Source organism: Saccopteryx bilineata, chromosome 5 (assembly GCF_036850765.1).
Source record: "Saccopteryx bilineata isolate mSacBil1 chromosome 5, mSacBil1_pri_phased_curated, whole genome shotgun sequence".
Taxonomy (NCBI): domain Eukaryota; kingdom Metazoa; phylum Chordata; class Mammalia; order Chiroptera; family Emballonuridae; genus Saccopteryx; species Saccopteryx bilineata.
This window is the reverse complement of record NC_089494.1, coordinates 123,527,311-124,104,026: the sequence shown is the minus strand read 5'-3', so window position 1 is coordinate 124,104,026 and position 576,716 is coordinate 123,527,311. Positions and strand designations below refer to the sequence as shown.

The window sequence follows — 576,716 nt, the reverse complement described above, 5'->3', positions numbered from 1 at the left end:
CAGCTACTGTCCTCACAGCAAGGGAATCTATGCACAGCCAGATCCCCCTCCAGTGCCGTTCAAAGCAACAGTTCTGGGGAAGGTAGTGGCAACCAGAGTCGCCAGCATAAACAGGCAGGGTAGGACACAGACCAAGGTCCAAGGGCCTTTCTGTTACACACAGGCAAAATTCTATGGGCCGGTGGGCATTTCTGGCATGCCTCAGTGTGCCACGGTTTTAATCTATGGGCTTTTCCCACTTGCACTGCTTGGTAGCCTGTGATAGGCCACATGTGTGTCCAGCTCCCATGACTCCAGCAATGCTCACAGACAGTTGCAGCCACTGTTCAGGTGCCCAGTATGGGCATTCTCAGCTGTGCATGCACCTGGTGCTGGAGATTGTGGAGCCAGAAATCCCCAAAGACACTGGTGCCCACGCAGGTGCCTAGTGTTGACAATCTCAGGCTAAGCACCTCGGCTCGCTCACACGTCCGCTCACTACCCACGCTGGTGATGCTAGGTGGAGCCGCTAGCACTGCGCCGGTGATCATGGAGCTGGGAATGCACAAAGATGCTGGTGCTGGACCATGTGGGCACCCTGTGCTGGTAATTTCAGGTGGATCCCACCGCCCATGTGCATGCCCAGTGTCTGTGATGTCAGGCAAAGTCAGTGTGTTCTTTCCTTTGTTTGGATATCTACCCTAACTCAGCTCCATCTCTACTAGCCCAGTCTCTCCTCTTCACCCAGTTTCAAACAAATGTGCCCCTACCTCAGATCAGTGTGAAAAGCAAAATGCCTCATCCTGCATCTTATATATTCAGCCACTTTTTCACCCAATCATATCTTTGTCTGTTGTGTATAAATTATGGGTCCTCCTAAGGCTTTTTTCTCTGTGTTTAATTGTTGAATTTGTAGAAATTTCAAGGGGAGAGATTGGGAGTATCTCTCATGCTGCCATTTCTCTGACGTCACTCTCCCTCTCATCTTGTTTTGTTTTTGTTTTTGGGGTTGGTTTTTTTGTTTTGTTTTGTTCTGTTTTGTTTTTTTGCGTGACCTGTGGTTGTGCAGTGGATAAAGTGTCAACCTAGAATGCTAAGACCACTAGTTCAAAACCCTGGCCTCTCCTGGTCAGGCACATATGAGAGTTGATGCTTCCTGCTCCTCCCCCTGTCCTCCTCCCCCACCCCCTGCCTCTCTAAAATGAATTTAAAAAATTTAAAAAGTGATTCTACAGTACCAGTTTTGGGGTTTGCAAATAATGTGCTATTCAACCCAACACCAAGGGAGTTCTAGGAGGTGACAAGGTGGCCAGGCTCTGTGGCTTTGTTTCTTTGTCTGGAATGCTGATAACCCCACAACCATGGCTACACCTCTATGCTTTATCCTTGCCCAGGTCTCTGGCCTCAGCTGCAGCTTGTACTACTCACTTCTGCAGTACTGCCCAGCAAATCTCTTCACTCCTCCCAGCTGAATGGAGTGCCAGCTACAACCTGATTCCTCCCCTCTCCAGTCTGGAGCCCCACCATGAGCTCCTGAGTACAGGGCTGTGTCCCTGGATCATCTCAGCTTTTCTCCCTTCTTGCTTGCCCAGTTCACTCCCACTTTCCCACCTTTAAATGTTTCAATGTGAGGACCTCTCAGGCCATCTTGACCTATGTTGACCAATCTTGGCCTATCTTGACCAATGTTTGTGCACTGAGCAGGGAATTTGTTGTTGAATTATAGCAGTTAAAATTGTTGAAACCTCTACAAAAGAGACCACTACCTGTACATTCTTTTCATTGTTCCTCTGTATAAAATATCTTTGTATTTCCCCTGTAGCTGCTTCTAAATGTTTACCTTTGAGTATCATTAGTTTCATTATGAAGTGCCAAGGTATACTATTATATGTGTTTATACTGCTTGAGTTTTACTGTTTCTTGCACCAGTGGCTTGATGTCTCTCATCAATTTTGTTAAATTCTCTATTATCTCTGCTAAATACTTCCTGCTCAATCTTTCTCACCTCTCTTTCTGATGCTCCACTTACACATATATTGGACCATTTGATATTGTCTGACAGATCTTGGATGTCTTCTATTTTTTTATAGTCTTTTCTCTTTGTATTTCAGTTTGGAGATTTTTCCCTTATATTTGAGTTTTCTGACTGGTTTCTCTGCTTTTAATAAGTTCAGCAAATACATTTTGTATTTCTATAAAGTACTTTTTATTTCTAGAATTTTCACTTGGTTCTTCAATATAGTTTTAATTCCTCTGCTAAAATTTACCACGTGTATACACAAGTTATCTATCTTTTCTGGTGAATTCTCTAACATATGTGGTATAGCTATATTAAAATCCCTTTATGATAACCCCAACATCTGGAACATCTTTGGGTCTGCTTCCATTAATATTTCCTATCTTGGCCATGGGTTACAATTGTTTCTTTGTATGAATCATCACTTTTATTGGTTTTTGTTTTTTGGTATACTAGACTTTGTAAAAAATAGTTGAGACTGAAGCTAATGATATTTATCCCTTAGTAAATAACATTGCCCTTCTGTCGGGACACAATTGTAGAGAATTAAAACTATGGCACAGACTTACTCTGTGTTGAGCTTCTCTGTCAACCCAAATGTTCTTTACTTTCTACCTTATTTAGCTGTTTTCTATTTCTTATTCATGTCTGCTTACTGTTCTATTCTATGTTTATTTCTGTGGCTATTTGCTTTTTACCTCCCATTTATAAGAGGTTTCCCCCAACTTTCCACTGCATTAAAAAAAAAGGCAGATATGGCCTCTTCCACTTTCTGCAATTAGGTACATTTAATTCTCTTTATCACTTTAGTTCTCTAGTAAGTTTCAAAAACTAAAATTTTTGTAGCTTATCAGCTTGTTCCAACTGTTAGGACAAATTATGCAATATTGAGAAAACTGACTCATAATTTGAAAAAGTTATCACTATCTCATATATAGTGCTCACAAAAACTAGGGGATATTTCAAAATGAATATGAAGTGATAAAAAAGAAGCATTTGATGTTTTTATTAACAAGAACATCAGAAAATCAAATGACAAGTCAAAGAAAGTTGTCTGATTATGCAAATGAGATGCAAAACCAATCTTTATTTCATTGGTGAAAGTGCACTACACAAAAGGCTGAACATATTTAAGTATCTGCACATTCCCTGATCCCCTAATTTTTGTGAGCTGTGTATTATATCAAAGTAGTTCTAGATTCAATTAAATTTTAAATATAAAAAGAGATATAATAAGGTACTAGAAGAATTTATAAGGTGATTTCCATATAATCTGGTGGTATACAGAGATAGTCTAAGCACAACACCAGGACAAGAAAACACAAAGCAAAATGGGTAGATTTAATTAAACAAAAAATTAGATGGCAAAAAAAAAGAAATAAAAAAATATAGAAAAGTCTGTGAGAAGTTATTTCTAAAATCATGGTAGACAGGGAGTTTCGTTGATATTTTAAAAACTATTAAAAACAAAAAAATAAGCCTGATCAGGCGGTGGCACAGTGTATAGAGCATTGGACTGGGATGCTGAGGACCCAGGTTCAAAACCCCAAGGTTGCTGGCTTGAGCGCAGGCTCATCCAGCTTGTGTGTAGCCTCACCAGGCTTGTGTGCAGCTTGAGTGTGGGATAACAGACATGACCCCATGGTCGCTGGCTTGAGCCCAAAGGTTGCAGGCTTGAAGCCCAAGGTTGCTGCTTAGTTCAAAATCACTGGCTTGGCCCTGGCCGATTGGCTCAGTGGTGGAGCGTCGGCCTGGCATGCAGGGGACCCGGGTTCGATTCCCGGCCAGGGCACATGGGAGAGGCACCCATTTGCTACTCCACACCCCCCCCCCTTCTTCCTCTCTGTCTCTCTCTTCCCCTCCCGCAGCCAGAGCTCCATTGGAGCAGGGATGGCCCAGGCGCTGGGGATGGCTCCTTGGCCTCTGCCCCAGGCGCTGGAATGGCTCTGGTCACGGCGGAGCGATGCCCCGGAGGGGCAGAGCATCGCCCCTGGTGGGCGTGCCGGGTGGATCCCGGTCGGGCGCATGCGGGAGTCTGTCTGTCTTTCCCCATTTCCAGCTTCAGAGAAGTACAGGAAAAGAAAAAAAAAATCACTGGCTTGAGCAAGGGGTCACTCACTCTGCTGGAGCCTCCCCTACCCCCCCCACCCCCATCACGGCACATATGAGAAAGCAATCAATGAACAACGAAGATACTGCAATGAAGAATTGATGCTTCTAATCTCTCTCCCTCTTCCAGCCTGTCTGTCCCTCCCTCTCCCTCTCTCTCACTAAAAAAAAAAAAAAAAGGTAATATCCTCAATATAATCTGAGGAAATAGTTTGCAAAAGAAGAAAAATAATAGGCAAAATATATAAAATGCTTATTTTAATAAGTAATTAAATACATGCAAATTGAAACAACATTGAGATACCATTCAACCTACTACAGTTTAAAAGTAATAACATTCTTCATGCACATCATAAATATCTTTTTGGCATCTTTTACATGTAGGATCGGCATATATCCCAGGAAGCTGAAATCCAGAAGTAAATTGACAGTCTGCTCTTAAAAGATGAGAAAAACTGAGGTTTGGAGAGATTAAGTAACGTGTCCCAAGTCACACAGCTAGTTAGACAGGGCTGCGATGTGAATGCCACACTCTTGTTCCTAATGGCCCTACCTGACTTTGTTTTTCTATGTCTGAGGCTGAGACCCTCATCCCCAGGCCCCCAGTCCAGGTGGGCCTCAGGGGACCAGCCCAAGGAAGGAGAGAGCATCCAGCTCCAGTCACCAAACAGACAAAGTCAGGAGTCAAATACCCACAAAAAGGCCCCCACAGGACTCAAAAGGCAGGCTTTGCAGGGCAGGCTGCTTTCCTCACCTGAGGTGGCACCTATCCCTTCCTTTCAGGCCTCAGCTCTGGAGGCACAGGTTTCTGTTCCACCCTGGCTTTCTGCTGGCTTGGCTTCGGTGAGAGAACTGGTCTCCCTGAGCCTTGGCATCCTCTTCTGTAAAAAGGGTGGATGATGGACATGACCAGGGAGTGCTGCACTGTAGAGTCATTAAAGGAGAAGACTTCCATGTAGCACCAGCCAGTAGAGCTAGTTCTTGTCCCGAATGTGGCATGGGGCTCTGAGCCTACTGCCAATTGCCAAGCCTGATGCTCTCAAAAGGAGCCCACACTTGCTACTCTGTTCTATTAAGCATGCCTCTTGCCTGCCACCTTTGTGAGCACTGACTTTGTGAGGTCTTGTTGCCAGCCCAGGCCTACAGCTGGGTAGACACTCTGGTGCACCCCACATCTGTGGTGCAACACTATACCTGGCTGCTGTGGGACTGAAGTAAAGGCATATAAAAGGCCAACAGATACATGAAAAGATGCTCATCTTCACTAGTTATTAGAGAAATGCAAGTCAAAACTACAATGAGATACCACCTCATACCTTTGAGATTAGCTATTATCAACAAGACAGGTAATAACAAGTGTTGGAGAGGCTGTGGAGAAAAAGGAACCCTCAGGAGAAAAAGGAATTCCTCTGCTGGTAGGAATGTAAACTGGTACAGCCATTATGGAAGAAAGTATGGTGGTTCCTCAAAAAAATAAGACTAGAATTACCATATGATCCAGTAACTCCTCTATTGGGTATCTCCCCAAAAAACTCAAAAACTCTGGTACACAAAGACACGTGTACCGCTATGTTCATCTCAGCACTATTTACAGTAGCCAAGAAATTGAAACAACCAAAGTGTCACTCGATAGCGGATTGGATAAAGAAGATGTGGTACATATATATAATACAATGGAATACTACTCAGCCATAAGAAATGACATACTGCCATTTATGACAACATTGATGGACCTTGAGAACATTATTTTGAGTGAAATAAGTAAATGAGGAAAAGCTAAGAACTATATGATTTCACATATACATGGCATATAAAAATGAGGCTCATGGACATAGATAAAAATGGAGTGGTTATCAGGGGGAGGGGAGTAAAGAGGGACAGATATATGGTAACGGAAAATGATTTGACTTTGGGTGATGGTCACACAACACAATCAACAGTTCAAATGCTATCGAAATATTTACCTAAAATCTATGTACTCTTATTGATCAATGTCACCCCGTTAAATTTAACTTTCTAAATAATTTTTTAAAAATAATAAAACTTGGCAGTTAAAATTACTCCTTGATCCATAAGCTACAGAAAGGATTTTGTACTACTAGGCATAAAACAAATTAATCTCAGTGCTCTTAAGTGACCAGGTGCACTGTCAATGAGCAGGAATATTTTAAAAGAACTCCTTTTTTTCTGATCAGTAGGTCTCAAAAGTGGGCTTAAAATATTCGAACTATGTGGTAAACAGATGTGTTGTTATCCAGGCTTTGATGTTGCATTTATAAAGCACAAAGTAGATTTAGTATGATTCTTAAGGGGCCTAGGATTTTCAGAATGGTAAGTGAGCATTGGCATAAAGTCACAGCTGCATTAATCCTACCCTTTGAAGCCATATATAGACTTTCTTCCAGTATGAGGCTGTTGTATCTACATTGAAAATCTGTTGTTTATTTAGTGCAGCCACCTTCACTAATTATCTTAGTTAGATCTTCTGGATAACTTGCTGCAGCTTCTCCGTCACCACTTGCTGCTTTCACCCTGCTCTATGGAGATGGTTTCTTTCCCTAAACCTCATGAACCAACCTCTGCCAGCTTCAAACTTTTTTTTTATAGCCTCCTCACTTCTCTCAGCCTTCATGGAACTCAAGAGTTGGGGCCTTGGTCTAGATTAGGCTTTGGCTTAAGGGAATGTTGTGGCTGGGTTGGTCTTCTATCTAGACCACTAAAACTTTCTCCACATCAGCAATAAGACTCACTTTCATCATTCACATGTGCACTAGAGTAGTACTTTTAATTTCCTTCCAGAACTTTGCAGTCACAAGTTGGCTTACTGTTTGGCACAAGAGGCCTACCACTCAGCCTACCTCGGCTTTCAACATGATATGTCACTAAGTTTAATCATTTCTACCTTTTGATTTAAAGTGAGAGTCATGTAACTCCTTCTTTCAATTGAACACTTTAAGAGGCCATTGTAGGGTAATTAATTGGCATAATTTCAATATTGTTGTGTTTCTGGGAACAGAGAGGAATGAGAATACAAAGAGAGGAGATGGGGGAACAGTTGGTGGAGCAATCAGAATACACACATTTATCAATGAAGTCTGCTGTCATGGCACCCCAAAATAATTACAGTATTAAAATCAAAGATCACTAATCACAGATCACCATAACAAAAATAATGAAAAGGTTTGAAATATTACAAGATTACCAAAATGTGGCAGAGAGACATAATGTGAACAAAGGCTATTGGAAAAAATGGTGCTGATAGGCTTTCTCCACGGTTGCCACAAACCTACAATTTGTAAAAAATGAAATATCTGCAAAGCACAATCAAGTGAAATGCAATAAAATGAGGTCTACCTGCTGATGTTGTGGCTGTGGGCTAGGCTCCCTGCATGTCCACCACCTTCCTGTGGTGCCAGAGAGGGATGCTGTCCTTCTGCTGACTATTCAGAACACTGGTGCCAGGTTGTGCCTTGTCACCATAAAAGGCTCCTTTTTAAAGGTGGGTGGTTAAAGAGGGGAAAAGAGAGAACTAAATGGCAAGAACATTCCCATTTGGAGCAAAAGAAAGGTAGTCACTGCAAAATTTGGAGAAAATACTATTTGCACCCAGGTTCCCAGCTGCTGGCACTGGGGGAAAGAGGGGAAGTGCCCACTAGGGCCTGGTTTCTAAGACAGATGAGCCCCTTCCCTGCAGTGATGCTTGGGCAGGCAGGCCACACAGGAAGCAGCCTCTTTGAAACCCAGCCCTCTCCACTGAGCTGCCAATATCCCAACCTGTGTCCACTCATGGCTCAGACCCCATTAGATGCCATGTGGCCCTGCCCAGGAAAAGAGCTTCCATCAGAAAAATCAGCTGTCTTATCACACTGACTCAATCTATGAGGAGGGCGACTCTGTAATAACATTTGAGATGAATGGAGTTAAAAAGAACCAGGCCAAGTAAGGGATGAGGCAGGGCGTTATGTCCAGGAAGAGCAGCTGGCCAGAGAGGGAAATGTCCCCCAACCCCCCCCCCCATCTCTGTCATGAGTTCTACAGAGAAGCAGGTATAAGACGCAAGCTGTCTCAGTGAGAGGCGACCAGCTGAGCACAGGAAACAGAGAAAGAGGCTAGAACTGGTCATAAACCCCCAAAAGAATTGAGGGTAACAGGAAGTTACTTACTAACCCCCATCTCTACCAAGACATGGAAGCCCCTGGACAGAACCCCCCTTGACCCATTCATGCTTTGCTCCAGCTGGCTCCATGGAGCAGGGATGGGGGGGTAGTGGCAGCAAGCATCAGGATCCTGGTGGCTCATCCCAGCCTATTCTATTTAATCCTTAAAAGGGTCACTATGCCCCCCAGGAAATATTCCCACCACTATGTATTTCCAAAGTGCTCCACTGCCCTACCTGGTGGCTCCCCTCCCTGCAGCTGGGTTAGGCCCTTTCTGGGAAGAAACAATGATCTAAATCTGAGATGAGGTCCTGCTGGGAGCTAAATGCTCCATGCCCACACCTCTCACCTCACCCTGCTCACAAAGGCTTTGTGAGCCTGGCTTTGCCCCAGAACTTCTAAAGGTGTGTTCCTTTAGGAGAGGTTCCAAATATAAAAAAGAGGACAATGCCCTTGGGACATTAGGCCTGTCCACACCTCACCAAGTTGGCAGAACCTATCAATAATTCTGTTAGCAGGAACATTCACAGTGGGGAGGGTGGGCTCCACTGTTCCCTGTGTAGGCTAGGTGGGGAATGAGACCCAGAACAAGGCTTCCACCGCAGGACAAGGAGTGTAAGCCAAGTGGGCCCTTGCCCAAACACTCAGAGAGAGAGAGCAAGGCTAAGCTCCTAGGTGCCAGTGGTCTGCCAGGGTGGAGTCACCTAGGCTCTGCAGCTCTTGGGATGGGTGAAAGTTGAGGGCCATGTTGTTTCCATCTGAATTGCACTGATTTTCATTTATTTATACTCCCATCTTCTTCCCAGAAGGATTTTTACCTTGCAGCACCTTAAGTTGTTCATTGATTGCTTCCTTGTATGTGAATAATCCCTTGCTGAAGCCAGGAGACATTAGGGTTTGAACCTGGGTCCTCTGTATCCCAGGCCTACATTCTATCCAGTGCACCAACACCTGGTCAGGCTCCCAGAGGGATTTAAGACGTTAAAATCCAGAAAGAGAGAAGACAAAACAAGTGAGGAGGAGAGGGAGGTGAAAAGGAGGCTCAGCCTACTCAAAATCATGGGCAGAGTTCCGTTATACCTCCGGACACCCTCCCCCACAACTGGTAAGCCCGGCCCCCCAAAGTTCAGGTAGATATGGGGCAGCAGGCACCCCAGTAAGCCCGCTGGTCTCTTAAAGCCTGAGACTTTCAACCCACAAAATGGCCACCCTGGAAAGGCACTGGGCAAGCCTCTGTGCAGGTATGGGTGGAAAGGACGGATTACCTCAGAGTCTGAGTAATCCTAATGGAGGAGCACTTAGCCAGGGGACAGCGCTGCAATGGGAAGCAGCTGGTGAGAGAGCCAGTAGGCAGGCCTTGCACTGGTCAGCAGGCCTCTCCAGGAGGCAGGGCAGAGCGTACAGCGAAGGCACAGGCGGCGCGAACTAGGGGCGAACGTACAGGCGGACCCTACAGAAGGTGAACAAGCACATGAAATCAGAGTAGCCACGAGTCTCGCTCTCCCTTCCGGTTCCCACCCTCCCGGTCCTGCCGGGCCCGCCACCGCCACCGTAGTCGGGCCTGGGCTTCGGTGGTTCTTACACCAGGAGACGCGAAACCCGTCGCGATCCAGACACCCCTTGAAAAATTTGGCCCCAAATCAACCCCTCTCTCTCGTCCTGCGTGGAAAGCAGGGTCACCCTCTGGGGAGGTTCTAAGGACAGACTCAGCCGGCCTCTTCTCCTTGGTAAACACACGCGCAACGGAAAGAAAACCAGGAACCAACTGGAAAACCCCGGGTCTCGCACTGTCCGGTACACGGGCGCAGGCGGCTGCGGCTGCGCCGCGATGCTGCCCCACACGCCCTTCTGTGGGACTGCAGCCTGGGAAGGAGGGACCGGCGGGTTGATCTCCTGGTTCTCGGACTTTGAGGAAGCCTAGTGGATAGGGAGGGAAAGTTTCCGTTTGGGTTCTGAGGCTTTTTCTGTTAAAGCGAATTAATTACCTTTCATTCCTAAAGCCGAAATTTTATCGCCGCTTGCGCTTTTCCGGAGCAGAAGTACAATGACTTGCTTTTGTCTGATCATGACTTCCTACCACTAGCCGTGTTGTTTTCTTTTTCTTTTACATTAAATTAAAGATCGTACTTTAAAGAATTTAGGAAATGGTTATTCAATGGTTATTCACAACACAAAGATAGTCACAGAGCAGATGAGCTGCAATTGCTTTTGCCTGAACTCTGAAAACACTCAGGGCTGGGTGCTGCCTCCAGCAAACAATTAGACTTCCTTATGTTTGTATACAATCTTAGGACCAAGGGGAACCTTGGATGCCAGGTAGATCACTAGAGAGAGGAAGAAAACAGAGGTGAAGAGGACCTACTGAGTGCCAGGTGGTTAGCTCTGCGACCTTGCTTCAAATCCACAACGGCCCCCCACGTTGTTTAAGGTAGAGTAGGGGTGATAGTGAGAGGGCCTCCAATATCCGCCCACATAGGATCCATTGGAAACCCTATTGGGGCCCATGCTCAAATCAACCAAGCAGCACACCTGAGACTGACGCTGGAACCAATAGGGCTGTGGGAGGGAAAGAGAAGAGGAGAGGGAAGGAGAGAGCAGATGGTGGCTTCTCGAGTATGCCCTGACCAAGGGGGAGGGGGGGGAATGAACCCGAGACATCCTTATGCTGGGCTGACGGTCTAGCCACCTAGCCGACCAACTAGGGCCACAATTGCCCTTTATTGTGCAGGTTTCTGCCAGTTTTTCAGGGGGATTACACTGTGGCTCAACACAGAGAGCAGCTTGATGAAAATTTCCTAGCCAGTAGTGGGCTATAGTCTGCATTTGACCATTTCCACATGTTGACTGATTGATTGAAGCAACCTGACTCAGGATTATGACTCATCTAACTTGACTTTGAAATGGGAAAAAGTCACCTGCAGCCTTAGGGCTTCAAAGCTGTGCAGTGCTTAGATCAAAGGGGTAAATGGAGTAAAATCCCACAGCCAAATAGGAAGATTTTCTTCTTCCAGGAGAACTCTAGAAAAAAAAGAGACCATATGTATGTGTGTGTGTGTGTGTGTGAGTGTGTGTGTATATTTCCCTTTCAGCCAGTCCAGCTGAGTTAGTCCAACGAAGTTGGATTAAAAAGTTTCTCTGGGGGAGCTGTTTGTCTGTGGGTCAGGCTGCTCTGACTCCCATCAAAGCTCATAGGAGGGGCAGTCACCAACTGGGGACCCTGTGTAAGGCCTTTCTTCCCTAGTTTTCCCATGGGGACAATGAGATTGTCACAAGATGGGGCTCCAGGCCACGCACAGGTTTTAGTGGCCTTTTGATAACATTCCAGCTTTCTCCTGAACACTCTGGACCCACATTCTTATCTGGCAGTAGATGGTTGTAAGGAGCTAAGGAGTGGCCCCTGTAAATCCTCACACAGCCCCCAACCCCAGCCCTGGCCCCCGGTATGGGGAGCTGAGGTGAATCCAGGGGTGGGTAAGTGCCAAGCTCCAGAGCCAGACAACCTAAGGTCAGAATCCCAGTTCTAGGACTCTCACAAAAGAGAAGCTTAGTCTACCCTGGAGGACACCCATGGGCTCCATGCTGGGCCCAAATACCAGGGCTGAGGGCAGGGGTGCCCATGGGGGAGGATTTTGCTGAGGATTTATCCACCCTTCTCTCCCAGCTCAGGAAGAGAAAGCCCCAGAGAGAGAACCACCGGTCATCATGTGAGCTGTCAGGGTCCTCATCCCATCTGAGCCTGTTTTCTCTTCTGTAAAACAGGTATCATACTCCATTCTGAATGCTTGCTGATAGGATTAGGAATGACACATCTACAGTAGTTCTTAATGAAGAGCAGCTTCACTGGTAGAGAATTGCCATCTGGGTAAGGATGCCTTGTGGCTGACCCAGGGCAGCTCTTCCCTCCTGCCTTCTGGGCTCGTGAAAGACTCCCTAGGACTCAGCCTAAAGAGAGGTCAATGACTGCAGGAAGAGGTGGGTACCTGGTATAGCCCCACTCCTGGGCAAGAAGGAATCATCAAAAGGAAGTTTAAATAGGCTGACCCAGGCTTCCCTGGGCCAGGGGCAGTTTTAAAGTAGCTAAGAATGGACCGGACTTTGGAACCCTAGGTCACACCAGGACTCAATACCTCCCACCTCCAGCAGCTCTAAATCATTCTGAATTGTGTTCAGGACACTGCACCCTTCTGTTTGGAGTGGCTGTTCCTTCAGCCTCCTTTGACAATCAAATGCTCCCATCTTAGTGGGTTTTGGGGAGTCCGGGGATGATTTTTCCAGTTCTCTGGATTTGCTCCCAGAATTTCTGGTGTGGTTTAATATATTTTCAACAGTTTTACTGAGGCATAATTGACAGTGAATCCTCACAAACTCTCCCCATGCTTTCAGGAACCCCAACGAAAGGAAATCAAGGATTCTACTTCCACCGCAGACCACCAGGAGATGGTGTGGGCATTTGTACCCAGGCCTGGCAGCTGGGATCCCTCCTAGAGGCCACCCCGGCCTTAATCAAAATACTAGGACCATTCCTGCTGACCCACGCTAAGATTCCACAAGGACTTTTAACACCGCAACCCACCTTCTCCTAGAGGTGCCACCGCTGGCGGCACAGGCATGGTCCACTCTAGTTTTTAGCAAGCAAGGCGCCTGAGAAGCCCTGCGCAAGGCTCCAGCTAGCTGGAATATTTTGTGGATTCTTGCAATTTTTAAATATTGGCTCAACATTTTACATCTTTTTCACTGGCGTTATATAATAATCATGGATGGGAAAAAAAATGCACACTGCAAAATTGTGATTGCATACAACTGGCCGTAAGCCCTCTCCCCACCCCCCTCCGGCGCACACTTCAGCTCATCCTCAATAAGGGCTCACACTCATTGTCCCAAAGCCACAGGGTAGGGTGGGGTGGGGTGGGGGGTGGTCCCATCAAGGTCGCATGCCAACCCTCCCTTCCCTGCGCCCAGCTAAGGCTGTGCTTCAGACCCTCACCGCCCCCCACGTCCCTCTAAGTGCACTCGGCCTCCTGGCGTTTGGAATTTACCCAGCCTGCAAGGTCAATACCTTCCCTCCCGAGAAGTGGGGAGGGAGCCATTCCACCCACAGCCGAGACCGCGAGGAGGAGGACCCAGGCCCAGAGACGCACTCTGGCCTAGCAGGGCCGCCGCTCCCCGATCCTTAGTCGCTCCCCACGCCTCTACGCACAGAAATCGGCTCCGAGCCGGTAGCAACCCCACGTTGGAGAGGTCGCCCAGCCGCGAGAAAAGGAGCCGGCCTGTATAGCCTAGGCCTCCCGCCTCACGCGCTCTAGGGGCGGAGCCGAGGACCAGCGCGGGCGGTAACTGCAAGAGGCGCCGAGGGGGCGGGCCGGGGGCGGAGCGGGCGGACTGCGGGGACGCGTCGGGCTGCGCAAAGTCAACGCGGCGCGGTACGGTACGGCTGCGTGAGGCCCGGGGGTACGGACTGAGGCCGAGCGAGAGCCGAGCTGAGCCCCGTGTCTGACCGGGAGGGCGGGGAGCCGGCGGAGAACAGTCATGGCGTCGCGTATGGCCGAGGCTCGATCTTCTGCGGGCGGCCTGGGAGCCGAGTAGCAGGCCCGGCCGCAGCGCGGGCGGCGGCGGAGGTAGCTGCTTCCGCACCCCTTGTCCTCACAGGCCCCGCGCCCCAGCCGCCGGCGATGGTGACATATGCGGCGGCGGCGCGCCGGCGGCAGGACCATGGTTGAGCGCGCCAGCAAGTTCGTGCTGGTGGTGGCGGGCTCGGCGTGCTTCATGCTGATCCTGTACCAGTACGCGGGCCCGGGGCTGAGCCTGGGCGCGCCCGGAGGCCGCGCGCCGCCTGACGACCTGGATCTCTTCCCCACCCCCGACCCACATTACGAGAAGAAGTACTACTTCCCGGTGCGTGAGCTGGAGCGCTCGCTGCGCTTTGACATGAAGGGCGATGACGTGATCGTGTTTCTGCACATCCAGAAGACAGGCGGTACCACCTTTGGCCGCCACCTCGTGCAGAACGTGCGCCTCGAGGTGCCCTGTGACTGCCGGCCTGGCCAGAAGAAGTGCACCTGCTACCGGCCCAACCGCCGCGAGACCTGGCTCTTCTCCCGATTCTCTACGGGCTGGAGCTGCGGGCTGCACGCCGACTGGACGGAGCTCACCAACTGCGTGCCTGGCGTGCTGGACCGCCGCGACCCCGCCGCGCTGCGCACGCCCAGGTGAGGCCGGCCAGTCGCGCCGCCACGCGTTGGGGACCCGAACGGGGCGGCCAGTTTGTGAAGACTCCTACGGTGTGCCCCGGGGTGTCTTGGGCTCGCCCCCCCCCTCTCGTTTCTTGCTCTTTGGGGGGCCCCACTCGCCAAAGCCCCGCTAGACCTCCTCCCGTGGGCCTGGCGCCCGAGGCTGCCTGATTTGCTTTCCGCTTCTGCTCCAGCCTCTCTACTTTTCCCATCTCCCTCCCGCGCTGTACCTGGGTTTCCGCGGGGTCGTTACAGGCCGGCATAAAATGGGTCTGGTCCCAGTTATAAGTCCAGACTTGCCTGGAGTCGTCGGGCAGGAAAGTGGGTTCCTTTGCGTGTGCACCTTACCTAGGGTATTCGCTTTCCCGCGCCGTTCTCAGAAGCCACTGTTATTCAGAGCGTAAATGAGAAGTGGAGTTTTCTTCTCCTGTACCTGTGGGGCCTCCATACTGCCTTGTGGGGGCCGGGGAGGCCCTGGCAGAGAAAGGGGTTCTGTCTGCTTGTGTGTATAGGTAGAATAAAGGCCAGAGTGTGATTTGGGGATAGGAGCGGGGAGGAGGCAGTGCTCCTTGCTCTCTGAGTTGAGCTGTTCAGCCAGATGTGAGCTTGCTCTGAAAGGAACAGTGGGGGACCAACAGTCAGATTGCAGAGGAGCTGATCAGGTCTGAGACAGGTGCAGCCAGACACCTTTCCTGGGAGCCTACATATCTAGAGATTGGGGGCATAGAGTTGACCTGTGTGATGGGGCAGCTCTCCTGGGAAGAACTTGGTAGCCATTTCTGGTCAACAGGACATTGCTGAGTTTTGGGTTGTTAAAGTTGGGTTTCTCTTCTTCCTCTTGGTGTTGATGTTCTGTGGAGCCTTCTCCCTAGGACGTCTGGGCTGGAAAAAGCCAGGAGTAAAGTTTTTCTGCCTGCTTTTTGTTCATCTACCATATTTGCCTCATGAGTACATTCCCAGACCCACTAGGAGCTGTGTGGCTGGGGTAGTCTTGTTCTTTGACTTTCTGTGCCAGGAAAGTGCAGGGTCCTTGGTGAGTTTGGGGAATGAAAGTTGGACAGCTGACCAGTGTGGAGCTGAGCATTGTCCAGTGTTGCTCTGTCTGCTCAATCCTTAAGTCCTTTATCTGAAGTTTTTTCCAAATTGTTGAGAATTTGGGGCCCTATAGCTGATGGGAGTTGGGGAGTGGGGTATCTTCCCACTTTCCTTTGGCTTTGTGTTTCTCTCCCACAAAAAAGCAGCTCTCAGCCTGAGAGATAGTATTGCCCATCTCTGAAAGCCACAATGCTTACGGATCTACCCATCCAGGGTCCCTGAATCATTGCTTCCTGCCCACATTGGCTTGTTCTGCACAGATGTGCTTTTCTGGCATAACACTTACTCCTCCACCCCCAGTTCCCCATGATTCAGCCTTCCTCATCTAGACTGAGCATGGTTTGGGGGCTTGCAGCTGCCTACCCTCCAGGGCCATCAGCCCCTGGAACTGGGCACTGCCCAACCCAGATAGACCGAGGTGAGCACTTCCCTGCTTGCAGGAGGCAGAGCAAGCACCATGCTGTCTGCCAAAGGGAATTAGGTCGGTAGAGTGGGTTTAGGGAGAGTGTGCTTCGAATCTGCTCTGAAGGTTGCCACAAGACCTGAATCAAGCTTCCAGCAGACATGGCCTTGGCCCTTGTTTGCAGCCTGGACATTCGTTTTGCAGCCCTACCTCCTGAGGTTGATTTTCCCTTTGGGTCACCAGGGTGAGGGCCCCTGGCCTCTTTGTTCTGGAGTTTGTCCATCAGAGCAGGAGGTGGGAGGGTCAGCTGGAGATTGCTATACTCCCCACACTCTATATAGTGCTGGCCCGGGGTGGGGGGGACATCACAGTGCCCCTTTCTAGGGTGGGTGTGTGTATCAAGAATGGAAAGTAAGTGCCATGTGCCGTGCCCAGTCAGCCTCCTTCTGCGGTGGCTGTCAGCACCCCCCCCCCCCCGGGGGCCTGGAAGTTGCTGAGCTCAGCAGTAGCAGGCCTGGTGGAGGAGGGGCTTTCCAGGTGTTCTGGAAGCCCCTTGTTCTGTTGTCCATTCTGGAGCCATCCATGCCACCAGGCAGGTGGCAGAGGTTTGCTTCACGCTCCTTCACCTCCCCCTTTCATTGTTGTTGCAGGCATTGGATAGATTGAGTCTTTAGTGAGCTTCCTCAAAAGGCCAAGGAAATCTTGATTTTCTGGGTTTACAGGCCTGCCTGCATTGAGGGTCACCTGCCGTGTGTTCCCCTTGTCTGTGAAGGTCAGGTACAGTTTTCCCAGTGGTGTAGGGCCCCAGCACCTTTGGGCAGGCTCTGTGGGGTGCCTGGGGTTAGTGGTGCCTGTTTTCATGAGTCTCAAGTGTCACCCTTGCCATCCTTCCAGTTGGGCCAGGTTCCACCCTCTGTGTGGGTGTTGGAGCGCCCTCCAGCTGGTGAACTAAGGAGGAGCAGCCCTGGCTTTGAGAGCTGTCCTGATGGGCGCCCCTTGGGGTCACGGCACAGGTGAGGATCCTTTCTCCTCTCAGGGGCTTGGACAAATACCTTTCCATCGTGAGGGCACTTCTAGAACCTCTCCGCCAATCGTCTCCCAGCTCCTGGTGCCAACGTCTGTGGTATTTTGAGGCCTAAGAGAGGTGCCTTATACAGAAAGTGAGGGCATTCACAGCTGCTTTCATCACATGTGTCAGCCTGGGTCGCTGAGCTGGGCTTGTGCTGAGGTGACACATGAATATGATGAATATGTGCAGGTTTCCAGTGCCTTCCTGGAATAGGGTTTAGAACTTCTGGCAGTTCTTAGTGCTCCCTGACTTGGAAGAGAACAGGTGTGTGATTGAAGCATTGGCAGGTCTCTCTTCTGTTCTACATCCATCAAGGGGCGGCCACACTTGCTGGCGTTAGCCAGGGGTGCTTATAAGGCCAGTCAGGAGGACTAGCCTTGGAGGGGTTTGGCCACCCGTAGGCAGCAGGCAGGTGCTAACTGTTGCCAACAGCTACTTTGTTTGGAGCGTCCCCACACCCCACACTCTTGTATCACCTTGTAGGGCTGGAGTGGTGCTCTTAAGGGCTAGAACCCTCCTTCCTCTTTCCATCTGCCTGAATGGGATGCAAGACAAAGTCAAAGTCTTGCCTGGATTGCCCTGGAATCACGTAGGCTTCATTTGGAACCAACAAGAGCATTTGGGACCTGAATGTGGCTTCTGGGATCCTGGGTTTGGCCACATCCTCTATGACAGAACCCCCTGGAGGCCCTGGTGGGCTACCAGCATCTGTGGTGTTGCCCTGTAGAGACTGTGCTTCCTCATAGGAGGACAGAGCCAGGAAACTCTAGAATTGATGGACTGCCTTCTCTATTCTGCAGCCTCCTCTCTGTCATGCGCCCTCCCTTCACCATCCTGAAGTCCACTCTGGTTCCAGAAAGCTGCCTGTGCTGCTCTCTGCCAGCTTGCCCTCATCTGCTCCCCCTGCTCTCCCTAGCAGCGCTCTGTTGCCTTAGCATCCCTTGGCCACTCTGTATCCTGTCTTGTCTGTAGCATGTTGGCACTGGCTGGGTGCCTGTGGGTGCTGCCCATGTTGGCACCAACAAGAACATTCTCCTCCTGGACCCACAGTCTCCAGGAGCTGCACTCAGCTGGCTTCCCTAATGAGTCAGGTTTAAGAACTCAGCCTTGAACACATACAGTGCCAGTCCCAGGGAAACTCAGGGCCCCTTGCGAGACCAACCGGGGTGGGCGGACTTAGATTGCAGTGGTTCTGTGACTTTTTCTGTGGCACACAGCAGTTCCCACCTTGTTTTCACAGTCAGTTTCTTCTGTGCCATCAACGGACGAAACCTGTGTTTGCCTGCTGTGGGGCAGATGTTAGCCAGGGCATGGGACTGGGACCAGTGAACAGGGCCCGACCACCTAACTTTACCTGGTTGAGATGTCACCATGGCCTGAATCACCTAGAGAGGACTTGGGTTGTGACAAGAAAACTGAGGTCAAGATGTTCAGAATTAGATTTAATTTAAAGAAAGAAAGAGAAAAAAACCTGTTTATGCAAACTTGCACATGGTTTACTGACAGTTATTTTAAATGGCGCTCTCAGGCTTGTGACTTGACCGTGCTCTAGAACTCGGGTTGTCTTGAAGCGCTGCAGGACTTACAAGACTAGGGCTTCCTACTTTGTGGGCACTTTACTTGTAAAACCTGGGGCTGTGCAGAGTGGATTGGACCACCAGGCTGTGGCGCACCTCTGGTCTGGGGCCTTGTCTGCTACTGCATCCGAGAGCCTTTCCTTGTGGGCACAGCCCCAGCCCCGGGACCAAGGACCAGGGACTAGTGAAGCCCATCAGTAGGGGTTTCTTTCTTGGTGGGAGGTCTGAGAGGTTTGGTGGCTACACGGGAGTGGCCAGCAGTTAGTGGGGTCATTTCTTGTTGTTAAGGAGCCCTCTTTCTCATTCACATCTCTTTTTTCTGCTGTTTTAAAGCAGTGATTGTGATAGGTAATTGGGAGTAAAGTATGAAAGTCTTGCTATTCTCCATGCATACTGTTTTCTGTCATTGAAACCACAGTATAAGTTCACTATAAACGTTGTTCCGTGTTGGTGAAAGCGGAACTCTTCAGCAGCTGCACATGCCTTCTGGTGTCACCATTGTTCTCCCCGGCAGTGCAGCTGTGCCTCAGGCCCTGTAGCAGTGCTGCCATGGGCAGCCTCAGATGTAAACATTTTGCAAAGTCCCGATTTCCTTTGGAAATTCTTAGGAGTGTAATTTCTAAGTTGAACGATCTGAATGTTTAAACGTTGTCCATGTGAATATTAAATTACTTTTCAGAAAGTCTGCGCCTGTAACGTAGCCACCCTGTGGTAACCAAGTCCCCATCTCGATAGCACCGTCTTTGGGCCTCAGTATTGTTATGGGAGGCAGAGGCAGATTCCTCTCCCCTGAGCATTCAGTAGATACTTGGAGTGGTCCTCTCATTTGTTCCCCACCCCCACAAGGTAGATATCTAACAGTTCCCATTTTTCGCACAAGAAAGGCAGGGCCCAAGAAAGTTGGGGAATTTGCGAAGTTCCTCAGCCTGGGGAGCCAAGAGCGGGCATGTGGATACATGTTTGTCTTGTGTGCCCACCCAGGACCCGGCTGCAGCTGGGAGACTGTTGGTGGGCCAGGACAGTAGCCAGCCTCAGAACGTGTGGGCTTCCAAGACCTTGGCAGACACAGGGAATTTCACAGTCAGATGGTGTCCTTCAGTTTACTGGAAAATACCTGGCAGCTGGCATGGGAGGAGCAGCAAGATCCTAGTCAGGCCCCATCCTCTTGGCTCTGCAGGGTACCTGGGTGAGGTTTGCTGACTGCGGCACCACTGTTGGCAGCTTAGACTGTGGTGGTGCTTGAGGGTTGCAGCAGCAAAGCCAGTGCCTCCCACCACCTCTGCAGTGGACAGGGTCATGCTCCCTGCCACCGGCCCCTGTCGGAGGTTGTGTCTCTCGGGCCAAGAGGTGATTCAGCTGCTCTGTGTAGAGCACATGTAACTGCCGAGGTCATCCCTCTCCTGACAGCACATTTTCTGAGCATTTCTCTGTAGCAATTATGACCACATGGATGATTCTCATTGGCATTCCCTCTTCGTTTCCTTGAGGCCTACACCTTGGCCTTACCTGCCAGCACTCAAGGTGACAAGACGTGTGTAAACTTTTCATCCCTCAGGAGCCTTGTTCTCACCTGTTCCAGCATTCAGTTGACCCTTTCTCTTCCCATTAAGTTTTTGTTGTCTATTTGTGGTTTTCTTTCTTTGGGGTGATGGGTATACTATGCAGAAAAGTTCCCGTGCTAGACTGGGGCTACAGGGGATGTGGTGCTGCCCCAGCCACAAAAGTAGGCCAACATGTGGACGGTGATGGCAGGAGTATGACCTGTAGCACCTGAGGGGCTCATAGGAGCTGTCTGCACATGGGGTTTGGCGGAATAAATAGAAGTATGGATGGGAGTTAGTGCTTTGGAACCAGGTACATTTCCAGACACATCCCTGACACACACAGCCAATCACAAGGAGCAAAATAGGGCAGTGGGACAGAAGCAGTGTGAGCGGACAAGGGTTCTCCCACAAGGGCGGGCAGAGGCCCAGGCATTGATATCCAGACTATCACTTTCTGGCTATGGGATGTGTCACCTAGTCTGTGTCCTCCCTGGGTGACATGCCACCCTCTGGTGTGGCATTGTCCCCAGCCCCCAGCTTGCAGGGCCAGTTGCTTTGGAGCAGTGTGGCATGCACATCGCCATAGACCAGAGAGTTAAAATGGGATTGCAGACTGCCTGCCCTGCGGGTTAGGTGGCATCAGGGTCAGCTGAGTGGTGAACGAAGGGAGGAGGCTGTCCAGCTGCTGGAAAGAGACCACATGTTCCCCCAGCCTTGGCCCTGGATGGTCCTGTTTTCTGGTGGAGAGCAGAAACCTGGCCAGGCAGCTTCTGTCACCAGCCACCCAGCTAGCTTGAGAATGTGCCACCTCTCCTTCCGTGCCAGCAGGAACCTGTCCCTGCAGTGCTACCTAGCTGTGCCTGTCTTGAGGCAGCACTCCTAGGCAGCTGGACTGTGTGGAAGCCCCACCCCCACCTGGCACTCAGCCAAGCACCAAGGGCTGCCTGTGGGGACAGACATGCCCTGAATTTCACTTCTTGGTCTTGAGCCCTCTCTGTAGACAGGGCTCTGAGGCCCCAGGGGTAGGCAGCACAGGCAGTCACTCTGCCTTGAAGGGGAGAGACGCCCTCGGGGCAGCCTCTCTCACGTTGTCCCAGGAGTCAGAGGTCTCTGGGCACCGGGAAACTCTCTGAGCCTCAGTCTCCACCTCAAAAATGGGGGTATGGAGTGTGTCATTTACCTGTGACCTCATGGCCCCTATAGCCCCAGCTTGTTTTCATATTTTGTGGGAGCCATGGCCACTTACAGTACCTTAGAATTCTGAAATCAGGTGGACCACTGGTCTTGCTGCTCAGGAGTGTTGCACAGGGCCTCATGTATAAACGGGGCTATCAGTGGCTTCCCATAGTACTTCAGGAAGCCAGCATGGGGGCCGGGATGGGGCCTGGTGGACAGGGAACTTGGGGACAGGCAGTAGGCTCTCTGGTAGCTGCTCACAGCCTAAGGCACGCGTGTGCCTGTAGCATCCACCGTCTGTTTATGTGGCAACATCAATCTGCCTGACAGGAATCAGAGCAAGTCAGTAATTGTTTGGAATGACAATAACTGGAGAGATTAAAACTCTAGAGTGGATTGTTTATAACCCTGTAGAACTGAAGGGGCTCAGTGGCTGTGAGGACCTACCCCCATTGGTCACAGCAGGAGAGACCATCCGTCGCTGCAGCCTAGGTCCCCCTGGATGTCACATTGCCTGGTGCCCCCAGGTTGATGTGAACACCAGCTCTTGAGTGAGACCGGTCTTTCAGTCCTGGCCCAGCTGTACACCCGGGAACCTCAGAGCCTCATTTTCCTTACCTGCTTTGTGCGCAGGAAGCCTCGGGGTGAAGTGGGCAGCTCTCTGAGGGCACATGGACGCAGCATGGCTGGTGGTAGGAGGACTTCGTGAGAATGCCGTCAGCTTCTGAAACTGTCCACTCTCCACAATAAGTAAGAACAGCAATGGTCCAGGGGCAACCCAGTCTGGAGGAAGCCTGTGGGGGAAAAAAAAAACAGCTCACAGCAGGTGGGAACTTCTTCAGGGGCCCAGAAGCCCGTGGCTGTGGGGATAAAGGGGTAGCAGAGCAAGGGTTTGGGCCCAGGCTTAAAAGCCAGAATAGCTAGGTAGGATCCTGGTTCGACTGCCTGCAAGCTCTGTGATGGATGTGCCTTGGTTTCCCATTGGAAAATGGGCATATTGTTAATGCCTGCCTCGCAGGTAGGTACTTGGAATTGTGCCAGCTAAAGGCCTTTTTGAAAGAGAGGAACATGGAGCTGCTCCTGTATGTGCCTAGATCAGAGAATCGAACTGACAGCCTTTGCACTCTGAAACAAAGTTCCACCAACGGAGCTATCTGGCCATGGCTTGAGGGTTCTTTTTTCACAAGAGGCTGCAAATTTCTTCTCTGGGGACAAGAAAGGGCCCTTCAGAGCTAGCTAAGAGTGCAGCTCCTAACCCCACTCTGAATTGGTCAGCTCAAGGGCCAGCAGAGCACTTCCCTTACAGCACCTGAAGTCCGGGTGGCTAGGGCACTGTTACTTGCAACACCTGCCAGTATCACTGGCCTTCCAACATGATGGCTTAAGACTTGCTGTGCTTCATCTGGGGGTCTCCTGCTCACCCCAGCTGTGCCATTGGGGACCACACAGTTCCTTATTCTCCATGCTCACTCAAAAAAAAAGGGCTTTGCCATGCTTGCTTGCTCCCCAGATATCTGGAAAACCTCCAGCCCTGACCATCAGCCAGATGCGCGGGCACTGTAATTGTGGCCTATGAGGATATACAGGCCAGCCCTGGCGCTTGAGGCCCATGTTAGCAACAGCTTGCCCACCTGTCTCTGAAAATTCTCAGTATGCCACCAAGAGGAACTCAATGGTGAGGGGAGGAAGAGGTGAAAATGTGGTGATCCCGACTGCAGAAACCTGGGGTTGTAGTCACCCACTTAGAGGTGTTGACAGGTGTAAAGTGGCAGGCTTGTGTTTTCACTCAGTGGTTGAAATGATCTCTGTCACCAGTACTTCTGCACACACTGCCAGGCTCAGACGCCAGCGCGGGGCTCGGAGGAAGCCCGCTGTGGCCTCCCTCACCCTCTACCCCACCACCATTGTCTGCACTGTATGCCTTACACTCTCCCTGCAGAAACATGGACCCTTTTAAACAGTGCATAGCACTGTCTGGATCAGACTGTACTGGACCTTCTGGACCTTGCTTTCTCCACTCAGTTCTGTTGAGATTGTCCATGTTGGTTCATGGTGTGCATGCTTAATTCGTTGACGGATGGATCTGACATTGAGTTTGTCTAGGCACATCTCTTTTCTCCTATTCTTTGTTGGAGAGCAAACAGGAACATTTTACAGACCAGGCAACAGTGACTGGGCTTGCCCCCATCCCTCAGCAGTGGGTTAGAGGGTAGATGGTCCATCATGGGCTCTACTGGACAGGACCAGTACTCTCCAGACTGGTTCCTCTGACCCTCCCAACCCCCACGCATGGTTCCCCACCACCTGGACTATCAGATGCTGTCATCTTTGCCAGGCTAGTAGCCATGGTCAGCAAGCACATTTGTCCCATGACGGGATGAGATGGGCTTCCTGTTTGGGTTACTGGCTACTTCAGTTTTCTCTCCACCACTTACTGTTGGTGCCTCTGTGCTGCTCTCTCTCCCGAGGGTTGGTTTACCCCCCACCATGTGTCCTAGTTCAAAGTTCTGTGGGTGGTGTACTTGCCAGGTACTTCCCAGCTGTCCCACACTGCTCATGGTATGGGCATTTGCACGCATAGGGATGGAGGCCTGCTGACCTCTGAACTCTTCTGGGAATTGCTTGGAGTGGGGGACTCAGCAAGAGGCCTGGAAGGCTAAGTGGATGGACAGATGGCTAGCTGACCAGCTATCCTTTCTATAACAGGGCTGTCCCCAGGGCATTCCTTGGTAGCACAAGAGGCTGTGTGGCTGCTGCCAAAGCCAAGCCTAGAGGTTAGACATGTCAGTGACCTCCGGCCTGGCATCTCACACCATCAGCCCTGGTTTGCTAGGGTCCCTGTGAGGTTGGTTGGAAGAAAGGGTCCTGCAGCCAAAACCAGAGCCTGGAGCCCACTGCTCTGGAGTCACAAGACCTTCCTTCCCTTCCCATTGGAAATATGGGCAAGGCTTTCTCAGTGAGGCCTGACTGGGTCCCTCTGTGTCCGGGTCCCTGTGTTCAGCCCCATCTCCACCTCCACAGCTACACCACAGGGCTGCCCCTGCACAGGTGTCCCTTCTGTGTGGACAGAGCTTCCTGCCATCCCTGGACAGAAGCCTGAGGGCAGGGCTCCTGCACCATCCCAGCAACCAAGACACACCCTCCCCCAGTCCCACTCAGCCCCAGTCCCACATGTGCTCCTAAACCACCTCCCATCACTGGCCTGAGAGTGGTGGCCCATCAGTCACTGTCCATGGAGAACTGGATGCTTCCAGGGCCCAAGGACAAGCGTGGGTGATGTTTGCAGCCTGAGGTTGGTGAGTGAGCAGCACCCCTCTGACTTAGGAGCCCCAAAGGCTCATGAGTAAATATATATTTACTTCTGTGGAGCAGCGGTGTCCTCGGGAGCTGTTCTGCCAGCACTGGGGTTCTATATTAGTGCCACCACAGTGAGACACGTAACAGGGTATCCTCCTGGGGCAGGGTTTAGGGCAGGGGTCTCAAACTCGCGGCCCACAGGCCGTATGCGGCCCACCGAACAATTTTGTGCGGCCCTCAGACTAATCCACGAAGTTCAAAATATTTTGGATAAAATTAAGTAAGCCTAGGGGCCTACTTGTATTTTTCATTTCTCTAGCATCCTAGCTAGATATTAGCTTAGTTAACAGCAGTTGTGATGCGAACTACAGTTTCTGGTCGTTTTGTGACACTGAGTAAACTGCATGTACAATTGTGCTTGTTGTACTGATCTTTTTTTGTTTTCAACTGCAATGAGAAAAGTGTTGTGTAACAGTTGCCTTTTGTAGACCTAGTGCGGCCCGCCTAACGGCTGTGATCTTGCTCTGCAGCCCACATGCTGAGTTGAGTTTGAGACCCCTGGTTTAGGGTGTAGTATGGCATTTTCTTTGGAATCCTGGGTCACGTTCTTGTCAGGGAAAACTTTTTAACAGTGGGAGGAAGTCCTCTGGTCAGAGCATAGCCGACTGAGGAGGGGCTCTAGGAAGGTGCTATATGTGAAGTGCATGGCTGTTTCCCCTGCGCCCCACCTGCAGGACCTGCAGGCAGGGAGCAGACATACATGCCCCGAGGGCACAGTCTGTGAGCAGAGTAGCTGGAATGGCTGCCACACTCATCCAGGGCCAGGTTTCCTGTTCTTGCTGCACTACTGTGGCCCACAGGGCAGATGAGGAACCTGAATTACTTATCACCATAGGTCACATGTGGCACAGCTAGATTCATACCCAGGCAGGGCCCCCACACAGGAGAGGGGAGTCGGACACTAGCCTGGCCACACTGCCTGCCTGTGGTGGAGGGTAGCATGGCTGTTTTGGTGACGAGCATTCCCAGAAGCTCAAGATGGTACAGAGGTCCTGGAGGGAAGTCCCCAAATGTTCGCCAATTCACCCTTCCTTGTAGGCCACCTGCCAGAAACAGCCTAGTCTTTAGGTCTTGGTGTTGCTCCCCCAGGAAGGCAAGACAAGGGAAAGGGGAAGGCAAAGAAATGTTCTGGGGGGGGGGGTTGGAGGCTCCTTCTGTCCCCTGTAAGGAGAGACCCTTCTTGGGCAGCCACAAAGCCTAGCAGCAAAGTGGCCAACACATAGAGCCAGTGCCTGCCCACCTGGAGAACCCAGCCTTTCCTGTCCATCCGCAAACCCTCCTATTGGCCAGCCCACTGCAGCCCTCAGGGCCCGCCTCCTGCAGCAGGACAGAAGCTCCAGGTGCATGCCCCTCCTCCGTTCCCTGGTGGTGGGCTGTAGGTCTGGTAGTTTGTTTTGCTGACACAGGTCCAAATGGCTCACTGTCTGAATGCTGTGAATGTTTGAGGACTACAAGTCCTGCTCTGAAACCCTCAGGCACAGGTGGTCAGGAAGTCCAGTTCTGTAAGAAGTGTATTTCTTTCCTGGAAGCTGAGCTGGCAATGTGCCCAGTGGCAAACACCTTTCTTACCAAGTAAAAGGTGGTCAGATTTCAGCCATGTGTGTGCAAGCCGGTGATGGGGATTGGAGAGGGGCTGTTTCCGAGCAGGAGCAGTGCAGACCCATCTTCGTGAGGACCTAGGGCTGTCGAGCAGGGCTTGCAGGACGCACGTCAGGCCAGCAGAGTCCCAGGTGTGACTGCACAGCAAGCCTTGCAGCCGGAGGTATCTTTCTTCTGGCTTAGTCCATATCCCCGGCCCCCGCTTGTCTGCTGAGGTGACACAGGAACACCAGCATGGGCTCTGACATGGAGTCTTGGGAGTCTTAATTTGTTCAGAAGGCTTTCACTGAGCCCTCACTCTGTGCAGTCTTAAGAGGGACACTAACATGGGGCTCCCCAAGTGTGTCTGATGGGCAGCTCAGGTTCAGGAGGTCCAGGGGTCTTGGTACCTCCCTTGGGTTGTGCTAGTGGCCCCCTGCATCCACGGGGGCAATATGAGGGCCCTGACACCTTCTGGTGGCATTTCTCCTGTTCATCTGCCAAGCCAGATGCTGGTTTTCCCCAAGTGACAGGTCATAGTCTCTTCATACACATCTTGTTCTAGTCTTGGTCTGGAGGCACCCTGGACCCCTTCTTACTCAGCTGGCCTCTTCCAGGGACTGCAGGGACCAGTGGCCCTGGGCACAGGCACGTCTCAGGTACACTGTGAGGGAGCTACACTGCTCTCCTGTCTCAGAGGTCAGGTGACTTGCCAGAGGTCACAGGGCTTGGGCAGCAGATCCAGGACTTGAACCCTATAATCCTGGAGCCCTGTTTGTGCACTCACTACCCACACTCTGGCTGGAGCCACTTGGCAGTTGTCTTTCTGGAACCAGTCCTCAGAGAGGCGGTGATGCTCCTATAGGCCGCTGGTCCTGCCCCAGGGAGCAGTGACCAGTTGAGAGAGATCAGTCGCAAGAAAACAGCCAGCATCCTGGGCCAGGTCAGAGGTCACCCAGGAGAAGCTCAGGGCTGTGGAAAATTCAGAGCTGGGCCAAACACTTTTTTAAGTATGCATCTTCAGTGCCTGCAGTAGCTCAGGAGCTAACCAGGAAATCCTAGGGCTGTGACAGGACCCTCCCCTTGCTGCACTTCTCTGAGGCCCTGGCTCAAAGCCTCCTCACTATAGCTGCACTGTGTGGTAAGGAGTCAGGTGGGCGGCTGCCCTCAGGGTGTTCCTGATGCCCAGCTGGTTCCCAGGTGCTGGCAGGTGATCCTGAGGGACAGGACTGGCTTGGTGACTCAAGAGGGAATGTTTTCTGATGGGCATGTGACTATTTTCAGGGAGAGCATTGCAGTGGACACCATGGGAGGCCTGGCCTGTGCCCTCTCACTGAGCTGCCCCTCTGAGTGGTTCTGGCAGGAGAGGCACAGGACAGCATGCTGATTCCAGCTGCTCACTGGCCCCTGACCACGTGGACTGCTAGAGGCACAGGCCATTTGGACCAGCCCTGAGAATGAACTCAGCCATGGTTTCCACAGGTACCAGGGATCCAAAGGGGGCCAGTCCGCAGTGGGTAGAGCCACAGGCCTCAAACCTACACACAGTGTTCCCAAGGTTGGGAAGACAGACGTATCCAGGTAGAAACCTTCAGGTAACTGTGGCTGGGGGAGGGTCTCTGTGGGGGCTGTTCTTGGGGTGGGGGGAAACCCTGTGCTGCGGTCCCTGGTCTCTCCTATGGGTGCCCTGAAGTGTTTGGCACTCCACTGTCAGCCCGGTGTCCTGTTCTCTAGGCCCAGGCTTCAGACCTCCCCTGAGGCTTCGGCACTGACTGTGCCCCATCTCTGAGCCAGATGAGAGGAGCTTTGGCAATCAGGAGCATGGGTAGGACAGGCAGGAGGCCCAGCCACAGCCCTCAAGCTGCCTTTTCTAGGCTCTCCTGCGTCCCAGGCACTGTCCTGGGTGAATGAAGTCCTCTTTTCCATCTGGAGCCTGGCAGCTGACATACCCCTTCCTTCCTGGCTCCCCCATGTGCCCAGTAAGTCGCTGGCTCCCCCTCGTACTGCCCAGCCTGGCCCGAGGCACTCAGAGCACCTTCTTTCTCAGATGCTGCTCCTCAAGTGCCAGCCCTGCCCCTACTGGATGGCTCAGGACTGTTGGATGCGCTCAGCCAGGAGCACTGACTCCACTGTGCCACCATGGCCTGTCCATGCAGGAGTCCCCTCCCCCATTCACAGACACCATCCCCCCCATTACACTGTCAGTGCCCCCAGAGCAGGCCATTCTCCCTGTGACACTGCATACCAGGCCTGGCAAGCCCTGTGGGTGGACACTTTCTGCTGCTCCTCCCAGGAAGCAAGGTCCTTGAACTCCTGGGCACCAAACACACTAATACAAGGCTTGTTCACCAGTGGTTCCTGTGTCCAGGCTGATACAAACCTGGCCCCCAGCTTCCAACCCACCTGCCATCTCAGGAGCCTGTCCAAGCCAGTGTCCTGCAGGATTCTAACTCCGCGGAGGACAGGTGTGGCAGTTTGGGATGGTCCCTCTCAGGTCCCACCCAAGCTAGGCCCTGTGATAGGGGGGCCTGGGGCTTTCTCCGCCCCACTCCACTGGCCACCTTCCCCATCTATTCCTCTCACCAATGCCCAGACAGCCGCCCCAGCCAGCGCTCTCCTCCCCAGACAAATCTGGGCTCCTCTGCAGAGCAAGTGCCCCTGACATCCTGATGCTGACAGCATGCTAAGCCCCTTGGGAAACTACACAAGGTGTGGATGCCTCTGATAAATGGGAGATTTCGGCCAAGGAAGGATCTTCTTTGCTTCATTTTGCCCATCTGCAGAGGAGGTGCCCACCTCAGAGGTTTTAGGAGTAAAGCAAGTGAATGCCTGCTAGACCCCACCCCCATATCAAGCCTGAGCCCCTTTTCTTTCACCTCCTGACCAGAAAAGCCTTTGATGGAAGGACCCTGAAAATGGCCTGGAAATTCCTGGTTGCCAGCTCCCAAGATCAGTGATTACAGTGGAGGTACCTGATGTCCAGGCTCCTCAGTCAAAGGTGGTTGCCCCATGCTCCCTAGGAAGTGTGCTGTTTAGTCTCCGAATTTCTCTGTCTCCAGAAAAATAGTTCATGTTCAAAGATTATACAAGGCAATCATTTCCTGGCCCACCCTGTACTTGTGCAGGCTGATGAGCCTGGGAGAAATGGATGGTGTCAGCCCCTCCTTTCTATTCTTAAGGCTCTATGGTGCTTTGTTGGAGAGAGCCAAGGGTATTCTTTCAGGACCTAGGAGGAGGGATGTTGTGGGGCGGGAAGTCAGCCAGCAGCTGTGGGGTCAGCAGGTTGAGCTTGCAGGGAGGACCAGGGACATCCCCAGTGGTCCTCAGACTAGTGCCCCACCCGAAAAGCAGATACCTGTGGTCTTGTAGCTTTGGAGACATTTGAGTGTCGTGTGGAGAGGTTCAGGAGCCTCCCAGGCTGACTCCACGTGGCCTAGAGAAAATCAAATCAAATCAGGCACATAAAGAGCCCTAAACCCTTTTGTTTAGTTGACTGTATTGTGCTTATATAAAACTGGAAAAATACAAGAAAACGAAAAGCCGGGCTCTGGGCCCAGGGACGAGTCCCTGGCGAAGGCATTTGGTGGGTATTGTGTCTTGGTCCCACTTGGTGTCAGGTGTGACTTTTGAGCTCTGATGTGCTGCTGTGCTCAAGCACACGTACAAGTGCCCTCCTTTGTCACTGCACACTTCCTACAAGAGCTGTGTGTCTAGGTTGCCATAGAGTTGCTAGGCTTAGGCATTAAGTCATGAGCTCATGGTAGCCCTATACGCTGGTAACCTGGTCAGGACAGCGTCCACTGAGCCATATTGCGCTGTGTAGGCCTCTGTGCTTAGTCCTGCTGTGTGTAGGATATGTCTCTGGCACAGAGACCCAGAGGCTGGCTTTGTGCAGCAATGGTAGGAGCAAGTCAAACAGGTGCAGGTGCTGCCCAGCTGGCAGGCCCACAGCTGCCCCGTCCTCACTCATGGCTTCTGGCTGCGTCCTTGGGTCCTGGTGGCTGTGACAGCAATGGCGGGTCCTCAACTACAGGCTGTGAGGCTGTGGTGGGAAAGCCCCAGTAAAAGCTCTTGGCCAGATTTCCAGCAGATGACAACAGAAGACCAGGACTCCTGGAGCAGGACTCTGCCCAGTCAGCAATTGCCACATCCAGGGAAGCAGCAGGGCACAGCCCCTTCCTTTTACCCTGAGGTGGGAGTATGTGAAGTCTCTCCTGCCAGGTGTCAGGAGCCAGAAGGTTGCTGGGCAGACAGGTGTGAAATAGAATGGGCAACCATTGTGTACAGGTGAGCAGTGCTGTGAGGCCCTCAAGGCCCAGGTGGCTTCACTGCCTAGACACTGCCTACTTAGCCCCAGCAGGAGCATGGTAGAGTCGGAGGGCAGAGGGCATGTGTGCATAGGTTAATCCTCCCTGCAGTACTCGGAAGCTCTGGGCAAAACACCACTTCTGCTGCTTGCTCAGGAGTTTAAGGCTTGGGCTGACCCTAGCCATGGTCAGTTTGAGGGCAGTAGTAGGCAAACTTCCAGAAAGCAGTCTGCAGGTCCTTTGCTCATTGGGGAGGATGTCTCACAGTGCACACAGCTGGGACGTGGATCTCCGGAGAAGTTGGCCTCGCTTGCACCCTCATGGGTGGAGCACCTGAGCCACAGTTGTGGACGTGTCTACTGAGATGCTCTTGCAAGAAGGGTCACCTCTGCCTGACCAGGCGGTGGCGCAGTGGATAGAGTGTCGGAGTGGGATGCAAAGGACCCAGGTTCAAGACCCTGAGGTCACCAGCTTGAGCGTGGGCTCATCTGGCTTGAGCAAAAAGCTCACCAGCTTGGACCCAAGGTCGCGAGCAAGTGGTTACTTGGTCTGCTGAAGGCCCATGGTCAAGGCACATATGAGAAAGCAATCAATGAACAACTAAGGTGTTGCAACGAAAAACTGATGATTGATGTTTCTCATCTCTCTCCATTCCTGTCTATCCTTGTCTATCCCTCTCTTGACTCTCTCTCTTTCTATCCCTGTAAAAAAAAAAAAAAAAAAAAAAAAGGATCACCTCTGATCGAGAATGAAGAGTGACACGCAGACTGGAGCTGAGGCCAGTCTGTGCCATCTCCAAGTGCTCTGCTCTTAATGGTGCCCAGCCCTGGTCTGGGCTCTTCTTTCCCATCTGAGCCTCTGCAGGGTATGACCTATATAGCGCCCACAGTGCCTGTCAGCTTGTCGTTAAGTCATGGGTGTCCTGGGGACCTGGTGAGGGTCTGGTGGGATCATGAAGGTCTGGGAGCTGGGGGGAAAAAACTTTGGACTTCTCAGAGACATGGGGCCCCACACCTGGTCACTTGCCTTCAGCATGAAAGTAGGAGTTTCAGACACCTGGAATGCACTCAGAGGAGCCACCTGCCTTGGGGACCCATCTTTCATCCCCCAGACAAGCAGGGACCCAAGCAGTGCCCTAGATTCTGTGTGCATGAAGTGGGGTGGGGAAGCCTGCTGTGTTTTCCTGAAACTTGGGTGACTTTGTTGGTAAACAGAGGGAAGATGTTCATTTGCCTGCAGAACCACAGATACTATCAGGGGAGAGGGAAGAGGACTGTTGAGGTATTTCCTAAAATAAAACTTTTTCTTCTTTTTTTCCCAACAACTTGGAATTTTGAAACAAGGACAGAAATTTCATTTTTCCCATCGCTTGACAACAATGTCCTTTCCTTATTGGAGATGCAGACTCTGTGCCTCTATGTTCAGGTGCCTACCTTGGCTTGACCCTCAGGGACCCACACCTCCACCTTCAGGTATCAGCTCTGATGTCATACCTCAAGGTCCCTTCAGCCTGACCCTGAACTGTGACCTTTCACTCTTGGCACTTACTACCCAGGTGTTTCCCGGGCACGTTCTAGATGCCATAGGAGGGCAGGGCGGCACCTGCTCATGCACATGGCCAGCACTCCTGTGAAGGAGGAAAGGGGAAGTCAGACTGTAGGGAATCAAGGGGCCCAAGACAGGGCTTTGGCTTGGTTCCCTCCGTGATGGACACCCATGTCAGGGGGACAGTCACAGTTGAGAACAGTGGCTCAGCTCAGTTTTGCTGTGTCCTCGCTGCAAGTCTGGATATATTTTCTCTATGCAAACCCTCTGACTAGCTCACTGTACTTCAGAGAGATGGGCATGTGTTGTATTCATACTGGGGCCAGCTTTGCCAGGCAGCATGGTTTTGTGCCTTCTAGGGGCTGTGGCTCAGCAGGTGAGCAGTTCTCATCGGGCATTAACAGTCTGGGTCCCGGCGGGTCTGGGCTCCAATCCCAGCACCGGCCAGCTCTGTGGCCAACTTGCTGGTTAAGTTCCCTGGGTGTTGATTTCTTTGTCTGCAGGTGGGAATATCTCCTTCCTACAGGGTGTCTGTGTCAAGATGAGCAGGTGAATCACTTGACAGTCTGGCTTTTCCTGTGGGTGCTGGGGGGGCTCCATGCTGTGGGGCTGAGCAGGGCAGCCTACAGCACTAGGTCTGGTACAGAAGGACATGCCAGCCAGTGCCAGCGGGGGGGGGGGGGGGGGGGTGTCTGCTCAGTCTCCAGGTAAGGCTCTGGCCTGCTGCCTGTTCCTTCCCCCGCACTGTTCCCTCACCTAGTTCTCTTGGTGATGCACTTGAGATCCTGATTCAGTGAGGGCAGGTGATGCCACTGACAGCCAGTGGGCCCGGGCCAGGGTCGGGACCTGCATAGGAGGGAGAAGCAGGCAACTGACCACACTCAGCCCGCAGCTGCTTCCTCTCACAGGGGGAATCGGAGCTTAAATCAGGTTCCTGTGTCTTCTCAGGCACTGAATCCCCGTTTGGACTCTGTGCTGGGTGGTTCCACCCCATGAACCACAACCCCCAGAGCTAGCCTGACCATGCACAGCACTTCTGGGGCCAGGGTCTCGGGCTGGCAGGGCTGGGCAGCACTGATGCAGCTCTTTTCTAAATGACAGTCCTCCCCCATCCATTGGTAGGAAAGTCTGGGTTTGGGTGGCCTAGGAGAGGAGGTAGGGAGTAAGTGGGTGCCCCTGTAAGATGCCCACTGCTAGCACTCTGTCATGGAGGACAGAGGAACACAGAGCTTGTCATCTGGCCTTGTCTGATGGCTTCACTGGGCCAACACCTCATTCCAGGTACCAGGGATGCTTTCTCCTTAATGCTTTGTTTCAGTTATTTAAATGATATATGATCATTGCAGATAATACAGAAATACTTAAACAAGAAAATGTTAAAATCATCTACTTAGACACAGGGGTATTTACTGAACTTGCAACTTTTCTCTTAAGTTTGAAAATTTTTATGGGAAAAACTTCTATCTCACCATCCTAAGATAGCCATTTAATAGTACATTCCCGTCCTGGGTGGTGACCAAGAGAGCGTCTGTCACCTCACAGGCCCTTCTCCTGTCTCCAGTCTTGTAGGCATCGCTGCCCTCGGCTGCCGGACAGTCTACTGTGTGTGTCTACAGTCTACCTCCTGCTTTATTCCCACGCCAGCCTGTGCAAACTAACAGCCAGCTTCCACTGTGGCTTGGCCACATTTTAGCCCTTCTCCTTAGGGCAAAGCCTCTCCTGGAATGGGGTGACTGGTCAAGCTCCTCACCTATCACGGAATTGTGTGCCCACACAGCCCTGGACCTCCTGTGGCCTGAGCCTGGTGACAGTCTTGTTTCTGGTCAGAGTCCTAGGAGGGTGCATTTGGCATAGGATTTGGATCAAAGCCACACTCTTGAGGCAGAAAAGGGAAATGAAACCTCTGTGACCACTGGTGTGACTGTGGGAGAAGGGAGATGCAGGTGCTCATGGGCGGCAGTACCCACTCCCCAGTGTAGGCTCTGGCCTCAGGTCAATCACTGTGCCTTCGCAGCCCTGTTCCACATCATTGGTAAAGTCTGAGTGACTTTACCAGTCCACCTCCCAGTCAGGATCATGATGCCCACAGGCAGGTAGGGGGCAGCAAGAAAGGGAATGACCTTTCTGGCACCAGTCCTTGAGTAGGGCAGCCCCTGTGTTCCCCACGGCTCAGCTCATTGTTATGTGTTACAGAGGCTAGCTGTGCATGTTGTTGACAGAGCAGGGCTCCTGTGGTCACACAGACTCTTCAAACTTGAGAGCTGGCTGCTCCCTGATAGCTGTGCTTGAACCCGTGAACAGCGCATGCCTTGTCCACCAGTATCTTACATGACTATGGGACGCACTAAACCAGTGCACATGGAAGTATCAGAACAGCTCAGGTCACAGAGGACATTTAAACCAGGCGTGCTTACATGCCAGAGTGCACAATGCATTGTTAGCTCTGTGGGCTGTTGGGAGTGCCTACATACAGCTCAGACACATAGAATTATCTCACAGCATGAAATTTCCTTAGCATCCCATGCTTTATCTTTTGTGTCCCTGTGAATTTTACATACTTTGCCTTTACCCATCCGAGCTTGTTTTTCTATAAAATGAAAAAGACCCTTCTGGGTCTGACCCTGCCCACACCTCCGACCTCCATTGCTCCCTTCTCAATCACAACAAGCTGTGTCCCCACATCTCTGGGATATGCCTCCTTGACCTTGCCAGTTTGAGAGTGGTACCTTTGGCCCTCTTGCCATTTGTCACCTCCCCGTCCTTGTTGGTCCCAGCACCTGAGCCCAGAGCACTTGGACACTGGATAACTGAAGCTGCGTGCTGCCTGTGAGTCCGGGGCTCGTCCTCTGAAAGCTGAGAGGTGCCAGGCTCTCAGTTGGGCCTCACGTGCTGTGAGCCTGAGTGACATAGACACTGCCACTGTTGTGAGGACTCTAAGGGCACTGCCCATTGATGTTTTTTTCTGACCATTAATGGCATGCCTTGGGGCCTTCTGAGTACCAGGGTAGAGGCCACTCACTTCCTTCCTCACCCCATTTTCTGCCACCTGACCACAGTCATTCCTGCTGTAAACCCTCCTGGTTTCCTGGTGACGGACACCCAGCTCACTGAGCTCAGTGTTCACTGTCAGTATTGAAGGCAGAGGGATGAGAGTGCAACACCCCTCCTCTGAGCACACTCCTGTAGCCCCTGCCTGGCCTACAGCTACAGTAGAGAAGCAGCCTCTCCTTTCTTGCAGCCTGGGGAGGTAGCCTGTCTCGGCACCTGTCCGGGCACTGCACTAGCCACAGTCCGCAGGCCTGCCCTCCAAGAGCAGCCAGTTTGTTGGGGTGAGGGGGAAGGGAACAAAGACCCTGGGGTGACACATGGTGGCTGCACAGATGGATGTGCCCAAAGCTGCAAAGGGGTGCCTCTGGGCGGGCTTCCTGCTGTGACGTGCTATGCCATGGACTGCGGGCACTGACCGGATGAGTGGTGCTCAGTAGCCAGTGGTGCTGGAGGCCTCGGGGGAGGAGATGTGGGCTTCCGCATCATCCCTCCAGTCCCAGTGTGTGCCCTGTTCTTGAGTGATAGTGCATGAGCCACACTCCCTGTGCCCAAGCAGAACAGTCTGGGCTGTGCTCTGGGCAGTTTCCTGGGCACAGCAGGCAGTGGTGTTCCGCAGAGACCTGCTGTGGAAGTCAGGGCACCATGGGCACCCACGTAGGCCGGGACATAATTTAGGGCTGTACCCACAGAAAGTGGCAGAAGCTTTTTACCCTGAAAGTGTCATTTGCCAGATGAGCCACTCAACAAGGTCTCTGGCCCTGTGCACAAGGATGGGCAGCAGTGGCAGGAGCCCCAGGGGCAGAGTGGCTCTTCTGGTATCCCAGGGCCCTCTTGGATGGGGTGAATGCTGCATCTGGTGTAGTTTTGCTTGGAAAGAGCTGTGGTTCCTGCCTGGAGAGGCCACTTGGGCACCAGCTTATTGTGCGTGGTTAGTTCACAAGCCGTAGGGGAACCCCGACTGACCCAGGAAAACTGGCTGCCCTCATAGTCACCAAAGGTGATGTCCACAGGGGTCCTCCACCCCTGTGTGGACCCTCTCTCTAGTTTCGCAAAGTGGGGTGGGAAGCTAGAGAGGGGGACGAAGGAAGGGCCAAAGACACCTGGAGCTGGCAGGCACCAGAGGTGGGAGCTGGCGTTGCAGGCCAGGTGAGCATCAGAGCAGAGGCCGGGGACCCTTGCAATTTGGGGAACCAAAACTCTTGGTTTGATAAGAAGGCTGGTTCACCCACAAGGCCGACTGGGGCCTCTCATGCAGCCATAAAGAATCTCGGTTTTGTCTGTAAAACTTTTAAAAATTGTTGTCCTTATCATGAAGTGTTTGGGGCATATAAAAGAACTTGTCTAATGTGTGTGAGAAATAAAGTGTGAGGCTGTGCGGGTGCCCACACTGTCTGCCTTCCACATGAGGTTGTCAGCACTGTGGAAGCCACCAAGATACTGCCCCAGGTCTCCCCACCCCAGGCCACCCCAAAGCTGACTCGAATGTTAGTGTTTATCACCTCATCACCTACCATACATATGTATGTATTACTGAATAGTATTTTGCTTACTTTGTTTATTTTTGGAAACTTGATAATATCAGTGTACTCTATTAAATTTTCTTGCTTTTTTTCCTACAACACCCTAGTCATCAGATTTACCTGAGTTGTCCTCAGTGCTGTAGTTGTTTGCTGTCTTGCCAAACGTCCCACTGGAAGACTGTCCCGCATCAGTCTTCACATGCCGTGTGGCAGCATTGGGGCTATGAATAGCAGTGTGCTGGGGACCACTGTCCACATCTCCCAGTGCACACAGACAAGGTTCCCGGACACTTGCCTCCAGCTTTCCAGGGAGGATGTCCATAACAACTATCTTCAGTTCATGTCCCGTGAACAGCTGCCAAAAGTTGGCATTGCCCCCTCTGTTTGCCACTTCAGTGAGAATCGCCTTTGCCCACTCCCTCTGTGACTAATGAAGTGGAGCAACTCTCCAGATGCTTTTTAGCCAGTTTTCTCATTTTCTTTCACTTTTAATTTTTTCAATTAAAATAGTTTATACACATACCTGAAGTCTGCCAGAGCCCTTCAATGGTGGCACCTGGATCCACCTTGCCGAGCCACAGTGGCACAGCACCAGCCAGGGAGGGCACGGGGACTGTCTGGTGACCAACAGCTTCTCTTCCCCAGCAGCCTGCAGATAGCAGGGCCATTCTTTTTGTCCCACCCCCACCCCCGGAGCCATCAGCTAGCTGCCTCTCCTGCGTGGGCCCTGGCGGGGGGTGCTCAAGAGCTGTCCACTCTCGAGGAAATTCCAGGCTGCCCACCATGCACAGTCAGCCAGGCCTGTTACAGTAACGTCTGGTGGTCAGCCCATGGCTCACACCACCTCATGGCATCATGGGGCCAGTCTGCCCGCTCTACAGGGATGTGATACAGGCTTGCTGCCTGTCTTGGGGGAAGGGTGGGGTGCAGAGCCTTCCTTGAGTCACACAGACACTCCCTTGTGTATAATGGGGAGGCGGCATCATGAGGGATGCCTGGCTCTGTGGGCCTGGAACAGTTCTTAGGAGACAATACAAATTGCAAGTTATTGCTCACCAGGTAACCTGAACTGAGTGGTGTTCCCCCACTGAGCCTCTCCAGAGGCTGGGCTGGGTGTGCTCTGTGAGTTGCCCTCACCCAGGCTGCCCATGCATCCTGCAGCCTGAGACTCTGAGTGACTTCTTCTGAATGGGCCTGCATGTGACACTAAGGCTGCCAGTGTGAATAGCTCTTTAAACCCCTGGTTCTAAGTGGCATGGGCTCCGGGCTCACACTACTGCCGCCCCAGCAGGGTAAAGCCAGGTTGTCCCTCCCCAGGGGCGAGTAGGCAGGAGAGCCCAGGCCTTTGGGGGTACTCCAAGGCTGGCACTGCAGGGCACTATGGTGGCCACACTGCAGCATGATGGTGGCCACATTTCTTATTGTTAAGTGGCCGTTTTGAGATCTCAGCATATCGATTTGTGTCAGATGTGAAGTCCAGCATTGCACAGTGTAGTCCCTAAGCTGTCAGGTTCCAGCCTCCTCTGCCCTTCACCCCATGATGGTTCCTGTGCATTCTGCACGCTCACCTCACCCGCTCTCCCTGTCTCCCTGCAGGAAGTTCTACTACATCACCCTGCTGCGTGACCCGGTATCCCGCTACCTGAGTGAGTGGCGGCACGTGCAGCGTGGGGCCACATGGAAGACATCTCTGCACATGTGCGACGGGCGCACGCCCACACCTGACGAGCTGCCGCCCTGTTATGAGGGCACGGACTGGTCAGGCTGCACGCTGCAGGAGTTCATGGACTGCCCCTACAACCTGGCCAACAACCGCCAGGTACGCATGCTGGCCGACCTGAGCCTGGTGGGCTGCTACAACCTGTCCTTCATTCCCGAGGGCAAGCGGGCCCAGCTGCTGCTGGAGAGCGCCAAGAAGAACCTGCGGGGCATGGCCTTCTTTGGCCTGACGGAGTTCCAGCGCAAGACACAGTACCTGTTTGAACGGACGTTCAACCTCAAGTTCATCCGGCCTTTCATGCAGTACAACAGCACCAGGGCAGGCGGCGTGGAGGTAGACGAGGACACTGTGAGGCGGATCGAGGAGCTCAATGACCTGGACATGCAGCTCTATGACTACGCCAAGGACCTGTTCCAGCAGCGCTACCAGTACAAGCGGCAGCTGGAGCGCAGGGAGCAGCGCCTCAGGAGCCGCGAGGAACGCCTGTTGCACCGAGCCAAAGAGGTGCTGCCGCGGGAGGACAGCGAGGAGCCAGGCCGTGTGCCCACCGAGGACTACATGAGCCACATCATCGAGAAGTGGTAGTGCCGCCCAGGCAAGGTCCTCGGGGCAGTTGGGAGAGGGGAGGGGAACCAGACTGACAGCTCGCAGGAGCCGCTCATATTCAGATGGGAAGAGTCCAGATTGCTCACCAGAGGATAGGTGCATTCTGAGCAAGACTGGGGATGGGCAGTGCTGCCCAGTGGGGCTGGTTCTCACAGTTTACCCCAAGCCTGGGGTCTGAGAATCCAACCTGTGCCACCCACTGGCTCAGAGGAAGGCATGTTTAAAGGATACCCCAGCCAAGCCTGCACACGCCAGGGGCTGGGGCGTCCCCACTCTCCACACCCCCGCCTCACTGTCACAGCAGCTGAAGGTTTGAAGACAAGAAAAGGACAGTAGAGCTGAGTGGGGAATGGCTCTGCCAGACCAGGAATATGTTTCATGCCCACTGCGCACACACCCACTTTCCTTGCTCAAGACATAGGTTCATCAGGCTCAGGCCATTCCAGCAGCCCCTAAGCCTCCGCTGCCCATTGTCCAGGCCTGTGTGAAGCCCCTCCCCAGGGGTATAGGCAGCCCGGAGGTGTCAGGAGTGGAGCTCCATACTTGCCCATCTTCTGTGTCAGGGCACACTTTCTGAAGCCAGGAGGACTTAAGTCCAGCCCCTGGGAAGCCACTCTGGCCTCCTACTTTGGGTCAAGAATTCAGGACACACACCCCCTTTCCACCATAGTCCTCAGACTGAGGAGGCTGCGGCAAATGTGTCCAGGAGTGGGAAGGCTGCATCTGAGCAGGTCCTTGGGGTGACCATACCATCAGACCAGCCCAGACAGTCAGGGGGAACGTAACTGACTCGTCCCCCTGCCCTCTTCATCCTGATCCCTGGGACTTGCTAGTGGACTGCCCTGGCCCTGAGCCCATCACTTGCACATTTATCCACTGCTCCCACCACCCCACGCACAAAGGTCCAGTTCCACCTTCATGGTGAGAACTTGGCAGATACAGCTGCACGCCTTGGGGCCATGGTTATTCTGGAGGCCAGGAAAGGGGACCCAGGCTCTTAGGTTCTCAGTGAGGGTTGGAAGAAATGGCTAGATGGCTCCCTGACACCCACACTCACAGCCCTCCCCACCCTGGGTTCTCCCTGCATTTCCTTGCATCCCCCACCCCCAAAAGCTGCTCAGGCCCTGTGTCCAGGGGCCCTGTAGATTAGAAAATTCATGTTCTGAGGCCAGGCCAATGTCTCACTGAGTGTGGCCTCCCAAGTGAGACCCAAGACCTGGGTTCTGGGGAGTTGAGTATGAGCCCCAAACTGAGGAAGATGGGTCCCCCTTTCTCCAGGAGAGGACACACGTGTGCTCAGAGGCCACAGGCCTGCCTCGGGGAGGGATGTGAAGGCCATAGGCGGCCAGGCAAGGGCCAGCAAGGGCAACATCCTCACCGGCAGATCCTGACGTGGTCCCCTGCCCCAGGTCCCCTCTGCCTCTTCAACTGTCACAACAGGGAGTGAGCAGTGAGGAAGCAGAAAGCCTTCCTTAGTATAGGAAAAGCGAAGTTGGGTGTCAAACAAGGTGGCTTCCCAGGAGGAAGGACTTCAGCCTGCTTGACTAGCTGTCCTGCCAGTTTCCTGCACTGGCTACTTCATCTGGTCGTTTGAAGCAGAAGTCAGCAGGTGGAGATGGGCACTGGAGCAGCCCCAGGAGGGTGTGCCATGCTGAGGAGGCAGACGCTGAGGTGGTTTAATGGCTCTCGTAAAGGAACTGAAGGGTAACAGGGCAGGGTATCTGTTCTGATGCTCAGCATTTGGGGCAGACATGCAGGAGGGTGGGCATGTCCCCCAGAGCTTGGAAGGTGTGAGTGCAGAGCTCGGGCTGCTCAGCCCGGGGCCTGGGTCAGGGCTCTCCTGCCACAGGGTTCCTGGGTGTGCAAGCCCAGCATGGCGTTTGTTCTGTATGTGTCAGAGTGCTGTTGCTCCAGTTCACCAGAAACACAGGTCTGTCTGCAGTGTCATTGCTGATCGGGAAACAGTGCTGTCTCCGGCTAGCACCCAGGCAGAGGTGTGTAGACACGGGGCCAGGCAGCACTTGCCGCATCAGCCACCTGCGTGGGAGGGAAGGCTCCTTGTTCCTGTGGCACCCCTCGCTTCCCAGGGCTGGGCTCACAGAGAGTACAGAGCAGCCCCTCCCATGGGCTCTGCCCAGGGCCGGGAGGACAGAAGCCAGATGCAGCGAGGGAGACTCTCCACACAGGCCTCTCCGGGGGGAAAGACTGGGAGCAACAGGCTTGTCAGAGTCTGTGAACCTTGTGGGAACTGGAAGTGTTTAAGTTGAACCAGAAGCATTTAAAGCTTTATTTATTTATAGCTTCTTATTAAAAAAAAAGTGTTGAGAAGAAGTCTTTGGTTATTCATACAAAAAATAAGTCAATGGGAAACAAGGCATAATCATCTAATTGTTTTTGTCTAGGACAAGAGTGAATGTTAGCCAGCGAAATAAACCCTGAAAAGGAGTCCAAGTGTGCTGTGATCTGTGGCAGCAGCCTGCCAGTGTGGCATGGCGGGGACCTCCTGGTGTGATTCCAGTCTGAGCCCCTCAAGCACTGGACTTGGTGCAGAACAGAGGGGCTTCCTCAGGTGCAGGCAGCCCAGTGTGAGGAGTTAAACACAGTTGCACTGAGTGATGCTTGGGGAGAATAACAGCTGTGATTTTCATCACCAGAGAGTCATTTAGTAACCATTAACCGCAGTATGTGAGGAGATGAACCCAGAGGAAAGTCAGGGTGAGACCTGAGCCACCATGTGCTTCTCTGTCCACAACCTTCCCCTCAAGCTTTTAAGTGGTTCAGCCCTCAAGACCTGAGGGGGTCTCCTCCTCCTCCCCTGTCTCAGAATCTGTATCTGGAATCTGGCTGGACCATCCACAGGGGAGAAAGAACAGAGGCCAGGGGCTGAGGTTTCTGCCCCATACTGCCCGAGAGTGGAAAGGGCAGGCCCTCCGGGTGAACCAGGGCCAGAGCAGGAACCCAGGACAGTCATAGCCAATACCCATGAAGTCCTCTTGGTCACCACAGCTTGCTCTTATCTGGGAGAGACAGAGGGAGGCAGATGTGGTTGCCCCTTTAAACCCCATCCTCAGATCCAAATACAGACTGTGCTCAATCATGTGGTTCCTGAGGGACCATCCCTGGTTAGTAACAAAGTCTTGCAAGGGAGGAGCCCAGGGCGAGAGACCTGCACAGAGGCCCCTCTGGGGACATTTCATTTGGGGCCCTCAGCCTGCTCCTCCCTCTAGAACCCATGATGGAAGTGCCCTCCACTCTAGAAGGAGAGGGCTCCATTCAGCTCTGCAGGGCCAGGCTGTGATCAGACGGGTGAAATCAGTCCTGTCAACACCTACCCCAAGGTGGGGGTTTTCATCCTCCTACCTGTGTTAAAAGGAAAGGTTACTTCTAAGTCTGAGCCTGGGATCCAGGAGGCTCCCATCCCCACCTTCACTGTGGCCCAGCTGTCATCCCCACCTCCCACTATGTCCCCTCGCCCTCCTGCACTGCTGGGTGAGCCTGCTTTCTCCTTGGGTCTCTGGGTTTGGACAATTCTTCCCTATGGCCGCTGCCCCCACCCTGTGCACCCCACCCCCACTTCCCTTACTGCCCCCTCTTCACACCCACACTGAAGCTGTGACATCAGCTGCTACTCCCTGGCATGGGCCTTTTAATGGTTTCCCTGGATCCGAACCTTCAGGCAAGCACTGTTGTCACACGGTGCACTCCCTGGTTCACCTCTGCTCCTAGGTGAAGTGGCCCTGCCCCAGCCCAGAGTAATCAGGCTCCCTGAGGTGTTTGGCCAGCCTTGAGGGAGAGAAGCCTGAGGTCCTCTCCAGCACACGCATCAGCCTCAGACCTTCAAGACTAGGAGGGCACTGGATGCATCAGTGTTGGGGGGACCCCTTGCCCAGCACCTTTCTAGCTGACCAAGTGCTCTCATAAGCAGCTGCCCTGGTGGCCAGGGTGGGTCCCTATCCCCCTTGACAAAGCCTGCCGTGGAGGTCATCAGCTCATGTTCATGGAGACCCCTTGCAGTTGGAAGCCTGGCCTCAGCTCCCCTCCATACTTAAGCACAGAGAAATCTCAGGAGTACTCTCTGTTGTCAGATCAGGGTTTGGATTTCAGCTGGACAATGTACCGGCGTTGGCCCTGCTCTGTGTGAGATAGGAAGGTTGTTGCCAGGATCCATCTGCTCCTGGAGAAGGAACCAGGCCTGGACATGGCACACCTCATGCCACCTTCACCTCCCTCTCCAGCCAGGAGCACGGACAAGCTGCCAGAAGGGGGCTTATTACAAGCAGAGTCCTGACTCTGCCCGTGACTAACTCAGTCACACCCACTTCACTGTCTACCGCAGAGCAAAGCCATGTGGCCCCAGCTTCTCCTGTGGGCACACCTAAGGACTGATCTTTTTCCTTTTTATCCCTTCAAAGGACTGTGACAACCTACAAAGTCCCCAGCTTGCCAGCCCCATCCACCTCCACTTAGTCAGTACCGTCCCATTAGGGTGGGTTCCACACCTGCCTTTTCTCCCTGCAAACAAATAGAAAGGACCCTTCTGGCCCCATGCCTACTGGGCCTCCCACTCTGACTCACCCAGGCCTGGGCCTTCTCAGCCAGGCCTCAGGTGGGACCTGGGTTCCTGGGCAGGTCCAGCAGAGGGTCAGCTTACCCAGCGCTGCCCAGACTCCCTAGCCATGCCCTTGGTAAAGAAGTTGCTCCCATCCTATCTGTCCCCATTACCTCTGATGTGCGATTGACTTTCCTATTTGTCTATTCAATTTCTTCATTTCTTCTGCTTAGAACCAGTGGGTTAGGGTCTCCCTATACTCTGGGTGGCATTGCAGTCCAGGGGGCACTTGTGTTCCCAAGTGATGGCTGGCAGGGTGCTCCCATGTGGCCCCCTCCCCTATCCCCCTGCCACCTTGTCAAAAAGGGCAAGAGACCCTGGCCAAGACCACCAGCCTTTATTCTCACAGACTACTACAGAATGTTCAGAGCAGTTGGCTTGAGTGAAGTACACAGATCCCTCCGGGGGGCAGTCTGTCTCCTCTGATGCTCTACTGATGAGCCCCGAGCTCAGCCCTCCTGGCCCTACTGTCCCCTCTCCAGTCCCTCATTTTCTACAGGTCCCTCTCCCCCACCACTCAGGCATGGGGTTTTTAACCTGCCCCCAGACAGGTCCCCCACCCACCACCAGCTACACAGCCATTTCTCGCCACTGCAACCAGACCGGGCACTGTTCCTCTCTTAGCCCATCCCGCTGTTTCCAAGGCCTGACCCTGGCAAACGCCATGGGTGTGCAGCACTGAGACCCAGGTGCCCCCCTCTCTGCCTGAGTGCCTCTGTGACTTCTCACCATCCTCTCTGATGGGCCACCCGCAATGCCTGGCTCTGTGGCTAGTGGGAACCGTGGGCTTTTTCTGTGAAAGGAAGCTGGGATTGTGGGAAATGCTGTTCTTTCTCAAACAAAAGCCAAGTATTCAAGATGAAGCCCTTCCAGGATTCATGGGAGCCAGGCTGGCTCCTCCAGGTGGCAGGCAGGCAGCACTGCTTTGTTCTAGACGGGCTGCCCTTCCACAGAAGCTGCAAGGGTGGATCCAGGGCACCCTGGAGCTGCAGACAGCCTTGTTTTCAAGGACACGAGCACAGGAGCTTAGTGCTCACACAGTCATCTCAAGGAACAGGCATACACTAGGACGTTTGCTCTGAGGGGTCTGGGCTCTGGACAGAACAGCAGCATCCAGGGGAATGAAGCTTGAATAACCCATATTGTTCTTTAGGAAGCAGCTCACAGCCGCCAGCTTTGTGCCCCCAGGACGTGTGGAGACATGCTGCAGAGGGCGTGCCAGAGGCCACCCTTTCTCAGCTGCATTCCATGCAGGAAGGAACTTGTTCACTTCAAGGTATTTGAGACTCGGGCACCACAGGGGAGCCTGCTAGTTGTCCTTTGGTACTTGTCTTCCCCTCCTTCCCCCACAGATCGATGGGGACACAGCCAGCAGAGTCAATTAACACTACACACCTCCCAGCCACTCACAATGAGATATTGCTACACCACCAAACTAGCCACCCATGTGCAAGAGGAGGTGACCACTGCAGCTTTGGGAAACAACCCTGAAAGAAGCAGTGGGCCCTTCTTCCATGCATCCTCCTCCCTGATGGCCACAAGGAGGCTGTGATAGCTAAAGACCAAGCTGCCATCTCAGCCATGAAGTAGAAGCCTAGTGTTGAGGATGGTAGAGCATCAGGGATGGTAGGTCCTTGATGACCACGGCACCACTCTGCCAGCTTTGGGCTGCCTATCTTAAGCCTTACTGATGGAAGAGAGAAGTAAACATGGACGTTAGTTAACCCGCTGCTGGTTGGGGTTTCTGTCTATCTCAACTAAAGCTGATGCTAACAATGACGGGCGGTGTGGCACGGCCTCGGACAATGGTACTATTACAAAGGGAGTACAGCTGGAAGCTGCAGCCTAAGTGACAACTGCAAGGGACATTCTCCTTCAGGACTGCCCACCAGCTGCTCCTGGCTTCACACACATGGCGTGATACAGTGCAGAATGAAAGGGGGCTTTTTTCTTTGTACCCTTTTGTACCTTCTGAGTTTCGAAATGTGAATGAATTACCCATTCAAAGCACAGGCAGCTGAGGCCCTGGCTGGGTGGTCAGGATAAAGCATCACCCTGGTACACTAGAGATCACAAGTTCCAGCCCCAGTCAGGGCACATCCTAGAAGCGATAAATGAGGACACAACTAAGTGAAACAAGTTGATGCCTCTCTCTCTCTCTCTCTCTCTCTCTCTCTCTCTCTCTTTCTCCCTCCTCCCTTTCTCTCAAATCAGTGGAAAATTAAAAAAAAAATGGCTGAAAATAAACACAAAGCAAAATGGAAGATAAACACTAAATTTATGACAGTGATTTTCTCAGAATTTGAACAACAGAGAAGGTGGGACTCAGGGATATCTTACGTGTCACAATTAGAAAACAAGTAAATGAAACAACAACTGTTACTTCTGGGCAGTGGGTCGGGGGTTTCTCCATCATTCTTAATCTTTCTTTGTGAGTGACTGCCTGGAGGTGCAGAGCTCAGCTCAGCTCAGCTCAGCTCCTGAAGCAGGAAGGGGCCTGCCAGGCAGTAGGACCCACAGCTCCCGGGCTCAGACTTGGGGCTGAGGGACGTGACTTTGGGCATTCTATTCATGTCATTTGCTAGATGATTCATGGGTAATCACTCCGTTTCCCATGGGGCCCGGCCTCCCTGCCCATCTCGTGTCTCCTTCATCAGGGCCCCATGTGCAGAAGGAAATCCAGGTTCCCAAATTGGCCATTCACCATCTGCTGTGGGGGCTCTTCATTACAGACACCTGACCACTGCCAGAGGGAAGGGGACTCTGGCATTTGCCTAGGGTGGAGTGGTTATGGCCTCAGAATTTTCAGTTTGGTCTCAGCTCAGAGACCAGACTTTCTTGGGCCTTTTCTATCTGTTTCCATTGGCATTTCTGGGCTGCTGCCTGTTTCTGCTTCAATTCTGGGATATAAGGTAAAAAGAAAACCCAGGAATCCACGTGATGTCATTCCTCAGGTATCAAGGTCCCTCACTGCTCCATTTTCTCTACCTTTAAGAATCTAGATTATGTCATAGATAGGTAGGCATTCTACCTAGATACATAATTCTATATTTCTTTATCTCTAGAAAATATCCAGGGGTCTCTAGTAGTTAGCAAGAGGAATAGGGACAAGTGTGTCTGCTTCACAGAGCTGAACAATTTTATTTCAACCAAGCTGCCTTTGGACGTGGTTATTCTTAACCCAGGACAGACACCAACATTTCCTTCCGTTAACTAAAGGGAGCCCCATGCTGAAGGACCTCAGGCAATGTCTTGAGAAAGTTGATCTGAGGACAAAGCAATGCCTATCAAGTTCCTCCTGCTCCCCCTCCTGCCAGCAAACCCCAACTCAGACCGCGCCCTCCTGAGAGATGGGAGATTTCTGAGTTTCCCCAGCAAGAGGGAAAACAGACTCTTTCACAAGACCAGTGTCATCTGTTTGAGGGCCCGTGTAAGAAGCCAGACCACTGCCATCCTTTTCTCTGCAATTCATTCTTTGGTTCCTTTCCAGTTCAGTTAAGGGACATGCTCCTTGGAAGGCCATTATAAGCTGTATTTGGCTGGCTTTTTCTGTGGCGGGGGCGGAGGGTGTCCCTACAGGGCTGGGCCCACTGTGGGGCCTTATTGAATGACAGGAAGACGCCCTGCACCAGGAGGCAGGGCCCTCCCGGGCTCCTGACTCAGCCCTGACTCTGCTCACAGCTCATAGATCAGAAAGGAAGGGTTTCCTGTGGTACCCCCACTGCTCAGGCCATTCCTTTCACACTCACTCTTGTCCTCTGTCCAGTCCTAAACCTGTAGCAGGAATCAAAGGAGGACAAAGATGCCCAGACAACTTAATAGAGGATTTTAAAATAGAGGATTAAAAAAAAGGATTTTAGTAGCGGGTGGAGCATGTGCAATTGATAGCACCAAAGACACGAGCTCCCCAAAGTTAGATTTTTTACATCTCATATACCTTTACAACTTTATCTTTCACGTGACAAGTGCCTGATTTCTATGACTTCTTTGCAGACCTACATGACTTTCATGTCTCCGGGAGAGGAGGAGGTAAGAAAGAAGGCTGAATAGTCCTTGACTAGAACTCATTTTTCTTGCTGGTACTGCAAGTTTATTTCAAGGAACTGATAACAAGCAAGGACCACAGCTGTGGTTTGTTACTTTACAAACTTTTCTGTCTGCCCTTGCTCACTCAGTCCTAAACATTGAGGTCACTGGCTTGAGATTAAGATCCCGGACATTGCAGGCCCCCCTTCTCTGCATTCTTCTGCTTTCTCCTTTCAAACACCTGCCCAGGAACTGGTGTGAAATTCTACCTCCAGGTCCTCCACACACCAGCTTTGGGGCAAAAACTTACTCTCCTTGATGTGTTTGTAGTTAATGGAGGGTTCAGATGAGATCTGAAATGCAAGTGGGTCATAGCCACCTAGACCTCCCTGTGCCATGGTACCTGCAGCTGGAGAATTAACTAATGGCTCCAGGACAGAGGAGAATAGACTCCTGGGTCCCAGGGGAGTGACTCCCAGCAGCCTGCTGGGACCTTTCTTGGCCTCCTTCACCTCCTCATGCACAAACTGGAGCTTCCTAGAATCACGTCTGCAACACCCTCCTTGCAGCTGTATCCTTGCTCTGCATCTGTTTCCAGGCGAACACAAACCTGGAGACCCTGATTCCAGGGCAGCCACCAGAGCTCTTCCCATGACATTTCTCCCCTGATGAAGCCACAGCAGGACTGTGGGGAGGGAAGCAGCTGTCCTCACACTCAGCTGGAGGTCTGGCACTGCCAGTGAGACCAGCCAAGTGTGGCTCCAGCGGCTACTACAGAAAAGAGCCTTCTGGGCTGCTCTCTGCTTGTAGCCATGTTACAAAAGACTCCCTTCTTTAACCCAGCTAATTCAGATCAGTCTTCAAGAGGGAAATAAAGGTAGAGGATGAAGAATTATATCCACTAGAAAAAGCTATTCCTGCCTGACCAGGCGGTGGTGCAGTGGATAGAGCATCGGCCTGGGATGCTGAGGACCCAGGTTCAAAACCCTGAGATTGCCAGCTTGAGCACAGGCTCACCAGCTTGAGTGTGGGATCACAGACCCCAAGGTTGCTGCCTTCAGCAAGGGGTCACTGACTCAGCTGGAGCCCCACCCCAGTCAAGGCACATATAAGAAAGCAATCAACGAACAACTAAGGTGCTACAACCATGAGTTGATACTTCTCATGTCTCGCCCTCCCTGTCTGTCCGATCTGTCCCCCACTCCCCCACCGCTTTCCTCAGGCCAGCTCTGCCAGAACACGTGACTTGTGGAATGGCAAACAGCCATGAATTCATATTATGTGTGTTACATGCAATATAGATGCACATGCTATACATGTTGCATGTTCCATGCTTCATACATGTCGTGTGTTATGTGCTATCCCATGCTATACATGTGAGATGCTGTGTGTTGTGCTATGTATATGTGACTGATGTGTATGTTACATGCTATGTGTGTCACTGTGTGCCCATAGCATGTACTATATTATGTATTAAATGCTATATATATTATGTATTGCATGCCATATGTGTCACATGCTGTACACATTGTGTACTGCATGTCATACACTGTAATATTACTCCAATTACCCCATGCTGTTATGCACTGTGTTATGTTATATGCATTGCTGTGTGTGCACACTGCATATTATATGAAGTACATATTTTACAGTGTTACATGTTCTATGTGTTCCAGTCTCTACATGTTGCACACATGTGTGTTACCTGCAGCTCCACATAGACACTGGTTGGTGGTGTTCAGCCTCCCAGGAGACTGATGGCTGGCTGAGCCCTCTCCAGCTTTGGGCTCCCTTTGCTCCCAACCTCAGATGCTGCTATAAGACCCCAAGCCAGGCTCAGAGCCTTCTAGGGCAGCAATCTATGCTTCCAGCTGGCCTGCAGAACGCATGGCCCACGGAGCGCATGGCCCACAGTGGGGACATCTGTGTCACATTAATACACCCTAATTTCTTTATTCTCCCCTTGTTGGACACTGATTTGTTTCAAAGTTTTAACTATTTTGGAATATAGTTGCTATTAAATTATTTATGTGGACAAATGTTTTTATTTCCCTTGGGTAAATACCAAAGAATAGAATTTCATATGAAAGTACATTTTAATTTTATAACAACTTACAGATTTTGAAAGTATTTGAACTAATCTACCCCACAGGCAGCAGATGACAGTTCCCATTTATTGCTCCATGTCCTTGCCAACCTTTGCAGATGTCAATCTTTTATTTTAGTCATTCCAGTAGTTGAATAATGGTACAGAAAGTCATTAAATAACATCATTTTATTGATGAAAGGAAAAAATCAATTCATGGCCAGACCACTGCGTGGAATGTGCATGCTACCCCTAGGTCTACATAGGTTGAAGTGAACTACATGTGAAGTGAACTGGTGTGTCTTCATTGTGAGTGTAAGTGTGTGCGTGCACACACCCTGCACTGAGAGGCATCCTCTCCAGGGTGGGCACCGCCTTGCACCCTGAGCTGCCAGGAAAGGCTCCTGCCACCTGCAACCCTGATCTGAAAAGTTATTATCTTACTTTTTATTATTGTTTCTTAAGTGTATGTACAGCACACACTTATTTTACTGTTTAATATTAGTAGTGCTTGGGTCTTAATGCCTGTTATAGATGGAATCATGTCCCTCCAAAATCCATAGGTTGAAACCCTAACCCCCCAATGTGACTGTATTTGGACATAGGGTCTCTAAGGAGGTGAATACAGTTAAATGAGGTCATAAAGATGGGGCCCTAATCCAATGTGACTGGTATCCCTGTAAGAAGAAGAAGAGACTGCAGGGAAGGACACACACGAGGAGAGGCCCTATGAGGACACAGAAGGCGTCCATCTACACATCAAGGAGATAGGCCTCAGGAGAAACCAAACCTACCCACACCTTGGTTCTGAATTTTCAACCTCCAGAACCATGAGAAATAAATTTCTGTTGTTTAAGCCCCCTCCCCACCATCTGTGGCATTTTGTTATGGCAGAGAGCAGAGTGAGACAGTGCTTGTGCAGCCTGAGGTTCGTTCTGCACAGCAGGGGTGGGGCTGGGATGCTGGGTCAGCTGTCTCTCCGGCCCACTCACCGGGCACAACAGACTCCCTCCAGCACTGCCAGCCCCAGATCAAGCCCCTCACCCCACCCACAACATCTGCTCATCTTCCAGGCCTCTTGGTCCAATTTTGGGGCCACCATCTCTTCCCTGGTTTTAAAAGGAAGTTTTGCTTAATCCAATTCATCCAGAAGGAAAGTATAATCCCAGTAATATCCTGGAAATAAATGAAGACAGCCCAGATGAGCACAGGCAAAGGTTAATTATTCAGAGGTTGCTATAGCCAGGGGGGTCAACAGCCACCATGCGGGTCTCCTGGTGCACACTGAAGGCAACTGGGGTGTGAGAAAGCTCTCATGTGGGCCTGGGGAAGGCTCAGGCATGTCTGATTATTACAGCAAAAGCTAAGTGCTGAATCCAGGTAGTGGATTGTACAGGTGTTAGTTTACTTAATTTTTCAACTTTTATACAGCTAGGAAAATTTCAGAAGTACAAAAAATGCTAAATCTGTAGTTTTATTTAAATATAACACTAGCAGTTGCAGAATATTAATCAGTAGCTTGAATCAAAAACTCCACAACTTTATTTTTATTTACAGGTTTACATATTTCACTTTATGGAGCAGTCCTCGAGGTTTAGGGGTCAGTAGGTTGCGGCCCTGCTGTCAGTCCCAGGGACGCAGCACTTACCTCCACCTGACACATCTCCACACACTCAGCCAAAAGCCACAAGCAGCTTCCTAAAAGACCAATCCTGTACTCAGGCTTCCCAGCCCCAGGGCCTCCCTGCGCTCACTCAGCCTCCCTCCTGGGTAGAACTGGCCTTCACTCTCTTGGTAAGTGTACCTGCTATCTCCAGGCACAGTTGCCAAGACCCTGGCCAGTTAGCTCAGTCAGCCCAGCATGCAAACGCCCTGGGTTCGATCCCTGGTCAGGGCACGCAGGAGAAGTGACCATCTGCTTCTCTTCCCTTCCCCCTCCCTTTTCTCTCTCTTCCCCTCTCACAGTCAGTGACTCAGCTGGTCTAAGCATCAGCCTCACGTGCTGAAGATAGCTCAGTTGATTCGAGAATCAGCCCCAGTCAGGGACTGCTGGATGGCCCGGTCAGAGTGCATGCAGTAATCTGTCTCTCTATCTCTTCCCCTCCTCTCACTTAAAAATTTTTAAAAATAATAATAAAGATAATGATAATGATAATAAAGAATGGCAAACACAATACTCACCTCCCCAACCTGCATGGAGCCACTTGGCAATCAGCCCCAGAGCCAGGACAGTCATACAGGGCTAAGTACTAACAGTGTGTCTGGATTTGTGTTTCTTTCTAAGTGAATTACTAGTCTGTGTCTTGTTTCAAAGTGTTGCAGGAATTGACACTCAGACAACTTAATTAATAGAGGAAAGAGAATTTATTAGTAGCCAGCAGAGCACTTGGGGACTAGTCTCACCAAAGCACAAGCTCCCCGAAGTTAGATTTCTTACATCTTATTTAGCTTTTATAGTGCCCATGCAAGGGGCACGTGATTCCTTTGTCTGAGGTCCTATGTGCACCTCATTTCTCAAGGTTGAGCAGGGGAGTTTTGGTGGGGCAGCAAGAGGGAAGGGGTTTCCAGACCCCTGGTTCTATCTATTTACAGATCCTGTTTTTCTTGTGAGTGCTGTGAAAGTCTCCGGGAGATCAGGGATCTATATGATGTGGATAATCTTTAACTGGCTGAACCATTCATTCCTGCAGGCCCCTTCTGCATTCTTCTGGTTTCTCCCCTGTCAAAAGCACAGATAATCACTCCGTACCCTCATCACCAGCACCCTGGTCCCCTAGGTCACACAGAGCCTCCCTGGGTCAGGCCCCCCTCTGGACCATATGAATGTCTTCCGCACAGCAACCAAAGAAGCCCTGTCAAAACTAAGCATCATTTCTCTGCCTGGGACCCTTCAGTGGCTCTTTATGCCTCTAGGGGAAGAGAAAGGATTAAGCATGCCCTACAAGGTTGCCTGTTGGAGGTCAGCCAATTACAGCCCATGGGCCTTATCTGGCCCACAGCCTACTTTTATAAATGTGGTTAATTAGACCACAGCTACACACGCTTGTTCACTGCTATCCATGGCTGCTTTCCTGCTACAAGGGGTCACTCATGGCCACCCTAGATGGTACCATGAAGATATTCAAATATCTCCAGGGAAAGGCCACTTAATAAGTGTGGGCCAAACCAATGCATTTCAAGTTTGTAACTTGTGTTAGGTTTGTTCATTTATATTTTGCCTAATTGTTGCACTGGCACGGGGAACACCCTGTGTGTAGTCTGTGAAAGGCTGTGGTGCTTACCCTCAGTGCAGCAGATTGCAATTTTTTTTTTAATTTTATTCATTTTAGACAGGAGAGAGAAAGGGAGAGAGAGAGACAGAGAGGGAGAGAGAGAGGAGAGAGAGACAGAGAGAGAAGGTGGGGAGGAGCTGGAAGCATCAACTCCCATATGTGCCTTGACCAGGCAAGCCCAGGGTTTCGAACCGGCGACCTCAGCATTTCCAGGTCGACGCTTTATCCACTGCGCCACCACAGGTCAGGCAAATTGAGGATTGCTTGGGGGTGATTGTGAAGGGTTGTTTCTCCCCAGGCTGTTTTGGCTAGTGAGTTCAGAGAGGGAGAGGAGTGCTGAGGGGTGTGGGAGTCCTGAGATTTCAGCCTGGCCTGTTTGGCTGAGTAGTGCTGAGGCTGGTGGGGGCCTGTTTTGTGCTGTGAATCCGTGAAAGCCGAGAGAAAAAGGGAAGCAGTCTTTCTTGCCTGTTTGCTTGTCTGCTGTTAGGAGACTTTAATAAATGGAATGGCTCACCATTTTCTGGCTCCACAGTTCTTTTATCATCTGCTCGAACCCAGTGTGAGCCTACATGGCCACGGTAGTGGCCACTGGCCTTACAGTAAGCAACCAAGGGCCCAGCCAGCATTGCCAGCCACAAGTACACACCTCGGAACAGGGCACTCCAGCCCTGAGCCCTCAGATGATGGTGGTCCCAGCTGGTATCTGACTCTGTAAGGACAGTGCTGAGGCCAAGCGGGGTCCACACTGGATTTGGACAGATGGTAGAAAAGCTGTGAAGCTGGAAAGCGTTGGGCTATTACCACTTAATAAAGTTTTGCAATGGTGGAAGTAAAGCCAGAAGCCACGGCCACCATCAAAGCAGCCCGGCCCATGCAGGTTCACATTCAATTCGGACAGTCGGTAAAGAAACAACAGAGCCAAAAACTGATGGGCCAACATCTTTAATCCTAGCTTGCACCCGGCGGGCAAGTAAAAACACACACTGGGCTCCAAAACCCACTCACATTCAATGTTCACAAAGCTAATGACTTAATCCGAGTTCTCCTAGAATCAAAGGTTTCTAGCTCACCAGACTTATTCACCTCTGTTCCCCATCTCCTTCCTTCTCTCTGCACAAACTCTGCACAAACTGGCTTCTCACTCAACACTCCGCCATCTTGGCTGCTTCTCCTGGCCTCCTCCACATGGCCTTTCTCTGCTCTGCTCTCTAACACTAATCTCAGGAACCAAGAGCAAGAGCAAGCTCCCGTTCTGCCCCTATTTTATAGTGTAGAAATCCAAACCTTTAATCCAATATACAAAATAGGGAAAGTCTCTAATACAAAGTCACTTATCTGAGGCATGATGGGATTGTACCACCCCACATCAAAAAGGGTGGGAAAAGCTTAATTCCAAAACCAAGACCCAGGCTCCAAGGATTCTGCCTGCCCACAGCCCGCCCCCAACACACATTAATATCACCTAGGCAACAGCCTCCATGTGGGCAGCGCCATTTTTAACAAAGTGAGCATAATACATTTTATCTGCCCAACAGTGGACAAGCAAACAGGGAAACCTGCTTCTCAGGCAAATGAACAGCAAAAATGAGCCCTCACATTGGTGGGCAGACAATCCACAATCTGCCACCTGCAATCCACCCTGAGCACAAGCACCTATATAGCCTTACATAGACTCTCCACATGTGATGCTGCCATGTGCTCATACATTGATCAAACAAAGTGCTTGCAGCTGTTATAAAGTATGTTACTTTAATCCACAGGTTACAGAGACACCAAGGAAGGATACAGAAGAAATTTTAGGAGGAGATTTATTAATAAGCTGACTACATATGATTTACAAGGGGTAGGGCTCACCCAAATCGTGCAGCTTTGATCAGAATCCTGAGGTTGGTTATATAGACATGATCACATGCTGGTTGTGGGGAAAAGGAGGGGGAGCATGATACAAAAGTCATTTACTGATAAGCTTACAACATTTATCTATAGGATCTATTAAAAGGAAAAGCATTCCTATACATTAAGACTACAAGATAACACAGTAGTGATAAATAAATGTTTTACATACCCAACACAGTAGCGGTAAATGTCGTTTTATATATCAAAGACATTCCCAAATCTTCCAGGGTTTACATTTATCCTTGTTGCCACAACAGTGAAAAGTTTTAGCTTAGGATAAGGAGAGAAGCTAAATAAAATTACCTTTGCTAAAAGTTTTTTTCCTAATAAAACCTAATAAGCTAGTCCCCGCTTGCTTTAGTTTACAAGTTTTATACATATAAAGAATTTCAAAAGGGATTGTAAAGCCAGTAGCCAGGGCCACCATCACAGCCGCCTGGCCCATGCAGGTTCGCATTGGATTTGGACAGTCGGTAAAGAAACAATGGAGCCAAAAACTGGTGGGCCATTATCTTTAATCCTAGCTTGCACCCGGAGGGCAAGTAAAAACACACACTGGGCTCCAAAACCCACTAACATTCAGTGCTCACAAAGCTAATGACTTATCCGAGTTTCCTAGAATCAAAAGTTTCTAGCTAACTGCATTATTCCATACGTAGGTGGGACATAAAAGTGAAACTAAGAGACATTGATAAGAGTGTGGTGGTTACGGGGGGAGGGGGGAAAGGGAGAGGGAAAGGGGGAGGGGGAGGGGCACAAAGAAAACTAGATAGAAGGTGCCAGAGGACAATCTGACTTTGGGTGATGGGTATGCAACATAATTGAAAGACAAGATAACCTGGACTTGTTGATCTTTGAATATATGTAACCTGATTTATTGATGTCGCCCCATTAAAAAAATAAAATTATAATTAAAAAAAAAAAGTTTCTAGCTCACCAGCCTTATTCACCTCTGTTCCTCATCTCCTTCCTTCTCCCTGCACAAACTGGCTTCTCACTCAGCACACCGCCATCTTGGCTGCTTCTCCTGGCCTCCTCCATGTGGTCTTTCTCTGCTCTCCTCTCTGCTCTCTCCTCTAATGTTAATCTCAGGAACCAAGAGAGCAAGCTCCCATTCTGCCCCCATTTTATAGTGTAGAAATCAAAACCTTTAATCCAATATACAAAATAGGGAAGTCTCTAATACAAAGTCACTTCTCTGAGGCATGATTGGATTGTACCACCCCACATCAAAAAGGGTGGGAAAGGCTTAATCCCAAAACCAAGCCCCAGGCTACAATGATCCTGCCTGCCCACAGCCTGCCCCCAACACACATTAGTATCACTTGGGCAACGGCCTCCACTTGGGCAGTGCCATCTTTAACAAAGTGAGCATAATATATTTTATCTGCCCAACAGGGATGATTATTAGAAAGCATATAAAATGTTACAGAATGCAGGTTTTTCAGCAAATGGAGTGAGCTCATGATCCCTTTGTCTAGAGGAGGGGTCCCCAAACTACGGCCCACAGGCCGCATGAGGCTCCCTGAGGCCATTTATCCAGCCCCCGCTGCACTTCAGGAAGGGACACCTCTTTCATTGGTGGTCAGTGAGAGGAGTACTGTATGTGGCGGCACCGCAAAGCGTTGCATCACTCACGTACAGAGGCGTCATGGCTTCAGAAGCACATCATATCACTTGTTACGGCTAGCAGTGACAAATGTGGAACCGGACATTGAAAGCAGGCCCATAGTTCCCATTGAAATACTGGTCAATTTGTTGATTTAAATTTACTTGTTCTTTAAATATTGTATTCCCATTTTGTTTTTTTACTTCAAAATAAGATATGTGCAGTGTGCATAGGGATTTGTTCATAGTTTTTTTTATAGTCCAGCCCTCCAACGGTCTGAGGGACAGTGAACTGGCCCTGTGTAAAAAGTTTGGGGACCCCTGGTCTAGAGGTATACATCACTCTCAGGACTCTATGAGGGAAGGAAGAGTTAGAATCAGTGTAGGAATTCTTAATTAAGATATGTAAACATTGTCTCCTAAATGATCTTAAGGAAGGGGAAGAGGAAGTTTTCAGATAACTTTTATCTCTAGCAAGTGGCCTTAGTCCTTCCAGAGAACTATAGTAATAGTTAAACTATAATTAGTTACTAACTTTTGCCCCTTTAATCTCTTTCTCTGGGTTTTTTTTTTTCTTTTCAGAAAGGAGGGGTAAGGCGGCCTGACTCTTCCTTTTAAAATACTAATGTTAATTTTCACAATTCTTTGGCACTTTATCACACAATCATTACAACAGTGAGCAAGCCCAACACAGCTGTTTTCCCAACATGTGCCATGAGAAAAAAAAAAAAAATTTGAAAATTGCTGACTTAAGGGGTCCATTTATAAAGAAGTAGGTCCAGCCCTGGCCAGTTGGCTCAGTGGTAGAGCGTCGGCCTGGCGTGCAGAAGTCCCGGGTTCGATTCCCAGCCAGGGCACACAGGAGAAGCGCCCATCTGCTTCTCCACCCCTCCCCCTCTCCTTCCTCTCTGTCTCTCTCTTCCCCTCCCGCAGCCGAGGCTCCATTGGAGCAAAGATGGCCCGGGCGCTGGGGATGGCTCCTTGGCCTCTGCCCCAGGCGCTAGAGTGGCTCTGGTTGCGGCAGAGCGACGCCCCGGAGGGGCAGAGCATCGCCCCCTGGTGGGCAGAGTGTTGCCCCCTGGTGGCGTACCTGGTGGATCCCGGTTGGGCGCATGAGGGAGTCTGTCTCTCCCCGTTTCTAGCTTCAGAAAAATACAAAAAAAAAAAAAAAAAAAGAAGTAGGTCCAAGTCACAAAACAAGTCCGCACTGCTAACACTGTAATGCTGGTGGCCAGAGTCAGGCAGGTTCACATTAGATTTGGGCAGATAGTAGAGAAACTGTGGGGCTGGAAAGTGCTGGGCTATACTCATTTATTGGAGGCTCGCAAAGAGAGGCGAGCAAATAAACAAACAAAGGGAAAGAGCTAATAAAGGAAAATCTGCTATTCACAGTAAGGACAAGGGAACAAGAAAAATCACAGCTCACAGTGGCAGGAGAGTGATTTGGAAGAATCACCACCCAGGGAAAGCACCCATGGATATAAGCTATGTGCACGTGCCTATGCCATGTGCTCACTCACTAATCAAGCAAAGTGCTTGCAGCTGGTAAACCTGCTGTCCCACATTCCACCCCTTTAGGGTTGCTCATCTCACAATCTACACAACAGGTTTTTGTTGTTGTTTTTTTTTAATACAATTGTTGCATTTTTTAAACTTTTTTTATTTTTATTTATTCATTTTAGAGAGGAGACAGAGAGAGACAGAGAGAGACAGAGAGGAGAGAGAGACAGGGGGGAGGAGCTGGAAGCATCAACTCCCATATGTGCCTTGACCAGGCAAGCCCAGGGTTTCGAACCAGCGACCTCAGCATTTCCAGGTCGACGACACTTTATCCACTGCGCCACCATAGGTCAAGCCGTCTACACAACAGGTTTCTCCTGCAACAGTCCCTATGTGAGGAGTGAGGTACATTACCAAAACCAAAACAGTACAATCTATAGTAACAGAATTACAAACACAGTTATGGGTGAAATGATAGAGTGGTCAGCAGTACCAAGAGAGGCAAATCTTCCCCTTCTGGCAGAATACAGGCCAGAGTTCTGTCTGCAGACAGCACAGTAGCAGGTACCAGAGGCTGCCCCGGGTGGGCATTCCAAATCTTACTGGTCTGCACATCAGGATCTGCTGGTTCTGTGTGCAGCAAAATGGGAGAACTCATTATGGGCCACAAAGAAATTACAAAGGTACCCTTCATAATGCTGTCTCTCTGAACACTCAAGGGATAATACACTTCTACCTTAGGCAGCCAGGTGCTAGTTGCCCAGGGAGTTAACTGGAGGTCCACCTCTAGCCCTCTACCCCATGATGCCAACAAGGCCACACATCTCAGATGGGGGGCCTGTACAGTCCAGGGCCAAGTCCATCGAAGCCGTTGGCCTTTAAGGAGGGCTGTTGGGGCAGGCAAAAGCATGTTTCTCTGCCGTCCAAAGCCTGGCTTGAGCAAAGTGTCCTTGGTGCGTATCTGCAACTAGATTAGAGCAGCTTCCCAGTACAGGAGAGCTTCCATCGGAGCTGCCCACCCCCCCACCATTGAGGTCTCTCATTCAAAATCTGGAGCACTATCCACAAGCGGCATGTCCACCCAGTAAGGGAGCCAGTGTCCCCTTCCTGTCACAGTTCCTGCTTTAAGAATCCATTACACTCCTCACTGATATCAGCAGCCTGTGGGTGATAGGGTACATGGCACTTTCAGTTCACCCCTAGGTTTTGAGCCCATTGCCTCAGCATAGAACCCATGAAATGGGTACTGCCATGAACCAGCGCAGCTTGTAATTCCAGGTCCTGAGGGAGAATGGCATGGAACTAAGAAAATAGACTCACAGAGAAAAGAGGATGGGATCAGGAGGCCTCTGCAATGCTGATGGCAAGATCAGAGAGAGCACGCACGCCTGGTCTGCTTCATTTTATAGTGTAGAAATTAAAGCCTTTAAGCCAATATACAAATAGGAAAGTCTCTGATACAAAGCCACTTATCTGAGGTATAAATGGGATTCCTCATGAGAGTGCACCACCCCACATCAAGCAACAGTCAAGGGTGTGGGGGAAAGCTCAATGTTGAGAAGGGTGTTGAGAAGATCTCAGTATTATAAGGGTGGAGAAGAGCTTAGTCTTAAACTAGGCCCAGGCTATAAGGATTTTGTTAGCTTACAGACTGTCTCCCACATATGCCCCCCCCTTTAAATTTTAGCTCAGGTGTTGAGATTTTCACTTGTTTGATTTCCTAGATTCCAATTCAGAGGCAGATTGTAAAAATACAGAATAAACAGAAAATTAACATAGCCAATGTTAGCAGATATCAGTATCTTAATACATTATAGGGAATAAAGCCTTTAAGCAAATTCTAAGCCAATATAACAGGATCTATAATAGAGTCTTTGCTGTTTTGAATGTCCTTAACATGTTCACTAATTCCATCCTGACATATTACCATTCCGCATTCCCTGCAAATGCAAACCAACTCCACTTCAGTCCATTGAAAACTGTCACAAGGAGCAGGAGTCCAGAAACACATCCAGGAAAAGTCCACATGGCACTGGAACTGTTGTCACATTTCTACACTCTGCAGCTAGCCTCCAAGTCCCTTGACCACTGTTTCCAGCACATTAAGTGTATGTCAATTCTGGGTTTCTGGAGATGGTTCAGGTAAACTGGAAGGGCCATTCACAGGCATGTGTGGAGATGGATCCCCTGTTCTCTTCAGCCTGGAGAGATGAGACCAGGGGGTCCCTTCCTGGAGTTTTGTAGCCATGGAGGTACTGAAGAGAACCTTAGAATTTACTATTCTGGGTGGTAGAGGTAAATTTGTAAGAGAAGCAGGCAAATATGGCTGACCAAAAGTAGCAACAAGGCCTATTCCAAGGACAAGAGGTGAAAAAGAGTGTGTAAAGGAGCAGTGGATTCACGGCAAATGAGGAAGAAAATAAGACCATCAACACCAACAGCAGAGATCTGTGAGGTATGAGCAGGACCCGAATATTTGGGCAAGGCAGAGTAAGTAGTTCCCATGTCTATAAGAAATGAAATCGGCATATCTGCTACTTGGATTGTTACCCTAGGCTCCTCCATGGTGACATGAGATGGGGCCAATGGCCCTGGGCACTTTCAGTCTTCAGTGGCAAGTCCCAGCAGGCTGTGCAAGGCTAAGTCAGAGGTGGCTGGGATAGAACTGGAAGAGACTGAACCTTCTCTTGGAGGAGCGAAGGGGCAGTCTGCCTTCCAGTGTCCCTTTTTCCCACAGCAAGGGCATGTCCCTGGCGGGGCCAAGAATCCAGGCAGGCTTTAGCGCAATGACCTTTCCACTCTTGAAAGAGGGCCCTGATGGAATCTTATGAGGCCCCTTTGGGGGCATTGGAGCCTTTAAGGGCATATGTCAAGAACTGGTGTTTTGCCTGATCTCTTTGGGCTGTTTCTGCCTTCTCCTGTTTCTCTCGGTCATTGTAGACCTTAAGAGCCATGCTCAGGAGATCCCATTGAGGGGTTTGAGGGCCCTTCACTGCCAATTTAAGCTTTTTACAAAAACAGGTTTGACAGAGAGAAGGACAAGAGTGGAGTAAAATAAGCCTTATACAATTGCTGTTGTGGAGTAAGTAAGACTCTCCTCCTGGCTCATGGTGTCTCAACAAACATTTAGGAACCCACCGAGAAACCTCATGAGTCTTAGGAAAAACAGACACATATCCTCAGCCCTGTAAGAGAACAGGGTCTGGCCCTTACCAGATTCCTGTGAGAGGGTCTTTCCATTGCACTTCAGGGAAGACTTTCCTTGTAGGATTCCAGAGTCTCCTAGCCACTGAATGGCCCTGTATATCAGTATTTTAAAATTTTTAAGTAAAGAGAGTATGATAAAGATTTTCAGGAGTTTGAGGCTATAACTCCCCCTTTATTTTTTCTAATTGACTTTTAAGTGTTTGATGTGCATACTCTACAATGCCTTTACCCTGGGGATTGTAAGGAATTCCTGTCTTTAGGTCAATTCTAAAAGTCTGACAAAATGTATAAATGCCTTTCCTACATATGCAGGAGCATTGTCAGTTTTAATCAGCTTAGAAGTCCAAAAATAGAAAATGCATACAAACAGAGAGCTATAACATGCTTAGCAGCCTCTCCTGTTCTGACAGAGGCTACTATAAATCCAGAATAAGTATCCGCTGTAACGTGGACAAAGAACTGTTTGACAAATGAAGGTATATGAGTAACATCCATTTGTCAAAGTTGTTCTGGTAGGAGTCCTCGAGGGTTAACTCTAAACGAGGGGATGGATCGTAGCATAGAACACTTTGGACAGGATTTAACAATCTGCCATGCTGCCTCTCAAGAGAATTGAAATTGTTTATACAGGGCTGCAGCATTCTGGTGATGAATAGTATGGGACTGAATTGCTTGATCTATCATAGTTGCTCCAATAATCTTTTGAGTAGCTTGATCAGCAAGGGCATTCCTTTGTGCTAAAGCTCCAGGGAGCATGGAGTGAGCTCAAATATGTCCTACAAAACATGGGGCTTTATGTTGATGTACAAGTCTTTGAAGGAGAAATTGCTGAAATAGTTCCTCATCAGCATTTGTCCCTAAGACAGCAGTCTCTATAGTGGAAACTGTTAGAATTAATCGAAGTCTGAAAAGACCAGTGTAACAGGCTTTATTGAAAGGAAACCTGCCAGGCTGGCTCACAAGGGGAGTCAAACACCAGGCACAGGCTAGGACAAGCTTTTTAAGGGTTTAGGGGAGGGGAAGTGAGATGGGTTGTGGAGCATTAGCCCGATTGGCTGCTGGACTAAGGATTGTCTTTTATGGAAGTTTGCCAGGACTTCTCGGCTTGTGATGTCAGACATTGTTTGTGGTTGGTCATCTGCCGCAAGCCCTGAAACAGACTTACTGGCAGGGTTAAAGAAGTGAAACCTAAGATTCCCGACTATTTGATATATATAAAAAAAGGAAAGAGAGTGGTTCCTAGAGAGGCCTCAAGGGAAAAGGGACGAATGTGATTATCTTCTGTAACATCTTCCTGCTGAGTAGGGGCAGTGAGGGGTTATGGCCTAAGGATTATTCTCAGTGAGGAGTAGAGAGATGCAGTTATGGCTTCTTGTCGGGTAGGGGTGTATTTCTAGGGTTTCAGATTTTTCTGTTTCGCGAGGGCAGGTTTCAGGGTTGGTGTGTAGGGTTAGGTAGATTTTTCCAATTTTCTGATTGGAGAAGGTCTGCATGCAGTTTTGTAAGAAACTAGTAAACAAATGTAAGAGGCAGGGTCCAAAAGTTAGAAAAATAAATAGGAGAGTGAGTGGATCAATGAAAGGCAATAGTCAAGACACCCAGTTTGTGTAAAACCACTGATTTCATGACTCAGTTTGTTTTTTACGAATTCACTGGGCTTCAGGGAGAGAGAGAATGGGAATAAGACAGGGCATTGGCCAGTCTGCTAGCCCCTAGACCTATTTTTATAGAAAATTTTTAAAGCAACAAGAACAGGAATTACCTGTATAGCTCGTTTGGTCCTTAGACTGATGGGTAATGTACTAGGAACTGGAAGAGGCTCATGGGATGGGATTAGGTTGATATTTGGAGTAGGGTACAGGTTTCTGTCCGATTAGTAGGGAGACACATATAGGTGTCATGCCGTTTTTCTACTTTAGCAGCAGTGGGAGTTGTCAGGATCACGGTGTGTGGACCTATCCATGTGAAAGTCAGTCCTTGGGTGATATAATGCTGGAAGCATCTCTTGGACAGTCTTTGAACTGTTTTCTGAGTAACCTGTAAATCCTGCAAGTACTTAGGAAAAGGGTGGTTACATTTCTACACTTTGCAGCTAGAGCTTAAGTCCTAGTGACCACTGCTTCTAGCTGGAATTAGCAGCAAGTCCCAGCCTACAGTAGGCATAGGGCATTGAGACAAGAGGAATAAAGGAGACACTATACATTAAATAAAGCAACAAAATCCGACTGTAAATAATCACAGTAGAGATCTTTGAGGGATAAATAAAACTCAAATATTCAGGCAAAGCATAGTAGATGGACGTTGAGTTCACAAGAAATGAGATCAGTTTATCTGCTACTTGGGCCTTCAGTGGCAATTCCCAGTAAGCTGGGCAAGGTCAGGTCACAGGTAGCTGGAGCAGGGCTAGAAGAGACTGAACCCTCCCTCCATGGAGCAAGGGGGCAGCTTACTTGCTCATGTCACTTTTTTCACAGCAAAGATGTATCCCTTGGTGGGGCCAAGAAGCCTTGCAGGCTTCAGTTCAATGACCTTTCTTTCCACTCTTGAAGCAGGGCTCTGATGGAATTCTATTAAGCCCTTTTGGATGCTGGAGCCTTTAAGAGCGTATGCCAAAGCTGGTATTTCCTGACCTCTTTTGGGCCTTATTTGCCTTTTCTGTTACTCCCTTGGTCATTATAGACCTTAAAAGCCATGCTCAGAAGATCTCACTGAGGAATTGACTAAGAGAGCAAAATTGGGAATTCAGTGTCTAAAGAAGACCAAGGAAAGAAAGGATTAGATTTGCAGTGGTAGGTGGTTGAAGATTGTGGAGAGTCTGAGTTTGATTTGGGGTGAGACCTCAGGTGGTGGGGGTTAAGGTGATGCCCAGATAGACTAGGGACTAAGAGTGAAGTTGAGCCTTAGCAGAGAAGACATGATATCTCTTCATGGCGAGGAAGTTAAGAAGGGTGGCAGTAGCCTGACCAGGAGGTGGCGCAGTGGATAGAGCGTCAGACTGGGATGTGGAAGACCCAGGTTCGAGACCCTGAGGTTGCCAGCTTGAGCGCAGGCTCAAGGTTTGAGCAAAAGCTCACCAGCTTGAGCCCAAGGTCGCTGGCTCCAGCAGAGAGTTACTCGGTCTGCTGAAGACCTGCGGTCAAGGCACATATAAGAAAGCAATCAATGAACAACTAAGGTGTTGCAACACGCAACAAAAAACTAATGATTGATGCTTCTCATCTCTCCGTTCCTGTCTGTCCCTGTCTATCCCTCTCTCTGACTCTCTCTGTCTCTGTATAAAAAATAAATAAAACAATTAAAAAAAAAAGAAGGGTGGCAGTGTATCTCCTTGAGGCAGTCAGGGAGGGGCTGTAGAGGAGTAGGTTATTTACATATTGTAAGAAAGTACTAGTTTTGATATTGCATGCTGCTAAATCTTGAGCTAGTGCCTTCCCAAACAAGTGTGGGCTGTTTATGAACCCCTGGGGTAGGTAGGACAGTCTATGTAAGTTGCTGGGCTGCATTAGTGTTCAGATCAGTCCAAAAAAAAGCAAACAGAAAGTAAGAGTCAGGGTGTAGAGGAATAGTAAAGAAGGCATTCTTGAGGTCTAGGACCATGAAGTGAGTGGTGTTTGAGGGAACGTGTGACAGTAACTTGTAGAGATTAGGGACTACTGGATGGAGGGGACCTACTGCCTCATTGATTAGGTGTAAGGCTTGTACAAGGCAATAAGCCCCTGAAGGTTTTCAAACAGGAAGGATGGGGGTATTTCAGGGAGAGTCTGTGGGGATGAGTAAGCCTTGATTTAAGAGGTAGATAATTATTGGTTTAAGGTCTTAGAAACAGACACAGTTACACATTAAACAAAGATTTTACATATAAATTGAGGTGGCAGGGAGTTGTCAGCATAGAGGGGAGGAAGAGAGGAAGCAGACAGATGGACAGCGTGAACAGCTGGATGGAAAGAAGAAGGGTCAGAATCTGTAGGAGGAGGAGGAGGAGGAGGTTGAAGTGCTGGTGGTGGCACCACATGGTCAGAGGAGTTAAAAAGATTAGAGCCTGTGAGGAAAAGGGAAGGAAAATAGGAGGAGTTGAAGGCACAGTCGCAGTCTTAGAGGAGGGAGAATGGGTCAAAGAAGAAAAAGGGAGAGCTGAAGCTGGTGGGGAGGGGGAATGGGTAAGATACAGCCAAAGCCAGTGGGGAGGGGAGAGTGGACAAATTATAGGGAGGAGACCAGGTGAAAGGCTCTGGGGTCTGAGGGGCAGAGTGGTCTGTGGGATCAAATGAATCAGGAGAGAAAGTAAAGGAAAGGGGGTCAGCTGTTTTAGGGGGAGCAATTTGGTGGGTATCAGATGCTTTAGTGAGAAGAACCTGATAGGTCGAGCAAGAAACACAGAGTGAAGGGCAAGAGCAAGAGGTAGAAGAAAGCTTGCATGTAAGGAATTTTTGAGGCTTTCCCAGTCCAGTGACAGAAATTATCTAGGTCCCAGAGAATGTTAATATCAAAAGTTCCATTTTCAGGCCAGTGGGAGCCATTATCTAGTCTGTACTGAGGCCATGCCGTGTTACAGAAGACGACTAATTTTTTCAGTTTGAGATCTGAGAGACAGAGTTTGGTGAGGTTTTTTAAGAGGCATCCCAAAGGAGTAGACTCTGAGGGTCAGGACTGGGAGGAGCCCATTGTGGGGTGAGAATAGAGAAAGAGAAGAGTGCCCTCTGACTCCTTCAACTATTCTTTATACTGAACATGGAAAACGAGAAGGCCGATCATCACCGGGAATCTCGCTTTCAAAGGAGAGTGGAGCAACCTGGCTAGGCACCTAGATTTTCAAGGATGTCCATGTGAACAGGCTGCTCAGAGTAGAGACCTCCCAATCAGTGACCCCGAGAGGAGAGAGAAAGGGTGAGGGATGAATAGGGGCCTGCCAGAGATGGGAAAGAGCAGAAACTCCTTACCTTCTGGTTTGGGGGGGGGGGGGCGTGACAGGGTCGGGTAGCCAGCCAATCAACCTATGTTCACACAGCCAAACAGAATCAGGGTGTTATCCCTGGATGAGCTGCTGCTGCCCACTGCTTCCCTGGTAGTGAGTTTGGCTGGTGAAAGGGATCGTCCAGGCATCCGGTACCCTGTCCCGGGTTTCGGCACCAAATGTTAGAATCCATCGGAGTCTGAAAAGACCAGTGTAACAGGCTTTATTGAAAGAAACCCTGCCAGGCTGGCTCACAAGGGGAGTCAAACACCAGGCACAGGCTAGGACGAGCTTTTTAAGGGTTTAGGGAAGGGGAAGTGAGATGGGTCATGGAGCATTAGCCCAATTGGCTGCTGGACTAAGGATTGTCTTTTATGAAAGTTTGCCAGGACTTCTTGGATTGTGACATCAGACATTATTTGTGGTTGGTCATCTGCCGCAAGCCCTGAAACAGACTTGCTGGCAGGGTTAAAGAAATGAAACCTAAAAGAAACAACCATAAATAAATATTTGCTGTCTGTATACAGATTAAAGGAGGAACATGGCAAATGCTGAGAAGCCATGATAATGGCATGTAATTCTACTCTTTGAGCTGATTCTAAGGCTACTGTTTCAGTATAAACTTGTCCATCATTATTAAGCCTGCCATTCCTGAGCTGGACCCATCAGTAAAGACTGGAGGTGCTTCAGGAATGGGTTCATTAACAATTGTTTTAGGAAATACAAATATAGTAACTAATGAAAATTGAACTATTTTATCAGCTGGGTAGTGAGAATCAATTTGACCTGTAAAATTTGCAAAAGCAATTTGCCATTTTGTGGAAGTTTTTCAGAGCCATTGTTGTTGATCTTTTCAAAAAGGAACAACAATAATTTGAGGCTCATAACCTATAAGCTGTAAGAGTCGCCTACACCCCTTGATAATTAAGGAAGTGACAAGATCAAAATACGGAGATAAAACTTTCTTAGAAGTAACAGCTAAATGAATCCATTCAATAGGACCTGAAACTTGCCACAATAGTCCCTTTAGACCAGGGGTCTCAAACTGAACTCAGCATGTGGGCCGCAGAGCAAGATCACAGCCCTTCGGTGGGCCGCACTAGGTCTACAAAAGGCAACTGCTACACAACACTTTTCTCACTGCAGTTGAAAACAAAAAAAAATCAGTACAACAAGCACAATCTTACATGCAGTTTACTCAGTGTCACAAAACGACCAGAAACTGTAGTTCGCATCACAACTGCTGTTAACTAAGCTAATATCTAGCTAGGATGCTAGAGAAATGAAAAATACAAGTAGGCCCCTAGGCTTACTTAATTTTATCCAAAATATTTTGAACTTCTTGGATTAGTCTGCGGGCCACACAAAATTGTTCGGCGGGCCACATGCGGCCCATAGGCCACGAGTTTAAGACCCCTGCTTTAGACTGTAACTCGAGGGACAAATTAGTAAGGCAACTGATTCTTCAAGATTTATGCATTTTACTTCTGCTTGCTGCAAGGCCTTTTCTACAAGCTGTAAAGCTTGCTGTCCTGCAGCTGTAAATTGCCAAGGGGAAGCTGGTTCAGCCAAACCTCTAAGAATATCAAAGAGTGGTTTCAGTTCCCCAGTAGTTAATTTCAAGGAAGGTTTAAGCCAATTAATGTCTCCTAACAATTTCTGAAAATCATTTAAAGTTTGCAAATGATCTGTCCTGATTTCTAATTTCTATGGATGAACTTGTTGTCCCTCAATAATTTGTCCTAAATAAGAGAAAGGCAAAGATTGCTATACATTTCAAGAGCTATATAAAGTCCTGATTCTTTCAAAGAATATTCTAATTGTTGCAAAATGGTCAGCAGTGTCTTTATCTGGATGAGCAATAAGAATATCATCCATATAATGAATTATGTACGCCTTAGGTTGCTGCCTTTGTACTGGAGAGATAGCATGAGCAACATATTTTTGGCACAAGGTAGGAACTGTTAGCCATACCTTGAGGCAAAACTCTCCACTGGTATCGCTCCATGGGAGCCTGGAAATTAAGTGAAGGAACACTGAACGCAAGACACTTGCAATCATGAGGGCTTAAAGCAGGGGTCAGGAATCTTTTTGGCTCAGAGAGCCATGAATGCCACATATTTTAAAATGTAATTCTGTGTATGTTATGCATTATCCAATAAAAATTTGATGTTATTAGTTCGATTTCAGGACACTCCTGACCTATTTTTTGAATCTAATAGGTAGCATCAGTGGAGCCAAATCCTCGATTTTCTCGGGGTCCCTTTTGCAGGGTTTGGCCTTGTCTTAAAAGAGGTAAAAGAATTAATTGAGCAATTTTTATGTCAGGAAAAACAGTGACTATATTCCTTAGAGCAGGGGTCGGGAACCTCTTTTGGTGAGAGAGCCATGGACGCCACATATTTTACAATGTAATTCCATGAGAGCCATACAACGACCCATGTACCTTATGCATTATCCAATAAAAATTTGGTGTTGTCCCAGAGGACAGCTGTGATTGGCTCCAGCCACTGGCAACCATGAACATGAGTAGTAGGAAGTGAATGGATTATAATACATGAGAATGTTTTATATTTTTAACGTTATTATTTTTTCTATTAAAGATTTGTCTGGGCCTGACCTGTGGTGGCACAGTGGATAAAGCGTCGACCTGGAAATGCTGAGGTTGCTGGTTTGAAACCTGGGCTTGCCTGGTCAAGGCACATATGGGAGTTGATGCTTCTAGCTCCTCCCCCTTCTCTTTCTCTGTTTCTCTCTCTCCCTCTCTCTCTAAAAAAAAAAAAAAAAAAAAAGATTTGTCTGCAAGCCAGATGCAGCCATCAAAAGAGCCACATCTGCCTCGTGAGCCATAGGTTCCCTGCCTTAGAGTATGAGTCATTACTTTAATCTCCCCTATATCAGGGGTCCCCAAACTATGGCCCGCGGGCCACATGTGGCCCCCTGAGGCCATTTATCCGGCCCCTGCTGCACTTCTGGAAGGGGCACCTCTTTCATTGGTGGTCAGTGAGAGGAGCATAGTTCCCATTGAAATACTGGTCAGTTTGTTGATTTAAATTTACTTGTTCTTTATTTTAAATATTGTATTTGTTCCCATTTTGTTTTTTTACTTTAAAATAAGATGTGTGCAATGTGCATAGGGATTTGTTCATAGTTTTTTTTATAGTATGGCCCTCCAACAGTCTGAGGGATAGTGAACTGGCCCCCTGTGTAAAAAGTTTGGGGACCCCTCCCTTATATGATCCAAATCTATTACTCCAGGGAGAACAAAAAATCCTCTCATAGTTAAACTACTTCTGCCTAATAAGAGTCCTACTGTGTTACTGGGAAGTGGTCCAAAAATTCCTGTGGGTATAGCTTGAGGTCCCATCTCTGGAGTTAATATGAATTGGGAGGTGGGACTGAGGTCCAGTTCTGTGCTGTCTGCTGTTACTCGGGATAGTTGGACAATGTTTGGCCTGCTGGAATCAGAATTTGCTGAGGAAACACAGACATTGCCCCTATTGTTTGATGGAGCCAGGGAGGGCCCCGTTGTTTGTTTCCCTGAATCACCTGCCCTTCATCAGTATATTTAGATTTACATTCATTCGCCCAATGTTTCCCTTTCCTACAGCGTGGGCAGAGGTCTGGAGTTTTATGAGCTGGCTTCCCTTGAAGGGGAGGCTGAGACTGACATCCAGGGGCAATAGGACAACTTTTAGCAAAATGTCCCACACCCCCAAATTGGAAACAAGGTCCATGAGCAGTAGAACTTCCCTGACCCTCCTTCTTTTGTTTGTTTTGCCTTTTATCAAAGTATCCTGGAAGCCTTTCCTTAAGCACTGTGGCAATAGCAAGACCTTGCATGTATGAAGTCCCAATTTCAGTGCATATTCTGATATAGTCCTCTATATCTCCCTTTCTTTCAGTGAGGCTGAAGTGCAGCCTGGCAAACAGAATTAGCATTTTCATATGCTAGTGTTGTAAGGTGCCAAAAGCTACAGAATTAATATTAATATTTTAGGAAGTTTAAAGAACATTTTATTAGTTTGGGCTAGGTGTGCAGAAACATTCTATAAGTGTGATTTCTATGCTTGTGTGACTAGCATAAGACCAAGATGGCATTGTGTTGTAAATGCAGAAAGAGAAAGGAGACTTGGATTCCCTGACCTACTTCCATACCTATGGGGGAAGGGTCAATAGCTAGCCAGGTGTAGGGAGAAAAGAATTAAATCTTAGGCTGATGGATTATTTGCAGGCATTTGTTCCCATGGAAACCACCCCTCTCCTCCTGAAAGCATGTAGTTAATGTATGTATCTCTAAACAAAAGGTATAAACTTATGCCGTGATGTCAGGTTTTCTCCCCTCCCATGTATAATTAGGAGTATATAATCAGCCCCAGAACTGTTTTTGGGGTCTGCACAATTTGGGTCTGTTGCCCTGTTTCAGCCATATGCAACCAGCATATTTAATAAATTTCCTCCTTTAATAAAACTTTTCAAAAACTTAATTTGAACTACATGCCTCTACAAACACTCATGGATTTGTAGATTTAGCTACCTTATAACACTAGCTGTTTTACTAAAATCTTTCCTGTCTTTTTGTCTACCACTATTCTTTCAACTGCCTGAATCAGCCGTGAAACAAATTCTTGAAATGGCTCATCAGCGCCTTACCTAATTTTGCTCAATTTCTCCATTTTGGCCCCTGTAGTAGGCAGATATTTCCATGCCTGTATGGCTATCTGGTTAATCATTTGATAAGTAATTAGTTGATACTCTAATTGAGCCACCATAGGGGCATGTTGTCCTTTTCTAGTTAATATATCAACAGTAAGAGTAACCTGTTCTTGCTGGTTTCTCTCATCCTGCTCAGCGACTTTTTCATAAAATTCTGATTTCCATAACAAATAATCACCCCAGAGAGACAGGGGCAAGCAATTGCCTTCCAGTCATTTGGGGGAAGAGCCTTTGTACTAATAGTATCTAATAAACCAAGTGTAAAATGGGCAATAGGCCCATACTAAGCACAAGCAAGTTTAAGTTCTTTCAGAGTTTTAAAAGGTACAGGTTCATGTTCTTGCACTAGTTACCCCTTATTGCCCTGTCTTTCTACAACAAGAGAACAGATAGAGCCATTTATTGTTTCTCCTATGTTTCGAGCCTGATCTAAAGATTGTTGGAGCGGGAATTTCCAAGGGTCTGAGCTAGAAACTTGAAACAACCCAATAAGGGTACAGAGGAGCAGAGGGTTGAGCATAAGAAGGAGCAGAGGGCACTGGAGGCACCACAGTTAAGGCAGCCATAGCTGTGATACCCTCATTTTCTCCTGAGTCATCCTCAGACTCCAAGTTGTTCTCATATTCACATCCCACCTTTTTTTTTTTCAGGGACAGAGAGAGAGTCAGAGAGAGGAATAGATAGGGACAGACAGGCAGGAATGGAGAGAGATGAGAAGCATCAATCATCAGTTTTTCATTGTGACACCTTAGTTGTTCATTGATTGCTTTCTTATATGTGCCTTGACCGTGGGCCTTCAGCAGACTGAGAAACCCCTTGCTTGAGCCAGCAACCTTGGGTCCAAGATGCGCTCAAGATGGTGACCTTGGGGTCTCAAACCTGGGTCTTCCACATCCCAGTCCGATGCTCTACCCACTCTACTACTGCCTGGTCAGGCAACACATCCCTCCATTTTTAGCTACCCTGATACTCTTCAGACAATTTGTTCTCATATGAAAACATTTCTACAAAAAGGTCCCTTACTTTTGACCCTAACTGTACCATAATTTATTACTCCCAACTATACTCTCCCCCAAAACTTTCTTTACTCACTGTGCACACTTGGAGAGTTCTGTCACCTGCCTTTAGGTTAGTGTTCTTGTACCCAGGTCCCTGTTCGGGCACCACTTACCATGAACTCATGTGGCTAGTAATTCCAGGTCCTGAGAGAGAAAGATATGGAATTAAAAAAATAGACTCACCAAGAAAATAGAATGGGATTGGGAGGCCTCTGCAATGCTGATGGCAAGATCAGAGAGAGAAAAACCCCGGTCTTGCTTTATTATATAGTGTAAACAATTAAAGCCTTTAAGCCAATATACAAATAAGAAAGTCTCTGAGACAAAGCCACTTATCTGAGGCATAAATGAGATTCTCATAAGCGTGCACCACCCCACATCATGCAACAGTCAAGGCTGTGGGGAAAAGCTTAGTTTTAGAAGGGTGGAGAAGAGCTTAGTCTTAAACTAAGCCTGAAGCTGTAAGGATTTTGTCAGCTTACAGCCTGTCTCCCACAGGGTACCATTGTCACTTTCAAGGACCAGCAGCTGCCCATACACAGCACTTAAGTGGTCCAGAGCCTGTATGACTGACCTTTGGTCTGGGTTACGGGCAAGGTAAGCAGTAAGCAGACTGATGGCAGTATCTACACATGTGACTGCATACTGGTACCCATCTGACTTTGGTAAGGGTCCTCTTTGCCACCATGTCAGTGGAACACAACTTCTCTGTATCTGGCCAGGTGACACCAGTGGTACCCGAGGGTGCTCTTTGGAACACACTGCACATTGCTCACAGGCTGCAAATACCTCTGCATAGGACACAGGAAAGTTTCATGCCTTAATGTAGCCCACATAGTTTTTTGTCCTGCATGGAGCAGACACCAGTGGAACCACTGCACCACATCACCTGTAGGTGCAGTCTCCAACCATCATATGCTTGTCAAAGTCTCTGCCTCATTGTTCCCAGGATGGTCTAGAGGGGCATGCCCTGTGACATGGTATACTGTCACCTGTTTCTGGTGTCCTATTTCCCATAAGTCCTGCCATGTGACCTGACCCCATAGTGGATGGTGCATTACCATCCACTGGTTAATGCGCCAAGTAGCAATCCAAAGGGTCAGTCCACAATAGACAGCCCAGCTATCAGTGCAAATCACCAGAGGTGAAGGTTTATTACAAGCATCTAGCCATATGGCTCTTAATTCTGCCCATTGGCTGCTTTGGTCTGTACCTCTGTACATCCAAATAGTCTCAGTGGCCAGATGGAAGGCTATGATTGTCCACTTAGAAGGTTGGCCCCTGCTGGAACCATCAGTATACCAGGCATCCTCAGGGATGGGAATTTGCCCCTCCTGGTAGGAACTGACTTTAGGTTCTGCCTCCTGAGCCCACCTGCACCTGACTCTAAGGTTGCATAGGTGACTAGACCCAAGACTTCCTGCAGTTCTGTTCTCAATGGGCTCAATGGGCTGGTGCTAAGCACATAGCATTGTGGCAAGTAGGGACCCCACTTGGCCAGGGTGGAGATTTGGGCTGTACTACCATGAGGATTGGTTGCCCAATCTCTCACCTGTCCTGCAATAGAGTATGTGGGCTTGACCGTAACTGGAGTTGTGGTTGTAATACTCTCAGTGGCCAGGAGGGAAACTTATTCTCCACTAATGAGTAACAGACTTCAGTGCCTCCCCACAATTGGTGGGTTCAAAACCCAATAGGGTTTCTAGTTCAAAACCCAATAGGTTGCCATAGGCACTCTGTCTGTTGTCACAAGCCCCATCCAAACCCCTCAAGGGTTACATGGACATCAAGCTCAAAGGGCCTGGCAGGATCAAACACACCCAAGGCCTGTGCCACTTTGACAGCTCTCTTTGCTGCAAATGCACCTTGTGCCTGCTCAGTCTAATCCCAGCAAACCCCAGGTCCTTCTAATTTGCCCTCGTTGACTACCCAGCCACACACTTTCATATGGGATAGCAGGGTAGGGACTACTTGCTCCAATTCTAGAAGAGAGTCACTAGTTAGCATACTTTTATCAATATAATGATATACACAAACTGCTTCTGGTTGTTTCCATTTAGCCAGGTCAGCAGCCACCAGCCCGTGACACAAGGTGGGGGTATGCAAATAGCCCTATGGTAATACTGTAAAGGTCTGTTGCCATCCTTCCCAACTGAAGGCAAATTGGTCTTGACTCTCTGCAGCTATATCAATAGAGAAAAAGGAGTTAGCCAAATCTGCCACAAAGTGGTATGTCCCCAACTCATGGTTTAGCCTTTCCATCAGGTTAGCTATTAAAGGTACAGCAGCGTGCAAAGTGGAAACAACTTTATCAAGTTCCCTGTAATCTACTGTTATTCACCAGGTTCCCATCTGTTTTGTATACAGGCCACACTGGGGAATTGTAAGAGCTGTGTGCTGGCTGGATGATCCCCACTTTTTCTAGTTCAAAGACTGTCCCAGTGATTTCTTCATAGCCACCAACAGGCAGTACTGCTAGTCACACATTGGGGAACGAGTAATTGCAAGGGGGAATGTGCTGCGTGTCCCTGTAATACTGCCTTCATGACCTGGACTCACAGGCAGAACTCCCTGGCTGTAGTTTCCTACCACAGTACTTGTAAGACATCTACCCCCAAAATATATTCAGGAATAAAAATACATACACCTTATATGGCTTAGGAGGCAATCTTCCTATCCCCAATGGAATAGTTATTGGCTTCACTTGATCTGTTTGGCCCCCATAACCATCAATGGCCACTGGGGTCCCAGCAAACCACCTTGGGTTCCCATAGAGGAGGGAACATTCTGCACCTGTATCCACCAAGGCCAGTACCCATTGTATATTAGAAGGGGACCAGTGGATAGCCAGTTCCATGTGTGGCCTCTGGTCCCTGCCCATCCTGTTATCAGGTCCCTCAGCCTTCCCCCTATTCAAACTGGAACAGTGGGTCTTGGGGGTCCTCCTCTCCTTCAGCAGTCTCCATCATATAATCCTATAACCATGCTGCCCACACACCAACCATTTTTTTTTAATAATTATTTTATTTTATTTTTTTAATGGGCTGACATCAATAAATCAGGGTACATATATTCAAAGATAACAAGTCCAGGGTATCTTGTCGTTCAATCATGTTGCATACCCATCACCCAAAGTCAGATTGTCCTCCGTCACCCTCTATCTTGTTCTCTCTGTGCCCCTCCCCCTCCCCCTTTCCCTCTCTCATTCCCCCCTCCCCCCCGTAACCACCACACCCTTATCAATGTCTCTCAGTTTCACTTTTATGTCCCACCTACGTATGGAATAATGCAGTTCCTGGTTTTTTCTGATTTACTTATTTCGCTTCGTATCATGTTATCAAGATCCCACCATTTTGCTGTAAATGTTCCGATGTCATCATTTTTTACGGCCGAGTAGTATTCCATAGTGTATATGTGCCACATCTTCTTTATCCAGTCATCTATTGACGGGCTTTTTGGTTGTTTCCATGTCCTGGCCACTGTGAACAATGCTGCAATAAACATGGGGCTGCATGTATCTTTACGTATCAATGTTTCTGAGTTTTGGGGGTATATACCCAGTAGAGGGATTGCTGGGTCATAAGGTAGTTCTATTTTCAGTTTTTTGAGGAACCACCATACTTTCTTCCATAATGGTTGTACTACTTTACATTCCCACAAACAGTGTATGAGGGTTCCTTTTTCTCCACAGCCTCTCCAACATTTGCTATTACCTGTCTTGCTACCACACACCAACCATTTTATTGGTAGATGTTGGGGTTGTTTGTCTCAGTGGCTGGAATCTCCATTCTGTTTTAAGCTGCTGCCAAAACTCCAAAAGAACCTTATTCAGTTTGCCATCCTATTTCTCCCTATCTGCCCCAGCTACAAATAAACCTACCCATATCTGTGTTTGGGTAACTCACAGGCCCATTCCTCTTGCTAGTTGGAGGGACAGTATGGGCAGCAGCCCTCAGTTTTGTGATTCTGTGCTGCCTCCAGCTCCCCCAAATCTGCTACCATCTGTGTAACTGCATTAATAGGCTGTCCCACATTGGGGCCTAGGATAGCCACTAGTGACCCAAAAATGGCTGATGGGGCACTGCAGAGGATAAGATCCTGTATCCGAGTCATAAACACTGTCTTGTCTGGTCCACAGGACCCTGAGTGGAAAGCAGCATTCTTCATACCTAGTTCCCAAAGGACCTTTACTAACTCACTATAGCTCTGCCACCGACTCACTGCCCCTGGCAAGTCCCCAGCATTCTGCCAGAGTGTACGAATGGTGGCCATCACTCATTCTAATAGGGTATGGTTTCCTCAGATATCATGGCAGTTCTGAAGATGCTGCCTCAAGGAGGAGTGTGTGGTAATGGCAGCCTATTTCTCTATATCTGTTCCAGAGAGCATACCATCCACTCCTATGTCCCACAACCTCAGTAGCCAGGCTGCCAGCAGCTCCATGGGTTTCTGCCTGAACTGCACCCCCAACTCCATCAGCCCTCCCTGGGTGTAGGGCCAGATCACAGAGTGCTCCACTCTCTGTGGAGGAGGCTGTGGTTGCCTCTGAGGGACCCTTTGCTGCTGGGATTTTACCTTCTTGGCGACCATTGACCGGGCTCTGAGTCTTTGGATGGCAGTTGCCACCCGAGCCTCCCCCTCAGAAGAGGAGTCAGAAACACCTGCTCCTGCCAACTCAGAGCTTCTCCACTGACAGCACTGCAGCTCCGTCTTCCACACCTGCTTCAGCTCCTGCACCCACAGTTATTTCTCCAACAGCTGTCACTGCCAACATTCAGCTTCCAGGGCAAACTGTAACTCACAAACCTGCAATTCCTTCTCTAGAGACCACTCCAGTTCCAAGCGCCATTGGTATTCCACCTGTACCTCATAATGCAGCTCTCGAACCCGGTCAGCCTCCCTCTCCAGTACTGGCTCCACGCTATTGCTGGTTCTCAGCCTGCAGTCTGACTGCAGTTCTCAGAGCTGCAGCTCTTTCTCCAGTGACTATTTCAGCTCATGTCATTGTTGCTGCTCGGTCTACAGCTCTCCCTGGAGCTCTCAACCTCGGGCCACCTCTCGCACAGAGCTCTCGGTTTCCTCTCATAGGGCTGTAAAAAAATACCCAGACTATGGCCCCCAAAAGGACAGCCATGGGGAACCATACACTAGAGAACAGTGACCACTCCTCTACCCCACCCTTCAAGGGAGTTGGCAGCTTCATACCCATCTGCTTTGAACCCTGCCCACTACGCCAGATGTAATGCCAGTGGCCAAGGGCAAGCACGTTCACATTGGATTCTGGCAGACAGTAGGGAAACTGCAGAGCCGAAAAGGGTCAGGCCATACCTGTTTATTGGAGGCTCACAAAGACAGGTGAGCAAATAAACAACAAAAGAGAAAGAGCTAATAAACAAAGGAAAATCTTCTATTCGCAGTAAGGGCAAGGGAGCAAGGGAAACCGCACTTCACAATGGTGGCGGGAGAGCAATCTGGGAGATAGTCTTAGCCTTATATAGACTATGTACACATGCCTCTGCCATGTACTCACGCGCAAATCCAGCAAAGAGCCTACAGCTGGTAAACCCACAAGCAAGCCTAACACAGCTGCCCACACCTAGCCCAAGTCACTCACCTATCCTAACACAGTTGTAAAATCATAATCTAGAACATAAAAACAAAATAAAGCCACAAAAAAGAAAAAGGAAATAAATATACTGTACACTGTACTGTAGTAACAGAAAAAATGACAAAAAAACAAGTAAAAAAAAATTCTTACCTTTATTCCTGTGGTTGGCTTGCACACTGGAAGGGGCATTGCAAAGTGGGAGAGTGACCTATTGGGAGGAGGATGCTGGAGAGGCAGGATAACCTGCAGAAGGAGCTATGATAAGGGCCAAAAAATCGCCAAACAAAGCAATACAAACGGAACACTTGCACTTTTAACAGTACAAAATGGCGTAGGTAAGCATACAGGGAGACACCAACTCCCTCACGCATATGCTTCATGTGGAGCAGCTGAGTTAGGCTTGCTCACTGGTTTACTGGCTGCAAGCACTTTGCCTGATTGGTGCGTAACTGAGTGTGGCCTATGCAAGTCTATGGGTGCTTGTGCTGAGGGAGAGGGGATTGCAGATGGCAGATTGCCTGCCCACCACTGTGAGCAGAGGTGAATTAAGGTTGGTTGAGGCCCCCAGGGCACAGAAAAAAATATTGAGCTCCATAAGAAAAGGAGAGAGAGACAGGGAAAATAAAAATACATGTTAACCATATTTTTAAATAAATAAAAATATTATGTACTATTAATGTTAAAATTGCACATATGAAACCAAACTTGGTGTCATTAGAAAAAAGTGCAAAGTTGGGGTTTTGCAAGGCCCTTCAGAAGTCGGGACCCAGGTCGCGCACCCAGTGCATCCGCTGTTAAATTCACCTCTGTGAGGGGCCATTTTGTTTGTATGCCTAAAAGGCTGTTTCCCCTGCCTGTGTGCTTGTCCGCCATTGTGAGACTATTAAACGGAATGGCCCAATGCTTTCCAGCTCCACAGTGTCTCTACTGTCTGCCTGAATCCTATGTGAACCTGCCTGGCCTTGGCCACTGGCATTAAACCACATTAGTGCCACACAACCAAACTAGTTTGCCCATGTAGTCCGTAAGTACAACACTAATGGCATAAGTTGAAACACTCACATCTCAATTTTTTAAAGTTCTCGTAAAAGAGCAATGCCGGTGGCCAAGGCCAGGCAGGTCCACACTGGATTCAGGCAGACAGTAGAGACACTGCAGAGCCGGAAAGCATTGGGCCATTCTGTTTAATAAAGTCTATCAATGGGAGATGGGCAAACAGGCAGAGGAAAACTGCTCCTCAGGCAAATGAACAGCAAAAATGGCCCCTCACAGTGGCAGACAGGCAATCTTCCATCTGCAATCCCCCTGAGCACAAGCACCCATAGCCTTACATAAACTATCCACACATGACGTTGCCACATGCTCATGCAGTATTCAAGTGAAGTGCTTGCAGCCGGTAAACCAGGAAGCAAGTCTTAACACAGCTCTTTTCCCCACAGAGAGTGAGCCTTGTAAACTCAAAATGTTGTATGTCGAGACTGTCATAACCCAAGAAACCCCTGTACATGAACTTAAAGAGAATGTTTTTTCTTTCCTTCTTAAATAACTGCCATTGTTACTGATGGGATGTGTGGGCTTGTTGGACACAGTGCGTCCTCTCTAACCTCACAGACTGCATACTGCCTGCCCCATGGAGATGTCCATGTAGTACCAAAACTCACCTTTGGGAAGTAGGGTCACCAAAAGGGCTATTATGTTTTCCAGCTATTATTTTTTCCACACGACCATCGTGCTCAGCAGAGGCTCACTGTGCCCTGGGCCTGGGCCAGGCAGGACAGAAGCTTCTGAAGAGCCATACAGACCTGGAGTTCACCAGAAACCAGAAAGTTCTGCAGTGGAAGCCAGTGAAGCTGGAGCCAGGCCCTGGGGTTCACATCCTGCCAGGGAACCCAAGTGTGCACATGTGGGGAAAACAGCTGTTTTAGGCTAGCACTTTGCTTGATTAGTACATGAGCACGTGGCAACATCATATGTGGATAGTTTCTGTAAGGCTATGGGTGCTTACCTTCAGGGCGGATTGCCTCCCCGCCATTGTGAGGGGCCATTTTTGCCATTTGTTTTCCCCTGCCTGTTTGCTCCACTGCCCTTGTGAGACTCAGGAATGGCCCAGTGCTTTCCTGCTCTGCAGTTTCTCTACTGTGATAAGGTGCCAAGGAACTACAAAACTGTTAACATTAGTATTTTAAAAGAAAAAGTTAGGCCCCTTTACCGCTCCTTTCTGAGGAAGTGAAAACAAGAAGAATGCAAGAAGAGCTTGCAGGGGCAAAAGTCATCTAGTTATAGTTTAACTAGTTCCTATAGTTCTCTGGAAAGACTGGCACCACCTGCTAGACAGAGCAAAGAAGATAGAACCTATCTGAAAACTCCTTCCTCTTCTCCTTTCTTAAAGGCCTTTAGGAAACAATGTTTACATACCTTAATTAAAAATTTCTACACTAATCCTGCCTCACCCTCCCATGCTGGAATCATGAGAGTGACGTATACCTCTAGACAAAGGGATCACGAGACCACCCCCCTTGCATGAAAACCTGTACAGTGGTACCTTGAGATACAAGCAGACCAACATATTTTTTAAGATACGAGCTGTGACTTGGTCCATATTTTTGTTTGAGGTCTGAGCAAAATTCTGAGATACAAGTCATGATTTGGGAAGCTGCCGCTAGTTGGTGTGTTGGCGCACAGGTCCAGTATCGGCAACACACCAGCATCTTGTTCTTTCTCACATGTTACCCACAGAATCTCATGTGCTGTACTTGTTCTTGCATTATTTTTGCATTTTTTACTAACTTTTTTATGTGCTGTCATGGGGCCGAAGAAAGTGAATGTAAAGGACAGTGGTGAGAAGAAGAGAATGATATTGATAGAAGTAAAGCAAGAAATAATAAAAAAACATGAGCATGGTTGTATGAGTGATTGAAACTGGCAAGGTTGTACAACCACAATACATCTAAAATTTGTACCATCCTTAAACAAAAGGATGCTATCAAAAGCACAAATCCAGTGAAAGAAACTACAATTCTGTCCCAATTAAGGACAAATATCCATGAAGAAATGGAGAAGCTTCTGCTGGTGTGGGTGAAAGAGAAAGAGCTGGCAGGAGATACAGTGATGGAGACTGTAATATGCAAAAAGGCACATATTATTTATCGTGACTTGAAGAAGAAAGAACCATCAACCTCAAAAGAGGCAGCAGAAGATACATTTAAGGCAAGTCATGGCTGGTTTAAAAATTTCAAGAAGCCTGACCAGGTGGTGGCGCAGTGAATAGAGCATCGAACTGGGATGTGGAGGACCCAGGTTCGAGACCCCAAGGTCGCCAGCTTGAGCGCGGGCTCATCTGGTTTGAACAAAGCTCACCAGCTTGGACCCAAGGTCACTGGCTCGAGCAAGAGGTTATTCAGTCTGCTGTAGCCCCCTGGTCAAGGCACATATGAGAAAGCAATCAATAAACAACTAAGGTGTTGCAACAAAAAACTAATGATTGATGCTTCTCATCTCTCTCTGTTCCTGTCTGTCCCTATCTATCCCTCTTTCTGACTCTCTCTGTCCCTGTAAAAAATAAATAATAAATAAATAAAAATTTCAAGAAGAGATCTGGCATCCACTCGGTGGTGAGGCATGGTGAAGCTGTGAGTGCTGACGTTAAGGCAGCTGAGGAGTACATCGCACATTTTGCTGCACTTATTGCAAAGGAAGGCAACATCCCCCAACAAGTGTTCAACTGTGATGAAACAGGATTGTTTTGGGAAAAAAATGCCCTGGTGGACTTTCATCACCACAGAGGAGAAGAAGCTGCCAGGCCATGAAGGACCGTCTGACCCTTGCATTGTGTGCAAATGCTAGCGGTGACTGTAAAGTAAAGCCACTGCTAATGTATCATTCCAAAAAAACCTCAAGCCTTTAAGACTCACAAGATTCTTAAGAAAAATTGCAGGTTATGTGGTGCACCAATGCTAGGTCATGGGTTACATGACAGTTTTTTATTGAATGGGTAAATCTCGTCTTTGGTACTGCAGTGAAGAAATATCTTCAAGAAAATAAACTCCCAATGAAAGCATTACTAATCCTTAAAAATGCTCCAGCCCACCCACCTGGTCTTGAAGATGACATTCTCGATGAGTTCAAATTCGTGAAAGTCCTCTACCTTTCACTTAACATGACTTAAATTTTGCAACCTATGGATCAGCAGGTCGTTTCCACCTTTAAAAAGCTTTTCACAAAGCACTTGTTCCGCCACTGCTTTGAGGTGACTGAGAATACAATTCTAACCCTTCGAGAGTTTTGGAAAGATCACTACAACATCATGATATGTTTATGCATTATTGACTTGGCATGGAAAGAGGTTACAAGAAGAACCTTGAACTTGGCATGGAAAAAGTTATGACCTGATGTTGCGACAGGGACTTTGAAGGATTCAAACCAGAGACCGAGACCAAGGTAGAAGCGTTGGAGGAGACTGTGTCCCTCAGAAAGTCGATGAGTCTGGAGGTAGATGAGGGTGATGTAAACGAGCTTGTCAAGGAACATGAGGAAGAACTCTCAACTGAGGAGTTGAAGAAGCTATAGATGATGCAACATATGGAGCTTTTGCAAGAGATTAGTAGTGAGGAGGAGGTAGAGTTGAAGGAAGTGATTTCTACAAGTGAAATTAAAGACATGCTGGCAATGTGGGAGAAGCTTTTAAGTTTCATTGAAAAGAAACACCCAGAAAACATTTCAACTGGTCTTGCTTCAGCACTTTTATTTATTTATTTATTTATTTTTTATTTTAAGTAAATGGCTTTATTGAGTACAGAGCGCACATCCCGCCCGGCAAGGTTCCCTGGCCCCAAGGAAAGAAAGATGGAGGCTAGGGAAGTTGCCGCTTCAGCACTTTTTAATGACACTTGTTTGTCACATTTCTGTAACATTTTAAAAGGTAGGCAAAAGCAAACCTCTTTGGATAGATTTTTATTCAGAAGTCCTGCAAGTGAAAGTGCCAAAAGTGCAGCCAAAAAGGCAAAAACAGGTGATGATTAAACGAAAAATATGTAATGTTAAGCTTAGGTTAAGTTTAAAGTTAAGAAAGTGCTTTTTTTTTTTACAATTTAGTTGTGGTTTCATTTTAAGTAAAGAAAGTGCAGTTTTAGTTTTGTTTAAAGTAAAGAAAATGCAGTTTTAGTTTACATTTAGTGTTAAGAAAGAGCAGTTTTAGTTTATGTGTCTACAGTGCCTGCATCTCTTCCTCCCTCCCCCTTCCTCTGTCATTCACCTCCGTTAGCCGCACTTGTCTGTCTCCAAGGTAAGAATACAGTACTAAATAACACTTTTTGATTTATTTCATATATTTTGTTATGCATTGGTAAAGTATACATGTGTTTCTTAATTAAAAACATATCTTTTTTCATAATTTAGGATGGTTTGGGGATGTTTCACAGGGCTGGAACAGATTAAATCTATTTCAGTTATTTTAAATGGGAGAAATTTGTTTGATATATGAGTTGACTGACTGACAAGCTCAGTTATAGAATGAATTAAACTCATATCTCAAGGTACCACTGTATGATGGCACCTTGAGATACAAACAGACCAACATATAAACTTTTTTTTATTCACTTTTAGAGAGGAGAGAGAGAGAGACAGAGAGGGAGAGAGAGGAGAGAGAGACAGAGAGAAAGAGAAGGAGGGAGGAGCTGGAAGCATCAACTCCCATTATGTGCCTTGACCAGGCAAGCCCAGGGTTTCAAACCGGTGACCTCAGCATTTCCAGGTCGACGCTTTATCCACTGCGCCACCACAGGTCAGGCTTGAACTTTTAAGATATGAGCTGCAACTCTGTTCATATTCTTGTTCGAGATCCAAGCGAAATTCCAAGATATGAGTCGTGATTCGGGAAGCTGCCACTAGTTGACACGTTGGCGCACGGGTCCAGTATTGGCAGTTTGATATACAAGTTGACTGACTTACAAGCTCAGTTACAGAATGAATTAAATTTGTATCTCATGGTACCACTGTATTCTGTAACATTTTATATGCTTTCTAATAATCATCACTTTGAAATTCTTTGTATGTGCAAAACTTGTAAACTAAGCAAGTGGGGACTAGCTTTAGACTTCCTAATAAGCTAACCCCAACACTTAGAAAAGTAACTTCCTTTGGCTTCTCTCCTTATCCTACACTAAACATTTCCCACTATTGTGGTGACAGGGATAGGTTGTAAATCCTAGAATGTTTGGGAATGTCTTTGCCAGGTATGTAAAACACTTATCACTACTGTGTTATCTTATGGTCTTAGTGTGTAGAAATGTTTTTCCTTGTGAGAGATCCTATAGGTAAACATTGTAACAAGACAGTAAAATTCAATGAGCTTGTTAGTAAGATTAATGACTTTTATACCATGCTCCCCCTCCTTTTCCCCCCAACCAGAATGTGATTTTGTCTTTAAAAGCATGATTTGGGATTATGCCTCGTGTGCTACTGGCTTGATAAACCTCTTTGAAATTTTTCTATAACTTTGGTGTCTCTGTGGAACTCGCTTGTTACTTTACAACATCTGGAGGACCCAATGAGATTCCAGTGTCTGTGTCACCGGGTAGAGACACTCAGACTGGCTGGCCTCTCCGGGAGGTTGCCTGACCCAATGAATCTCTAGGATAGGCACCCCCTAAGACGTTCCAGTTATCCTGTGGGTCTCAGACAACTTCTTAGCAGACATCCCCAGCCCAAGATTTGGCAAAAATTGAGGAGTACAAATTCTGACCTCCAGAGGTGAGTAAAGTAAAGCTCTTGCTTACTTTATTTCTGACTTTCTCTTTTGAACAAGTCAATTTGAAACTATTGCGGTGGAGGTTAGAACACGACCAAACTCATGCAATAGGTTCTCCAGGGCCAAGACGTTGGCAGAGAGTTAAGTCCTGCCTCGGGCTTCCTGAGACACATTTGTTTGTGCTCTCAGGGAAGACAATTAGTGGGGACATTTGTTTGTGCTCTCAAGGAAGACAACTAGTAATGACCAAATTAAGTCCTGCCTCAGGCTTCCCGGGACACCTTTGTGCTGTCTGTCCATGTGGAGATCTCATTCTTTGCTCTTATTGTTTCTATCTAAAACCCCCTGAGTGATTGGTGTGTGAATAGGGATCTCTGGTGCCTGCACCTGAGTTTCCAGTTTGTGGCTCCACCAATGCTACAAGATGCCTAAAGTCTCATGAGAGATGCTGCCAGGCAGGCAACTCAGTAGCCCCTCATGGGGCAACCCCTTTTCTTGTTCATTAAACTGTCCTGAAAAGTCAAGTGTAAATGTAAATAATAAATTGTCTGTTTTGTAGGTTCTCTTTGTGAGAAAAATCTCTGGTGCAATTTTCTTTTTTATATAAATTTTTATTAATTTTAATGGGGTGACATTAATAAATCAGGGTACATATGTTCAAAGAAAACAACTCCAAGTTATCTTGCCATTCAATTATGTTACATACCCATCACCCAAAGTCAGATTGTCCTCCGTCACCTTTTATCTAGTTTCTTTGTGCCCCTCCCCCTTCCCCTCTCCCTCGCTCTCCTCCTCCCCTCCCTTAACCACCATACTCTTGTCCATCCCTCTTAGTCTCGTTTTTATGTCCCACCTATGTACGGAATAAAGCAGTTCTTGTTTTTTTTCTGATTTACTTATTTCTCTCCATATAATGTTATCAAAATCCATCCATTTTGTTGTAAATGATTCGACGTCATCATTTCTTATGGCTGAGTAGTATTCCATAGTGTATATGTACCACATCTTCTTTATCCAGTCATCTATTGAAGGGCTTTTTGGTTGTTTCCATGTCCTGGCCACTGTGAATAATGCTGCAATGAACATGGGGCTACATGTGTCTTTACATATCAATGTTTCTGAGTTTGGGGGGTATATATCCAGTAAAGGGATTGCTGGGTCATATAGTAGTTCTATTTTCAGTTTTTTGAGGAACCATCATACTTTCTTCCATAATGGTTGTACTACTTTACATTCCCACCAACAGTGAATGAGGGTTCCTTTTTCTCCACAGCCTCTCCAACAATGGCTATTACCTTTCTTGTTGATAATAGCTAATCTAAGAGGTATGAGGTGGTATCTCATTGAAGTTTTGATTTGGCCCTGGCCGGTTGGCTCAGCGGTAAAGCATCGGCCTGGCGTGCGGGGGACCCAGGTTCAATTCCTGGCCAGGGCACATAGGAGAAGCACCAATTTGCTTCTCCACCCCCCCTCCTTCCTCTCTGTCTCTCTCTTCCCCTCCCGCAGCCAAGGCTCCATAGGAGCAAAGACGGCCCGGGCGCTGGGGATGGCTCCTTGGCCTCTGCCCCAGGCGCTAGAGTGGCTCTGGTCGCGGCAGAGCGACGCCCCGGAGGGGCAGAGCATTGCCCCCTGGTGGGCAGAGCATCGCCCCTGATGGGCGTGCCAGGTGGATCCCGGTCGGGTGCATGCGGGAGTCTGTCTGACTGTCTCTCCCTGTTTCCAGCTTCAGAAAAAAAAAAAAAAAAAAAAAAAAAAAAGATAGTGAAGTTTTGATTTGCATTTCTCTAATAACTAATGAAGATGAACATCTTTTCATATATCTGTTGGCCATCTGTATTTCTTCCTGGGAGAAGTGTCTGTTCATGTCCTCTTCCCATTTTTTTATTGGATTGTTTGTTTGTTGTTGAGTTTTATGAGTTCTTTGTAAATTTTGGATATTAGGCCCTTATCTGAGCTATTGTTTGAAAATATCATTTCCCATTTAGTTGGCTGTCTGTTTCTTTTGTTGTCAGTTGCTCTTGCTGTGCAAACACTTCTTAGTCTGATGTAGGTCCCATTCATTTATCTTTGCCTTCACTTGTCTTGCCTTTGGAGTCAAATTCATAAAATGCTCTTTAAAACCAAGGTTCATAAGTTTAGTACCTGTGTTTTCTTCTATATACTTTATTGTTTCAGGTCTTATATTTAGGCCTCTGATCCATTTTGAATTAATTTTAGAACAAGGGGACAAACTATAGTTGAGTTTCATTCTTTTCCATGTGGTTTTCCAGTTTTCCCAGCACCATTTGTTGAAGATGCTTTCTTTTCTCCATTGTGTATTGTTGGCCCCTTTATCTAAAATTATTTGACCATATATATGTGGTTTTATTTCTGGATTTTCTGTTCTGTTCCATTGGTCTGAGTGTCTATTTTTCTGCCAATACCATGCTGTTTTGATTATCGTGGCCCTATAATATAGTTTGAAGTCAGGTATTGTAATGCCCCCAGCTTCATTCTTTTTCCTTAGGATTGTTTTGATTATTCGGGGTTTTTTTATAGTTCCCTATAAATCTGATGATTTTTTTTCCATTTCTTTAAAAAATGTCATTGGAATTTTGATGAAAATTGCATTAAATTTGTATATTGCTTTGGGTAATATGGCCATTTTGATTATATTTATTCTTCCTATCCAAGAAAAAATATTTTTCCATCTCATTGTATCTTTTTCAATTTCCTTTAACAATGCTTTGTAGTTTTTGTTATATAGGTGTTTTACATTCTTGTTATGTTTATTCCTAGGTATTTTATTTTTTTTGTTGCAATCATGAAGGGGATTATTTTTTTTTTAGTTTGTTTTCTAATGTTTTATTGTTGGCATATAGAAATGCTATGGACTTTTGTATATTAATTCTGTATCTTGCGATCTTACTTTATTGGTTTATTGTTTCTAGGAATCTTTTTGTGGAGTCTTTGGGGTTTTCAATGTATAGGATCCTATCATCTGCAAAAAGTGATACCTTTACTTCTTCTTTTCCAATATGGATGCCTTTTATTTCTTTATCTTGTCTGATTGCTCTGGCTAGAACTTCTAACACCACGTTAAATAAGAGTGGAGAGAGTGGACAACCCTGTTTTGTTCCTGATTTAAGGGGAAAAGTCCTCAGTTTATGCCATTTAATATGATGTTAGCTGATGGTTTATCATACATGGCCTTTATTATGTTGAGATATTTTTCTTCTATACCCATTTTGTTGAGTGTCTTAAACATAAAGTTGTGTTTCATTTTATCGAATGCCTTTTCTGCATCTATTGAACCATCCTTCAGATTCTGGGATGACTCCCACTTGATCATGATGTATTATTTTTTTAATATGTTGTTGTATTCGATTTGCTAGTATTCTGTTTAGTATTTCAGCATCTGTATTCATTAGAGATATTAGTCTAGAGTTTTTTGGGGTTTTTTTTGTGCCATCCTTGACAGGTTTTGGTATAAGTGTTATGTTGTCCTCATAAAATGTGTTTGGAAGTATTGCTTCTTCTTCAATTTTTTGGAAGACTTTGAGTAGAATAGGAACCAAGTCTTCTTTCAATGTTTGATAGAATTCACTAGTATAACCATGTGGGTCTGGACTTTTATTTTTGGGGAGGTTTTTAATAGTTTTTTCTATTACCTCCCTGCTAATTGGTCTGTTTAGGCTTTCTGCTTCTTCATGACTCAGTCTAGGAAGGTTGTATTGTTCTAGGAATTTATCCATTTCTTCTAGATTGTTGAATTTGGTGGCATAAAGTTTTTTGTCGTATTCTACAATAATTCTTTGTATATCTGTTATGTCTGTGGTGATTTCTTCTCTTTCATTTTGGATTTTGTTTATATGACTCCTTTCTCTTTTTTTCTTGGTGAGTCTTGCCAAGGGTTTGTCAATTTTTTTGAACCTTTCAAAGAACCAGCTCCTTGTTTTATTAATTTTTTCTATAGTTTTTATGTCCTCTATTGCATATTTTTCTGCTCTGATTTTTATTATTTTCTTTCTTCGGCTGGTTTTGGGTTGTCTTTGTTCTTCTTTTTCTAGTTCCTTAAGGTGTGAAGTTAAGTGGTTCACTTGGGCTCTCTCTTGTTTGTTCATCTAGGCCTGAAGTGATATGAACTTCCCTCTTATCGCTGCTTTTGCTGCATCTCAGAGATTCTGATGTCGTATTTTCATTTTCATTTGTCTCTATATATCTTTTGATCTCTGCACTTATTTCCTTTTTGACCCATTCATTTTTTAAAAGTCTGTTGTTTAGTTTCCACATTTTTGTGGTTTTCCCTCTTTTTTACAGTTGAATTCTAGTTTCAAGGCTTTATGATCAGAAAATATGCTTGGTACAATTTCTATTTTTTCTGAATTTGCTGATGTTATTTTTGTGGCCCAAGATATGGTCAATTCTTGAGACTGTTCCATGTACACTAGAGAAAAATGTATACTCTGTCGCTTTGGGATGACATGTCCTGTAGATGTCTATCATATCCAACTGCTCTAGTGTTTTGTTTAAGGCCAGTTATCTATTGATTTTCTGTTTGGATGAATGACTTAGAGCCATCAGCGTTGTATTGAGGTCTCCAAGTATGATTGTATTTTTGTCAGTTTTTGTTTTTAGGTCAGTCAGTAGCTGTATTATATATTTTAGTGCTGCTTGGTTTGGTGCATATATATTAAGAATCATTATGTCTTCTTGATTCAGTGTCCCCTTAATCATTATGAAATGACCATTTTTGTCTGAGTACTTTGCTGTCTTGTAGTCAGCATTATTAGATATGAGTATTGCTACACCTGCTTTTGTTTGGATGTTATTTGCTTGAATGATTGTTTTCCAGCCTTTCACTTTGAAGTTGTTTTTATCCTTGTTACTTAGATGTGTTTCTTGTAGGCAGTATACAGTTGGATTTTGTTTTTTAATCCATTCTGCTACTCTGTGTCTTTTTATTGACATTTAATCCATTTAAATTTAGGGTAATTATTGACACTTGAGGGTTCCCTATTTCCATTTTATAAATTGCTTTCTGTTAGTTTTGTATCTTGTTTGATTCTTCTCTTTTGTTTTTCTATCATTTGTTTTTGTTTGGTTGTAATCCATACTTCTTTTCTCTCTTATTACCTTTTTTAAGTCATGTGCTTCTGTGGTGTTTTTTTCAGGGGTGGTTACTATTAAGTAATGAAAAGGGTACCTACCATGTTCATTGTAGTTCACTATCTTATAAGTGCTTCTGCACTCCATCGTCCTTTGCTACTGTTAATCTCCGCCCCCCCTTCTTTTATTGTCACAGTTTAAATTTTGTTTTATTGTGTTCTTGGTGGAGCTTTTACTTGTGGTTTTGTTCTTTATATTTGGTTGGAAAACCCCCTTTAGTATTTCTTGAAGTGGGGGTTTTCTGATAATAAATTCCCTCATCTTTTCTGTATCTGAATGTTTTTAGTTCTCCTTCGTATTTGAAGGATAGCTTTGATGGATATAGTATTCTTGCCTGAAAGTTCCTCTCTTTCAGAACTTTAAATATTGGGATTCACTTTCTTTTAGCTTGTAGAGTTTCTGCTGAGAAATTCAATGATAATCTGACGACGAGATCGGGCGCGTTTAGGGTGGTATGGCCGTAGACAATTCAATGATAATCTAATAGGCCTTCCTTTATATGTTGTATTCTTCTTTTCCCTGGCTGCCTTGAGAATTTTTTTTTGTCATTGGTTTGTGCCAATTTTATTATGATGTGCCTTGGAGTAGGTGTGTTGAGGTTAAGAAAACTTGGTGTTCTGTTTGCTTCTTGAATTTGAGGCTTTAGTTCTTTCAACAGGCTTGGGAAGTTTTCTTCTATTATTTGTTTGAATATGTCCTCCATTCCATTTATCTCTCTCTTCTCCTTCTGATATACCTATTATTCTTATGTTATTCTTTTTGATGGAGTAAGACAATTCTTGTAGAACTTTCTCATTATTTTTCATTTTTGAGTCTCTCTCTTGTTCTCTCTGTTGTGCCTCAAGTTTCTTGTCTTCTATGTCACTAATTCTATCTTCTATCTGGCCTGTTCTATTAGCTAAGCTTGTTACCTCGTTTTTCAGTTCATGAATTGAGTTTTTCATCTCTGTTTGATATGTTTTCATAGTTTCAATTTCCTTGGTAATATATTCTTTGTATTCGTTTAGTTGTTTTTTGAGCTCTCTAAATTGTCCTTCTGTGTTTTCTTGTATATCTCTGAGTATTTTCAGGATTTCTATTTTAAATTCTCTGTCATTTAGCTCCAAGGTTTCCAATATATTAAATTTTTTCTCCATAGATTTTTCCTCATCTATCTGTGCTACATCTCTGTCTTTTGTATCCATGATATTCTATTTCCTTTTCCTAATGACATCTGAGTGTGGTTTTGTTGATAGCACTAATGGGAATTAATAAAAAATAAAAAGTAGAAAAGAAGAGAAAAAATGGAAAGAAAATAAAATTTATTATTTCTTATTTTCTTCTTCTCCTCTCCCCTCATCTTTGAGAAAATATCATGATAAAATGTGAATTATAGTGTGCTAAATAGAACAAAAATTCCCTATAATTGAGGGCCTGAGTTGGGAGAAGTGATAAAGGGGCAAAAAAGGAGGTAGGGACCCACAAAATGCAAAAAAGGAAAAAATTGGGGTCAAGAATAAAATGATTTGCTTGTAAGTGAGGGTCGACTAATAGATATCATAAGAGAAATAAGAGGAAAACAGGAAAAAGGAAAAAAGTTACTATTGTATTAAGTGGAGCAAAAACTAGATAGAATGGAGAATCAGGGTTGGGGGGAATGCTAATGAGTTAAAAAGCAAAGTAAAAAGCACCCAAAATGCCACATACAAAAAAATTTGAGTCCCAAATAAAATAATTTGTTTGTGATTGAGGATTGAATGAGAGAAAACATAAAGGAGAAAAGAAGAAACTAATAGAGAGAGGAAGAAAAAAGAAAAAGGGGAAAAGGAAATGAAGAAAAAAGAAAAAAGAACAAAAAGAGATAGAGAGAGTTAAGGTTTTGGGAGTGTAACCCTGATTGGAGAGAAAGGAAGAAGAAAGAAAATGGGAAATGTAACACTTATGGGTAATGTAGTTCAAGAAGAGAAAAGAATAAGACGGGCAGAGAATAAAAGGACCAAGGTGGAAGGAAAGAAAGTAGTAATAAAGACAAGAAGATGAAAGAAACATTTAAAAAGTTATAGTCTGTGGATTTTTCTTGATTTTGAGAGGTTATCTTCTTCCTTTTTCTTCCCTCTCCCTCTTTCTGGTTGGTGACTCTGTACCTCAGGCTCTGCCCCTGTGGCACACTTAAATAGAGATTTGCAGTTGATAAGTCTCTATGGCGATGTCATATATTAGGCTTCAGTCTCGTTGGTAGTCGAGCGTAATCAGGCGGGGCTAGGAACCAATTGCTCTCAAGATGCCTTTCTATGAGCCTCTCAGCATGTCCAGTATGCCCCAGCACTCTGTGGGACCACTTTGTAACCTGTTTTGGCTGGAAAGAAGATGCCCTAGTCACTATCTGCAGAACAGGAGGTCTTAAAAGCTGCCAAGTCCTTCTTTTTAATGTACAGCCCTGAGTATGAAAGCTCTGCCAATCAGAAGTTGCCCTCACCCCTACGTGTGTAGCAAGAGGCACTAAAAAATATCATGCCTCTTGTCTTAGATCGCTGATCTGAGAGAGATCTTGTCAGTTAGAGCCGCGTAGGTCAGTTGGGAGGTGAGCAGACTGTGGGTTAAGCTAATTTCAGCGACTGGATACGCAGATCTGCTCCAGAGACAGACTGCAAGCTGCCTGTGCACCCCTCCCCCTAATGCTTTTATATTCTTTCTTCCTGGGGATGTTAGCTTGAATGGCTGGTGAGGTGCCCCGCCCGCCCGAAGAAGTTCACGTTGGGAAGCTCGCTTTCACGCACTCCTTGCATGCCGCTGTTCAAGGTGCAGGGACCACTCCGAGACTCTGGTCACAGCCCCTGCAAAGGCCTCTGACCCTGCCCCTTTGTCCGGGAACATGGGTGCCCACTCCTAGGGTGCTAGGAGGAACCTCTCACACATTCTTCGTGCTCGCTGACCAGGATATTAGAGCTAATGGCAGCTGCTGCTCACCCGTCTTTGCCAGGGTCTGGCGCGGGTGTTAGTTCTCATGGGCTGAGTCACCGCAGGCACAGTCTTTCCTCGGCTTGGACATCTGTGCCACAGCCTGGCTTCCTCCACATCCTCAGCCCCCACTCTCTCTCAGTTCCAAGTGAAAGCACCCCTTGCTCAGGTTAGTGAGGAAGGCAGAGTGTTCCTTTCTCTGTCTTATTTCCTTCAGGGTTGATTATATATTTAGTCAATTTTTCACTCAATTATACCTTTGTTTTCAGTGTGTGGGACTTCCAGTCGCTGCAAGGATAGATTTTTCTGTCTCTGGTTGAAGAACTTGTTGAAATTTTGGGGAGATTTATCGGTAGCGCTCCTCACTGCGCCATTTCTCTGACATCACTCTTGGTGAAATTTCAATTGGAAATTTCTGGCTTAAGACCAGAGGGCAACAGTGAATGGAAATTTGTAAACTCCATATGGTTTAGTGACTGTAAAGCCAGTAACCAGGGCCAAGGCCACTATCACAGCAGCCCAGCCCATGCAGGTTCGCATTGGATTCGGACAGTCGGTAAAAAAACAACGGAGCCACAAACTGGTGGGCCATAGTCTTTAATTCTAGCTTGCACCTGGCGGGCAAGTAAAAACACACACCGGGCTCCAAAACCCACTCACATTCAGTGCTCACAAAGCCACTGACTTATCCGAGTTTCCTAGAATCAAAGGTTTCTAGCTCACCAGCCTTATTCTCCTCAGTTCCCCATCTCCTTCCTTATCCCAGATACAAACTCTGCACAAACTGGCATCTCACTCAGCACTCCACCATCTTGGCTGCTTCTCCTGGCCACATGGCCTCTTTCTGCTCTCTGCTCTGCTCCCTCTGCTCTCTCATGCTAATCATCCCAGGAACCAAGAGAGCAAGCTCTCGTTCTGCCCCCATTTTATAGTGTAGATTCCAAACCTTTAGTGCAATATACAAAATAGGGAAGTCTCTAATACAAAGACACTTCTCTGAGGCATGATTGGATTGTACCGCCCCACATCAAAACGGGTGGGAAAGGCTTAATCCCAAAACCAAGCCCCAGGCTATAAGGATTCTACCTGCCCACAGAGACACACATTAATATCACCTGGGCGATGGCCTCCTTGTGGGCAGCACCATTTTTAACAAAGTGAGCATAATACATTTTATCTGCCCAACAGTGGCTGTCTGCTGGAAGCTGAGGGAAACCTCTTCCATTGTAGTAAGTTACCAAAAAGCTACAGAATCAATATTAATATTTTAGGAAGCTTAAAGAACATTTTATTTATTTGGGCTAGGTGTGCAGAGAGATTTTGTAAATGTGACTTCTGTATTTGTGAGATTAGCACCAACTCAGGATGGCCGATAGCATTGTATTGTAAATGAAGAGGGGAAGAAGATTTAAATTCCTGTCCTTAACCCCACACCTGTAAGGAAGCAGGTAAATAGCTAGCCAGGTGCAGGAAGAGAAAGATTAAAATAAACCTTTTCTTAAATTGATGGGCCATTTACAGGCATTTTATTCTGTAGTGCCATGGAAACTACCCCTCCCGTCCTTAAAGCATGTAGTTGATGTATATATCTCTAAACAAAGGAATGGCAAATGAACACTAGAAAATTTAGGAGTATCTTTTAATATGTAGAATGACATTTTTACTATTGTATTACCTTATAAGTTTTAATGTGTAAAACGTTTTTTATGAATCCTATAGACAAATGTTGTAAACTTGCTAATGAATTGTGTCCCATCCCCCTCATCCTTTTCCCCAAACCTGTATAGGTGAAAACAAAGGTTGTATGCTTATGCCATGATGTCATGCTCTCCCCCGCCCATGTGTGATCAAGGGTATATAAACTGCCTCTAAAATATTTTGCACACGCATGATTTGGGCCTTTCACATTGCCCCATGTAAGGTATATGCGGCCAGCATATTTAATAAATCTCCTCCTTTAATAAAACTCTTCAAAATTCATTTGGACTTAATGTCTCTATGTAAACCCATGGAATTGAGTTTTGGGTACTTTACAACACCATCTCTAGGTCTGACCTAGTTAGGGGTGTATACTGACTGGCCTATTCTATGGAGAGCAAATATCCAAGGTGGACCCAGCAGATGGTTGTCACTTTTGAAAGGCAACTCTGAGAAAACCGTTCTAAAGCCCACAAATTATAAAAAATAGCAAAATAGCAAAGCAAAATTTATAGAAATATAATATTGCTTAAAGCTAAAACTAACTAAAGACCCAAGAGATTGCTAGAGGAAGTATAGAGTAGAAACTAGTTTCAGATAGCCACATATTGACCCAAAGAAGTTTTACCCATTTGGAAGATATGGGGTAGGAATTAATATTAAGAAGAAAAATAGAAAAATTAGAACTTTCTTTAGAAGAATATTAAAGAAAGAAAAGGACTCCCTTAGGTTGTCCCTTAAGGCATTTCAGAGATGCTTTTAGAGATGAGAGTGGGTATAGAATTAAGTAGTCAAGAGGGAAACTACAAACTTTGTCTAGAAGCCCCCTGTCCTTTAGTGCTCCAGGGACTTACCAAGGGGGACATTTTATAGAGTAGGCACAAACCCCAGTTCTTGATCCCTTTCATTATCTTGGGGAGTTCATTTGTGCTAATATTATTTATAAAAATAGGAAATAGGCAAAGTAAGAACCAGATCCCACTAACATGTATGCTTAAGAATTTCAAAATTAGATGTTCCAATAATTATAATGTAAAAATTGCCTAAAGATACATTAAAAACTCTCTGTGAATTAAAGTGGCCAACTTTGAGAGCAGTCTGGCCAAATCAAGAATTGCTAGGCCTGGAGAAAGCACAGGCAGTCTAACATACTATCACCGGGCACCTACCCGCATGTGGGTAGCATAGACAGGCTACAGCCAAGCACAAGCAGCAGTGGCTGAGGTGGAGGAGAAAAAAAGGAAGGGGTGGCAGCAGGGATAGTGCCACCTCCATAGTGTTCAGGGTCCCTGCTGCACTTACTTATGCTCCAAGAAGAGGTGCCAAGTGGCAACTCCTCGCGCAGCTCCCTGCACCTGCCCTCTCCCTTGAGCAGCAGGAATCCCAGGCACCCTGACCCTTATAGTGACTAACAAAGAAACCTCCATCTTGGCTCAAGGGCTGCTCCAAGTGATTAAGACAAAAGATTTTTTTAAATAAATTTTTATTAATCATAATGGGATGACATTAATAAATCAGGGTACATATATTCAAAGAAAACATGTCTAGGTTATTTTGTCATTAAATTATGTTGCATACCCCTCGCCCAAAGTCAGATTGTCCTCCGCCACCCTCTATCTAGTTCTCTGTGCCCCTCTCCCTCCCATGTCCTCCCTCCCCCCCCTGGTAACCACCACACTCTTGTCCATGTCTCTTAGTCTCGTTTTTATGTTCCATCAATGTATGGAATCATGTAGTTCTTGTTTTTTTCTGATTTACTTATTTCACTCCGTATAATGTTATCAAGATCCCACCATTTTGCTGTAAAAGATCTGATGTCATCATTTCTTATGGCTGAGTAGTATTCCATAGTGTATATGTGCCACATCTTCTTTATCCAGTCTTCTATTGAAGGGCTTTTTGGTTGTTTCCATGTCTTGGCCACTGTGAACAGTGCTGCAATGAACATGGGGCTACATGTGTCTTTACGTATCAATGTTTCTGAGGTTTTGGGGTATATACCCAGTAGAGGGATTGCTGGGTCATAAGGTAGTTCTATTTGCAGTTTTTTGAGGAACCACCATACTTTCCTCCATAATGGTTGTACTACTTTACAGTCCCACCAACAGTGAATGAGGATTACTTTTTCTCCACAGCCTCTCCAACATTTGCTATTATCCGTCTTGTTGATAATAGCTAATCTAACAGGGGTGAGGTGGTATCTCATTGTAGTTTTGATTTGCATTTCTCTAATAACTAATGAAGCTGAGCACCTTTTCATATATCTGTTGGCCATTTGTATTTCTTCCTGGGAGAAGTGTCTGTTCATGTCCTCTTCCCATTTTTTTATTGGATTGTTTGTTTGTTGTTGAGTTTTATGAGTTCTTTGTAAATTTTGGATATTAGGCCCTTATCTGAGCTGTCATTTGAAAATATCAGTTCCCATTTAGTTGGCTGTCTGTTTATTTTGATATCAGTTTCTCTTGCTGAGCAAAAACTTTTATTCTGATGTAGTCCCATTCATTTATCTTTGCCTTCACTTCTCTTACCATTGGAGTCAAGTTCATAAAATGTTCTTTAAAACCCAGGTCCATGATTTTAGTACCTATGTCTTCTTCTATGTACTTTATTGTTTCAGGTCTTATATTTAGGTCTTTGATCCATTTTGAATTAATTTTAGTACACGGGGACAGGCTGTAGTCGAGTTTCATTCTTTTGCATGTGGCTTTCCAGTTTTCCCAACACCATTTGTTGAAGAGGCTTTCTTTTCTCCATTGTGTGTTGTTGGCCCCTTTATCAAAGATTATTTGACCATATATATGTGGTTTTATTTCTGGGCTTTCTATTCTGTTCCATTGGTCTGAGTGTCTATTTTTCTGCCAATACCATGCTGTTTTGATTATCGTGGCCCTATAATATAGTTTAAAGTCAGGTATTGTAATGCCCCCAGCTTCATTCTTTTTCCTTAGGATTGTTTTGGCTATTCGGGGTTTTTTATAGTTCCATATAAATCTGATGATTTTTTGTTCCATTTCTTTAAAAAATCTCATAGGAATTTTGATGGGAATTACATTAAATTTGTATATTGCTTTGGGTAATATGGCCATTTTGATTATATTTATTCTTCCTATCCAAGAACAAGGAATATTTTTCCATCTCATTGTATCTTTTTCGATTTCCCTTAACAATGCTTTGTAATTTTCATTATATAGGTCCTTTACATTCTTTGTTATGTTTATTCCTAGGTATTTTATTTTTTTTGTTGCAATCGTGAAGGGGATTATTTTTTTGAGTTCGTTATCTAATATTTCATTGTTGGCATATAGAAAGGCTATGGACTTTTGTATGTTAATTTTGTATCCTGCGACCTTACAGTATTGGTTTATTGTTTCTAATAATCTTTTTGTGGAGTCCTTCGGGTTTTCGATGTATAGGATCATATCATCAGCAAAAAGTGATACCTTTACTTCTTCTTTTCTGATATGGATGCCTTTTATTTCTTTGTCTTGTCTGATTGCTCTTGCCAGAACTTCTAGCACCACATTAAATAAGAGTGGAGACAGTGGACAACCCTGTCTTTTTCCTGATTTAAGGTAGAAAGTCCTCAGTTTTATGCCGTTTAATATGATGTTGGCTGATGGTTTATCATATATGGCCTTTATCATGTTGAGATATTTTCCTTCTATACCCATTTTGTTGAGAGTCTTAAACATAAAATTGTGTTGTATTTTATCAAAAGCCTTTTCTGCATCTATTGATAAGATCGTGTGGTTTTTGTTCTTTGTTTTGTTGATATGGTGTATTACGTTAACCGTTTTGCGTATGTTGAACCATCCTTGAGATTCTGGGATGAATCCCACTTGATCATGATGTATTTTTTTTTAATATGTTGTTGTATTCGGTTTGCCAGTATTTTGTTTAGTATTTTAGCATCTGTATTCATTAGAGATATTGGTCTGTAGTTTTCTTTCTTTGTGCCATCCTTGCCAGGTTTTGGTATGAGGGTTATGTTGTCCTCATAAAATGTGTTTGGAAGTATTGCTTCTTCTTCAATTTTTTGGAAGACTTTGAGTAGAATAGGAACCAAGTCTTCTTTGAATGTTTGATAGAATTCACTAGTATAACCATCTGGGCCTGGACTTTTATTTTTGGGGAGGTTTTAATAGTTTTTTCTATTTCCTCCCTGCTGATTGGTCTGTTTAGGCTTTCTGCTTCTTCATGACTTAGTCTAGGAAGGTTGTATTGTTCTAGGAATTTATTCATTTCTTCTAGATTGTTGTATTTGGTGGCATATAATTTTTCATAGTATTCTACAATAATTCTTTGTATATCTATGATGTCTGTGGTTATCTCTCCTCTTTCATTTTGGATTTTATTTATTTGAGTCCTGTGCCTTTTTTCCTTGGTGAGTCTTGCCAAGGGTTTGTCAATTTTGTTGATCTTTTCAAAGAACCAGCTCCTTGTTTTATTGATTTTTTCTATAGTTTTTCTGTTCTCTATTTCATTTATTTCTGCTCTGATTTTTATTATCTCCTTTCTTCACCTGGTTTTGGGTTATCTTTGTTCTTCTTTTTCTAGTTCCTTAAGGTGTGAAGTTAAGTGGTTTACTTCGGTTCTCTCTTGTTTGTTCATATAGGCCTGAAGTGATATGAACTTTCCTCTTATTACTGCTTTTGCTGCATCCCAGATATTCCGATATGTCGTATTTTCATTTTCATTTGTCTGTATATATCTTTTGATCTATGCGCTTATTTCTTCTTTGATTCATTCATTTTTTAGAAGTCTGTTGTTTAGTTTCCACATTTTTGTGGGTTTTTCCCCCTCTTTTTTGCAGTTGAATTCTAGTTTCAAGGCTTTATGATCAGAAAATATGCTTGGTACAATTTCAGTTTTTCTAAATTTGCTGATATTGTCTTTGTGGCCCAACATATGGTCAATTCTTGAGAATGTTCCATGTACACTAGAGAAAAATGTGTACTCTGTCGCTTTGGGATGAAGTGTCCTGTAGATGTCTATCATATCCAGGTGTTCTAGTATTTCGTTTAAGGCCACTATATCTTTATTGATTCTCTGTTTGGGTGACCGATCTAGAGCCGTCAGCGGTGTATTGAGGTCTCCAAGTATGATTGTATTTTTGTTAGTTTTTGTTTTAAGGTCAATAAGTAGCTGTCTTATATATTTTGGTGCTCCTTGGTTTGGTGCATATATATTAAGGAATGTTATGTCTTCTTGATTCAACTTCCCCTTAATCATTATGAAATGACCATTTTTGTCTCTAAGTACTTTTTCTGTCTTGTAGTCAGCATTATTAGATATGAGTATTGCTACACCTGCTTTTTTTGGGTGTTGTTTGCTTGGAGTATTGTTTTCCAGCCTTTCACTTTGAATTTGTTTTTATCCTTGTTGCTTAGATGTGTTTCTTGTAGGCAGCATATAGTTGGATTTTCTTTTTTAATCCATTCTGCTACTCTGTGTCTTTTTATTGGTAAGTTTAATCCATTTACATTTAGTGTAATTATTGACACTTGTGGGTTCCCTACTGCCATTTTATAAATTGCTTTCTGTTGGTTTTGTATCCTGTTTGATTCTTCTCTTTTGTTTTTCTATCATTTGTTTTTGTTTGTTTGTGTTCCATACTTCTTTCCTCTGTTGCTACCTTTTTTAAGTCAAGTGTTTTTGTGGTGGTTTTTTCAAGGGTGGTTACCATTAAGTAATGAAAAGGGTACCTACCATATTCGTTGTAGTACCCTATCTTATGAGTATTTCTGCACTTCATCGTCCTTTGCTACTGTTAATCTCCATCCTCTCCCCCCCTTTTTTCCTTTGTTGTCACAGTTTAAGTTTGGTTTTATTGTGTTCTTGGTGGAGCTGTTACTTGTGGTGTTGTTTTCTTTTGTTCTTTGAATTTGGTTGGAAAACCCCCTTTAGTATTTCCTGGAGTGGGGGCTTTCTGCTGATAAATTCTCTCATCTTTTCTGTATTTGTGAATGTTTTTATATCTCCTTCGTACTTGAACGATAGCTTTGATGGGTATAGTATTCTTGGCTGAAAGTTCCTCTCTTTCAGGGCTTTAAATATTGGGGTCCACTCTCTTCTAGCTTGTAGAGTTTCTGCTGAGAAATCTGATGATAATCTAATACGTTGTACTCTTTATATGTTGTACTCTTCTTTTCCCTGGCTGCCTTGAGAATTTTTTCTTTGTCATTGGTTTGTGTCATCTTTATTATGATGTGCCTTGGAGTGGGTTTGTTGGGATTAAGAAAACTCGGTGTTCTGTTTGCTTCTTGAATTTGAGGCTTTAGTTCTTTCCACAGGCGTGGGAAGTTCTCGTCTATTATTTGTTTGAGTATATTCTCCATTCCATTTTCTTTCTCTTCTCCCTCTGATATACCTATTATTCTTATGTTATTCTTTCTGATGGAGTCAGACAATTCCTGTAGGGCTTTCTCATTTTTTATTATTTTTGAGTCTCTTTCTTCTTCTCTCTGTTGTGCCTCAAGTTGTTTGTCTTCTATTTCACTAATCCTATCTTCAATCTGGGCTGTTCTGTTAGCTAAGCTTGTTACCTCGTTTTTCAGGTCGTAAATTGAGTTTTTCATTTCTGTTTGATTTTTTTTTTATAGTTTCAATTTCCTTGGTAATATATTCTTTGTGTTCATTGAGTTGTTTTCTGATCTCCCTAAATTGCCTTTCTGTGTTTTCTTGTATATCTCTGAGTATTTTTAAGATTTCTATTTTAAATTCTCTGTCATTTAGCTCCAAGGCTTCCAATATGTTAAGTCTTTTCTCCATAGATTTTTCCACATCTATTTGTGTTACCTCTCTTTCTTTTGTATCCATAATATTCGATTTCCTCTTTCTTATTGGCATCTGAGGGTGGTCTTGTTGATAGCACTAATTAGAATTAATAAAGAGTAAAAAGTAAAAAAAAAAAAGGTAAAACACCCCCACACACACACAAAAAACAGTAATAATTTATTATTTCCCCCTTTTTTCTTTCTTCTCTTTCCCTCTTCTCCCCTCCTCAGGGAAATATCGTGATGACCTGTGAATTATATTATGCTAAATGGAACAAAAACTGCCTATAATGGAGGGCCTGATTTGGGGTGAAGAGTTCAAGGGGCAAAAAAAGGGAGTAGGGACCTAGTAAATGCAAAAAAAAAAAAAGGAAGAAAATCTTAGACAAGCATAAGATGATTTGCTTGCAAGTGATGGTCGACTAAGAGATATAATGAGAGGGATAAGAGGGAACCAGAAAAAAGGAGAAAAAAAGGATAATAAAGAAGAAAAAAATAAAAATAATAAGTAAAAATCTGTTGTATTAAGTGGAGCGAAGACTAAATACAATGGAGACCTTGGGTTGGGAGGAATGCTAGTGAGTTAAAAAGCAACGTAAAAAGTACCCAAAATACCACAAAAATAAACAAACAAACAAAAACTAAAGCAAAAAAGAAAAATAAAACAAAAAAAAAAAACCTTGAGTCCCAAATTAACTAATTTGTTCGTGATTGAGGATTAAATGGGAGGAAAAGTAAAACGAGAAAAGAAAAAATGAATAGAAAGGAAAAAATATGGAAAAGAGAAAAACGAAGGAAGAAAAAAAAAGAAGAGAAAAAAACAAAATAAAGCAAAACAAAAGAAGAGAGAGTGAGAGTTAAGTGTTTTGGAGTATAACCTTAAAGGAGAGTGAGGATGAAGAAGAGAAATAAAATGTAACACTCATGGGTAGTGTAGTTCAAGAAAAGGGAAGCATAAGATGGGCAGAGAATAGAAGGACCGAGGTGGAGGAAATAGAAATAATAATAATAAAGGCAATAAGATAGAAGAAACAAACAACAACAAAAAAAATTAGTGGAACAAGTTGTAAAGTCTGTGGATTTTTCTTGATTTTGAGAGGCTAACTTCTTCCTTTTTCTTTTCTCTCCCTCTTCCTGGTCGGTGACTCTGTACCCCAGGCTCTGCCCCTGTGTCACACTTAGGTAGGGATTTGCAGTTGATGGGATTCTATGGCAATGTCATATAATTGGCTTTAGTCTTGCTGGTAGTCAAGGCTTGTTGGCGTTTGCAGGGTCCAACGATGAGAGAGTTTAATTTCCTGGAGTCTCTCTCCTAGTCCCCCCTTCCTGAATTAGCAGCCTGGTGATCCAGCTATAAGGCTGCAACTGCTTCTGCCTGGGGAGTAAGAGGCTCAAAGAGCTAGGAAATCCCCACTCTATCCCCACTCAGCACAAGGCTTTGGGAAAGGCTCTGGCAGTCAGAGCCTCCAGTGTAATCAGGCGGGGGTGGGAGTCAATTGTTGTCAAGGTGACTGTTCAGCGCCTAGCATTCAGTTGGACCACTCAACCCAGGCTTTCCACACTTTGTAGCCTGTTTTGGCTGGGAAGAAGAGGCACTAGTCTCTGCTTGCGACTAGTGTAGTATAGATCTTATTATCTGCCAAGTCCCTCTTGTTAGCGTTTATCCCTGAATATGGAGGCTCTATCAATCAGAAGTTGCCCCCGCCCCTTTAGCGAGAGGCACTAAAAAATATCACGCCTCTTGTCTTGGATCGCTGAACTGAGAGAGATCTTATCAATTAGAACCCATGGGTGCGCAGATTTCGTGGGTTAAGCTAATTTCAGTGATTGGGTCCGCAGCTGTGCTCCCGAAGGTATTTCAGGCTGCCTGCGCGCCCCTCCCCCAACGCTTGATTGTTAGCTTGAATGGCTGGGTGAGGTGCCCTGCCCACGGAGAGAATCTCCCAAGTAGGGAAGACCGCCCTGGCGCCTCTCCCGCTCGCCCCGCCACTGGCGGTTGGGGCGCACCGGGCACAGGATAATGGGGCACCCTGGGTGTGCGGGCCAGTAGGGCGCTCTGGGCATGTGGAATGCCCAGGGCATGCGTGCGAATGGGGTGCTCCGGGCACCGGTGGCTGGGGACTCTCACTCGCAGTGCACGGGCCGCTGGGAACGTTAGCGGTGCTCGCTCTGCAACCAGACCGGGTGCGCGACGGTAGCTGCTCGCCGCTCCCAAGTGTGGGCTGACTCACCACAGACGCACTCCCTCCACGGCTTGAATACACCCTCGTCTCTCAGATTCAAGTGATAACAGTCCTTTCACTTTCAGTTTGTGTGGAACTCCGGAATGCTCCGAGGATAAATTTTTCTGTTTCTAGTTGATAAATTTGTTGTGATTTTGGGGAGATCTGTCGGACGCGCTGCTCACGGCGCCATTTCTGTGACATCACTCCGATTTTTTTTTTTTTTTTGTATTTTTCTGAAGTTGGAAATGGGGAGGCAGTCAGACAGAATCCCGCATGAGCCCGACCGGGATCCACCCGGCATACCCACCAGGGGGTGATGCTCTGCCCATCTAGGGCATTGCTCTGTTGCATCCAGAGCCATTCTAGTGTCTGAGGCAGAGGCCATAGAGCCATCCTTAGCGCCCAGGCCATCTTTGCTACAATGGAGCATTGGCTGCAGGAGGGGAAGAGAGAGACAGAGAGGAAGGAGAGGGAGAGGGGTGTAGAAGCAGATGGGTGCTTCTCCTGTGTGCCCTGGCCGGGAATCAAACCCGGTACTCCTGCACGCGAGGCCGACACTCTACCACTGAGCCAACCAGCCAGGGCCAAGACAAAAGATTTTAACAGTGCAGTAAGCTAGGGGTTTTTACATTTCCAAACAGCCTCCTGTTTTGTAAACCACCCTAGAGCAGGGGTCAGGAACCTTTTTGGCTGAGAGAGCCATGAATGCCACATATTTTAAAATGTAATTCCGTGAGAGCCATACAATATGTTTAACACTAAATACAAGTAAATGTATGCATTTTATGTAAGACCAACACTTTTAAAGTACAATAAGTCTCTGAATTCTTTTTAAGAACGTTGTTATGCTGTTGCTAACCAATGATGAATAAAGTACTTCTTACCATTAATGTGATTTCTGATGCTGCATGGTTTTGCTGATGGCTTTGTAGTCTGGTTGATACATGGTGAGGTTTAGCTTCATGTAGGCGTTGAGACTTCCATTCATTAAACATGATCGTAGGGCCCTGGCCGCATGGCTTAGCGGTAGAGCGTCGGCCTGGTGTGCGGGGGACCCGGGTTCGATTCCTGGCCAGGGCACATAGAAGAAGCACCCATTTGCTTCTCCACCCCCCCTCCTTCCTCTCTGTCTCTCTCTTCCCCTCCCGCAGCCAAGGCTCCATTGGAGCAAAGATGGACCGGGCGCTGGGGATGGCTCCTTGGCCTCTGCCCCAGGCACTAGAGTGGCTCTGGTAATGGCAAAGCGATGCCCCAGAGGGGCAGAGCATCGCCTCCTGGTGGGCAGAGCATCGCCCCTGGTGGGCGTGCCGGGTGGATCCTGGTCGGGCACATGCGGGAGTCTGTCTGACTGTCTCTCCCATTTCCAGCTTCAGAAAAATACAAAAAAAAACCCAAACATGATTGTAGGTTCATCTTAATGTTCTTTAGGTGTGAGAAAGACTGCTCACATGCATACATAGAGCCAAACATTGTCAGTACAGCAATACTCACATGCTGCAGTGTGTGGTATGTGACGGGAAGTGCATTCCAAGTTTTGACAATCAGCTGGTCCAGGGGTTGAAGATTTTTCATTTCTCCTCACTTGTGTTTGCTCACCAATTCTGCTTGCTGTCGTGCAAGTCTTTCCAAATCTTCATTCAATGACTTAAACTTATTCACCCACATGTCTGAGGCCTTCAAGTCAGCAGCTTGTAGCTCAGAATCTCTGACAGAGACACTGGGATGAAACTCAGGTTGGCACTGTCCACTGCACACTCATGTGGATAGGTGATGAACTTAAAAAGACAAGAGCACTCACAAAATTCTCCAAAGTGCGCTTTGAATGACTGCAGATTAGATGTAAAGCCTGCTAGCTGCTGGAGATCAAGACGTTGAGTAGGGTCACTTGCTGTGCATGCATCTTTAAACTCTCCCAGTTTTTCAAAGTGTAGTAAATGACCTGTTTCAACGTCAGTGATGAAGAGTTCCAGCTTATTTAAAAATGCAAACACTGATTGTTGAAGGGATAAGACTGTATTTCCAACACCTTGCATTTTCACATTGAGCTGGTTCAGATGTTCAGTCATGTCCACAAGACAGTAGAACTTCAGGAGCCACCCAGTGTTAGCTAACTCAGGATACTCAATGTTTTTCATTTCAAGAAAAGTCTGGATTTTGCTCAGACAAACCGCAAAACGGCTGAGCACCTTCCCTCTTGACAATCGACACACATTGCTATGTAGAAGCAGACCAGGATAATTATTCCCAACTTCATCCAGCAGTGTTTTAAACTGGTGATCATTTAAAGCTCAGGCAACAATAAAGTTGACCACCCAAATGACCAGCGACATCATCTCACCAAGCTGCTCACCACACATCTGAGCACAAAGCGCCTCTTGATGTAGGATGCAGTGAAAACTTAGGATGGGTCTCTTTTCATGTTCATTAGGAAGTGCTACGAATCCTCTGCTTTTCCCCACCATGCACAGAGCACCATCAGTACACACCAAGATAAGTTTATCCATTGGTAGATTTTTTTCTTTAGCAAACTCAGTGAAAGACTTGAATAAATCCTCCCCTCCTGTTGTCTCTTTCATAGGCAAAACAGCAAGACTTTCCTCACATAGTGTGTCACCAATAGCATACCTTGCTATCATGCTGAACTGGGATAAATGGCTTACGTCTGTTGACTCATCCAAAGCGAGAGAAAAGAATGGTGCTGCATTTATGTCCTTCACTTGTGTTGCCTCAATTTGATTTGCCATCATGATGGTATGATCATGAACAGTTCTTGCCGAAAGAGGCATGTCTTTTATTTGTTTGATTATCTTGTCTTTATCCAAAAAATTGTCAAAAATTTCATTGGCAACTCAAGCATGAATGTTTTGGCATACTCCTCATCTGTGAATGGCTTTTCATTTCTCACAATTGCTAAAGCACCAGCAAAGCTAGCCAAATTTCAGTCACCTTGTTGGGTCCAAACATGGAGTTGCTGCTGACTAGCTTGCACTCTGCACAGTAGCTCTTGACATGCTTTCTTCCTGCTGTCCCCCGCTGGATATTTCGATGCAAATGTAGTATGGCATGTGTCAAAGTGCCGCTTTATATTTGACCATTTTATTGATGCAATTTTATCATTGCATATTAGACACACTGCAGAACCTGCTCTCTCCACAAAGGTGAATTCCTCTGTCCATTCCTGCTGAAAAGTATGATATTCCTCATCTTTTTTTCTTTTAGCCATCTTTTTTGTCAAAAGAGTTTCTGCAATTAGCCAGCTAACTACTTGATTAAAAAGAGGGAAGTTTACTTCCTGACCTCACAATGACCCATGCATGTTATGCATTATCTTATAAAAATTTGGTATTGTCCCAAAGGACAGCTGTGATTGGCTCCAGCCACTCGCAACCATGAACATGAGTGGTAGGGAATGAATGTTTTATATTTTTGTTATTATTTTTTTATTAAAGATTTGTCTGCGAGCCAGATGCAGCCATCAAAAGAGCCACATCTGGCTCGTGAGCCATAGGTTCCTGACCCCTGGTCTAGAGGAATTCGGGGCTGTCACCCCCTTGCTACAGCCCCCCCTTCTGCTTTGGCTCCAGGGAATCACCACCTCATATCTAGAGCCAGACCTGAGGAGAAAACTTAGAGAATACTGCCCCTTCTAAACCCATTTTTCCCGTGAGGGAAACCAACTATGAAAGCATAGTTTAAATCCCTTTTTCTTTTCAAGTGACCTATAGAATTAGAAACCTAGGAATCATATTTCTCTGGGAAGCCTCAAGCCTTAACAGTACTGTTAGAATCTTTACTGTACATACGCTGCCCCATTTAGGACATTGAAGACCACCTTGAGAAAATGTTTCTGGTTGTCTGGCCTGAATGGAACCCTAACACATCAGCAGGATGAAAAACTCTGAACACTTTTCACCAGTTTATGTTAGCTGGGATCAGGGGAGCTACTAAGAAACCCAGATAAATTTATCTAAGATATCAGAAGTTATTCAAGGTCTTTAAGAGTCTCCTGCAGTTTTCTTAAAGAGACTGCAAGAAGCTTATAGAGTCTTTACATCCCTAGACCCTGAAGCTCCAGTGTGGGGCAGATAAGGTGTGTTTTTTTGTTTTTTGTGTTTTGTTTTGTTTTTACAGAGACAGAGAATGAGTCAGAGAGAGGGAAAGACAGGGACAGACAGACAGGAATGGAGAGAGATGAGAAGCATCAATCATTAGTTTTTCATTGTGCATTGCAACACCTTAGTTGTTCATTGATTGCTTTCTCATATGTGCCTTGACCGCGGGCCTTCAGCAGACTGAGTAACCCCTTGCTGGATCCAGCGACCTTGGGTTCAAGCTGTTAGGCTTTTCCTCAAACCAGATGAGCCCGCACTCAAGCTGGCGACCTCGGGGTTTTGAACACTCTATCCACTGCGCCACCGCCTGGTCAGGCAGATAAGTTATTTTTTGCTCACTCTGTTAAAGATGGCAGCTGCTATCATGTGGTGATACTCTCACGTGATACAGCAAATTGCCCCTCTTGCTTGGGAAGGGGCTTGGTTATGCTAATGTGTTGGGGGAGGGACTTTCACGCCAAAAGTTTTGAAAGGAGGAATTAGGAGGCCATTTTGGGAGAGGAGACCACGTTGTTCCAGGGGAGAGAGAGAGGCCATGTGGAGGGAAGTAGCCAACCAAAAATGGTGGAATGCTGAAGGAGAAGCCAGTTTCAGAAGGAGAAGGAGATGAGGAACAGAGGTGAATAAGACTGGTGGGGCCTTTGATTCTAGGAAAACTTGGATGAGTCTGTGGCTTTGGGAGCCCTGAATGGAAAGTGTTTTCCCACTGTGTGTTTTTACTTGTTTGCCGAGTGTGAGTCTAGAATAAAGGAAAATGGACCACCAGTTTTTGGCTCCACTATTTCTTTACAATCTGTCCGAATTAAATGTGAACCTAAACCTGCATGGGCCAGGTGGCTGTAATGATGGCCGCAGTTACTGGCTTTAGAGCCAGTAAGTGCTATGGTAATTAATTTTGCTTTTTTTGCCCTGTCAGCTCCAACCATTAGAAAGAAACTCAGGAGGAAAAACCAGGACTAAATTTGGGAAGAATCAGTGCACATATTGCAAGGAGGAAGGGTATTGGAAAAGTAAATGTCCAAAATTACAAGCAGTCAAGGCAAGCTCTAAGGTCCTGAACTTTGAGGACTGATGGGGCTGAGGTTCCTTTTCACTGAGCCCCTGGAAGCCTATGGTAACAGCAGAAATAGGGGGAAAAACTGTAGACTTTCTAGTAGACATTGGAGCAACACATTTAGTCTTAACTGAGCCTTTTGGGCCTATCACCACTCACAAAACTCCAGTACAACAGGCCATGGGAAAAACTGCATACTATCCATAGACCACCCAGTGGACAGTCAATCTAGGGGCAAGGAACTGTCATCCATTCATTCTTGGTCATGCCCCTATCCCCTGATAGGGCGAGACTTGTTACAAAAGCTCCAGGCCACAATTTCCTTCAAAGGGGGAAAATACAACTTTAACAATAGGGGCCAATAAGGAAACTTCAAATGCCAGGTTGCAGCTACTCTTAACTTGTCCTCTCTCCAAGGAATATCTCTTACAGGAATCAACTAAGCCAGGAAACACCCACAGCCCATCTCTCCTCCAGCAGCTTCAGGAGAGTTGTCCAGGTATATGAGCGGAAATCAACTCTCCTGGACTAGCTGCCCACCTGTAGTCATGCAGCTGCTATTAACCCTGTAAGCCTATAACCCAGCCACCCCATTACATAACTGCACAGAGGTAACCAACATCATACAGACTGCTCGACCAGACTTAAAGGACTCTGAGTTGCCTGACGCAAATTAGCTACTGTACACAGACAGGAGCAATTATGTACAGGATGGCATCAGGTATGTGGGAGCTGCAATAGTGACCCTGGACTGGGTCATCTAATCATAGACATTGAGCAAGAGAACTTCAGCACAAAGGGCAGAACTCATAGTGTTTTTCCAGGCCCTCAGACAAGGAAAAGGATTTCTGACATCTGCTGATAAGGACATCAAAATCAAAGAAGGCATTTTAGCCTTGCTAAAAGCCATTTGGTTACCAGAGACTGTAGCCCTTAATCATTGCCCAGGACACCAGAAAATGGGACTCAATAAAGACAAAAGGAAATTGGGCAGCTGATCAAACAGCCAAAGATGTAGCCCTAAAACCAGTGGGGCCTTTAGTAGTTTTAGTAATTTTTCTAGAACACATGTTGCCAAAGGTTCCTTTTTTCTTTTACAACCATTTGAAAAAGATTTTGCCAGCAGGAAAGGGACAACTAAGAATAAAAGGGACAGTTAGAAATACCAGACAAGAGACTTTTCTTACCTGAAGCCCTAAGTAAAGAAATTAGCAACCAGGCTTAGAATCTATTACAGAAGGCATAGTGTCAGTGCCCAAATACTAAGCAAAGTAAATAAATTATAAAAAGAAACAGGGAGAGAGGAACTTTCCCAGGTGAACATTTAGAAATAGATTTTACTAAAGGATAAGTAGAAGCTTTCCCTACTAGAAATGAGACCGTAGTAACAGATGTTAAGAAATTACTATATGTGGCCCATTAATATTAGGTCTAATTAATATTGGCCTGAGTTTATATCTAAGGTCTCACAGCTAGTAGGAAAGGCACTCAATATTAATTAGAAATTACATTACAGGCCTCAGAGTTAGGAAAAAAAATTAACCAAACTCTGAAAAAGTCCTGACCAAATTCATTCTAAAAACTGGTGAAAACTGGACTGATTTATTCCCCCTAGTTTTGCTAAAAGCTAAATGCACCCCCTACAGGGCAAAATTTGCCACATATAGAATTGTATTAGGCAGGGTGATACCCCTTCTCCCTAAGCTCCCTTGGAGACCCCCTCAGAGACAGTCCAAACGAATCCCACCAACCCCTGTAAGCTGACCCTGAGAAGGACAACATGCCCTGCTCCAGCCACAAACCGAAAGCTGGCTGGTCTATGCACAGCTGAAGCCTGCAGAACCTTGCCTTGGGATTCCTTATAATAGGACTCTGGGGAGGGAGGGAAACTGAGGTAAAAGGAAAGCCAGAATAAGTCATCTTAAGGATTGATGTATGTGCTGCTATGAGTCATACAGAAGTCATACATAAGCCCCTTTGCTAGAAGGGAAGCTATAAGGTAAATGAAAAGTATCATATATATGTGCTTATATATATATAGATTACTATAAAGTAATCTATATATATATTAGCTACTTAGAGGGAGGACACCTCCAAAAGAAAGTATACTTTAAAGAAAAATTGCTTGTTGCTAACTTGGTTGTCACTAAAAGTTGAATTTTTAAAATTAAGAGTTCTGATTAGAAAGGAATTGCATAGTTTGAATAATAAAAGGTATAATGAGGTATAGAAATACTTTTAAAATAAAAAGGAAGAAAGTAAGTTGTTATGAAAGCTAGTTATTTCTGAATAGATAAGAAAGTTCATAAAAATTGAGGGTTTATGTAAGTTGCAAAAGGTTTGTACAGGTTGTAAGAAGCTAATCAGTAGTATTTGTTTCTTCAGTAGACTGTATTACTGTTAATAACATCAAGTCTACCTGTTAAATATGTACAAAAGGCATAACCATTTCTGCTGCATGTTATAGGCTGATGTTCCTACTTACAGGGTCTGCAGATCACTAATCCTAGTCTTAACTTTAGGCCCCTACCTACTCAACAGCCTCATGTGCCTTGTTAAAATGAGTCAAGGATTTGACTCATGATATAAAACCAGTGAAAAATGTAATAAGGTGCCAAGGAACTGAAAAACTGTTAAAATTAGTATTTTAAAAGAGTTAGGCCCCTTTACCCCTCCTTTCTGAGGGAGAAAAAACAAGAAGAATGCAAGAAGAAAAGCTTGCAGGGGCAAAAGTCAGCTAGTTATAGTTTAACTAGTTCCTATAGTTCTCTGGAAAGACTGGCACCACCTGCTAGACAGAGCAAAGAAGATAGAACCTATCTGAAAACCCCTTCCTCTTCTCCTTTCTTAAAGGCCTTTAGGAAACAATGTTTACATACCTTAATTAAAAATTCCTACAGGCCTAACCAGGCAGTGGCACAGTGAATAGAGCATCAGACTGGGATGCGGAGGACCCAGGTTCAAGACCCCAAGGTCGTCAGCTTGAGCGCCAGCTTGAGCAAAAAGCTCACCAGCTTGGACCCAAGGTGACTGGCTTGAGCAAGGGGTTACTTGGTCTGCCGAGGGCCCATGGTCAAGGCACATATGAGAAAGCAGTCAATGAACAACTAAGGTGTCGCAATGAAAAAACTGAGGATTGATGCTTCTCATCTCTCTCCGTTCCTGTCTGTCTGTCCCTATCTATCCTTTTCTCTCTCTCTCTCCCTGTAAAAAAAAATCTACACTAATCCTGCCTCACCCTCCCATCCTCGAGTCATGGGGATCATGAGACCCTACCCCCAACCCCTTGCATGAAAACCTGTATTCTGTAACATTTTATATGCTTTCTAATCATTATCATTTTGAAATTCTTTGTATGTGCAAAACTTGTAAACTAAGCAAGTGGACTAGCTTTAGACTTCCTAATAAGCTAACCCCAATACTCTGAGCAAAAGTAACTTCATTTGGCTTCTCTCCTTATCCTACACTAAACATTTCCCACTATTGTGGCGACAGGGATAGGTTGTAAATCCTAGAATGTTTGGGAATGTCTTTGCCAGGTAAGTAAAACATTTATCACTACTGTGTTATCTTATGGTCTTAGTGTGTAAAAATGTTTTTCCTTTTGATAGATCCTATAGGTAAACGTTGTAACAAAACAGTAAAAATTCAACAAGCTTGTAAGATTAATGACTTTTGTACCAGGCTCCCCCTCCTTTTCTCCCCAACCAGTATGTGATTTTGTCTTTAAAAGCAGCCTTAGAACTGTGTTTGATGCTGCATAATTTGGGATTATGCCCCATGTGCTGCTGGCTTGATAAATCTCCTCTTTGAACTTTTTCTATAACTTTGGTGTCTCCGTGGAACTTGCTGGTTACTTTACAACACTATTGTCCACCCCAATCCAATGTGAACCAGCCTAGACTCAGCTATCACCTGCATTACAGTATGGCAGTGCCTACCCAGATGGCAGTCAGCCCCGTCCTGACCACCTGAGGAAGAAACCAGACAGACTAATCCCCAGCAAAGAGGAAGGTGCCCTCCCTAGGGACCCTACATGCTGTGGGAATTGCCCAGGGTACAGCGGATGCTCTGTACAACCAATATGCACTGTATTTATTTTGAGGAGAGAATATAGGCTATATTCTCTTCTTGTTTCTCTGCACCTTCCATATCCTAGCTAGACTCTGGGCAATCAGCAGCATTCACACCTCCAAGCAGTGCTGCCCCAGGGCTCTGCGCGCCCTGCACAGCAGAGAACATGGGTCCCCACCAGGATCTGGGCCACGTGCCTCAGGCCAGAGGGTGGGGTTCAGCGGGCAAGCTCAGCGGTGGAGGCGTGTGCACCTTGAGGACCACGGCCCAAGGGATCCTGAACCTGGATCACCCGTGATGATGACTGCAGCTGTGGGCAGGCTCATGCAAGACAAGACCAGGCAGGGCAGGACCCAGAAGACACAGCAGAAAGCCTCTACAGGGTGCTGGGAGCCTGGGAGCGCTGGACACCAGCTTCAGGTCACCCCGCCCCGACACTGGCCCACCTGAGTCCCGAGCGGGGCCACCTCTTCCTTCCCGTAGGTCCGGTAGCCCCGCCGCACTGGTGTACCGCCTCTGTTAGGCATAGTTACCGGGGTGCGAGGTAGTGAAAACCCACCACGGGAGAGCAGCCCCAGATGGCCAACGTGCAGGATAGGGTGTCAGATGAGGAGAAGATGATTCTGGATCGCCTGTATCTCCAAGAAGGTTGCTGAGGGCCAGTCAAAAGCAGTGACTCCCATTGGTCTTGGCCAGTTTCTGGCCTGTGAGTTCCAGGGCTGGAACATACAGCAGCCAGATACAGAGCATCAGCTCAAGACCTAACAACCATAGTTAGAGTGGTATCTTAAGGAAAGGCTCCTCACACCTGACCCAGCTAAGACATAGAAAACATTGTCACAAACAGCAAAAAGAGCAGTAGCAGCAGACAAGTAGTCCTCAGCAGATTACAAACAGCTGAAGCCATCCCAGGAAGATTTAAAAATTACACAACTGAAAGCTAGAGTCAGACAACACCAACTGTATACTCAGCTACACAAACAAAATATTTGAAGGAGCAGTCTATATCGAGACAAAATGGGAAGACACGGAAGTGCAATTCAAATGAATCAACTAGAGGAATTCTCAGAAAAAGAATTGAATGAAACGGAAATAACTAAGATGCCGCATGCAGAGTTTAGAATAATGATTGTGAGATGCTCTAGGATCTTAAAGCAACCATAGATAGACAACATGAGCACCTAAACAATGAGATATCTGGCATCAAAAAGGATCAGACAGAAATGATAAACACAATATCAGAAATGAAGACTATACTACAAGGAATGAAAAGGAGGTGGGATGAAAAAGAGGATCGAATCAGCAATTTAGAGGACAAGATAAGCAAAAGCATGGAAGCAGAACAGCAAAAGAAAAACAGGATCAAAATGTCTGAGAAAACTCTAAGAGAGTTCTGTTACAATAGGAAGAGAAACAACATCTGCATCATAGGGGTTCCTGAAGGAGAATAGAAAGAACAAGGGATAGAGAACCTGATTTAAGAAATCAGAGCTGAAAATGTCCCAAAATTGATGCAGGGAAAAAGTCACACAAGTTCAAGAAGCACAAAGAATCCCATTAAAAAGGAACCCAAATAAACCTAAATGAAGATACACCATAATTAAAAAACCAAAGCTAAGAAATAAAGAAAGAATACTAAAAGCTGCAAGAGAAAAGCAGTCAATCACCTACAAAAAAGACCCCAAAAGGATGACATCCAACTTCTCAACAAAAACACTTGAGGTGAGAAGGGAATGGCAAGAAATATTCAAATTAATGCAGAACAAGATCCTACAACCAAGACGTCTTTATCCAGCAAGGCTATCATTTAAAATAGAAGAAGAAATGAAAAGCTTCCCATACAAAAACAAAAAACCCTCAAGGAATTTATTACAACCAAACCAATGATGTAAGAAATGTTAAGGGTCCTGTTGTAAACAGAACAAGAGGGGGTGGGGAATCTAGTAAAGAGGAATGTAGATTTAAGATTTTAGAAATGCATCCAAATTGAAAAAGAAGTAAAACTATCATTATTTGCTGATATGATACTGTACAGAGAAAACCCTCAAGTCTCAGTGAAAAAAACCTAATAAAAAAATTCAGCAAGGTGGCAGGATATAAAATTAATATTCAAAAACCAGTGGCATTTTTATACACCAACAATAAACTGTCTGAAAGAGAAATTAAGAAAACAATCCCCTTCACTACTGCAACAACAACAAACAAAGTACCTAGCTGTAAATTTAACCAAGGAGGTTAAAGACTTGTACTCATAAAATTATAAAACATTGATAAGAGAAATCAAAGAACATAATCGAATCAAAAATGGGCAAAAGAAATGAATAGACACTTCAAAGAGGACATCAGATGGCCAATAGGCAAAAGAAAATGTTCAACATCACTAATCATTAGAGAAATACAAATTAAAGCCACAATGAGATATCACCTCACACCAATCAGAATGACACATTAACAAAACAAAACATAATAAGTGCTGGTGAGGATGTGGAGTAAAGGGAATCCTCCTGCACTGTTGGTGAGAATGCAGACTGGTGCAACCACTGTGAAAAATGGTACAGAAATTCCTCAAAAAATTAAAAATGGAACTGCCTTTTGACCCAGCCATCCCACTTTTAGGAATATATACTAAGAACACCAAATCACTGATTCAAAAGAAGAAATACATCCCCATGTTTATGGCAGCATTGTTTACAATAATGAAGATCTGGATACAGCCCAAGTGTCCTTCAGTGGACGAGTGGATTAAAAAGCTGTACTACAGGAGTGACGTCATAGAAATGGCACCGTGAGGACACGGACCGAAAAATCTCCCCAAAATTTCAACAAATTCAACAACCAGAGACAGAAAAACCTAATCTTGGAGCATCTGAGATTTCACACCCTGAAGGCTCGGTGCTAACAACAAGACCACCCTCAGATGCCATTAAGAAAAAAGAAATCAAATATCATGAATACAAAAGAAAGAAAAGAAACACAGATAGATGTGGAAAAATCTATGGAGAAAAAATTTAATAAAATAGAAACCTTGGACCTAAATGACAGAAAACTTAAAATAGAAATCCTAAAAATACTCAGAGATATACAAGAAAACACAGAAAGACAATTTAGGGAGCTCAGAAAACAACTCAATGAACACAAAGAATATATTAGCAAGGAAATTGAAACTATAAAAACAAATCAAACAGAAATGAAAAACTCAATTCATGAACTGAAAAACGAGGTAACAAGCTTAGCTAATAGAACAGGCCAGATAGAAGATAGGATTAGAGACATAGAAGACAAGCAACTTGAGGCACAACAGAGAGAAGAAGAGAGAGACTCAAAAATTTTAAAAAATGAGAAAGCCCTACAGGAATTGTATGACTCCATCAAAAAGAATAACATGCCTGACCTGTGGTGGCACAGTGGATAAAGCGTCGACCTGGAAATGCTGAGGTTGCCAGTTTGAAACCCTGGGCTTCCCTGGTCAAGGCACATATGGGAGTTGATGCTTCCAGCTCCTCCCCCCTTCTCTCTCTCTCTCCTCTCTCTCTCTCTCCTCTCTAAAAAATGAATAAATAAAATAAAATTAAAATTAAAAAAAAAAGAATAACATAAGAATAATAGGTATATCAGAGGGAGAAGAGAGAGAAAATGGAATGGAGAATATATTCAAACAAATAATAGACGAGAACTGCCCAAGCCTGTGGAAAGAATTAAAGCCTCAAATTCAAGAAGCAAACAGAACACCGGGTTTTCTTAACCACAACAAACCTACACCAAGGCACATCATAATGAAAATGGCACAAACCAATGACAAAGAAAAAATTCTCAAGGCAGCCAGGGAAAAGAAGAATACAAAGGAAGGCCTTTAGATTATCATCAAATTTTTTAGCAGAAACTCTACAAGCTAGAAGAGAGTGGACCCCAAAATTTAAAGTCCTGAAAGAGAGGAACTTTCAGCCAAGAATACTATACCCATCAAAGTTATCCTTCAGGTATGAAGGAGAAATAAAAACATTCACAAATACAGAAAAGATGAGGGAATTTATCATCAGAAAACCTCCACTCCAGGAAATACTAAAAGGGGTTTCCAACAAGATCCAAAGAACAAAACAAAACAAAACCACAAGTAAAAGCTCCACCAAGAACACAATAAAACCAAATTTAAATTGTGACAACAAAAACAAAAAAAAGGGGGGGAGAAGACAGAGATTAACAGTAGCAAAAGACGATGAAGTGCAGAAACATTTGCAAGATAGGGTACTACATGAATATGGTAGGTACCCTTTTCATTATTTAATGGTAACCATCCTTGAAAAAACCACCACAGGGTGACGTCACGGAAATGGCGCCGTGAGAAGCGCGTCTGACAGCTCTCCCCTAAATCACAACAAATTTATCAACTAGAAACAGAAAAATTTATCCTCGGAGCATTCCGGAGTTCCACACAAACTGAAAGCAAAAGGACTGTTATCACTTGAATCTGAGAGACGAGGGTGTGGAGGAAGCTACCACAGCGACGCTCATTCAAGCCGCCAGGGAGTGCGCCTGTGGTGAGTCAGCCCATATACTTGGGAACCGCAAGCCGCCGAGAGCGGCCGACCGCGAGCTGCCGCGAACCCCCCGCGAACCCCCGCGAACCGCCACTGCGAGCGGCCGCCACGAGCCGCCGCGCGCGCGCGCCCGGTCCGGTTGAGCACCGCTGACGTTCCCAGCGGCCCGCACACTGCGAGTGGGGGTCGCCGGCCACCGGTGCCCGGAGCGCCACATTCGCGCGCGTGCCTTGGGCATTCCACGCGCCCAGGGTGCCCTACTGGCCCGCACACCCAGGGGGCTCCATTATCCTGCGCTTGGTGCGGTCCAGCCGCCAGCGGCGGGGCGAGCGGGAGAGGCTTGGGAGATTCTCTCCATGGGCGGGGCACCTCACCCAGCCATTCAAGCTAACAATCAAGCGTTGGGGGAGGGGCGCACGCAGGCAGCCTAAAACACCTTCAGAAACACAGCTGCGACCCAATCACTGAAATTAGCTTAACCCATAAAATCTGCGCACCCTCGGTTCTAATTGATAAGATCTCTCTCAGTTCAGCGATCCAAGACAAGAGGCGTGATATTTTTTAGTGCCTCTCGCTAAAGGGGCGGGGGCAACTTCTGATTGATAGAGCCTCCATATTCAGGGATAAACCCTAACAAGAAGGATTTGGCAGATAATAAGGTCTATACTACACTAGTCGTAAGCAGAGACTAGTGCCTCTTCTTCCCTGCAAAAACAGGCTACAAAGTGTGGAAAGCCTGGGTTGAGAGGTCCAACTAAATGATAGGCGCTGAACAGTCACCTTGACAACAATTGACTCCCACCCCCGCCTGATTACACTGGAGGCCCTGACTCTCAGAGCCTTTCCCAAAGCCTTGCACTGAGTGGGGATAGAGTGGGGATTTCCCAGCTCTTTGAGCCTCTTACTCCCCAGGCAGAAGCAGTTGCAGCCTTATAGCTGGATCACCAGGCTGCTAATTCAGAAAGGGGGGACTAGGAGAGAGAATCCAGGAAAGCAAACTCTCTCATCGTTGGACCCTGCAAACGCCAACAAGCCTTTACTTCCAGCAAGACTAAAGCCAATTATATGACATTGCCATAGAATCCCATCAACTGCAAATCCCTACCTAAGAGTGACACAGGGGCAGAGCCTGGGGTACAGAGTCACCGACTAGGAAGAGGGAGAGAAAAGAAAAAGGAAGAAGTTAACCTCTCAAAATCAAGAAAAACCCACAGACTTTACAACTTGATCCACTAATTTTTTGTTATTGTTGTTGTTGTTTGTTTCTTCTATCTTTTTGCCTTTATTTCCTCCACCTCGGTCCTTCTATTCTCTGCCCATCTTATGCTTCCCCTTTCTTGAACTACACTACCCATGAGTGTTGCATTTTATTTTTCTTCTTCATCCTCACCCTCCTTTAAGGTTATACTCCAAAACACTTAACTCTCACTCTCTCTTCTTTTGTTTTTTTTTTTGTCTTGCTTTATTTTGTTTTTTTCTCCTCCTATTTTATTTCTTCCTTCGTTTTTCTCTTTTTCTTATTTTTTCCTTTCTATTCGTTTTTTCTTTTCTCATTTTACTTTCCTCCCATATAATCCTCAATCACGAACAAATTAGTTAATTTGGGACTCAAGGCTTTTTTTTGGCTTTATTTCTCTTTTTTGCTTTTGTTTTTATTTTTTTTCTCTTGTTTGTTTATTTTTGTGGCATTTTGGGTCCTCCCAACCCAAGGTCTCCATTGTATTTAGTCTTCGTTCCACTTAATACAACAGATTTTTACTTATTATTTTTATTTTTCTTCTTTATTATTCTTTTTTGGTCCTTTTTTCTGATTCCCTCTTATCCCTCTCATTATATCTCTTAGTTGACCATCACTTACAAGCAAATCATCTTATGCTTGTCTAAGATTTTCTTCCTTTTTTTTTTTTTTTTTTTTTTTTTTGCATTTAGTAGGTCCCTACTCCCTTTTTTTGCCCCTTGAACTCTTCACCCCAAATCAGGCCCTCCATTATAGGCACGATATTTCCCTGAGGAGGGGAGAGGAGGGGAGAGGAGGGAAAGAGAAGAGAGAAAAAAAGGGGGAAATAATAAATTATTACTGTTTTTTTTTGTGGGGTGTTTTACCCTTTTATTTTTTTCTTTTTACTCTTTATTAATTCTAATTAGTGCTATCAATAAGACTACCCTCAGATGCCGATAAGAAAGAGGAAATCGAATATTATGGATACAAAAGAAAGAGAGGTAACACAAATAGATGTGGAAAAATCTATGGAGAAAAGACTTAACATATTGGAAGCCTTGGAGCTAAATGACAGAGAATTTAAAATAGAAATCTTAAAAATACTCAGAGATATACAAGAAAACACAGAAAGGCAATATAGGGAGATCAGAAAACAACTCAATGAACACAAAGAATATATTACCAAGGAAATTGAAACTATAAAAACAAATCAAACAGAAATGAAAAACTCAATTCACGAGCTGAAAAACGAGGTAACAAGCTTAGCTAACAGAACAGCCCAGATTGAAGATAGGATTAGTGAAATAGAAGACAAACAACTTGAGGCACAACAGAGAGAAGAAGAAAGAGACTCAAAAATAATAAAAAATGAGAAAGCCCTACAGGAATTGTCTGACTCCATCAGAAAGAATAACATAAGAATAATAGGTATATCAGAGGGAGAAGAGAAAGAAAATGGAATGGAGAATATACTCAAACAAATAATAGACGAGAACTTCCCAAGCCTGTGGAAGGAACTAAAGCCTCAAATTCAAGAAGCAAACAGAACACCAAGTTTTCTTAACCCCAACAAACCCACTCCAAGTCACATCATAATAAAGATGACACAAACCAATGACAAAGAAAAAATTCTCAAGGCAGCCAGGGAAAAGAAGAGTACAACATATAAAGGAAGGCCTATTAGATTATCATCAGATTTCTCAGCAGAAACTCTACAAGCTAGAAGAGAGTGGACCCCAATATTTAAAGCCCTGAAAGAGAGGAACTTTCAGCCAAGAATACTATACCCATCAAAGCTATCCTTCAAGTATGAAGGAGATATAAAAACATTCACAAATACAGAAAAGATGAGAGAATTTATCAACAGAAAGCCCCCACTCCAGGAAATACTAAGGGGGGTTTTCCAACCAGATTCAAAGAACAAAAGAAAACAACACCACAAGTAACAGCTCCACCAAGAACACAATAAAACCAAACTTAAACTGTGACAACAAAGGAAAAAAAGGGGGGAGAGGATGGAGATTAACAGTAGCAAAGGATGATGAAGTGCAGAAATACTTATAAGATAGGGTACTACAATGAATATGGTAGGTACCCTTTTCATTACTTAATGGTAACCACCCTTAAAAAAACCACCACAAAAACACTTGACTTAAAAAAGGTAGCAACAGAGGAAAGAAGTATGGAACACAAACAAACAAAAACAAATGATAGAAAAACAAAAGAGAAGAATCAAACTAGATACAAAACTAAAAGAAAGCAATTTATAAAATGGCAGTAGGGAACCCACAAGTATCAATAATTACACTAAATGTAAATGGATTAAACTTACCAATAAAAAGACACAGAGTAGCAGAATGGATTAAAAAAGAAAATCCAACTATATGCTGCCTACAAGAAACACATCTAAGCAACAAGGATAAAAACAAATTCAAAGTGAAAGGCTGGAAAACAATACTCCAAGCAAACAACACCCAAAAAAAAGCAGGTGTAGCAATACTCATATCTAATAATGCTGACTACAAGACAGAAAAAGTACTCAGAGACAAAAATGGTCATTTCATAATGATTAAGGGGAAGTTGAATCAAGAAGACATAACAATCCTTAATATATATGCACCAAACCAAGGAGCACCAAAATATATAAGACAGCTACTTATTGACCTTAAAACAAAAACTAACAAAAATACAATCATACTTGGAGACCTCAATACACCGCTGACGGCTCTAGATCGGTCATCCAAACAGAGAATCAATAAAGATATAGTGGCCTTAAACGAAATACTAGAACACCTGGATATGATAGACATCTACAGGACACTTCATCCCAAAGCGACAGAGTATACATTTTTCTCTAGTGTACATGGAACATTCTCAAGAATTGACCATATGTTGGGCCACAAAGACAATATCAGCAAATTTAGAAAAATTGAAATTGTACCAAGCATATTTTCTGATCATAAAGCCTTGAAACTAGAATTCAACTGCAAAAAAGAGGGGGGAAAACCCACAAAAATGTGGAAACTAAACAACATACTTCTAAAAAATGAATGGGTCAAAGAAGAAATAAGTGCAGAAATCAAAAGATATATACAGACAAATGAAAATGAAAATACGACATATCAGAATCTCTGGGATGCAGCAAAAGCAGTAATAAGAGGAAAGTTCATATCACTTCAGGCCTATATGAACAAACAAGAGAGAGCCGAAGTAAACCATTTAACTTCACACCTTAAGGAACTAGAAAAAGAAGAACAAAGACAACCCAAAACCAGCCAAAGAAAGGAGATAATAAAAATCAGAGCAGAAATAAATGAAATAGAGAACAGAAAAACTATAGAAAAAATCAATAAAACAAGGAGCTGGTTCTTTGAAAAGATCAACAAAATTGACAAACCCTTAGCAAGACTCACCAAGTAAAAAAGACACAGGACTCAAATAAATAAAATCCAAAATGAAAGAGGAGAGATCACCACAGACATCATAGAAATACAAAGAATTATTGTAGAATACTATGAAAAATTATATGCCACCAAATACAACAATCTAGAAGAAATGGATAAATTCCTAGAACAATACTACCTTCCTAGACTGAGTCATGAAGAAGCAGAAAGCCTAAACAGACCAATCAGCAGGGAGGAAATAGAAAAAACCATTAAAAACCTCCCCAAAAATAAAAGTCCAGGCCCAGACGGCTATACTAGTGAATGCTATAAACATTCAAAGAAGACTTGGTCCCTATTCTACAGAATGTCTTCCAAAAACTTGAAGAAGAAGCAATACTTCCAAACACATTTTATGAGGCCAACATAACCCTCATACCAAAACCTGGCAAGGATAGCACAAAAAAAGAAAACTACAGACCAATATCTCTAATGAATACAGATGCTAAAATACTAAACAAAATACTGGTAAATCGAATACAACAACATATTAAAAAAATAATACATCATGATCAAGTGGGATTCATCCCAGAATCTCAAGGATGGTTCAACATACGTAAAACGGTTAATATAATACACCACATCAACAAAACAAAGACCAAAAACCACATGATCTTATCAATAGATGCAGAAAAGGCATTCGATAAAACAAAACACATCTTTATGTTTAAAACACTCAAGAAAATGGGTATAGAAGAAAAATATCTCAATATGATAAAGGCCATATATGATAAACCATCAGCCAACATCATATTAAATGGCATAAAACTGAGGACTTTCCACCTTAAATCAGGAACAAGACAGGGTTGTCCACTCTCTACACTCTTATTTAATGTGGTGCTAGAAGTTCTGGCCAGAGCAATCAGACAAGAGAAAGAAATAAAAGGCATCCATATCGGAAAAGAAGAAGTAAAAGTATCACTTTTTGCAGATGATATGATCCTATACATCGAAAACCTGAAAGACTCCACAAAAAGATTACTAGAAACAATAAACCAATACAGTAAGGTCACAGGATACAAAATTAACATACAAAAGTCCATAGCCTTTCTATATGCCAACAATGAAATATTAGAAAACAAACTCAGCCGGATGACGTCAGCGTAATGGCACGGTAGGAAGCGATACCGATAAATCTCCCCCAAAACTCCACAAGATCTTCAACCAGAAACAGAAAAACCTATCCTTGGAGCCTCCAGATGTTTTGCAATACACCTGAAGGTATGATCGAGCAAAAAATTGGCTAAATATATAATCAAACCCCAAAGGAAATAGGGAGTAAGAAATGCTCCGCTTTCCTCACTAACATTAACTAGGCGGCTTTCACTGGGAACTGAGAATATAGAAACTGAGGCGTGTAAAGTGGGTGAATAGATCCAGGCCGCGGCACAAACAGCTGAACCAGGCGGTGGCACAGAGATCCAAGCCGAGGAAAAACTGTTCCTGTGGCAAGCCAGTCAATACAAGCTAAGACTCGCGCCAAACCCAGACAAAGAAAGACAAGTGGGGCAGCCGTTTTCCCCGATCTCCTCGTCGGCGCACACCTATAGTGGGCAAGAGATTCCTTCCAAAACCCCAGGAGTGGGCGCTCGTGTTATCCCACAGAGAGGCAGAGTCAGAGCCTTTGTGTGGTCCGAAAGTGGAATCTCCGGGCCACCCCAGGGCACTCAGGGAGCTGCGCACAGGGAGGGAGTGAGAGCCAATTCCAACGCTGAAACTTTTCCGTGCGGGAGGGGTTTCACTCAGAGGGTGAGGCGGCTGGCCTGATATCCTGGTCTGTGCGCGCAGATAGTGAGCAAGAGTTTTCTCCAAGCGCCCCAGGAGTGGGTGCCCACCCATGTTACCAGACAGAGTGGCAGAGCCAGAGGTCTTTGAGTGGTCGGAAGCCCCACCTGATTATGCTAGCAGCTCTGACTGACTGAGCCTTACCCAGAGCCCTGTGCTGAGTGGGAATAGAGTTGGGAGTGGCCAGCTCTTTGAACCTCTTACTATCCAGGCAGAGGCAGCAGCAACCCCATAGCTGGATTATCAGGCTACTAATTGAGGAAGGAAAGACTAGGAGAGAGGCTCCAGGAACATGGACTATCTCACTGTTGGAGCCTATAAATGCTAATGAGCCTCGACTGCCAACGAGACTGAAGCACAATACATGACATCGCCATAGAAACTTATCAACTGCAAACCTCTACCTGAGTGTGCCAAAGGAGCAGAACCCGGGTACAGAGTCACCGACCCGGAAGAGGGAGAGAAAAGAAAAAGCAAGAAGATAACCTCTCAAAATCAAGAATAATCTGCAGACTTTACAACCTATCCCATTTTATTATATTTGTTCGTTTGTTTCTCTTATCTTCATTCTTGATACTTTTTTTTCCTCCTCCAATTTGGTCATTTAACTCTCTACCGGTCTTACTCTCTCCTCTCCTTGAACTACACTGCCCATAAGTGTTACATCTCCCATTATCTTTTCTTTCCTCTTCCTTTCTCTCTATGAGGGTTGCACTCCAAAACCCTTAACTCTCTCTCTCTCTCTCCCTCCTCTTTTTTCTTTTTTCTTCTTTTAGTGGTACTCTCTCTCTCTCTCTCTTTTCTCCCTCTATATTAGTTTCTTGCTTTCTCCTTTATATCTCCTCTCATTCAAACCTCAATAACGAACAAATTATCTTATCTGGGACTCAAACTTATGTTTGTGGATTTTGGGGGTTTTTTACTTCACCTTTTTAACTCACTAGCAGTGCTCTCATCCCTGGCTCTCCATTTTATCTAGTTCTTGTTCCACTAAATACAAAAGTAATTTTTTAATTGTCCCCCCATTTTCCTGTTTTCCTCTTATTCCTCTCATCATAACTCTTAGTCAACCAACACCTCAAAGCAAATCATTTTATTCTTGACCCAAATTTTTTCCTTATTTGCTTTTTGTGGGTCCATACCCCCTTTTTTCTGTTTTTTTGTTTGTTTGTTTGTTCTTTGTGTGTGTGTTTTTCCCCCCTTTATTACTTCTCCCCAATTCAGGACCTCCAGTACAGGCATTGTTTGTTCTATTTAGTACAATATAACTCACAGTTCACCACAAGATTTTCTCAAGAAAGAGGGGAGAGGAGAGGAGAGAAAAAAAGGAGGAAGGGAATAATTTCCTTTTTGAAAAATTTTTTATTTTATTTTTATTTAATTATTTTTTTTAAAAACTTCGATTTTTTATTTTTATTTTTTTAACTTTTTATTCTTTATTAAATCTCATTAATACTATCAACAAAACCACCCTCAGATGCCATTAAGGAAGAGAAAATCGAATATCATGGATACAAAAGAAAGAAAGGTAACACAGATAGATGAGGAAAAATCTATGGAGAAAAAATTTAATATATTGGAAACCTTGGAGTTAAATGACAGAATTTAAAATAGAAATCCTAAAAATACTCAGAGATATACAAGAAAACACAGAAAGGCAATTTAGGGAGCTCAGAAAACAACTCAATGAACACAAAGAATATATTACCAAGGAAATTGAAACTATAAAAACAAATCAAACAGAAATGAAAAACTCAATACATGAGCTGAAAAATGAGGTAACAAGCTTAGCTAATAGAACAGGCCAGATAAAAGGTAGGATTAGTGACATAGAAGACAAGCAACTTGAGGCACAACAGAGAGAAGAAGAAAGAGACTCAAAAATTAAAAAAAAATGAGATAGCCCTACAAGAATTATCTGACTCCATCAAAAATAATAACATAAGAATAATAGGTATATCAGAGGGAGAAGAGAGAGAAAATGGAATGGAGAACATACTCAAACAAATAATAGATGAGAACTTCCCAAGATTGTGGAAAGAACTAAAGCCTCAAATTCAAGAAGCAAACAGAACACCGAGTTTTCTTAACCCCAACAAACCTACTCCAAGGCACATCATAATGAAATTGGCACAAACCAACGGCAAAGAAAAAATTCTCAAGGCAGCCAGGGAAAATAAGATACAACATATAAAGGAAGGCCCATTAGATTGTCATCAGATTTCTCAACAGAAACTCTACAAGCTAGAAGAGAGTGGACCCCAATATTTAAAGTCCTGAAAGAGAGGAACTTTCAGCCATGAATACTATACCCATCAAAGCTATCCCTCAAATATGAAGGAGAAATAAAAACATTCACAGATACAGAAAAGATGAGGGAATTTGTCATCAGAAACCCCCACTCCAGGAATTACTAAAGGGGGTTTCCAATCAGATACAAAGAACAAAAGAAAAACAAAGCCACAAGTAAAAGCTCCAAGAAGAACACAATAAAACCAAATTTAAACTGTGACAACAACAAAAAGAAAGGGGGAGAAGAGGATGGAGACTAACAGTAGCAAAGGATAATGGAGTGCAAAAGTACTAACAAAATAGTGCACTACAATGAACAGGGTAGGAACCCTTTTCATCACTTAAAGGTAACCACCATTGAAAAAAACACCACAGAAGCACAGGATTTAAAAAAGATAGCAACAGAGGAAAGATGTATGGAATACAACCAAATAAAAACAAAAGATAGAAAGATGAAAGAGAAGGATCAAACAAGACACAAAACTAACAGAAAGCAATCTATAAAATGGCAATAGGGAACTCACAAGTGTCAATAATTACACTAAATGGAAATGGATTAAACTCACCAATAAAAAGGCACAGAGTAGCAGAATGGATTAAAAAAAAATCCAACTGTATGCTGCTTATAAGAAACACATCTAAGTAACAAGGATAAAAACAAATTCAAAGTGAAAGGCTGGAAAACAATACTCCAAGCAAATAACATCCAAAAAAAAAGCAGGTGTAGCAATACTCATATCTGATAATGCTGATTACAAGACAGCAAAAGTACTCAGAGACAAAAATGGCCATTTCATAATGGCTAAGGGAACACTGAATAAAGAAAACATAACAATTCTTAATATATATGCACCAAACCAAGGAGCACCAAAATATATAAGACAGCTACTTATTGACCTTAAAACAAAAACTGACAAAAATACAATCATACTTGGATATCTCAATACACCGCTGATGGCTCTAGATCGGTCATCCAAACAGAGAATCAACAAAGATATAGTGGCCTTAAACAAAACACTAGAGCACCTGAATATGATAGACATCGACAGGACATTTCACCCCAAAGTGACTGAGTATACATTTTTCTTCAGTGTACATGGAACATTCTCAAGAATTGACCATATGTTGGGCCACAAAAACAACATCAGCAAATTCAGAAAAATCGAAGTTGTACCAAGCATATTTTCTGATCATAAAGCCTTGAAAGTTGAATTCAACTGCAAAAAAGAAGAAAAAAACCCCACAAAAATGTGGAAACTAAACAACATACTTTTAGAAAATGAATGGGTCAAAGAAGAAATAAGTACAGAGATCAAAAGATATATACAGACAAATAAAAATGACAATACGACATATCAGAATCTATGGGATGCAGCAAAAGCAGTGATAAGAGGGAAGTTCATACCACTTCAAGCATATATGAACAAACGAGAGCCCAAGTGAACCACTTAACTTCACACCTTAAGGAACTAGAAAAAGAAGAACAAAGACAACCCAAAACCAGCCGAAGAAAGGAGATAATAAAAATCAGAGCAGAAATAAAATAGAGAACCGAAAAACTATAGAAAAATTAATAGAACAAGGAGTTGGTTCTTTGAAAAGATCAACAAAATTGACAAACCCTTGGCAAGACTTACCAAGGAAAAAAGAGAAAGAACTCATATAAACAAAATCCAAAATGAAAGAGGAGAAATCACCACGGACACCGTAGATATACAAAGAATTATTGTAGAATACTATGAAAAACTTTATGCCACTAAATTCAACAACCTAGAAGAAATGGATAAATTCTTAGAACAATACAACCTTCCTAGACTAAGTCAAGAAGAAGCAGAAAGCCTAACCAGACCTATTAGTAGAGAAGAAATAGAAAAAACCATTAAAAACCTCCCCAAAAATAAAAGTCCAGGCCCATACGGCTATACCAGTGAATTTTATCAAACATTCAAAGAAGACTTGGTCCCTATTCTACACAAAGTCTTCCAAAAGATTGTAGAAGAAGCTACCAAATACATTTTATGAGGCCAACATAACCCTCATACCAAAACCAGGCAAGGATGGCACAAAAGAAGAAAACTACAGACCAATATCTCTAATGAATACAGATGCTAAAATACTAAACAAAATACAAGCAAATCGAATACAACAACATATTAAAAAAAATAATACATCATGATCAATGGGATTCATCCCAGAATCTCAAGGATGGTTCAACATACGTAAAACGGTTAACATAATACACCATATCAACAAAACAAAGAACAAAAACTACACGATCTTATCAATAGACACAGAAAAGGCTTTCGATAAAATACAACACAGTTTTATGTTTAAGACTCTCAACAAAATGGGTAATGAAGAAAAATATCTCAACATGATAAAAGCCATATATGATAAACCATCAGCTAACATCCTATTAAATGGCACTAAACTGAAGGCTTTCCCCCTTAAATCAGGAACAAGACAGGGTTGTCCACTCTCTCCAGTCTTATTTAATGTAGTACTAGAGGTTCTAGCCACAGCAATCAGACAAGACAAAGAAATAAAAGGCATCCATATCGAAAAAGAAGAAGTAAAGGTATCACTTTTTGCAGATGATATGATCCTATACATCGAAAACCCCAAAGAATCCACAAAAAGACTACTAGAAACAATAAGCCAATACAGTAAGGTCGCAGGATACAAAATTAACATACAGAAGTCAATAACCTTTCTATATGCCAACAATGAAACATTTGAGAATGAACTCAAAAGAATAATCCCCTTCACAATTGCAACAAAAAAATTAAAATACCTAGGAATAAACATAACAAAGAATGTAAAGGACTTATATAATGAAAACTATAAACCATTGTTAAGGGAAATCGAAAAAGATATAATGAGATGGAAGAATATTCCTTGTTCTTGGTTAGGAAGAATAAATATAATCAAGATGGCCATATTACCCAAAGCAATATACAAACTTAATGCAATTCCCATCAAAATTCCAATGACATTTTTTAAAGAAATGGAACAAAAAATCATCAGATTTATATGGAACTATAAAAAAACCCAAATAGACAAAGCAATCCTAAAGAAAAAGAATGAGCTGGGGGCATTACAATACCTGACTTCAAACTATATTATAGGGCCACAACAATCAAAACAGCATGGTATTGGCAGAAAAATAGACACTCAGACCAATGGAACAGAATACAAAACCCAGAAATAAAACCACATATATATAGTCAAATAATTTTTGATAAAGGGGCCAACAACACACAATGGAAAAAAGAAAGCCTCTTCAATAAATGGTGCTGGGAAAACTGGAAAGCCACATACAAAAGAATGAAACTGGACTACAGTTTGTCCCCCTGTACTAAAATTAACTCAAAGTGGATCAAAGATCTAAACATAAGACCCGAAACAATTAAGTACATAGAAGAAGGCATAGGCACTAAACTCATGGACCTGGGTTTTAAAGAGCATTTTATGAATTTGACTCCACAGGCAAGAGAAGTGAAGGCAAAAATTAATGAACGGGACTACATCAGACTAAGAAGTTTTTGCTCAGCAAGAGAAACTGACAACAAAAGAAACAGACAGCCAACTAAATGGGAAATGATATTTTCAAAAAATAGCTCAGATAAGGGCCTAATATCCAAAATATACAAAGAACTCATAAAACTCAACACAAACAAACAATCCAATAAAAAAAATGGAAAGAGGACATGAACAGACACTTCTCCCAGGAAGAAATACAAATGGCCAACAGATATATGAAAAGATGCTCATCTTCTTTAGTTATTAGAGAAATACAAATCAAAACTGCAATGAGATACCACCTGACACCTGTTAGATTAGCTATTAACAAGACAGGTAATAGCAAATGTTGGAGAGGCTGTGGAGAAAAAGGAACCCTCATACACTGTTGGTGGGAATGTAAAGTAGTACAACCATTATGGAAGAAAGTATGGTGGTTCCTCAAAAAACTGAAAATAGAACTACCTTATGACCCAGCAATCCCTCTACTGGGTATATACCCCAAAAACTCAGAAACATTGATATGTAAAGACACTTGCAGCCCCATGTTCATTGCAGCATTGTTCACAGTGGCCAGGACATGGAAACAACCAAAAAGCCCATCAATAGATGACTGGATAAAGAAGATGTGGTACATATACACTATGGAATACTACTCAGCCATAAGAAATGATGACATCGGATCATTTACAGCAAAATGGTGGGATCTTGATAACATTATACAAAGTGAAATAAGTAAATCAGAAAAAAACAGGAACTGCATTATTCCATATGTAGGTGGGACATAAAAGTGAGACTTAAGAGACATTGATAAGAGTGTGGTGGTTATGGGAGGAGGGGGGAGAGGGAAAGGGAAAGGGAAAGGGAAAGGGGGAGGGGGGGCACAAAGAAAACTAGATAGAAGGTGACAGAGGACAATCTGACTTTGGGTGATGGGTATGCAACATAATTGAACGACAAGATAACCTGGACATGTTATCTTTGAATATATGTATCCTGATTTATTGATGTCACCCCATTAAAAAAATAAAATTATAATAAAAGAAACCAACAACAACAAAAAAGAAAATGGACTCAAAAAAATAATCCCCTTCATGATTGCAACCAAAAAAAAAAAATACCTAGGAATAAGCATAACAAAGAATGTAAAGGACCTATATAACAAAAACTACAAATCATTGTTAAGGGAAATCGAAAAGATACAATGAGATGAAAAAATATTCCTTGTTCGTGGGTAGGAAGAATAAATATAATCAAAATGGCCATATTACCCAAAGCAATATATAAATTTAATGCAATTCCCATCAAAATTCCTATGACATTCTTTAAAGAAATTGAACAAAAAATCATCAGATTTATATGGAACTATAAAAACCCCCTATTAGTCAAAGCAATCCTAAGGAAAAAGAATGAAGCTGGGGGCATTACAATGCCTGACTTCAAACTATATTATAGGGCCACGATAATCAAAACAGCATGGTATTGGCAGAAAAATAGACACTCAGACCAATGGAACAGAATAGAAAGCCCAGAAATAAAACCACATATATATGGTCAAATAATTTTTGATAAAGGGGCCAACAACACACAATGGAGAAAAGAAAGCCTCTTCAACAAATGGTGCTGAGAAAACTGGAAAGCTACATGCAAAAGGATGAAACTCGACTACAGCTTGTCCCCTTGTACGAAAATTAATTCAAAATGGATCAAAAACCTAAATATAAGACCTGAAACAATAAAGTACATAGAAGAAAACACAGGTACTAAACTTATGAACCTTGGTTTTAAAGAGCATTTTATGAATTTGATTCCAAAGGCAAGACAAGTGAAGGCAAAGATAAATGAATGGAACCTACATCAGGCTAAGAAGTGTTTGCACAGCAAGAGCAACTGACAACAAAAGAAACAGACAGCCAACTAAATGGGAAATGATATTTTCAAACAACAGCTCAGATAAGGGCCTAATATCCAAAATTTACAAAGAACTTATAAAACTCAACAACAACAAACAAACAATCCAATAAAAAAATGGGAAGAGGACATGAAAAGACACTTCTCCCAGGAAGAAATACAGATGGCCAACAGATATATGAAGAGATGCTCATCTTCATTTCTTATTAGAGAAATGCAAATCAAAACTACAATGCGATACCACCTCACACCTGTTAGATTAGCTATTATCAACAAGACAGGTAATAGCAAATGCTGGAGAGGCTGTGGAGAGATATGAACCCTCATTCACTGTTGGTGGGACTGTAAAGTAATGCAACCATTATGGAAGAAAGTATGGTGGTTCCTCAAAAAACTGAAAATAGAACTACCTTATGACCCAGCAATCCCTCTGCTGGGTATATACCCCAAAACCTCAGAAACATTGATATGTAAGCCCCATGTTCATTGCAGCATTGTTAATAGTGGCCAAAACATGGAAACAACCAAAAAGCCCTTCAATAGAAGACTGGATAAAGAAGATGTGGCACATATACACTATGGAATACTACTCAGCCATAAGAAATGATGACATCGGATCATTTACAACAAAATGGATGGATCTTGATAACATTATACCGAGCGAAATTAGTAAATCAGAAAAACCAAGAAGTACATGATTCCATACATTGGTGGGACATAAAAACGAGACTAAGAGACATGGACAAGATTGTGGCGGTTACCGGGGGTGGGGGGGCGCAGGAGGGAAGGAGGAGAGGGGGAGGGGCACAAAGAAAACTAGATAAAAGGTGACGGAGGACAATCTGACTTTGGGTGATGGGTATGCAACATAAGTGAATGACAAGATAATCTGGACATGTTTTCTTTGAATATATGTACCCTGATTTATTGATGTCACCCCATTAACATTAATAAAAATTTATAAAAAAAAAGATATATTGAAGAGATGAATAAATATCCTATTCTGCAAAAAAAAAAAAAAAAGCTGTACTACATATACACATGGAATACTATGGGGCCATGAAAAAGAAGGAAATACTACCTTTTGTAACAACATGGATGGACCTGGAAACTATTATGTTAAGTGACATAAGCCAGGCAAGAAATAAAAATATCATATGACTTCACTCAAATGAGGAATCCAATGAACAATGTGAACTGAGGAACAGAATAGAAGGAGAGGAAGGATCAAAGGAACCAGTGGGAAAGGGGACAGAGGGAAAGGGGATGAGAGGATGAGATCAGAGAAGGGAAAGAGCTTGGTGAAATTATATATACATAACAGCATTATCGAGAGTAGAAGAGCAAATCCTGGAGGAAAGTGGAGAGGGTGTTGGGGGAGGGGGCAAGAAGGATGTTGAGGGGAATTCAGGGGTGCGGGAGGATGTATTTGGTGGGACACTTGAATCTATGTAAACACAATAAATTTAAATCAATAAAAAAATAAGAAATAAGCCCTGGCCGGTTGGCTCAGCGGTAGAGCTTCGGCCTGGCGTGCAGAAGTCCCGGGGTTCGAGTCCTGGCCAGGGCACACAGAATCGCCCATCTGCTTCTCCACCCCTCCCCCTCTCCTTCCTCTCTGTCTCTCTCTTCCCCTCTCGCAGCTGAGGCTCCATTGGAGCAAAGATGGCCCGGGCGCTGGGGATGGCTCCTTGGCCTCTGCCCCAGGTGCTAGAGTGGCTCTGGTCGCAGCAGAGCGACGCCCTGGAGGAGCAGAGCGTCGCCCCTGGTGGGCGTGCCGGGTGGATCCCGGTAGGGCGCATGCGGGTGTCTGTCTGACTGTCTCTCCCCGTTTCCAGCTTCAGAAAAATACAAAAAAAAAAAAAGAAAAAAAAAAGGAATAAAAAAAACCCCCCACCATGGGTGAGAGTGTGCAAGCCTCGATATGGACTGCACACCAAAGACACAGGACGTGCAGTGGAGAACCTTCATCACCTCAAGTAGGTAAAGCTCTTAAGACCCCAAAGAGCATAAACCAGGAAAGCAAAGATTGAGATTTTTCACTTGTCTATATTAAAATCAAGTTCCGGTCTTTAAAAGACACCAGAAAGAAAATGTAAATAGCAACAAATAAAAAAATAAAGATATTTGCAAACATGTATTTGAAAAAATGATTCATACCCAGAATATATACAGTGGTCCCTCGTCTATCCCAGGGATTAGGTTCCAGAACCCCCGCAATAGTAAGGTGACCAATCATCCTCCTTTAGGGAGGACAGTCCTTCTGTTTTAAGTTCTGTCCTCCCTAGAACAGTGTCTTCCTACATGTCCTCCTTTTTGGTATTGGAAGACTAATGTGTAAATGTCTGTATTCGATCAATGCAGAGTTGATCCACTGCGTGTGATGTGATATATTTGTATCTAAATGAGTACTTTTTCTTACAATTATTATTTAAAATAGGCATGTAAGCATTACAATATAAAATATTTCAAATATTTTTATTATACATTTATATTATAGTATAATATTGTTGCAATGAATGTTTTGTTTATTTTTGTCCTTTTTATTGTAAAAAAGTTGGTCACCTTAGCAATAGGCAAAAATCTGCAAAGTAAAGACCTGATATTTATTTTATTATTTATATATTTTAAGGCTACCGTTGCTGAGCCAATCAGTGCCCAGGATCCAGAATACAGTGCTCTGGTTGGTTGCCCCCATCCATCAGCCAAAAGAATTTTAAAATTTGCGATACAGCGAGACCACACAAAGTGAACCACCATATGGGAAGGGATGACTATATATATATAATTTTTTTTGTGTGTGTATTTTTCTGAAGCTGGAAACGAGGAGGCAGTCAGACTCCCGCATGCGCCCGACCGGGATCCACCCGGCACGCCCACCAGGGGGCGATGCTCAGCCCATCCGGGGCATCGCTCTGTCGCAACCAGAGCCACTCTAACGCCTGGGGCAGAGGCCAAGGAGCCATCCCCAGTGCCCGGGCCATCTTTGCTCCAATGTAGCCTCGGCTGCGGGAGGGGAAGAGAGAGACAGAGAGGAAGGAGAGGGGGAGGGGTGGAAAAGCAGATGGGCGCCTCTCCTGTGTGCCCTGGCCGGGACTCGAACCCGGGACTTCAGCACGCCAGGTCGACGCTCTACTACTGAGCCAACCGGCCAGGGCCTGTATATATATATTTTTAAAGACAAAGACAAGCCTAACCTGTGGCAGTGCAGTAGATAAAGCTTTGACCTGAAACGCTGAGGTCATGGTTCAAAACCCTGAGCTTGCCTGGTCAAGGCACGTATGGGAGTTGATGCTTCCTGCTCCTTCCTCCTTCTCTCTCTCTTTCTCCCCGCTCTCTAACATGAATAAAGTCTTAAAGAATAAAAATAAAAAAGTAAAAAACAAAAACACCTTTTTGCTGGTGGACATGGCCAAGTAAGTATTGCTCAAGTCATCATATCTAAGTCAGAGTCTCCCAAAGAGTCAGAACAGCTGCAGAAGCTCTTATCCGTGGTTCGAGCTTTGAAACAACCGATGAGAATCTGAGGAGCCATTTTGAGCAATGGGGAATACTAACAGGCCATGTGGTGGTGAGAGAGCCAAACACCAAGCACTCCAGAGGCTTTGGGTTTGTCACCTATGCCACTGTGGAGGAGGTGGATGCAGCCATGAATGCAAGGCCACACAAGGTGGAGAGAAGAGTTGTGGAACCAAAGAGGGCTGTTTCAAGAGAAGATTCTCAAAGACCTGGTGCCCACTTAACTCTGAAAAAGAACTTCGTCAGTGGCAAAGCACCACATAAGAGATTATTTTCAACAGTATGGGAAAATTGACTGAGCGAGGCAGTAGCAAAGAGAGGCTTTACTTTTGTAACCGTGATGGAGGTGGATATAAATGGTGGCAGTGGGGAAGGCTATAATGATTTGGTAACGATGGAAGCAATTTTGGAGGTGGCAGAAGCTACAATGACTTTGGCAATTATAACAATCAATCTTCAAATTTTGGACCCATGAAAGGTGGAAACGGAGGCAGGAGCTGTGGCCCCTAGCCCCAATGGTGGTGGAGGCCAGTACTTTGCCAAACCTCGAAACCAAGGTGGATATGGTGATTCCAGGAGCAGCAGCAGTAGCTATGGCAATGGCAGGTTTTAATTACTGCCAGGAAACAAAGATTAGTAAAAGAGGAGAGCCAGAGAAGTGACAGGGAAGCTACAGGTTATAACACATATGTGAACTCAGCCAAGCACAGTGGTGGCAGGGTCTAGCTGCTACAAAGAAGACATGTTTTAGACAATATTCATGTGAATGGGCAAAAAAAACCCCCAAAACTTGGCTGTATTTGTGACTAATTGTATAACAGGTTAGTTATTTTAGTTTCTGTTCTGTGGAAAGTGTAAAGCAATCCAACAAGGGTTTTTAATGTAGTTTTTTGGGTTTTTTGCACCCATGTTGTTGATTGCTAAATGTAATAGTCTGATCATGACGCTGAATAAGTGTGTCTTTAAAAAAAATGACAAAAACAAGTCTTGAACCAAAAAGAAGAAAGACACAACAGCTAAGAGTCCAGAACTTTCTACTTACTAGGAAAGGAAGCAGGATGCCAGGAAATAACTGAGGTGCCAACCACGTTTGTTTAAAAAAAAAACAAAAAACAAATTGAAACGATATGCAATTTCACACTCGGTAGATGAGCAAAAAATTAAATGTCTGTCAAATAAAGTGTTAGAAAAGACTTAGAAAAGTGGGGCTCTGGCCCTGGCCAGTGGCTCAGTGGATAAAGTGTTAGCCCAGCATATGGATGCCCTGGGTTCAAATCCGGTCAGAGAACACAGGAGAAGCGACCATCTGCTTCTCTTCCCCTCTGTCTACCCCCCCCTCTTTTCCCCTACCACACCTGGTGGTCTGATGGGTCCCAGTGTTGGCCTCAAGCACTAAAAATAGCTTGGTACTCCAGCATTGGCCTCAGACTGGGTTGCCTGGTGGATCCCTGGTTGGGGCACATGCAGGAGTCTGCCTATCTCCCCTCCTCTCACTTAAAAAAAAAAAAAGGCTTCTGCTTCTTGTGTTCTCTCTCTCTTCCTCCCTCCCTCCTTCTCAGTATTCACTTTGGGAGAAGCTAACTGCCATATCATGAGGCCACATGGTGAAGAATGAAAGGCTTGCCATCAATCATGCCAGTGAGCTTGGAAGCAGATATTCATTTGATCAACCTTCAGCCTGACCAAGTTGCAGCCTGACCAACAATGAACAACTGACTGAAGCATCATGAGAGACTGAGCCAGAACTACCTAGCCACACTGTCCCCAACTTCCTGAACTATTTGCAAATAATAAATATTTGCCGTTTTAAGTTGCTAAATTTGGGAGTAATTACCACAATAGGTAACTAATACAGTAATCGTGGGTTTGGAAAAGAATGACTTACATGAGCATGAACTAGAGTGGGGGGGAAATCCACACATCACATCTTTTTTATTTATTTTTTTGACAGAGACAGTGGAGTCAGAGAGAGGGACAGATAGGGACACACAGGCAGAGAGATGAGAAGCATCGATTCTTTGTTGTGGCCCCTTAGTTGTTCATTGCTTTCTTTCTTTCTCTTTCTTTTTCTTCCTTTCTTTATTTACTTTAGAGAAGAGAGACAGAGTGAGAGAGAGAAGGGGAGGAGCAGGAAGTGACCTTTGGGCTCAAGTCAGCAACCCCACACTCAAACTGGTGAGCCCGTGCTCAAGCCAGATGAGTCTGCATTCAAGCCGGTAGCCTCGGGGTTTCAAACCTGGGTCCTCTGCATCCCAGTCCAATGCTCTATCCAGTGCGCCACCACCTGGTCAGGATACATGTCACATCTTATAAAATCAAAAACTTCAGTTCTTTCAAAGAAGATGCAAGGGTTCCAGGCAAGATGATATAGACACTATTTCTCCCTGTTCTTTCCACTAAATATAACTATAACTGACAATCCTAACAGGACTGTCGTAGTCAGCTCCAGCTGCTACAACAAAATACCACACACTGGGTGGTTTAAACAAATGGCGTTTATTTCTCACAGTTCTGGAGGCCAGGAAGAAATTAAAGATCAAGGTGTTGGCCGATTCAACGTCTGGTGAAAGCTTGCTTCCTGGGTTGCTATCATTTTTTTATTTATTTATTCATTTTAGAGAGGAGAGAGAGAGAGAGAGAGAGAGAGAGAGAGAGAGAGAGAGAGAAAGGGGGGAGGAGCAGGAAACATCAACTCCCATATGTGCCTTGACCAGACAAGTGCAGATTTCGAACTGGCAACCTCAGCATTCCAGGTCGATGCTTTATCCACTGCGCCACCACAGGTCAGGCTGCTACCATTTTTGAAGTGCACTCACATGGTCTTTCCTCACACATGATCCTGATTGCTCCTCCAGGGTTGGTGGGGGGGGGGGCACTAAGCCGACATGGGGCTCCACCCTCATGACCTCATCTAAACATAATCACTCCCCAAAGACCATATAAACACCATCACACCATATGTACTTCAACATATGAATTTTGGGAGAACAAACATTCAGTCCAAGCAAGGACTATGGAAGATGAGAGTAAGACTAGCTACTCAATGACAGCAGCCTAGAGATAGCGCTTTCCTACCCTGCCAAAAGGTTTGAGACCCAGATTTTTAGGGCAGCTTTTGTACAGCCAGAGACAAAACACACCAGAAAAGCATTGCAAGGATTCAGAGGTAAAACAGTCATTGGAATTGCAGCCCACAAAAGTAGACCAGGACCACCAGCACACTAACCTAAACAAGATGATTTTCCTCTTTCAGCAATTAAAAATGTTATTCCACTGCGATCTGTTCTCTTTTTCCCTAATGAAAAGTCAGCATTTGACTAGGATGTACCTAGGTATGGCCTTTTTAAGATTTATCCTGCTCTTGGGGTGTGGGGTAGCACATGGTGAGGCATAGACCAAGAGAGAAAAACCAGGAGAGTTTTACATTTTTTTATACTCACAGTCCATTCACACCACCAAGGACCACTCAGAAGCACTAGGGTAGGTCTTGAGAAAACAGACAAGGCAGAAACTGTGGGAAACACTCTTTATTGTGGTCTCCCAAGGAATAATGGGTGAGACAGGGTAGGAAGGCTTAGAAGTTGCCGCTTTGAATAATTCCAGTGGGCTCTGGGGCATCAGAGCTGTGCCTGGTTGTCTGGTATCTGGCCTTGGGTGACTGGGGTGGGTGTGTAGTGGCACATAGCATGAGAGCCCAATAAGTGAGGTGGTCAAGGGTGTGGATTCAACTGTCTGCTCAAGATAACTGACTCACCTCTAGCCAGCGCCTCAAAGCTGGATGAAGAAATCATTTTTAAGAAACTATATTACAGGGGGTCACTGACTTTTTTGGATCCATGAGTTGGTATTTTTCTCACATTTTGGCCAATATTTCTCCAAATACTTTTCCTTCCATTTTTTTTCTCCTTTTCTTCTAGGATTCCACTGATCATATTTGTTATATTGCTTGATACTGCATGTTATTTTGTCAATCTCTTTTTACCTATTTGCTAATTTGAATTTCTTTTAACCTGTCTTCAAGCTCCAATTCTTTCTTCTACACTATTTAATCTTCTTGTAAGCTCACCCATGAAAGTATTTTCAAAATTTTCACCTGTCCATTTCTCTACATCTTTATCCTATGTTATCTATATTTTCCTATAGATTCTTTAACATATTTAAAATTATTTTTGTTTTTAGTCTTACAAGTTTATTTAAACTTATGACATATGCCAAACAGCAAGATATCAAATGCTCTAACTCTTATAATTTCAGTACTTTGGCTTCTGTGGGTGTTTTTCCCCTCTTGGTTATGTGTCGTATATTCCTGTTTCTTTCTATGTCTCCTGAATTGTGATTGCATACTAACTATTCTGAATGACTCACTGCATATTCTCGATTCAGTTTTTTCCCCCCATGAAACCCATTAGGTTTTGTTTTTGTAGGTAGTTAAGTTGCTAGCAGATCAGCTTGAGTCTTCAAAGGCTTGCTTTTTGGGTTTATTGGAGTAGGTCTGTTTTAGTTTTGCCTTTAGTCCTAGAGCCGAGGCCTGAGTTTTGAAATGTAGTTCTAATCCTAGAGTGGTATAGCCCTTTAGGTTTTCAATAGAAAGCCCAAAATATTTACCAAGCCTCTTTACTCTGGTGGGACATAAATTTCAAAATTCTCCTCCCCAGCAACAGACATCTGCTGAAACCTCTGAGCTCCTCCAGCATTTCAGTTGTTGCTTTCGGTTGGGCCTCTTGGAATCCTGCCGTTTATCCAGGACTTAGTCAGTCAAGGACTTTGGGGAAGTACAGTGTGTCCGTAAAGTCATGGTGCACTTTTGACCAGTCACAAGAAAGCAACAGAAGACGACAGAAATGTGAAATCTGCACCAAATAAAAGAAAAACTCTTCTATTTCATACCTATTCAGTGCAGTTTGATGTGGACTCACGCACAGATCTTTTTAGGGCTCCTTAGGTAGCTATCCCGTGTAGCCTCTACAGACTCGTCATTGACTGATGGTCTACCAGAACGGGGTTTCTCCACCAAACTGCTGGTTTCCTTCAACTGCTTATCCCACTGAGTAATGTTATTCCTATGTGGTGGCACTTTGTTATAAACGTCACGATATTCACATTGCACTTTGGTCACAGATTCAAATTTAGTGAGTCACAGAACACACTGAACTTTCCTTTGTACTGTCCACATCTCGACTGGCACGGCGGCCGTGGGCTGCTCCACTGTATACATGGTGTTACGTCATCATCTGCGCATGCGCACATGCTACCACATCATCCTACAGAAACTGGGAGGGTTTTTCTTTTATTTGGTGCAGATTTCACATTTCTATCATCTTTTGTTATTTTCCTGTGACCAGTCAAAAGTGCACCATGACTTTACGGACACACTGTATTCAAGGTAAATTCAAGGATCTGTGGCTTCTTCCTTTCTTGGATTTCCCCTTTCTAATATCCAGTTGCTCAGACAGTTCCAAACTCTGACTTAGCTCCTCAGTCCAGTAAGATTGCCTCTTTTTATTCCTCATGTACCACATGAGAAACAGTCACTTAAATGCGATTTTTTTTTTTCTCCCTGAAGCTGGAAACGGGGAGAGACAGTCAGACAGACTCCCGCATGCACCCGACCAGGATCCACCCAGCACGCCCACCAGGGGGCGATGCTCTGCACCTCCGGGGCGTCACTCTGCCGCGACCAGAGCCACTCCAGCGCCTCAAGCAGAGGCCAAGGAGCCATCCCCAGCGCCCGGGCCATCTTTGCTCCAATGAAGCCTTGGCTGCTGGAGGGGAAGAGAGAGACAGAGAGGAAGGAGGGGGGGTGGAGAAGCAAATGGGCGCTTCTCCTATGTGCCCTGGCTGGGTTCGAACCCGGGACCTCTGCACGCCAGGCCGACGCTCTACCACTGAGCCAACCGGCCAGGGCAAAATGCGAATTTTATCCAATGCTTCTCTTCAGTGCTTCAGCCCCCCTCCAGTTTTTGCCTGTTTCTGGTCACTTTCAGTGCATTTCAACAGTGTGATAATTATTGGTGGGAGAGCTAGTCTTATACAAGATGCTCTTGCCATTACTAGAGTCCAGACTGTAATCAGATGTCTAAGTTATTAAAGAAAATAAAATCCAACTTCATTTCTTTATCTGGATAATGGTTACACAAATGTGTTCACTCTGAAAACTTACCAAGGTGCATGTTTATACAATTGTAACCCCATTTGCTGTAAGTTAATAAAAAAATCTATTATAAGAAAAAAAAACCAATTTCATGTTAGCACCCAGTTTAAAACCACTTGGGGGCTTTCTGTGGTCTGTGATCAAACCCAGACCACTCCCTTGACCCTAGCTCTAGCCACTTACAACTTTCTAAATGAGCCACACTAGCTCTTGTTCCTCCCTCGAGTCCCATCTCCCTCACCTGACGTGGATATCGCCTACTTATTCCTCAGCCTTCGATTTAAACATCTCCTCACAGAAGCTTTTCCTGACCACCAATTCCCTCTTCAAGAATACTTTGGTGCCCTCTGTTGTGTTCTCACAGCCACAAGGTCCCCCTCCACAACCTTCACCTAGGCAAGAACACTCATTGCACAAGCTTGCACTGTCCAATGAGAACCTGGGAAGAGGAACCACATCTTCAGCCACAAATCTAATCCCAGAGTAGGAGCTCAGAGAATTTGAAAAATGAACAAAGCCCCTGCTATCTTTCCTGTTGTGGTTTGTACTGCAGGGGAAGTTTGCCTACCAGATCCTGCCTAGGGCAGTTCTCCAAGGTGGGGGAGCTAGGTCTGAGTGCTATCCTGGACTCCGAGGACTGCCTGCAACTAGACTCACTCCATTACCAGGTAAGAGGTTCAGGTAAAGTGCTACTTCCTGTCTGGGCTTGCTGCATCTGTCAGATAAAGGGGTGGAATTCAGAGCTCTAACAACCTGCCCATCCTACACCTAAAAGCTGAAGGACTGACCAGATAGTTTAAAAAAAGAAAAGTTTATTGTGTTAAGCAGACCTTACTTTCATTACAGTAGCAGGAAATTCATTCACAGTTCACTTTGGGTACAGAGGGCCCTGCAGAGCTGCAATGCTGGCTTCCAAGCAAGGGCCGCACCTGGACCTAGGCTGAATTTAATAAAAGTTACAGTAAAATAGTTTTTATAAAGAAGGGGTTAAGATATATTGTGTGTTTTTTTTTAAACTCCCAACATTTTTCTTCATTTCTCCATGTTTACATTGTTATTACCGAGGATAACTGGTTGGAAAACATGGTACCTGATAATCTTTTTCTCAAATTGTTGATCTTGGGTTAATATATTCTGATACTTTCATTTTGAAGAGGAATTATGCCCATTTCTCTGGAAATCTAAATCATGACAAGTGACACAATGCAGAGACTACAGATGGGAGGAAGGCCTCAGCTCATACCCTAACTTGTAATTCACTTGGTTAAATTCTCCACATTTGGCTTCTGTGTTGCTAACTAATTGGGAAAGACTCAAGAGACGGCCTCCTGCTTGCAAAGTCATCACCATGAAGTTTAGACTTTACAGACTACTTCTGAAGAGCACGAAGCTGCCTGATGATTTTGTGGTTGTCCTTATAAATTGTCAGCATACTCTGGGGGGAGGGATCCTCTCTTAGTGCACTGACTCACTGCCACCCACAAGTGTCCTTTCTGTTCCAGATAGAGAGGTCACAGACCAAATAATTACAGAGAAACTGGTATCCTCTAGATACTTTATAATATCAATGACGACCTTCAGTTAATGAGTCCAATTGACTTGAATTCAATGATATAGTTACCAAAGTCCTGAATAAGATTGTTCCTCACTACATCAAGGCAGGAAAAACATAAATTTAAATTAAAAATGTTATTCTACCAAACTAGATACATGACAGCTATATTTAAGTTGATTAACTCCAATTACCCTCAAAATTTCCCCCATAAAATGTTTAAAAACACTAATTATAAAAATTACACAACGGTGTACATATATTTAAATAACTGCATGAAACATACCTCCAAGGAAGTTTCCCTGCACTTCCATGAAACCTGATACCATGGTACTAACATTATATTCAGAAAAATGCACCAAGTATTCTTCCATTGTAACTCTTGTGTTGAATTCTTTCTTTTACTCTTTCATGGCAATTTTAGAAAAGGACTGTTTTCAAGTCCTTAAAAGGCAGGTGTGGAGGGAAAGGAATCATTTCATACTTCTTTCTACGACAGGGTGTCTGCTCCAAATTATGGTGTCAGTGGAGTGGGATTCCCAGCTGCAGGAAACTGAGATCCCTTCCTCCCTACCACAGGGGCCAGTCTCTTCCAAAAATCACAATGTTATCCTGAGCTTTCAGCCCTTCACTCAGGGACTCAGTCCCTGCAACCAGATTAAAGCTGTTCATTCAGGCAAAGCTTTAACAAGGTTCCTAACATGAAGAATTCAGAAATAGCAGAGTATTTCTTAGTATATGTAAACCTTTTGTTCTCCCAAGAGCTGAGCTCACACAGTACATGGGCTACCACAATGCATGTACATCTAGTGGGTAGGCAAACATCTGTTGGTTTCCATCTGAAATACCACATTTTCAGATTCAACACTTTATCAATCTTACAGAAAGGGAATGTGCCATCACTCTCAGATGGCAGGATTGAGTACAACTTGAACACAAAACATAAGCAAGCCCCTTTAGCCCCAGCAGCAGGTTGTGTGCATGGGTTTTAATCTCAAATACCACTGTTTACAAAACATTAAGTCACACTGTTGCATGTCATTGTGACATGTCTCATTATTTAATATCATTCTGGCACTGACTCAGAAAGAAAATTTTCTATTATGGCCTAATGAACGAGAGAAAAAGATACCCAATACATACACATGGTGGTAAAAACAGTGCACCGTGAACTGTTCCCAAGCTGGAATGTTTCGCTGCAGGCTGTTTTTGCACCTTCGGAAAAACTCTCTCCTACCTAGCTTTTCAGTCACAACTTGCTTTCATACAGTAGAGTCAACAGACAAAGCCAGTCAACATCAAATTGTGGTGGCACCCTCATTTCCTAGGGTACATAAGGTTCATTTTGGAAGATGCTTATGCCACATGAGTCAATAATTATTACTGGAGGGAGAAGGAGGCTCACAGGCCATTTCAGAAGCAAACTGAGCCTTGCATATTGAGATTTGACTTTTTTTTGACAGAAACAGAAGAACAAAAAGAGACAGATAGGGATAGACAGGAGATGAGAAGCATCAATTCTTCATTGTGGCACCTTAGTTATTCATTGTTTGCTTTCTCATATGTGCCCTGACCAGGGGGCTACAGCAGAGCGAGTGACTCCTTGCTCAAGCCAGCGACCTTGGACTTCAGGCCAGCGACCACGGGGTCATGTCTATGATCCCACACTCAAGCTAGCGATCCTGCGTTCAAGCTGGTGAGACTGCACTCAAACTAGCAACCTCAGGGTTTCTAATCTGGGTCCTCTGCATCCCAGTCCGACACTCTATCCGCTGCACCACTGCCTAGTCAGGCTAGAGATTCGACTATTAATAGGACCTCGTTTAGAGTGGTGACAGTAACAAGGCAATGAGGACACACATGCCACACAAAGAATAGTTCACAGTGCATCTTCCTCACCTGGAAGGCGTATAGGGGCCCTGGTAGAAGGACATGAAAAAAGGTGGTCTGGTTCATGTACAAAGGGAACCCACATTTGAAAAGCATCTACCAGAAAATAAGCTGGGGAAATGTATGATTCTGCCCATGGCTGTAGACAGAAGTGGCAGCAGAAGCCTTAGAGAAGCTTTAAAAAAATCTAAGATGAAGCTGAGTAGACATTTCCTCTCAGCAGTCCCATTCCTTCAGCTGCTCTGAGCAGTGAAGGACTGGGCGGCAGAGACTACTGCTGTAGCCTTTGTCCACAGCAACGATTCTGAGGGACCTCTTCAGCCCTGGGTCAGTTTATCTAAAAACCTTTTGAGCTCCCACTCCCCAATTTTTTTATTTTATTTTATTTTTTACAGAGACAGAGAGTTGGAGAGAGGGACAGATAGGGACAGACAGACAGGAAGGGAGAGAGATGGGAAGCATCAATTCATCAATTCTTCGTTGCGGCACTTTAGTTGTTCATTGATTGCTTTATCATATGTGCCTTGACTGGGGGGCTAAAACAGAGTGAGTGACCCCTTGCTCAAGCCAACAACCTTGGGCTTCAAGCCAGAGACCTTTGGATCAGGCCAGCTAGCATGGGGTCATGTCTATGATCCCATACTCAAGCCAGTGATCCCACGTTCAAGCTGGATGAGCCCGCGCTCAAGCTGGCGACCTCAGGGTCTTGAACCTGGGTCCTCCACAACCCAGTCCGATGCTCTATCCACTGCGCCACCGCCTGGTCTGGCCCACTCCCCAATTTTTAATGGAGTTATAGAAGCAAACTCAAAAGCTCCATCAGCATGCTAAAGCTAATTTTGCATGTGAAATGGAAAAAATAAATTACTTGATATTTGTCATAAGACTGATTTTTTTAAAAAGACTATGTTACCTGGTATCAATATGTTACCTGGCTTAAAAGAGAGCCTTAGCTATCCATTTGCACCCCCTCCACCTATGTTTAAAATGCAGACAAGAACGAGAGTCCATGGCTGTGGTCCTGCTGCTATCTCCTGCAGGGAGGGAAGATGAAGGGGAGGACCTGGACCCTCACACCCATGCAGGCCAGCAACACTCCAGAAGACTCTGCATGGGAGCCTCCTGATATTGCCCCCTCACCAGGACAGGCTGCCCCAGGGTGCCACTCTGGGCTGCTGACACAGGCATGGAAAGCAGTGGCCACACAGCTTCGCAGGCTTCAGAGTGTAACCAGAGTCAGGACAGCAGAGCGCTGAAGTTCTGCAAGCCAAAGGCCGCCCACAGCACTAAGCTAAAAGGAATAAGGAACAGGTCTCGAAATCTTTTGTAGAGAAAAGTCACAGCCAACTTCCCCATGTCTAAGAGAGAAAATCCTCAGAGGAGGAGAAGAAAATGATGAAGTGACCTTCCTGAGGTCGCCCTGAGCCTCCATGATGTGTCACTAAAGGGCTTACTATGGCTGTATCCAGTAAGGAAATCAATAACAACATTTGTTTAGAAAGTGGTAAGAATAAACAAATACTCCCACAAACACTGTTTACAAAATAATTACTTAAAATATTCAGTGAAGTTGGGTGGGGAATAAGAATAACAGTTTCATTTCAAATTAATCACAATTTCTGTCTTCTTCACCTCCCACACCAAACACCTCAGAGCCCTCCTACTCTTGGTATCTTCCATACACCCTAACTCACCCCCACCCCATCCGCAATTAACCTGTCACAGCCAACCCTGAAGACACACAGTTGTTGGCTGGGTGTCAGTTCAGCAGTGAATGAACGCTGGGAAGAACACAGGAAGGGCCCAGAGCGCCCTGGCATGGCATGGACCTCATGTGCAGGTGTGGACAAAGCTCCTAATGCCCAACTCAAAGCGATACCTGCACACCACGCAGGCTGCAGAGGAACCGCAGTTCTGGCTGCTCGGCTCCACGACAGCACAGCATGTGTGCACTCATGGATGGGGGCACTCAAGACCTGTTTTCCTCCCATGGCCTTAGCTATCTTCCCTTTTGGTTCAAGGTTGCGCTTTACAGAGTCCCCAGAAGTCAGCCACTGGTCTTCCTCTGAGGTCCAAATCCAAGAGAGCCTTCATTCCAAAGGCCCAGAGCTCGCAATGTGCAGGAGTCAGAGTCAGATGCTCAGAATCAACAGGACCTGGGCACACCTGCCCAGCCAATTTATCAGCAGTTGTATAGACAAATCAGAAAAAACTAGAATTTAATATAAAAAGTGTTTTTCAAATGGTGCAATTTCCTATCCTTCCCTGAAGATCATAATTCTTCATGTTCCTGAAGTCCTACAGAAAAAAAAAAGAATACTGAAAACAAGGTAGACTATCTACTGGTTATAAAAACACAGACTGGGCATTCTATAGAACTGTCCCCAACTATCTGTGCCCACACCTCCATTTTCTCTCTCTTTTCAAATTTTTAGAAACTCTGGCTTGTTGTATATGAAAGCAAAATACAAAATAAAAACATTTTTATTTTTACATGGAAGCTACCTGCATATCCCTGCTTAATGTGAACTGTTTTCAAAGTACAGTATTTACTTCCAGTGAAATATACATGTTAAGTCAGAATTCTTTTTTCATTTAGTAACATAAACTTTTTCCTATGTGGTTCATTTACCATTTTTTATGCTTGGATGCTTAAACTGTTTTCAATGCTTTTGGTTTATAAATATTAGTAAAATAATTTCCCCATGTAAATAACTTCTTTCTTCTATTGAATTATCTCTATTAGGTAAATTCACAAGAAAGAAATTACTGAAGTATACATACTTTAACTACTTCAGATGACTGATTTACTGCTCTTTAGTGTTATAATACACAGGGAGACCCAGGGAATCTCACCACCATCTCCCCAACAACAGCTTCATCAGTGTGAGTATTTTTTGTGTAGTGTATATATTAATAAATTCCTTTAATCTCATTACTGTTTCCTCAAATTCATTTATTATTTGTTTTCTTCTTATTTGAGCAGTATGTCTACATTCTTTGCTCATCTATGAAAATTCTTGAGGTTTTACTGAATGAATTTGAATTAATTATTTTTATGATAATATCTAAACTTTGAGCTGTGACATTTAATGTCATGATACAGATTTCAGAATGTTTAGGTGAATCACTCAAGATCCACATTCTGTAATTGCTTTTTTAAAAATTAGTTTTCAGCTGAATAAATGTTAAAATCCAGAGCCCAGTTTATTAACAGTTTATATAAGGTCACTTCTGTATTCGAATGACTTTTTCTAATGGCTGCAGAGATATACACATAGTAGGGAAGACTTAGTCCCTTATGCTCTGAGCTTAAATTAAATACAAACAAACACATCTGTCGATCCTAAATGTGCTTGTTCATGTTCACTAGTGCCTGGGCAGGTACAATGAAAAACTGAGCAATCCGGGCAAGAAATCCTAATATAATGTCAGATTTGGCTTAAGCATCACAAAACTGGAGAATCTAAGTAACAGTAACCACAATAAAAGAACCCTCTCTCTCTCAAAAGGAAAAAAGGGAAAGGACAGGGCAGCACTATGTGGGTAAGTACTCCTGTCCAGAAGGCAAATCTGAAACGGGAAGGTGGGAGCTGCATCTTGGGTGACGCCAGAGTGGAAGGTCATGATCCTGCTGTTTTGCAACAAGCAGAAATCAGAAATGTGAAGAAGTGCTCACCCAGAGCCCAAGTCTGTCTTACCTTCTGGGTGAAGCTCTTCTGTCACCTTGTCCTTAAACACTGCTCCTGTTTCTTTGTCCTTCTGAAAATGAATCTGTAGCTGTTTGATCTCCTGATCATAATCCTGCCACTCAGGGATGATTCGAACAGCTGCTTCCAGCTTGGGCTCTTTGGTCATTGGGTTATTACACTGTCAAAACCAAAATAACATACTTAAGCAGAGTTGAAAAAAGGGTACATTATATAGAACTCAAAGGTGTTCCTGCTTCAAATCCTGACTGCACAAAAAGAAAACAACACTGAGGACCCAAATGACAGAGGCAGGAGCACAAGTGGTTCCTTCACTGCCTGTCAACAGTGAGCGCAGCAGCCCCACCAGACGCGAGGACGAGCTCTCTGCGGCAGGCAGGAAGAGAAGATGTTCTTCAGTCTCTAAACTAGATAGCCACAGAGCAAAACAAAATAAAAATCAGTAATTATCTAGTAATGTACTGCCCCCTACACTAAGATACCCCCCCCCAAAAATGTAGACAGCTTACCAAGTCAATTGTCTTTGCCTTTTTCTTAGAGGCATCATCACACCAAGTTTCACACCAAAGCCATTCTTGAGGGAGTGATTTAATTGGCACCTGATGGATCATGTTATTGGGCAAATCCTATTTGGTAAAAAAAAACAAAACACAACAGTCTAAAATTCTGGGGAAAATTTATATAAATACACACAAATTAGTGATGTTAGCTGCTCATTACATAACATACATCAGTCACAAATTTTTAGAACCAAAAGTGTCCTTACCAAAAACCCTAGAGAAGCTAAAATTGTTATTTATGGTGTTTTTAATACCCATGGACTTTAGAGGATCCATAAAACATTTACCCATAACAAGCATCTGAAAATATTTAAAACTCTCCAATAGTCTGCACCTAGACTTTCCACATGAGGGTAATTCTAAGAAAAAATACTACTGCCTTTTGAAAGTCAACTAAAAATAAGAGTATGGTTCTTAAATGTAAGATTGAAAAAGTAAAACTATCATTATTTGTAGATAAGATTATGTATATAGAAAATCCAAAAATATATACCAATTGGCAAGATAGCTGAATACACCAATGAACAAAATTCAACTGCATTTTTACATACAAGCAACAAAAAACAAGTTTTAAAAAATAACTCTAATAAAAATGCACAAGATCTCTATGAAGAAAGTTATATTATTGAGCGAAATTAAAAAACACCCAAATATGAAATCCTAGCAAGTATTTTTAGAACTTGACAAACCGATTCTAAAATGTATATACAAAAAGAAAAGAAAAAAATACTCTAAACACTCTTGAAGAAGAATGAGGTGGGAGAATTTGAACTATTACATATCAAGACTTATTATAAAGCTATAGTAATTGAGATATTTGCAATATGGGGCATGATATAGAGAAATAGACCAATGGCACAAAATAGAGGGCCCAGATCAAATTCATGCACATATGGGTACTTTGTATCTGGCAAAGATGGCACTGCTGGGCAGTAGGTTTCATTAAAAATAAAAATCATGTTGCTATAACTGCATGCACATAGAGAATGAAAGTTGAACTCTTATCTTGTTGGGAGCCGATCAACAACTGCTGGCTGACAAGGTCACAGCAGGAGAAGACCCACAACTGCTGGCTGACAAGGTCACAGCAGAAGAAGATCAAAAACTGCTGATTGACAAAGTCACAGCAGAGAAGACCAATGGCTGCGGGCTGACAAAGTCACCCAAAGGAGAGACACAACGATACTTCCCCCTTTGACTTTTTGAATTAATCTGGCCTTATATCCCCCCTTTTCTGGGTGTGTGCTATTATTTATGGCACAGGGATAATAGTACCATGCTTTCCCTGAAGATTCGTAGTAATTTCTTTGGAAATGAGACAGAGGGTGTGAGTTCCACAGAAAAGCCTGTTAGCCCCTTGAACTGGGCTCATAAACATAAGAGGCTGGCTATGATATCCCTCGTAAAGGGTTAAGTTTGTAGGAGAATTTCTTCTTATTAATCATGTTAGAAAGAATAGATTGTGACTTGTGAATGGGTAGGAGGCAGTGGCTGTGCACAGAGTGCCTTTCGGCCTTCACTTAATTCAACATTTTTCCTCCCTAGCCTTTTCATGTGATAAGAGTAGAGAAACATTCCTTTCTTCTTGCTTATATGATCTGCAGATAGTGGTACACTCTGAGAAGAATAAAGTTAGAACTTAACTAGTGTATAAATATAGTAAATAAGTAATATTTGACTAGACAATAGTATCTTAGGTAAGGTGTAGTAGAATGGCCCCATTGTGTGGCCTAGGATGAGAGCGCAGTCAGCAAGAAAAGAATTTTTGCTAAGAGAATTGTTTTTTGACTAAAGGCAATTGCTAGGTTTTCTCAATGAGATGTTCTCATGAGATTTATGTACTTTCCAAGATTTTTTGATAATGAGAGGAATGTAGGGAAATCCATAGAAGTAATAACAGTTAATGTCTTCTGAAATTATGTTGCTACTAGGCTATCTTGCAAGTGCACTCTGTATATCTTTGGGTGAAAGCTACTCTTAATGTTATGTCAATTTTCTTATGGGCAAGCCTTTTAGAATCTTGTGAGAAAACGTAGGACACTGCATAAACTCAAGGCCATTTACCTGAGCAAGCGGTGGTCCTTTGTTAGTCCTTAATGATTTCGTCTGCTAATCTCTCTCTGCCCCTTGACTCACAACAGCAGTAAAGTTAATTGTTAGTACTAATCCTTTAAAAGCTTTTACCGATGTTGTTATCGCTATTCAAGTTATTTTGTACTTTGAATGATTTGCTACCTGGTTTATAGTTTATAGATATAAATTAGCTGTTATCTGGAAATGCATAACCATAGTAAAACAACAGCAATAATTAACACCATGTAATTGTAATTTAGTGTATAAAAAGGGAGCTACACTAGCATTTGGCAGAGATGCCTGGCAGTAAATGCTAACTAGAGAATAAAGAGAAAGAAAAGAATTCGGCTCTCTCACTCGATTCGCGCCGACGCCGTCTCTTCCTATGGGACCCGTGGATTCCCCCCGGGGCTGGACCCCAGCACTATCTTACACCAGACATAAAATAATTTTTTTTCACTGGAATATCAATATAAATGTAAAAGAAAAGCAGTAAAGCTTATAAACATCTTCATGACCTTAACAAGAGTTAAAAAGCATTAACCATAAAGGAAAATATTGACCAGTGGCACTATAAAAGATACCACTAAGAGAGTCAAAGTGGGAAATTTTGCCACATACACAGGTAACAAAGGAATATATTATCAATATATTAAAATAAATGACCACAAATGAAAAATGCCAAACAACCCAAATACTTGAATAATTACTTCACAAAAGAGAACATAAAAATAGCCATTAACAGACAAAATGGTACTCAACTTCATTATTAATTATGGAAATGCAAAATAAACCACCATGGACAGTGACATCAGCAAAAAAAAACAGCGGAGTTGGGAGCTGAAAGTTCACCTCTCCATAAAAGTACCCTAAACATTAACAAATATGTTCAAGCCCTGGCCGGTTGGCTCAGCGGTAGAGCGTCGGCCTGGCGTGCGGGGCACCCGGGTTTGATTCCCGGCTAGGGCACATAGGAGAAGCGCCCATTTGCTTCTCCACACCCCCCCTCTTCCTCTCTGTCTCTCTCTTCCCCTCCCGCAGCCAAGGCTACATTGGAGCAGAGATGGCCCAGGCGCTGGGGATGGCTCCTTGCCCCCTGCCCCAGGCACTAGAGTGGCTCTGGTCGCGGCAGAGCGACGCCCCAGAGGGGCAGAGCATCACCCCCTGGTGGGCAGAGTGTTGTCCCTAGTAGGCGTGCCGGGTGAATCCCGGTCAGGCGCATGCGGGAGTCTGTCTGACTGTCTCTCCCCATTTCCAGCTTCAGAAAAATACAAAAAAAAACCCAAAAACAAACAAACAAAAAAAACATGTTCAGAGCAATGTTTTCAGAACTCTGTAAATTAACCAAGGGCTTGCAACAACCCAAAGAGCACCTGAAAGTCAACAAAAATGGTTGCATTTTGTAAGAACAGTGTGCTTTATGGCATTTTATATTTTACCGTACTCCCATTCTCCTTCTCCAGCCTCAAAAATTAACAGCCTGATTCCCATACTTAGAGGAAGGAGAAGGATGGAGGTCTTCCAAGCTTCATTCACAAGGCCATCATGATCTGACATAACTTGTGGTTCCCTGGAAGACTGGATTGTAAAAGCTTATCTCTACAGAACTTGTTCAATGCTTAAAGCTTCTTCTTTTTTTTTTTTTTGTATTTTTCTGAAGCTGGAAACAGGGAGAGACAGTCAGACAGACTCCTGCATGTGCCCGACGGGGATCCACCCGGCACGCCCACCAGGGGCGATGCTCTGCCCACCAGGGGGCGATGCTCTGCCCCTCCGGGGGGTCGCCTTGTTGCAACCAGAGCCACTCTAGTGCTTGGGGCAGAGGCCAAGGAGCCATCCCCAGCGCCCGGGCCATCTTCGCTCCAATGGAGCCTTGGCTGCAGGAGGGGAAGAGAGAGACAGAGAGGAAGGAGAGGGGGAGGGGTGGAGAAGCAGATGGGCACCTCTCCTGTGTGCCCTGGCCGGGAATCAAACCCGGGACTTCTGCACGCCAGGCTGACGCTCTACCACTGAGCCAACCGGCTAGGGCTTAAAGCTTCTTCTTGGCAGCACTTCTTGAATATATTAATAAGCTTACTGGGACTGACTGAGGTGGAGCAAAGAACAGACTAACCAAAAATCTTTAAAGAAGCTGAACAATGAGATTTCCAAAGGAGACTTTGAAAAGGAAAGACATATTCCTGAGAATATAGAAGACCATGCACATGTGTGAGGCTCTGAGTATGCTCAGGGCTGCGTGCATAACCGAGAAAAACCTAAGATGGCCTTTAGCCATTGCCTATGGCTGATTTTATGGCTCTATACAAGGAAAAAGTGATGGCTAAGATAGAGCTGTTAACTGCCTGACTGCTGAGATTTGCCCCAGCATGCAACTAGAGGCCTTTGGCAAAGATGGGGAGAGGAGGGGCTTTAGTAGTTCTGAGCACTTAAGGAAATCACTGTTCAATTTTAGCTAACCTCTAAGCAAATCAGGCAGACAAAAATGCAGACTTCACAGAACTAATTTAGAAGGCACAAAACAAACAACCAGCACAATAAGCAGCAGTAAACCCTGGAGAGGGGGGAAATGTGATTTCCAAACTTGCTATACTATATTATCTGAAATGTTTAGTTTTCAACAAAATGAAGAGACATGCAAAAAAAAAAAATATATGAGAGGGGGAAAAAGCAATCAACAGAATTATACTTTTGGAAGCCCAGACATGAACTTTTAAGATGAAGATTTAAAATCAGGTATTTAAAATATGTTAAAATAGAGTATGAAGGATAAAGAAACAGAAATTACACAACAGAACCAAATAGAAAATCTAAAATACAATTACTATGTTTAAAAAAAAAAATTCCCTAGATGCCTTCAACAACTGCTTTGAGCAGTCAGAAAAAATAATCATGTCAATTCAGATTATCTAGTTTCAGGAGCAGAAAGAACAGTGAAGAAAAATAAGCATGACTTCTGAGACCTGTAGGAAAACACCAACATACACATAATGAGAGAGTCTCAAGAGGAGAGAGGCAGAAAGAATATTTGAATAAATAAAAGTTCCAAAATATGATGATAAACATTAATCTACACATCCAAGAAGCTCAATGAATTCCAAGTAAAATAAACTCAAAAGAGACTCACAAACTGTCAAAAGACTGAAAACATTGAAATGAGATGGAGAGACAGATGTTCTCAAGGTAAACAGCTAATTTCTCATCAAAAAACCATTGTGGCCAGCAGGTTGCAGGACTGAATCTGCTAAAAGAAAAAATTGTCAAGGAAGAATTTTATATCCATCAAAACTATTCATCAAAAAAAAAAAAAAATGAAGAAGAGGACCTGAAGACGACAGCAGAGTAGGCAGATGCACAGACTCCCAGCTCACACCACCAAACTGTATTACAAATTAATTTACGATTAATCAGCATGAAAAACCAACTCTGGACTACAACAACAGCTCTCAAAAACCAAGGAACAAAGAAGAAGCCACACCAAGCCTGGTAGGGAGCACCGAGGAGCAGTGAGTCTCCCTGCTTAAAAGAACGGAGGGGGGGTGAGGCTGGGAGCACAAAAGGGCTCTCACTCCAAGGAAAAGAGCAGAAAACATCGCTAATAGCCACTTGCCTGGGGGCCTGGGAACGAGATGTGTTGAAAGGGCCGGCTTGTCTTCCAAAAAGAAAGGGGGGAGAGAGAGAGAGATGGTGAGGGGCAGAGGAATGCAGGTGACGACCTGATAAACTGACTCATCCAGTGCTGGAGGCGGCCATAGCTGGGGAGGGGCTGATCCTTCCACAAAACAAAAGAATGAAGTGCTTCCAGGTCACACATCTCCAGACATCTCTCCAGCTCCAATCAGCGCAACAAGACACAGCTGAAAACAAGAAGTGGGGAGGAGGGGCAGTAACTCAGGTCTCCATGGAGATCTGAGATACACTTCCCCCTACTGAAGCTGAGAAAACACCCTGCCCCCAGAGAGAGTAACTGGAAGATCAGGACTTTAGAGTCTCAGGTTATACCCAAGGCATTCCTGGATACAGTTTCAAATAAGACCCCTGCTAAGATCAGTAAACAAGACTACCACCTGTTAAGAAAACTGAGAAGAAAACAAACAAATTAAGACTAAAAAGCAGCCCAAATCTGAAAGTGGATTACAAATAACAGCTGGTGCCAACCCAAGAAGACCTAGAAATAACATAATTGAAAACTGGAGGAAGAAAACACCAAGGCTAGACTCAACCAGCTCTACAAACAATACACCCAAACACAGACATAATGAGAAGACAGAGAAGTGCAATCCAAATGAAATCACAAGAGAAACTTCCAGGAAATGAACTGAGTGATATGGAAATAACCAAACTTCTGAATGTAGAATTTAAAATAATGATTGTAAGGATACTTAGGGATTTAGAACAACAAAGGATGGTCATCATGAACACCTAAATAAAGACATAGCAAGTATAAAAAAGGACACTGAAATATTAAAAAAGAATCAGTGAGAGATGACAAATACAGTATCAGAAATGAAGACCACAATGAAAGAAATTAAAAACAGGATGGATGAAGCTGAGGATCAAATCAGCGAGCTAGAGGACAACTTGAATGAAGGCATGGAAGCAGAGCAGAAAAAAGAAAAGAGACTCAAAAAGTCTGAGGAAACTCTTAGAGAGCTATGTTATATAAAGAGAAATAACATCCACATCATAGGGGTTACTGAAGAGGAAGAGAAAGAACAAGGGATATACACTTTGTTCAATCATATCATAGCTGAAAACTTCCCTAAATTAATGCAGGAAAATCTCTCACAAATTCAAGAAGCACAGAGAACTCCATTAAAGAGAAACCCAAAGAAATCTACACGAAGACGCATCATAATTAAAATACCAAAGCTAAGTGATAAATTGAAAATATTAAAAGCTGCTAGAGAAAAAAGGCTATCACCTACAAAGGAGCCCCCATAAAGATGACATCCGACTTCTCAACAGAAATACTTGAGGCCAGAAGGGAATGGCAAGAAATATTCAAAGTAATGCAGAACAAGACTATTTTATCCAACAAGGCTATCATTTAAAATTGAAGGAAAATAAAAAGCTTCCCAGACAAAAAACAGCTCAAGGAATTCATTATAACCAAATCAATGCTTTAGGAAATGTTAAGGGGTCTGTTGTAAACAGATCAAAGTGGGAAAAGAATATAGCAAAAGAGGAATACAGCTTTAAAGAATAAAATGGCAACACACAACTACCTATCAATAATAACCTTAAATGTAAATGGATTAAATGATCCAATCAAAAGACAAAGGGTAGCTGCATGGATAAGAAAACAGGACCTGTAAATATGCTGTCTACAAGAGACACACCTTAAAACAAAATATGCACATAGACTGAAGGTAAAAGGATAGAAAAAAATATTTCATGCAAATAGAAATGAAAAATAAACTAGGGTAGCAATACTTATATCAGACAAAATGGACTATAAAACAAAGGCCACTGCATAATGATAAAGGGAGAAATCCAACAGAAAGATATAACTATTATAAATATCTACACACCTCATATAGGAGCACCTAAATATTATATATAAAGCAGACTTTGATCGATATAAAGAGCAAGATCAACAGCAATACTATAATAGTAGGGGATTTCAATACTCCACTAACATCACTAGATAGATAGATCCTCAAGAAAGAAAATTAACAAAGAAACAGCAGACTTAAAGGACACACTGGATCAACTGGATTTAATAGATATCTTCAGAACTTTTCACTCTGAAGCAGCAGAATATACATTCTTTTCAAGTGCTCATGGTACATTCTCTAGGATAGACCACATGTTAGGGCACAAAAGTGGTCTCAACAAATTTAAGAAGATTGAAATAATATCAAGCACTTTCTCTGATCACAATGGATGAAACTAGAAATCAACCACAACAGAAAATGTAAAAAATTCTCAAACACATAGAAATTAAATAGCAGGTTGTTAAATAACAAATGGATTAACAATGAGATCAAAGAAGAAATAAAAGAATTTCTAGACAAATGATAATGAGCATACAACAACTCAAAATTTATGGGACACAGCGAAAGCAGTGCTGAGAGGGAAGTTCACAGCACTACAGTCACACTTTAAGAAGCTAGAAAAAGTTCAAATAAACAGCTTAACCCTGCATCTAAAAGAATTAGAAAAAGAACAGCAAGTAAAGCCCAAATGTAGTAGAAGGAAGGAAATAATAAAGATCAGAGCAGAAATAAATGACATAGAGGCTAAAGAAACAATACAGAGGATCAATGAAACCAAGAGCTGGTTCTTTGAAAAGGTAAACAAGACCGATGAACCTTTAACCAGACTCACCAAGAAAATAAGAGAGAGGACACAAATAAATAAAATTAGAAATGAGAATGGAGAAATAACTGACAACAGAAATACAAAATATTGTAAGAAAATACTACAAAAAACTGTATGCCAAAAAGCTAGACAACCTAGATGAAATTGACAAATTCCTTGAAACATACAATCTTTCAAAAATTGATCTGGAAGCATCAGAAAACCTAAACAGACCAATTACAACAAATGAGATCAAAACAGTTATCAAAAAACTCCCAACAAAGAAAAGTCCTGGGCCTGATGGCTTCACAAGTGAATTCTAGCAAATATTCAAAGAAGAACTAACTCCTATCCTTCTCAAACTATTTCAAAAAATTCAAGAGGAAGGAAGACTTCCAAGCTCCTTTTATGAAACGAGCAAAATTTTGATTCCAAAACCAGGCAAAGACAACACAAAGAAAGAAAATTCTAGGCCAATATCCCTGATGAATATAGATTCTAAAATCCTCAACAAAATATTAGAAAACCGGATCCAACAATATTATGAAAAATATCATACAACATGATCAAGTGGGATTTATTCTGGGGAGGCAAGGCTGGTATAATATTCACAAATCAATCAATGTGATTCATCACATAAACAAAAGAAAGGAGAAAAACCACATGAAATTTCAATAGATGCAGGAAAAGCATTTGATAGAATCCAGGACCCATTCATGATCAAAACTCTCAGCAAAGTGGGAATACAGGGAACATGCTTCAACATGATAAAGGCCATCTATGACAAACCCACAGCCAACATCATACTCAATGGGCAAAAATTAAAAGTAATCCCTTAAGATCAGGAACAAGGCAGGGGTGCCTCCTTTCACCACTCTTATTCAACATAGTCCTGGAAGTCCTAGCCACAGCAATCAGACAAGAAGAAATAAAAGGCATTCAAATTGGAAAAGAAGAAGTAAAACTATCATTATTTGCAGATGATATGATATTGTATATAGAAAACCCTAAAGTCGCAGTCAAAAAACTACTGGACTTGATAAATGAATTCAGCAAAGTGGCAGAATATAAAATTAATATTCTGAAATCAGAGGCACTTTTATACACCAAGAATGAACAGTCAGAAAGAGAAATTAAGGAAACAATCCCTTTCACTATTGCAACCAAAAAAATAAAGTACCTAGGAGTAAATTTAACCAAGAAGATTAAAGACTTGTACTCGGAAAATTATAAAACATTGATAAAAGAAATCAAGGAAGATACAAACAAGTGAAAGCATATACCATGCTCATGGTTAGAAAGAATAAACATCATTAAAATGTCTATATCACCCAAAGCAATTTATAAATTTAATGCAATATCAATTAAAATACCAATGACATACTTCAAAAATATAGAACACATATTCCAAAAATTTATATGGAACCAAAAAAGAACACAAATAGCTTCAGAAATCTTGAAAAGGAAGAATAGAGCGGGAGGCATCACACTTCCCGATATCAAGTTATACTACAAGGCCATTGTACTCAAAACAGCCTGGTACTGGCATAAGAACAGGCATATAGATAAATGGGACAGAACAGAGAACCCAGAAATAAACCCACAGCTCTATGGACAACTGATATTTGACAAAGGAGGTAAGGAAATACAATGGAGTAAAGACAGCCTCTTCAACAAATGTTGGGAAAATTGGACATCTACCTGCAAAAAAATATGAAACTAGACCACCAGCTTACACCACTCACAAAAATAAACTCAAAATAGATAAAATACTTAAATGTAAGCCATGAAACCATAAGCATCTTAGAAGAAAACATAGGCAGTAAGCTCTCCGACATCACTCGCAGTAATATATTTGCTGACTTATCTCCACGGGCAAGTGAAATAAAAGACAGGATAAACTAAGGGACTATATCAAACTACAAAGCTTTTGCTCAGCTAAAGACAATAAAAACAGAATAAAAAGACAAACTACACAATGGGAGAACATCTGATAAGGGGTTAATAACCAATATTTATAAAGAACTTGTAAAATTTAACACCAGGAAGACAAACAATCCAATCAAAAAATGGGCAAAAGAAATGAACAGACACTTATCCAAAGAGGGCATACAGATGGCCAATAGGCATATGAAAAAATGTTCAACATCACTAATCATTAGATAAATGCAAATTAAAACCCCAATGAAGTGGTAGAGCATCAGCCTGGTGTGCAGGAGTCCCAGGTTCGATTCCCGGCCAGGGCACACAGGAGAAGTGCCCATCTGTTTCTCCACCCCTCCCCCTCTCCTTCCTCTCTGTCTCTCTCTTCCCCTCCTGCAGCCAAGGCTCGACTGGAGCAAAGTTGACCCTGGCGCTGAGGATGGCTCTGTAGCCTCTGCCTCAGGTGCTAGAATGGCTCTGGTTGTGACATAGTGACGCCCCAGATGGGCAGAGCATTGCCCCCTGGTGGGCATGCCGGGTGGATCCTGGTCGGGCACATGCGGGAGTCTGTCTGACTGCCTCCCTGTTTCTGGCTTCAGAAATATACAAAAAAAAACAGAAAAAAAAAAAAACCCAATGAGATATCACCTCACACCAGTCAGAATGGTGCTCATCAACAAAACAACACAGAATAAGTGTTGACGAGGATGTGGAGAAAAGGGAACCCTCCTGCACTGCTAGTGAGAATGCAGACTGGTGCAGCCACTGTGGAAAACAGTATGGAGATTACTCAAAAAATTAAAAATCGAACTGCCTTGCCTGACCTGTGGTGGCGCAGTGGATAAAGCGTCAACCTGGAAATGCTGAGGTTGCTGGTTCAAAACCCTAGGCTTGCCTGGTCAAGGCACATATGGAGTTGGTGCTTCCTGCTCCTCCCCCTCCTTCTCTCTCTCTCTCTCTCTCTCCTTTCTAAAATTAATAAATAAAATAAAAACAAAAATTAAAAAAAAATCGAACTGCCTTTTGACCCAGCTATCCCACTTTTAGGAATATACCCTAAGAACACCATAGAACTGTTTCAAAAAGAGAAATGCACCCCCATGTTTATGGCAGCAATGTTCACAAATAGCGAAGATCTGGAAACAGCCCAAATGTCCATCAGTGGACGAGTGGATTAAAAAGCTTTGATACATATATACTATGGAATACTACTCAGCCATAAGAAATGATGACATTGGATCATTTACAATAACATGGATGGACCTTGATAACATTATACGGAGTGAAATAAGTAAATCAGAAAAAAATTAAGAACTATATGAATGTATACATAGCTGAGACATACAAATGAGACTCAGGGACATGGATAAGAGTGTGATGGTAACGGTGAGGGGGTGGCGGAAGGAGGGGGGGGTGGGAGGAGGGGTGGGGCACAAAGAAAACCAGTTAGAAGGTGACAGAAGACAATTTGACTTTGGGTGATGGGTATGCAACATTTAATTAAATGTCAGAATAATCTGGAGATGTTTTCTCTGAACATATGTACCCTGATTTATCAATGTCACCACATTAAAATTAATAAATTTTTTAAAAAAGGAAAAAAAATGAAGAAATTTATATATTCCCCAAGAGTTGTTATCTCCAGAGCCACCATACCAGAAACACTAAAGGGAGTCTTTCTGCCTAAAAGAACAGTAAACAGTAACTGAAACCTAAATAGAGAAAACCTACATGAAGAGCACTAATATAGTTATGTGGGTAAATTTAAAGACAACATCAATGTATTTCTTGTTTGAAACTCCTTTTATCCCCCCCCCCATCTAATATAAAACAACTACAAAAAGCAACAAAGCAATAATTACAAATCTGTGTTGATGAGTATATCATTTGTAAACATGTACACTGTATGACAACAGTATGTGGGGAGCAAAGCTGTATAGGAACGAAGGATTTGTATACTACTAAAATTAAGTTGTTATTATTAATCCAAAATAGACTATAATTAAAGCACTAACAATAATCATCAAGACAATCACTAAGAAAATAACTCAGAAGTATATAGTAAAAGATACAAGAAAATTAAAATGTCTAACATAAAAGGCAACAATGTAGGGACTGAGGAACACATAAAAACAGGAAATACAAAAATAGAAAGTGGCAGATATAAATTTTACCTCACTAATAACTACATTAAATGTAAATGGATTAAACTCTCCAATTGAAAGCTACATGGGATGCCAGTTCATAACTAACAAACTAATATACTGATAATAAGTACTGGTCAAAAACATGAAACAAGAGGAATTCTTATATGACTAATGAAAGTATAAATTAAAATTACTTTGGAAAACTGTTTCAAATTATCTAGTAAAAATAAAGATAAAAAAATCTGATGATCAAGCAATTCTACTTGTCCATGCAACTTCTGGGATGCTAGTAACGTTCTATTTCTTAAACTAGGTTGCGGACATTCATTGATGCATATGAATATACATATACTTACAGATTTTTGTTTTGTACAATTTTCTTTATGGGTGCTATAATGTTTAAGATAGACTTAAGCAAAATAAAATATGTGCAATTATCTACAACATCTAAACTTTAATCTCACCTCTAAAAATGGTTTAGCAGTAGGGCAGCTAAACTCCTTAAAAAACATCATGGTTTCTTGCCCTGGCCGGTTGGCTCAGCGGTAGAGCGTCGGCCTAGCTTGCAGAGGACCCGGGTTCGATTCCCGGCCAGGGAACACAGGAGAAGCGCCCATTTGCTTCTACACCCCTCCGCCGCGCCTTCCTCTCTGTCTCTTCTCTTCCCCTCCCGCAGCCAAGGCTCCATTGGAGCAAAGATGGCCCAGGCACTGGGGATGGCTCTGTGGCCTCTGCCTCAGGCGCTAGAGTGGCTCTGGTCGCAACATGGCGACTCCCAGGATGGGCAGAACATCGCCCCCTGGTGGGTAGAGCCTTGCCCCATGGTGGGCGTGCCGGGTGGATCCCGGTTGGGCGCATGCGGGAGTCTGTCTGACTGTCTCTCCCTGTTTCCAGCTTCAGAAAAATGCAAAAAAAACAAAAAACAAAAACATCATGGTTTCTGATGTACAAAAAAGTGATATTGTGATACTCTATAATGCATATTCTACATTCTATACTCTAACTTCTGAGCTGGTTAGTTCCTTAAAAAGTGGAACAGGTAGTTCGAGAGTAATAGTGGGGTAGGAAGCGATACCGATAAATCTCCCCCAAACCTCAACAAGATCTTCAACCAGAAACAGAAAAACCTATCCTTGGAGCCTCCAGATGTTTTGCAATACACCCAAAGGTATGATCGAGCGAAAAATTGGCTAAATATATAACCAAACCCCAAAGGAAATAGGGAGTAAGAAATGCTCCGCCTTCCTCACTAACCTAAACAGGGCGATTTTCACTGGAAACTGAGAATATAGAAACTAAGGCGGGCAAAGGGGGTGAATAGATCCAGGCCGCGGCACAAACGGCCGAACCAGGCTGTGGCACGGAGATCCAAGCTGAGGAAAAACTTTTTCTGTGACAACCCAGGCAATACAGCTAACACTCGCGCCAAATCCAGACAAAGAAAGACAAGCGGGGCAGCCATTTTACCTGATCCCCTGGTCGGAGCATAGTGGGCAAGAGATTCCTTCCAAAGCCCCCGGAGGGTGCACCCGTGTTACTCCACAGAGAGGCAGAGTCAGAGTCAGAGGTCTTTGTGTGGGCCAAAAGCTCTCCGGGGAGAGCCACACACGGGGAGGGAGCGAGAGCTAATTCCAACACTGGAACTTTTCAGTGCAGGCGGGAGGTTTCACTCAGAGGGCAAGACTCCGGCCTCACATCCTGGTCTGCGCGCACGGAGAGTGGGCAGGAGACTCCTCCCAGCACCTCCGGAGTGGGAGCCCGTGTTGTCCCACGGAGGGGCAGAGTTGGGGGCCTTTCTGTGGGCCGAGGGCGGAATCACAGGCTGCCACAGCGCCTTGAAAAAGCCGCACACGGGGACAGAGCGAGAGCCAATTCCAACACTGGAACTTTTCAGTGCAGGTGGGGGGTTTCACTCAGAGGGCGAGACTTCCGGTCTAACATCCTGGTCTGCGCGCGCAGATAGTGAATGAGAGTTTCCTCCAAGCATCCCGGGAGTGGGTGCCCGCCCGTGTTACCGGACAGAGTGGCAGAGCCAGAGGTCTTTGAGTGGTCGGAAGCCCCGGCTGATTATGCTAGAGGCTCTGACTGACTGAGCCTTACCCAGAGCCCTGTGCTGAGTGGGAATAGAGTGGGGAGTTGCCAGCTCTTTGAGCCTCCTAATATCCAGGCAGAGGCAGCAGCAACTCCATAGCTGGATTCTCAGGCTACTAATTGAGGAAGGAAAGACTAGGAGAGAGGCTCCAGGAACACGAACTCTCTCACTGTCGGAGCCTATAAATGCTAATGAGCCTCGACTGCCAACGAGACTGAAGCACAATACATGACATCGCCATAGAGACTTATCAACTGCAAACCTCTACCTGAGTGTGCCAAAGGGGCAGAACCCGGGGTACAGAGTCACCGACCAGGAAGAGGGAGAGAAAAGGAAAAGCAAGAAGATAACCTCTCAAAATCAGAATAATCCGCAGACTTTACAACCTATCCCATTTTATTATATTTGTTCGTTTGTTTCTCTTATCTTCATTCTTGATTTTTTTTTTTCTTTCCCTCCTCCAATTTGGTCGTTTAACTCTGGTCTTACTCTCTCCTCTCCTTGAACTACACTACCCATAAGTGTAACATCTCCCATTATCTTTTCTTTTCTCTTCCTTTCTCTCTATGAGGGTTGCACTCCAAAACCCTTATCTCTCTCTCTCTCTCTCTCTCTTTTTTCTTTTATCTTCTTTTAGTGGTTCCCTCTTTTTTTCTCTCTCTCTCTCTTTCTTTTCTCCCTCTATATTAGTTTCTTCCTTTCTCCTTTACGTCTTCTCTCATTCAAACCTCAATAACAAACAAATTATTTTATCTGGGACACAAACTTATGTTTGTGGCATTTTGGGGGGTTTTTACTTCACCTTTTTAACTCACTAGCAGTGCTCCCATCCCTGGCTCTCCATTTTATCAAGCTCTTGTTCCACTAAATACAATAGTAATTTTTTAATTTGTACCCCCATTTTCCTGTTTCCCTCTTACTCCTCTTATCATAACTCTTAGTCAACCAACACCTAAACGCAAATCATTTTATTCTTGATCCAAATGTTTTCATTATTTGCTTTTTGTGGGTCCATACCCCCACCTTTTATATTTACTTTTTTATTATTTTTTTTCTTGCCCCTTTATTACTTTTCCCCAATTCAGGCCCTCCATTACAGGCATTGTTTGTTCTATTAAATACAATATAATTCACAGTTCACCACAAGATTTTCTCAAGAAAGAGGGGAGAGGAGAAGAGAGAAAAAAAGGAGGGGGGAATAATTTCCTTTTTTTAACTTATTATTTTATTTTATTTTTCTTTATTTCATTATTAATGTTAAAAAAACAAGTTTTTTCAATTTTTTATTTTTTTAAATTTTTATTTTTTATTAAATCTCATTAATACTATCAACAAAACCACCCTCAGATGCCATTAAGGAAGAGAAAATCGAATATCATGGATACAAAAGAAAGAGAGGTAACACAGATAGATGAGGAAAAATCTATGGATAAAAAATTTAATATATTGGAAACCTTGGAGTTAAATGACAGAGAATTCAAGATAGAAATCCTAAAAATAATCAGAGATATACAAGAAAACACAGAAAGGCAATTTAGGGAGCTCAGAAAACAACTCAATGAACACAAAGAATATATGTCCAAGGAAACTGAAACTATAAAAAAAATCAAACAGAGATGAAAAACTCAATTCACGAGCTGAAAAACGAGGTAACAAGCTTGGCTAATAGAACAGGCCAGATAGAAGAGAGGATTAGTGAAATAGAAGACAAGCAACTTGAGGCACAACAGAGAGAAGAAGAAAGAGACTCAAAAATTAAAAAAAAATGAGATAGCCCTACAAGAATTATCTGACTCCATCAGAAAGAATAACATAAGAATAATAGGTATATCAGAGGGAGAAGAGAGAGAAAATGGAATGGAGAACATACTCAAATAAATAATAGATGAGAACTTCCCAAGCCTGTGGAAAGAACTAAAGCCTCAAATTCATGAAGCAAACAGAACTCCGAGTTTTCTTAACCCCAACAAACCTACTCCAAGGCACATCATAATGAAACTGGCACAAACCAATGGCAAAGAAAAAATTCTCAAGGCAGCCAGAGAAAAGAAGAATACAACATATAAAGAAAGGCCCATTAGATTATCATCAGATTTCTCAACAGAAACTCTACAAGCTAGAAGAGAGTGGACCCCAATATTTAAAGTCCTGAAAGAGAGCCACGAATACTATACCCATCAAAGCTATCCTTCAAATATGAAGGAGAAATAAAAACATTCACAGATACAGAAAAGATGAGGGAATTTATCATCAGAAAACCCCCACTCCAGGAATTACTAAAGGGGGTTCTCCAATCAGATACAAAGAACAAAAATAAATAAAGCCACAAGTAAAAGCTCCAAGAAGAACACAATAAAACCAAATTTAAACTGTGACAACAACAAAAAGAAAGGGGGGAGAGGATGGAGATTAACAGTAGCAAAGGATGATGGAGTGCAAAAGTACTCACAAAATAGTGTGCTATAATGAACAGGGTAGGAACCCTTTTCATTCTTAAAGGTAACCACTTTGAAAAAACCACCACAGAAGCACATGAGATAAAAAAAATAGCAACAGTGGAAAGATGTATGGAATACAACCAAATAAAAACAAAAGATAAAAAAACGAAAGAGAAGGAACAAACAAGACACAAAACTAACAGAAAGCAATCTATAAAATGGCAATAGGGAACTCACAAGTGTCAATAATTAATTACACTAAATGGAAACGGATTAAACTCACCAATAAAAAGACACAGAGTAGCAGAATGGATTAAAAAAGAAAATCCAACTGTATGCTGCCTACAGGAAACTCATCTAAGTAACAAGGATAAAAACAAATTCAAAGTGAAAGGCTGGAAAAATATACTCCAAGAAAATAAAAAAATAAAAAAAAGCAGGCGTAGCAATACTCATATCTGATAATGCTGACTACAAGACAACAAAAGTACTCAGAGACAAAAATGGCCATTTCATAATGACTAAGGGGACACTGAATCAAGAAGACATAACAATTCTTAATATATATGCACCAAACCAAGGAGCACCAAAATATATAAGACAGCTACTTATTGACCTTAAAACAAAAACTGACAAAAATACAATCATACTTGGAGACCTCAATACACCGCTGATGGCTCTAGATCGGTCATCCAAACAGAGAATCAACAAAGATATAGTGGCCTTAAACAAAACACTAGAGCACCTGGATATGATAGACATCTACAGGACATTTCATCCCAAAGTGACTGAGTATACATTTTTCTCCATTGTACATGGATCATTCTCAAGAATTGACCATATGTTGGGCCACAAAAACAACATCAGCAAATTCAGAAAAATCAAAGTTGTACCAAGCATATTTTCTGATCATAAAGCCTTGAAACTAGAATTCAACTGCAAAAAGGAGGAAAAAAATCCCACAAAAATGTGGAAACTAAACAACATACTTTTAAAAAATGAATGGGTCAAAGAAGAAATAGGTGCAGAGATCAAAAGATATATATAGACTAATGAAAATGACAATACGACATATCAGAATCTATGGGATGCAGCAAAAGTGGTGATAAGAGGGAAGTTCATATCACTTCAGGCATATATGAACAAACAAGAGAGAGCCCAAGTGAACCACTTCACTTCACAGCTTAAGGAACTAGAAAAAGAAGAACAAAGACAACCCAAAACCAGCCGAAGAAAGAAAATAATAAAAATCAGAGCAGAAATAAATGAAATAGAGAACAGTAAAACTATAGAAAAAATTAATAGAACAAAGAGCTGGTTCTTTGAAAAGATCAATAAAATTGACAGACCCTTGGCAAGACTTACCAAGGAAAAAAGAGAAAAAACTCATATAAACAAAATCCAAAATGAAAGAGGAGAAATCACCACGGACACCGTAGATATACAAAGAATTATTGTAGAATACTATGAAAAACTTTATGCCACTAAATTCAACAATCTAGAAGAAAAGGATAAATTCCTAGAACAATACAACCTTCCTAGACTGAGTCAAGAAGAAGCAGAAAGCCTAAAAAGACCTATTAGTAGAGAAGAAATAGAAAAAACCATTAAAAACCTCCCCAAAAATAAAAGTCCAGGCCCTGACGGCTATACCAGCGAATTTTATCAAACATTCAAAGAAGACTTGGTTCCTATTCTACTCAAAGTCTTCCAAAAAATTGAAGAAGAAGCAATACTTCCAAACACATTTTATGAGGCCAACATAACCCTCATCCCAAAACCAGGCAAGGATGGCACAAAAAAAGAAAACTACAGACCAATATCTCTAATGAATACAGATGCTAAAATACTAAACAAAATACTAGCAAATCGAATACAACAACATATTAAAAAAATAATACATCATGATCAAGTGGGATTCATCCCAGAATCTCAAGGATGGTTCAACATACGTAAAACGGTTAACATAATACACCATATCAACAAAACAAAGAACAAAAACCACATGATCTTATCAATAGACGCAGAAAAGGCTTTCGATAAAATACAACACAGTTTTATGTTTAAGACTCTCAACAAAATGGGTATAGAAGGAAAATATCTCAACATGATAAAGGCCATATATGATAAACCATCAGCTAACATCATATTAAATGGCACAAAACTGAAGGCTTTCCCCCTTAAATCAGGAACAAGACAGGGTTGTCCACTCTCTCTACTCTTATTTAATGTGGTACTAGAGGTTCTAGCCACAGCAATCAGACAAGACAAAGAAATAAAAGGCATCCATATCGGAAAAGAAGAAGTAAAGGTATCATTTTTGCAGATGATATGATCCTATACATCGAAAACCCCAAAGAATCCACAAAAAGACTACTAGAAACAATAAGCCAATACAGTAAGGTCGCAGGATACAAAATTAACATACAGAAGTCAATAACCTTTCTATATGCCAACAATGAAACATTTGAGAAGGAACTCAAAAGAATAATCCCCTTCACAATTGCAACAAAAAAAAGAAAATACTTAGGAATAAACATAACAAAGAATGTAAAGGACTTATAATGAAAACTATAAACCATTGTTAAGAGAAATTGAGAAAGATACAATGAGATGGAAGAATATTCCTTGTTCTTGGTTAGGAAGAATAAATATAATCAAGATGGCTATATTACCCAAAGCAATATACAAATTTAATGCAATTCCCATCAAAATTCCAATGACATTTTTTAAAGAAATAGAGCAAAAAATCATCAGATTTATATGGAACTATAAAAAACCCCGAATAGCCAAAGCAATCCTAAGGAAAAAGAATGAAGCTGGGGGCATTACAATACCTGACTTCAAACTATATTATAGGGCCACAACAATCAAAACAGCATGGTATTGGCAGAAAAATAGACACTCAGACCAATGGAACAGAATACAAAACCCAGAAATAAAACCACATATATATAGTCAAATAATTTTTGATAAAGGGGCCAAGAACATACAATGGAGAAAAGAAAGCCTCTTCAATAAATGGTGCTGGGAAAACTGGAAAGCCACATACAAAAGAATGAAACTGGACTACGGTTTGTCCCCCTGTACTAAAATTAACTCAAAATGGATCAAAGATCTAAACATAAGACCTGAAACAATAAAGTACATAGAGGAAGACATAGGTACTAATAAACTCATGGACCTGGGTTTTAAAGAGCATTTTATGAATTTGACTCCAATGGCAAGAGAAGTGAAGGCAAAAATTAATGAATGGGACTACATCAGACTAAGAAGTTTTTGCTCAGCAAGAGAAACTGATAACAAAATAAACAGAAAGTCAACTAAATGGGAAATGATATTTTCAAACAACAGCTCAGATAAGGGCCTAATATCCAAAATATACAAAGAACTCATAAAACTCAACAACAAACAAACAAACCATCCAATAAAAAAATGGGAAGAGGACATGAATAGACACTTCTCCCAGGAGGAAGTACAAATGGCCAACAGATATATGAAAAGATGCTCATCTTCTTTAGTTATTAGAGAAATGCAAATTAAAACTACAATGAGATACCACCTGACACCTGTTAGATTAGCTATTATAACAAGACAGGTAATAGCAAATGTTGGAGAGGCTGTGGAGAAAAAGGAACCCTCATACACTGTTGGTGGGAATGTAAAGTAGTACAACCATTATGGAAGAAAGTATGGTGGTTCCTCAAAAAACTGAAAATAGAACTACCTTATGACCCAGCAATCCCTCTGCTGGGTATATACCCCAAAAACTCAGAAACATTGATATGTAAAGACACATGCAGCCCCATGTTCATTGCAGCATTGTTCACAGTGGCCAGGACATGGAAACAACCAAAAAGCCCGTCAATAGACGACGGGATAAAGAAGATGTGGCACATATACACTATGGAATACTACTCAGCCATAAGAAATGATGACATCGGATCATTTACAGCAAAATGGTGGGATCTTGATAACATTATACGAAGTGAAGTAAGTAAATCAGAAAAAAACAGGAACTGCATTATTCCATACGTAGGTGGGACATAAAAGTGAAACTAAGAGACATTGATAAGAGTGTGGTGGTTACGGGGGGAGGGTGGAAAGGGAGAGGGAAAGGGGGAGGGGCACAAAGAAAACTAGATAGAAGGTGACAGAGGACAATCTGACTTTGGGTGATGGGTATGCAACATAATTGAAAGACAAGATAACCTGGACTTGTTGATCTTTGAATATATGGAACCTGATTTATTGATGTCGCCCTATTAAAAAAATAAAATTAAAAAAAAAAAAAAAGTGGAACAAACTGACCTCACAGGCAGAGAAACAAATTGGCCTGATTAGGTTGGGTACAAAATGAAAAGATGCAGAAATGGTTCACAGAGGCAGCAAGCACCCTGCTTCTATTTCCCATCAAAGCCAACATCAGGCCGTGGTATTTTTCACTGTCTGTTCTCTCTTGAGGACAGATAACAATGTCACATACAGAATACAAAATTCCATAACCTGGAGATGTTTTCTCTGAACATATGTACCGTGATTTATCAATGTCATTCCATTAAAATTAATTAAAAAATTTAAAAAAAACAAAATAAAAAATTCCTTCCCGTGAAGAAACAGAACACTGTACCAACAGAGGAGAGAACTGAGAAGCAAACAATACTTCGCTTTCTGACACAACATTGCATACTCATCGCTGGAAGTGTTAATGAAAAATATAGGCACTTACTTGGTCAAGATTTGAGAGGCTATTAGGATCCTGACTCAGACCTTGGTACTGTCCCCTGAGTCTGTCACCGGCAGCTATTTTCCTGAACTTCTTCAGATCAACAACATACAGTGCACTAGATGGAGAAGAACCATTTGCTGTAACCACAGATTATGGCAGAAAAGTAACTCCACTGAATAATGGAATAGGTTAGGAGGCAAACATGAGGCTTCTCTTTAGAAAGGTCAGCTGAGACCTGATGGTGGACCTCAGCTCAGGGTCAGTATATGCTACTTCAAAGATGGCTAAGAAAATTATTACAAAACCCATATTCTGCCACCACAACTCAGTTTGTCACTGTTTCTTATTAAACTGCCTTCCAAAAGAAACAACTGAATCTCTGACAAAAGATTTCTAGCAAATGTTAGCAGATTAGGTAATAAAAGCTAAAGTAACTGCTAAATAACCATTAGTCAAAGATCATGTTTTAAATGTTGCAAGCGGGAAGAAAATCAACAGCATTAGCATTCTTTTGGACCCAAAACATAAAGTATAACACTAAAATCACCATACCCTAGCATTTATCTCAGTGTGTGCTGCTTCCCACAGGCCCCTCCACCCCCACATCTTCCACATCACACCTGGCCCAAGGAGACAATGTAGTTTTCATTAGAACGACATCAAATGCATATATGGTTTGACCTATGAGTTACATGTTTAGGTAGGAATTTATCCTACAGCTATACTGAAATATACAAAATAATGTTTAATTATTCAGCACAACAATGTATGTCATAGCAAGAGACCATAAATATAATAACATTACTAGAAAAATGTGTAGATGTAAAAAGGAATAAGGTCTCTCTGTACATATAGTCAGTGGTCCCCAACCTTTTTTGGGCCACGGACCGGTTTAATGTCAGAAAATATTTTCACAGACTGGCCTTTAGGGTGGGATGGATAAATGTATCACATGACCGAGACAACCGTCAAGAGTGAGTCTTAGATGGATGTAACAGAGGGAATCTGGTCATTTAAAAAAAATAAAACATCATTCAGACTTAAATATAAATAAAACGGAAATAATGTTAGTTATTTATTCTTTCTCTGCGGACCGGTATCAAATGGCCCATGGACTGGTACCGGCCCAGGTGTTGGAAACCACTGCATATAGTAAAACCTACTAAGATATTAAGTATAAAAAAGCAAGGCATAGCCGTGGCCAGTTTGCTCAGTGGTAGAGCGTTGGCCGGTGTGTTGATGTCCAGGGTTTAATTCCTGGTCAGGGCACACACAGGAGAAGCACCCATCTGCTTCTCCACCCCTCCCCTTCTCACTTTTCTCTCTCTCTCTCCTCCTCCCTTCCTGCAGCCATGGCTCAGTTGGAGCGAGTTGACCCTGGACACTGAGGATGGCTCCATAGCCTCACCACAGGTGCTAAAAAAAAAAAATGGCTCCGGTTGCTAATGCCCCAGATGGGCAGAGTATCACCCCCTAGTGGGCTTGCTGGGTGGATCTGGTTGGGGCACATGCAGGAATCTGTCTTTGCCTCCCCTTCTCTCACTAGAAATTTAAAAAATAATAAAAGTAAAATAAATAAAAACGGCATAAAACTATAAGTAGGATGGTAAATTTTGTGCAAATATAAATTCATATTTGTGCAAAAAAGAAATCATAGCTGTTCATGTAAGATTTAAGAAACTCTGTGGGACGTATAGTAAATTAACAGGAAGTTTCCTATGGTAAATGAAAACCAGGTGGGAGAGGATTAAGATTTTGAAATTTTTTCCACTGTATGTTTTTATAGTTTTTATTTATGAACCATACTAATGTATTAGCTATTCAGTTTTAAATATACAGAATTAATTTAAAGACGAGAAAATAAAAAACCAGTGTGAGGAGCAGTCATTTGTCGGTACCTGATATGATACTTCCGCCCAGCTAAGTGACTGGCCCAGTACCCTGATTTCCAGAACCTGTAGCCGTCCATTTCTTTCCGGCTGTCACAGAAAGGAGTGTAACCATAAGGAGCACCATCCAAATTGAAGTCCCTTAACTCTTTCAAGTCTGTTCGTACAATCTGGAGAAAAGATCATAAGTCATTTGTTAAACAAACATGCAGATAGCAGTATCCTGAAAACACAGAGCACCTCCTTGCAGGGCAGCTCAGTGGTCCGTGGACAGGCTCCAGCAGGAGACCCAGCCTGCACCTGGCTGCCTCCATTAATTAGCTGACTAGGATGTGAGGGCGATCTGGCTGCGACATCTGTCAACCCGTTGATCACCAGGGTTGACTTGGCTGGTCTGGCTGGCTTAGGCGGGTGTCCCCTTCCTCCCTTACTGCTCCATGTGCGTCCCTCCCGAAGCTGCGCGCTCAGTCGAAGAGGTCGACCTTCCCCACTAGAGGAGAGGACCGTTCTTCGGTCAAGGGTATATGAGTGGCTGCGCTCCCCTGCAAGAACCTCCAAACAAGTCTCAAGCTCCATTTGATTACTGACTACCTCAACTGACAGGTACAACAGTGTAAGTATTCGAAGAGTAGAAATAAATTTATATTGCTTAGACTCAGTTTCTTAATTTGTAAAATGGGGATCTCATGGGGCTTCTGGAAAGTTTATGTGAAATAATATATGGACATTTGTGAAACAATGGCTATTTTTAGTTTGTATGTGAAATGAATAAAGATTAAAAAACTGCACACAAACCCTGGGCTTGCCTGGTCAAGGCACGTATGGGAGTTGATGCTTCCAGCTCCTCCCCCCTTCTCTCTCTCCTCTCTCTCCCTCTCTGTCTCTCTCCTCTCTAAAAATGAATAAATAAATAATTAAAAAAAAAGAGTGGTGTTGGGAATCACATTCTGAAAGAGGGGCTTTGGAGATTGGTTTATTTTAAAAAAAAACTGCACACATGATGTAATGACAACTATGTAAAAGAGGCAAAGAAAGAAATATGAAAAGAAGATACATCAAACACAAATTTTAAAAGTGATCACATCTAGGTGATATCTTTCCATATACTCTAAATAATGTAAAACAAACATGCATTTTTCCATAGCTAGAAAAATAAAATCATTCAAGAAAGAAAAAGGAAGTCTAACACCTTTAACAGAAACTGTTAAAAGCTGGCCTTTCAGAGCTGACCTGATCAGCGTCCACAAACAGGAATTTGTCTACAACCAGTGGGAAAAGCACATCCAGGAAGAGGATCTTGTAGCCCCAGATGATGCGCTGCTTTTCTGTCTGCTGGTGGAGCCACCGGGGCCATTTGTATTGAACGAGCTCGTACTGGAAATTGTACTCATTTGCCATATACGGTATAAACTCCTATTTTCAGACACAGGGAGCAACAAACAATCACTTACTTTGATTAGGGAAACCAACTTCATAATGTGAGACAACCATGCATAAGTAAAAGACATGTATCAGAACAATGGTCTAATAACATCTGACCCTGACTCACTCGTGACTCTATAAAAGAATACATGTAAACTTTGCCAAATCCCCATTTTGTTACAACTTCTGAGCACTACAAGAAATAAAAGAAGTCTTAAAGTAAAGGCTTTTAGATAACTAATTTACATTAGTGTGTGTGTTTAAGAGAAATGAACTTCATTTGTCTGAACTTGAAGCTCAAAAAATATTTTACCATAAAATATTTTTTGAGCTTCATTTCTAAGCATTTCTCACTTAGCCAAATATAAATATAACCCAGGGGACAACAAGGCAGACCCAAATACTCTTAAAAATCTGTTGGCATCAAGTCTTTCATAGTCTAAACACAAATACTTTCAGGGGACTAGTGATGAATTGCTTATTTAGGAGAGAAATTACTAACACATGAAAAGTTGTTTAGTAAATTCTACAGAATGACAATAAAAAAGATGCAAATAACTCAGTTTACATGACAAATACTAACACATAAATAAAGCAAGAAACTGTCCAGGTATGTTTTTGTTTCACACAGATGAAGCATTACTTCTATGGACCACTAATCACCCTTCCCTCTGGGAGCCTGCACCTGCTGCTAACTGAACTAGGATGTGCACACTCAGAGAGAGGCACTTCATTAGAGAGAACCACAGGGCTCTTCTCCCACATGTCCATGCTTCAGACCCACTTCTGTTCTCAGTTTTATAATACCTGTTCCCTCAAACAGATCAGTCTGGAGAGTAACCAATGTAGAGATATGCAGCCGAATCCAGCTAACTTAATAAAAGGTAAATTTAAAAACTACACAGATAACAGAGAAGTAGTAAGAAGTACGTGATACTGCACATATCTCCGTAAGAAGAATGTTTTTTCCTTTTCCTTGAAGAACGAACCTTAAACGTAGGGGACAAGTAATTCTTCAAAAACCAAAATTTCACAGGAGTCTTGGTATTCTTCAGCACTGATAACATCATTATGCTGTCAAAGAAAATCAAATAATACAATAATCTTCCAAAGCTTTTAAATCTTAACAAAATCAAGTAGTCAATTAGGAGATCACTAAAGGTTATTCCTGGCAGAGCTCAATTAGGCCAAAAGAAACCCTTAAGAATGGAAAATTGCACCTATTCCTTCTTACAAACATTATTACCGAATGAGAAAGAAGTATTTCTCACCTACAAAAATAAACCTTACTGATAAAGACAAATGTTTTAATTATGTTACATCTTTAACTGCTTCCTGAATTGCTATAATAATTATGACACAAATTAATAATGGAGGTTGTAGCTGATGACATCACTCTAAAGAGGAGGTCAAGAAAGCCATGGCAGCTCTGTGTCCCAGCCCTACCTAAAGCCTGCTCACAGCCTGCCCATGGCCTGCCTATGGCCTGCACTGGGGAAGGGAAGAGTAGAGAGTAGGTAAAGGAACAGCAAATTGTTACAGCTTCAGGATTCCCTATTTTGAAAACAAAAACACATTTTGAGTCAAGGAATTCAGTTGTTACTAATACCTGACATTACTATTTTAGGTCATATATTATTTTTTGGAAACAAGAGGTCTAAAGCGTGAGTGAGATGACATTTTTGATTACTTGCTATACTAGAGTTGCAGTGGAAAGTTAAAATAGCAAGAACCCTGGCATTAGGAAAGTCCCTCTCAGGCAAAGACACCTTCCTAACTACTGACCACAGGCACTTTTGAGGGCCTTCCTCCTGGTGATCACTGTGGCAACCAGCCCAAGCCAGGGGCCTATCCTTGGCTCTGGGTTCATGACCGATAGCTGGGTCCCTTCTCCCCGAGTCTCAGTCTGTCTATAAAAGAGATGTTAGGCCCTGGCCGTTTGGCTCAGTGGTAGAGCGTCGGCCTGGCGTGCAGGGGACCCGGGTTTGATTCCCGGCCAGGGCACATAGGAGAAGCGCCCATTTGCTTCTCCACCCCCCCCCTCCTTCCTCTCTGTCTCTCTCTTCCCCTCCCGCAGGCAAGGCTCCATTGGAGCAAAGATGGCCCGGGCGCTGGGGATGGCTCCTTGGCCTCTGCCCCAGGCGCTGGAGTGGCTCTGGTCGCGGCAGAGCAACGCCCAGGAGGGGCAGAGCATCGCCCCCTGGTAGGCAGAGCGGCGCCCCTGGTGGGCGTGCCGGGTGGATCCCGGTCGGGCGCATGTGGGAGTCTGATTGTCTCTCCCCATTTCCAGCTTCAGAAAAATACAAAATAAAAGAAAAACAAAAAACAGAGATGTTAGCCGGTTGGCTCAGTGGTGGAGCGTCGGCCTGGCGTGCGGAGGTCCCGGGTTCGATTCCCGGCCAGGGCACACAGGAGAGTTGCCCATCTACCTCTCCACCCCTCCCCCACTCCTTCTTCTCTGTCTCTCTCTTCCCCTCCCGCAACGAGGCTCCATTGGAGCAAAGATGGCCCGGGCGCTGGGGATGGTTCCTTAGCCTCTGCCTCAGGCGCTAGAGTGGCTCTGGTCGCGGCAGAGCGATGCCCGGGAGGGGCAGAGCATCGCCCCCTGGTGGGCGTGCCGGGTGGATCCCGGTCGGGCGCATGTGGGAGTCTGTCTCTCCCCGTTTCCAGCTTCAGAAAAATACAAAAATAAAAATAAAAATAAAAAATAAAATAAAACAGAGATGTTATAATGTGAAAACTAAGCTCTCCCTGCCAAATCCCGCTCTAAAATCTTATGAATTTTTAGAAGGTCCTAGTCTATGGTCCTAGTCCACTTTTATTCTCTATGCTAACCTTCTAATTTATGGTTAAAGCAATGCCTGGTGGCCAATTACAAACCACTATTTATAATGTGTGCACAGTGATATTAAAGATGTATAGCCTTGTAATATCTACACAGATGCATTTACTCTATAGCTTGAGCTCATGCTGTTAGCCAGATCAAAACAACTATAATTAGATATGGTAATCTATTCACAACCCTCACAGTGCTTCAAATACACAGAAATATCATGGACAGAATCCCATAAAACATGTACTCTCTAAACAAGAATACTGTGACAAATTCATTGATATATTCTGAAATAATCAACACGACTAACCGAAGAAATCTTTCATAGAGATGACCAGATGCAACAGAGAAAATATTAATTATGTTATCCTTGTCTTGTTTCACTTCCTCAGTCCTCTGTCCTCCTGTGAAGCCCCTGTAATAATAAAGGAGAAAATAAGCACAAAAAAGGTAAAATGCTGGTCCAGACACACAGCCCTTCAAGAGAAGAGGTGTGTGTTTCCTGTTCCTGCTCTTTCCCTAGAAAGTGGTGCAGAGGGACCAGGTACAAAGTGTCCCTCACACTGTGAGCAAGAGATCACATGGCCAGGAGACCATCCACAGAGTAATAAAAGGGCACAGCCAACAAGGTGCCGTGAGCTTCAGGGGAAAACTAAACACAAACTAGTCCACAGAATGCAATGAGTACGATGAGAAATAAACTGAGCAAGTGCCAGCCAGCCTTCCACAAAGCGGGCACAGCCCAGTGACAGTCAAGACGTATGGCAGAGAAGTAACTTCACCATGAGGACATCAACTTCCTATTAGTAAGTGGAAAATATTCATGAACACTAAATGTAAGTGCAATTTTTGGCTGCACAGAGCAGAATCCTTTGGAAGGCCCACAATAGAATTATCATACACAAAAGATTGGAGGGATGGTGCCTATATCTCAGTATTTCCTAAATAATATTCTTAATTATGACAATTTACCATTTGAAGGAGTCCCAAAATCCAGATTCATTGTCACTGGTTCCATCACTCAGCAAGTCTTCATTCACCATGTCTGCCTTCTTCTGAACCTGCAATCATACGTGATGAATCTTATTGTTCCTGTTCCGTTTAATAGGCATTAGACGTATTTTCACTGTGGTCATTACCAACAATAGGGACTTAATTCTCTTACAAGCCACACAGAGGCTAGATATACTCAACAGAAGTACTTTAATCATATTACATAAAACATTAAGTGAGAAGAAAGCAACCTCTTTTAATTAGGCAATTAACTTTTCAGTTTGAAAAATGGGCATAGTGATTACACTGGAGGCTCCTACTGACAGAGCCTTACCAAGAACCCTGCGCTGAGTGGGGATAGAGTGGGGATTTGCCAGCTCTTTGAGCCTCTTACTCTCCAGGCAGAGGCAGCGGCAACCTCATAGCTGGATCATCAGGCTACTAATTCAGGAAGGAGAGACTAGGAGAGAGGTTCCAGGAAAACGGACTCTCCCATTGTCGGAGCCTGCAAATGTTAACAAGCCCCGACTACCAACGAGACTGAAGCCTAATATATGACATCACCACACAGACTTATCAACTGCAAATCTCTACCTAAGTGTGCCACAGGGGCAGAGCCTGGGGTACAAAGCTACCAACCAGGAAGAGGGAGAGAAAAGAAAAAGGAAGAAGATAAGCTCTCAAAATCAAGAAAAATCCACAGACTTTATAACTTTTTCCACTTTTTTTTGTTTCCTTCATCTTCTTGTCTTTATTTTTGTTTCTTTATTTTTCTTCCACTTTGGTACTTTTATTCTCTGCTTGTCTTATTCTTTTCTCTTCATCTTAAACTACATTACCCGTAAGTGTTACATTTCCCATTTCTTTTCTTCTTCCTTTCTCTACATGAGGGTTATATTCCAAAACCCTTAACTTTCTTTTACTTTTTTTCTTTTTTTTCCTTTTCATTTTTTCCCTATTTCTTTCTTCTCCATCTCTCTTAGTTTCTTCTTTTCTCCTTTACTTTTCCTCTCATAAGATCCTCACTCACAAACAAATCATTTTATTTGAAACTCAACTTTTTCTTGTGGCATTTTGGGTGTCTTTTACTTTGCATTTTAACTCATTAGCATTCTCCCAAACCCCAGCTCTCCATTCTATCTAGTTTTTGTTCCACTTAATAAAATTTTTTTTCGTTTCCCTCTTATTCCTTTCATTATATCTCTCAGTCGACCATCATTTACAAGAAAATCATTTTATTCTTAATCCAAATTTTATACTTTCTTGCATTTTGTAGGTCCCTACCTCCTTTTTTGCCCCTTTATCACTTCTCCCCAACTCAGGCCCTCCATTATAGGTAGATTTTGTTCCATTTAGTACAATATAATTCACAGTTTTTCACAGTATTTTCTCAAAAAGGAAGAGAAAAAAAGGAAAAAAAGAAATAATAAATTTTTCTTTACTTTATATATTTTTTACTTTTTATTCTTTATTAACTTTCATTAGTGTTATTAACAAAACCACCCTCAGATGCCATTAAGAAAAAGGAAATCAAATATCATGGATACAAAAGACAGAGATGTAGCACAGATAGATGAGAAAAAATTGATGGGAAAAAATTAATAGATTGGAAACCTTAGAGTTAAATGACAGAGAATTTAAAATAGAAATCCTAAAAATACTCAGAGATACACAAGAAAATACAGAAAGGCAATTTAGGGAGCTCAAAAACAAACTCAATGAACAAAAAGAATATATTACCAAGGAAATTGAAACTATGAAAACATTTCAAACAGAGATGAAAAACTCAATTCATGAACTAAAAAACGAGGTAACAAGCTTAGCTAATAGAACAGGCCAGATAGAAGATAGAATTAGTGACATGGAAGACAAGAAACTTAAGGCACAACAGAGAGAAGAAGAGAGAGACTCAAAAATTTTTAAAAATGAGAACATTCTACAGGAATTGTCTTACTCCATCAAAAAGAATAACAAGAATAATAGGTATATCAGAAGGAGAAGAGAAAAATGGAATGGAGAACATATTCAAACAAATTATAGAAGAAAACTTCCAAAGCCTGTTGAAAGAACTAAAGTCTCAAATTCAGGAAGCAAACAGACAACTGAGTTTTCTTAACCCCAACAAACCCACTCCAAGGCAGATCATAATAAAACTGGCACAAACCAACAACAAAGATAAAATTCTCAAGGAAGCCAGAGAAAAGAAGAATATAACATATAAAGGAAGGCCTATTAGATTATCATTGGATTTCTCAGCAGAAACTCTACAACCTAGAAGAGAGTGGACCCCAATATTTAAAGTTCTGAAAGAGAGGAATGTCCAGCCAAGAATACTATACACATCAAACTCTCCTTCAAATACGAAAGACAAATAAAAACATTCACAGATACAGAAAAGATGAGGGAATTTATCATCAGAAAACCTCCACTTCAAGAAATACTAAAGGAGGTTTTCCAACCAGATATAAAGAACAAAACAAAACAAAACGACAAGTAAAAGCTCCACCAAGAACACAATAAAACCAAATTTAAACCGTGAAAACAAAAAAAAGGGGGGGGGAAGAGGACAAAGATTAACACTAGAAAAGGATGATGGAGTGCAGAAGCAATCATCAGATAGTGTACTACAATGAACATGGTAGGTACCTTTTTCATTACTTAATGGTAAACAACCCCGAAAAAACCACAGAAGCACATGACTTAAAAAAAGATAGTAAGAGAGGAAAGAGGTATGGATTACAACCAAACAAAAACAAATGAGAAGAATCAAACAAGATACAAACTAACAGAAAGCAATTTATAAAATGGCAATAGGGAACCCTCAAGTGTCAATAATTACACTAAATGTAAATGGATTAAACCCACCAATAAAAAGACACAGAGTAGCAGAATGGATTAAAAAAGAAAATCCAACTGTATACTGCCTACAAGAAACACGTCTAAGTAACAAGGATAAAAACAACTTCAAAGTGAAAGGCTGGAAAACAATCATTCAAGCAAGTAACATCCAAGCAAAAGCAGGTGTAGTAATACTCATATCTAATAATGCTGACTACAAGACAGCAAAGTACTCAGAGACAAAAATGGTCATTTCATAATGATTAAATGGACACTGAATCAAGAAGACATAACGAATCTTAATATATATGCACCAAACCAAGCAGCACTAAAATATATAATACAGCTACTGACTGACCTAAAAACAAAAACTGACAAAAATACAATCATACTTGGAGACCTCAATACAATGCTGATGGCTCTAGGTCATTCATCCAAACAGAAAATCAATAGATACTGGCCTTAAACGAAACACTAGAGCAATTGGATACGATAGACATCTACAGGACATTTCATCCCAAAGCGACAGAGTATACATTTTTCTCTAGTGTACATGGAATATTCTCAAGAACTGATCATATGGTGGGCCACAAAAGTAACATCCGCAAATTCAGAAAAATTGAAATTTTACCAAGTGTATTTTCTGATCATAAAGCCTTGAAACTAGAATTCAACTGCAAAAAAGAGGGAAAACCACAAAAATGTGGAAACTAAACAACATACTTTTAAAAAATGAATGGGTCAAAAAGGAAATAAGCGCAGAGATCAAAAGATATATATAGACAAATGACAATGACAATACGACATATCAGAATCTCTGGGATGCAGCAAAAGCAGTAATAAGAAGGAAGTTCATATCACTTCAGGCCTATATAAACAAACAAGAGAGAGCCCAAGTGAACCACTTAACTTCACACCTTAAGGAACTAGAAAAAGAAGAACAAAGACAACCCAAAACCAGCCGAAGAAAGAAAATAATAAAAATCAGAGCAGAAATAAATGAAATGGAGAACAGAAAAACTATAGAAAAAATTAATAAAACAAAGAGCTGGTTCTTTGAAAAGATCAGCAAAATTGACAAACCCTTGGCAAGCCTCACCAAGGAAAAAAGAGAAAGGACTCATAAACAAAATCCAAAATGAAAGAGGAGAAATCACCACAGACATCACAGATATACAAAGAATTATTGTAGAATACGACGAAAAACTATATGCCACCAAAATTCAACAATCTAGAAGAAATGGATAAATTCCTAGAACAATACAACATTCCTAGACTGAGTCATGAAGAAGCAGAAAGCCTAAACAGACCAATTAGCAGGGAGGAAATCTGCTTCTCTACCCCTTCCCCTCTCCTTCTTCTATGTCTCTCTCTCCTCCTCCCGCAGCCAAAGCTCCATTGTAGCAAAGTTGGCCGGGCGCTGAGGATGGCTCTGTGGCCTCTGCCTCAGGTGCTAGAATGGCTCTGGTTGCAACAGAGCTACGCCCCAGATGGGCAGAGCATCACCCCCTGGTGGGCGTACCGGGTGGATCCTGGTTGGGCACATACAGGAGACTGTCTGATTGCCTCCCCGTTTCCAACTTCAGAAAAATACAAAAAAAAAAACAAACTATTAAAAACCTCCCCAAAAATAAAAGTCCAGGCCCAGACTTGGTTCCTATTCTACTCAAAGTCTTCCAAAAAATTGAAGAAGCAATACTTCCAAACACATTTTATGAGGCCAACATAACCCTCATACCGAAACCTGGCAAGGACAACACAAAAAAAGAACACTACAGACCAATATCTCCAATGAATACAGATGCTAAAATACTAAACTAAATACTAGCAAATCAAATACAACAATATATTAAAAAAATAATACATTATGTTCAAGTGGGAGTCATCCCAGAATCTCAAGGATGGTGCAACATATGAAAAACGGTTAACGTAACACACCATATCAACAAAACAAAGAACAAAAACCACATGATCTTATCAATAGATGCAGAAAAGGCATTCGATAAAACACAACACAACTTTATGTTTAAAACACTCTACAAAATGGGTATAGAAGGAAAATATTTCAACACGATAAAGGCCATATATGATAAACCATCAGCTAATATATTAAATGGCATAAAATTGAGGACTTTCCCCCTTAAAATGGGAACAAGACAGGGTTGTCCACTCTCCACACTCTTATTTAATGTGGTGCTAGAAGCTCTAGCTCAAGCAATCAGACAAGATAAAGAAATAAAAGGCATCTATATCGGAAAAGAAGAAATAAAGGTTTCACTTTTTGCAATGATATGATCCTAATACATCGAAAACCCCAAAGACTCCACAAAAAGATTACTAGAAACAATAAACCAATACAGTAAGGTCGCAGGATACAAAATTAATATACAAAAGTCCATAGCATTTCTATAGGCCAACAACAAAACATTAGAAAACATGCAATCATGAAGGGGAAAAAAAATAATCCCCTTCAGGATTGCAATAAAAAAAATAAAATATCTAAGAATAAATATGACAAAGAATATAAAGGATAATATTCTTTAATATTAAAAGAATAAAAACTATATAATAAAAACTACAAAGCATTATTAAGGGAAATTCAAAAAGATACAATGAAATGGAAAATATTCCCTGTTCTTGGATAGGAAAAATAAATATAATCAAAATGACCATATTACCCATAGCAATATACAAATTTAATGCAATTCCCATCAAAATTCCAAAGACTTTTTTTTTTTTTTTTTTTTTGTATTTTTTCTTAAGCTGGAAACGGGGAGAGACAGTCAGACAGACTCCCGCATGCGTCCGACCGGGATCCACCCGGCACGCCCACCAGGGGCGACGCTCTGCCCACCAGGGGGCGATACTCTGCCCCTCCGGGGCATCGCTCTGCCGCGACCAGAGCCACTCTAGCGCCTGGGGCAGAGGCCAAGGAGCCATCCCCAGCGCCCGGGCCATCTTTGCTCCGATGGAGCCTTGGCTGCGGGAGGGGAAGAGAGAGACAGAGAGGAAGGGGAGGGTGGAGAAGCAAATGGGCGCTTCTCCTATGTGCCCTGGCCGGGAATCGAACCCAGGTCCCCCGCACGCCAGGCCGACGCTCTACCGCTGAGCCAACTGGCCAGGGCCCAGAGACGTTTTTTTAAAGAAATGGAAAAAAAAAATCATCAGATTTATATAGAACTATAAATAACCCCAAATAGCCAAAGCAATCCTAAAGAAAAAGAACAAAGCTAGGGGCATTACAATACCTGACTTCAAATTATACTATATATTATAGAGCCATGACAATCAAAACAGCATGGTATTGGCAGAAAAATAGCCACTCAGACCAATGGAACTGAATAGAAAGTCCAGAAATAAAACCACATATATGTGGTCAAATAATTTTCGATAAAGCCTGACCTGTGGTGGCGCAGTGAATAAAGCGTCGACCTGGAAATGCTGAGGTCGCTGGTTCGAAACCCTGGGCTTGCCTGGTCAAGGCACATATGGGAGTTGATGCTTCCAGCTCCTCCCCCCTTCTCTCTCTCTGTCTCTCTCTCCTCTCTTTCCTCTCTCTCCCTCTCTGTCTCTGTCTCTCCCTCCCTTTCTCTCTTTCTCTCTCTCCTCTCTAAAAAAATGAATAAATAAAATAAAAATTAAAAAAAAATTTCGATAAAGGGGCCAACAACACACAATGGAGAAAAGAAAGCCTCTTCAACAAATGGTGCTGGGAAAACTGGAAAGCCACATGCAAAAGAATGAAACTCGACTACATTTTGTCCCCTTGTATTAAAATTAATTCAAAATGTATCAGAGAGGCCCTGGCCAGTTGGCTCAGTGGTAGAGCGACGGCCTGGCGTGTGGAAGTCCCGGGTTTGATTCCCAGCCAGGGCACACAGGAGAGGCGCCCATCTGCTTCTCCACCCCTCCCCCTCTCCTTCCTCTCTGTCTCTCTCTTCCCCTCCCGCAGCCGAAGCTCCATTGGAGCAAAAGATGGCCCAGGAGCTAGAGTGGCTCTGGTCGCGACAGAGCGACGCCCCACATGGGCAGAGCATCGCCCCCTGGTGGGCGTGCCAGGTGGATCCCGGTCGGGCGCATGCGGGAATCTGTCTGACTGCCTCCCGTTTCCAGCTTCAGAAAAGTACAAAAAAACAAAACAAAACAAAACAAAAAAACAAAAATGGATCAGAGACCTAAATATAAGACCCGAAACAATAAAGTACATAGAAGAAAACACAGGTACTAAACTCATGGACCTTGTTTTAAAGAGCATTTTATGAATTTGACTCCAAAGGCAAGACAAGTGAAGGCAAAGATAAATGAATGGGACCTACATTAGACTAAGAAGTTTTTGCACAGCAAGAGAAACTGACAACAAAATAAACAGACATCCAACTAAATGGGAAATGATATTTTCAAACAATAGCTCAGATAACGGCCTAATATCCAAAATATACAAAGAACTCATAAAACTCAACAACAAACCAACAAACAATCCAATAAAAAAATGGGAAGAGGACATGAACAGACACTTCTCCCAGGAAGAAATACAAATGGCCAACAGATATATAAAAAGATGCTCATCTTCATTAGTTATTAGAGAAATGCAAATCAAAACTACAATGAGATACCACCTCATACCTGTTAGAGTAACTATTATCAACAAGACAAGTAATAGCAAGTGTTGGAAAGGTTGTGGAGAAAAGGGAACTCTCATCTACTGTTGGTGGGAATGTAAAGTAATACAACCATTATGGAAGAAAGTATGGTTGTTCCTCAGAAACCTAAAAATAGAACTACTATATGAGCTAGCAATCCCTCTACTGGGTATATACCCCCAAAACTCAGAAACATTGATATGTAAAGACACATGTAGCCCCCATGTTCATCGCAGCATTATTCACAGTGGCCAAGACACGGAAACAACCAAAAGCCCTTCAATAGATGACTGGATAAAGAAGATGTGGTACATATACACTATAGAATACTACTCAGCCATAAGAAATGATGACATCGGATCACTTATAACAAAATGAATGGATCTTGATAACATTATATGGAGTGAAATAAGTAAATCAGAAAAAACTAAGAACTGCATGATGCCGTACATAGGTGGGACATAAAAACGAGACTAAGAGACATGGACAAGAGTGTGGTGGTTATGGGGTCGGGGGGGGGGGGCAGGGAGGGAGAGGGGAAGGGGAAGGGGAAGGGGAGGGGCACAAAGGAAACCAGATAGAAGGTGACGGAAGAAAATCTGACTTTGGGTGATGGGTATGCAACATAACTAAATGACAGGATAGCCTGGAGATGGTTTCCTTGAACATACATACCCTGATTTATTGATGTCACTCCATTAAAATTAATAACAATTTATAAAAAACAGAAAAGAAAAATGGGCATAGAACCTCAAACAACTGTGTAGATAATACAGTCTGAATACAAATACAAGTATGAGTCACCTAGCTAACAGCTAGTTACAAGTGCGGCCAGCATGAATTCTATTAGGAAGAAGCCATGTCACGGCATGGCTTTCCGTAGGAATTTACTACACTGAGCCCTGGTCCACAGTGCTGGGATCATTTGTTCAACCCAGACACATGTGGCCTGCTTTAAATTTTACCATGTGTAAGAACCGTGGGTCAGCTGTTGGCCACCACAATAAAGTGAATTGTAATCTTTTTGCTGGGGCCTTGCCTTCAATTTGTAAAAAACATAACGTCTGTGAAGCTTGATAAAGCAAAGTGTAGTAAAACAAGGGGTGCTTGTATTCACCCCATAATACCTTTTGAATTTAAGGCACTAGGAACTTTAAAATTCTGAGAATAGAAAGAAGTGAGAAGAAATTACATGAGTTAATGATTATAACTGTTGTCAAAATTTTCACTGACATTCTTCCCAATTTTCTGAGAATAAAGTCATCAATAATAATGTACATTGTGGCTACATAAAACCACTACCTATGAGAACATCTCACCTAACATAAGACTTGTACTGTTTGTTGAGATTGCCCCAAAGCTAGACTCTCTCAGATGAAGAAAGCCACACACACACATTTAGGAAAGACATTTTGCATTTAAAACAGCGTTCCTATAAACACCACAGTGAAATTCCAAAGACCTCTTTTTCTTTCCCCCTCAGCTTTACTGAGACATAACTGAAAAATAACATTGTATAAAGTTAAGATACACAGTAGGATGAGTTTGTATATATATATGTATTGTGAGATGATTACCACAAATAAAGCATTATTACTGGAGTTAATACATCCATCAACTCATGAAGTTTGCCACTGTTTTCAAAATACACATTTTTAGACAAGAGCTACCGAATACCAGAATACTGCTACTTTTACCAACTATAAAGGAGTGGCTGTGTTAATACAGCAAGCTCACCTTCACTTTGATGATTTTGCTCTTAAAGTTACTAAGGACAACAACAACTTCACCTGCCTCAGAGGGAGAGTCTGTCCCGTCATGGCTGAGAAAGAAAAGGGAGACAGTAAAACGGACATTACAAATCACAGCTCTTAAATGCAGCAAATGCTCTAACATCAACCCACCATGCCTGCCCATCATTTTATCATAAAGAAGTTTTTCATAAAATATTTTTTCACTTCAGGGTACACAGAAGCATTTGTCAAAATCTCTATCCTTCGAAAGGGGGGAGGGCACTGTGGGGAGGGGGCAAGGGAGATGTTGAGGGGAATACGGGGGAGGGAAGATGCATTTGGGGCGACATTAGAATCTATGTAAACACAATCAATTAAAATTTAAAAAAATCTCTATCCTTGAGCCTGACTTGTAGTGGCACAATGGATAAAGTGTTGACCTGGAATGCTGAGGTCACTGGTTCAAAACTCTGGGCTTGGTTGATCAAGGCACATATAGAAGTTGATGCTTCCTGCTCCTCCCCCCTTCTCTCTCTCTCTCTCTTCTCTCTAAAAAGAATAAACTCTTAAAAAAAATCTCTATCCTTTAAACATTTAGCACTCCAGTAAGTCAGAGCCTCAACTTCCTTTGAGTCCTGACAACCTGCTATGGGATAAACAAGGGCCGCCTGGCCCAGACACCAGAAAGAAATGGCAGCAGCTGCACACATCATCCCTCGAGCTACAGCCTGGCTCTGCCAGGTCCTGCTATGACCTGGGCACTAGCAGCACCAACTCTGGGACTCACTGGAAGCTGTGGAACCCCTTTTGGAGGCCTTGAACATGCAGAGGAAAAGCCGGGCCCTCGGGGCAAAGGAGGTGCCACATCAGAGAATATCTGGAGCACCCTGCATTGGTCATTGTCTGTTGGGCCAGAGCAAGATCGGTGCAGCCAATGCCCAGAATCTGTGCACCTTCTTAGCTATGTCTGGCCTGCCCCAGGGACAGTATGACGGGCTACCCTGTAAATGTCTGCCTGGAGACATTGCTCTGCTCATGACTCCTTCGTCCAAAAAAGACTGGGCTGATGACCAAAGGTGCTTTGACCTCTCAGGAGTGGCCTCGATGCAGGGAAGGTAGTCTGTCTTGTAGTTTTTACGTAACTGGGGAGTGAGCTGTGCTGTCTTGAGGCCCTGGGTAACTCAGGCTGCAGGTCCAGGTCTGCAGTCCTGCTCATCATAAGATATCTTGGGGCTGTTCTGTGGGTAGGACCCAGAGATATAGGGTAGCTGCTGTCATCAGCTGTCATTTCTGATAGGATCTACCACATGAGCAATGCCTGTTCTTTCCCTGTCTTTTACTGCAAACTGGTAACACACAGCTTCCTTGCACAGCTGTATGTGGGGAGGTTCTTCCACCATGCACCTCCATAATGTCTATATCTAGGATAGGATGTGTCAGCAGTTGGTCTGTTTGATTTAAATGTTGATTTGCCTCAACAGAGCTGAGTTCGGTAGGGTGCTCATGGTTCTGCCATTCGCAGACCTTTCCTGACTGCCACTTGACTCCCCTGAGCATGCTGCTGCATGAAGTAATGCTGGCATCACAACCTCAGGATCTTCCAGAGCTGCCAGGGTCAACTGCTACTGGAGTGTCTGGGTGTTGGGTAGAAGGAAAGCTCATTTGTGCAATGAGCCTAAAAGGGGCAAGATGGGATCAGATCAAGGGCTCTGTTCTGGGGTCTCTGTGGGAGGACAGAGCAGTGGGAGAGGGATGTGGTGAGCACAACAGTCCCCCCTCCTCTCACAGAAGTTGAGCTAACTCTTCTACAAAATTGGTTCAGAAATTGCTGTCTTGTCAAATTCCTAGCAAAAAGGAGTTCAGCATTATCTTAAGCTTTTTCTGTACTTCTTGAAATGTTTCTATGGATAGCATCAAAAAATCCCCTTCCCCGACAGCACTCTGGTTTGGTGAAGATGGAGGGAAGATGAAGGAGTAGCCTGGATTCTTCTCCATGGTCCTGTGTAGGAGCTACACTCACCGCTAGAATGATCATGGAGCCTCTTGTCTTGCCTTTAGTAGCTAATGAACACAGACTTGTTTAAAAAACTATAATGCCTTAAAAATAAAACTAAAATATTTGTATAAAGAATAAATGGAACTGGCATGAGTCTAAAAAAAAGTGATACCTGACCATACTTATTAGTGTTAGATAGCATTACTATCCAATTATACCCAGATAATTCTTCCATGTTTAATTTCCTGGAAAAGCACTGTTCTCATTATACATATGAATATAAATTAAATTCTTTTTCCTTGGCTCACTGCCAGTGTAATGTTCAATCTGAGCTGATGTTCAGAGCAAAGTGCTCTGAAGAAATGTACCTGCATCACTTATTCCTACCTGTATATCCTATAAATATCTTCAGAGCGTCCCTTCCTTAGTCGGAGAATCCAAGCTCCTGGGTTGGCCTTTAACTGAAAGTAACCCTAGGACAAAAAGAAAAGATAAACTTTAGTTCTCTCTGAAACATTAAAATGCTGTTTCTGAGAGAGTTAACTCTTTTTTAAACTATCAGTTGCCTATATTTTAAATAAGATAGCACATCAGTGCAACTCAAAAAAACCATCTACATATTAGAAATGCCAGCAAAATACCAGCCAGCCAAACCAGGAAGCCAGCCCTTTAGCTGTAAAGAATTGTGATGTGTGAGTAAGCTGCATGCCTCCAACAAAAGAAAAAGAGCTGTCAGCTCACACGCAGTGTGTTTTCAGGGGCCAATTTGGTTCAGAGCAGATTTTATCATGTTTTTATTTACAGTGACATGTAATTACAATCTATAAATTTAACTAAACTTAGGATTTTTATATTGACCAAATTTAGTTAATCATGAATTTTAATCTCATTCATGTTCAGAATGCTAATTGCTCCATCATAAACTGCAGTGCCCAAATTCACATGACTCAGTATCACCATCAGGAGCACTGATTACTTACCAGGTTGGCCATAACAATGGTATCCACAATGACCAGGTTGGCTGAAGTTCCTAGTGTGAACTGCAGTCCTCGTGGAGGCTGGCCTGTGGTGATATCATAGCAGTGACCTTCAAGTAAAAGGTACTCCAGCTCATACTCAGCAGCCACTATGCCGTCTACCTGCAATGTCATATTAAATCACTTGAAGACTACTTAGCAACAAGAACAAACTACATGCAACAATATAGATGAATCTGAAATGCATGTGCTAACTGAACAAAGCCAGACATAACAGATGACATACCGTATTGTCACATCTATAAGAAATTTTTAAAAAGGGCAAAACTAACAAAGTCGATCAGCAGTGGCCTGGGGCCAGGAGTAGGGGAAGGACATTGGCTGCAAAGGGGCACAGGTGAGTTGAGGGAGAATGGAATTCTCTGTAACTTGATTGTGTTTATGGTTAAAAACAGCACACAATTTTTAAGACACAAGTGGGTTGAAAAGAAAGTAAAAAAAGACCTAAAAACAATAAGGAGGTTACTCCAAAAGTACAGATGAGAAGATAAGATTCTAATCTAGAAAGGTAGCATAGGGAAAAGCATATAAAATAAACTGCCAGAAAAAAGACAATCCTACAAGGATCAGTTTACAAGAGAAAACAGAGAGGTGATGAGAAAAATCCCAAGAAACATCAGAGAAAAATGCTGTTCTAAATGCAATGTCCAAAATGCACCAAAGGCTCCCTACGGGCATAGAACCATTCATGCTCTACACCACCTGGTGAAGGTGTCACTGAGTCCTTGTAGAAATGTAACTGCAATGTCTTGGGGCAGCTTGGATTTAGCTAATTAGTTTCTATCCAAGGACTGGCTTGTCACTGTGGAATGGAGAGAAACTAGAGAAAGCCTGAAGGACAGCAGCAGAGCTCTGAAGATAGAGAAGAAACCCTGCTTGCATCTGAGCCTGCACTTCCTCTCGGTGCTCTGTAGTGCTCTTTGTGGCTATTTTATAATCTCTTCAACAAGTTGGTTCTTCGAGAGCAAAGACTGTATCTTCTGTTTCTTAAGAATATGGTGGATAGGATTGGGGTGGAGAAGAAGGCAAGTGTGTATTCACACATTCTTCCCTAACTTAGGACCTAAAATATCCTTCTTAAAGAAATTAGAGCTGTTTAAGCTAATAGTGGGGAAAAAAAGACAAAAATCTTTTTAAGTTCCTGGTATCCCAATTCCCAAGAAAACAGAACCAGGAAACAGGCTCCAATTGTAGTAGGAAATACTGAAGGTAGACACAGACAAATGTCTTACAAAGGAAGGAGACTCTGAGAAACTTTACTTCTTGAAAGTAAAGACTGTGTCTTTTCATATTTTGGCTGAAACACTGAGCCAGGTACAGAGAGTAAGGGCTGTGAAGGGCATCAGGAAAATTATATTGCTGACGCTTGATCTCTGAAAGCAGATTAGGGAAAAGAACCACTTACTTCAGAGACTCAAAATACAATTACTTGGAAATAAACAAAATAAAGAACAAAAAAATAGAGAAATATCAATGAACCCAAAATCTGGTTATTTAAAAATATCAACAAATTGACAAACTTTTAGCTAGAATGACTCAGAGAAAAAGAAGAGCCAGCTTACTGAAATCAGCAAGAGGACAAGAGACTTCTCTGTTAAAAGGGTCATAAGAAAATGTCATCAATAACTGTATAACAAACAGATGACCTAGGTTGGATGAATAATTCCTAAGATACAAAAGCTCCAGAAACTGACATGATGAAACAGAAAATCTAAACTGACCTTTAACAAGAGATTGAATTTAAACAATGCATAAATTTTCCAATTAAGCAAGAAAATTAAACAAAAGACATCCAGTCTAGAAAGAAGGAAATAAAAAATACCTCTATTTGCAGAAAATATGATCTTGTATAGGCTTGCATACACTAAGAACTACAAGATGTTGTTGAAAGGAATGAAAGACCTAAGTAACTGGAAAGACAGTCCATATTCATGGACCAGAACTCTATATTGTTAAGATGGCAAATCTTCAACTCTAGGGATTTAATACATTCCCTATCAAAATCCCAGCAGCCCTTTCTACAGATAGTAACAAGCTGATTTCAAAAGGCCAAGGACCCAGGATAGCCAAAATGATCTTGGAAAAGAAAAATAAGCCTGACTGGTGGTGGTTCAGTGGATAAAGTGTCAACCTAGGACACTGAAGACCCAGGTTTGAAACCCTGAGGTTGATAGTTTGAGCGTGGGGTCACTAGCTTGAACAAAAGATCATTGACATAACCCCAAGGTCACTGGCTTGAGGACAAAGTCACTGTTTGGCTTGAACCTCCCAGTCAAGAAACATATGGGAAGCAATCGATGAACAACTAAAGTGACACAACTACAAGCTGATGCTTCTCATCTCTCTCCATTCTTCTCTCTCTCAAAGAAAAACCACAAAAACCTCAAACATACCCATTTTCAAACACATTACAAAGCTATAGTAAATAAGACTGTGTGGTACTTACTGGCTTAAGGACAGACACACAGATCAATGGAATAGAACTGAGAGTCTATTAAACCTTCATATTTAGGATTAACTGATCTTCAATAAAAGTGCCAAGACCATTCGATGGGGCGAGACAGTCTTTTCAACACATTGTGTTGAAACAACTGGATATACACTCTAATAATAGAGCTAACATCTGCACACCACAGAAAAATTAACTCAAAATGAATCAAAGACCTGTAAGAGTTTAAAACTTTGAAAGTCTTAGAAGAAAACATAGAAGCAAATCTTTGTGATCTGGGTTTAAAGAATGGTTTGTTAGGTAGAACATCAAAAGCACATACAACAAAAGAAAAAAATAGGTAAATCAGACTTCATCAAATTTGGAACATTTGTGCTTCAAAGGATATTAGCCAGGGAAGTGAAAAGACAGCCATGGAATGAAAAATACTTTTTTGCCAATTATATTTGATAAAGGAGTTGTATCCTGACTATATAAAGAACTCTTAAAATTCAACAAAAAGACAAGCAATTTTTTTAAAAAAGACAAATGATTAGAATAAACATTTCTCTGAAGATGATAAACAAATGGCCAACAAACACACAAAAAAATGTCACTGGATCAGGAATGGAAAATGGTAGTCACTTTGGAAAATGGCTCAGCAATCCCTCAAAACATATCATATGATATAGCAGTTCCACTCCTAAGTATACACTCTTAAGAGAAATAAAAGTACATCTAGCAAAACTTGTACATGAATGTCCATAGCAGCATTAATCATAATAGCCAAAAGATAGAAACAACCTAACTGTCTATCAATGAATGGGTAAATGATATATTATGTCCATATGATGGAATATCATAGGGTAATAAAAAGGAATTAAGTACTAATACATGCTGCAACAAAGATGAATTTTGAAAATAATTTAAGGGAAAGGAGGCAGTAATAGCCTGACCAGGCGGTGGCACAGTGGATAGAGCGTAGGACTGGGATTCAGAGGACCCAGCTCTGAAACCCCAAGGTCACCAGCTTGAGCGAGGGGTTGCTTGAACGTGGGATCATAGACAAGACCCCATGGTCGCTGACTTGAGCCCAAAGGTCGCTGGCTTGAGCAAGGGGTCACCCGCTCTGCTGTAGCCCCCCTCCCCATCAAAGCACACATGAGAAAGCAATAAATGAACAACTAGTAAGACTAAAGAGATGTAATGAAGAATTGATGCTTCTCATCTCTCTCCCTTCCTGCCCATCTATTCCTATCTGTCACTCTCAGTCTCTGTCACACACACACAAAAAGAAAGAAGGCAGTCATAAAAATATGATTCCATTTAGATGAAATGTCAGAACAGGCAAATCTATAGAGAACAGAAAGTAGATTAGTGGTGGCCAGGAGGAACGGAGAGTGATTGCTAACGGGTACGAAGTTTCTTTAAGGGGTGACAGAAACATTCTAAAATTAGGACAGTGATGATTGGCTGCACAAATCTGAATATATTAAAACTAGTGAACTGTACATTTTAAGAGGGTGAATTTTATAGTATGAAAATTAGATCTAAATAACGCTGTTATTTTTAAAAATATAATTATGCCTGAATATTGATGTCTCAAAGGCCTGCCTAGGCTGTGACCCAGTCTACCTCAGGCAGAGGCCATCAGCACATCTAAGGCAGGTTCTACATGTGACTAGCTACTTGGAAGCAATGTTATTCTTACCTCTTCTAAGTAAATATTGTCCAGATCATACGGCGTTCTGACAGACTCTACCATCCAACTCTCAGGGGTATACAAGTTCAGAGTGAACAGAGGAGACTGTGGCATATCCAAAAATTTGGCTATTGGACCCTTTGCAAAACTATTGTCTGAAGTGAAAGAAATCTCTGGTTCTAAGACATAACGGTAGAAGCTGAAATTAAAAAGAAAAACGTTAGTTTTTTAAAAAATACAACCACAGTACTTGAGATCACAGTTAAACAACTGGCTTGTAACAAACCAAATCTGGAAGAGTTTCCTACCAGGTTGGGCAAGTGTTTCCAAAACTGTCTGACAACTTAACTAAACCTCCTGTGGTGGTTGCAGATACAAGAGAGGAGTCCGAGGGACAGGACTGAGAGGGAGGTCACCTGTCCTAAACTGTTGTGCTATTTGCTGCTGGGGTCATAGGCGTTTCCTGAGTGTCTGCCTCTCTTTAGTGAGAAAAGGTAATTTTTCTCTTACAAAGGTCTAAATCAGGGGTCCCCAAACTTTTTACACAGGGGCCAGTTCACTGTCCCTCAGACTGTTGGAGGGCCGCCACATACAGTGCTCCTCTCACTGACCACCAATGAAAGAGGTGCCCTTTCCGGAAGCGTGGCGGGGTGGGGGGGGAATAAACGGCCTCAGGGGGCCTCATGCAGCCCACGGGCCATAGTTTGGGGACACCTGGAATGGTAACTGGATTCTCAGGTGGGCCTGGAAAACACTATATGTAACAGTTTAAACATATTTTCAGTACAAGGACAATGGTGGAAGCTGGGAAATCCCTTTCAAACAGTTTCAATTCAGTTAGACTCTAACCTATAGAACACAGCACATTTGGAAACTAGGAATTTCCTGTAGCTCCAACGTGTGCTATGCTATTACTATTAACTGCTTTTTATATCTTTTTTCATAAATGACCATTTCAAAGCTGAGAGAGCAAGGCTGCCCTCCTTTCAAGACACGGCACTACATGCAGATGCATCTCAGCGAGACTCCAGCTTGAAATAACTGCTCTTCTTTTCAGGTGAAAAAGTACAGACAAGTCTTTCCTCACCACAGCACATTTTATCAGCAAGGTCAGTTTAATAGCTACATTAATCCAATGAACTAAAACTAGAGAACTACATAATTCTGACCACAAAGAAAGACAGGCAAGCACCGTGCAGGTCACCACCTAAACGCTCCCACGCCCACAATAAGTCCTTAGAGCTTCTGATTAGAGTAGAAACTGAGCAAAACTAAACATTCTGTAAATGATCTTTTCAAATATGACGACCCATCACACCCAGCTTTCAGATTTTTTTCAATTGCTGATCTTAAACAGCTGTCTTACCTTTTTAAAGGCATATCAGAAAGCTTAGACTGGCAGTTCATAAACACTCGTAGATGCATGTTGATGAGCTGAATTAACACCTGAAAAAGGAGACCAGAAAACAAAACGTAAATTTGTAACTTGACACTGAGTTAAGAGAGAGAACATATTTTAATATCTCAAGAAAAGACACAGACTCTAGTGTACAATCTAAATCACACGTACACATACATCACTTGGCTAGAACACAGGAAGTGGGCCATTGTAAATGACTGCCCCCACGCAAGTGGTGAAGCAGCAGACAGATCATGGGTAACAACACTCTGTACAAGAAAAATTTTAAAGATTCATAAACGCAGCTTACATATATGGTATGCAAACACACTACATATATAAATACCCACAAAAAGGGTTAGTTAATTACGTATACTTCATTAAGACTTTGTCTTTACAATGCAAAACAAAAAGTTAAATCAACTGTTTTAGGCAGAGCTCTTTTAAAACACTAATTTTATACATATAGAAAAGACATGCTATTTATAAAAGTGAAAAATGATAAAACAGAATTCTTTTACCTTTTTACCTCTTCATCATTATAAATTAAAATATGGCATAAATCAATTTAATTCAAAGACATTTTGCTCTGAATAAGGATAATTTCTTTCTTCATTACATAAGCTAACCAACCAAACCTGTATCAACCAAGGCTATGAAGCTGTTTTCAGAGTCACTCCCAATCTATATGAAGAAATTAGCATGCCCCAGAGGCCTCATGGGGTTTCCCAATGCCCTCTGCAGATAACTAAAAGAACAGTGACATTCTCAGAGAACCAAAGGGCATGTGGTCACTTCAGATAAAGATGACTGTACTGCCTCTGTGGCTGTCCTTACCAAGAGCAATGGGGCAAGTCTCTGTGCTTCTCTGGTGACAGGGTCGACGACAGCCACAACATCAAAGTACGTTTGTCCTTCTTTCGGCCTCAGTTTAACTGCACTACAGAGATCAAAAGATAAAACATTAATCTGGAGGACAACAAGGAACAAAGTTAGTTTCTGCAGCAGTGGGGACAGGGCAAGGTCCAATATAATCATTCAGCTCTCAGCATTTCAGAACAATTTCAGCTCTAGAAAAACAAGGCTTCCATGATGGTCAGCTATGTGACTGTGTCTACCAAAGAGTTTACAGACCCTCTAATGACTCAGTGTCACTGAAAATGGACTGACAGAGTGTGCTGAGAGGAAAACTGCTAGAAACTATTTATCCAAAACCTGCCCAAAACTTCTGATGTCTATTGTTGATATTTACAGAATATTATGCCAATTTTTATTTCTTGGCTACAAAGGTATGAAGAGAAAAAAAGAAAATCATCTTTTATAATAATAAAAGGAATTTAACCCTTTGAGTAGTGAGATTTTTTTCATGCTCGCTGACCCCTAGGAGTGAGGTGTTTTTTTTTAATGAAATTAGTTCCAGTTCCAGTTTTATTAACTTAAAATCATGTTTTTTTGTTAACTAACTTATGGAAACAAGAAGAACATACATTTGCCTTTTTTTAATGTTGCCTTACACATTTTTAAAATAAATTGATCATAGCCTGGATGGTCAGGAGGCACAAGTACGTACATAAACGTTCGTACTACTCAAAGGGTTAAGAAATTACGGAAAATTTGCAAGATAGAAAAAGAAAATAAAGAACCACAAAATCTCCCCATTCCTGCCCAACTGCTCTATGGCACGTCCTGTGTAGCCCTCTTCACACACCTGCGTGAGACCAGCCACACCTACGGAGCAGTCCATTCACCCTGTCCACATTATCTCATCATATCAAACAGCCTGAATGAGAAGTAGTCATCTGTTTACTAAGTGAAACTGCCTTAGTTTACTTAAGCCATTCTTTACTGCTGACATGTAGATGGCTTTCAACCCATATATACCTCTGTACATCAGCATTTTTTATACGAGGGCATTGGAAATGTCTTTAGACTCAACAAAGTCCTAGACTTGAGATTACTGAGTCAGAGAATATAAATATTTTTGGGACTACTATGCACTATCAACCATGTTTCCTGAAAAACTAGACAAATTTACAAGGCCAAGAAATGAACTTCACCACATTTTGTCAGCAATAAGCTATGCGTTATCGCTGACAAAAAACAATAGCTGTTAGGTTTCAGTTTGAACCTCTAGGGTTTCCAGGGCATTTTCCTGTATGCAGGTTCCAGAGACATAGCCTCCTTCTAAAGTCACATGGACATAGATGACTTGGCAGAAATATGAGCCTCTGTTACATTTTAAAAAAGAATATGGTTTAAAATATATATTCAATTGTTTAAAAGCATCATTTAAACCAATAGTATTTACCTTTGCTTGCTCTGAATGATATTTTGTGGGAAACAGGCTGTAAACTGACAAAATTCTTATAGCCTAGGGCAGGGGTCCCCAAACTACGGCCCGTGGGCCGCATGCGGCCCCCTGAGGCCATTTATCCGGCCCCCGCAGCACTTCCAGAAGGAGCACTTCTTTCATTGGTGGTCAGTGAGAGGAGCATAGTTCCCATTGAAATACTGGTCAGTTTGTTGATTTAAATTTACTTGTTCTTTATTTTAAATATTGTATTTGTTCCCGTTTTGTTTTTTTACTTTAAAATAAGATATGTGCAGTGTGCATAAGGATTTGTTCATAGTTTTTTTTATAGTACGGCCCTCCAACAGTCTGAGGGACAGTGAACTGGCCCCCTGTGTAAAAAGTTTGGGGACCCCTGACCTAGGGCTTAGTTTAAGACTAAGATCTTCCCCACACCCTTGACTGTTGCATGGTGGGGAGTGGTGCACTCTTATGAGGATTCCCGTTTATCTCTCAGATGTGTGACTTTGTATCAGAAACTTCCTCATTTGCATATGGCTCTGCACTATATAATAAAGCAGATTGGGGGCTTTGCTTTGGCTCCTGCAAGCTATGGGCTGTGCAGAGACTTCCCGCTCCCATCCTTTTTCTCTTTGAGTCTATTTCTTCATTCCGCATCGTTCTCACTCAGGACCTGGACAATTACTAGCCACACTGGTTCATGGAAATATTTGAATGCAGTTTCAATGCTAACCACTACTGTTACATGAGAACAAATAGAACATAACTAATTAAACAGGGTAACTGCGATTTAAATGGTGATGGAGCATATTTCAGCCTTCAGTGCTCTGGAAACACCCATCAGAGCGGCTCTATGACAGCACTGTGGCAGACCAACCGCTCCAGCCAAGAATTACTGCAATACCTACAGAATGTTCCCAAGTATGGCTCCAAACCACAGCTCCCAGTGTCAGCTTCGCCTGGGAATTTGTAAAAACAGACTGTCAGGCCCTACCCCAGAACTACTGATCAGAAACTCTGGGGCAGGTCTGCGCATCAGCATTTTAACAAATAGTTTAAGTATGAGAGTTACTGCCTTCAACTAATTTGGACTTCTGTGTGACTCTGAAAGTCCAGAAGTAAAAGCCTATTAGAGAATAATAACATGGTGCAAAGTCTCACAAAGGGGACAAGAAGAGGAGTCCCAAAGAGTCTTCTGAGTCAGGCTTGCCCAGGCAACAGCTAGAACCCTGGCACTTTGGGAGAGTTCTGACATGTTCCTGTTCTGTGCTAGGTAACCCCCAAAAGGCATACCCAGAACCTGACTCTGTGAGGCCTTTTAACCACCACCATCACCCTATCTTTGTGACAATAAAAAAAAAGGGCAAAACAAAAAACAAGAATAGAGTTATACTGGTGTAGAAATGTAGAACAACATATACAAACAATATCATGTTTAAAAATACTTGCTGTGTAGGCCAGAAAAAAAGACCAGAATAGGGCCAAAAGAAAGCTACAAAAGACTATACTTTCAGGGATCATTTCCATATAGTTTGTTACAAGATCTAGGGCTTATACACACATTTTTGTCAGGTGAGTAGAGCAAAGGTCAAAGAATCTAGTGCTTTGCCAATCTCAATGTACACAGAAGGCACGGTCAGTGAGCAGGTTCAGCTGGGACTAGAGACCACATTCCCGGCAATTCCCAAGCAATGCCCCTCAGTTGTCCCAGAGACTGTACTTTTAGAGCAAGGGTACCAATAAACAATAATTCAGACCTTTTTGTTTCTTGAAAAAATAAGTAACTTCTGCTATAATTAAAGCAAATACTCATTTAACTAATATAATCCCAATACGAAAAAATTTCTCTAATTATGATTCAGAATTTGTAATTAGAGCATTTTAATTATATATCAGACTCCTGGAGAAAGGGGTGTTCTACAAAGGGAAGAGTTCTTGCTCAGATTTACTACCTTGGCCACAAAAGACAAATGAGAGGTCTGGTTAGTTAGGAAATATGTTTCCTGCGGCAGTAGCTAGACAATCAATTACTCCTGAAAGCAGACTTAGTGAGGAGAGGATGCGTGCTAACGGGGAAAATCCAACTAGGGTTAGTAGCAAGTAGAAACAAGTTTTCATACACTGGCAATGTAAGAAATTAGGAGACTAAATTTAATTTTCTAAAAAAATTAAAAAGTAAAAAAACAACAAAAAGACAAAGAAATTAGAAGACACAGCCAGTGAGAAAGGACTGGGTTTCCATTTCAACCCAGCATCATCAACTATCTGTTCAATCTGTTCTCCACAAGGACCAGTGTGAGAAAGCATAGGGCAGCTAAACCAAAGTCCCATCAATGCCAGGCTAATCAGAATCACAGAGGGGCAGGATACAGTTTCTGTGTCAAAAACGTACCTGGCGATTCTAAGGTACAGTTAAGATGTGTGCATGACCCAAGGCAAGGCTGTAGACACCAACTCAGGAGTACCTCCTACAGACCCGTTAATAGTTAAGTCTAAACATAAGGAAACAACCCAGACTGTGTAATATTCCACAAGGCAACTGGTCTGGAGTCTTAAAAAAGTCAATGAAATAAAAAAGAAAAAAAAAAGAAAAAGGAAAGGAAAGGAAAGGAAAGGAAAGGAAAGGAAAGGAAAGGAAGGAGGGAGGGAGGGAGGGAGGGAGGGAGGGAGGGAGGGAGGGAAGGAGGGAGGGAGGGAGGGAGGGAGGAAAGCAGGTTAACTTCTAGGTTAAAGGAGACTGATCAAAACAAAGTAACAAATTAGCTGTAAAAGGTCATTACTAGGCCAATGGAGGAATCTGAATATGAACTGTGTATTATTTAACATTACTGTATTAAGATTAAATTGCTGAGGAATGCTAAAAAGTACTGTGGAGAAACTCCTAGTACTCAGGAGATACATGCCAAAGAACTTAGGCATGATGTGTACTGATATCTGCAATGTCATTTCAAATGGTTCGGATAACGTGTGAGTGCATGTACTTTTATATGCAAACACACAACTATACGTTCTATGTACTATACATACACACAGTTTATAGATCAAAGTGGCATTTGTTAACAGTTGGTGAAACTTGGTTAACCATATTTGAGTGTTCACTGTAATAGTCTTTCAACCATTCTCTAGGTTGGAAACTTTGCAAAATAAAACACTGGAAAAAAGGGCAAGGACTTCCTCATAATGCTAAACTTATTCTTATTTTATGGAAAACAAAATAGTTTCCAATAAAAGATGAATGAGACAAGTGCTCTAGCAAACCCTGTTTTCTTGAGGATCAGAAAACTATAATCAGCTTCATTAAATACTCTGTGTTTTCTAAAAGAGTGCATTCAGAATTATTTCAGATGTATTTAGAAATAAGTGTCAACTTTTATGCAACTGAGCTGTTTATGTTTTACAATGAACATGAATATATATGAGAACCACACACCAGGGAAGTATTCTATTCATACAAGAACTTCTTGTATGAAAAGAAGTCTTTTCTTTGACATGAAAAGACACACAGTCTCAGGCAAAGGTAACCATTAAGACTGATAAGCTGCAGTAGGCACACTGCCTCGGAGCCCACAGATGCTGCATGCTGGCCCTGCCTGCTCTGGGTGGGTGACTCACAGAGAAACATGAGTGGGTAACCACAGGAAAAGGTGCTGGAGCCTCACCAGGCAGTGGCGCAGTAAGTGGGATGTGGAGGACCCAGGCAAAACCCCGAAGTTGCCAGCTTGAGCACAGGCTCATCTGGTTTGAGCAAGGCTCACCAGCTTGAGCCTAAGGTTGCTGGCTTAAGCAAGGGATCACTCGGTCTGCCCCTGGTCAAGGCACATATGAGAAAGCAATCAATGAACAACTAAGGTGCAGCAATGAAGAATTGATGCTCCTCATCTCTCTCCCTGTCTATCCCTATTTGTCCCTCTCTGTGTCTCTGTCACAAAAAAAAAAAAAAAAGGGCACTGGAACAGAGGGATTTGGCAATTTTGCACAGGAAGATTTGGGAGATATTGTTTACTATAGTTTGCCTGAAGCTGGAACAAAATTGAACAAACAAGATGAGTTTGGTGTTTCAGAAAGTATGAAAATGGCTTGTGATCTCTGTTCTCCTCTGTCAGAGTAAATGAAATTAATGAAGCTCTTGTCAACAAACCTCATTATTAAGATGGCTGGCTCATCAAGACGACGCTGAGCAACTGCTCAGAACTAGATAAACTAGTGAGTGAAGAAGCATCTGAGAACTACATAAACTCTAATGGGGAATGAAAAATGGAACCCCTAAATAAAATCAGGTAAAACAACTTACTAACTCAGCTCTGTCTAAATTACTGGATACAAGATTTCATACAGCAACATTTAATAACAATGGAAAAAAGAAACTACTTATGTAAAGCAAGAAGCCACGGCCACCATCACAGCTACCTGGCCCGTGCAGGTTCGCATTTGATTTGGACAGACAGTAATGAAACAACAGAGCCAAGAACTGGTGGGCCATTAGCTTTAATCCTAGCTCACACCTGGCGGGCGACAAATACACACAGTGGGAAAACACTTCCCTTTCCATTCAGGGCTCCCAAAGCCACTGACTATTCCGAGTTTCCTAGAATCAAAGGCCTCACCAGCCTTATTCACCTCTGTTCCCCATTTCCTTCTCTCTGCACAAACTGGCTTTTCCTTCAGCACTCCACCATGTTGGCTGCCTCTCCTTGCAATGCTGATGGCAGGATCTGAGCAAGCAAGAGCCCCTGGTCTGCTTCATTTTATAGTGTAGAAAATTAAAGCCTTTAAGCCAATATACAAATATGGAAGTCTCTGATACAAAGCTATTTATCTGAGGCATAAATGGGATTCCTCATAAGAGTGGACCACCCCACATCATGCAACAGTCAAGGGTGTGGGGAAAAGCTTAGTTTTGAGAAGATCTTAGTATTAAAAGGATGTTGAAAAGATCTTAGTATTAAAAGGGTGGCAAAGCCTTAGTCTTAAAACTAAGCCTTAGGCTATAAGGACCTTGCCAGCTTATAGCCCGCCCCCCACACCCAATGCAAACTATAAGCGAGCAAACATATATATCATATTTATAAACTTATTTGACTAACAACTTACAACAGTGCTACTGGAGAAAATAATACCCTTAACTTTTGATGACTACAAGTAAAACAATATGCATCCTTTTCCTCAAAGCCTTGTGATGTTTAGGCTAGCTATAGTTTATAGCATTCAGAACTACTAAAATTATCTATGGTAGAATCTCATTATAAAAATTATGTTCTTATGCCTGGTCTATGGAAGCACAGTGGATAAAGCAACGACCTGGAGTGCTGAGGTCACTGGTCGAGACCCTGGGCTTACCCAGTCAAGGCATATATGACAAGCAATTGATTTTCACTCCTCCCCCCACCCTCCTCTCTCTCTCTGTTAATAAATAAAATCTTTTTAAAAACTTTAAAAAATTATGTGATTCAAGGATAACATTGTTACCTTAAGATTTACTAACATTGTAACTTGCTTATATTGATTTGAATAAAAAAAATTAATGATCTTTCCATTGAAAACAATGGGCAGTGGAGAAAAGTTTTTGTTAGTTGTACATTGTCAGATGATGAATAACACTATGTTAATTTTAAAATATACTGCATTTGCTGGTGCTATTTTTATACAGGGAAGCAACAACTTTGTAGAAAAACAACAGTTTAATAACAAAATACCCAAACTCTTCATTAAAAGAAAGTTTAACATTCAAGAATACGGGATTAGTGAATAGAGCATCAGCCTGGCATATGAAAGTACCAGGCTTGATTTCCAGTCAGGGCAAACAAGAGAAGTGACCATCTGCTTCTTTCCCTCTTCCTCTCTCTCTTCCCCTCCGGTAGGAAAAAGGCCAAAGACAGCATGCTGCCCTGAAACAAGTGTGGACTTTAGAACGCCAAGTCCTACGGGGGCAGAATGCTGTCCCAGTAAGCACTTATAAGATTGTTTAAAGGAAACAGTTGATCCCTATGGCCACCACTCACCATCATGTGGCCCGTGGCACCCCCCTCCCCACCACCACCAGCAGCACACCACACATCAGCTCATTGGCCCAAGGCCCCAAGGACACTAAGACCCTCTTAGCAGGTGGATGTCCAATGGGCAAAGAGTTCTCCTCTGAGGAGCTAGCCAGTCAGGCCTCTCTCATTCCTTAGAATGCTCAAGTTATTTTTTTTCCTTTGTCTTCTTTGTTTGATTTTTGTTTTCTTCTCCTCCTCCTCCTTCTTCTCCTCCTCCTCCTTCTTGGTGGGAGAGGAGGAAAAATAATGAGGCAGATTCCCACATGCATCCGGCCAAGATCTACCTGGCAAACCAATCTAGGGCCGATGCTTGAACACTTGAGCCATTTATATCACCTGAGACTGTCACACTACTACTGCACAATCTTTAGCCCCCACTGGCTGTGGAAGGGAAAGAAGGTGAGAAGGAGGAGAAGGTGGGGTGGTGGAGAGGCAGATGGTCGCTTCTCCTGTGTGCCCTGACTGGGAATGGAAACCGGGACTTTTGTACACTGGGCTGGCACTCTATCCATGGAGCCACCAGCTAGGTGTAGGAAAATGGCTGGGAATTTGACTGTGGTCCTGAGACAACAGTCTTTGGCTAAACTTTGAAAGGCCAAGTCCTGCGGGGGGCAGAACGTTGCCCCTGCAAGCACTGATAAGATTGTTTAAAGGAAATAGCTGATCCCTATGGCCTTTTCCCTACATACCTGAAAGGTATTAATCATCCTTCTCTGCACCTGAATTCATGCTCTGCTAATCTGACCCAGGTTCTGGTAATTTGTATGATGAGCAAAAAAACGAATAAATACAATGAGGCTGCAGAGATCTGGGCTCTCAGTCCTAGAGGCTGGGAGTACCCTGTACCCATCTTTTCTCTATGTTGTGTTTTGTGTGTATTTTTTAAGTCTTGCTGTGCCTTCTGTTCATGTACACCCATTGCTGAGCTGGTTGCAGCACTCTCCCACAGCAAGTGGCTTAATTTGTTCCAGTACTGGCTCCAGGCGCTGAGGATAGCTTGGTTGGTCAGAGTGCATCAGCCTCAGGCACTAAAAATAGCTCAGTTGATTCGAGCACCAGCCCCAGACAGAGTTTGCCAGGTGGATCCCAGTGGGGGCGCATGAAGGAGTCTGTCTCACTATCTCCCCTCCTCTCATTAAAAAAAAAAGAATATGCACAAATTCAACATTATGTCTATACCTGTGTCTATCCTCAAAAAGCTGGTACTCGATCCTTGCATCGCCTTTAGGTTGAGCTGATAGGAGAGCATCCACCTTCATTACCAAGTCACTTGCCCTGAAAGACATGGTTAGTGAAAGTCAGTATCTCTTTAAACTGAAAGTTTTTCCAATTGTTGTGAACATAATATAATCAGTCAAAGTAGTGAATGCCAAAAGATGGTTTGAAAAAAGTATAAATTTCATATCAATAGACATGAGGAAAAAGTACAGATTTTGAGAATTACTATTTTTTTTTCTTTTTAGCAAGAGAGAGAGAGAGACAGAGACAGAGATAGGATGGGAAAGAGAGAGATGAGAAGTATCAACTTGTAGTTGCAACACTTTAGTTGTTCATTGATTGCTTCTCATATGTGTCTTGACTGAAGGGTTGGGTGGGTGCCAGTTGGGCCAGTGACCCCTTCCTCAAGCCAGTGACACTGGGATCATATTGATGATCCCACACTCTAGCAACCCCATGCTCAAGCTGGTGACCTTGGGGTTTCAAACCTGAACCTCAGTGTCTTAGGTCAACACTAAAATCAACTGAGCTATTTTTAGCTCCAGAGGCTGTCTCGCTCTGACCAACTGAGCTATCCTCAGCACGTGGGGTCGGTCAATGCTGGAACAAATCCAGTGCACCACTGCAGGTCAGGCAAGAATGACTAGTTTTGTAACTTTGGGGAGGCACTGATTTTCCATATGTGAAATATAAGTGATGCCTACTTTGCACAGTTCTTGTAAACACTGTACTGCCTGAACATATAAAGCATCTACCTCATGATCTGGCCCATAACAGACTGTCAGTCAGTGTTACTAAAAGTCTCTCTCACCCTCTTCTAATAACTTTATTTCTTTTTATGATTACTAGAGTAATGATTCACTGGAAAAATATTCAGGGAAAAAATATAAGGAAAAAACTGAGATACATACAAACAATACCATTATTAAGAAATAAGCACTAAACACTAAACATTTTTGTTCATAATTCTTGAATATTTTTAAATAAATAAAGCCATATATACAAAAATAGGATTATATTATCTGGTAACCTGTTTTTTCATTTATTTAGTTAGTTAATTAGTTAGTGAGAGAGAGAGACAGACAGACAGGAAGGGAGGAGAGATGAGAAGCATCAATTTTTCGTTGCAGTACCTTAGTTGTTCACTGATTGCTTTCTCACATGTGCCTTGACCAGGGGGCTCTAGCAGAGCAAGTGACCCCTTGCTCAAGCCAGCAACCTTTGGGCTCAAGCCAGTGACCATGGGGTACTGTCTATGTGGGATCAAGGCAGCGACTCTGCGCTCAAGGCAGTGAGCCAGCACTCAAGCCAGATGAGCCTGTGCTCAAGTCAGCAACCTCAGGGTTTCAAACCTGGGTCCTCAGTATCACAGGTTAACGCTCTATCCATTGCACCATCACCTGGTCAGGCTAACATATTATAAACATATTTTTGTTGGCAAACAAATATAGGAGCATATCAATATTATCAATGACTACATAATATTGTATTTATGGGTATATCATAATCTAATAAACCAATCAGCTATTGAACACCTAGGTTCTTTCCTATTTCACTAATGCATTTCCGCTTTTCCCACCCATTTTAAATTTGGTTTCTAACCAAGTAAGATCTGTGTGTTAGCCCTGGCCGGTTGGCTCAGCGGTAGAGCACTGGCCTGGCGTGCAGGGGACCCGGGTTCGATTCCCAGCCAGGGCTCATAGGAGAAGTGCCCATTTGCTTCTCCACCCCCCCCCTCCTTCCTCTCTGTCTCTCTCTTCCCCTCCCGCAGCCAAGGCTCCATTGGAGCAAAGATGGCCCGGGCACTGGGGATGGCTCCTTGGCCTCTGCCCCAGGTGCTAGAGTGGCTCTGGTCACAGCAGAGCGACGCCCCGGAGGGGCAGAGCATCGCCCCCTGGTGGGCAGAGCTTCGCCCCTGGTGGGCATGCCGGGTGGATCCCGGTAGGGCGCATGCGGGAGTCTGTCTGTCTCTCCCCGTTTCCAGCTTCGGAAAAATACAAAAAAAAAGGATGTGTGTGTGTGTGTGTGTGTGTGTGTGTGAGAGAGAGAGAGAGAGAGAGAGAAAGAGAAAGAGAGAGACACGGAGAGGGACAGATAGGGACAGACAGGAAGGGAGAGAGATGAAAAGCATGGATTCTTCGTTGTGGCTTCTTAGTTTCCTTAGTTGTTCATTTATTGCTTTCTCATATGTGCCTGGACTGGGGGATGGAGGGCAACTACAGCAGAGCAAGTGACCCCTTGCTGACACCAGCGACCTTGGGCTTCAAGCCAGCAACCACAGAGTCATGTCTATGATCCCACACTCAAACCAGCAACCCCACACTTAAGTTGGTGAGCCCACACTCAAGCCAGATGAGCCTGTGCTCAAGCTGGCAACCTCAGGGTTTCGAACCTGGATCCTCTGCGTCCCAGTCCAATGCTCTATTCATTGCGCCACCGCCTAGTCATGCTCAAGGAAGATCTTCAACTAGATTATTAAATATAAAAAAATTATCTAATCTGTTGAACAAGAACTAAATTCTAAGAATTCTAGAAGAGCACTTTTAAATATATTGGAACTAGGAGAAAAAAGATGGCAGTGGAGTAGACGGATGCACAGACGTCCTGCTCTCACCACCAAACTGGAATACAAATCAATTTAGGAAAAATCAGCATGAAAAACCAACTCTGAACTGCAAGAACGGCTCTCAAAAACCAAGGAGCAAAGAGGAAATCACAGAAGTCCTGGAAGGGAGCCCCTGAACCTCCTCTGCTTGCCGGAACGGAGGGGGGTGGGGTGGGGCTGAGAGCCCAGAGAGGATCTCGGAGGGAGGGGAGCAGAAACTACTGCTCACAGGCACTTGCCTGGAGACCAGGGAGCGAGGTGTGTTGAAAGGACCAGATTATCTCCCAGGTGGAGAGGACAGGGAGAGGGACAGACTGTGAGCGGATAAGGAATGCAGGAGAGGAGCTAAAAGGGCTGACTCATCCCTGCTGGAGGCGGCCATAGCTGGGGGAGGGACTGAACCTTTCACAAAACAGAGCTGAAGTGCTTCCGGATCAGAGACCTCCGGACATCTCTCCAGCTCCAATCAGCGCAACAAGACACAGCTGAAAACAAGAAGTGGGGAGGAGGGGCAGTAACTCAGGTCTCCATGGAGATATGAGATACACCTCCCCCTACTGAAGCTGAGAAAACACCCTGCCCCCAGTGAGTCTAGCTGGCTAAAGAGGCCTTCAGAGTCTCAGGTTACACCCACCGCATTCCTGGATACAGTTTCAAGGAAGCCCCCTGCTGAGATCAGTAAAGGAGACTATCACCTGTTAAGAAAACAAACAAATCAAGACTTCAAAGCTGCCCAAATCCGAAAGTGGATTACAGATAACAACTGATACCAACCCAAGAAGACCTAGAAATAACGCAACTGAAAACTGGAGGCAGACAACACCAAGCCTAGACTCAACCAACTCTACAAATAAAATTTAAAAAAAGAGGATGAGAAGACAAAGGAGTACAATCCAAATGAAACCACAAGAGACACCTTCCAGAGATGAACTGAGTGATATGGAAATAATCAAACTTCCAGATGTGGAGTTCAAAATAATGATTGTAAGGATGCTTAGGGATCTTAGAATAACAATGGAGGGGCAGTTTGAAAACCTAAATAAAGAAATAGCAAGTATAAAAAAGAATCAGTTGGAGACGACAAATACAATATCAGAAATAAAGACCACAATGGAAGGAATTAAAAACAGGATAGATAGAGCAGAGGATCGAATCAGCGAGTTAGAGGACAACTGAAACGAAGGCATGAAAGCAGAGAAGAAAAGAGAAAAAAGACTCAAAAAGTCAGAGGAAACTCTTAGAGAGCTTTGTGACAACATGAAGAGAAATAACATCCGCATCATAGGGGTTCCTGAAGAAGAAGAAAAAGAACAAGGGATAGAGACTTTGTTCAATCATATCATAGCTGAAAACTTCCCTAAATTAATGCAACAGAAACTCTCACAAATCCAAGAAGCACAGAGGACTCCATTAAAGAGAAACCCAAAGAAACCTACACCAAGACACATCATAATTAAAATACCAAAGCTAAGCGATAAAGAGAAAATATTAAAAGCTGCAAGAGAAAAAAAAGTTATCACCTACAAAGGAGCCCCCATAAGGATGACATCTGACTTCTCAACAGAAACACTTGAGGCCAGAAATATTCAAAGTAATGCAGAACAAGAAACTACAACCAAGACGACTTTATCCAGCAAGGCTATCGTTTAAAATCGAAGGAGAAATAAAAAGCTTCCCAGACAAAAAACAACTCAAGGAATTCATTACAACCAAACCAATGCTGCAGGAAATATTAAGGGGCCTGGTGTAAATAGATCAAAGTGGGAAAAGAATACAGCAAAAAAAAAAAAAGGAATACACCTTTAAAGAAGAAAATGGCAATAAACAACTACATATCAATAATAACCTTAAATGTAAATGGATTAAATGATCCAATCAAAAGACATAGGGTAGCTGCGTGGATAAGAAAACAGGACCCATACATATGTTGTCTACAAGAGACACACCTTAGAACAAAAGACACACATAGATTGAAGGTAAAAGGATGGAAAAAAACGTTTCATGCAAATGGAAATGAAAAAAAAAACTGGGGGAACAATACTTATATCAGACAAATTGGACTTTAAAACAAAGGATATAGTAAGAGATAAAGAAGGCCACTACATAATGATAAAGGGAGTAATCCAACGGGAAGATATAACTATTATAAATATCTATGCACCTAATATAGGAGCACCTAAATATATAAAGCAGACTTTGATGGATTTAAAGGGCAAGATCAACAGCAATACTATAATAGTAGGGGATTTCAATACCCCACTAACATCGCTAGATAGATCCTCAAGAAAGAAAATTAACAAAGAAACAGCAGACTTATTGGAAACACTAGATCAACTCGATTTAATAGATATCTTCAGAACCTTTCACCCTAAAGCAGCAGAATATACATTCTTTTCAAGTGCTCATGGTACATTCTCTAGGATAGACCACATGTTAGGGCACAAAAGTGCTCTCAACAAATTTAAGAAGACTGAAATCGTATCAAGCACTTTCTCCGATCACAACGGCATGAAACTAGAAATGAATCACAACAGAAAAGCTCAAAAATTCTCAAACACATGGAAACTAAATAGCAGGTTGTTAAATAATGAATGGATTAAGAATGAAATCAAAGAAGAAATAAAAAAATTCCTAGAAACGAATGACAATGAGCATACAACAACTCAAAATTTATGGGACACAGCGAAAGCAGTGCTGAGAGGGAAGTTCATAGCACTACAGGCACACTTTCAGAAGCTAGAAACAGCTCAAATAAACAACTTAACCCTGCATCTAAAAGAATTAGAAAAAGAACAGCAAGTAAAGCCCAAATGTAGTAGAAGGAAGGAAATAATAAAGATCAGAGCAGAAATAAATGACATAGAGGCTAAAGAAACAATACAGAAGATCAATGAAACTAGGAGCTGGTTCTTTGAAAAGGTAAACAAGATTGATGAACCTTTATCTAGACTCACCAAGAAAAAGAGAGAGAGAACTCAAATAAAATTAGAAATGAGAGAAGAGAAATAACAACTGACATAACAGAAATACAAAATATTATAAGAAAATACCATGAAGAACTGTATGCCAAAAAACTAGACAACCTAGATGAAATGGACAAATTCCTTGAAACATACAATCTTCCAAAAATCAATCTGGAATAATCAGAAAACCTAAACAAACCAATTACAACAAAGGAGATCGAAACAGTTATCAAAAAACTCCCGCCTGGCCTGTGGTGGCACAGTGGATGGAGCATTGACATGGAATTGCTGAGATCGCCGGTTCTGGACCCTGGGCTGCCTGGTCAAGGCACATGTAACAGACAGTCAGTGAACAACTAAAGTGAAACGGCCATGAGTTGATACTTCTCACTTTCCATCCCTCTTTCTCCTCTCGCTGTAAAATCAATAAATAAAATCTTTAAAAAAAACCGAATTTTAAAAAAATCCATTCAGGAAATCTCTTAAAAAAAAAAAAAAAAAAAACTCCCAACAAAGAAAAGTCCAGGGCCCGATGGCTTCACAAAAGAATTCTACCAAATATTCAAAGAAGAACTAAGTCCTATCCTTCTCAAACTATTTCAAAAAATTCAAGAGGAAGGAAGACTTCCAAGCTCCTTTTATGAGGCGAGCATAATTCTGATTCCAAAACCAGGCAAAGACAACACAAAGAAAGAAAATTATAGGCAAATATCTCTGATGAATATAGATGCTAAAATCTTCAACAAAATATTAGCAAACCGGATCCAACAATATATGGAAAAAAATCATACACCATGATCAAGTGGGATTTATTCTGGGGAGGCAAGGATGGTACAATATTCGTAAATCAATCAATGTGATTCATCACATAAACAAAAAGAAGGAGAAAAACCATATGATAATTTCAATAGATGCAGAAAAAGCATTTGATAAAATCCAGCACCCATTCATGATCAAAACTCTCAGCAAAGTGGGAATACAGGGAACATACCTCAACATAATAAAAGCCATCTATGAGAAACCCACAGCCAACATCATACTCAATGGGCAAAAATTAAAAGCAATACCCTTAAGATCAGGAACAAGGCAGGGGTGCCCCCTTTCACCACTCTTATTTAACATAGTCCTGGAAGTCCTAGCCACAGCAATCAGACAAGAAGAAGAAATAAAAGGAATTCAAGTGGGAAAAGAAGAAGTAAAACTATCATTATTTGCAGATGAGATGATATTGTATATAGAAAACCCTAAAGTCTCAGTCAAAAAGCTACAGGACCTGATAAATGAATTCAGCAAAGTGGCAGGATATAAAATCAATACTCAGAAATCAGAGGCATTTTTATACACCAACAATGAACAGTCAGAAAGAGAAATTCAGGAAACAATCCCCTTCACAATTACAACCAAAAAAATAAAGTACCTAGGAATAAACTTAACCAAGGAGACTAAAGACTTGTACTCGGAAAATTACAAAGCATTGATAAAAGAAATCAAGGAAGATACAAACAAGTGGAAGCATATACCGTGCTCATGGTTAGGAAGAATAAACATCATTAAAATGTCTATATTACCCAAAGCAATCTATAAATTCTATGCAATACCAATTAAAATACCAATGACATACTTCAAAGATATAGAACACATATTCCAAAAATTTATATGGAACCAAAAGAGAACACGAATAGCCTCAGCAGTCTTAAAAAAGAAGAGTAAAGTGGGAGGTAGTATCACACTTCCTGATATCAAGTTATACTACAAGGCCATTGAACTCAAAACAGCCTGGTACTGGCATAAGAACAGGCATATAGATCAATTGAACAGAATAGAGAACCCAGAAATAAACCCACAGTTCTATGGACAACTGATATTTGACAAAGGAGGCAAGGAAATACAATGGAGTAAAGACAGCCTCTTTAACAAATGGTGTTGGGAAAATTGGACAGCTACCTGCAAAAAAATGAAACTAGATCACCAGCTTACTCCACTCACAAAAATAAACTCAAAATGGATAAAAGACTTAAATGTAGGCTGTGAAACCATAAGCATCTTAGAAGAAAACATAGGCAGTAAGCTCTCCGACATCTCTTGGAGCAATATATTTGCTGATTTATCTCCATGGGGAAGTGAAATAAAAGACAGGATAAACAAATGGGACTATATCAAACTAAAAAGCTTTTGCACAGCTAAAGACAACAAGAACAGAATAAAAAGACAAACTACACAATGGGAGAACATATTTGACAATACGTCGGATAAGGGATTAATAACCAAAATTTATAAAGAACTCATAAATCTCAACACCAGGAAGACAAACAATGCAATCCAAAAATGGGCAAAAGAGATGAATAGACACTTCTTCAAAGAGGACATACAGATGGCCAACAGGCATATGAAAAAATGCTCAACATCACTAATCATTAGAGAAATGCAAATTAAAACCACAAAGAGATATCACCTCACACCAGTCAGAATGGCGCTCATCAACAAAACAACACAGAATAAGTGCTGGCGAGGATGTGGAGAAAAGGGAACCCTCCTGCACTGCTGGTGGGAATGCAGACTGGTGCAGCCTCTGTGGGAAACAGTATAGAGATTCCTCAAAAAACTGAAAATCGAACTGCCTTTTGACCCAGCTATCCCACTTTTAGGAATATACCCCAAGGACACCATAGAACGGCTCCAAAAGGAGAAATGCACCCCCATGTTTGTGGCAGCATTGTTCACAATAGCGAAGATCTGGAAACAGCCCAAGTGTCCATCAGAGGACGAGTGGATTAAAAAGCTTTGGTACATATATACTATGGAGTACTACTCAGCCATAAGAAATGATGACATCGGATCCTTTACAATAACATGGATGGACCTTGATAACATTATACGGAGTGAAATAAGTAAATCAGAAAAAAAACCTAAGAACTACATGAATCCATACATAGAAGGGACATAAAAATGAGACTCAGAGACATGAACAAGAATGTGATGGCAACAGGGGTGAGGGGTGGGGGTAGGGGGAGGGGGGAGGGGGTGAAGAAGGAGAGAGGGGTTGAGGGAGGGGAGGGGCACAAAGAAAACCAGATAGAAGGTGACAGAAGACAGTTTAACTTTGGGGGAGGGGTATACAGCACAATCAAATGTCAAAATAATCTAGAGATATTTTCTCTCAACATATGTACCCTGATTTATCAATGTCACTGCATTAAATTTAATAAATAAATTAAAATAAATAAATAAATAAATAAATAAATATATTGGAACTAGAGTCAAGTCTATATATACGTTTTCTCATTGAGCCAAACAACTATGACAAACTATCTCATTTAGTACTTCTCAGTACTAACTTTGAATACAGATAATGCAGGCCACTTCTTTCCTGTGACAAGGGATACTTATTTCTGTGAACTGGGCCAAGCAGGCCAACAATAAACTTCATAAAGGCTCAGGAAGCACCACAATCAAAGAGCCTCTCATGGAGCTTCAGAAAGTTGAGGACAGCCTTGGGGCTGCAGGTTTGGGTCATGAGTGAACTCTGGCGCTGTGAGAGGAAAGGGGTGTACTCCAAGGTGGAGCACCTGGCATCAGTGAAAAGCAGGCAAGGTAGTTCTAAGAACCACAACAGTTTTAGAATCAATCACTGGCAGCCCCATAACCACCTATTTCACTAAATTCACCTAGAACAAACCCAGAGCCATTTCTGGTTGGTAAAAGGCAAGTCTTCTGTGTATAGGCTGACAATTATACACTAGCCCATAAGGATTCCAAGGGACTGACCCCCAAAACCTCCACAAAGAGAGGGAGTGATCCAAGGACATACATCCAAGGACACACACATCATCCCAGGCCTTTGCCCACCACAGGACAGCTTCAAGTCATGGATAATACCCACTGGCCTACAGCAGGGAAGTGTTTCATAGGCCAGAACAAGGGGCATCACTCAAGAGTCACTGGGGTAAGATGGAACCTCACATCTGTGAAGAAATAAAGATTCCTCACCACATCACTCAAGCCTGGCAAAAGGACTGCTTGGTAACTACTGAGTTCATTTCACATCTTGAACTCTGCAGCATGATGGTATATGAAAAAAATGAATAAAAAATCCAGAACTTTTGAATTTTATATTCTCCACTATACAACAAAGAGCACTATCAAGAGGATGAAGAGGCAACCGAGACAGTAGAAGGAAATACCTGCACATCACACATGTGGGAGAGACTGCTATCCACAATATGTAAAGACTTCCTACAAATCAACAACAACAAAATAAACAATTACAAATGAGCGAAAAACTTGGGTATATTTTTTTAATATATAAATGGCCATGAGCACATGAAAAGATGTTTAATATCACTAATCATTAGGGAAGTACCAATCAAATCATAGAGATACCACTTCATACCCATTAGAATGGGTATTATAAAACAAAACAAAACAAAAAACCCAGAAGGTAAGTGTTGGTGAGGATGTGGAAAAATTGGAACCCTTATGCATTACTGGTGAGAAGTAAAATGGTACAACCTCTGTGGAAAATGGTATAATGGTTTCTCAAACAAATTAAAAATATATCCACAAGTACACATTCATTTTCTATTTAATGCGGTAACCATGTGTACATGACTGTGGGCCCCAGCTACAGCAGGCACATGGACTAGTCACATAACTCACCATCTTCCACTCAGAAATAACTCATTAAAAGACATTAGCTAAAAATAACACTAAAATAATTAAAATTAAATAAACAACAATAATCAACTCATCATCACCTTTGTAAGCTTCAAGAAAAACAACTCATTGTTCCGAACTGGTAAATATAGGAAAAGAAGCATTTAACCTATCCCTTCCTGAAGAAATAAAACTTAGGGTAATTAAAGAGGTAATCAGGGAAGTATTTCTTTACAAAGGAACTCCAAAGTAATAAACATACCCCTCCTACTTTTGCATATGCCTGAAATTTTCCAGAATCAAGTATTTTTTGTTTGTTTGTTTTTAAGTGAGAGGAGGGAAGATAGAGAGACAGACTCCTACATGCTGTGCCCCAACCTGGATCTACCCAGCAATCTCTGTCTGGAGCTGATGCTCAAATCAATTGTGCCACTGGCTGCAGAAGGGAAAGAGAAAGAGAAGGGATAGAGTGAAGAGAAGAAAAGCAGATGGTTGCTTCTCATGTGTGCCCTGATTGGGGATTAAACCCGGGACATCCACATGCTGAGCTGACACTCTATCCACTGAGCTAACTGGCCAGGGCTTCCACAATCAAGTTTAAAAAAAAATGGAGAGAAGTAGTAATTCAGTTCTTTAAATAACTGGCTACAAAATAAATTAATTTGTTTCAACTAAAACTTAAAAAACACCACTAACTGAAGAGCATTATATTTTAAAGCTGTGTAAACCATCTTGGAATAGGCAGCACAAGGAAAACCAATTATTATAGCCCCTGGGGCAGGAGGAACAGCTGCCATGGCCCTGTGCTGAGCCCACCTCCCACAGGACTGAAGGGTGCTACCTTTCCTGTGTTGAGGGCCCCATGTACACTGCCAAATCTGATTCTGCAGTAGCCTTGTGAGCTCCATCAGCACCACCGGACAACTCCCTGGGACCCTGCTATACCCAGACTGGTACCATGGTGCAGTCTTTCTTAAAAAAATCAAGGAATTCTGTCAAGCTCAGGGGTGCCAGAGACACACAAGGAGAAACGGAGTTGAGTGGCTTCAGGACATGGGCTGGAGGGTCTACCACCAATGTCCTGAGCTGAGCCATCCTAGAGCACAGCTAATAGGCACCATCTTTTCTATATTGAGCTTCCCCCACAAGGCCAAATCTGATTCTGCATGAACCTGCTGAACTCCATTAGCTCCACCCTGACAACTCCCTGAGACACGACCAATCCACCAATGTCCAAGTGACCCAGGAAGCTGGTGGCTGGCTCTGGTGTATCCTCAGACTTTTGCTTAGGCCCAGCACTAATGCCAAATCTTAATCCTTATTAACCTGGTAACACCACTTGCTCCAACCCTACAACTCCCTGAGACCCTGCCTCACCCAACTCAAGTTCTGCCTGAGTCTCTTCCAAGTGATAATCAACAGGTCTTGGGAAGTCTTGGCCCTTTTGCTGACCTATATAAGGCCACATATGGTGGCACTGGCCTTGATTCAAAATGTAGCATTTCCCATGCAATCCAGGCCCAACACAGGCAGCTACAAACCACAGATTGCTTGGCAGCTATGAACAGGTAGCCCGAGCTGGTCACAGGCAGCACCTGCATTTACCTGCAACAAGGTTCTTCCAAAGATGCTCCAGAACCAATACAACCATGGCCAGCCTCACAACACAACAGAGCACCACACAATTAGCTCCACAAATGGCACACCCAAAGGGAGGTTTCTGCAGGTACCAGACCCCACGAAGGCAAATACCGCCTTACAGGGTCAGCCCCACACAGCAGCTTATATGCTGTGGTTGTAGCCAATTCTCACAGCCAGCCAGCCTGAGGTTCAATCCCACCCACTGACGTGCCAACAGCCATCAAGATTCAAGTGCAACCCTGGCTGGTTGGCTCAGCGGTAGAGCGTCGGCCTAGCGTGCGGAGGACCCGGGTTCGATTCCCGGCCAGGGCACATAGGAGAAGCGCCCATTTGCTTCTCCACCCCTCCGCCGCGCTTTCCTCTCTGTCTCTCTCTTCCCCTCCCGCAGCCAAGGCTCCATTGGAGCAAAGATGGCCCAGGCGCTGGGCATGGCTCTGTGGCCTCTGCCTCAGGCGCTAGAGTGGCTCTGGTCGCAATATGGCGATGCCCAGGATGGGCAGAGCATCGCCCCCTGGGGGGCAGAGCACCGCCCCTGGTGGGCGTGCCAGGTGGATCCCGGTCGGGCGCATGCGGGAGTCTGTCTGACTGTCTCTCCCTGTTTCCAGCTTCAGAAAAAAATGAAAAAAGAAAAAAAAAAAAAAAAAAGATTCAAGTGCAACAGGAGGGCACTCATAACCCACACATGGGACACTCCTAGATCCACAGGGAGGCTGCACCATGGGGCTCCACAGGACACCGACTACATAAGGCCACCCTGGGAAGAGAGACATATACAGAAGTTCAACACAATATATAGAAAAGAACACAGGGAAGCAGCCAGAAGAGAAGATAAAGAAACAGGTTCCAAATGAAAGAGCATAGAAATCTCCAAAAAAAGAACTAAATGAATTGGTGGCAAGCAAACTACCAGATACAGAGTTCAAAACAATGGCTATAAGAATCAGGGGAAGAGTACATGAACACTGAGAACTTCAACAAAAAGATGCTAAGCACAAGAAAAGACAAAGAGTGCTTCCATCAAGATGACGGCTAGGTAAACATGGTGCTCAAACCCTCCCACAACCATATCAAAATTACAGCTGAACTACAGAACCATCATTCAGAAATGCCTGAAACCTAGCTGAACAGGAAGTCCTACAACTGAAAATATTAAGAAGAAGCCACAGCAAGACTGGTAGGAGGGGCGGAGATGTGGAAAGGCCTAGCCCCACAGATATGGTGCTTAAAAGATCAAAAGAGATACGTTGGCTTCAGAGGTCACCCAAGGCGTGAAGGGTGGGAGCCCTACATTAGGTCCCCCAGTCTAGGGTCCTAGTGCCAGGAAGAGAAATCCCATAACTTCTATCTGGAAAAACCAGCAGGAATTGTGGCTAAGAGAGATGGAGGGCTGCTGGAGTCCCAGGTGTTCCTCCTAAAAGACCTGTGCACAGACTTACTCAAACTCACTCTGAGCTCCAGCACTGGGGCAGCAGATCAAAAGACACATCAGGGCAGAGAAGAAATTAATTGTCTGGCATCAAGGCAAGGGCTGAAGGTTCAGCTTTCTCTCAGAGAAAAGTGCTGGCAAAGGCTACTGTTCCTTTGCTGAGCCCACTACACCACAGAGCCAGCAGGCAGGAGCCAGATGAGACTACATCAACACTTTGTCATATGTCCCGGTCAAGACACATACAAGAAGCAACTACTATGAGTTGATATTTCCTACTCCTCCCCCACCACCTCTCTCTCTCCTTTCTCTCTCTTGCTCTCAAATCAATAAATAAAATCTTTAAAAAAATACTAACATCAATCGCAATTAAAAAGTTAAATAAGCCTGACCAGGCGGTGGCACAGCAGATAGAGCATCAGACTGGGATGCAGAGGACCCAGGTTCAAGACCCCGGGGTTGCCAGCAAGGTCGCTGGCTCCAGCAAGGGGTTACTTGGTCTGCTGTAGCCCCATGGTCAAGTCACATATAAGAAATCAATCAATGAACAAATAAAGTGCCACAATGAAAAACTGATGATTGATGCTTCTCATCTCTCCATTCCTGTCTGTCCCTATCTATCCCTCTCTCTGACTCTCACTCTGTCTCTGTAAAAAAATATAAATAAATAAATAAATAAATAAATAAATAAATAAAATACCGATTAAAAAATATAGAGCCCCTAGAACAGAAACAAATTTCTTCTATGTAAAACTTACACATCTTCTTCTACCCGAAGCTGCTGAATATGAGATTTAATTTTCTGTCCTGAAGTTTTTAAGATGATATTTTCTAGGAGGTGGAAATCATCTTGATTAAAGAGTTCATTATCCTCCAGTGGCCCAATGATCTGTGAAGAAGAGTAGGGTTGTCAGTGTGGAAATCTGCAAGCTATAAAGAAGTCCTTTGTCATTCTCAAGCTATCTTATAAACCAAATCATGTTAAAGACCCAGGACGTGTTTACATCTGAATAAAGCCAATGAAAATGTAAAAATAAAACCCCAAGGAACTCACAAATTTATTTACTTATCAATTGCTCAGCTACATAGAGATTAGACTTGTATACTTCACAATATTTTTACAGTAAGCAAACACTGAAGTTTAATAATACCGTTTTCATTAATTCTTACTGAATATAATAAAACCAAAATAGAGATGTAATGGTTGATATCAAAGATTTCACTCCACGTACTAACACTTTAGAGGTTGGTAAGCCCACCAGTCTACAGTCTCAAGCCTCACCCAGCTGCATGCATACAGACTGCACAGCTGAAGCACTCACCACCTCACAGGATGGCAGGACAAAATTAAACACAGAACATTGAGGTCAAAGTTAGCATGCTTCCTCTAAAATCAGAGAGCAGAAACAATCACCAGCACCATGTAAGCCCTAATCACCTTTGGAAAAAGAGTGGTTCTTTGAAGAGTTTACAGCCTTCAGAGAAGGCTGCCAGGACTGCTCACTTAACTAATTTGAGTCAAACTTGTCTCAGGACAAGATCTCACCCTTCCATTGCTGATCACTCCCCTCTGTCCCTTCTTCAGCCTCAGAACATCTCTGCAGTACACGGCATGAGACAAAATGAAATCCATTTTGGAAGACTCAAAGACTTCTTTAAAAAGACTGAAATCCATGCCCTAGGAAAGTAATTGTTATTAAGGAAAATTGTTAAACCATAAAAATAAATAATCATGATGAATAAATCATAAAATTCTCTATTAGTGGAAAGTAATAACTAGTTTTAATCATTAACACCATGATGTCTGCATTCTTCCCCCCATTTCCCACACCCTCCCACCTATCAAATTAACACTTATTTCCTGTTCTTGCTCTTTTATCTGATTGTTCAACTGGGAAACCAGTGTTCATGATACCTTTATTTTGCATTTTAAAATTTTCCTAATTTCAAGTGAGAGCCTTTTTTGTAACTGAAATATCAAATATACTCAGTATTTTACAATAAATTTTAAGACTAAAAAAGAGAAAAAGGTATGTTACATATAAATAATAAACACAGGCTTATATTGGAAACACATCAAGAACACATTAGCTTAAAACTGTTTTTTGCTCTGTCAACAAGTCAAATATTGTCTGTCTTTAAAAACTATACAAAACTGGCCCTGGTTGGTTAGCTCAGTCGGTTAAGAGCATCATCCAGAAACAACAAGGTTGGGGATTCAATCCCAGGTCAGGACACACACAGGAAGCAACCCATAAATGCACGACTGAGTGGAACAACAAATGGATGCTTCCCTTCCTCTCCTTTCTCTCCCTCTTCCTCTTTCTGTCTCAATAAAAAAAAAAAAATTAAGCTCTGACAGGATAGCTCAGTTGTTTGGGGCATTTTGCTGAAGCGCGGAGGATGCTGGTTCAATCCCAGGTCAGGGCGCTTACAGGAGCGGTTCTATGTTCCTGTCTCTCTTCCTGCCTCTCTCTCTAAAAAAGAACAAAACAAACTATACAAAACAAATGGCTTGTGCTTTAAACAAAACATACATAGACTTATATTGTTTACATCCTGAAACTTTGCAAGCTTAAAAGCAATAAAAGTTACTTCTTAGAAAGATTCTTCCAACTAAAAAAAGAAATCCTGAGACTCACAATTAAAATCACAAACCCTGATCTTAAACTTCAGCCCAGGGCAGCCAACCTCTAAGGTAAATAACAAACAGTGGCCTCACACAGTGCAGAGACTCACCCCAACAGAAAACTCCCCAACATCCACTCCCGCAGCCAGGGCCTCTGCAATCTCCTCCTTAGCCATTTTTGTGATGAAGTTCTTGGCAGAGTTGGAGGTCTGTGTCTGGAGAGCTGCCCAGATTGCTCTGGCGATCTGCGTGTTCTCATAGCGTATGTCTTCACCAGGATTATTGATCATGCTTATTCTAACATTGTTACTGGATTTCTAATTACAAAATGGGAAATAAGGGTTATATGGTAGATGGTTTCAACTTGAGAGGTGGCATTAATATCAGTCAGTCTCTAAAGAGAAAAGTCTTTGGTAGCTCTCCTCTGCATACACAATGGAATTAAAATGCTATAACCAGTCTGACCAGGTGGTGGCGCAGTGGATAGAGCATTGGACTGGGATGTGGAGGACCCAGATTCAAAACTCCGAGGTCGCCAGCTTGAACGCGGGTTCATCTGGTTTCAGTAAGGCTCACCAGCTTGGACCCAAGGTCGCTGGGTTGAGCAAGGGGTCATTTACTCTGCTGTAGCCCCACGTCAAGCCACATAAGAGAAAGCGATCAATGAACAACTAAGGTGCCACAACAAAGAATTGATGCTTCTCATCTCTCTCCCTTTCTGTCTGCCCCTGTCTGTCCCTCTCTCTGTCCCAGTCTCTGTCACCAAAAAAAAAAAAAAAAAAAAAGCTGTAACCCCTACATGAACTGGCCCCTAGCCTACCTTTCCAACCCCATTTCTAACCATCCCTGTAAATACAACATACACTACAAACCATCAGAGTCCTGCAGCTTCCCCACACAGTTTGTATTTTTCCAACAGACATCATGCCTCCCACTGGCATGTAAACCCCAAGTACATCCATCTTTGCCTCCTTAAGCCCCATGCTTTCCTCAGGGCTCTGCTCAAACTCTTCTTCATTCATATGGCCTTTCAGATTTCTAGTAAAAATTAATCTCTCCCTGGATAAAAAAACAAGACTTTATATGAGAGAAGATACCTGGGACCCATAAAACAAAAAAAGGCTTGTATCTAGAACATAAGCAACAGCAATTTATACTTATGCATATCTGAAGACATGCACAAAAATGTGCACAGTGGCATTCTTCAGAATAGCCCCAAACTAGAAGCAACCCAAATGTCCATCAAATATACTTAACAAACAAAATGTTGTGATACAGTTAGATGATACGAAACTATCGCTAAAAAGGAACTACAAGTACTTGTAATTTCATGGCTCTCAAAAATGTTGGGGAAAGAAATCAAATACAAATACAGACTATATACATATTACTAGATTCCACTTAAATAAAGTAATAAACAGGCAACCCTATTCTACGATGTAAGAGGAGGGAAGGGTTAGGGGCATGGATATGGCCACAAGCTGGTTGCGGAGGCCTTTAAGAAATCTGATACTTGTCTTTACCTGGGTGGTAGTCACATGGGTGTGCTTGCTTTGAGACCCTGTATCCTAGGATTTGTGCACTTCTTTTGAATCCATACAATACTTCAATTAAAATATGTATTTAAAATAGTCAACTCTCCAAGCCTTCTTGGTCTCCCACTACTCCCACTTGAGCACTTATCAATTAAGTCAGAGTGCCTTATACATGTATCTACTATTCTTCACCTTGAATTAACCGGAGAAACAAAGCTGTTCCTCTAGATAGTCAGATGCTCAGCTTATCAGTGAAGCTGAAATCACCTGGACAAGTCAGCGTTTCAGTAAGCCTCCCAGAGACACCACAGGAAAAGGAAATGTACCATGTCATTGTCTGATACAGACACTCTCTAGAAGAGTCAGTGTCCTCTCAACCATCCCCACTGTCATTCAAGTCAAGTTCAGACCATCTGCATACGCATCTCTTGCAGGTCCAGACCATTTCTATGACAAGTGCACTCACATGCCTGCACAGCCCCGCATCTGGACCTATCTCAGCGTAAGAACCTTGACTACCCACACAACACACAGCACAGTCTCTGCAGCCTCTCTGCAGCAGGAACACAAGCAGTCACACAATAAAAACTTGTCTAGGCGACAGTGATCCCATCATTTTCCCCTCTAAAAGAATCTACCCCCTTAAACAAAACTAGAATAATGCAGTATTCTGTTCTTACTGGCTGGCGGACCTCTGGAGGAACAGCACTTTTTTTCCCTCAGCAGTAAGAAGGTAGCCCCTGGCCTCCCCAGAACAAAAATACTAGCACACAGATGCTCAGGAGGACAAAATGGAGTTGGAGACACTTGCCTGATGTTTAATAGCATCATACAGTAACTGCCTCCCAGAGGGACTATCAAAGTCCCCGACAATCCAGAACGTCACTGGCCTAATGAAAGAATCATCTGTAGGAAAACAAAACAACATACTGAGTTGAAGAGAAAAAAACATATTCTACATCAATACCATTAAGCCAAATGATTTCTGAAAACCATGCAAAAATTAAGAAAATGACATGGTTAATAAAGATAGAAAGCAAACGTAGTAAAACTTTGACAGAAGAATGAAAGCAGGGTACCTTCCAAGTGGCTTAACTGTAAACTAGGGACATGCATTTATCAATTCTACTATGGCTTGGGCATCTGTTAGAATATAAACTAAAAAAGAACCTTTGAACTTGTGGGTAACATACTATAGTCTTTTTGTAACTTTTTGAAATATACTTCTTTGCAAACATTTATAAAAAATTTATCTGAATGAATAAATTATCTACAGTTACCCACAGGTTCCAGAAACATCGCAATAAAAGAGTCAGTAAATTCTGAATTATAACAGTGCCTGAAATAAGATAATTAAGAAAAAGAACAAAAGCAAAGTTTTTTTAAGTTTAAAGTTACCATAGATTTCCTTGGAGGACATTCCTGGCAAAGGTAAAGGAAAAAGAGTAAAAGAAATGTCATTTCTGTATTACTGACTACTATCAGAGTCAAAGTTTAAACAATGTCTTACATGACCTATGTCTCTTTCTGCTCCTTAGTCCCACCAGTGTTGAACACTGTTCCAGCTCTCCCCAAAACCAGTTTCTTGAGGAATCACATGGAGCAATGACCTGCACATACTTACATGTAACTGGGACACCAGACATTCTTTCTAGGAGACTACAGTGGGGACAAAAACAGGGGCCTTAAATGACAGTCAGTACTCTGAAAGGGTAGTGAGACCACAGGGGAGAGCACCTGTCTGCCATTGAAAGGATGTCATTCACACAATATTAGTCTAAGTAAATAACTACATAAAAATCAGTTTTAACTTACCCAAGTATTTGTAGAACCAAGTTTATCTTTAAAAAGCTAACCTAGCCTAACCAGGCAGTGGTGCAGTGGATAGAGCGTTGGACTGGGATATGGAGGACCCAGGTTAGAAACTCCGAGGTCGCCGGCTTGAGCATGGGCTCATTCTTCTCAAGCATGGGCTCACAGCTTGAACATGGGATCATAGACATGACCCCCTGGTTGCTGGCTTGAACCCAAAGGTTGCTGGCTTGAGCAACGGGGTCAATGGTTCTGCTGTAGCTCCCTCAGTTAAGAAACATATGAGCCCTGGCCGGTTGGCTCAGCGGTAGAGCGTCGGCCTAGCGTGCGGAGGACCCAGGTTCAATTCCCGGCCAGGGCACACAGGAGAAGCGCTCATTTGCTTCTCCACCCCTCTGCCGCGCTTTCATCTCTGTCTCTCTCTTCCCCTCCCACAGCCAAGGCTCCATTGGAGCAAAGATGGCCTGGGCGCTGGGGATGGCTCTGTGGCCTCTGCCTCAGGCGCTAGAGTGGCTCTGGTCGCAACATGGCGACGCCCAGGATGGGCAGAGCATTGCCCCCTGGTGGGCAGAGTGTCGCCCCTGGTGGGCGTGCCGGGTGGATCCCGGTCGGGTGCATGTGGGAGTCTGTCTGACTGTCTCTCCCCGTTTCCAGCTTCAGAAAAATGAAAAAAAAAAAAAAAAAAACATTTGAGAAAGTAGTCAATGAACAACTAAGGTGCTGCAATGAAGAACTGATGCTTCTCATCTCTCTCCCTTCCTGTCTGTCTTTCCCTATCTGTCCCTCTCCTGGTCTTTCTCTCTGTCTCTGTCACAAAAAGAAACTTAATTCAAAGTTGCCATTGTCAATTTCCAATCCATTAAACCCGTTAACATTATAAAAATTTTCCCATTTTGAACCATGAAAAATTTTTCCTTTTGCCTTCAATATCTAATTTAAAATTTATAAAGACAATATTTAAATTTTCAAAAATATATAAAGAATTAAATTTTACAGATATTTTCTAAATTCAAATCATAAAAAATAGTAAAATAAATTATGGCATTTCTCTCCCAACAGATACTAATGGTTGAGTTTTTGCAAATACTAAAAATATGCTGAATCCAAGACAAGCCTGGAATATATTATATCACCTTACCTTTCTTTGTCAAGTACTTCATACTGTTGGCTATAGCAGCAGTCTTGCCTTGAGAATCCAAGGTGGCAAATCTAGCATAATCATCCACAAAAAAGTTATCTGAAAAGAATTGAGGTAGATTATAATTAATATGCATAAATTCAATCTAATGTTAATATTCAACTGATAACCTGATGTGATCATAATCTAAGTTTTATAAAAATGCATGAGTGAAATACACTGCCTTCATGTTTACTGAACAACTTTACAATTCCTTTAAATCCTATGCCATCAATCACATTTTTTTAAGTATGTCTTTGAGGTCCTGGCTGGTTGGCTCAGTGGTAGAACATCTGGTTGGTGTATGGAAGTCCTGGGTGCGATTCTGGGTCAGGGCACACAGGAGAAGCAACCATATATCTTTTTAACCCCTCCACTCCCACTTGTCTCTCCCTTCCCCTCCTGCAGCCATGGCTCACCTGGCTTGAGTGCATCACCCAGGCACTGAGGATAGCTCTGTGGAGCCTCTGCCTCAGGAGCTAAAAATAGCTCAGTTGTGGCCCTAGCCAGTTGGCTCAGTGTGGTAGAGCATAGGCCCAGCGTATGGAAGTCCTGGGTTGGATTCTTGGCCAGGGCATACAGGAGAAGCGCTCATCTGCTTCTCCACCTACAGCCAAGGCTCCATTGGAGCAGGGTTGGCCCAGGCGCTAAGGATGGCTCCATGGCCTCCGCTTCAGGTGCTAGAATGGCTCCAGTTGCAGCGGAGCAACACCCCAGATGGGCAGAGCATCGCCCCGTAGTGGGCATGCCAGGTAGATCCCAGTCTAGCACATGCAGGAGTCTGTCTCTCTGCCTCCCTGCTTCTCACTTCAGAAAAATACAAAAATAAAAAATAAAAATAAATAAATAAAATAAAAAGAGCTCGGTTGTGACCATGGCCCCAGATGGGCAGAACATTGGCCCATATGGGGGGTTGCCAGTTGGGGTGCATGCAGGAGTCTGTCTCACTATCTCTCCTCCTCTCACTTGGAAAAGAAGAAAAAAATGAAATAAATGAAAAAATTGTGTCACAATCTTGGGTTATCTTCTAAACATCACAATGTAATAAATGCAGAGATTATGAAGGACAAATCAAAACCAGCCTAAAGTTGTTCCTGAAATGACCTTACTGGTTGCTGTTAAATCGAGGTACTCTCGCTCAGGTGTCAGAATCCTAGAATTGATTCGTGGAACAACATTTGGCTGATTCATGATATACTCTACCACATCTTGATCATGGGACAGTTCACCCTATAGAAAACAAAACAAAACAGGGTGTAGTTGGGATGAGTGCTAAACAAATGTGATCAATAATAATGTATAAGAAACTAAGAAATTGTTAACTTTATATTATCTTCTTATGTATCAATTACAGGTAAAAACAGAAGTTACCACATCAGAGGTCCCTGTCACTGCAAGTGTAGCGTGGAGTATTCTGCACAGTATAATGCTAACTCCTTCAATAATGTAATAATGTGAGTCAGATGTTACCAATACCCAGTTTAAAGATGAGGAAGCTGTGGCCCAGAGGTTAAAGAGCTAACTCCCAGTCACAAGCTAATGAGAAGTGAACATGAAATGCAAGTGCGAATTTATTCGATCTCTCCACATACCACTGTGCTGCCCCAGAAAATAAGTAAGCTCTTGAAGTTATTTAAGAGTTAACACAGGCAGAAATCCATCTGAAATATGCTCATTGTAGGCTTCTCTTAACGAAGAAAGCCACATGAATTCTCTCAAGCGGTTAATACACTTTGTAATAAAAATCACCCCAAGCTTTTTTCAGTCTTGGGCATCCAAGTAACCCTCTCTTTCCAGTCACACTTACAGTGGGGGAAGGAGAAATTATTTGTTCTTTTGCCCTTTTGTGCCTCTCATATTATAGAAACTCTTGTACAGCTGACCGTTGAGAAACACAGATTTGAATTACATGGGTCCACCTCCACTGATAGGTGGATTTTTTTCCCAATAAATACTGTAATGTATTTCCTTTTCCTTATGATTTTAACTTTTTATTTCGTTTCTTATAGAATACAGTACATAATACACATGATATACAAAATGTGTTAATCCATTTTTATGTTATCAGGCTTCCAGTCAACAACAGTAGGCTATCAAATAAGTTTTGGGGAATCAAAAATTGTTTTTAATTTTTTGGCTTTGTGTGTGGGAGGGGTTAGTGCCTGAACTCTGAATTGCTCAAGGGTCAATTGTAGTTTGTTGTAAAAAAAAGAAAGAAATATCATGTACTTCAAGTAGGAAAAACTAAGAATTCCACACCAAGACATTACAAAATGTCAAAGTGAAAGGGGATCCTAAAAGACCCTCAAACTAACCTGAGAGAAGAGACTCATCACATAGACCCCATCCTGAACCAGAATTGTAGCTGATTTCTCAAGGGAAACCAAAGGTCTAAAGGAAATGGAATTACATATTCAAAGTGCTGAAAAGAAAAGGCTGTCAACCAAGAATTTCAAATCCAGGTACATGACTGCTCAAAAATGAAAGGTAAATAAACAAATTCCCAGATAAACAAAAACGAGAATTTCTCAGGGCAGATCTAATCCATAATAAATACTAAGGAGACGCCTTATTAAAATGAAAGGACACAAAACAATGACTCAAATCTACACAAAAAATTAAGAGCACAAGTAGAGGTAATCACATGTGTAAATATAGAGTATTAATATATATATATTTTTGGTTGCAACTCATCTTTTCTTCCTCACTTAAAAGATGACTACAAAAGGGAACAGTTATTAATTGATGCCAATGGGCACATAAGGTGGAAAAAAGTAATCTGTATAACAATAACATCATCAAGGAGGAACTAAGTAAAGCTATAGAAAAATAAAGTTTTCCTATCTTTGAAATTAAGTTAGTATAAAAAATTTAACAACTATATAAACGCTATATAAAAAGAATTATACACCGTAACATAGGGGGATTTACCACAGGAATTCAAAGTTAGTTCAGAATTATACTCAGTATTAATGAATAAAGGACAAAAATATGATCATCTCAATAAACAAATAAAGCTATCTAAAAAAATCCAGCACATTTTGGTGATTAAAAAAACAACAAACTAGGAATAAAATTTTCATAAACCAGTAACAGCAATTGGCAAAAACAAGCAGTTAATAAATAATACTTATTGGTGAAAGACTAAAAGCTTCCACCCTAAGATCAGGAACAAAACAAGGATGATCGCCCTGGCCGGTTGGCTCAGTGGTAGAGCGTCGGCCTGGCGTGCAGGAGTCCCAGGTTCGATTCCCGGCCAGGACACACAGGAGAGGCGCCCATCTGCTTCTCCACCCCTCCCCCTCTCCGTCCTCTCTGTCTCTCTCTTCCCCTCCCACAGCCGAGGCTCCATTGGAGCAAAAGATGGCCCGGGCAATGGGGATGGCTCCTTGGCCTCTGCCTCAGGCGCTAGAGTGGCTCTGGTCACGACAAAGAGACGCCCCAGATGGGCAGAGCATCGCCCCCTGGTGGACGTGCCGGGTGGATCCCGGTCGGGCGCATGCGGGAGTCCATCTGACTGCCTCCCTGTTTCCAACTTCAGGAAAAAAAACAAAAAAAAACAAGGATGATCACTAAGCATAGTACTAAAAAGCAGGCAATTAGCAAGAAAAGAAGAAATAAAAAGAGGTAATAACTGAAAAGGTACAATCAAAATTATCTCTATTTACAGATGACATATGGATAAGATGACCATATTTTCTACATAGGAAGCATTAAAGAATCCACAAAATATTATTACAACTAATAAACAAGTATTTGCAACATATATGATCAATATGCAAAGATAAAATATATATCTATTCACTATCAGTAAACTATTTAAAAATTCAATTTAGCCTGACCAAGCAGTAGTGCAGTGGATAGAGCCTGGGACTGGGACCTAGAGGACCCAGGTTCAAAACCCTGCGTGGGAGTGGGACATGGAGGACCCAAGTTCAAAACCCTGCATGGGACTGGGACACGGAGGACCCAGGTTCAAAACCCTGAGGTCACTGGCTTGAATGCAGGCTCATCCTGCTTGAGCACGGGTTCACTGGCTTGAGCATGGGATCACAGACATGACCCCATGGTCATTGGCCTGAGCCCAAAGGTAGCTGGCTTGAGCAAAGGGTCACTCGCTCAGCTGTAGCCCCACGGTCAAGGCACATATGAGAAAGCAATCAACGAACAACTAAGATGCCGCAGCAAAGAACTGATGCTGCTCATCTCCCTTCTTGTCTGTCTGTCCCTATCTGTCCCTCTCTCTGACTCTCTGTCAAAAAAAAAATTAAATTTAAAAAACAATTTCATTTATGGTAACATCAAAAAGAATTTAATACTAAGAAATAAATTTGAGAAAATATTAAACAGTCAATAAGCACAGGAAATAATGCCCAATATTATTCATGTATGAGTGATGCAAATCAAAACTGCAATAAGATACCACTTTGCACCACTAGGCTACACTTAGAGAAAGACGACGCCAAGTGAGGTTAGAATATAGAGAGAGTGGAACCTGGACAGGCTGCTGCACAAATGTTTAATGGTGCAGCTGCTTTGAAAACAGTCTGGTGGTTCCTCAAACTGATGAGATAAGCAGACAATTCCACTACTAGATATACACCCAGGACATTTTGTACAGGACTGTCCATAGCAGCATTATTGATTGTGGCCAAAAAGTGAAAACAATCCAAATATGCATCAACTGAGGAAGGGATAAACAAATATGTTATATCCATTCAAGGGATTATTATTTGGCCATAAAAAGGAAGGAAGAACTGACACGTGCTTCAACAAGGACAAATCTTGAAAGTACTGTCTAAGTGAAAAAAAATCAGTCACAAAGATCACATATTGTATGAGTCCATTTATATAAAGTGACCAAAACAGGCAAAGCCACTGAGAGAGAAAACAGATTTGTGGTTGACAGGGACAGGGGCAGGGGCAGTTTTATGGAGTGTAACTGCTATTTGATGCAGGGCTATTTGGGGTGGTGATAATGCTCTGAAATAATAGGTGGCGGTTTCATAACTGTATACACTAAAAACCAATGCAGAGTCTACTTTAAAAGGCTGAGTTTTATGGCATATGAGTTTTATCTCAATAAGAAATATATATATATACATATATATATAAAATATTTTAACCTTTTCTAAGTCTAAATTCCTTACAAGTAGAAAGAATATCTTCCAGAATGACTACCTTCTTAAGAATCTTTAAGTGACGTCAGAGAAATGGCACCGGCGCCGTGAGAAGTGTTCCCAATTCCTCTCCCCAAAATTTCAACAAATTCTACAACCAGTGACAGAAAAATCTATCCTTGGAGCGTCCCACACACTGAACACAACGGTATGATCGAGCAAAAAATTGACTAAATATATAATCAACCCTGAAGGAAATAAGACGGAGAACGGAACACTCCACCTTCCTCACTAACCTGAGCAAAGGCCGCTTTCACTTAGAACTGAGAGAGAGTGGGGGCTGGGAGTGCAGAGGGAACAGGGCTGGGGCACAGATGTCCAAGCCGAGGAAAGAGTGTGCCTGTGGTGACTTAGCCCACGCAAGCTAATGCCGGCTCTGGACTCCGGCAAAGGCTGGCGAGCAGCAGACTCCGTTACCCTCCGTTAGCATATCCTGGTCGGTGAGCGCAGATAGTGTGTGAGAGGTTCCTCCTAGAGCCCTGGGAGTGGGCGCCCGTGTTCCCGGACAGAGGGGCAGGGTCAGAAGCCTCTACGTGGGCTGTGACCAGAGTCTCAGTGTAATCCCTGCTCCCCCAACAACAGCACATGGGGAGTGCACGAAAGCGAACTTCCATACGCCCAAATATCTCCAGGCAGGTGGGGCACCTCCACCAGACTAACAAAGCACATTCCCGGGGAAGAAAAAATATGGAAGCGCTAGGAGGAGGGGTGCACAAGCAGCTTGCAGTCTGCCTCTGAAGCAGATCCATGAATCCAATCGCTGAAATTAGCTTAAGCCACAGTCTGCTCACCTCCTAACTGACTTACAGGGCTCTAATTGACAAGGTCTCTCTCAAATCAGCTATCTAAGACAAGAGACGTGATATTTTTTAGTGCCTCTTGCTATGCACGTAGGGGTGGGGGCAACTTCCTGTCAGCCAGTACAGGGTGAAAAACACATTCCTACAGAACAAACCTCAGAGAACACTGCAGAAGTTAGGATAGACTGTATGCTTTTTAACAAGGAAGAAGCCTGCAGGAAACAATCCCATGGCATCGTAAGGTAAATTTAACTAGATATACCTGTGGAACGGAACAGAAGTCAACATGCCACCCTACCTGCTTAAGCTGGTGGCTCTGATTGGCAGAGCTTTCATACTCAGGGCTGTACATTAAAAAGAGGGATTTGGCAGCTTTTAAGACCTCCTGTTCTGCAGGCAGCCGACTAGGACATCTTCTTCCCAGCCAAAACACGTTACAAAGTGCAAAAAGCCTGAGGAGAGTGGTCTCACAGAGTGCTGAGGCATACGGGACATGCCTGGAGGCTCACAGAAAGGCACCTTGAGAGCAATTGGCTCCCAGTCCTAACAGATTACGCTGGCGGCTCTGACTGACAGAGCCTTACCCAAAGCCCTGTGCAGAGTGGGGACAGAGTGGGGATTTGCCAGCCTTTGAGCCTCTTACTCTCCAGGTAGAGGCAGCAGCAACCTCATAGCTGAATCATCAGGCTGCTAATTCAGGAAGGAGAGACTAGGAGAGAGGCTCCAGGAAAACAGACTCTCTCATTGTAGGAGCCTGCAAATGCTAATAAGCCCCAACTACCAACGAGACTGAAGCCTAATAATATATGACATCGCCATAGAGACTCATGAACTGCAAATCTCTACCTAAGCGTGCCACTGGAGCAGAGCCTGGGTTAGAGTCATCGACCAGGAAGAGGGAGAGGAAAGAAAAAGGAAGAAGAGAACCTCTCAAAATCAAGAAAAAAACCACAGACTTTATACCTTTTCCACTTTTTTTGGTTTCCTTCATCTTATTGTCTTTTTTTTTTCTTCCACCTTGTTCGTTTTATTCTCTGCTTGTCTTATTCTTTTCTCTTCATCTTGAACTACATTACCATAAGTGTCACATTTCCCATATTTTTCTTTACTTCTTCCATTCTCTTTATGAGGGTTACGCTCCAAAACCCTTAACTCTTTTTCTTTTTTTCTTCTTTTCTTTTATCTCTTTTTTTTTTCTCCCTCTCTCTTAGTTTCTTCTTCTCTTCTTTACTATTCCTCTATTCGAACCTCACTCACAAACAAATTATTTTATTTGGGACACAAATTTTTTCTTTGTGGCATTTTGGGTGCTTTTTACTTTGCTTTTTAACTCATTAGCATTCCCTCCGATCCCGGCTCTCCATTCTTTCTAGTTTTGTTCCACTAAATACAATAGTATTTTTTTTTCTTTTTCTTGTTTCCCTCTTATCCCTTTCATTATATCTCTCAGTCGACCACCATTTACAAGCGAATCATTTTATTCCTGTTCGAAATTTTTTCTTTATTTGCAATTTGTAGGTCCCTACCTCCTTTTCTGCCCCTTTATCACTTCTCCCCAACTCAGGCCCTCCATTATAGGTAGACTTTGTTCCATTTAGCACAATATAATTCACAGTTTTTCGCAGTATTTTCTCAAAGAGGAAGAGAAAAAAAGGAAAAAAAGAAATAATAATTTTTTTTACTTTATATATTTTTTTACTTTTTCTTTATTAATTCTCATTGGTGTTATTAACAAAACCACCCTCAGATGCCATTAAGGAAAAGGAAATCAAATATCATGGATACAAAAGACAGAGATGTAGCACAGACAGATGAGCAAAAAAATCTATGAAAAAAAAGTTTAATAGATTGGAAACCTTGGAGTTAAATGACAGAGAATTTAAAATAGAAATCCTAAAAATACTCAGAGATATACAAGAAAACACAGAAAGGCAATATAGGGAGCTCAAAAAATAACTCAACGAACACAAAGAATATATTACCAAGGAAATTTAAACTATAAAAACAAATCAAACAGAGATGAAAAACTCAATTCATGAACTGAAAAACAAGGTAACAAGCTTAGCTAATAGAACAGGGCAGATAGAAGAAATGATTAGTGACATAGAGGACAAGAAACTTGAGGCATAACAGAGAAGAAGAGAGAGACTCAAAAATTTAAAAAAATGAGAATGCCCTACAGAAACTGTCTGACTCCATCAAAAAGACTAACATTAGAATAATAGGTATATAAGAAGAAGAGAGAGAAAATGGAATGGAGAACATATTCAAACAAATAAAGACGAGAATTTCCCAAGCCAGTGGAAAGAACTAAAGCCTCAAATTCAAGAAGCAAACAGAACTCTGAGTTTTCTTAACCCCAACAAACCTACTCCAAGGCACATCATAATGAAACTGGCACAAACCAACACCAAAGATAAAATTCTCAAGGCAGCCAGGGAAAAGAAGAAAACAACATATAAAAGAAAGCCTATTAGATTATCATCAGATTTCTCAGCAGAAACTCTACAAGCTAGAAGAGAGTGAACCCAAACATTTAAAGTTCTGAAAGAGATGAACGTCCAGCCAAGAATACTATACACATCAAACCCTCCTTCAAATACGAAAGACAAATAAAAACATTCACAGATACAGAAAAGATGAGGGAATTTATCATCAAAAAACACCCACTTCAGGTTATACTAAAGGGGGTTTTCCAACTAGATATAAAGAACAAAACAAAACAAAACCACAAGTAAAAGCTCCACCAAGAACACAATAAAACCAAATTTAAACTGTGACAACAAGAAAAAAAGGTGGGGGGGGGGAAGAGGACAAAGATTAACAGTAGCAAAGGACAATGGAGTGCAGAAGCACTCATCAGATAGTGTAATACAATGAACACGGTAGGTACCTTTTCCATTACTTAATGGTAAACAACCCCGAAAAAACCACAGAAGCACATGACTTAAAAAAGGTAGTAAGAGAGGAAAGAAGTATGCATTACAACCAAAAAATAACAAATGATAGAAAAACAAAAGAGAATAATCAAACAAGATACAAAACTAACAGAAAACAATTTATAAAATGGCAATACTGAACCCTCAAGTGTCAATAATTACACTAAATGTAAATGGATTAAACTCACCAATAAAAAAACACAGAGTAGCATAATGGATTAAAAAAGAAAATCCAACTGTATGTTGCCTACAAGAAACACATCTAAGTAACAAAGATAAAAACAAATTCAAAGTGAAAGGCTGGAAAACAATCCTTCAAGCAAATAACATCCAAACAAAAGCAACTGTAGCAATACTCATATCTAATAATGCTGACTACAAGACAAAAAGTAATCAGAGACAAAAATGGCCATTTCATAATGATCAAGAGGACACTGAATCAAGAAGACATAAAAATTCTTAATATATATGCACCAAACCAAGGAGCACTAAAATATATAAGACAGCTACTGACTGACCTAAAAACAAAAACTGACAAAAATACAATCATACTTGGAGACCACAATACAACATTGATGGCTCTAGATCAGGGGTCCCCAAACTTTTTACACAGGGAGCCAATTCACTGACCCTCAGACTGTTGGAGGGCCAGACTCTAAAAAAAATATGAACAAATCCCTGTGCACATTGCACATATCGTATTTTAAAGTAAAAAAACAAAACGGGAACAAATACAATATTTAAAATAAAGAATGTGTAAATTTAAATCAACAAACTGGCCAGTATTTCAATGGGAACTATGCTCCTCTCAACTGACCACCAATGAAAGAGGTGCCCCTTCTGGAAGTGCGGTGCGGGCCGGATAAATGGCCTCAGGGGGCCACATGCGGCCCGCGGGCCGTAGTTTGGGGACCCCTGCTCTAGATCATTCATCCAAACAGAAAATCAATAGAGATACTGGCCTTAAACGAAACACTAGAGCAATTGGATATGACAGACATCTATAGGACATTTCATCCCAAAGCGACAGAGTATACATTTTTCTCTAGTGTACATGGAACATTCTCAAGAATTGACCATATGTTGGGCCACAAAAATAACATCAGCAAATTCAGAAAAATTAAAATTTTACCAAGTATATTTTCTAATCATAAAGCCTTGAAACTAGAATTCAACTGCAAAAAAGAGGAAAAATCACAAAAATGTGGAAACTAAACAACATACTTCTAAAAAATGAACGGGTCAAAGAAGAAGTAAGCGCAAAGATCAAAAGATATACAGAGACAAATGAAAATGACAATAGGACATAATCAGAATCTCTGGGATGCAGCAAAAGCAGCAATAAGAGGTACGTTCATATCACTTCAGGCCTATATGAACAAACAAGAGAGAGCCCAAGTTAACCACTTAACTTCACACCTTAAGGAACCAGAAAAAGAAGAACAAAGACAACCCAAAACCAGCCAAAGAAAGGAAATAATAAAAATCAGAGCAGAAATAAATGAAATAGAGAACAGAAAAACTATAGAAAAAATTAATAAAACAAGGAGCTGGTTCTTTGAAATGATCAGCAAAATTGACAAAGCTTGGCAAGGGCTCACCAAGGAAAAAAGAGAAAGGAGTCATATAAACAAAATCCAAAATGAAAGAGGAGAAATCGCCACAGACATCACAGATATACAAAGAATTATTGTAGAATACGACGAAAAACTATATGCTACCAAATTCAACAATCTAGAAGAAATGGATAAATTCCTAGAACAATACAACCTTCCTAGACTGAGTTATGAAGAAGCAGAAAGCCTAAACAGACCAATTAGCAGGGAGGAAATAGAAAAAATTATTAAAAACCTCCCCAAAAATAAAAGTCCAGGCCCAGACTGTTAACTAGTGAATTCTATCAAATATTCAAAGAAGACTTGGTTCCTATTCTACTCAAAGTCTTCCAAAAAACTGAAGAAGAAGCAATACTTCCAAACACATTTTATGAGGCCAACATAACCCTCATACCAAAACCTGGCAAGGACAGCACAAAAAAAGAACACTACATACCAATATCTCTAATGAATACAGATGCTAAAATACTAAACTAAATACTAGCAAATCAAATACAATAACATATTAAAAAAATAATACGCCCTGGCTGGTTGGCTCAGTGGTAGAGCGTCGCCTGGCGTGCGGAAGTCCTGGGTTCGATTCCCGGCCAGGGCACACAGGAGAGGCACCCATCTGCTTCTCCACCCCTCCCCCTCTCCTTCCTCTCTGTCTCTCTCTTCCCCTCCCGCACCCAAGGCTCCATTGGATCAAAAGATGGCCCAGGCAATGGGGATGGCTCTGTGGCCTCTGCCCCAGGCGCTAGAGTGGCTCTGGTCACAACAGAGAGACACCCTGGATGGGCAGAGCATCGCCCCCTGGTGGGCGTGCCGGGTGTATCCTGGTCGGGCGCATGCGGGAGTCTGTCTGACTGCTTTCCTGTTTCCAGTGTCAGAAAAATACAAAAATAAATAAATAAATAAATAATACATCATGATCAAGTGGGAGTCATCCCAGAATCTCAAAGATGGTTCAACATATGAAAAACGGTTAACGTAATACACCACATCAACAAACCAAAGAACAAAAACCACATGATCTTATAAATAGATGCAGAAAAGGCATTCGATAAAACACAACACAACTTTATGTTTAAAACACTCTACAAAATGGGCATAGAAGGAAAAATTTCAACATGATAAAGGCCATATATGATAAACCATCAGCTAACATCATATTAAATGGCATAAAATTGAGGACTTTCCCCCTTAAATCAGGAACAAGATAGGGTTGTCCATTCTCTACACTCTTATTTAACATGGTGCTAGAAGTTCGAGCCTGAGCAATCAGACAAGATAAAGAAATAAAAGGCATCCATATGGGAAATGAAGAAGTAAAGGTTTCACTTTTTGCAGATATGATCCTATACATCGAAAACCCCAAAGACTCCACAAAAAGATTACTAGAAAACAATAAACCAATACAGTAAGGTCGCAGGATACAAAATTAATATACAAAAGTCCATAGCCTTTCTTTATGCCAACAACGAAATATTAGAAAACGAACTCAAAATATAATTCCCTTCATAACTGCAACAAAAAAAATAAAATACCTAGACATAAACATAACAAAGAATGTAAAGGACCTATATAACAAAAACTACAAAGCACTGTTAAGGGAAATTGAAAAAGATACAATGAAATGGAAAAATATTCCTTGTTCTTAGATAGGAAGAATAAATACAATCAAAATGACCATATTACCCAAAGCAACATACAAATTTAATACAATTCCCATCAAAATTTCAATGACGTTTTTTAAAGAAATGGAACAAAAAATCATTAGATTTATAGGGAACTATAAAAAACCCCAAATAGCCAAAGCAATTCTAAGGAAAAAGAACAAAGCTGGGGGCAATACAATACCTGACTTCAAATTATATCATAGAGTCACGACAATCAAAACAGCATGGTATTGGCAGAAAAATAGACACTCAGACCAATGGAACAGAGTAGAAACCCATAAATAAAACCACATATATATGGTCAAATAATTTTTGATAAAGGGGCCAACAACACACAATGGAGAAAAGAAAGCCTCTTTAACAAATGGTGCTGGGAAAAATGGAGAGCCACATGGAAAAGAATAAAACTCGACTACAGTTTGTCCCCTTGTACTAAAATTAATTCAAAAATGGATCAGAGACCTAAATATAAGACCTGAAACAATAAAGTACATAGAAGAAAACACGGGTACTAAACTCATGGACCTTGGTTTTAAAGAGCATTTTATGAATTTGACTCCAAAGGCAAGACAAGTGAAGGCAAAGATAAATGAATGGGACTACATCAGACTAAGAAGTTTTGCACAGCAAAAGAAACTGACAACAAAATAAACAGACAGCCAACTAAATGGGAAATGATATTTTCAAACAATAGCTCAGATAACGGCCTAATATCCAAAATATACAAAGAACTCATAAAACTCAACAACAAACCAACAAACAATCCAATAAAAAAATGGGAAAAGGACATGAACAGACACTTCTCCCAGGAAGAAATACAAATGGCCAACAGATATATGAAAAGATGCTCATCTTCATTAGTTATTAGAGAAATGCCAATCAAAACTGCAATGAGATACCACCTCACACCTGTTAGATTAGCTATTGTCAACAAGACAGGTAATAACAAGTGTGGGAGAGGCTGTCAAGAAAAAGGACCCTCATTCACTGTTGGTGGGAATGTAAAGTAGTACAACCATTATGGGAGAAAGTATGGAGGTTTCTCAAAAAACTGAAAATAGAACTACCTTATGACCCAGCAATCCCTCTTCTGGGTATATACCCCAAAACTCAGAAACATTGATATGTAAAGGCACATGCAGCCCCATGTTCATTGCAGCATTGTTCACAGTGGCCAAGACATGGAAACAACCAAAAAGCCCTTCAATAGAAGACTGGATAAAGAAGATGTGGCACATATACACTATGGAATACTACTCAGCTTTAAGAAATGATGACATCGGATCATTTATAACAAAATGGATGGATCTTGATAACATTATACGGAGTGAAATAAGTAAATCAGAAAAAACTAAGAACTGCATGATTCCATACATAGGTGGGACATAAAAACGAAACTAGCCTGACCAGGCGGTGGCGCAGTGGATAAAGCGTCGGACTGGGATGCGGAAGGACCCAGGTTCGAGACCCCGAGGTTGCCAGGTTGAGTGAGGGCTCATCTGTTTTAAGCAAAGCTCACCAGCTTGGACCCAAGGTCGCTGGCTCATGCAAGGAGTTACTCGGTCTGCTGTAGCCCCAAGGTCAAGGCACATATGAGAAAGCAATCAATGAAGAACTAAGGTTTCGAAGCAAAAAACTGATGATTGATGCTTCTCATCTCTCTCCATTCCTATCTATCTGTCCCTATCTATCCCTCTCTCTGACTCTCAAAAAAAAAACAACAAAAAAAAAACATGGAACTATGAGACATGGACAAGAGTGTGGTGGTTATGGGGGTGGAGAGGGAGGGAGAGGGGAAGGGGGAGGAGGAGGGGCACAAAAAAAACCAGATAGAAGGTGACGGAGGACAATCTGACTTTGGGTGATGGGTATGCAACATAATTGAATGACAGGAAAATCTGGAGATGTTTTCTTTGAACGTATGTACCCTGATTTATTGATGTGACCTCATTGAAATTAATAAAAATTTATTAAAATAAAAGAATCTTTAAAATAAAATTTAATCCTGAACCAGTAAAATTAGCTATTTCAAAAACAATACACAGAAACTCTCATAAATATTTTCATTATAGCAGAACTTGCTGGGAATCTGCAAACCAATTACAAGTAGTGAAAAGAAAATGAGAATATTTAAAGAATGTTATTGCCTGCTAATAAAATGTAAGCTAACCATTCTCTTTCAAAATTAGTTTTCAAATAGCACTCACCAAGTATACTGCTCTTTGGAAGAAGGTTGTGGTCTCCAGGATTTTGTGCATTGTGATGGTTTCCAATTCATCAGGATCTAGCTGTTCCTTTTCAAGGGGCACTCCATTGAACAGAACAACAGGCAGTAGGCCAACCCCAGTCTGCTCATAGTAGCTTCTTGCTTCCTAAAATGCAAGGGACCACAAACAGCACATTTATGTCCTTCATAAGACAAATGCAATAAAGCATATTTTTCATACATACAGACTCTAACAAACAAGAGAAAAACTGAAGAATTTTTTTTTAAATCATAGTGATAACATAGTTGATATCCTACTGGGTAAAACTGAGATGAAAATACTGAGTTTTTATAAAAATACAAAACCGCCTGACCAGTAGGTGGCGCAGTGCATAGAGCGTGGGACTGAGATGCTGAGGACCCAGGTTCGAGACCTGAGGTAGCCAGCTTAAGCGCGGGCTTGTCTGGTTTGAGCAAAGCTCACCAGCTTGGCCCCAACGTCACTGGCTCGAGTAAGGGGTTACTTGATCTGCTGAAGGCCCATGGTCAAGGCACATATGAGAAAGCAATCAATGAACAACTAAGGTGTCGCAACAAAAAACTGATGATTGATGCTTCTCATCTCTCTCTGTTCCTGTCTGTCTGTCCCTATCTATCCCTCTCTCTGACTCTCTGTCTCTGTAAAAAAAAAAATACAAAACCTTGCAAATTAGCAAGTGGTTTGAGGGTGGGGGTGGGTAGTTTTAAGCAGCCAGGCTATCAAACCTGAATTACACACACTATAGTCAAAACTATACAACAGACTTTTCTGCAATGATGGAAATATTCGATTTTTGCTATCCAATGCAGTAGCCACTAACCACATGTAACTACCTGTAATTAATCAACTTCTACTTTAAAAGCCACATGTGGCTAGTGGCTACCATAATGGGCAGTACAATAGACTGACATAAATTATTTGTGCTCCTGGGTAAATAGCCTAAGAACAAATATTTACACCTCATTCTAAATTATAAAGGGCCCATATCACTAAAAAAGATTCACATGCAGAAAACAAAATAGGACTGGTGGGAAAACAGTGCTCAACAACTGTTCTACAATATACTGAGCTCAACTTTCTTCCTTCTTCAGTATAAAAGAGTTTCCTGGATATATCAGGCCAACAAACAACAAATAGAATAGCACACATATTTCTTCCTGACTGTCATTTTCCCTGTCAACACAGGTACATTCCACACATGTCAACCATAGATCCAAGACTACGTGTGCACAGTAAAAATTATATTACTATGCAAGATATTAAAGAGTTCCTAAAATGTTTTAGTTAAACATATTGTGACTTCAGATATTTTCTGAAAATAGCAGAATGTTTTTACATGCAAAATTTTTAGATAGCACAAACAGATAAGTACTTCAGTCAGATAACTAGTGCCAGTTGTCAGCCACAGCCTGCTCAGTTTCTAATCAGATCTAGCCACAGTGGTGCTGGTGGTACAGACCTCTAAGAGGGACTGCAGATGGTACAGGAAGAAAGGACTTCTAGATTGATTTCTGTCTTTTCTCTATATTATTGTTTAAACTTTTAAAATTCACTCTCTAATTGTAAGTAACCAGGTTAATTGTTATTTGACATCTCAGCTGTTTCAAAGGAGTTTATTAAAAAGTGTTATATGGACAAGTGGATTAAAAAGCTTTGGTACATATATACTGTGGAATACTACTCAGCCATAAGAAATGATGACATCGGATCATTTACAATAACATGGATGGACCTTGATAACATTATACGGAGTGAAATAAGTAAATCAGAAAAAAAACTAAGAACTATATGAATCCATACATAGATGGGACATAAAAATTAGACTCAGAGACATGGTCAAGAATGTGATGGTAATGGGGGGGACAAGGAGGGAGAGAGCTGGGGTGCGGGGAGAGGAGGGGTACAAAGAAAACCAGATAGAAGGTGATGGAAGACAGTTTGACTTTGGGTGAGGCCTATGTAACATAATCAAATGTCAAAATAATCTGGAGATGTTTTCTCTGAACACACGAACCCTGATTTATCAATGTCACCCCATTAAAATTATTTTTTTAAATGTTATATACTGTGCTTTGAAAATCATTCCCCCAACAAAACAAAACCCACAATGTAACTCTAAGGGACAATAAAATGTAAGTAACATCAGTGGTCTCTGGAAACAGCAATTGAGTGAAAATCAGGAGTGGGAGAGAGATGTTTTGACTATGTGGCTTCCATTTTTACAACTTGGAAACAGTTTATAACAGAATGTAGTTCAATTACCAAAGAGCCAAGTTTAAAAATCACATGTGATAATTTCTATCACCTGATCACCAAAAATGTTAATTGTAAATTAAAACATTAATTACAGGAAAAGTCTTATGAATGAGTCACTCACAAATGATAACGGAGACTAATAAAGACTCAGAGTTAACATATGCAAAATGTAAAATGTCTGCATATGTAAGTTAGAATTTTTGTTTACTATTATCTTACTGGCTTTGAAAGATAATACATCTATTAGACAATATCCTCTTCAGTTTAAAAATTCTACTTTAGCCTGACCAGGTGGTGGCGCAATAGATGCAGCGTCGGACTGGGATGCGGAGGACCCAGGTTCGAGACCCCAATGTCGCCAGCTTGAGCACGGGCTTATCTGGCTTGAACAAAAAGCTTGCCAGCTTGGACCCAAGGTCACTGGCTTGAGCAAGGGGTTGCTTGGTCTGCTGTGGCCCCACAGTCAGGGCACACATGAGAAGGCAATCAATGAACAACTAAGGTGTTGCAACGAAAAACTGATGATTGATGCTTCTCATCTCTCTCCGTTCCTGTCTGCCTGTCCCTATCTATCCCTCTCTCTGACTCTCTCTCTGTCCCTGTAAAAAAAAAAAAAAAAAAAAAAAAAAAAGTTCTACTTTAATTATACTGCGTAGTTTCAAAAATAATTATTTCTCTCCAATATCAGCAATACCATAATCTGAAGATACCACAGCTTCAGATTTATAACAAAAAGTATAGATATTTACAAGTGTAACAACATTTGCTAAATACACTCATTCCTCCTTTTCAAAAGAATCTATTTTCTTGGGCTTTAGTGCAGGGTTACAGCTCCTGCCAAGTTAAAGTCTTAATAAAGCAGTAGATTCTTAGAACCTCTAGGAATCTCACATTCTTCTCTTGAGAGTACAGGTCTATTCAAATAGGAAATTAAGTAGCATAATACAAATAATATGATCTCTTTATGTATACAAAGAGCTGCTAATCAAGACAGGTGAGGAAAATGGCCGAGTCCAGAAAATTCCTGGGGAGCTAGGTCTGTGATACATACATTTGATTCTTCAGCAAAATGAAGATTTCAACATAAAAGACAACATGTAAAAATAACTTTTTCCCCAATCTGCCTGCTGTATTGAATACTTTTCAAGCAAATACTTTTGATAAAGCAATCATCCACAATAAAAAGGCAACATAAATTTTTTCTTCAATAGGCTAGAGAAAATTAGAATTAAATATTTTCCAAATGTGAAATAGACAAAATTCCATTAATTCCCTCAAATCCTAGATATTACCAAAGTGGTCCTTCTGTCCTTTTATTTCAACTATTCTTTTTATATTGACTATTATTCTTGCTGTTTGTGAAAATGCAAAAAAAATCACTAGGTATCCATATCAATACTTTATTCAAAAAACATTAAAAAAGGTAAATGCACAGAATGCTGCAGTACAGTAATGGAACTGTTTTCAGTGTCAACTGAGTACCTCTCGTGACTAGTTCCAGTTCCAAACCTAACTTGATGTCATACCACAAGCATACATAACACTGAAGCAGAAGTGATGTCAGCATCATGGTTGAATAAGATATCTCTCCCAGAGCAACAACAATTTTGCATCTATCCACAAACAAAAGTGCCTTTGTGAGAGGTTTGGTATCCAGCACTAGATGGCAAGTGACCCAGGCAGAATCTTGCCCACTAGCACATCAGGTGATAGGCATACAGTCTTCAACCCCAGCTATGGACTCTGCTTGGTCCATGAACTGGCTCCAGCTTCTCTTGGCCACAGCCTGGGAACTCCTGGAAAAAAATGTCTTTTAAAAAATCACCCATGGACAACAGAGCCTTTGAGGAAGTTCCAGTTTCCAACAGAGAACTTCCAAGATACCACAGGAGCAAAAAATCTACAAGCTTGGATGCACTGAAGAGATTAAGAGGAAAGTGTGACATTACCCATATCATCCCTCCTCCAAGGCAGTGCAGCTTAGGGCCGAGACCCTCTGTGCCCCCAACTTCTCCTGCAGGGTGAGAGCAAATGAATCCACACCGACTCCCCCAGCCATCTGGGATGCTGCCACAGGGGCTCATCTCCCTCTCACCCACCCCGAGGACTGAACAGTGAACTGCATGACTGGGGGTGGGAAGAGGCTGGGAAGCAGCAGACAGTGTCCTCAGAGGGTAGAGGCACATCCTACTGACTTGCATTGAGATGTACATCCATGAGCCACCCAGGACACCTTACCAAAGACTCCCAAAATGGCTCACAGGCACTAGTGTCCAAGTGCCTCACCAACACACCCTCCCACCCAGGCCAGATCCCAGCATACACTCCTGACAGTGGTAGTGAGACTGAGTTTTGCCAGGTGGCTAGTGAGCACGTACAGAAAGTCAGCCGAGGCCCTGGCTGATAGCTTAGTGGATAGAACATTGGCCCAGCCTATGGACATCCCAGGTTTGATTCCTGTTGTTATTATTCAGGGTTTCATCAAGAGGAGCTGCAAAGGAATGAGGTAGCAACAACGATACTGCAAGTGGAGGACTCCAATCTCTCCAGGATTGAGGTGCCTTGGAGAGATCAGCTATCCAATTTATTAAGCAGAAACATGACATCTTGCATGAGAAACTAACAAGGAGAATACAGTGTACAATTCTATTATTTAGTTTTGTAAAACTGATTAGATTTCTCTTGCCCTGAGACATAACACCACACCATCTGCTGTCTGATTCCTGACCTGCAACAAGCTCCAGCAGGGCCCAGCATCATGGCCTTGAGCCTTCCCTGGATGCACAACTGCCTTCAGTCATGTATGCTTGGTCTCAACCTTCACTTCCTCAGGACAGGAACAGAAAGTCACTCGGTACTTTGGCTTTCCTCCAACAGATTCCCAGTCAAGGCACATAGGAGAAGCGACAGTCTGCTTCTCTTTACCTCCCTCTCTACCTTCTCTCCCTCTTCCCCTTCCACAACCAATTGGTCGATTTTTGAGCACTAGCCCTGGGCACTGACGATGGTTCAGTTGGTCCAAATACATCAAAATAGCTTAGTACTCAAGCATCAGCCCCCAATGGGGTTGCCAAGTGGATCTCGGTCGGGGCGCATGTGGGGAGTATGCCTATCTCCCTTCCTCCTCTCAACTAAAAAAAAAAAAAGGAGAGAGAGAGAAAGTCAGCCTAAATCTGTGGGCCAGGACAGAAAGAGACAAAAACTTGAGCTTTAGTGCCACCATAGGAAAAATAAAAGGGGTCTTGTTAGTGCCAACACTGCACATTACAGAATCAAGAGAATTTATGCAAGCTTCTGAATTCTCTATAAGAGGGAACAATGAATACGGAACAGGTATAGCCACAGACAGAACACCTCAGCATTCCTAGCAGGCATTTCTTTCCCAAAGGCAGTCAGAAAAGACTACAGGAAGTGACTGCTACTTCAAATGCAAAGAGAGCAGTGCAGCACTGCAAGAAAACACAAAACTCAAGAAAGTACATCACCAAAGAATCACAATAATCTTCTAATAACTGATCCCAAAGACATGGAGACCTGTGATTTACCAGTGAAGAATTCAAAATAGTGGTTTTAGGGAAATTCAGTGAGCTATAAAAAAAAGAGAGAAATCATAATAAAAGAACCAAACAGAAATTCTGGAGCTAAGAAATACAATGAATGAAATGCAAAACAAAATAGCATTCACATCCAATCAATCAGAAGAAAAAAATCTTTTGAATTAGAAGACAGGAACTTTGAAATTATATAGTCAGAGAAGAACAAATTAAAAAGAATGAAGAAAGAAATGGTAGGTGCATAGTCTACAAATTACTGGAGTCCCAGGAGGAGACAAGGTGGAGAAAGGTCAGAAAGCTTAAAATGCCTGCGAACTTTCCTAATCTGGGGAGAGATTTGGATATTCAAGTTCATGAAGCTTGTAAGTCACCAAACAAAATCAACTTAAGAGATTCTCTGCAATAGATATTAATATAAAACTGTCAAAAGTCAGAGAAAGAATATTAAGCAGCAAAAGAAAAGAAGCTTGCAACTTACCAGGGAATTCTATCAGCAGATTTTGCAGAAACCTTACAGGCAAGGAGAATGGAATGATGCATTCAAAGCACTGAAAGAAAAAAAAACTACCCACCAAAAACACTACCTGGCAAAGTTATCCTTTAGAAATAAAGGAATAAAGGCGTTCCCAAACAGTTGAGAGTACATCACCACTACACTTGCCTTACAAGAAATGCCGAAAGGATGCTAATCAGCAGTATGAAAACATACACCACACTGGTAAAGGTATACAGTCAAATTCAGAATATTCTAATAGTGTAATATAGTGGAATATTGACCATCTAACACTAGTATAAAGGTTAAGGGACAGCCATAGCTGGTTGGCTCAGTGAATAGAGCATAGGCCAGTATGCAGACATCCTGGATTCAAACCCTGGTCAGGGCACACATGAAAAGTGACCATCTGTTTCTTCTCACACCCCACATCTCTCTCCCCCTCTCATAGCCACTGGCTTGTTTGAGCGTTGGCCTCAGGCACTGAGGATAGCTTGGTTGACTCAAGCATCAGCCCCAGACAGGGTTGCCAGGTGGATCCCGGTCAGGGCACCTGACTCTATCTCCCCTCCTCTCACTTAAAAAAAAAAAAGGTTAAGGGTCAAGAATATTAATGTGAATACACATTATAAGAAGAGGTAAACTGTGACATCAAAAACAGAAAAAAGAAATGGAGTTAAAGGATTGAGTTTTTATATGTGATAAAAGTTTTAACAATGTAATCACAAAGCAAAAATTTACAGTAGATTCACAAAAGAGAGAGTAACCAAAGCATACCACTATGGAAAATCATCAATTCACCAAGGAAGACAGCAAAAAAATAAGAAAGGAACAAAGAAATTACAAAACAGCCACAAAATAACTAATAAGGTAGCATTAGTACATTCCCTTACCTAGCAATAAAGACCCTAAATCTAACTGTATTAAATACTCCAAACAAAAGGCAAAGAATGACTAGATGGATTTAAGAGAGAGAAAAAGAGACTCAAGTAACACAAGCCTACAAAAGACGCACTGCAGCGTTAAGGATACACACAGGCTCAAAGGAAAGGATAAAAAAAGATTCTATATAAGTGAAGCCAAAAGAGAGCAGGTGTAGCTACACTTGTGTCAGACAAAGTAAGAGTTTAAGCCAGAAACATTAACAAGAGAAAAAAAGTCAGTGTATAAAGGGCTCAATTCATTAAGAAGAAGTAACAGTCATAAATACACATCACCCAACATCAAAGCACCTATATACATATACTAAGCACCTATCTTAAGCAAATACTAGTAGATCTCAAAAGAGAAATAGACAATACAGTATTAGTAGGGCAGTTCAACACCTCATTGTCAACAATGGATAAATAATCCTGATAGAACATCAATAAGAAAACATTGGGACTGAACTATACTTCAGACCAAATGGACTTAACAGATATTATATAACATTTTATCCAACAGCAGCAGAATACACACTCTTCTCTGGCACACAGTAATATTCTGTAAATCAACAGCAGGAGGAAAGCTGGAAAATTCATAAATATGTGGAAATTAACCAATGAGTCAAGAAGAAATCACAAAGGAAATAAAAAATATTTTGAAACAAAAATGGAAATACCGCATAACAAAACCCATGGGGTGCAGCATATTCGTTCTAATCAGTAATTTAAAAGAATAAATGGCTACAAATGTCTACATTAAGGAAAAAGAAAGATCTCAACTAAACAACCTACTTTCCAGGCACTGGGGGGAAAAAAGAACAAACCAAGCCCAAAGTTGGCAGAAATAAAGATCAGAATATCATCAGGAAATAAAGATCAGAGCAAAAAGAAAAGAAATGGGAGACCAGAAAATAAAAAAAAAAACATAAAACTATGAGGTTCTTTTTTTAAAGATAAAGAAAATTGACAAAACTTTAGCTAGATTTAACTAAGAAAAAAACAAGAAAAGAATTCAAAAGAAAAAACATTACAACTGATACCACAGAAAAATATAAAGGATCATAAGAGACTACTATGGAAATTATACAGCAACAAACTGGACAACCTAGAAGACATGGAGAAATTCCAGAAACATACATTTTGACAAAAAATGATGAAAAAATTAATATAGAAGGAACGTACCAAACATAATAAAGGCTATATGTAACACTGGGGAACACATTTTTTTTTCATTTTCTGATGCATGAGGTTTTAGAACTGTTTCTATATATTTCTGCATCACTGATTCCAAATCAGAAATCCGTTTTTGGTGTATGCTCTAGTTTTTATGAAATTTTAATTTCTTTTTGTTACAGTTAATGGCATGCATTGGTTTTTAAATAGGAGCTAAAGGGCAAAGACTCTTGGATTGAACATAACCACAAGGCAATTAATGTTTTACAAACATCACTTTTACATAATTGTAGTTGTTTTTAAATGGAAAAAATTATTATCTGATAAAAACACCCTCTTATTTTGTTTTAAGATTGAATCATGGCTTCTTCGAGTAGGCATAAATGTAAGAATAGTCCTGACACCTTCTGTTATGTATGTGGCTGTTACACACTTTAACGTCAAAGACGCAATATTTTTTATTTGTGACATGTGCATATATTGCCTATTTTCAAGTCCCCTTGGCGATCAAGACAAGAATTGGGCTCCTCATATTGTGTGCCATAATTGTGAGGAAATGCTTCGTGACTGGACAAAAGGAAAATGCAAGTGAATGCCTTTTGGTATTCCCATGGTTTGGCGTGAACCTAAGACCACAGCAGTGACTGTTATTTCTGTCTGATCCATACAAAGGGCATCAGCAAGAAAAAGCAGCATATGATCGCATATCCTAATATTCATTCAGCAATATGACCTATCCCACACTCTGAGACACTCCCGGTTCCAGTTTTCAATGGTTTTATTTCTTCTAAGAACAAAGAAAGTGAACATGGTGATCAAGTATATTTTGATAAGTTGCATGAGGAAATGGTTGTAGAACCTGAAGGGTCTTCTGATGCCAAGCAGTCATTCACCCCTCAGCAGTTTAGACAACCCGAACTGAATGACTTAGTAAGAGATTTAGGCCTATCAAAGCAAGCAGCTGAGTTATTAGCCTCCAGGCTTCAAGAAAAGAATGTACTTCACCGGTCAGCTAAAGTATCCCATTTCAGGAAGCGTGAACAAATTTTTGTGGACTTTTTTTCTGAAGACAAACACTTTGTTTACTGTCATGTTATCAGTAGTCTTCTCAGGCAGCTAGGTGTTACCACTTACAGTCCAACAGAATGGCGACTATTTCTTGACAGCTCTAAACGGAGTCTGAAATGTGTTCTCCTACACAACAGTAATGTTTATGCAGTGGTTCCAATTGGTTATTCAACTCATCTGTGAGAAGATTATAATGACATAAAAATTGTCCTCAACTTTCTGAAGTATGAGGAGCATAACTGAATCATTTGTGTGGATCTTAAAATGGTAAATTTCCTGCTAGGAAAACAGAGAGGTTTCACGAAGTATCTTTGCTTTCTGTGTTAGTGGGACAACCGAGCTCAGGAAAAACACTGGACACAGAATGAGTTGCCAAAACGTGAAGCTCTGGAAGTAGGGATGCAAAATATTGTGGATGAACCTGTAGTTAATCGAGACAGGATCATTTTTCGCCCACTTTACATCAAACGTGGCTTAATGAGGCAGTTTGTTCAGGCTTTGAATAGAGAAAATGAATGCCTTCAACATATTATTTCTGCTTTTCCTGCCTTGTCTTTTGAGAAGATAAAAGCACATGTATTCAATGGACCTCAAATTTGAACCCTCATACGTGACAAAGAATTTGCCAGGAAGATGAATAAAGAGGAGAAAGCAGCATGACAGTCTTTTGTGGCAGTTATAAAGAACTTCTATGGCAACAAAAAAGAAGAAAACTATGAACTTCTGGTTCAAAGGATGCTGTTGGCTTTCCGTGACATTGGATGTAACATGAGCGTTAAGATTCACTTCCTGAACAGTCACCTTGATAAGTTTCTCAAAAATCTTGGAGCTGTTAATGATGAGCAGACTACTTCTGGAGCATAACAGGAGACTATCCTCAACAAGTACAAAAACACAAGAGGTACAAATGCCGATTTTTGCCTGAATAGAATTTAAATAAGTTTTGAACAAATTTTATGATTAAAATAAGTGTTTTATTATGTTCTATTTTGAAATTGTAGACAAATTCTGATGCAATCATATCTTTTAGTGTATTAGCATATTTACTGCATTATATAAATTATTAGATTTTCACAAAGATAATACCCAAGAAGACATTATGTTAAACTAAATGTTGAAAATTTTACAATAAGATGAAAACCTAAAATCTTGAATTGCAAAAAAACTGTAGCTTAAAGAGAAAAACTAATGTCAGATTTGAGATCAGCACACTTGATTAGGTAAGAACAAGTGTTTTCGTGGATGCAACAAAAATTTTGTTCCCCAATGTAATAGGCCCACAGCTAATATCATATACAAAGGTAATAGACTAAAAGCTTTTCCTCTAAGATCAAGAAGAACACAAAAGTACCATCTCTCACCATTCCTATTCAACATAATACTGGAAGTCCTAGCAAAAGCAGTCATGTAATAAAAATAAATAAAAGGCATCCATATCGAAAAGTAAAACTACTTTTGTTTGCAGATGATATGATCTTGTATATAGAAGATCCTAAAGAGAAGCAAAATTTGTTGATTATTAGAAATAATAATCAGTAATTCAGTAAACTTGCAGGAATCAAAATCAACATTCAGAAACCATTTGCTTTTCTATACACCACCAACAAAATATCTAGGAAAAAACCCACCCACAACAGCATCAAAAACAATAAAATGCTTAGGAAGAAATTTAACCAAAGAGGTAAAGGTTTGTACACTGAAACCTATAAGGCTTTGTTGAAAAAAAAAAAATGAAAATCTCACACACACAACAAAGATATCACATGTACATTGTTCAGAAAGATTAATATTGTTAAAATTTTTATACAACCCAAAGCCATCTACAGTTTCAATGCAATCCCTATAAAAACGCCAATGGCATTTTTCACAGAAATATAGAAAAAACATTCCTAAAATATGTATGGAACCAAGAAAACAAACAAAATAGCCAGAGCAATCCTGAGAAAGAACAAAGCTGAAGGCATCACACTTCCTGATTTCAAACTATACTATAGTAATCAAAACAGCATGATACTGGCCTAAAAATAAACATACAACTAAAAAACCAAGAACTCAGAAATAAAACCACACATATAGATTCAACTAGTGTTTGACAAGGGAGCCAAGATCTCTATGGGGAAAGGATAGTCTCTTCAATAAATGGTGTTGGGGAAAACTGGATAGACTCACACAAAACAATAAAATTGGATGACAATCTTACACCATTCACAAAAATTAACTCAAAATGAATTCAAGACTAAAACAAAAGGCTATGGCCTGACGTGTGGTGGTGCAGTGGATAAAAGCATCAACCTGGAATGCTGAAGTTGCCGAATCAACACCGTGGGCTTGCCTGGTCAAGGCACATATGCATCCTGCTCCTCCCCACTTCTCTCTCTTTCTCTGTCTCTCTCCTTTCTCTAAAATGAATAAACAAACAAAAAAAATCTGAAAAAAAAAGCATGAAAACCGTAAAACCCCTATAAGAAAACATATGGAAAAAGCTCCTTGACATTGGTCATGGCGATGATTTTATTTTTAGATAACAAAAAAAACATAAGCAATAAAACAAAAAATAAACAAATGGTACTACATGAAAATTAATAGCTTCAGGGGCGACAAAATGGCCACAGAGTAGGTGGACGTTCCAACTCCCACATCCCAGAACCAAAGTAGATTAAAACTTAATTTTGAAAACAGTCACCTTTTAAGACCAACTTTGGACTAAACTAAGAGAATTCTACAGCCAAGGACCACCAAAGAAGCCACACTGAAACTGGTAGGAAAGGTGGAGACTCGGAAAGGGCTGCCCCCTTCCCAGGAGTGAGAGGCGGACCAGAGGGACTCTCGCCACAGCAGGGAGGTTTGCCCAGAGATTTCTAGGACCTCAGCCCCAGGACTGGAGCCCCAGCCTAGATCCTCAGAGCCTAGAAGAGGCATACAGACTATATTTCGCTAGGAAAACAGCCTAGATACTGCTTGAGAGGACACAGAAATCTCGGACCCTGGATCCATCTTAACGGGACCACACAGAAAACCTCACTGACAACCACCTACCCAGGGCTACAGGAGTGGACAACACTGAGAGGACTAGAGTTGCCAGAGGAGAGGGTAATCTCGGAGGCACAGGGAGAGACAATTTGAGGAACACCCACCCTAAACCCTGGGCTGAGTCACTCCCCAAATCTAAAGTGAACATTTTCCTGGGAGCAGCATCACCAGCAAAGGGAAGAAATTACCCTGCAAACGAAGGCTCTCCTGCTCCAGTTAAAACAAAGAGGAGCTTAGAGGCAGGCAGCACATTAGGCACACAGGTAGTGACTGCTGAGGTATGAGCTACACTGCCCCCCACACACACACACACTGCTGAGTGCTCGCCAGGGCTGGGTGGGCCCACTGCAATAGGGCGCGGCTACAGAGGCCGGGGCAGTCAGAGTGAGCGCAGGGAGCCCGCCCGCTGCTGCAGAGATCAGGGCAAGGGCGGAAGCGGTCAGAGAAGGCACACAGGAGCACGCCCAGGAGCCCTGTCAGCCATGGCTGGGGTCTGAAGGCTCGCACAGAAGCCCAACCACAGCACAAGCCCGGCCTCAGCAGCAAAGGCCAAGGCGACCGCAGAGGCAGCCCGAGCAGGCGAACACAAGCTCACCCTCAGTGGCAGAGGCAGGGGAACTGCGGAATTAGGTAGGCGCCGGCAGCGCCCAAGGAAGAACGCCTGAGGCAGCAGCAACAGTGACGGCAGGTCGGTGGATAGGCCACACATCAGGATCACAGGGGCCACACCCACTGCATCCTTCTCAGGGCTATAAATAAATAAATAAATAAATAAATAAATAAATAGTTGAGATAAAATGAAACCTGAAGGGGCAAGCCACATCCAAAAGATAACTTATCACTGAATTACAGTACTGAGCCCAACAAGTAGCCAGCAATAAGAGGCAGTAGAAAGCAGACCTCAGGGAACATGAACTTTTAAACAAACTTCCCCTAGGCCAACAGTACATAAAAGCTAACCTAGTAGTGCAGCTGATATTTACGACAGCTGGGCCCAGCAGAGGAAATGACAAGATCTGGATTGCCTGTATCTCCAAAAGGGTTGATAAGAGCCAGTCATAAGCAGTGACCCCCACTGATCTGTGCCAGGCTCTGGCCAGGGACGTCCAGGGCAGGCACACCCAGAGGCCAGATATGGAGAGCATCAGTTCAGGACCTAACAACCTTGTTAGAGTGGTAGCCTAAGGAAAGGCTCCTCACACCTGACCTACCGAAGACATAGAAAACGCCAACACAAATAGCAAAGAAAACAGTGACAGCAGATTAAATAGCCCACAGCGGATTACAAACAACAGCTGATGCCAACCCAAGAAAACCTAGAAACAACACAACTGAAAATTGGAGGCAGGCAATATCAACCCTAGACTCAACTAGCTACACAAACAACACACCCAAATGAGGAGTCTATACACAGACAAAATAGGAAGACAGAGAAATGCAATCCAAATGAATCAACAAAAGAAATCCTGAAAAAAAAAAAACTGAATGAGATGGAAATAACCAAATTACTGGATACAGATTTTAAAATAATGATTGTTAGGTCTGACCAGGCGGTGGTGCAGTGGATAGAGCATCGGACTGGGATGCGGAAAGACCCAGGTTCGAGACCCCGAGGTCGCCAGTTTGAGCACAGGCTCATCTGGTTTGAGCAAAAGCTCACCAGCGTGGACCCAAGGTCGCTGGCTTGAGCAAGGGGTCACTTGGTCTGCTGAAGGCCCACAGTCAAGGCACATATGGAAAGCAATCAATGAACAACTAAGGTGTCGCAACGAGAAACTGATGATTGATGCTTCTCATCTCTCTCTGTTCCTGTCTGTCTTTCCCTATCTATCCCTCTCTCTGACTCTCTCTGTCTCTGTGAAAAAAATAATAATAATAATAATGATTGTTAGGATGTTCAAAGATCTTAGAGAAACAATGGATGGACATAATGAGCACCTAAATAAGAGATAACATGCATCAAAAAGGACATTGAAATAATAAAAAAGAACCAGTCATAAATGACAAACACAGTATCAGAAATGAAGACTACACTAGAAGGAATTAAAAGCAGGCTGAACGAAGCAGAGGACCAAACCAGCGATTTAGAGTACAAGATAAGCAAAAGCATGGAAGCAGAACAGCAGAAAAAAAGAAGATCAAAATGTCTGAGAAAACTCTTAAGAGAGCTCTGTGACAACATGAAGAGAAACAACATTCGCATAATAGGGGTTCCTGAAGGAGAACAGAAAAAAAAAGGGATAGAGAACTTGATTGAAAAAAATCATAGCTGAAAACTAACCTAAATTGATGCAGGAAAAAGTCATACAAGTTCAAGAAGCTCAAAGAATCCCACTAAAGGGGAACCCAAAGAGACCTACATCAAGACACCTAATTAAAATACAAAAGCTGGCCCTGGCCGGTTGGCTCAGTGGTAGAGCATTGGCCTGGCGTGCAGGAGTCCTGGGTTTGATTCCCGGCCAGGGCACAGAGGAGAAGCGCCCATCTGCTTCTCCACCCCTCCCCCTCTCTTTCCTCTCTGTCTCTCTCTTTCCCTCTCGCAGCCAAGGCTCCATTGGAGCAAAGTTGGCCCGGGCGCTGAGGATGGCTCTATGGCCTCTGCCTCAGGCACTAGAATGGCTCTGGTTGCAACAGAGCGACACCCCAGATGGGCAGAGCATCGCCCCCTGGTGGGGATGCTGGGTGGATCCCGGTCGGGCGCATGCGGGAGTCTGTCTGACTGCCTCCCCATTTCCAACTTCAAAAAAATACAAAAAATAAATTTAAAAAAATTAAAATAAAATAAAATACAAAAGCTAAGAGATAAAAAAAGAATACTAAAAGCTACAAGAGAAAAGCAGTCAATCACCTACAAAGAAGCCCCCATAAGAATGACATCTGACTTGTCAACAGAAACACTTGAGGCCAGAAGGGAATGGCAACAAATATTCAAAGTAATGCAGAACAAGAGCCTACAGCCAAGATTTCTTTGTCCAGTAAGGCTATTGTTTAAAATTGAAGAAATAAAAAGCTTCCCTGACCAAAAAAAAACAAAAACAAAAAAAAAACCAACCCAGGGAATTCATTACAAACAACTCAATGGTGCAAGAAATGTTAAGAAGTCTGTTATAAACAGAACAAAGGGAAAAAATCTAGTAAAAAAATGTAGATTTAAAGAATAAAATGACAATAAACAACTATATATAAATAATAGCCTTAAATGTAAATGGATTAAAATCTACAATCAAAAGACATAGGGCAGCTGTGTGGATAAGAAAACAGGACCCGTACATATACTATCTACAAGAGACACACCTCAAAACAAAAGATAAACGTAGCCTCACCAGGAGGTGGCACAATGGATGGAGCATCAGACAGGGATGCGGAAGGACCCGGGTTCGAGACCCCGAGGTCTCCAGCTTCAGCGCGGGCTCATCTGGCTTGAGCAAAAAAGCTCGCCAGCTTGTGTTCAGGGTCACTGGCTCGAGCAAGAGGTTACTCAGTCTGCTGAAGCCCCCCAGTCAAGGCATATATGAGAAAGCAATCAATGAACAACTAAGGTGTCGCAACGAGAAACTGATGATTGATGCTTCTCATCTCTCTCTGTTCCTGTCTGTCTGTCCCTATCTATCCCTCTCTCTGACTCTCTCTCTGTTCTAGTAAAAATAAATTAATTTTTAAAAATTTAAAAAAAAGATAAACATAGATTGAAAGTAAAGGGATAGAAAAAATATTTCATGCAAATGGAAATGAAGAAAAAGCTAGTGTAGGAATACTTATATCTGACAAAATATACTTTAAAACAAAGGCTATCGTAAGGAATAAAGAAGGTCACTATATAATGATAAAGGAGTAATCCAACAGGAAGGTATAACCATTATAAATATCTATGTGCCTAATATAGGAGCACTTAAATATATAAAGCAGATTGTGATAGACATAAAGGGCGAGATCAACAGCAATACAATAATAGTAGGGGATTTCAATACCCTACCAACATCAGTGGCTAGATCATCAAGAAAAATTTTAAAAACCAGCAGACTTAAAGGACATACTAGATCAACTGGGTTTAATAGATATCTTCAGAACCTTTCACCCTAAAACAATAGAATATACATTCTTTTCAAGTGCTCATGGACCACATGTTAGGGCACAAAACAAGTCTCAACAAATTTAGAAGATTGAAATCATATCAAGTATCTTCTAGATCACAATGAAACTAGAAATCAACTACAATAAAAAAACGCTCAAACACTTGGAAACTAAACAGCATGTAAATTAAATAACGAATGGGTTAACAATGAGATCAAGGAAGAAATAAAACATTTCCTTGAAACAAATGAAAATGAACATACAACAACTCAAAATTTATGGGACAAAGCAAAAGCAGTCCTGACAGGGAAGTTCATAGCATTACAGGAATACCCGAAGAACCCAGAAAAAGCTCAAATAAACAACTTAACCCTGTATCTGAACGAACTAGAAAAAGAACAGCAAGTAGAGACGAGAAAAAGTAGAAGGAAGATAATAATAAAGATCAGAGCAGAAATAAATGACATAGATGCTAAAAGAACATTACAGAGGATCAATAAAACCAAGAGCTCGTTCTTTGAAAAGGTAAACGATAGATGAACATTTAACCAAACTCACCAAGAAAAAAAGAGGACTCAAATAAATAAAATTAGAAATGAGAGTGAAGAAGTAACAACTGACACAGCAGAAATACAAAGGATTGTAAGAAAATACTATGAAGAACTGTATGCCAAAAAATTAGACAACCTAGGTGAAATGGACAAATTCCTTGAAACATATAACCTTTCAAAAATCAATCTGGAAGAATCAGAAAACCTAAACATACCGATTACAACAAATTAGATCAAAACAGTTATGAAAAAACTCCCAACAAACAAAAGCCCTGGGCCAGATGGCTTCACAGGCGAATTGTACCAAATATTCAATAAAGAACTAACTCCTATCCTTCTCAAGCTATTTCAAAAACCTCAAGAAGAGGGAAGAATTCCAAGCTCCTTTTATGAGGTGAGCATAATACTGACTCCAAAACCAGGCAAAGACAATACAAAAAACAAAACAAAACTATAGGCCAATATCCCTGATGAATTTAGATGCTACTATTCTCAACAAAATATTAGCAAACCGGATCCAACAATATATTAAAAATATCATACATCACGATCAAGTGGGATTTATTCTGGGGAGGCAAGGCTGGTACAATATTCACAAATCAATCAATGTAATTCATCACATAAACAAAAGGAAGGAAAAAAACCACATGATAATATCAATATATGCAGAAAAAGCATTTGATAAAATCCAGCACCCATTTATGATCAAAACTCTCAGCAAAGTGGGAATACAGGGAACATACCTCAACAAGATAAAGGCCATCTATGACAAACCCACAGCCAACATCATACTCAATGGGCAAAAGATAAAAGCAATCCGCTTAAGATCAGGAACAAGGCAGGGGTGCCCCCTTTCACCACTCTTATTCAACATAGTTCTGGAAGTCCTAGCCACAGCAATCAGACAAAAAGAAGAAATAAAAGGCATCCAAATTGAAAAAGAAAAAGTAAAACTACCATTATTTGCGGATGATATGATTCTGTACATTAAAAACTCTAAAGTCGCAGTCAAAAAACAACTGGACCTGATAAATGAATTCAGCAAAGTGGCAGGATATAAAATTAATACTCAGAAATCAGAGGCATTTTTATATACCAACAATGAACTGTTTGAAAGAGAAATTAAGAAAACAATCCCCTTCACTAGTGCAACAAAAAAAAATAAAGTACCTAGGAGTCAATTTAACCAAGAAGGTGAAAGACTTGTTCTCGGATAATTATAAAACATTGATAAAATACATCAAGGAAGATACAAAGAAGTGGAAGCATATACTGTGTTCATGGATAGGAATAATAAACAGCATTAAAATATCTATATTGCCCTGGCCGGTTGGCTCAGTGGTAGAGCGCCGGCCTGGCATGCAGGAGTCCAGGTTCAATTTCCAGCCAGGGCACACAGGAGAAGCACCCATCTGCTTCTCCAGCCTTCCCCCTCCCTCTCCTTCTTCTCTGTCTCTCTCTTCCCCTCCCACAGCCAAGTCTCCACTGGAGAAAAGTTGGCCCAGGTGCTGAGGATGGCTCTCTGCCTCAGGCGCTAGAATGGCTCTGGTTGCAACAGAGCAGTGCCCCAGATGGGCAGAGCATCGCCCCCTGGTGGGCATGCCGGGTGGATCCCGGTCGGGCGCATGCGGGAGTCTGTCTGACTGCCTCCCCGTTTCCAACTTCAGAAAAAGAAAATCTTTATTACCCAAAGCAATCCATAGATTCAATGTAATTTCTATTAAGATACCAATAACATATTTCAAAGATATAGAACAAATATTCCAAAAATTCAAATGGAACCAAAAAAGAACACAAATAGCCTCAGCAATCTTGAAAAAAAAAGAATAAAGTGGGTGATATCACACTTCCTGTTATCAAGTTATACTACAAGGCCATTATACTCAAAACAGTCTGGTACGGGCATAAGAACAGGCATACAGATCAATGGAACAGAACAGAGAACCCAGAAATAAACCCACTCCTTTCTGGACAATTGATATTTGACAAAGGAGGTAAAAGCACACAATGGAGTAAATACAGTCTCTTTAACAAACGGTGTTGGGAAAATTGGGCAACTACCTGCAAAAAAATGAAACTAGACCACCAATTTACACCATTTACAAAAATAAACTCAAAATGGATAAAAGACTTAAATGTAAGTCGTGAAACCATAAGCATCCTAGAAGAAAACATAGGCAATAAGCTCTCTTACATCTCTCACAGCAATATATTTGCTGATTTATCTCCACAGGCAAGTGAATAACAGACAGGATGAACAAATGGGACTATAGCAAACTAAATAGCTTCTGCACAGCCTGAACAGGCGGTGGCACAGTAAATAGAGTGTCGGACTGGGATGCGGAGGACCCAGGTTCGAGACTCCAAGGTCCCCAGATTAAGCGAGGGCTCATCTGGTTTGAGCAAAGGCTCACCAGCTTGGACCTGTTTATCCCTCTTTCTGACTCTGTCAGAAAAAAAAAAAAAAGCTTCTGCACAGCTAAAGACAATATAAACAAAATAAAAGGACAAACCACACAATGGGAGAACATATTTGACAATACATTTGATAAGGGGTTAATAACCAAAATATATAAAGAACTTGTAAAACTCAACACTAGGAAGATAAACAGTCCAATCAAAAAATGGGCAAAAGAAATGAATAGACACTTCTGTTGTTGTGAATCGGGGGTGCAGAGAGAGAGATCAGCAGACGAAATCTTCGTGAACTAGCAAAAGACCACTGCTTGCTCAGGCAAATGGCGCCGAGTTCACGCTGTGTTCTATTTTTATTCACAAGATTTCAAAAAGCTTGTTTACTTAGAAATTGGCATAGCATCAAACATAACATTTACTTAAAGATACATGGAATACATCTGCATGATAGCTTAATAAACAATACAATACCAACAGGCATTAACTGCTATTGCTCCTATGGTTTCCCACTACATTCCTTTCTTTTATCTTAAGGAATAGCCTTGAAGGGAGCAGTAAAATCTTATGAGAATTTTTTACTGAGAAGAGTCTAGCAACCGCTTTCGGTCAGGTAGACTTGTTTCAGTGACCCACCTTCGAATCACAAAACAATTCTCTTGGCAAAACAGTCTTTTTTTATTGGCTATGTTCCCATCCAAGGTCATGCAATGGATTATCCCACTATATACTTCTCCAAAGAGGATACACAAATGGCCAATAGGCAGATGAAAAACTGTTCAACAACACTAAACATTAGAGAAATGCAAATTAAAACCACAATGAAATACCACCTCACACTAGTCAGAATGGCACTCATTATCAAATCAACAAACTAGATGTGCTAGTGAGGGTGTGGAGGAAAGAGAACCCTCCTGCAATGCGGTAGAAATGCAGACTGGTGCAACCCCTGTGGAAAACAGTACGGAGATTCCTCAAAAAATTAAAAACCAAACAGCTTTTTAACCCAGCCATCCCACCTTTAGGAATATATCCTAAGAACACCAAATCACTGATTCAAAAGAAGAAATGCACCTCCATGTTTATGGCAGCATTGTTTACAATAGCCAAGATCTGGAAAGAGCCCAAGAGTCCGTCAGTGGACAAGTGGATTAAAAAGCTATGGTACATATATACAATGGAATACTATGTGGCCGTGAAAAAAAGGAAATCTTACCTTTTGCAACAACATGGATGGACTTGGAAACTATTATGTTAAGTGAAATAAGCCAGGCAGAGAAAGAAAAATATCAGATGACCTCACTCATTTGATGAATACAATGAACAATGTGAGCTGAGGAACAGAATAGAGACAGAGGTGGGATCAAAGGGAGCAGAGGAAATGCCGACAGAGGGAAAGGGGATGAGAGGATGGGATCAGAGAAGGGAAAGAGATTGGTAAAATTATATATACAGCACATAACACAGCCTTATAGAGAGCAGAAAAGCAAGTCTTGGAGGGAAGGGAGGAGAACTTTAGGGGGAGGGGGGCAAAGGGGATATTGAGGGGAACACAGGGGTGAGGGCAATGTATTCAGCAGGACACTTGAATCTATGTAAACACAATAAAGTAAAATCAATTATGAAAACAATTAATAGCTTCAGCCTGACCAGGCAGTGGTGCAGTGGATAGAGAGTCAGACTGGGAAACAGAAGACCTAGGTTCAAAACCCTGAGGTTGCCAGCTTAAGTGTGGGCCCATCAGCTTGAGCACGGGGTCACTGGTTTGAGCATGGGATCATAGATATGACCCCATGGTCGCTGACTTGATCCCAGAAAGGTCACTGGCTTAAAGCCCAAGGTTGCTGGCTTGAGCCCAAGGTCTCTGGCTTGAGCCCAAGGTCACTGGCTTGAGCAAAGGGTCACTTGCTCTGCTGTAGACCTCCGGTCAAGGCACATATGAGAAAGCAATCAATGACAACTAAGGAGCCACAACGAAGAATTGATGCTTCTCATCTTTCTCCCTTCCTGTCTGTCTGTCCTTATCTGTCCCTCTCTCTGTCTCTGTCTCAAAAAAAAAAAAAATAATTGATAGCTTCAATATAGCAAAGGAAACAAACAAAATAAAGAGATAATCTATTTATATGTAAATCATGTATCTAATAAGCGGCTAATATCCAAAATATGTAAGGTAAAAAAAGTCTGATTCAAAAGGGGCAGAAGAACTGAAAGATATTTTGCCAAAGACATGAAAGGTGTTCAGTGTGGTTAATCATCAGAAAACTGTAAATCAAAACCAAAATGAGATATCAGCTTACACCTGTTAGAATGGCCATCATTAAAAAGCCAAGAGATAACAAGTGTTCATGAGGGTGTTAAGAGAAGGGAACACGTGTGCACTGTTGGTGGGAATGTAAATTGGTGCAGTCACTATACAAGAAGTATGGAGGTTCCTCTTTTAAATAAACTATGATATGAGCCAGCAATCTCACTTCTCAATAAACATCTAAAAGGCAATAAAGCCAAGATCTTAGAGATATCCACACTCCCATGTTCACTGCAGCATTATTTACAATAGCCAAGTATGGAATCAAGCTAAGTGGCTTGTCAACAGCTGAATGGATACAGGTGTGTGCATGTGTGTGTGGTAGCTGAGTCAATAGGTAAATTGTGGGGTGTGTATGTGTATAAACACACACACACATATATATATATATATGATGGAATATTACTCAGCCATGAGAAAGAAATAAATCCTGCCATTTGCAATAACATGGATGGACCTTAAGGGCATTGTGCCAATTTAAGTCAGAAAGAGAAAGACAAATATTTACATGAAGAATCTGAAAAGGCTGAACTCATAGAAACAGGCAGTAGGGCTGTCAGGTGCTAGGGTATGGGGAAATGGAGAGAGATTGCACAAAATGTACAACAGTTATAAGATGAATAAGTTCTGAGGGTTCTAATGAACAGCATGATGATTATACCTAACAATACTGTACTATATACTTAAAAATTGCTAAGACAGGCCCTGGCCAGTTGGCTCAGTGGTAGAGTGTCGGCCTGGCGTGCAGAAGTCCCGGGTTCGATTCCCGGCCAGGGCACATAGGAGAAGCGCCATCTGCTTCTCCACTCCTCCCCCTCTCCTTCCTCTCTGTCTCTCTCTTCCCCTCCCGCAGCCGAGGCTCCATTGGAGCAAAAGATGGCCCGGGCGCTGGAGATGGTTCCTTGGCCTCTGCCCCAGGCGCTAGAGTGGCTCTGGTTACAACAGAGCGACACCCCGGATGGGCTGAGCATCGCCCCCTGGTGGGCGTGCCAGGTGGATCCTGGTCGGATGCATGCGGGAGTCTGACTGCCTCCCCGTTTCCAGCTTCAGAAAAATACAAAAAAAAAATAATTGCTAAGACAGTAGATCTTAAATATTCTTTGGCCTTGGCCAGTTTGCTCAGTGGTAGAGCACCAGGCCGGTATGTGGATGTCCCAGGTTTGATTCCCAGTCAGGGCACACAGGAGAAGCGCCCATCTGCTTCTCCACCTCTCCTCCTCCTGCAGCCATGGCTTGACTGCAGTGAGTTGGCCCCAGGCGATGAGGATGGCTCCATGGCCTCTGCCTCAGGCGCTAAAAAAAGGCTCCGACTACAACGCAGCAAGGGCTCCAGATGGGCAGAGCATCACCCCGTAGTGGGCTTGTCGGGTGGATCCTGGTCGGGGCACATGTAGGAATCTGTCTCTGCCTCCCCTCCTCTCACTAAATTAAAAAAAAAATTCTCATCACAAAATTATGTGAAGTGATGGAGGTATTAACTAACATGACTGGTAATCATGTATCAAATCAACACACTGTGGACCTCAAACTTACACAATGTTACATGTCAATTATATCTCAATAAAGCTGGGGGAAATCCTTATCAGTGGCTGTAAAAAAAAAATACCATAGTAAAAATAATAAAGAGGAGCCTGACAGACAGTTGTACAGTGGATAGAGCATCAGACTGGGAGGCAGAGGACCCAGATTCAAAATCTCCAAGTCACCAGCTTGAGCACAGGCTCATCCGGATTGAGCACTGGGTCACTGGCTTGACCCTGGGATTATAGACATGACCTCATGGTCGCTGGCTTCAGCCCAAAGGTTGCTGTCTTGAGCAAGGGGTCACCCACTCTGCTGGAGCCCCCTGGTCAAGGCACATATGAGAAAGCAATCAATGAACAACTAAGGTACCGCAATGAGGAACTGATGCTTCTCATCTCTCTCCCTTCCTGTCTGTCTGTCCCTATCTGTGTCTCTTTCTATCTCTCTGTCACCAAAAAAGAAAAAGAAATAGTAAAAAGGAAAAACAAGCTATCATCCTCACAGACCTACTAGCTCCTGTTATGAATTTACATTTTCAAAAATATTGGTAGAGCCTGACCAGGCGGTGGCACAGTGGATAGAGCGTCAGACTGGGATGCAGAGGACCCAGGTTCAAGACCCCGAGGTCGCCACCTTGAGCACAAGCTCAACTGGGTTGAGGAAAGAAAAAAAAAAGCTCACCAGCTCGGACCTAAGGTTGCTGAGCAAGGGGTCACTCGGTTTGCTGAAGGCCCACGGTCAAGGCACATATGAGAGAGCAATCAATGAACAACTAAGGTGTCGCAACGAGAAACTGATGATTGATGCTTCTCATCTCTCTCCGTTCTGTCTGTCCCTATCTATCCCTCTCTCTGACTCTCTCTCTGTCCCTGTAAAAAAAAATATTGGTAGAGAGCCAGTCTTTTTACTAGTTTTGAGCTCAATATTAATTAATTTACATACATAATAAACCTTTGCGTTTGTGTTTTATTTTTCATTTATCCCCCTAAAAACTTTCATTCACAGAGCAGGCAAGTGTCAGCACCTCTAGGAAGATTCCAAGAAATGACCTTGTCCCAAACTAGAAGAGCTGCCCACCCTTCTGGGCCTCCCCTCTACAACTGCAGACACTAACATCACAATCACCAAAACCTTACTGCTCTCACTGTGTGTGTGTCACCCTAAGTACAGATACTACCTCTTGTTCAACTTTCTATTATAGGGATTGGCACAGAGAAGTAATCCAGTATTACCATATGTGTTTAAAAACAAAACGTTATTCCTTATTTCAAAATATTTCAGGAATGTCTCTACCTATTAAAGCCTGATGTTTTGTTCTTACTAAATAGTGTTTTGTTTAAGCCCTCTAAAACCTGGATCAATTTACAGCAGCAGGTATCTTAACCAATATAAACCAAGTTAATGCAACAAAGATTTACTATAAAGCATGCTCAGTTCTTAAATGGGTAAGCTACTCTCTAGAATGCACACACATTTGCTCCTCATTTGAACTACACGTTTACCAAAGATCAGTGTGCCTGTTTCCAAACCAACTACTTTTCTTAGTGGAACAACATAATTAATATTATATAGCCAATAAAATATGAGTGCAAAAAGAAAGAGTTGGTCTCTCCAAGAAAAATTAAATGACTAGAAAAACTCAAAAGGTGAAAAACTAAAAGCAGCTGATGCTGAATGAGACATGGGTTAAAACAATTATGAGAGGGGAGGAAGACTGTAAACATCTCAAAGGATCCTGTATTCAGATTAAAAATATATATATAAACAATTCATTATGAGTATAATTTCTAAAAAAATGCTAGCTCAGAACTCTAAACAGAAGAACCAAAAGCCTTCTTTTTTACTTGAAAAAATAAAAGTTAGTAAACAAATACCCTTTTATTGTTTTAAATTAAAATGTCTGGAAATATATTTTGATTAATTACCATATTTATTTTCAATAAACTGATCACTTCATTCCTTAAGAGCACTTTACTGTACTTAATATCACACAAGGAGCACTACTATCTTTAAATAAAAATTTTAAAATATTTGTCTATATCACTATTACATCTTACCATTCTGTTTATTACATATTTTTTCCAAGACTTTATTAATTGACTGAGAGAGAGAAAGAGAGAGAGAGAGAGAGAGAGAGAGAGAGAGAGAGAAAGGCAGTGGGGGAGGAGCAAGAAGCATCAGCTTGTTAGTTGTCACTTCCCAAATGTGCCTTGACCCAGCAAGTCCAGGGATTGGAACCAGTGACCTCAGCATTCCAGGTCAATGCTATATATCCACTGCACCACCACAGGTCAGGCCTGTATATGACAAAATTCTCTAAGACATTTCCATCTTTAGCCTGAACAACTATATATGATACACATTAAGCTATATCTCACATCCTGGCAATCATACATCATACTTACCAGTAAATTCTATCCAGAATGTACATCACTCAAGTACTACTACTGCACTGTAAAAAAGAAATGGCTTTTCAATTTAATAATTATGCTAGCTAAACATGAATGATACCTATAAAACCAAAATATAAAAAGGGATCTGGTTTCTAAATTGTTAAATCCTAAATACCTAAGCACTTCAACCACCACCACCAATAACAAACAACCTCAAAGAAAGGGAAGTAAGTACAGTGTTGTAGTAACATGAGAAGTGACAATGAATTTTTTTTTAAATTTTTTTTTAAATTTTTTATTTATTCATTTTAGAGAGGAGAGGGAGAGACAGAGAGAGAGAGAGAGGAGAGAAGCTGGAAGCATCAACTCCCATATGTGCTTGACCAGGCAAGCCCAGGGTTTTGAACTGGTGACCTCAGCATTTCCAGGTTGACACTATATGACAAAGAATTTTTACCTTCCGATTCTGATCGTAAGCAGAATCAATCCCCAAAACGCTATTCACTTCCACAGATGGATATTTCTTCTCCAGGACACTGACCACATGTTCAACTTTCACTTTTTCTCCAGTCCTTACTTTGTTATATATCTGAAGAAAGAAAAACCAGTTAACCAACTATACTTTTAAATGCAAATTTCAAACTGTTTATTACAAAAAATTTCTGAATGTAGAGGAAAACATGACTATTTTCCTTAAAAGTTTAAATGAGAATAGCAACTGTCTCTTTTCCATATGCCTCAAGATGCCTTCTTCTGTTAGAAACCACATATTGCTAAAATGACCCAATCAATTCATGCTCACATGAAGTCACATGAAATGCAAAACTGTTAAATTTTTAAAAATATGAATATTTATAAATAATTCTTGAAATAAGAACTTGTGTCCATTATGTTTAAGGAAAAGTTATAAAGTATAAATGGCATAATCTGTTTTTAAAAAGCAAACATAAAACAAACAAAACTGTGTCTATACATGTACAGTGAACATCTAGAAGGATAAAGAAACCTTTTAATAGTGGATAATTTTGAGGAGCAGGGTTAGGGAGAGGAGAGAGATCATTTTAAATTGACACACTTTAATATTATATGAAAAAACTTTTCTAATATATTTTTCTTTAATTTTTGCAATTAAAAATGAAGAAAAAGAGGCCCTGGCCGATTGGCTCAATGGTGGAGCGTCGGCCTGGCGTGCAGAAGTCCCGGGTTCGATTCCCAGCCAGGGCAAACAGGAGAAGCGCCCATCTGCTTCTCCACCCCTCCCCCTCTCCTTCCTCTCTGTCTCTCTCTTCCCCTCCCACAGCCAAGGCTCCATTGGAGCAAAGATGGCCCGGGCGCTGGGGATGGTTCCTTGGCCTCTGTCCCAGGCACTAGAGTGGCTCTGGTCGCAACAGAGCGACGCCCCGAGGGGCAGAGCATCGCCCCCTGGTGGGCAGAGCTTCGCCCCTGGTGGGCGTGCCAGGTGGATCCCAGTCGGGCGTATGTGGGAGTCTGTCTGACTGTCTCTCCCTGTTTCCAGCTTCAGAAAAATAAAAATAAAAAATTTTTAAAAGAAAAAGAAATGAAAACTCTTATTATCCTTTTCTTCACATAGCTATTAAGGGTGGGGGGGGGACTTTAAAAAGCAGACTTTAAAACACTAACTATCCTCAGCACCTTCTTTTGAACAGATTTCATTCTCCACGCCCTACTGCTAACTCCCATCACCATCAGTGCTCAGAGATCCCAGCAACAACTCACCACTGGCATTCCATCACTCTCTTTACCCTTCATCAGAACCATGATTTTTTTTATTAATTTTAATGGGGTAACATCAATAAATCAGGGTACATATGTTCAAAGAAAACATCTCCAGGTTTTCTTGTCATTCAATTATGTTGCATACCCATCACCCAAAGTCAAATTGTCCTCCGTCTCCCTCTATCTGGTTTTCTTTGTGCCCCTCCCCTCCCCTCTTTCCCTCCCTCTCCTCCCCCCCTCCCTCACAACCACCACACTCTTGTCCATGTCTCTTAGTCTCGTTTTTATGTCCCACCTATGTATGGAATCATATAGTTCTTAGTTTTTTCTGATTTATTTATTTCACTCAGTATAATGTTATCAAGATCCATTTATTTTGTTGTAAATAGATTCATGATGTTTTTAATTGGACTGTAACTCTGTGGTCTGGACACCTGTTACCTGTCTGATGACTTCAATGACCAAATTCCTCTCCATTCTGCTCTCACAATACTCTACTTGTCACACTAACAACTTAGAATCATTACATCAGAAAACAATGATTTGCAGCCATTGTTCAACTGCTCTGCTTTTTACTCCTATATTCAGCTGGGACAACGTCTCACTACATCACAATTCCCATACACCCCTAGTGGTCTGTGTGACCCACTCTGTGTGAACTTGTCATCTGGAAGTGTCCCCACTAACCTGTAGGCTTGAGGACACAATGACATCTTCCTCTCCTTCGTATCCCTCACAGCTAATTCCAGGTCTCTGATGAATGTTAGCCAAATAAATAATGCACTTTAGCTAATAAAAAATGCCACTGAGCCTGACCAGGCGGTGGCGCAGTGGATAGAGCATCGGACTGGGATGCAGAGGACCCAGGTTCGAGACCCCGAGGTCGCCAGCTTGAGCGCGGGCTCATCTGGTTTGAGTAAAAGCTCACTAGCTTGGACCTAAGGTCACTGGCTTGAGCAAGGGGTTACTCAGTCTGCTGAAGGCCCGCGGTCAAGGCATGTATGAGAGAGCAATCAATGAACAACGAAGGTGTTGCAACGCGCAACGAAAAACTAATGATTTGATGGTTCTCATCTATCTATCTGTCCCTGTCTATCCTTCTCTCTCTCTCCCTCTCTCTGTCTAAAAAAATAAAGTAAAACTTGTAAAAAAAAAATGCCACTAACTTTCTAAACAATAAACATAACAAACATAATACACAGCAGACTAACCTGGCTTCATGTTTATGTGTAAAAGTGGTAAAAAAAAATCAATAGCTTTAAAGATGATTTTTCAATAATTACCACTAATATGTAAACAAAGGAATTGTTAATTATTTTGAATATAATCTAACTTTCTTGAATATGAAGTTAATTATATTTAAAAATAGAAAGAACAAGGAGAATTCTTTGTTTGAACTTGAGCAAGTATCTAAAATATACATAAAAATTAGGGCATTTTAAAGTTTCCAGTTAATATGGAGAAGACAGCCAATAAGAATATTATGACTTGAAGAGTAATCTGTATCCTAATGAAAATATTATGGTCTTAAAGTGGGGTGAAAGCAAACAATTTTTAAAACAAGTAGAGAACATCCCATTTACCAAAAGACATTAATTAGTGATTTCAAATCATCAGAAGGCAGAAGATTAGTTAATATATATTAGTAGGGCTCCTAGGACAGATGATCTTAGCTGAAATCAAAGCAATCTATTACTGATATTGGTGAATTAACAAAGTAATGGCAATTCCTGAAATATAGAACACAAAGCCTATGTGAGTAAGTCCTTACTTTTTCTCTTTACAGAAACAGTGAATCCCTCTTACCACATACAGTTTCTTAGAATAAGTTAGATTTTAAAATTATTTGCCATTTTGAATAAAAACATACGTGTGTCAGAGTTTGGAAGGCATGAAAATCATCCACTTCCTGGGCCACGTAATTATAAGCTCTCATAACAGCCACTCCAGCATCTTGCATCCCATCCACATCTTCCAAGTCATTAACCACAAAGATTAAACCAAGTCTGAGGGAAAGATGGCAGGGGAAAAAAGAGAGAAATTTATCTTACAAAACACAACTATTTAATGAACTCTATGTTCAGTACAGCATTATAGCCAAGATATGAAAGCAACGCAAGTGCTCCTTAATACAACAAGAATGAATAAAAAACCCGTATACACCCACATACAATGAAGTATTACTTGGCCACACACACATACAAAATGAATTATCATTTGCAACAGCATGGATGGACCTAGAGGGTATGTGAAATGAGTCAGACAGAGAAAGAAAAGTACCATATGATTTCACTTATATGTGGGATCTAAAGAACAAAATAAACATACAAAATAGAAACAAAGTTACAGATACAGAAAACGAACTGATAGTTGCCAGCAGGGAGAGAGGTTGGAGACTAGGTGAGAAAAATGAAAGGACTAAAAGTACAAATTGGTAGTTACAAACCAGTCACAGGGCTGTGAAGTACAGCATAGGAAGTATAGCCAATAATATTGTTATAACTATTATGGTGCCAGGAAACATTATGTGGGAACACATTGTACAGTACATGTGGGAACCACTGTGCTATACACCTGAAACTAATAAAATATAATACTGAGTATCAACTGTGATTGAAAAATTAAAAAAAGAATGCACCTGATTAAAAGGAATGTACCCCCACACAAATATGTAGCTAATAGAAGAAAACTTCACTTCTGAAAAACACAGTTCACACCCTACTCTAATATGTTTGGCAAAGGGATTCATCACTTACAGAATAAAAAAGGAGGCTCCCAAAGGTGGCATAGACTTACAAATGTGAGAGTGAGCTGTTCCACATTGTGAAATGAGGCCTTTACTTACCTGGTAAGTGCTGTTATGGTTTGGGTTTTATATATATATATATATATATATATATATATATATATATATATATATATATTATTTATTGATTTTTAGAGAGAGGGGAGAGAGAGAGAGAAGTGGGAGGAGCAGGAAGCATCAACTCCCATATGTGCCTTGACCAGGCAAGCCCAAGGTTTCGAACCGGCAACCTCAGTGTTCCAGGTTGACGCTTTATCCCACTGCGCCACCACAGGTCAGGCCTGTTATGGTTTTACATAAAGATTTTGTTCTGTTTTAAGCAAAACTTAGGAAAAGTAAAAATTTTCAGAATATGAAAAGGGGGGAATATGAAAAGATTTTGAGATTTAATACAGATAATATGAGAATCATGGTTAATTGGAAAGAATAAAAACATTTAGTATTGACCAATCAAAAAGCTACATCTAAGATGAGAGTTTACCATAAATTTTTAAATAAAGGAATAAAGCGCAAAGAGCCATATTACACATCTATACACTGGGAAAGAAAATAAAAAACAATGTGCACTGGCTCTATGAAAGGATATCTTTTTAACAAATGGTGCTAAAACAATGGAATATCCACATGCAAAATCATGAATACAGACAGAGACCTTATAACTTCCACAAAAATGAACTCAAAATGGATCAAAGACAAAAAATGCAAAATACAAAAGTATAACATTCATGGAAAAAGAGAAGATAATTTAGGTCAGGGGTCAGGAACCTTTTTGGCTGAGAGAGCCATGAACGCCACATATTTTAAAATGTAATTCCGTGAGAGCCATACAACAACCCGTGTATTTATACATTATCCAATAAAAATTTGGTGTTGTCCCAGAGGACAGCTGTGATTGGCTCTAGCCACTCACAACCATGAACATGAGCAGTAGGAAATGAATAGATTGTAATACTTAAGAATGTTTTATATTTTTAACGTTATTATTATTTTTTATTAAAGATTTGTCTGCGAGCCAGATGCAGCCATCAAAAGAGCCACATCTGGCTCGTGAGCCATGGGTTCCCAAACCCTGATTTAGGTGATCTTGGGTTTGTCAATGACTTATTAGATATAATATCAAAAGCACAACCCATGACAAAAAAAAAAAAATGAAAACATGGACTTCATGTAAATAAAGAATTTCTAAAAAAAAAAAGGAACTTCTGATTGGCATAAGAAATTATTAAGAGAATAAAGACAAGCCACAAACAGGCAGAAAATCCATGTAAATATCTGAAGGACTGATATCCAGTGGTCCCTCGTCTATCACAGGGGTTAGGTTCCACGGGGGTACATTCCTTTTAACCAGGTGCATTCTTTAATTTTTCAATCACAGTTGATATTCAGTATTATTCTGTATTAGTTTCAGGTGTACAGCACAGTGGATAGATAGTCATGTACTATACAATGATGTTTCCTGCCACCATAATAGTTATAACAGTATTATTGACTATATTTCCTATGCTGTACTTCACAGCCCTGTGACTGTTTTGTAACTACCAATTTGTACTTTTAGTCCCTTCATTTTTCTCACCTAGTCTCCCAACCTCTCTCCCCGCTGGCAACTATCAGTTTGTTTTCTGTATCTGTGTCTTTGCGAAAATTTGCAAAGTAGTGACTTTATTATTTATATATCTTTGAAGGCTTTATATTTTTTATATTGTTTTCAATATTTTAGGCTAGAAAATGCTTATTTTACCACAAAAATAATTAAAATAATAAATATATAAAAATACCTATATACCACAAATTCCTGCAATATAGCAAAAAATCCACGATATAAAATTAGATATGCACAATTTAAAAATCTGTGATACAGTAAGACCGCGAAAAGTGAACCAAGATATGGCGAGGGACAACTGTATACAAAAACCTCTTAAAACTCATTAGGAAAAAAAAATGTTGTTAAGTCCTAGCAAGGTAGCTCAGTTGGTTAGAGCGTCATCCCAATACTCCAAGGTTGCAGAGTTCAATCCCTGGTCAGGGCACATACAAGAGTCAACCAGTGAATTCATGAATAAGTAGAACAGCAAGTCGATCTCTCTCTCTTTCTCTTTCTCTCTCTCTCTCTCTCTCTCTCTCTCTCTCTCTCTCATTCCTCTTTAAAAATCAATCAATAAAAATTTTTTAAAGTTACAAATGGGCAAAAAGTCTGAACAAGGTACCTCACCAAAGAAGACATACAGCTGGCAAATAAGTATATAAAAAGATGCTCAACAACACATATCATTAAGGAATTTCAAATTAAAGCCACAATGAGATATACCTATTAGAATGGCTAAAATAAGGCTCTGGCTGGTTGGCTAAGTGGATAGAGTATGGGCCCAGCATATGGACATTCTAGGTTCGATTTCCAGTCAGAGTATACAGGAGAAGTATCTGTCTTCTTCTCTTCCCCTCCTTCTCCCCCTTCTCTCTCTTTTCTCCTCCCACAGCCAATGGCTTGATTGGTTTGAGCATTGCCCCAGGTGCTGATTGATAATACTTCAGTTGGTCTGAGCATTGGCCTCAGAAGCTAAAAATAGCTCAGTTGATTTGAGCATTAGCCCCAGATGGGGCTTGCCAGGTGGATCCCAGTTGGGTCATATGTGGGAATCTCTATCTCTCCTCCTCTCACTTAAAAAAAAATGGCTAAAATAGAAAACTAGGACAACACCAAATGTTGGTAAGAATGTAGAGCAACAGAAACTTTTATTCACTGCTGGTGAGAATGCAAAATAGTACAATCACTTCGAAAGACAGTTTGGCAGTGTCTTATAAAACTAAAATACTTATATCATTAGATAGATAAAGCAATCATGCTCTTTTGTATTTACCCAAATGAGCTAAAAAACTTATATACACACAGCTTGACCAGGTGGTGGCACAGTGGATAGAGCATTAACCTAGGATCCTGAGGACCCAGATTCAAAGGCCGGAGGTCACTGGCTTGAATGCAGGCTCACTAGCTTGAGCGCAGGGTCACCAGATTGAGCGTGGGATCATAGACATGACTCCATGGTCGCTGGCTTGAGCCCAAAGGCTTGAGCAAGATCACTGGCTTGAGTAAGGGGTCATTGGCTTGGCTGAGGCCCCCTGGTCAAGGCATGTATAAGAAGCAATCAATGAACAACTAAAGTGACACAACTCTAAGTTTATGCTTCTCATCTCTCTCCCTTCTGGTCTGTTCCTCTATCTAAATAAAAAAACAAACGAAAAAAAACCAACATGCACACAGATGTTTATAGCAGCTTCATTCATAACTGCCTAAATTTGTTAGCAACCAAGATATTTGTGAACAGGTGAATGGATTGAGAAAACAAAAAGCAAAGACAAACACCCATGGTAGATCCATATAATGAACTATTATTATTCAATCATAAAAAGAAATAAGGTCTCAAGCCACAAAAAAAGACATGAACAAAACCTTAAAGCATACTGCTAAGTGAAAAAAGACAATCTAAAAAAGTTATACACATCCTAATTCTGGAAAAGGCAAAACCACCGAGACAGTAAAAAGATCAGTGGTTGCCAGGGACTAGGAGGGAGGGTGCAAGGGAGGGACAAATAGGTGGAGAAGAAGGGAATTTTAGGGCAGTGAAGCTAATCTGTATGAATCTATAATGATGGAAACATGTCATTATACATTTGTCAAGACCTAGAGAATGTACAATTCAAACAATGAAACCTACTGTAAATTATGGACTTTTAATAATAATGTATCAATCATGGTTAATTAATTGCCATTGCTCTAAAATATATAAAGTCTATTAATTTTTTTAAAACAGTATAGCCTAAAAATAGAAGAAAATGAAACCATACATCAAACAAGTTCTCAGGAGGCATACATGGACAGGGTAGCATGAGGGTTTGTTCTTTGATTTTTAAAATTCCACTTACAACAGAAATCACAAGTAGACTCCTGGCAAAAATGACCTAAATATTATTTCTCATGAAAACAGAAATAAAGACTAGAGCCTAATTGTCTCCTCACAAAGTAATTCCTCTCCCCAAGTTTCTAACTTCTGGAAAGAGTTATCATTTCTGTTAGCTAAGCTCCAAAATTCAAGACTTCTGTTTCTCCTAGTCCTTCATCAACTTTCACTATGGAGTCTCTCAAATTTGTCCCCTCCTCTCCTTGACCCTTATCAACACCTCAGTACATGTACCATATCAACTCAAAGAGTAAATAGCAGCCCCTAGGCATTAGTTAAGAGCAGTCCTCTCACCAACCACTGCACTCTGAAGACCCCGCTCCCTCTTCTGGTTCCTCAATGCAATTCAACAAATAGTTAATTATGTCCACTGTGTACCAAGACCCAATTTCTTCTGTGTTTTGTATTTCCCTTTTGCTTTTGATTCTGACAGTATGTTTGATTCTATTTTATTTTTGATTCTGACAATATGTTTGATTCTATTTTATTTTTGATTCTGACAGTATGTTGATTAAAGCTGGGACAGTGAAACAAGGAAGGGCCTAGAATACAAGCAGCAACAGGAGAAAACGTAGACAGGGCTCTGGCTCACAGAGATGTCAGAAAAGGGGGCCTTGGAGGCAGGGTCAGGGGTTAGCCTGGAAGGAGCTGCTGCTGCCCAATGCTCCCCTGGGTGCAAGTCTCATGGGGACCCTTAGAGTCTAATGCACACCTGAGGGGGAGTGCAGAGAGGAAGAAAAGATGCAGATGCCCTCCTAGCAGAGAAAGCATACTATATATTTCCTTTCTGATCAAGCACAGCTCTGGCTGCAATCTAGTAGTTTATTCCTCTATCTAACCAGGTGGTATTCATGTTTTATATAAAATTTCATTTAACTCAAAATCTCTGTTTTTCCATCAATGAAAAATCTCTATTTCCTTCAAAGCTTAACTGAAATCCAACTTTTCAATAAAATCATCCTTCCCAAATATCTCAGTCTAAAATCTTTTGTTTCCCTGAAATTCTAAAGAACTTATAACAGGATACATAACCTAATACTTGATCAAATATCTTTTTAAAGTGCTTGAAGTATGCACAGTATTTTTTACAAGAAGGTAGATACGTGGTGTTTAGACTGTGGGGCATCTGTGTTAGGCTTGCTCACAAGTTTACCAGCTGCAAGCCCTTAACTTAGCCCAGGGGTCTCAAACTCAACTCAGCATGTGGGCCGCAGAGCAAGATCACAGCCGTTCAGCGGGCCGCACTAGGTCTACAAAAGGCAACTGTTACACAACACTTTTCTCACTGCAGTTGAAAACAAAAAAAAATCAGTACAACAAGCACAATCTTACATGCAGTTTACTCAGTGTCACAAAACGACCAGAAACTGTAGTTCACATCACAACTGCTGTTAACTAAGCTAATATCTAGCTAGGATGCTAGAGAAATGAAAAATACAAGTAGGCCCCTAGGCTTACTTAATTTTATCCAAAATATTTTGAACTTTGTGGATTAGTCTGTGGGCCGCACAAAATAGTTCAGCGGGCCGCGAGTTTGAGACCCCTACCTTAGCCTGATAGAAGAACCTTGAGAATAAAATTCTTTACTCAAAAAGATACTGGCTTCATACTGAGCAAAAGATAAAACTAACATTAAGGATCCCAACTATTAATTATCCTATGATTTAGTAGCACCACACTGCATTTAAGAATGACAAACAGCCTGACCAGGCGGTGGTGCAGTGGATAGAGCATCAGACTGGAATGTGAAGGACCCAGGTTTGAAACCCTGAGGTCACCAGCTTGAGCGCAGGCTCATCTGGTTTGAGCAGGGCTCACCAGCTTGGACCCAAGGTCGCTGGCTCGAGCAAGGGTTCACTCGGTCTGCTGTAGCCCTGGTCAAGGCACATATGAGAAATCAATCAATGAACAACTAAGGAACCGCAACGAAGAATTGATGTTTTTCATCTCTCTCCCTTCCTGTCTGCCTGTCCCTATCTGTCCCTCTCTCTGACTCTCTGCCACAAAAAAAAAAAAAAAAAAAATTTTTAAATGACAAACAAAATGTCCGCTTAGTTAGATATACCATCAAACCAATACAAGTGTTACCTTAATGGTATATGATTACTGAGGAACATCTCAGCTGTGTTAACCAGTTCTGCTGTGGTTTCATGAGCAGGATCAACTATGAAAACCTGTAGGGGAGAGGGAAAGGAACACATGAAGTGGCATTTACTAAAATGTAAATGGGCCAATAAAAACACCTTAGTCCTCACCCTTGAAGGCCATCTTTTTCAGGCCACCCTTGAACCACAAAGACAGGAATCTCACAAATAGCAGCTGCCCTCCCTTTATGTTCAAACAACGTGGCCCTGAAGGGGTAAGGATTTTTCATGGTCTGTGCTAGTGAGATGGTAGTTACAGTGCAGATTGCTAACACCTACTCTTTTACTACACCTTTAAAAAGCCAAGTTTTATTAACTCCCCCACCTTAGGAAATTTAGATTAGATTTCTAAGACTCTCTGAATTCAGAATTCATTTAGAATTCAATTTTTAGACAGTAATAGCTATCATTATTAACTTCCCACATGCTTTAAAAATATATAATTCAATAAAGTTCAAACAGTAAGGAGAAACTGAAATTTTGACTGGGAAGGATAAAAGTGGTTTCAAGACTGAAAGGTAAGTACAGAACAGTGTCCCTTGAGAGTTCTGTGGAAGACAGTCTCAACACCAAAGTTCCCCTTATCTCTTTATGAGGCAATAAGGAAAGAGAAAGAAATGAGACAGAAAAAGAGGGCCAATTAAGAACCCTCTTCCACTAACCATCTAAAGCAGTGAAATAAGGAGTAACAATAGGAGACAGAAAGATTATTTAAGAGAATAAATTAAGATAGTCAAGAAAAACAGTAGCAACATACTCATCTTCTTAGTAAAAAAGAAAAACTATCTTAAAACGAAAAATAGCACAGTCTAAATCTTCAGGTTAAGGATAGAAGCATTTCCTAACACATGGACACCTCACAGCCCTACAATTAATCAATACATTTCAAAATGCTTTCAGTTTGAATATGGAGCTCAAAAGAGTATACTTAGTATGTAGTGGTGGGGAGAAGGGCTAGTAAACAAGACAAGTGAATGTTCTAGATGTGACAAAAAGATAGGAGAGAACGTAAGGCAGAAAAGAGTTCACAGCAAGACAATAAGGAGTTTTACTCACCATGTTATGCAGGTTTTTCCTGATCTGCCGAATGACACCAGGAAAGGTGGGTCGGAGCAACTCTTGTAGACTGGTAGGCCATGAATTGTATCGGGTGTCAACCTCCAGGTTGTTGATCCACTAGAAAACAAACCAACAAAACTATGTTGCAGACATTTTAGTCACCATTTATGAAATCTGCAGGAAAAAACAATAAGGCTTTACATTATTTTAAGAAGAATTACACAGTGAAAGGCCATTTTCAAAAATATAAAGTAGATAAATGAGTGACTAAAACATAGCCAAGAATAGAAGGTACTTGCAACCTACAAAAGCAATAAAGGAATAGTGTGAAGAATACATATAGAAATCTAGGCCTGACCAGGCGGTGGTGCAATGGACAGAGTGTCGGACTGGGATGTGGAGGACCCAGGTTTGAGACCCCGAGGTTGACAGCTTGAGCCTGGGCTCATCTGATTTGAGCAAGGCTCACCAGCTTGAGCCCAAGGTCGCTGGCTCGAGTAAGGGGTCACTCAGTCTGCTGTAGCCCCCTGGTCAAGGCACATATGAGAAATCAATCAATGAACAACTAAGGAGCCTGACCAGGCAGTGGCGCAGTGGATAGAATGTCAGACTGGAAGGTGGAGGACCCAGGTTCGAGACCCCAAGGTCTCCAGCTTGAGCGCGGGCTCATCTGGTTTGAGCAAAGCTCACCAGCTTGGACTCAAGGTTGCTGGCTCGAGCAAGGGGTTACTTGGTCTGCTGAAGGCCCGCAGTCAAGGCACATATGAGAGCAATCAATGAACAACTAAGGCGTTGCAACGAGAAACTGATAATTGATGCTTCTCATCTTTCTCTGTACCTGTCTGTCTGTCCCTATCTATCCCTCTCTCTGACTCTCTTTAAAAACAAACAAACAAAAAAAAAACTAAGGAGCCGCAATGAAGAATTGATGTTTCTCATCTCTCTCCCTTCCTGTCTGTCCCTCTCTCTGACTCTGTCTCTGCCACCAAAAAAAAATTTTTTTTAAATCTAACATATGAATAAAAAAGGCAAGCAAATATGAGAAAGGGAAATTATTAGTAAAGACTATGAATAAGAAATTTACAGAAGAATCCAAATGGGCAATTAACAGAGGGAAAGGTGTACATTGGTACTAGTCATCTGAGAAATAGAAACAAAGCACAACAAAATTTCATACTCATTAAGTTGAAAAGAACTTTAAAGTTTGTCAAGATCCAAGAGTAGGCAGGCAAGGATACAGAGCACTGGGAATTCTCATTCAATGCCATGTCTGGAGCAGTCACTTCACAAAAGACCTAACAATGCTGAAGTTATCACTATCCTACTACTAAGTGCTCCAGCTCTAGGTCTACCCCAAATAAATCCTATATGCACCCACAAAAATATAACTACAAAAAGAGCCTTCGTGGTACTGCTTATAGCAGCAAAAATTAGAGATGATTTAATGATCAGGAAGAGAGCTATGGATAAACAAACAGTAGGTGCCATTTATACAAAAAGGGCTTATGTAAACAGAGTATTTCTGGGAGGATACACAAGTAATTGATAATACCTGTTGCTTCTGGGGAGAAAAACTCAACAGTTGGTTGATGAGACTAGCGTAAAGTCTTGTATGTCTTAAATTTTAAACTTTGAATGTGTAAAAGATTTTATAAAACTCAGTAAAATATAAAACCTATGATAAAACTGCATCTAGCCTGACCAGGCGGTGGCGCAGTGGATAGAGCGTCGGGCTGGGATGTGTTGTACCCAGGTTCGAGACCCTGAGGTCACAGGCTTGAGCATGGGCTCACCTGGTTTGAGCAAGGCTCACCAGCTTAAGCCCAAAGTCGCTGGCTCATGCAAGGGATCACTCAGTCTGCTGTAGCCCCTAGTCAAGGCACATATGAGACAGCAATCAATGAACTAAGGAGCTGTAACAAAGAAATGATGTTTCTCATCGTTCTCTCCCTTTCTGTCTGTCTGTTCCTATCTGTCCCTCTCTCTGACTCTGTCTCTGTCACCACAAAAAAAAACACAAAAAAAACTGTATCTATATGTATCAACCTACATAATCTTGAAAAAATTGTTGAATAATGAAAGCAACTGATGAATGATCCTGATATAGCATTTTTCAAAATTTTAAAACATACCATAGAGAATATAATGGTAAAATATGGGAGAGAAGGAATGCACACATCTTCAGAAGAGGGATACCTGAAGGGAGGAGGGTGGGACTAGGGGAGATACAAAGAGGGCTTTGACTGAAAATGTTTTCTTAAAAGGAAACAACAGACCTGACAAAATAAACGTTAACATTAGGAAGTATGGACATGGTCACAATTATGTTCATCTCTTTACTCTTCATAATTAAAAACATTTTTTAACAGAGAAGAAAATAAGCCTGACCAGGTGATGGCACAGTGGATGGAGTGTCAGCCTGGGATGCTGAGGACCCAGGTTTGAAACCCCAAAGTCACTGGCTTTGAGTGCAGGCTCATCCAGCTTGAGTGTGGCATCACAGACAGACATGAGTCTATGGTCTCGTCTCTGGCTTGAGCCCAAGGTCACTGGCTTGAGCAAGGGGTCACTTGCTCTGCTGTAGCCCCCTGGTCAAGGCATGTATGAGAAAGCAATCAATGAACAACTAAAGTGCCGCAACTATGAGTTTATGCTTCTCATCTCTCCCCTTTTCTGTCTGTTTTTCTCTCCTGCTAAATAATACAAAAAAACAACAACAGAAAAGTACCGTATTTTTCACTCTGTAAGATGTACTTTTTCCCCTCAAAAAGTGGAGGGGAAAATGCCCATATGTCTTATGGAGCAAAAATACGGTATTTTATTAAATACTTAACACACCATTTGGTTCAGAATATTTTTTTTCTTATTTTCCTCCTTAAAACCCTAGGTGTGTCTTATGGTCAGGTGTGTCTTATGGAGTGAAAAATACGGTAAATAACACAACAGTATCCACCAAAATAGCAGTTATATCACTAAGCAACAACTCAAGGACCACTTACGTTCTATATTATTTTTCTTTCAAAAAATTTCCCTAGCCCTGGCCGGTTGGCTCAGTAGTAGAGTGTCGGCCTGGCGTGCGGGAGTCCCAGGTTTGATTCTCGGCCAGGGCACACAGGAGAAGCGCCCATCTGCTTCTCCACCCCTCCCCCTCTCCTTCCTCTCTGTCTCTCTCTTCCCCTCCTGCAGCCAAGGCTCCATTGATGCAATGTTGGCCCGGGCACTGAGGATGGTTCTGTGGCCTCTGCCTCAGGCACTAGAATGTCTCTGGTTGCGGCAGAGCAATGCCCCAGATGGGCAATGCATCGCCCCCTGGTGGGCATGCTGAGTGGATCCCGGTCAGGCACATGCGGGAGTCTGTCAGACTGTCTCCCCGTTTCCAGCTTTGGAAAAAAATAAAAATAAATAATAAAAAAAATTTTCCCTAAAATAAATGCAGTACAGAAGCAAGAAAAAAGGACTAGAGTGTCAGGCTGTGCTATACATGCCTCCAACCCTGCTTTCCCTTTCCTCCCTTTCCCATGACGGCTCGAACCAGCTCGGGACCCCATGCCCTCTGCTATAGAGGTAAAGACACAAGCCCAGAGGCTTCACACACAGACACTAAGCTGCAAAAATCCTTCACATATGAAATATCAATGTCCATTTGTAGAAAGTTATAAGCTAAAAATTAGTATTCCTAAACAAAATCACACAAGACTTGTATGCAACTGAGAAAATACAAACTAAACATACCTAAGACCCGCTCTGCTGAATCACAGAGGGATACAAAGTGGAAAAATCACTGTCTTAACCATATTAAATGTAGTATGTCAACTTTTTGGAACATTCAACAGCCTACTTTATTATATGCATGTGGTCCTATTAAGCAGTTGTGGTAAGTCTTTGTTTGATGCCAACAAAAGATAACAGGAATAACCTCTCGTAAAAGACAAGTAAGTAAACCACAACAAAATACCTGGCCAGATGCGCTAGACACTAACAGAACAACCTACCGAAATAGAAGAGCTCCTGATGTCCACAGCATAGTCGGCCTCAGAGGGCTGGATGTTCAGCTTCAAAATGTTGTGGAGAGAAAGGCCTTCTATTCCCAGTCTGTGCAGACCCTCCATGACCCGAGCTTCATTCCTCAATGTATCAAACAGACTGGAAAACACAGGGATAGAGTAGAAAAAGCTTTTCTTAAAAAATCCTTGCCATGGCCCTGGCCGGTTGGCTCAGTGGTAGAGTGTTGGCCTGGCGTGCAGGAGTCCCGGGTTCGATTCCCAGCCAGGGCACACAGGAGAAGCACCCATCTGCTTCTCCACCCCTCCCCCTCTCCTTCCTCTCTGTCTCTCCCTTCCCATCCCACAGCCAAGGCTCCATTGGAGCAAAGTTGGCCCAGGCGCTGAGGATGGCTTCATGGCCTCTGCCTCAGGCGCTAGAATGGCTCTGGTTGCAACAGAGCATCACCCCGTTGGGCATGCCAGTGGATCCCGGTTGGGCGCATGCGAGAGTCTGACTGCCTCCCATTTCCAACTTAAAAAAAAAAAAAAAATTCTTGCCATGAAAAAAATGTATCAGTTCAAACTCAATTCTCTATCAAGTTAGTTGAGAAATCAAACAAGGGCACTCTTCCCTTTGTTTCTTCTTGTCCAAGTCTATGGAACAGAGCAGGCAGGACTCACTTCTTCATGTTTATTTATACTGATCAGCATATACACTATGTACAGAGTTATCTCTAATATAAATATCCAATCTGAGGGTAAAATAATACTCCTGAATCTGGATTTTACATTGCACATTTTAAAAACACAATAGTGATCTCTCTGTTAGCTCTTACAACTGCACATGAATTTACAATTATCTTAAAACAAAGAGTTTATGAAAATCTGCCAGAAAAGAAACATCAGCTTACATACATTTAACATGTTTCTACCAGTATAAATGTACACAGGCATACACACATGACCACATAGAAGCAGGGTTGGAGGCATGTATAGCACAGCTGACACTCTAGTCCTTTTTTCTTGCTTCTGTACTGCATTTATTTTAGGGAAAATTTTTTTTATTATTTATTTTTATTTTTTTCCAAAGCTGGAACTTGGAGGAAGCCCCGCCCGATGGCATTTTGCTAAGGGAGGAGAACCCCATGGTATCTCCACATTACTTAAACCTGTCTACAGTGACCAAGTACTCAGTTTATAATACTCAGAAATAGTAAAGAGATATTTATTTTTAATAAAAAATAATTTTTTAATATAGGCAATTTTTAAAAGTGTCCTTTACTAATTTTTCACTAGTTCTATAAAGCAGTTTATGAACATAAAACTCAATTGAAATAATTAGTGTGGAAATACCACACCACAGAGCCTGCTTTGTAGGAAAATGGCCAGAGATTAGGATGCTGCCCTGACACAAGTCTGTGGTGCAGACTTTGGAATGCCAAGTCCTGCAGGAGCAGAAAGCTGCCCGGCAAGCACTGCTAAGATTGTTCAAAGGAAGCAGCTGATCCCTAGTGCCATTTCCTGCACACCTGAAAGGTTTTAGTTAATCATCCTTCTCTGCACCTGAACCCATGCTCTGCTAATTTGCTTGATGATTAAAAAACTGAATAAATACAATGAGGCTACAGAGATCTGGGCTCTCAGTCCTAGAGAATGGGAATCCTCTGTACCCATCTTTTCTTTATATTGTGTCTTGCGTGTTTTCCTTAAATCCTGCAGTGCCTTCCTTTTGTGCACACCCCTTGCTAAGCTAGTCTCAGCACTGCTTCTTCTGAAACATTAGTGACAGCTTCTGTTTTCACTGTTAGGAAGCCACAGTGTTAGCTCTGCCAATTTCAATTCCAAGCATACGATATGAATTCCACCTGACTGTCCATCACCCTCCTTCAAAAATTCAGGACAATTTAGAGTAATTTGGTGCTAAGTCACATTTTAACAAAACAAAAAGGTATGTACCCCCCTCAAAAAAATGTGACAGAACACTTTCTCAGACACCAAAAGCAGCATTTCCAGTAACCCTACTTCACACTGCTCCCAGAGCAAAAGAAGCCACTCTTTTCTGTTTTCCCGGTTAACAAGAAAACTACAGCTTCTAAATGGGCATTCTTGAAAGACACTTGGCCCAAATGTCGCCCCCCCCCCCATTTTTTGTGGCAGAGACAGAGAAAGAGACAGAGAGAGGGACAGACAGGCAGGAACGAAGAGAGATGAGAAGCATCAATTTTTTGTTGTGCCTCCTTGGTCTCCTTAGTTGTTCATTAATAGCTTTCTCATATGTGCCTCGACCAGGGGACTACAGCAGACTGAGTGACCCCTTGCTCAAGATACCGACCTTGGGCTCAAGCCAGCGATCTTGGGCTCAGGATGGTGAGCCCCCGCTCAAGTCAGATGAGCCCGCACTCAAGCTGGCGATCTTACGGCTTCTAATCTGGGTGATCCACGTCCCAGTCCGATGCTCTATCCACTGCGTCACTGCCTGGTCAGGCCCAAATATGCCCTTAAAGGGACATTCTGATAAAAAATGGCCAACTGTCATCCCACCCATCCCAGTGAGAACATTGACTTGCTAAATGCACTCCCAGGACTGGTAAGCCATCCAAAGTGGCAGGCCATAGCAAGAACAACTCGAATGTACCACAGAAACTATACATTATAAAAACTTTTCAGGGAATAAGAAATACATACTATCCATACCTGAATATATCCTGCATATCTAAATCAATATGAAGCCCATTGATGAACAGTGCTGTATCTCCAGGCTGTAATCCTAAAGTTCCCTTGAAATACTGAAATGTTAAAAGAAAAAAAAAGTTATTAATAAGGAGCAGGAAGAGAATGTTTAACAAAAAATTCCAAGATCCTGGCTTCATTATGTATACAAATGCTGACACCCTCTAATGCACCACAGGAAGCTGTGAGTCTGAGTGAAGATTTATTTTTATGTACTCTCACTACACATTTACTGCACATCTAGTGAAACTGCTGGTTTATGTGGCTACTTCTCTCCTCCCATCTCCTCCTTCCTCCTTCCAACATTAGTTAATACAACTGCTTCCTATAATGAAGGAGGTGTCAAATTAGCCAAGTCCTGAGGGTCACTTTTCATAAAAGAAGCCTTCTGTTAATTTCCCTGTTTGTGATTACACCAGGGGAGTGACAGCAGTCAAACACAGTGAGGCCCTGATAAAGTCCAGGGATCTGATCTGAAAGGGTTTCAAAACTCCACACCTCCTAAGGTGTGTGCTTGGACAGTGCCTACACGTAACCTGGCCTCCACAGGGGTGCATTCAACCGCTGCTCCTGAGATGGAGGGGGGAGGACAGAGGCTGCTGAGCTCCTTCCTCACCTAGTGGTCGGTAGACTAAGAGAAATAAACTTTAAGATCTAGTGGTGCCTGGGAAAAACACAAAAGAAAGCGATGAGGAAGCCATGGCTCCTGCTTCTTTGCCCACGAAGATTAAATGGCAAGTAAGATTAAGGGGATCGTGAAGAGTTGTATCCAGGAGAACTAGAATTTCTTATGAGGGGGGAGAAAAACTCCATGTCCACTCTCCAGTCAGCAGCATCCTTTGAATCTAATAAAGATGGATACAGAACCAGGAAACACAGCTCCTATCTGTCTGTGGACCTGGATGTTGGTAAGATAGGTACATTCACTTTCTGAAAATCCATCACACTAGAACTTTGTACATGTTTTAGTATGTGTTTTATATTTTTGTATTTTATACTTTAATAAAATATTTTAGTCAAGAAACTGGAAAACTCAACCACCAATATACAGTCTGTACAATTTAATGTTTTATATTCATGGCGGCATAACCTTAAAATGAAAGTAATATCTGATTTTGTTACCCTGGATAATAAAAATTAAGTAAATAAAAAATGTTGAGCCATGATGGCGGAGTGCTGAAAGAGAAGCCAGTTTGTGCAGAGTTTGTACAGAGAGAAGGAAATAGGGAACAGAGGTGAATAAGGCTGGTGAGACCAACGTACAGAATATGGAAAATAAACCAGTAAAGCAGGACTGAAGATGGCAGTGGAGTAGGTAGATGCAGAAACTCCCAGCTCACACCACCAAACTGGATTACAAATTAATTTAGGAACAATCAGCATGAAAAATCAACTCTGAACTTAAGAACAGCTCTAATAAACCAAGGAGCAAAGAAAAAGCCACACCAAGCCTGGTAGAGAGCGCCGACGAGCGGTGGGTCTCCCTGTTTATAGAAACGGGGTGGGGGGTGAGGCTGAGAGCCCAGAAGGGCTCTCACTCCAAGGAAAAGAGCAGAAAATATCGCTCACAGCCACTTGCCTGGAGACCTGGGAATGAGGTGTGTTGAAAGGGCTGCCTTATATTCCAAAAGAAAAGAGAGAGAGACAGATGGTGAGGGGCAGAGGAATGCATGGGATGACCTGAGAAGCTGACTCATCCAGTGCTGGAGGCAGCCATAGCTGAGGGAGGGGCTGATCCTTCCACATAACACAAGATTAAAGTGGTTCTGGGTCACCCATCTCCAGACATCTCTCCAGCTCCAATCAGCACAACAAGACACAGCTGAAAACAAGAAGTGTGGAGGAAGAGCAGTAACTCAGGACTCCATGGAGATCTGAGATACAGTTCCCCCTACTGAAGCTGAGAAACCCCCCCCCCCAGAGTAACTGGCAGATCAGGCCTTCAGAGTCCCAGGTTACACCTACTGCATTCCTGGATACAGTTTCAAATAAACCCCCTGCTGAGATCAGTACAAAAGACTACCACCTGTTAAGAAAACTGAGAAGAAAACGAACAAATCAAGACTTCAAAGGAGCTCTACTAGAAAAGCCAAATCCAACAATGGATTACAAATAACAACTGATGTCAACCCAAGAAGACCTAGAAATAACACAACTGAAACTGGAGACACAACATCAAGCCTAGACTCAACCAGCTATATAAACAATACACCCAAACACACAAACACAATGAGAAGACAGAGAAGTGCAATCCAAATGAAACCACAAGAGAAACTTCCAGGAAATGAACTGAGTGATATGGAAATAACCAAACTTCCAAATGCAGAGTTTAAAATATGGATTGTCAGGATGCTAAGGTATCTTAGAACAACAATGGATGGTTATTACAAACCAAATAAAGAAATAGCAAGTATAAAAAAGGACATTAAAATATTAAAAAAGAATCAGTCATAGATGACAAATACAATATCAGAAATGAAGACCACAATGGAAAGAATTAAAAACAGGATGGATGAAGCTGAGGATCGAATCAGCAAGTTGGAGGACAACTTGAATGAAGGCATGGAAGCAGAGCAAAAAAAGAAAAGAAATTCAAAAAGTCTGAGGAAACTGTTAGCTCTGTGACAACATGAAGAGAAATAACAACTGCATCATAGGGGTTCCTGAAGAAGAAGAGAAGGAACAAGTGATAGAGACTTTGTTCAATCACATCATTGCTGAAAACTTCCCTAAATTAATGCAGGAAAAACTCTCACAAGTTCAAGAACCACAGAGAACTCCATTAAAGAGAAACCAAAGAAATCTACACCAAGACACATCATAATTAAAACACCAAAGCTAAGTAATAAAGAGAAAATATTAAAAGCTGCTAGAGCAGCGGTTCGGAACCTGTGGGTCGTGACCCCAGCGGGGTCACCTAAAGCCATCAGAAAATACATAATGCATATAAGGTATTTACATTCCGAATCATAACTACAGCAAATCACAGTTATGAAGTAGCCACCATAATTATTTTTGGTTTGGAGTCACCGCAACACGAGGAACTGTATTTCAGGGTCACGGCATTAGAAAGGTTGAGAACCACTGTGCTAGAGAAAAAAAGGCTATCATCTACAAAGGAGCCACCATAAGGATGACGTCAGACTTCTCAACAGAAACACTTGAGGCCAAAAAGAAATGGCAAGAAATATTCAAAGTAATGCAGAACAAGAACCTACAACCAAGACTACTTTATCCAGTAAGGCTATCATTTAAAATTGAAGGAGAGGCCCTGGCCAGTTGGCTCAGCGGTAGAGCGTCGGCCTGGCGTGTGGGGGACCCGGGTTCAATTCCCGGCCAGGGCACATAGCAGAAGCGCCCATTTGCTTCTCCACCCCCCCTCCTTCCTCTCTGTCTCTCTCTTCCCCTCCTGCAGCCAAGGCTCTATTGAAGCAAAGATGGCCCAGGCGCTAGGGATGGCTCCTTGGCCTCTGCCCCAGGCACTAGAGTGGCTCTGGTTGTGGCAGAACAATGCACTGGAGGGGCAGAGCGTCGCCCTTGGTGGGCGTGCCGGGTGGATCCCAGTCGGGCGCATGCGGGAGTCTGTCTGACTGTCTCTCCCCGTTTCCAGCTTCAGAAAAATGCAACAAAAAAAATTAAAAAATAATAAAAAATTGAAGGAGAAATAAAATGCTTACCAGACCAAAAAAAACTGAAGGAATTCATTACAACTAAACCAATGTTGCAAGAAATGTTAAGGGGCCTGTGGTAAACAGATCAAAGTAGGAAAAGAATATAGCAAAAGAGGAATACAGCTTTAAAGAATAAAATGGCGGCCTGACCAGGCGGTGGCACAGTGGATAGAGCGTCGGATTGGGATGCAGAAGGACTCTGACACCTCAAGGTGGCCAGCTTTAGCACGTGCTTGTCTGGTTTGAGCCAGGCTCACCAGCTTATATCCAAGGTCGCTGGCTTGAGCAAGGGGTCATTCGGTCTGCTGAAGGCCCACAGTCAACGTACATATTGAGAAAGCAATCAATGAACAACCAAGGTGTCACAACAAAAAAAAAACTCCTGATGATTGATGCTTCTCATCTCTCTCCATTCCTGTCTGCCTGTCCATCCCTATCTATCCCTCTGACTCTCTGTCTCTGTAAAAAATAAAATAAAATAATAAAAATATAAAAAATAAAAAATAAATAAAAAAAGAATAAAATGGCAATACACAACTACATATCAATAATAACCTTAAATATAAATGGATTAAATGATCCAATCAAAAGACATAGGGTAGCTACATAGATAAGAAAACAGGACCCATACATATGCTGTCTACAAGAGACATACCTTAAAGAAAAGATGCACATAGACTGAAGTTAAAAGGATGGAAAAATATATTTCATGCAAATGGAAATGAAAAAAAAGCTGGGGTAGCAATACTTATATCAGACAAAATGGACTTTAAAATAAAGACCATAGTTAGAGATAAAGAAGGCCACTACATAATGATAAAGGGAGCAATCCAACAGGAAGACATAACCATTATAAATATCCACGCACCTAATATAGGAGTACCTAAATATATAAAGCAGATTTTGATGGATATAAAGGGCGAGATCAACAGCAATACTATAATAGTAGGGGATTTCAATACCCCGCTAACATAATTAGATAGTCCTCAAGAAAGAAAATTAACAAAGAAACAGCAGACTTAAAGGACACACCAGATCAACTGGATTTAATAGATATCTTCAGAAATGTTCACCCTAAAGCAGCAAAATATACATTCTTTTCAAGTGCACATGGTACATTCTCTAGGATAGACCACATGTTAGGGCACAAAAGCAGTCTCAACAAATTTAAGAAGATTGAAATCATATCAAGCATTTTCTCTGATACAATGGCATGAAACTAAAAATCAACCACAACAGAAAAAAATCAAAAATTCTCAAACACATGGAAACTAAATAGCAGATTGTTAAATAATGAATGGATTAACAATGAGATCGAAGAAGAAATAAAAAAAAATTCCTAAAAACAAATGATAATGAGCATAAAACAACTCAAAATTTATGGGACACAGCAAAAGCAGTCCTGAGAGGGAAGTTCATAGCACTACAGGCTCACTTTAAGAAGCTAGAAAAGGTTCAAAAATACAACTTAATCCTGCATCTAAAAAAACTAGAAAAAGAACAGCAAGTAAAGCACAGATGTAGTAGAAGGAAGGAAATAATAAATATCAGAGAGAAAATAAATGACATAAAGCTAAAGAAAAACTACAGAGGATCAATGAAACCAGGAGCTGTTTCTTTGAAAACGTAAACAAGATCAATGAACCTTTAATCAGACCTACCAAGAAAAAAGGAGAGAGGGCTGAAATAAATAAAATTAGAAATGAGAGTGGTGAAGTGACAACTGACACACAGAAATACAAAACATTGTAAGAAAATACTATGAAGAACTGTATGCCAAAATCTAGGCAACCTAGATGAAATGGACAAACTTCTTGAAACATACAATCTTCCAAAAGTCAATCTGGAAGAATCAGAAAACCTAAACACACCAATTACAACAAATGAGATCGAAACAGTTATCCAAAAAATCCCAACAAAGAAAAGTCCCGGGCCTGATGGCTTCACAAATAAATTCTACCAAATATTCAAAGAAAAACTATCTCTGATCCTTCTCAAGTTATTACAAAAAATTCAAGAGGAAGGAAGACTTCCAAGCTCCTTCTAGGAGGCGAGCATAATTCTGATTCCAAAACCAGGCAAAGGCAACACAAACAAAGAAAATTATAGGCTAATATCCCTGATGAATATAGATGCTAAAATCCTCAATAAAATTTTAGCAAACCAGATCCAGCAATACATGAAAAAAATCATACACCATGATCAAGTTAGATTGATTCTGGGGAGGCAAGGCTGGTACAATATTTGCAAATCGATCAATGTGATTCATCACATAAACAAAAGGAAGCAGAAAAACCAAATGATAATTTCAATAGATACAGAAAAAGCATTTGATAAAATCCAGCACCCATTCATCATCAAAACTCTCAGCAAAGTGGGAATACAGGGAACATACCTCAACATGATAAAGGCCATCTATGACAAACCCACAGCCAACATCATACTCAATGGGCAAAAATTAAAAGCAATCCCCTTAAATCAGAAACAAGGCTGGGGTGCCCCCTTTCACCACTCTTATTATTCAACATAGTCCTGAAAGTCCTAGCCACAGCAGTCAGATAAGAAGAAGAAATAAAAGGCCTTCAAATTGGAAAAGAAGAAGTAAAACTATCATTATTTGCAGATGATATGATATTGTATATAGAAAACCCTATAGTCTCAGTAAAAAACTACTGGACCTGATAAATGAATTCAGCAAGGTGGCAGGATATAAAATTAATACTCAGAAATCAGGCATTTTAAATTTTTTTTTAAATTTATTCATTTTAGAGAGGAGAGGGAGAGAGAAAGAGGAGAGACAGAGAGAGAAGGGGGGGAAGGAGCTAGAAGCATTAACTCCCATATGTGCCTTGACCAGGCAAGTCCAGGGTTTTGAACCGGCGACCTCAGCATTTCCAGGTCGACGCTTTATCCACTGTGCCACCACAGGTCAGGCTCAGAGGCATATTTATACACCAACAATGATCTGTATAAAAGAGAAATCACGGGAACAATCCCCTTCACTATTGCAACCAAAAAAATAAAGTACCTAGGAGTAAAGTTAACCAAGGAGAGTAAAGACTTATACTCAGAGAATTATAAAACATTGATAAAAGAAATCAAGGTAGATACAAACAAGTGGAAGCAGATACAACAAGTGGTCCCATTTGTTTATACTGTCTTTTATTTCTCTTGCCTGTGGAGATAAATTGGCAAGTTTATGGCTGCTCATGGTTAGGAAGAATAAACATCATTAAAATGTCTATATCAGGGGTCCCCAAACTTTTTACACAGGGGGCCAGTTCACTGTCCCTCAGACCGTTGGAGGGCCGGACTATAAAAAAAACTATGAACAAATCCCTATGCACACTGCAGATATCTTATTTTAAAGTAAAAAAACAAAACGGGAACAAATACAATATTTAAAATAAAGAACAAGTAAATTTAAATCAACAAACTGACCAGTATTTCAATGGGAAATATGGGCCTGCTTTTGGCTAATGAGATGGTCAATGTGCTCCTCTCACTGACCACCAATAAAAAAGGGGCCCCTTCCGGAAGTGCGGTGGGGGCCGGATAAATGGCCTCAGGGGGCCACATGTGTCCCGTGGGCCGTAGTTTGGGGACTCCTGGTCTATATTACCCAAGCAATTTATATATTCAATGCAATACCAATTAAAATACCAATGACATAGTTTAAAGATATAGATCACATATTATAAAAATTTACATGGAACCAAAAAAGAACACGAATCCCCTCAGCAATCTTGAAAAGGAAGAATAAAGCAGGAGGTATCACACTTCCCGATATCAAGTTATACTACAAGGCCACTGTACTCAAAACAGCCTGGTACTGGCATAAGAACAGGCATTTAAGTCAATGGAACATAACAAAGAACCCAGAAATAAACCCACAGCTTTATGGACAACTGATTTTGACAAAGGAGGTAAGAGCATACAATGGAGTAAAGACAGCCTCTTTAATAAATGGTGTTGGGAAAATTGGACAGCTACCTGCAAAAAACTGAAACTAGACCACCAATTTACACCATTCTTTTTTTTTTTTTTTTTTTTTTTTTTTTTTTGCATTTTTCTGAAGCTGGAAACAGGGAGAGACAGTCAGACAGACTCCCGCATGCGCCCGACCGGGATCCACCCGGCACGCCCACCAGGGGCGACGCTCTGCCCACCAGGGGGCGATGCTCTGCCCATCCTGGGCGTCGCCATGTTGCGACCAGAGCCACTCTAGCGCCTGGGGCAGAGGCCACAGAGCCATCCCCAGCGCCCGGGCCATCTTTGCTCCAATGGAGCCTTGGCTGCGGGAGGGGAAGAGAGAGACAGAGAGGAAGGCGCGGCGGAGGGGTGGAGAAGCAAATGGGCGCTTCTCCTATGTGCCCTGGCCGGGAATCGAACCCGGGTCCTCCACACGCTAGGCCGACGCTCTACCGCTGAGCCAACCGGCCAGGGCTACACCATTCACAAAAATAAACTCAAAATGGATAAAAGACTTAAATGTAAGCCATGAAACCATAAGTATCTTAGAAGAAAACACAGGCAGTAAGCTCTCCGACATCTCTCGCAGCCATAAATTTGCCGATTTACCTCCAAGGGCAAGAGAAATAAAAGACAGTATAAACAAATGGGACTATATCAAACTAAAAGGCTTTTGCACAGCTAAATACAGTAAAAACAGAATAAAAGGACAACTACACAATGGGAGAACAAATTCGACAATACGTGTGATAAGGGGTTAATAACCAAAATTTATAAATAACTTGTAAAACTCAACACCAGGAAGATAAAGTCAAATCAAAAAATTGGCAAAAGAAATGAACAGATACTTCTCCAAAGAAGACATACAGATGGCCAACAGGCATATGAAAAAAAGTTCAACATCACTAATCATTAGAGAAATGCAAATTAAAACCCCAATGAGATATCACCTTACCCAGTCAGAATGGCACTCAGCAACAAAACAACACAAAATAAGTGCTGGCAAGGATGTAGAGAAAAGGGAATCCTCTTGCACTGCTAGTGGGAATGCAGACTGGTGCAGCCATTGTGGAAAACAGCATAGAGATTCTTCAAAAAATTAAAAATGGAACTGCCTTTTGACCCAGCTACCCACTTTTAGGAATATACCTAAGAACACCATAGCACTGTTCCAAAAGGAGAAATGAACCCCTATGTTTATGGCAGCATTGTTCACAATAGCAAAGATATGGAAATAGCCCAAGTGTTGTCAATGGATGAGTGTATTAAATAGCTTTGGTACATATATACTATGGAATACTACTCAGCTATAATAAATGATGACATCGGTTCATTTACAATAACATGGATAGACCTTGATAACATTATACTGAGTGAAATAAGTAAATCCAAAAAAAACTAAGAACTGTATGAATCCATACATAGATGGGACATAAAAATTAGACTCAGAGACATGGTCAAGAATGTGATGGTAATGGGGGGGGGGGGGAGGAAGGAGAGGGAAGGGGTGGGGGAGGGGAGGGGCACAAAGAAAACCAGATAGAAGATGACGGAAGACAATTTGACTTTGGGTGAGGGGTATGCAACATAATCAAATGTGAAAATAATCTGGAGATGTTTTCTCTGAACATATGTACCCTGATTTATCAATGTCACCCCATTAAAACTAATTTAGTAAGTGTCATGTCTCTTCAATTTAGCAAATATTTGAGATATATTTGGTTTACTTATTCCTCAGGTCTGTTAAGTAACTAATTAAGTAAAGATTAAGAAAATCTGGGGTATAGACAGTAGATTAAACACAAGCACTTCTTTTCCCTTTGAAATTTTCTTGAAATGTCAGTTTTTTTAGCAACTCTCTTAAAGTTACAAATCCACAACAGCAAAGAGAGCAGGAAAAAAAAAGGGCAACTAATTTTGGAAGCTGGAAAGAGGACACGTGAGTAGCGGTGTCCTAGTAACCCTGAGAAAGGCTCGGCTGACAGTGGGAAAAGCCAAGGGGAGCACTAGGAAGTGACAGCACAAAGAAGACATGTATGGAGGTCATTACTATGCTAAAAATGAGTTCTGACAGAAAGTCTTTTCAAGATTATAGCCCCCAGACTCTCCTGACTTCATACAGCAGGTGACAGCTGGGGACTATGGGAAATGAAACATGACTGAGGGTGGGAGTCCCACACTGGAAACAGGGTACTAAGTAGAAGTTAATGAAGTACTCTTCCCTACTGGGCCCCTGCCACTCTGGCGGTAAACTTCACCCTCCAGGAAAAAGAATAGACAGGGGTCCCCAAACTTTTTACACAGGGGGCCAGTTCACTGTTCCTCAGACGAATGGAGGGCCAGACTATAAAAAAAAAAACTATGAACAAATCCCTATGCACACTGCAGATATCTTATTTTAAAGTAAAAAAACAAAACGGGAACAAATACAATATTTAAAATAAAGAACAAGTAAATTTAAATCAATAAACTGACCAGTATTTCAATGGGAACTATTGGCCTGCTTTTGGCTAATGAGATGGTCAATGTCTGGTTCCATATTTATCACTGCTAGCTGTAACAAGTGATATGACACGCTTCCGGAGCCGTGACGCATGCATCCCGCATCATCAGTAGTAGTACTGTATGTGAGCGACGCCACGCTTTGTGCCGCAGCCACATACAGTACTCCAGGAGCACAAGATGCATCCACATCCTGTGCTCCTCTCACTGACTACCAATGAAAGAGGTGCCTCTTCCGGAAGTGCGGCGGGGGCCAGATAAATGGATCAGGGGGCCACATGCGGTCAGTGGGCCGTAGTTTGGGGACCCCTGGACTAGAAGATCCTTTTCTACAGACTAAACTGCTGAAGGGTAAAGGTTTAAAGATAGTCACTGAGGTTCCCTAGAGAGTGGCCATTCTAGGATAGCCTATATTCAAAAAGCCTCATCCTCAGGATTTCCAATCAACTTTTCACTTCCTTACTCTTCAATATGAGCAACTAGACATAGATCACCAGACATCCTGGAAAGCCTCTAACATTAAGCATAAGAGACAAAGAAAAAAGAAAGGATACTTAAGAGGAAACAGACTATGCAAAGAGAAGAAAATATACACAGGCACCATTGCTATCTTCAGAAAAATATGAGACCACCATATAAAGAAGAACCCAAGAACAACAATAACTCCTGGAAACTAAACATGTGACAACTGCAGGAAAAACCTCAATCAAGCAGGTAAAAATCCTTCCCAGAAATTTAAAAGTAAAAACAAAAGAACTAAAATAGAAAGGATTTTTTTAATTAGGCTAAGCTAATCAAGGAGGTATAAAAATCTTAAAAATAAACCACATTCTAGGAAATCAGAAAAGAGAAACCCAATAGAAAAAATGCAAATAAGTAATTTAAAAAATTTCCCCAAATGAAAGAAAATTACTTTCTAGATTTAAAGGGCCTACCAACCACACAAAAGTACAGAGACTTTTAAAAATGATTTATCATTGTAAAATTTCAGATTCCTAGGACCAAATAAAAGATACTAGATGATTCTAGAAGGAAAGCCAGATCTCATACAAAGGCTTCAGACTTCTCAATAACCACAACTGAAATCAAAATTACTATGCTTTTGAACTTCTAAATGACTTCCAATCTAAAATTCTATACTCAGCCAAACTATCAATAGAAAGAAATATAAAAAATTATTTGTCTGAAATTTACTTTGCATGCAACTTTCCTCAAGAAAAAATTATTTACTGCACAAAAATAAAGGAATAAACAAAAAACAAAGAAGATCTGGAATCAAAGAAATACAAGATCGAAATACAGGGAAAGTGAAGAAATGTGGAAAGTGCCCATATAGTTTTGTGGTACACATGGGTGGGAAGGGGCAGTGAAAGAAAGTTAAACCTGCTTGACCAGGTGATGGCGCAGTGAATAAAACGTAGATCTGGAACACAGAGGACCCAGGTTCAAAACCCTGAGGTAACTGGCTTGAGTGCAGGCTCATCTGGTTTGAGCTTGGGCTCACCAGCTAGAGTGTGGAGTTACCGGCTTGAGCATGAAATCACAGATATGACCCCATGGTCACTGGCTTGAGCCCAAAGGTCGCTGGCTTGAAGCCCAAGGTCAATGGCTTGAGCAAGGGGTCACTCACTCTGCTATAGCCCCCCAGTCAAGGCACAAAAAGAAAGCAATCAATGGACTAAGGAGCCGCAACGAAAAATTGATGCTTCTCATCTCTCTCTCTTCCTGTCTGTCCCTATTTGTCCCTCTCTCTCTGTCTCTGCCTCCCCCCATAAAAAGAAAAGAAAGTTAAACCTCTTCCTTGTAATAGTACAAGGCCAACAAATTAATTCTGAAACTCAAAAAATAAAGTACTGCCCTGGCTGGTTGGCTCCATTGATAGAGCATAGGCCCAGTGTATGGATGTCCTGGGTTTGATTCTGGTCAGGGCACACAGGAGAATTGACCATCTGCTTCTCTCCCCCTTCTCTCTCTATTCCTCTACTGCTGCCAGTGGCTCGACTGGTTTGAGCACGGGCCCCAGGTGCTGAGGATAGCTCAGCTGGTCTGAGTGCATCGGTCTCAGGTGCTAAAAATAGCTCAGTTGATATGACACTGACCCCAGACGGGATTGCCAGATGGATCCCAGACCGGGTGTATGCAGGAATCTGGCTCACTATCATCCATCCTCTTACTTAAAAAAAAAAGTACCACCTCACCAGGCGGTGGCACAGTGGACAGAGCATTGGATGGGGATGCAGATGACCCAGGTTCAAAACCCCAAGGTTGCTGGCTTGAGCATGGGCTCAGTCGCTGGCTTGAGCCTGGGATCACATACATGACCCCATGGTCGCTGGCTTGAAGCCCAACGTCGCTGACTTGAGTCCAAGGTCACTGTCTTGAGAAAAGCGTCCCTCACTCTGTTGTAGCCACCATCAAGGCACATATGAGAAACCAGTGAACAACTAAGGTGCCGCAACAAAGAATTGATGCTTCTAATCTCTCTCCCTTCCTGTCTGTCTGTCCCTATCTGTCCCTGTCTTTCTCTGTCTCAAAAAAAAAAAAAAAAAAACGTACAATTTAATATTGTTACAAGTCTGGAAATAGATATCAAAAGAATCAGCTAAGAGTTGGAAGATGTTCCTGGGAAAAGATACGCAATAGGAAGTGAGACATGTTGGGGGGCTTACTTTTGTTAATAAACAGGTGGCGAGAGACAAGATGGCTCTGGAGTAGGCGGACGTACCAACATCTACCTCCCAGAACCAAAGTGGATTACAAACTAATTTTATGAACTATCATCTGGAAAAACCAACTTTGGTCTAAACTAAGAGGACTCTTCAACCAAGGAACGCTGAAGAAGCCACACAGAGACTGGTAGGAAAAGCGGAAATGGGGAAACGCGGCGAGGGCTGCCCAGCTCCCCGGAGCGAAGGGCAGCAGGGAGAGACTCGGGTGGCGGAAAGTGAGTTTAGCAGAGGGGGAAGGGTCCTGAGCCCCAGGAACAAAGCCCCATCCTGCAGCCACAGAGCCCAGAAGAGGTGTAAGGACAGTATTTGTCTGGAAAAACATCAGGATACTGTTTTTGAGTAAAAGTCTGATTGCTCAGACCCAGGATCCTTCTTAAAGGGACTGCGCAGAACATCTCTCTCATAACCACCCACCCGGGGCTCCTGGGGGTGGGGGGAGAGAGGAGAGCACCAGAGTAACAGGAAGAGAGTGTAATCTAGGAGGCACAGGGAGAAGCATTTTGGGAGATAGCCACCCTAACCCCTGGGACGAGTCACTCTCCAAAGCTGAAGTGAATATTTCCCCCAGAAACAGCAATACCAGCAAAAGGAAGCAAGAGAGCAGCCAAACAAGCTCCCCAAGGCATTCAGAGCAGAGTCACATAGAAGGAGGAGCTTTTGGGTCTACAGTAGTGAGTCTTAGGGTCCGAGCTGCGAAGCCCCCACCCGGCGGAAACTGGGTGGCCACCACTGGGCTCAGGTGTGAGCTCAATCTTGCCCGGCTGGGGAGAAGGGGGTGTGCAAAAGCGGTCAAGCTCAGCTGCCGGCAGCTTGTAATCCAGCCTGCAAGGGGGTGGGGGGGAGGGTGGGAACCTCGGAAAGGGTGGAGACCAGCCCCTGAGGAAGGGCAGAGGAGCACAGCCTTGCCTTACCCGTGCAACCCAGGCTTGCGGTCTGACTTGGTAACCGGCTCCTGCCACGGGGTGGAGCCAAAAGCCCAGAAGAGGCGGAGTTCCGCTACTGAGCTGAGCTTGGGAACACAGTCCTGCCTGGCGGTAGAGCCAAGGCTAGCAGCCGTTCCTTGAGTGGGCTCCTCCTGCAAGGGCAGAGCGAAAGCCCGAAAACAGGTGGAGACCCGCAGCTGAGCAAAGGTGCTCGCCAGTGCCCTCAAGACCGAGCATAACATCACACACGGGGGTGGGGCAAATGCCAAGGCCACCAACGCTTGCGCACCCGAGCACGTGATCGCAGCCACTCCCGAGAAGAGAAAATGCGGAGGCAGAGAAATACAACACAAATAAACCAAGAGAAATCCCCAGAAAAGGACCTAAGTGAATCAGATATAACCAAATTACCAGAGGCAGAGTTTAAAATAACGATTGTTAGGATGCTCAAAGATATCAGAACAACCATAGATGGCCATTACGAAAACCTAAATAAAGAGATAACAAATAGAAAAAAGGACATTGAAATAATAAAAAAGAATCAGTCAGAAATGACAAATACAATATCTGAAATAAAGAATACAATGGAAGGAATTAAAAGCAGGATGGATGAAGCAGAGAATCGAATCAGTGAGTTAGAGGACACAATAAATAAAGGCACGGAAGCAGAGCAGAAAAAAGAAAAGAGACTCAAAAAGTCTGAGGAAACTCTAAGAGAGCTCTGTGAAAACATGAAGAGAAATAACATCCGCATCATAGGGGTTCCTGAAGAAGAAGAGAAAGAACAAGGGATAGAGACTTTATTCGAACATATTATAGCGGAAAACTTCCCCCAATTAAGGCAGGAAAATATCACACATGTTCAGGAAGCACAGAGAATTCCATTAAGGAGAAACCCAAAGAAACCAACACCAAGACACATTATAATTAAAATACCAAAGCTAAATGATAAAGAGAAAATATTAAAAGCTGCTAGAGAAAAAAAGACTATCACCTACAAAGGAGCCCCCATAAGGATGACTTCTGACTTCTCAACAGAAACACTTGAGGCCAGAAGGGAATGGCAAGAAATATTAAAAGTAATGCAGAACAAGAACCTACAACCAAGACTACTTTATCCAGCAAGGCTATCATTTAAAATTGAAGGAGAAATAAAAAGCTTTACAGACAAAAAAAACTCAAGGAATTCACTGCAACCAAACCAAGGCTGCAAGAAATGCTAAGGGACCTGTTGTAAACAGATCAAAGGAAAAAAAGAATATAGCAAAAGAGGAATACAGTTTCAAAGAAAAAAAATGGCAATAAATAATTACGTATCAGTAATAACCTTAAATGTTAATGAATTAATGATCTGATCAAGAGACATAGGGTAGCTGCGTGGATAAGAAAACAGGACCCATACATATGCTGTCTACAAGAGACACGCCTTAAATCAAAAGATGCACACAGACTGAAGATAAAAGGATGGAAAAAAATATTTCACGCAAATAGAAATGAAAAAAAACCTGGGGTAGCAATACTTATATCAGACAAAATGGACTTTAAAACCAAGACCATACTTAGAGATAAAGAAGGTTACTACATAATGATAAAGGGAGAAATCCAAAAGGAAGATATAACCATTATAAATATCTACGCACCTAATATAGGAGCACCTAAATATATAAAGCAGACTTTGATGGACTTAAAGGGCGAGATCAACAGCAATACTATAATAGTAGGGGATTTCAATACCCCATTAACATCATTAGATAGATCCTCAAGAAAGAAAATCAATAAAGAAACAGCAGACTTAAAGGACATATTAGATCAACTCGATTTAATAGATACCTTCAGAACCTTTCATCCTAAAACAGCAGAATATACATTCTTTTCAAGCGCTCATGGTATATTCTCTAGAATACACCATATGTTAGGGCACAAAAGCAGTCTCAACAAATTTAAGAAGATTGAAATCATATCAAGCACTTTCTCTGATCACAATGGCATTAAACTAGAAATCAACCACAATAGAAAAATTGAAAAACATTCAAACACTTGGAAACTAAACAGCATGTTATTAAATAATGAATGGGTTAACACTGAGATCAAAGAAGAAATTAAAAAATTCCTTGAAACAAACGATAATGAGCATACATCAACTCAAAATTTATGGGACACAGCAAAAGCAGTCCTGAGAGGGAAGTTTATAGCATTACAGGCATACCTCAAGAAGCTAGAAAAAGCTCAAATAAACAACCCTGCATCTAAAAGAACTAGAAAAAGAACAGGAAGTAAAGCCCAGAGCTAGTAGAAGGAAGGAAATAATAAAGATCAGAGCAGAAATAAATGACATAGAGGCTAAAGAAACAATACAGAGGATCAATGAAACCAGGAGCTGGTTCTTTGAAAAGGTAAACAAGATCGATGAACCTTTAATGAGACTCACCAAGAGAAAAAGAGAGAGGACTCAAATAAATAAAATTAGAAACGAGAGTGGAGAAATAACAACTGACACAACAGAAATACAAAATATTGTAAGAAAATACTATGAAGAACTATACGCCAAAAAACTAGACAACCTAGATGAAATGGACAAATTCCTTGAATCATATAATCTTCCAAAAATCAATCTGGAAGAATCAGAAAACCTAAACAGACCAATTACAACAAATGAGATTCACACAGCTATCAAAAAACTCCCAAAAAAGAAAAGTCCTGGGCCTGATGGCTTTACAAGTGAATTCTACCAAATATTCAAAGAAGAACTAACTCCTATCCTTCTCAAGCTATTTCAAAAAATTCAAGAGGAAGAAAGACTTCCAAACTCCTTTTATAAGGCGAGCATAATTCTGATTCCAAAACCAGGCAAAGACAACACAAAGAAAGAAAATTATAGGCCAATATCCCTGATGAACTTAGATGCAAAAATCCTCAACAAAATATTAGCAAACCGGATCCAGCAATATATGAAAAAAATCATACACCATGATCAAGTGGGATTTATTCTGGGAGGCAAGGCTGGTACAATATTCGCAAATCAATCAATGTGATTCATCACATAAACAAAAGAAAGGAGAAAAAACACATGATAATTTCAATAGATGCAGAAAAAGCATTTGATAAAGTCCAGCACCCATTCATCATCAAAACTCTCAGCAAAGTGGGAATACAGGGAGCATACCTCAACATGATAAAGGCCATCTATGACAAACCCACAGCCAACATCATACACAATGGGCAAAAATTAAAAGCAATCCCCTTAAGATCAGGAACAAGGCAGGGGTGCCCCCTTTCACCACTCTTATTCAACATAGTTCTGGAAGTCCTAGCCACAGCAATCAGACAAGAAAAAGAAATAAAAGGCATCTGAATTGGAAAAGAAGAAGCAAAACTATCATTATTTGCAGGTGATATGATATTGTATATAGAAAACCCTACAGTCTCAGTTAAAAAACTACTAGACCTGATAAATGAATTCGGCAAGGAGGCAGGATATAAAATCAATACTCATAAATCAGAGGCATTTTTATACACTAATAATGAACTGTCAGAAAGAGAAATCAAGGAAACAATCCCCTTTACCATTGCAACCAAAAAAATAAAGTACCTAGGAATAAATCTAACCAAGGAGATTAAAGACCTGTACTCGGAAAATTATAAAACATTGATAAAAGAAATCAGGGAAGATACAAATAAGTGGAGGCATATACCGTGCTCATGGTTAGGAAGAATAAACATCATTAAAATGTCGATATTACCCAAAGCAATCTATAAATTCAATGCAATACCGATTAAAATACCGATGACTTACTTCAAAGATATGAACATATATTCCAAAAATTTATATGGAAACAAAAAAGAACCCAAATAGCCTCAGCAATCTTGAAAAGGAAGAATAAAGCGGGAGGTATCACACTTCCGGATATCAAGTTATATTATAAGGCCATTGTACTCAAAACAGCATGGTACTGGCGTAAGAACAGGCACATAGGTCAATGGAACAGAACAGAGAACCCAGAAATAAACCCACAGTTCTATGGACAACTGATATTTGACAAAGGAGGTAAGGAAATACAATGGAGTAAAGACAGCCTCTTCAACAAATGGTGTTGGGAAAATTGGACAGCTACTTGCAAAAAAATGAAATTAGACCACCAACTTACACCACTCATAAAAATAAACTCAGTGGACAAAAGACTTAAATGTAAGCCGAGAAACCATAAGCATCTTAGAAGAAAACATTGGCAGTAACCTTTCTGACATCTGTCACAGCAATATATTTGCTGATTTGTCTCCACAGGCAAGTGAAATAATAGACAGGATAAAGAAATGGGACTTTATCAAACTAAAAAGCTTCTGCACAGCTACAGACAATAAGAACAGAATAAAAAGAGAAACTGCACAATGGGAGAATATATTTGACATTGCGTCTGATAAGGAGTTAATAACCAAAATTTATAAAGGACTTTTAAAACTTAATACCAGGAAGACAAACAATGCAATCCAAAAATGGGCAAAAGAAATGAATAGACACTTCTCCAAAGAGGACTTATAGATGGCCAATAGGTATATGAAAAAATGTTCAACATCACTAATGATTAGAGAAATGCAAATTAAAACCACAATGAGATATCACCTCACACCAGTCAGAATGGCGCTCATCAACAAAACAACACAGAGTAAGTGCTGGCGAGGATGTGGAGAAAAGGGAACCCTCCTGCACTGCTGGTGGGAATGCAAACTGGTGCAGCCACTGTGGAAAACAGTATGGAGATTCCTCAAGAAATTAAAAATCGAACTGCTTTTTGACCCAGCTATACCACTGTTAGGAATATACCCCAAGAACACCATAGCACTGTTTGAAAAGAAGAAATGCACCCCCATGTTTATGGCAGCATTGTTCACAATAGCAAAGATCTGGAAACAGCCCAAGTGTCCATCAGAGGACGAGTGGATTAAAAAGCTTTGGTATATATATACTATGAAATACTACTCAGCCATAAGAAATGATGACATAGGATCTTTTACAACAACATGGATGGGCCTTGATAACATTATACTGAGCGAAAGAAGTAAATCAGAAAAAACTAAGAACTATATGATCCCATACATAGGTGGGACATAAAGATGAGACTCAGAGACATGGACAACAGTGTTGGGGGTACAGGCTGGGGGGAGGAGAGGGAGGGAGCTGGGGGAGGGGAGGGGCACAAAGAGCATGGCTTTTCAGCATTTGCCATATTCCCCCTTTAATCTATAGACAGACAGCAAATATTCACTTATGGTGTTTCCGCTATAAAGACTGCTGTCTTAGGGACAAATGCTGATGAACTATTTCAGCAGTTCCTCCTTCTTCAAAGACTTATAGGTCAACCTAGAGCTCCATGTTTCATAGGACATACTCAAGCTCACTCCATGCTTCCATGCTCCCTCGAGCTTTAACACAAGGGAATGCCTTTTTTTTTTTTTTTTTTGGTTGTATTATTTCTTTTATTTATTTATTTTTTGTATTTTTCTGAGGATGGAAATGGGGAGGCAGTCAGACAGACTCCCGCATGCGCCTGACCGGGATCCACATGGCATGCATACCAGGGTGGAATGCTCTGCCCATCTGGGGTGTTGCTGTTATAACCAGAGCCATTCTAGCGACTGGGGCAGAGGCCATGGGGCCATCCTTAGTGCCCGGGGTGGCTTTGCTCCAGTGGAGTCTTGGCTGCGGGAGGGGAAGTGAGAGACAGAGAGGAGGGAGAGGGAAAGGGGTGGAGAAGTAGATGGGCGCTTCTCCTGGGTGCTCTGGCCAGGAATTGAACCCGGGAATCCTGCACACCAGGCCAATGACTCCTACGGGTTTCCATATCATGCTTTTTACTTAAAAAAAAAAAAATTGACATTTCTTTTGAAGGCTGATGAACAGGAGACACCAAATCTTTTTCACCTGCAAACTACTACCTTATTTATTAGATCCAGCTAATAACACTGTTTTGTCTTTTTCCAAATAGCTCCAGATATATGGAAAAGATTTATATGGTGGATGGGGATCCTCAAACCCCTCAGCGAGATCTTCTGAGCATGGCTTTTAAGATACCTAAAGGCAGAAAAAGCCCAATAGAGATCAGGGGAACTACCAGCTTTTAGGATACACCCTTAAAGGCTCCAACGCCCCAAAGGGGTCTCATAGGATGCCATCTGGGTCCTGCTTCAATAGTGGAAAGGAAGGTCATTGAGCTAAAGCCTGCCAGGCTTACATGCCTCTGCTGTGAGGAAACAGGGACACTGGAAGGTAGGCTTCCCCCTTGCTCCTCTAAGGGAGGGTTCAGTTTCTTCCAGCCCTGCTCCAGCCACCTATGACCTAACCTTGCCCAGAAAGCTGGGGTTTGCCACTGAAGGCTGAAGGTGCCCAGGGCCGCCGGCCCCATCTATGACACTGTGGACGAGCCTAGCGTATTTCTTCCAAGAAGCAGGTAAACTGATCTCATTTGCACAAGGGCCACTTAACTATGTTTTGCCTTAATAGTCAGGTTTTTTATTCTTCCCTCAAAGATCTCTGTTGTGGGTGTTGATAGTCCTATTTTCTGCTGCTTTACTTAATATATAGTGTTTCCTTTATCCCTCCTACCTCAATGTCCCACTCATTTTTCAGGCTGGGACCTACTCCTAATTTAGAGCTCTCTTTCCTCCTTTTGCCAACTTGTATTATAAATTCACCTTTGCCACCCAGCTTAGTGTATCCCAAGGTTCTCTTTACCATGCCACAGTCACAGAGCTCCAGGGAAAAGCAACCTGGTCTCAACTCTCCAGGCAGAGAACAGAAGCTCCATATCCACGCATGCTGCAAATGGCTTTTCCCGTCTACCTGAATCATTACCAGCTAGAAGCAGCGGTCATTGGGACTTGGACATGAGCTGCAAAATATAGAATGGTGACAACAATTCCAGTGCCATGCGGACTTTTCCTGGACTCCTGCTCCCTGTGACAGCTCCTAACAGACTGAACTGTGGTTGGGTTGCATTTTTCAGGGATTTGGCATGGTGATGGGGCCAATTTGGACTTGGTGAACAGGTTAAGGACACTACTCTTTTATGGATTCTTGCTGTATTGGCCAAGAGTTTGCTTAAGGGCTTTAATCACTGTAAAAAAAAAATAGAAGACTGGATAAAGAAGATGGGGCACATATACACCATGGTATACTATTCAGCTAGAAGAAACGATGATATCGGATCACTTACAGCAGAATGGTGGAACCTTGATAACATTATGTGGAGTGAAATAAGCGAATCAGAAAAAAACAAGAACTGCAGGAGTCCATACATTGGTGGGACATAAAAGTGAGACTAAGAGACATGGACAGGAGTGTGGTGGTTACAGGGAGTGGGGAGAGGGAAGAGGGTAGAGGGGTAGGGGAGGGGGAGGGGTACAAAGAAAACTGGATAGAGGGTGACGGAGGACGATCTCTCTTTGGGTGATGGGTATGCAACAGAACTAAATGACAAGATAACCTGGAAATGTTTTCTTTGAATATATGTACCCTGATTTATTGATGTCACCCCAATAAAATAAAAATTTATTTATTAAAATAAATAAATAAAAAATAAACAGGTGGCACTATTTGATGCTTTAAATTATATTCATATTCAATTTTTATTAAAAACTAAAAATGAAGAAATAAAAATCCCAACATATTTGATTAAACAAGATTTAAACTAATGATTTCCTCTTCTTTAAAGATATAATACAAAACAGAAAGTCCACTATTCTCCATTAGTTATTACCTTCTGATTCTCTTCCACTTCAGTTCTAAGCTCTGAACTCACAGCTGTTTTTGTTATTGCTCTAAGGAATAAAAAAATTGTTAGTGCTTGGCTTAATATTTTATATAAATATCTTCAATTTCCCTATATTTAAATATGAAACAGCAAATTGCTTGAAAAATTACAAAAACCTAAAGGAAAAAATCTTAAACCGGCCCTGGCTGGTGGTACAGTGGATAAGAGCATTGTCCCGAGGTCACCACTTCAAGGCCCATTAAGGACACGTATGAGAAGCAATCAGTGAGTATACAATTACATGGAATAATGAGTTGATGCTTCTCTCCCTTTATTCCCACCTCCTCTATCTTCCTCTCTCTCAAAATAAAAAACAAACCTTTACAATTGATAACTATATTTCTCCTCTAAGATGTGCATATTCTTTCATTTTTACAAGATGGAATACCAAGAAAAAGTAGCACTAATGGCAGAATTTTAATGCAACTGAAGCTCTTTCCAATATATGACCTCTACAGCTTATAGGCTAACGGATAATGTTAAATAAATTAAGGCAATGAACTGCTCACCTTATTTAAGCACTTGTGGAAGCCAGAATCCTACATGTGTATCTTTAATAGCATGCTGGACTAAAGGAGACTATATGATTTATAAGTCCCATCTAAGAAGTATTTTCAAGACTAATTAAATAAATTTATTTACAAACATTTGAGATCAGAAGTCAAAACACCTCATTCAGTGACCCAAGAAAAACTGACACTCATTTAAGTCATTAGTTTCTAAAAATTTGGCTTTTAAAACAAGTTTGACTTGTATTTATGGTATACAATATGGAGGACTACAGTACAAGTGAAAATAATACTGGGATAGCTGCACTCAAAATCTTAGTCTGTCACTATGAACAAGTCAGCCTCTATAACTGCTTCTTCATCAAGTTTAAGTAAGATGATATATGACATTCTTATCATCCATGTGAGACCCTAGATTGGTTACATCTACACACATTTTGTTAGATGCTGTTAACTCATCCGGATCCTGAAAGGCAGGTATCATTACTTCCATCCCACCGCTGAGGAAAGTGTTTACTGATCTATAACAGGAAATGCAGTACCAGGAACACAACCAAGACAGGTCTGCTCAACCAAACAACGCAGTCTGCCACCTTCTCAGAAAGAGCACCATCAGCAGGCTTTTCATTTCATAAGCATTCATATACTTTTATTGCTTCATTTTGTATATAAACATGAAGATAATTAGGTGTATGTTCAGGAGGTGAATGCCCCAAAGCCTTAATCATATTACCTGGCTTTGGTAGGAAAATTCTGACTAAGATCCTTCATCACCACCAAAGCTAATTCAGTAGGAGCAGCCAAGATTCGGGCAGCCGTCTGGAAACTTAGATCTGCAACAATGTCAAATATAATTAAAGTGCATTAATCTAATGCAGTAAGAAATAGGAAAATAAATATTTATTTCCTACTGTTTTCTTAGTAATTAAAAATGCCTTAGTATGCAACCTTTCAAGAGAGTACCCAGTTTAACTGTAGATTTTATTGACTTCCCAGGGCCACATGGTGTTTATTATAACCATTTCTTGATCTACCTGCATAAAATGGTAAAGCATATATATAAACACATTTAACACAAAATAAATCCATCACAAATCCTTTTTCTTCTTCTGAATTTACAACAAATCTCAAAGTATGACAAAAGACATCAGTAAACTATGTTGGGGAAAAAACTTGGATACAACAGTTCTTTGGCCCAGAAAAGCACACAAACATTCTCCCACACTGACATGCCTATGACAGTGAATAGACACATTGTGTAGTAAAAGTACACAGAGACACATATAGACCAAGACAGACGTGTTTCTGTACTACAAACTTATGCATCTGGTTACACAAAGAAAGGCCTGGCACTCACATGTATTACTTCTGAATAATGTTATCTGTCCACAAAAGGATTTTCCTTTCTGATTAACAACAATTAATCATTCTATCTTTATAATCTGTGGTACCCTTAGAATCATGTGAATTAACATGATTCCACTCGAATTCTACCATTTCTAATAACACAAAATTTAGTCAAAAAGTAGGCCAGTGATTCCTCTGTTTCTGTTTTTATTACCTTGTAATTGCCAAACTTTTAAAGGTGCCATTTCATTGGTGCTCTCCACAAGATGCTTTCTGAGTTCTTTCAACTGTCCCTTCAGGTCAGGGTGCAGGTCTCTGAAAGAAATATAGCATCAGCCCTTCTCATGTCTTTTCTTTTTCAAAACACTCAGAAATTGGCTCCAATTTTATCTCCATGATTTTCCCCTCTTAGCACTAGAAAAATTCCTACACTGTAGGGAAAAATTATACTACAATTATATTTCTTAAAAAAGATGTTATAGAAAAATGTAAATTAATTTAAAAACCCTAAGATTTACAGATGATATCATGAATCACTACAACAGTGATTCCAGATGTTTCACTCACCTTGTTTGTTCCTTCCTTCCTTCCTTCCTTCCTTCCTTCCTTCCTTCCTTCCTCCCTCCCTCTCTCTCTCTCCCTCTCTCCCTCCCTCCCTCCATCCCTCCTTCTTTCCTTCCTTCCCTTCCTTTCTGTTTTTAAGTAACAGCACACATACACTGGGGGGAAAGCTCAACTAGTCCTTTGGTACAGAAGAGCAAGTACGACAGCAACAATCAATTCTGGATGGTACGTGATATTATTTTCCATACTTTTCTGAATCTTTAATATTTCTCCAAATAAAATTGGATGTATATTGCTACTGGGCCTCAAATGAAGTTCTTTCCACTATATGGTCATAAATCCTTTGGTCACATAAATACAGTTCTAGCTAACCAAGATTACTGGGTATTGTTTAATTTTATCTTAAAATACAGTACATTCTACTTAAGGCTAGTACAACAGAAGTTATACGAGCAGAGATATATCAATTACACAAATGGCTGACAGAATCATTCTGTTCTTTCAAATGCTAGAAACTCAAAATTTCTTTATTTTTTATTTTATTTATTTTCCAACCACAGCTTACATTCAATACCATTCCACACCAGGTTCAGACGTACAGAATCACAATGTCTTGCCTGACCAGGCGGTGGCGCAGTAGATAGAGCGTCGGACTGGGATGCGGAAGACCCAGGTTTGAGACCCCAAGGTCGCCAGCTTGAGCGCGGGCTCATCTGGTTTGAGCAAAAAGCCCACCAGCTTGAACCCAAGGTCGCTGGCTCCAGCAAGGGGTTACTTGGTCTGCTGGAGGCCCACGGTCAAGGCACATATGAGAAAGCAATCAATGAACAACTAAAGTGTTGCAACGCACAATGAAAAACTAATGATTGATGCTTCTCATCTCTCTCCGTTCCTGTCTGTCTGTCCCTGCCTATCCTCTCTCTGACTCACTCTCTGTCTCTGTAATAAATAAATAAATAAACAAACAAACAAACAGAATCACAATGTCTTAAATACAGTGTGTCCATAAAGTCATGGTGCACTTTTGACCGGTCACAAGAAAGCAACAGAAAACAATAGAAATGTGAAATCTGCACGAAATAAAAGGAAAACTCTCCCAGTTTCATACCTATTCAGTGCAGTTTGATGTGGGCTCACACACAGATTTTTTTAAGGCTCCTTAGGTAGCTATCCCGTGTAGCCTCTACAGACTTGTCACTGACTGATGGCCTACCAGAACAGGGTTTCTTCACCAAACTGCCGGTTTCCTTCAACTGCTTATCCCACCGAGTAATGTTATTCCTATGTGGTGGCACATCGTTATAAATGCGCCGATATTCACGTTGCACTTTGGTCACGGATTCGAATTTAGCAAGCCATAGAACACACTGAACTTTCCTCTGTAACATCCACATATCGACTGGCATGGCCGTGGGATGCTCCACTGTATACAAAGTGTTACGTCATCATCTGTGCATGCGCACATGCTGCCTCATCATCCTACAGAAACTTGGAGGGTTTTCCTTTTATTTGGTGCAGATTTCACATTTCTATCGTCTTTTGTTGCTTTTCTGTGACCGGTCAAAAGCGCACCATGACTTTACGGACACACTGTACAACATGCAGAGAGTAAGATATTTACTCTGGTCCTTCACCTTCCACCAAATCTACCTACAGTCACTACAAGCTCTTCATGATAAAAGTATCAAAAAATTGTCCAATTACATTAAGCACCTATTCAGAATGTCCAAAAAGAAAAAATACATGAAATCATAATGCTACCCAAAAACAGAAATGTAAAAAACATGAATATTTACAGGAATTCTGGGGCCAATAAAAAATGAAACCAGACTGCATACCAATGAGGCCAAAACTGGCATTAAAAACAAAATGTGCACTTGCACAGGATGAACACAACATATGCACAGTAACTTAACATGAACATCTCTGCTAATCCGTTAGTCTAGTTAAGACATTCCACTCAGTCAAATGTTAAAGAAAGTATATGAAGCTGAGTCTACACACATTATTTCTGTGTTAGCTTCTTTAAACAAACAAACAACAAAATAAAACAAAAAAAAGCATAATGTAAACATCCTAATTAAGATTTTTTCAGATAAAGCCTGACCAGGTGGTTGCACAGTGGATAGCGTCAGACTGGGATGCAGAGGACCCAGGTTCGAAACCCTGAGGCCACCGGCTTGAATGTGGGCTCATTCAGCTTGAGCAGAGGGTCACTGGCTTGAGCATGGGACCACAGACACGACCACATAGTTGCTGGTTTGAGCCCAATGGTCGCTGGCTTAAAGGCTAAGGTCGCTGGCTTGAGCAAGGGCTTACTTGCTCTGCTGCAGGCCCCAGTCAAGGCCTACATGAGAAAGCAGTCAATGAACAACTAAGGAGCCACAACAAAGAACTGATCCTTCTCATCTCTCTCCCTTCCTGTATGTCTGTCCCTGTCTGTCCCTCTGTCTCTGTCATAAAAACTAACAATAAAATAAAAAAAGATTTTCAGATAAAGAAGATTTAGGGCTCTGAACAGTTACCAAGTCATATCAGAAATAACTGCAACATTTAAAAGAAGAGCTAAGAAGACTGTTCAGACAAAAATCCCATGATACTTTCATAAAATGTGAAATTTTCTTCAAAACAAAACCATTTTCTGTCCTCTTTCATAAAGAGCAAACAGTAAGGCAATATTTTTGAGTTGAACATTTATAAAATCTCCTATGCATCCTATTACAACCCTTTTGCATTTTTCCAGACTATGTTTAGTATGAATAAATAGCTATGACCTCTCTAACTTAAAATACACTTGATTTTCTTGGGAAAATATTGACTGAAACAGATTTCTCCTATTATTATGTCAATCAAAAACTGGCATGTAACTTTATGCCATCAGTCACAGGCCCAGAAAAGGAAATCAATATAAGCCATAGCAAGTAGCCATAGTATTATTTAATATGTGATCATAATGACTGGAGACCACAAACTGTCCTATAATTAAGTGGTCATCTCTTCATATCAGATGACACATGTAAAATACTCAGACAGCAAGGAGAAAAATAAAGTTCACAGGTGAGGAAGCCTGCAGGTTTAAACAGAGTTATTCCCAAAAGAATATCCATACCTTAATTTTCCAAAGAGAAATCCTTGAACTTCATCAATAGGATCATTTTCACCAATCACTGTGGTGTTTACTTCAGTTCCTATAAAAGCACAGCAAATACATGTCTAATCACTCTGATAAGAAATAAAACACTACTACCCAGTGATTTTCAACCTTTTTTGAGCCGTGGCACATTTTTTACATTTACAAAATCCTGGGGCACACCACCTACCAAAATGACACAAAATGACACTCTAACACAGTACATATTATACATATAGTTAATAATATAGTTTCTAAATGTATTTATACTCACACCTGTCCATGTCTCACGGCACACTAGTGTGCCACGGCACACTGGTTGAAAAACACTGCTATTACCTTCGTAAATCTGAATAATGTAAAAAGAATCATAAAAATCTGAAATTATGGTATTATTTAAAATGTTGAATGCCTAATTTTGCAATGGCAACAAAGAGAATAAATGTGTTTTTATATAGCCTATGTTCCTGGATAAAATAACAAATTATTTTCCCTTAAGTTTTGGAAAATTACATGTTAAAAATTTCAAAATTAGGCCCTGGCCGGTTGGCAAAGTGGTAGAGCGTCGGCCTGGCGTGCAAGGGGTCCCGGGTTCGATTCCCGGCCAGGGCACACAGGAGAAGCGCCCATCTGCTTCTCCACCCCTCCCTCTCTCCTTCCACTCTGTCTCTCTCTTCCCCTCCTGCAGCCAAGGCTCCACTGGAGCAAAGATGGCCTGGGCACTGGGGATGGCTCCTTGGCCTCTGCCCCAGGCGCTAGAGTGGCTCTGGTCTCGGCAGAGCGATGCCCCGAAGGGGCAGAGCATCGCCCCCTGGTGGGCAGAGAGTCGCCCCCTGGTGGGCATGCCGGGTGGATCCCGGTCGGGCGCATGCAGGAGTCTGTCTGTCTCTCCCCATTTCCAGCTTCAGAAAAATACAAAAAAAATTTTTTTTCAAAATTAATACCTTTAAAATTATGATGAACAGATTTTTCAATATAAAAATTCTAAGACTACCCAAACAGGCATCCCCTAAACAGAATTACTCAGAATAGAGTGATGAGTTACGAGGCACTTTCTCATGTCCCCAAGCCAATCCTTTTTATCTTTACAATGAGCTCAAAGAAATAAAAAATATTGTACATAAAACGTGTGGTTGAAATAATGAATGCAAAAACCTAGTTCTCTGGCCAGTAAACTATGGCTCGCAAGCCACATGCGGCTCTTTGGCCCCTTATGTGTGGCTCTTCCACGGAGGTGCTACCTCAATAAGGAAGGTACCTACCTATATAGTTTAAGTTTAAAAAATTTGGCTCTCAAAAGAAATTTCAATTGTTGTACTGTTGATATTTGGCTCTGTTGACTAATGAGTTTGTCAACCACTGCTGTAGAGCATGACAGGAAGTATCCATAGTAAACCGTACCAAGTGCAGAAAATACTTAAAAACATTAAATCATTCATTAATTATAGTATAGTTTAAGATTTCACATCAGGCCATACATTAATGGCTATCTGTGAACTATATACCATCAATAACAATATATTGAACACTTTTGTGCAAAAAACTGCTTATTTCTTTATTTATACAGTTTATTTTCTCCACACAAGTACTTTAAGACGCATCTAACATTGTCTGTACTTTACCCAGGAAAAATGAGGACATAAAAAATTTGCTAATGTCACCCTACTCAGATATAATAGAACAAGAATTCAAACACAGGTTCATCATATTCTTTTTTTTCGTGTGTGTGTGTGTGTGTGTGTGTGTGTGTGTAAGAGAGAGAGAGAGAGAGAGAGACAGAGAGAGACAGAGAGAGAGAGAGGGACAAACAGAAACAGACAGGAAGGGGGAGAGATGAGAAGTATTAATTCTTTGTTGCAGCATCTTAGTTGTTCATTGATTGTTCTCATATGTGCCTTGGCCAGAGGGCTGCAGCAGAGCAAATGATCCCTTGCTCAAGCCAGCAAACTTGGGCTTCAAGCCAAGGCTACCTTTGGGCTCCAGCCAGAGAACATGGGGTCACGTCTATGACCCCACACTCAAGCCAGCAACCCCACACTCATGGTGGTGAGCCCGCGCTCAAGCTGGCGATCTCAGGGCTTCGAACCTGGGTCTTCTGCAACCCAGTTCGATGCTCTATTCACTGCGCCACCACCTGGTCAGGCAGCTTATCATATTCTTAAATCCATTCTTTAACAAGTTCCACTTAACTCATATTTTCAAAAAGAAAATGCATTGGCCTAGTTCATAAATTCACCTTTCACCTGAGTATCATCCTTGGCCTTGTATTCAGTGCTCTTGATGGCAAGTTCCACACCATATCCAGAGAGGTAAACAGGCTCTTCTCTGGGATTCTAAAAGCAGAGTAAGTGTCCACCATTACCGCTGAGCTCTTCACATGTCACAGAGTATATAGAACATGACCATGTACACCTGGGATTATGTACTCAGAATGTACTTGAACTCCCGTGGGAATCCTATCCTCCTTTGGATCCTATATCCTGCCACACATATGGGAATGGGAATTCCAAGGTAGAAGCAAAATCAGATGAAGGAACAGCTGAAAGGACAAAGGTCACCAAACCATGTGAAGAAATGGAGAAAGAGAAAGAGTCCCAGAACCTACACAGCAGGGTAGAAAATGAGTGAGGTTTCAAATCCAGATGTGCTTTGTTGGGACCATGTGTGCAAATGTATACTTGCATGGACTAAGCATCCAATATTTATCAAGCTTATTAGAATACAGAAAGAAACTTTAAGGCTAACAATCTTTACATACAAATAATATAAGTGCTAGATGTTATACAAGTTTCAAAGATTAATCTTCAATCACTTCTACCTGATTTTTACCAACTTAGAAATCCTTCTTTTTCTACTTTATGAAAAGATTTCAAAAATAAAAAATATTTTTAAAAAGGTTTCAAAAGGAACTGAATTAAAGAACCAGTCCTTATACGTGACCATATTAAGTCTACACCAAATTAAGTATAATTTTACATGATCCATTTTGAAATAGAATAAACTTATTAAGCTAATTTTTCAGCATACCTTTTACATTTCTTGAGAAAGGCAAGCAAAGTATCTTCTATGTGCAAATAACTTTAATGAAAGTACTTTACTACGGAGAGACAAGATGGCCATGGAGTAGAAAGATGTTCCAACTCCCACATCCCAGAACCAAAGTGGATTACAACTTAATTTTGAGAACAGCCATCTTGAAAGAACAATTTTAGACTGAACTAAGAGGATTCTATAGCCAATAACCACCAAAGAAGCCACACTGAGATCGGTAGAAAAAGCAGAGACGTGGAGAGGGCTGCCTCACTCCCAAGAGTAACGGCCCGGAGGGACTCTCGTAGTGGGAAGGGCTGCCCAGCGAGTTGTGGGTCCTCACCCCCAGAACCGGAGTCCCAAATAGAGCCCTGGAGCCTGCAACGGGCAAATGGACAACTATATTTGGTGGAGAAAGAAGCCTAGATACTGTTTGAGAGGAGACAGAACTCTCGGACCCAGCCTCCATATTCAAGGGACCGCACAAAAAGCCTCACTCACAACCACCTTCCCGGGGCTCCAGGAGTGAGAGTGCTAGAGGTCTGGAGTTCTCAAAGGAGAATGTGGTCTTGGAAGCACAGGGGGAGACACTTTGAGGGATGGACACCCTAACCCCTGGGCTGAGTCACTCCCCAAATCTAAAGTGAACATTTTTCCTGGGAGCAGCAACACCAGCAAAGGGAAGAAATTACCCCGCCCACTGGAGGATCTTCTGCTACAGTCAGAACAAAGAGGCACTTAGATGCAGGCAGCACATTAGGGACAATACGTGACTGCAGAGGTCTCAGCTACACCGGCGCCACACACTGCTAATGCTTGCCAGTGGCAGGCGTGGCTGAAGCCAGGACGGTCCGATGGAGCACGCACGAACCCACGCTTGGAGGCAGAGGGGGCCCGGACGACAGTGGAGATGGTCCAAGCAGGCACGCACAGGCCTGCCCACAAGGGGGAGGCCACAGAGGCGGCTAAAAAGGTCCAAGCTGGCGCACAATACCACAGGCTGGCATGGGCCAGCCCTTGGACCTCAGAGGCGGTCTGAGCGGGAGCACACAGGCTGGCCAGGGGCAACCAAGGAGGCGGGCTGGCACCAGCAGCACCCAAGCCCAAACACCCGAGAAGGCAGCAGCAGGAGGCCAAGCAGACAGACCACACAGGCCACACCCACTGAACCCCAATGACCACACCCTTCTGAGCACTGAAAAAGAAAAAATAAAATAAAAGTCTGGATAGAATGACACCTAAGGCTAACAGGCAAGCCAAATCCAATACTGTACCTAATCAATGAATTACAGTACTGAGCCCAACAAGTAGCCAGCAATAAGAGGCAACAGAAAGCAGATCTCAGGGGAACTTGAACATTTAAAGGAACTTCCCCTAGGCCAAGAGTAGTAAAAGATAGCCTAGAAGTGCAACTCATATTTACAACAGAAGCTGGGCCCAGCAGAGGCAGCCACAAGATCAGGATTGCCTGTAGCTCCAAAAAGGTTGATAAGAGCCAGTCATAGGCAGTGACCCCCACTGATCTGCACCACACGCTGGCCAGGGAGGTTCAGGACAGAAATATTCAGCAGCCAGATACGAAGAGCATGAGTTCAGAACCTAACATTGCTTGTTAGAGTGGTAGTTTAAGGAAGGGCTCCAGCTAACACACAGAAAATGCTGACATAAACAGCAAAAAAAAATAGTGATAGCAGTTAAGTAGCCCACAGCAGATTACAAACAAGAGCTGATGCCAACCTAGAAAGAAGACAACTGAAAATTGAAGACAAACAATACCAACCCTAGACTCAGCTAGCTACACAAACAACACACCCAAAGAAAGAGTGTATACACAGAAAAAATGGGAAGACAAAGAAAAGGAATCCAAATGAATGAACAAGAGAAATCCCCAGAAAAAGAACTAAGTGAGATGGAAATAACCAAATTACCGGATGCAGAGTTTAAAATAATGATTGTTAGGATGCTCAAAGATGTTAGAGATACAATGGATGGACATAATGAACACCTAATAAACAGATAACAAGCATCAAAAAGGACAATGAAATCATAAAAAAGAACCAGTCACAAATGACAAACACAATATCAGAAATGAAGACTGCACTAGAAGGAATTAAAAGCAGGCTGGATGAAGCAGAAGATCGAATCAGCGATTGAGAAGACAAGATAAACAAAAACAGGGAAACAAGCAGCAAAATAAAAAGAGGCTCAAAAAGACTAAGGAAACCCTAAGAGAGCTCTGTGACAACGTGAAGAGAAATAAAATCTGCATCATAGGGATTCCTGAAGGAGAAGAAAAAGAACAAGGGATATCAAACCTCACTGACAAAATCATAGCTGAAAACTTCCCTAAATTGATGCAGGAAAAAGTCACACAAATTCAAGAAGTACAGAGAATCCCAATAAAGAGGAATCCAAAGAGACTTACACCAAGACACATCATAATTAAAATACCAAAGCTAGGACATAAAAAAAGAATACTAAGAGCTGCAAGAGAAAAGCAGTCAATCAGCTACAAAGGAGTCCTCATAAGGATGATATCTGACTTCTCAACAGAAACACTTGAGACCAGAAGAAAATGGCAAGAAATATTCAAAGTAATGCAGAACAACCAAGACTTCTTTATCCAGCAAGGCTACTGTTTAAAATTGAAATAGACTTTTCTCGCCTGACCAGGCAGTGGCGCAGTGGATAGAGAGTCAAACTGGGATGCAGAGGACCGAGGTTCGAGACTCCGAGGTCGCCAGCTTGAGCGTGGGCTCATCTGGTTTGAGCAAAATCGCATCAGCTTGAACCCAAGGTTGCTGGCTAGGGCAAGGGGTTACTCGGTCTGCTGAAAGCCCGCGGTCAAGGCACATATGAGAAAGCCATCAATGAACAACTAAGGGGTTGCAACGCGCAATGAAAAACTAATAATTGATGCTTCTCATCTCTCCCCATTCCTGTCTGTCTATCCCACTCTCTGACTCACTCTCTGTCTCTGTAAAAAATAAATAAATAAATAAATAAATAAATAAATAAATGAATGAATGAATAAATAAAATTTAAAAATAAAAAATAAAATTGAAATAGAAATAGAAAGCCTGAGCAGGCCGTGGTGCAGTGGATAGAGAGTTGGACTGGGACGCAGAAGACCCAGGTTAGAGACGCCGAGGTCGCCAGCTTAAGCACGGGCTCACCATGTTTGAGCAAGGCTCACTAGCTTGAGCCCAAGGTCGCTGGCTTGAGCAAGGAGTCACTCGGTCTGTTGTAGCCCCCTGCTACATATGAGAAATCAATCACTGAACAACTAAGGAACCGCAATGAAGAATTGATGTTTCCCATCTCTCTCGCTTCTTGTCTGTCTGTCCCTATCTGTCCCTCTCTCTGGCTCTCTCTGGCTCTGCCCCGCCCCCCAAAAATACGAAGCTTCCCAGAAAAAAAAAAAACTCAAGGAAGTGATAACAACCGAATCAATACTGCAAGAAATGTTAAGAGGCCTGTTGTAAACAGAACAAAGGGTGAAAAAAATCTAGTAAAAAAGTAATGTAGATTTAAAGAATAAAATGACAATAAACAACTACATATCAATAATAACCTTAAATGTAAGTGGATTAAATGCTCCAATCAAAAGAATTAAGATAGCTGCATGGATAAGAAAACAGAACCCATACATATGGTGTCTACATGAGACCAACCTCAAAAAAAAAGATACACATAGACTGAAAGGGTGGAAAAAAATAATTCATGCAAATGAAAATGAAATAAAAGCTGGGATAGCAATAATTATATCTGACAAAATACACTTTAAAACAAAGCCTATAGTAAGGGATAAAGAAGGTCACTACATAATGATTAATGGAGCAATCCAACAGGAAGATATAACCATTATAAATATCTATGCACCTAATATAGGAGCACCTAGATATATAAAGTAGACTTTGAAGGACATAAAGGAGGAGATCAACAGCAATACTATAATAGTAGGGGATTTCAATAACCCACTAACATTACTGGATAGATCCTCAAGAAAGAAAATTAACAAACAGCAGACTTAAAGAACACACTACATCAACTGGATTTAATAGATAACTTGAGAAACTTTCACCCTAAAGCAGTAGAATATACATTCTATTCAAGTGTTCATGGTACATTCCCTATGAGAGACCACATGTTAGGGCACAAAACAAGTCTCAATAAATTTCAGAAGATTGAAATCTTATCAAGCATTTTCTCTGATCACAATTAAACTAGAAATCAACTACAATAGAAAAACTGAAAAACACTCAACTCTTGGAAACTAAATGGCATATTATTAAATAACGAATGGGTCAACAATGAGATCAAGGAAGAAATAAAACATTTCCTTGAAACAAATGAAAAAGAGCCTACAACAACTCAAAATTTATGAGACAGTCTGACCAGGCGGTGGCGCATTGGATGGAGTGTTGGACTGGAATGTGGAGGACCCAGGTTCAAGACCCCGAGGTTGCCAGCTTAAGCGCGGGCTCATCTGGTTTGAGCAGAGCTCACCAGCTTGGACCCAAGGTCAATGGCTCGGGCAAGGGGTTACTCGATCTGCTGTGGCCCCCCGGTCAGGGCAATCAATGAACAACTTAGGTATCGCAAGGAAAAAACTGATGGTTGATGCTTCTCATCTCTCTCCATTCCTGTCTGTCTATCCCTCTTTCTGACTCTCTTGGTTTCTGTAAAAAAATAAAAAATTTATGGGACACAGCAAAAGCAGTCCTGCAAGGGAAGTTCATAACATTACAGGCATACCTCAAGAACCTAGAAAAAGCTCAAATAAACAACTTAACCTTGCATCTAAAGGAACTAAAAAAAACACAAAAAAACAGTAATTAAGGTGAGAAAAAGTATAAAAAAAGAAATAATAAAGATTGGAGCAGAAATAAATGACATAGAGGCTAAGAAAACAAGACAGAGGTTAATGAAACCAAGAGCTGGTTCTTTGAATAGATAAAGAAGATTGATGAACCTTAAACCAGACACACCAAGAAAAAAAGAAAGAGGACTCAAATAAATAAAATTAGAAATGAGAGTGCAGAAGTAACAACAGACACAGCAGAAATACAAAAGATTCTAAGAAAATACTATGAAGAACTGTATGCCAAAAAATTAGACAACCTAGGTGAGATGGACAAATTCTTTGAAACATATAACCTTTCAAAAATCAATCTGGAAGAATCAGAAAACCTAAACACACCAATTACAACAATTGAGTTCGAAACGGTTATCAAAAAACTCCCAACAAACAAAAGTCCTGGGCCAGATGGCTTAACAGGAGAATTCTACCAAATATTCAAAGAACTACTCTTTTCCTTCTCAAGCTATTTCAAAACATCCAAGAAGAAGACTTCCAAACTCCTTTTATGATGTGAGCATAATACTGATTCCAAAACCAGGCAAAGAGAACAACAAAGAGAAAAAACTAGTGAGTCCGTAAAGCAGCGGTTCTCAACCTGTGGGTCGCGACCCACAGGTTGAGAACCGCGGCCGTAAACTCATGGTGCACTTTTGACCAGTCACAGGAAAGCAACAAAACACGATAGAAATGTGAAATCTGCACCAAATAAAAGAAAAACCTTCCCAGTTCCTGTAGGATGATGAGGCAGCATGTGTGCATGTGCAGATGATGACATAGCACAGTGTATACAGCGGAGCAGCCCATGGCCATGCCAGTCAAGATGTGGACGGTACAGAGGAAAGTTCAGTGTGTTCTGTGGCTCACTAAATTCAAATCCGTGACCAAAGTGAAACGTGAATATCGGCGCATTTATAACGACGTGCGGGCCTGACCTGTGGTGGTGCAGTGGATAAAGCATCAACCTCGAATGCTGGGGTTGCTGGTTCAAAACCCTGGGCTTGCCTGATCAAGGCACCTATGGGAGTTGATGCTTTCTGCGCTCCCTCCTTTCTCTCTCCCCTCTCTAATAATAATGATAATAATAATAATAAATAAAAATTAAAATATAACGATGTGCCACCACATAGGAATAACATTACTCGGTGGAATAAGCAGTTGAAGGTAACCAGCAGTTTGGTGGAGAAATCCTGTTCTGGTAGGCCATCAGTCAGTGACAAGTCTGTAGAGGCTACACGGGATAGCTACCTAAGGAGCCCTAAAAAATCTGTGCGTGAGGCCACATTGAACTGCACTGAATAGGTACTGGGAGAATTTTCCTTTTATTGGGTACAGATTTCACATTTCTATCGTCTCTTCTTGCTTTCCTGTGACTGGTCAAAAATGCACCACGACATTACGGACACACTGTATAAGCCAATATCCCTGATGAATTTAGATGCTACTATTCTCAAAAAAATATTAGGAAACCGGATCCAGCAATACATGAAAAAAATCATACATCATGATCAAGTGGGATTTATTCTGGAGAGGCAAGGATAGTATAATATTATTAAACTCATCAAATAAACAAAAAGGAGAAAAACCACATGATAATTTCAATAGATGCAGGAAAAGATTTAATAAAAGCCAGCACCCATACATGATCAAAACTCTCAGCAAAGAGGAAATACAGGAAACATACCTAAACATGATAAAGGCCATCTATGACAAACCCACAGCCAACATCATACTCAATGGGCAAAAATTAAAAGCAATTCCCTTGAGATCAGGAACAAGGCAGGGGTGCCCCCTTTCACCACTCTTATTCAATATAGCACTGGAAGTTCTAGCAACAGCAATCAGACAAGAAGAAGAAATAAAAGGCATCCAAATTGGAAAAGAAGAAGTAAAATTATCATTTGCTGATGATACTGTACATAGAATACCCTAAAGTCTCTGTCAAAACACTATTGGACCTGATAAATGAATTCAGCAAAGCAGTAACATATATAATTTTTTTTTTTGTATTTTTCTGAAGCTGGAAACGGGGAGAGACAGTCAGACAGACTCCCGCATGTGCCCGACCGGGATCCACCTGGCACGCCCACCAGGGGCGACGCTCTGCCCACCAGGGAGCGATGCTCTGCCCCTCTGGGGCGTCGCTCTGCCGCGACCAGAGCCACTCTAGCGCCTGGGGCAGAGGCCAAGGAGCCATCCCCAGCGCCCAGGCCATTTTTGCTCCAATGGAGCCTTGGCTGCAGGAGGAGAAGAGAGAGACAGAGAGGAAGGAGGGGAGGAGGTGGAGAAGCAAACGAGCGCTTCTCCTATGTGCCCTGGCTGGGAATCGAACCTGGGTCCCCCGCACGCCAGACCGACGCTCTACCGCTGAGCCAACTGGCCAGGGCCAAGATATATAATTAATACCCAGAAATCAGAGGCATTTTTATATACCAACAATGAACTGTCTGAAAGAGAAATTAAGAAAAAAATCCCCAACACTATTACAACCAAAAAAAATAAAGTTCCCCGGAGTAAATTTAACCAAGGAGGTTAAAGACTTGTTCTCGGATAATTATAAAACATTGATAATTTTAGAAGGTCAGGAATTTGTTCCCTGGCTCATGTGAGATCTAATCAGTAATTTTTTTAAGTTAAATAAAGATTGAAAAAACAGAGAAAAAGATGGCAGCGAGGTAGGCGGATGCACAGGCGCCCAGCTCTCACCACCAAACTGGAATACAAATCAATTTAGGAAAAATCAGCATGAAAAAACAACTCTGAACTGCAAGAACAGCTCTCAAAAACCAAGGAGCAAAGAAGAAGCCACAAGAATCCTGGTAGAGAGTGCCTGAACCTCCTCTGCTTACCGGAACGGAGGGTGGGGGGGGGGGGTGAGGCTGAGAGCCCAGAGAGGATCTCAGAGGGAAAAGAGCAGAAACTACTGCTCACAGCCACTTGCCTGGCAACCAGGGAGTGAGGTGCATTGAAAAGACCAGCTTATCTCCCAAGTGGAAAGGACAGGGAGACGGACAGACTGTGAGGGGCTAAGGAATGCAGGAAACGAACTAAAAAAGCTGACTCATCCATGCTGGAGGCAGCCATAGCTGGGGGAGAGACTAAACCTTTCACAAAACAGAGCTGAAGTGCTTCTGGATCAGAGATCTCTGACATCTCTACAGCTCCAATCAGCACAACAAGACACAGCTGAAAACAAGAAGTCGGGAGGAGGGGCAGTAACTCAGGTCTCCATGGAGTTCTGAGATACACCTCCCCCTACTGAAGCTGAGAAAACACCCTGCCCCCAGTGAGATTAGCTGGCTAAAGACGCCTTCAGAGTCTCAGGTTAAACCCATCGCATTCCTGGATACAGTTTCAAGGAAGCCCCCTGCTGAGATCAGTAAACCAGACTATCACCTGTTAAGAAAACAAACAAATCAAGACTTCAAAACTGCCAAAATCGGAAAGTGGACTACAGATAACAGCTGATACCAAGCCAAGAAGACCTAGAAATAACACAACTGAAAACTGGAGGCAGACAACACCAAGCCTCGACTCAACCAACTCTACAAATAAAACACCCAAAAAAGAGGATGAGAAGACAAAGGAGTGCAATCCAAATGAAACCACAAGAGACACCTTCCAGAGATGAACTGAGTGATATGGAAATAATCAAACTTCCAGATGCGGAGTTCAAAATAATGATTGTAAGGATGCTTAGGGATCTTAGAACAACAATGGATGGTCAGTATGAAAACCTAAATAAAGAAATAGCAAGTATAAAAAAGAATCAGTTGGAGATGACAAATACAATATCAGAAATAAAGACCACAATGGAAGGAATTAAAAACAGGATAGATAGAGCAGAGGATCAAATCAGCGAGTTAGAGGACAACTGGAATGAAGGCATGAAAGCAGACAAGAAAAGAGAAGAGACTCAAAAAGTCAGAAGAAACTCTTAGAGAGCTCTGTGACAACATGAAGAGAAATAACATCCGCATCATAGGGGTTCCTGAAGAAGAAGAAAAAGAACAAGGGATAGAGACTTTGTTCAATCATATCATAGCTGAAAACTTCCCTAAATTAATGCAACAGAAACTCTCACAAATCCAAGAAGCACAGAGGACTCCATTAAAGAGAAACCCAAAGAAACCTACACCAAGACACATCATAATTAAAATACCAAAGCTAAGCGATAAGGAGAAAATATTAAAAGCTGCAAGAGAAAAAAAAGTTATCACCTACAAAGGAGCCCCCATAAGGATGACATCTGACTTCTCAACAGAAACACTTGAGGCCAGAAGGGAATGGCAAGAAATATTCAAAGTAATGCAGAACAAGAACCTACAACCAAGACGACTTTATCCAGCAAGGCTATCGTTTAAAATCGAAGGAGAAATAAAAAGCTTCCCAGACAAAAAACAACTCAAGGAATTCATTACAACCAAACCAATGCTGCAGGAAATATTAAGGGGCCTGGTGTAAACAGATCAAAGTGGGAAAAGAATACAGCAAAAAAAAAAAAAAAAAAAAAAAAAAAAAAAGGAATACACCTTTAAAGAAGAAAATGGCAATAAACAACTACATATCAATAATAACCTTAAATGTAAATGGATTAAATGATCCAATCAAAAGACATAGGGTAGCAGCGTGGATAAGAAAACAGGACCCATACATACGTTGTCTACAAGAGACACACCTTAGAACAAAAGACACACATAGATTGAAGGTAAAAGGATGGAAAAAATGTTTCATGCAAATGGAAATGAAAAAAAAGCTGGGTTAGCCATACTTATATCAGACAAATTGGACTTTAAAACAAAGGATATAGTAAGAGATAAAGAAGGCCACTACATAATGATAAAGGGAGTAATCCAACAGGAAGATATAACTATTATAAATATCTATGCACCTAATATAGGAGCATCTAAATATATAAAGCAGACTTTGATGGATTTAAAGGGCGAGATCAACAGCAATACTATAATAGTAGGGGATTTCAATACCCCACTAACATCACTAGATAGATCCTCAAGAAAGAAAATTAACAAAGAAACAGCAGACTTATTGGAAACACTAGATCAACTCAATTTAATAGATATCTTCAGAACCTTTCACCCTAAAGCAGCAGAATATACATTCTTTTCAAGTGCTCATGGTACATTCTCTAGGATAGACCACATGTTAGGGCACAAAAGTGCTCTCAACAAATTTAAGAAGACTGAAATCGTATCAAGCACTTTCTCCGATCACAACGGCATGAAACTAGAAATGAATCACAACAGAAAAGCTCAAAAATTCTCAAACACATGGACACTAAATAGCAGGTTGTTAAATAATGAATGGATTAAGAATGAGATCAAAGAAGAAATAAAAAAATTTCTAGAAACGAATGACAATGAGCATACAACAACTCAAAATTTATGGGACACAGCGAAAGCAGTGCTGAGAGGGAAGTTCATAGCACTACAGGCATACTTTAAGAAGCTAGAAAAAGCTCAAATAAACAACTTAACCCTGCATCTAAAAGAATTAGAAAAAGAACAGCAAGTAAAGCCCAAATGTAGTAGAAGGAAGGAAATAATAAAGATCAGAGCAGAAATAAATGACATAGAGGCTAAAGAAACAATACAGAAGATCAATGAAACTAGGAACTGGTTCTTTGAAAAGGTAAACAAGATTGATGAACCTTTAACTAGACTCACCAAGAAAAAGAGAGAGAGGACTCAAATAAATAAAATTAGAAATGAGAGAGGAGAAATAACAACTGACACAACAGAAATACAAAATATTGTAAGAAAATACTATGAAGAACTGTATGCCAAAAAACTAGACAACCTAGATGAAATGGACAAATTCCTTGAAACATACAATCTTCCAAAAATCAATCTGGAAGAATCAGAAAACCTAAACAGACCGATTACAACAAAGGAGATCGAAACAGTTATCAAAAAACTCCCAACAAAGAAGAAAAGTTCGGGGCCCGATGGCTTCACAACGGAATTCTACCAAATATTCAAAGAAGAACTAACTTCTATCCTTCTCAAACTATTTCAAAAAATTCAAGAGGAAGGAAGACTTCCAAGCTCCTTTTATGAGGTGAGCATAATTCTGATTCCAAAACCAGGCAAAGACAACACAAAGAAAGAAAATTATAGGCCAATATCTCTGATGAATATAGATGCTAAAATCCTCAACAAAATATTAGCAAACCGGATCCAACAATATATGGAAAAAATCATACACCATGATCAAGTGGGATTTATTCTGGGGAGGCAAGGATGGTACAATATTCGTAAATCAATCAATGTGATTCATTACATAAACAAAAAGAAGGAGAAAAACCATATGATAATTTCAATAGATGCAGAAAAAGCATTTGATAAAATCCAGCACCCATTCATGATCAAAACTCTCAGCAAAGTGGGAATACAGGGAACATATCTCAACATGATAAAAGCCATCTATGAGAAACCCACAGCCAACATCATACTCAATGGGCAAAAATTAAAAGCAATACCCTTAAGATCAGGAACAAGGCAGGGGTGCCCCCTTTCACCACGCTTATTTAACATGGTCCTGGAAGTCCTAGCCACAGCAATCAGACAAGAAGAAGAAATAAAAGGAATTCAAGTTGGAAAAAAAGAAGTAAAACTATCATTATTTGCAGATGATATGATATTGTATATAGAAAACCCTAAAGTCTCAGTCAAAAAGCTACTGGACCTGATAAATGAATTCAGCAAAGTGGCAGGATATAAAATCAATACTCAGAAATCAGAGGCATTTTTATACACCAACAATGAACAGTCAGAAAGAGAAATTAAGGAAACAATCCCCTTCACAATTACAACCAAAAAAATAAAGTACCTAGGAATAAACTTATCCAAGGAGACTAAAGACTTGGACTCGGAAAATTACAAAGCATTGATAAAAGAAATAAAGGAAGATACAAACAAGTGGAAGCATATACTGTGCTCATGGTTAGGAAGAATAAACATCATTAAAATGTCTATATTACCCAAAGCAATCTATAAATTCAATGCAATACCAATTAAAATACCAATGACATACTTCAAAGATATAGAACACATATTCCAAAAATTTATATGGAACCAAATGAGAACACGAATAGCCTCAGCAATCTTAAAAAAGAAGAATAAAGTGGGAGGTATCACACTTCCTGATATCAAGTTATACTACAAGGCCATTGTACTCAAAACAGCATGGTACTGGCATAAGAACAGGCATATAGATCAATGGAACAGAACAGAGAACCCAGAAATAAACCCACAGTTCTATGGACAACTGATATTTGACAAAGGAGGCAAGGAAATACAATGGAGTAAAGATAGCCTCTTTAACAAATGGTGTTGGGAAAATTGGACAGCTACCTGCAAAAAAATGAAACTAGATCACCAGCTTACACCATTCACAAAAATAAACTCAAAATGGATAAAAGACTTAAATGTAGGCCGTGAAACCATAAGCATCTTAGAAGAAAACATAGGCAGTAAGCTCTCCGACATCTCTCGGAGCAATATATTTGCTGATTTATCTCCATGGGGAAGTGAAATAAAAGACAGGATAAACAAATGGGACTATATCAAACTAAAAAGCTTTTGCACAGCTAAAGACAACAAGAACAGAATAAAAAGACAAACTACACAATGGGAGAACATATTTGACAATATGTCTGATAAGGGGTTAATAACCAAAATTTATAAAGAACTCATAAATCTCAACACCAGGAAGACAAACAATCCAATCCAAAAATGGAAAAAAGAGATGAATAGACACTTCTCCAAAGAGGACATACAGATGGCCAGCAGGCATATGAAAAAATGCTCAACATCACTAATCATTAGAGAAATGCAAATTAAAACCACAATGAGATATCACCTCACACCAGTCAGAATGGAGCTCATCAACAAAACAACACAGAATAAGTGCTGGCGAGGATGTGGAGAAAAGGGAACCCTCCTGCACTGCTGGTGGGAATGCAGACTGGTGCAGCCACTGTGGAAAACAGTATGGAGATTCCTCAAAAAACTGAAAATCGAACTGCCTTTTGACCCAGCTATCCCACTTTTAGGAATATACCCCAAGGACACCATAGAACGGCTCCAAAAGGAGAAATGCACCCCCATGTTTGTGGCAGCATTGTTCACAATAGCGAAGATCTGGAAACAGCCCAAGTGTCCCTCAGAGGACGAGTGGATTAAAAAGCTTTGGTACATATATACTATGGAATACTACTCAGCCATAAGAAATGATGACATTGGATCATTTACAATAACATGGATGGACCTTGATAACATTATACGGAGTGAAATAAGTAAATCAGAAAAAAAACTAAGAACTATATAAATCCATACATAGAAGGGACATAAAAATGAGACTCAGAGACATGAACAAGAATGTGATAGCAACAGGGGTAGAGGGTAGGGGGAGGTGGGAGGGGGTGAAGAAGGAGAGAGGGGTTGGGGGAGGGGAGGGGCACAAAGAAAACCAGATAGAAGGTGACAGAAGACAATTTAACTTTGGGGGAGGGGTATACAGCACAATCAAATGTCAAAATAATCTAGAGATGTTTTCTCTCAACATATGTACCCTGATTTATCAATGTCACTGCATTAAATTTAATAAATAAATTTTTAAAAAAACATTGATAAAATACATCAAGGAAGATAAAAACAAGTGGAAGCATATACCATGTTCATGTATAGAATAAACATCATTAAAATGTCTGTATTACCCAAAGCAATTTATAAATTCAATGCAATTCTTATTAAAATATCAATGACATACTTCAAAGATATATAACAAATATTCCAAAAATTCATATGGAACTAAAAAAGAACACAAATAGCCTCAGCAATCTTGAAAAGGAAGAATAAAGCGGGAGGTATCACACTTCCGGATATCAAGTTATACTACAGGGCCATTGTACTCAAAACAGCCTGGTACTGGCATAAGAACAGGCATATAGGTCAATGGAACAGAACAGAGAACCCAGAAATAAACCCACAGCTCTATGGACAACTGATATTTGACAAAGGAAGTAAGAGCATACAATGGAGTAAAGACAGCCTCTTTAATAAATGGTGTTGGGGAAATTGGACAGCTACCTGCAAAAAAATGAAACTAGACCACCAACTTACACCATTCACAAAAATAACTCAAAATGGATAAAAGACTTAAATTTAAGTTGTCAAACCATAAGCATCTTAGAAGAAAACATAGGCAATAAGCTCTCCGACATCCCTCACAGCAATATATTTGCTGATTTAATTCCAAGGGCAAGTGAAATAAAGGACATAATGAACAAATGGGACTATATCAAACTAAAAAGCTTGCACAGCTAAAGACAATATGAACAAAATAAAAAGACAATCCACACAATGGGAGAACATATTCGACAATACGTCTGATTGGTTAATAACCAAAATTTATAAAGAACTAATAAAACAACTCCAGGAAGTTAAACAGTCCAATCAAAAAACGGGCAAGCCCAACCAGGTAGTGGTGCAGTGGATAGAGTGTCGGACTGGGATGCGGAGGACCCAGGTTCGAAACCCCGAGATCGCCAGCTTGAGCACGGGTTCATCTGGCTTGAGCAAAAGGCTCACCAGCTTGGACCCAAGGTCACTGGCTCCAGCAAGGGTTTACTCGGTCAGCTGAAGGCCCGCGGTCAAGGCACATATGAGAAAGCAATTAATGAACAACTAAGGTGTCGCAATGAAAAACTGATGATGGATGCTTCTCATCTCTCTCCATTCCTGTCTGTCCCTATCTATCCTTCTCTCTGACTGTCTCTGTTCCTGTAAAAAAAAAAAAAAAATTAAAAAGAAAAGAAAAAAAATGGGCAAAAGAAATGAATAGATGCTTCTCCAAAGAGGACATACAGATGGCCAATAGCCACATGATAAAATGTTCAACATCACTAATCATTAGAGAAATGCAAATTAAAATCACAATGAGATATCATTTCACACCAGTGAATGGCGCTCATTAACAAAATAACACATAGTAAGTGCTGGGAAGGATGTAGAGAAAAGAGAACCCTCCTGCACTGCTGGTGGGAATGCAGACTGGTGCAACTACTGTGGAAACAGTATGGAGATTCCTCAAAAAATTAAAAATCGAACTGCCTTTTGACCCAGCCATCCCACTTTTAGGAATATATCCCAAGAATACCATATCACTGATTCAAAAGAAGAATTGGGCCCTGGCCGGTTGGCTCAGCGGTAGAGCGTCGGCCTGGCGTGCAGGGGACCCGGGTTCAATTCCCGGCCAGGGCACATAGGAGAAGCGCCCATTTGCTTCTCCACCCCCGCCCCCCCCTCCTTCCTCTCTGTCTCTCTCTTCCCCTCCCGTAGCCGAGGCTCCATTGGAGCAAAGATGGCCCGGGCGCTGGGGATGGCTCCTTGGCCTCTGCCCCAGGCGCTAGAGTGGCTATGGTCGGGGCAGAGCGACGCCCCGGAGGGGCAGAGCATCGCCCCCTGATGGGCAGAGCATCGCCCCTGGTGGGCGTGCCGGGTGGATCCCGGTCGGGCACATGCGGGAGTCTGTCTGACTGTCTCTCCCCGTTTCCAGCTTCAGAAAAATACAAAAAAAAAAAAAAAGAAGAAATGCACCCCCATGTTTATGGCAGGATTGTTTACAATAGCCAAGATCTGGAAACGGCCCAAATGTCCCTCAGTAGACGACTAGATTAAAAGCTATGGTACATATATATACACAATGGAATACTATGGGGCCATAAAAAAGGCAGAGAAAGAAAAGTATCATATGACCTCACTCATTTGAGGAATCCAATGAACAATGTGAACTGAGGAACAGAATAGAGACAGGCAGGATCAAAGGAACCAGAGGGAAAGCAGACAGAGGGAAAGGGGATGAGAGGATGGGATTATCCTGGAGAGAAGAGTGGAGGGCGTTGCGGGTATGGGAGTAAGGGGGATGTTGAGGGGAACACTGTGGAGGGGGGGATGCATTTGGGGGCACACTGGAATCTATGTAAACACAATAAATTAAAATCAATAATAAAAAAAAAGAAAAAAGCCAAAAAAAAAGGGCACATATGACGGGCAACCAGTGAACAGCTACAATGAAGGAGCTACTTCTTCTCCCCCCACCCTCTTCTCTCTGTCAAATCAATAAATAAAATCTTAAAAAATAAATAAATAAAATAAAGTTTAATTATAAAAAAAAAAGAAATTACTTCACTCCTCAAAAAAGTAGTTGCAATAATTTTATAAAGGGGGAAATTATTAGCTTATGTGGTAAAGTTATGCTGGGCAAATTAATATTTAAAACAATTATAAAATAAGTGAATACTTACCACTATATAATGTCTGAATACATAATTGATTTTGCCTGCATGGCTTTTTGACACAAGCTGGTGGTGGATATTATAGAACGCCTGAGAGCCGATCTCAGAGTAGAAAATCACTACCGGACTGTCAGGACTGGAGCAGGGGTATCTGTGATCGCCTTTGAACAATAAGGGTTTGGGTCTGAAAACAAAGAGTAAAGCTTAAAATTATAAACAAAGTTTTTAAATAAAATGTAGCTATAGTAATGATAGTTTAAGATTACAGACATGTTAGTATAAAAAATATCAACATCTTAAATAGTCTTCAGTAAGAATGCTGTGAGTTATGCTCAGTGGTGAGCAAATAGCTCTTACTTGTTCGTCATTGAAAAAACAATAAAAGTACATTACATAAATACTAACATAAAATGCAGACTTTGATTAATAATAGTTACCAAATCCTAGAGAAGGGGGAAAAGCCAAAAAAAAAAGATGTATATCCAAATCTCACAGTACTGAAACTTTAATAAATTGTTTTACCATAAACAGAAAAATGTATTAAAGTTTTATCTGAAAATGTAAGTACAAATGCAAAAAAGCAGTGCTATCCTATTTACCCAAGGCCAGCAGAGGAGTACAAAGGGCACTGCCTAGCCAAATAGCAAGAGGTACTATTGTATTTGTCCACCATGGGAAACTGACCTTTAAGTAAAAATCCAGCCCAATAATTACCAACTTAATACTCAAATTAAGCTTGTAGGCCTGACCTGTGGTAGTGCAGTGGATAAAGTATAGACCTGGAACGCTGAAGTCGCTGGTTCAAAACCCTGGGCTTGCCTAGTCAAGGCAAAAATGGGAGTTGATGCTTCCTGTACCTCCCTTTCCTCTCCCCTCCCTCTCTAAAAATGAATAAAATCTCTTTAAAAAATTAAGCTTGCAATTATTCTTTAAATAGTTTGCTTTGTCTGAAACCAATAACATCCTGAGAGATCATTATCATTAATACAATTACCTAAGGCAATGGCTTTCATACAGTACTCTTTATGAAGCTGATAACAAAGTCTATGTAGTTTCTCAGAGACAGTCATTACTAAATAATCACAGTAATATTAAGTACTCTTATTATCTCCATTGTAAAAAGAGATAAGGAAAGAAAGGTTAAATAATCTGACAAAGTTCACAAAACATTTTAAGCAAAGGAGGTAGAACTCAAATCTAGTCAGTCTTGTTCCAGAATCCATATGCTAGACCCGTGTTTTTCAACTGCTGGTCCACACACAGATCACAAACAGTCCACCAGAAACATCATGCCAGGCCACAGAAGAGTTGACCATCCTGATGTTGCATGAAGATTATAGGAGTCTATAATCACTGGATCTATAATCTTCAGACAACATCAGTGGTTAACTCTTCTGTGGACTTGCACTGGTCTGTGGACCAGCGGTAGAAAAACACTGCTTTAAACCACTGTAATTAAAGACTAAAAAACCCATTTAAAAAAATCAGAAAGTAGAGTTGATATAGAAAAAAGCACAATGAATACATGCAATTCTTAGTGAGAAAAACACAATCTACCTTTCAGGTGCTGTTAGTAACAGCATCTCCAGGGCATCAAAATCACAGGTCCTCATTCCATGCACTGAGAAAAACGAGTTACAGCCTTCTGGTGGAGGCTCATCAGATGCTATCTGTAATTTAAGACACAAGACTTTTTAAAAACAATTCTAACCAAAGATAAGATAAAGACATGAATATTCTAAATAGATAATAAAATGATAACAATATAACATCAAAAAAAGCAAAATTAACATCTACTGAACACCCATTATGTGACAGGAAATAAGAGCATCAAACGTCACTGTTTTCCTTGAACAATTTCATCTAGTTCCTCCCAATATCACCCCATGAGAAAGGGGTTATTACTCCCAAAAAAGAACTTTAAAATTCTATCTCAGAAGGTATCAAAAGATATTCAAGGAGTACAGTATGCATTTTGTAGAAAATTGACCTTACAAATGTCAATTTTAAGTACCAAAGTATAAGGATGCAGTCCTAATTAAATAAACATGCAAATTAATACGAAACCTGTAATGCCAGTGACCGAGGCTGGCAGGTCCACATTGGATTCAGGCAAATGGTAGAATAACTGCAGAACCAAAAAGCATTGGGCCATTCCTGTTTAACAGATTCTTGCAAAGGCAGACTAGCAAACCAGCTTGGGAAATCTGCTTTTCAGGCCCCTCACAGTGGCAGGCATGCAATCTGCCATCTGCCATCTGCAATCCGAAATCCACAATGAGCGCAAACACCCATAGCCTTAAAAGACTTATCCACACGTGGCACTGCCACATGCTTATGCACTAATGAAGCAAAGCACTTGCAGCTGGTAAACCAGCAAGCAAGCCTAACACAGCTATTTTCCCAAAAAAGCCCCTCACTGAAATTGAAAGAATGATACAGAATCAAAAAAAAACTGGGCTTAAAAAAATTTATAAATGGAAAGGTAAAATTAACAACTATAGTACGAAATTCAAAGGAAAGGCTGAGTGAGTGTGCATTTATGTTTAGAGTGAAATGCATTAACGCCGACATATAATGAGACAAGTCAATCTGCAACTTTGATGAGAGGCACATCAAGAAGAGCAAGTGTGGTAATATGACCAAAGCAAAGAATAAAATGACAAGCACTAATGCACACCTTGATGTATTAATACTATGACACCCTCTTCTATAGATGGAATACAAAAAAAAGTAAGTAAAGAGGGGGAGAAATGAAAAGCTTGCTGTAAAAAACTGATATTAAAACTTTTTCAGGCCTGACCAGGCAGTGGCGCGGTGGATAGAGCGTCGGACTGGGATGTGGAGGACCCAGGTTCAAGACTCCAAGGTCACCAGCTTAAGCGAGGGCTCATCTGGTTTGAGCAAAGCTCACCAGCTTGGACCCAAGGTCGCTGGCTCAAGCAACGGGTTACTTGGTCTGCTGAAGGCCCGCAGTCAAGGCACATATGAGAGAGTAGTCAATGAACAACTAAGGCAGGGATTGGGAACCTATGGCTCGCGAGCCAGATGTGGCTCTTTTGATGGCTGCATCTGGCTCGCAGACAAATCTTTAATAAAAAAAAATAATGTTAAAAATATAAAACATTCTCATGTATTACAATCCATTCATTTCCTACTGCTCATGTTCATGGTTGTGGGTGGCTGGAGCCAATCACAGCTGTCCTCCAGGACAACACCAAATTTTTATTGGATAATGCGTATCGTACACAGGTCATTGTATGGCTCTCACAGAATTACATTTTAAAATATGTGGCGTTCATGGCTCTCTCAGCCAAAAAGGTTCCTGACCCCTGAACTAAGGTGTTGCAACGAAAAACTGATGACTGATGCTTCTATCTCTCTCTGTTCCTGTCTGTCTGTCCCTATCTATCCCTCTCTCTGACTCTCTGTCTCTGTGAAAAAACAAAAAACAAAAAACAAAAAACTTTCGGTATGACCAGGCAGTAGCACAGTGGATAGTGTTGACCTGGGACTCTGAGGAACCAGGTTCGCAAACCTGAGGCTGCCAGCTTGAGTGCAGGCTCACCAGCTTGAGCCCGGGGTCACTGGCTTGGGCATGGGATCATAGACATGACCTCATGGTCGCTGGCTTGAGCATGGGGTCACTGGATCAGCTGAAGTCCCCGAGTCAAGGCACCCATGAGAAGCAATGAACAACTGAAGTGACACAGCTACGAGTTGATGCTTCTCATCTCTTTCCCTTCCTGTCTCTTTTTCTTGCTACAAAAACAAACAAAAAACTTTTTCATTTCTGTGAGGCCACTGTCTGGCTGCAAGCCGTTTACCTGATGAGTGCATGAGCACATGTCAGAACTACATGTGTATGGCCTATATAAGGCTTTGGGTACTTGCACTATATGGCTATGGGAGCTTGCACTTGGGGGATTGCAGATTCACAGATTGCCTGCCTGTCACTATGAGGGGCCATTTTTCTGCTTGTTTGCCTGATAGGCAGTTTCCCCTGCCTGTGTGCTTGCCCACCGTTGTGAGACTTTATTAAACAGAATGGCCCAACCCTTTCTGGCTCCACAGTTTTTCTACCATCTGCCTAGATCCAATGTGAGCCTGCCTGGCCTCGGCCATCAGCATTACATCTGGTGTAGTCGGCAGGATTCAGAGCAGATGGGTATGGGGCAGCAGCCACCCTTGAGGGGTGAGGTAGAGGATTGGTCATTGTTATGGTTCCCCATGGCTGTCCTTTTGGGGACTGTGGGCTGTATAATTTTTACAGCCCTATGAGAGGAAACCAAAAGTTCTGTGCAGCCTGACCTGTGGTGGCGCGTGGACCTGGATGGAACACTGAGGTCGCCGGTTCGAAACCTTGGGCTTGCCTGGTCAAGGCACATATGGGAGTTGATGCTTCCTGCTCCTCCCCCTTCTCTCTCTCTCTGTCTCTCTCTCTCACTCCTCTCTCTCTAAAAAATCAATAAATAAAATATTTTTTTAAAAAAAAAATTAAAAAAAAAAAAAAAAAAGCTCTGTGCAAGAGGTGGCCCAAGGTCAAAAGCTCCAGGGTAAATTGCAGACCCAGCAGAAACAATGGCTTGAACTGGAACGAGCCCTGGAGAAGAAGGCCGAATGGGTTTGTGAGTTACAGTTTTCCCTGGAGGTTGAACATTGGCAGCAGCAGTTGTTGGAGGAACAACTCGGAGTTCAGCTTCAGGTTGAGAGCTGGCAGCTGCAGGAGTTGAAGATGTAGCTCAGGGATCAGGAACCTTTTTGGCTGAGAGAGCCATGAATGCCACATATTTTAAAATGTAATTCCGTGAGAGCCATACAACAACCCGTGTACGTTAGGCATTATCCAATAAAACATTGGTGTTGTCCCGGAGGACAGCCGTGATTGGCTCCAGTCACCTGCAACCATGAACATGAGCAGTAGGAAATGAATGGATTGTAACACATGAGAATGTTTTATATTTTTAACATTGTTTTTTTATTAAAGATTTGTCTGCAAGCCAGATGCAGCCATCAAAAGAGCCACATCTGGCTCGCGAGCCATGGGTTCCCGACCCTGATGTAGCTGTACCAGCAGAGTGAATCTGAGTTGGAGGGAGCAGGCATTTATAGCTCCTCTTTTGAGGATAAAAAGGCTTGGGCTGAAGCTGCCGTCACACACTCAGAGCTTGGCCAGTGGTCATCCAGAAGGTAAACACTCAGCAGCAGAGTACCTGCTAAGCCCTTGGTACGCCTGCTGCAACTGTGGGGCTTAGAATGGCATCATGCTTTCTGGAGCAGAGGTGGAGAGGTTAGCCACTGTTGCCACATGCTCCTCCTTGGGGCAGCGTCTTCAGAGCTGCCATGATGGCAGGGATGAGGGGGGAGGACTGAGGCCATATGTGAACCTAGTTGCCTGTAATGAACCTTTACCTTGGTGATTTGCACAGACGGCTGGGCTATCGTGGACTGACTCTTGGATTGCAACCTGAGGAGGGCACCAGTTTCCTAATTAGATGGACATGCCACCTTTGGACAGCATGAGACCCTGATGGGGAGGCCAGCTTTAGTGGACTCCCTCCTGCACAGGAAAGCTGCTCTCACCCAGTTGCAGAGATGCACCAAGGACATTTTTGGTTTCAATGGACATGGCCATGGACTGTACAGCCCCCTGCCTATGATGGTGCCTTGATGGCTCTGTGGGGTAGGGAGTTGGGCCTACAGTTTGCACCTTGGGCAAAGTGCTCAAAGAGACATTGTGAAGGATGCTTTTGTAATATAATTATTGTGTTAACTTTTGCTGTTGCTGTAGTCTCTGTTTGATAACATGTAGACTGTGAAGTAAGCGACCCTAAAGGGGTGGACTGTGGGGCAGCTAGCTGTGTTAGGTTTGCAAGCGGGTTTACCAACTGCAAGCACTTTACCTTACTAGTGCGTGGGTACGTAGCAGTGCCAAATGTGTGTGGCCTATGTAAGGCTGTGGGTGCTTGTGCTCAAGAGATGGGGTTTGTGGATGCACAGATTGCCTGCCCGCCACTGTGAGGGGGCCATTTTGTTGTTTGTTTGCCTAAAAGACAGTTTCCCCTACCTGTGTGCTTGTCCGCTGTTGTGAGAATTTATTAAATGGAATGGCCCAACCCTTTCTGACTCTGCAGATTCTCTACCATCTGTCTGAATCCAATGTGGTCCTGCCTGGCCTCGGCCACTGGTATTACAAGCCCCCTACTCCACGGTAGGTGGGAGGGCCTGTATATTCCAGGGTTGTGTCCATGAAAACCTTAAAGTGTCCTTGGTGCATCTCTCCAACTGAACGAGAGCAGCTTCTGGGTGCAGAAGGCTGTCTACCAGAGCTGCCCTCCCCCCATCAGGGTCTCTCATACTACTGTCCACGAACAATGTGTTCATCCATTAAGGGAACCAGTGCCCGCCTCTGGTAGCAGACCAAGAGTCAGTCCATGATAGACAGCCCAGCTGTCTGTGCAAATCACCAAGGTAAAGGTCCATTACAAGCAACTAGCCATTCAGCTCTTGTTTGTTTGTTTCTTTTGTTGTTGTTTTTTAGTTTGTTTGTTTGTTTTATAGAGACAGAGAGAGATTCAGAGAGAGGGATAGATAGGGACAGACAGACATGAACGGAGAGAGATGAGAAGCATCAATCATTGGTTTTTCGTTGCGACACCTTAGTTGTTCATTGATTGCTTTCTCACATGCGCCTTGACCGTGGGGCTACAGCAGACCAAGTAACCCCTTGCTTGAGCCAGCAACCTTGGGTCCAAGCTGGTGAGCCCTGCTCAAACCAGATGAGCCCATGCTCAAGCTGGCGACCTCACGGTCTCGAACCTGGGTCCTCCGCATCCCAGTCCGACGCTCTATCCACTGCGCCACCATCTGGTCAGGCTATTCAGCTCTTTATTAACAGACCTCAGCACCTTTCCATAGTGTGATGTTTGTTGCCACAAGGCCCATCCAAAACTCTCAACAGGCTCACAGGGCCTGGCGGGGTCGAACACAGTCAGGGCCTGTGTTACCTTAACAGTTCTCTTAGAGGCTGCTGCTGTAAAAAAAAAAAAAAAAAAAAAAAAAACAAACAAAAAAAAAAACACCTATTACCTTCTAATGCCAACACCTGCTGTACATCAGAATGGGACCAGTGGATTGCCAATTTCATATGGGACCTCTGACTCCTGCCTGTCCCTGTCGGACGGGTCCCTCGCCCTTCCCCCTATTCAAACTGGGACAAGGGGTCTTGGGGATCCTGTAACCTGAACACCAGTCATTTTCCTGGCAGATGCTGGGGCCACCTGCTTCTCAACTTTTTCAGCAGCTAGAACCTCTGTTCACACTCAAGTTGCCACCAAAGCTCCAACAAGACTTTATTAGGCTTGCTATCTAATTTCTATCTGCCCTGTCCACAATCAAATCTACCCGCATCTGTGTTCCAGTAACTTTCGCAGGCCCGTTTCTCTTGTTAGTCAGGGGCGCAGCACAGACAGCAGCCCTCACAGCCTTACAGTCCATCTCTGTTCAGGAGAGCATGGTGCCATCCACCTCTATGTCCCACAGCTGCACCAAGCAGGCAGACAGGGACTCAGTGGCTTTCTGTCTGAATTTCACCCCCAACTACATCAGCTCTGTCTGGGGGTAGGGCCAGACCACAGAGTGCTCCACTTCCTGGGGAGGAGGCTGAGGCTGTAGCTGCCCAAGGGACTCTTGGCTGCTATGTCTTTACCTTCTTGGTGACCACCAGCTGGGCTCCGAGTCTGCAGATGGCAGTTGCAGCCAGAAACTCCCCCTCAGAAGAGTCGGAAGTGCCTGCTCCCGCTGACTCAGAGATCTGCTAGCAGGACTACAGCTCCATCTTCCACGCCCGCTTCGGCTCCTGCAGCTGCTGGCTCTTGGCCTGAAGCTGACTCTCAAACTCCTGAACCCACAGTTGTTTCTCCAACAGCCGTCGCGGCCAATGTTCAGATTACAGGGCACACTGCAACTGGTGAACCCATAACTCTTTATCCAGAGACTGCTCAAGTTCCAGGCACCATTGGTGCTCAGCCTGCACCTCAAACACCTTCTCCAGTGCTCGCTCCAGTTCACACCGTGGGCTCTCAGTATGCAGCTCACTCTGGAGCTTTCAACCTCACTCGGCTTCTTACACAGGGCTCTTGGTTTCTTCTCATACAATTGTAAAAAACACCCAGGCTATGGTCCCCACCAGGAGAGCCACTAGGAATAGCCATTTCTTTATTCCTGCCCTCAAGGGTATCAGCGGCTCCTACCGATCTGCTCTGAACCCTCCTCACTACACCAGATGCAATGTCAGTGACTGAGGTCAGGCAGGTTCACACTGGATTCGGGCAGACGGTAAAGGAACTGCGGAGCCAGAAAGGGTTCGGCCATTCCATTTAATAGTCTTACAACGACGGACAAGCACACAGGCAGGGGAAACCGCCTTTTAGGCAAACAAACAGAAAAATGGCCCTTCACAGTGGCGGGCAGGGAATCTGCTATCCACAATCCCCCTGAGCACAAGCACCCATAGCCTTATATAGCCCATATACAAGTGGCGCTGCCACGTGCTCACACATTAATCAGGCTAAGTGTTTATACCTGGTAACCCCGCAAGCGAGCCTAATACAGCTGCCCCACACCCAGCTTCAATAATTATCAACTCATGGCCAATCTTACTTCATATACTTTTCTATGAAATATCATTAAATCATTTCAACACAAATTCTAAATAATATTTCATTTTATTTCTAATGTTTCTATATGTTGCAGTAAAAGTATTTTTCTTTTTCTTTTGCAATAGAAGTTTTTTTAAAAAACAATACCATTATCATTAAAAAGTAAAAAAATTCTGCATAAGTGGCAACTGACAGCATCATTTTTCAATCTTCCCAAGTTCCCCCCAAAACAAAGCAACTACACAGCAAGCAGCAAAAAAAAATTTTTTTTAAATGGACCACATCTATGACAATATTAGGTGGGAAGATATCCCTCGATACAAAACCTAAATAAGACCCATGTTACCAGAATGCCATGGAGAACAACACAGAAGGAAACAAGATTCAGATAACACTGAGAACAAGAACACCACAAACAGCCAACAAAGTTCACTGGAAAGTGTGTTGGGCCAATGGGTTTTGTTCAATCTAGCATAAAGGCAGCACAAGGGGCCCGTGATCAAGTTTAAAGGGACTAAGGCAATTAAGCCACCGTGAACTCTCAAACTCACAAGTGAGCTCTCTACAAAAGGGCTCCACTATAAGGAGAAAATGCTGAGGGTGGAATAAAACTTTAGGAGAACAGAAAGAGACCATAAAAGAGGAAGTCCAAATGGAAGTGTAGAAGGGGAACAAAATCAAGAAATTTCATAAAGTAAGCCACCATTATGTTTAATTTTACAGGAAATCAACAGAAAGGGGAGCCATGCCAATCTTTAAAAGTTAACTAAAACTAATTTCACAGCAAAATGAGCAGAAAGATCTCAGTGTCAAATTCTATAGAAAGCTATTATAAGAAAAGGGTGGAGGGCCCTGGCCAGTTGGCTCAGCGGTAGAGTGTCGGCCTGGCGTGTGGGGGACCCGGGTTCGATTTCCGGCCAGGGCACATAGGAGAAGCGCCCATTTGCTTCTCCACCCCCTCCCCCTCCTTCCTCTCTGTCTCTCTCTTCCTCTCCCACAGCCAAGGCTCCATTGGAGCAAAGATGGCCCGGGCGCTGGGGATGGTTCCTTGGCCTCTGCCCCAGGCACTAGAGTGGCTCTGGTCACGGCAGAGCGACGCCCCGGAGGGCCAGAGTATCGCCCCCTGGTGGGCAGAGCTTCGCCCCTGGTGGGCGTGTCGGGTGGATCCCGGTCGGGCGCATGCGGGAGTCTGTCTGACTGTCTCTCCCCATTTCCAGCTTCAGAAAAATACAAAAAAAAAAAGAAAAAAGAAAAGGGTGGAGGGATAACAGAAATACAGCCTCATTCTCTCTCTTTCTTTTTTTTTTTTTTTTTTTTTTACAGAGGCAGAGATAGACAGGGACAGACAGACAGGAACGAAGAGATGAGAAGCATCAATCATCAGTTTCTCGTTGTGCGTTGCGACTTGTTAGTTGTTCATTGATTGCTTTCTCACATGTGCCTTGACCGCGGGCCTTCAGCAGACCGAGTAACCCCCTGCTGGAGCCAGCGACCTTGGGTCCATGCTGGTGAGCTCTTTGCTCAAGCCAGATGAGCCCATGCTCAAGCTGGTGACCTCGGGGTCTCGAACCTGGGTCCTTCCACATCCCAGTCCGACGCTCTATCCACTGCGCCACCGCCTGGTCAGGCTCTCTCTTTCTTTTAACAGAAAGTTTTTAGTTTTTAATGACCTTGTAAATAAGCTCCCATTTCAAAATAAAAATAAATTCCCAGATCATATAGATGTTTACAGTGTCTACATTTATCTAAGGAACATCCATACCTTTTCAGTTTTAAGATGTTAACTAAATTTCTGTGATAAATATACTTTTATTTAATACCAAGAACATTACAGAGTTAATGCACAATCCTAAGGATAAGCTAGTAGTCACTACCATATTCTTAAGTCTTCACTTTAGACGCTGTTACTGCCTGACCTGTGGTGGCGCAGTGGATAAAGCATCGACCTGGAAATGCTGAGGTCGCTGGTTTGAAACCCTGGGCTTGCCTGGTCAAGGCACATATGGGAGTTGATGCTTCCTGCTCCTCCCCTCTTCTCTCTCTCTGTCTCTCCTCTCTCTGTCTCTCCCTCTCCTCTCTAAAATGAATAAATAAAAAAATAATAGACGCTGTTACTTCCAGCACAGGTAAGCAAGCAGTCTTTCATGTGTTCAAACACTAGAATCTTTGGTTGCTAACCCCTATCAGCTGCTTACAAACAAGAAGCCAACCATTTTTATTTTTTGACAGAGACAGAGAGAGAGTCAGAAAGAGGGACAGAAAGGGAGAGAGATGAGAAGCATCAATACTTCGTTGTGGCACCTAGTTGTTCATTGATTGCTTTCTCATCTGTGCCTTGATGGTGGGGGCACTACAGCAGAGCTAGTGACCCCTTGCTCAAGCCAGTGACCTTGGGCTTCAAGCCAGTGACCTTGGGTTTCAAGCCACCAACCTTTCGGCTCAAGCCAGAGACCATGGGGTCATGTCTATAATACCATGCTCAAGCTGGTGAGCCCACACTCAAACTGGCAACCTTAGGATTTTGAACCTGGGTCCTCCGCGTCCCAGTCCAATGCTCTATCCATTGCGCCACCACCTGATCAGGCGAAGCCAACCATTTTAAAACTGTTTTAAGTGTTCAAACCTCCCAGAGATGGATAAACCTTAAGAATGCACAACTGGCCCTGGGCGGTTGGCTCAGTGGTAGAGCGTCAGCCTGACGTGTGGAAGTCCCAGGTATGATTCCCAGTCAGGACACACAGGAGAAGCACCCATCTGCTTCTCCACCCTTCCCCCTCTCCTTCCTCACTATCTCTCTCTTCCCTTCCTGCAGCCAAAGCTTCAGTAGAGCAACGTTGGTCTGGGCACTGAGTATGGCTCCATGGCTTCCACCTCAGGCGCTAGAATGGCTCCGGTTGCAATGAAGCAATGGCCCCAGATGGGCTGAGCATCATCCACTGGAGGGCATGCCAGGTGGATCCCAGTCGGGTGCATGCAGGAGTCTGTCTGACTGCCTCCTCGTTTCCAACTTCGGAAAAATACCCCCCCCAAAAAAAGAATGCACAACTGTGAGCATTTACAACCATCACAACTGTGGCTGTAGACTGTGTCACTGTTCTGAAATGAGATCTCAAAGCAGTCTAGTTCAAAGTAAAAGATTTTATCAAAAAATTGGCATATGCACAATTTCTCCACCAATTTGTGTGTCAACCATTTAGTTAACTTTTCCATTTGAACAAATGCAATAGAAAACTAGACAGCATGTTTCTCTCTCTGTTAATATTCACAATTATAGCAGCTACACTTTGGGACACAGCATCACCAGTGCTGCCCAGAGCCAGTTTATACTGATATTAAGTTCTTTACACCAAGTAAATGGTTGCCCACAACCAGTGGCTAGTGTACATATAGACTACAATTTCTAGATTTGACGAGAAACAAATATTGCTCCGATCATATACACTGCTTCTCCTGTTCATCAATTCATGTTTAGACACCTGTGGGGGTGTAAGCCTGCTGCCCTGCACACTGAAACTGCCTGCTGTGCTGCTTTCTACTTCAACATCGCCCAGTAAAATGTGCAATCACAGTGGTGGTCCAGGGTCCTGAAAAGAATGCCAGCCTCAGACACATGGAACTGGGGTATCAACACACAGCCCCTGACAATAGTTTAAGTACAGGGCAAATTCTGCAAGAAATGCCTTACATAAAACTTCAACAGGGTAGGCATCCTCTTTTCCCTTATCTTTTCAGTTTTGTTTGTTGCAGCCTTTAGTCCTTATCATGGCCAGATAGTTCTATTAAATAATACTGATACATCAAAACGTGTCCTATTGATTCCATATCATGTCAGTGACTGGTCCATACCAAGACATGCAGTGATGCTAGCAAACCAGGCAGTGCCATGAGATTTTATTCATTTTTTTTTTTTTAGAGAAGAGAGGGAGAGACAGACTGAGAGAGAGAGAGAGACAGAGAGAGAGAGAGAGAGGAGAGACAGAGAGAGAGAAGGGGGGAGGAGCTGGAAGCATCAACTCCCATATGTGCCTTGACCAGGCAAGCCCAGGGTTTCAAACCGGTGACCTCAGCATTTCCAGGTCGATGCTTTATCCACTGCGCCACCACAGGTCAGGCTTGCCATGAGATTTTTATCTTGTCTGTATGGGATGTGTGACCTTGTCCTATTGTCTCTGTGCTTTTGGCCAAACCAAAATCAATAAGCAATAACTTATTACAGTCATGCCCAATACCCATTAGGAAGTTATCTGACTTAATGTCTCTGTATATAAAATTCTTTGTGTGCACATGTTCAATTCTAATGGTCATCTGGCCAACTAACATAAGTGCAGTTTTCATTATGAACCCTCTTGATGGAAAACTGAAGAGGTCTTCCAGGCTGGATCCAACAAGATCCAGGACTAGCACACTGTAGTCTTGTTCCTGACAATTCCATCCTGTGGGGGGTGCCAACCCCACTTTTGAAAATCTTACAGTTTGCTCTTCTACAGCCAAATGGATGCCTGGCCTCTGGAGACTCTCAATTCAATGCCACTTCCTCACCACTGGGGATGCTGATCACCAGATAAATGTCCTGAAGGAGCCAGACTAATCATCCCTACCAGTTTACATTCCATTCCGACAATGGACTTGGCCTCAGAGCTGCTGCTGCTGTCACTGAGGCTAACAGAGCTTTGATGCCCCTGAGCCAGGACAGGCCTCTAGGCTCGACCAGGAAGGAGCCAGGCTGCAGGGGGTAGTGGGCGATGGGGCACCTGATCACCACCCTTGGTCAGGTTTTTGTGAAGGGTTCTCGTAGTTCCCAGACAGGGCCACTTGTTTTTGGGTGGGCTGGAAGGGGCACATGACTTAGAGGGGTGATGCCATTGACACCACTCTGCCCAAAGAGACCGTCATCCTGTGCCTTGCCATCTGGTTACTACAGCTCTAGCCCCTTACATTCTTGTCCTTACAGATGACAGCTACAGATGAATTTCTATAGCGACAAGAATCTTCTACACCTGTACTGTCTGATATGATGGTAGCCACTTGAATATGGCTAATGACACCCAAGAGCTAAATTTTTATTTCATTTATTTTTAATTGATTTAAATGTAAGTAGCCACATATGGTGAGTGGCCACCATAAGTCAGCTACAGTCAATAAAACCATGTCAGGTCTTTTGGTGGAAGGTTGAGACTCCTCTCTTCCAACATGGCTGATGGGGACTCTCCAAACACCGTGCACTGTCGACGCAGCCACACGAAATTCACGGAAGATCAGTTGAAAGTCCTCATCCAAGCATTCGACCAAAATCCTTACCCAGGTTACGCTATCAAGCAAAAGCTTGCTTTAGAAATGAACATCGAAGAGTCCAGAATCCAGATTTGGTTTCAGAATCGAAGAGCAAGGCACCAAGTCCAGAAAAGACCAGAGCATGAGGAGGACTTAGAAGCAAGCCAAGACAAAGATCAGCCTGTAGAGAAGACTCAAAGTAAGGAAGGTAGACGTTGTCGGACCAGCTATACTTCCTCCCAGCTGCACACCCTCAACACGGCGTTTGCAAACAACCCTTATCCTGGGATTGAGTCCAGAGAGCAGCTTGCTAAGGACATCGGGGTTCCAGAGTCAAGAGTCCAAATTTCGTTTCAGAATCGAAGATCTAGAGACCAGGTCCAGGTTAAAAAAGAACCGGATTAGCCTGGCCTATGGTGTGGTGGCTAGAGCGCTGACCTGGAGCGCTGAGGTTGCCGGTTTGAAACCCCCCAGGCTTGACCCTTCAACGCACATACAACAAGCAAATGATGAGCTCAAGTGAAGCAGCTATGAGTTGATCCTTCTCGTTCCTCCCTACCCTTCCTCCCTCTGTCAAAATCAATAAATAAAAATTTTTTTAATTAAAAAAAAAAGACAAACACAAAAACTAGAAACTGATCAGCTTTTAAAACAATAACAAGACCAGGAACAAAATCTGACACCAGAGAGTTCAAGGTCATCGGCCTTTGAACTCTGGCTCAAAGCAGAGCCTCCTAAGTGCTCAGTCTTCCCACGGTGGTGGGGCCAACTCCAACTTCTCCTCAGAGGTGAGAGGCTCCATCCATTCAAATGCCTGGTCAGGCTCCATGGAGTCAAGGGGATCAGTTCCAGTCTCTGAAGACTCTTCCCAAGTCTGGGTCCTCCCCAGGGAATTCCCTTACATGCTTTTCCAGCTGGCGTGCAGAGATCTCATGAGAACCTAAATATTTTTTTTACCTGACCTGTGGTGGTTAGAGTGTCAACCTGGAACTCTGACAGAGTCGCCAGTTCGAAACCCTGGGCTTGCCCCGGTAAAGGCAACTCGAGTGAAGCAAGTAAGAGTTAGCTGATTCTTATCTCCCCTCCCCCACATTTCCTCTTTCTGTAACGTCAATCCATAAAGTATTTAAAAAAAAAAAAAAAAAAATGTCAGAAATACACAGCCAGAAGATGGATAAAAATGTAACCTAGCCTGACCAGGCAGTGGCACAGTGGAAGGAGTGTTGGACTGGGATGCAGAGGACCCAGGTCTGAAACCCCAAGGTCGCCAGCTTGAGTATGGGCTCATCAGGCTTGAGCACAAGCTCACCAGCTTGAGCACGGATCGCTGACTTGAGTATGGGATCATAGACATGACCCCATCGTCGCTGGCTTGAGCCCAAAGGTACTGGATTGAGCCAGGGGTCACTCACTCTGCTGTTGACCCCTGGTCTAGGCACATATGAGAAAGCAATCAATGAACAACTGAGGAGCTGCAACAAAGAGCTGCAACAAAAAATTGATGCTTCTCATCTCTCTCCCTTTCTGTCTTTCTGTCCCAATCTTTCCCCATCTCTCTGTCACACACACCAAAAAAGTAACCTACTGTTTCAAGCAACTAAAATACATTAATTACATAAGATGTAAAGAGTAAGAAAATTATACAAGATGTAAAAGAATAATCTAAGTCATAATTAGAGAAGCACAGAAACAAGGTAACAGGCTCAAGAAAAAATTATAAGTAAAAGAAAAGTCATTTTAAAAATGAAGATTAAACCAGAATGAGCATAAAAATGAAAGCAATGATTTAAGATAAACAGAAGATGAAAGGAGGAAAACACTTTAAAAAATGAGAGATTCAAGAGATCAAGAGAAAGTAATAAATAATAAAATTATGCAAAAAAATTCAACATATAGATGATACCATTTCCAAAATGAGGGAACAGAACAAACAAATTTACCTTTTTAAAGAAACTTTCTGTAAACAAAAAATTATTTGAAACTTTGTGTTAAAAGAACATATTGTATACCTAAAAATACAGACCCAGAACAATCACTGCTATGCTATAAACTATCACTTTAAAGAAAAAATAAAATCCACTGGCCTTCTAGACAAAAATAACAAGTGACTATATGGGGAACAAAATATAATATCATGTTTCTGCAAAAAAGACTTATATACTGAAAGTAAATGAAATGATATGTTTAAGATAGTTAAGAAAAAAATATAAACCAAGTATTTTATACCCAGACTGTTATATAAACAAGCAAAAACTGAAAAACTGTTTCTGTGAGCCCCTCCTGGGGAACCAACCAGTCAGCAGCATCAGAAAAGCCAGTTGACTAGAGACAATGTAGCAAAAGGACTGGTGGTGAGCATTAAAAATACAAATTATTTACATTAACAAAACTAAATGAGGATTAAAGGGGAGAAAGTATTTATATAGTATGAAGTGAAACACCGATGTTCCAGGTGGAAATACTCATTTTTTAGAATGGGGAGATAGACTATAGGGACTACTAGGCCAAAAGAAAAATTTTTTATTGTCTTCACTAAATGTAACTGTGCCAATAGTATGAATTGTTATTAGTGCTACTGTGCTTGTAATGTGGATAGTGAGATAGTCTACCATCCCTTACATTCCTGAGAACTAAGATTCTCAATGTGGAAGAGACATATGTGTAACAAAGTAGTCCTTAATTTAAATTGAATATCAGTAGGAACTCATTTAGTATTTCATCTTTAAATAGCTTTTTTTTTAGAGGAGTGATGAGGAGAGAAAGAGAAAGAAGAGGGAGGAACAGGAAGCATCAACTAATAGTAGTAGCTTCTCATGTGCCTTGACTGGGCAAACCCTGGCTTTCAAGCAGAAGACCTCAGCATTCCAGGTCGACACTTTATCCATTGCACCACCACAAGTCAGGCATCATCTTTACATAGCTTTATATATTTAGTCTTTAGATAGAGATATGTAGTTATTCCCTATCACTAACCATTTAAAATGCCTAAGAATAATAACCAACCCACTGGCAATGAATATCCCTAGTGCCTAGACTGTGCTCCTAAAATATCATCTTTCTACCTCACCCTTTAAAGAAAAACCCTTTTTTTTTTTTTCAGATTTCTCCAGTTAAGAAAAACCCTTTAATGAGTTTCTTAGAACAGTGATTTGCAAACTTTTCCACTTCACAGCACATGGAAACTAATTACTAAAATTCTGCAGCACACCCAAAAATACATTTTTTGCTGCTGACCTGCCAAAGAAAAAGATATAATTTTGATTCATTCACACAAGATGGCTATTGTGATTTTTTATTTGACAATCTGAGGGAAAAGAGGTCAGTGCCCTTGACTAAACAGTCAGATATTTACTGCATGTTTTAAAAATTCTTGCAGCATACCAGAGTGCTGTATCACTATCTGGGGCCAAAGATGTATAAAACAAACCAGAAACTAGAGAGCAAGGAGGAAATCAAAGGCGACTAGGGTGGTATCAAAAGATCTCAGTAGAGAACTCACGCTTTTTGATTTCCCAAATTAGTACAAAGTTACAGCAATCAAAACAGCACAGTATTAACAAACAATGGAATAGAACACCCCAGAAATAAACTTCAAATATGCAGTCAACTGACTGTCAACACAGTGCCAAAACCATTCACAGGTCTTAAATAGACATATCTCCAAAGATATACAGATAGCTAATAAGCACATGAAAAGATGCTCCACATCATTGTCATTGGGGGAAAGAAATCAAAACCACGAGTTGCTAAATGGTCAAAGAGATGCTAGTAAATCAAACTCATTCAGAAGTGTATCACCCACTAGGATAGCCATTATTAAACATAAAATAAATAACAAGCTGGCCAAAATGTGAAGAAAGTAAAATCCTGGTGCATTACTGGTATAGCTCCTATGGAAAAAGAGTCTGGCAGTTTCTCAGAATGTTAAACAAAGAATTACTACATGATCCATGAATTACATGCCTAGTTACACACCAGAAAGAAGTGAAATCAGGGGTTAAACTATATACTTGCACACCAGTGTTCCATAGCAGCATTATTCACAATAGCCAAAAGGCAGAAACTATCCAAATATCCTTCAACTGAGGAACAGATAAACAAAGTGTGTTATATGCATATAATGGACTATTAGTCATAAAAAGAAACAAAATTCAGATACATGCTACAACACAGATGAACATAAAAAACATTACACTGTATTAAACCAGACACAAAAGGATCAACAATATATCATTCCAATTATAGGAGATATCTAGAATGGGCAAATTCAGAGATAGAAAGCAGAATTGTGGTTGACAGGGGTTGACATAGTTTGTTTGGAAAGATGACTGAAGTTCTAAAGATGGAGGTGGTAATGACCGCAGACAATGTGAATATACTAAATACCACTGAGCTGTATGTGCACTTAGAAATGTACAGTTATAAATTTCATTTTATGTATTATTTGACACAATAAAATTTTTAAAAACCTCACTGGTCAAAAAAGGATGCCAGTAAATCATCCGCATTTATTTTATTTATTCATTTTTTAGAAAGGAGAGGGAGAGACAGAGAGAGAGAGGGAGAGGAGAGACAGAGAGAGAGAAGGGGGTTGGAGCTGGAAGCATCAATTCCCATATGTGCCTTGACCAGGCAAGCCCAGGGTTTCGAACCGGCGATCTCAGCATTTCCAGGTCGACGCTTTATCCACTGCGCCACCACAGGTCAGGCCAAATCATCCACATTTTTATATACCAATAATGAACTATCAGAAAGGAAACTAAGAAAACAATTCTATTTATAACTGCATCCAAAAAAAAAAATGAAATGCTGAGGAATAAATTTAACCAAGGATGTAAAAGACCAGTACTCAGAAAATTATGAGACAATAAAAAAAGAAACTGGCCTGACCTGTGGTGGCGCAGTGGATAAAGTGTTGACCTGGAACACTGAGGTCACCGGTTCAAAACCCTGGGCTTGCCTGGTCAAGGCACATAAGGGAGTTGATGCTTCCTGCTCCTCCCTCCCCCTTCTCTCTCTCTTTCTCTCTCATTCTCTCTACCCTCTAAAAATTAATAAAAGAAAATTTTTTAAAAAATTAAAGAAAAAAGAAACTGAATTAAATGCAAATAAATGGAATCATAGACTATGCTCATGGATAGGAAGAATTAATATTGTTAAACTGTCCATACCACCCAAAGCAATCTATAGAGTCAATGCGACGCCTACCAAAATACCAATAACGTGGACCTTGGAGGGTTGGCACAGTGGATAGTGTCGGCCTGGCATATGGACATCCCAGGTGTGATTCCAGTCAGGACACAAAAGAAAAGTGACCATCTGCTTCTCGTCCCTGCCCTCATCTTTCCCTCTTCTCCTCCCATAGCCAGAGTTTCAATTAGTTCAAATGTCACCCAAGGCACTGAGGATAGCTTCTACGATCAGTCAACCTCAGGCACAAAAAATAACTCAGTTGATTCAAGATTCATACCCAGACAGGGGTTTCCTCAAGATGGGAATTGCTGGGGTGGATCCCAGTGGGGGCACATACAGAAGTCTCTATCTTCCCTTCTCTCACTTACAAAAAAATTACCAATAATGCATTTCACAGAATTAGAATAATTCAAAGATTTATATGAAACCACAAATGACCCCAAATAGTCACAGCTACCTTCAAAGAGAAGAACAAGGTTGGAGGAATCATGCTACCTGATAACCTAATCTATAATGCAATAGTAATCAAAATAGCACGGCACTGGCATAAAAAAAGACAAACAGATCAATGGAACAGAGACCCCAGAAATAAACTCACACCTATAGTCAATTAATATTTGACAAAGGAGGCACCTTCCGGAATCAACAACAGGAAGCCAATAATCAAGATTAAAGTGGCCTCAGGGGATTCCCAAGATGGCAGTGGAGTAGGCAGACAACAGACAGCCAGCTCCCACCACCAAACTGCATTACAAATTAATTTAGAAACAATCATCGTTAAAAACCAACTTTGGACTAAAAGAACAGATCTCAAAAACCAAGGAGCTAAGAAGAATCCACACCGATCCTGGTAGGGAGTGTGGGGATGCGGTGGGGGCTACCCTGCTCCCAGGAGTGAGGGGAGGCTGAGGTTGAGGGTCCAGAAGGGCTCTCATTACAAGGAGAGAGACCCTGAGAGACGGGGGCCCTCAGTCTCAGGACTACAGACCCAGCTGAGAAATCCAAGGACTGGAAGAAACAGCACTGAGCGGGGAGAAGAATGAAAATTCTGTATGTGGGAAGCAGCTGGGGTGCCTTAAAGGGAAAGAGCAGAAAATATTCCTCACAGCCACTTGTGTAGAGTTCCGGGGGCAAGCAGGGCTGAGAGGACTGATTTTCCTCACATGAGGAAAGTGGGGAAAGCGAGACAAACAGTGACAGGGAGAGGAGTGCCTAGGATGAACTGAGTTAAGCTGACTCATTCTCTAGTGCTAAGGCAGGCATAGCTGAGGGAGGGATTGAACCCTCCACACAGCACAAGCCTAAAGTGGTTCCGGGTGTCCCACCTCCAAAAAGCTCTCCAGCTCCAATCAGCGCAAAGCTCACAGTGGAAAGGAGGAAGTAAAGGGGAGGGACAGTAACTCAGGTTTACGGAGAGACCTGAGCTACATCTCCCCCTTCTGATACCTGAGAATGTGCCCCGCACCCAGAGAGCAATTGGCAGAACACGCCTTCAGTTTCTCAGAGGTCACACCAACCCCATTCCTGAATAAGTTTCAACTAAGCCCCCTGCTGAGATAAGCAAACTAAAAGCAGGCAAATTAAGACTTTAAAGTGGCTCTACTAGATAAGGAGACCAGGAGGCAAACAAGCCTGCAAACCACACACAGAAACAATAGGAAAACAAAGGAACTTAAGCTATATGAATCAACAAGAAAACTCCCCAGAAAAAGATCTGGATGAAAGGAAGTAATCAAATTACCAAATGTAGAGTTTAAAATAATGACTGTTAGGATTCTTAAGGATCCCAAAGCTACAATGGATGGACTTATTGAGCACCTAAATAAAGAAACTGTAAGGATCAAAAAGGACACAGAAATCATAAAAAAGAACCAGATAGAAATGACAAACACCTTACTGTATTGGTTTATTGTTTCTAATAATCTTTTTGTGGAGTCCTTCGGGTTTTCGATGTATAGGATCATATCATCAGCAAAAAGTGATACCTTTACTTCTTCTTTTCCGATATGGATGCCTTTTATTTCTTTGTCTTGTCTGATTGCTCCGGCCAGAACTTCTAGCACCACGTTAAATAAGAGTGGAGAGAGTGGACAACCCTGTCTTGTTCCTGATTTAAGGTAGAAAGTCCTCAGTTTTATGCCGTTTAATATGATGTTGGCTGATGTTTTATCATATATGGCCTTTATCATGTTGAGATATTTTCCTTCTATACCCATTTTGTTGAGAGTCTTAAACATAAAATTGTGCTGTATTTTATCAAGCCTTTTATGCATCTATTGATAAGATCGTGTGGTTTTTGTTCTTTGTTTTGTTGATATGGTGTATTACGTTAACCGTTTTGCGTATGTTGAACCATCCTTGAGATTCTGGGATGAATCCCACTTGATCATGATGTATTATTTTTTTAATATGTTGTTGTATTCGGTTTGCCAGTATTTTGTTTAGTATTTTAGCATCTGTATTCATTAGAGATATTGGTCTGTAGTTTTCTTTCTTTGTGCCATCCTTGCCAGGTTTTGGTATGAGGGTTATGTTGGCCTCATAAAATGTGTTTGGAAGTATTGCTTCTTCTTCAATTTTTTGGAAGACTTTGAGTAGAATAGGAACCAAGTCTTCTTTGAATGTTTGATAGAATTCACTAGTATAACCATCTGGGCCTGGACTTTTATTTTTGGGGAGATTTTTAATAGTTTTTTCTATATCCTCCCTGCTGATTGGTCTGTTTAGGCTTTCTACTTCTTCATGACTCAGTTTTTGCTCAGCAAGAGAAACTGATATCAAAATAAACAGACAGCCAACTAAATGGGAAATGATATTTTCAAACAACAGCTCAGATAAGGGCCTAATATCCAAAATTTACAAAGAACTCATAAAACTCAACAACAAACAAACACTCCAATAAAAAGATGGGAAGAGGACATGAATAGACACTTCTCCCAGGAAGAGATACAAATGGCCAACAGATATATGAAAAGATGCTCAGCTTCATTAGTTATTAGAGAAATGCAAATCAAAACTGCAATGAGATACCACCTCACCCCTGTTAGATTAGTTATTATCAACAAGACGGGTAATAGCAAATGTTGGAGAGGCTGTGGAGAAAAAGGAACCCTCATTCACTGTTGGTGGGACTGTAAAGTAGTACAACCATTATGGAGGAAAGTATGGTGGTTCCTCAAAAAACTGCAAATAGAACTACCTTATGACCCAGCAATCCCTCTACTGGGTATATACCCCAAAACCTCAGAAACATTGATACGTGAAGACACATGTAGTCCCATGTTCATTGCAGCGCTGTTCACAGTGGCCAAGACATGGAAACAACCAAAAAGCCCTTCAATAGAAGACTGGATAAAGAAGATGTGGCACATATACACTATGGAATACTACTCAGCCATAAGAAATGATGACATCAGATCATTTACAGCAAAATGGTGGGAACTTGATAACATTATACGGAGTGAAATAAGTAAATCAGAAAAAAACAAGAACTACATGATTCCATACATTGGTGGAACATAAAAACGAGACTAAGAGACATGGACAAGAGTGTGGTGGTTACCAGGGGTGGGGGGAGGGAGGACATGGGAGGGAGAGGGGCACAGAGAACTAGATAGAGGGTGGCGGAGGACAATCTGACTTTGGGCGAGGGGTATGCAACATAATTTAATGACAAAATAACCTAGACATGTTTTCTTTGAATATATGTACCCTGATTTATTAATGTCATCCCATTACCATTAATAAAAATTTATTTAAAAAAAAAAAAAAGAAATGACAAACACAATATCAGAAACGAAGACTACACTTGAAGGAATTAAAAGAAAGCTGGATCAAGCAGAGGATCGAATCAGCAACTTAGAGGACAAGAAAAGCAAAAGCATAGAAGCAAACAGCAAAAGAAACTCTAAGAGAGGTCTGTGACAACATGAAGAGAAACAACATCCGCATAATAGGAGTTCCTGAAGGAGAAGACAAAGAACAAGGGATAGAAAACCTGATTGAAGAAATTATAGCTAAAAATTTCCCTAAATTGATACAGGAAAGAGTCACACAGATTCAAGAAGGAGAGAGAACCCCGTTAAAAAAAAACCAAAAAGACCAATAGCAAGACACATCAAAATAAAAAAACCAAACTTAAGAGATAAAGAAAGAATACTAAAAGCTGCAAGAGAAAAACAGTCAATCACCTACAAAAGAGCCCCCATAAGGATGACATTCGACTTCTAAACAAAAACACTTGAGGCCAGAAGGGAAGGGAAGAAATATTCAAAGTAATGCAGAACAAGAACCTACAACCAAGACTTTTTTATCCAGCAAGGCTATCATTTAAAATTGAAAGAGAAATAAAAAGCTTCCCAGACAAAAAAAAAAAACCTCAAGGAATTCATCACAACCATACCAGTGCTGCAAGAAATGTTAAGGGGCCTTCTGTAGACAGAACAAAGTGGGGGGGGGGAATCTAGTAAAAAGATGATGTAGATTTAAGGAAAAAAATGACAATAACTACATATCAATAATAACCTTAAATGTAAATGGAATCAATGCTCCAATCAAAAGACATAGGATAGCTGCATGGATAAGAAAACAGTACCCGTACATATGCTGTCTACATGATACCCACCTCAAAACAAAAGATATACTGTACATAGACTGAAAGTAAAAAGGTTAAAAAAAAGTATTACATGCAAATGGAAAAAAAATGCTGGGATAGCAATACTTATATCTGATAAAATACACTTTAAAACAAAGTCTATAGCCTGACCTGCGGTGGCGCTGTGGATAAAGCATCCATCAACCTAGAATACTGAGGTTGTGGGTTTGAAACCCTGGGCTTGCCTGGTCAAGGCATATATGGGAGTTGACGCTTCCTGCCTCTCCCTCCCTTCTCTCTCTCTCTCCTCTCTCACTCTAAAAATGAATAAACAAAAATTTTTTTAAAAGTTAAAAAAAAAAACAAAGCCTATAGTAAGAGATAAAGAAAGTCACTTAATAATAAAGGGAGCAATCCAACAGGAAGATATAACCATTATAAACATCTATGCACCTAATATAACAGCATCTAAATATATAAAGCAAACTTTAATGGTCATAAAGGGCAAGATCAACATCAATACTATACAGTGTGTCCGTAAAGTCATGGTGCACTTTTGACCGGTCACAAGAAAGCAACAAAAGACAATAGAAATGTGAAATCTGCACCAAATAAAAGGAAAACCCTCCCAGTTTCTTTAGGATGATGTGGCAGCATGTGCACATGTGCAGATGATGACATAACACCATGTATACAGCGGAGCAGCCCATGGCCATGCCAGTCGAGCTATGGACGGTACAGAGAAAGTTCAGTGTGTTCTGTGGCTCGCTAAATTCGAATCCGTCACCAAAGTGCAACGTGAATATCGGCACGTTTATAACGAACCGTGACCACATAGGAATAACATTACTCGGTGGGATAAGCACTTGAAAGAAACCAGCAGTTTGGTGGAGAAACCCTGTTCTGGTAGGCAATCAGTCAGTGACGAGTCTGTAGAGCAGGGGTCCCCAAACTTTTTACCCAGGGGGCCAGTTCACTGTCCCTCAGAACATTGGAGGGCCAGACTATAAAAAAAACTATGAACAAATCCCTATGCACACTGCACAGATCTTATTTTAAAGTAAAAAAAACAAAACAGGAACAAATACAATATTTAAAATAAAGAACAAGTAAATTTAAATCAACCAACTGACCAGTATTTCAATGGGAACTATGCTCCTCTCACTGACCACCAATGAAAGAGGTGCCCCTTCCGGAAGTGCGGCGGGGGCGGATAAATGGCCTCAGGGGGCCGCATGTGGCCCGCGGGCCGTAATTTGGGGACCCCTGCTGTAGAGGCTACATGGGTTAGCTACCTAAGAAGCCCTAAAAAATCCGTGCGTGATCCCACATCGAACTGCACTGAATAGGTATGAAACTGGGAGAGTTTTCCTTTTATTTGGTGCAGATTTCACATTTCTATCATCTTTTGTTGCTTTCTTGTGACGATCAAAAGTACACCATGATGCCTGACCTGTGGTGGCGCAGTGGATAAAGCGTCGACCGGGAAATGCTGAGGTCGTCAGTTCAAAACCCTGGGCTTGCCTGGTCAGGGCACATATGGGAGTTGATGCTTCCTGCTCCTCCCCCCCCCCTTCTCTCTCTCTGTCTCTCTCCTTTCTAAAAAATGAATAAATAAAATAAATAAAATTTAAAAAATTAAAAAAAAAAAGTACACCATGAATTTACGGACACACTGTATAATACTAGGGGATTTCAAAACCCCACTAACATGACTGGATAGATCCTCAAGAAAGAAAATTAACAAAGAAACAGCAGACTTAAAGGGACATACTAAAAAAACTGGATTTAATAGATCTCTTCAAAACTTTTCATCCTAAAGCAGCACAACATACATTCTTTTCAAGTGCACACGGTACATTCTTTAGGATAGACCACATGTTAGGACATAAAACGAGTCAAAACAAATTTAAGAAGATTGAAATCATATCAAGCATCTTCTCTAATCACACTGGCACGAAACTAGAAATCAACTATAATAAAAAACAAAAAACTGCCCTGGCTGGTTGGCTCAGTGGTAGAGCGTCGGCCTGGCATGCAGGAGTCCCGGGTTTGATTCCCGGCCAGGGCACACAGGAGAAGCACCCATCTGCTTCTCCACCCCTCCCCCTCTCCTTCCTCTCTGTCTCTCTCTTCCCCTCCCGCAGCCAAGACTCCATTGGAGCAGCGTTTGCCCAGGCGCTAAGGATGGCTCTGTGGCCTATGCCTCAGGTGCTAGAATGGCTCTGGATGCAACAGAACAACAGCCCAGATGGGTGAAGCATCGCCGCCTGGTGGGCATGCCGGGTGGATCCCAGTCAGGCACATGCTGGAGTCTGTCTGACTGCCTCCCCATTTCCAACTTCAGAAAAATACAAAAAAAAAAAAAAAAAAAAAAAAGAATGAGAATGAGAAAAAAAAATACTCAATCACTTGGAAACTAAACAGCACATTATTAAATAATGAATGGGTCAACAATGAAATCAAGGGAGAAATAAAAAATATCCTTGAAACAAATAAAAATGAGCATACAACAACTCAAAATTTATGGGACACAGCAAAAGCAGTACTGAGAGGGAAGTACACAGCATTACAGGCAATACCACAAGAGCTAGAAAAAGCTCAAATAAACAACTTAACCCTGCAACTAAAAGAACTAGAAAAGTAACAGCAAATAAACCACAGAGGAAGTAGAAGGAAGGAAATAATAAAGATTAGAGCAAAACTAAATGACAGAGGCCAAAAAAACAATACACAGGATCAATGAAACCAAGAGCACGTTCTTTGAAAAGGTAAACAAGATCGATGAACCCTTAACCAGACTAACCAAGAAAAAAAGAGAAAGGACTCAAATAAAATTAGAAATGAGAGTGGAGAAGTAACAACTGACACAACAGAAATACAAAGGAGTGTAAGAAAATACTATGAAGAACTGTATGCCAAAAAATTAGACAACTTAGGTGAAATGGACAAATTCCTTGAAAAATATAATTTCTCAAAAATCAATCTGGAAGAATCAGAAAACTTAAACACACCGATTACAACAAATGAGATTGAAATAGTTATCAAAAAACTCCCAAAAAACAAAAGTCCTGGGCCAGATGGCTTCCCAGGAGAATTCTACCAAATATTCAAAGAAGAACTAACTCCTTTCCTTCTCAAGCTATTTCAAAAAATTCAAGAGGAAGACTTCCAAGCTCCTTTTATGAGGCGAGCATAATTCTGATTCCAAAACCAGGCAAAGACACTACAAAGAAAGAAAACAATAGGCCAATATTCCTGATGAACTTAGATGCTAAAATTCTCAACAAAATATTAGCAAACCGGATCCAGCAATACATGTAAAAAAATCATACATCATGATCAAGTGGGATTTATTCTGGGGAGGCAAGGCTGGTACAATATTTGCAAATCAATGTGATTCATCACATAAACAAAAGGAAGAAGAAAAACCATATGACAATATCAATAGATGCAGAAAAAGCATTTGATAAAATCCAGCACCCATTTATGATCAATATTCTCAGCAAAGTGAGAATACAGGGAAAATACCTCAACAAGATAAAAGCCACCTATGACAAACCCACAGGCAGCATCATACTGAATGGGCAAAAATTAAAAGCAATTCCCTTAAGATTAGGAACAAGGCAGGGGTGCCTCCTTTTACCTCTCTTATTCAACATAGTACTGGAAGTCCTACCCACAGCAATCAGACAAGAAGAAGAAATAAAAGGCATCCAAACTGGAAAAGAAGAAGTAAAACTATCATTATTTCCTGATGTGATACTGTACATAGAAAACCCTAAAGCAGGGGTCCCCAAACTTTTTACACAGGGGGCCAGTTCACTGTCCCTCAGACCGTTGGAGAGCCGGACTATAAAAAAAAAAAACTATGAACAAATCCCTATGCACACTGCACATACCTTATTTTAAAGTAAAAAAACAAAACGGGAACAAATACAATATTTAAAATAAAGAACAAGTAAATTTAAGTCAATAAACTGACCAGTACTTCAATGGGAACTATGGGCCTGCTTTTAGCTAATGAGATGGTCAAAGTGCTCCTCTCACTACCACCAATGAAAGAGGTGCCCCTTCCAGAAGTGCGGCAGGGGCCAGATAAATGGCCTCAGGGGGCTGCATGTGGCCCGCGGGCCGTAGTTTGGGGACCCCTGCCCTAAAGTCTCAGTCAAAAAACTACTGGACCTGATAAATGAATTCAGCAAGGTGGCAGGATATAAAATTAATACTCAGAAATCAGAGGCATTTTTATACACCAATAATGGTCCGTCTTAAAGAGAAATTAAGAAAACAATTCTCTTCAATTTGCAACAAAAAAAGTAAAGTACGTAGAAGTAAATTTAACCAAGGAGGTTAAAAACTTGTTCTCGGAAAATTACAAATGTTAATAAAGAAATCAAGAAAGATACAAACAAGAGGAAGCATATACCATGTTCATGGATAAAAAGAATAAACATCATTAAAATGTCTATATTGCCCTGGCTGGTTGGCTCAGCGGTAGAGCGTCGGCCTAGCGTGCGGAGGACCCGGGTTCAATTCCTGGCCAGGGCACACAGGAGAAGCGCCCATTTGCTACTCCAGCCCTCCGCCACGCTTTCCTCTGTCTCTCTCTTCCCCTCCCGCAGCCAAGGCTCCATTGGAGCAAAGATGGCCCGGGCGCTGGGGATGGCTCTGTGGCCGCTGCCTCAGGCGCTAGAGTAGCTCTGGTCGCAACATGGCGACGCCCCAGAGGGGCAGAGCATCGCCCTCTGGTGGGCAGAGCGTCGCCCCATGGTGGGCGTGCCGGGTGGATCCCAGTCGGGCGCATGCGGGAGTCTGTCTGACTATCTCTCCCTGTTTCCAGCTTCAGAAAAATGAAAAAAAAAAAAAAATGTCTATATTACCCAAAGCAATCTATAGATTCAATGCAATTCCTATTAAAATACCAATGACTTACTTCAAAGATATAGAACACATATTCCAAAAATTTATATGGAACCAAAAGAGAACACGAATAGCCTCAGCAATCTTGAAAAAGAAGAATAAAGTGGGAGGTATCACACTACCGGACTTCAAGTTATACAAGGCCATTGTACTCAAAACAGCTTGGTACTGGCATAAGAACAGGCATATAGATCAATGTAACAGAACAGAGAACCCAGAAATAAACTCACACCTTTATGGACAAAAGATATTTGATAAAGGACTTAAGAGCATACAATGGAGTAAAGACAGTCTCTTTAACAAATGATGTTGGAAAAATTGGACAGCTACCTGCAAAAAATGAAACTAGACCACCAACTTATACCATTCACAAAAATAAACTCAAAATGGCCTGACCAGGCAGTGGCGCAGTGAGTAAAGCGTCGGACTGGGATGCAGAAGACCCAGGTTCGAGACCCCGAGGTCGCCAGCTTGAGCGCAGGCTCATCTGGTTTGAGCAAAAGCTCACCAGCTTGAGCCCAAGGTCGCTGGCTCAAGCAAGGGGTTACTCGGTCTGCTGAAGGCCCACGGTAAAGGCACATATGAAAAAGCAATCAATGAACAACTAAGGTGCTGCAACGTGGAACGAAAAACTAATGATTGATGCTTCTCATCTCTCCGTTCCTGTCTGTCTATCCATGTCTATCCCTCTCTCTGACTCTCTCTCTCTGTAAAAGAAAAAAAAAAAAAAAAAACCTCAAAATGGATAAAAGCCTTAAATGTAAGTCGTGAAACCATAAGCATCCTAGAGGAAAACATAGGCATTAAGCTCTCCCACATCACTCACAGCAATATATTTGCTGATTTATCTCCACACGCAAGGGAAACAAAGGACAGGATAAACAAATGGGACTATATCAAACTAAAAAACTTTTTCACAGCTAAAGACAATATGAACAAAATAAAAAGGCAAACCATGCAATGAGAGAACATATTCGACAATACATCTGATAAGGGGTTGCTAACCAAAATTTATAAAGAACTTGTAAAACTCAACACCAGGAAGATAAAGTCAAAAGAAATGAATAGACACTTCTCCAAAGAGGAAAAACAGATGGACAATAGGCATATGAAAAAATGTTCAGCCCTGGCCGGTTGGCTCAGCGGTAGAGTGTCGGCCTGGCGTGCGGGGGACCCGGGTTCGATTCCCGGCCAGGGCACATAGGAGAAGCGCCCATTTGCTTCTCCATCCCCCCCCCTCCTTCCTCTCTGTCTCTCGCTTCCCCTCCCGCAGCCAAGGCTCCATTGGAGCAAAGATGGCCCGGGTGCTGGGGATGGCTCCTTGGCCTCTGCCCCAGGCGCTAGAGTGGCTCTGCTCGCGGCAGAGCGACGCCCCAGAGGGGCAGAGCATCGCCCCTGGTGGGCGTGCCGGGTGGATCCCGGTCGGGCACATGCGGGAGTCTGTCTGTCTCTCCCCATTTCCAGCATCAGAAAAATACAAAAAAAAAATGTTCAACATCACTAATCATTAGAGAAATGCAAAAATTAATAATAATAAAAACAGTGATGGTACATATATACAATGGAATACTATGGAGCCATGAAAAAGAAAGAAATCTCACCTTCTGCGGCAACATGGATGGACCTGGAAACTATTATAAAATAAGCCAAGCAGAGAAAGAAAAATATCATATGACCTCACTCATTTTTGGAATCCAATGAACAATATGAACTGAGCAACAGAATAGAGACAGAGTTGGGATCAATGGGTCCAGAGGGAAAGCAGACAGAGGGAAAGGGAATGACAGAATTGGATCAGAGAAGGAAAAGATATTGGTGAAATTATATACACAGCCTGACCTGTGGTGGCGCAGTGGATAAAGCGTCGACCTGGAAATGCTGAGGTCGCCGGTTCAAAACCTGGGCTTGCCTGGTCAAGGCACATATGGGAGTTGATGCTTCCAGCTCCTCCCTCCCTTCTCTCTTTCTGTCTCTTCTCTCTCTCTCTCTCTCTCTCTCTCTCTCCTCTCTAAAATGAATAAACAAAAAATTTAAAAAAAAAAAATTATATACACATAACACAGCATTAGAGAGAGCAGAAAAGCAAATCCTGAAGGGAAAGGGGAGGGCGATATAAAGAGGGGGGAAAGAGGGATGTTGAGGGTAATATAGGGGAGGGGGGATGCATTCGGGGGGACACTACAATCTATGTAAACACAATAAACTAAAATAAAAAGGAAAAAAATGCACAAAAAAAATTTGCCTGACCTGTGGTGGCACAGTGGGTGGGGCATTGACCTGGAACACTGAGGTCACCAGTTCAAAACCTGGGCTTGCCTGGTCAAGGCACATATGGGAGTTGATGCTTCCTCCTCCTTCCCCTTCTCTCTCTCTCTCTGCCCTCTCTAAAATGAATAAAAAACTAAAAAAATCTTGAAAGAAAAAAAAAAAAAACGAAAAAAACCCAATCTTAAAAAAAAAAAAATTTGACATAGGAGGCAAAAACATACAATGTGGTAAAGACAGTCTGTTCAATAAATGCTGTTGGAAAAATAAACAGATAACATGCAAAAATAACAAAACTAGACCACCTTATTAGGCCATATATACTGCTCACAAAAATTAGGGGATATTTCAAAATGAATATGAAGTGATAAAAAAAGCATTTGATATATTTTTTTATTAAACAAGAACATCAGAAAAGCAAATGACAATTCAAAGAGAATTATTTAATTATGCAAATACGATGCAAAAACAACTTTTATTTCATTGGTGAAAATGCACTATACAAAAGGCAGAAAGTACTGGAGTATCTGCACATTCTCTGATCCCCTAATTTTTGTGAGCTGTTGTACAAGAATAAAGTCAAAATAGATTAAAGAGTTAAATGGAAGACTTGATACCATTTCAGAAGAAAACATAGGCAGTAAATCTCAAATGTCTCTCCTACCAGGAGAGACATATCACCTCGGGCAAGAGAAACAGAAAATAAACAAATGGGCCTGACCACTGGTGGCACAGTGGACAGAGTGTCAATCTGGGATGCTCATGTTCCAAGTTTGAAACCCCAAGGTCGCCACCTTGAGCGCAGGCTCATCTAGCTTGAGCTAGGGCTCATAGACATGACCCCATGGTCACTGGCTTGAAGCCCAAGGTCACTGGCTGGAGCCCAAGGTCACTCACTCTGCCATAGCCCGGTCAAGACATATGAGAAAACAATCACTGAACAATTCAGGAGCTGCAACAAAGAACTGATGCTTCTCATCTCTCTCCCTTCCTGTCTGTCTGTCCCTTTCTCTCTGTCACCAAAAAAAAAAAAAAATGAAAAACAAAGCAAAACAGATGCTGGTGAATCGTCTCATTCAGAAACCTGGTAAATAAAAGGAGCGAAGCAAACAAGAGCTCTGCCCACACTATGTGAGCAGAGCCACATTCCAAGAACAAATGAGAAAGAATCAACAGAATCAGAAAGTCCCGAGTTTATAATCCCTAAGAATCAACACAGCAATGGTTGCTAAATCAGAAAGAGAAGAAAGCAAATACGTAGTAGGCGCCTCCTCATGGAAGAATGATCCCTGCAGACTTGCCAAAGGATGAAACACACGCCTCTCAACCCAGCTACAAACCACTAGGAGACAAAGGACAGGAGTAAACTGAACCACATCCACATCGTGAATATGGGACCAACAAAATATAGGTTGTGAAAAAATTTATAGGGCAAACAGTCCAACTTACTCATCAGAAAAGAAAGGGGTGGAGAAAGAACCTATAAATTAAGAGACCCTCCCCACAAAGAAATTAAAAAAAAAATTTTTTTAGGTACTTTTTTTTTCATAGTTTATTGCAGAAACTTAATATATTGATACTAATTTCATTATGGATCACCAAAGGGCAAAACTAAACTCTATTTTGTGGAGATGAACTCCTGGGCAATAAATTGATAAATAGACCAAGTGATTCAAACAAAAATCCAGAAAGTGGTTCCTTTTGGAGGGCTAACAACAGCTGTGATAGGGACAGCGCACATGAAGGCCTTTCAGAGTACTAGCTAAATTTTAGTTCTTGATGGGGGTGTGTGTGAAAATTATGAACACAAGAGTGTTCACTTTATCATAATTTATTATACTTTCTATTTCTTGTGAGTGGTTTGCTATACTGTATTAATTTATAATGTAACATTTCTTTTGTATCAAATATACATTTGGTCTATACACCTTTGATTCTTTTGCTTTTATTTTTAATAATAGGAGTTGTTCAACTGAAAATCCAACGGCCCTGGCCAGTTGGCTCAGCGGTAGAGCGTGGGCCTGGCGTGCAGGAGTCCCGGGTTTGATTCCCGGCCAGGGCACACAGGAGAAGCGCCCATCTGCTTCTCCACCCCTCCCCCTCTCCTTCCTCTCTGTCTCTCTCTTCCCCTCCTGCAGCCAAGGCTCCATTGGAGCAAAGATTGCCCGGGCGCTGAGGATGGCTCTGTGGCCTCTGCCTCAGGCGCTAGAATGGCTCTGTTTGACTGCCTCCCCGTTTCCAGCTTTGGAAAAACGAGAAAAAAAAAAGAAAATCCAACAAGATCCACAAATTGCATTAAATCAACACATTTTTAAAGTCTCTCTTGAGGTTCCTCCTTCCCTCTTTCCTTGTCCTGTTAACTTATTTGTCAAAGAGACCAAATCACTTTATTACAAAGTCTCCTGCATACCAGATTTTCCTGACTGTTGCCTATGATACTGCCTCACATTCCCCACATGCCATATTCCCCGTGAGCAGCTCTGAAGTCTGGAGGTTGTGTCAGAGTCAGGGTCAATTGTTAGGAAGACTACACCTCCTAGGCTGTAGTATAAATGAAGTCCAGTAAGGCTCTGTTTTGTGTGCATGTTCTTTTTCTCTTTTTTAGATGATTTTCATTTCCATTTTTTTAATTTTTTTGAGATGAGGAGCATCAACTCAGAGTTGCTTCACTTCAGTTGTTGTTTGTCATATGTGCCTTGATGGGCAGGGATGCTCCAGCTGAGCCGGTGACCCCGTGCTTAAGCCAGCAACACACTCAAGCCAGCGACCCCATGCTCAAGCTGGTGAACCCGCGCTCCAACTGGCAACCCTGTGCTCAAGCTAGTAAGCCCATGCTCAAGCTAAAGAGCCCACACTCTAGTCAGTGACTTTGGGATTTAGAACCAGGGCCCTCAGCATTCCGGTTCAATGATCTATTCACTACACCACCACTGGTCAGGTTCTTGATTGTTTGTTTCTTTATTTTTAAGTGAAAGGAGGAGAGATAGTGAGACAGACTCCTGCATGTGCCCTGAGCAGGATCCACCAGCAACCCGTCTGGGGTTGATGTTCAAATCAACCAAGCAACTCTTAGCACCTGAGGCCAATACTAGGACAAACTGAACTATCTGCAGCACCCAGCACCAATACTCAAACCAATTGAGCCACTGGCTTTGGGAGAATAAGAGGAAGAGAAGAGGGAGAGGAATGGAAAAGAAGCAGATGGTTGCTTCTCCTGTGTGCCCTGACCAGGAATTGAACCTGGGATGCCCATACAGTAGGCCAATCCTCTATCCACAGAGCAAACTGGCCAGGGCCTCTTTTTTATTTCTTAAATAAGTGCAAATTATTTTTTTTAATTTTTTATTTATTCATTTTAGAGGAGAGGGAGAGACAGAGAGAGAGAAGGGGGGAGGATCTGGAAGCATCAACTTCCATATGTGCCTTGAGCAGGCAAGCCCAGGGTTTCGAACCAGTGACCTCAGCATTTCCAGGTCGAAGCTTTATCTACTGTGCCACCACAGGTCAGGCAATTATTTTTTTTATAATCTGTGGTTTGAAGATTTAATAATAACTTTGCTTGTGCCTGATCAGGCAGTGGCTCAGTGGATAGAGCGTCAGACTGGGATGCGGAGAACCCAGGTTTGAAACCTCGAGGTTGCTTGCTTGAGCGCTGGCTCATCCGGCTTGAGTGTAGGCTCACCAGCTTGAGCAAGGGGTTGCTGGCTTTAGCACAAAGGTCACTAGCTTGAAGCCCAAGGTTGCTGGCTTGAGCAAGGGGTCACTCGCTCTGCTGCAGACGCCCTCCCCTTCAAGACACATATAAGAAAGCAATCACTGAACAACTAAGGAGCTGCAATGAAGAATTGATGCTTCTCATCTCTCTCCCTTCCTGTCTGTCCGTTTCTATCTGTCCCTCTCTGTCAAAATAAATAAATAAAATAACTTTGCTTGTTAGCTATCAATAAGTCATAAATCCTAGAAAATTTCAGCAGAAAAATTACAGCTCTGTAATATGCCAGGACAAGTGTAGTACATCCAATCATCATGTCATACAACCCTTACAAATACTGTGATGTGCAAGCACTGAACTTACCTGCTGGAAGGCTTGAATTGTAGCAGAGTAGGAATGGAGAGACAAACAAAATTTCAACAAATTCTGCTGCAGAGGTGATAGAAACTGAAATGCAGCTTCCAATATGGCGTGATAATAGGAATAATCAGTACCTGTCAAGGAAGAGCATTAAACGAAATAATCATAAATGACTAGATATTTAAATAAGCTACTTTATAAAGTATAAAACTATGTCTTGCAAAGGCATACAATGGTAAAATTTTACCACTATACTGTCTTGAACTATTGTCAAGTGCTTAGAATTCCTAGCGTAACCACTGCAATTGGACTTGTCCTCCTTTTTCCCTTCGTCCACTCTTCCCTCCCCATGGACTACTAGTCACCTACTCCAGGACAGGATGCCCAATCCTCACCGCATGCCTCACTGGACCAAGTACATCCCTTCTTTGCTCTCATAATATTTCCTTGTTTGCCTGACCAGGTAGTGGCGCAGTGGATAGAGCGTTGGACTGGGATGCGGAGGACTCAGGTTCGTAGATACCAAGGTCGCCACCTTGAGCGCGGGCTCATCTGGTTTGAGCAAAGCTCACCAGCTTGGACCCAAGGTCGCCGACTTAAGCAAGGGGTTACTCGGTCTGCTAAAGGCCCACAGTCAAGGCACATATGAGAAAGCAATCAATGAACGACTAAGGTGTCGCACACGCAACGAAAAACTAATGATTGATGCTTCTCATCTCTCCGTTCCAGTCTGTCTGTCCCTGTCTATCCCTCTCTCTCTCTGTTAAAAAAAAAACCAAACATTTCCTTGCTTATCTCTTTCATTCACCACATCATTTACTAAATTATCTATTCACTATCTGCTCTTCCCAAGGAGTCTTTGAGCTCCCCACAGGCAGAAACTGACTTATTTATCTTTGTATCTCCAGTCCTAGCACATATTATCTACTTATATAACCCTACACAACTGCGCAATGTGATAAGGATGTACAAGGTATTAAAGGATACTGATGAAATTGTAGTTTGGGATAAAGCATTCAAACAAACAAACGAACAAAAAATAAACCCCATATACCAATATGAAAATATACCAAGCGTATATATTGTTAAATGAAAAGCACAAAGTACAAAACAATGTATATAACAAGCTATCATTTTTATTGTGATAAAGAATGAGAAATAAAAATACATATGTACTTGTTAAAAAATACTGAAGGCTAAACAAATTAAATGGTTATAAAAAAACAGCGGAGAGCCTGACCAGGTGGTGGTGCAGTGGATAGAGCGTCAAACTGGGATGTAGAGGACCCAAGTTCGAGACCCCAAGCTCACCAGCTTGAGCGTGGGCTCATCTGGTTTGAGCAAAAGCTCATCAGTTTGAACCCAAGGTCGCTGGCTCGAGTAAGGTATTACTCGGTCTGCTGAAGGTCCACGGTCAAGGCACATATGAGAAAGCAATCAATGAACAACTAAAGTGTCACAACAAAGAATTGATGTTTCTCATCTCTCTCCCTTCCTGTCTGTCTGTCCCTCTCTGACTCTCTGTCTCTGCCACAAAAAAAAACGAGAAAAAAAAAACAGCAGAGTAACAAACATAGGAAGGCAACAAGATTTTTCTGAGTAAGTTTAGCCTTTTTATAGTGTTTTTAAAGAAATTATTAATACTTTAAAAAGCAAAATGTGCCTGACCAGGCGGTGGCGCAGTGGATAGAGCGTCGGACTGGGATGCAGAAGACCCAGGTACGAGACCCCGAGGTCGCCAGCTTGAGCGCGGGCTCATCTGGTTTGAGCAAAGCGCACAAGCTTGGACCCAAGGTCGCTGGCTCAAGCAAGGGGTTACTTGGTCTGCTGTAGCCCCACGGTCAAGGCACATATGAGAAAACAATCAATGAACAACTAAGGTATCACAACGTGCAATGAAAAACTAATGATTGATGCTTCTCATCTCTCCATTCCTGTCTGTCTGTCCTCGTCTATCCCTCTCTCTGACTCTCTTTGTAAAAAAAAAAAAAAAAAAAAAGCAAAATGTATGCCTGACCAGGTGGTGGAACAGTAGATAAGAGTCAGACCAGGATGCAGAGGACCAAGGTTCAAAACACTGAGGTCATCAGCTTGAACGCAGCTTCATCCTGCTTGATCCCAGGGTTGCAGGCTTGAGTGTGGGGTTATAGACATGACCCCATAGTCACTGGCTTGAGCCCTAAAGGTTGCTGGCTTGAGCCCAAGGTCTCTGGCTTGAGCAAGGGGTCACTCGCTCTGCTGTAGCCCCCCATCCCCGTCAAGGCACATATGAGAAAGTAATCAATGAACTAAGGTGCTGAAATGAAGAATAATGCTTCTCATTTCTCTCCCTTCCTGTCTGTCTGTCTCTATCTGTCCCTCTCTCTGTCTCTGTCACACACACACACAAAAAAAATAAAAAATAGAAAAATAAAAAGAGAAAAAAAAGAAATATCTCAAAATTTTTCCAGAACGTTAATGATGAACATCTTGGGACTACAGCTAATAGTTCAAATAAAATGTTTAGCATACTCTTATGATCACTTCCAAGAATCAATACTCACATAATTCTAACCAAGAATAAACTATCATTTATGTATATTGAAGACATCTCATCTATACCTCAGAGTTCAAATTCATTAAAAAGCCCACATTAATAAATCTGTTTCATGAAATAATAAACTAAAAGTAAAATGGTTTTTTGATAACTCATTCTCAACCTCTCCCTCTCCTGCAGCCAGTGGCTCAACTGGTTCCAGTGTGGCCCTACACACTGAAGCACATCAGCCAAAGATGCTAAAAATAGCTCAGTACTCAAGCATCAGTCCCAGATAGGGTTGCCGGGTGGATCCAGGTCAAGATGCATGCGGGGAGTCTGTCTCACTGTCTCTGCTCCTCTCACATTAAAAAAATTAAATAGCCTGACCAGGCGGTGGCACAGTAGATAGAGTGTCGAATTGGGATGCAGAAGACCCAGGTTCGAGACCCCGAGGTCACCAGCTTGAGTGCAGGTTCATCTGGTTTGAGCAAAACTCACCAGCTTGGACCCAAGCTCGCTAGCTCAAGCAAGGGTTTGCTGGGTCTGTTGAAGGCCCACGGTCAAGACACATATGAGAAATCAATCAACAAACAACTAAGGTGTCACAACAAAAAACTGATTGATGCTTCTCATCTTTCTCCCTTACCGTCTGTCTCTGACTCTCTGTCTCTGTTAAAAAAATAATAATAAAAATAAATTCAAAAATATTTTTCAAAAAAAAAAAAAACTAAAACTTATAAATGCTTGTTCAAAATCTATATGTACTACATCACAAAAAATTCAGACAATATTTTTTCAATATATATTATTTTACTAAAAATCAAAGTTAAAATCAGTTCAACACGAACAAGTTACAGGCCCTGCCGGTTGGCTCACTGGTAGAGCGTCGGCCTGGTGTGCAGGAGTCCCGGGTTGATTCCCAGCCAGGACACACAGGAAAAGCGTCCATCTGCTTCTCCACCCCTCCCCCTCTCCTTCCTCTCTGTATCTCTCTTCCCCTCAAGCAGCCAAGGCTCCAATGGAGCAAAGCTGGCCCGGGTGCTGAGGATGGCTCTATGGCCTCTGCCTCAGGCGCTAGAATGGCTCTGTATGCCACAGAGCAACGCCCTAGATGGGCAGAGCATCACCCCCTGGTGGGCATGCCGGGTGGATCCCGGTCGGGCGCATGCGGGAGTCTGTCTGACTGCCTCCCCGTTTCCAACTTCAGAAAAATACAAAAAAAATAAAAATAAAAATTAATTAAAAAATTTAAAACAATAAGTTACAGCCTGACTGGGCGGTGGCACAATGGATAGAGCGTCAGACTGGGATACAGAGGACCCAGGTTCAAGACCCTGAGGTCACCAGCTACCCCTGGCTGGTTGGCTCAGCGGTAGAGCATCGGCCTGGCATGTGGGGGACCTGGGTTCGATTCCTGGCCAGGGCACATAGGAGAAGCGCCCATTTGCTTCTTCACCCCCGCCCCCCCCTTCCTCTCTGTCTCTCTCTTCCCCTCCCGCAGCCAAGGCTCCATTGGAGCAAAGATGGCCTGGGCACTGGGGATGGCTCCTTGGCCTCTGCCCCAGGCGCTAGAGTGGCTCTGGTCTCAGCAGAGCGACGCCCCGGAGGGGTAGAGCATCGCCCCCTGGTGGGCAGAGCTTCGCCCCTGGTGGGCGTGCCAGGTGGATCCCGGTTGGGCGCATGCAGGAGTCTGTCTTACTGTCTCTCCCTATTTCCAGCTTCAGAAAAATACAAAAAAAAAAAAAAAGACCCTGAGGTCACCAGCTTGAGCGCAGGCTCATCTGGTTTGAGCAAGGCTCACCAGCTTGAGCCCAAGGTCGCTGGCTCGACCAAGGGGTCACTCAGTCTACTGTAGCCCCCTGGTCTGGTCAAAACACATATGAGAGATCAATCAATGAACAAACAACTAAGGAATCGCAACAAAGAATTGATGTTTCTTGTCTCTCTCCCTTCCTGTCTATCTGTCCCTGTCTGTCCCTCTCTCTGACTCTCTCTGTCTCTGCCACAAAAAAAAATAAAGAACAAGTTACAGCCTCACCAGGCGGTGGTGCAGTGGATAGAGAGTTAGACTGGAATGTGGAGGATCCAGGTTCGAGACTCTGAGGTTGCTGGCTTGAGCACAGGCTCATCTGGTTTGAGCAAAGCTCACCAGCTTGGACCCAGGGTCACTGCATTGAGCAGGGGGTTACTCGGTCTGCTGAAGGCCTGCAGTCAAGGCACATATGAGAGCAATCAATGAACAACTAAGGTGTCGCAATGAAAAACTAATGATTGATGCTTCTCATCTCTCTCTGTTCCAGTCTGCCTGTCCCTATCTATCCCTCCCTCTGACTGTCTTTCTGTCTCTGTAATAAAAAAAATTAAAAATTAAAAAAATTTAAAAAGAAGTTACAAAATTTTTACATATTTCCTCCTCAATAAGGGCTTATGCCTGTCATGTAATATCAAAGTTTTAGTTGCTCATGTGTCGTTATCTTTGACTGTTAATGTTTATAATTTATATAGCTTATATTAAATTAAAAAATGTTTATGAGGCCCTGGCCAGTTGGCTCAGTGGTAGAGCATCAGCCTGGCATGCAGGAGTCCCAGGTTCGATTCCCAGCCAGGGCACACAGAAGAAGCGCTCATCTGCTTCTCCACTCCTCCCCCTCTCCTTCCTCTCTGTCTCTCTCTTCCCCTCCCACAGCCAGGGCTCCACTGAAGCAAAGCTGGCCCAGGCGCTGGGGGTGGCTCTATGGCCTCTGCCTCAGGTGCTAGAATGGCTCTGGTTGCAACAGAGCGACGCCCCAGATGGGCAGAGCATTGTCCTCTGGTGGGCATGCCCGGTGGATCCCGGTCGGGCGCATGCGGAGTCTGTCTGATTGCCTCCCCGATTCCAACCTTCAGAAGAATACAAAAAAAAAAAAAAGTTTATGGCCCTGGCCGGTTGGCTCAGTAGAGCATCGGCCTGGTGTGCAGAAGTCCCGGGTTCGATTCCCGGCCAGGGCACACAGGAGAAGCGCCCATCTGCATCTCCACCCCTCCCCCTCTCCTTCCTCTCTGTTTCTCTCTTCCCCTCCCGCAGCCGGGGCTCCATTGGAGCGAGGATGGTCCGGGTACTGGGGATGGCTCTGTGGCCTCTGCCTCAGGTGCTGGAATAGCTCTGGATACAGCAGAGCGACGCCCCGGAGGGGCAGAACATCGCCCACTGGTGGGCATGCCACGTGGATCCCGGTCAGGCGCATGCAGGAGTCTGTCTGACTACCTCCCGGTTTCCAGCTTCGGAAAAATGAAAAAAAAAAAAAAAAGTTTATGAAAGCATATAATAATACGTGAACAAATGAGAAACTTGACATTGTAATGAATTTGATACCTTGACACCCAACTGGTGAGTCACTGGTAGGCATAACAGAAAACATTTTGGATCATACCAATGTAATAGTAACAAACTGAAAGATAATAAGTCAGTTATATAACTGATTCATAACAAAGAAAAAGAGTTAATCAAATCTGATGGTTATTAAATGAATAATAAATGATTTTAAATAATCTGACTTTCACAAAATATTCACATTTTTAATGAAACGACTCAATAAAAGGGGGGGGGATAAAGGTCAAGAATAGTGCTTAGAGCCAAAGTTAAAACTGCTTCAAAAGTAATTATTAATCTATGATGCCATAACTCTAATTATGTTAAAAGGATATCCCATTAACTGCTGTGCCACACATGTTCTGAAAGAGACCTTTTTTCCCCAATATTTTCCCCAGACACCAAAGTCAAAGAAGCAGCAGCATTGGCTTCAATTTACCATGACGATCTGATGATCCAATATTCTGACTGGCTTCTACAAAATTCCAAAACTTCTCTTGACTGTCTTCTGCTAAAAACTCACTGGGAGAAAAGGAGAAAATATTAGGCTTCTAGTAACTGACATAGACTTCATACCAAGCTTATAATAGTTTAGAGTCTAAGAAGGCAGGTTTATTTGCAAAATCATATGCAAATGAACACTATTCATAAATTAAAGCTTCACTCACAAGATAAGCTAGCAGAGGGAAGAAGAAATACACGGATCAACTGTATGATAAGAACAAGGATACAGTGAGGCTAAGATCCTCCTATAAAAGCCAAACACAAATAAATAAATGCTTTTCAGATAATTACAGGAAAACTTGAACCACGCATTCTCTTTCATCCCACTGCATAAATAAGTCTTACAACAGCTAATTTTTTTTTTTTTTTATTAAGTGAGAGGTGGAAGGCAGGGAGGCAGTGCCAGACTGCCACAAGTACACCAACAGGATCCACCCAGCAAGTCCCCTACAGGACAATGCTTTTTTCATCTGGGGCCAAAGCAACTGAGCTACTTTAGCGCTTGAGGCGAGGCCATGGAGCCATCCTCAGCTCCCCAGGCCAAAATGCTCAAGCCATGGCTGCAGGAGAGGAATGGAGGGAGAGAGAGAGAGAGAGAGAGAGAGAGAGGAAGAGAGAAATGGGAAAGGGAGGGGTAAAGCAGATGGGCACTTCTCCTGTGTGCCCTGACCAGGAATTGAACCCAGGACTTCCACAAACCAGGACAATGCTCTACTGCTGAGCCAACTGGCCGGGGCCACAACAGCTAAATTTCAAACAGTTTTTAAAATTGATTTTAGGAAGATGGAGAACAAGGGGGGAGAGGTAGAGAGGAAGAAAGAAATATTAATTTGTTGTTCCACTTATTCATGTATTCATTGGTTGATTCTTTTATGTGCCCTGAACAGGGAATGAACTTGCAACCTTGGTGTATTGGGATGATGCTCTAATCAACTGAGCACCTGGCCAGGGCCTCAAACAGTCAGTCTTAAAAAAATTAATTATTGGCCCTGGCCGGTTGGCTCAGTGGTAGAGCGTCGGCCTGGCGTGCAGGAGTCCCAGGTTCGATTCCCGGGCAAGGCACACAGGAGAAGCGCCCCTCCCCCTCTCCTTCCTCTCTGTCTCTCTCTTCCCCTCCCACAGCCAAGGCTCCACTGGAACAGGGTTTGCCCAGGCGCTGAGGATGGCTCTGTAGGTTCTGTCTCAGGTACTAGAATGGCTCTGATTGTGGCAGAGCGACGCCCCAAGATGGGCAGAGCATCGCCCCCTGGTGGGCATGCCGGGTGGATCCCGGTCGGGTGCAAGCGGGAGTCTTGTCTGACTGCCTCCCCGTTTCCAGCTTCGGAAAAATAAAATAAAATTTAAAAAAAAATTAATTATTAAACACGCTGAACTAACTCAGGGAAGATAAGGACTAAGAACCACACAAGCCTGACCTGTGGTGGCGCAGTGGATAAACCGTCAACCTGGAAATGCTGAGGTCGCCTGTTCGAAACCCTGGGCTTGCCTGGTCAAGGCACATATGGGAATTGATGCTTCCTGCTCCTCCCTCCCTTCTCTCTCTCTGTCTCTCTCCTCTCTTTCCCTCTCTCTCTCCTTTCTAAAATGAATAAATAAAAAAAATTAAAAAAAAAAAAAAAGAAATTATACCATTTAAAAAAAAAAAAAGGAACCACACAAGAGCGTGACCAGGCAGTGGTGCAGTATATATAATTTCAGACTAGGACACGGGGACCCAGGTTCAAAACCCCAAGATCGAGGTCACTGGCTTAGGTGTGGGCTCATCCAGCTTGAGCACCGGCTCGACAGCTTAAGAGCAGGGTCGCTGGCTTGAGCATGGTATCATAGACATGACCACATGGTTGCTGGCTTGACCCCAAAGGTTGTTGTCTTGAAACCCAAAGTCACTGGTTTGAGCCCAAGGTCGCTGGCTTGAGCAAGGGGTCACTTGCTCTGCTGTAGCCCTTGCCCCCAGTCAAGGCACATATGAGAAAGTAATCAATGAACAATTAAGGAGACGCAACAAAGAACTGATGCTTCTCATCCCTCTCCCTTCCTGTCTATTTGTCCCTCTGTTTCTCTATCTGTCTCTGCCACACAAAAAGAGAACCATATAAGATAGTGTTCAAAGGAATGCTGCCATTTGTTCACAGTATTCTCACATTTGTTCGGTTTTTGTTATAAATTGTTTTTTACCTTCTTATACCTATTCCATTCAATAAAAAAATCTATAGTTTTACAGATGATATTATAAGTCTGGGATTTGCTTTAAAATATTCCAGTGTGTTCAAAGAAGAACTAACTCCTATCCTTCTCAAGCTATTTCAAAAAATTCAAGAGGAAGGAAGACTTACTTCCAAGATACTTTTTTTTTATAAATAAATTTTTATTAATTTTAATGGGGTGACATCAATAAATCAAGGTAAATTCAAAGAAAACATGTCCAGGTTATTTTGTCATTCAATTATGTTGCATTCCCATCAACCAAAGTCAGATTGTCCTCCGTCACCTTCTATCTAGTTTTCTTTGTGCCCCTCCCCCTCTCCCCCCCCTAAACACCACACTCTTGTCCATGTCTCTTAGTCTCATTTTTATGTCCCACCAATGTATGAAATCCTGCAGTTCTTGGTTTTTTCTGATTTACTTATTTCACTCTGTATATTGTTATCAAGATCCCACCATTTTGTTGTAAATGACCAAGCTCCTTTTATGAGGCAAGTATAATTCTGATTTCAAAACCAGGCAAAGACAACACAAAGAAAGAAAATTATAGGATAATATCCCTGATGAATTTAGGTGCTAAAATCCTCAACAAAATATTAGCAAACCGGATCCAGCAATATATATGAAAAAAATCATAAACCATAATCAAGTGGGATTTATTCTTAGGAGGCAAGGCTGGTACAATATTTGCAAATCAATCAATGTGATTCATCACATAAACAAAAGGAAGGAGAAAAACCACATGATAATTTCAATAGATGCAGAAAAAGCATTTGATAAAATTCAGCACCCATTCCTCATCAAAACTCTCAGCAAAGTGGGAATACAGGGAACATATCTCAACATGATCAAGGCCATCTATGACACACCCACAGCCAACATCATACTCAATGGGCAAAATTAAAAGCAATCCCCTTAAGATCAGGAACAAGGCAGGGGTGGCCCCTTTCACCACTCTTATTCAATATAGTTCTGGAAGTCCTAGCCACAGCAATCAGACAAGAAAAAGAAATAAAAGGCATCCAAATTGGAAAAGAAGAAGTAGAACTATCATTATTTGCAGATGATATGATATTGTATATAGAAAACCCTAAAGTCGCAGTCGAAAAACTACTGGACCTGTTAAATGAATTCAGCAAGGTGGCAGGATATAAAATTAATACTCAGAAATCAGAGGCATTTTTATACACTAACAATGAACTGTCAGAAAGAGAAATTAAGGAAGTAATCCCTTTCACCATTGCAACCAAAAAAATAAAGTACCTAGGAGTAAATTTAACCAGAGAGATTAAAGACTTGTACTTGGAAAATTATAAAACATTGATAAAAGAAATCAGGAAAGATACAAACAAGTGGAGGCATATACTGTGCTCGTGGTTAGGAAGAATAAACATCATTAAAATGTCTATTACCCAAAGCAATTTATAAATTCAATGCAATACCGATTAAAGTACCAATGACTTACTTCAAAGATATAGAACACATATTTCAAAATTTTATATGGAACCAAAAGAGAACACAAGTAGCCTCAGCAATCTTGAAAAAGAAGAATAAAGTGGGAGGTATCACACTTCCGGACTTCAAGTTATACTACAAGGCCACTGTAGTCAAAACAGCCTGGTACTGGCATAAGAACAGGCATATAGATCAATGGAACAGAACTGAGAACCCAGAAATAAACCCACACTTTTATAGACAACTGATATTTGACAAAGGAGGTAAGAGCATACATTGGAGTAAAAACAGCCTCTTCATGTGCTCGCTTCGGCAACACATATACTAAAAACAAAAGCCTCTTCAACAAATGGTGTCGGGAAAATTGGACAGCAACCTGCAAAAAAATGAAACTAGACCACCAACTTACACCATTCACAAAAATAAACTCAAAATGGATAAAAGACTTACATGTATGCCATAAAACCATAAGCTAATCTTAGAAGAAAACATAGGCAGTAAGCTCTCTCTGACATCTCTCGCAGCAATATATTTGCCGATTTATTTCCACGGGCAAGTGAAATAAAAGACAGGATAAACAAATGGGACTATTAAACTAAAAAGCTTTTGCACAGCTAAAGACAATAAGAACAGAATAAAAAGACAAACTACACAATGGGAGAATATATTTGACAATATATCTGATAAGGGGTTAATAACCAAAATTTATAAAGAACTTGTAAGAACTTGTAAAATTCAATACCAGGAAGACAAACAATCCAATCAAAAAATGGGCTAAAGAAATGAATAGTGACTTCTCCAAAGAGGACATACAGATGGTCAATACGCATATGAAAAAATGCTCAACATCATTAATCATTATAGAAATGCAAATTAAAACCACAATGAGACTCAGCGGTAGAGCGTAGGCCTGGCGTGGGGCGGGGGGGGGGGGGGGGGGGGGGGGGGGGGACCCGGGTTCGATTCCCGGCCAGGGCACATAGGAGAAGCGCCCATTTGCTTCTACACCCCCCCTCCTTCCTCTCTGTCTCTTTCTTCCCCTCTGGCAGCCAAGGCTCCATTGGAGCAAAGATGGCCAGGGCATGCTGGGGATGGCTCCTTGGCCTCTGCCCCAGGTGCTAGAGTGGCTCTGGTCGTGGCAGAGCGATACCCCAGAGGGGCAGAGCATCGCCCCCTGGTGGGTAGAGCGTTGCCCCTGGTGGGCGTGCCGGGTGGATCCCGGTCGGGCGCATGCAAGAGTCTGTCTGACTGTCTCTCCCCGTTTCCAGCTTCAGAAAAATAAAATAAAATAAAATAAAATAATAAAAATAAATATTGTTTAAAAAAAAAGCCTGACCTGTGGTGGCACAGTGGATAAAGTGTCGACCTGGAAATGCTGAGGTCGCCGGTTCAAAACCCTGGGCTTGCCTGGTCAAGGCACATATGGGAGTTGATGCTTCCAGCTCCTCCCCCCTTCTCTCTCTCTCTCTCTCTGTCTCTCTCTCTCCTCTCTAAAAATGAATAAATAAGTAAATAAATAACATTTTTAAAAAATGATTAAAATTATAAATTCAAAAAAAAAAACCACAATGAGATATCATCTCACACCAGTCAGAATGGTGCTCATAAACAAAACAACTCAGAATAAGTGCTGGCAAGGATGTGGAGAAAAGGGAACCCTCCTGCACTGCTGGTGGGAATACAGACTGTGCAGCCACTATGGAAAACATTATGGAGATTCCTCAAAAATTAAAATTCGAACTGCCTTTTGACCCAGCTATACCACTGTTAGGAATATACCCCAAGAACACCATAGCACTGTTTGAAAAGAAGAAATGCACCCCTATGTTTATGGCAGCATTGTTCACAATAACGAAGATCTGGAAACAGCCCAGGTGTCCATCAGTGGATGAGTGGATTAAAAGCTTTGGTACATATATCCTATGGAATACTACTCAGCTGTAAGAAATGATGACATAGGATCTCTTACAACATGGATGGACCTTGAGATAACATTATACTGAGCAAAATAAGTAAATCAGAAAAAACTAAGAACTATATGATTCCATACATAGGTGAGACATAAAAATGAGACTCAAAGACATGGACAAGAGTGTGGGGGTTACCGGGTAGGGGGGAAGAGAGGGAGAGGTTTGGGGGAGGGGAGGGGCACAAAGAAAACCAGTTAGAAGGTGACAGAAGACAACTGGGCTTTGGGTGATGGGAATGCAGCATAATCAAATGTCAAAATAATGTAGAGATGATTTCTCTGAACATATGTACCCTGATTTATCAATGTCACCCCATTAAAATTAATTTTTAAAAAAATAAATATAAATAAAATAAAAATAAAATATTCCAGTGTGCAAAGGAAGAAAAGTAGTGGTGGTGGTGGTGATTGAACTTGAGTCGATAATTGTAAAAACTGGGTGAAAGGCAGAGGAAGAACACATTATATACCACTTTATCCACTTATAAACATTTTTGAAATGCTATTAATAAAAAGATCTTAAGCCTGACCAGGAGGTGGAACAGTGGATAGAGCATCAGACTGGGATGCAGATGACCCAGGTTCGAAACCCTGAGGTTGCTGGCTTGAGCACAAGCTCACCAGTTTCAGCAAGTGGTCACCGGCTTGAGAATGGGATCATAGACGTGACCCCATGGTCGCTGGCTTGAGCAAGGGGTCACTCGTTCTGCTGGAGCCCCATGGTCAAGACACATATGAGAAAGCAATCAATGAACTAAGGTGCTGCAACAAAGAATTGATACTTCTCATCTCTCTCCCATACTGTCTGTTGGTCCCTATCTGTCCCTCTCTGTCTCTCTCACAAAAAAAAAAAAAAAAAAGATTTTAATCTTTGGCAAAAGAAAAAAAAAGTTAGAAACATCCTGAATGTCCACCATATAGCATAAGTCTGGCAGAAAACTTGCTTTCTTATATTTTCTAAGTGACTGTGGGAGATTGGAATTGGTCTCCCTTCCATACAGAAATAGAAAGGTAAAGGAAATGAGAATTTAAGTTGGGTCTACTCTGTGCTCAGCATATTCAACCACATCCCACAGTTGTCACTGCAACCCTGCAGTTCAGGTAGGCTATGAACTCGCTTAAAGGAACAGTTAGGAACCCTGGCCAGTTGGCTCAGCAGTAGAGCATCAACCCAGCGTGTGGATGTCCCGGGTTCAAATCCCAGTCAGGGCACAAAGGAGAAGCGACCATCTGCTTCTTCATCTCTTTCCCTTTTCTTTCTCTCTCTCTCTCTCTCTCTCTCTCTCATTCTCTCTTTACCCTTCACAGACATGGCTCGAATGGTTTGAGCAAAGTTGGCCCAGAGCCCTGAGGATGGCTCCATGGCCCTGCCTCAGGTGCTAAAAACAGCTCAGTTGTTGAGCAACGGGGCAGTGACCCAAGATGGGCAGACTATTGCCCCAGTAGAGGGCTGGCCACGTGGATCCCAGCTGGGATGCATGCAGGAGTCTGCCTCTATGCCTCCCCACCTCTCACTTAATAATAAAAAAGAAAAGGCATAGTTAGCAAATGGAAAATCTGGAATGCAAGCACAGGCTCCTTGATTACTATCTCTATTATGCTGTACTCTAGAGCCATTATAATATCAGCACTCAGTAAATAATTATTAGTGTTCATTTTTTAGTAGTTTATGTAATACCTCTATTAGTAATTATATCTCTTAAAAACATATCCAATGTTTACTTCAATTAAATATATATCAGTTCATGGGTAACTACAAAGCGATATTAGCATCAGGTCCATTCTTAAAATATGCACAAGAATGGTTTTAGTCCCTGAGGCCTCGATCCAAGGCAGGTGAGAGCTGTTGTGGCTGCACACAGTGATGTGTGGAGAAAGACCTGCCCTTCACCGCTACCCCACGGACAGTGCGGCAACCCACCACCAGCACTTGCCATGGACCTAGGAGGGAGGAAACTGGTGTCAGCTGGCTCTGAAGGAGAGTATGGAGTCGTTTCAAATAAGCACAGCTCATTTTTAAGTTGTTTGCATGTCCCATCACCTTGGCAAACTGTAAACAGCTACCGGGAGGCCTAGGACAGTGAACCAAAATGGCAAAGGGCCAGGATATCATGAAAAGGTGAGGTCAGTTATTTGAGTCTGGCTCAGGCAGTCGAGGATCTCAAAAACACTTCAATCACTTCACTTTTACAACTACCCTATATCTAACGAAGGTCTACTATTTGAGGAGCTTTTTTTAAAAAATCAAGTTAGTTATTATAATATCACTATCAAATATATGCAATGTTTTTCTTGTTTTTTTGTTTGTTTTATTTTTTGACATTTTATTGACGAGAAAAAGGAAGCACAGAAGTGATGGGAGAATGTCTGTTCAGCAGAAAGTCTATGAGGCTACTCAGCAAGTCTAATCTAGCTCCTATGTGTCCCACTTGTCCACCTGTCCTCTTCTCAATGCCAAATGAGCCTTTTTCCTTAGGAGATGCAACTATTTACATATATAATCAACTTAACAAAACTCTTCATTCACATTTTTCTAGGGATTAAGAGGGGAAAGTTACAAGACAAAATTCTAAATTGAACATCACATCACAAACATAGACCACAACAGTTCAAATTTCTACCACTATCAAATCTTGAGAGGCCCTGGTCAGTTGCCTCAATGGCTAGATCACTGATCTAACATGCAGACATCCTGGGTTCGATCCCCAGTCAGGAAACACATGAGAAGCAACTATCTGCTTCTGCTCCCTCCCTCTCCCCCTTCTCTCTTCTCCTCTCACAGCCAGTGGCTCAACTGGTTCAAGCATCAGCCTCAGTCACTGAGCATAGCTCGGTTGATTCAAGCATCGGTCCCAGACCGGGGTTGCCAATTGGATACCGGCCAGGGCACCTGTGGGAGTCTATCTCCCCTCCTCTCACATAATATTAATTAATTAATTAATTAAGTTTTAAAAAATCCTGAGATTTACCAAGCACCTGCCATTCAACCTACCTAATTCATGCTTTGAGAAAAATTCTGTGCATGTCCTAGCTATGTATTATCTGATACAATAAATTTCCATCTATAAACATTAAAAAAGTGAGTAAAAGAGAGATATTTAGTTATATTTTTAAATAAGAGGTATTCCTGGAATACAAAATTTTCAAAGAAATCACTGACTATATTATATCTTATTGATTTTAAGACACTATCAATTTTAAGACATATCATTGTTTTATAAAACACTAAAAATGAAAGATACCACCAATTCTAATTGCAAGATAGATAATATTTGATTTAATTTGAATGAATCCTGTTTTCTGGACAATGTTCAAGTGTAGAACAAGTACACCTTAAAACAGATAAAATCTGGCCAGCTCTTCAGCTTCCCCCACCCCCACCACACTCTCTTATCTTGGGGTTTTCCAAGTTCTTAGGAAGACCATGCCCTCTTTACCCCACCTAGCCAAGCTCTCCTCTCTTCCTTTTAAATAAATAAATAGAAAATTTCTTTTAAGTTCAACTCTCTACTCTTATTACCAAATATACTTTTCCTGGAAGACAGCATAATAACTGAAGCAATTCAATATATTTGTCTAAAAAAGTCTCTTAACTATGTGCACAATGACAAAATGCTCTTACTAAACGCATTTAATGATAATAATCTCACTTCCTAAAAAGTTCCTGAACAGTCACTAGTAGAGTCTATATTTTGCTCAAACACGTATAAGGAGAAAATGTCTTCTTACCTGGCTTCCAACAACAATGGAGTGGAAAACCATTTTGTCGTAAGAGAGGTTGTAACAGCTTTTGAATCTGCCTTTACTAAGGAAAGCAGCCACAGTCCAGTGAATATAATCTTAAGTGTCATTTTTCAGCAAGCCCCTAAAAAGGGAAAAAAAAATTTTTGCTACAAGGAAATGTTTAAACCTGAATCTTAATACTTAGAGACACAAAAAATGAATATTACAGAAATAGAAATTTTCCAAAATATAACAGAACCTACCATGTAGAGTTCAACAGATATTTGCTGAATGACAGACACATAGTAAGGGTGTGGGGCTCATTGTGTGCCCTGTCTCCCACAGAGGACCCAGGTCATTCCTGAGCCATCGGTGCTATACAGATGTGAGAGTCAGCTGGCAGCACAACAGGCTGCACACAACAATACTTTTAAGAAGCCACTGAGTTTGTGTACTTTGTTATGTGAGCCCTAGGAAGTTAATAGGATGGGTTTCAATGCAAACTCACAAATAGGTTCTGAAATGAGGAACTGTAAGATCTCAGCTACAAAATAAAGAAGCTGGTATGACTGGTATATTGGCACGGCCATACAATGCAGGCCTCCTGACCTCTCAGAAGCAGCCTCCCTGAGCATGCTGAGATCCTCAGTGTCTGGATCATTTCAGAAAAAGGTCTCCAGCTGCAGACTTCTGTGATCTGATTTTTCCACCAAGAAGTCTAACAGAACCTTAATCAGACTTCCCCCTGCACTATATAAAAGGGAACATCCAAGTTCCACCTGTTTGAATAAGAACCCAAAGGAAATGCGAATATGCAGGAAACACTGAATCAAACTTGTGCTTCTGCTCGTTAACATCTGGAAAGGCTCACCACAATTTCTCAACAATGGGCATAAAAATCTATTGTTGGGAGAGAAAGTCCATAAAGCAGGGAACCAGTCACTATCTTCCTTTTAGAAAAAGCATTATCAAAAAAAAGCATTATCATTTATGTCAATAACCTGCTTATATAACACACAATATTTCTAAAGGGCAATGGTCAAAAGCAAAATAAGTTATACCAATTAGTAAAGTTGTTTTTATGTCAGTTGTTTTTTTTTGTTTGTTTGTTTTTATGTGAGTTTTAAGTTCAGGCTCTCCCAGCTTCTTTGGAAACAAAATTAGTATGAATATCCTATTTATAAATAAGTATTTTTTAATTATTTTAATTTATTTATTTATTTTAGAGGAGAGAGAGGGAGAGAGAGAAGGAGCAGGAAGCTTCAACTCCCATATGTGCCTTGACCGGGCAAGCCCAGGGTTTTGAACTGGCGACCTCCGCATTTCCAGGTCGACGCTTTATCCACTGCGCCACCACAGGTCAGGCTAAGTATTTTTTTAATCAACATTAACAAAGGCTTTTTTTTTTTGACAGAGACAGAGTCAGAGAGAGGGACAGACAGACAGGAAGGGAGAGAGATGAGAAACATCAATTCTTCGTTGCGGCATCTTAGTTGTTCGTTGATTGCTTGTTCATTGATTACTTTCTCATATGTTCCTTGACTGGGGGCTACAGCAGAGCAAGTGACCCCTTGCTCAGGCCAGTGACCTTGGGCTGAAACCAGTGACCTTAGGCTTCAAGCCAGCAACCTCTGGGCTCAAGCCAGTGACCATGGGGTCAAGTCGATGATCCCACGCTCAAGCCAGCGACCTCTTGCTCAAGCTAGTGAGCCCGCACTCAAGCTGGCAACCTCGGGGTTTCAAACCTGGGTCCTCCACATCACAGTGACACTCTATCCACTGCAGCACCAACTGGTTAGGCCATTTGCAAAGACTTTTGACAAACTAACCAAACTAGACTTTTGACAGTGAAACCTGCTAGTAGTAAGGGAGCTGCTAGAGAGTGAGGATGGAGGGTGCACACTGGATGATGCAGGGCCCTTGCTGATTCTACCAGAAGTTACTAACATTTTCCACAGAGGTGCAAGGAAGGACCCAAACTTATACATACAACTTCAGACAACCAAGAATTCTCTCAGGACTATTATTAGACACCCTACCCTACTGGCCCATGGACTGCAGCCTCAGAAAGCTGCCTGCATGGTAGAACAAACTTGGTTATGGAAAAGAGAAAATATTTTAGAGTCAGGAACCTAGGATCAATTCCTGAATTTGCTACTTACTAACAATTTAACCATAAGCAGGTTACAGAATAACTTCTCTGCCCCTTAGTCTCCAAGACTCTCAAATAGTAGTACCTAGTATCTGCCACACCAGCTCACATCTTTTTATTTTTCCAGGTTACCTCTTACCTGTTAAAGTGCCAAGTACTATACCAGAATTGTTCTAGTAAAACATATCATAAGAAAAAAATACTAAAATTTATCTTCTAAATTAGAGAATAATACATCACCATTATCACATGACCTCAAAAATATGTCTTGGAAACCTAAACTCTGTGGCTAGAAAAAATAATAATAATAAATCCTCCCCCAAAGTCACTAAGTTTCTAAACTACACTAAAACAGTATCATGCTATGGCCATGTTTATGACTTTTCCTGAAGAGGCCTCAATGTGTCATCCCTAAAAGTAGATGATTCCAGATGAGCAACTGGATTCCCCTGCCCAGTGGAGTTACAGGGAATGGAGAGTGACCACAGGCCACTAGCGAAACATCAGCATTTAATAAGCAATCACTCTGAGTGGAGCAATGTGTCAGGTGCTTTGCATACATTTGCCCAGTCCTTTCATACAGGAAACTGAGTTCCTTGAGTGTGGGTGGTAGCCATGTCTACTTTGTTCACCACAGCAAATAGCAGTGCCCCGCAAACAGTAGATACTAAACAAGCTGCACAGTGGATATAACACTATCACTCCTGTTTAAAAATAAGAAAATTGCAAGTTCAGAGAAGCTGAGTAACTTGCTATGCTAATCTACAACTGTGATTTGAACTGACATCTGCCTGTTTTTAAAAGTTCTGTACAGTAATACCATGCTATCTCCCCTGGTTCTCTGTCTTGACAAGTAAGAATTCAAACTGTGCAAAGCTCCAGACTGAGCCAAATGCTTTCTTGTAAGAACCAAGGCAAGTCCCAGGATTTTCTACAAAGTCCTTGAGACATAGCAGAATGAGAGAGGAACAGTTTCGACCTGAAACCAAGAGTGTGGATCTGAAGTTGAACCACAGCAAACCATCCAACTAGCCTGACAGATCCACACCTGGGATGGTTTTAGGGTCTGAGCTCCTCAGGAGTTGGCAGTTTTGCCTATCATGGTCACATGTATAGCTTACTGCTTGGAGCACAGGATATTTTCAAAATAAAATAAATACAGGGCCCTGGCCGGTTGGCTCAGTGGTAGAGCGTCGGCCTGGCGTGCAGGAGTCCTGGGTTCAATTCCCGGCCAGGGCACACAGGAGAAGCTTGTGTGCTTCTCCACCCCTCCCCCTCTCCTTCCTCTCCATCTCTCTCTTCCCCTCCAGCAGCCAAGGCTCTACTGGAGCAAAGTTGGCCTGGGCGCTGGGGATGGCTCTATGGCCTCTGCCTCAGGTGCTAGAATGGCTCTAGTTGCAACAGAGCAACGCCCTGGATAGGCAGAGCATCGGCCCCTATTGGGCATGCCAGGTGGATCCCGGTCGGGTGCATGCGGGAGTCTGTCTGACTGCCTCCCCGTTTCCAAATTCAGAAAAATAAAAATAAAAATAAAAATAAAAAAGAGAGACACTTGGGTGGGGGTAGGGGAGTAAAAAGAGACAAATATATGGTGACAGAAAATTATTTTCCTTCGATTGGTGGGCACACAATACAATCAACAGTTTATAAAGCTATAGAGATGTTTACCTGGAACTTATGTACTCTTATTAATCATTGTCACCGCATAAAACTTAATTTTATAAATAAATTGTTTACAGAAGCCAGAAAAAAAATAAAAATAAATACAGCCTTCACTCATTAAGGATTCAGTGAAAGAAACTGGAAAGAACAAAGTGTGGCAACAAAGCCTGACCTGTGGTGGCACAGTGGATAAAGCGTCAACCTGGAAACACTGAGGTTGCCGGTTCAAAACCCTGGCTTGCCTGGTCAAGGCACATATGGGAGTTGATGCTTCCTGCTCCTCCCCCCCCCCTCTCTTTCTCTCTCTCTCCGCCCTTAAAATGAATAAATAAATAAATAATTTTTAAAAAAAGTGTGGCAACAAAAGGAAAGACAAAAAATAAAAAGAGCAACTGAGAGTTCCTGGGCAAGGTATACAAGGTTAGAGCTGAGAAAGGGAACCAAGCTGTACATTTAAAAAGAGCCTTCCAACCCAGACCCTACTTCCTTGATTCCACAGGAAAAAACAAAGGGTAAGACTGTCCAAAGAAGCAAAGATAAGAACCTCACTGAAGTGGACTTTTGTTTGAGTATGCCTTCATTTTACAAGATCCCTTATCACTCTGTTGCTAATGGTTTTTAAATGTTTTTCATAAAGATGCATAATCTGAGAAATAGTAGCTATCAGAATCTGCAATATGGCTTTGCATGACCATAGGCATACTGCTTGCGGCATTATGGATAAATGCCATTCTTTAAAAAGTTCTAGGCCCAAATGTATCATCTGAAAAATTTAGTCTATGGACCGTTTTCCTTAGTTTAAATTAAAGAACTATCTCGGCCCTGGCCGGATGGCTCAGTGGTAGAGCGTCGGCCTGGCGTGCGGGGGACCCGGGTTCGATTCCCGGCCAGGGCACATAGGAGAAGCGCCCATTTGCTTCTCCACCCCCCCCCCCTCCTTCCTCTCTCTCTTCCCCTCCCGCAGCCAGGGCTCCATTGGAGCGGGGATGGCCCGGGAGCTGGGGATGGCTCCTTGGCCTCTGCCCCAGGCGCTAGAGTGGCTCTGGTCGCGGCAGAGCTACGCCCCGGAGGGGCAGAGCGTCGCCCCCTGGTGGGCGGAGCATCGCCCCTGGTGGGCCTGCCAGGTGGATCCCCGTCCGGCGCATGCGGGAGTCTGTCTGTCTCTCCCCGTTTCCAGCTTCGGAAAAATACAAAAAAAAAAAAAGAACTATCTCTAGCTCACTAATCTACAGTAACATACTGGAAATATTAAGAAATTTTAATATAGCCTGACGGTAGTGCAGTGGACAGAGCGTTGGACTGGGATGTGGAGGACCCAGGTTCGAGACCCTGAGGTCGCCAGCTTGAGCGCGAGCTCATCTGATTTGAGCAAGGCTCACCAGCTTGAGCCCAAGGTTGCTGGCTCCAGCAAAGGGTCACTCGGTCTGCTGTAGCCCCCCGGTCAAGGCACATATGAGAAATCAATCAATGAACAACTAAGGAACCGCAACGAAGAATTGATGTTTCTCATCTCCCTCCCTTCCTGTCTATCCCTATCTGTCCCTCTCTCTAACTCTCTCTGCCTCTCCCACAAAAAATAAATAAATAAATAAAAATTTTCATATAGAAAATGCTTTTCACTCTTTGGAAAACAGAAAAGGAATAAAATTCTAAGTCATTGCCAACTTTTTCTTCTTTCATTTTTAAACTGAAGAAAACAGCTAACAAAATCTTTAAAAACAACTCACACCCTCCAACTTTATAGATGGCCACCTGAGTCTTAACATATAAGAAAATAGTGAGAAAAAAATATTAGAAAGTATCCTTCTTTAAAAATAAATGTATTTTGGTCTTTACTGGTGGCTCAAGCGTTGGCCCAGCGTATGGGCGTCCTGGGTTTGATTCCTGGTCAGGGCACACAGAAGAAGTGACTATCTGCTTCTTCCCCTTCCCCTCCCACAACAAGTAGTGTGATTGGTTTGAGCATGGCCCAGGGCACTGAGGATAGCTCTGTAGAAGTTCAACAGACTCAGGTGCTCAAAATAGCTTGGTATTCCAGCATAGGCCCTAAACAGGATTGCTGGGTGGATCCTGGTTGGGGCACATGAGAAAGCCTGCCTCACTATCTCCCCTCCTCTCACCTAGAATGAATGAGTGAATGAATGAATGAATGAATTTCTCAAATAATTAAATTTAATATACATTTATACAGTGGTGGGATTAAGCTGGTTCACTTGGGTTCAGCTGAACTGATACCTAATTTTTTGTTGAGTTTATATGGCATTTGTAACCAGGGTTCTAAGGTGAGAACCTGGGCAGCCAGCCACCAAATGTGGAAATCACAAATTTACATTCCTTACGTTTAACATTCATCGGAGAAACACTGCTTGTAGTAATGTTTATTCCATTCATAGGCAAAAAAATTTTGTAGTATTTATTCATTTCATAAAACTCATTATATCTTTTTTTTTTTTTTTTTTTTTTTTTTTTTTTACAGAGACAGAGAGAGGGATAGACAGGGACAGAGAGACAGGAACGGAGAGATGAGAAGCACCAATCATTAGTTTTTCATTGCACATTGCGACACCTTAGTTGTTCATTGATTGCTTTCTCATATGTGCCTTGACTGTGGGCCTTCAGCAGACCGAATAACCCCTTGCTCGAGCCAGCGACCTTGCATCCAAGCTGGCGAGCTTTTTGCTCAAGCCAGATGAGCCCGCCCTCAAACTGGCAACATCGGGGTCTCGAACCTGGGTCTTCCGCATCCCAGTCTGACGCTCTATCCACTGAGCCACCGCCTGGTCAGGCAAACTCATTATATCTTTGATGAAATACTACTACATTTTTAATTCCCAGTTTGTTACTTCAGTAAACAAACATAACAAGCCTGACCAGGCGGTGGCACAGTGGATAGAGCATCGGACTGGAATGCGGAAGACCCAGATTCGAGACCCCGAGGTCTCCAGCTTGAACGCGGGCTCATCTGGTTTGAGCAAAGCTCACTAGCTTGGACCCAAGGTCGCAAGGGGTTACTTGGTCTGCTGAAGGCCCACGGTCAAGGCACATATGAGAAAGCAATCAATAAACAACTAAGGTGTTGCAACGAAAAACTGATGACTGATGCTTCTCATCTCTCTTCCATTCCTGTCTGTCTGTCCCTATCTCTGACTCTCTGTCTCTGTAAAACAAACAAACAAACAAAAAACATATATAAGGTAAAGCAGTGGTCCCCAACCCCTGGGCCGCGGACCAGTACCGGTCCGTGGGCCATTTGGTACCAGTCCGCAGAGAAAGAATAAATAACTTACATTATTTCCGTTTTATTTATATTTAAGTCTGAACGATGTTTTATTTTTAAAAAATGACCAGATTCTCTCTGTTACATTTGTCTAAGACTCACTCTTGACGCTTGTCTTGGTCATGTGATACATTTATCTGTCCCACCCTAAAGGCTGGTCCGTGAAAATATTTTCTGACATTAAACTGGTCCGTGGCCCCAAAAAGGTGGGGGACCAGTGAGGTAAAGAGAAAAAGTGCCAAACAACGGGGGGGGGGGGGGGGGGGGGATGACAAACTGTCATGTTTCAGCTTTGTGTTATGCAACATGGAAATATTTTAAATAATAGTTTTATTGTTTTTGTCAGGTATTAATATTTTTCATTAGTATTTTAAAAACTCTTATAATCTAGTTTTGTGTACCTCTTTTATTGCTCTTATTTAAGTATTAGATGCATAAAATAATAAATTACCTTTCTGCATATTTGTTTTTTGATACCTAAAATGGTCATTAGGGCAGAGAACCAATTGTTAAATTATTTGAATCCCACCACTGCATTTATACCTATTACAGAAATATTTGTTGTGAACCATATAAATCTAATATTTGATACAAGCAGTTACTCTTCTTCAGATATGAAAATGACCAAAAGTAACTGCAGGAAAAAAATCCAAGTGAATTTTGTTCACAATTCAATTTATTCTCCTCAAATTAAATGTGCATTGTAAAGGTGACATGGTATACTCTGGCCAAAAGGCTCAGTGAATAAAGCGTCCCCCCGGCAGGTTCCACCCGGGTCAGGGCACATAGCAATCGAGTGCACAACTCAATGGAACTAAATGAAACAAAAAATTGATGCATCTTTCTCTTTCTCTCTCAGATCAATGAGAAACGATTCTTTAAAAAAGGTGGCATGCTCCTGTACAAAGCAATGTTCGTTTCCTTTTATAAAAATGAGTTTCAGCTAAGTTTATCAAAAGCAAGCCAAATAGAAAAACAACAATCACCCCCAATTTTCCGGTGTTAAATAGCTATTTAAAATGTCTTTAAACCCTATACTAAATTAGCTGGCAAGTGCAAGATGAATGTTTGCAAAATAACGTAGCACAGTGATGCACAAGACTCTAGAACTTCAAGTGAACAACGTAAGCTAGTTCTCAGACCTGGCAAGAAATACAAAACGCTCCAGTGCACGCCGGTAGCCGCCCGGCGACAGCAGACCTTATCCTCTGACAGGTCACGCACCCAAAGTGAAACCGAAGCACCCCGTGTTCAGCCAGTACGTCCTCGTATTAAATGAAAACGGTAATTAACATGCATCGGCCACTCTCGTTTTAGAAAAAAACAGACATAAAAAGATCAAGTTCTTCTCCAATCGGAGCTCTACAAAGCGCGCTTCCCCACTGACGTCAAGCCCAGCCCGGTCTACGAACAGGTGCGGCCACGGGCACGTGGGTCTCCAGCCAGTACCCGCAGGCTCCGAGCGGCTGCGAAGAGCCTGCGACCACACACGAGAGACCGCTCAGGGGCCGCCTCGGGCACACGGAAAAGGGTGACCACTGAGGCCGGGAGGGAAGTTGAGTCAAGGAAGAAGCGGAAGCTCGGATAACAGGGACGCAGGGTCGCCTCACGCCTATACCCTCCTTCCGTCCACGAGACCTCCCCACGCCACTCCACAGGTACCTGTCACCTGCCGCGCAGCCGCGACACGCACACTGCTCGTGTCCCCCTTCCCGCCCAAGCAAGGGCCGCGTTCGGTCAGCGACAACACTGGCGACAACGCCGAGGTGGGGCTGCGGTGGGGCGCGGGGCCGGAGACTGCGCCAGTGACCGGACGACACGCACCTCTGCAGTTCCTCACAAGCTGGCCTTGCTGAGTAGTAATAGTTGCCGACCGCCCTTTACTTCCGCTTTCCACCGGTGCGGCCGAGCTACTTCCGGCTACAGAGTTGTGACTGGGGAGGCCCAGAGCGCCACGCAGCCAACATCTTACACCAGCGGAGGCCCCGCCTCCATCTTTGCCGCCGCCGCGGTTCCTTCCGGGCCAGAATACCTGCACGCTCTGTTTGCGGCGGCTTCCCGTGGTCCGCGGGTGTGAGGGAGGCAGTGGGCACCCGGAAGCTCTCTAACGGGTGCTGGTGGGCTTCAGCGTTCTCTCCAGTTTAGGCTCTGTGGCGTTTCCGACTTGGCTTCCTTAAATCCTACTGTTAAAAGCTACGTTGCACAATAGAGACAAAAAGGACATTGTTTCGGAACATTTTAGGCTTTATTCGGAACTATAAATTTTGGTAGGTTCCGTTCCAGGGAAAAGAATAAATTTTATGGAAATGTGATAAAATTTAATTTTATTCTGGCTTACTTTTCACTGGCAGTGACAATTTAATCTGCAGAGGTTACTTTGACCTTTTAATTATTTGCTTGAAAATATAAACTGTTGTATCAGAACAGCGAGAAACAGACATTTTGCCACACAATTAAGTAACCAAATTAAGGAGTCTTTATTTTTTTTTATTTTTATTTTTTAATTCATTTTAGAAAGGAGAGAGAGAGAGAGAAGGGGGGAGGAGCAGGAAGCATCAACTCCCATATGTGCCTTGACCAGGCAAGCCCAGGGTTTCGAACCGGTGACCTCAGCATTTCCAGGTCGACGCTTTATCCACTGCGCCACCACAGGTCAGGCCAAGGAGTCTTTATTTTAAACCCAGTGACCGCATGGAAACCTAAATCTTCTAAATCATCCAAATCATGCGGCCCCCAACAGTTTGAGGTTAGCTTTTATTTATTTAATTTAGAGACAGAGGTGAGAGAGAGTAAGAGAGAGCGAAGGAGGGAGGAGAGAAGCAGGAAGCATCAACTCCTATATGCCTTGACCAAGTAAGCCCAGGGTTTTGAACCAGCGAACTCAGCGTCCGAGGTCAACACTTTATCCACTAATCCAACCACAGGTCAGGCGAGGTTAGCTTTTTTTTTTTTTTTTTTAAAGGTTTATACCTTTATATATATACTAGAAAGCCCGGCGGTCATACAAAATGACCGCTGTTCGAGATATTATAAATTGTAATTAAAATGATTTGTGCAAAGGTGTCTGCTAATTCAAACTGAATTACCCAGGGCAGGTGGCAAGGACGCCCCTTTGCTTACTGCCCCACGGGGTTTCCCCCTTCTACTTGCTTAAGTGCTTAAAGTAGAGTTCAATGAAGGAAACCACTGGCGGTACATTTCCTTTTTTTTTATTTTTTTTTCCTTTTTTTCTTCTGACGCTGGAAACGGGTAGAGACAGTCAGACAGACTCCCGCATGCGCCCGACCGGGATCCACCCGACAGGCCCACCAGGGGCGAGGCTCTGCCCACCAGGGGGCGATGCTCTGCCCCTCCGGGGGGCGTCGCTCTGTTGCGACCAGAGCTACTCTAGCGCCTGGGGCAGAGGCCGAGGAGCCATCCCCAGCGCCCAGGCCATCTTTGCTCCAATGCTGCCTTGGCTGCGGGAAGGGAAGAGAGAGACAGAGAGGAAGGGGGGGGGGGGGGTGGAGAAGCAAATGGGCGCTTCTCCTATGTGCCCTGGCCGGGAATCGAACCCGGGTCCCCCGCACGCCAGGCCGACGCTCTACCACTGAGCCAACCGGCCAGGGCCATGCGGTACATTTCTTAAGAGCCACCATTACCTCAATAAATAAAGGTGATTTAAATAATAAAATGTTAATTCATATGTCAAAGATCTCTTTGTACACAACATTTCTTGTGTAGATCTTTCCATCATTTTTAAGCTTGCCTTGCAGAGGACCATCAATTATTTTTAATTTTACGTCCGTTCTTTCACGAACTCTTGAACAGGCAACATAAAGTTGACCGTGTCCAAATGCAGGCTCAGGTAAAAAAAATGCCAACACACTTAAGCGTTTGGCCCTGAGACTTACTGATGGTCATAGCAAAGGCAAGTTTTACAGGAAATTGTCCATGTCGCAATTGAAACGGCAACCCTGTTTGAGATGGAGCCAAATCAATTCTTGGAATGACATGTATTTCACCTTTAGAGGAGCCAAAGACTTAGCTATTATGACATTATTTTTCAATTGGAGAACCTCTAGTCTTGTACCATTGCAAACACCCTTTCTGGTGTTAAGATTTCTTTTTTCTTTTTTTTTTTTTTTTTTAACTGAGAAATTTTTTTTTAATTTAGTGAGAGGAGTGGAGGCAGAGACTCACTCCAGCAGGTGCCTCAACTGGGATCCACCTGACAAGCCCACTAGGGGGGCCCTTGCTCCCTTGCAACCACAGCCATTTTTTTATTTACTTATTTTTTACAGAGACAGAGAGTGAGTCAGAGAGAGGGATAGACAGGGACAGACAGGAACGGAGAGAGATGAGAAGCATCAATCATTAGTTTTTCATTGTGCGTTGCAACACCTTAGTTGTTCATTGATTGCTCTCTCATATGTGCCTTGACCGCGGGCCTTCAGCAGACCGAGTAACCCCTTGCTGGAGCCAGCAATCTTGGGTCCAAGCTGGTGAGCTTCTGCTCAAACCAGATGAGCCCACGCTCAAGCTGGTGACCTCGGGGTCTCGAACCTGGGTCTTCTACATCCCAGTCCGATGTTCTATCCACTGCGCCACCTCCTGGTCAGGCTCTGGTGTTAAGATTTCTTAACAGCATAATAATTGCTCCAATCTTTAACATCAATTTGTGAGGTGGCATGCCAGAGGCGGGACTTTTTGAATGCCGTGGCAACTTCACCCCATTGGCTAGTACAGTTACGCAAGCAACCAATAAGCTATCAGCGACACTTAAGCCACATATAATAAAGATATATATATCTATATATGATTTAATTTATTGATTTTACAGAGCAAAGAGACGTGGGGGAGGGGTAAGAAGCATGAACTCATCGTTGCTTCACTTTAGTTGTTCAATTGCTTGCTTGTTGTATGTGCCTTGACCAGGCAAGCCCAGGGTTTCAAACCAGCGACTTCAGCGTTCCAGGTCAAGGCTCTATCCTTTGCACCACCACAGGTCAGGCTGAGGTTAGCTTTTAAAGACAAAATTACACACTGCTTGGGGAATGGGAAGAAGCCTGGCAGTAAAACAAAGCAATGAAACAAGCTCTCTTACAATGCTTATCTATAGGAATAATTCAGGGAGAAACATTCTGGGAACATCTGCAGACTTGTGGAACTAGCCCAAAGCCACAGCCAGGGAAACCAGCCTCAAGGCCAGGGTTAGGGAGTCTTTTAGAAAAAGCAAGTTCTGCTGAAAGTTACTTATGCTAAGAGCCTTTCTTTTCTACATTTCAAAACCACTATGCAAAATTGTTTTAGAATATGTGACACTGGCCCTGGCCAGATATCTCCATTGGTTGCAGCATCATTCTGATATACAAAGGTTGTGTGTTCAATCTCTGGCCAGGGCACTGTTGGTCAAATTAAGTTTGTAAATATATATGTTTGCTTGATTATAGTTTGCATTGGGTATGGAGGACAGGCTGTAAGCAGGCAGGGTCATTATAGCCTAAGGCTTAGTTTTAAGAATAAGCTTTTCCCCACCCCCTTCACTGTTACATGATGCGGGTGGTGCACTTCTACTAAGGTACCAAAAAACTGCAAAACTAATATTGATATTCTAGGAGAAAAGGTCAGGCTTTCCTGTCCCATCCTTCCTGTAGGGAGGGGAGAGAGAAGACTGTAGAAGTTTCTGGCTTGCAAGAATAATGTTTCGTTTAGTTTAAATTAAAATAAAGGTTAAGCCTGACCAGGTGGTGGCACACTGGATAGAGCATCGGACTGCGATGCAGAGGACCCAGGTTAGAGACCTCAAGGTCACCAGCTTGAGTGTGGGCTCATCTGGTTTGAGCAAAGCTCACCAGCTTGGACCCAAGGCCACTGGATTGAGCAAGGGGTTACTCGGTCTGCTGTAGCCCCACGGTCAAGGCACATATGAGACAGCAATTGAACAACTAAGGTGTCACAACGAAAAACTGATGATTGATGCTTCTCATCTCTCTGCATTCCTGTCTGTCTGTCCCTATCTATCCCTCTCTCTGACTCTCTCTCTCTGTCCCTGTAAAAAATTTAAAAAAATAAAAAATATTTAAAAATAAAAATAAAATAAAATAAAGGTTAACTGAGAAACTTCTTCTCTTTCAATGGGAGACAAAATTTACATACCACCTTGCATTGATTGTAGTCCTCCCCCCTTCCTGGAATCCTGAGAGTAACATACCTCTAGGCAAAGGAGGGAAAATGAATCCTGAAAGATTTGTAAACATCTTTGATTGTTACCTTAAAAGTCTTAATGTTTCTGTGTATCCCCTAAACAAATGTTGTAAGCTTGTGCCATGATGTCATGCTCCCTCCCAGCCCGTGTGTGATCAAGGGTATATAACCAGCCCCTGAGATGTATTTGGCACACACAATTTGGGTCTGCAAATGCTCCATGTCAGCCATATGTGGCCAGCATATTTAATTAATCTCCTCCTTTAATAAAACTCTTCAAAACTCACCTGACCAGGCCCTGGCTGGTTGGCTCAGCGGTAGAGCGTCGGCCTGGCGTGCAGAAGTCCCGGGTTCGATTCCCGGCCAGGGCACACAGGAGAAGCGCCCATCTGCTTCTCCACCCCCCCTCCTTCCTCTCTGTCTCTCTCTTCCCCTCCCGCAGCCAAGGCTCCATTGGAGCAAAGATGGCCCAGGCGCTGGGGATGGCTCCTTGGCCTCTGCCCCAGGTGTTAGAGTGGCTCTGGTCGCAACAGAGCAACGCCCCGGAGGGGCAGAGCATCGCCCCCTGGTGGGCAGAGCGTTGCCCCCTGGTGGGCGTGTTGGGTGGATCCTGGTCGGGCGCATGCAGGAGTCTGTTGGACTGTCTCTCCCGATTTCCAGCTTCAGAAAAATACAAAAAAAAAAAACCAAACTCACCTGACCAGGCGGTGGCGTAGTGGATAGAGTGTCAGACTGAGATGTGGAGGACCCAGGTTTGAGACCCCGAGGTTGCCAGCTTGGGTGCAGACTCATCTGGTTTGAGCAAAGCTCACCAGCTTGGACCCAAGGTTGCTGGCTCAAGCAAGGTGCTACTCAGTCTGCTGTAGGGCCACAGTCAAGGCACATATGAGAAAGCAATCAGTGAACAACTAAAAACAATGAAAAACTGATAATTGATGCTTCTCATCTCTCTCCATTCCTGTCTGTCTGTCTGTCCCTGCCTATCCCTCTCTCTGACTCTCTCTGTCTCTGAAAAAAGAAAAAAACTCTTCAAATCTCATCTGGACTTGGTGTCTATATGTAAACCCACAGAAGTGAGGTACAGTACTTTTCAACATCTGGGGTATGGTACTTTACAACATTTAGCACCCAATGTGGGGCTCCAGGGTTTCGTGTCACCGGGTAGAGACACCCTAAATTGGCTGGTCTCTCCAGGGAGCTGCCTGACCCTGCTGGAATCTCGAGGAGAGGCACGCCACCTGAGACATTTTCAGGGCTACTGGTTTTCCTGTGGGTTCGAACAGTTCTCCGGTAGACGCCCCTCAGTTCCCAAATTCAACAATACAGACAAATCAGCAAAGAAATCAGGAGGTAGGTAAAGCAACTCTTTTGCTTTGCTGAATTCTGGCTTTTCTCTGAATTCTTGCTTTTGCTTTTCTGTTTGGGACTGGTGCTGGTCAATTTGGGACTAGGATGTAGGTAGGGTAAATTTCTGGCTTTGCTGATTTGTAACTTCAGAAATATGTAGGTAAGGCAGATCTTCTCCTTTGCTGTTTGGAAATCTGGAGGTGTAGGTAGGGCCAATCTTCTGCTTTGCCTGTCTGGATTGGACTCTCCAAAACCGAGACATCAGTGGGGAGTTTGTTGGTCCTGCCTTAGGATTATCTGGGGTGCATCTGCTTGTACTATGGAAAGCGGGCTTTCGGAGATGTCCATTTGTTTGCACATTTAGTCATACTCTGGAAAGACAATTAGTGGGAACTGAGTTAACCAGGTTGACCAGTTCTGCCTCGAGCTTTTGGAGACATCTATTTTTGTTTGCACATTTGTACTTTTGTTCATGCTCTAGGAAGGCAATTAGTGGGGACTGAGTTGAGACCCCAAACTTCCGGAGGCATTTAGTGTTCTCAGAGAAAGACCTGAGTGGGGACATTTGGTGGTGCTACATTTGGGGGTGCTCTTGGTAAGAAACAAGGATAGGGACTGAGTTGATACTGAGCTGATGAGTTTCGTCTCAGGACTTTCAGGGACACTTTTGTATTTGTCGAGATCTCAGTCTTTGTTTTTAATGTTTCTGTCCAAAAACTCCTAAGTGAATTAATATGTAAGGGATGTGGCCTCCGTGCACCTGAAAAACCACTGGGGGAACCCTTCCCTTGTCTATTGTAAAGAGTAAATAATCTGTTTTCTCTTTGTCAGAAAAAGTAGAATAAGTAAAGCACACTCATTCAAATTTCTTAATTTGAAATCTGTATGTAAAGTCTTTGTTTAATGTTTAAATGTGTCTGTTTTTAAGGCCTGACTTGAGTTTTTGTGCCAAAAATTGGAAGTTTCTAACTAAAAGGCAATCTTAAATGGTGACTTGTTTATTCTCTTTGTTCTTGGATCTACGACCTTCAGGGCACTCTGTCTAATTTCTCCCCTGAAAAAATTATTCTCTTCTGTTGGCTCCTTCCCCTTGTTTGTGTAATAATTAATACCTCTATAGTCAAACACCCTTTATTCTGGGTGCTTGTTAATTATCTGTCTCATCTTTCTTGCTTTTATTAGTACACTAATTCCTGGATTTTTCTGTAACAGTTTCAATTTTGTAATAGGTGGCCAGTGACTGGGACTTATAATCCCCAGATAGTAAGAAAAATCTGGAATATCATGACTGGGAATCCAGGCTGTCCCAATCAGTTTCCATACATTGATCAATGGCTAAGTTTAACAATGAATCTGCCACAATGGCTAAAAACTTGCTCAATACAGAAAGGGCGTTACGTCTTCCTAGTCTGGCCAAGCTTATATCTAGGACAGAAAGGGAATTCAAGAGAAAGAATTAAGACTCCGCTAGGAAAAAATCAACGCACATATTGCAATAGGGAATATGCCTGGGAAAGCGTTTCTCAAGCCTCTGGGGAAAAGGGCTGGCAAGTAAGCAGTTTGAGTGAGGGAAGTGCGGAAAGCAGGACCGGGATGTGGTCTGTGCAGAGCAGCGGGGGGAAGGGCCCTAGAATAAGGGTGAGGCCTGACCTGTGGTGGCGCAGTGGATAAAGCGTCGACCTGGAAATGCTGAGGTAGCCGGTTCAAAACCCTGGGCTTGCCTGGTCAAGGCACATATGGGAGTTGATGCTTCTAGCTCCTCCCCCTTCTCTCTCTCTGTTTCTTTCTCTCTCTCCCTCTCTCTCTCTCTCCTCTCTAAAAATGAATTAAAAAAAATTAGAATAAGGGTGAGGTAACTAAAAAATATAAAATAAAAACTAGTTTCAGTTATCCACCTACTGACCAAAAGAAGTTTTGCCCATTTGGAAAATACAGGGTAGAAATAGTATTTAAAAATGGAACTTTGCTTTAGAAAAATCTTAGAAAAAAGAAAAAAAAATTAGAAGTTAACAAACCATGGGTGTGGAACTTGCTAGTTATCAGTTCCTTGAAATAAATTGCAACTCCAAAATGAGTGATAGAATCATGAGTAATAGAAGTGTAGGAAATAGAATTATCAGGGACAGGCCCTCCATGCGTTAGAGTGGTGGCTTATTGCCCCCTACTAGTGTAAAAAAATTGTAGAGGGATTCTGACTCACTCACGCAGGGCTGAGGCGGGTGTTGGGTCCCCTCCAAGTCGCTCAGTTCCTTCGTATGGCATGATTGTTATCTGATGTGACAGGCATGGGATTCACGGGGGAGAACCACTGTCTTAGCTATAATAGTAAAAATTGTAAAAATAATTTTCAGGGAAATGTGGGAAAAATCAAAACCTCATATAGGCTAAAGCAACCAACTATTAGGAAAGTAATTTTGTAAAATTTGTATTTTAATTAGCTGCTGAAAGCAAGGCAGTTAGTTACCGGTAGTGGATTGGATTATGCGAGACAAATGGCAGAAAAGAAAAAAAGGTAAAGGTGGCAGGCTCCTCTCCCAGTTTCAGGAGTCTACTTCCCCTTTGGGCACCCCACCCTCATACTGACTTAATAGTTTAAGTTGTGGGTCAAAAGAGGGTTAGTATCTCTTTGCCAACTGGATAGTTTGTACCAAAAATCCCTTATTGTATAAAAGTATTTTCCATGTTAGGAATGTACAGTAGTACCTTGAGATATGAATTTAATTTGTTCTGTAACCAAGATTGTAAGTCAGTCAACTCGAATATCAAACTGCCAATATTGGACCTGTGCATCAATGTGTCAACTAATGGCAGCTTCCCACATCATGATTCGTATCTCGGAATTTCGCTAGGATCTCGAACAAAAATACAGAGCGAGTCACAGCTTGTATCTTAAAAAATTCGTATGTTGTCTGACCAGGCGGTGGCACAGTGGATAGAGCATCGAACTGGGATGCAGAGAACCCAGGTTCGAGACCCTGAGGTGACCAGCTTGAGCGCGGGCTCATCTGGTTTGAGCAAAAAGCTCACCAGCTTGGACCCAAGGTCACTGGCTCCAGCAAGGGGTTACTTGGTCTGCTGAAGGCCCACAGTCAAGGCACTTATAAGAAAGAAGTCAATGAACAACTAAAGTGTCACAACAAAAAAACTGATGATTGGCCCTGGCCAGTTGGCTCAGTGGTAGAGCATCAGCCTGGTGTGCAGGAGTCCCGCGTTTGATTCCCGGCCAGGGCACACAGGAGAAGCGCCCATCTGCATCTCCAGCCCTCCCCCTCTCCTTCCTCTCTCTCTCTTTCCCTCCCGCAGCCAAGGCTCCATTGGAGCAAAGTTGGCCCGGGCGCTGGGGATGGTCTATGGCCTCTACCTCAGGCGCTAGAATGGCTCTGGTTGCAACAGAGCAATGTCCCAGAGGGGCAGAGCATCGCCCCCCAGTGGGCATGCCGGGTGGATCCTGGTCGGACGCATGCGGGAGTCTGTCTGACTGCCTCCCCGTTTCCAACTTCAGAAAAATACAAAAACAAACAAACCAACAAAAAAACCCTGATGATTGATGCTTCTCATCTCTCTCCCTTCCTGTCTGTCCCTATCTATCCCTCTCTCTGACTCTCTCTGTCCCTGTAAAAAAATAAAAATAAAATAATATATAAATTAAAAAAAATTCATATGTTGCTCTGTTTGTATTTCAAGATACCATTGAATATGTTATTTCAAAAGTATTTTCTTAATTCTTTTTATTTACTGCTTTATAGCCCTGTGATATTGAAATCTTGGTTTAAATATTAGGAAATATGTAATAATTATTAATAATATCTTTTCTGTAATGTTTAGTTTATTATCATTTTGAAACAGTATTATTAAAATTTCTTTTAAATGCTAATGTACTGAGTTATTCAGCAGCAGAGAGACTCTAGAATCCTAAAGGAGACACCAAGCCCATTTCTCTTGCAAAACTCTTCTTTTAAATTTTTATTTTATTTTATTTTTTCATTTTTTTAGAGGAGAGAGGGAGAGAGAGAGCAAGGAGAGACAGAGAGAGAGAAGGGGGGAGGAGCTAGAAGCATCAACACCCATATGTGCCTTGGCCAGGCAAACCCAGGGTTTCGAACTGGAGACCTCAGCATTTCTAGGTCGACGCTTTATCCACTGCGCCACCACAGGTCAGGCCTCTACCTTCTTTTATTTGATCCAGCTAATAACGCTGTTTTTGTCTTTTTCCAAAAGATTATATAGACAGAAAAGCGCCCTCAAGCCCCTTAGCGAGATCTTCTGAGCATGGCTTTTAAGTTCTACAATGACCAAGAAAGAAACAGAAAAGGCAAATAGAGCCCAAAAGAGATCAGGAAAATACCAGTTCTCGGCATATGCCCTTAAAGGCTCCAACGCCCCAAAGGGGCTTCATAGGATTCCATCAGGGCCCTGATTCAAGAGTGGAAAGAAAGGTCATTGAGCTAAAACCTGCCAGGCCTCTCGGCCCCCACCAGGGACATGCCTTTTGCTGTGGAAAAAGGGACACTGGAAGATAAGCTGCCCCCTTGCTCCTCGAAGGGAGGGTTCAGTCTCTTCCAGCCCTGCTCCAGCCACCTGTGACCTGACCTTGCCCAGCCTGCTGGGATTTGCCACTGAAGGATAAAGGTGCCCAGTGCCATTGGCCCCATCTCACGACACTGTGGATGAGCCTAGGGTATTTCTTCCAAGTAGCAGGTAAATTGATCTCATTTCTTGTAAACACGAGGGCCATTTACTATACCTTGCCTAATATTCGGGTTTTATTTATCCTTCAAAGATCTCTGTTGTGGGTATTGACAGTTTTATTTTTTGTTGTTTAGTTTAAGGTATAGTGTCTCTTTTATTCCTCTTGTCTCAACGCTTCATGCCTATTTTAGGCTGGAACCTACTCCTAATTGAGATAAATTTACCTCTGACAAGGTTCTCTTCACCACACCACGGTTGCAGAGACCCAGGGGAAGGCCCCCCTGGATTCACCTCTCCAGTTAAAAAAAAAACGAAAGCACCATGTCCATATGTGCTACAGATGGCTTTTCCAGTCTACCTGAATCATTGCCAGCTAGAAGCAGTGGTCATTGGGACTTAGACTCTAGCTGTAGAGTGTGGAATGTGAACACAATTCCAGTACCTTGTGGACTTTTCCTCAATATGTGTGACTCTTGCTGTTTGGGACAATTTTCAGACTGAAGTAGGAATTGGGTTATATTTGCAAATAATATAAAGCAATGATGGTGTAAACATGGACTTAGTGAAGTTACATTAACATGTTAAGGACATTTAAGAGTGTAGGAATTTTATTTTGATTCCTGTTATATTGGTTAGACTTTGTATAATAATCTAGTAAGTATTGGTCACTGTACTGTATTAGGACACGTTATAATATTTTTGTTTTGTTTTGTTTTTACAGGGACAGAGAGTCAGAGAGAGGGATTGATAGGGACAGACAGGAACAGAGAGAAATGAGAAGCATCAATCATTAGTTTTTTGTTGCAACACCTTAGTTGTTCATTGATTGCTTTATCATGTGCCTTGACCGTGGGGCTACAGCAGACTGAGTAACCCCTTGCTCAAGCCAGCGACCTTGGGTTCAAGCTGGTGAGCTTTGCTCAAACCAGATGAGCCTGCAACTCAAGCTGGTGACCTTGGGGTCTCGAACCTGGGTCCTCCACATTCCAGCCCAATGCTCTATCCACTGCACCACTGCCTGGTCAGGCTGTTATAGTATTTCTTAATATTAGCTGTTTTAATTTTATTATTTATTTTATGTTTTTCCAGTCTGCCTCAAAATCGCAACATAGGAATTCAAATGAGTAGGAAAATACTACCCCAAACCAGTGGGGTTTTGGGACCCTTATTGCCAAAGGTTTATTTGCAACCAATTAGAAAAAGATTTTGTCAACAGGAAAGGAATAATGAGAAAAGCCAGACTTAGAATCTATTTCAGAAGGCATAGTCAGACCTGTGGTGGCACAGTGGATAAAGCGTCGACCTAGAAATGCTGAGGTTGTGAGTTCGAAACCCTGGGCTTGCCTGGTCAAGGCACATATGGGAGTTGATGCTTCCTGCTCCTTCCCCATCTCTCTCTCTCTGTCTCTCTCTCTCTTCTCTCTCCCTCTCTCCTTCCTAAAATGAATAAATAAAAAATAAAAAATTAAATTAAATATTACAGAAGGCATAATATCTTCAGTGTCTGGTTTATGTCCAAATGAATACTAAGCAAAGTAAAAAAATTGTAAAAGAAAAAAACAGAGAGAAATAGGCTTTCCCAGGTAAACATTTAGAAATAGACTGTAATAACATAATTGACAGGTAAATAAAAGCATTTCCTTCTAGAAGTGCGGCCACAGTGCCTGACCAAGCGGTGGCGCAGTGGATAGAGCATCAGACTAGGATGCAGAAGGACTCAGGTTTGAGATCCCGAGGTCACCAGCTTGAGCGCAGGCTCATCTGACTTGAGCAAAAAGCTCACCAGCTTGGACCCAAGGTCGCTGGCTCGAGCAAGGGGTTACTTGGTCTGTTGAAGGCCCGCGATCAAGGCACATATGAGAAAGCAATCAATGAAAAACTAAGGTGTCGCAACGAAAAACTGATGATTGATGCTTCTCATCTCTCTCCGTTCCCGTCTGTCTGTCCCTATCTCTCTCTCTCTCTCTCTCTGACTCTCTCTCTGTCCCTGTAAAAAAAAATAATAAAGGTGGGACTACAGTGACAGTTGTTAGAAAGTTCATATATAAAATTATTTCCAGGTTTAGCTTGCCTATTCTAGTATTGGGCCTGCATTTGTGTCCAGAGTTTCACAGCTAGTAGGAAAGGAACCCCGTATTAATTATAAACTAATTTGAAGTTACATTGTGCCCACAGGCCCTTTTAAATTAGACTTTGGGGGAAAGGATAACTAGGGTAAAATGAAAGCCAATTAATTTAATGTAAGTTACTAAAGGTTTGTGCAGGTTATGGGGAATCGATCAGTAACATGTTTCTTTAATGAACCATATTGCTATTAATGCGGTCTGTTAAATATCTGTTATATGTTATGTTAATATTCCTACACAACAGCCTCATGCTTCAGTAAATTAAGTCAAGGATTTGACTTGGATATAAAACAGTGGGTATCGTTGTAAGGAACCAAAAAGCTGCAAAATTAATATTGATATTCTAGGAGGAAAGGTCAGGCTTTCCTGTCCTGTCCTTCCTTTGGGGAGGGGAGGGAGAAGAATGTAGAAGTTTCTGGCTTGCAAGAACAATGGGTCAGCCATATACAGCTGGCATATTTAATAAATCTCCTTTAAATTTTATTTATTTATTTATTTATATTTTTTACAGAAACAGAGTGAGTCAGAGAGGGATAGACAGGGAAAGTCAGACAGGAACAGAGAGAGATGAGAAGCATCAATCATTAGTTTTTCATTGCGCGTTGCAACACCTTAGTCGTTCATTGATTGCCCTCTCATATGTGCCTTGACCGCGGGCCTTCAGCAGACCGAGTAACCCCTTGCTGGAGCCAGCGATCTTGAGTTCAAGCTGGTGGGCTTTTGCTCAAACCAGATGAGCCCATGCTCAAGCTGGCGACCTCTGGGTCTCGAACCTGGGTTCTCTGCATCCCAGTCCGACGCTCTATCCACTGCGCCACTGCCTGGTCAGGCAATCTCCTTTAATAAAACCCTTCAAAACTCATCTGGACTTGTTGTCTCTACATAAATCCGTAGAAGTGAGGTACTTTTCAGCATCTGGGGTATGGTAATGTATAACACACTTTCATGAGGAATCCCATTATGCCTCAGATAAGTGACTTTGTATCAGAGACTTCCTTGTTTCTATATTGGATTAAAGGTTTTGATTCCTACACTATAAAATGGGGCAGAGAAGCCCATGCTGGAGAAGAGCAGAGAAAGGCCACGTGGAAGAGAGGAGAAGCAGCCGGGATGGCGGAATGCTGAAGGAGAAGCCAGTTTGTGCAGAGTTTGTGCAGAGAGAAGGAGATGGGGAACAGAGGTGAATAAGTTTGGTAAGGTAGAAACCTTTGATTCTAAGAAACTCGGATAAGTCAGTGGCTTTGGGATCCCTGAATGGAAAGGGAAATGTTTTCTCACTGTATTTCTTGCCTGCCAAGTGCAAGCTAGGATTAAAGCTAATGGCCCACCAGTTCTTGGCTCCATTGTTTCATTACTGTCTGTCCGAATCTAATGAGAACCTGCGTGGGCCAGGTGGCTGTGATGGTGGCCGTGGCTACTGGCCTTATATGCACTTACAGGAACAGATTCTGTCTCTCTTTCTTCTTTTGTCTCTCAAAATAAATTAATATAAAATTTTAAAAAATAAATATGTCAAACTGGGCAGATGATTTTACTCACCCCAAAATGAATTTGTCTTTAGAGGGTATATTTTTAACTATTAAAGTGAACCAAAAACCAAAAATACATTTAAAAATACACAGAAAGTGTAAAACTTTGACATAACACAAACAACCCTTCCCAAGAATGCCAGAAGAAAACTAAAAACACCTCTCTTAATAGCTGTATGTCTGTGCTGTGTTTAAAAACCAGAGCTGGCCCTGGCCAGTTGCCTCAGTGGTAGAGCGTCGGCCTGGCGTGCAGAAGTCCCGGGTTCGATTCCCAGCCAGGGCACACAGGAGAGGCACCCATCTGCCTCTCCACTCCTCCCCTTCTCCTTCCTCTCTGTCTCTCTCTTCCCCTCCCACAGCCGAGGCTCCATTGGAGCAAAAGATGGACCGGGCACTGTGGATGGCTCTGTGGCCTCTGCCCCAGGTGCTCTGGTCGCGACAGAGCGAAGCCCGGGATGGGCAGAGCATCACCCCCTGGTGGGCGTGCCGGGTGGATCCCGGTGGGGCACATGCAGGAGTCTGTCTGCCTCCCCGTTTCCAGCTTTAAAAAAATACAAAAAAAAACAAAAAAACTTCAGAGCTGACCACTGAGTTTTCTGTTCCTTGATACAACAAAGGGAGTTAAAATCATTTTAAGGAACAAAAATAATCGTTTTAAAATTTTTTTTTTTTTTTTAATTTTTCTGAAGCTAGAAACCGGGAGAGACAGAGTCCCGCATGCGCCTGACCGGGATCCACCTGGCACGCCCACCAGGGGGCGACGCTCTGCACACCAGGGGACGATGCTCTGGGGGCGTCGCTCTGCCGCGACCAGAGCCACTCTAGCGCCTGGGGCAGAGGCCAAGGAGCCATCCCCAGCGCCCGGGCCATCTTTGCTCCAATGGAGCCTCAGCTGCGGGAGGGGAAGAGAGAGAGGAAGGAAAGGACGAGGGGTGGAGAAGCAGATGGGCGCTTCTCCTGTGTGCCCTGGCCGGGAATCGAACCCAGGAATTCTGCACACCAGGCCGATGCTCTACCACTGAGCCAACAGGCCAGGGCCAAAATTCATTTCTTGAGTGAACTTCTGTGTTAGCAGCTTTTCATTGTGTGTTTTCTACTGCTCTTTCAGCTACTTCAGGTGATGCTTCCAATAAAAAAGGAATTATATTGGGCAGAGCGTCGCCCCATGGTGGGCGTGCCAGGTGGATCCCGGTCGGGCGCATGCGGGAGTCTGTCTGACTGTCTCTCCCTGTTTCCAGCTTCAGAAAAAAAAAAAAAAAAAAAGGAATTATTGTTTAATTGACATTACAGACTTGATTTTTTGAATATTTTATTATTGTTATTATTCTTTATCTTGGTCTCCTACTCTATGATACATGATCACTATTGACCCCAAGAAAGAATGTAACTGCTAAGAAGAACTCTAGTTAAAGGCCTCAAATCACAACCAGAGACTCGCAGCCATTGTTTAGAGAGATCCTTCATACACACCCCATTTCAAGAAAAAGCCACAGCCTGGGATGCCAGCCTCCTATACTATACCCCTGTCAGCTAAGCCAACCTTTATAAAGGAGTTCCTGGAATTCTATTTTGATCAATGGGACTGAGACTTTCCCCATCCAAACAGAACTGTGTGGCTGTGTCAGGGCTGTGCTATCTGGGTCAATCTGTATGGCTTTGGAGTCTTCCTTTGCATAAAAATTGACCAAAAATAAAATTATTTTTAAAAAAAATTAAAAAGTATCCTGATTTATTGATGTCACCCCATTAAAAAAATAAAATTAGCCCTGGCCGGTTGGCTCAGCGGTAGAGCGTCGGCCTAGCGTGCGGAGGACCCGGGTTCGATTCCCGGCCAGGGCACACAGGAGAAGCGCCCATTTGCTTCTCCACCCCTCCGCCGCGCTTTCCTCTCTGTCTCTCTCTTCCCCTCCCGCAGCCAAGGCTCCATTGGAGCAAAGATGGCCCGGGCGCTGGGGATGGCTCTGTGGCCTCTGCCTCAGGCGCTAGAGTGGCTCTGGTCGCAACATGGCGACGCCCAGGATGGGCAGAGCATCGCCCCCTGGTGGGCAGAGCGTCGCCCCTGGTGGGCGTGCCGGGTGGATCCCGGTCGGGCGCATGCGGGAGTCTGTCTGACTGTCTCTCCCTGTTTCCAGCTTCATAAAAATAAAAAAAAATAAAAAAAACAACAAAAAAACAAAAAAACAAAAAACAAAAATTATTTAAAAAAAAAAAATAGACCAGCCCTGGCCAGTTGGCTCAGCGGTAGAGCCTCGGCCTGGCGTGCGGGGAACCCGGGTTCGATTCCCGGCCAGGGCACATAGGAGAAGCGCCCATTTGCTTCTCCACCCCTCACCCCCCTCTCCTTCCTCTCTCTCTCTTCCCCTCCCACAGCCAAGGCTACATTGGAGCAAAGATGGCCCGGGTGCTGGGGATGGCTCCTTGGCCTCTGCCCCAGGCGCTAGAGTGGCTCTGCTCGCGGCAGAGCGACGCCCCGGAGGGGCAGAGCATCGCCCCCTGGTGGGCAGAGCTTTGCCCCTGGTGGGTGTGCCGGGTGGATCCCCGTCGGGCGCATGTGGGAGTCTGTCTGACTGTCTCTCCCAGTTTCCAGCTTCAGAAAAATACAAAAGAAAAAAAAATAGACCAGTCAGGGACTGGGGGCTGTAATTTCTCTCTATATAAGCAAGTCTCCCCTTTACCTCAGTAGACTGTGTGCTCTCCTCAGTGTTGCCAACTTCAGCTGTAACATCAGAGTGGAAACACTGGAGCCCTGGACGGTTGGCTCAGTGGTGGAGCGTCGGCCTGGCGTGCAGAAGTCCCGGGTTTGATTCCCGGCCGGGGCACACAGGAGAGGAGCCCATCTGCTTCTCCACCCTTTCCCCTCTCCTTCCTCTCTGTCTCTCTCTTCCCCTCCCGCAGCCGAGGCTCTATTGGAGCAGGGATGGCCCAGGCGCTGGGGATGGCTCCTTGGCCTCTGCCCCAGGCACTGGAGTGGCTCTGGTCGCGGCGGGGCGACGCCCCAGAGGGGTAGAGCATCCGCCCTGGTGGGCAGAGCGTCGCCCCCTGGTGGGCGTGCCACGTGGATCCCGGTCGGGCGCATGCGGGAGTCTGACTGTCTCTCCTCGTTTCTAGCTTCGGAAAAGTACAAGGAAAAAAAAACAAAAAATAAACAAAAAAAGAAACACTGGAGCTGCAACACTTGAGCTTTTTCAGTAGACTCTCAAGTCTCATTCTTCGCTAAACCCCAGAATGGGAACTCCTGATATCACTGAGTAGGTGGTAGAGACCCTTAGTCTACATCACCAATAATTGTTTAGTTATACAACTAAGTGCAGAGCTCCCAAGAAAGTTGGGTTTCTCTTTTCCTAAACCGTTTTTTGAAAATTCATTGATGTTTCCTTTGAACAAAGAATTGTTTAACCTTTTTGGATTTGGGGGGGGGGGTTTGTATTTTTCTGAAGTTGGAAACGGGGAGGCAGTCAGACAGACTCCCGCATGTGCCCGACTGGAACCCACCCGGCACGCCCAAAAAGGGGGCATGCTCTGCCCATCTGGGGCGTGGCTCTGTTGCAACCAGAGCCATTCTAGCACCTGAGTCAGAGGCCATGGAGCCATCCTCAGCGCCTGGGCCAACTTTGCTCCAATGGAGCCCCAGCTGCGGGAGTGGAAGAGAGAGACAGAGAGGAAGGAGAGGGGGAGGGGTGGAGAAGCAGATGGATGCTTCTCCTGTGTGCCCTGACCGGAAATTGAACCCTGGACTCCTGCACTCCAGGCCGATACTCTACCACTGAGCCAACCGGCCAAGGCTAACCTTTTTGTTTTGGGGGTTTTTAATTTTTTTTTTATTTTTATTAATTTTTAGAGGAGACAGAGAGAGAGAGAGAGAAGGGGGAGGGAGGAGAAGGAAGCATCAACTCCCATATGCGCCTTGACCAGGCAAGCCCAGGGTTTTGAACCGGCAACCTCAGCATTCCAGGTCGACGCTTTATCCACTGCAGCACCACAGGTCAGGCCTAACCTTTTTGTTTTGTAATACAGAATCACAAGATAGCCTGACCAGGCAGTGACACAGGAGATAGAGCCTCAACCTGGTATGCTGAAGACCCAGGTTCAAAACCCCAAGGTCTCTGGCTTGAGCATGGGCTCATCCAGCTTGAGCATGCAGTCACTGGCTTGAGCATGGGATCATAGACATGACCCCATGGTCGCTGGCTTGAAGCTCAAGGTCACTGGCTTGGGCAAGGGGTTGCTGCCTCAGCTGAAACCCTCTACCTCCTCACCCCCCCCCCATGAAGGCGCATATCAGAAAATAATCAATGAACAACTAAAGTGCTGAAACAACGAGTTGATGCTTCTCATCTGTCTTTCTGTACCTGTCTTTCTCTCTCTGTCTCTCTTGCTAAAAAAAGGGGGGGGGGGAGAATTACAATAAGTTACATAATACAGATAGTTCCCCTGTACACTTCAGCAGTTTCTTCTAATAATTAAATCCCTTTTTTTTTCCTTTTTTTTTTTTTTTTGAATTTTTCTGAAGCTGGAAATGGGGTGAGACAGTCCGACAGACTCCCACATGCGCCCGACTGGGATCCACCCGGACCGCCCACCAGGGGGCGACGCTCTGCCCACTAGGGGGCGATGCTCTGCCCCTCTGGGGCGTTGCTCTGTTGCAACCAGAGCCACTCCAGCGCCTGGGGCAGAGGCCAAGGAGCCATCCCCAGCACCCGGGCCATCTTTGCTCCAATGGAGCCTCGCTGCAGGAAGGGAATAGAGAGACAGAGAGGAAGGAGAGGGGGCGGGGTGGAGAAGCAGATGGGCGCCTCTCCTGTGTGCCCTGGCCGGGAATCGAACCCGGGACTTCTGCACGCCAGGCCGACGCTCTACCACTGAGCCAACTAGCCAGGGCCTAATAATTATATCTCAATCATAGTACATCAAAATCAAAAAACTGAAATTAGTACAATGTGTATAGTTCCATCACTTATCACACGTGTAGATTTGTGTAACTACCACAAAAATCAAGATACATAACTATTCCAGCACCACAAAATCTCTTTTGGGTTACAGGGAAAGAAGGGACAAATGAGTGCAGCACAGAGGATTTGTAGGGCAGTGAAACTATTCTATATGATATTCTAGTGGTGGGTACCTTATACCCACAGAATGTGCAAAACCAGGAGTGAACCCAATGTAAACATGGGACTTTGGGTGATGATATCTCAATGTATGTTCAGCAGTTGTAACAAATGTACCACTCTGATGGAGGATGTTGATAGTGGGGGAGGCTGTGCAGGGTAGGATGTAGAACTCTGTACTTTTGCTCATTTTACTGTGAAGCTAAAACTCCAAAAAATATAGATATATATATTTAGATTTTATTTGTTCAATTTTAGAGGGAAAGAGAGGAGAGAGAGAGAGAGAGAGAGAGAGAGAGAGAGAGCACGAAAGGGAAGAGGAGCAGGAAACATCAGCTCCCATATGTGCCTTGACCAGGCAAACCCAGGTTTCGAACCGGCGACCTCAGAGTTCCAGGTCGATGCTTTATCCACTGCACCACCACAGGTAGGCTGAGTGTAGATATATTTTTAAGAGATTAAATACTTCATATATTTGTGTGTCATCCTTGGTCAGAGGACATACTAATCTCTGCATCATTCCACTTTTTAGTATAAAAGGAATCATTAAAGTACATTTTAAATAGAAGTATTATAAATGTTAAACATGGAAAAATTATAAAAAGATAACCTAACCCTCTATGATCATTGTAAAATGAGGACATATGGGACTTAGAATTTAAAAATAATTAATATACTCAGCCCTGACCATATAGCTCAGTTAGTTAGAGCATCGACCCAGAGCACGGAGATTTCCAGTTCGATCCGTCAGGGCACATACAGGAATAGCTTGATGTTCCTGTCTCTCTCTCACACTCCTTTCTCTCTCACTTAAATCAACAATAATTTTTTTTTAAATCAAAAGATAATATTGGCTATAATGTGGGAATACTGGAATCCTTGTGCCCTATGGGTGAGAATATAAAGTGGTTTTGCCATTAGAGGGAACAGCATGGAAGCACTTCAAATACTTAAAAGTAGAACTACCATAGGAACTACCATATATGATCCAGCAACTCCATTTAAGAGAATTTTTTCCGAAGTCTTGAAATCAGGATTATAAAGAGATATTTTCACTTCGATGTTCACTGTACCATTATTCACAATAGCCTATATGTGGAAACAATCTAAATGTCCATTGACAGATGAACAAATTAAAAAGAATAATAGACAATGAGATATCATTCAGCCTTAGAAGAAGCAAATTCTGCCATTGCTAATCATAAATTATCTAAGGACCTTATGCTAAATAAAATGAGTCAGGCACAGCAGGACAAATATACTTCATGACTCCACTTGTAAGGCATATAAAATAGTGAAAATTACAGAAGTAAAATGTTCTTTGCCATGGTCTGATGAAGGGGGACATTAGGAGTTGCTGTTCAAAGGTATGACACTTCAATTAAACAACACGAAAAGTTCTACAGATGTGTTTTACAACATTATGCTTTCAGTTAATACTATACTCTACACTTAAATACATACAAAGAAGAGGGTACTTGTATTTGTTCTATCACAACGAAAATCAAACTTTAAGGACCCCAACTTAGTGGCAGCAGTTCCCACTGCAATTACTGACCGACACAGAAGTGTGACCACAGCACTCTCAAAGGATTCTGTGGCTGTGCTCACAATTTCTTATTCTCCTGGGGACAGTTATGCCCTTTAGTCCTTCCTGGGGTGAGACTACTGTAAATCTGCTCTAACATTCCAATCTCCCTAAGTCTTTGGATACTTCCCTTTATAAAGAACCCAGAAAGCCCTGGCATTTCAATTTCACTTAGTATAGACCACCTTTTTGTTCCATGTTGCAGCTAACCAACCAAACTCTTAGAGCCCTGTCTGTCCACTCAACCTACACACTGGAGTTTAGAGTCTCTGCTTAGTAGGCCACTTCAATAAAGGCTTCAGAACAACCATTTAGTTTAAAAACAAAATAACTACTGCCAGTGATCCCTACATTTGTTTGAGTCCTTGCTCCTTTGTATCACCATCCACTGCAAATCGAAGCTCAAAAGGATAGTGAAGAAATTGTTTATTTGATTATACTGCCAAGGAAATAACTATACTACATTTAGTTTTTGTGACTGTAAAGGGGCAAGAAGTAATGGGAGATGCTATCTTAGGGTGGTCAGAGAATAACTCTGAGTAGGAACAGAGCCTTACACAGAGGGATGAACTATAAAGACATTTGGCAATGTGGCATGGGAAGAAATTTCCTAGGCTGGCAGCAAGGAAAAAGGCACCGAGGTGGGGACAGGTTTAACACACACCCAGAACAACCCAGTGGTCACCATGTCTAGAGCTGAATGAGGAGTGAATGATCAGACAGGACATAAAGGGGACCAGTAGTAAGGCCCCCAGGAACCAGATGGTCGATATCAGCTTCTTCTGCGAGACAGGAAGCATCAGAGGAACTGACAGGGTCTGACTTACATATAAAAGGACCCCTCCGGCCACTGTGTGAATAGCTGGGATAAAGTCATGGACCAACACTGGCACTAAGTTAGAGTCTAGGTAGGTGCTGTGGGAGCCTGAATAGGGGTTAGCAGTGGAGAGAAAAATGGATCTTGTGCTGGATGTATCCCAGATACAGGTGGCAGGGATTGCTGTTGATATGTGATGTGCTGAGATGATGAAGGAACAAGGTATTAAAGACTGGGGTACGAGGAGGAGAAATTGGGAATCACAAGTTTTACCTGTCGTTTTCAAGGTACCTATTAGATACCCAGTGAAGTGAGAGGAACAATCTGTTAGAGTGTACGCACAGATGGGTTTTTTTAGTTTTTAGTTATTATTTATTGATATTTAGAGAGAGAGAAATATCAATTTGTTGTTCCACTTATTCGTGCATTCATTGGTTGATTCTTGTGTGTGCCCTGACTGAAGATCCAGTCTGCAACCTTGGCATATCAAGATGGCGCTCTAATCAACTGAATCACCCAGTGAGGGCCTGCACATAGATGACTGTTAATGTCAGGGCTGGGTGAGAGGGTGAGGAACTAAGCGCTGTTAACCTAAAAATAAAAGGCCAAAGTGAGAGGCAACAAGCACTTGAGATTTAAAAAAAAAAAAAAAACCTATTTGAGAAGCACTGATTCAGGCTAAAGCCAAAACAGTGTTTGGATTAGCAGGCAAAAGCAATGGGTAAAACAAACAAACAAAAAAAAGCAAGCAATGGGTAATTATGGAAAGGGGAACAACATCAATAGAAGGAAGGCATTTCTATTGGTGAAGATGAGCTAGCATAGTGATGCTATTTCTTTTTTTTTTTTTTTTTTACAGAAACAGAGTCAGAGAGAGGTATAGGGACAGACAGACAGGAACAGAGAGAGATGAGAAGCATCAATCATTAGTTTTTCATTGCGATACCTTAGTTGTTCATTGATTGCTTTCTCATATGTGCCTTGACCATGGGCCTTCAGCAGACCGAGTAACCCCTTGCTCGAGCCAGCAACCTTGGGTCCAAGCTGGTGAGCTTTTGCTCAAACCAGATAAGCCCGCGCTCAAGCTGGTGACCTCGGGGTCTCAAACCTGGGTTCTCGGCATCCCAGTCCGACGCTCTATCCACTGCGCCACCGCCTGGTCAGGCTAGTGATGACTTTCTTTTTTTTTTTTTTTTTTTTTTTTAAAGCTTAGTTTATTTATTTATTCATTTTTATTCATTTTAGAGAGGAGAGGGAGAGACAGAGAGAGAGACAGGAGAGACAGAGAGAAGGGGGGAGGAGCTGGAAGCATCAACTTCCATATGTGCCTTGACCAGGCAAACCCAGGGTTTCGAACCGGCAACCTCAGCATTTCTAGGTCAACGCTTTATCCACTGCGCCACCACAGGTCAGGCCTAGTGATGACTTTCTTAAGAAAGTTGTTAATTTTGAGTCGAGTGATCATCAGTCCTCTAGTTATAACACAAGGCTGCTTTAGGCCCCATGAAAAGGTTACTTTGTCCTGTTTTAACATTCCAGCGACTCGAGGAGTAAGATGCACAAGGCAGCTCCTCTGGGGGGGCAGCTCTGGCTCCAGTTTAAAGTGGCTATGTTTGGGACCTGGCAGGTAGCTCACCTGAATGCAGCAGCATCCCAACAGACGAAGAAGGTTGGGAGCTCGATCCCCAGTCAGGGCACGTATAAGAATCAACCAATGACTGCATAAATAAGTGGAACAAATAAATGTCTGCCTGTCTCAAATCAATTAAGTAAATTAAAAAATTAAAGTGGCTCCACTTATAGTATTCATTGCAGTGTCAAGAAAAAAAAGAAGAGATGCTCTGGGAGTCAGGAGAAGAAAGAGCAAAGGAGACTTGAGATGGTGTGACTGGCGCTGGGCCCTGGCAGTCCCGGAAGCCATGTGCTGGATTAAAGAAGGGAATAAGCAATCCTGTGTAATATTCCTGGAAGTTTAAGGAGAATAACAACTGAAACTTCCACTGAACTTGGCAAAAGAAATATCTGGTGACTGTCCCATGAACAATTTTGCTGGCATGGTGGAATGAAGTGTATTCAAGGGAAAATGAAGGCAAGGAGAGACATAGAGTTTACAGACTCTTTGAATGAATATTGCTACAGTAGCTGAGGGTCAAGGAAGGATTTTATTATGTCCTTCCATTAGTGTAGGGACCAAACCAGAACAGATTTCTAGTTTTATAAACTATTGCTAGGGAAGTCTCCTTATATAAAGGAAGCTCACAAGTTAAAAACCCAAACTCACAACCCAACCATTATTTTGGGTGACCTTGGGTAGGTTATTTAACTTCCCAGTATGTCAGTGTTCCTCATCTGTACAATGAGCAGAAGTTTGTTTTCATCTCACAGATGTATAAACAATTAGGTAATGCCATTTATGCACCATTATTCTACTTTCTGTTTCTATGCTCTGACCTAAGTAAAGTACCTTACATAAGGGGAATCATACAGTATTTGCCTTTTTGTGACTAGTCTATTTCACTTAGTATCCTATGTCTTCAAGGTGCATTTATGTTGTATGTCAGCAGTTCCCTTTTTACTATTATTTTTTATTTTTCTGAAGTGAGAAGCAGGGAGGCAGAGAGAGACTCCCACATGCACCTGACCAACTGGGATCCAACCCACATGCCCACCAGGGGGCGATGCTCTGCACTTCTGGGGCTTTGCTCTGTTGCAACCAGAGGAATTCTAGCACCTGAGGAGGAGGCCATGGAGCCATCCTCAGCGCCTGGGCCATCTTTGCTCCAGTGGAGCCTTGGCTCTGGGAGAGGAAGAGAGAGATAGAGAGGAAGGAGAGGGGGAAGGGTGGAGATGCAGATAGGTTCTTCTCCAGTGTGCCCTGACCGGGTCCCTCCTTTTTTTTTTTAATTCATTTTAGAGAGGGGAGAGAGAGAGAGAGAGAGAGAGAGAGAGAGAGAGAGAGAGAGAGAGAGAGAAATGAAGAACAAGCAGGAAGCATCAACTCCCATATGTGCCTTGACCAGACAAGTGCAGGGTTTTGTACCAGCGAGCTCAGCGTTCCAAGTCGATGCTTTATCCACTGCACCACCGCAGGTCAGGCCCGGGGCCCTCCTTTTTAACACTAAATAATATTCCACTGCCTGTATATACCACTAACCATTCACCTGTTAATGGACATGGATTGATTCCACCTTTTGGCTATTGTTAATAATGCTGCTACGGACCTGATTACTGGTCCCACCTCTTCCTCCAAGTACCATATTGAAATTGATTTCCAAGCGGGGAGTTTGGTCTAAAAATGGAGGTAAAACCACAGCCCGGTTACTCCCCAGCCTGACTCTGACTGTCATCCCTGCCAATGGAAAGAGGGGGGGATGAGAAGGTCTATTATCTGAAGGAACCAAAGCAGTTGAGAAAACTGTTTATCGGTGGCCTGAGGTTTGAAACTACAAATGATAACTTAAGAGAACATTTTGAAAAGTGGGGAACACTCACAAATTATGAGGTGATGAGAAACCAACAAAACACTTTAGTGTTAAGGAAGCAGGTGCAGTGAGGTTGGTGGGCATGTAGTGGAACCAAAGAGCTGTTTGGAGAAAGGATTCTGGAAAGCCTGGTGCCCATCTAACAGATTTTTGTTGGAGGTATTAAAGAAGATACCTTAGAACAGTGGTCCCCAACCCCCAGGCCGCGGACGGGTACCGGTCTGTGGGCCATTTGGTACTGGTCCGCAGAGAAAGAATAAATAACTTACATTATTTCCGTTTTATTTATATTTAAGTCTGAACGATTTTTTTATTTTTTAAAAATGACCAGATTCCCTCTGTTACATCCGTCTAAGACTCACTCTTAACACTTGTCTCAATCACATGATACATTTATCCATTCCACCCTAAAATATCCGGTCCATGAAAATATTTTGACATTAAACTGGTCCGTGGCCCAAAAAAGGTTAGGGACCACTGCCTTAGAATATAATCTGAGAGACTATTTTGAAAGCATGGCAAGACTGAAACCACATAAGTTATGAAGACAGGCAGAGTGGGAAAAAGATTAATTTGCTTTTGTAACATTTGATGATCATGATACAGTTAATAAAATTGTTCAGAAATACTGCACTATTAATAGGTATAATTGTGAAGTGAAAAAGGCCCTTTCTAAAAAAGAAATGCAGTATTCTGGATCACAAAGAGGCCGAGGAGGGGGATCTGGCAATTTTATGGGGCATGGAGGAAACTTTGGAGGTGATGGTAGTAACTTTGGCTGTGGTGGAAACTTTGGTGGCAGCAGAGGTAGTTATGGAGGTGACGGTGGCAACTATGATGGTGGTCCTGCTTATAGTAGTAGAGGATATAGTGCTGGCAGTGGACCAGGATATGGAAACCAAGGTGGTAGATATGGTGATGGTGGTGAAAGATACAATGGTTACAATGAAGAGGGGGAATTCTGGTGGTAACTCTGATGGCAGTGGGAATTTCAATAATTTTGGAAACTATAGTGGTCAAAAGCAATCAAAGGACCCATGAAGGCGGGAGCAGTTTTAGTGGAAGAAGCTCAGGCACTCCCTATGGTCGTGGTCTTGGACCTGGTGATGGAAGTGGTAGATACAGTAGCAGAAGGTTCTAACACCTCTGAAGAAAAGGGCTACAGTTCTCAGCAGGAGAGAAAGCAGGGGGTTGTCAGGAAAGCTGCAGGTTACTTTGAGACAGTTGTCCCAAATGCATTAAAGCAGGGGTCTCAAACTCAACTCAGCATGTGGGCCGCAGAGCAAGATCACAGCCGTTCGGCGGGCCGCACTAGGTCTACAAAAGGCAACTGTTACGCAACACTTTCCTCACTGCAGTTGAAAACAAATAAAAATCAGTACAACAAGCACAATCCGGGCCACGAGTTTGAGACCCCTGCATTAAAGGAACTGTACAAATTTGCCACAGAGGTAATGACCCAAAATCAGAAAGTACTGCAAATTGAACAGGAAAACCTTCTTGTTCAGGATTGTCATCGCCACAGTTGGCAAAAAGTGTAACTATTGATTAATGCAACATAGTATCAATTAGAGGAACATTCCCGAGGTCTTTCATCTGTTGTAGCTTTGTCTTTGTCTTTTCATTACACTAAGTATATTGTCCTGCAAATTGTGGGAGTGATATCAGGAATAAAAAATTAGGGAAAGTTTAACTTTTTAAAAAAAATTAAAAAATAATAATACTGTAATGAACACTGAAGTTTACTGCAAGTATCTCAAGGCCATGGTTTAAATTCTTTGAATATACACCCAGAAATAGAATTACTGGGCCATATGGTGATTCTATCTAATTTTTTAGGAACAGCCATACTGTTTGCCACAGCAGCTGTACCAACATATTGCTGCCAATAGTGTTTAAGTGTTCCAATTTCTCTACATGCACCCAAAACTTTTAAAAATAGTAGCCAACTTAATGACTTTGCTTATAGTTAAGTAATCAGGATAATCACTATTATTATCAAGTGTGATGGGATTTCAATTTAAAATGGAACCAGAGAATATAAAATGAAGACTTTCACACATCTGCTCTCACAAAAATGAAGAACTGAGTAAGTGATTTCTCACAATTGTGTTAAATTACACAGACTGAAAGTTATTTCCTATCAATGCACATCCATCAAAAAGCTCTGGGGGGGCCTGACCTGTGGTGGCCCAGTGGATAAAACATCGACCTGGAAATGCTGAGGTCGCCGGTTCAAAACCCTGGGCTTGCCTGGTCAAGGCACATATGGGAGTTGATGCTTCCAGCTCCTCCACCCCCATCTCTAAAAATGAATAAAAAAAAAGAACTAAAAAAAAAAAGCTCTGGGGGCCCTGGTCGATTGGCTCAGTCATAGAGTGTCCGCCTGGCGTGCAGGAGTCCTGGGTTTGATTCCGGCCAGGGCACACAGGAGAAGCGCCCATCTGCTTCTCCACCCCGCCCCCTCTCCTTCCTCTCTGTCTCTCTCTTCCCCTCCTGTAGCCGAGGCTCCACTGGAGCAAAGATGGCCTGGGCGCTGGGGATGGTTCTGTGGCCTCTGCCTCAGGCGCTAGGATGGCTCTGGTCACAACAGAGTTACGTCCCAGATGGGCAGAGCATCGCCCCCTGGTGGGCATGCCGTGTGGATCCTGGTCGGGCACATGCGGAAGTCTGTCTGACTGCCTCCCCGTTTCCAGCTTCGGAAAAATGCAAAAAAAAACCAAAAAACCCAACAAAACAACAACAACAAAAAAGCTCTGGGGTCCTCAAGCCAATTATTACTTTTTTTTTTTTTTTTTTTTTTGAAGAAGGAGCGTTAGAGAAGGAGGGAGACAGAGAGAAAAACATAAACTAGTTGTTCCACTCGTTGTGCACCCATTGGTTACTGCTTACAGCTACCCTCCGGTCCTCACGATGTTCTGTGCATGGTGCCACGGGCCAGTGCCACGGGCCAGGGCCTCCGGCCAATGAACTTGCAGTTTGGCCTCCGCTAGACTTCCCCCCCTTTCCACCCCTGGTCCATAAACACAGCTCACCCCAAACTCTCAACAGACTCGCCTGCAGCGACAGTTTCAGTGTCCAGTCCTGCACGTTGGAACTTTTTTAATTTATTGAGGTACTTGTAAATGAGCATCATTTTAGAAATACCGGACCCGTGTACCCCGTTTCCTCGACGGTAAAACCTTGTAAAACCACACAGCACAGCGCGGCCAGGACAGATATCCACAAGGTCCATACAGACAGTGCAGGGGCACCTCTCCGCGCACGATAATGTGCTGTCAACTTCGCATTCACATAGAAAAATTTCATCACACGTCCCTAATAGGCCATTTACAGCCACAACAACCCCGCACCAACTCACTACATGAGGACCGCCATCACCCACACCTCTACCGCGGGCCCGAACCCGAAACGAGATCAGGCTCCGCCCCCCGAGAATGCAGCTGGTGCATAGGCTGCCCCAACCCTCCACAGGCTGCAGGCCGCGCCCCCTGAGCCACAGCTGAACTACAGCGGGAAGAGGCGGGCCACTTTCGTCCGCATTGAAGAAATCTGCACGGGGTGGCAGCGCTCGGCCCACAATGGCGGACATACACCGCCAGTTGCAGGAGTACCTGGCGAAAGGAAAAGCAGGCGGGCTGCCGGACGCTGAGCCGCTGATCGCCGCGCCACTGATCGCCGCGGAAGAGGCGGAGGAACCCGAGGCGGCAAAGGGACCGGCAGGGGCGTGGCTCGGCCGCGCGGACATGCGCTGGACTTGGTCGAGGAGCTCCGCGAAGCCGGAGGCGGAGCCGGAGCCGGCGTGGCCGCTGAGGGTGACGCGCATGCAGCAGCTGGCAGCGAGCGGCCTCTGTCTGCTGTTGGCCACGCTCTGCTTCGGCCTGGCGGCGCTCTACGCGCCCGTGCTGCTGCTACGCGCCCGCAAATTCGCGCTGCTTTGGTCGCTGGGCTCGGCGCTGGCGCTGGTAGGAGGCACGATCCTGCGGGGCGGTACGGCGTGCAGGCCTCTGCTGCGCGGCGAGGAGGCCCCGTCGCGGGCTGCGCTGCTTTACGTGGCCGGGCTAGGCGCCACGTTGTACGCGGCGCTGGGGTTACGTAACACGCTGCTTACGGCGCTGGGCGCCTGCGCGCAGGTGGCCGCGCTGTTGTCCGCGTTGATTGGCTTGATGCCACGAGGCACTAGCACCGCCCTCCGCCTGGCGCTGGGGCGCTGGGGTTCCCGCACAGGCCTTGCTAAGGCGCTGCCGGTATGAAAGACCTGCGACTCGCCGTGGGAGAGCGCCAGCCAGCCTGTGACCGCGGCGCGCAGAGCTGAAAACCGCTTGTCGACCGCCTGCCCTGGGCCCGGTCCGGCGCGCGCAGCGTGCTGTGAAGCCGGCCTCGCACGGAACTCCCGGAAGGGAAGAAGAAAGGAATGGCTCTTTTTAGCTAGCTGCTCTAGTGACTTTTCCTTAGACCTTTTTTTTAAACCTCATTTAAAAACGCAGTGGTAGGTTGAAATTGAGCTTGTTTTCTTGGGCTTTTGAGTATTACCGTACTTTCCCTCATGCCTCAATGTGAGTGCATCCATTCGGTATCCTTGTAACATAAAATTTAACCAGTTGTATAAAGCACTTTGAGGGTTTACCTCGTTTTCAATATGGTACCGTATAAAATGAGAGGGAAAGTGTACTCATGACTAAAGCGATAGAGCTAAAAATCTATTGACAAAAGCGAGTGACGCCCCCTGAAAAGGATATGCTTTGCCCCAAGAACTGTGTGTCTGGAAAGGTGCGCGTAAATGTCGAGAGGGGCCCCTGGGAGAGAGAATTTTGCACCCAGTGTGCACCCTGGACGAAAACCGCAGTCTAACCAGAAGTGGCAATTTTACCACGTGCTGTTTAAGCTAATTAACATATTGTATGCCAGTCCTAATACTGTGCAAGATGCTTTTCATATCTAATTGCCAAATTTATGTTCAGCAATTGCTGCCAGAGTAGCTGAATATTCGATGGCTCCCTAAAACTACGTTTTTCACTAGTTATATAAGGTCTACCGGAAAGTTCTGTTCGTTTCTGGAATAAAACAAAATATAAATTTTTCTTACTGTCAATAAACTTGATTAAATAATATAATTGCCGGCCCTGTCCGGTTGGCTCAGTGGTAGAGCGTCAGCCTGGCGTGCAAGAGTCCCGGGTACGATTCCCGACCAGGGCACACAGGAGAAGCGCCCATCTGCTTCTCCACCCCTCCCCCTCTCCCTCCTCTCTGTCTCTCTTCCCCTCCCGCAGCCAAGGCTCCATTGGAACAAAGTTTGCCCGGGTGCTGAGGATGGCTCTGTGACCTCTGCCTCAGGCGCTAGAGTGGCTCTGGATAAAACAGAACGATGCCCCGGATGGGCAGAGCATCGCCCCTGGTGGACATGCAGTGGATCCCGGTGGGATGCATGCAGGAGTCTGACTCCCTCCCCATTTCTGGCTTTGGAAAAATACAAAAATAATAATATAATTGCCATTATTATTGATTTCTTGCCAGCGTGAGGGCAATTTGTATATCCTATTTTTGAAAATTTTTTCTTTTGATGTGAAAAATTGAACCAGTGCTTGTTTGATATCTTCTTCATTTTTGAATTTTTTGCCCTTCAAAAAATTTTGTACGGACAAAAACAAGTGATAGTCAGAAGGTGCTAAGTCCGGTGAATATGGTGGATGCAACAGACATGCTTCTATAGCATTTCTTCCTTGTTGAAATTCGTATCAAATACAGTGGCGTAAATGAACTTTATCAATAGCCATGGGTACACTATCACTTCACACATAAGACTAACGTGAATCAACTTTGTTTTAGTTAATTTGCTACGTCAGTATGTATACATTGTGATAAAAATAGGCATACATGCGCCAAATAAACGTGCGTACATGTCAAAACTTGTTGTGATAGGAACGGACAGAACTTTCCGGTAGACCTTATATATTAACTAGACCTGAAAATGTGTTTAGACTTTTAGAATTGTTTTCGGAGGTTTTTGGTTCAAATCAAAAGTACTGGAACAGCCAAACCTCAGAGCAGTGAAGCCAGAAGCTCCACGCTCCGCCTGCAGTAGAGGGTGGGAACGGTTTCCCTGGGCATTTCCTTGGGCTTTGAGCTGTACAATTTGGAAACTCTTCTGGGCTGGCTTCCATTGATGCCTAAACAGGGTGTCAGGCAGCAGAGAGCACTGCCTGAGTTTAATAGTCTCAGACCTTGGTGAGTGTCCAGCTCCAGAAGTGATACGCAGGTGACTGATATCTACAGTCGCCTGGGCTACTTTTCCGCATCCCCCACCCACCCACCTACCCCCCCACACACACACACACTCACTCTTTTTTAATACTGCCTTTTTCCCATATCAGTAAATAGGGGTACCTGCCTCAAGAGGATAAACCAAGAGGCTGTTTGCCAGATTTTTTTAAGTGGAAACTTGTGCCGTTGGCTACTCTTTCTACCCCCTAGTTAAAGCTGTTCTAGTTCTGAATTTATCCAGAATTTTCACAACTGAAGATTTTACCATGTTTAGCACATTTTTGTTGATGTTATTTCTAAAATAGTTTTCCCAGAATTTTCTCAAGAATTCAACACTGAAAGTCTACCTTTTATAAAATTAAAAGCACAATGTATTTTGACAGTGATGTTTTAAAATGTATATATGTGTCTCCTAAGTATTTCATAAATATATAATGCAGAAATTTCACTTCTAAATGAATTCATACTCAAGATGTGATCTTGTTATCTGCTTACTAAGGTATGGTGTTAAGATACATAGTTTCTTACCACAAGTCTCAGGAAAAGGAGCCACAGGAGTTTGGTCTATGAATCCCTTTTCAGCTTCTCAAAATTGATTATAACTTCTTTTTAAGACATACAGGTGAAGGGCAAATAAAGAATATCCACAAACCTAAAGTAATCTTGAGCCTCCTAATTGTGTACATAGTGAGGTACTGATGAATGTTTTACATTTCAAAGTACAGTGAAAATTAGTCACTTGTAGTTTATAGGTTCTTCTAATACCCTGGAAAGCAATGTGATTGTCTTTTTCTCACTCTGCAGAACTAACTTAGCTTTTTACCTTTTTTTTTCCATTAATAGAGCCAGTTAATAGTTTTTTACATACTATCCACCTATCTCTAAGGAAAGGAATTTTCTAAGAAACTACTGAGACTTCTAGCATCACTAAGTTTGCAAAGCAAACTTATTTCCAACACCAAACTAAAGCTGGCAAGGTTAGGGCCACCATGGACTGTCCTTCCAATAATAAAAACTTTCTTCTTATAAAAACAGAGTAATGGCCAGTATAGAAAGTACTATGGAGTTATCTCAAACTGAACTTACGGCATCCAATCCAAACTGGGCCAACTGTAAACATTTAAAACTAAAGAAGCCCAGGCCGGTGGAACAGTGGGTAAAGCATCATTCTGCAGCACTGAGGTTGCCAGCTTGAGCCCTGGCACATGGAAAGCAATCAATGGATGCACAATGAGTGGAACAACAAGTTCTTGCTTGTTTCTCCCTAGCTCTCAGAAAAAAAAAAAAAAAGTTTCTTAGCCTAACAAGGCAGTGGCACAGTAGATAGCTTGTTGGACTGGGATGTGGAGGACCCAGGTTTGAAACCCAAGGTTACCGGCTTGAGCACGGGCTCACTACCTTGAGCATGCGGTTACTGGCTAGAGCATGGGATCATAGATATGACCCTATGGTCACTGGCTTGAGCCCAAAGGTTGTTGGCTTGAAGCCCAAGGTTCCTGGCTTGAGCAGGGGGTCACTCCCTCTACTGTAGCCCCCCCGCCTCACCACCTCACCACTCCTGTCAAGGTATATGTGAGAAAGCAATCAATGAACAACTACGAAGACTAAGGAGTTGCAATGAAGAATTTATGCTTCTCATCTCCCTCTATCAAAAAAAAATTTTTTTTAATTAAAACTAAAGGAATTTGTTGTAGACGAGAACTTCCTCCTCTGCCTTAAACATTGGCATTCTACATAGCTAGTATAGAAGAGAAAAATTATGGAAGTTCGGAGAAATTTTCAGACATTTTGGTCCATTCTTTTCAACGTAAACAATCTGTGAAATGACAGTAATTGAAAGGGTACATGTAGTTAATTTTTGCGTTATATCACGTTCCTCAAGTCAGAAAAAAGGTAATTCAAGTTTAAGGTGATTACTAGAAGATGCACCCCAGGAAGGACCCCTACTTGGATAACCAGAATATTTTCTTTCTTCAGAGTATAATTTTTCATCTGCCAAAGCACATCTAAAGCTTTGAATCTACTTGAAACGATGTTACAGTTTTAAGGTATTTCTCTCTCTAATACAAAAATATGCCAGAATGGCTGGATGAGAATTTGTTCAAAAAGAAAGAGCTCACAGATGAAATTAATTTAGATGACTTGGAGGTTTCATCATGTATGCTCACAAGTATACACACTAATTGTACACCCCTCAGATGACTGGATGCAATGGAAACTAAAGGTTTCCTTAAGGCAAACACTTCACAACTAGTTGTTCTCTGTTAATTCTTGCATAAATCACATTCTGTATTCATACAAAAACAACTTCACGTTTTTCTCTGACAAACTGTACATATAGAAACATTTCTAATTGGACATGAACTTAAATTTGTGGAGGTGCTCCTTGTCTCAGGACATGAAAATTCCAGCTTTTATCTTCACAAAAGGAGCTGGGGCAGTGAGGTTACACAGGACAAAACAAGGCCAGCTACTCTGGGTAGCCAGCAGCAGTCTCTTCATCTTGAAGACTTCATTAGGGGCTTCTGGAATTCAGCTGCCCCAGAAAAAGAGTTCAGGGCAACAAGGTGCAGGTTTCCTTTTGTTTTTCTTGGTAATTCCACAAGAAGTTCTTAAATACTGTCCAGAGAGGTTGAGGGGTATTCAACCCCAAGTTCTACCGACCCCTCCCACCACCCCTTGAAGCTCCTCGCCTTGGAGGACCAGAGTTCATGTTACTCCCTCTACCCCAATTACTGCCACTCCGGACCCCTCGAGAAGGGGTAGAACTGCTCGGAGGCCCACCAAAAGGTTCATCTCTATGGTATCCATCGTGGTGATCTCCATCCAAGGAACTGGAACGCCCGGATTTTGACACTCTTTGGGAAGGTCCTGGGCCCCCTCGGCCTGAAATGAAATACTGATTTCACATGTGAATTTTTTTTTTTTTTTTTTTGTGACAGAGACAGAGAGAGGGGCAGATAGGGACAGACAGGAAGGGAGATGAGAAGAACCAATTCTTCATTATGGCACTTTAGTGGTTCAGTGATTGCTTTCTCATATGTGCCTTGACTGGGGGGGGGGGGGGGGAGGAGGTAAGGAGACTCCAGCAGAGTGAGTGACCCCTTGCTTAAGCCAGAGATACTGGGCTTCAAGCCAGCGACCTTTGGGATCAAGACAGCAACCATGGAGTCATGTCTATGATCTACACTCCACCTGATGACCTCATGCTCAAGCCAGCGACCTTGGGGTTTCGAACCTGGGTCCTCCACATCCCAATCCGACGCTCTATCCACTGCACCATCATCTGGTCAGGCCACATGTGATTTTTTTATATGAGAGCCAACTGATAACTCATGGTATAAAGTTTGACTGTGTAATGACAGTAAAAACACTTCTTCTGTGTCTTTAAAACAACATTCTAAGGACATTAGCATTAAGAGCATCAACCAGACACACATTCCCCAAGGTTTTATGACAGAGAGAGTGGATGCAAGAGATAAACACAGAGCACCTTCTGGGAGTCATGGCCACACCAAGCGGTGTCTCAATAGGTAATGTATCTTCACCCTCCTGTGCCACCAGGATAACTGAGGGAAGGTCTGAAAATCACTGACTTGACTTTGGAAGCAACTGTGATAATAATTTTAAGTGTTCTGAAGAGAATAAGTGTTTATACTATGATTATCCCATAACTATGTGGCACTTTTAATTTCATTTTAAGTAGTGAAACTATTTCTAGAAAAACAAGAGCACAGGGGAAAAAATGCTAGCTTTCAGAATGATCTCTCCCAAGGGTAGTTTACAGACTTGGACCACAAACTTTAGGTATTAAGTAACAAATTTTGTTTTGTCATGAGATAGGATTTGGCCATCTCTGCTATATGCATTATCAGAAGATTGTTGACAACTTCATTTTGTCTTAACATTTTTTAACGGAATTGAATCCAGTTAAGACAGAGAGGTTAGGAAAGCTAGCCAAAGGAATAATTTTGGATTATTTTCTTAGAAAGTGCAGGCTTCACCCACCAGAAGTTGCAAGGGCAAAGAAGCTGTCAACTGGGATGTCATTTCCACACTACTCATGTGGCTTCGGCCAAGGACCTACAATGATGTCCTGAGTGCCCAGATAGGCCAGCAACAAAATGTGTGCTTGGGTGAGATGTCCTGCTCTGAGAAGAACAAAACAACTGTCAAGAACAAAGCTAGAACTGACAGGGAGGCAGCTTAACTGGGAGGGAAGCACATTGGCAGACTTTCCAGAAGTCTCCAAATCATGCCAATATGCAACAGCCCAGCCTACCCTCAGATCAGAGTTGTAGTTAGCATTTGGTGGCTACTGCTCCTGGCGAAAAGTTGGTGCTGCCTCTAAAGTAAGGATCCAGCCTGACCTGTGGCGGCACAGTGGATAAAGCATTGACTTGGAATGCTGAGGTCGCTGGTTTGAACGCCTAGGCCTACATGGGCACATACAACAAGCAACTACTACAAGTTAATGCTTCCCATTCTTCCCCCCTCCCCTTCTTTATTCTCTCTCTCCCCCCTCTCTCTAAAATCAATAAAAAATAAATAAAATAAGCCCTGGTCAGTTGGTTCAGGGGTAGAGTGTCAGCCCAGTGTGTGGATGTCCCCAGTTTGATCCCCAGCCAGAGCACACAGGAGAAGTGCCCACCTGCTTCTACAACCTTTCCCTTCTCATTCCTCTCTCTATCTTACCCTCCCATAGCCAAGGCTCCATTGGAGCAAAGTTGGCTCGGGTGCCGAGGATGGCTCCATGGCCTCCGCCTCAGGCGCTAGAATGTCTCCAGTTTCAAAGGAGCAACGCCCCAGATGGGCAGAGCATCGCTCCCTAGTGGGCATGCCGGGTGGATCCCAGTTGGGCACATGTGGGAGTCTGTCTCTCTGCCTCCCTGCTTCTCACTTCAAAAAAAACCAAAATCAGGCCCTGGCCAGTTAGCTCAGTGGTAGAGCGTCGGCCTGGTGTGCAGGAGTCCTGGGTTCAATTCCCGGCCAGGGCACACAGGAGAGGCGCCCATCTGCTTCTCCACCCCTCCCCCTTGCCCTCCTCTCTGTCTCTCTCTTCCCCTCCCGTAGCCAAGGCTCCACTGGAGCAAAGTTGGCCCGAGCGCTAAGGATGGCTCTGTGGCCTCTGCCTCAGACGCTAGAATGGCTCTGGTTGCAGCAGAGCGACAACCCAGATGGGCAGAGCATCTCCCCCTGGAGGACGTGCCAGGTGGATCCCGGTCGAGTGCATGCGGGAGTCTGTCTAACTGCCTCCCCATTTCCAGCTTCAAAAAAATACGGAAAAAGAAAAAAAAAATCAAAAACAAAAAAATAAATAAAATAAGGATCCAAAATTTCAAGCTGTAGAAATAATAATCTATTGCCTCCACCTGAAAACAAACTCTTCTAGACCATATTCTCCAAAGTCTTTGTGACTGCGGGCACAAGCAATGTTCCCTTCAGGCCACTCAGGAGTCTTTACGAGACTCTCCAGGACTCAGAGCAGCCACCAGGGGGAACATATGTGCCAGTTAGAGCAGGAGTCTCACAGCAAGTGCATCAGCAAAACAGTGCCTGGCACCCTGACAAAGAGCTGAACTTGAACAAAGCACAGGTTCTTAAAAGCAAGTGAAGGAGACTTGTGTAGAAGCCAGACTTGTAGTGGCAACAGAGAGCTCTGACTGGCATTTGGGAACATGTGCCATTCCACAGCCTAAGCCCTGGAGGGCAGACTAAAAAAAGGACCTTTGGTACCCTAGCATACCCAGGATGAAGTTGGCCGGGAGAAAAGGCCTGCAGTGGTCCCTGCAGTGCTGGCAGGCTGTGGCATCACAGCTCCCACAAGTGGGATACCTGGCCTCCACCTACCTTTGCCTCCTCGGTCCTCAGAAGGACCACCTGGGGTATCTATTTCTCTATGCTCAGAGGCCACTGGGCCATCATGCCAGGGGCGCTTTCGGGGTGGCAGGGATGCCATGTCCATGCCTTGGAGAGAAGAGGAACGTTCTCTGCTAGCTGGGGAATGGCCATCGTGAGGGGGATGGTCAGGGCGAGAAGCATCACGGAAATGTTCATGACCTGGCCCTGAAACAGAAGCAGAGATGGACATGGCTAAGAACCTGACAGTTTCCTTATATTACAGTGTGACCAACAGCAGATGGAAGTCACTTTCTTTTTTTTGGTGACAGAGAGAGAGAGGGACAGATAGGAACAGACAGAAAGGGAGAGAGATGAGAAGCATAAATTCCTTGTTGCTGCACCTTAGTTGTTCATAGACTGCTTTCTCATATGTGCCCTGATAGCATGCGGGGGGGTGGGAGGGTATGCCTATAGCAGAGCGAGTGACCACTTACTCAAGCCAGTGACCTTGGGCTCAAGCCAGCAACCTTTGGGCTCAAGCCATCAACCTCAGGGTTTCTACCTAGGTCCTCTGTGTCCCAGTCCAACACTCTATTCACTGCACCACTGCCTGGTCAAGATAGAAGTCACACTCTTAATAAGTCACAGCCCTAGATGGGTGGCTCAGTGGACAGAGCGTCATCCTGGTTCCATCATAGTTGGTGCATGTCCTACCCAACTAAATGAAGCAACTAAGTGAAACAATGACTTCATGCTTCTCTTGCTCTCTCCTTCTCTCTTCCACCACCTAGCTCTCTCTCTTGCTCTCTTTCAAATCAATGGAAATAGTTTTTTTTAAGCGTAGGTAGCCACTTGAGAACCAACATTCATGCATGCAAGAAACACTCGCTGAATATTCACCAAGTATAAACTACACCATGAGTACATAAAAAGGTCAAGATTAACTCAATATACCACCTGAAATAACATGCCACCTAAAACAAGAGGCAGATGTGGTCCAGAAAAGCGGATCTCAAACTTTTGAGTCTCAGGATATCTTTACACGCTTAAAAAATTACTGAGGACCCCAAAAAGATTTAATTTATGAAAGGTATGTCTAAATAATGTTTTCCATATTAGCAATTAAGATTAAAAAAGCTTTAATCTACTTAACTACATTTTCCAAAAACAAAACAATTCAGTGAAAAGAGTACTATTGTTTTGTATTTAGACAAGTCCCTTTAGAAATGTCTGCCTCAATACAAGATAGCTGGTTTCTGTAACCTGTTTCTGCAGTCAGTCTCTAATCTGTGATAAAATGCTGCTGATGGAAGGATGTGCAAACAGTCGAGCCTCTGGTGGGGATGTAAGTTGGAAAAGAATGATCCAGTAGACCTGTAGGAGGGTCTCAGGTCCCCAGGGGTCCTTAAGCTGCAGTCTCAAGTGATCATAAGCCAAAGGCAGTTCTTCCTTACCTGACTCTCTGTTTCCCTCCCAGGATTCTGGTTTCCGTCCTCCTTCAAAACGAGGGAATTCATCAGGAGTGGGAAGTAAACCCTTCCTTCCTCCTACACAATGGAACAAAACACCACCACACTCACAGACTATTTCAGGTGTGTTTCCAACCTACCCTGCCCAGAGCTGGTTTCCTCAGCACATACCTCTGGGGGCACCCCGGCCTCGTCCCCGGAGATCTCTTCCTCGGGCAGCTTCATCAGAAGCATCAAAACTCTCCTCTGGACCAAAGTCTTCAGGACCAGGAAAACCATCCCTTCCTCGTGGGGGAGCCCGGCCTTCATGTCGTAGGGGGGCTCCTCTTCTGAAGCTGTGAACAAACAATAAACAGAATGTTCACCTCATGAAATACTTTGCAGCTCTAAGCTCATGTTTCAAAGAGCACATAAGAAAATATGAAATATAGTAAAAAATATTTTAAAATGAAATAAATATGTATGACACAATCTTAAATGGGAAATAAAGTAAAATTGTACATTTTTTAAAATACACAATTTACAATCTCAATATTAAAGTCAAAAACAGGCAGGAAGCCTGACCAGGAGGTGGAGCAGTAGATAGAGCGTCAAACTGGGATGCAGAAGACCCAGGTTCGAGACCCTGAGGTCGCCAGCTTGAGCGCGGGCTCATCTGGTTTGAGCAAAAAGCTCACCAGCTTGGACCCAAGGTCGCTGGCTCAAGCAAGGGGTTACTTAGTCTGCTGAAGGCCCACGGTCAAAGCACATATGAGAAAGCAATCAATGAACAACTAAGGTCTCACAATGAAAAACTGATGATTGATGTTTCTCATCTCTCTCCGTTCCTATCTGTCTGTCCCTGTCTATCCCTCTCTGTGACTCTCTCCCTCTGTCCCTGTAAAAAAAAAAAAAAAAAAAAAACAGGCAGGAAGTAAACATATCAGAAAGTAGGATTACCTTGATTTTTTTTAAGGCTTTTGGGAGTAATAACAGCAGTGAGCACTTTTTAAGGACTTATATAACGACAAGTGCTTTATTTATTTATTTATTTTCTGAAGTTGGAAACCGAGAAGCAGTTAGATAAGACTCCCGTATGCACCCGACCAGGATCCACTTGGCATACCCACCAGGGGGCGATGTTCTGCCCATCTGGGGTGTTGCACTGTTGCAAACAGAGCCATTCTAGCACCTGAGGCAGAGGCCACAGAGCCATCCTTAGTGCCTGGGGAAACTTTGCTCCAATGGAGCCTTGGCTGCGGGAGGGGAAGAGACAGAGAGGAAGGAGAGGGGGAGGGGTGGAGAAGCAGATGGGTGCTTCTCCTGTGTGCCCTGGCCAGGAATCGACCCGGGACTCTTGCACGCCAGGCCGACGCTCTACCACTGAGCTAACCAGCCAGGGCCCAAGTGCTTTATATGTATCATTCATTGCAGCTCATCCTACCACATGAAGCTGGTACTATGATCAACTCTATTCTACCCATGAGCACACTGAGGCTCAGAGGGGTTAAGTCACTTATATAAGGTGACTTAACACTTATACACGTGAGAGCTCAGACTTGAACTCAGCCAGTCTTGCCCTTCAGCCCAGGCTACCAAATACGTTTCATAATCATTTAAACTTTTATAAGAAATATAATCAGAAAAAAAGGAGAGTATAAATTCATGTCTGCCAACTGTACTACACTTGTTTTGGTGACATCAGCACTGCCACCCTCACCATCTACTCGAGATGGTGACTAACTACCAATGACCCTATTCAACAACTGAGTGGTGGACAGGTAGGCATCTGGCTTATGGCACTTTGGTGCCCTGGCTGGTGAACAATTTCACTGTCTCACAGGTATTCTGGATCTAGGAAATGAAGGCAGCTGGAGTGTTGCTAAAGCTGAGTCCTCATGAGGTACAGCACTGCCGTGGACCCCATGGGGAAGCAGACCGAGACCTGCAAGCAGGAGGGTGTGTGAGCACACCGGGAGAGGCCCTGGGATGTGCAGAAAGGGTCAGAAGACAGCAAGAGCAAGGGTAGTCTGCATGGGCCACCTGCCCACTAACATCCTTTCAAGCCAGTATGTCTTTTTTTTGAGTCTCTATCTTTTACTCCATTTTATTTTTGAAATTTTCCAATTTATGTTAAAGTTTAGAAAATAGAACAAGCCCATACATTCTTCACCTAGGTTAATCAGTTCTTAAGATTTTGCACATGTGCTTGATGATCTCTTTATCCACCCATTTCCAGATTCGTTTTCTAAACCATTCTAAAACCGGCTGCTAATGTGGTGCTTCATCCCTGAACACTTTAGTATGTTTCTTCTAAGAACACGACTTCTCCTATATAATACCATTACTACTCTAACATGTAATATTATTTATTCTATAATCTCACTCAACTTTCTCCAGTTGTCCTCCAAATGCCCTTTACAGTTGTTTTTAAATATGGATTTCAATCATAATTACATTATTTGGAAGTCACGTCTCTCTGCTCTACCTTAGTCTAGAACAGTCCTCTCCTGTATTTTATCTTTGTGATCTTGACATATTTAAAAGGTTCACCCAGGTGTTTTATAGAATGTAACACAATTTGAATTTTTCTGATTGTTTCCTCATGGTTCAGTTCAGGTTAAACTATCTTGGCCAAACTACTAAGACCTTCTCATGGATGCCAGTTTGTCTCATTGTTTATGATGTGCAAGTGACATGGCAACCGAATTTCACTGTGACAAAGGTCCATTTTCTCCTCCGCAATTAAGTAATCTGTGGGGTGACACTTTGGTGCTGAGACTATCCACAATCTTTAACCCACTGGTTTCAGCATCTACTGATGATCCTTGCCTGAATTAACTGTGACACTGACTGCTTATAAAAGAAGTGATGTTCTAGTACTCCCACCCCTCCTACTTTTCTCACTTGGTGTTTTACTGTAAAAAGAGCTTTCCCTTTTCCACTGCCACACTCGAGCTATCTGTTTAATAACTTTCTTGGTCCAAGGTAAGTGATGAATCATGCTCCTCCAAACAAAGGGGGTTGCTAGCACTGGCTGAAATAAAAGTATCAGGCAAGGTAGAGCTGGCCAGGAAGAGCAGCTGCACAGAGCGGGAAAAGTAAGAGCAGAGGGCACTACCTCCCTGAGCCATATTCAGGACAGAATCCCCAGAGTCAGCAGGACTCTTCTTTTGTCCAGGCATGCATTATAAAACTACCCCAGTTACAAAAGGACAGAGAGAATCTAAGTTGCCCTAACTAGAAAACAGCTTCTGTAACGGTCTAAATGTTTGTAACTATAGGCCCTGGCCTAGTGCTGAGTGGATAGAGTGTCGGCCCGGTGTATGGACGTCCCAGGTTCTATCTCTGTTTAGGGCACACAAGAGAAACAACTATCTTGCTTCTCCTTACCTCCTTCTTCCCTTCTTTCCCTCTTCCCCTCCTGCAGCCAGTGGCTCAGTTGGTCTGAGTGCATCAGCCTCAGGTGCTAAAAAGAGCTCGGTTGATTTGAGCATCAGCTCCAGATGGGTTTGCCAGGTGGATCCCAGTCAGGACACATGCAAAAGTCTGTCTCACTATCTCCCCTCCTTTCATGTAATAAAAAAAAATTGTGTCTACCACAAAACTCATCTGTTGAAGCCCTAACTCCAATGTGATGATAACACTGGGAAACAAAATTTTTGTTGCATCCACAAAAAACTTGTTCTTACCTAATTCGAGTGTGGTGATCTCAAATCTGACATTAGTTTTTCTCTGTAAGCTATAGTTTTTTTGCAATTCAAGACTTTAGGTTTTCATCTTATTGTAAAATTTTCAACATTTAGTTTAACATAATGAAGTAGAATGTCTTCTTGGGCATCATCTTTGTGAAAATAATTTATATAATGCAGTAAATACACTAATACACTAAAATTTATGGTTGCATCAGAATTTGTCTATAATTTTGAAATAGAACATATTAAAACACTTATTTTAATAATAAAGTTTGTGCAAAACTTATTTAAATTCTATTCAGGCAAAAATCGGCATTTGAAGCGCTTGCATTTGTGTACTTGTCGAGTACAATCGCCTTTGATGCTCCAGCAGTAGTCTGCTCATCACTAACAGCTCCAAGATTTTCGAGAAACTTAGCAAGGTGACCATTCAGGAAGTGAATCTTAACACTCATGTTACATCCAATGTCATAGAAAGCCAACAGCATCCTTTGAACCAGAAGTTTACAGTTTTCTGCTTTTCTGTTGCCAAGGAAGTTCTTTGTAACTGCCACAAGACTGCCATGCTGCTTTCTCCTCCTTATTCACCTTCCTGGCGAATTCTTTGTCACGTATGAGGGTTCGAATCTGAGGTCCATACACCTGCTTTTATCTTCTCAAAAGACAAGGCAGGAAAAGCAGAAATAATGTTAAAAGCATTCACTTTCTCTATTTAAAGCCTGAACAAACTGCTTCATTTAAGCCAAGTTTGATGTGAAGTGGGGGAAAAATGATCCTGTCTCGATTAACTACAGGTTCATTCACAATATTTTGCATCCCTACTTCCACAGCTTCACATTTCGGCCACTCCTTCTGTGTCCAGTGTTTCTTCCGAGCTCGGCTGTCCCACAAACACAGACAGCAAGGATACTTCGTGAAACCTCTCTGTTTTCCTAACAGGAAATTTACCATTTTAAGATCCACACAAATGATCCAGTTATGCTCTTCATACTTCAGAAAGTCGAGGACAATTTTTATGTCATTCTTACTAAGTCATTCGGGTTGGCTAAACTGCTGAGGGGTTAATGACTGCTTGGCATCAGAAGAAGTCCCTTCAGATTCTACAACCATTTCCTCATGCATCTTATCAAATTACACTTGATCACCATGTTCACTTTCTTCGTCCATAGAAGAAATAAAACCATTGAAAACTGGAACCAGGAGTGTCTCATAGTATGGGATAGGTTCGTATTGCTGAAGGAATATTAGGATATGCGATCATATGCCGCTTTTCCTTGCTGATGCCCTTTGTATGGATCAGACAGAAATAACAGTCACTGCTGTGGTCCTTAGGTTCATGCCAAACCATGGGAATACTAAAAGGCATTCCTTTGCGTTTTCCTTTTGTCCAGTCACGAAGCATTTCCTCACAATTATGACACACAATATGAGGAGCCCGATTCTTGTCTTGATCGCCAAGGGGAACTTGAAAATAGGCAATATATGCACATGTCACAAATAAAAAATATTGCGTCTTTGATGTTAAAGTGTGTAACAGCCACATACATAACAGAAGGTGTTAGGACCATTCTTACATTTATGCCTACTTGAAGAAGCCATGATTCAATCTTAAAACAAAATAAGAGGGTGTTTTTATCAGATAATAATTTTTTCCATCTAAAAACAACTACAATTTATGTAAAAGTGATGTTTATAAAACATTAATTGCCTTGTGGTTATGTTCAATCCAAGAGTCCTTGCCCTTTAACTCCAATTTAAAAACCAATGCATGCCATTAACTGTAACAAAAAGAAATTAAAATTTCATAAAAACTAGAGCATGTACCAAAAAATAGATTTCAGATTTGGAATCAGCGATGCAGAGATGTATAGAAAGAGTTCTAAAACCTCATGCAACAGAAAATGAAAAAAAATTGTTCCCCAGTGTAATAGAGATGGGCCTTTAAAAGGCAATTAGGGCCTGACCTGTGGTGGCGCAGTGGATAAAACGTCGACCTGGAATGCTGAGGTCGCCGGTTCAAAACCCTAGGCTTGCCTGGTCAAGGCACATATGGGAGTTGATGCTTCCAGCTCCTCCCCCTGTTCTCTCTCTCTCTCTCTCTCTCTCTCTCCCCCCTCTAGTAAAAATGAATAAATAAAATCCAAAAAAGTAAAAAAAAGATAAATGATTGGTTGGAGATGTGAGAAAAGATAAAAAAAATAAAAATAAAAATAAAAAAATAAAAGGCAATTAGGGTTAGATGAGATCATGGGAGCCCTGTGCTGGGATTAGTGTCCTGATTAAGAGGCACCAGGGACAGCTTGCTTGCTTATTCCCTCTCTCTTACATGCAAAGACACAGGGAGAAGGTGGCAGTCTGCAAGCCAGGAAAAGAAGTCTCGCCAGACACCCAGCCTGCAGAACTGTGAGAACATATATTTGTGCTGTTTAAGTCAATTTATGGTACTTGGTTACGGAAGCCTGAACTCCTAATAAAATGATTCCTCTCAAATGCCTCTCCTTTATTTAACAGACCACCATTGCTCTAGGTCCTGAGGACGGACTGGGGGATAAACAAAGCCCTTGCCCTTGGGAAGCTGTTGTGATTCTGGGAGACAGCTGTATTTCAGGGCTATGTGCTATGAAGAAACAGAAAGCAGAGTAAAGGAACTAGGCATAACCGGAGGAGAAATTTAACTGGAGTAAGCCACAAACATTTGGGAAACGGAGTCCCAGGCAGAGAAAACCGAAGCATAACAGGAACAGAAGCATGTTCAGCACAAAGCTATGAATAGCAAAAGAATTTAGGCTGTGAGTCTGTTACTGACATAAAATATAACAAAATTTGAAGCTTAGTAAAATCTGAAACTTTGCATAAGATGCAGATTCTAGAAATCAATGAAAGTCATGCTGATGCCAAAGCCATTGGAAACGAGGCACTTGTAGATATAAAAAGCCATTTCAGTCTGACCAAGCAGTCGCATAGTGTTGGCCTGGGATGCAGAGGACCCAGGTTTGAAACTCCAAGGTCGCCGGCTTGTGCATGGGATCATAGACATGATGACCCCATGGTCACTGGCTTGAGCTCAAAATCGTAGACTTGAGCAAGGGGTCAGTGGCTCGGCTGTACCTCCTGGTCATGGCACATATGAGAAAACAATCAATGAACAGCTAAGGTGTCGCAACAAAGAATTGATGCTTCTCATTTTCTCCCTTCCTATCTGTCTGTCCCTCTGTCCTTTTCTGTCACTAAAAAAAAGGGGGGGGGGGGGAAGAAAGCCATTTCAGAGCGAATACCTGGATATCATAAAGGCCCTTATAAAAACTGGGAGCTATTAAATCTTTTTTTATCCAAAAAACTCCCTTCTGATTGTTTTCTTTTACTATTTCACACTCCATAGCCTTTTTATCAGGGAGCCTTTTCTAGCACATCTTGTGAGGATGTGGATGGCCAACCCTTAATCACTTACTAGGAACACTGGGGTGAGCTGTTTTGGAAAGGCATGAGAGGGAAGAATGAAGCAGTAGAGGAAAGAATGCTTAGCAGCATGGGCACTATGGGACCTTCCAAGATTCCAAGGTCAGAAACTGCTGATTCTTATTGTGATCCCTTGTCTGTTAAACGCTTACGGTACCACCTGTCTCACAATTCACTATGTCAATGAAATGAGACTATGTAGTACACAGTCAATACTTAATAACCATCATCATTGATTATTCTGAGTCTCACTTGAAATTTCACTAATTCTTATTTTTCCTCCATACTTTCTTTTTCTTCCTCCTTATTTTTTGTATTCCATTTTTTAGCCCAAGCAAGTTGACCTACTTTAAACAGCCAGATTATTTTTCAGTTTCATTTGATTTTGTTAGGATCTTTAGGCAATTTCACAAAAACAATCTATTAAATAATTGCTTTATTCTTAATCTAGATACCTGTCTCTCATTCCATCATTCTAATCAAGAGAGCCTGGAGATCTCTAATCAGATCCAGGACACTTTTAGTGTAGAGACCCTCCCATTGCTTTAAAACTACCAAAAAATAGCAAGAAAAAAAAAAATATATATATATATTTCTAAATTGTAAAGATAAAAAAGAACCACATAAAGGTTAAACCATAATTTTTTAAGTCTAAATGCAAAACATGGAAAGGGTAGAGCAACAAGAAAAAAGAAAAGAGAGCCTGTGGAAGGGAAGAGGAAACAGACCCACAGTTTCTGCCCCACCTTTCTTCTCTGCGTCCTCGGAAACGAGGGTCCTCAGCATCCCGGGGGAACCGTTCATCTCCAGGTCTGCGGCCTTCCCAGGCCCCTGGAGGGCCCCGGGCTGAGCCCCGGCCATCCCCCTCACTGAATTCCCTGTGGTCAGGAGGAAACGGAGGTCCGGGACCCCCTCGTCTCCACTTTTCTTCTTGTGGTAAAGGTCCTCCTCGCCCCTCAAATTCACGCAATCGGTGGCCAAAGCGCTTGTCAGGATGGAAGTCATCTGGTCTGCCGAAGTCATCAGGAAAGTCGGGGTGAGGGCCGCGCCTATCAGGGGGGCCCCTGCAGTCCTGGCCGCCCCGGAAAGAGCCCCTGTCTGGACCGTGCTCGGGGCCACTGCTCTGCTCATGCCTCCTCTCGGACATGGGACCCATGTGGTGGTTTGGAGGGCCCCGTGAGTCACCTATAGGAAACAAAGCTGCTTTACCACATCTTCCAGGAATCCTGCCAACACAGGTCTGACTTTTCAGCATCATGTTTCAGAATGCATTCTTTTATTTAGAATGTTTTTCCTCCTTTGTTCTCAGCATACTTAGGAGACAAATATCCCTAAGGCATCACATAATGGTACAGATTTCAACCTCATCACTTGCTAGCTAATGAACTGGACCTAGGGCAAATTACTAATCTGAAATGAAGTTACCAACACCCACCTTCTAGTAGTGATGAATCTAGAAGACATTAGCAAGCCTCACAGGAGTAAGACTGAGCTTCCCTCCCCCGCCCCCATGCTTCAGTGACTTCTCTGTTTGCTCATTTGCTCCATATCCAAGAGACAAGAGAAAACTCATGCTGCAGGCCAAGAAGCCACACAGCAGTCACCTCTGCACTCACCTCCCAGGGCACGGGGCTAACACCATCCATGATGACACTCCTTTAACCCCTAGTTCATTTAACTTGAGTTGTTAACTCACACTTTGAGTCTAACAAAACCTTCTGTAAGACAAATGAAGCACAGGCTTCCCTTATGACAGCTTGGAGAACAAACAGCCTCTCTGTGCTTCACTTTCCAGGTTTATAGGAACATCTGCCCTGCCCTTTCTATGAACAGTATCTTGCAAACAGTTTAGTTTGGAAAACTAAACATTTTTTTACATATTTGAGCATATGTCATATATTAAAAGTAGTAAATAAAAATGGAAAGAGACCAATTTATTAAATTTGTGATGGTTAACTTAGATCATCTCCTAAGTTTGACAGGACCTCTTTACCTGGCTACTGAATTAATACAGCCATAATAAATGAATACTTATTTTCTGTTAACATACAAACTAAATCAAACAGCAAAGGGACACTCCTGCCTTGAAAACAAGTAGGTTCTTAACTGAAACTCCTCCCCCTGCCCAGTTCATGCCCTTACTCTTTGCCCTGGAACAGAGATAAACGGAACTGTTTCCCAATATCACACTCCGCCTGCTCATCACCCTGCCAATGTCCATACTCCTCTTTCCTGTTCATTTCTCGTAGCCATTTCAGTCCCTCCTCACTATTCAAACATGTATAAAAAAACTTGGAAATCTCTGTAGAAAAATACACCATTGAAGTATTCTCTATTCTTTCCTCCATAAAACCTGTCCTCTCCATGGTCAAGAAAGCACCTTCTGAGTTGTTCCTATGTTCAGTTTGCAAATACCCTACATATGTATCCTTATAGTAGCAAGGACTCCTCACTCCTCCAATATTCCTGCAACTAATGGCTTCTCTCTGACATCCTGTTGCTTGAACCTGGTATAACCTTGGACACAGCAGACCTTTGACCTGAGGAAGCTGAACGTATTCCATTTGGACTTACCTAGGAATATTAATCCTCCCATTACCTTTATCTGTTTAGAAGTACCCTGCTTATCCAAGGAAAGAAACCCACCACTACAAATTAGAAGGGATGTGGCCACCGGTGATGGGGCGGCAGCGCTGGTTAATCCAGTGGGAGATGGCAGGGCCCCTTTCTTGGCTCTCCCGTCTCCCTTTGGTCCCTGGGAGGAAAAAGAGAGAAGGAAGAAAGAAAGAGAAAAAGAGAAGACGAGAGAGAGAGAAAGAGAAAAGGGGAAGAACATGGAGAGGGAAACAGGTAGAGACAAGACACAGGGCAGGGACAGGAAGAGAGGCAGGCTCTCAGTTTGCTGATGGCTGTACCTTATGGATAAAAGACTCTTCTTTCTTAGGGTCCCCAAATTCCAAAGACTGGTTCTTGATGCTTGCTTTCATTTTTCCCTCTTGGCACAACCTCTGATTCCTTCATCCCTTCCTTTATCTCTACCTCCAATACCTCACATACACCAGAGACCAAGCTTTTTACATCCCAAGTCCTAGAGCTGTAAATGCTGACAAGGACTTTCCTTACTCTGATAAAATGGAGCAAGAACCCTAACATGTACCACAGGGTGCTGTGGGCTTAACCAATTAAAATTTTAAAAAGTGCAACATTTTGAAAAGCAATCTCCACAGTACTCATGGCTCTCTGGTCTGTGCCCTTTCACTGAAGTCAACTCCCTTTTTAACTTCCCTCCACCCACATTCCCTCAAAGTACTAATCCCCTAATTCCCCAAAAGCTATGGCACTCTACTCCTATTCTAATGTTTCCTGCTGGTGGATGCGAGTTTAACCCTTTAGAGAGCAGGGAACTCTGGCTCCCAGCGCACACCCTTTCAACTCCTAAGATTAACTCTTAATTTCCAAATAACCTCACATCTAACTGAATGCTGACAATTCTCATCTCTGTGCTTTCCACAGCACCAACACCCTGAGGCAGGACACACCAGTGCACTGCTCTCTTACTGCCAATGTAACCAGCTCAGTAATTCACTATTTGGCACAGTTTGTGGGAGAAGGAGTGGTGTTTAAAAAAACCATTAAGCCTGACCTGTGCTGGCGCAGTGGATAAAGCCTCGACCTGGAAATGCTGAGGTTGCCGGTTCAAATCCCTGGGCTTGCCTGGTCAAGGCACATATGGGAGTTGATGCTTCCAGCTCCTCCCCGCCCCCCCCCCCCCGTCTCTTCTCTCTCTCCTCTCTCTCTCTCTCTCTCCCCCTCTCCTCTCTAAAATGAATTTAAAAAAAAATTTTTTAAACCATTAACATCACTGAATTCTTTATCCTATCACAATACTGACAATGGGTAAGCTCAGCTCACCGCTGCCGAAGGGCGCTAAAGGATGCGTGTGCACTGGGTGTGCACAGGCGTCCCTTCACTCCTGACAGATGGGCACGGCTGCCTCTCCAGGCAGCCTCATCAGCAGCTTCTGGTAGTGAGGAGCTTATACCCTCAGGGCAGCATTTTGGCTTACTAATACAATCTATGAATGAAAGCAACTTAAGACAAAGCTATTCCCTGAAGTGGCTGTGCTATTATTTTCCTACAGGTTCAAATGACCATTCTATCAATTACTTACCAATAAAACTATTAATTCTAAGAGTTACCCAAAGGTGGTAAAACACAATCTCTTATTTAGCCAAGCAGATATTTACCTTTGTTAGGGCCGGGTCCTTGTCCAGAATTAAGAGGGGGGATGCGACCTGGTGCTCCCTGCTGCCCTAGGCCTGGTATCAGGGGTGGGGGGCCTGTGTTCTGTCCTTCCTGAAAGATGTTTTCAAAGCGGGGGTGTGAAATCATAGGCATGTGCTTTATGAATAGCAAATTTTATTAGAATGTGATCAGATAAAAACGTCAACTGCCCCAAAGCCTCCAGCAGTAAGTGTATAGCTAGTGACATTATAGCAAACCTGCCCTTACATTGGGAGAAAGGAGATACTTCTCCTACCATACGAAAAGAAAACACATATATTTTAAACCTGCTGATACATTTTTATTTAAAACTAGATCTCCACTTATGCTAAGCAAGAACCTCAATGGAAAGTCAGAAATTATATTGTAATGACAACACTACGCACAGAGAAACTCCTAGAAAGGAAAGACGTAGCCATCTGCCAGGACAGGTAAGCTCTACTCTGGAATCCCCAACTCCTGTGCAGCTATAGAAAATCATCCCTCCTTGCAAGATGTCAGGGCTGGGTTGAAAAGGGTGGTGTGGGAGGACAGGAAAGGGCCGAGCTGCTGCTGAATGTGCTGTTGATGCGAGCTTTCTCCTTTTTCCTCCCTCTATCTCTACCTTCCAGACCCCCTGTCCTCAGCACCCTACTACTGTTTATTCCCAGCTCAGTCACCAGGGATCTCTTTGAGCTGTTCTGTCTGATACAAACCTGCTGTTCTATGCTCTCCATCGCCTTCTTCTGGCGCCCACGCCTATCCCTAGACCTTATAGTCTGTACTTTTTACCCAGCATATCTGAATTATGATTCCCCGCTCTACCCAGTGACCTTGGATCATGTATGCTGACAAACAAACACATATCTAGTCATTCCCACACATAAAAATGCATTTAGTGACTAGACCTATGATGAGAATAGCAGTTAAAAACCATCAATAGCAAAATTGTTTTCACATTCCAAACTAGGTAACATGAAAGAGCAGCCTCAACAGGAGGAGCACATGACAGTTACAAACACACCACCAGTCATTTCTATACTCGTTTTCTACCTGTTTTACCTGAGGACAACATCTTTCATGCTGTTCATTTAATGCCTGAAAATAATTCCAGTAAACTACACCAATTAAATAATTCACCTGTCAAAGTGAAGAAAGTCAGATTTAAGTATATAACAAATATAAGCAAAGATTTTCACCAGGCAACTTTTGAGATTTGAAATACCCTGTTTCAAACCTTCATATTCATTCTACCAATATTTCTGCATGTCAATTAAATCTTTATAAACAAATGCTTTTCTTATATAAAATCGTTTACTACATGATAGAATAAAAGCTCTCACTAAATAGTCTCAGCAATGCAGCCCTGTCCTTTTAAATCTGACATGTTTGTTATTTCAGTCATAAGATAAAAGCTGAAGGTCATATGTCTTTATCCTCCAAAATGAAAACTGTTAATTCACTACCATAGGTTCAGAAGTAAATTATTAACACACATGAATACACTTTGTATTAATAAAATATGTAACACTTTAAGTTTTAGGGCAATTCAGGATGGTAAACCTAGGTTTATTAAACTCATCCTAAATTTTGAAAAGTGCTTAATGAATTCTGGAAATAAACTCAAATGTCATCAGATTCTTCACTGCTATGGACACACTTAAGTTCTGGAAGATCTACTGGAGTACCACATGATCTACTTATTTAGCTAGTCACTTTAATTCAGTGAATCCCATGGTCACCCTCATCTTACAGATATTCAGAGGTGTTAGCAGAGTGCGTTTCCCATTGTCAGCATCTGCAGTCTGGCCTCTTCCCAGCGAGTGGAGTGCCAGTGAGCATGGCTCACTCATACACCCCTCCCCTCAGCCATGCTGCTAGACCAGGGGTCAGGAACCTATGGCTCGCGAGTCAGATGTGGCTCTTTTGATGGCTGCATCTGGCTCTCAGACAAATCTTTAATAAAAAAATGTTAAAAATATAAAATATTGTCACGTGTTATAATCCATTAATTTTCTACCACTCATGTTCATGGTTGCGGTGGCTGGAGCCAATCACAGCTATCCTCCGGGACAACACCAGATTTTTATTAGATAATGCTTAACCATACATGGGTCATTGTATGGCTCTCACGGAATTACATTTTAAAATATGTGGTATTCATGGCTCTCTCAGCCAAAAAGGTTCCTGACTCCTGTGCTAGACTAAATTCACAAGAACATTAACACCACAGAGTCAACACATGCTCAGGCGGGCCTTCTGATTCCCCCAAGCAGCCTGAGCACACCTCACACCACCTCTCTAGCACAAGTTCAGGGAACAGATAACAAAATTCAGATGATAAAAACAGAACTGTCAAAAAAAGGGCCAAGAAAATTTCTATAGAAATACTCCCTCTTATAATAAATATTTTTATAAGCTGAAAACAACTTGAAAAGAATTTTATCCAAAGAGTCACTATTTGAGAAGCATTATTATGTGCTGAGAGATGTCTAAAAGCACACACTGAAGGGAAGACAGTGAGGTCATGGTCTATAGTGCACTTGTGAGGTCAAACATACCAGACTATCTTAAAAAGTGGAGCCGGCAGGCAAGTAACAGGAGGCTCTGCTGGCAGGCCCAAGAAACACCAGGAGGGCCCAGCAGGCTCAGAGGCACCCAGGCTCCCTCCCCAGGCCACAACTCTTTTAGAGTCCTGAACAATTATGAACTGTATTCAACTGAAAGTTAATCTTTTCTGGAAGAACACCTATTAAAAACCTAGGTTGAGAAGTAAAGATTGATAATGCGCTGTAGTTAATTATTGTCCTCTGCTTCCTCAGCTGTGACACTACTCACAGGACAGGGCCACCACATGAGAGACATTCTCGGAAGTGCCATCTCAATGCAGAGCACACCTTCCCAACGTGTAATATGTACAAGATGGAAATAAGCAATACCTGACTGAAGGGGGCGCGGGGCCCATCACCTAGCAGAGCTGTCTTCTGCTGCTGGAATGGTATTTGCCCTTGAGATGGATGTGGCCCTCTTGCTGGGTTCTGCTGTCCCTGAGGACCAGGGGGCCCTTGCATGCCACCCTGGGGTGGAGGTCCCAAAGAGCCTTGGGGCGGCCCCTGCTGACCTTGTGAGCCTGGAGGCCCTCGCAATTCCTGGGGAGGGCCCAGCATTGACCCTTGAGGTGGAGGCCCCTGCATGCCTCGCATCTCCTGAGGACCTCTCATTTCCTGAGGGCCATGTCCCAGTAGTCCACTTGGAGGGTGAGGTCTCATCTCTTGAGGTGGGTGGCCCATCATCATGCCTTGGGGAGTAGGACCCTGATTCTCTCGAGGGCCTGGAGGACCCTGCATTCCTCTTGGATTTAATCCCATGAGAGGTCCCTGAGACACAGGACCTTGGATCCCCTGAGACCCTGGCCCACCTTGTATCCCATGAGAATGAGGAGGTCCTTGTATTCCTCTGGGACCAGGTGGCCCCTGCATACCTTGAGTACCAGGAGGTCCCTGAGGGCCCATGTGACCCTGGGGACCAGGTGGGCCTTGGGGGCCTATATGTCCTTGTGGGCCAGGTAGACCCTGAGGACCCATATGACCTTGAGGACCAGAATTACCCTGTGGTCCAGGTGGCCCTTGAAGTCCCAAAGGGCCATGAGGTCCAGGATGCCTTTGTATTCCTTGAGGTCCATGCATGTCCTGAGGCCTCGGCAACCCTTGGGATGGGCCCTGGGGCCCTTGTGGTCCCATAAATCCTTGTGGCCCTCCACCTCCCTGATGCAATGGAGGACCCTGTGGTCCCATTTGTCCCTGGGGTCCAGGGGGTCTATACTGTCCCTGTGGACCTGGAGGCCCCATTTGAGCCATGTTCATTGGCATCTGCTGAGATGAATGGGGCTGTTGAAAACCTTGAGGAATCTGAGACATTGGACCTTGTCCTGGAAAGGCCTGGGGTCCAAGGAGAGGGGTACCCGATGAAGGAGGAGGCTGAATTTGCTCAGCTTGTTTCTGTGCAAGTCTTTCAATTTTAAGTTGCTGAAAAGAAAGAAAAAGCATAATGAATAATCAGCCAGATCCCTAGAAGATAATATTTTTGTCACTTATATCATTGGGGAAACCTGAAAATAAACATGAGACATCAACCTCTTAACACCCCAAAAATAACTAAAGTCTGAATTACATTCAGATATTCAGAAAGCACTCCAGCTTCCAGCCTCACTCTAGAGTCTAGAGTCTAGACTACCCTTCTGTAGGGGAGGAGAACAGTTGTCAGGATTATTTATACCTATATTGACCAGAAAAAGCCCAATAATTTACTGGTGTTCCATCATTCTTGGTAGCTGTCAAAGGCAAAAAATTAACAATAAACCACCTGCTTTAGGGCTGATAGAAAAAGAAAAATTATTTTATTTGTGGATAAATAAGTGAATTCAAATTTAAACTCCACTAGCTTTATTTTTCCTATTAAAAATGTATGTTAATTTAGGTCTACTGACAGCTTGACTGACCTGGTTAAAAACTAGCTCCCTAACGCAGCATTAGAACATTCTGAACCCCTAAGGGGCTTCACATACCTCTAGAAGTTGTGGGTTAGTATACTGTAATGTGGCCATTTCTTGCTCAATTTCTGCTTGTGTTTTTTTCTTCTCTTCCAATTTAATGTCCTCTTTTCTATCATTCAGTGCCTCGTTTGGGGCAGGAATTGGAACTTTATTCTGCATCCAAGCCTTGGAAAAGAAGAAAATATTGAAATATACCCTAAGTGTGTAAATTATAATAACATAATGAAAAAACCATTGTAAAATGTCATTGGCTCATTCCCAACTTAATAAATACAAGCTGGCTCACCTGGTATACTGTCTTTATTTCTAATGCTAATTCTTAGTGACAGGAATGGAATTTGGCAAGCTTATTACTAGGCAGAAATTACTAAATAAAAGATGTCATTTATCGCCTGACCAGGCAGTGGTGCAGTGGATAGAGCGTCAGACTGGGATGGGGAAGACCCAGGTTCAAGACCCAGGTTCAAGACCCCTGAGGTCGCCAGCTTGAGTGCGGGCTCATCTAGTTTCAGCAAAAAAGCTCACCAGCTTGAGCGCAAGGTCGCTGGCTTGAGCAAGGGGCTACTCAGTCTGCTGAAGGCCCATGATCAAGGCACATATGAGAAAGCCATCAATGAGCAACTAAGGTGTTGCAACGCGCAACAAAAAACTAATGACTGATGCTTCTCATCTCTCCGTTCCTATCTGTCTGTCCCTGTCTATCCCTCTCTCTGACTCTCTCTCTGTCTCTGTAAAGGAAAAAAAAAAGATGTAAGATCCTGCATGTTATTAAGAATGTGAAGTTTGCCTGACTGTGGTGGCGCAGTGGATAAAGCGTCGACCTGGAAATGCTGAGGTCACCGGTTCAAAACCCTGGGCTTGCCTGGTCAAGGCACATATGGGAGTTGATGCTTCCAGCTCCTCCCCCGTCTCTCTCTCCTCTCTCTCTGTCTCTCTCTCTCTCTTTCCCCCTCTCTCTCCTCTCTAAAATGAATAAATAAAATAAAAATTAAAAAAAAAAAAAAAAAAAAGAATGTGAAGTTTGCCTGCCCCTTCAAAAGGGCCAAATCAAACAGAAATCAGATGACACAGAAGAGAGTTAATGCACTGTCTCCTCTCCCATGCCTCTCTTTTCTCTTTCCTCTGACAGCACGGATGACAATAACTAGGTGAGAATAAAGGATCTAGAGAATATTCATGACAAATTCAGCACTAATTGCAAAGCAGTAGATAGGAACTATGTCTAAAAATGCCTGATATATGTGAAAAATGCTCCCAAAGAGTTGTTAGTACAGAAATATCTTCAACAGATGAGATAAGCCAGAGAAACCTATTCCTGAACTTCAGTTAGACTCTGCGATGCAGGGATGAGCTGGGGCCACTGACCTGCTGGAACTGAGCGGGAATAGGTTTTGCATAAGGAACTTTCTTCTGAGGCACCTTCTTCTGATCCTTCTGCATCACTTCCTCCATTCCCCAGTCTAAACCTGGAATCGTCATTTCAATTTCATTTGATTCATCCTTCCCTGTAATCATAAAGATAAGTTAGATTAGTCAAGTAAATAAAAGGAAGTGGCCATTTCATCATGAACACATTTTTGGAAGAATAAATTTTTACTGTTATATGGTTATATTACGTATATCAATATTTCTCAACATAAAGCATTTTAGCTTTTTCAAAATAATTTAGTATCATGAAGATAAAAAAAAATCTATAGAAATTTTATAAAAATAAAATTTATAGGTACAACTTCTCTTACCCATCTGCTCTTGTTCCATAGCTAATTTAAGTTGTTCCGGTATTCCCATGCCTGGAATTACTGCCAGGCTATTTGGTTCAAGATCATCTATAAATAGGAATACATTTACTGTCAATAGAGATTTTACAAATGTAGTGGCCCAATAAAATTAACACTTTTATAAAAATGAAACCTATTTCAGTGACTTACAAATCAATAAACTATAAAGCTAAAATTCATTTTGTAAAATCTTCTCAATGCCTAACACTTTTATAACAGAATAGCCAATTTCAAAGAAGAATAAATGTACAAGAGCCTCACCATAATCTACTCCATCTTCAGACATTCCTGGTAATAGGTTTAGATTATAGCGATCTCGCATTTTGTCACCTGGTCGGTTGCGGGTCCAAAATTTGCTACAAAATAAAAGTAATTGGATGGAGAGGAGCATGATTTCGGGGTATTTCTGGGCACTTAACAGTACTAAACAGTCCCCTGGTAAACATAACAATTTTACAATGCTTTTCTTCCAAAAATATAAAATGTCGATTATTTTTCAAATTAGATAACAAAACAAAATGTGAATCACAAGCTAATATTCAGTACCCTATCTCCTTGAAATATATGTATCAGCACAAAAACAGCACAAAAACCAGCACAAAAACATTCCTAATTAGATGGAATACAAAGTAATACATCAGCCCACCAATAAAAACGCATCTGCTTACTTCCTGCTGCACCATGAGTGCAGACCCTCCGTATTTCACATGAAGCTTACCTAGTATGGTCATTGGAGCCTGAGCAGAGAATATGCCCAAGAGGGTGCCACGCCAGGCTCCAGATCATCCCTTCGTGGGCCATCTCCATCCCACCTACTTCCTTCTCTACCCTGCAACAGCACCAGGGAAAGAAATTTTTTCACAAAAGTTACCCAAAAAAAGAAGATATTTTATTTTAGTGTAAGACAAGCTAGCACAAAGCCTGTTACTCTGAACCTGTCAATTCGATGTTTCAGCGGAATCCATTTGTCATCAGTAATGTATTTATTCATTCAAAGGGCATTTCAAGGGGTTTATAGGGGGAAAAGCTTCAAGAATGATATTGCCACCTGACCAGGCAGTAGTGCAGTGGATAGAACATTGGCCTGGGACACTGCGGACCCAGGTTCAAAACCCTAAGGTCCAGCTCACCCAGCCTGAGTGTGAGGGATCACAGACATGATGACCTCATGGTTGCTTGAGCCCAAAGCTTGTTGGATTGAAAGGCAAGGTCTCTGGCTTAAGCAAAGGGTCACAGGCTTGGCTGGAGCCCATTAGTCAAGGCACATATGAGAATCAATCAATGAACAACTAAAACGACATAACTACGGGTTGTTGTTTCTCATCTTGCTCTCTCCCTTCCTGTTTGTCCCATTCTCTCGCAAAATAAAAAAAGAAAAAGAAAAATTATGCCACCAATAAGAAATAAGAAAATATGTTTTATTTGCCCTTAATGACTGCCACATCCAAAATTAAAGGTGATAAGTTCTCAATTCTAAGCCAGTTTCCAGAATTGAAACCACAAAAAAGTCTCTGACACAGGACACATAAAACACTCAGAAAAAAAAAAATACACACACTTTCAGGTGCTCTCTCCATAAAATACAGTGGTACCTTGAGATACAAATTTAATTCGTTCTGTAACTGAACTCGTAAGTCAGTCAACTCGTATATCAAACTGCCAGTACTGGACCCATGCGCCAACACGCCAACTAGCAGCAGCTTCCCGAATCACAATTCGTATCTCGGAATTTCGCTCAGATCTCGAACAAAAATACAGACCAAGTCATAGCTCATATCTTTTTTTTTTTTTTTTTTTTTTTACAGAGACAGAGAGTCAGAGTGAGGGATAGACAGGGACAGACAGACAGGAATGGAGAGATGAGAAGCATCAGTCATTAGTTTTTCGTTGCACATTGTGACACCTTAGTTGTTCATTGATTGCTTTCTCATATGTGCCTTGACCATGGGCCTTCAGCGGACCGAGTAACCCCTTGCTTGAGCCAGCGACCTTGGATCCAAGCTGGTGAATTTTTGCTCAAACCAGATGAACCCACGTTCAAGCTGGCGACCTTGGGATCTCGAACCTGGGTCTTCCGCATCCCAGTCTGACGCTCTATCCACTGCGCCACCGCCTGGTCAGGCCATAGCTCATATCTTTAAAAAAAAAATTGTACGTTGGTCTGTTCATATCTCAAGATACCACTGTATACAAATTCTTTACATGGTAAGTAATACATACCCAACATGCCAGAATAACAAAGAACCATCAGACCCTCCACTTGCAAAAAGCCCTTCGTGAACAGGATGCCAAGCCACAGCTGCAAAGCAAAAACACAGGGAAAGACAAAATTATTAGGAGCTCAGAATGCTTCAGACAATAGAATGAGAAGTATACCTGATAGTCACTGACCTGTGGCTTCTTTCTTATGACCCCGGAAGACTTGAAGCTCTTCTTTCAGATTTCGGATATCAAAAAGTTTACAAAGATGGTCACGTGATGCTGTCAGTAACCAATTGCCATTAAGATTTAATTTTACTTCCATCACTGTGTTTTTATGGGCATGACTAGAAATGAGTGCCAAGAAAATAATGTAAGTACTCAAAGAAAGTCTAAATCCACATAATGGTCATTTCTGTTGAAAAGAACATGGGTCAAGATGGCAAGAATTCTGGCCTACAAGTGATAAAGCATGACGCAGAAACATTACAGTACCACAGGTAAAATACATTTGAAATAAAAGCCTATTATCTAAACACTGCTCCTTTAACCAGTTAAAATAGCAGCAGAGCTTCAACTAGATGTAAAAGTATATCTTTAAAGCAGGGTAAGCATTTGAACATTTAAATTACAATAAAGCTCGTTTAAATTTTTAAATTCAATGAATCTCCCCTCACTAACACAAAGCATAAAAAGAGCCTGGGATTGTTGGAGACTTAATTTGATCTCAAGACACTGCAAGAAGCCAAGGCTGCACAATGCACATCTCCTAGAAGCACTGTTGCCAAGGCATTCCAAGTTGACTGCGGCCACTAAAGATATGCAACATGGCAGCCCAGCTCCCAGCAGCCTACTCTGCATATGGCTCACTCCCAATAAGAAGGACCAGGAGGCAGTTGCTTGGTCAGAAAAAAAAAAGGTAACAATATATTCCGATCACTGTGAATGTTCACAGATAATTCAAAGGAAAAATTTTATTATGTAGCTATATCATAAGCAAGCACCTTAGATAAAAAAAAATAAGAACTGATTCAAAACTGAAAGGAAAAGTTCTCTACAAATAGATGTAGTGAGATGGAGAAAGCTGGGCAGCTATATGTCTAGTAAGGAGCATACACATCAAATCCATACAGTGCCAAAATGTATTATTATGAGGAGAAACAGTAAGCTAGAATAGTAATAACTACCTCCTTCTCAATCTCCCCCTCACCTCCACCCCCAAGGTACCCAAATTAAAATTAGACATATGTGGCAGAAAAAAAAAAAAATCAAGCCTTATTACATTAGGAATTCCAAGATAAATCATATTTACGTAACAAGAAAGCTATAGATACAAATCCATCTGTTGCCTATACTACTTTTTCAAAAGTACATGAGAGAAAACTAAAAGTCAAATGCAGGCAACTTTATTCCCCTTTGTTTAGGGACCAAAGTCGGGCTCCTATAACTTACAGTGTTGCAAGACTCTGCCCAGTCTTGGGATCCCAGAACTTGATTGGCTGCTGACTGTCTTTACTTCCTGAAACTACTAATCCCTTTGTTGGGTGCCAGTCTACACACTTCACGTCAGCACCGTGCCCTGTTGGAAACAAGTTCACATGAAAACCACATCAGTCATGTGTGTTTAAAGCAAGACTCCATTCTAATTTGAACCAAAGTAGAGAAACCTATTCAATGTTTTTAATTTTTGTTTTTTGTTGTTGTTTTTTTACAGAGACAGAGAGAGTCAGAGTGAGGGATAGACAGGGACAGACAGACAGGAACGGAGAGATGAGAAGCATCAATCATTAGTTTTCGTTGCGCATTGCGACACCTTAATTGTTCACTGATTGCTTTCTCATATGTGCTTTGACCGGGGGCTTTCAGCAGACTGAGTAACCCCTTGCTTGAGCCAGCGACCTTGGGTCCAAGCTGGTGAATTTTTGCTCAAACCAGATGAGCCCACGCTCAAGCTGGTGACCTCGGAGTCTCGAATCTGGGTCTTCCACATCCCAGTCCGACGCTCTATCCACTGCGCCACCACCTGGTCAGGCTATTCAATGTTTTGATCCAAGTGTTCAGTTATCTTAAATTTTTGAAGACTCCTTGGTCTTTGTGTCTGGGAGCATTGTGGATATGTAACAACCTTTTTTTTAGAACAAGACACACAGGAACCCGTCCTCTTCTCCCAGAACTAAGCTCTTCTTGCTGACTTGCTGGTACGTTAGTCAAGGCTTTTGGAGCTATACCTCTCAAGTCATAGTATTTAAAGCTTTTTCAACTTTTGATGTTGTTCCTGTATTATACTACTTATTAGGCACAATTTATGTCATTCATTTGTTTTCCCACTTTGTCTTAAGTGGCCCTTAAGACAAAAGCACTAAATTCAGATTCATATAATACTACCACTTCTAGCTGTGACAACAGAAAAAGTGTTTCCTCAAGTACAGAATGAGAAAAACAATACCTGCTTCACTCAAACACATGTCAGATGAGATGATAATAAAAGATACCCTTCTGAGTAATTACTAAATGTTAAGCAATGCATTGAACACTTAGGAGCATCACCTACTGAAATACTAACAAAATCCCAAGGAAAGTATAATAAATTATATTTATTTACAAGTGAAAAAAAGAGAAGAAATGGAAGGGTTCAATAACATGTCCTAGATTCCAGAGCTAGCCCACAGGACAAGAGCTGAGACCTGAACCTGGTTTACAGGATCCCAAGACACTGCTTCCAACCACTGTGCTACAAAACGAGGTCCCATCACAAATGTAAGAGATAAACTGCTACTAAAAATAAAAAAGTGAAAATCAGAATCTATAAAAGTGAACTGAAATCTTTGAAAAACTGGGTGCTGCCTGACCAGGTGGTGGTGCAGTGGATAGAGCATCGGACTAGGATGTAGAGGACCCAGGTTTGAAACCCTGAGGTCGCCAGCTTGAATGCGGTCTCATCCAGATTGAGCACAGAATTGCTGGCTTGAGTGTAGGATCATAGACATGACCCCATAGTCACTAGCTTGAGCCCGAAGGTCACTGGCTTGAGCCCAAGGTTGCTGGCTTGAGCTGGGTGTCACTCGCTCTGCTGGAGCCCCACCCCCACCTCCGCAAGGAACATACGAGAAAGCAATCAATGAACAACTAAAGTGCTGTAACTATGAATTGATGCTTCTCATCTCTCTCCCTTCCTGTCTGTCTGACCCTGTCTGTCCAACCCCTCACTAAAAAAAAAAAAGAAAATCAAAAAAACTGGGTGCTGTATGAGTTCCAAGAACATTTTATACTGCAGAGTGCACTACGTGGCAGGTGCAGAAGGAGGCACAGAGCACCTGCAGCAGCTCATTCTCTAACATGGGTCACACCCAGCTTCTAGGTGGGAAGGAGGAAGAATACAGAAGAATGAAAAACAGAAAGTAGAGAAGAAAAGAGACAGTTCTAGAGGCAATGGAAAGTGATTTTCTACTAATTCAGAAGGGAAGTAATTCATATCTCAAACAGGCATGGGCTAAGGACAATACCCCATATGGCAAGCATCCTATAGGGCAGTGGTCCCCAACCTTTTTTGGGCCATGGACTGGTTTAATGTCAGAAAATATTTCCACAGACCGGCCTTTAGGGTGGGACGGATAAATGTATCACGTGACTGAGACAAGCGTCAAGAGTGAGTCTTAGACAGATCTAACAGAGGGAATCTGGTCATTTTTTTAAAAATAAAACATCGTTCAGACTTAAAAATATAAATAAAATGGAAATAATGTAAGTTATTTATTCTTTCTCTGCGGATAAGTACCAAATGGCCCACGGACCAGTACAGATCTGCGGCCTGGTGGTTGGGAACCACTGATCTAGGGGATACCAACTATCTGGAGAACAGTTTAGTAATGTGTATCAAAAGCATGAAAAAAGTACATATCCTACAACCCTACAATGGCGCAGTGGATAGAGAGTTGACCCCGTATCTCAGACTTTATCATAAGAAAATAATGGATGTCCAAAAACACTTGTCAGGCCTGATCAGGCAGTGGCGCAGTGGATAGAGCATCGGAGAAGGATGCCGAGTACCCAGGTTCTAGACCCTGAAGTCGCCAGTTTGAGCATGGGCTTATCTGATTTGAGGAAAACCTCACCAGCTTGGACCCTAGGTCGCTGGCTCAAGCAAGGAGTTACTCGGTCTGCTGAAGGCCCACAGTCAGGGCACATATAAGAGAGCAATCAATGAACAACTAAGGTGTCGCAACAAAAAACTGATGATTGATGCTTCTCATCTCTCTCCATTCCTGTCTGTCTGTCCCCACCTATCCCTCTGACTCTCTCTCTGTCCCTGTAAAAAAAAACAAAAAAACACTTGTCAGGATGATACAGCTTATTTTTAAAATGCCCTCGAGCCTGACCTGTGGTGGTGCAGTGGATGAAGCATTGACCTGGAACGCTAAGGTCGCCAGTTTGAAACCCTGGGCTTGCCTGGTCAAGACACATATGGGAGTTGATGCTTCCTGTTCCTCCCTCCTTCTTTCTCTCTCTACTCTCTCTAAAATGAATAAAATCTTTTTTAAAAAATGCCCTTGAACAGACAACAAATACATATATTACAAAATAAATCTTTATGGCATATGTGCTCAATGGAATATGATGCACCTATTATAAATGACAGCATTATTTAATGGTATTAAAACGTTCACGATACTGTTTATTTTTAAGACAAAACAAGAAACACTAGTGTGCAGCATCACTTCAGAAGGCAAGTTAGTGACATGAGTGACTGACACAAGTAAGTTGTCTAGATAACAAATTGTCAACAGAAATAGTATTAAGCTGAGTAGTGAAATTAAAATTCTATTTACCTGTTTTCTGTTTTTACATTTTCTATGACAAACACATATTATTTTACAATGGGGATTTGAAGGTGAGAAAGGAAAAAAGTGGTCTGGTTGTTCCTTTAACTTTTTTATTTAACCCTTTGAGTAGTGCGTTTTTTTCATGCTCACTGACCCCCATGAGTTTTTTTGCAAAAAATGAAATTAGTTCCAGTTCCAGTTTTATTAACTTAAAATCATGTTTATTTGATAACCACTTTATGGAAACAAGAAGAACATACATTTGCCTTTTTTAAATATTGCCTTACACATTTTTGAAATAAAAATTTTTGTTCTGATCGTACTCTGGATGGTCAGGAGGTATGAGGACATACATGAATGTTCATACTACTCAAGGAGTTAAAAAAAAGAACTAATGATCGCCTAACCAATAGTGGCGCAGTGGATAGAGAGTTGACCTAGGACACTGAGGTCCCAAGTTGAAAACCCTAAGATCGCTGGCTTGAGCACAGGGTCACCAACTTGAGCGGGAGATCATCAACATGATCCCAAGATCACTGGCTTGAACAAGGGGTTGTCAGCTGGAGCGTAGGCTCACCAGCTTGAGCCTGTGAACATTGACATGATACCAAGGTTGCTGGCTTGAGCCCAAGATTGCTGACTTGAGCAAGAGGTCAGGGGGTTGAGCCTGAGCACTCCTACCCCATGGTCAAGGAACATATGAGAAGCAATCAATGAACAACTAAAGTGACATAACTACAAGTTGATGTTTCTCACCCTCTCCTTCTCTCTCCCTTCCTCTATCTCGCTGTCTAAAAAAAATTTAAAAATTGAGAATGAACAAATTAAACAAATACAATTCAGTCTTCTAGCATACTACTTACCTTTTTTTTTTTAAAGAGACAGAGAGTCAGAGAGAGGGACAGATAGACAGGAATGTAGAGATGAGAAGATCAATTCTTCACTGCCGCATCTTAGTTGTCCATTGATTGCTTGTTCATTGAGCATCTTAGTTGTCCATTGATTGCTTGTTCATTGATTGCTTTCTAATATGTGCCTTGACCAGGTGGCCAAAGCACAGCAAGTGACCCCTTGCTCAAGCCAGCAACCATGAAGTCAAGTCTATGATCTCGTGCTCAAGCTGGTGAGCCCACACTCAAGCCGGTGACCTTGAGGTTTCAAACCTGAGTCCTTTGCATCCCAGTCCAACGCTCTATCCACTATACCATAGCCTGGTCATGCCTACTGCTTACCTTAAAAACTTATTTTTTCCTTAGGTTTTATTTGTTGAATAAGGAAGCATCAACTCATAGTTGCCTGCCATATGTGCCCCAACCAGACAAGCTGGGGACTTCAAACAGGTAACTTCAGCCTGACCTGTGGTGGCGCAGTGGATAAAGCGTCGACCTGGAAATGCTGAGGTCGCCGGTTCGAAACCCTGGGCTTGCCTGGTCAAGGCACATATGGGAGTTGATGCTTCCAGCTCCTCCCCCCTGTCTCTCTCTCTCTCTCTCTCTCTCTCTCTCTCTCTCTCTCTCCTCTCTAAAATGAAAAAAAAAGAAAAAAAAAAAAAACAGGTAACTTCAGCTCCAGGTCAATGTTCCATCCCCTGAGCCACAGATCAGGCTTAAAAACATTCAATGTTACTACCAATGTGATTCTAAAAAGATATGGCTAGGAAATTAAAAAACTTGATGAACCATTATCACCTAAAATTAAATAATATGTAAACCTATGTATTTTAACCAAACTTGAGTGGTAAAAGCATGGGAAAGCACTATGCAAAAAAGTTCACATTATTAGCAGCCACCTCTATGCTCACCTTTTTTAATTTTTATTTCTTTTAGTGAGAAGAGAGAAGGCAGAGACATGCGCCCCAACCAGGATCCACCCAGCAAGTCCAATAGGGGGCGATGTTCTGCCCATCTGGGGCCCTTGCTCCATTGCAACCAGAGACATTTTTTTTAGCACCTGAGGCAGAGGCCATGGAGACATCCTCAGTGCCCAGGACCATCTCGCTCTAATCAGGTCATGGCTATAAAAGGGGAGGAGGAATCAGACAGAGAGCGCGGAGAAAAGCAAGAGGGGGAGGGATGGAGAAGCAGACGGGCGCCTCTCCTGTGTGTCCTGATCAGGAAACAAACCCTGAACTTCTGCATGCCAGGCCAACGCTCTACCGGTGAGCCAAACGGCCGGAGCCCTATGCTTACCATTTGTGGGACACTTTCATTATATAAAGTATATGCTTAGTTTAAACAAGTATATGCAAAATCAAAAACACTAGTCCATAAAAAGGAACAAAATATTATCAGCTGCTTTAATGTTGTGTCCTAAAGTATTCTAAAAGGTATTCAAGCCAGTGTGATTCCCATCCACCCTTTCGTTAAGTGAATTTACCCATATCCACATATATCACTAATATTAATCAAATAGATACTGATTGTTGGATATTATTTTATTAGTGTCAATAATAAAAATACTACAAGTAAAAACATACATTTTTTTCTTTTTAAAAACATTTTTTTAAATTTGTTAATTTTAGATAGAGGAAAGGTGGGGGCAGGGAGAGAGACAGGAACATAGATTTGTTCTTTTATGTGCCCTGACCAGGTATCGATCCACCGACCTCTGCACTTCCACACAGTACTCTAACCACCGAGCCCCTCCGCCAGGGCCACATGTACTCCTCATTTATGGTGCTACTCTAAGCACCATATATAGACTGTCTCATCATCTTCCACGTGACGCATACAAAGTACAGACAGGCTAACTTGCCACTACCAGACAGCTAATACGTGGCACAGCACAGAGCTGCGTGCAGATAGCTGGCCAAGAGCCACTGCTCTTAGCGTCTACTCTGTACTGCCATATTAGATGTGATAGCATTAGTCTAAGAGTTACAGGAGGAAGAAGAAACAAAAACATGTACCTTCGTATGTGTTTCTATAATGCACAAAGGCTCACTGAACGATGGCACATAGCAGACAGGGAGCTAGGACAGAAGGGGGACTATTCAAGCCTTTGTATTGCTTTGTGTTTTTTGTTTGTTTGTTTGTTTGTTTGTTTTTGTTTTTTTCATTTTTCTGAAGCTGGAAACAGGGAGAGACAGTCAGACAGACTCCCGCATGCACCCGACCGGGATCCACCCGGCACGCCCACCAGGGGCGGTGCTCTGCCCCCCAGGGGGCGATGCTCTGCCCATCCTGGGCGTCGCCATATTGCGACCAGAGCCACTCTAGCGCCTGAGGCAGAGGCCACAGAGCCATGCCCAGCGCCCGGGCCATCTTTGCTCCAATGGAGCCTTGGCTGCGGGAGGGGAAGAGAGAGAGAGAGGAAAGCGCGGCGGAGGGGTGGAGAAGCAAATGGGCGCTTCTCCTATGTGCCCTGGCCGGGAATGCTTTGTGTTTTTGAACCACGAGTATATATTATCTACTTATAAAAAATTAAATACACCCTGACCAGGCAATGGCGCAATGGAGTGTCGGACTGGGATGCGGAGAACCCAGGTTGGAGACCCCGAGGTCACCAGCTTGAACGCGGGCTCATCTGGTTTGAGCAAAAGCCCACCAGTTTGGGCCTGACCTGTCGTGGCCCACGGGATAAAGCGTCGACCTAGAAACGCTGAGGTCACCGGTTCAAAACCCTGGGCTTAACTGGTCAAGGCACATATGAGAGTTGATGCTTCCTGCTCCTCCCTCCTCCTTTCTCTCTCTCTCCTCTCTCTAAATAAATAAATAAATAAGATGGCATCGCAAAAAAAAAAAAAAAAAAAGCTCACCAGCTTGGACCCAAGGTCGCTGGCTCGAGCAAGGGGTTACTCGGTCTGCTGAAGGCCCACGGTCAAGGCACGTGTAAGAAAGCAATCAATGAACAACTAAGGTCACAATGCGCAACGAAAAACTAATCATTGATGCTTCTCATCTCTCTCTGTTCCTGTCTGTCCCTGTCTATCCCTCTCTCAGACTCTCTGTCTCTGTAAAAAAATAAAAATAAAAAATAATAATAAATCCTATCCCCATCTTTAAAAAAAAAGATTAAATACAAATAAATTTATCTAAGAAAATATGTGCAAAACAGTATGTGCAGTATGTTAATATTTTATTTAAAAAGAGACCACACCCCAAAAAACAGCACCCATATACACTTGCTCAATAATGCATAAAATGTGTCTTTAAAAGTACACAAGAGGGGCCCTGGCCGGTTGGCTCAGCGGTAGAGCGTCGGCCTAGCGTGCGGAGGACCCGGGTTCGATTCCCGGCCAGGGCACATGGGAGAAGCGCCCATTTGCTTCTCCACCCCTCCGCCGCGCCTTCTTCTCTGTCTCTCTCTTCCCCTCCCGCAGCCAAGGCTCCATTGGAGCAAAGATGGCCCGGGCGCTGGGGATGGCTCTGTGGCCTCTGCCCCAGGCGCTAGAGTGGCTCTGGTCGCAACATGGCGACGCCCAGGATGGGCAGAGCATTGCCCCCTGGTGGGCAGAGCGTCGCCCCTGGTGGGCGTGCCGGGTGGATCCCGGTCGGGCGCATGCGGGAGTCTGTCTGACTGTCTCTCCCTGTTTCCAGCTTCAGAAAAATGAAAAAAAAAAAAAAAGTACACAAGAACTTGAAAATATTAAGTGCCTCCAAGAAGGGGAACTGAGTAATGGGGAAACAGGGGTAATGTGCCTTCATCATATCTTGTTTGGTAATTTTAAAATATTAAAACATGTAAATAAATCTATTGAATAAAAATCTATTTAAAATTTTAATTCAGGCCTGACCAGGCGGTGGCGCAGTGGATAGAGCATCGAACTCAGATGTGGAGGACCCAGGTTCAAGACCCCAAGGTCGCCTGCTTGAGCACAGGCTCATCTGCTTTGAGCAAAGCTCACCAGCTTGGACCCAAGGTCACTGGCTCGAGCAAGGGGTTACTCGGTCTGCTGAAGGTCCATGGTCAAGGCACATATGAGAAAGCAATCAATGAACAACTAAGGTGTCACAATGAAAAACTGATGATTGATGCTTTTCATCTCTCTCCGTTCCTGTCTGTCCCTATCTATCCCTCTCTCTGTCCCTGTTAAAAAAATAATAATAATAATAATAAAGTGGAAACTGCTATTTATGTTTCTGAAAAAAAATTTTTTAATTCACTACATAACAGTGAATTAATTACCTCCAGAAAGTGGATATGAAATCATTACAGGTGGCATACAATATTTTTATAATTTTTTTTTTAAAAAAAAGACTGGATAGACCTAGAGGATATTATGCTAAGAGAAATAAGTCAGACAGAAAAACTGTATAATTTCACTTATATAGTCTAAAAAAATAGATACCAAATAAATGAACAAACAAAACAGAAACAAACTCATAGACACTGAGAACAAACTGACGACTGCCAGACTGGAGGGTTTTGAAGAGAAAGAGGTAAAGGGAGCAAGGAGTATATAGGTCAGCAGGAGGGACAGTCACTGGTATGTACAGACAGCACAGGAAACACAAATGTCTAATTTCTATGCTATACAACAGAAACTAATATAATACTGAATGTGAACTATCATTAAAAATAAAATTTTAAACATCAAAAACAAGAATTAAATAATTAAAGAAAAAAAGATTAAGGAAGCATAACTTCTTCCTTCTTTAGAGAAAAAAAGTTACTGAATTACCAATGAAGTGACAAGAACTATTTGAAATGATAAAATTCTACCCATCACACCTGACCAGGTGGTGGCGCAGTGGATAGAGCGTTGGACTGGGATGCGAAGGACACAGGTTCAAGACCCCTGAGGTTGCCAGCTTAAGCGCGGGCTCATCTGGTTTGAGCAAAGCTCACCAGCTTGAACCCAAGGTCGCTGGCTTGAGTAAGGGGTTACTCAAGGCCCGCGGTCAAGACACATATGAGAAAGCAATCAATGAACAACTAAGGTGTCGCAATGCGCAATAAAAAACTAATGATTGATGCTTCTCATCTCTCTCCGTTCCTGTCTGTCCCTATCTATCCGTCTCTCTGACTCTTTCTGTCTCTGTAAAAAAATATATATATATAAAATAATTTTAAAAAATTAAAAAATTCTACCCATCACATCAATATTGATAAATTTAAATCGAGAAAAATCAAACTAGTAAAAATTTATCCGAAGAAAATAATTTTAAAGCATTTTAAAAATTTTTATATATATTTAAAAAATAGTATTTGAAGCCTTGTTCCTGATTGTGAAAAGTACAAATTTTAGAAGTAGAGTGATTGAACTGTACCATAGCCAAAGAAACAAACTATAAAGATGAAGATTCTGAGAATAATAAGAAAAATACTTAGGAACTAAGTGACCTTCTAAAAAGGAAAACAAGGCCCTGGCCGGCTGGCTCAGTGGTGGAGCGTCGGCTTGGTGTGCAGGAGTCCCGGGTTCGATTCCCGGCCAGGGCACACAGGAAAAGCGCCCAACTGCTTCTCTACCCCTCCCCCCCCTCCTTCCTCTCTCTCTCTCTCTCTCTTCCCCTTCCGCAGCCAAGGCTCCATTGAAGCAAGGTAGGCCTGGGCGCTAAGGATGGTTCTGTGGCCTCTGCCTCAGGCACTAGAATGGCTCTGGTTGCAACAGAGTTATGCCCCAGATGGGCAGAGCATCGCCCCCTGGTGGGCGTGCCAGGTGGATCCCGGTCGGGCACATGCAGGAGTCTGTCTGTCTCACCGTTTCCAGCTTTGGAAAAATACAAAAAAATAAAAAATAAATAAAAAGGAAAAGGAAAACAAGGCCTTGGCTGGTTGGATCAGTGGATAGAGCATCGGCCCAGCATATGGACACCCTGGGTTTGATCCCTGGTCAAGGTACACAAGAAAAGCGACCATCTGCTTCTCCACCCCTCCCCCTTTCCTTGTTGCAGCCAGTGGCTCAGTTGGTCCAAGCACATCAGCCTCAGGTCCTGAAGATGGCTCGGTGGATTTCAGCATCAGCCCCAGATGGGGGTTGCTGGGTGGATCCCGATCATGGCGCAAGAAGGATTCAGTCTCACTATCTCCCCTCCTCTCACTTAAAAAAATAAATTAATTAAAAGAAAAACAAGCCTGACCAGGCAGTGGCGCAGTGAATGGAGTGTAGGACTGTGATGGGGATGACCCAAGTTCAAGACTCCAAGGTTGCTGGCTTGAGTGCGGGCTCATCTGGTTCAAGCAGGTGGTCATTAGGTCTGCAGTAGCCCCCCCCAAGTCAGGGCACACATGAGAGAGCAGTAGGTGAAAAACTAAGATGTCTCAATGGAGAATTAATGCTTTTCATCTCTCCCCCTTCCAGTCTGTCTGTACCCATCTGTCCCTCTCTCTCTCTGTCACAAAAAAAAAGTAAAACAAAATAATGCATGCACCAACTATGCATATGATATAAGGATGATTAAATATACGTGTATAATTACAAAATGTAGATACAGATAAGCAGGAAATAAAAATTGCAATGGGATAATGTGAAAGGTAAAGTTTTCCTATTTGCTGTGTTCTACTGTGGTTTTAACCATAAATAACATGGGTCAGGTATTTTCGTGTATGTGTGAACTTTTTAATAGTTTTAAAATGAGAGAAAATTAAAAAAACACCGCTGAATACAAGTTACTTTGCTAGGTAATATTTTATCAAATTAGCAAAAATTAAATATGATATCCAGTGTTAATAAGAGAATCACAGACCCTCTCACTCATAACTGGCTGAAAACTAAATTAGTCCAACTTTGGGAGAGGCTATATAGCCACACCCACCAAGCACATGTAGTGCTCCAGAGCCTGCACTCTTGTCCTCAACTAGCAGGAATTTACTCCATGTCCGTAGCTGTAAAAGCACACCAACATTTATGTACAAAGACATTTATTACACCTGACTTAAATTGTAAGACTGGGAAGAACTTAAAGATGAATCTGAGGGGTGATTTAGGAAAACTTAGGTGAATCTGTATATTGAATTCAGTACAACTGCTAAAACAAGGAAGAAAAAGAAAACTTTTGGGGATGACAGAAATGTTCATTATCATGATGGTGGCTATAAAAATGAAGCGAAGAGACCTCTTAGAGGAAATAAAATGTTATGTATCAATTATGGTATATACCCTTGTCAAAATCATAAAGCTGTACATCAAAAAAAGGGTGAATGTAACCATAGTTGAATTATACCTTAATAACCAACTTTTAAAAATAAACAAAAAAGCAAGATGTATTTTAGTTTCATTTGTAAAAAAGAAAATTTAAGCTGGTAATAGTTTTTAGGGAAAAGAAATGCTATGGAAATAAGAATTTATTCTTCTGTATGACTTAAAGTTTTTTTTCTAATTGAAAAAAAATAATTTTTTAGTGAGAGAAGGGAGGGAGATGAGAAGCATCAACTCATAGTTGTCACTTTAGTTGTTCATTGATTGCTTCTCATGTGTGCCTTGATGGGGGGTGGGGGTTCAAGTGAATACCTTGGGCACCAAGCCAGCAACCAAGAGGATCATTTTGATGATCCCACACTCAAACCATCAACCTCAGGGTTTTGAACCTGGGATCTCAGCATCCCAGGTCAATGTTTATCGACTGTGACACCACTAGCCATTCTAATTGAACTTTTCAACATGTGCTTTTATTATTTTGATGAAAACTGCCTTTGGTTTCCCTCTATTCAAAACCTTATGTAAATTTCCCTGGCCAGTGGTCAGTGGGCAGAGTATCAGCCTGGCATATGAACATCCAGGGTTTTATTCCCAATCAGGGCACAAGGGAGAAGTAACCATCTGCTTCTCTCCCCCTTCTCTCCTTCTTCCCTTCTTGTAGCCAGTAGTTCAACTGGTTCAAGCGTTGGCCCTGAGCACTGAGGATAGCTCAGTTGGTCAGAGTTTACCAGCCTCAGGTGCTAAAAATAGCCCGGTACTCCAGCATCAGCCCCAGATGGAGTTACCAGATGGATCCCGGTCAGGGCGCATGTGGGAGTCTGTCTCACTATCTCCCTTCCTCTCAATTTAAAAAAACTTATGCAAATGACTGTTATTTTAATGCTTTCATCTTCCAATACAGAACTAGTGTGTGTGGTCTCAGGAAGATGTGCTTCAGAGCGTCAATGGGATGCATCTTATCACTGATAGCTCTCAAACTCAGTATGGCTGAATTAAAGTATTTCCCCATGTATAAAACGCTCCCATGTATAATACATTCCTTAATTTGATGGCCCGAAATTTGAAGAAAAAAAAAGTATTACATAAGGTTATTGAATTTAAGTTTTATTCATCATAAAATTCATACAAGTCCTCCTCACTATCAAAACTCCCATCCATTAGCTTGTCCTCATCTGTCTGATGATGAATCACTGTCTTCAACAATGAGCACAAAAACAAGTGCGAAAAAGTGAGAAATACAAGTAAAAAAATCTATAACCACTGTATGAGATGCACCCAGTTTTTAGACCCCAAATTTTTCGAAAAAGGGTGCACCTTATACATGGGGAAATACATTTCAAAAAGATTATGAATTCTGTAATCTGGAATGCCATATGTAAAAATTTTAAATTATATATTATCTCAGAAAAATTACTGTGATAAACACATGGCTTATCAATTTCAAACATTAACCCTAAAGGTGTCTCTACACTAACTTTTGTCATTTCAAAGGTCCAGAATTTCAGGCTAAAATCAAGATGTTGTGATGGCCATACTCAGAAAAGCCAAGAATGCAGTACTTGCAATGCTGAAGCAATACAGACCTAATGAAAAAGTCATTCAGGTGATGACTCATTTTATGATCTAGTGACCTAGATAGTGTTGGGTTTTTTTTTTAAGATTTTATTTATTGATTTTAGGGAGAAGAGGGGGAGAGGATTGGGAAGCATCAACTTACAGTAGTTGCTTCTTATATGTGCTTTGACCTAGCAAGCCCAGGGCCTTGAATGGGGAACCTCAGTGTTCTAGGCCAACAGTGCCACCCACCGGTCAGGCATCCTAGATATCTTAATACTAAAAACATCTTGTCCGTGGCTTAATATATTAAGACTAAAAACTTTAGGACTAAAAGCTTCTGTATCTTTTAAAGTGGCATCTAATTAAACTTTTCAGAATTAAGCTCGTAAAAAATATGATAAAGCTCTCAACACCACCAAATCTGCTCCAGATCCTACCAAGCCTGCCATAGGAACAGGATGTAACCCTGTGGGGGGGCTGACAGTAGTCTACAGATTGATTAGTAGACACATACAATCCTCAGAAGGATGGTAGTGCTTTAAAGAAACTAGTGGGAGCCTAACCTGTGGTGGTGCAGTGGATAAAATGTTGACCTTGCCCTGGCCGGTTGGTTCAGTGATAGAGCATTGGCCCAGCATGTGGAAGTCTAGGGTTCGATTCCCAGTAAGGGCACACAAGAAGCACCCATCTGCTTCTTCACCCCTCCCCCTCTCATTTCTCTCTCTCTCTCTCTCTCTCTCTCTCTCTCTCTCTCTCTCTTCCCCTCCTACAGCCTTGACTCGACTAGAGTGAGTTGGCTCCAGGCACTGAGGATGGCTCCATGTCCTCGCCTCAGGTGCTAAAAAGAGTTCAGATGCTGAGCAACAAAGCATCGTCCCCTAGTGGGCTTGCTGGGTGGATCCTGGTTGGGGCACATGCAGCAGTCTGTCTCTGCCTCCCCTCCTCTCACTGAATTAAAAAAGAGGAAAAAAAAAGCGTTGACCTGGAACACTGAGCTCACGGGTTCCAAACCCTGGCCTTGTCCAGTCAAGGCACATATGAGAAGTTGATGCTTCCTGCTCCTCCCCCTTCTCTCTCTCTCTAACTCTCTCCCTCTCTCCTCTCTAAATAAAATCTAAATAATAAAAATAAAAACATAAAGAAGCCAGCAAGAGAAGAACACGGTTACCAAGTAGACTGTGGGATCCTTGGGAAAGAGCAAAGTACTTAATCTACACTTGACTGAAATTAGAAATGAAGCATATGTTTGAAGAAAGATTTCAATATTGAGACTTGAGGTTCAACTGCCAAATTCTAAAATTAAGAGATTCTAGTTGCAAAGCACTGAAGAACAAAACTGTCAAATCAATGTGAGGAATTTCCTTTGAATACTTAAGGATTTAACCTACAGTGCCAATGCAGTAGCTATTAAGACACACGTGGCTATTTAAATTTGTTTTAAAGTTAAAATTAGGTTCTTCAATCATATTAGCAACATTTCATAGCTCAACAGCTGTATGTGACTAGTGGCTAGCATATCAGAAAACAAGTATAGACTACTTCCATAAAAAAAGCTATCAGACAACACTTATTTAAACTATAGTTAGCCATTTCAAAAAAAAAGTTTCCCCTTAAATTCCCATAATTGTATTTCATTCACTATGTCAGTTACACAATAATCAGCAATAACAAAACATATTATCTTTAATTGATATTGTTGGTAAAATCATACAGGGGGAAGACCTGCAGTGTCTAATAATTTTTCAAACATTTTTTTAAGACTTTATTCATTTTAGAGAGAAGAGAGTGAGAAAGAGAAGGGGGGAGGAGCAGGAAGCATCAACTCCCATAAGTTTCTTGACCAGGCAAAGCTCAGGGTTTTGAACCGGTGACCTCAATGTTCCAGGTCAACACTCTATCCACTGCACCACCACAGGTGAGATTCCTATAATTTTTACAGAAGAGAAAACAGGCCTAAAAAGGCTAAATCATGGCCAGAGTTTTCTTCTTACCAATTTAATCTCCCATTTACCTCCCTAAATAGATAACATCGAAATAAAGGGGCAGAATAGTTTCTTCTGTTTCACTCATCGGTCAATTTTCACTTTCTAAAATGGAATTGAGAAGGTGTAGAAGACAAACTTCTGTATACCTTTCCATCTCTCAGAACTATATAAGAAAAAATTAGGAATAAAATCTAAAATTACATACATAACTAAGAAGTACTTTTGACCATCCAAGAAGTAATCTTGTGGATTCTGAAAACATGGCCTTGTTAAAAATAAAGGAATCTGGCAACCATGACCTAACTCCATAAAAAGAAATTCCAAACTAATCTATCCATAGAAGATTCCTTTTATACCTTGAGGGCAATGAATTCTGCATCATTTCTTAGATAAGGTAAACATTCCTTCAAGATCCTAGTGAAGTTCCAGTGACAGAACTGGCATTGCTTTGTGGATTTACCTGTGTCAGACACATCAGAATTGTTTGACTTACTACTTCATAATGGTTATTTGCAAAAAGCATCTATTAATTATACATTATAATTTATTCCAAATGGGAGATAACAATTTTACAGATTTCACTTGATCATTCTTTTACTCATTAATTTACAAATGTGCACAATATTTATTGGGCTTCTATTATGTGTGCTCAATCTCTAAAATTAAACAAAATGAAGATTGAACACTGGAGAAGTATTTGTAGAATCACAAAAAGCTGTTACATTAACTTTCAACAAAATTAACATTTAGAATAAAAAAGTTTTCTGAATAAAGATTGAAATTAAGCTAACAAAACAACTAATGCAGGTTTTAGAGAGATACTTCTCTACAAAGCAAATACAGAAAAATCTATTTTTAAGAAAAAAATCTAAGAATAACAGGACTCATGGATTAGTCTTTACTTCAGGAGCAGTTCTAGACTTCCTTTTTGTAGAAAAGTAGAGCCTTCCTTGTTACTTCTTCTCTGGACTGTAAAGTGAAGTGCAATAGACGAAAGGAGAACTATTCCCTTAGAGGAGGAGGCTCTCGCCTTCTGTGAATTCTCCATAACCAGCCTCTGCAGATCCTGAGGGACCTGTCATCCCATTAAGGTACACAGTCCTGCCTTAAGACAATACATTTGATCCCAAGGCTGGGTGAACAATCTGAAAACCAATACAGAGAGCTTTATTTAAAGGTCAAAAATAGTGTCCATTTTCCCATTTTATTATTCCTGGATCAGATCATTATATTAACAAATCTTAAGTTTCTTTTGTACATAAATTACAAGAAGGACCAAGACTTTCTAATACAGGAAGAAAAAAAGTGAACAAAGAATTCAAGTACCATTTTGTACATTATTAACAGTTGAAGAACTGTTATTCACAAAAATGTGTCAAACATTAACAATACACTCAGCTAGTTCCAGTCACAGAACATAAAATGTAACAAACAGGTAACTTTAAGGCAAAGGGTATATATACCCATGGTCCACAGCAGACACTTCAGTAAATCACTGAACTCAAAGATTTAAAAAATTAAAGAGCATCATTAACTTGTTAATGCTGGTCAATTAATATGGAATTTATTAGCACTTTACCTTCTTTGTCTGTAAAATCATTTTAAACTTGATCCAACAGTCAATATCAACTGGAAGTGATTACTATTTGTAACTGTGTTATCTGAATCTACAAAGTCACATTAGTAATAAAATAAAATTTATAAAATTAAATAGAGGCCCTGGCTCAGCGTCGGCCTGGCGTGCAGGAGTCCCGGGTTTGATCCCAGCCAGGGCACACAGGAGAAGGCCCTTCTGCTTCTCCACCCCTCCCTCTCTCCTTCCTCTCTGTCTCTCTCTTCCCCTCCCACAGCCGAGGCTCCATTGAAGCAAAGATGGCCTGGGCACTGAGGATGGCTCTGTGGCCTCTGCCTCAGGCGCTAGAATGGCTCTGATTGCGGCAGAGCAATGCCCTAGAGGGGCAGAGCATCACCCCCTGGTGGGCATGCCAGGTGGATCCTGGTCGGGCGCATGCAGGAGTCTGTCTGACTGCCTCCCCGTTTCCAGCTTCGGAAAAATGAAAATAAATAAAAATAAATAAAAATTAAATGGAAAGTCAATTCTGGAAAGTATACACTTCTAGGAAGTATTTTCACAAAACAAGCTCCAAACAACACTGCACAGATCATGGGAGAAGGGTTTCTGTGGTCAAGAATTGGGCAATGCTGAATTTTAAAAATTGAAAAGCTTCTTTCCATGACTGAGAGCCCCTTCAGTGTTTTCAGTATATATTACAAAACTGTAGGCACAAATTTGACTACAAGCTTCTTTTTTCAAAGAGATTCCAAGTCCCTTAGGAGAACAATTTGTGAAATTTTGAAATGCTAGTTTATTATCTTGTCTGGCAATAATGAACCTAATTCAGGGGAGTGGAAACCTCTGAAGAAGGAAGTCAACGGGGAGGGAACTATAAAAGGACTTTAAACCATACCTATAATGTGTACTTTTTAAAAAATCCTAAGTATCCATGCCTGATCAGGCAGTGGCGTAGTGAACACAGCATTGTTCACTCTGGACTGGGACGCAGAGAACCCAGGTTTGAGGCCCCAAGGTCACTGGCTTGAGCAAGGGCTCATCCAGCTTGAGTGTGGACTCACCAGCTTGAGCATGGGATCATAGACATGACCCCATGGTCGCTGGCTTGAGCCCAAAGGATGCCGAGCTGAAGCCCAAGGTTGATGGTTTGAGCAAGGGGTCACTCACTCTGCTGTAGTCCCCTAGTCAAGGCACATATGAGAAAGCAAACAATGAACAAGTAGGGTGCTGCAATGAAGAATTGATGCTTCTCATCTCTCCCCTTCCTGTCTGTCTGTCCCTGTCTGTCCTGTCTCTCTCAGAAAAAAATAATTGATTGATTAAAATAAGAAAATAAATAAATAATAAGTATACCAGACTTGTAGTGGCACAATGGGTAAAGTGTCCACATGGAATGCTGAGGTCGCAGGTTCAAAACCCTGGGCTTGTCTGGTTAAGGCACATAGAAGTAACGAGCTGATGCTGCCTGATCCTCCCATATGCCTTTCTCTCTCTCCTAAAATCAATAAATAAAATCTTTTTTAAAAATCATACGTATTGCACAATGTAAGGATTGATAGCCAGTAGCAGCACAAAAGTGTTTACTGGGTTATAAAAAAATTGTGATATATATGTTGTCAGAAGAGCACCTCATGTACAAACATAAAAACTCATTTAGAATAATGATAGATACATCATAAGTTTGCCAATCTCTTACTTAAGTCATACATTTAATATGTATTTGCAAGTAAAATGGCTTCAATGTATGTTTATCATGTATTTACATGAAAGACCAACAAAGGCTAACCTAAAAGATATTGTCGCCTGGCCTGTGGTGGTGCAGTGGATAAAGCATCGGCCTGGAATGCTGAGGTCGCCAGTTCGAAACTCTGGGCTTGCCCAGTCAAGGCATTTATGAGAAGTAACTACTATGAGTTGATGCTTCCTGCTTCTCTCTCTCTCCCTCTCTTTCCTCTCTCTAAAAATTAATAAATTTAAAAAAAAAATTTTTTAAAGATATTGTCAAAGACCTGGCCAGTTGGCTCAGTGGTAGAGTGTCAGCCTGGCATGCAGGAGTCCCAGGTATGATTCCCGGCTAGGGCATACAGGAGAGGTGCCCATCTGCTTCTCCACCCTTCCCCCTCTCTTTCCTCTCTGTCTCTCTCTTCCTCTCCCGCAGCCGGGGCTCCATTGGAGCAATGTTGGCCCAGGCGCTGAGGATGGCTCTGTGGCCTCTGCCTCAGGCGCTAGAATGGCTCTGGTTGCAACAGAGCGATGCCCCAGATGGGCAGAGCATCGCCCCCTGGTGGGTGTGCCAGGTGGATCCCGGTCGGGCGCATGTGGGAGTCTGTCTGACTGCCTCCCCGTTTCCAACTTCAAAAAAATACAAAAAAAAAAAAAAAAGATATTGTCAAGAAGGTTAAAAATTGAACTTAAGTATTCATGTCGTAAGATTGATGCCATGTAATGACTTCTAGCATTAAAATGAAAAAAATTAATATACAAAACAACTAAATTAAAATACCTGTATAAAAAATATGATCTCTGAAAAATTTTTTATAAATACATGACTAAATATATAATCTGGCTCTAGCCACTTGGCTCAGTGGATAGAGCGTCAGCCCAGCGTGAGGATATCTGGGTTTAATTCTCTGTCAGAACACACATGAGAAGCAACCATTTGCTTCTCTTCCCCTCCCTCTTTCCCTCTCACAGCCAGTAGTTTCATTGGTTCAAGCATAGCCCTGGGCACTAAAGATAGCTCAGTTGGTCCCAGCATCAGCCTTAGGCACTAAAAATAATTCAGTTGATTGGACCCATCCATCAGCCCCAGACGGGGGTTGCTGAGTGGATCCCAGTCTGGGTGCATACAGGAGTCTGTCTATCTCCCCTCCTCATTTAAAATAAATAAATATATAAATAAAATAAATAAATATATAAATAATCTGAGTCCAATAAAAACATATATAGGCATACATTTTGCTGAACTACTTGTCAGACTGTTAAAATTACATAATGTGGGAAAAAGGTTACACAGAAAAAAAGCACTATTTCCATTTAAATCAAGTTTAAAGATTGTATTTAGAAAAAGTTTGAAGCTTATGAAAAATAAGGAAATGCCTGATACAATGGGAAAACCTACATTTTCCCCCCCAAAACACTGCATGAGTGTCCAGAACATGAGTCAACCCTTCACACTCTTCAGTTCAATCCCAACCAAAAAGAAGCAACTTTCATAGCATGTTTTGTGCCAACCAGCAAATTCCCCTTTGTTGACTTTTTTTTTTAATGTATTCAAAAAAAATTACAAGAATATTTTGGAGAATACTTATCAAAGAACCTTAAAGAGAAGGAATGTAACAACAAAATATTCTTTGAACCTCATTGCTGTTGTACTCCAGTCTTTTGTGTGGAATGGATGATACTTGGTAGTTCCATACACAATACAGAAACCAGAAGCAAAGTCCTTTATAAGAGAAGGTCCGCCTGACCAGGAGGTGGTGCAATGGATAGAGCGTCAGACTAGGATGCGGAAGGACCCAGGTTCGAGACCCCAAGGTCACCAGCTTAAGCGCGGGCTCATCTGGTTTGAGCTGGGCTCATCAGCTTGAGGCCAAGGTCGCTGGCTCGAGCAAGGGGTTACTTGGTCTGCTGAAGGCCCGTGGTAGAGGTACATACGAGAAAGCAATCAATGAACAACTAAGGTTTCGCAATGAAAAAAAAAAAAAAGCCTGACCAGGCGGTGGTGCAGTGGATAAAGTGTTGAACTGGGATGCAGAAGGACCCAGATTGGAGACTCCAAGGTCGGCAACTTGAGCGCGGGCTCATCTGGTTTGAGCAAAGCTCACCAGCTTGGACCCAAGGTCACTGGCTCGAGCAAGGGGTTACTCGGTCTGCTGAAGGCCCATGGTCAAGGCACATATGAGAAAGCAATCAATGAACAACTAAGGTGTCGCAATGCGCAATAAAAAACTAATGATTGATGCTTCTCATCTCTCTCCGTTCCTGTCTGTCTGTCCCTGTCTATCCCTCTCTCTGACTCTCTGTCACTGTTAAAAAAAAAAAGAGAAGGTGCACTGGGCTGGATATTTGTGATCAGATGATCAAAGTTTCTCTAGTAAATATTTCTGCACACATTCATAAGCCAATATAATATAATATCATTCTAAAGAGTTAAGAAAAAAAGCATTATAGTTGTCACTTGAAAAACTAGAAATATGTAAAAACCAGAAAAACTTTAAAAGAATGACGAATGTCTGACAACATCAAGACTACTGGAAGAACAGTACCTATGCCACATGAATAATGAAAGCTATGACCGCCAGCAGGTATCTTGGGCAACAATGAAGAGAAGGCATGGCCGAAACCCCTAATGAAGAAAAAGTAGAACCAAAAAGGAAAACCAGAGATATTTTCAACTATCCTTTAGGACACTTCTAAGGTAGACTTTCCTTCTAAAAACTATGTAAAAAGTAAAGTGGTTAACCATGAATTGGCCAGAATAAGGACAGTTTTGTTTAGTTTTTTAATTTTTTTTATTTTTGACAGAGACAGAGAGAGGGACAGATAGGGACAGACAGACAGGAAGGGAGAGATGAGAAGCATCAATTTTTCATTGTAGCACTTTAGTTGTTCATTGACTGCCTTCTCATATGTGCCTTGATGGGGGGCTACAGTAGAGTGAGTGACCCCTTCCTTGCTCACAGTGAAGCCAGTGACCTCACATTGAAGCTGGCAATCTCAGGGTTTCAAACCTGAGTCCTCCACATCCCAGTCCAACACTCTATTCACTGTACCACTGCCTGGTCAGGCTAGATTAAGGCCAATTTTTAAAGGTGAAAAGTTAAGGTCCATAAAAGCATCAAATAACCCTAGCCAAAGAGCACATGATGATCACAGCCATGAATGCACAGCACGAAATGTGCTTTGAATCTCTGAGCTTTGCCAGGATCTTTGTGGGTATAGTTGCATCTTCTTGGTAAATGTTGGCTCCCTATCATCCTGTCCATCTACTATTGCTCACCTCCCAGAAGAAAGGATGGTAATGATGGTAAAGTCATGGATATTTACCTGTATCAGAACAAGAAGTTTATGGGAACCCCTAATACTGCTTAGGGGTTGGAGTCTATCACATGATCTCCAGCAGACTGTGTAATTTCTACCTATTACTAAGAATGTTTTCTATAAATGAGTAACTTGACATGATATTACACTCCAATTAGATCTTAACAATTATGTCCATTTCTGTCTCAAAGAATAACTAAGAAAACTTGAACTGGGAGCTGGTTATGTAACCTAGTTTCTATCATAGTAAAAATATATCTCAATAAAATAAATATCCCTGAGTCCACAGTGATATAAATAACTGAATATATAATGCATGAATATTCCAAATGACATATAAAGTTACTCAAACCTCAAAGATGTAGAACGTAAATCCCCACCCATTAGTGAGGGGTGGGGCTAGTCCCCCCCACCCCTTTTTCATACTATAGTTTGTGGAAGGAAGTAATAATGCACAGCCCTCAAACTGGCGACCTCGGGGTCTCAAATCTGGGTCCTCCTCATCTGAGTTCGACGCTCTAACCACTGCACCAAATATATATTACATAAAGTTATTAAATTCAAGTTTTATTCATCATAAAATTCATACAACTCCTCATCACTGTCAAAACTCCAATCCATTAGCTTGTCTTCATCTGTGTATGATGAAAAATCACTGTATAAGAGCACCCAGTTTGCCTCATTATTACTTCCTTCCACCAGTGGACTATAATCCAAATCAGTGGACTACAGTATGAAAAAAGGGGTGGGGGGGACTAGCCTTACATTGGAGAACTCTAGTAAACACTCAATCTGGTTGGTGAACAAGGTCAATATCAAGTCATGTTGATAAGCAACACCTTTCCTCTCAAGTGATGAAATGGCATTTAACCTCTGATCTTCCTCCCATAATCCCATAAAAATAAAACATATCATTTTATAAATAATAAGATTTTATTTTTTTATTTTTATTTTTTTTCATTTTTCTGAAGCTGGAAACAGGGAGAGACAGTCAGACAGACTCCCGCATGCGCCCGATCGGGATCCATCCGGCACACCCACCAGGGGCGATGCTCTGCCCACCAGGGGGCGATGCTCTGCCCATCCTGGGCGTCACCATGCTGCAACCAGAGCCACTCTAGCGCCTGGGGCAGAGGCCACAGAGCCATCCCCAGCTCCCGGTCATCTTTGCTCCAATGGAGCCTAGGCTGCTGGAGGGGAAGAGAGAGACAGAGAGGAAAAGCGCGGCGGAGGGGTGGAGAAGCAAATGGGCGCTTCTCCTGTGTGCCCTGGCTGGGAATTGAACCCAGGTCCTCCGCACGCTAGGCCAACGCTCTACCGCTGAGCCAACCGGCCAGGGCAATAATAAGATTTTAAAAATAAGATCAATCCCAATAGAGGAACATTTCAAACCATCATAGAACCTCTCATCGAGACTCTGGCTACAAGACAGTGAAACCAATTTTTGACAGTGCTAAAGAGGGAGAAATATTGAAGCTACTATTCTCTACCTAAAAGCCTCACTATAAATGTAAGCATGAAATAAAGAAATACAGTATATTTTTCTTAATTTTGCACATAGATCTCAGGTAAAGAAAACTACCATTCTAGAAATGTGAAAACCAAGTATAATGGTTATTAGGAAATGTGAAAATCCAAACCAGTTCAAATTAAACATATTATAAAAATACTAGTGTTTTCCTGTGGAGGTGTTTAAAATATGCCATCTTCTTGTAATTGAATGAATGAATGAATGAAGCCAAGTCCAAAGAGAGAAAAAAATGTATACACATAGTATTAAGAACCACACTGTGGCCCTGGCCAGTTGGCTCAGTGGTAGAGTGTCGGCTGGACATGTGGATATCCCGGGCTTGATTTCCGGTCAGGCACAAAGGAGAAGTGACCATCTGCTTCTCCATCCTTCCTCCTACCCCTCTCTTTACCTCTCTTCCTCTCCTGCAGCCATGGCTCCACTGGAGCAAGTTGGCCCTGGTGCTAAGGATGGCAACATGGCCTCACCTAAGGTGCTAAAATAGCTCTGGTTGCATGGGAGCAACGGCCCAAGATGGGCAGAACATGGTCCCCTAGTGGGCTTGCCAGGTGGATCTCAGTTGGGTGCATGCAGCAGTCTGTCTATCTGCCTCTCCACTTCTCACTTAAAAAATATAAATAAAAATACAAAACACACTTGTGTTCTTAGGGAAAACAAATCGATTTTTTTTGTATGTGTGGTGTATTTTTCTGAAGCTGGAAATGGGGAGAGACAGTCAGACAGACTCCCGCATGCACCCGACGGGGATCCACCCGGCACGCCCACCAGGGGCAACGCTCTGCCCACCAGGGGGTGTCGCTCTGCCGCGACCAGAGCCACTCTAGCGCCTGGGGCAGAAGCCAAGGAGCCATCCCCAGCGCCCAGGCCATCTTTGCTTCAATGGAGCCTTGGCTGCGGGAGGGGAAGAAGGAGACAGAGAGGAAGGAGGGGGTGGAGGGTGAAGAAGCAAATGGGCGCTTCTCCTATGTGCCCTGGCCAGGAATTGAACCCGGGTCCCCCGCACGCCAGGCCGACGCTCTACCGCTGGGCCAACCGGCCAGGGCCACAAATCGATATTTCATTCTGCCTTCTTTGCTAAGCAGTACCAAGAGTGGATCGTGGAAATTCTCACTTCCCTATGCAATCTGCTACACTTCTCTCCAACAGGAAGAAATACCATATTTCCCTATGTATGAGACACGCCTTAATTTTGGGGCCCAAAACTTGGGGAAAATATGTATTACATAAAGTTACTAAATTCAAGTTTTATTCATCATAAAATTCATACAACTCCTCATCACTGTCAAAACTCCAATCCATTAGCTTGTCTTCATCTGTGTATGATGACAAATCACTGTCTTCATATATTGCCTTGTCCTCAGATCCATCTATGGCATTTGAAATGCTACAAGCACTGTATAAGAGCACCCAGTTTGCCTGACCAGGTGGTGGCGCAGTGGATAGAGCGTCGAACTCGGATAAGGAGGACCCAGGTTTGAGACCCCGAGGTCGCCAGTTTGAGAGCAGGCTCATCTGGTTTGAGCAAAGCTCATCAGCTTGGACCCAAGGTCACTGGTTTGAGCAAGGGGCTCCTCGGTCTGCAGAAGGCCCACAGTCAAGGCACATATGAGAAAGCAATCAGTGAACAACTAATGTGTTGCAATGAAAAACTGATAATTGATGCTTCTCATCTCTCTCCATTTCTGTCTGTGACCATCTGTCCCTCTCTATGACTCTCTCAAAAAAAAAAAGAGCACCCAGTTTTTAAACCCCAAAATTTTCAAAAAAGAGTGAGTCTTACACATGGGGAAATAACGTAACCAAGAGATGAAATCGGCTTTCTCTAAAAGAAGCACAGGCACAGTGTCAAAACACCAAAACAGTTTTACTTGAAATTAAGGATATGTTAAATGTAATTTAATTCACATATGTACTATGTTTAGTGCTCATATGCTACACAATGGTTCATAGTAAATCTGGAGTAAACCTAGTCTGTTTAAATCTAAGATGTCACTTCAGTTACGGCCTTATGTAATGTGGTTAACCCCTGTTAAGCCTTAATATTTTCATGTGTAAAATAAAGACTACTCAATTATTGCGTTGTTTTAGGAATTAAATGAAACACTTAGTATCATGCCTAGAAGACATTTTGAACAGTCAATAAAAGTTCTTATGGCCCTGGCCACTTGGCTAAGTGGATAGAGCGTCAGCCCAGCATATAGAGGGTTCAATCCCGGTCAGGGGGTCAGGACACACCTAAAAGTGCCATCTGCTCCTCTTACGCTCCCACTCTCCTTTCTCTTTTCCCCTCTTGCAGCCAGTGGCTTGACTGGTTTGAGTGTGGCCCCGGGCACTGAGGATAGCTCAGTTGATTCGAGCATCTGCCCCAGATGGGTGCTGCCCAGTAAGTCCTGGTCCCGGCGCATGCAGGAGTCTGTCTATCTCCCGTAATCTCACTTAGAAAAAAATACTCTTATGGCTGCATAGCTCAGGTGGTTAGAGCTTTATCCCAATACACAAGGTTGTGAGTTCTATCCTTTGTCAGGACACATATAGGAGGTAACCAATGAATGCATGAATAAAGTGGAACAAATCAATGTTTCCTTCTCTCCCTAAAATCAACAAATTTTTTTTAAAAAGTTTAGTTTCATCCAACCCCTGCTCTGAAAAAGCTCATCATGGGGCTAGCAAGAGCTGTTACAAAGTTATAATGAACAGAGTATAGGAAAGCAGAAAATAGCTCAATTTGAGAGTACTTTCCCAAAGTGAGTCTTAAGACTTTTAGTTTTTGGCCCTGGATGGTTGGCTCAGTGGTAGAGCGTCAGCCTGGCGTGCAGGAGTCCCAGGTTCGATTCCCAGCGAGGGTACACAAGAGAAGCGCCCATCTGCTTCTCCACCCCTCCCCCTCTCCTTCCTCTCTGTCTCTCTCTTCCCCTCCCACAGCCAAGGCTTCATTGGAGCAAAGTTTGCCAAGGCGCTGGGGACGGCTCTATGGCCTCTGCCTCAGGCGCTAGAATGGCTCTGGTCGCAACAGAGCAACAACCCAGATGGGCATGCCGGGTGGATCCCGGTCAGGCGCATGCAGGAGTCTGTCTGACTGCCTCCCTGTTTCCACCTTCAGAAAAATACAAAAAAACAATAATAATAAATAAAAAATACAAAAAAGACTTTTAGTTTTCAAATGACCCTGAAAAAAATGTAGAGAAAATCATCCTTTTATATTTATAAAATAAATGTTTGATGATTTTCTCTACATTTTATCTGTTTTTAAAATATTAACTAATTTCTAGGGGAAAATACATACAGTAAAATACTAGGTTTAACTCAAGTATCACTCAGTAATGTTCATTGATTACTCACCTCTAAATTCTCCATTGGCATGGATCACCTTAAGTTTCAAATACATGATTAAAAACTTAAATACCTATTTCTTATGAAATGGAGAAATGATAGAGGTAGAAAAATTAACGAGAAGGGAAATTGTTTCAAAGTCACTAATGTGAAAAAGAAATTGTATGTCCTGAAATGTCATGATTTTAGTACTAAGTGAAATGTGTGTAAGCCCCCTTCCTTAATTACTGTCAAAGAATTACAGTAAATGCACTTATTTCCCAAAACTGATACTAATTATAAATTTTATGAAAAATTCAAAAATCTTCAACCCAAATGTGGGCATTCTCCAAAAATAGATGGACTAATATTGATGAATAAATCAGAACAGAGAAAACTAAAGCCCAAAACACACAGAAGGCTGTGAGGGCTGTCAGCTGTCCTCAGCTAACGCCAGAAAACTGTGTCTAAACAATGCACAATTAGTCTGGGAAGAAACACTAGAGGAGGATTTAAGTCAGGAAAAGAAATCAGCACAGCCCTGGCCGGTTGGCTCAGCGGTAGAGCGTCGGCCTAGCGTGCGGAGGACCCAGGTTCGATTCCCGGCCAGGGCACACAGGAGAAGCGCCCATTTGCTTCTCCACCCCTACGCCGCGCTTTCCCTCTCTGTCTCTCTCTTCCCCTCCCGCAGCCAAGGCTCCATTGGAGCAAAGATGGCCCGGGCGCTGGGGATGGCTCTGTGGCCTCTGCCCCAGGCGCTAGAGTGGCTCTGGTCGCAACAAGGCGACGCCCAGGATGGGCAGAGCATCGCCCCCTGGTGGGCAGAGCGTCGCCCCTGGTGGGCGTGCCGGGTGGATCCCGGTCGGGCGCATGCGGGAGTCTGTCTGACTGTCTCTCCCTGTTTCCAGCTTCAGAAAAAAAAAAAAAATGTAAAAAAAAAAAAAAAAAAAGAAATCAGCACAAACCTTGTGAAAACACCACACTAAGACCTGAAGGAGGGAAAGGAGGAGGGAAGAGAATCAGAAAGAAGGGAGCAGATATAGAAGGAAGGAAAGGAGGAGGGAAAAGAATCAGAAAGAAGGGAGCAGATATAGAAGGAAGGGGGAAATGCACTTTCTGCCCAGCTCACTAAACACACACACACTCTCTCTCTCTCTATTTCTTTTAAAGAGACACAAAGAGAGTCAGAGAGAGGGACAGACAGACAGGAACAAAGAGAAATAAGCATCAATCATCAGTTTTTCATTGCGACACCTTAGTTGTTCATTGATTGCCTTCTCATATGTGCCTTGACTGTGGGCCTTCAGCAGACTGAGTGACACCTTCCTTGAGCCAGCGACCTTGGGTCCAAGCTGGTGAGCTTTGCTCAAACTAGATGAGCCCGCGCTCAAACTGGCAACCTCAGGGTCTCGAACCTGGGTCCTCCACATCCAAGTTCGATGCTCTATCCACTGCGCGACCGCCTGGTCAGGTATCTTTCTCTCTCCTTCTCTCCCTCTCTTTCTCTCTGTATAGTGAGGTCTAGTATTCAAGGGAAAACCCTTTGAGCAAGTGGACTTGTATTAACCAGTACAAATCTACATTCAAATACCTGGCCAACCTTGAGAAAAATCAAAGAGTAGGAAAGAGAAAGACCAGGATAAAGAAACGAATAAAGTGATCCTAAGAAGAACAAATAATAACAGTCCACATCAAACAAAACATCTCAAATACTATGCTAAAAGTTTTAATGGGCATCTTCATTTAAAAGAGACAAAATAAGCCACAGTTTTGTACTGTAGCAGTATCATAGCCAACGAGGTTTATCCGAGGCGCAATTATTGCTAATTGAAAAAAACTGCTACTATGAAAAATGGAAAGACCAGAGAACCACTAGAAGATCCTAGAAATTAAATACAGTTAATAGAATAAAAATTTTATCAGAAGGGCTGAATATCAGATTGGGTATGACTGAAGACCGTCTTATGAAAATAAAGTAAAAGAAATCTCCCAATATTTCAGTACTTATATATTGAATTGTTCGACAAGCAGAGACAATGGCAAATGATAATTTAAGAAAAAAAACCCTTTCAATGAAATAAAGATTTGAGATTGAAGATTACAGTGGGCAAAAAGATGAAATTTATTTTTTTGTTTATTTTATTGATACTAGAAAAAGGAAGGGGGACAAAGAGAGAAATAGGAACATCAATCTGATCCTGTATGTGCCCTGACTGGGAATCAAACAGGCAACTTCTGCATTTCAGAATGATGCTCTAGCCCAGTGGTAGTCAATCTAGTCCCTACCGCCCACTAGTGGGTGTTCCAGCTTTCATGGTGGGCAGTAGCGGAGCAACCAAAGTATAAATAAAAAGATAGATTTAACTATAGTAAGTTGTTCTAAGTAAACTGGAGGGAAAAAAATGGTCTTAACGGGAAGGTAAAGAAACCCCAGCATGAGTGCAGTCACAGGCATTGAAAACAATTAGTAGTCTAAATTAGAGCGATGTCAGAGAATCGAGTAAAGAAACGTCTTCAAAAACAACAAACTCTATTTATTACTATATTGCAAAATTTAAAAAATTTGGTAAGGATAGGCTTTTAGTGACATTAAGAAAAACAATAGCCTGACAGGCGGTGGCGCAGTGAATACAGCATTGAACTGGGATGAGGAGGAAGACCCTGGGGTCGCCAGCCTGAGCACAGGCTCATCTGGTTTGAGGAAAAGCTCACCAGCTTGGACCCAAGGTTGCTGGCTTAAGCAAGGGGTCACTCGGTCTGCTGAAGGCCCGCGGTCAAGGCAAATATGAGAAAGCAATCAATGAACAACTAAGGTGTCACAATGAAAAACTAATGATTGATGCTTCTCATCTCTCTCCATTCCTGTCTGTCTGTCCCTATCTATCCGTCTCTTTGACTCTCTCTGTCTCTGTAAAAAAAAGAAGAAAAAAGAAAAACAATAGCCCTGGCCGGGTGGCATGATTGGTTAGAGTTTTGTCCTGAAGCGCAGAGGTTGCCGCTTGGATCCCTGGTCAGAGCACATACAGGAGCAAATCAAACTTCCTCTCTCCCTCTCTCCCCCTACCTCCCTCCTTCTCTCTCTTCCCCCCTTCAGCTCTCACTAAAATCATTTTAAGAGAAAGAATTTAAACTTGCAAGAAAAACTACAGAAAACTAAATTTTCTAATTATTTTCAACAATTTATAGAATGATAAAGAAAACAGTCTCACTTGATCTTGACATTCTTCAAGTAAAACAACTTTTAACTACCACAGGATTTACTATAAACCCAATTATAATACTTGGGTTTATATAATACTATTGATACAATCAATAGTATCATTCCTAGTAGCAATACTATTTATTGGTTTTCATTTTTTAGAATTTTAATTGGTTAAAAAATCCAAAACACTGTTCAAGTAAATGGAGACAAAAGCGAGAGAGGTATAAAGTCGCTGAGGGCACAGGTTTCCTTAGGTGACATGATGGTGCATCATGGAACGTAGCTGAAGTTGGTGGTTCAAAAGATAAAGAACTAAGAACAGTTAAAGCTATAAAAGAACTTCCAAAAAACCCATCAGCACAGCTACAATTCATAATAACAAAACCCAGAAAGTAGAAGGAACAGTTGGTGGTATAGGTATGTAAAAATTCCTCAACATTCATGACAGGAAGTAAAAGAGACACTGTGTCAAACAGATATATCAAGAAATGTAAGCATATTATTTTAAATTCCGATGGTAGTCACAGAAATAAATTGTTTTAAATTAGTTTAATTGTTTAAAAAGATTATCTCTGGGGAATGGTAAAAGATGAGCACATTTTTACATTTTGAGTTCTATTGATTTATGGTGTTAGAGAAAGATTTTTACTACGTATGCATATTATTCATAATTTTTTTAAATGTTACATTTTGAAATGGTGGAAATTTCCTAAAATGTTAAATTGTTACTGCTAGAATTTTTGGCTAGACCACACAATATCCTTACACGTTATCGCTAATGACTCCAGACGATGAGGATAACTCAGAACCCAGATCTTCCAACAGTTTAAATGTTCATACTCTCTGATCCACCAGGTTTACTGTTTGAAGATTATCCTAAAGGAAAATGTATATGAGTGGAACAACTATAAAGTACACAACTGTGTTTTAGCAAAAACCTCTTGCAAATCCTAAATATCTTAAGACTGGGGTAGTAGATGGTATGGAAAGATGACCGTTATATACTGTGTCATTACAGAAGTAAACAACAAAAGAATATATGTAGTATAATCCCATTTCATGTAGTTTTTCATTTTTTTTATGCACAAGAACTGTAGAAACATACACACCAAACTATTAACAGAATTATAACAACCTCTAAATGTGAGCCTGAAAAAGTGAAAAAGATGCTGACTTTTTACATGTAATTGTTTGAACTTTTTATGATTACCTTTGTAAAAAGTAAAAAATTCTTCAGAGAACAGCTTCAACATTAATCCCACCCGATTCTTTCCTTACCTTTCCACCCCTCCGTTCCCCTGGAACGCACCATAGAGCTCAGCCTCCCAAATGATATACAGTAGAAATGTGAGAGTCCAAACCTTACCACTCTCTCCAAATCTTACTTCGATGCGATACACACAATACATCTGATGAAAAAATGCATCTAAATGTTGCATTTGGTCTTCAGCTTGGTTGGTTAGGGAATGATGCTGCTAGTGAAGCCAAGGTGTGAGCCATATAGATCATTAGCTGATAATGCGGTCAGCCTGCTTTGTTATTTATCATGTCACCTTCCTAGTGACAAGATGTAGAAAGACCAAACTAAATCCATTTTAAGTAGCAGAAACACTTCTTAAAGGATACGTACTGAGAGTAGGTTTCGTCTCATGGTTATATTCTGAAGAACACACTTGTGTATGTGTAAGACCACAGCTTACACATTTCTTTGTCAGTAAACCACACACAAATCACTAACTTATGTCCTCAATGTTCCCCAAGGCAAGAATGCTGTTTAGCCGGTGTCCACAGCAAGGCTGCAGACTGTGCTCTGTGGTAGTGGTGTGATATCAGGTGTGCGGCGCCATGAAGTCCCCCCCCAGTCTCTGGTCTTTAGTTCTCATCTTCAACCATCACACTAGACACAAAATCAAAATAATGTGGCAGAGTGAAGACGTCTCAACCTGAACTGTGCTCAAAGACTGTTGTTTTTACACTACTCATTTTCAGAAAAGGCAACAATAAAAGGAGACAAAGAATAAAGAAAAACAGAACACATAAAGACTTACAATGTGCCCACAGTTAGTTATAGAAATCGCTCTTACAGTGAATTATTTAATTTTTATCTAACTTAAAATGTCTATTAAAATGTCAAATCAACAATCCACACAACATATATCATTTTGTAAGCCTTTATATTTTTCCAAGTTATCATAAACTTAGTAAAAGTAGCAATTAAAAGAAAATTCTGCTATAAATTTAGAGTTCTTCAGTATATCTTACACACATCAGATAAGAATTTACCTGACTAGAATTAAAAACAAAAAACAGACAAAAAAACAGCCAGCAGTTCTCAGGAAAGATTCAAATATATTACCTATTCAAAAACAAAGAAGCAAGCAACCAAACAAAGGAAAGGAACAGTAGTCTGGGAGCAGTGCACAGGAAATGGGGAGAGTGACATATTGCCTCCAGGTATACTGTGGTTCTGAGATGACAGGGAAAGTGTAGAAATATGAGGACTTAAAGTTTTAAAAATAAATCATAGTTCCATTTATGTTATTTATTTAAATGTGGCTTATAATACAATTAAATTTATTCTTAGGTTTTATCCTAAATCTAAGAATCACTACTGGAAATAAGATAATTATATCTAAATGCCCCATCACCGTTTTTAAAAAAAATTTATTTACTTTAGTGAGAAGAGAGAGGGAGAGAGAGAGAGAGAGAGGGAGAGAGAGAGAGAGAGGGAGAGAGAGGGGGAGAGAGAGAGAGAGAGAGAGAGAGAGAAGGAGGAGAGGAGCAGGAAGCATCAACTCCCACATGTGCCCTGCCCAAGCAAACTCAAGGTTTCAAACTGGTGGCCTCAGCATTCCAGGTTGACGCTTTTTTAAAAAAATACATTTCTTTTAAGATTTTATTTATTCATTTGAGAGGAGAGCGAGAGAGAGAGGGAGAGAGAGAGAGAGGAGACATAAGCAGGGAGGAGCAGGAAGCATCAGCTCCCATATGTGCCTTGACCTGGTAAGCCCAGGGTTTCGAACCGGCGACCAGTGTTCCAGGTCAATGTTTTATCCACTGTGCCACCACAGGTCAGGCCTCATTCTAACTCTTAGTCTAGTATTAATAAATAAGCTCCTCTTCAGTAAACCCTTTATACCATTCCTAATCACTGCCAACCTCTTCTTAAGTCAACTTAAATATGATACTTTCTCTACACCCTCCATGCTTTTGAGCATCTTTCCTTGCAAGGATTACAGACTGGGCTTCATGCCGGCAACATGTGCAGTGCCTTCTTCTGTGCACTCCTGGAACCCTCACAAAAACCCTGAGAAGTAGGTACCATCAGCCCTATGTTACAGAGAAGGAGACACAAACTGGGAAAGACTGACTTGGCTAGTGGCTGAACTGGGATTCAGAGCCAAACCAGCTGACTTGTAAATGAGTAATGTTTCAAGCAGCCCAAAAGATAAACAAACCCAAGTAAAGTAGAAACTATGACTGTACCTAGAATTTTGGAACAGCTGGAGAAAAGGTTCAGTAATAGTAATAATGTCTTCTTCATAGTCATTTAACCATTGTAAACAGAAATTACACTAATCCATTATCATTAAAAATACACAAACCATAATATACTTAGCCCTTTTTATAGAAAAAAGTTACATATTACATACTTACAGTCATTGACTCTGAAAAGACATAATAAACTGTACTATTCCCCATAAATCCTTCCGGTGAGTGGAAAGTTATAAAGAAGACATAAATAAAAATCCAGTGGTTATAGTAAATAATAAGAGTGAATTCTGTGGTGTGTATAAAAGTGGACTGTGGCCCAGAGATTTAGGTTCACAATACGAAACCTTATCCAGGCACTTAAACCAAGAGAATATATACCCAAAACCTACGTGCCTAAATTACACGAAGATACATTCTGGCATTCACACATAATTTAGTCACAGATAAAAATGGTTATAGTAAGTTCCCTACCAATCTTGAAAACTGTGGTAACTTTGGAATGCCTTTTCCATGCAAATATATATATGCGGTACTCAGTAAATAAAATCTAAATGACAGAGTGTTTAAAATCTAACATGAACACGTATTTCTGTGTAAAATGGTCTTTAAAAGAAAAACTATTCTGAAAATTATCATTCATAGTTTGGTCCAAATCAACAATATTCTAATGCTACTGCTGCTCCACTAAAAGCACCAATATATATAAACCTATGCAATCTACATTCTTCTTAAAGGTTTTCAAGCTTCTCGAAAACATTCAAAGCTATCATGAAGCTGTAAAGACTTAAACAACAAAACATGCTAACATTTATTTCTATATGCAAGTTCTACAGACTAATGGCAGAACCAGTACTGCATAAAGAGAGGGTTTGTTGACACTGCGTCCTGTCTAATAGAGCTGGACATTTTGAATTCCCATTCCACGGGACATTATCCAAAATGCACTAGACTTTTAAAAAGTACGCAGGTTAAGTCTTAACTATGAATCCAACTTTTCTAGTTTTAAAGCTTAACCAAATGATAAAAAAGTATTAAGTATATTCAGTATTAATGAGAATGCCCACAATTTATTATTCAAAGTGGAGATACAATAGAAAACCCTATCTTGCAGTTTACTAAGAGACAAATTTTGTTCTGAAGACCTTCATATTTTACAGGTGTCTCCAGACTGGCATGAGCAGATGCTCCAAAAATATCTTATTTTTAAAAGTTACCATTTTTTAAGTCACGAAACTATTTCATTAATCATAGATACTATTCTCTGAACTATAATACAATAATGTAGGCCTGCCCAGCCGGTGGTGCAGTGGATAGAGCATCAGACCCAGGTTCCAAACCCTGAGGTCACTGGCTTGAGCATGGGATCATAGACAAGATCTCATCATCACCAGCTTGAGCCCAAAGGTCACTGGCTTGAGCCCAAGGTTGCTGGCTTCAGCAAGGGGTCACTGGCTCAGCTGGAGCCCCCAGTCAAGGCATGTATGAGAAAGCAATCAATGAACAACTAAGGTGCAACATGGAGAATTGATGCTTCTCATCTTTCTCTCTTCCTGTCTGTCCCTCTGTCTCTTATTTCTTAAAAATAACATGTTCACATTTTATCCACTAACCACACCTAGTCAGCTGGAAACTGCTATGTGTGGCATGCTTCCCAATCACCATTTTATAAAAACATAACTGTCAGTATTGCTGCAAACTGTCCCAGCAGCATACCTGATATGTCACTATTACTAAATCTTCACCTACCCAGCTGGTTCCTTCATAGTGGAAAAATCAGTTGGATTGAAATGCTTAAAAAAAAGAAAAAGAAAAAAAAGCTAGCCCTTGACCTCTGAAAACTAATTTGATGCTCAGAGGTAAGCCTCGACATTATGACAAAACTGATCTGACATGTACAGCTACACTCTTACATTTTGTTATCGTACTGGAGAATCTCACTAAACAGCAAATTCAGTCGCTGAAACCTGCAGAAGACAAAATCAAGGTCACAACACAACTCAATACCAAACACTACCTTTATGCTAAATTACCGACAGTGCTTACTTCCTTGTACCTTCCACCATATTAACCAAAGCCAAATCCTGTCATATAATCTTTATTGAACACCCTGTTACTAAGACACTCTAGGGTTGCCTATGATCTCTGACTTTCCTGCAGCAAGTAATAAATTGAAATTGTCCAGCTATATGTGTGTTCCTGGTTGTCTTTGACTGAAGAGCACTGACATTTGTGAATGCTAATTATGAAATAGAATAAAGATTAAATGTTTAGGATTACAACATGAATAATCTCTCAAAATGCATGTAGAGGGCAGCTTTGGATGGTTTTGGTATAAAGTTTCTTCCACTTCTCATTTAATGTCAAGATTGTGCTTAAAACATGTGGAAAAGTTCAAAGTAAAAAGCATTACTGACAACCATAGTGAAACTTGTTAAGGCATAAAAAGAAGTCTATCTGGGTCTGTCAGGGCTAGCCCGTTTCTGTTCAGTGTCCTGTGCACATGCCTTACAAGCAACAGAACCATGAGTCTGACTTCCAGCATAAAAATTGAATGGATCGCAGCAGTTACTATTAATACTGGAACAGCCGCAATTGGTTATCTAGTTTACAAAAGATTTTATGTTAAAGAGCTTCGCACAAATCTATGGTAAACCTTCAAATTCAGAAAGACAATCCCAAGGTTGTACATGCATTTGACACGGAGAATTTGGGAGATAAAGCTGTGTACTGCCATTGTTGGAGGTCCAAAAACTCCCCATTCTGTGAAGGAGCTCCCACAAAACACAACAAAGAAACTAGAGACAACGTGGGACCTCTGATCATCAAGAGAAAAGAAACTTAAATCAACAGTTCTGATGCTGCAAACAAACTTGTCCTGCTTGTTTAATTAGAATGACTACCACTTTTATCTAGTTCACCTTTTCTGGGTTCTAGATGTGGTATATTGCAAACTGCAGCTTTCATAATCATGGTATTTGCCTTACTTGTTGAACCATCATGGTGCACATTTGTTTAAACAAAGAAAAGAAAAAAGTGAAAGCAACCTTATGGCCTGTGGGTTATTTTGGTCTGGTAAAGGATCAATTTCTTTACATTTAATATAACTGCTTCAGAATATACTTTGTATGTTGAAGTTATTAAGTTATTCTTAAAAAAACAAAAAAAGTCTATCTGGCCAAGCTGATTAGCAGACTGAGCAGGAGCTCATCAAGAATCATTTCAGCCTGACCAGGCGGTGGTGCAGTGGAGAGCGTCGGACTGGGATGCGGAGGACCCAGGTTCAAGACCCCGAGGTTGCCACCTTGAGCGCGGGCTCATCTGGTTTGAGCAAAGCTCACCAGCTTGGACCCAAGTTCACTGGCTCAAGCAAGGGGTTACTAACTTGGTCTGCTGAAGGCCCACGGTCAAGGCACATATGAGAAAGCAATCAATGAACAACTAAGGTGTCGCAATGAAAAACTAATGATTGATTCTTCTCATCTCTCTGTTCCTGTCTGTCTGTCCCTATCTCTCTCTCTCTCTGACTCTCTCTGTAAAAAAAAAAAAAAAAAAAAAAAAGTCATTTCAGCCAGACCAGACAGTGGTGCAGTGGATAGAGCGTCGGACTGGGATGCAGAGGACCCAGGTTTGAGACCCTGAGGTCACCAGCTTAAGCACGGGCTCATCTGGTTTGAGCAAAGCTCACCAGCTTGGACCCAAGGTTACTGGCTTGAGCAAGGGGTTACTCAGTCAGCTGTAGCCCCACGGTCAAGGCACATATGAGAAAGCTATCAATAAACAACTAAGATGCCACAACGAAAAACTGATGATTGATGCTTCTCATCTCTCTGCGTTCCTGTCTGTCCCTATCTAACCCTGTCTCTGACTCTCGTTCTGCTCTGTAAAAAAAAAAAAAAGTCATTTCAATTGAAGGTGTGCTCAGGTGTCTGGACTACACCCAGATTCACAAGAATTTATAAATAAAAACTTCAGGAAAACACCATATAATAATAAAACCAAAATATAAGGAAAAGGTAAAAGAAGGCTGTACCTCTTCTAACAACAGTGCTTAACAACAGCATTTATGATATAGCTAAATAGGTAAGCTATAAGAAAATAAAGCAAAATTTTCAAATGTACTTTCACTGAAAAAAAGTTTTTTAATGTTCAAAGCCTTCCACTTTGTTATTTTTCTACTAATCACAACCAGACAGAGGTTTAAAAAAAAAGGATGCTGACACAAGTTTCTACAGCACAAACAAATCCATAGACAATAAAATAAGCATTTTGTCAAAAAAATTTTTTTAAACACAGAAATTAAGAACTAGAAGTTTTGCCCTGGCTGGATAACTCAGTTGGTTAGAGCATCATCTCACTATGTAAAAGTTGTTGGTGCAATCCCCAGTCAGGGTACATACAGAAATAGAGTGATGTTTCTGTCTCTCTTGCCTTTCCTCTCTCTTTAAAATCAATAAATTCTTTTAAAAATGTAAAAAAGAACTAGAAGTCTTGATGAACCTGAGGGGAACAATTAAAAAAAAACACCCTGTCTCCACCAAATAAAAGTCAGAAATATCTTTTTAATTATCAACTATAAAATCAGCTTTTAAAATACCTTGGGAGTCTGACCAGACAGCAGTGCAGTGGATAATCAGCCTGGGATGCAGAAGGACCAAGGTTCAAAACCCTAAGGTTGCTGGCTTGAGTGTGGGATCACAGACATGATCCCATGATCGCTGGCTTGAGCCCAAAGGTCACTCACTGGCTTGAGCAAGGGTCACTGGCTCAGCTGGAGCCTCCGGTCAAGGCACATATGAGAAGCAATCAATGAACAACTATGGTGCTGCAACTATGAGTTGATGCTTGTCATCTCTCTCCCTTCCTCTCTCTAAAAAAAAAACAATTTTGGAAAAAATTCACCAATTACCTCCTGGTCTGTGGTAGTGCAGTGAACAGAGTATTGACCTGGAATGCTGAGGTCATCAGTTTGAAACCCTGGGGTTGCCCTGTCAAGGCTCATACAAGCAAGAAATAAACAACTAAAGTAAAGCAACTATGAGTTGATACTTCTTGCTCCCCATCCCCTATAAAATCTAAAGAAAAAAAATCACCCATTACCTACCTTCAAGATAAAACTGGAAGATTTTAATGTGAAAGGGTGCAGATCAGACACAGGGGAAGTATTTACCCATTTGGCCCTGGCCAGGTAGCTCAGTTGGTTAGACTATCGTGGTCTCATTTTTCAGTCAGAGCACATACAAGAATCAACCAGTGACAACATGAGTAAGTGGAATAAGTAAATGTTTCCTCTCTCTCTCAGAATCAATATATTAAAAAAACTTAAGTATATGCCTTTTCCCCAAGTACAAACTGTATCCTTTCTGGCCCTGGGAGAAAAAAGTTTGGAGCTTTAGTCTGAGATCCCAAATATGAAGGTCACTGTCTTCAAAAGCACATCATTTGTTAGGAGCCTACATGTGTGAAAGTTTGGTTGACAGAGAAAGCATCTTCATCACCAGTAGCCTCTATCTTTGTAGCACAGAAAGTGTTGCATATATTACAAGCTGATTTGTCTTGTTAAGAGAGGCATTACAACTTAATCAAGCATCAAAATCATAACTTCAGTGTAACAATGAAAGCCACTTTTAAAAAAATATTTAAGAACTTATTCAAAGATAATATATATTATACCAAGTACTATTTGTGTAATGTATCATAGGAAAAAGAAGTCTGTGGTCACCCTGAGTCCATGTGATGAATGAGGCAGTAACAGATTACAGGAAAAGGGGCTATATATTCACACATCACATTTTATAGAAGATTTATTTCTTTTCACCTGATTTTGTATTATAGTATTAAAAGTAATCCAGTATGAAGGCTGATCTTTCCAAGTAAATCTGACCTCCTCTGCACATCTAATTTTTTTAAGAAATGCAGATATCTTGCCTGGTAACTCTATGCACGTTTATTTAAATGTGATTCTAAAATAATGATAAAGGAAAACCACAATGTTGATAAATCTCCTTTTTTTAAACTTTATTTTTTATAATGTTTATTTATTTTGTGACAGAGACAGAGATGAGAAACACTTCGTTGTGGCACCTTAGTTGTTCATTGATTGCTTTCTCATATGTGCCTCGACCGTGGGCCTTCAGCAGATTGAGTAACCTCTTGCTCGAGCCAACGACCTTGGTCCAAGCTGGTGAGCTTTGCTCAAACCAGATGAGCCCACACTCAAGCTGGCGACCTCGGGGTCTCAAACCTGGGTCCTCCACATCCCAGTCCGACGTTCTATCCACTGCGCAACCGCCTGATCAAGCTTGACAAATATTTCCCTTTATTGTCTAGATCTCAATAATAGTGCTAACCTTTATCTATCAGTGGTTTTCAACTGCCAGTCCATAGACCAGTGCCAGTCCACAAAAGAGTTAACCACCTTGATGTTATATGAATATTACAGTCTTTAATTACTGGGTTAACTCTTTTGTGGACCAGTACCCCATTTCTGGCAGACCAGCGATTGAAAACCACGGCTCTACATGTTGTCAGTCCTGGCACACCTCCTAAAGGCCAACCCTCCTGTCACACAGGAATCCTTCCAGTGCCTGCCCGCTCATGGGCACCACTCTCCACAGCTCCTCACCAGAACTGTGTCATTATCTCACTTCCTGACTGTGGGAAGGCAGAAATGTTCTCTTCTGTTTTATTTTTTAAAGGCCCAAAACATAAAGGAAAAAACTTGTTAAAACAGGTAATTCAGAAAGTTTAAATATTTTATGGTAGCTGACTTCATCATTCTTTTTTGTTGTTGTTTTTATTGTATTTTTCTGAAACTGGAAACGGGAAGGCAGGCACAGACAGACTCCCGCAAGCGCCCGACCAAGATCCACCTGGCACGCCCACCAGGGAGCGATGCTCTGCCCATCTGGGGCGTCGCTCTGCTGCAACCAGAGCCATTCCAGCGCCTGAGGCAGAGGCCACAGAGCCATCCTCAGCAACTGGGCCAACCCTGCTCCAATGGAGCCCTGGCTGCGGGAGGGGAAGAGAGAGACAGAGAGGAAGGAGAAGGGGAGGGGTGGAGAAGCATATGGGCACTTCTCCTGTGTGCCTTGGCCAGGAATTGAACCCGGGACTCCTGCACGCCAGGCCGACACTCTACCACTGAGCCAACCGGCCAGGGCTGATTTCATCATTTCTTTGCTAGAATTTAATAAATCAAATAAAAAGCCTAGCAGATACTCTTAAAAAAATTTTCTCTTAATAAACATCTTACTTTTACCCAAAACTCTCGGTAATAATTTACATCTGCATGACATATTAAAACATTAAATCTGTAGAACTAAAAATGTTCTAAAACATCAGATATAATTGAAAAAGATGTAAATGAAATGGCTAACATAAACTTCTAAAAACTAAATGATTTGATTTGACCCTTACAAAAAGTATGTACTTTCAAGTATATTGCATCCAGGACCTACAAAAAGAACATTAAACTGGGCACTGAGACTACATGACCTCAGCAAAGCAGCAAGATTTTTCAAAAATAACTGAACTTACAATCTTTAATTCCTAATATTTCCTTTAATATTGGCCTGTTTGCTCATGGAATCACTTCATCAATTGGGCCTGTATCTGCTCCATCCGAGGTAAGAATTTTGCTCCCATCCTGCAACAAAGTCCTCCTTGGGGACAGAACAAGTCACACCTAGCCAGTCTGTTGTTGGATGGCTACCGTGACGAGATGAGGACAGAGAGTTTTCACAAGGCCCACGCAGATGGCATTAGATGTCCATATGTAAGTCTTATCTACTGTAACAACACTATGTAGAACACACTTTCCCCAGACGCCTAACTTACTGCTAATCACATTACCCATCGACGATGACAAACAGAATTGACAATGCACCTGAGCTACTACGCACTCATCCATTTTATTAGTAAACTAGGTAGAAAGTATTACAATTAAATCTGATCAACAGGAAAAAAAACGTTATAATTCCCCCAGAGAAAAGTAAACAGTGTCTTGAAGAGAGCCTGGATAACAGTGACCAGTGTGCTGTAGCAATGACTAGCTATGAAAACTGATGATTTTCAGAGTATCCTGCATTCGTGCTTACCATGGTACTTGGCCAAATCACAAAACATCAGAAGAAATGAAATGACTAGGGAACTATTGGAAATTCTGTTTAAGCTATAAGGTCGTATCTTATGAATTTACATCAGCAAAAGAACCAAGCACAGTACCTTGACCACAGTGACTAAGCAATGATTATTTGATTTATCTAACAATTAAAATAGATTCTTTACTTTTATTAAGACTTTATTCATTTTAGATAGGAGAGAGAGACAAAGAGAGAAGGGAAGAAGGAGCAGGAAACATCAACTCCCATATGTGCCTCAACCAGGCAAGCCCAAGGTTTTGAACCGGTGACCTAGTATTCCAGGTCGATGCTTTATCCTCTGTGCCACCACAGGTCAGGCTAAAAATAGAATATTTCAATGTTTCCATATAAGAGCTTAATATCTGACTAGTGGTGGCACAGTGAATAGAGTGTCGACCTGGGACGCTGAGCACCCCAGTTTGAAACCCCAAGATTGCCAGCTAGAGTATGGGCTTGCCAGGTTGAAAGTGGAATTATTATTATTATTAAATGTTTTTGACGTGAGAGCAGGGGAGATAAACAGACTCCTGCATGTGCCCCAACCAGGATCCACCTGGATACCCCAACTTGGGTCGATGCTCAAATCAACCAAGCTGTCCTCAGCACCTAAGGCTGACACTTGGACCAACAGAGCTATCCTCAGCTCCTGGCCCAACATTCGAACCAATCGAGCCACTGGCTGAGATAGCTGGAGAGAAAAAAGGGAAGACAAGCAGATGGTTACTTCTCATGTGTACCCTTACTGGGAATCAAACCCACAACATCTGCATAGTGGGCCACCTCTCTATCCACTGAGCAAACCAGCCAAGACCAATCATGAAATTATTGACATAATCCCAAGGTTGCTGGCCTGAGCCCAAGGTCACTGGCTTGAGCAAGGGGTCACTGATTTAGCTTGAACCCCCCAGTCAAGGCACGTATGAGAGGCAATAATAACAACTAAAGTAAAGCAACTACCAGTTGATGTTTCTCATCTCTCTCCGCTCCCCATCCTCTCTTTCTAGTTCTAGGAAAAAAAAATCTTAAAAAAGCCAATTTCTAAGTGCTGAAAATATTACAAAATCATGACAACTTTGTTTTAACAAGTGGTCATTTGTATGGATTTCCTGTAAATAAAAAGTAGTTATTACTACTTTAGCAACTAATGATAATGGCTGAAGAACATTTAAATGAGAAAAGTAAAACATCCTTCTAAAACAACCACTTTTATCCTTTTTTTTTTTAATTTATTTATTTATTCATTTTAGAGAGGAGAGGGAGAGACAGAGGGAGAGAGAGGAGAGACAGAGAGAGAGAAGGGGGGGAGGAGCTGGAAGCATCAACTCCCATATGTGCCTTGACCAGGCAAGCCCAGGGTTTCGAACCAGCGACCTCAGCATTTCCAGGTCGACGCTTTATCCACTGCACCACTACAGGTCAGGCTAAATCTTTTTCTTATTTATTCATTTTTTATTTTTTTTTTAGAGAGGAGAGGGAGAGAGAGAGAGAGAGACAGAGAGGAGAGACAGAGAAAGAGAAGGGGGAAGGAGCTGGAAGCATCAACTCCCATATGTGCCTTGACCAGGCAAGCCCAGGGTTTCAAACCGGCAACCTCAGCATTTCCAGGTCAACGCTTTATCCACTGCGCCACCACAGGTCAGGCTACTTTTATCCTGACATAGGCAGAGGTATGGATGCAGCTCTGAAGTTGGCTTTCACAAGTACAACAGCTATTACTGATGCTCTTTAAGGCATCAGTTCAATGTTTCTCGTGTATTAACCCACTTAATTTTCCCAACAACTCAGTAAGATCAGCACTATTAGTAATCCCCATGATACAGCTGAGGACACAGACACAGTAATGTGACTTCCCTCAGTGTCACACAGCTGCTAAGGGCTAAACTGGACTAACGTCCAGGTTCCAGAGCCTGTGACTGTAATAATAACAATACTATCTCTTGATATACTGACTCATGTTGCTTTAAGTAACAGAACACCAGTAAATTAAGCTCATCAGGAAAATAAACACATTATTTGCAAAATTTGTTCTTAAAGAAAATTGTGACAACTTTACTACCCAAGGAAAAGACAGAATCCATGAAATGATGAAATAAATGAAGAACAGTAGTGAAAAGGGAAAAATAATTTAATAAAAATAGCTTTGAAAGTCTCAACTACCAAATAAAAGGCTTAGGTGGGAAGAGGCATAAAGACATCTATCGAGTTTTGAAAATAGTCTATCTTACACTGAAAGATAGTTACAAGAGTGTGTAAATATGCCCTGGCCGGTTGGCTCAGTGGTGGAGCGTCGGCCTGGCGTGCAGAAGTCCCGGGTTCGATTCCCGGCCAGGGCACACAGGAGAAGCGTCCATCTGCTTCTCCACCCCTTCCCCTCTCCTCCCTCTCAGTCTCTCTCTTCCCCTCCCGCAGCCGAGGCTCCATCGGAGCAAAGATGGCCCGGGCACTGGGGATGGCTCCTCTGATCTCGGCAGAGCGATGCCCCGGAGGGGCAGAGCATCGCCCCCTGGTGGGCGTGCTGGGTGGATCCCAGTCAGGCACATGCTGGAGTCTGTCTGTCTCTCCCCATTTCCAGCTTCAGAGAAATACAAACAAACAAACAAAAAAAAGTGTAAATATATAAAAATACTGTGGACTGTATAGTTGAAATATGTCCACTCAAGGTATGTGTGTATGTAATTTAAAAGTATGAATAATCATTTTAAATCATTTGGCTACTTCAACAATAAGGTTAATAAAATGATACAATGTCTCAACAAAAAATTTTGGAGCAAAGTTGGCAGTATTTCCTCCTGGAAATATTCCACCCACTTAATCTTTGTAATCAATGTGTCACTGTCAGACTTTTGCATCTGCCCTAAAACATAAAATCAGTTAATAAATGGCCTATTAAATCAATAATCTAATTAATCTAGGTTACTGTATTTCCCTGTGTAAAAGATGCACACTTTTTCAAAAAAATTTGGGGTATAAAAACTGGGTGCAGCCCTGGCCGGTTGGCTCAGTGGTAGAGCATCGGCCTGGCGTGCAAGAGTCCCGGGTTCGATTCCCGGCCAGGGCACACAGGAGAGACGCCAATCTGCTTCTCCACCCCTCCCCCTCTCCTTCCTCTCTCTCTCTCTTTTCCCCTACCGCAGCCAAGGCTCCATTGTAGCAAAGATGGCCCAGGCACTGGGGATGGCTCTATGGCCTCTATAGTAGTTGCTTTACTTGCATTTCCCGCTTTTCATGCTTGTTTTTGCACTCACTGTTGAAGACAATGATTCATCATCAGACACTGATGAGTTGTATGAATATTTTTTTGTATGTAACAGAGACAGAGAAACAGAGAGAGGGACAGACAGACAGGAAGGGAGAGAGATGAGAAGCATCAATTATTTGTTGTGGCACCTTAGTTGTTCATTGATTGCTTTCTCATATGTGCCTTTACTGGGGGGCTACAGCTGACCGAGTAACCCCTTGCTCGAGCCAGCAACCTTGGGTTCAAGCTGGTGAGCCTTGCTCAAACCAGATGAACCTGCATTCAAGCTGGCGACATCAGGATTTCGAACCTCGGTCCTCCGCGTCCCAGTCCAATGCTCTATCCACTGTGTTCTGTCTGGTCAGGAAAGTTGTGTGAATTTTATGAAGAATAAAACTTGAGTTCAATAACTTTTATGTATTACATTTTTTTCAAATTTCAGGCAACAAAATTAAGTTCCGTCTTATACATAAGAGCGTCATACATGGGGAAATATGGTAATTATTATGAAATCAAACAGTCCCTCTGAAATGGGACAGTCCTCTACAGTCCCGGGACAGTTAGAAAGCTAATCACAGCACAAGCTCAGCAAAGGAAGATTGGATAGCTCTCACAACAGCCCATTCCATTCCATTCTAACAGGAAACAAATTTCCATAATTTTAACATTTTAATATTCCAAATATGAAATCCTATATCCTCCTTACTCCTTACGTATATACAATAAATCTAATCTTACTTTCATACAAAGTCCTTTAAATATTTGCAAATGACTCTCAAGTCTCTCATCTAAAGTGAGCACTAAACTTCTCTTTACTCTTCTCATGCTTCCGGATCCTTCTCCATCCTAATCATCTCCATTAGCCACCAATACCACCATTCTAAACATCCATTTGTACTAATGCAGGAGGGCATGACATGTCAAGAATTCACACCAATCATCTAAAACGCACCACTTTTTAAAAAAATTTTATTTAATGATTTAAGAGAAAGGCAAAGAGAGAAAGAGACAGACAGAAACCATCTGTTCCTGACCAGGGACCAAACCAGCAACCTTTGCATATCCAGACTATGCTCTAACCAACTGAGCTCTCTGACCAGGGCTTTTATATATACAAACTCACATAAACCAATTTATTAAACTCTAGAATTGAGGTTTAAACCTAAGTATAGGACTTTACAGTTATTTTTATTTAAATTTTAAATATTAAGTTTAACGTAACAGTATCTTCTAGAATCCTGACATCTAAAGAACTCGTAGTTTTGAATTACCTGTAAATTTTCAAGGCAAGACATATTAGGATTAGTAAAAAGTATGAAAAGGGACAGAAGGCAAGAAAAGATCCCGCAGCAATATGAATACTTGACTAACAGGTAACAGTCAATGAAAACTTATTTTGGAAATGAACTTTCATTTCAATCATGCAGCTACAAAGCTATGATACTCTACAGTGATCCACAGATTAGTTTGCAACATTGTCTATAGTTTAGCTATAGTTTCCCAGGACCCCTCCAATAATTCTATAAAAATATTGTTTTGGGCCTGACCTGTGGTGGCGTGGTAGACAAAGCGTTGACCTGGAAATGCTGAGGTCACTGGTTCGAAACCCTGGGCTTGCCTGGTCAAGGCACATATGGGAGTTGATGCTTCCAGCTCCTCTCCCCTTTCTCTCTCTATCTCCGTCTCTCCCTCTCCTCTCTAAAAATAAAAAAATGAATAAAAAAAATATTGTTTTGGGGGGGTTTTAGTTTTTTTTTAATTTTTTTTAATTTATTCATTTTAGAAAGGAGAGAAAGAGAGAGAGAGAGAGAGAAAGGGGGGAGGAGCAGGAAGCATCAACTCCCATATGTGCCTTGACCAGACAAGTGCAGGTTTCGAACCGGCGACCTCAGAATTCCAGGTCGGCGCTTTATCCACTGTGCCACCACAGGTCAGGTTAAAAATATTTTTTCTAGGCTCTGGCCGGTTGGTTCAGTGGTAGAGCGTCAGCCTGGCGTGCAGAAGTCCCGGGTTCGATTCCCGACCAGGGCACACAGGAGAGGTGCCCATCTGCTTCTCCACCCCTCACCCTCTCCTTCCTGTCTCTCTCTTCCCCTCCCGCAGCTAAGGCCCCATTGCAGCAAAGATGGCCCGGGCGCTGGGGATGGCTCTGTGGCCTCTGCCTCAGGCGCTAGAGTGGCTCTGGTCGCAACATAGCGACGCCCAGGATGGGCAGAGCATCGCCCCCTGGTGGGCAGAGCGTCGCCCCTGGTGGGCGTGCCGGGTGGATCCCAGTCGGGCGCATGTGGGAGTCTGTCTGACTGTCTCTCCCCGTTTCCAGCTTCAGAAAAATACAAATAAATAAATAAATAAATAAATAATGAATAAATAAAATAAAATAAAAAGATTTTTTCAGCATGACTTATTCCAAGTCACTGGTTTTCAAATTGAAACAGTAATATTGCTTAATGAGCACTTTTTTTTTCCAGAGAGAGAGTCAGAAAGAGGGACAGACAGGAACGGAGAGATGAGAAGCATCAATCATTAGTTTTTTGTTGCGCATTGCGACACCTTAGTTGTTCATTGATTGCCTTCTCATATGTGCCTTGAACGAGGTCCTTCAGCAGACTGAGTAACCCCTTGCTCGAGTCAGTGACCTTGGGTCCAAGCTGGTGAGCTTTGCTCAAACCAGATGAGCCCACCCTCAAACTGGCAACCTCAGGGTCTTGAACCTGGGTCCTCAGCATCCCAGTCCGATGCTCTATCCACTGCGCCACCGCCTGGTCAGGCTTAATGAGCATTTTAGTAAAGATTTTTCTTCTCAGAGACACTGTGTGTGTGTGTGTGTGTACCCTTTTTAAAGTCTGATGTTCAGTGGTCATTAACACTGGAGTTCATTTCTGAAGAGTATATAGGTTAGTCATGAGGCTTGACAGAACCAGGAACTACTACTTGAACCTTTGATGACTCCTGGTATCACAAATTACTTTTACTTAATAATATATAAAAAATTTATGTTGGAGATAAAATATTGAGCTATCTGGCATGAAGTACTAGAACTCACCTTTGGACTCCTTGGTTCTGGATTCATGTTGATTTCCCTTAGTATTTCCTAATTGTTTAAATGTGGTAGAATACTTATAATTTCCACCTTTGACAAAACAAACCTGGAAACTGAGTAGGGACTTCCACAACCTTTGACAGGCAAAGAAAGATGGTGATGCTAAGTGCAGAAAATAATCATGGTTCAGCTTTTGAAGAGATAAATTGAAAAGGAGAAAAATACGTACACAGCCCCAAAATATCAAGTTAGCCACTTTTTAAGCTATACCTGCTATGCTAGACCTCTCTACATGACATAGGTACTTTTTGCCAGCTCAGAACTAGACAGGAATACTTTTCACCAGCTCAGAACTAGACAGGAGTATACTGGTCAGGGCAAAGCAGTACAACAGGCTGTGGAGAAGCTCTTCTCTACCCTTCACAAAGGCCCCTCCGGTGTTCCCAAGAGACATACACAATTTTTAAAAGCATCAGCAAGTTATAGCAGAGAATTCACTGTGCTATACAATAGCATGAACCAAGTAACATGCTATTTGAAAACCAAGTAAGAGGCAAAGTTCTCTCAAAGAGAACTTTATTAAGCTATATTCAAGGGGAAAAAACACAAAGAGGCTTCAGAACATTTGCTTTGAGAGATTTAATAGTTCAGTGTGGAAAAATTCAACTATTTTAAGAAACAATGTGTAAAAAGGGATAAATGACCTAGAACAGCGGTTATCAACCTTTCTAATGCCATGACCCCGCAATACAGTTCCTCATGTTGTGGTGACCCCAAACCAAAAAATAATTTTGGTGGCTACTTCATAACTGTAATTTTGCTACAGTTATGATTCGGAATGTAAATACCTGATATACATTATGTATTTTCTGATGGCTTTAGGCGACCCCGCCGGGGTCGCGACCCACAGCTTGAGAACCGCTGACCTAGAAACTACCATTTCTTGCTTTCAACAGAAATTCTTAGTTTGGTTTCTTTATAATTAAAGTGATCACAGTGCTGAAGATATTTCTCAGATATTCCTGAAATATAATTTAAATCAAACTTTAAAATGGCTAAAAGAAAGAAGTGAATGATAGAGAATAGTTGATGATGGAGGGATACTTGACTTCAGGTGGTGAACACACAATGTAATATACAGATGTACTGTAAAATTGTGTAAGTGTATCCTTTATAATTTTATTAATCAATGTAACTCCAATAAATTCAATTTTAAAAATACCTTAAAAAAATTAAAAAAAATTTTTTAAAGTTATTTGTTATGGTACTTAACCATTGACAAATAACTACATTGTTCACAATAATTAGGGGATATTTTATTGCTTCATACTCATTTTTGAAGAATCTCCTAATTTTTATGAGCAGTATATTTATGATATTAAATGAGAAGGGAGATAGACAAACTCCCACATGTGCTCCAACTGGGACTGACCCAACAACCCCAACCTAGGGCCTATGCTCAAATCAAACGAAGCTATTTTTAGCACCTGAGGTCGATACTCGGACCAAACAAGCTATCCTCAGTGCCCAAGGTCAATGTTTGGACCAATCGGGCAGCTGGCTGTGAGAGGGGGAGAGAGAGATAGAGAGAAAAGGGAGAGGAAGGGGAGAGAAGCAGATGGTCACTTCTCCTGTGTGCCCTGACCAGAAATCGAACCCAAGATGTCTGCACACTAAACCTATGCTCTATCACTGAGACCAGGCCCCAGCCAATGCCATATTTTAATCATATACTTTTACTTAAAAGATTACCTACGGCCTGACCAGGCGGTGGCACAGTGGATAGAGCGTCAAACTGGGATGGGTAGAACCCAGGTTCGTGACCCTGAGGTCATCAGCTTGAGCACGGGCTCATCTGGTTTGAGCAAAAGCTCACCAGCTTGGACCAAGGTTGCTGACTTGAGCAAGGGATTACTCGGTCTGCTGAAGGCCCACGGTCAAGGCACATATGAGAAAGCAATCAATGAACTAAGGTGTCGCAATGCGCAACGAAAAACTAATGAATGATGCTTCTCATCTCTCCATTCCTGTCTGTCTGTCCCTGTCTATCCCTCTCTCTGATTCTCTGTCTCTGTAAAAAAAAAAAAAAAAAAGACTTACCTACAACCTGACCAGGGGATGCACAGTGGATAGAACATTGGACTAGGACGCAGAGTACTCAGGTTTGAAACCCCAGGGTCACCGTATTAAGCATGGGCTCACCAGCTTGAGTGCAGGGTTGCTGGCTTGAGTGTGTGATCAGAGACATGACCCCATGATCACTGGCTTGAGCCCAAAGGTCGCTGGCTTGAAGCCCAAGGTCACTGGCTTGAGCAAGGGATTCCTTGCTCTGCTAGAGCCCCCTGGTCAAGGCACATGGGAAAGCAATCAATGAAAAACTAAGGTTTTACAAGGAAGAATTGATTCTTCTCATCTCTCTCCCTTCCTGTCTATCCCTATCTGTCCCTCTTTGTCTCTATCACAAGTAAAAAAAGACCTACTAACTAAACAATTCAAAAGCTTAATACATATTTATCTAATTTTATCACCTCTTTCAAACCCCTGTATTTTAACTTTAAAAACTAAGATCTAATTAGCGTGCCCTAGTTGGTGATGCAGTGGATATAGTATTGTCCTGGTCAGGGCACAGAGGAAAAGCAATCAATGAGTGCACAACTGTATGGAACAATTAAGTGGACCAACAAGTTGGTGCTTCCTCACTCCTGCTACTTGCTCTCAAATTAATGGAAAAAAATTCTTTTTCATTAGCTGGGAAGCCCCACAATATAACAGGGTAACTAAATCATTAGCAAATGAAAATTTAAATCTCATCACTAAAACCTGAGCTACCCAAGGTCGGTGGCTCAAGCAAGGGGTCACCCGGTCTGCTGTAGCCCCACAATGAGGGCACATATGAGAAAGCAATCAATCAACAACTAAAGTGTCGCAACAAAAAAGAAAAAAAAAAGAGAAAATATTGTCTTTTGTCCTTTCATAATATACTCAGAGAATTATATTAGAGACCCTAACATAATCCCCTCTTTTTAGGAAAGCAGAGGGAAAGAACCTTAAATAAACTCTTCTTCAATATAAGGAAATCCAGAAAAAGAAAATAGGTATTCCTATGAAAAACAGATCCATATGGTTGGCCAAATGATGAGATGTGCCTGAAATGCTTTTCATATTAAACATACTGTGCTGCTGGAAGGAGTTATTCTGCTACAGCCTATTTTAAAGGAGGATAATGTTTCTGTTTTTAATATTGGGGAGAATAAACAGGATTTTGTGGAATGTTTTGTGAAAAAATAAAGTCCTTTAAATCATATATTACATGGTTTGTCAATTTTACTTTAATAAGTTAAATTACTTCCAATAAAAAGTATCAGAAACTTTTATACACTCAGACTTTGTAAACATGCCTTCATATAATTTAAAAACGCATTGCTAAACCACAATAATCTTCGCAGAGTTGATCTTTCATTCAAAATTAGTCAAATGCAACCAGGAATACACAGCAACTTCTCAAAAGTATTAATAATCTTTTTTGTAAGCTGTGTGTACTCAGAGGTTCATTTCCTCTCTGTGCTATATTTAAAAACTAAAAACGAATTGTACTGCCTGAATAAGTCTCAGTAGGACTCCTTATATCGATGTTCTATTTAAATAACCTTGTATGTATCTTATAACCCATTTGTAGTTTATACTACTCATTATGGTTAAATGTTTTTGTTTGGTTTTTTTGATTTTTTTTCTGGCAGAGACAGAGAGAGTCAGAGAGAAAGACAGATAGGAACAGACAGACAGGAAGGGAGAGAGATGAGAAACATCAATTCTCCGTTGAGGCTCTTTAGTTGTTCATTGATTGATTTCTCATATGTGCCTTGACCGGGGGGCTACAGCAGACTGAGTGACCCCTTGCTCGAGCCACCGACCTTGGGCTCAAGCTAGTGAGCCTTGCTCAAACCAGATGAGCCTGCGCTCAAGCTGGCAACCTTGGGGTCTCGAACCTGGGTCCTCCACATCCCAGTCCCACAATCTATTCACTGCGCCACCTCCTGGTCACGCCAAATGTTTTTTTGGTTAAATATATCATACACTGAAAATCTACACCCTACCATATTTCCCCATGTATAAGACACATTTTTTGGAAAAACTTGGGGTCTAAAAACTGAGTGCATTTTATACAGTGGTGTAGAAGTGTGGCATTTCAAATGCCATAGATGGAACTGAGAACGAAGCAATATATGAAGGCATCAGACATAGATGAGGACAAGCTAATGGATGGGAGTTTTGACAGTGATGAGGACTTGTATGAATTTTACGATAAATAAAACTTAAGTTCAATAACTTTGTCATACATTTTTCCCCAAACTTCGAGCCCCAAAATTAAGTGCCTCTTATACATGAGGAAATACAGTATATGGGGTTTTTTGTTGTTGTTGTTGTTGTTTGTATTTTTCCGAAGCTGGAAATGGGGAGGCAGTCAGACAGACTCCCACATGCGCCCGACTGGGATCCACTTGGCACACCCACCAGGGGGCGATGCTCTGCCCATCTGGGGCGTAGCTCTGTTGCATCCAGAGCCATCCTAACGCCTGAGGCAGAGGCCACAGAGCCATCCTCAGCGCCCGGGCCATCTTTGCTCCAATGGAGCCTCAGCTGTGGGAGGGGAACAGAGAGACAGAGAGGAAAGAGAGGGGGAGGGGTGGAGAAGCAGATGGGCGCTTCTCCTGTGTGCCTTGGCCAGGAATCGAACCCAGGGCTCCTGCACGCCAGGTCGACGCTCTACCACTGAGCCAACCAGCCAGGGCCCAGTATATGTTTTTTTTTTTTAAATTGATAAAACAAACCTGAGTACATGAATGATTCCCTGAACCCACCACCCCTCCTCTTCAAAAAAAAACTCTATAATTCTGTTATCACAGCTCAAGAGAACATTACTGCTGATTATCAAACATCCATGCTGATGGTACTTTTAAAATATAAAAGAGGCAGTTTAATATAAAGGTTAAGAGTATAAACTCTGGAGTCAAACAACCCAGGTTTAAATATGACCTTGAGTAGGTTTACTTAACTTTTCTTACTGTGGTTACTAATTTGTAAAATGTAGGTAGGTTCAAGTACTTAACTCAGAGGGTTATTAGGAAGATTAAATAAAATACTTGGAGTAGACCTCAAACACAGTAAGTATGAGCCATTATTTTTAAAGTCTGGAAGATAAAATTCAAACATTTGAAACTTGCAGTCTGAATTCTCTTTAAGACCATTATGCTTCTCACCTGACCAACAGGTGGCACAGTGGATAGAGCGTCGGACTGAAACGTGAAGGACCCAGGTTGAAAACCCCCGAGGTTGCCGGTTTGAGCATGCATGGACTCATCTGGCTTGAGTACAGGCTCACCAGCTTGAGTGTGGGGTCGCAGGGTTTTGTTTTGTTTTGTTTTATAAATAAATTTATATTTTAATGGGGTGACATCAATAAATCAGGGTACACATATTCAAAGAAAACATTTCCAGGTTATCTTGTCATTTAGTTCTATTGCATACCCATCACCCAAAGAGAGATCGTCCTCCGTCACCCTCTATCCAGTTTTCTTTGTACAGGTCGCAGGTTTGACTGTGGAATCATAGACATGACTCCATGGTCACTGGCTTCAGCAAGGGTCATTCGCTGTGCTGGAGCACCCACCCCACCCCCCGCCCAAGGCATACACAAGAAAGCAGTCAATGAACAACTAAGGTGCTGCAACAAAGAATTGATACTTTTCATCTCTCTCCTTCCTGTCTGTCTGTCCCTACCTGTCTCCCTTGCTCTGACTGTCAAATAAAAATTTTTAAAAAAAGGACTCTTATGCTTCTCACTAAAATTGACTTCAGTATCCTTAATGATTCCATTTTTCAACTCCTTTTATTTACATTTTAGCTGGTCTTAAGTGATCTACTTTAATTCTATACTCATAAAACCGCTTCTAATACTATCATGACTCTTCTCCCAGACTGACATCCTAAATTTATGAAAATGTTACCTCCCCTACTGAACTTTAAGAAGCACGATCAGGCTCGACCAGGCGGTGTTACAGTGGATAGACCGTCAAACTGAGATATGGAGGACCCAGGTTCGAGACCCCGAGGTAGCCAGCTTAAGCGCAGGTTCATCTGATTTGAGCGAGGCTCACCAGCTTGAGCCCAAGGTCGGTGGCTTGAGCAAGGGGTCACTCGGTCTGCTGTATCACCTCCCCCCCCCAGTCAAGGCAGATAGGAGAAATCAATGAACTAAAGAGCCGCAACGGAGAATTGATGTTTCTCATCTCTCCCCCTTCCTGTCTGTCTGTCCCTCTCTGACTCTCCCTGTCTCTGCCACAAAAAAAAAAAAAAAAAAAAGCATGATCCAATCTGATCAAGCAGTGGTGTAGTGGATAAGAGCGTCAAACTGGGGCACAAAAGACCCAGGTTCAAAATCCTGAGATCACCAGCTTGAGCAAGGGGTCACTCACTCTGCTTCAGTCCCTCAGTCAAGTCACATAATGAGATAGCAATCACTGAAAAACTAACGAGCTGCAATGAAGAATTGATGCTTCTCATCTCTCCCTTCCTGTCTGTCCCTATTTGTTGTTCTCTCTCTGTCCAAAAAAAAGGCACAATCGGAACCTGACTGGTGGTAGCACAGTGTACAGAATGTCAACCTGGGCACTAAGGTGTTGCACTCAAAACTTTTAGGTTGCTAGCTTTAGCAAAGCAGGCTCACCAGCATGAGTGTGGGGTCACTCACTTGAGCATGGTATCAGTAATATAATCCCAAAGTTGCTAGCCTGAGCCCAAAGGTCGCTGGCTTGAGCAACAGGTAACTGGCTGGGCTTGAGCCCCCAATCAAGGCATATATAATAAACAATCAACAGGGGTCATACCTTCTGAAAAACCTCTAGCTAAGACAAGGTGTATGATATATGCTAATTAAATAAATTTGTTTGGAGTCCAATGCATCAACATCAGTAATCTAGAAGCTCATGTGCTCTTGGCACTTAAATGTTATTTTCACTAACATATTCCATAAACTGTGTGCTGTACTTCCTATTAGAAAAGGATAAATGCATTAAATGATGCCAACTTGCTTATGGGGGGCACTTCTCAATGCTGCACTGCATTCAATTTTATGTGTCTTCCTGTTTTCCATACCTATGCACCAATCATTACAATCTTTGGAGTACCAAGTCCCCTGAAAATAGATCTGTGTTCATTATAACCTTAAAAATATTGAGGATTAGCACTCATAAATTCTGCACCAAAATATACAGTTACCATCATGTCTGCCATGGACAGGGATCATGCATGCTTACAGATGAAAGGCTGACCTAAAAGGACAGGATAGCTGTCTTCAACACTCAAAGGAGGGCCACAGAGAGAGCACAGATCTAGTTTCTCATGTTCCAGAGGCATGACGAGCTGTAAGAAGGCAGATTTCTGAGAGAGACAGCCAAAGAACTCTCTGAAAATCAGAGCTATGTAAAACTGGAAAAGGGAATCATGTAAGATAACAGAACACTATTATCACTAAAAATGTTTGAGTAGAAGACTGATATTTAGGAATGATGTTGAAAAGATAGGTATTTAATAGAGTTAAACTACATAATCACAAACCTACCCTTCAATTAAAATTCTTCTCTGATTTTCTTTATACTTAATCCCAAGTGATGGTCTGATGTGCAACACTAACATGCTGTAGGCACACGCTTATCTGCTCGATGTAGTGTGTATGTGGGATACATAAACATGACAACCACTTCATATAGGGCAACTGGCTTTTTAAAAGTTGGAAGGTCCAGCCTGACCTGTGGTGGCGCAGTGGATAAAGCGTCAACCTGGAACGCTGAGGTCGTCGGTTTGAAACCCTGGGCTTGCCTGGTTAAGACACGTATGGGAGTTGATGCTTCCTGCTCCTCCCCCTTTTCTATGTCTTTCTCTCTCTTTCTCCCACATCTCTCAAATAAATAAATCTTTTAAAAAAACAAAAAAGTTGGAAGGTCCTGTCCCTACTTGTTTAACTTCATGAACTGGAGTTCCACCAGTCCCTGATCCCCAACCACCAAGTGAAGGATAAGACAATCGTACGTAGCCCTGCCTGACCAGGTGGTGGTGCAGTGGAAAGAGCATAGGACTGGGACGTGGAGGACCCAGGTTTGAGATTCCAAGGTCACCAGCTTGAGTGCACTCATCTGGTTTGAGCAAGGCTCACCAGCTTGAACCCAAGGTTGTTGGCTTGAGCAAGGGGTTACTCAGTCTGCTCTAGTCCTCTGGTCAAGGCATATATGAGAAAGAAATCAATGAACTAAGGTGCCACAACAAAGAACTGATGCTTCTCATTTCTCTCCCTTTCTGTCTGTCTCTATCTGTCCCTCTCACTGATTCTCTCTGTCACCAAAGAAAAAGAAAGAAAGAAAGAAAGAAAATTGTAGTCCTGGTCAGATAACTCGGTTGGTAGAGCACTGGTCAGCAAACCGTGGCTCGCGAGCCACATGTGGCTCTTTTGCCCCTTCAGTGTGGCTCTTCAACAAAATACCTAATGATTAGCAAAGGCCAGCTTAGGAATACCTTAATTAAGTTAATAACAATATACCTACCTATATAGTTTAAAGTCTTAAAAAATTGGCTCTCGCCCTGGCCAGTTGGCTCAGCGGTAGAGCGTCGGCCTAGCGTGCGGAGGACCCGGGTTTGATTCCCGGCCAGGGCACACAGGAGAAGCGCCCATTTGCTTCTCTACCCCTCCGCCGCACTTTCCTCTCTGTCTCTCTCTTCCCCTCCAGCAGCCAAGGCTCCATTGGAGCAAAGATGGCCCGGGCGCTGGGCATGGCTCTGTGGCCTCTGCCTCAGGTGCTAGAGTGGCTCTGGTCGCAATATGGCGACGCCCAGGATGGGCAGAGCATCGCCCCCTGGTGGGCAGAGGGTCGCCCCTGGTGGGCGTGCCGGTGGATCCCGGTCGGGCGCATGCGGGAGTCTGTCTGACTGTCTCTCCCTGTTTCCAGCTTCAGAAAAATGAAAAAAAAAAAAAAAAAATTGGCTCTCAAAAGAAATTTCAATCATCATACTGTTGGTATTTGACTCTGTTGACTAATAAGTTTGCTGACCCCTGGGTTAGAGCATCATCCCAAAGCACAGAGGTTGCCAATTCGATCCCCCCACAGAATACATATAGGAACAGATATTCCTGTCTCTCTCCTGCTCTCTCCCTTCCTCTGAATTCAATAAAATAAACATAAAGACAATTTATTTTAGTCTGACCAGGTGGTGAGACAGTGGACAGAGCATTGACCTGGGTTGTAAACCCCAAGGTAGCAGGCTTGAGCACAGGCTCATCTGGTTTGAGAATGGGCTCACCAGCTTGAGCATGGGATCATAGACATGACCCCATGGTCGTTGGCTTCAGTCCAAGGTCATTCATTTTGAGCAAGGGGTCATAGGTCAGGTCAAGGCACCTATGAAAATCAATCAATGAACAACTGAAGTGCCACAACAAGTTGATACTTCTCATCTCTCTTCCTTTCTGTCTCTTTATATCTGTCTCTCAAAAAAAACAAAAACAAAAAAAACCACACAATTGTAAGAACATTCGCCTAACCAGTTGGTGGTGGCTCAGTGGATAAAGTGTCCACCTGTAACACTGAGGTCCCAGGTTTAAAACCCGACTTGAGTACAGTCTCACCAGCTTGAGTGTGGGATCATGTCAATTGATGTTGGCTAGAGGCCAAAGTGGCTGGCTTGAGCAAGGGGTCAGTGGCTTGGCTGGAACCCCCAGTCAAGGCACATATGAGAAGCAATCAATGAACAACTAAGGTGTCGCAATAACAAGTTGATGCTTCCTTTCTGTGTCTTCCTTTCTGTCTCTCAAAAAAAAAAAAAAAAAGGAAGAAACTTATAAGAACATTAGTTTCATTGTTTTAAAAAATAATCCATAAATTCAGAAAATGTAGAAAAATCAGGAATGACAGAAAATGGGTAACTGGAGTCTAATGACTTACATGCTATACCATACCTGCTATTAGAAGTACTACTTAGGTGGTCTAATTGACTTTATTTAAAACAATCATATTTGGCCCTGCCCAGCTGGCTCAGTGAGATTAAGAAAAAAATTAAAACTAAAGAAAGTACTTTTTTAAACAAGCAAAACAACATGAATAAACTAGAACAAAAATGTGTACATGTTTGAAATTTCTAAAGCAAAAACTGAAAAAAGCTCCCACCATAAACTCTCAAATCAATGTAGACATATTAGTATATTTGTTAAGCTATATGAAGAACAGGTAATGAGTCAGCATCCACTTAACTATATCCAAATTCACCAGGGCTCAAATATAAAAATATTTAACTGTAGTTAATATCTTACCAACTCTTTAAATTTCAGAGGAAAAATACTTAAGCACTGCTTAGAAACAGTTTCATTACCAAAACTGAGTAACACTTCATTAGAACTTTGTGGTTGAAAAATGTTACCATATAACACATTTTTTTGTTTGTTTTTTAAATCCAAGATTCAGAGCAGTTTTATATCTGACATCTCAAGTTATTTTAGTCCTCATCCAATTTTAATTAATTGTTTGATAGTTTAGAATCGCTTTTAATTAAGTTGTTTCCTCTATATTTCTTAAAACATTCAAAGCTTAGAAAAAGTTGTTTAGCTTATTTCTGTTTAACAGCTAAGACTTCTACTAATAGTGAAGAAAGGTGCAACATTAGTGTAACATTAGGCTAGGAGACAAGTGTTAAGTAATTCTAGCCCTGGTTCTGAACTTTTACAATGAACATGTCACATAAGCCTTCCAGGTCATGGTACTCACCCATGAAACAACTCAGAGCAGATTGACCTCAGAGACTACATTAAGTTCTGAAGCTGTACAACATTGTGACCATCACAGTGAATATACTTCTTCATTATTATAGCTACTCCATACAAACTATGGATGAACCCATTTAAAAATGTGCAAGGCAGCCCTGGCCAGCTGACTCAGCGGTAGAGCGTCAGGCCTGGATGTGGAAGTCCCAGGTTTGATTCCCAACCAGGGCACACATGAGAAGCACTTATCTGCTTCTCCACCCTTCCCCCTCTCCTTTCTCTCTATCTCTCTCTTCCTCTCCCACAGCCAAGGCTCCATTGGTGCAAAGTTGGCCTGGGTGCTGAGGATGGCAGCACGGCATCTGCCTCAGGAGCTAGAATGGCTCCAGTTTCAGCAGAGCAATGCCCAAGATAGTCCGAGCATCGCCCCCTAGTGGGCATGCCTGGTGGATCCAGGTCGGTGCATGCAGGAGTTTGTGTCTCTGTCTACCCCTGCTTCTCAGTTCGGGAAAAAAATACAGGAAAAAAAATGTGCAAGGCCAGGAATGTTTAAGCTAATGTAATTTTTTAAAAAATACTGGGTTAAGACCCTGGCTGGGAGGTTCCATGGATAGACTGTAGTCCTGGCATGCTGAGGTCATGGGTTCAATCCTCAGTCAGGGCACATACAAGAAGCAACCAATGAGTGCACAACTAAATGGAACTAAATAAAATAATGAGTTAATGTTTCTCTCTCTCTCTCTTTCTCTCTCTCTTCCTCCCCTTCTCTCTCTTCTCTCGCTCTCAAACCAGTGGGAAATTTTTTTAAAAATACTAGATTGCAATATGGGTTAAATATCAAGAGTATGTATTTTCTTTTCTAGAAAGTATTGACACTATATGCTGCAAACAAATCTCTGAAGAGTTGTAAGAACTTACAATTCAATCAAGACAACTCTGCTGACTCTCATTACAAGGGGAAATCTCTGATTAATAATATCTTCACACCCACCATCTGCAGCACTCATACACCCAAGGAATCTGTTACTTCTACAGTATACTGAAATCAAGAGCATGAAGTAGGATGTACTCTTCGTTAAAAATCAGTAGATCCAAATTAAGCACTTGAGAAATCGTAGACTAATGAGATTTGTTAGATGTGTAAATGTGTTTACATTCTTATATTGTATATATGAAACACAGTTAATTCCCTACCTGTAGCACTATTAAAGTGACATAAATGGTATTGATGTACTGTTAGCATTTCAATGCTAACACTTTATGAAGTCTAAATTAATCCAAGTGAAAACAGACATCTTTGTAAGATGGAGTAATTAATAAATGTTTTTATAACTATAAAATCAATAAAAGTAAACAAGGAATCCCTCAAAAATTTAGTAATGTATGGCCATGTAGTACAAATGTGATATAAAAAACCACCAGCTTTCAGAAACAGCAATGCTAATTAAAAGTACAGCTACTGATCCTTCAGTTAATGCATACTTTGAAAAGACTGCCCGGAGGATGTGAGCTAGCTACATAAAACTCGTGTTCGCATGTTGGAGAAAGGTATCCAGTGTACCAGACAAGAAAAGGAACACAGCCCTAAAAGAAGCATGCAGAAAAACAAGTAATTGGGGGAAAGGGATTAGAGAAGGGAAACACTTGAATTTAATTTATAGCTCAAAGAATTCTAAGATGATATTAACAGTGAAAATCTACAAAATGTGAACCAGAGAGAGTGTTTAGGTTTCTTTTAAAGAGCATGTGTAAGAAAACCGATGGATATGTAAGCTGGTATTGTGGTATTGTGATTTAACCACAAATGCCTTCCTATTTAAACAGTCCAATGAGTGCTGTTAGTACACATACCTCGGAGAATTCTTTCCTCATGGCAACGAAGAAAGTCCCAGATTCTAACAGTGCCGTCATCAGAGCATGTAGCAAATTTATTATCCGTGGGTGAGAAACTGTTACATGAAGACACACAGCAGGGGAAAGAAGTCAGCATTTAACAGATCTGTGCTTCTCAGACAGGGAAAAATAAAAACACTGTGCTTCTATAAATAGAAGAGGGAAGTATCCTTAGAGAGAACGCTGTCAGCTAACCATGGCATCTCATCAAAAGAAGAAAAGAGTAGTTGTTTCTTACTTTTTCAATCATCAATATTCCGAGCACTTTACAAGTGTATTACTGCTAACACTATTCATGCTCCCCACAGTACAGAATTTCCTGTTGTGCCAACAGAAAACATGGAGCTAATTTAAGTGTAGAAACTAAATTCTGTTTGTGAAATATTCCTGTAAAGAGTCTTTTAAATCACATAGGAATACTACTCAGAAAGTTTGCATCAGCTTCTACCTGACAATCCATGAAATGATAAACTGAAAAAAACTGGGCACAACATTTAAAGACTGCTGCTATCATTCCTACATAAGATGCTTCTCCTTTATTTAAAAGGCCTGCAGAAAACTTTCACCCCTTCTTCCTAGCAAGCTAACTCATGAATGTTGCACCTTTTGACAAAAATGTTAACAGAGAGACGTTCAGACTTGTGTTTAAAGCCCATGAATCTGCTGCAAAGGAGAGAGCCATTTTTCCTCCCTGTAGTTCAAGACCAGCAAGTTTCTCATCTAACCCTAAAAACTGACTTGAAGTTTTAAACCCTAAGACTGAGAAATGACCAACTGTGCAAACTCAATGTATGGACAGACCACTACAGCAAAGTCTCTGCAGAAGCATGTTTATGCACCAATTTTTGTTAAGATTCTGACAACAGAAATGTGACTGCAGTGGATGTTTCTATAAAGATGTCAACCTCTTACCAAACATGGGCTGCACAGCCAGAGAGAATGCTGCTTAGCTTTATTCTGAGGCTACAGCAACTCTTCAGGCTGGATTTTAAAACTTTCTTTTTCCAGTTTTACTGTACATATCTCATTGATATGTACAAATATATACAGCTCACTGAAAATATTTTGAACTGCACTATTACACATTTGCATAGCTGATGGTATCAACAGTGAATCGGAAGTCCTAGAGTCTTCTTGACAATGATCTGCTTACAGTTTCAAAGTTTGAAGAACGCATTCATTAATTCATTAATGTTACTTGAGAGAGTTTTTAGGTCTACTGTACTTTCTTTTGAAGTTGTGGCATAACCAAGCCAACCAGGTCTTCACTTAAGCCTTTTTTCCTTGTATTTTGTGTGAACTCTGAAGGTGTTCTCTGTAGGCTTTGGATTTTATTCAGTTGTATAATTAAAGACTGAATTCTTTATTTGGAATGAAATATTCTTCTCTTACACAGTAGGTAATAAAAAGGAGTAATGGATACACATTATTAACCATAAATGAAAAGAGAAAACCAGTGCAGAATGCGCAGACAATACATCTCTAACACATTGTAAAGCAGATACCAGGACACTACTTCAGAAAGGTGCCAGCACAATAGTGAGTATGTGCAAACAAAGGAAAATACTGTGTTTATAGGGTGCAGAAAGTTTCCCAGAATCTGACAGAGCCCATGCATCGCTGCACCCAGAATACACTCCAAGAGTAATTTAACCATGACAATAGGGACTACAGAAAATGGTATATTGTGTATAAACCTGGCCTCTCTAATCGCCTCCTTATGTGCCTGGAACATCTTGACGTTGTTCATATTCGACTGCCAATATTTCACATATCCTCCGTGGTCTGCTGTCAACATCCACATATCATTATGTGACCAAGTCATGGCCCTTACTGGGCTATCGTGAGCCTGTGAAAACAAAACATTTATAAACATTACATACAAGAGTACATGATAGAAGGCTTTATAGGAGCATATATTAACTCAAAGAAATGATTTGCCCAACTGTAAGTTTAAAATGCCAGTAAAGTTACTCTATCTCAAGTTCTTTACAGTACTGTAGAATGATGCTACCATATGATGATTAATGTTACCTGTAATATTGTTTCAAAATTGAAAGTAAGTCCATTCCACAAAGTGAACTCTCCACTAGAAGCTCCAGTGACCAACCTTCTTCCTTCTGGAGTCCACTGGTGAAGAAAAAAGACAGGTTATACAAGGCCACAAATCCTAAACCTTACATACATACAAAAAATATATTTGGGGGGAGGGGCGCGAAAAAGACAGAGAGAGGGACAGAAGAAGGGAGAGAGATGAGAAGCAACAATTCTCATGTGGCACCTTAGTTGTTCATTGATTGCTTTCTCATATGTGCCTTAACTAGGGGACTACAGCAGAATGAGTGACTCCTTGCTCAAGCCAGTGACCTTGGGGCTCAAGCCAGGGACCATAAGGTCATGTCTATGATCCCATGCCCGAGCCAAAGGGCCAATGACCCCACACTCAAGCTGGTGAGCCCTCGCTCAACCTAGATGAGCCCACCCTCAAGCCAGTGACCTCGGGGTTTCGAACTTGGGGCCTCTGTGTCCCAGGCTGACGCTCTATCCACTCTACCACCATCTGGTCAGGCCTTAATTAATTTTTAAAACATAAAGCCTTTATTTACAAAATACCCAATAATCAACATTAAATAGTCAACACTGACTTTCACTTTAGTGTAGCTAAGCAAGTATTTTCACAGAAAAGAACTTTATTAACACAGTTCAGGGGAAGCTCTTACACTTTAGGTCATTAGCTAAATAAAAAATAGTGTGAGTGCATTATGAGTCCCTTTCTAAGTTGCAAAGGCCTAAGCACTCTATCGAGCATTTCAAAATAAGATCTGCATAAACTTCATTTTCCTAGGATACATGGCAGACTAACATAAATAAGATGGTCAGCCAGTAAAAAAACACAACATTGAATGAAGAATTTTATTTCAACAGCTAGTGGACCAATTCAGGCAGAATAGTTTATCATTGTTTTATGAAAAGCAGCATTAACGAGTACCAATTTAAGGACATCAAGGCTATCAAACTTTTACTGGCAACTAAGTGTACTAAAAAACAAACAAACAAAAACTCATTAAAGCTCTTTGTCCACAGTATCAAGTAGTAACCAGTCTTATGCTGATCTACTTTCAAGAGTAATACAACAGATTCATTACAAACACTACACCAATATTTTAGTTAGAATTATCCTACTAAAGAAAATCTGATATTTATCAACTCAAAACATACTTTTTCTTACTTTTTATTTTCAAATTTCTATATAGATTATACACTCATTTTCCTCATAAGATGTAAATACATGAAATGTCAATACAATACTGTTTTCAAAAAAAAATTGTGACAAAGAGTTAAGAAATACAAGTGTGGATATAGTAGATAAGTAAAATTATTAGCAATAAACTGATTTTTATCCAGATATACATTTAAAATAATGTTTAACTTTTTTATCCTATTAATTATATTTGCAGACTAACTCAGGATTAATTTTTCCAAAAATATCAAACAGAATACTTACCCTAACAACAAATACTGGACACTTTACTTTATTTGTTGATGTTCGAACAAATTTTGTTGTTACTGCATTCATAGGATTATTCAACATCCCTATTGGTGGGACCAGCTACAAAGAAAAGACAATTGGGTTTTAAGAGGTCCTAATTCATCATAGGGCATTAACCAGAGACATGAAAAGTTATTATTTCAATATTTAAATACAAATTCAGGAATATACAAGACTTTAAGAAACCTGTAATAATATAATGACTCTGTATTTATTAAATGAAAAAAAACTGAGATACAGAGAGAGTTAAATACCAATTATATCTAAACAAAACAAAATCAAGTACCAGATTTCCCCAATTACTTCTTGAAGTCAACAATCCAAATTTCAAATTAGTGTTCCTATTACAACAGACACTGAGTCAGTATAATGTTTTGTTGGACACTGCTGTAAGCCCCAAATCAAAAATTCACCCATCATTAGATTAAAAAAAAATTTTAGGTTGAGATATAAAAAAAAATGATCATGGTTTAAAGAAATATGTTATAAAATCCCTTTAGGAAATTTTTGTTTTTTGGTTGTTGTTTTTTTTAATTTATTTTTTACAGAGACAGAGAGTGAGTCAGAGAGAGGGAAAGACAGGGACAGACAGACAGGAATGGAGAGAGATGAGAAGCATCAATCATCAGTTTTTCACTGTGCGTTGCAACACCTTAGTTGTTCATTGATTGCTTTCTCATGTTTGCCTTGACCGCGGGCCTTCAGTAGACCGAGTAACCCCTTGCTGGAGCCAGCGACCGTGGGTCCAAGCTGGTGAGCTCTTGCTCAAACCAGATGAGCCTGTGCTCAAGCTGGTGACCTCGGGGTTTCGAACCTGAGTCCTCTGCATCCCAGTCCGACACTCTATCCACTGCGCCACCGCCTAGTCAGGCAGGAATTTTTTGTTTTAATTATAAAAATGTAAAGAAAAAAATCCACGTTTGAATTTGAGATCACATGTTTTTGGATCAAATGTCCAAGGAAAAAGGTTTATATTAAGCTAGTATAACATATCTAATACTTACATCATTATAATAACCTGCATCAGGCTGAATTGCTCTCATATCTCTCTGGTCTCTTTGCCATATTCTATTCTGTTGAAAATAGATTAATTAATCAATTGATATATGATCTAATTGTACTCAATATAAAACTAAAGTAACAAAATTAAGCTACTGTTAAGTGAAGAAAAAACAAGATTAAAATGTTTTCATTATGTTCTAAAACATACATAATGGTTGGTATCTTATCCTACTCACATTGTTTTGAATTTCCCTCTTTACTCACATTATCCCTAACCAATCACCCAAGATGCTCTTAACCCCAACACATTCTCAGTGACCACACAAACCTGAATGGAGGGTGAAGTAGAGAGGCATTCCCAATTTCCTTCAAAAACCTCAGCACAAAAACAATTCCTTTTATTTTGCCCATAGCTTACTTAATTCCTCTCAAACTCTCCTAGTCTAGTTTTCCAACTGAAGTACATGGAAAACCTAAACCTGTCTTTACCTCTGAGTCTTTTAACATTCCAAGCACTCTGCGGGTTTAACAAGTATTTTAAAGCTGGCCTAGAGATTAAAGTACCCTCCTCTGAGATTTGTTATAAACCTTTAGGACTAAGCCTATTTCTAAACTAGAGTCTAACTTTAAAATATTTTTTGTGAAGATATTCAGGTAGATATTTTTAAGAAAGTACTAGTGACTGTCTTCATTTAATATCCCACTAATTCAAGAAATACAAGTATACTTATTATCCTGCATTTTAAAGACTTTTTAAAAAAAACAAAACAAAGTTTGGTCATCTGAAGCACATGACCTGGACTTACCTCCAAATACTTAATTACAGATGGATTATAGTCTATAGTTTTTCGGTTTACTGCTTTTCTCATTCGTTTTCCATCAAAGGTAAGTTGTTGCATCGCTTGCTGCTGTGCAAAATCAGGTCGTTTATAGAACAGTTGTCGAGGTGCCTGGTGTTGGAACCTTGGCATATGGAAAAAACGAGGAGGAGAACCAATTTCTGTAGCCATGGTGATGTCTTTGTTCTAGGGCACTGGGATAAAGAGAAAGTACTTTCATTGCAAATATCAGCACTGAAAACATTTTCAATATCAACATTTTTACACTACTCTTCCTTTTTCTAATACACTTCATTTCTAGATTTTAGTCACCTGTTTACAAAATGAACTATATATTAGATTTAATGGCAAAGACCAGTCACCCATTTGAAAAAGGTCAATTCATAGAATAAGTGCTAATAATAAGCATTTGCTGTCAAATTCAGCCTGATGGAAGGAAAAATTACAATTTAGAACACTTGGGTTGAATGGGCTGTGTGTTTGTTATGCATGTGTGGGGTGGGCAAATGGAGAGGAAGAAAGACAGAACTGTTCACTTTTTTTTTAAGATTTTATTTATTTTAGAGAGAGGAGAGAGAGAGAGAAAGAGAGAGAGAGAGAGAAAGAGAGAGAGAGAGAGAGAGAGAGAGAGAGAAAGGCAGGGGCGGGAGCATAGGAGCAGGAAGCATCTACTTGATTCTTGTATGTGCCTTGGCCGGGCAAGCCCAGAGTTTTGAACCAGCAACCTCAGTGTTCCAGGACAACACTCTTAAATATCATATATATCCACTGTGCCACCACAGGTCAGACAGAACAGTTCATGTTTTTTAAATGAAGTTTTCATTAGATGTTGGATGGAAAAACAAATCATTTTAAGTTTATCATAAAACCTCGTTATATCACTAAAAAGTTTTTAAGGCCTGACTTCTGTCCTTTTAAATATCCTAGGGAGCCTGACCTGTGGTGGCGCAGTGGATAAAGCATCGACCTGGAAATGCTGAGGTCGCTGGTTCGAAACCCTGGGCTTGCCTGGTCAAGGCACATATGGGAGTTGATGCTTCCAGCTCCTCCCCCCTGTCTCTCTCTCCTCTCTGTCTCTGTCTCTCTCTCTCCTCTCTAAAAATGAATGAATAAATAAATAAATAAATAAATAAAAATATAAAATAAATATCCTAGGGAGCCTGAACAGACAGTGGCACAGTGGATAGAGTGCTGGACTGGGACACAGAGGACCCAGGTTCGAGACCCCGAGGCCACCAGTTTGAGTGTGGGCTCATCGGGTTTGAGCAGGTTCACCAGCTTGAGCCCAAGGATGCTGGCTAAAGCAAAGGGTCATTCGGTCTGCTGTAGCCCCCCAGTCAAGGGACATATGAGAAATCAATCAATGAACAACTAAGGAACCGCAATGAAGAATTGATGTTTCTCATCTCTCTCTCCCTTCCTGTCTGTCTGTCCCTATCTGTCCCTCTCTCTGACTCTCTACCACAAATTAAATAAATAAATAAATAAAATAAATATCCTAGGGATAGTATATAAAAAGAAGAAACTGTCCTATTTCCTATAAACGCTACAAGTACGTATATACATCAAATTTCATGCTCCAAGAAACTACCATAGAAACTTATTACTCAGTATGTGTTTTACAAATTTACACAGGCAGCATTAGCTAACATGTCAACGAAAAAACAGTTTAAGAGCTTAGTTTTTCAATTTTAATACTCTCCAGTTAAAACTTCCATTCCAGTTATACAAATATGCATAATTTAAAAACACATTTTAAGTATACTTTGGCCCTTGACGAATAGCTCAGTTGGTTAGAGCATTGTCCCGAAATGCCAAGGTTGCAGGCTCAATCCACAGTCAGGGCACATAAAAGAATCAACTAATGAATGCGCGAACAAGTGGAAGAACAAATCAATGTTTCTCTTTCTCTCTCTCAACTCAATAATTTTTTTTTTTTAATTTTAAGGATATAGTTCATAAAATCGTATTTTTGAAATCAGACCATGAGTCTGGCCAGGTGGTGGCACAATGGATACAGCATCAACCTGGGAGGCTAAAGTCCCAGGTTTGAATCCCTAAGGTCACCAGCTTGAACGCAGGCTCACCAGCTTGAGTGCAGGGTCGCTAGCTTGGGCATGGGATCATAGACATGACTCCATGGTCACTGGCATGAGCCCAAGGTCATTGGCTTGAGCAAGGGGTCACTAGCTCCGCTTGAGCACCACCTCCCCGTCAAGGCACAGATAAGAAAGTGATGAGTGAACACAATGAAGAATTGATGTTATCATCTCTCTCCCTTCCTGTCTGTCCCTGTCTAGCTATCCCTCCCTCTCTCTCCATACTTGAAAATTAAAAAAAAAAAAGTTGCAACCAGCCTGACCGGGGCAGTAGTGCCGTATATAGAGCACTGGCCTGGGACACAGTGGGCCCAAGTCCAAAACCCTAGGTTGCCAGCTTGAGTGCAGGCTCATCGAGCTTGAGAGCAGGGTCACCAGCTTGAGCATGGGATCATAGACATGATCCCATGGTCGCTGGCTTGAGAAAGGAAAGGGTTACTTGGTCTGCTAGAGCCGTCCCCCCTCTACCCCCACCATCAGGGCACATTATGAGAAGCAATAAATGAACTAAGGTACCACAACAAAGAACTGATGTTTCTCATCTCTGTCAGTCCCTGTCTCTCTTTAAAAAAAAAAAAAAAAAGACAGTTGCAACAAGCTGCTGACACCCAGAACCCAGAAGTCTGCTTATACAAAATATGATCTGTGACTAAAGAAAGACTTTCCCCTCAGTTCACTGAAACACCCCTCCCTTAATCCCTAGCCACCTAAAAAGTCTCTATTTTAATTTTTTAATTTCTATATTGATTTTAGAAAGAAGGGGAGGGAGGGAGAAAGAATAAGAGGGGGAAAGAGAGAAACACTGATTTGCTACTCTACTTATTTATGCATCATTGGTTGGTTCCCATTGGAGAAAACAAATTTGAAAGACCTTGTTTTCCCTGCTTCTCACTGTGGCCAAACCGAATAAATCTTTCTCTATCTCCAAGCATGGTGTCTCAAAGTCTGGCTTACTAAAGTGCATCAGGTACACAAACTTGCATTTTGGGAGGTGGTTCAGTAACAATCTGTTTCCCATCACTGTGGCTTTCATTTTCTTCAGAATGTCATATAAACAAAGTCTTACATTGACTTTTTTTTTTTTTTAACAGAGACAGAGAGTGAGTCAGAGAGGGGGATAGACAGGGACAGACAGACAGGAACGGAGAGAGATGAGAAGCATCAATCATCAGTTATTCACTGCGCGTTGCAACACTTTAGTTGTTCATTGATTGCCTTCTCATATGTGCCTTGACCGCAGGCCTTCAGCAGACCGAGTAAACCCGTGCTGGAGCCAGCGACCTTGGGTTCAAGCTGGTAGGCTTTTCCTCAAACCAGATGAGCCCGCACTCAAGCTGGAGACCTCGGGGTTTCGAACCCGGGTCCTCTGCATCCCAGTCCGACACTCTATCCATTGCACCATCGCCTGGTCAGGCTACACTGACTTTTGAGCCTGGCATTTTTCATTTCAGTTTTGAGATTCATTAATATTATTCCAAATAAGAATTTTTTTTTTTTTTTGCTGAATTCTAGGAGTGTGGCACAGTTTGTTTATCCAGGTACCAGTTCAGGGACATTTAGACTGTTGCAGCACTTGGCAATTTGCACAAAATTGTTATAAACATTTGTGTGTAGTTTTTATGTGAACGTAAATTTTCATTTTTCTTAGATACATATCAAGGATTGAAACTGCTGGGTAATATAAGTTTACCTTTAACTTCAATGAGAAACTGCCAAACAGTTTCCAAACTGGCTGTACTATTTTGCATCCCCACCAACAATACATGAAAGTTCTAAATACTCTACTTCCCCACTAACACATGGTATTGCCAGCTAAGGTGAGAGAACAGTTGTTTGTTTTATTCCTAGTCCTTCTTACAAATGAACCGCACTATCTTATTGTGGGTTTTAATTTGCATTTCACTAATGATGTAGACCAGTGGTCCCCAACCCCTGGGCTGTGGACCGGTACCGGTCTGCAGAGAAAGAATAAAAAACTTACATTATTTCCATTTTATTTATATTTAAGTCTGAATGATGTTTTATTTTTAAAAAATGATCAGATTCCCTCTGTTACATCCGTCTAAGACTCACTCTTGACGCTTGTCTCGGTCACGTGATACATTTATCCATCCCCCCCTAAAGGCCGGTCCATGAAAATATTTTCTAACATTAAACCGGTCTGTGGCCCAAACTGGTTGGGGACCACTGCTATAAACCATGTTTTCAAATGCTTCTTTAACAACCATATATTTTCTTCAGCAAAGTTGTTCAAATCTCTTGCCTTTTTATTGGGTTGTAACTTATAGATAAGTTTTGTTGGTTTATTTTTTATTAATTTATTTATTTTTGACAGAGAGAGTCACAGAGAAAGGCAGACAAAAACAGACAGACGGGAAGGAAAAGAGATGAGAAGCATCAATTCTTCATTACGGCTCCTTAGTTGTTCATTGATTGCATTCTCTCATATGTGCCTTGACCCAGGGGCTCCAACAGACCAAGTGACCCCTTGCTCAAGCCAGCGACCATGGGGTCATATCTATGATCCCATGCTCAAGGCAGCAACCCCACGCTCTCAGGGGTCTCCAAACTTTTTACACAGGGGGCCAGTTCACTGTCCCTCAGACCATTGGAGGGCTGCCAAATACAGTGGTCCTCTCACTGACCACCAATGAAAGAGGTGCCCCTTCCAGAAGTGCAGTGGGGGCTGGATAAATGGCCTCAGGGGGCCGCATTGTGGCCCGCGGGCCGTAGTTTGGGGACGCCTGCATGGTCAGCCCGTGCATAAGCCGGTGACCTCAGGGTTTTGAACCAGGGTCTTCCGCATCCCAGTCCAATGCTCTATCCACTGCGCAGACTGGTCAGGCTAAAGATTTTATTTTATTTTATTTTTTTAAGTCTTTAGGCCCTAGCCAGTAGCTCAGTGGAGAGAGCATCAGCCTAGTATACGGACAACAGCGTTCGACTCCCAGTCAGGGCACACATGAGAAGTCACCATCTGCTTCTCTTCCCTTCCCTCTCTTCCTTTTCTCTCTCCGCATCTCCTACAGCCAGTGGCTTGACTGGTTTGTGTGCTGGCCCTGAGCATTGATGTTAAGGGATAGCTCAGTTGGTCTGATTATCGGCCCCAGGCATGGATTGCCAGGTGGAACCCAGGCGGGCCTCATGTGGGAGTCTACCTCTCTATCTCCCCTCCTCTCATTTAAATTAATTAATTAATCATTTTATTTATTAAGTTTTATGGAGGGGGTAGTCGCTTCACTCCCAAGTTGTTCATTGGTTGCTTGTTCAGCATTTCAAAGTGGCGACATCAGTGTTCCAGGTTGGCACTCTTATCTACTACACCACCACAGGCCAGGCTCTTACTGTTGAGTTTTGAGAGTTCTTTCTGTAACCTACATGCAATACTTTGCCAAATATGTGATTTGCAAATATTTTCTCCATCTGCCACTTTTCATTCACTTCACAGTATTTTTCAAAGAGCAGTTTTTAACTATAATGAAACCTTACTTATCTAAGCCAAGTTTACAGAGATTCTTCTGTGTTCTCTTCTGTCAATTTTATTGTTTCACATTTTACTTTTTTTTTTAAGAGAGAAAGAGCGACAGACAGGAAGGGAGAGAGATGAGAAGTATCAACTCAGTTCTGGCACCTTAGTTGTCCATTGATTGCTTTTTCATACGTGCCTTAACTGGGGGGCCCCAGCCAACCCAGACACCCCTTGCTCAAGCCAGTGACCCTAGACTCAAGCCAGCGACCTTAGACTTCAAGGCAGCAGCCATGAGGTCATGTCTGTGATCCCACACTCAAGCCGGCGACCCTATGCTCAAGCCAGACGAGCCTGGGCTCAAGCCAGCGATCACAGGGTTTCAAACCTGAGTCCTTAGCAATCCAGGCCAATACTCTATCCATTGCATCACCACCTGGTCAGGCTCACATTTTACATTTATATCTATTAAATATTTTGAGTTCATTTCTACATAATGTATTTGGGATGGGCTGAGTTTCTTTTTCTCACTTAATGTCCAATTGTTCTGACACCACATACTGGAAAAAAGACTTTTTTCAACTAAGTCCCCTTTACAACTTTGTTAAAATCAAAAATTGTATTTTTGTTGGGGTCAACCTCAGTATCTTGATTACTGTAACTTTATAGAATGTATTCAAAGAAGCTAGATTTCAGATCAGATTCTCCAACTACATTGCTCTTTACCAAAAGTACCTTAGCAATGTGTACGCTCCTTTGCCACTCCATACTTCAAAAAGCAACTTATCATTATCTGCAAAAAAAAAATTGCTTGTCTAACCACGTAGCGGCACAGTAGATAGAGTGTCGAACTAGGATGCAGAGGACCCAGGTTCTAAACGCCAAGGTCACCAGATTGAGCGCGGGCTCTCCAGCTTGAGCATGGGGTCGCTGGATTGAGTATGGAATCATAGACATGACCCCATGGTCACTGGCTTAGGCCCAAAAACTGCAGGCTTGAAGCCCAAGGTTGTTGGCTTGAGCAAGGGGTCACTTGCTCTGCTGTAGCCTGCTGGTCAAGGCACTAGAAGAAAGCAATCACTGAACTAAAGAGCTGCAACAAAAAACTGATGGTTCTCATCATCATCTCCCACTTCCTGTCTGTCTGTCCCTATCTGTCCCTCTCTGTCATAAAAAAAAAGCTGAAATTCTGATCTGGATGAATCAGTTTGAGGAGAAATTACATCTTAACGACACTGAGTCTTCAAAATCACAAGCAGGTAATTCTCTACAATTATTTAGACCTTCTTTCTTGAGTTCTTTCATCAATGTTTCGTAGTTTTTCAGAACATAAATCCGTACACATTTTGTCAGATCATACCTTTGGATGGAGTTTTAATCTCTCTTCATTTAGAAATTAAATTTAATGAGGTGACATTGGTCTATAGCAGCGGTTCTCATCCTGTGGGTCGCGACCAAACACAGGGGTCGCGACCAAACACAGGGGTCGCCTAAAGCCATCTGAAAATTATTATAATTGCATAGTGTGGTCCCACTGCTTTGATTCATGTGAAGGAACCAGTCCTTTTATCCATTATTGTTTTTGTTCCAAACATGCAAATGTCAACACAGTAAAAAGGTCTCAAAAATATCTTCTTAGGCCCTGGCCAGTTTGCTCAGTGGTAGAGCGTCGGCCTGGTGTGCAGGAGTCCCGGGTTCGATTCCCGGCCAGGGCACACAGGAGAGGAGCCCATCTGCTTCTCCACCCCTCCCCCTCTCCTTCCTCTCTGTTTCTCTCTTCCGCTCCCTCAGCCAAGGCTCCATTGGAGCAAAGTTTGCCCGGGCACTGAGGATGGCTCTGTGGCCTCTGCCTCAGGCGCTAGAATGGCTCTGATTGCGGCAGAGCGAAGCTCCGAATGGGCAGAGCATCACCCCCTGGTGGGCATGCCGGGTGGATCCCGGTCAGGCACATGCAGGAGTCTGTCTGACTGCCTCCGTTTCCAACCTCAGAAAAATACAAAAAAAAACAACAAAAAAACTTCTTATTATAAAAATAGTTCTGACCTCAGTTTGAGAATTCACCACTGCCTTAGAGTTAACCCCAAATAACATGCACGGAAGAAATTTATACAAACTGTAAAGTGTTAGCAATTTAAGATATTATTACAAATTATTCACAATATATAACCAATACTAAAATCTTTTTTTTTAATGCCTTGGAAGATTTCTTTTTTTTCAGATTTTAAATTTATTCATTTTTTCAGAAAGACAGGACAGCAGAGAGAGAGAGAGAAAGAGAAGGAGGAAGAGAAGCAGGAAACATCAACTCCCTTATGTGCCTTGACCAGGCAAACCCAGGGCTTCGATCTGGAGACCTCAGCATTTCAGGTCAATGCTTTATCCACTGTGCCACCACAGGTCAGGCAATAGTAAAATCTTGATCCATTCATACCTCTCCAAATTACTGAAGAAAATCAAGCTATGCTTTTCACTTGATAAAATAAACTTCATAAATAAGTAAATAAAAAGTAAATGTATAAAATTATCTTGGTTGGCTACCTTGGCTGTGATAAATAAATAAAACAGGCCAGGCCCGACCTGTGGTGGCGCAGTGGATAAAGCGTCGACCTGGAAATGCTGAGATAGCCGGTTCAAAACCCGGGGCTTGCCTGGTCAAGGCACATATGGGAGTTGATGCTTCCAGCTCCTCCCCTCTTCTCTCTCTCTGTCTCTCTCTCCTCTCTCTCCCTCTAAGTCTCTCTCTCCCTCTCTCTCTCCTCTCTAAAAATGAATAAATTTTTTTAAAAAATTAAAAAAAAAAAAAGCAGGCCAGTAGTGCCTTGGATGGATAGCTTGGATGGTTTGAGCATTGTCCAAAGCACAGAGATTGCAGGTTCAATCCCCAGTCAGGGCACATACAGAAGATCAATCTTCCTGTCCTTCTCTTTCTCCTTTCTTTTCTCACTAAAATCAATAAATAAACATTTAATAAAAATAAAAAATAAAGCCTGACCAGGCGGTGGCACAGTGGATAGAGCGTCGGACTGGGATGCGACAAACTCAGGTTTGAGACCTCGAGGTCGCTAGCTTGAGCGCGGGCTCATCTGGTTTGAGCAAAAGCTCACCAGTTTGGACCCAAGGTCGCTGGCTCCAGCAAGGGGTTACTCAGTCTGCTGAAGGCCAGCGGTCAAGGCACATATGAGAAAGCAATCAATGAACAAGTAAGGTGTCACAACGAAAAACTGATGATTGATGCTTCTCATCTCTCTTCTTCCCTGTCTATCCCTCTCTGACTCTCTCTCAGTCTCGGGGGGGGGGGGTGTTAAATAAATAAATAAATAAATAAAAATAAATAAAGCAAGCCGGACACATTTGTATATGCTTACACTATAAAAACATACACCAAAAACAATGCCCATTACCAATTCTGGAAAAGGGAATTAGATGTCTTACAACAGGATGAGAAAAAATTTAGTCAACACTATTTGAATTTAAGACCATCTATATGTATACAGACCCTCAAAAATTAATTAAATTTGTTTCACTGATAATATTTAATAATGATACATTAAAAACTCAATTTAAAACACAAAAATTTTACCCTCTCACTTAACATGTTAAATAAAAATCAAAATTGTATTTTTAACTTTTTTTTACATTATATTTATTCATTTTTTAGATTATGAGACTAAAAAGATATTGACTACCCTTGATGGACTCTTGATTAAAAAAAAATAAAGTTAAACAAGAATTGACAGGATGTGGAGAAAAGGGAGCCCTGTGCACTGTAGGTAGGGCTTTAAATTGGTATAACCACTATGGAAAACAATATAGAGCTGAAGAATTAAAACTAAAACTACCATATAATAATCCAGCAATTCCAATTCTGTTCATAAAAGAGAACAAAAATACTAACTTGAAAAGATGTATGTACATTGTAGCATTATTTACAATAGCCAGGATATGGAAACAAATTTTCCATCAATGGATCAATGGCAAAAGAAAGTATGGTATACACATGTGGAATATACAGTGGAATATGATTCAGCCATAAAAAAAGGATATCTGGGTAGCTGCAACAACATGAATAAACTCTGAAGGCATTATGGTAAGTGAAATAAATCAGACAGAAATACATATGCTGTATAATTTCATTTATGTGTGGAATCTAAAAAACAAGCTCATAGATACAGAGGTGTGCATGGGGCAGGTAGGGGGACATGAATGAAGGAGGTCAGAAGGTACAAACTTCTAAATATTAGATAAATAAGTCATGGGGATGTAATGTATAACACAGAATATATAATTAATGCTATACTGTATATTTAAAAGTTGTCATCACCACAATAAGTCTAGTTTAGATCAATCACCTTACATAGTTAAAAACGGCACCCAAAGCCTGACCAGGCAGTGGTGCAGAGGATCGAGTGTCAGACTGGGAAGCAGAGGACCCAGGTTCAAAACCCCGAGGTAGCTGGCTTGAGCAAGGGCTCATCTGGTTTGAGCAAGGAGTCACTTGGTCGGCTGTAGCCGCCCCCCCTCCCATCAAGGTACATATGAGAAAGCAATCAATGAACAACTAACTAAGGTGCTGCAACGAAGAACTGATTCATCTCTCTCCCTTCCTGTCTGTCTGTCTCTATCAGTCTCTCTCTGTCTCTGTCACAAAAAAAAAGAAAATCTTTAGCTTTGCCAAATACAGTCAAGCATTTCAATAAATGAAGGGCCACACAAAAGACAGTGATCTCAGCCTGATCTGTGGTGGTGCAGTGGATAAAGCATCGACCTGGAACGCTGAGGTTGCCAGATTGAAACCCTGGGCTTGCCTGGTCAAGGCACATATGGGAGTTGATGCTTCCTGCTCCTCCTCCCCCTTCTCCCTCTCTCTCACTCTATATCTGTCTCTCCTCTGTAAAATGAACAGGCTTTTAAAAAATTTTTTTTAAAAGACAGTGATCCCATAAGATAACAGAGCCGAAAAATTCCTATCACCTAGTGACGCCAGAGCCATCATAACATCACAGGAATTACTCACCAGTTTGTTGTCATGCTGGTATAAACAAACCTACTGCACTGACAGTTGTACATATAATTATGTACAGTATACACTTGCTAATAGGAAACGACAATGCTACTGGTTTATGCTGTATTCTATCTTTTTAATTTATTTATTCATTTTTAGAGAGGAGAGAGAGAGAGAGAGAGACAGGGAGAGAGAAAGGGGGAGGAGCTGGAAGCGTCAACTCCCATCTGTGCCTTGACCAGGCAAGCCCAGGGTTTCGAACCGGCGACCTCAGCATTTCCAGGTCGACGCTTTATCCACTGTGCCACCACAGGTCTATGCTGTATTCTAGAGGCAGCCTCATGTATCTTGTGTTTACATTGTCTCTTGATTGCATCATTTTCTCCTGTGATTGATTTAACCTATTGTTTTGTGCAGTAACATGCTGTATAGGTTTGCAGCCTAGAAGCAATAAGCTATGCCTCATAACCTACTGTAATAGTACAGTAGTAACTATACTATTTAGGTTTGTGTAAATGCATTCTAATTTTATACAATAGTGAAATTATCTAATGACACGTCTCAGGACATATCCCTATCATTAAGCAGCAAATAACTGTAAATTCCTATATCAATGTTCTCAATTATTTTTGTAAATTTATGCTCATTTATTATACTCAGTTTTATGCTCATTTATTATACTGTTTTATTCAGTAGTCTTTGCACTCCCAAAATACACTATACATAATTCTAGAAAACCAAGTATCACATTAGTAAAAAAAAAATCTGTCTTTTTGTCTAAACTATCAATTCCTTATAAGTACTGAATGTTTTTAATCTTTATTTTCCCAGTGATTTGTATGCAGTCTGACACATATGAAAATTCTAATATATATATATAACAGAAAATCACCATTGGAACACCCGGTAACACTTGCTGTAAACAGAGTGCACCAATGGATACTAAAAGTGAGCAAAAATTTGACAATAGTATATTTACATACATAGGTTCAAAGTATTTTGGAAGATACTTATTAATTACGGAGAAAAACACAGTAACAACACCGAGAAAAGGTCCAGCAAATTCTATCTGCTCACAGAACAATAGCAATGAGCTAAGAGCAGTTTCACCAAATTGAAAGGGTATGAAAAGCCTATTTAAAATACAGAATAGCCAGGCCAGACCAGGCAGTGGCGCAGTGGATAGAGCATCGGACTGGGATGTGGAAGACCCAGGTTCGAGACCCCGAGGACACCAGCTTGAGCCCAAGGTCGCTGGCTAAAGCAAGAGGTCACTCGGTCTGCTGTAGCCTCCCCCACCCCCGCCCCATCAAGGCTCATAAGAGAAATCAATCAATGAACAACTAAGGAACCGTAATGAAGAATTGATATTTCTCATCTCTCTCCCTTCCTGTCTGTCTGTATCTGTCCCTCTCTCTGACTCTCCCTGTCTCTGCGACAAAAATAAAAAAATACAGAATACCCTGACAAGGCGGTGGCGCAGTGGATAGAGCGCCGGACTGGAACGCAGAATACCCAGGTTCAAGACCCTGAGGTCACCAACTTGAGCGCGGGCTCATCAGATTTGAGCAAGGCTCACCAGCTTGAGCCCAAGGTCACTGGCTCGAGCAGGGGCTACTTGGTCTGCTATAGCCCAGCCCCATCAAAGAACATATGAGAAATCAATCAATGAACAATTAAGGAACCGCAACGAAGAATTGATATTTCTCATCTCTCACCCTTCCTGTCTGTCTGTCCCTATCTGTTCCTCTCTCTGACAACAACAACAACAAAAAAATAAAACATATATGTCACACATACAAAATAAACATTTTGAGGTGGGAGAACAAACTTTAAGATGCACAAAAATTACAGTCCATTCTCAGAACAACTATAACAGACACAATACAACAGTCCTCTTAGCTGTCCAAGACACAGGCCTTCTGGCCTGACCAGGCAGTGGGTACAGTGGATAAAGCATTGGGTTGGGACTCAGAGGACCCAGGATCGAAACCCCAAGGTCACTGGCTTAAGCAAGGGGATCATTGGCTCCATTGGAACCCCCTGGTCAAGGCACATGCAAGACAGCAATCAATGACAACTAAGGAGCCACAACAAAGAACTGATGTTTCTCATCTCTCTCCCTTCCTGTCTGTTTGTCCCTACCTGTCCGTCTCTATGTCTCTCCGGCTTAAAAAAAAAAAAAAAGAAAAGAAAAAAGAAAGGGAGAGACATGCCTTCTGTATTAAGACTCTTGGAGCCAAAAAAAAAAAGACTCTTGGAGACCTGGATGGTTGGCTCAGTGGGTATGGGCCCTGCGTGTTGATGTCCTGAGTTCAATTTCCGGCTAGGGCACACAGGAGAAGCGCCCATCTGCTTCTCCACCCTTTCCCCTCTTCCTTCCTCTCTCTCTCTCTCTTCCCCTCCCACAGCCAAGGCTCCACTGGAGCAAAGTTGGCCTGGACGCTGAGGTGGCTCCATGGCTCTGCCTCATGTGCTAGAATGGCTCCGGTTGACACGGAGCAATGCCCCAGAAGGGCAGAGCATTACCCCCTAGTGGGCTTGCCGTGTGGATCCTAGTCGGGTCCATGTGGAAGTCTGTCTCTCTGCTTCCCCACTTCTCACTTCAGAAAAATACAAAAAAAAAACGAACACAGAAAGCAAGTGGTGGTTTCAAGTAGTTATAAATTAGGTTGGCAAAGCAGAGATGATTTGTAACTTCTGTGAACAAGTACTAAAAAAAAGAATACATATATGAAAAATAAAAAATCAGAAAGACTGCTCTACTGAAACAAGACTATGGAGACAATCAGATAGAACTTATGTTAATTAGGTCCTGGAATGAAAAATCCAGCTATCAAAGACCATTTGAAAGTGGACCAGATATTAAATTTAGAAAATATGTATTATTTTCTTTGATGTGATACTGCACACTAATATTGCATGCTATATCATTATGTGTCATAATGTCTGCAAATACTCTCAATGGCTAAAAAGTGTGTGTGTGTGTGTGTGTGTGTGTGTGTGTGTGTGTAGAAACCAAATGTATTGGGCTGAATTACATCCCCTTTGTCCTTCTCTCTCCTAAGCTCCATAGACCTTTCTTCTGCTCCTGTAACCTGTTTCCTGAGCCTATATAGCACAGTTGGCTCAGTTCTACTACCTTTGTAACTTTCTAAATGACCTCTTATAATGAATAAAAATTTAAAAAAAGAAAAGACTGGAGCTATGATGACATAAGCCAAGAAACAACCAGAAACTAGAAAAAAGGCCTAGAGATAGATCCATCCCTAGCATCTGCCAAAGAAACACAGCATTGTTGACTTCTTTTTTTTGTATTTTTCTGAAGTTGGAAACGGGGAGGTGGTCAGACAGACTCCCACATGCGCCTGACCAGGATCCACCCGGCACGCCCACCAGGGGGCGATGCTCTGCCCATCTGGTGCATCGCTCTGTTGTAACCAGAACCATTCTAGCATCTGAGGCCATAGCCATCCTCAGCGCCCGGGCCAACTTTGCTCCAATGGAGCCTTGGCTGCAGGAGGGGAAGAGAGAGACAGAGAGGAAGGAGAGGGGCAGGGGTGGAGAAGCAGATGGGCGCTTCTACTGTGTGCCCTGGCCAGGAATCAAACCCGGGACTCCTGCACGCCAGGCCGATGCTCTACCACTAAACCAACCGGCCAGGGCCACTGTTGACCTCTTGATCTCAGGCACCAAACCTGTAAATTTGTAAGATAAATAAATGTCTATTGTTTAAGCCACTCAATTTGTGGTATTTTGTTATGGCAGCCTAGACAAACCAACAAAAAAAAGGAAACAGCAAAATTACAACAAATGTTGAATCTAGAAAGCATATATACGGCATTAACTTCTTTCAACATTTCTGAGCATCCAAAATGTTTAATATCTTGCAGAAATACCTTAAAATTGCATGAATAATCTGTTCTCCAGTAACCACTGATTTAGTAGACACTGGTAATAATAGTCTGAATAAAAGAATTTTGTTTAGCCTGACCAGGTGGTGGCTCAGTGGATAGGGCATCAGACTGAAACTCAGAGGACCCAGGTTAAAAACCATGAGTTGCCAGCTTGAGCATGGGCTCATAAACATGATGCAATGGCCTCTGGCTTGAAGCCCAAGGTCACTAGCTTGAGGAAGGGGTCACTGACTCAGCTAGAGTGCCCCAGTCAAGGCACATGAGAAAGCAATCAATGAACAACTAAGGTGTCAAAATGAGTAATTCATGCTTCTCATCTCTACCCCTTCCTGTCTATCCCTAACTGTCCCGCCCTGTCTCTCTAGCCAAAATTAAAGAAAAAAACAAAAACAGATTTTTGTTTATCAGTATCCCAAAATAACCTTCTGGGATTTTCATTAAGGTTACAATAACTCTACAAATCAAGTTGGGAAGAACTAATCTTGACAATACTGAATCTTTTTATCCATGTACATGAAATATTTTTCCATTTACTTAGGTCTTTTTTGATTACTTTCATCAAAGTTTTATAGTCTTCCTCTTATAGATCTTGCAATTTGGGGGAGGATTTATATAATACTTAAGTACCGTATTTATTGCTCCATAAGATGCATTTTCCCCCCAAAAGTGGAGGGGGGAATGCCCATATATCTTATGCAGCGAAAAATATTGTATTTTATTAAATATTTTAACACACCGTTTGGTTCAGAATATTTTTGTCTTATTTTCCTCCTTAAAAAACTAGGTGTGGCCCTGGCGGGTTGGCTCAGTGGTAGAGCGTCAGCCTGGCATGCAGGAGTCCTGGGTTTGATTCCCGGCCAGGGCACACAGGAGAAGCGCTCATCTGCTTCTCTACCCATCCCCCTCCTTCCTCTCTGTCTCTCTCTTCCCCTTCCGCAGCCAAGGCTCCATTGGAGCAAAGTTGGCCCGAGTGCTGAGAATGGCTTTGAGGCTTCTGCCTCAGGCGCTAGCTCTGGTTGCAACAAAGCGACGCCCCAGATGGGCAGAGCATCGCCCCCTGGTGGGCGTGCTAGGTGGATCTCTGTTGGGAGCATGCGGGAGTCTGTCTGACTGCCTTCCCATTTCCAACTTCAGAAAAATACAAAGAGACTCCCGTGAAGGAGGGGTGGAAACCACAGCAACAGCCCCAGTGGGCAGGCACTGGCAACACCCAAACCCAAAGCCCTAGGCAGTAACAGAAGAGGGGGTGGCGGGCCTGCAGACAGACCATACCTAGGGAACAGAGACCATACCCAGTGGACTCCAGAGGCCAAAACCTTCCTTTACACAGAGAAAATGTGAAGGCAAAGAAATGCAACACAAATGAACCAAGAGAAATCCCCAGAAAAGGACCTAAATGAATCAGATATAACCAAATTACCAGATGCAGAGCTTAAAATAACGATTGTTAGGATGCTCAAAGATATTAGAACAACAATATATGGTCATTATGAAAACTTACATAAATAAATAGCAAATATAAAAAGGACATTGAAATAATAAAAAAGAATCAGTCAGAAATGACAAATACAGTATCTGAAACAACACAATGGAAGGAATTAAAAGCAGGATGGATGAAGCAAAGAATCGAATCAACGAGTTAATGGACACGATAAATAAAGGCACAGAAGCAGAGCAGAAAAAAAAAAAGACTCAAAAAGTCTGAGGAAACTCTAAGAGAGCTCTGCGAAAACATGAAGAGAAATAACATCCGCATCAGTAATCAAGATGCTGAGGTTGCGGCCTAGCGTGCAGAGGACCCGGGTTCGATTCCCAGCCAGGGCACACAGGAGAAGCGCCCATTTGCTTCTCCACCCCTCCGCCGCACTTTCCTCTCTGTCTCTCTCTTCCCCTCCCGCAGCCAAGGCTCCATTGGAGCAAAGATGGCCCGGGCGCTGGGCATGGCTCTGTGGCCTCTGCCTCAGGCGCTAGAGTGGCTCTGGTCGCAACATGGCGACGCCCAGGATGGGCAGAGCATCGCCCCCTGGTGGACAGAGTGTCGCCCCATGGTGGGCATGCCGGGTGGATCCCGGTTGGGCGCATGCGGGAGTCTGTCTGACTGTCTCTCCCTGTTTCCAGCTTCAGAAAAGTGCAAAAAAAAAAAGAGACTGAGGTTCACCCCAACAAAAATACAATCTTTGATTTTAACAAAGTTGTAAAGGTGACTTAGTTGAAAAAAGCCTTTTTTCCAGTATGTGGTGTCAGAACAATTAGACATTAAGTGAGAAAAAGAAACTCTCAGCCCATCCCAAATACATTATGTAGAAATGAACTCAAAATATTTAATAGATATAAATGTAAAATGTAAGCCTGACCAGGTGGTGATGCAATGAATAGAGTGTTGGCCTGGACTGCTAAGGACTCAGGTTTGAAACCCTGTGATCGCTGGCTTGAGCCCAGGCTCGTCTGGCTTGAGCATAGGGTCGTCAGCTTGAGTGTGGGATCACAGACATGACCTCATGGCTGCTGCCTTGAAGTCTAAGGTCGCTGGCTTGAGTCTAGGGTCACTGGCTTGAGCAAGGGGTGTCTGGGTTGGCTGGGGCCCCCCAGTCAAGGCACGTATGAAAAAGCAATCAATGGACAACTAAGGTGCCAGAACTGAGTTGATACTTCTCATCTCTCTCCCTTCCTGTCTGTCGCTCTTTCTCTCTTAAAAAAAAGTTATTTATTCTTATATCAGACAACAACAAAAAATACAGAGAAAACAAACAAACAAGAAAACCTAGGGGTGTTTTATGGTCAGGTACGTCTTATGGAGCAAAAAACAGAGTCAATTATTTGATGCAAATGTAGATGACAGTTTTTGTTTTGTTTTTTCTGAAGTTGGTAACGAGGAGGCAGTCAGACTCCCGCATGCACCCGACTGGGATCCACCCGGCATGCCCACCAGGGGGCGATGCTCTGCCCATCTGGGACTTCGCTCTGTTGCGACCAGAGCCACTCTAGCGCCTGAGGCAGAGGCCATGGAGCCATCCTCAGCACCTGGGCAAACTTTGCTCCAATGGAGCCTTGGCTGCGGGAGGGAAAGAGAGAGACAGAGAGGAAGGTGAAGGGGAGGGGTGGAGAAGCAGATGGGCACCTCTCCTGTGTGCCTGGCCGGGAATCAAACCCAGGACTCCTGCACACCAGATCGATGCTCTACCACTGAGCCAACTGGCCAGGGCCAGATGACAGTTTTTAATTCCAAATTCCAACTGTTCATTGTTGTCATATAAGAAAGTTACTAAGCCTGACCAGATGGTAGAACAGTGGATAGAGCATTGGTCTGGAACACAGAGGACCTACAATCGAAACCTCTAGGTCACCGGCTTGAATGCGGGCTTACCAGCTTGAGCTTGGGGGTCACTGACTTGAGCATGGGATCACAGGCATGATCCCATGGTCACTGGCTTGAGCCTCAAGGTTGCTGGCTTGAAGCCCGAAGTTGCTGACTCAGCAGCAGTGCCATCCTCCCCCAAGGCATGTATGAGACACAATCAATAAATAAAGTAATGCAACTAGCCAATGCTTCTCAGTTCCCCCACTTATCTCTCACACCAGTGCAAAAAAAAAAAAAAAAATGAATGACAGCATTGATTTTTGTATATTTATCTTATAACCTGAAACCTTTCAATTCTTAAGATTTTCTAGAGACAATCACATCTTCTGAGAAAAAAGCCAATTTTAGTTCTTTCTTTCCAACGTGTTTATCTTTTATTCCCTTTTCTTGTCTTACTGAATTAGCTAGGACTTCAAGGACAATGCTGAAAAGAGGTGGTGAGTATGAACATCCCTGCATTGTTCCTGATCTCAGCATCTAGTTTCTCACTATAAAGTATGATATTAGCTGTGAGGGTTTTTAGATGTACTATATCAACTTGGGAAAGTTCCCTTCTATTTCTAGTTTGCTAAATATTTTTTTATCATAAATGAGTATTGAATTCTGTCAAATGTTCCTTTAATCATTAGTATAATCGTGATTTTTCTTTTTCAGCCTGTTGTTATAACAGGTTACATCAATTCACTGAATGCTGACCAGCCTCATATACCTGAAATACATTGCCCTTGGTCATAATGTATTTAATTCTTTTTATTCATTGCTGCACTGGATTTGCTAATAGTATTTTGTTGAAGATTTCTGTAATTTATATTCCAGAGATACTGAGCTATAATTTCCTCCTATCTTTGTCTGCTTTTGGCATTAGAATAATACTGGCCTCAAGAATGAATTAGGGCCTGATCTGTGATGGCATAATGGATAAAGCATCAACCTGGAATAATAAGGTTACCGGCTCGAGACCCTGGTCTTGCTTAGTCAAGGCACATATGACAATCAATCAATGAACAACTAAAGTGAAGCAACAATGAGTTGATATTTCTTGCTCCAACCACGCCTCTTTGTAAAATCAATAAATAAAATCTTTTTAAAAATGAATGAATTGCCTGACCTGTGGTGGCGCAGTGGATAAAGCATCGACCTGGAAATGCTGAGGTCGCCAGTTCGAAACCCTGGTCTTGCCTGGTCAAGGCACATATGGGAGTTGATGCTTCCAGCTCCTCCCCCCTGTCTCCCCCCCCCCCCGTCTCTCTCTCTCCCTCTCTCTCTCCTCTCTAAAATGAATAAATAAAATTTAAAAAAAAAAATGAATGAATGAATTAGGAAGTATCCCCTCTACATCTATTTTCTAGAATAGGCATAATTTTTTCTGATTTGTTCAGTAGAATTCACCAATGAACCCATTTGGGTCTGGTGCTTTCTACTTGATTCACTTGCGCCTAACCAAGTGATGGAACAGTGTCGGACTGGGATGTTGAAAATCCAAGTTTGAAGCCCTGAGGTCACCAACTTGGGCACAGGCTGATCCGACTTGAGTGTGGGCTCACCAGCTTGAGCGCGGGGTTGATGGCTTAAGCCCAAACGTCACTGGCTTGAAGCACATGGTCACTGGATTGAGCCCGAGGTCACTGGCTTGATCAGGGGGTCACTCACTCTGCTGTAGCCCCCCGGTCAAGGCACATATGAGAAAGCAATCAATGAACAATTAAGGTGCAGCAACAAAGAGTTGGTGCTTCTCATCAACTTCCTGTCTGTCCCCGTCTCTGTCACAAAAAAAAAACCCCAAAAGATTCACTTGCATAAATTATGTTTCCCCACCATATGCCTAGCTTAAAATCTTTAGACATACATATTTACATTTTAAAAGGGCAAAGGACCATAAAACTATGTACAAAATGGCCTAACCCAGTGGTCCCCAACCCCTGAGCCGCAGACCGGTACCGGTCCATAGGCCATTTGGTACTGATCTGCAGAGAAAGAAAAACTAACTTACATTATTTCCGATTTATATTTAAGTCTGAACGATGTTTTGTTTTTAAAAAATGACCAGATTGCCCTGGCCGGTTGGCTCAGCGGTAGAGCGTTGGCCTAGCGTGTGGAGGACCCGGGTTCAATTCCCGGCCAGGACACACAGGAGAAACGCCCATTTGCTTCTCCACCCCTCCGCCACGCTTTCCTCTCTGTCTCTCTCTTCCCCTCCCGCAGCCAAGATTCCATTGGAGCAAAGATGGCCCGGGCGCTGGGGATGGCTCTGTGGCCTCTGCCTCAGGCGCTAGAGTGGCTCTGGTCGCAACATGGCGATGCCCCGGAGGGGCAGAGCATCGCCCCCTGGTGGGCAGAGCTTCGCCCCTGGTGAGCGTGCCGGGTGGATCCCGGTCGGGCGCATGCAGGAGTCTGCCTGACTGTCTCTCCCCGTTTCCAGCCTCAGAAAAAAATAAATAAATAAGTAAATTAAATAAATTAAATAAAAATAAAATAAAATGGTTAAAATGCTAAATTTTATGTTAAGCATATTTTACCAGAATTGAAAAAAAAATTGAAACCCAGCAAGCACTCAGTAAGTATGTGACTGAATGGCCTTGACCTGTAGTGGCAGAGTGGATAAAGCATAGACGTAGAATGCTAATGTTGCCAGCACAAAACTCTGCTTGCTTGGTTAAGGCACGAATGGGAGTTGATGATTCCTGTTCCCTCCTCCCTTTTCTCCCTCTCAATCTTTTCTAAAATGAATAAATAAAATCTTAAAAATAAAAAAAAGTGAAGATCCTTGATTAAAACACTGATACATTGGTGCCTTGAGATACGAGCAGACCAACATACAAATTTTTTAAGATACGAGGTGCAACTCGGTCGTATTTCTGTTCAAGATCGGAGCGAAATTCCGAGATACAAGTCGTGATTCAGGAAGCTTTCCACTAGTTGGCATGTTGCCACACGGGCCCAGTATCCGCAGCATAACACCAGCATCTTGTTCTTTCTCACATGTTACCCACAGAATCAAGTCGAATCTCGTGCGCTGTACTCGCTCTTGCATCATTTTTGCATTTTTTACTAACTTTTTTTGTGTGCTGTCATGGGGCCGAAAAAAAGTGAGTGTAAAGGACAGTGGTGAGAAAAAGAAGAGAATGTTGTCGTAGTGTATGAGCGATTGAACTGGCAAGGTTGTACAACCGCAATACATCTACAATCTGTACCATCCTTAAACAAAAGGATGCCATCAAAAGCGCAAATCCAGCGAGAGGAACTACAATTCTGTCCCAATTAAGGACAAATATCCATGAAGAAATAGAGAAGCTTCTGCTGCTATGGGTGAAAGAGAAAGAGCTGGCAGGAAATACAGTGATGGAGACTGTAATATGCGAAAAGGTATGTATTATTTACCGCGACTTGAAGAAGAACCATCAACCTCAAAAAAAGGCAGCAGAAGATACGTTTAAGGCAAGTCACAGCTGGTTTGAAAATTTTAAGCAGAGATCTGGCATCCACTTGGTGATAAGGCATGGTAAAGCTGTGAGTGCTGACATTAAGGCAGCACATTTTGCGGCACTTATCACAAAGGAAGGCTACATCCCCCAACAAGTGTTCAACTGTGACAAAACAGGTTTGTTTTGGAAAAAACTGCCCCCGACTACTTTAATTACTGCAGAGAAGCTGCCAGGCCATAAACCCATGAAGGACCGTCTGACCCTTGCATTGTGTGCAAATGCTAGCAGTGACTGTAAAGTAAAGCCACTGCTAATGTATCATTCTGAAAATCCTCGAGCCTTTCAGACTCACAAGATTCTTAAGAAAAACTGCAGGTTATGGGCGTGCTAATGCTAGGGCATGGGTTACGCGGCAGTTTTTTATTGAATGGGTAAATCTCCTCTTTGGTCCTGCAGTAAAGAAATATCTTCAAGAAAATAAACTCCAGATGAAAGCATTACTAATCCTTAATAATGCTCCAGCCCACTCACCTGGTCTTGAAGATGACATTCTCAATGAGTTCAAATTCGTGAAAGTCCTCTACCTCCCACCCAACATGATTTCTATCTTGTAACCTAAGGATCAACGGGTCATTTCCAACTTTAAAAAGCTTTACACAAAGCATTTGTTCCACCGCTGCTTTGAGGTGACTGAGAATACAAATCTAACCCTGCGAGAGTTTTGGAAAGATCACTACAACATCGTGATCTGTTTACGCATTATTGACTTGGCATGGCAAGAGGTTACAAGAAGAACCTTAAACTCAGCATGGAAAAAGTTATGGCTTGATGTTGCAGACAGGGACTTCAAAGGATTCAAACCAGAGACCGAGACCGAGGTAGAAGCATTGGAGAAGATTGTGTCCCTCGGAAAGTCGATGGATCTGAAGGTAGATGAGGGTGACGTAAACGAGCTCGTCAAGGAATATGAGGAGGAACTCTCCACTGAGGAGCTAGGAGCTACAGATGATGCAACATACAGAGCTTCTGCAAGAGATTAGTAGTGAGGGGGAGGTAGAGTCGGAGGAAGTGATTTTTACAAGTGGCAATGTGGGAGAAGCTTTCAAGTTTCATTGAAAAGAAACACCCAGAAAAAATTTCAACTGGTTGTGCTTCAGCACTTTTTAATGACACTTGTTTGTCACATTTCAGTAACATTTTAAAAGGGAGGCAAAAGCAAATCTCTTTGGACAGATTTTTATTCAGAAGTCCTGCAAGTGAAAGTGCAGCCAAAAAGGCAAAAACAGGTGATGATTAAATGAAAAATACGTAATGTTAAGCTTAGGTTAAGTTTAAAGTTAAGAAAGTGCATTTTTTTACAATTAAGTTTTTGTGGTTTCATTTTAAGTAAAGAAAGTGAAGTTTTAGTTTTGTTTAAAGTAAAGAAAATGCAGTTTTAGTTTACATTTAGTGTTAAGAAAGTGCAGTTTTACTTTACGTGTCTACAGTGCCTGCATCCCTTCCTCCCTCCCTCCTCCTGTGCCATTTACCTGCGTTAGCCACACTCGTCTATCTCCAAATAAGAATATAGTACTAAAAAACAATTTTTTCTTTTATTTCATATATTTTGTTATGCACTGGTAAAGTATACATGTGTGTTTCTTAATTAAAAACATGTCTTTTTTCATAATTTAGGATGGTTTGGGGATGTTTCACAGGGCGGAATGGATTAAATCTATTTCAGTTATTTTAAATGGGAGAAATTTGTTTGATATAAGAGTTGACTGACTTAGAGCTCAGTTACAGAATGATTTAAACTCAAAGTTCCACGGTATTAGCCCGGACCAATTGGCTAGGTAGTGTGTGGATGTAGACCAGCATTGGCCTGGTGTGTGGATGTCCCAGGTTTGATTCCTGATCAGGGCAAACAGGAGAAGCGCCCATTTGCTTCTCCACACCCCCCCCCTCCTTCCTCTCTGTCTCTCTCATCCCCTCCCGCAGCCAAGGCTCCATTGGAGCAAAGATGGCCTGGGCGCTGGGGATGGCTCCTCGGCCTCTGCCCCAGGTGCTAGAATGGCTCTGGTCGCAGCAGAGCGATGCCCCGGAGGGGCAAAGCATCGCCCCCTGGTGGGCAGAGCGTCGCCCCTGGTGGGCGTGCCGGGTGGATCCCGGTTGGGCGCATGCGGGAGTCTGTCTGACTGTCTCTCCCCATTTCCAGCTTCAGAAAAATACAAAAAAAAAAAAAACATAAATAAAAAATAAAAAAGGTTCATAAACAGCCTGACCTAGCGGTGGCGCAGTGAATAAAGCATGAGACAGGGACACAGAGGACCCAGGTTCAGAACCTGGAGGTCCCCGGCTTGAGCAAAGGTTCACCAGCTTGAGGGCAAGGTCATCAGCTCTAGCCCAGTCACCAGCTTGAGCACAGGATCATATACATGGCCCCATGGTTGCTGGCTTGAGCCCAAAGATCGCTGGCTTGAGCCACAGGGGTCACTTGCTCAAGCCCCCCAGTCAAGCCACATATGAGAAAGCAATCAATGAACAACTAAGGTGCCGCAACAAAGAATGGATGCTTCTCATCTCTCTCCCTTTCTGTCTGTTCCTCTCTGTCTCCCTCTCTCTGTCACACACACAAAAACATGGTTCATAGACACGGTAGGGTGAAGAGGGAACAGCAGTGGAAGAAAGTGCAAACCTAAGATTATATGTTAAAACTGGGTTCTATATTTCTATCATGACAACCTAGACAGGCAAAAGAGTTTAAATCTACCAAGTTCAGCAAGAAGCCTTAACTGAGGTCTACAGATACATACCATATTTCCCCAAGTATAAAATGCTCCCATGTATAAGATGCACCTTAATTTGGGGCCCAAAATTTGAAAAATAAAAAGTATTACATAAAGTTATTATTATTTTTTATTTGACAGAGAGAGAGTCAGAGAGAGGAGCAGATAAGGACAGACAGATGGGAAGGGAGAGAGATGAGAAGCATCAATTCTTCATTGCGGCACTTTAGTTGTTTATTGATTGCTTTCTCGTATGTGCCCTGATTTAGGGGCTACAGCAGACCGAGCAACCCCTTGCTCAAGCCAGTGACCTTGGGCTCAAGCTGGTGAGCCTAGCTCAAAGCAGATGAACCTGCGCTTCAGCTGGTGACCACAGGGTTTCAAACCTGGGTCCTCCATGTACCAGTCCAACACTTTATCACTGCGCCACTGCCTGGTCAGGCCGTATAACATAAAGTTATTGAACTCGCCTGACCAGGCGGTGGCGCAGTGGATAAAGCGTCGGACTGGGATGCAGAGGACCCAGGTTCAAGACCCCGAGGTCGCCAACTTGAGCGCGGGCTCATCTGGTTTGAGCAAAGCTCACCAGCTTGGACCCAAGGTCGCTGGCTCAAGCAAGGGGTTACTCGGTCTGCTGTAGCCCCACGGTCAAGGCACATATGAGAAAGCAATCAATCAACAACTAAGGTGTCGCAACACGCAACGAAAAACTAATGATTGATGCTTCTCATCTCTCCATTCCTGTCTGTCTGTCCCTGTCTATCCCTCTCTCTGACTCTGTAAAAAAAAAAAAGATAAATAATAAAAAAAATTTTTTTTAAGTTATTGAACTCAAGTTTTATTCATCATAAAATTCACATAGCTCCTCATCAGCGCAAAAAAGCAGGAAATCCAAGTAAAAAAAACTACAACCACTATATAAGATGCACCCAGTTTTTAGACCGCAAATTTTTCAGAAAGGGATGCATCTTATTCATGGAGAAATACAGTAAATAGGTAAAATGAATTCAATGGCATCCCTCACCTTGCATGTAGAATTCTGGTATGGACGTTAACATTTTTTCTAGGAAGAAAGTAGGGACGTAGACTTTCACCACATTACCACAGGGTCCAAAAAAAGATAAAAAGCACTGTTATAGGCAGATGAATTAATCATCCCAAAAATATAATTATAAAATTTGAATTTTAGTCTAACCAAGCAGTAGCACAGTGGGTAGAGCATTGACCAGGGACACTGAGGTCCCAGGTTCGAAACCCCAAAGTCACTGGCTTAAGCGTGGGCTCACCAGCTTGAATACAGAATCACTGGCTTGAGCATAGAATCATAGACATGACCTATCTATGGTCGTCGCCGGCTTGAACCCAAGGTCGCTGGCTTGAACAACATGAGTTTGACTTTGTGGTTAGAAATCTGTAAGCTTTAATTCTGGTTCTAACAAAAGCAATTTTATATAACTGTAGTGAATCTTAATTTTATAAAGGGGAAGAGGTTCACATCAAAAAAATAATGGAGGCCTGACCTGTGGTGGTGCAGTGGATAAAGCGTCGACCTGGAAATGCTGAGGTCGCCGGTTCGAAACCCTGGGCTTGCCTGGTCAAGGCACATATGGGAGTTGATGCTTCCAGCTCCTCCCCCCTATCTCTCTCTGTCTCTCTCTCTCTCCTCTCTAAAATGAATAAATAAAAATTAAAAAAAATAAAAAACAAAAAAATAATGGAGGACAGCCTGACCTGTGATGGCACAATGGATTAAGTGCTGACCTGGAACGCTGAGATCGTTAGTTCAAAACCCAAGGTTTGCCCCATCAGGGCACATACAAGAAGCAATCAATGAATAACTAAAGTGAAACAAGTACAGTCTCGCTCCTTCTCTATCCTGCTCTCTAAAATCAATAAATAAAATCTTTTTAAAACAATATAATGGAGGCCTAACCAGGAGGTGGCGCAGTGGATGGAGCGTCAGACTGGGATGCAGAGGACCCAGGTTCGAGACCCCGAAGTCGCCAGCGTGAGTGCGGGCTAATCTGGTTTGAGCAAAGCTCACCAGCTTGGACCCACGGTCACTGGATTGAGCAGGGGGTTATTCGGTCTGCTGTAGCCCCACGGTCAGGGCACATATATGGGAAAGTAATCAATGAGCAGCTAAGGTGTCGTAATGAAAAACTGATGATTGATGCTTCTCATCTCTCTCCGTTCCTGTCTGCTTCTCATCTCTCTCCATTCCTGTCTGTCTGTCCCTCTCTCTGACTCTCTGTCTCTAAAACAAAACAACAAAAACCAAACAAACAAAAAGAAATAATATAATGAAGGCCTGACCAAGTGGTGGCACAGGATAGAGCACCGACCTGGGACACTAAGGACCCAGGTTCGAAACCCTAAGGTCGCCAGCTTGAGCATGAGCTCATCCAGCTTACACACAGTATCACTAGCTCACAGACATGATCCCACAATTGCTGACTTGGGCCCAACGTTACGGGCTTGACCAAGGAGTCACTGGCTCAGCTGGAGCACCCCATTCAAGGGACATTATGATAAGCAATCAATGAACAACTAAACTGACGCAACTATGAGTTGATGCTTCTCATCTATCCCCCTTCCTGTCTGCCTGTCTCTCTCTAAAATAATAATAATAATAATAATGGAGAATGTTCTTACATTGGTGAAATTTTTTTAACTTCACTTTTATGTTTTTAAAGATTTTATTTATTGATTTTACAGAGAGAGGAGGGGTGGGTAATGAGAAGTATCAACTCATAGTTGCTTCAGTTTAGTTGTTCATTGCTTGCTTGTTGTTTGCTGTATGTGCCTTGCCAGGGCAAGCTATGGGTTTCGAACTGGTGACCTCAGCATTCCAGGACAATGGATTATCCACTGTGCCACCACAGGCCAGGCATTAACTTCATTTTTAAATGTTCGTTAACTCTTTTTATTGTATCCTCAATAACCACTGTACCGGCAAACTGAAGACATTGCCGATTCGGTTCTAGACCACTGTGATAGAGTCTCACAATAAAACAAGTGGTAAATTTTGCTGGTGCAGGGTCTTGCCTTCAGGTTGTAAAAAACACATCATCTGTGCCTGACCAGGCAGTGGCACAGTAGATAGAGATTCGAAACGCTGAGGTCAACAGCTTGAGCGCGGGTTCATCCGGCTTGAGCATGGGATCAAAGACATGAAGCCCAAGTTCGCTGGCATGTGCAAGAGGTCACTTGCTCTGCTATAGCTCTACCTCCCCCCATCAAGGCACATGAAACAGCAATCAATGAACAACTAAGGTGCAGCAACAAAAAATTGATGCTTCTCATCTCCCTTCTTGTCTCTCTGTTCCTATCTGTCCCTCTCACCAAAAAAAAACAAAAAAACACCATCTGTGAAGAACAATAAAAGAAAGCACAAATAAAACGAGGTATACCATATTTTTGAATTTTTTTTTTTATTACAGGGACAGAGAGAGTCAGAGAGAGATGGATAGGGACAGACAGACAAGAACGAAGACAGATGAGAAACATCAATCATCAGTTTTTTGTTGCGACCCTTAGTTGTTCATTGATTGCTTTCTCATATGTGCCTTGATGCAGGCCTTCAGCAGACTGAGTAACCCCTTGCTCGAGCCAGCGACCTTGGGTCCAAGCTGGTGAGCTTTTTGCTCAAGCCAGATGAGCTTGCGCTCAAGCTGGTGAGCTCCGGGTCTCGAACCCAGGTCCTTCCACATCCCAGTCGGATGCTCTATCCACTGCGCCACCACCTGGTCAGGCAATTTTTGAAATCTTAATTAACTTTTTTGGAGGGAAATGCCAAACTAAGACAGTAAATCTCATAGGGCAAGTAAAGACACCATCAATTCCATATACTAGGAACCAGTTACGCCAATGTGGGTAAAGAACTAGAAATTGAGAACTATAAAATCAAGAGGTACTCAAAGTGTTAAACTTGTCATTTCATCTTTATTGACAATTTGAAATATTCAGTACCATCTCTTTAGAATTGTCTCTATAGGAAATAATTGTTTTTGTGAATTTCACTAAATTGTTTTATCTTCAATTTAGTCGTTAAACTAGGTTAAAAAAATGAGCCGAGCCTGACTAGTAGTGGTCCAGTGGATAGAGCTTCGACCTGGGATGCGGAAAGACCCAGGTTCGAGACCCCGAGATTGCCAGCTTGAGTGCAGGCTCATCTGGTTTGAGCAAAAGCTCACCAGCTTGGACCCAAGGTCGCTGGCTCGAGCAAGGGGTTACTCAGTCTGCTGAAGGCCTGCATCAAGGCACATATGAGAAAGCAATCAATGAACAACTAAGGGTCGCAACAAAAAACTGATGATTGATGTTTCTCATCTGTCTTCGTTCTTGTCTGTCTGTCCCTATCCATCCCTCTCTGACTCTGTCTCTGTAAAATAAATAAATGCACAGTTACTAAAGATACATGTTCTAGAACATGGCTGTTAAAAGAAATATGAGTTACATTTGTAATTTAAAACTTTCTAGCCTGACCAGGCGGTGGCGCAGTGGATAGAGCGTCGGACTGGGATGCGGAAGTACCCAGGTTCGAGACCCCAGAGGTCGCGCGCGGGCTCATCTGGCTTGAGCAAAGAGCTCGCCAGCTTGGACCCAAGGTCGCTGGCTCCAGCAGGGGGTTACTCGGTCTGCTGAAGGCCCGCGGTCAAGGCACGTGTGAGAAAGCAATCAATGAACAACTAAGAAGTCGCAACGCGCAACGAGAAACTGATGATTGATGCTTCTCATCTCTCTCTGTCCCTGTCTATCTCTGCCTCTGTAAAAAAAAAAAAAAAAAAACTTTCTAGTAGTCACATTAAAAAAAAAAATCCCAGTTTTGGAACTAGAGGTTACAGCTCTGAGTGAAGGCTCACCAGTTTAAGCACAGGGTCACCGGCTTAAAGCCTAAGGTCGCTGGCTTGAACAATGGGTCACTGGTTCAGCTGCAGCCTCCCCCAATCAAGGCACATATGAGAAGCAATCAATGAACTAAAGTGCCGCAACTATGAGTTGATGCTTCCCATCTATCTCTTCATCTCTCCAAAAAAAAAAAAAAAAAAAAAGGAAGAGCACTTCCGGTCAGGATGGCGGATAGGTAAAAAGTACTCACATTCTCTGATGACCACATAAAAATTACAACTAAACTGCAGAAAAACCATCACTGAGAAACATCTGAAATCTAGCTGAAGAGAAGTCCTATCACTTAAGATACAAAGCAGCCTTGTGGAGAATGACAGGAGGTGTGGAGACACAGAATGGGCAGCCCCATTTCCTCTTGTGATTAATTAAAAATTGGGAGGGATAGCTCAGCTGCTGAGGTCTCTCCTGAGGAGCAAGGAGTCCCAACCCTATAACAAAGCCTCCAGCCCAGGGTTCCAGTGCCAGGAAGAGAAATTCCCATAACTTCTAACTGTGGAAACCAAGGATTGTGGCTGAGTGAGGCAGAAGCTGCTGGAGTCTCAGGCATTTCTCTTAAGGGGCCAGTGCACAAACTTACTTGGACTTACTGGCTCTGAGCACAAATACTGGGGCAGCAGCTTGAAAGGCCCTGGGGACATACAGGAGGAACTGTTTTGTCTGGCTTCCAACTAGGACTGAAGGGCCAGCTTTCTGCCAAACAGAAGTGCTGGCAGAGAGAAATGTTCCTTTTCTAAGCTCTCCCGCCACAGAGCCTGCAGGCAGACACCATATCTGAGTCTCCATGAACCTGTCTAACACTGTTTGCCCTGCCTTGATGAGTCCCTGAAACTGCCCCACCCAATTTGGAGGCCAATACTAGCCATTTCAGTGGTTTTTCCATACAAATCACTTGTCATGGTTAATGCTTTTGGCTTTCCTAAAATCTCCCAAACGTTCACAATCCCCCAAACAAACAGCATCTTGCTGTGTCCCATGCCTCTTGCTAAGTAGTGCTAGGCCAGTCATGAGTGGTAGCTGACCTTGGTCCAAAGCTTGGTCTCACTTAGGCACCTCCAAGCCCAACACAAATAGCAACCATCTGCACATTGCTTTTTAGCTCATGCAGGGTGACCCCAGACAGGAGACAGGTGGCAGCTCATCTTGGCCTGCATCTCCCATGAGGCCCAGAGCCAATGCACCTGATGGCCAGTTTCAGACCATGCCAGAGAACCACCCAATCACCTCCACCAGAGACACACTTAAGGCTCAGACCCACTGGAAACCAAAGCTCTACTAAAGCAAGTCCTGCTCTGTAGGGTCAGCCCCTGCACAGCAGCTCGGCCACTATGGTCACAGCCAAATCTCACAGACAATCAGCCTGAGGGTAAATTCCTCTCACTAATTTGACAACAGCATCCAAGGCTCAACTAGGGTGCACAGCCCACTAGGAGGTGGTGCACCTGGAGCCTCCAGCTCAGGTGACTGGGGAGGCTGCTGCACCACTGGGCCCTACAGGACACCTTCATAAGACCCCACTACCAAAACCAGGAGATGTAGCAGCTCTACATAATACAGAGGAACAAACACAGGAAGACAGTGAAAATTAAACGACAAAAAACAAGTCCTAAATGAAATAACCTAACATAACTCAAGGGGGAAAAACAGCAAACAAAATGGAGACAAGCAATCTACCAGATGCAGAGTTCAAAACACTGGTTATGCCTGACCAGGCAGTGGCACAATGGATAGAATGTCGGACTGGGATGCAGAAGGACCCAGATTCAAGACCTCGAGGTCGCCAGCTTCAGCACAGGCTCATCTGGTTTGAGCAAAAGTTCACCAGCTTGGACCCAAGGTTGCTGGCTCAAGCAAGGGGTTACTCGGTCTGCTGAAAGCCCGCGGTCAAGACACATATGAGAAAGCAATCAATGAACAACTAAGGTGTCCCAACGCGCAAGGAAAAACTAATGATTGATGCTTCTCATCTCTCTGTTCCTGCCTGCCTGTCCCTGTCTATCCCTCTCACTGACTCTGTGTCTCTGTAAAAGAAAAAAGAAAAAAAAGAAAAAAAAGAAACACTGGTTATAAGGATGCTCAATGATCTCAGTGAGAACTTCAACAAAGAGACAAGACACACAAAAAAAACAGAAACCATAAAAAGGAACCAGTAAAAAAAACAATACATAATTAAAATGAAGACTACGTTATAGAAAATCAACAGATGAACATATGATTGAAATCAGTGGTTTGGAAGATAAGGAAACAGAAAACAATGAAAGCAGCACACACAAAAAAAAGACAGTTTAAGGAACCTGTGGACAACATTCTCATCACGGGGCTACCAGAAGGAAGAAATCAGGAAATTGAAAATTTGGCCTGACCAAGCGGTGGCACAGTGAATCAAATGTTGACCTGGGACATTGAGGACCCAGGTTCAAAGCCTGGAGGTCACTGGCTTGAGCACAGGATCATAGACATGACCCCATGGTCACTGGCTTGAAGTCCAAGGTTGCTGGTTTGAGCAAGGAGTCACAGGTTTGGCTGGAGCCCCCCCACCGCCGATCAAGGCACATAGGAGAAAGCAATCAATGAACAACTGAAATGCCACAACTGTGAGTTAATGCTTCTCATCCCTCCATTCCTGTTTGTCTTTCTCTGTTTCTCTTTTACTAAATAAATAAATAATAAATAAATAAAAAGAAAACTTGTTTGAGCCCTGGCCGGTATGATCAGTGGTAGAACATCAGCCCGGCATGTGGATGTCCGGGTTTGATTCCCAGTCAGGGCACACAGGAGAAGCAACCATCTGCTTCACCCCCCCCCCCATCTCCCTCACACCTCTCTTGCCCTCCATAAGTGCATTACCCCAGGTAGCTAAGGATGGCTCCTTCAAGCCTCTGCCTCAAGCACTAAAAATAGCCCAGTTGTGAGCATGGCCCCAGGTGCACAAAGTATCGGCCCCAACAGGGTTGCAGGATGGATCTCAGTCGGGGTACATGCAAGAGTCTATCTCCCCTCCTCTCAATTGGAAAAAAAAAAAATTAAAAACTTGTTTGCCCTGACCAGGCAGTGGTACAGTGGATAGAGCAGTGGACTGGAACACAGAGGACTCAGGGTCAAAACCCAAGGTCGCGAGCTGGAGCGTGGGATCATCTGGTTTGACCAAGGCTCAACAGCTTGAGCCCAAGGTTGCTGGCTTGAGCAAGGGGTCACTTGCTCTGCTGTAGCCCCCTGGTTAAGGCACATATGAGAAAGCAATCAATGAACAACTAAGAAGTCATAACGGGCCTGACCTGTGGTGGCGCAGTGGATAAAGCGTCGACCTGGAAATGCTGAGGTCGCCGGTTCGAAACCCTGGGCTTGCCTGGTCAAGGCACATATGGGAGTTGATGCTTCCAGCTCCTCCTCACCTTCTCTCTCTCTCCCTCTCTGTCTCTCTCTCTCCCTTTCTCTCTCCTCTCTAAAATGAATAAAAAATTTAAAAAAAATTTTAAAAAAAAAGTCACAACGCGCAACGAGAAACTAATGATTGATGCTTCTCATCTCTCTCCATTCCTATCTGTCTGTCCCTGTCTATCTCTGCCTCTGTAAAAAAATAAATAAATAAACAGCCCTCACTGTCTGGTTGGCTCAGTGGTAGAGTGGAGGCCTGAGCCAACAACTACCAAGTGTGTGTATGTCCTGAGTTCGATTCCCCATCAGAACACACAGGAGAAGGGACCATCTGCTTCTCTTCCCTCCTCCTTTTCTCTCACTCTCTTTCTGTCCTGCAGCCATGGCTCAATTGCTTCCAGCAAGTTGGCCCTGGTTGGCCCTGGGCTGAGGATGGTTCCATGGCCTTGCCTCAGGAGCTTAAAATAGCTCGGTTGCCAAGCAACAGAGCAGCGGCCTCAGATGGGCGCAGCACAGCCCATAGGGAGCTTGCCAGGTGGATCCTGGTTGGGGCGCATGCAAGAGTCTGCCTCTCTGTCTCTACCCCTCACACTTAATACATAAACAAACAAACAAGCAGTCCAGAAACAGACTCACAGGTACAGAGAAAATTATGATGGTTGCCAGATGAGATAAGGACTGGGGGGTATGGGTGAAAAAGGTGATGGGATTAAGTATAAATTGGTAGTAATGGAATAGTGATGCGGACATAAAGTACAGCATAGAAAAAGTTAATAATATTGTTATAACTAAGTATGGTGTCAGATGGGTACGAGATTTATCAGGGTGATCACTTCATAAGTTACATTCATGTCTCATCAATGGGTTGTACAATTGCAACTAATATAATATTCATCATCTGTAACTGAAAAATAAAAAATTATTATAATTTTTATTCAGTGATAGGAGGGGAGGTGGAGACAGACTCCTGCACATACCCAGACAGAGATCCACCGGGAAAACCCACTTAGGGGGCAATGCTTTGCCCATCTGAAGCCCCTACTCCATTGCTTGGCAACCAAGTTCTTCTTAGTACCTGATGTAGAGCCATCCTCAGTGCCCCAGTCCAACCTGCTACAATTTAGCCATGGCTGCAGGTGTGGGGGGTGAGGGGGTGAGAGAGAGAGAGAGAGAAGCGAGAGGGGGAGGGGTGGAGAAGCAGATGGATGATTCTCCTGTGTGCCCTGACTGGAAATCAAACCCAGCCATCCACATGCTGGGTTGATGCTCTAGCACTGAGCTCTAGCACTGATCAGAGCCAATAAAAAATTATTTAATAGTGTACATGGAGCCTGACCTGTGGTGGCACAGTGCATAAAGTGTCAACCTGGAATGCTGAGGCTGCTGGTTCAAAACCCAAAGCTTGCCCAGTCTAAGCACAGGCAAGACACACTTATAAATAGATAATTCACACACCTTCACAACTCCCCTTTCTCTTTTTTCTCTCTAAAATTCAGGAAGTCTTAAACTGAAAATGGTCCCCCTGGCGAGTGGCTCAGTGGATAGAGCATAAGCCTGGCATATGGAAGTCCCAGTTTCCATCTCTGGTCAGGGCACATAAAAAAAGAAACCATCTATCTCTCTCCCCCTCCCGCAGCCAGAGGCTCGATTGGTTCAAGCATGGGACCAAGGCGCTGAGGATGGCTTGGCTGGTCCAAGGTCAGACTCAGGAGCTAAAAATAGCTCGGGGTGATTCAAGCATGGGGCACCAGACAGGTGTTGTCTGGTAGATTCCTGTCCCGGCGCATGTGAGATTTTATCTCCCCTCCTCTCACTTAAAATAAATATATAAATGAATAAAAATAAAAAATAAATTTAAAAAAACTGAAAATGACATCACAAATTAAATTCAAATCACAAGAGAAATATCAGAATATTGAATGTTTACTATGCATTAAACATCTTCTTCCATTTTTTAGACAAGCATTATAACTAACATTTTTATATGAGGAAATTAAAGTCAGATGTTTAATTAACTAACCCAGCATAAAAAAGCTAGTTAGTGGTGAGCCTGGCATTCAACCCTAAGTATCTCTGCTGCTGAAACCCATGACCTTTCCAATACTACCCAGCTCTGGGAATTTATAAGCACTCAAAACTATGAATATAAGGTATAATACAAACATTATGAAGTTACTCACTCTACCAGAAAATACTAAAATGTTCAAGGGCCAGAAAGATGAGAGTAGTATGAATAAGATTTTCCAATATACTTAAAAGCTTCTATGTCTAGGACTAGTGTATATTCTTTCCAGTGAGGAGAAAAATGTTACCAAAGAGAAAGTGCATTCAACTAGCAAAATTTTGAACCTATCTCTTTGCCAAAGACAAAAGACAAAATACTTTTAAGTATGACAACTATGGGCAGTTGACTTGTCATACAACACATTACAGCAACAGCGATTCTTTCACTTATGCAAAAAATAAATAGATAAAAATGAACATCTAGCCTGACCTGTGGTGGCGCAGTGGATAAAGTGTCAACCTGGAAACACTGAGGTTGCCAGTTCAAAACCCTGGCTTGCCTGATCAAGGCACATATGGGAGTTGATGCTTCCTGCTCCTCCCCCTTCTCTCTAAAATGAATAAATAAATAAATAAATAAATTTTTTTAAAAAAATGAGCATCTATCTCATAAGCAAAAGTTTCCACAGAAGTAAAATCCTGGCCTGACCAGGCGGTGGCACAGTTAATAGAACAGGGGTCGGGAACCTGTGGCTCTTTTGATGGCTGCATCTGGCTCGCAGACAAGTCTTTAATAAAAAATAATAATAATGATAAAAATATAAAACATTCTCATGTATTACAATCCATTCATTTCCTACCACTCATGTTCATGGTTGTGGGTAGCTGGAGCCAATCACAGCTGTCCACCGGGACAACACCAAATTTTTAATTGGATAATGCGTAACTTACATGGGTCGTTGTATGGCTCTCACGGAATTACATTTTAAAATATGTGGCGTTCATGGCTCTCTCAGCCAAAAAGGTTCCCGACTCCTGGGATACAGCGTCAAACTGGGATGTGGAGGACCCAAGTTCGAGACCTCAAAGTCACCAGCTTGAGCACGGGCTCATCTGGTTTGAGCAAAGCTCACCAGCTTGGACCCAAGGTCGCTGGCTAGAGCAAGGGGTACTTGGTCTGCTGTAGCCCCCCAGTCAAGGCATATGAGAAAGCAGTCAATGAACAACTAAGGTGTTGCAAGGAAAAACTGATGATTGATGCTTCTCATCTCTGTCCGTTCCTGTCAGTCTGTCCCTATCTATCCATATCTCTCTCTCTCTCTCTCTCTCTCTCTGTTAAAAATAAATAAATAAAATCCTGGAATGTCTGGAAAACTAGAACAATTTGGAATCTTAAACAACAAACCTGGATGCTTAATAACTGGTAAGTTTCTGACATCTAATTAAATAGTGATAATGAAGATTTCTAATCTGCAGGCTCCGATTAATACTACTTTATCTAAAATCATTGGTTAAAATCTTAATTTTTGCTAAGCAACCTCAAAAGAATTATAAATACCTTCGTAAGTACATAACTTTGACTAACATCTTTGTCAATGTACTATTATAGTTATAAACCTTTACTGTAACCTTATTTTCTTATTCTGAAATAGGAAATAGTTCAGACATCAGCAGTATCAGATTGTTTTCCCAAAATAATGTGAGAAAAAAAGTATACAAACTTAATACTTAGCAAAGAGAGTTCAAAAAAATACATGAAGTGGTTATTAAAGGTGTAATCAAAGCCTTAGGACAAAACTGGGATGGAAAAATCTATCCTTTTGATATTTTTCACCAACCAAAGAATGATCAACTTCATAAACAGGATTTCCTAAAGCATTGTGATGTAAGACCAGCTATCTATGAAAAGCCTTCCCCGAGTACGGAAAGATAAATTTTTTTCAAGAAAATAGGCTTAATACAGAACTTCAAACTCAGCGCAACCTCAAACCCATACATTTTTTACCTTTTTTAGGCAAGGAGACCAATAAAAAGTGCGAGTATGGCAATAAAAGACAGGTGCTCAGTGCAATTAAGATGGGGGGATGCTACCAGAGAAACAGTTAACATGTTACCTTTCAACTAAAAGTTGTTTGAATTAAATAGGTTTCCCGCTGCAAGTTAGGCAAAAAATACAGCGTGCACTAGTGTACTTAAAAGTCAACTCAGCGGCCTGACCTGTGGTGGTGCAGTGGATAAAGCATCAACCTGGAATGCTGAGGTTGCCGGTTCGAAACCCTGGGCCTGCCCGGTCAGGGCACCTGTGGGAGTTGATGCTTCCTGCTCCTCCCCCCTTCTCTCTCTCTCTCTCTTCTCTAAAATGAATAAATAAAAATTAAAAAAAAAAAAGTCAACTCAGCGCTCCCGGGGGTATTCCTTGTAACGCAGGACTCTAATGTCTTCCAAAGTTCCGTAACAGTTAATGTTTTCTCTGCACAAACTACTTCAAAACATTCTTAACAGTCTTTCTACAAGTAATCTGTACTTTTCTCATTTGATTTAAACAGATCCAATTGCGGAATTCGCCTAACGATCTGCCTCCTCTTTTTTTCCGGATGAGTCACTAACCACAAGGGTTACAACCAAGTATCAAGTTTTCTTTCTTTCTTTCTTTACTTCTTTTTTTCCTTTCTCGTCTTTGTTTTTGAAGTGCTTTCCAAGAGCCTAGCTATCTAGGTGCCAGAAGCAACCTGAGGTCGGAGCTGTGGGTGGAGTTACTGCTGGGGCTTGCAGGGAGCACCTATATGGCGAGCAGCACAGGAATGAACCCAGAGCACAAGGCAGGGTGATGCCCGGCAGGCTGTGTACCTCCTCCAGCCAAATACACAGTCCACACGCCAGAAACATACCAGGGAGAAGCTTCCGCGGCCTCCCAGGTTTCGCATCAACTCCCCGTGGCCCCATAAACCAATCTTGCAGAGCCACACGCCGCGCACTCTCGGCTCGGCTTGGCCCAGCCCGACCCGCGCACTACCGCCCCAAATCTCAGCTTCACACGCAGAGATCCTCCAAACTTCGCGTCTCACCGCGGACCACTCAGCCCCCTCCATCCTGCCCCCGCCGGTCCACACTCAGGGGCTTGACCCCCCACGGCTGCCCGCCCTGGCCTACCCCAAGCCTCCAGCAACCTCCCTTGAGAAGCATGCCCCGAGAACAGTCCCCCCCGCGGACGTCGACGTCCCTGCTCCCCAAACCTGTTCCCCAGCGCCCCTCCAGGCCTTCAAAGCACGCAACGGCACAGCGTGAAAATGGCGGAAAGTGCCCGCCCGCTGCAGGCGGGCCATCCTGCGCCGCTGCCGCACTCACCTTACAGCGCAGAACACAGCTCCAACGGCGAGCCGAGTGTTCGCGTCCACTGTTGGATGTGTCTCTCCCGTCGGTCTCCTCCCTCCGCCCCTAACAACCCCTCTCCTCCAAAGGAGCTGCCGCCATCTCCCCCGCTAAACCACCGAGCGCACGCGCTTCCGTCACTCCGTACCAGCGTGCAGTTCTACGTCACTCGCGCCTTGGCTACCGGGCGCCGTAGGGTTCAACCTGCGCATGTGCGCAGGTGAGGGGCGGGGTATGGCCAGACCCGCGCGCGGCCTACCAGAACGCATTCTTTGTTAGGGTCCGGAGTAAGGCGGGCTGGGCGTTGGGAGAGGGAAGGAGGCCAGGAGGTTTGTGTTGAGTGCCTTTGCCCTGTGAGCCAGTTTTGGCGCTCTCAAAAATACCATGCTTTCCAAAACTTGAATAAGAATTTTTTTTTTCTTTTTTTTTTTTTTTCTTTTTTTTTCTTTTTTTCCTTTCTGAAGCTGGAAACGGGGAGAGACAGACAGACTCCCGCATGCGCCCGACCGGGATCCACCCAGCACGCCCACCAGGGGCGAAGCTCTTCCCACCAGGGGGCGTCGCTCTGCTGAGACCAGAGCCACTCTAGCGCCTGGGGCAGAGGCCAAGGAGCCATCCCCAGCGCCCGGGCCATCTTTGCTCCAATGGAGCCTTGGCTGCGGGAGGGGAAGAGAGAGACAGAGAGGAAGGAGGGGGTGGGGGTGGAGAAGCAAATGGGCGCTTCTCCTATGTGCCCTGGCCGGGAATCGAACCCGGGTCCCCCGCACGCCAGGCCGACGCTCTACCGCTGAGCCAACCGGCCAGGGCTGAATAATAATTTTTAATCTGCCCTGGCAGATAGCTGGGTTGGTTAGAGCATCGTCCTGAAGCGCAGAGGTTGCGGGTTCGATCCCTGGTCAGGGCAAATATAGGAATAGATGTCTCTCTCTCTCTCTCTCTCACTCTCTCTCTCTCTCTCTCTCTCGCCCTCCCTCCCTCCCTCTCTTGCTCTTAAAATCAACAAATAGATTTCTTTTTAATGTAAAAAAAATTAATTGTTTTCTGCATTAGGTTATGTGGACAAGGCACTTGACCTTGCAAAGTCATTGTTCATCCATGAAAGGGTGGCTCCTACCTCAAAATTTAAATGCAAGCACCTAGCTGAGTCAAGTGTGCAATTATGGGCAAATGGTAGCTCCAGGTTAGAGTATAGAGCACAGAAAAGAGCCTCTGAGGCAACCACTTTGGAAAACTTAGATGGTGTCTAGGGAAGCCACACCACAGCTTCTTCATTCTGGCAAGAGTTTGTTCACCAGAGGCTTGGACAAGAATGTTCATAGCAGCCAAATAGTAATAACTTAACGTCCATAGGTAGTTGTATGGGTAAATAAATTGTGGTGTAGATCTATAATGACCTTCTACACAACAATAGAAAATAATTACTGATAAATGCAACAGCCTGGATGAGTATCACAGATATTGTTAAATCACACACAAAAGAGGATGCCTGCTGTCTGATTCCATTTATATGTATATGGTTCAGAATACAACTTCAAAACAAGCCAGTTGTCCTCTAACTTTTGGAAAGTAATTTGGCAATGCAAATCAAGAATTTTAGTGTGACTGTCCAACTGCTATACTGTACACCATAAACTAATACAAAATAAAGTCGAATGTAAACAGTAATTGAAAAATAATTTTTAATCTATTTTAAAATCTTTAAAATATGTATTACTTTTTACTTTAATCCTTCAAAAAATCTATCCTAAGAATAGTCCGAGAAAGGAGAAAACATTTGTGAACAAACCTGTCACTGAGGTAGTATTGATGATAGCCAAAAAAAATGTCCAACACCACCTGACATGTAGTGGTGCAGTGGATAAAGTGTTGACCTAGAATGCTAAGGTTGTCAGTTCAAATCCCAGGGCCTACCTGGTCAAGGCACATACAGAAGTTGATGCTTCCTCCCCCGTTTCTCTCTCCCTCTCTCATCTCTCCCTAAAAATGAGTAAATAAAATTTTAAAAGCCCTACACCAAAGGATGGTTAAGTAATAGCAGCATATCATGAAACAGAACACTACACAAACATCACAGATTATACAGTATGACATCAGAAATGCTTATAATTTAATTTTAGTGGGACATGACCATGAACAACTGAAAATATGTATGCGTAATGAGAAATCCCCAAAGAAATAAAATGGTAGGATTATGGATCTGTTTTCTTCAAATATGTATATGTGTTTTACTTTTTTTACTGAGGGAGAGTGTTTATTTGTTTTAAAGAAGTAACAGATTACTGACATTATATTTTTTTTTTTAAATAATAACCTTTATTATTATTTTTTTATTTATTTATTATTTATTTTTTACAGAGACAGAGAGTGAGTCAGAGAGAGGGATAGACAGGGACAGACAGGAACGGAGAGAGATGAGAAGCATCAATCATTAGTTTTTCATTGCGCGTTGCAACATCTTAGTTGTTCATTGATTGCTTTCTCACATGTGCCTTGACCGTGGGCCTTCAGCAGACCGAGGAACCCCTTGCTGGAGCCAGTGACCTTGGGTCCAAGCTGGTGAGCCTCGCTCAAACCAGATGAGCCCGCACTCAAGCTGGCGACCTCGGGGTCTCGAACCTGGGTCCTTCTGCATCCCAGTCCGACGCTCTATCCACTGCGCCACCACCAGGTCAGGCTATGTTATTTATTAAGAAATGCATTTTTATTTGTTACCAGAAACAATATCCAATTTCCTGTTGATTGCTTAACATCACACATCGCTTGGGGAATCTCCAGTTTTTCATTTGTTTGGATTACACTTGGAAACCACTGGGTGTTACTAATAAATATTAGAACCCTATAACTCCCCAGGTGTCAATAGTTTAGACTTACTTCCCCCAATTCCAGGAAGGCAGAGGTTATCATAAACTTAGAACAAGCAACCATTTTGCCTGACCAGGCGGTGGCATAGTGGATAGAACATTGGACTGGGACACAGAAGATACAGGTTCGAAACCCCAAGGTCACCCCTTGAGCACTGGCTTACCAGCTTGAGCAAGCGGAGTTGCTGGCTTGAGCATGGGATAATAGACATGAACCTATGATCGCTAGCTTGAGCCCAAAGGTCACTGACTTGAAGCTGAAGGTCTCTGGCTTGAGCCCAAGGTCACTGGCTTAGGTAAGGGGTCACTCACTCTGCTGTAGCCCTCTGGTCAAGGCACATATCAGAAAGCAATCACTGAAAAACTAAGGTGCCACAACAAAGAACTGATGCTTCTCATCTCTCTCCCTTCCTGTCTGTCTGTCTCTCTCGCTGACTCTCTAACTGTCTCTGTCAAAAAAAAAAGAAAGGCCCTGGCCGGTCGGCTCAGCGGTAGAGCGTCGGCCTGGCGTGCGGGGGACCCGGGTTCGATTACCGGCCAGGGCACATAGGAGAAGCGCCCATTTGCTTCTCCACCCCCCACCCCCCACCCTCCTTCCTCTCTGTCTCTCTCTTCCCCTCCCGCAGCTAAGGCTCCATTGGAGCAAAGATGGCCCGGGCACTGGGGATGACTCCTTGGCCTCTGCCCCAGGCGCTAGAGTGGCTCTGGTCGCTGCAGAGCGACGCCCCGGAGGGGCAGAGCATCACCCCCTGGTGGGCAGAGCATCGCCCCTGGTGGGCATGCCGGGTGGATCCCGGTCGGGCGTATGCGGGAGTCTGTCTGACTGCTCTCCCCGTTTCCAGCTTCAGAAAAATACAAAAAAAAGAAAAAGAAAAAAAGAAAAAAGAACAAGCAAAGATTTGGAAAAGGAAGAATTTTATTCCAGGCTAATATTAACAGAATTTAACTGAGTAAACATTAAGATATTATTTGCTTTATTCAATGACTGATGAATTGGGCAGCATCTAATTTAGCAGACAGAAAGGAACTCCAAATGAAAAAATTATATAGGCAGAAGAAGGGAGCAGAAACAAGAAAATTATACCAGGCAGAAAAGCAAATTGGTTATAGCAAAGTCATTTTCTTTTAGGGGATGGCAGGGATCTGTCAGGCAAATTACCTACCCTGTGCCTGACTGGTTTAAGATTTCATTTCTAGAAAAGCCAAAACTGTGATTAAGTCTTGATTTGGTGATGTGGGGCATAAGTGACAACATTGCAGGTCTGTTGTTTTGTATTTAACACAAGGATATGTAAATGTGTATATCCTCTAAAAGAATATGATAGCCTGACCTGTGGTGGCGCAGTGGATAAAGCGTCGACCTGGAAATGCTGAGGTCGCTGGTTCGAAACCCTGGGCTTGCCTGGTCAAGGCACATATGGGAGTTGATGCTTCCAGCTCCTCCCCCCCTTCTCTCTCTCTCTCTCTCTCTCTCTCTCTCTCTCTGTCTCTCCCTCTCCTCTCTAAAACGAATAAAAAATAAAAATTAAAATAAACGTTCCTTTAAAAAAAAAAAAGAATATGATAGAGGTAGGAGTGGGAGTAGCAGGGAGGAGTGGTATAGAATAACCAGTAACTCAGCCAACACACCACTTATTCATACCACAGATAGCTACTGCCCTGCATTCCCTCTAACTTCTGGGCAGAGAATAAACCAGATCTCAAGGAATTACTTATAGTACAAGACAGTTCTAGTTCCATGTGGTAAGTGTAGGATAGGAGGGCAGGAACCCACCTGACTTGTGGTGACACAGTGGATGGACTATTGGTCTGCAATGCGGTGGTCACCCCATGTTTGCCTGCTCAAGGCACATACAGGAAGCAACTAGTACAAGTTGATGCCTCCTGCTCACCCTCCTCTCTCTCTCTCTCTCTCTCTCTCTCTAAAATAAATAAAAACAACCTTTTTAAAAAGATGGCAGGAGCCTGACCAGGCTGTGGCGCAGTGGGATAGAGCGTCGGACTGGGATGCGGAAGGACCCAGGTTCGAGACCCCAGGGTTGCCAGCTTGAGTGTGTGCTCATCTGGCTTGAGCAAAAAGCTCACCAGCTTGAACCCAAGGTCACTGACTCGAGCGGGGGTTTACTCAGTCTGCTGAAGGCCCGCGGTCAAGGCACATATGAGAAAGCAATCAATGAACAACTAAGGTGTCACAACGAAAAATTGATGATTGATGCTTCTCATCTTTCTTCGTTCCTGTCTGTCCCTATCTATCCCTCTATCTGACTCTCTCTGTCCCTGTAAAAAAAAAAAAATTAAATAAATAAAAGATGGCAGGAACCCTGAGGGAAAGCCAGAATAGCATGTGGGTTGTTTTTTGTTTGTTTGTTTGTTTGTTTTTTTGGTGAAAGGAGGAGAGATAGTGAGACAGACTATACTATGCACCACAACCTGGATCCACCCAGCAACCCTGTCTGGGGCTGCTGCTTGAGTACTGAGATATTTTTAGTGCCTTGAGGCTGACGTACTCAAACCAACCAAGCTATCCTCAGCAGCCAGGGCTGTGCTCAAAATCGAGCCACTGGAAAAAAAAAATCAAGCCATTGGCTGCAGGACGAGAAGAGGAAGAGAAGGGGCCTAAGGAGGGGAATAGAAGCAGATGTTCACTTTTCCTGTGTGCCCTGAATGGAAATCGAACCTGGGACATCCATACACTGGTCTATGTTCTATCCACTGAGTCACTGGCCAGGGCTATTTCTATACAAGTAGAATACTCTGCAAACTTTTATTATCTTCTGACAATATATCTTGGCACTTTCTCAGTTCACATATACCCATATCCTTAGCCTTTTTAATAGTTTCTCAGTTTTCAGTTGTAAATTATCAGTAAATTATCTAATGAGTTCTCTACTGAAGGCACTTAGGATACTTTTAATCTTTTTTTTTTTTTTTTTTTTTTTACAGGGACAGAGAAAGAGTCAGAGAGGGATAGATAGGGACAGACAGACAGGAATGGAGAGAGATGAGAAGCATCAATCATCAGTTTTTCGTTGCAACACCTTAGTTATTCATTGATTGCTTTCTCATATGTGCCTTGATAGCGGGCGTTCAGCAGACCAAGTAACCCGTTGCTCGAGCCAGCGACCTTGGGTCCAAGCTGGTGAGATTTTTTTTTTAATTCATTTTTTTTAGAGAGGAGAGGGAGAGACAGAGGGAGAGAGAGGAGAGACAGAAAGAGAGAAGGGGGGGAGGAGCTGGAAGCATCAACTCCCATATGTGCCTTGACCAGGCAAGCTCAGGGTTTCAAACCGGCAACCTCAGCATTTCCAAGTCGACGCTTTATCCACTGTGCCACCACAGGTCAGGGAGCTGGTGAGATTTTTGCTCAAGCCAGATGAGCCTGCACTCAAGCTGGCGAACTCGGGGTCTCGAACCTGGGTCCTCCGCATCCCAGTCCGACACTCTATCCACTGTGCCACCGCCTGGTCAGGCAACTTTTAATCTTTTGGTAATACAAATAATACTGCATCACCATCCTTCTTTATACATTTAAACACAGCCCAAATTCCATCTAGCACCTACCACTATTTTATTTATTTATTTTTTTATTTTATTTATTTTTTTTTGTGACAGAGAGAGAGAGAGAGAAACAGACAGGAAGGGAGAGAGATGAAAAGCATCAATTTTTTTTGTATTTTTCTGAAGTGAGAAGCAGGGAGGCAGACAGACAGACTTCTGCATGCGCCGGACCAGGATCCACCCAGCATGTCTACTATGGGGTGATGCTCTGCCCATCTGGGCCATTGCTCCATTGCAACCGGAGCCATTCTAGTACCTGAGGCAGAGGCCATGCAGTCATCCTCAGTGCCTGGGACAACTTTGCTCCAGTGGAACCTTGGCTGCAGGAGGGGAAGAGAGAGGTAGAGAGGAAGGAGAGGGGGAAGGGTGGAGAAGCAGATGGGCACCTGTCCTATGTTCCCTAACCAGGAATCGAACCTAGGACTTCCACATGCTGGGCCGACACTCTACTGTGAGCCAACAGGCTAGGACTGCAAGAAGTATCAATTCTTCATTGCAGCAACTTAGAGTTGTCCATTGATTGCTTTCTCATATGTGCCTTAACCAGGGGGCTACAGCAGACTAAGTGACACCTTGCTCAAGCCAGTGACCTTGGGCTCAAGCTGGTGAGCCTTGCCTAAACCAGATGAGCCTGTGCTCAAGCTGGTAACCTCAGTGTTTAGAACCTAGGTCCTCCGCATCCCAGTCTGATGCTCTAAAATAGCAGTAGGTGCTTGCCTGATCAGGCAGTGGACCACTATTTTAGACTCTTTCTAACAACCCTGTTCTTGTCAGATGTAGATAAAGCAGGGTTCTCCCTACTTTTGAAAGGTAGAGAAAGCAAGCCTGCCTCAACCCAGCAACAACAAATCAGGAAGATAAACCAAAACAACTAATGTGTCTGAATTAAAGAGCAAAGAAAACAATGCATATGGCTTCTTTAAATATACAGTTCTGATGCTTCAAGAAAGCACAAATTAAAGTTAGAGTACTGTGTATACAACTACAGGTTTGTTTACAAAGCATGCAGAGGAGAAAAGGAACACTGGACCCATGTCAATAGGCTCAGGTCCAAGCCCTAGTTCTGACACCCTGTGAACCAGTATTGGCCTCCATTGCCTCCATTGCAATACTTGTTACAGAATTTTAGGAGCACTTGGCAAATTCAGCTCCCAGCCCAGGATTTGCCCTTGGCTTTGGGCATACACAAATGCCACTATTAAAGCTTCATCTAATTTGTGTCCTAAATATTTTTCTATCACCAAGAATTCCATTAGTCACATAGTTTTAGGTTTATATCTTTTCTGGACTTTAATCTTACATCTCTAACTTACTGACTGCATAATACTGATTTTTCTGAGTTTCAGTCTCTTCCTTGGTAAAATAGGATAACGAGGCTCAGTCTTTAAAATAAATTGCAAATCTGACCAAGTCTCATCTCCACTGCTATCATTCTAGTCCAGAGATATACAGACTATGCCTGCAGTCTAGCTAAGAATTGTTTTATATTTTAAGATTGTTTTTATTTTAAGCTAAAAATTTGTGATGGAGAGCATATGTAACCCAAAAATTCTCTGACCCTTTACATAAAGTTTGCTGACCCCTTCCACTGTCCAAACCGTGCTTGCTTTCGTTGTTGCCTTTGCCTCCTATTCTCCCTGCTTCCTTTTTGCATGTTTCCTCCCACACAACTCCAATCCATTGTCTACTCTACAGTCAACAATGACTTCTTTAAAATAAAAATCAGATCTTCTTTCTCTCTTTCTTAACAATCTCTAAATAGCCTGACCTGTGGTGGCGCAGTGGATAAAGCGTTGACCTGGAATGCTGAGATCGCTGGTTCAAAACCCTGGGCTTGCCTGGTCAAGGCATGTATGGGAGTTGATGCTTCCTGCTCCTCCCCGCTTATGTCTCCCTTCTCTCTCTCTCTCTCCTCTCTAAAATAAATAAATAAATAAATAAAGTCTTTTTAAAAAATCTCTAAATAGCTCCCCAAAGTGTACAGTATAAAATCAAAACTGCTTGCTCGGCCCTGGCCGGTTGGCTCAGCGGTAGAGCGACGGCCTGGCGTGTGGGGGACCCAGGTTTGATTCCCGGCCAGGGCACATAGGAGAAGCGCCCATTTGCTTCTCCACCCCACCCCCCTCCTTCCTCTCTGTCTCTCTCTTCCCCTCCTGCAGCCAAGGCTCCATTGGAGCAAAGATGGCCCAGGCGCTGGGGATGGCTCCTTGGCCTCTGCCCCAGGCGCTAGAGTGGCTCTGGTCACAGCAGAGCAACGCCCCAGAGGGGCAGAGCATTGCCCCCTGGTGGGCAGAGCTTCGCCCCTGGTAGGCGTGCCGGGTGGATCCCGGTTGGGCGCATGCGGGAGTCTGTCTGACTGTCTCTCCCCATTTCCAGCTTCAGAAAAATACAAAAAAAAGCAAAACTGCTTGCTCTATTGCCCTGTAGCAGGAAGCAACTGGACAGAGGATAGACACTCAAATAACTCAATCACTAAAGGAAGGAGAATTTATAAAGCGGGTGGAGCATGTGAGACTTGTAGCTCCAAAACACGGGATCCCTGAAGTTGACTTTCTTACAGGATATGTACCTTTACAGTATCTAAGCAATGGGCATGTGGTTTCTTAGTTTAAGGTTTCCCAGGACTCAAGGAGAGGAGAGGGAAAGTTTCAGTGGGTCAGCAAGGGGGAGGGGTTTCCAGATCACTGGCCATAGTTACATACAGATCCTGCTCTTCTTGTTTTGTATTGTAACTACAGGATATAGATAATTTATCACTGGCTGACTTGGTTACCCCAGCTGGCTCCTTCCCCTGGTATTCTTTTTGTGTTTTCCTTCTCAGGAAAGAGGGAGCCTGCCCCTCCTTCCTCATTCCCCCCTTTGAGACTTCAGAATTTCTTTTATACTGGAGTCTCACATTCTTCATCTGTCCCAAGGGGAAGGCCTGATAGTGGTGGGTAAAGTATACATGGGACGTTCTTCATTGCTGTACTGTGGCCTCTATCATGTTCCTTATGCTGTTCATCAATAGTGGCAACAAGCCTGACCGGGCGGTGGCGCAGTGGATAGAGTGTAGGACTGGGATGCGAAAGATCCAGGTTCGAGACCCTGAGGTCGCCAGCTTGAGCGAGGGCTCATCTGGTTTGAGCAAAAGCTCACCAGCTTGAGCCCAAGGTCGCTGGCTCGAGCAAGGGGTTACTCAGTCTGCTGAAGGCGTGCGGTTAAGGCACGTATGAGAAAGCAATCAATGAACAATTAAGGTGTTGCAACACGCAAAGAAAAACTAATGATTGATGCCTCTCATCTCTCCATTTCCTGTCTGTCTGTCTTTGTCTATCCCTCTGTCTGACTCTCTCTCTGTCTCTCTTGAAAAGAAAAAAAAAAGAGTGAATAGTGGCAACAAACACGGACCTATTAAGCCAATTCCTGGGAGTAGTAAGACTGCTTCTATTAGGGTTTTTTTTTTAATTATTTTTTTAACTGGAAATGGTTTTTTAAATTTATTTACAGGGACAGAGAGAGAGTCAGAGAGAGGGACAGATAGGGACCAACAGACAGGAACGGAGAGAGATGAGAAGCATCAATCATCAGTTTTTCTTTGCAAAACCTTAGTTGTTCATTGATTGCTTTCACATATGTGCCTTGACCGTGGGGCTACAGCAGACTGAGGAACCCCTTGCTGGAGCCAGCGACCTTGGGTCCAAGCTGGTGAGCTTTGCTCAAGCCAGATGAGCCTGCGCTCAAGCTGGCGACCTCGGGGTCTCGAACCTGGGTCCTTCCGCATCCCAGTTCGATGCTCTATCCACTGCGCCACCGCTTGGTCAGGCTCTATTAGGGTTTTAAACCCAACAAAGGCGGCCCTGGCCGGTTGCCTCAGTGGTAGAGCGTCGGCCTGGCGTGCAGAAGTCCCAGGTTCGATTCCCGGCCAGGGCACACAAGAGAAGCGCCCATCTGCTTCTCCACCCCTCCCCCTCTCCTTCCTCTCTGTCTCTCTCTTCCCTTCCCGCAGCCTAGGCTCCATTGGAGCGAAGATGGCCTGGGCGCTGGGGATGGCTCCTTGGCCTCTGCCCCAGGCGCTGGCAGAGCATCGCCCATGGTGGGCGTGCCGGGTGGATCCCGGTCGGCGCATGCAGGAGTCTGTCTGACTGTCTCTCCCGGTTTCCAGCTTCAGAAAAATACAAAAAAAAAAAAAAAAAAAAAAAAGTAAACCCAACAAAGGCTAAGAACCACCCCCTAAAAAGGCTATCAGGGGGGTTCCATCCATGCCAAACTTGCATGGGCATGTGTGTCAGTTTTGTCATCTTCTTAACAAGGTCCTCAACTGCCTGGCCCTGGTCATCTATTTGCAGGCAACAATTACTGAGATTGAATTTACCACATACTCCTCCTTCTGCTGCTAACAAGTAATATAGCGCCAATCTGTTTTGGTAGATGGCGTTTCTCATCTGAGTTTGCTGATGTGCAAGGAGGGCTAGGGCTCTCTCAGTCTCATGGGTAATGATTTCTAAAACTGCCTGTAATCGGATAATACAATTTAACATATAAATGAGGGTGTAGTACCCCCAAGATCCATCCTCTGCCAGGGTGGCAGGTCCATAGTATTGGAATATCCATTCTGGGGGCCACTCATCTTTCTAGTCTCCTACCTGGAGTTCTCTTTTTACCCGTTGTAAGGGCTGTGAAGCTGGGTAGCCAAGCAGTTCCCCTGTGTTCAGAGGCAAGAGGGAAAGGGAGGGCTTTATCATGCCTGTTACACAGCGTCCTTCCCAATTCTTGGGAAGACAGGTATAAGCCCTATTTCCACAGATCCAGTAAAGTCCACATGGTGCTATCCAGTCTCTGGCCCTGCCTGGGTTCCGCCAGGCTCCAGTTAGCTCAGGGAATCTAGTTAATGGATTTCTCTCCATCTGGTTTCCTCACCACACACTATGCTTGGAGGTGGCATTATAATACCGTTGTCCAAGGCAAGTCAGTTCCCCAATTGATTCAGTCAGATTTCCTCTTCCTCTGACTAAGTAGTACTTCCCTATGATAGCATGGGTTTTTTTTTTTTGTTTTTTTTTTTACAGAGACAGAGAGAGTCAGAGAGGGATAGATAGGGACAGACAGACAGGAACGGAGAGAGATGAGAAGCATCAATCATCAGTTCTTCATTGCGCGTTGCAACACCTTAGTTTTCACTGATTGCTTTCTCATATGTGCCTTGACCGCGGGCCTTCAGCAGACCGAGCAGCCCCTTGTTGGAGCCAGCGACCCTGGGTCCAAGCTGGTGGGCTTTCACTCAAACCAGATGAGCCTGCGCTCAATCTGGCGACCTTGGGGTCTCGAACCTGGGTCCTCCGCATCCCAGTCCGACGCTCCCTCCACTGTGCCACCGCCTGGTCAGGCTGGGTTTTTTTTTTGGTATTTCTCTGAAGTTGGAAACGGGGAGGTAGTCAGACAGACTCCCGCATGCGCCCGATCGGCGGGATCCACCCGGCACGCCCACCAGGGGGCGATGCTCTGCCCATCCTGGGCGTCACTCTGTCGTGACCAGAGCCACTCTAGCGCCTGGGGCAGAGGCCAAGGAGCCATCCCCAGCGCCCGGGCCATCTTTGCTCCAATGGAGCCTCGGCTGCGGGAGGGGAAGAGAGAGACAGAGGAAGGAGAGGGGGATGGGTAGAGAAGCAGATGGGTTCCTCTCCTGTGTGCCCTGGCCGGGAATCGAACCCGGGACTCCTGCAAGCCAGGCCGACGCTCTACCACTGAGCCAACCAGCCAGGGCCTAACCAATGGATTTTAAAACATGCTATCGGCCCTGGCCGGTTGGCTCAGTGGTAGAGCGTCGGCCTGGCATGTGGAAGTCCCGGGTTCGATTCCCGGCCAGGGCACACAGGAGAGGCACCCATCTGCTTCTCCACCCATCCCCCCCTCCTTCCTCTCTGTCTCTCTCTTCCCCTCCCGCAGCCGAGGCTCCATTGGAGCAAAGATGGCCCGGGCGCTGGGGATGGCTCCTTGGCCTCTGCCCCAGACGCTAGAGTGGCTAGGGTCACGACAGAGCGACGCCCAAGATGGGCAGAGCATCGCCCCCTGGTGGGCGTGCCGGGTGGATCCCGGTCTGGTGCATGTGGGAGTCTGTCTGACTACCTCCCTGTTTCCAGCTTAGGAAAAATGAAAGAAAAAAAAAAAAAGAGAGAGAAGAAGTGCAAGGGCTCGTTACATTTGGCCCAGACTCTGTGGGAACTAGTTCCTTGAATTCCCACCGCCATCTATCCTCTGTTAGAGTTTCCCCACATACATAGCAAGATGTGACATTTAGGGAATGGGATATTCCCTCAGCCATCCTGAGGAACAAGTTCTTAGTTGTTGGCAGGAGTGGTGGTAGTGGTCTAATTGCTTCTTCATAAAAAGACATATACTTGGAAGGCTCAAACAGGGTGGTTCTGTATCTGGCCTTTGATGATGAGTTGAGCATAGGGGTTTAAGCCAGCTCCATTGATGCCAAGGGTTAATACCTCATTTTTCCTCCAGCGGGGGGTCCACTGGATTGGTTATAACTAGCTCTAAGGGATTGCACCCATGGCTAGTACAATTTGAGAGGGCTGTTCCTTTTTTCAGGTATAATTCCCTCTTCTGGGAACTTATTTTTTCCCAGGTTGCCCGTAAGACACATGATTAATATATACAGCTGGTTTCACAGAAGAAACTTTGTGAGCATATGTACTTTTCTTCTACCCTGGAGCTTCTCTCCCAGCTGAGAGACCTGCAGTTCCTTCCCTCATCTCATGGTGCCTGTCTCATGGCTGCACATGCATCAAAACTCAGTGTCATTTGTCTGGGGTTTCCTTTAACTTTGGTATGAGCTATTGTTGATCCTTCTATCCATTTCTCCCATCCTCTTGCTGCTGTTTTTATTTTACATATTGTTGTAGTAGGAGGATCTGTAGGATTATAACAGACATAGGGCTGGTTATTCCCTGGGTCACACACTGAATATTGAGTTTGATTATACGTACAGGTCCCTTTCTGAGTCCCCTCACACTCATAGTAGCTATAGAAAAGCAAGGTGGTGGAGACCTTTTGGCCTTCCTTGGTGACATGGATACACAGTTCACAGTCCTCTGCTTTAGTTTCCCTCTCTCCCCAGGGTCCAATTATAAGAGTCCCACAGTGAGGTCCCTCAAGCTTCGGACAAACGTGGACCACTCAGCTCCCGGTTTGTGCCTGGAACAGGGCATGCTGTCCTTCTCCGGGTCAACTAACAAGGGTTGGCAGGGTCCACAAAGGAGTCTCCACTGAGGCCGGGGCTTCAGCCAGCTGTGGTGAATCCGGGTGAGTATGCCTTCTACCTTAGCAGCAGTGGGAATGGTCAGGATCACGGTGTATGGTCACTTCCACCTGGGTTGGAGGGGAGCTGGATTCCAATCCTTGACCCACACCTGGTCTCCTGGGGAAAAAGAATGGACAGGAGCAAACAAACTGATCGTGGACCTATCTAGCATCCACTAGGATATGGTACCGGCCACCTTGCCTAGAGCCTTTAATTGCCTATGTACAGAGGTCCCCAAACTTTTTACACAGGGGCCAGTTCACTGTCCCTCAGACTGTTGGAGGGCCAGACTATATAAAAAAACTATGAACAAATCCCTATGCACACTGCACATATCTTATTTTAAAGTAAAAAAACAAAATGGGAACAAACACAATATTTAAAATAAATAATAAGTAAATTTAAATCAACAAACTAACCAGTATTTCAATGGGAACTATGGGCCTGCTTTTGGCTAATGAGATGGTCAATGTCCAGTTCCATATTTGTCACTGCTAGCCGTAACAAGTGATATGACGCACTTCCAGAGCCGAGACGCATGCATCTCACGTCACCGGAAGTAGTACTGTACCTGAGCGCTTTGCAGCGCCGCCACATCCTGTGCTCCTCTCACTGACCACCAATGAAAGAGGTGCCCCTTCCAGAAGTGTGGCAGGGGTCGGATAAATGGCCTCAGGGGGCCGCATGCGGCCTGCGGGCCGTAGTTTGGGGACCCCTGCCTATGTAGTTCTGTTTCTCCTAATTCTTGGAGAGTCCCTGGCAAGCTACATAATATTGGGGCTGGCCTATTATATAATACCTCATAAGGTGAATACCCAGTATTCTTGGAGAGAGTGCACTGAACCTTAAGCAATATTAGAGGCAAAGCTTGTACCCATTTAAGACCTGTTTCCTGACATAATTTGCTAAGCCCTAACTTATAATCATGCATTCCACCTTCCTGAGCTGATGTCTGTATGCTGCGTGAAGCTTCCAGGTGATGTACAATGCTTGAGCTGTTCCTTGTACTACCTTAGCCACAAAGACTGGGCCATTGTCAGAGCCTATCCGAAGTGGCAGTCCAAACCTTGGAATTACCTCTCTGAGCAAAGCCCTTGTTACTTCTCTAGCCTTTTCATTTAGGGTAGGGTTGGCTTCTACTCATCCTGAGTAGGTGCACACTAACACCAACAGGTACTGGTAACCTTGTCTTTTAGGCATCTCAGTGAAGTCTACCTGTATATCCTCAAAGGGGGCTGCCCTGTAGGACTGAATATACCATGGGGTACTGAAGGTCCTTGTTTTGCATTATTCTGATGGCAGGTTGAGCAGCACAGGCTGACTTTTTTTTTTTGTATTTTTCTGAAGTTGGAAACAGGGAGGCAGTCAGCCAGACTCCCGCATGCGCCTGACCGGGATCCACCCAGCACGCCCACCAGGGGGCGATGCTCCGCCCATCTGGGGCATTGCTCTGTTGCGACCAGAGCCATTCTAGCGCCTGAGGCAGAGGCCATAGAGCCATCCTCAGCGCCCGGGCCAACTTTGCTCCAATGGAGCCTTGGCTGCGGGAGGGGAAGAGAGAGACAGAGAGGAAGGAGGGGGAGGGGTGGAGAAGCAGATGGGTGCTTCTCCTGTGTGCCCTGGCCGGGAATCGAACCTGAGACTCCTTCACACCAGGCCAATGCTCTACCACTGAGCCAACTGGCCAGGGCCAGGCTGACTTTCTTGGCTAGGGTGGCCAAGAAAGGGATATAGAAATATCTCCCTAGCTGTTTTTCTGTCTTTTCTTGTCCCAGATGGGTGGCAGCATGCAAAGCCTGGACTACAGCTGGCCCCAATACGTGGGGAATGACAACTCTACCATCTGGCAGTTCCATCCAGCCGTCCTTTAATTCTTTAGCCCCTTCTTTCGCTGTCCACCTTTTCTCTCCCTTGGAATATCTGGGTGCAAGTTCTGGAGCCCATAGGATGAGAGGGACTATAGTACCTTGTGGTAGGGCAGAGTAGAAGCCCTTTGTCTCTGCATCTGCTCTGACATTTCCCTGGGCTTCTACTGTTCCTCCCCTCTGGGGTCCCAGCAGTGGATCACTGCTACATATTTTGGCTTCCAGGCCACTTCTAGCAGCTGGAGAATTTCTCCTGGATATTTAAGATCTTTACCCTCAGCAGTTAAGAGTCCTTTCTCTTTGTAAATTGGCCCACGTACTTGGAGAGTGAGAAAGGCAAAATAAGAATCTTTTTTTTTTTTTTTTCCAAAACAAGAATCTTGTAAAGATATTCACTCTTTTCCTTTCACTGAGCAGTAAGGCTCCAGTCAGGGCAGTCAGTTCTGCCTGCTGAGCAGAAGTGCCTTGGGGTAGAGATTGTGCCTCTATAGTTTCTGTTATAGTTACTACTGCATGCCCTGCCTGCCTTTCTCCCCTTGAGTTGACGGAGCTGCTTTTATCCACATACAGGTCCCACTTGAGCTCCCTAGGGGCTGATCCAGCAAGTCTGGCCAGCTGGAGTATGCTGCATCAAGCACTTCCAAGCAATTGTGCTGCAGCTTTCCCTCATTCACTGGGAGCAGTGTCGCTGGATTTAGAGTGGTACACACCTCTATTACTAGTCTTGGGTTTTCACATAATAAGCTCTGGTACTTAGTGAGGTGGGCATTAGTGAGCCAGTGATGTCCTATGACATTCATCAGTCACTACTGCATGTGGCACCCGCACTTTCAGGTCTTGTCTTAAAGTTAGTTTGTCTGCCTCTTGCGCCAGCATGGCAGTGGCTGCTAGGGCTCTCAAGCATGGTGGCTAGCCCTGTGCAACCCCATCTAGTTCAGAGAGGTAGGCTACTGATCTAGGCCATGACTCCAAATCCTGGGTTAGTACACCCACTGTGATCTTGCTCCTCTCTGAGACACACAGCACAAAAGCTTTTTCTAAGTTAGGAAGACCTAGCACTGGGGCAACTTGTAATTCCTTTTTAAGAGTCTGAAAGGCACAGTCCTGTTCTGGCCCCCAGTCCATGGACTCTTTTTCTGCCCCCTTTGTGACTTCATAGAGGGGTTTGGCCAGTGCTGCAAAGTAGGGGATCACAAACGGCAGAATCCTACTGCACCCAGGAACTCTCTAACTTCTCTCCTCATGGTGGGGACCAGGATGTTCTGAATAACCTGTTTCCATTCTATTCCTATCCCCCTTCCCCCTGTTGGAGAATGAATCCTAAGTATTTTATTTGCCTTTTGCAGATCTGGGCCTTCTCCTTCGATACCTTGTATCCATTCTTCCCTAGATGAAGTAGAAGGTCGTCCATTCCTGGAGCACATCCCTGGAGAATCTCATGACCTAAAAACAGGTCATCATGTACTGAAGGAGGACACATCCTATGTCCTGTGCAGGAAACCTCTGGAGCAGCGGTTTTCAACCTGTGGGTCGCAACCCCGGCAGGGTCGCCTAAAGCCATCGGAAAATACATAATGCATATCAGGTATTTACATTCCGAATCATAACTGTAGCAAAATTACAGTTATGAAATAGCCACCAAAATTATTTTTTGGTTTGGGGTCACCGCAACATGAGGAACTGTATTGCGGAGTCACGGCATTAGAAAGGTTGAGAACCACTGCTCTGGAGGTCCCAAGCAAGGGCTTCCCCAAAGATGGTAGGGGAGTTCATGAACCCTTGCAGGAGCCTAATCCAGATATACTGCCCCTTTGCCGCTTGTAGCCGGGTCCTCCTATTGGAAGGCAAACAGCTTCTGGCTTTCAGGAGCCAGTTGTATACTAAAAAGGGCCTTTCAAGTCCAAGCAAGTGAACCATGAGACTTGAGCAGGGAAGAGGCTTAGGAGTGTATAAGATTTTGTACTGTCTGGTGCAAAGTCACTGCTGCCTCATTTATGACCCTTATGTCATGTACTGGCTAATAATCATTCGTCCTAGGTTTTCTGACAGGAAGCAAAGGAGTATTTCAGGGTGACTGGTACGGGATAATAATGCCATGCTATTTGAGCCTTTGTAAATGCACCTGTATCTCTTCCAAGGCCTCCCTAGAGTATTGTTTCTGGCTGATGGGCAGTGCCCCAGGTTTTAACTCTTTCCCCACAACCAGTGGAAGGTACACAATCTCTGTTCCTAACCTATGGAGGGCGATGAGTGACTCTCTGGAAGGTGATCAGGCCTCCCTTCTGCGCAGTGGGGCAGGACCTCAGCTAGCTACCCTTGCCCCGTGTGCCTTACCGTGCTTCAGAGGCGCCTCTGTTCCCGTTCCTTTGTTATCTGACTCTTGCTGGGATCAGCAGATGGGAATTCCCCTTTCTGCCCTGTGAGGCGTCCACACGGGAATATTCCTGGTGTGCACTCAGCAGACGCATCTACAGGACGGTTTGGGGCACCCCATTGGGGTACCCGAAGTCCATCAAACCTGGGTATCTCTCCTCCTTGCTTCCCAGCCAACACTCCAAAATCTGTTCCAGGAAGTGACCCGATGGAGGATAGACACTCAGATAACTTAATCAATAAAGGAAGGAGAATTTATTAAAGCCGATGGAGCACATGAGCCTTGTAGCAGATCTGTTACTCACTAGGGGAGAAACATTTGGCAGCCGTGTATGTTGTCCTCCAAGCCACTGAAAATATCAAGACCACAACTCCAGTTTCTGTCATAAGAGCTTGTCTTAGAGTGTTTCATAATTGTGACCAAAACCCAGTTGAGGCCCTGGCCGGTTGGTTCAGTGGTAGAGTGTCGGCCTGGCGTGCAGGAGTCTCGGGTTCAATTCCCAGCCAGGGCACACAGGAGAAGTGCCCATCTGCTTCTCCACCCCTCCCCCTCTCCTTCCTCTCTGTCTCTCTCTTCCCCTCCCACAGCCAAGGCTCCATTGGAGCAAAGGTTGCCCAGGTGCTGAGGATGGCTCTATGGCCTCTGCCTCAGGCACTAGAATGGCTCTGATCGCAACACAGCAACACACCAGATGGGCAGAGCATCGCCCCCTAGTGGGCATGCCGGGTGGATCCTGGTTGGGCGCATGTGGGAATCTGTCTGGCTGCCTCCCCGTTTCCAACTTCAGAAAAATACAAAAAACCAAAACAAAACAAAAAACAAACCCAATTGGTTTCCATAAGCACTCTGTCCTTTGCCACAAGCCCTATCCAAACCCCTCAGAGGTCACATGGACGTCAAGCTCACAGGGCCTTGTGGAGTCAAACACATTTAAGGCCTTTGCCTCCTTGACAGCTCTTTGGCTGCTGCAAAAGTACCTTATACCTGTTCAGTCCACAGTGAACCTAGTTCAGAATGAGGTTATATAAGCCCTTGTCCCTACAGATACAGAGACAACAAGCTCAAGTGCTGAATTTAGTAAATCAGGGAAGTGAGCAGGGTTTGAGATCACAGATGTCAGCACACTTGGGCTGAGGAAGGAGGAGCAGGCCCCCTTTTTCCTGAGAAGGAAGAAACGAAAAGAATACAAGGGAAAGGAGCCAGCAGGGGTAACCAAGTCAGCCAGTGATAAATGATCTATATCCCGTAGTAGTTAAAATACAAAGCAAGAAGAGCAGGATCGGCCTGACTCTGTGGTTGCATAGTGGATAGAGTGTTGGACTGGGATGCGGATGCGGAAGACCCAGGTTTGAGACCTCAAGGTCGCCAGCTTGAGCGCAGGCTCATCTGGTTTGAGCAAAAGCTCACCAGCTTGAGCCCAAGGCTGCTTGCTCCAGCAACGGGTTACTCGGTCTGCTTAAGGCCCGCGGTCAAGGCACGTATGAGAAAGCAATCAATGAATAATTAAGGTGTTGCAATGTGCAACGAAAAACTGATGATTATCTCTCCATTCCTGTCTGTCTGTCCCTGTCTATCCCTCTCTGACTCTCTCTCTGTCTCTGGAAAAAAAAAAAAAGAAGAGCAGGATCTGTATGTAACTATGGCCAGTGATCTGGAAACCCCTCCCCCTTGCTGACCCCACTGAAACATTCCCTCCTTTCTCCTTGAGTCCTGGGAAACCTTAAACTAAGAAACCACATTCTCATTGCTTAGATACTGTAAAGGTATATATCCTGTAAGAAAGTCAACTTCTGCCTGACCTGTGGTGGCTCAGTGGATAAAGCATCGACCTGGAAATGCTGAGGTCACCGGTTTGAAACCCTGGGCTTGCATGGTCAAGGCACATATGGGAGTTAATCTTCCAGCTCTTCCCCTTTCTCTCTCTCTGTCTCTCTTCTCTTTCCCTCTCTGTCTCTCTCTCTCTCCCTCTCTCTCTCCTTTCTAAAAATGAATAAATAAAATTTTAAAAATTTAAAAAGTCATTGTTTAAAAAGAAAAAGTCAACTTCGGGGAGCCCGTGTTTTGGAGCTACAAGGCTCATGTGCTCCATCGGCTTTAATAAATTCTCCTTCCTTTATTGATTAAGTTATCTGAGTGTCTATCCTCCATCGGGTCACTTCCTGGAACAGATTTTGGAGTGTTGGCTGGGAAGCAAGGAGGAGAGATACCCAGGTTTGATGGACTTCGGGTACCCCAATGGGGTGCCCCAAACCGTCCTGTAGATGCGTCTGCTGAGTGCACACCAGGAATATTCCCGTGTGGACGCCTCACAGGGCAGAAAGGGGAATTCCCATCTGCTGATCCCAGCAAGAGTCAGATAACAAAGGAACGGGAACAGAGGCGCCTCTGAAGCACGGTAAGGCACACGGGGCAAGGGTAGCTAGCTGAGGTCCTGCCCCACTGCGCAGAAGGGAGGCCTGATCACCTTCCAGAGAGTCACTCATCGCCCTCCATAGGTTAGGAACAGAGATTGTGTACCTTCCACTGGTTGTGGGGAAAGAGTTAAAACCTGGGGCACTGCCCATCAGCCAGAAACAATACTCTAGGGAGGCCTTGGAAGAGATACAGGTGCATTTACAAAGGCTCAAATAGCATGGCATTATTATCCCGTACCAGTCACCCTGAAATACTCCTTTGCTTCCTGTCAGAAAACCTAGGACGAATGATTATTAGCCAGTACATGACATAAGGGTCATAAATGAGACAGCAGTGACTTTGCACCAGACAGTACAAAATCTTATACACTCCTAAGCCTCTTCCCTGCTCAAGTCTCATGGTTCACTTGCTTGGACTTGAAAGGCCCTTTTTAGTATACAACTGGCTCCTGAAAGCCAGAAGCTGTTTGCCTTCCAATAGGAGGACCCGGCTACAAGCGGCAAAGGGGCAGTATATCTGGATTAGGCTCCTGCAAGGGTTCATGAACTCCCCTACCATCTTTGGGGAAGCCCTTGCTTGGGACCTCCAGAGCAGTGGTTCTCAACCTTTCTAATGCCGTGACTCCGCAATACAGTTCCTCATGTTGCGGTGACCCCAAACCAAAAAATAATTTTGGTGGCTATTTCATAACTGTAATTTTGCTACAGTTATGATTCGGAATGTAAATACCTGATATGCATTATGTATTTTCCGATGGCTTTAGGCGACCCTGCCGGGGTTGCGACCCACAGGTTGAAAACCGCTGCTCCAGAGGTTTCCTGCACAGGACATAGGATGTGTCCTCCTTCAGTACATGATGACCTGTTTTTAGGTCATGAGATTCTCCAGGGATGTGCTCCAGGAATGGACGACCTTCTACTTCATCTAGGGAAGAATGGATACAAGGTATCGAAGGAGAAGGCCCAGATCTGCAAAAGGCAAATAAAATACTTAGGATTCATTCTCCAACAGGGGGAAGGGGGATAGGAATAGAATGGAAACAGGTTATTCAGAACATCCTGGTCCCCACCATGAGGAGAGAAGTTAGAGAGTTCCTGGGTGCAGTAGGATTCTGCCGTTTGTGATCCCCTACTTTGCAGCACTGGCCAAACCCCTCTATGAAGTCACAAAGGGGGCAGAAAAAGAGTCCATGGACTGGGGGCCACCACAGGTCAGGCATGCAGTCCAATTCTAATCAGCCTAGATGCATGCCTGTTGTGTCTCCATCCTCTGCCTTCTTTCCTACAGAAGCAACCTGTCTCCACTTAGCCACTGGACCCCATTTCTTCTCTCCTTTGTGTGCTTCGTTCCTGCAGTTTTCTCCACCCATCTACTAAAGTTCTCAGCCTCTTTAGTCATTCCCATTGACAGATGAATGCACAAGTACCTTCCACCTCAGAAAGAGCAGGTCCTGGTCCCTCATGTCCCTTGCCAACTCCCTTTCTGTAGCTGTTCCCCTTCATGCAGCCTCCTACGACCCTCCCCTATAAAGTTACAAGCTAACCTCCAGGCTCGTTATCCTTTGTTTCTCCCAAACTCTTTCCCACCTTAGGGACATTACATTTCATAGTCTGTCCCACAGGTTCTGCCCCAGACTTCACAGAACTTTCACTCATTCGAGCCTCCTTAGACAAGCCAACCTAAAATAATCGTCTTGGTCACACAGTTATTACCTGGTTGTTTTTTTTTAAAGATTTATTTATTCCTTTTAGAGAGGCAGAGAGAGAGAGAGATGGAGAAAGAGAAGGAGGAGGAGCAGGAAGCATCAACTCCCATATGTGCCTTGACCAGGCAAGCCTGGGGCTTTGAACCAGCAACCTCAGTGTTCCAGATCATCACTTTATCCTCTGCACCACCACAGGTCAGGCTATTTTCTTCACACATTCATCACCACTGCTGGAAATTATCTACACTGCTCACAAAAATTAGGGGATATGTTAAAATGAGTATGAAGTGATAAAAAATGCATTTGATTTTTTTTTATTAAACAAGAACATCGGAAAAGCAAACAAGTCAGAGAGTTGTTTGATTATGCAAATGAGATGCAGACTCAATTATCGTGATTGAGCAGCAAGTGACCTATTGGTGGGGGGTGAACAGAAGCATGTCAAACTGAACAAGAGTGTCACACATTGACTGCTCAGTAGGGTGTATCGTCACCCAAGACTGCCAAAACACACTGAAAGTGATGGGGCATGGACAGGATCAGATTGTCCAGCAGTTCTTGTGGGCCCCTCTACCACTCTTGCTCCAGGGCAACTTCCAGCTCAAGAAGTGTTGTGGGAGGCACTGGATGGTTTGCTGACGTCTTCCCAGTGCATCCCAAGCATGACCAATGGCATTCAGGTCTGGAGAATGTGAAGGCCAGTCCATGTGTTCTATTCCTGCCTCCTGAAGCATATTGTTGATGATATGTTCATGGTGGGGTCTTGTATTATCGTCCAAGAAAAGTTGTTTGCAACTGCTCCATCATAGGGTACCACTATAGGGTGCAAGACCTCATCTCAATATCTGACAGCAGTCACCAATCTGTTTCTGATGACGTAGAGGTCGGTATGACTACCAATGCTGATGCCAGCCCACACCATGATTCCACCACCACCACCAAAGGAATCCGTTTCTGACATGAAACATGGATTCTCCCATGTTCCTCGTTCAAGTCAGATCAGGACATGATGATTGTCAGGCAGCAGACTGAATTGTGACTCATCAGAGGACAGCTGACCACTCATCACGGGTCCAATGACAACGCTCACCAGCCCACCATCTATGGGTTCTATGGTGTTCAGCAGATAACAGAATGCATACTATTGGTCACTGGGTATGCAGTCCAACACGATGGAGCCGATTTCATATGGTCTGGGTGCATATCCGTCATCTAATGGCAGCAAGAAACTGTCCTCTCAGCTCTGTTTCATTGATGCGCCTATTCCTTCTTGCCAATAAGGTCAAGTAGCAGTCATCTCTTGCTGTTGTGGCAGATGGGCAATCTTGCCCTCGTCTTCTTCATACTGTGCATTTCTTAAAAGCGATTCCACAGTCTGCTAATCACGCTTTGGGATATTCCAAGTGCTGTTGCCACTGTAGTCTGTGTTTGACCAGCTTCAAGATGTTCTATGGCTCTCCAGGCTTCACATTCGGCCAAATTATGTTACAGGGGCATTGCAAAGAATGGGAAATTGCAGGATGTGCACTTTCAAAATCAAGGAACGTGCAGATACTCCAGTATTTTCAGCCTTTTGTATAGTGCATTTTCACCAATGAAATAGGTTGATTTTGCACAATCGAACAACTTTCTTTCACTTGTCGTTTGCTTTTCTGATGTTCTTGTTTAATAAAAAAACAAATGCTTTATCACT

General features: G+C 42.7%; 4 protein-coding genes, 1 non-coding gene and 6 pseudogenes across 16 annotated transcripts; 6 read left to right on the top strand and 5 right to left on the bottom strand.

Annotated features, from left to right (window-relative positions):
- Positions 1-13,632: 13,632 nt before the first annotated feature.
- HS6ST1 (heparan sulfate 6-O-sulfotransferase 1) lies at positions 13,633-55,620 on the top strand. 2 transcript variants are annotated; one of them, XM_066281062.1, is made up of 3 exons: positions 13,633-14,468; positions 38,305-39,023; positions 44,797-55,620. In XM_066281062.1, exons 1-2 carry the CDS (start codon positions 13,942-13,944, stop codon positions 39,011-39,013), a joined length of 1,236 nt encoding a protein of 411 aa, XP_066137159.1. In that variant the 5' UTR covers positions 13,633-13,941; the 3' UTR covers positions 39,014-39,023; positions 44,797-55,620. The 2 variants fall into 2 exon arrangements, with proteins under 2 accessions (XP_066137159.1, XP_066137157.1); XM_066281060.1 differs by having other exon boundaries at positions 38,305-55,620.
- Positions 55,621-103,609: 47,989 nt separating this feature from the next.
- Positions 103,610-103,685, bottom strand: TRNAA-CGC (transfer RNA alanine (anticodon CGC)). The gene has a single exon. It is a non-coding gene; the product is annotated as a tRNA-Ala (tRNA).
- Positions 103,686-132,971: 29,286 nt separating this feature from the next.
- On the top strand, positions 132,972-135,339 carry LOC136306531 (heterogeneous nuclear ribonucleoprotein A1-like; annotated as a pseudogene).
- An 8,152-nt stretch (positions 135,340-143,491) lies between these two features.
- UGGT1 (UDP-glucose glycoprotein glucosyltransferase 1) lies at positions 143,492-418,426 on the bottom strand. Of its 4 annotated transcripts, none has more exons than XM_066232988.1 (41): positions 418,292-418,426; positions 380,721-380,856; positions 371,301-371,383; positions 364,998-365,128; positions 331,574-331,686; positions 330,026-330,200; positions 313,045-313,141; positions 310,788-310,866; positions 307,329-307,429; positions 306,501-306,600; positions 305,205-305,265; positions 283,621-283,712; positions 280,936-281,086; positions 276,941-277,060; positions 275,829-275,914; positions 268,852-268,987; positions 265,702-265,833; positions 239,453-239,617; positions 226,159-226,279; positions 225,011-225,109; positions 223,459-223,482; positions 222,872-222,966; positions 220,636-220,842; positions 219,443-219,574; positions 218,655-218,785; positions 204,570-204,665; positions 195,882-195,984; positions 195,012-195,091; positions 193,655-193,844; positions 189,459-189,617; positions 188,866-188,951; positions 186,487-186,571; positions 177,251-177,339; positions 176,589-176,693; positions 174,435-174,519; positions 173,254-173,436; positions 172,033-172,193; positions 170,135-170,249; positions 148,379-148,495; positions 147,861-148,029; positions 143,492-146,457 (listed from the first exon to the last, which is right to left on the bottom strand). In XM_066232988.1, exons 2-41 carry the CDS (start codon positions 380,840-380,842, stop codon positions 146,432-146,434), a joined length of 4,602 nt encoding a protein of 1,533 aa, XP_066089085.1. In that variant the 5' UTR covers positions 380,843-380,856; positions 418,292-418,426; the 3' UTR covers positions 143,492-146,431. The 4 variants fall into 4 exon arrangements, with proteins under 4 accessions (XP_066089085.1, XP_066089084.1, XP_066089086.1 ...); XM_066232987.1 differs by lacking the exon at positions 418,292-418,426 and adding an exon at positions 389,468-390,109; XM_066232989.1 differs by lacking the exons at positions 223,459-223,482; positions 418,292-418,426 and adding an exon at positions 389,468-390,109.
- LOC136337957 (casein kinase I pseudogene) lies at positions 342,279-343,289 on the bottom strand (annotated as a pseudogene).
- Positions 387,977-416,800, top strand: LOC136306530 (heterogeneous nuclear ribonucleoprotein A3-like; annotated as a pseudogene).
- On the bottom strand, positions 409,242-409,339 carry LOC136307167 (U6 spliceosomal RNA; annotated as a pseudogene).
- On the top strand, positions 417,505-422,438 carry SFT2D3 (SFT2 domain containing 3). The gene has a single exon (XM_066233000.1). It carries the CDS (start codon positions 418,259-418,261, stop codon positions 418,928-418,930), a length of 672 nt encoding a protein of 223 aa, XP_066089097.1. The 5' UTR covers positions 417,505-418,258; the 3' UTR covers positions 418,931-422,438.
- Positions 422,439-422,578: 140 nt separating this feature from the next.
- WDR33 (WD repeat domain 33) lies at positions 422,579-553,090 on the bottom strand. Of its 8 annotated transcripts, none has more exons than XM_066232991.1 (22): positions 552,934-553,090; positions 515,237-515,463; positions 514,433-514,501; positions 513,384-513,488; positions 511,913-512,008; positions 511,576-511,727; positions 509,837-509,934; positions 449,623-449,749; positions 448,363-448,517; positions 448,192-448,270; positions 446,690-446,800; positions 446,233-446,327; positions 445,933-446,019; positions 445,559-445,698; positions 444,206-444,358; positions 442,581-443,666; positions 439,626-439,734; positions 436,125-436,563; positions 428,420-428,583; positions 428,234-428,326; positions 426,789-427,004; positions 422,579-423,824 (listed from the first exon to the last, which is right to left on the bottom strand). In XM_066232991.1, exons 2-22 carry the CDS (start codon positions 515,438-515,440, stop codon positions 423,595-423,597), a joined length of 4,008 nt encoding a protein of 1,335 aa, XP_066089088.1. In that variant the 5' UTR covers positions 515,441-515,463; positions 552,934-553,090; the 3' UTR covers positions 422,579-423,594. The 8 variants fall into 8 exon arrangements, with proteins under 8 accessions (XP_066089088.1, XP_066089090.1, XP_066089092.1 ...); XM_066232993.1 differs by lacking the exon at positions 552,934-553,090 and adding an exon at positions 552,739-552,833; XM_066232995.1 differs by lacking the exons at positions 422,579-423,824; positions 426,789-427,004; positions 428,234-428,326; ... (10 more) ...; positions 448,363-448,517; positions 449,623-449,749 and adding an exon at positions 464,948-465,072.
- On the top strand, positions 477,835-477,915 carry LOC136307063 (U4 spliceosomal RNA; annotated as a pseudogene).
- On the top strand, positions 485,288-485,832 carry LOC136306358 (CDGSH iron-sulfur domain-containing protein 1 pseudogene; annotated as a pseudogene).
- Positions 553,091-576,716: the final 23,626 nt, after the last annotated feature.

Coding starts and splice junctions, on each gene's coding strand:
- HS6ST1 (XM_066281062.1), top strand. CDS start 13,942: ATGCGGCGGCGGCGCGCCGGCGGCAGGACCATGGTTGAGCGCGCCAGC. Junction 14,469..38,304: donor GCCGCGCTGCGCACGCCCAG/GTGAGGCCGGCC, acceptor GTCTCCCTGCAG/GAAGTTCTACTACATCACCC.
- UGGT1 (XM_066232988.1), bottom strand. CDS start 380,842: ATGACACTTAAGATTATATTCACTGGACTGTGGCTGCTTTCCTTAGTA. Junction 172,194..173,253: donor TGTTTGTGGACGCTGATCAG/GTCAGCTCTGAA, acceptor TCTTTTCTCCAG/ATTGTACGAACAGACTTGAA. Junction 146,458..147,860: donor AGAAGAGCTTCACCCAGAAG/GTAAGACAGACT, acceptor TTTTTTCTGTAG/GACTTCAGGAACATGAAGAA.
- SFT2D3 (XM_066233000.1), top strand. CDS start 418,259: ATGGCGGACATACACCGCCAGTTGCAGGAGTACCTGGCGAAAGGAAAA.
- WDR33 (XM_066232991.1), bottom strand. CDS start 515,440: ATGGCTACAGAAATTGGTTCTCCTCCTCGTTTTTTCCATATGCCAAGG. Junction 449,750..509,836: donor TGAGGAAAGAATTCTCCGAG/GTATGTGTACTA, acceptor TGTTTCCAACAG/GGCACGGTGCTGACGTGAAG. Junction 436,564..439,625: donor AGGACCCGGCCCTAACAAAG/GTAAATATCTGC, acceptor TGTTTCCTATAG/GTGACTCACGGGGCCCTCCA.